Source organism: Carcharhinus amblyrhynchos, chromosome 23 (assembly GCF_965287045.1).
Source record: "Carcharhinus amblyrhynchos chromosome 23, sCarAmb.v2.hapA, whole genome shotgun sequence".
Taxonomy (NCBI): Eukaryota; Metazoa; Chordata; class Chondrichthyes; order Carcharhiniformes; family Carcharhinidae; genus Carcharhinus; species Carcharhinus amblyrhynchos.
In genome coordinates, this window is record NC_137346.1 from 12,997,260 (window position 1) to 13,573,975 (window position 576,716).

Consider the following 576,716-nt stretch of genomic DNA (forward strand, 5'->3'; position numbering starts at 1 on the left):
CTTACCAATCGCTCTGCTTTGTTGCACAGAACACTGAGAAATCAGCACATGTGCGATAGCGCTCTCTAATGTGACCAGCTGGCTTTCTGTCCACTCCCTTTATTGGCATGAAAAACACTCTGGCACTTTATTGCACTAAGATTTCATTTATTGCCTTCCTGAAAAAAATGGATCTGATTCTCTCCCATTTTCACACTCGTTCAGCACTTAGGATTGTTTTGATAAAATCCCTCCCAAAGAGTTTATGTGGATTTCAGCAAATCTTTGAAAAGGTCCCACCAGAATTATAAGGAAGGCAAATGCACATGGGATACACATTAATTTGATAAAGTGGATTCAAAGTTGACTCAGTTGTAGGAGACAGAGATTGATGACAGAAGGCTGTTTTAGTGACTGAAAGCCAGTGTCCAGTGATGTACCACAGGTGTAATGACTTCAGTGAGGCCCATGAGGTTAGGCTGTTGGAGTATGAACTTACTGATTGAGATTATGTTTAGCTGTCTAATCAGGGAGCCTCACCTGTATATTAATGTGGGTATGGCAGGTCCACTGGCACGCTTGATTCTGACTGTGTATCTGAAGTACCCTAGGAGTGGAATAGAATTTGTAAATAAAGGGAATCTTGTGAAGGGACACCGGCCTCTGAGAAGTTATTTCATCAAGGATCGGTGCTGGATCCCCTAATATCACTTATATAAAGTTTATTTCTTAATCACAAGCAGGTTTACAGTAACACTGCGATGAAATTACTGTGAAAATCGTCTAGTCACCATGCTCTGGCACCTGTTCGGGTACACTGAGGGAAAATTCAGCATGGCCCCCCCCACCTAACCAGCATATCTTTTGGACTTTGGGAGGAAACCGGAGCATCCAGAGGAAACCCACGCAGACATGGGAGGAACGTGCAGACGAGGGTGGTGACGGTCTGGGATGCACTGCCTGGGAGACTGCCTCACATCCTTAAAAAAGTCCTGTTAGGATACTTGGCATGTCATAACATTCAAGGCTATGGGCTGAATGCTGGTAAGTGGTATTAGATGGGCAGGTCAGGGCCTTTCATGTGTCGGTGCAGAAGCAATGGACCAAAAGGGCTATTCTGCACTGTAGTATTCTATGATTCTGTGATACCAAAGCTAACTGAAGAAAAGTGGCTAATAGAGACAGGCTGATGACTAAGGTGAGTTACGATCCTAGAGGAAAGAAAAGGGATGCCAACTGGCAGGGTAAAAATTCTAAAATTCTTTTTCAATCAGTAATAGAGAACCAATGTTACATATTTTCCTTATTTGAAATAAGTGGGAGGCCGTGTGACAAAATTAAAAATATTACTAAACAATGTTCAGCATGTTAATAAGAACAATGGTGGCACAGTGGTTAGCACTGCTGCCTCACAGTGCCAGGGATTTGGGTTCAGCTCCCAGCTTGGGTCGCTGTCTGTCTGGAGTCTGCACATTCTCCCTGTGTCTGCGTGAGTTTCCTCCGGGTGCCCCGGTTTCCTCCCACAGTCCAAAGATGTGCAGGTTAGATGAATTGGACATACTAAATTGCCCTTTAGTGTCAGGGAGACAAGCCAGGGTAAATGCATGGGGTTATGGAGGTAGGGTCTGGTTGGGATTGTGGTCGGTGCAGACTCAATGGGCCAAATGGCCTCCTTCTGCACTGTATTCTAACAAATATTCATTTTAAAACAATCACATTCTTGCTTTGACGGTTACTTGAGCCTATGCTTCACTAATGAAAATTAAACTGAAAATTATGCATGTGTTACATTTTCAAATTGGGGTCAGGATCCCGATACTTGCATAAATTTTAGGCATCGATCCAGAGCTGTGTCTGCATTGTAACAAAATCTTTCAGTATTAATCCACTAATTGGATGAGAGGTGTGCTGGGTGTCCAAACAGAGGTGCTGAGCTCTGTGAGGCGATGGGAGCGGCCAGTTGGAGGAGGAGCATCAGAGGTTGATGGTGGCCATGACAGGACCTGCTGCTGCCTTGTGTAAGAAAAGAGACAGGAATCTGGAGAGCGAGAAGCCTCAGCACTCCAGAAATTGGTCAAAAAAAATCAGGCCAATGGCATGGTGCCCAATCTTGTTGCCAAACCTCTCGTTGCAAAAATCTTTCCCATTTTAAAAATAACTTTGCAGCATTCCACAGTGAGCTCGGCAGTTAGGCATGAATGATTTGAAAATCGGGGGTGGGATTGTCTGGCTGTGCTCATCCCAAAACCAAAAAATTCCACCCAAGGTCAATGGACCTTTGTGTGGTCCGCCCCTCGCCCACTATGATTCCCGTGGCAGGTGGGATGGGAGGATTGAATCATAGAATCCCAATAGTGCAGAAGAAGCCCATTCGGCCCTTCAAGTCTGCACCGACTAGAATACCACCCAGACCCTATTCCCATTACCCCACATATTTATCCTGCTAATTCCCCTGACACTAGGGGCAATTTAGCATGGCCAATCAACCTAACTCGCACATCTTTGGAGTATGGGAGGAAACCAGAGCACCCGGAGAAAACCCACACAGACACGGGGAGAAGATGCAGACTCCGCACGGACTGTGAGCCAAGCCGGGAATCAAACCCTGGTCCCTGGCGCTATGAGGCAGCAGTGCTAACCACTGTGCCACCATGCCATCCCTATAAATGACATAGATAACTATGTAGGGGGGTAGGATTAATCTGGTGAAGGGACACCGGCCTCTGAGGAGTTATTTCAGTGGCAATGAGGGAAAAGAACAACCTGAAGGAATTTGCTTGCTGACTGCCGGCTTCACTTGGGGGTAAGCTATTTTCAGGTATCATGTCTCTGTTTGGGAAACTGGACTCTTTTGACCCTGCTGTGGAGGACTGGGCTCAACATGTGGAACACATACGTTACTTTTTTAGGGCTAATGACATTTGTGGCAGATGAAAAGCAACAGGTCTTCAAACTGCTTGTGGTTGACCCCCCCACCAACCCCCCGCCGCACCCCCCCCCCCTCTGCACTACCACTCCATGTGACGATGTGAAACATACCCCATTGATTTTTTTTTCTGATAGAATGTTGTAAGATCTGGAGTGAAAAGTGACCTGCTTCTCTGGAGAGAAACACATCGGTTTTCTCACTGGAAACAACACTCTGTCAATTTTTGATAAGAGTTAGCCCAGCATGTTTGAATAATACATCCAGATTATGACTTTGTATGAATGAGACACAAGTTTCTGACAAGGAGATGTTTTTAATAATGCAGCTTCAGTTATGTAATTTTAAACACAAATGGAAACACAGATATTCTTTATAATTAGGCAGAATATGGGAGCTGTAGACTGATGACTCATTTCTGCAGAGAATTACCATCTGTATTTTCCTTAAAGCCCATTGACAGTGGGGTGGCACAGCAGCACAGCGGTTAGCACTGCTGCCTCACAGCGCCAGGAGCCTGAGTTCAACCTTTGGCTTGGGTCACTGTCTGTGTGGAATTTACACATTGTCCCCATGTCTGTGTGGGTTTCCTCTAAGTGCTCCGGTCTCCTCCCACAGTCTGAAAGATGTGCTGGTTAGGTGCATTGGCCATGCTAAATTCTCCTTCAGTGTACCCGGACAGGTGGCAGGGTGTGGCCACTGGTGGATTTTCACAGTAACTACATTGTTTATATTTATTAGTGTTACAAGTAGGCTTGCATTAACATTGCAATGCAGTTGTTGTGAAAATCCCCTAGTTGCCACGCTCTGGCACCTGTCCAGATACACTGAAGGAGAATTTAGCATGGCCAGTGTACCTAACCAGCACATCTTTCAGACTGTGGGAGGAAACCCACACAGACATGAGGAGAATGTGCAGACTCCACACAGGCAGTGACCCAAGGCTGGAATTGAACCTGGGTCCCTGGTGCTGTGAGGCAGCAGTGCTAACCAGTGGGCTGCCTTGCCTGCATCTTGTAGTGTTAATGTAAGCCTACTTGTGACACAAATAAATAAATAGTGATTTTGTTTATAAACCAACAATGCTTACCGCTGGTTCAATTTATCTGAAGATTCTTTTAATTTAAAGTGTACATTACTCTCTCCCAGATTTTCTGCCATTTCTGGACTGTTTATCTGATGTGATTGTATGTGTCACCACAGTTCCCCTCTACATCTGCACTAGTGAATCTGCCTGAAACGGTTGCAAACTAAATAAGTACATTAATTTAAATTGACAGGATTTTTAAAATCTCAAATCCAGTTGCAAAAATGGAATGGACGTTGGAGACTGGTGAATTACTCAGAATAAACAACATGTCTTCTGATTGACATAATTAGCATTTGCCTGTGGCATCTTTGAGTTATGAGATTGGTTGCACTTGATTTATTTTTTTCACAATCATTGCTTACCACCTTCTAGTCTCTATTGTAATGATAGGGTAGATTATTAATTAACTGTAAATAGGGAGAGTGGGAAATATATTTTGTTAATAATGCTGTAGAACCCAATGAACCAGAAATGTTTAGCACATTCTGTTCTTTAAAAGAAGCAACTTGGCCTATTGATTTTTGCCACTTTACTAGGACAGTTGTGGCACAGTGGTTAGCACTGCTGTCTCACAGTGCTAGGGACCTGGGTTCGATCCAAGCCTTGGCTCACTCTCTGTGTGGAGTCTGTACATTTTTCCCATGTCTGCGTGGGTTTCCTACGGGTGCTCCGGTTTCCTCCCACTGTCCAAAAGACGTGCTAGTTAGGTGCATTGGCCACGCTAAATTCTCCCTCAGCGTACCCAAACAGACGCGGAGTGTGGTGACTATAGAACATAGAACATAGAACATTACAGCGCAGATCAGGCCCTTCGGCCCACGATGTTGCGCCGACCAGTTACAAAAACAATGACCCACTAGCCTACACCAATCCCTTTTCGTCCATAAACCTATCCATAGATCTCTTAAACACCCCCAAACTAGGCGCATTTACAACTGCAGCAGGCAGGGCATTCCAATCCCTCACCACCCGCTGGGTAAAGAACCTACCCCTGACATCTGTCCTGTAGCTACCCCCCCTTAATTTAAAGCCATGCCCCCTCGTGCTAGCTTTCTCCATCCGAGGAAAAAGGCTATCACTATCCACCCTATCTAAACCTCTAATCATCTTATATGTTTCAATACGATCCCCTCTTAGCCGCCTTCTTTCCAACGAAAACAACCCTAAATCCCTCAGTCTCTCCTCATAGGACCTCCCCACCATACCAGGCAACATCCTAGTAAACCTCCTCTGCACCCTCTCCAAAGCCTCCACATCCTTCTTGTAATGTGGGGACCAGAACTGCACACAGTACTCCAAGTGCGGCCGCACCAGGGGATTTTCACAGTAACTTCACTGCAGTGTTAATGTAAGCCTACTGGTGACACTAATAAATAAACTTTATATAAATGACAAATAATAGGGGACCCAGCACAGATCCCTGATGAAATGAGGTGTGTGGGTTTCCTCTGGGTGCTCCAGTTTCCTCCTGCTCTGGAAAAAACCAGAGTAGGAGGAAACTGCTCCAGTTTCCCAGAAACCCAGAGGGAAACCATGCAGTAACAGGGTGGGAACCGGGGGGTGGGGTGGGGGCGAGGGGGAGAACGTGCAGGCTCCACATAGACAGTGACCCAAGCCGGGAATGAAACCCGGGTCCTGGCACTATGAAGTGGCAGTGCTAACCACTGTGCTACCAAGTTGCCCAGTTGTAGTATCTCAAATCCCCTGTTGTCATAGTTTGGCAAATCTACACTCTCTAGTATCTATGGGTAGATTTTAAGGATGGCGAGTGATTGGTGTCACCATTCCAAGAGTTGGTGCCTAACATGCAGCCGCCAACTCTCACGCTCCCATTTCCATTTAATGTTTACCTGAATCCAACCGGGCACAGTGCCACTGTGGTCAGAAGCAGTACTGCAGTTCCCAGGACCTTTGAAAAGTTAAGTCCAGGGAGCGGGAGGAAGGGGCCACCCCGAGGGTGGGGGAGAGGGTTCGTGGCGTGTTGGGGGGAGGTGTGCAATTGCGGCATCGGCGAGTCGGTCGGGGTGGTGGGGGGAGACGGATTCCAGGAGCTCCAATGTTTCAAAAGGGAGGATGCCCCATCTTTGAGGGGCTTTCAGAGTGACGCGCCCTCCCCCACTTCCAACCCAAGATAGGGTCCGATGACGCTTTCCCACCCGCCGAAAAATTGAGTTTGGGTGGAAAAGGGTCTTAAGTGGCCAAATTGTCATCTTAAAGGCCTTATTAGGTGAATGGGTGGGTTTCCTGTCCAAGGCAAGTGTGAAAGTGTGACTGGGTTTTGGCAGGCAGGTTCCCGGATGCAATCCTTTCCATTCAATTTTATGCTGTACCCCCACCCATCCCCCGCCCCACCTTAGAACCGGCCTGGGTGAGGTGCGGCGGGAGTGGGGGTGGTCCGTGTAAAATTCTGCCCTATGGCTTTAAGCTTTCTCTCTGCTGTTTGCCAAGTTCCCTACTTTTGTGTTGAAAGTGAATTTTGAGATTGCACACCCTGCAACAAAGTGCAGATAATCTGCATTTACCAAGGAGAAATTTTCAGTCCATCTTCCATTTGTGTTTATCCTTAGCACACATTTTTGATGAATCTCACGTTACTTGTTCGGTATAATTTTATTTTGCCATTTGTATGTAAAGATTTCCCAACTGCTGAACCATTGATTTGTTTTCAATCTTTTCAGCCAAGTTACATCCCTTTTCATCTCGTCAGATTTTTCCTATTCTAATCTCACATCCTGCTTTGGGTGGCATGGTGGCACAATGGTTAGCACTGCTGCCTCACAGCACCAGGGATCTGGGTTCGATTCCCGGCTTGGGTTACTGTACGTGTGGAGTTTGCATGTTCTTCTCCATGTCGGCGTGGGTTTCCTCCGGGTGCTCCGGTTTCCTTCCACAGTCTGAAAGATGTGCCAGTTAGATGAATTGGCCATGCCAAATTCTTTCCCAGTGTACTGGAACAGGTGCCAGAGTGTGGCGACTAGGAGATTTTCAGAGTAACTTCATTGCAATGTTAATGTAAGACTACTTGTGATGAATAAATAAACTCAATTGTATCTTCTGTGGAATCGAATTGAGTCAGGCTACCTTTAAAAATAGTGGGCGAGATCCAATTCTCAGGTTCCTGCCACCATTCCCATTTCAGGATACTCTTGTCACTGCAAGATAAAGGTAGCCAGTCCACGCACAGCACTCCCAGCCTTGCTGGCTCCATTGTGGTATTTCAAACCCATCTGTGATTTGGATGGAGCCAAGCTTGTTCTGTTAGTAGAAGTGTTCACAGCATTTCGGAGGAGACATGGGCACATGGTCCCTAGTCCCAATCACAAGCCAAAATAAAACAGCCATTCAACTTTTCAATTGAAATATGTGGCCTCTCTTGCCTTCGCATAAAGCTGTCAATCACAGATATGGTAATAATGACAAAATGCTTCAATTCACTTTACACCTCTTAGTATTGTGTGAACAATAAACACAGACACTAAAAAAACAATTCGTAGAATGATCAGGTTATTACAATGTAATGGAGATGCCAATAAAACAAAGTTATGACACTGTTTCAGGCTGTGTCAACACTACTGTGGCCATTTCCTATTCTTGGTACTTGGCTAAGCATTTATAATGAGGACATTTGTCAACTGTATCAGCAAAAGTTTTTTTCCAGATGGTTTAATTATGAATGCTTGGCTGAGCTCCCAGAATGGTTAATGGACTTAAATCTATAGGTATTATTGACACAGCTTGAAGGGGAAGCTGGTGGGCCTCTATAGCTGTATGGTTCTTCATAAGGGTTCATTTCACAAATGGCTTGCCTGACTATTATTAGAGAGAATTAAGAACCAGCCACAGAGGATGGGGCACTAACTTTAGCAGAAAATGTCTTACAGTACAGGTGACACAGTGGCACTGCTGCCTCACAGCGCCAAGAACCCGGGTTTGATTCCCAGCTTGGTTGACAGTGTGGAGTTTGCACATTCTCCCAATGTCTGTGTGGGTTTCCTCCGGGTGCTCTAGTTTCCTCCCACAGTCTGAAAGAAGTGCTGGTTAGGTGCATTGACCTGAACGGACACAGGACGGTTGTGAATAGGGGAATTTCACAGTAACTTCATTGCAGTGTTAATATAAGCCTTATTTGTACTAATAAATAAATTTTAAAAAACTTTTTAAAAAAATGCACTTTGCACGTACCTATTTCCTTAATAAACATAAACCACAATTTGGTTATCAAGGAAGTACACTGATCAAAAAGAGCTTCTTTTGCATCTTGCAATTTACCAATAAATGCAGATAAAGGTTAAAATACACATGAAACGGCCTTGTGAGTGTGATCATTGAGGTCACCCTGCCTGGTGATGGTATCTATTACATTCCTCATTTATTAAGGGGGAATATATTAGCAACATTTGGCTTCCCCCAATTTAGCCTTAACGTATGGAACAACACGGATTAAAATTGATTATCGGAATTTTTATTTTAAGCAGATCTTTGATCTTTAATAAAGTGAGTGAAATTTCTTTTGGGTTTGTTAAACACAGTTTTATTCAATAACGAGTAAGGTACATAAATTTGTTAACATTGTGGAAGGTGCAGACAAGTCAACTTAAAACACATAAACAGATCTGGTAAAGTACTTTGAAGTTTGTTGTGTACTCATCAACATAAAAATTATACATTTAGAATGCTGAATAAACCCTAACAATCAGCTTGCTTATTTATTTACAACAAAATTACTGTACAAAACTGAGTTCACATCAGAAAGTGGTCCACAATAGAATGGTTTCCCAGTGTCTGAATAGGGAGTTCTGCATAGGATATTGGAAAGTACAGTAATTACACTTTGAAGTACTTGGCTTGTTTTGCCTTTGCAGGTTTAGATTTGGGCTAATTCATCACAGCATTATATTGGCACCATTATCAGCCTGGGGATCACCCAATGTCTTGAGTTCCATACAGCAACTGAATAGCATAAATCTCCTGTAAACAGTTTTTGATTATGAGAGTCAAGCATTTAGCACTGCTGCCTCACAGTGCCAGGGATCCAGGTTTGATTCATGTGGCAGCAGTTCTAACCACTGTGCCACTGTTGTTTTTAATAACATGCTGAACAATTTTTGGTTGTATTTTTAATTTTATCATACAACCTCTCATTTATTTCAAGTGGTTCTCTATTACTGACTGAAAAGGAATCTCAGAATTTTTACCCCACCAGTTGGCATTCCTTTTCTTCCCTCTGGGATCCTAACTCACCCTACAGCCATCAGCCCTGTCGCTATTAACCACAGTTAGCTTTGGTATCTCAGAATCACAGAATCCTACAGTGCAGAAGAGGCTCTTCGGCCCATTGAGTCTGCACTGACATATGAAAGGCCCTGACTTGCCCACCTAATCCCAATTGCTAGCACTTGACCCACAGCTTTGATTGTTATGGCGTGCTAAATACCCATCCAGGTACTTTTTAAAGGATGTGAGGCATCCCACCTCTACCACCCTCCCGGGCAGTGCATTCCAGACTGTCACCACCCTCCGGGTAAAAAAGGTTTTCCTCAAATCCCCCCTAAACCTCCCACCCCTCACTTTTAACTTGTGTCCCCTTGTAATTGACCCCTCAATGAAAGGGAACAGCTGCTCCCTATCCACCCTGTTCATGCCCCTCATAATCCTGAACACCTCAAACAGGTCACTCCTGGTAATGCAAGTCCTCTGCTCATTTAAAACACAGGAATTTCTTCTCGCAAAGGGCGGTGAATCTCTGGAATTCTCTGCCCCAAAGGGTGGTGGGGGCTGGATCATTCGACGTATTCAAAGTGGAGGTGGAGAAATAGTTGAGGAATAGAGGGTTATGGGGAAATGGCACAGAAAGAGGCCAGCAGAGATCAACCACGATCGTATTGAATGGTAGGGAAAGGTTTAAAGGGCCTGGTAGCCTTCTCCTGCTTCTCTTGACCAGGGGATGGCAATTTCATGAGTTCATGAACTTAGTCAAAAGTGCAGAGAGAAGTTGTTCCGACTGGTGAAGGGATCAAGAGCCAGAGGGCACTGATTATGGGTGAGCGAGTGAAATGTGCTACCTGAGAGGATGGTGCAGGCAGATTCAATCATGCTTTTAGCAAAGGAATTGGATAAGCAGTTGATAGGAAAGGATTTGCAGGGCTGCAGGGTAGTAGGACTAGATGAATTTCTCTTGCAATCGACCTTCAATGATCAACTTTTGTGCTGTCAACCATTCTAGGATTGTATGAATCACAACAGAGCTCAAATGTTGCCATGGACGTTCTTTCCAGCCTGTGGGGGGAAGTGGGGGCCCCCCTTCCTGGTTATTCCATGGTCCTCAGCATTGGTGGCACTGGTTGTCCCCTCTGGCAGAGGATAACTCTGGCAGGGTTATCCTTCTGATTCTCCAAGGCCTGCCTATCCAGCCTGGGCACAGTAAAAGAAAATTCATCCCAATCTTCGAGGGCACCTCAGTGTGGAGGTGCTCTCTCTCCTTCTCCCTGAGGCTCAACATCAGCTATATCTGTTTGGTAGCGCTGCCAAACTACCAGTCCTCTGACTGGGCAGACAACTCAGACAGGCAAGCTACCACCATTAATTAGATGGAGGTCTTGGTGCCAACCTTTTAATTGGCTGCTGCCATAAAATAGTCATTGCGGTCCCGTTGCCCACTGATGGGGTTCAGATCACCCATTTCATCATGATGGTGGGACTTGACTCTAGTTGGTAAAATTCCAGCCGATACCTTTTTTCTCAATGATTCAATATTGCACATCCCAGATGATCTCCTTGGTGGCTGTCAACTTGTTTTAGATCTTTTATAGTTTCTTGTGGTATGGCTCCTGCTCTGCCCAAGACCACAAGAAACTATAAAAGGTTGTGAATGAAGCCCAATCCATCACACAGACCAGCTGCCCATCCACTGACACTGTCTACACTTCCTGCTGCCTCGGAAAAGTAACCAGCATAATCAAAGACCTCATGTACCCGGACATTCTCTCTCCCACCTTCTTCCGTCGGGAAAAAGATACAAAAGTCTGAGGTCACTTCCCAACCGACTCAAGAACAGCTTCTTCCCTGCTGCCATTAGATGTTTGAATGGACCTACCTCGCATTAAGTTGATCTTTTTCTACACCTTAGCTATGACTGTCACACTATATTCTGCACTCTCTCCTTTCCTTCTCTATGAACGGTATGCTTTGTCTGTATAATGCGCAAGAAATAATACTTTTAAATGTATACTAATACATGTGACAAATAATAAATCAAATCAGAAGATAGCATGTTACACTGGACATCAGAATGCCATTGAAAGCGAGAGAAAAGACCAACATCAGAATAAAGGCCGTGATGACTTATCCCTCCAGTAAACTAACATCTGGGCATCCAATGACATTTTGACAAGTCCAACTCCTTCATTGTTGCTATTCTGCTTGGTAATTGTCCTAAACATGAATCATGCAAAACTGATGCAAAACTGTTAGTCCTGATAGCTCTTTAATTTGCCTTTCACAGCTTTAATCTTTCTCTTACTGTTTTGCCAGCTCAGCCTAATTTGAAATAATATTCTGGGTTCTTTTTATCTAAGCATCTTTTCCCTAGACTGTATAGTTCGAGATTGTGTTGTCCTTCTTTATAACTCAGCCTATTTTACAGTTCGGACCACTCTTGTTCTTCTCCTCACCATCCCAGTATATATGTTACGCCCATTCTCTGAGTAGAATCAGCAAGGTCCTGGAGGAAGAATTTTTTTCTGAAAGATGAAAAGAGTAGGTGGATTTGCCATGATAAATTGCCCCTTAGTGTTGGGGGGATTAGCAGGGTAAATACATGGGGTTGCAGGGATAGGGCCTGGATGGAATTGTGGCCGGTGCAGACTCGATGGGCTGAATGGCCTCCTTCTGCACTGTAGGGATTCTATTTCTATTCTATTTAATAGAACTTATGACCCTCTGAGTTGAGAAAGGTATGTGGTTTGAGTGAAACTCATGAAAAGGGAAAATAGCTAAGAGATTACATCACCCTCAGTGAAATAAAAAGTAAACGGCTAAAGCATATTCAGATATACTAATCTCATTGTGTTTGCAGCAACATTAATATCATTTTTTCAATTCTGAAATTGTTTAAACTAAACTGATGTTACACAGGCCACTCTTACTTTAGTTATTAAAATAATTTAGAAATCATCACTTTTTCTAGTAGTCAAAGTTAAATGCTTGGAGCATTTTATGATTGACACATGAAGCATTCTCCCCACAAATAGGCAGTGAGAACCTTTCTTCTTGGCTTTAGGGAACTGTTGGCTTTCTTCAACAAGTTTTTTTGGAGATTGATATTAAAACAAGCAGATAGCAGTGTGCAAAACTTCACATGATCACATGCAATTGCTTTGTCATCAGTTTTAATGATAGTATTTGTGATAATCCCCAGGACTTGCAGGGCAATCACTGATTGACCTCCCTGTAGGAGGCATAGAATATGAACTGCCTGATGACTGGTAATTATACTACCAGGTGGAGCTCGTATACCGAGCCCTGTACAAAGCAAGCCCCTGAGTGGGTCCATTGTTGTATTGTCCAGGTTGTGACCAGTTGTGTTCACCACAGGCTTGTGGTTTTGTCTTACTTTATTTGGTGCAATAAAGCAGCATTCTTTTACAGCCGACTCCTGGAGTTATTATAGTATCAGATTGTTTATTTTTTAAATAGGTTACACCACTGGTAAAACAATGGAGAAGGAATTCTATATGTATGTTCTACTTGCTCAGCTTAATTTCAAGATGATATTTTAAAATGATGAAATTAGATCTATATCTAAAGATGTGCGGGTTAGGTAGATTGGCTATAATAAATTGCCCCTTAGTGTCAGTGGGATTAACAGGGTAAATACGTGGGATTGTGAGAATAGGGTCTGGGTGGGATTGTTGTCGGTACAGTCTCAATGGGTTGAATGGCCTCTTTCTGCACTGTAGTGTTTCTATCATTCTATAATTCTATGATCTGGTTTTTGGCTTAGAAGCACTACATTATCGCCCTGTAAGATTACCAAAACAGCCACCAAATAACTTAGGTTGTTGGTCAAATTGCCAATTTAGTTTGTTGTAGGACAAGGGCTATTCTCAAGGTTGACTGCACTCATTTTGGAAGTTAGTTACGAGTGTAGCTGTTGAAACAAATTGCAACGTTCATCATGGCCCAAAACCTTTTTGAAATCCGCAAACACTGGTTTTGACCACCATTCTATTGGTCACCTACAGAACTTTCTGCGAAAAATGGACAGCCACTTTTTACACCAAACATTTAGAAATCAGTTCACACAGAAAAGGAAAAACAAAAAAATATTGAAACAGAATTCCAAACATAGAACACACACACTTTTTGTACACAATGTACAAATCCTTCATTTGTACGGACTGTTAAGTCAGAAACCTGGTTATCTTGTTTATTGACGTTTCTTGCTGTTAGATAATAAAAGGCACACATTGGTTTGGTCAGAACATGGTGTAAGACAGAGGAATAGAATCATTTTGCAGTTGTTTCATCCCTACAGTTGAACATGCTGCTGTTCCTCAAGGTTTGGAACACCAATCCTATGCTTTAAATGGAAGAGGCTGGCAGTAAAAGAAAGCTGTTCCATTTTGCGTTCCAGTTCAGCTCTGAAAGAAAATGTTGGACTCTTCCATTCAGTTTAAAAAGATTTGCATTTAAACAACTTGGCAGTTTAATTAACCACTCCCTGCAGTTGTGGCCATGGATCCCAGCTTAGTCTTAACACTGACCTGTGAATCGCATGCAAGATTTTGTCAACATCCGGCAAGACCTCCTTCTTGAGGTGCCTGGCAGGAGCTAAGCCGGACCTCTGTTTCGGAATGGACTGCGGATAGAGAACTAGTATTGTATAATTGCATTCAAACATTCAATTCAAGAGAAAGCTGATAACTCTGGGATCAGCCGCTAGGAACTTATGAACCAATGTTTTAGTTAAAGAATCAGGCAATAGTGGGCAGGATAAAATGTTAAAAGTGATGGGAAATATATATATTACCATAAAAACAAGCTGGTCTAATGCCAAACTACACTGAGAACTGAAGGCAGACCAAGCCAATGAAGCTACATGTTCTGGAGACAGTGGAGGAAAAGATTTGTGTTGTGGAAATACATTTAGAATCTATAGGTGGAATTTTACCGGCACATCCACCCTAGGTTCGTATGATCCTGCCCAAAGCCAATGGAGAATGCCGTTCCCCGAGCCTCGCCCGCCCCCGGAATTCCAGCCACACAATCCCTACAGTGCAGAAGGAGGCCATTCAGCCCATCGAGTGTGCACTTACAACGATCCCACCCAGATCTTATCCCCGTATTTACCCTGCCAATCCCTTCTGATACTAAGGGGCAATTTAGCATGGCCAATCTACCCAGAAGGAATGTTCTGGCAATTTGACTACACAAAGTGGGAATCCTCCTTGTCGTGTCTGAATTGAGAATTACATGTTGCCTTGGTGGCCAGTTTGGTCAATAGTTTGATCATTTCATTTTGTGAAAGAAATTTAGTAATGGTAGATTCACTTCAGAATTTGTTTTATCTGCTGGACTGAAAACAAATAGAGAAATATTTTTAAAACAAGGAGAAATCAGATTCCACTGACAGATTATTGTAACTGCTTTCAAAATCGATGCTGAGCCAATCATTCTTTCCGTTGATCTAAAGTTACATTGAGTCTTGTTAACGTAGGGGGAACACTTTCACTGCTATTTATCACCTTTGCAGATGCAATATCTAAACAGATGGACAGTGGAATCTTAGTCACACATTCTTTCACCAATAAGTATTTATACCTGATATTGGCACGATGGTATTGCTGCCTCACAGCGCCAGGGACATGGGTTCAATTCCAGTCTCAGGTGATTGTGCCAACTCCACACATTCTCCCTGTGTCTGTGTAGGTTTCTCTGGGTGCTCCAGTTTCCTTCCACACTCCAAAGGTGTGTGGGTTGGGTGGATTGGCCATGCTAAATTGCCCCTTAGTGTCTGTAGGTTAGGAGCTTTAGCCATGGTAAATGTGTAGGGGTTACAGGAATAGGGCAGGGTGCATATGTGGGATTATAAAGACAAAACGATGGATGGGCCTGGATAAGATGCTCTGTTGGAGAACTGATGCAGATTCAATGGGTTGAAGGGCCTCCTTCTGCACCGTAGTGATTCTGTGATTCTATGTTCTATTGACTCATGCGATATGACCATTTTCTTTTGGATTTTAAATATATGGATGCAATTCTGAAATCAAATGTGAGACCCTCAACTTTTAACGATGTTATCTCCACTTACAATCTTTACTAATGATCATATTTGAATATATCTTATCATCAGACAAGGAGCTTCCAATTATTCTTTTAATCTGTCCTAATCCAAATCCTAACGCAGAACACAAAATTTAAAGGATTAAATGTATCTCATTACAGGGTAAATGACAAATGGCTGTCTTTTGATATTTTAGTTGCAAATTAGTGGAAACATCCTGGTGATAGAAACAGCAAACTTGGTGAATCTCATTAAATAGTCTGTTATCATAATTTGTTAGTCAAACTGGCTAAATAATTTTCTGGTGTGAAAAGTCCAATACCATCAATTAGCATTCAGAAATTGGGGAAAATACATTAATCATTAGTGGTGATAAGAATAAGCCATTTAAATGTTGCTGCTTTATAGATTTGTTACAACAATGCTGCATCCTGGTGTTATTAATCTTTAGGCAGATTATCTATAATGATCTATCTTTCATAGATCTGTTTAAAAATATAATGAAGAAACCATGAGATGGGGGGGTGCCTGTTCCAAACTTAATATGACAATTTAATTAGCGTCCGATCAATACAGATGTAATGGATAGCTTAATGCTTTATTTGGTTCAAGATTAGGTCAGTGCTATGTGGCATTAACATTCAGACCGTTTGGCTTTAGAAGAGCACGGATATCTGGTACTGTAATGAACAGAATTACAACACTGTTGAATATTGTACAACAAATTGATTATAGTATGTTACAAATCTGATGATGATCAATGATCCCCCCCCATTTAAGTAGGTGAGACATTAGTCATTTTAAATGAAAAATAATAACATAAATTACTTCTACTACAAGTAATTGAAAGTCAATGATACACCAAGGAATCTAAAACTAGCAGTAAGATTTCTAACTGCTCTTGTTGTGAAAATGCTATGTGTAAAGTCAACTTAATCTCTTTAAAAATTGTCATTACTTCATCACCTTAAAATCTCACACTAGTAATAGATAGAGGCATCTGTAGAGAGGGAAGAAATTGTAGGTCATTGGCTAATTCCATCTGGCAACATTACCACTGCGGTTCCGACACTCCAACAAGATGGATACAATGCTTCTTGGAGATGTGTGGAATGGACATATTCTCACAGCAAGTGGCAATGTGTGCAGTGAATGAGTTAAGAAGAAGAAATGTAATTGCATGGTAAATGGGTACCATTGTATCAGGTAATAAGAAGTATTTACCCATTCTGAATTTGTTTCATCATGGTTGTAGTGCATGTTCTGACCTGTTTTATGCTGACATGAAGGTCAGATAGGTTGATTTTGAGGTTGTCTATTTAAAGTTTAAACATACTGATTGGCCATTAGGGGAGAGGATTGCATGAAATGCTTCCAAAGGCTCTTGTGGCGCAGGCCCTTTGAGAACCTAAGCACTGTTTTGATCTCCCAACATTGGTTAGGAATACATCTATATGCAATCCTTGTCCTATAGTTTGTTCCTTTTTAAGCCCATCTGCTAACATTTGATAATAAGTCTCGGTGTGAGGTCCATCATTAAAATTTTGAACTTACGTAACAAAATGAGACAAGATCTCCAGTTATTTGACAAGCTAAGCTTTACTTTTAAAACTGGAGTTATCTGTAATCTCCAGCATGTTCTGGTTGTCTGCTGATTAAATATCCGTTTGTCATTCTAACCTCACAAAAGTATGTTTCCAAATATGTTCCCTGGCAATCTTGTACACTAGTTGAAAGCTTGTTCTTCTGTTGACGGGCAGAATATTTTGGAAAAAGGAACCCTATAATCGAAGAATTGCTCTCTATTTTCTAATCTGTCCACAGTTCTTAGTTTCAAGGCTGCACTCAACAGCATAAGCTGGAGTCTCCTCCTCAGGAACTAGTTAACACCATGTGGCCATTCTGTAACCGTGATTCTTCAGTGAGCACGTTCCTCTTAACTTGTTCACCATAACTTCAATAAAATTGAACCCTCTTATATCTGACTGCTATCCAATCTTGAAGTCTCCTGGAAACTGTGGCCAATCCAGGTGACGGTACAAGTGGCCTGAATGAATAGATATTTGTTCGAGATTAAGTTAGTGTAACAACGACATGGCTCACGGGACATATTTCGTAACTGATTTCCTTATAGCATTTTTTTGCATAAATTGCTAACGATGGCAGCTTGGGTGTACTTTTGAGGAAATCAGGAAGACTTTTCATGTAATGCACTTTGGGTCACTTAACTCACATTGACCTTATTTTGCTGTTTCAGAGCTTAAAGAAGTGCTTTCGTATCTTCTGTTCATTCCGGAAGGTCTAAAAAGCAGGATGTTGGTTTTTTTTTTAACAGTGGTACTTTTGTCCTTTTTCAGTAACAAGTACTATAAGATTGTAGGTATCGGAGTCGGTGAACTGGATTCCTTAGGCGCGTACTTGGAGAAGAAAGGCAGAAAGACTGCAAGCATGACACCAACGATGGCCAGCATGTAGCCCCATCCGATCTGACAATCCGCCGCGTGATAGATGCTGGAATTTCCACAATATTTCTGTACAAGGGGTGAGTTCAATCCAAAAGGATAGACCAGAAGTCCAGAAGCCATGATAAACACTGCAAAGAGAAAGAATAATTTATTAATTCAAAATTCTGATTTTTGCCCCATTATTCTATACAGTGCCGGAAATAAAAATTTCTACATACATTTCTGTACTGATATCACCAATGAATGATGCACCAAAGTAGGAGTTCTTAACACTGAGGAATGCAAGGAATTTTAAATCCACATGAGTTGTGCAGATTGCAAACCCAAATAGAAATACAGAGCTCGGTGCATGTGGTTCAATTGTACTAAACTCATAGAATCCCTATAGTGCAGAAGGAGGCAATTCGGCCCATCAGGTCACACTGAAAAAGAATCTGATCCAGGCCCAATCCTTATAATCTCACGTATTTAGCCCACTGATTCCAGCAACCCCAAACCCCACATACCCTAAACATACTCTCTTCCACCTTCTTCCTACAAAGGGTTGTGAATGTGGCCCTGTCCATCACGCAAACCAGCCTCCCATCCATTTACTCCGTCTACACTTCATTCTGCCTTGGAAAAGCAGCCAGCGTAACCAAGGACTCCACACACCCTGCACATACTCTCTTCCACCTTCTTTTGTTGGGAAAAAGATACAAAAGTCTGAGATCATGCACCAACTGACTCAAGAACAGCTTTTTCCCTGATGCCATCAGATATTTGAATGGACCTATTTTATATTAAGTTGATCTTTCTCTACATTCTAGCTATGACTGTAACCCTACATTCTGCAGCCTCTCCTTTCACAGGGAATTTCACAGTAACTTCATTGCAGTGTTAATGCAGGCCTTACTTGTGACTAATAAATAAACTTTATTTTTCCTTTTCCCTTATGTACTCTATGAATGGTATGCTTTGTCAGTATAGCACACAAGAAACAATACTTTTCACTGTATCACAATGCATGTAACAATAGTAGATCAAATCAGCCTACACATCTTGGGACACTAAGAGACAATTTAGCTTGGCCAATCAACCTAACCAGCACATCTTTGGACTGTGGAAGGAAACGGGAGCACACAGAGGAAGCCTGCACAGACTCGAGAAGAACGTGCAGACTCCAAGCAGTGACCCAAACCAGAAATCAAACCCAGGTCTCTGGCGCTGTAAGGCAGCAGTGCCACTGTGCTGCCCTTAACTGAGTCACTCACTGTACACCGTCTTAAGTAACACTTAGTAAATCTGTACCTGTGCACATTTATCAAAAGGCAGGTTCTGGTTGGATTCATTGTTAACATGTTAGTTCTTTTTTGTACTTTGGATGCGAGGGTGTTTTTCAAAACTGATCTTTGGTTTGCCGTATCCACTCTGAACCGTGCTATTTATCTCCAACATTACCTCATGAAAAAATAGCTAGTGCTCTTCGTGTATGAAGGTCTGTCAATATGAAGGCGGGTAGTATCTGTTTAGCAGCCACCCTGTGTAAAGTGGAGCCGAATAACTTTGGAACTGACTACCTTAGTTCTTATTGTAGTTTTTCGAAGTTGGGGGAACTATTCACATTTTCATGCAAGTGTTGTATGAATAGGACGTTTTAAAAATTACTTCTGAGTTAGGCTCATCTTTGGGGCATTGAGTTTAAAATTTGGCAAGTCATGTTGCAGCTTTATAGAACCTTAGGCCACACTGGAATATAGTGTTCAATTCTGGTCGCCACACTGCCAGGAGGATGTGGAAGCTTTGGAGAGGGTACAGAAAAGATTGACCAGGATGTTGCCTGGTATGGAGGGCATTAACTGAGGAAAGATTGGAGAAACTTGATTTGTTCTCACTGGAACAATGGAGGTTGACGGGTGACCCAATAGAAGTCTACAAGATTATGAGGGACATGGACAGAGTGGATAGTCAGAAGCTTTTTCCCGGGGTGCAAGAGTCAATTACTAGGGGGCATAGGTTTAAGGTGCGAGGGGCAAGGTTTAAAGGAAACATACAAGGCAAGGATTTTACACAGAGGGTGGTGCCTGGACCTCGCTGCCGGGGAGGTAGTGGAAGCGGATACTACAGTGACTTTTAAGGAGCATCTTGACAAATACATGAATAGGATGGGAATAGAGGGATATGGTCCCTGGAAGGGTAGGGGGTTTTAGTTCAGTTGGTGCAGGCTTGGAGGGCCAAAGGGCCTCTTCCTGCACTGTAATTTTCTTTGTTCTTCGAATACCTATAGTTTGGCTGTTTGTTATTGTTAATCCATTCTCTACCATATTTAAGCTCTACATTTTCCCCACTCACCATTCCAATTCTTTGCGTGGAAGGACAGGATGGTCTGTGGCACTTACTTCATCCATATCTAGTGTGCATTCTAGCCACTGGTGATGAACTGACAGGGAGGCTGTTTTTAATGAGACAGAACTGGACCTGACAGCTTTTGCCTCAACACTCATTCTTGCTTTGATGCTTGACTGAAGATGACAAAGCCCCAATGACGAGGTAGTGAGTTTGTATGTCAGCCTAGTTTATGTTTGACCTCCAGATTCACAGCTAATAAAGCCATAAGATTTTTTATTAGGCCATTTGGACCATCGAGCCTGCTCCACCATTCAATCAGATAAATTTCTCAACCCCATTGTCCCACCTTTTCCCCATAACCTTTGATCCCCTTATTGATCAAGAATGTATTTATCTCTGTCTTAAATGACCTGATTTCCACACTTCTGTGGCAATGAATTCCACAGATTCACTGCCCTCTGGCCTAAGAAATTTCTCCTCATCTCGATTCTAAAGGGTCGTTCCTTCTCTAATGTCGGTAACTAATTCCACCCAGCAGATTGTAGAGCCTGCAAGGTTGCTTCCAATGGCTTTTGAGGCATCTGAAGAGTTCACACAACAGAGGCAGGTCCCAAATCGTAATTCTCAAATCGTAATTTCTTGCACCAAATTTGACTCTAACCCCTCCTGCACAGGTTTCCTGGGGAATCCCATAGCTAAAGAGAGGCAGTGACAGCTAGATTCAGCAGTAACACTGCTCACGGCCCTGTAGCGCTTCCACCTTCTTGACCCCTCAAGCAAAACCTTCCATGACAATGAGTTGACCCAATCCATGATGTTGACGACAATCACCTGTCTCCTGATTCCTAGCTTCACGATCCCTCTCACAGATTCGTGCTGTCTCACTGTTTCCTCCCTCTGCCCTGACTGCCAGTTCGACACACATAGCCAACCCACCTTGCCTCTTGCCTCCCCTACCTCTCTACGGCTGGTTTGACACTCCGCCATTAACCTGTGCTGTCCCCAATGGTTCCTGGCTGCAACTTGCTGCCACTAACATCCTGGCCCGATGGCCAGCTGATCTGTCACTCTGGCAGGAAACAGAACTTTACAAAATGATAGTAAATGCCAGCCATTAAATTCGGCAGAACCTTTGCAGGCCTGATTTTACCAACAAGTTGCGCCCATTTTCAGGAGTGAAACTTGATAAAGTCAGGCGTCAGGCACGTAGGACGACCTGCATCCATCTCCACGCCCGTTCCCCCTTTACCAAGCAGCTAAAATGGCTGCATTTGCATGCATTTAAATTGACTTAATGAGCTGGATGCCCAATCTTACCAGCACTTCCCCTTTTACCACCATGTTTGCCCGTCCAGATTCGGCGCAAAACGGGCATTCTCGGCAAAGATCTGTTCCAGGCATTCCAGCATCTGAGGAGGTAAGCTTCTGGTGGCTCTCTATCTCAGATCGGTGGTGGGTGGGTACGGAGGAGGAGGAGGGAGGACCAGATTGTTTTCTAGTGGGGGAAGGGAAGAGGAGGGCCAGATGTATCTCTGGTGGTGGGGGTGGAGAGAGAGGCGGGCCAGGCCAGGGCTGGGGGACGGGGGGGTTCCGCTGCCACTCTGCGGGCAAGTGGGGCAGAGGTCCACGAGTGGTCTGGGCAGCCGGGGGGCGGGGGGGGGGTGGTGGATGGATAAGGAGGACATTTATGTTGTGGGGGTTGGGGCAATGTCTGCAGGGGCCACTGCGATGTGGCAGGGGTGCACTTTTCAAATTTTTTTTTACCGCGCATATGCAGTTGGTGGCTCCGATCGTAGCTGCAGCGTCTCGGGTACGATAAACCCCACCCACAGGCTCCTGCGGCACGATTCAGAATCGCTGGGTTTCTTTTCAGGCAGAGTGCGTATGGGGGCGCCGGAGAACAGGGTTTACAAGTCGGATCTGAAACACTCCCAGATTCAGCACTTAGAATCAAAATGGTAAAAATCAGGCCCTGCGTGTCTATTTCAAGGGTGAGTCCTCCTGCAAAAACATCAGGGGCCAAGCTGAATGTAGTAATCCTGCTCTGGAACGGTCAGGTACGCTGGTCTGTATTTTCAACAATAAACTACAATAACTGCTGAGAAATGGCAATAGTTAAATTTCTGCTTCCCACGCAAATAGCCGCAGATGCACTTAACCTTGTGCCTTTGTTTGGGATGCCTCTATGTCACAGGGGCCACATAGAAAGATGAACAATAAAAGCACTCCAGTACCACTTATAATGATGGAGCTGGACAATTCAGGAGTGTTTCAATCTGCAATTGCTCAGTTAGCTAAAAGCAGATCACAACCTTTTATTAAATAATAGTTCATCTAACCAGTCAGCAGAATCTACAAGTAAGCAATGCCCTATATAGTGCCGAGAAAATAGTGCTTGCTAAAGTGTATAGTTGGCAGACAAAGACAGCAATTGGAAAAAATTAGGAACTTTCGAAAGCATTAGAAGGCAGTTTCTTAATTGGATTCAAGTCCAAGTGCTTTCTAATTGCTTAAACCTTCCGATCAGAGCTAAGCTATTTCTCAGTCAAGCAATTGCATCGTTACAAGAGTGAGTTTATTTTGGAAGGTAGCATTCTAGGGAAACAGATGTTGGCGGAGTGGCCATGCCTGGCTGATTGAACCCCACTGAGATGTTAAGAGTGTGATTCTCTATGTCTGCTCACTGACTCTCATCTCAGTCTAATATAGCTGCCTCCCTTCTTTCCCCTGGAGCGACTCCAAGGTATACAATGATATCCTCCATCAGTCAAAGCTCTGGAGCAGCCAAGCAAGGACTGGCTCTATGTTTGTAATAAAATTGGTATTTTTAACCAAGGTATCAAATACATTTCTGATCTGTTTCTATGCCTTTTAAAAAGAAGAGGTATTTTCAGCAGAAGGACTTTGAATCACAGAATCCCCTACAGTGCAGAAGAATGTCATTCTGCCCATTGCGTCTGTATCGACCACAATACCACCCAGGCCCTATCCCCGTAACCGCGTATATTTACTCTGCTAATCCCCCTGGTGCTAAGAGGCAATTTAGCCTGGCCAATCTACCTAAAAAGTTTGAAGTTTATTTATTAGTCACAAGTAGGCTTACATTAACACTACAAAAAAGTTACTGTGAAAATCCCCTAGTTGCCAAACTCCGGCGCCTGTTAAGGTACACTGGGGGAGAATTTAGCATTGCCAATGCACTTAACCGGCAGGTCTTTCGGACTATGGAAGGCAACTGAAGTGCCCGGAGGAGATCCACGCAGACACGGGGACAATGTGCAGACTTTGCACAGCCAGGCACCCGAGACCGGAATTGAACCCAGATCCCTGGCACTGAGCGCAGTGCTAACCGTGCCACCGTGCCACTATGCTGCCCATAATAAAGCTACTCACCCACGAAGACCTGTCCCTCCATTAAATTTACATCTAAATTTAATAAATTAACATGGAGCAAATTTTACAAGGCTTCAACCCAATGTTAGTGCCTCAGATTCTGGGTAAATATTAATTGGGGCGTGCCGTTCCCGATGATGGTGACAGCAGGGGACTGGAAACAATCACGTAATGAAGGAAGGTTATAGTGATGAAACGCGCCGTCAGCTGGCAAATGGCGAGTATGGGCAGGCTATAAAACAGCTTCCTGAACAAAGACAATAACTGTAACATGGCCACAGTTTCCCTGGCCAACTCCATTGCCATGAGCATCTGACTAACTGAGAGCACATCAGTGGCATGGGTTTTTTTTAAACTTTTATTTGTAAAATATTTCACGTTATATTGGGTTCACTTTACTCATGTGTGTATCATCATTAAAGAGCTAAGTGTGTTTGTCCACATCTTATGGTTGGCATGCATTGTTAGTTACAGCAGAGTTAGAAACATTTCTTTTTTGGAGGGGGAGACAACGTTGTGTTTTATGCATTCAGTCATTGTTCAATGTTCATGTTAATGTCCCGTGTGTGTGCAGGGGGACCTGGGGTGGGGGGGGGGGGGAGGTTGGTTGCTGACCAGATTTCCACCCTAATACCTCGATACCTCTCCGCCTCTCTCATTCTCACTCCACCTTCTAAGGTGTTCCTTAAAACCTAGCTCCTGACCAAGCTATTCCAAAATCTCCTTTATGTGGTTCGGTGTTGATTATTTTTTGATAGTGATCCTGTGGAACACTTTGGGATATTTTACTACGTTAATCTTTAATTCCTGGAGGCTCCACAAAGTCCTGGAGGGTTGGCAACCGTAGACATTGTCCATCAAAGCACTTCAAAAAAGTTTCAGAGCAACTGGGCCCTATGAGAGAAATCAAGGGGATCACCCTGGTAAAACTGATGGGTGCTCTCTATAAGAGTACTTTAAAGAGGTCATTTAACACCTGAAGTTTGTGGCATGAACCAGGGCCAATCCCTGCTGTGGAATGGAATGCTGTGGTAATTCTGCAGGCTTCCAGTTATCCATGGGACATGGTTATCAAAGTGACCAGGGCACTTCAAAGGTTTAAAGGACAGAAACAATAATGATTATCTTTACCAGAATGGTGTCTGAAATCACCATCCTGAGAGTGAAAATCATATTCCCCAGAGCAACAAGGAAAAGACCACCATCCTGGGGAGACCCCCAAGGTCAAACCCTTGTCCCTCAGCTTGAACCCACCCAATGGTCAGCTCCCCGGGGGAAGACTCCCTCTACAGCCCGACAGCAGCAGAGGAGCACATGGGCACAGCACTCACCTCTCTGCCAACACCCTCCTCCCCAGGGCGCCAGGTCAGCGTATCACTGTTAGGGTGCTGGGGGCAGAGCAAGGTTGGCACTGACAAGCAGCAGGGCCTGAAGATGGGGGGCTGAAAGGGGGTGGGGTCGGAGGCAACCCCATCTCGGAGTGTTTCTCCTGTGTGTTGGGGGGGAGGAGTGGTGAGGCTGCTGGCTGGGGGGGTGTAGTATCAGATCACTGTCATGACTGCATGGTGTGCGTGGGGAGGAGGGTGGGGGGAGGGGGCAGTGACCCGTTCTTTCAGCGATGGTGGGGAGGTTGTCCCTCTGTGCTGAAGGTTAGGACTGCTTCCCACTGTGTGTATTTTCCATGGGGAATCTCTAAGTTACATTTATTCATTAGTGTCACAAGTAGGCTTACATTAACACCGCAGTGCAATTACTGTGAAAATCCCCTAGTTGCCACATTCCGCCACCTGTTCGGATACACTGAGGGAGAATTTAGCATGGCCAATGTGCCTAACCAACACGTCTTTCAGACAGTGGGAGGAAACTGGAGCAAACCCACGCAGACACAGGGAGTATGTGCATACTCTGCACAGACAGTCACCCAAGCCAAGAATCGAATTAGGTCCATGACACTGTGAGGCAGCAGTGCTAACCACTATGCCACTGTACCGCCCTGTGGGACTCATTGAATAAAAGTTCCCTTGATAACGGGCAATGGCCTGCCCTGGTGGAACTTGTCGTCTGAGCCCTTTATAAGGCAAACACCGTGAAGGGTCTGCAAAACCCATCGCCCCGGATGGGACTTGTTTGAAAACTGCTGTTCAGGTTGGGACTCGTGTGTCCTAGAAGGCGAGACCCCAAAAGGCAACGGAAAATGTAAGTTACAATGGACTCCATTTTCATCAGAAGGGAGGTTGTTTACTGCTGTATCAAGGAAGGTATGCTTGCTGTTGTAATTATATCAGCTTGTTATTTGAATCATTGTGAAATGTATTTGAATTGCAATGTATTTGGATGGATTGTTTAAATGAAAAGAAAATTGGGGCTTATGCATGTACATCACGGAGTAATAGCTTTATTTGTGTTCAATAATAAATACCATTGCTTTCCAGTCAGGCTTCCTTAGTTATTACACCTTGTCAACCCCTGCCTTGTCAGTGGGGGTTGCCATGTCTGTTGTGAGGGAGAGGGTGGCCTGTCCCTCAGCACTAAGATCAGGGCGTCCTTTAGAAACAGTGCTCCCAATCTCTGTAAAGCTGGACTGGTCGATGGGGTTTCACTCTATGAATATTTTTAAATGCTAAAGGTAGGAGAATTCCACCTGACAGGCGCTACTAAAGGCAGTGGGAAACACTCCAGTATTCCCGTTGGTGGGTGCACTTGGGATGCACACAACGCTTCCACTTTCTCAGGAGACTAACGAAATTCAGCATGTCCGCTACAACTCTCATCAACTTTTATAAATGCACCACAGAAAGCATCCTTTCCGGATGTATCACAGCTTGGTATACCTTCTGCTCTGACCAAGACTGCAAGAAACTACAAAGGGTCGTGAACATAGCCCAATCCATCACTCAAACCAGCCTCCCATCCAATGACACTGTCCACACTTCCCGCTGCCTTAGGAAAGCTGCCAGCATAATCAAGGACCCCACACACTCCGGATATAATCTCTTCCACCTCCTTCCATTGGGAAAAAGATATAAAACTCTGAGGTCACGTACCAACCAACTGAAGAAATAGCTTCTTCCCTGCTGTCATCAGACTTTTAAATCGACCTGCTATATATTAAGCTGATCTTTCTCTACACCCTAGCTATGACTATAATGCTACATTATGCACTCTCTCCTTTCCTTCTTGCGTATGTACTCTATGAACGGTATGCTTTGTCTGTATAGCGCGCAAGAAACAATACTTTTCACTGTATCCCAATACATGTGACAATAATAAATCAAATCAAATTTTAAAATGGGTGAACTGTGCTATTAAAGCAAGGCCCCAAGTAACTATGACACAACTCAAAGAGCAAAAGGAGAGCACTCCAAGTGTACCAATCCCTTAAACTGGGCATCGCCTTACGTCTGATTACCCTGCTGAGAATGCAGTAATAATCTGGAGGAAGACCATACATGAATGTCAGTCAGGGACCTTTCGATGTTTGATTTGATTTGATTTATTATTGTCACATGTATTAAATAGTGAAAAATATTGTTTCTTGCGCACTATAGAGACAAAACATACTGTTCTTAGAAAAGGAAACGAGAGAGTGCAGAATGTAGCGTTACAGTCATAGCTAGGGTGTAGAGAAAGATCAACTTAAAGTGAGGTAGGTCCATTCAAAAGTCTGACGGCAGCAGGGAAGAAGCTGTACTTGCGTTGGTTGGTACGTGACGCAAGATTTTTGTACTTTTTTCCCAAAGGAAGAGCTGGAAGAGAGAATGTCCCGGGTGCATGGGGTCCTTAATTATGCTGGCTGCTTTTCCAAGGCAGTGGGAAATGTAGAGTCAATGGTTGGGAAGCTGGTTTGTGTGATGGATTGGGCTACATTCACAACCTTTTGTATGTTGCCGTACATTAACAGCTTACACCTTGTATGTTGCTAAAATACCATGGTTGGAAACCAAGATACCTGACCTCAGAGATTTAACTTGTACCATAACTTTACAATAAACTGGTTGGTTTTCTGCATTCCACATACAATGCCAATTGTGCAGTCAAACTTCTCAGGCTGTCTGATTTGAATCAGAAATTGAGTCATTCCCGATTTCGCAATTAATTCTGTTTCTTAGTATATTTTACTGATGGAGCCCATTCATCTTTGCCAGTTCCTCACTCAACTTTGATGGTATACAGCACATTTAATGTGGTGAGACAAACATTCAGGATTTTACAATGAGCTGTGGACAGGCCTTAATCAATATTCCACAACCAACCTTGACAGTGTGATGAAAATGGCCATTCAAATGAGGGCGGAAATTATCCATTATGGAAGACCAACAGAGGCAGTGCTGCTAATGTGACATCCCCCATACACTACCGCAAAGCTCCTTTGTGTGTTTGTTTTCTCACACGTGCTCCAAATGTGTTATTCCTGACAGTTTTGAACTACTAGCTAGGTAAGCTTAGACTCTCACTGGTTGGCATTCACGTCCTCATTAAATCCCTGTCAGGTAAGAGATTGATGGCACACTTTTCAAAGATTGGTCCTCAAAAGCCTGGTTATAATTCACTGAAGATGTCTCTTGGGACTACATAGAGATTCCAGACTAAAACAAGGGGAAAACATGCTCTCAACTGGAACTATAGAAGGATTTCCCAATCCATAGCTCCAAAACTAATCCATACAAATAAACAAATAAGGAGATGTTTTTGCAGTGTTGCACCAATATACCTCTAATCTACTGCCAAATTGTATCATACAAAGTCACAATCATAGAATCCTACTGTGCAGAAGGAGGCCATTTAGCCCATCGAATCTGCACCAACTCTCCAGACAGAATACCTTACTCCGGCCCTATCCCCATAATCCTACATTTTTACCCCATTAACCCTCCTACCCTACAAATTTCTAGACACTAAGGCAATTTAGCATGGCCAATCACCTAACCTGCACATCTTTGGAGTGTGGGAGGAAACCGGAGCACCCAGAGGAAACCCACAAAGACATGGGAAGAATGTGCAAAATCCATTTAGACAGTGCCCGGTTCGATTCCTAGCTTGGGTCACTGTCTGTGCAGAGTCTGCATATTCTATCTGTGTCTGCGTAGCTCTCCTCCGGGTGCTCCAGTTTTACTCCCACAGTCAGAAAGACATGCTGGTTAAATGCACTGACCATGCTAAATTCTCCCTCAGTGTACCTGAACAGGTGACTAGGTGATTTTCGCAATAACTTCATTGCAATGTTAATGTGAGCCTACTTGTGACAATAAAAACTAAAATAAATAAAAAATTTTAAAAGTTGGATTAGAATAGTTAAGTGGTTGTTCTCAACTGGCACAGACGCGATGGGCCGAAGGGCCTTTTTCTGTGCTGTATACCCTTATGGCTCCAAGATAGATAAAGAATAATTCAAGTCAGATGGAGCAGATATCTAGAGCGGGTCGCTGATTCAGAGTTAATCACTTTGGGCGGGAATTTCCGTTTCCAGCCACACTCGCCCCACGACTGGAAAGTCCCGCCGAGGTCAATGGACCTTCGCATGGTCCGTGTCCCGCTTGCTACGATTCCCACGGTGGGTGGGGTGGGAAAATCCTTTAAATAGAGTTGGTCAATTATCTGTTAACTGAAGATTAGTTCTTAACAAGACTGTTTGATGGCAGGGAATGGGTTTCACTCTCTGAAAAATAAGGGGTCTCTGGGGCAGTTGTAGGAGAAGAATGGTGGAGGGTCCTCTGTAGGAGATGTTCAAATCAGAGGGGGTTGTGCACTCAGGTGAAGTAATGCTGAGAGGGGACTTGTAAACGCAACAAAAGTCATGAAGTTGATTAGTTTGGGGACGAAGGAGCTTCGCACAGATTGGATTTCAGGGAGTTTCAAGAAACCATTCAACCTTAATGTTTAATAACCGCTGAAGTGACCTGCTGCGTAATGATATCATTACACCCTCTCCGTCAAATAGCTACCTGTTAAAATAACAATCCTAGTTACAGCTCCAACCTCTGCACAGTGATGCGATCAAAGTTAGAAACAGTGGGAGGGAAGATGAGCTAAGTGAGCGGGTAGGTGCCGCCAAGCATCGCCAGCTTTCCATCACCCCGTATCTACGCTCGGTGCTGCTCTGATTTGCAATTTGTCCTTATTTTGTAATATCAGGTTATCATGAGAGATCTCTCTCATTTCCCAGGCAGTAACAAACCCCAGCATGAGATGGTTGTTTCTGGGAGTGGCTGATCCTGAACAACTTATTGGATTCTAATAAAGAATACCGTGAAGCAGATCATGTACAAATTTACTGAAACGCACTGTTATAATCCATTACAATTTGGTTGCAAGGGAGAGTGCTGTGTTGCTTTATTTGCATGATGTATTCGTGAACTGAATGCCGCAGAAGTACTCTGTGCCCTGCCAAAAATGGCTTTGTTTACACATTGCACACAAGGTGAAGCGAGGCAGTGATGGGCAATGGGGTGTGTGTGTGTGTGTACATCAAATAAGGTTCTCACTGTGCAATACCTGATGAATCGAGTTTCTGTCTCATTCCTGCCTACAGTGTTGTGTTTATGAGCACGTGATGCAAAAGAACAATCAATATTTAATTCGACACCTATTTGAGAATTGGAGGCATCAATCCCAAGAGAGGTTGCATAAAAGGAAAATCAACTCCCATTACCTACATGAGCATCGGGCCCTGCTTCCTACACACAATGAAAATAACTCAGCGGCGCCATTCCATGGAGTTAAAATGGTGAGGCAACCCAACGCCATGCTGAGGCAATGTTGAGGCTGGGGACTGAAGCAACCCTAAAATTCTTTCACAGGGTCCTTCAAAGATTGGACCGAAAGGGACGGAATGGAAAACATTGTCAGAGATCTTGAAATAGATTCCAGAAACACTCAGCAGGTCAGGCAGCATCCATGGAGAGAGGAAGGTAAAGGTTAATACTCGAGGTTGATGGGCGGCACGGTGACATACAATGGGTCATTGTCCAGGGTAATGGCTCCAGTTCCGCCGATGACCAGAATTGATGATTGGAGGAGCAGAGAGGGCGGGAGGGAGGGAGCCTGCGATTGGAGGGATGGGAGCAGCAGCATGGGAGAAGTGTGTTTGGAGGAGCAGCAATCTGATTGGCCAGCAGCACCAGAACTAAACAGTGGGCGCTGTTGGGACTGCAAGTAGACCCCAGGAAAACATGGCGCCCAGGCCCAAGTATGTCCGGGGTGTTGGATGGGGTAGGAGCGAGGAGCCTGAGAGGTGGGGGGGTGGATCTTGGAGGCCAAGTGGGACAGAACAAAGGACAAGGGGACACAGCAAGGTGGCATAATTGGTTAGCACTGCTGCCTCACAGCGCCAGGGACCCAGGTTCAATTTCCACCTTGGGTCACTGTCTATATGGAGTCTGCATGTTCTCCCCATGTCTGGGTGGGTTTCCTCCGGGTGCTTCGGCTTCCCCCCACATTCCGAAAGATGTGCTGGTTAGGTGCATTGGCCATGTTAATTTCTCCCTCAGTGTACCCGAACAGATGCCAGAGTGTGGCGACTAGAGGATTTTCACAGTAACTTCATTGCAGTGTTAATAAAAGCCTACTTGTGATAAATAAACTTTCAGCAGAAGGTGTGAATATGTGCAGCATTTTTCTGTTATTACCATATAAGTGACTCATTGTCCATCAAGCGCTCTGGGATAAAATACTATTTAAAGTAAGTATCCCTTTGTAAATGCATATATCGTATGGAATAACTTTAGTAATTGTGTAATGAGGGAGGTGGGTTGGGAATAGAATGTGAGTTTTATTTAATTCTGGTGAATCTCCAGGAGAGCAAGTTGTTTTATATTTGGGCATATGAATAATTAGATTAAGAGCTGCTTTAGTGGTTTTTAGCAAGAGTGCTGATTGAGTGGAAAATGTCTTAGAACATCAAAGAACAGAAGGTATATTACATGACAGCCATAATAGTAATACAACAGAACATGTCACACGTACACCTGCATCTACAGGGCGAGTGATTTTTGGTAATTGAATAAGTCTTTTATTTTTATTACATGGGTCTCCAGGGATTTTAACCAGTGTTTTGGGATCTATGAAAATTACAGTGGCTTTTGCTTTGTGTTTTTCATTCTCATTCTGAATCATGTCAGTTACCCCTGAGTTATGGCAGCTCTTATCCTGCCTTGGCAGCATAGCTGAACCCCCGGCCGCAGACAAAAATACCCATTTCCCACAGCTAGGATCATTGGATCCTGGTAGTGCAGGAAGAGGCCATTCAGCCCATTGAGCTTGCACTGACAACAATCCCATCCAGGCCTTAACCCCTTAACACCACATATTTCTGCTGCCTCCCCCCCCAACACTTGCCTTCCATTGTTTGCTGGAGCAGATGAGTGAAGGAGCAGAGAGACAGCTAAGATTTTACCTGTTAAAAACCAGTTTAAAATAAGTTTAAAGCACTTTGTTCTTTGTAGAACTGTTTAAAGCATTTATTTATTGTATTTACTGCTTTAAGAATTCTGAGGGAGTGGTTAGCAGGCAGTTGTGGTTCATCAGATTTAAATCAGCGCCAGGTTTAAAAGGAGGCCTGGTGTAGACAGCGGGCAGCGTCTGAGCGGGCAGCGAAGTGAGAGGGAAGCAGAGTGAGCTACTAGGGCTTAATATCAAAAAGGGCTTGAGGGAAGAAAGGCCAGGTGAGTTCGTTTGAAAAACAAAAAAAAACAAAAAAAAACAAAAAAAACAAACAAAAAAAAATTTTTTCAAAACTACTACAGTAAATAATGGAAGGGCATGTGATGTGTGGTTTCTGTATGATGTGGGAACTGGTGGACCCTAGTGTTCATCCCAGTGACCATGTCTGCAGTAAGTGCAGGTTGCTGGAGGAGCTCCAGCTCAGGGTAAATGAGCTGGCCTCTGAGCTACAGACACTGAGGCTCATCAAGGGGAGAGAGGGTGCCAATGTCAATGGGGTGCAAGTGACATCCACCCCCCCTAGACTGGCTAACTCTAAGGGTCAGGGACAAGAGGGGGCTACTGGGAAGAGGAAGGGGGGTGAGGAGCGGAGGCCTCAGCCTCTTAATCTGCATAACAGGTTTGAGGTTCTTGCTTCCAAGTTGGACGAGAACGAGGCAGGTGAGGTTGGTGAGCAAGCTGCACACGGTACAATGCTGCAGCAGGACATAGGCAAAGAGAAAAGGAAAAGGAACGTAGTAGTTATTGGGGATAGTGGGGTGAAGGGTATTGACACTGTCCTTTGTCACAATGACAAAGTGCACAGAAGGGTGTGTTGTCTGCCTGGTGCTCGGGTACGGGATGTCGCAGCTGGGCTGAAGAGGAACCTGGAGTGGGAGGGTGAGAATCCGGTCGTTGTGGTACATGTGGGTGCCGGCGACGTAAGCAAAATGCAGACTGAGGATCTGGGGAGGGAGTATGAAAAGCTTGGAATGGAATTAAAAAGTAGAACCGACAAGGTGGTTATCTCTGGGCTACTGCCTGAACCGTGTGCAGATGGGCGTAGGGTTGACAGGATTAAGGAAGTGAATGGGTGGCTCAGGGATTGGTGTGGGAGGAATGGGTTTGAATTTATGGGGCATTGGCACCAGTATTGGGGTAGGTGGGACCTGTTCGGGAGGGATGGGGTTGGTCTGAACCGTGCTGGGACCAGAGTGTTGGCGAATCGAGTAAAGAGGACTGTAGACAGGGCTTTAAACTAATTAGTGGGGGGGAGGGTGTGAGGGTAGGTGACCTTACGAGGTCTAAAGTTAAGGAGAGTGTACATGTAAGGGAAGAGGCCGAGGATGTCCCAATAATAGAGGGAGTAGGGGGCGTGAGTATAGTTGGTGGCGTTGCGACAAATAGGGTCCAGGTGAAGGCTGGGATGAAAGCACTTCATCTGAATGCACGAAGCATTCGGAATAAAGTGGATGAGCTGATGGCGCAGATCGACACAAATGGATACGATCTGGTGGCCATTACAGAGACGTGGCTGCAGGGTGACAGGGACTGGGAGCTGAATGTACAGGGCTATCAAGTGTTTAGGAAGGATAGACAGGAGGGAAAAGGGGGGGGCGTAGCTATGCTGATTAAGGATAGCATCACGGTGATAGCAAGGGATGATATTGGAGCCAAGGAGCAGAGGGTGGAATCGTTGTGGGTGGAGATTAGGAACAGCAAAGGGAGGAAGACGCTGGTGGGTGTCGTCTATAGGCCCCCGAATAATGATCTGGAGATGGGGAGGGCTGTTAACGCGCAAATAAGTGCGGCGTGCAAGAATGGGACGGCCGTAGTTATGGGGGATTTCAATCTGCATATTGATTGGTCGACCCATGTTGGACGTGGGGGGCTCGAGGAAGAGTTCTTGGAATGCTGCCGGGATAGTTTCCTCAAACAGTGTGTGTTGGAGCCGACGAGGGAGCGAGCCATCTTGGATCTGGTGCTATGTAATGAGGCGGGTAGAATTAGGGACCTTGTGGTGAAGGATCCTCTTGGGGAGAGTGATCATTGTATGGTGGAGTTTCTGGTGCAGATGGAGGAGGAGAAAGTGGGTTCCCGGACACGTGTCCTTTGTTTGAATAGAGGGAAATACGGTAGGATGAGAGAAGAATTGGCGAATGTGGACTGGGAGAGCGTGTTGGAGGGAGGGTCTGTTAAGGAGCAGTGGAGGATCTTTAAGGAGATCTTTCTTGGTGCTCAACGGAAATTTATTCCGATGGTCAAAAAGGATAGTAGGAAGAGAGGTAATAAGCCGTGGATAACAAAGGAGGTGAAGGAAAGTGTTAAACTAAAAGCGGAGGAATTTAGAGTAGCTAAGAGTAGTGGGCGAGAAGAGGATTGGGAGAGGTTTAAATGTCAACAAAGATTGACAAAGAAGTTGATAAGGAAGGGTAGGAGAAACTATGAAGCTGGGCTAGCGCTTAATATAAAAAAGGATAGCAAGAGTTTTTATAAATATATAAAAAGGAAGAGGCTGGCTAGGGTGAATGTTGGTCCTTTAGAGGATGAGAAAGGGGACCTAGTGGTAGGGGATGGGGATATGGCTAAGATATTGAATAATTTTTTTGTTTCTGTCTTCACGGAGGAGGACGTGAATAATTTGCCGGGTGTTAGCGATAGAAAGGTGGTAGGACTGGAGGGTCTTAATGACATTACTGTTACTAGAAAGGCGGTGCTCGACAGACTGGAGGGGCTGATTGTGGACAAGTCCCCAGGACCAGATGGAATGCATCCGAGGGTTCTGAAAGAAATGGCGGAGGTGATAGTGGATGCCTTGGTGGTTATTTTCCAAACGTCGCTGGATTCCGGGGAAGTGCCGGATGATTGGAAAACGGCTAATGTTACGCCGTTGTTTAAGAAGGGTGCCAGGCAAAAGGCGGGGAATTATAGGCCGGTTAGTTTAACATCTGTGGTAGGTAAAATGTTAGAATCTGTCATCAAGGAGGAAATTGCGAGGCATCTTGAAGGGAATTGCTTGATAGAGCAGACGCAGCACGGTTTCATTAAAGGGAAGTCGTGTCTGACAAATTTACTGGAGGTCTATGAGGATGTGTCTAGGGCAGTGGATAGAGGAGAGCCGGTGGATGTGGTCTTTCTAGATTTTCAGAAAGCGTTTGACAAAGTGCCTCACAAGAGGTTATTGCAGAAGGTCGAGGGACATGGAGTTGGGGGTAAGGTGTTAGCGTGGATAGAAGATTGGTTGTCAAATAGGAGACAGAGAGTGGGGGTCAACGGGTGCTATTCGGATTGGCGGATGGTGACTAGTGGAGTGCCCCAGGGGTCGGTGCTGGGGCCTCAGCTTTTTACCATTTATATAGATGATCTGGAGGAGGGAACCGAGTGTAGAGTGTCGAAATTTGCTGATGACACCAAGATTGGGGGAACGGCAAATTGTGCGGAGGGTGTGGAGAGTCTGCAGAAGGATCTAGATAGGCTGGGCGAATGGGCCAGGAAATGGCAAATGGAATTTAATGTTGGCAAGTGTGAGGTGGTCCACTTTGGTAGGAAAAATGGTAGGAAGGACTATTACTTACGAGGCGAAAAACTGCAGCAGGCGACGGTGCAGAGGGACCTCGGGGTCCTTGTGCATGAGTCGCAAAAACCCAGCTTGCAGGTGCAGCAGGTGGTCAGGAAGGCGAATGGGATGCTGGCCTTCATAGCGAAGGGGATTGAATATAAAAGTAGGGAGGTCTTGCTGCAGCTGTATAGGGCATTGGTGAGGCCGCAACTGGAGTACTGTGTGCATTTTTGGGCGCCGCACCTGCGCAAAGATATTTTGGCCTTGGAGGGAGTGCAGAGGAGGTTTACTAGGCTGATACCGGAGTTGAGGGGGTTGAGCTATGAGGAGAGGCTGAATAAACTGGGCTTGTACTCGTTAGAGTTTAGAAGAATGAGAGGAGATCTCATTGAGACGTATAAGATGATGAATGGGATGGATAGGATAGAGGTGGAAAGACTCTTCCCGCTCAAAAAAGACAATAGGACTAGGGGGCACAGCCTCAAGATAAAAGGGGGGCGGTTTAGAACAGAGTTGAGGAGGAACTTCTTCACTCAAAGGGTGGTGAATCTCTGGAATTCTCTGCCCGTTGAAGTGGTGGAGGCTGCCTCGCTAAATATTTTTAAGACACGGGTTGATGGGTTTTTGATAGGAGAGGGGATTAAGGGTTATGGGGAGAGGGCGGGAAAGTGGAACTGAGCAGCGACAGATCAGCCATGATCTTATTGAATGGCGGGGCAGGCTCGAAGGGCTGGATGGCCTACTCCTGCTCCTATTTCTTATGTTCTTCTTCTTCTTCTTCTTAACACTAAGGGGCAATTTAATATGGCCAATCAACCTAATCCACACAGTCTTTGGAGTGTGGGAGGAAACCGGGGAGTACTGGAAGAAACCCACGCAGACACGGGGAGAATGTGCAAACTCCACACAGTCACCCGAGCCCAGAATTCAATCTGGGTTCTTCTTGGCACTGTGCTAACCACTGTGCCACCGTGCTGCCCAATGAGTGACTCTCATTGTACTTAATGGGATCTGAGATTACGGCATTGGTGGAGATCTTGAGCCCACACTCACCATCTGTGTGAATGCGAGCACAGGCTCAAGATCTGAACTTCCACTTGATTTGCATTTTGAGTAAGAGGTCAGTGAGAGCATGCCCTCCACTCTGGATGAACCTGTATCTGGGGTCACCATTTGCAGATGTCAGAGCAACTTCCTCAAAGGTCAACCCATAGAAAGCAACTGGCCTGGATGGGATACCAGACGAGCACTTAGATCCTGTGTGGACCAGCTGGCGGGGGTATTTGCAGGCATCCTCAACCTCTCTTTACAACAATCTGAGGTCCCTATCTGCTTCAAGAAGACAACCATCATCCCGGTACCTAAGAAAGCCAAGCAGTGTGCCTTACTGAGGATCGGCTGGTAGTTCATACATCCATCGTTATTGAGTGCTTCGAAAGGTTAGTCATGGCATGCATCAATTCCAGCCTCCTGGACTACCTGAATCCATTACAGTTTGCCTACTGCCGCAATAGGTCCACAGCAGACTCCCTCCCTCCGGCCCTGCATTCAACCCTGGAACACCTAGATAACAAAGATTCCTATGTCAGATTCCTATTTATCGACTACAGGTTAGCCTTCAACACCATTATTCCCACAAAACTCATCTCCAAACTCCGTAGCCTGGGGCTTGGCTCCTCCCTCTGCAACTGGATTCTAACTTCCTAACCCACAGACCACAATCAGTAAGGATAGGTAACAACACCTCTGCCACTATCATCCTCAACACAAGTACCCCACAAGGCTGTGTTCTCAGCCCCCTACTATACTCATTATACATCTATGTCTGTGTGGCCAAATTTCCCTCCAACTCGATTTTCAAGGTTACTGATGACATCACTGTAGTGGATAGGATCTCAAACAATGATGAGACAGAGTACAGGAATGAGATAGAGAATCTGGTGACAATAATCTCTCCCTCAATGTCAACAAAATGACTTCAGGATGTGTAAAAGAGAATATGCCCCTGTCTCCATCAACAGGGATGAAGTAGAAAGGGTTGAGAGCTTTAGGTTTTTAGATGTCCAGATCGCCAACAACCTATCCTGGTACCCCCATGGTTAAGAAAGCCCACCAACGCCTCTATTTTCTCAGGAGACTAAGGAAATTTGGCATGTCAGCTATGACTCTCACCGAATTTTATAGATGTACCATAGAAAGCCTTCTTTCTGGTTGTATCACAGATTGGTATGGCTCCTGCTCTGTCCATGACTGCAAGAAACTACAAATGGTCATGAATGTAACCCAATCCATCGCGCAAACCAGCCTCCTATCCATTGACTTTGTCTATACTTTCCGATGCCTCGGCAAAGCAGCCAGCATAATCAAGGACCCCATGCACCCCGGACATCTCTCTTCCACCTTCTTCCATCGACAAAAAGATACAAAAGTCTGAGGTCACGCACCAACTGAGTCAAGAACAGCTTCTTCACTGCTGTCAGACTTTTGAATGGACCTACCATGCGCCAAATTGATCTTTCTGTACACCTTAGCAGTGACTGTAACACTACATTCTGCACTCCTTTCCTTCTCTATGAACGGTATGCTTTGTCTGTATAGGGCACAAGGAACAATACTTTTCACTGCATACTAATACATGACAATAATAAATCAAATCAAATCAAACCCGTGTCCTCGCCCATCACCCGGATACACCTTGGCTGGCCTTGTTGCCATCTGGCAGTGGAGGTCCCAGTGGAAGTCCCTCTACAGAGGGATTCCCCCAACTACATCAGAGACCTGAGGTGGAGGGTGATGCATGCAGCAGTTCAATACAACTATAAATTGCACCGGTTCACGGGCTCCCAGGAAACCTGCCCTTTTTGCAGTCTTATGGAGTCTGTGGCGCATGTCTACATTCAATGATACAGGTTGCACCCCCTTTTTAGTTATCACTTTAATCCCACGCTCCTGATCTACAGACACCTGGTGTGGAGGGGGTCAGTGAAGGAGGAGGACCTCCCTGTGAATCTGCTCCTGGGCCTTGCCAAAGGAGCTATTAGCAGGGTGGCCGTCCAGCCTGACTGCCCCTCTACCGTGGCTACATTTGAGGCCGGGTGTCCCTGGCGAGGGAGTATGCGGTGTCCGAGGGCATCATCGAGGCCTTCCGTGCTTGGTGGGCATCGCAGCGGCTGGGGTGTATTACTGACCTCTTTCGCCACATTTTGGTTTGCTGTTTGAAGTTTCCTTCCTGCTTTGTCTTTTGTTCTGGGCGGTTCCCTTCTTTTTGGCGGGGGGCTGCCGCTTTTAATTTGTCCCTCAGTTTATTTTATTTAGTTTATTTGAGTTGCCACAAAGACCGGCTCAAGATCTGGAAGTTGTAGATCTCGCTGGGAGGTGACGGCCTCAGATAATCCCCACCCCTCACTGGTGACATCATCAGGTTTACGCCCATACCAGGATTAATATTCCAGACCATAATGGTCGTGAACCTCATTTACATGTATTTAAATAAATTTCAATATGATTAACATGCTGCCCCACTAGATACTGAGAACCCCCCACCAACTAGATGCACACCTCACCAACGTGACATCATGTCAGCGCAGTTTGCACAGGTTCATCCAGACGCGAACTCGTCACGGGTTCCTCCTGGGGGTGTAAAGGTGAATATTGCCCCTCCCGGGGAGGGGGGTGGGGGGGAGAGGGATGCAGCCAGGCAACGGCCCTTTGGCACAGGTTGGCAGAGTAGGAACTCCAGTGGGAGCCTTGTGAGGGAGGGGGTTGGCCAGGAGGGGGTGGAGGAGCGGGGGATGCTGGTGATGAACACTGGGGAATTGGGGAGTGGGAGATGGGGGAGTGGAGGGGAGGGGGCGTTGATTGTGAGTGCTGGCTCTGACTTTGGGAATGGTGAATGATGACATGGGGTTGAGGGAGGAAGGATCCGATGATTGAGGGCTAGGTGAGGAAGGGGCAGATGATTGCGGGGGGCGGGTACATGCACTTGAAATATCATAACGTTCAAGGTTATGGGACAAGTGCAGGAAAATGGGATTACTGCTCCTTTAGTGGTAGATATTGTTGGTGTCAACTCAATGGGCCGAAGGGCCTTTTCTGCATTGTATGATCCTATGACTGTGTGTGGTTGGGTATCTGTATCTATGGCATGGTGGCACCGTGGTTAGCACTGCTGCCTCACAGTGCCAGGGACTTGGATTTGATTCCCGGCTTGTGTCACTGTCTGTGTGGAGTTTGCACATTCTCCCCGTGAGTGCATGGTTTTCCTCCAGGTGCTCTGGTTTCCTTCCACAGGCCAAAGATGTGCAGTTTAGGAGGGATAGCCATGATACATTGCCCCTTAGTGTCAGGGGGACTAGCTAGGGCACATGCATGGGGTTATGGGGATAGGACCTGCCTGGGATTGTGGTCAGTGCAGGCTTTGGCCTCCTTCTGGACTGTAGGGTTCTATGATTTTCACCACGGTAGTAGGTGAAATGTAGCTTGATTGCAGATGCATCATGGAGGGGTGTGGGGGGGGGGCAGGTGGGATAAAGAAAAGGAGGAGGCAAAGGCATGGATCTCAGTTAATTATAACATTTCCCCTCAGAGTCGTAGTCAGGGACTGAATACTTGTGGACTGAATAGTCAGGGTCTGTCTGCATTCATTAAACGTGCTGAGTGTGAATATGATATATGTTACCTTTTTTTATGTTTAAGGGGACTGTTTTAAAGTTTAGTTCTTTTTCTACAGGCAGTATGTCTAGTAGGAATGCAGCTCAGGTGCTGGGAAAGCAGGATAATTACTCATTTCAGCAGTGTAGTATTTATTTAGGAGAGAGCTAACAGACTTTTGTTTACAAACAGAAAAATTCCTTAGGGTTTTTGATTATAAGAATGGAAGGTAAGTTTAAGTATGTAAGGTCATGTGAAAATGTGGTTAATGAGAGGAGCTGGGTAAGTATAGGAGAATAAAACAGCTTTCAAAGATGCCTGAGATTTTGTTTAAAGACAGAGGTCAGCAAGCTGCTGACAAAAATCTCTCTGAAAGTTTCAAGGCTGTTTACACTCATTATAGCAAGTATATTTATAATTGCTAACTGTACGTAAAGGGGTTTTTGAGTCTGTAAGAAGAATGTTACTTATTTGGAACTGAAACAGTGATAAGTTAGAAAGTGGAACTGTTTCTTTTCATGTTTAAATATTGTACAATGGGTAATTGTTGCTTTATTTATTAGTTACAGTTAAACTGTGTTATTAAGTAAGATTTGTTTTGCAATAAAAACATTCCTAAGGTTACCGGGACTTGATGGATTGAGTTATAAGGAGAGGCTGGCTACATGTTTTTCTCTGGAGCATAGAAAGCTGAGGGGTGATCTTATAGAGGTCTACAAAATAATGAGGGGAATAGACAAAGTAGATAGTCAATATCTTCTCAAAGGTAGGGGAATCTAAAACTAGAGGGCATAGGTTTAAGGTGAGAGGGGAGAGATACAAAAGTGTCAGAGGGACAATATTTTCACACAAAGAGTGATGAGTGTCTGGAACAAGCTGCCAGAGATAGTAGTAGAGGCGGGTACAATTTTGTCTTTTAAAAGGCATTTAGACAGTTACATGGTAAAATGGGTATAGAGGGATATGGGCCAAATGCGGGCAATTAGGATTAGCTTAGGGGTTTGAAAAAAAGGACAGCATGGACAAGTTGGGCCAAAGGGCCTGTTTCCACGCTGTAAACCTCTAAACCTCTCTAATTGGTCAGTGGAATTAGTTCTGGAGGGAAGCATCCTATCCTCACATTTGTGCCAAAATAGAAGATTTGTTGGGTTCTAATCCAGTGTCCGAAGGTAACTTGAGTGTTCCTGCCCAGCATCTGACACTTTCCACTTCCACTTTCACTTGTTTATGAAGAAGGCTCATTTCACAGGGCTCATTATCTGCACACTGGCTGTCATTTCACCGAGTAATTCACCGCCTAATGAATGTGGCCCTGGACACATGGTGGTGGAACCCGATGTTTAAATCATTTGGCCATTGTAAAACAGCCAGTGCAATTCTTTACTTCAGCCACATTATTGAATTGCTGAGGAAATAGTACACTTTCCCGTCACTATTAGACCATAAGGTCGTAAGATGTAGGAGCAGAATTAGGCCATTCTGCCCACTGAATCTGCTCTGCCATTCAATCCTGGCTGATAACTTCCTCAACCCCAGTCCCCTGCTTTTCCCTCATAACCTTTGATCCCCTTACCAACCAAGAACCTATCTATCTCTGTCTTAAATACAGTCAATGACCTGGCCTCCATAGTCTTCTGTGGCAATGAGTTCCATAGATTCACCACGCTCTAGCTGAAGAAATTTCTTCTCATCCTTGTTTTAAAGGGTCATCCCCATTAGCTGAGGCTGTGCCCTCGGGTCCTAGTCTCTCCTAAGGGTGGCATGGTAGCATGGTGGTTAGCACTGCTGCCTTACAGCGCCAAGGACATGGGTTCAGTTCTGGCCTCGGGTCACTGTCTGTGCCAAATTTGCACCTCCTTCCCATGTCTCCGTAGGTTTCTTCCGGGTGCTCCAGTTTCCTCCCACACTCCAAAGACGTGGGGTTAGGTTGATTCACCATGCCAAATTGACCCTGGTATCAGGGGGATTAGCAGGGTAAATATGTGGGCTGATGGGAATGGGGCCTGGATAGGATTGTGGTCGGTGCAGACTCTATGGGCTGAATGACCTCCTTCTGCTCTGTAGGGATTCTATGATTCCATGATACTAAAGGAAACATCTTCCCCACATCCACTCTATTTCATTACTCTGCAAGTTTCAATAAAATTCCTCCCTCATCCATCTAAACTCCGTCGAGTATAGACTCAGAACCCTCAGATGCTCCTCATACATCAAGCCTTTCATTCCCGGGATCATTCTGTGAACCTCCATTGGACCCTCTCCAAGGCCAACCCATCCTTCCTTAGATACGGGGCCCAAAATTGCTTGCAATATTTGAAATGTGGTCCCACCAGAGCCTTATAAAGCCCTTCTGCAAAGCCTTTTAAGATTTTTAAGTTGCCTTCAGTAAATTTCAATTGCTTTGGGAGGACGTATTGTTTCGAGAACAAGGAGTGGAATTGAATAGGAATAGAATAGAACTCTGACCTGCATTTTCTGTTCTAATTTTCAAGCCTCTGCAAAACACATCCAGCATGCCATCATAATTATTAGCATTTTAATAGGTCAATGGGATGTCTTTTAAAGCAGGGGCAGTTTCACTTTGGAACCCGAGTCGTGTACAAGGAGTGGGCTTGATGGTGTTTACCAATGGGTGAAACTCACAAGGTAAAATAGAACCTGTTTATTTATTTACGTCTGTGACACAGAGAATCAATTTTCAATATATTACAGCCTTATCTGCTCGCTATGTACGTTATTGCGCCTCTCTAGTGCACGGTGCCACTGATCATTCCTCTAATGTGTCCCTGAAACTGAATTAATGACATTTTCTGGCAGAATGCCTTTATTGTCACAGTGCTGCCTGCTTACAGTGGGAATATTCGCCTTTTAAAAAGATGAATTATGCTGTTAAAAAAGGATCAAAGCCACAGTACCTACCCTCAAAGTACATTTATATTCTTAATGGTTGTGTTCTATAAAGTGTATTAAAAGTGAAATGGTTTTATTTACATTTTCTATTTAGGGGCTTAATGCAGTGCAACATCGATGAAGTGCACGGTTATAAAATGGATGAATTATACCCAGTCATTAAGCCTCTTTACAATTTTTGGAATGAAAACAAATCACATATTTTTACGTATTCATTCATGGGACACAGGTGTCGCTGGCTGGCCAGCATTTATTGCCCATCCCTGGTTGCCTGAGGGCAGTTGAGAGTCAACCGCATTGCTGTGGCTCTGGACTCACAAGTAGGCCAGACCAGGTAAGGATGGCAGATTTCCTTCCTGTCTAGAAATGACCAGACCAACTGTTTTTAAAGTTTGTTTATTAGTCACCACTGCCCCCATTTTTTTATCTCAACGTGTGCGAGAATGTCAACATCCTCCTCTCCACACTCACTATCCACTACATCCTTCTCCTTTGTGAATACTGATGCAAGGTACTCGTTAAGAACCTCTCGCACCTTATCTGCCTCCACACACAAATTCCTTACACTGTCCTTGAGCGGACCTACCCTTTCCTTAGCTATCCTCTTCCTCCTTATATATGTATAAGTAGGCTTACATTAATACTGCAATGAAGTTACTGTGAAAATCCCCTAGTCACCACACTCCGGCCCCTGTTTGGGTACACTGAAGGAGAATTTAGCATGGCCAATGCACCTAACCAGCACATCTTTCGGATTGTGGGAGGTAACCAGAGCACCCGGAGGAAACACATGCAGACACGGGGAGAACGTGCAGACTCTGCACAGACAGTGACCAAAGCCGGAAATCGAACCCGGGTCCCTAATACTGTGAGGTAGCAGTGCTAACCACTGTGCCGCTCCCACATATCATGTGGCATTGCGATACAGAATCCAAGAAAGCCCTAAACTTGACCGCTAACCTGCGCTGTTAGGGCAGTGTTGGGACTTCATTATTAAGTTACAAGGGAAGGCAGGGTGGTGGTGAAAAGGGGAAAAGCATGTTCCTCGCTTGAAAATACGAGTGTAGGACAGTAGATTGGTCAGGCTTTGTGTCAGTCATGGCTCAGGGGGTAGTCCTCTCATTTGTGAATAAGAAGTTTGTGCATTCTGACCATCTCATGGATCTGAGCACCCCGATCTAGGCTAACATTCCAGTGGAGTTCTGAGAGTCTGCTGCATCTTTGGAGGTACCCTCCTTCAGATCAGACCTTAATCCAGCTTTCTTGGATGGACGTGAGAAATCTCATGTTGCAAAGGCAAGGAGGAGGGTTATCCCCAGTGATCGGGTCAATACTTATCCCTCAATAAACATCACTGAAAATAGGTTATGTGATCATTATCATATTGATGAATGTGCTAACTTGCCATGGATAAATTGGCTGCCATGCTTCCTACAGTGCCTGCAAAATAGATTCCAGTACAGCTACAAGACACTGGCATCTACCCAGCAAAAAAATCACTTCACTGGCTATAAAGTGCTTTGGAATGTCCTGAAGTTGTGAAAGGTGCCATGCCAACCTGGCAGTACCAATCCATTCCAGGGAACAGTTCCAAGCCACTGCCTGGTCATGTCCTTCTCCCCCGAGGGAGGGGGGGGCGCTATACTCACCTTTCTGTCTCTGGGGGTGGGAATCCCCACAACAGGTTCACGTCTGGGTGAACCCCCATTGTAAATCTTGTGATGTATGAAAATATGCCTGGAGGTTAATATCTAATGAGGGGAGGGGGGGGAGGTCTATAATGACCTTTAAACGTATTAAAATCAGATTTATCCACGTTGTGATTATGTTGCCAGCCTGGAGCAGTGAAAATTGGATCTTGCTATTGAGATTCGTGAGTTCTGGGTTTCGCTGCATCCTGAACCCTTACAGCCACTGCTGAGGGCAGAGAGCATGGGTCCAACATCATCCACTCTGTCACTGCTGACTATCAGATTACAGGGATTACATCATTATTTTCTACCATAATATAGCAATTCAACACTGTCGAAAATTCATTTGAACATCTGATCCTTCATTGTAGTTAGGCCAAAAAATATAGGGCGGAATTGTCTCAACAAATTTCTAAGTAAATTCTAAATGCTGAACGAGCAATAAAATGGGAAAGTTTCAGACTCGTTTTTTCAAGAAGAAAAATCCAATCTTAAGACGCTTTAGCCAAAAAAAAGGCACAATGCTATTCTCGCCAGTAGGGGGAAGGGGCAGAGTCTATACTCACCAGGAAGTCTGCTGCTAAGCTCTAGGGGCGCCATTGCGCCGGCACCCTGATCTCCCAGTGTATTGTCTACAAACAATGTACAACGGGATGTCCTGTCAACACCCCCCCACCCCGCATCGACATCAGGACTCATCGCTGGTTGCTCCCTGTCCGGACACTTCCCCTGATCACTGCTCCTCTCCCCTGGTTGCCCCCATCCCAAATTGATTAATCCCCCCTCCCCCCAGCTGGCCTGCCCCATCAAGTCCCTATCCCCCCCCCACAGAGACCTCTCTCTCCCTCACCCTCTAAGGAGTTCCCCCTTTCCCTTCCTTTCATGGCACTGCCCCTTATGCCCCACCCCTCAGGCCCCGCCTCCTCATACCCCTCCCTCTTGACACTGTCCAGTTGCACCTTAGCATCTTGGTGATATTCCAGTAATCTGTTTGTTCTGCTCCATCCCTCCCACCCCTCCACCCTCCCCCTCCCCCAGATCCTTTCATTTTGGAAATCTTTCCCTGGTATATTCTGCTCTTCACCCATTCACTCTGTTACACTGAAAACCACCAGCCAACACTTAGAATCATAGAACCCTACAGAGCAGCAAGAGGCCCTTTGGCCCATCGAGTCTGCACTGAACACAATTCCTACCCCCATATCCCTACATATTATACCCACTAATCCCTCGAACCTACCCATCCCTGGACACTAAGAGGCAATTTCTTAGCATGGCCAATCAACCTGACCCGCACATCTTTGGAGTTGGTGTGATTTGTGATATGACCTGCTTGAAAGTGGTGTGGATCCCTCATTGTTCAGCTTTGTCTTTTGACATAGGCCAAAATATCACCAAGATACCACAGGTGCGATCTGGACAGTGCCCTTTGGGACAGCACAGGGGCACAGTGGTTAGTACTGCTGCCTCACAGCGTCAGGGACCTGGGTTCAATTCCCGTTTGGGTCACTGTCTGTGTGGAATCTGCACGTTTTTCCCCCGTGTCTGCGTGGGTTTCCTCTGGGTGCTCTGGTTTCCTCCCAGAGTCTGAAAGATGTGCAGGTTAGGTGCATTGGCCATGCTAAATTGCCCCTTAGTGTGCCAGGAGGCGTGGGTTAGAGGGATTAGCAAGATAAATATGTGGGTTTAAAGGGATAGGGGTTGGGTGGGATTGCTGTCTGTGTAGACTTGATGGGTCAAATGGCCTCCTTCTGCACTGCAGGGTTCTATGATAGATCCTGTGATAGGCTTGGAGGGCTGAAGTACCTGTTCTTGTAATTTTCTTTGTCCCTTGTCTTCAAGTTCATTAACTTCGTGCCCCTGTGTGGAACATTTAGACTGGGTTTTGTTGAAAGCCCCTGCCTTATCTCACAGGTTGCAAATTACCAGCAATGTTCCTCCCACCTCCCATCCCAACCCCCTCTCCCCCCAATAACAGAGACTGCATAACAAAAATAATTCTGAGAATTGAAAGTCATCGTATAAATGCAAATTCCTTCTTCACCTGTACGTATGAGTGAAGTGACCTGTGGTGAATTTTACATTGCTGTGGCTGATGTACTAATCGATTTTAGACACACATGACAGCCCACATACACAGCATGGCAAGAGATCAATACCCTAGAAGGTGATGAAATGTGGCAAAGCTGATGTTGTGAGATTAGATTCAGCAAAAGCTGAACAAAGAGTGACCAGAGAGAATAGAGGCAACATTTCGAGTCTGAAAGAGGTGGATACTCAACGAGACTTTGGAGTCCAGGTGGGAGGGACCTGATGGATGTCTACAAGATCTTGAGGGGCACGGACAAAGTAGACAGTCAGAAGCTTTTTCCCAGGTGAAAGAGTCAATTGCTAGGGGTCATAGGTTTCAGGTGCGAGGGGCAAGGTTTAAAGGAAATATACAAGACAAATCTTTTACACGGAGGGTAGTGGGTGTCTGAACTCGATGCTGGAGGACGTAGTGGAAGCAGACATGATAGTGACTTTTAAGGGGCATCTGGACAATTACATGAGCAGGATGGGAATAGAGGGATACGGTCCACAGAAGGGTAGGGGGTGTTAATTCAGAGGGGCAGCATGGTTGGTGCGGCTTGGAGGGCCGAAGGGCCTGTTCCTGTGCTATAATTTTCTTTGTTCTTCATTTGTTCTTTGTGCATCAGTCGCTGAAAGTAAGAGGCAGGTACAGCAGGCAGTAAAGAAGGTGAATGGTATGTTGACCTTCATAACGAGAGGGTTTGAGTATAGGTATAGGAATGTTTTGCTGCAATTGTATAGGGCATTGGTGAGGCCACACCTTGAGTATTGTGTACAGTTTTAGTGTCCTTATCTGAGGAAGGATGTCCTTGATATAGAGCGAGTGCAGCAAAGGTCTACCAGGCTGATTCCTGGGACGGTAGGTATATCATATGAGGAGAAACTAAGTTGGTTAGGATTATATTACTGGAGTTTAGAAGAGCGAGAGGGGATCTCATAGAAACTTATAAAATTCTAATAGGGTTAAACAGGATAGATTCAGAACTAGGGGTCATCGTTTGAAGATAAGTCTTTTTGAGACTGAGGTGAGGAGAAATGTCTTCGCCCAGAGGTGGTGAATATGTGGAATTCACTACCATAGAGTGTAGTTGAGGATAAAGCACTATGCGATTTCAAGAAGAAGTTAGATAAGGCTCTTGGGGCTAAAGGAATTGAGGGATATGGGAGGAAGGTGGGATCAGGATATTGAATTTGATGATCATCCATGATCAAGATGAATGGCGGAGCAGGCTTATAGGGCTGAATATTCCTGATTCTAGTTTCTATGGATGACCATTTATCATCCAGACTCGAAACATTGGCTCTATTCTCTCTCCACAGAGGCTGTCAGATCTGCTGAGACTTTCCAGCATTTCCTGTTTTTGTTTCAGATTCCAGCATCCGCAGTACTTAGCCATTAAGCAGCGACCCTGTGAGCAGCTTGCAGGAGCTGCAGGGGTAAAGTGGGACGGCAGAGATGATGAGGTGCTGCAGCATTTATGGGTAGCCTGATTATGATGACTGGGTGACCTTCTATAAAAAGACATGAGTCATTAGTGTTGAGATAATTGGCATTCAAGTTGGTGTTAAGCTAAATGAGATGCTGCCGCTTGCAGATTTCCAGATTTTTAGTGTGACAATGATGTTCAAAGAAAAGATATCAGGGGGGTGAAAGATGGTGTTGGAGACCAGGACCCCAATTTCACTTGCATTGGGGATTTGTGGGCTCTCTGAGTTGCCAAATGAGTTTCCGGGATAAAATTAAAAAGCATGGTAACAAATTTAGGAAGAGTCACCAGATTTCCTTACAAGCGACGTAGATGAAGTGCAAATTAAGGGCAGTGCGATGGCACAGTGGTTAGCACTGCTGCCTCACAGCGCCAGGGATCCAGGTTCAATTCCCAGCTTGGGTCACTGTCTGTGTGGAGTCTGCATCTTCTCCTCAAATCTGCGTGGGTTTCATCTGGGTGCTCTGGCTTCCTCCCACACTCCAAAGATGTGCTGGTTAGGTGCATTGGCCCTTAGTGTCAGGGGGATTAGCTGGGTAAATGCATAGGGTTACGCGGATAGGACCTGGGTGGAATTATTGTCGGTGCAGGCTAGATGGGCCAAATGGCCTCCTTGTGCACTGTAGGATTTCTACAATTCCATGAAAATCAGAGATTAGCAGTGTGTGGAGGACGCAGGTCACAGCTTGGACATTTCTGCCTAACCACTTTAATTAGTATGCTATGTCTGTGAACCAGTTTTGCTGGACTCCCAGCATCTGGACTAGAAAAATCTTTCCTTCTGCTATCATTAGCCACAATAAGCCGTATTGCACTGGTGGTGATTTGCTTCAGGTTGTTTCCACTGCAATGGTTTGGTAAATGTGCAAGGTTACTGGTATTGGGCCTGGCTGGGATGCTCTGTCAAAGAGTTGATGCAGACCCAATGGGCCAAGTGGCCTCCTTCTTCACTGTGGATATTCTATGATTCTATCCCTCAGTCATAAGCACACATCAGGTTCTATCTAAACTTTGCTGCACTTCATGAACTCAGCTCATCCCTACTTAAAGAATGAAAGAAAAGTATCATTGGAAGAATACAAAATGGACGTTATAGACTGAGTGCCCCATTGTCTTTATACGTACAGAAATAGTCTTATTTAACCACAAGTACTTTTAAAGAAGGACTGAGTGCCATTGAAGCCTGGGATATTCACAGAAAGTGTTATAACAAGGAGAGCCATATAACCTGTAAATATCTGCTATAGATCAATATTAAAAATGGAAAGATAGGGTTTAATTGTGGATTTAATCCTGGCAACAGGAGTCCTGCGGCTGTGAGGGGTGTTGTGGAGTGTTTGAGAGGTTGAATCCACTGCTTGTCCGTTCCCCATCCCCAAGAGCTGCTGGCCCAATCAGATGGCTGGCAGCTCGGCAGCACCACCACGAGTAGTGGCCATTGCAGGGATTGCACCTGGAGGATGAGGGTGCATTGATGGCTGTGTGCCCACACAATCATGTAACTGGGGTTTGGGACTACCCCGTGAGGGGTAGGGTGGGATGCTGAGGGTATGCAGCGCTGTTGCTGTAGGGTGGCTATATTTGGTGTGGTGGAGGGGGTCACTCGATGGACCATGGACTGTGTGAAAAGGACATCCCACCCTCACAGGCCACCAGATGACCTTCCCAAACATGACAGAAGATCACTAGTTCTTACTGATCAACTGGACTTCAGGAGGCTGGGCCATCATTAACCATTTGCAAGATGCCATAATGGCAAGAAGATGATGGGCGTGCCACTCACGGCCTTCCTGCCTCCCAGACTATTTCCTAAAAAATATAGCCCAATGTTTCTTTGGCTTTAGCAGTTGCTCAGATCTCCATAGAAGACATAGAATCCCTACAGTGCTGAAGGAGGCCATTCAGCCCATTGAGTCTGCACCAACCCTTTGAAAGAGCACTCTATCTAAGCCCGCGCTCCCGCCCAGCCCAGTAATCCCACACATTGATCATGGCCAATCCACCTAACCTACACATCTTTGGACCTGTTTTCAGTGGTGGGTTTGGTGAGGGCCCTGGATTCAGCTTCATTTTTGGACCTTTCTCCCACCAGGACCAGAGGGCCAAAGCCAAGAAAATCCACAACTGGAGTCTATATGTACAATGGGGTGGTTACATTAGCGACTATATCAACCATTCCGAAAAGCTCACATCAGCCTCCCTCCTACATGCTTCCTCACAGCATTTACTGAAACAACGCCAGCCTTTCCACACCAGCTATTTTTACATCTCGCAGGCTGTGTCACATAGCCTGGCAAATGTTCCAGTTTCAAATACACAAAATTAAACTGACTGGCTTTGATCCTCACTTTTCAGATAGAAGGCATGTTATATTTCAGTTCCCCAACGTTTAGGATCAGACCATTCACATCTACCTTCATCCAGCAATATAAAAAACATAGGAACAGGAGTAGGCCATTTGGCCCTTCAAGCCTCCTCTGCCATTCAATGTGATCATGGCTGATCCTCTATCTCAATGCCGTGTTCCCACTTTCTCCACGTACACCTTAATGCCACTAAAATCTAAGAAAATGATCTATCTCTTTCTTGAGTACACTCAGTGACTTGACCTCCACAACCTCCTGTGGGACAGCATTCCACATGTTCCCTTTGAGTGAAGATATTTTTCCTCATCTCAAATAGTATCCATATCCCGAGATTCTGTCCCCTGGTTCTAGCTTCCCCAATGAGAGAGAACATTCTCCCTGCAGTTAGCCTGTCCCAGCCCTCTTAGAATTTCATCCATTTCAATTAGATCTCCTCTCATCTTTCCAAAGGGTGGCACGGTGGCACAGTGGTTAGTACTGCTGCCTCACAGCAGCTAGTACTTGAGTTTGATTCCCAGCTTCAGTCACTGTCTGTGCGGAGTCTGCACATTCTCCCCATCTCTGCATGGGTTTCTTCCAGGTGCTCCGATTTCCTCCCACAGTCTGAAAGATATGCTGGTTAGGTGCATTGACTTGAACAGGTGCTGGGGTGTGGTAACTCAGGGATTTTCACAATAACTTCATTGCAGTGTTAATGTAAGTCTTACTTGTGACTAATAAATTAACTTCAAACTCCAGTAAGTACACTAGTTGAACCAATATCTCCTCATAGCACAGTCCCCCTCAACCCCAGTATCAGCCTAGTTAACCTCCCTCTATGGTAAGTAGATCCTTTCTTAGATAGGGAGACAAAGCTGCACACAGTACTCCAATTATAGACACACCTCCAATTTTCATGTTTAAATTTATTTAAGTGTCACAAGTCGGCTTACAGTAACACTACAATAAAGTTACTGCGAAAATCCCCATGTCACCACACTCTGATTTGATTTTGATTTAATTTATTATTGTCACATGCATTAGTACACAGTAAAAAGTGTTGTTTCTTGCGCGCTACACAGACAAAGCATACCGTTCACACAGAAGGAAAGGAGAGAGTGCAGAATGCAGTGTAACAGTCATAGCTAAGGTGTACAGAAAGATCAACTTAGTGAGAAGTAGGTCCATTCAAAAGTCTGATGACAGTAGGGAAGAAGCGACTTCAGACTTTTGTATCTTTTTCCCGACAGAAGAAGGTGGAAGAGAGTATGTGGAGGGTCCTTAAGTATGCTGGCTGCTTTTCCAAGGCAGTGGGAAGTATAGACAGTGTCAATGGATGGTAGGCTGGTTTGTGTAATGGATTGGGCTACATTCACAACCTTTTATAGTTTCTTGTGGTCTTGGGCAGAGCGGGATCCATATCAAGCCATGATACAACCAGAAAGAATGCTTTCTATGGTGCACCTGTAAAAAATTGGTGAGAATCTTGGTGACGTGCCAAATTTCCTTAGTCTTTTGCAAAAGCAGAGGCATTGGTGGGCTTTCTTACTTGTAGTGTTGGCATGGGGGGGATCAGGACAGGTCACCTGTTCCGGCGCCTGTTTGGGTACACTGAGGAAGAATTCAGCATGGCTAATGCACCTAACCATCACGCCTTTCGGACTTTTACCAAGTTCTTGATTTTACTCCTGGAGCCAATGTTATGCAGTATCCCACTGTAACTCTGGTTCAGTTTCCAGTACTCTGAAGAAAATTGAATATCTGTATCATAGAATCCCTACAGTGCAGAAGGAGGCCAATTGGCCCATCGAGTCTGTACCGACCACAGTCCCACCCAGGTCCTATCCCCATAACCCCATGCATTTACCCTAGCTAGTTGCCTTGACACTAAGGGGCAATTTAGCATGGCCAATCTGCCTAACCCGCGCATCTTTCTGATTGTGGGAGGAAATCGGAACGCCCGGAGGAAACCCAGGCAGACCGGGGGGAGAATGTGCAAACTCCACACAGACTTCCCAAGCTGGGAATCGAACCCAAGTCCCTGGCGCTGTGGGGCAGCAATATTAGCCTAGCCACTGTGCCACCATGCATCCATGAACCTAATTTCCCAGCATTTTGCTGCTGGGTAAATCCCGAGGGATTGGAGATGATTTCCATTTGGAGATTTTCTGTCATTTGGGATCTTTTATTCACAGGCTGATTTCTTTCTGCTAAATGCCAACATCCAAATTCCTGCACTTTCATTATATTCAACTTGGCCAAACCTTCTGCCAAAATGTAACTATCAAATTCATTCTTACTTTTATTGGCAAAGGAAGAGCAGAGGGTATCCTCATCCAATTCAGTTCTGCTGGAAGAATTTATTTATTAGTGCCACAAGTTGGCTTACGTTAACACTGCAATGAAGTTACTGTGAAAATCCTCTAGTTGCCACACTCCGGCGCCTGTTTGGGTACACCAAGGAGAGAATTTAGCATGGCCAATGCATCTAACCAGCACGTCTTTTGGACTGTGGGAGGAAACCAGATCACCTGGAGGAAATCCACGCAGACATGGGGCGAGTGTGCAGACTCCGCACAGACAGTGACCCGAGGCTGGAATCAAACCTGGGGATGGGGTTGGGGGGAAGAACATGCCATCACTGATGAAGAGGGTGTCCGATCTCTGTGGGGGAGGGTGGTCTCCCAGTTGACCGGCAGATCAGAGCACCCTGGAAAAATAATGTCCGAGTGCTCTGAAGCTGGTCTCACCAATATACTGTGCTCCAACAATTTCCCTTCCACCCACCTGCCCCATTCAGAAAAATGACTATCTCCTGAAAGATTGCGACCTGGAGCGCGTCAAAAAGACCTGCGCAGAGGAGTCCTGTTTTCTCACTGTTATGATAAATTTTGGGAGGGGAAAATTCTCCCCAACATATCCTAAGTGGCTTTCCTAAACATCTTGGTGCACTGCCTGTTTTCCTTATTGATTGATGTATATCTGAGCCCTGGCCAGTCAATGGAATCCTTAACATTAAAGTGCACATTAAATGGGCATTGATGGAACAGGCCCAATTTCTGAGTCAGCTTCAGAGACAGCTGTAGTCCTTTGACTATTAGTACATGTATGACATTGTCTCTGTTATCCAGTAGTTCAAACAGACGGCTTATACCACTTAGATAAAGAACAAAGAACAGTACAGCACAGGGACAGGCCCTTTGGCCCTCCAAGCCTGTTTACCTATCTAAACCAACTGCTAATATCCCTCTATTCCCTGTTTGTTCATGTGTCTATCCAGGTAAGTCTTCAATGTGGCTAACGTATCTGCCTCAACCACCTCACCTGACAATGCACTCCAGGCCCCCCACCACCCTTTCTGTAAAAAGCTACCCCCGCACATCTCCACTGAACCTTTCACCCCTTTTCATGAACTGGTGCCCCCTTGTAATTGTCATTTCTGCCCTGGGAAAAAGCTCCAATTCACCCTACCTGTCTCTCATAATTTTATAAACTTCAATCAGGATGCCCCTCAGCCTCTGTCTTTCCAGGGAGAACAATCCCAGTTTATTCAATCTCTCCGCATAGCTAATACCCTTCATACAAGGCAATATCTTGGTAAACCTTTTCTGTACTCTCCCCAAAGCCTTCCACGTCCTTCTGGTAGTATGGCGACCAGAATTGGATGCAGTAATTCAAATGTGACCTAACCAACATTTTATATAGCTATAACATAATTTGCCAACTTTTATACTCGATGCCCCACGTGATTTAACTTGGTTCCTATGGAGTCCTGAGCTTCAACTCACTCATTCCTTTGTGCATCATTTAAAGCATTTTCTGACCACATCACCACCATCCCCTCAACCCCCACCCACCCCCCGCCATGCCAAACACAATCTCTGCCTTTTGCCACGAGGGTTCACTTTTGTTCCTAATGCTTTGAACACTTTACTGTCAATTTCATTTCAATGTGACCTTCCAAGCTTCTCCCGCTCAAGGATCAGCAGCGGCCCAATGTAAATGATCTCAAATGTGACTCAAAATAAATTATTTGATTTGATTGATTGATAGAGTGCAAAGTATTGTTTGCCTCTTCAGAAGGAATTCTTCAAAATGCAGCTAATGAAAATACAACAAAACTTACTCCAACTTATAAATCAAAAGAGAGTTTAAATAAAGAAACATCATTACTCCAAACTTGGGGCCTCGCCCTGGGCCACTCCAAGCTCTCTGCCATTTTACATAGTTCCTTATTTATGTAGACTGACTATTACATCACTCTGTGATTGGTTCCATGTTTTACTGGGTCAGCTGACCCTTATATCTTGTTCCCATTGGTTGCAATCCATCAAATCCAGTTATGCTCTAGCATTGTCTCTTGCGCGCTGTACAGACAAAGCGTCCCATTCATAAAGTGCGGAGATGGGAGGGAGGGGGTGCAGTCTGTAGCATCACAGTCATAACTCGGGTATAGAGAAAGATCAGCTTAATATAAAGGTCTTCTCGCACGAGTGTTCTGTGTTGTTGCCACTGTCTTTGTGGTACTTCCTCCTCGTTTCTGCTTAAACGCATATTACTCCGCCTTCTGCGTGCACCTTTGCTCGTATGTCACGCCTTGCGCCCTCTGCTCCAGCTGCTGATGCTGCCGGGCAAGTTAGATAAAACTTTTTTTTTTCCATAAAAGTGCTGCCCTTTTAACATTTGCGAGCCTAGGCCCACTTGAGATGGAAGATCGGAGCAGGCAGAGGCCATTTGGCCCTTCGAGCCTGCTCTGCCATTCATCACGATCATGGCTGATCGTCCAACTCAATAGCTTTCTCCCCATAACCTTTGATCACAACCACCCCAGGTGCTACAGAAACATAGAACAGGGGGAGGCCACTCGACACTTGAATCCATCAGTTATAATACATGAAACTCCTCTGTCCCCAGCGCTACTGCTGATAGACACAATCGGTTCAGCGTTGTAACTGAGGATTTCGAACAAAAAAGTGTTTGGTAAATGAAAATGTGAGTTGTGAATTTGTGAGACCGTGGGGGACATTTCCTCCCCCCCCCTCCCCAACCTGCCACCACGTCGTAAATGTTTGTAAGAAGAACATGGTTGTGCTTCCACCCCTAATGATGAAGAGATGCAATCTTTTCCTGCATCGTTAATCAAGGCCGACAACTCAGGACAACACAATGCACTCTGTACGCCTGAAAATAATTCAGCATCGAGCCACTGTGATTCTACGATGCCATTGATTAAGTTATTGATGACTTGGGCAGAAGGGGTGCGGGGGGGGGGGGGGGGGGGGGAGGGGGGAGACCCGCAGAGGAAATTGGAAGCCTGCCTACCGTGACCAGGTTTCGATTGTGACTGCACCATATCAAGGCGCCAACGCAATCAAAATTCAACAAGTGTGCGGCCAGTCATTTATTAAAGTTGCTTGCCCATGCGGAGAAGGGGAATTCTTGAGAATCCTGACATTGGAGTTTGAGAAATGCAAAGCTCCGCTCTCTCTCGCTCTCTCGCCACTGTACAAAGAGCCCCGGTGCAGACTGAGAGGTGGATTAGTCACTGCGAGGCATGAAGGACAATATCAGGTGTCCACACCTAAGTGGCATTAATCCTCGATTTAATAGCGCTGGCTAATCATTCGGCAAATGGGTAATTTAATGTGTCTCGCAGTCTTTTGAGGATGGAGCAGTAATCCATTACCGCTTCATGGTAGTTTTAACAATGCTTTCAGAAGATTGCTGGAAATACATAGCAGCGTTAATTAAACCTCACCTGCAAATTATTCTCCCGTACCTTCTCTGTTCAGGTTTTTTTTTTAAAAAGCTGCAAATGGTGGGCAAGTGAAATAAAAACAGAAAAATGTTGGAAATGCATAGCTCACCCTGCCATCAACTGTGTGGAAAGAAGATGGGTTTGATTCAATGCATAGACCACTTGACACAGTAATGCTTCGCGAAGCACCAATGGGCAATTGTACCCCCCTCTTTCGTAGGATGTTGGTGTCGCTGGCAAGGCCAGTTATTGTTGCCCATCCCTAATTGCCCCTAAACTGCATGATTTGTTAGGCCATTTCAGAGGGTGGTTGAGATCAACCACATTCTTAGAAAGCCTACAGTGTAGAAGGAGGGCGCTCGGCCCATCAAGTCTGGACCGACAACAGTCCTCACCCCACATATTTGCCCCACTAATCCCTCTAACCTACGCCAATCAGGGTATTGAGGGTCAATATAGCATGGTCAATCAACCTTACCCGCACTTCTTTGGATTGTGGGAGGAAACCGGACCACCCAGAGGAAACCCATGCAGACACAGGGAGAATGTGCAGACCTTACACAGACAGTAACCCAAGCTGGGAATCTAACCCATGTCACTGGAGCTGTGAGGCAGCAGTGCTAACCACTGTGCCAGCCATTACTTTTGGAGTCTCATGTAGACCAGACTAGGTAAGGACTGCAGATTTCCTTCCCTAAAACTCATTAATGAACCAGGTGTTTTTTTTTAGTGACAATCAGTGAAAGCTTCATGGTCACCATTAGAAACTAGCTTTCAATTCATAGAAACATAGAAAATAGGCCATTCTGCCCTTCGAGCCTGCTCTGCCATTCATTTTGATCATGGCTGATCATCAAATTCAATATCCTGATCCCCCTTTCCTCCCATATCCCTTGACCCCTTTAGCCCCAAGAGCTATATCTAATTTCTTCTTGAAATCACACAATGTTTTGGCCTCAACTACTTCCTGTGGGAGTGAATTCAACACATTCATTAGGCTCTGGGTGAAGAAATTTCTCCTCACCTCAGTAGTTCTGGACTTCCCCACCACTGGGAGCATTCTTTCTGAACCTACCAAGTCTAACCCTGTTGGAATTTTATAAGCTTCTATGAAATCCCTCTTTTCTAAACTCCAGTGAATATAATCCTAACTGAAATGCACAGTACGAGGGGCCACGGGCTTAGGGTGAGGGGGGGGGAGCGAGGTATAACATGGGTGTTAGAGGGAGGTTTTTCACACAGAGGGTAGTGGGGGTATGGAATGCTCTGCCAAGCAAGGTGGTGGAGGCAGGTATGCTGGAGTTGTTTAAGAGTTACTTAGACAGGCACGTGAGTGGGTTGGAGGTGGATGGATATAGGAGATTGTTTTAAATAAGGTTCAGTAGCCTTGGGACGTCCCTGGTAATGTATAAGGATGTGGAATGATACCAATGTTTTTCTCTTTTAATTCACAGGTTTTAAGTCGGTCCGCCTTGTTGTCCAACGAGGGGCATACACGCGATGGGTCGTACAAGGGCTGCTCTTGAATGTTTGAGATTGGCCTAGTGCTTCATGTCATTGGTGTACGCTTAAACTGGACCAGATGCTGGGCAACACGACAGCTCAGTGACTATCACTGATTGCTGTGCAGACACATGGATTTGGGCCAGTGTCTGTGGGAGTTTGCGCATTTTCCCCGTGCTTGCGTGGGTTTTCTCCGGGTGCTCCGGTTTCCTCCCACACCCCAAAGATGTGCTATTAGGCTGATTGGAGGTAATAAATTGTCCCTAAATTAGTTTTCCCTCAATGTAGAACGCCATAAGCATAGATAAGTGTCATGGGTGGAGGGGGGACTTGTAATGTTAAAATGGTGGCGTGGGCTCGTTGGGCCGAAGGGCCTGTTTCCCGGGCTGTTTTTGTTCTTTGAGTTAGTCTTTTTTCATATGACAGACCCACCATTCCAGGAATCAGCCTGATAAACATTCACTGCACTCCCTCTATAGTAAGGACATCCTTCCTCAGATAAGGACACCAAAAGTGCACACAGTACTCCAGGTGTGGCCTCACCAATGTCTTAAGTTGTTGTTAGTTTTATTTAAACCCCAGCAGTTGCCATGGTGGGATTTGAACCCATGGCTTCATGAACCCCTTAGCCTGGGTCTCTGGATTTCCAGACCAGTGACATTATCGCTATCTGACTCCAATATAAAGCAAGCTTTTCTCTTTCGCGTCTGGCCTGCATTCATAGAATCGTAAAATCCCTACAGCACAGAAGGAGGCCACTTGGCCCATCGGGTCTGCACCGACACAATCCCACCCAGGCCCTACCCCCGCAACCCCACATATTTATCTTGCTAATTCCACTGACACTAAGGGGCAATTTAGCATGGCCAACCAACCTAATTTGCACATTTTTGGGCTGTGGGAGGAAACCAGAGCACCCAGAGAAAACCCACACAGACACAAGGAGAATGTGCAAACTCCACACAGACTGTAACCCAAGCTGGGAATCGAATCTGGGTCCCTGACGCAGTGAGGCAGCAGTGCCACTGTGTTGCCCATTTTCTGATTTTATTCCTAATTTCTAGCAACCACAGTCCAAAGTTGTGCAGGTCAGGTGGATTGGCCAGGCTAAATTGATCCTCAGTGACAGGGAGACTAGCAGGGTAAATGCATGTGGCTATGGGGATGGGGCCTGGGTGGGATTGTGGTTGATGCAGACTCAATGGGCTGAATGGCCTCCTTCTGCACTGTAGGATTCTATGATTCATTGTGATTTTTTTCTCCTTTTTAAACAAGAGATTATTCCTCCACCTTCCAGCTCTCAAACTAAAGCTTACAGCCAGAGAGATGCCTGCGTATTATATTTCTTTGATCGTTACCCCTCTCAATCCTCGTTCATTTGGTTTCTTTGTTGGCAGCGTGTGATCAAGCTCTCACTTCAGAAACCTCACTCTCCACAATTAATCACAGCCAATTATAATAATTAATGACAACTATGAAGGTGGAAGAATGCCGAAGTACTCATTTGATATGTTCCTGGGTAATAGACCGGATCAACTCTCTACCACAGCCTTTTCACAAAGGATTAGTAATTGGATTCCTGCTTTGATGAGCACACTTGGGGTTGCATCATGTCCCTGACAGGGGAAGGTGCCTCCTGTAAATCATTCCTGTTCTCTGTGTGATGCTGGCACCAGACTTGGAATAATGTCACAATCAAATTACATCAGGCTTTCAGGACCATGGTCAGTTCTTCCGAAAATGAGTGGGAGCGGTTTAGTGCCCTGCTTACAGAAGGGTGCACTGGAATTTTACCACCCTGCCCACCAAAGAATCGAGGGGGGCGAGGGGTGGACAATGGGAAGGTCCGTGGAACTCGGGCAGGTTTTGGGCCAAGTGAGGCTGTGGTGTCTAATTATGGAGGTTACTATTACTAATTTTACAAGGTGGTTTCCAAAGGCAAATCTGGATTTTCATTGGATAGAGAGAGGGTCACTTGTGCCTACCATCGACATGAGTTTGAGTGCTGGCCTTGGGCTGGCATGGTGGCACAGTGGTTAGCACTGCTGTCTCATGGCACCAGGGACCCAGGTTCAATTCCAGCCTTGGGTGACTGTTTGGAGTTTGCACATTCTCCCCATTTTTGCATGGGTTTCCTCCAGATGCTCCAGTTTTCCCCCATATTCCAAAAATGTGCAGGTGAGATTGGTTGGCCATGTCAAATTGCCCCTTAGTATCAGGGAGGTTAGCAGGGTAAATATGTGGGGTTACGGGGATAAGGCCGGGGTGGGATTGTTGTCGGTGTAGGCTTGAAGGGCCGAATGGCTTCTTTCTGCATTGAAGGGATTCTATGATTGTATTCTACTGCAGGAGCATATTGAGTCAGTCTGCTGTACCACAGTGTGCTAAACATGCCTAAAATGCTCAACACAGGCTCTCTAGCTGTCTACCTGCTACAGGCAGCCACAATAAACAACCAGTGAAAGCTGGAAGGTTTGACAGAGTACTCTTAAAAATTCAGGAATGTTTCGAGATACCCTAGATTGACATTCCAGTTCTGTACTGTCAGAGGTGCTGTCTTCAGAATGACATTAAACCAAGGCCATCTCGGGTGGATGCAAAAGATCCCATGGTACGGAGCTGGGAATTATTCCTGGTGCCCTGGCCAATGTTACCCTTTGACCAACATCACTAAGAACCAGTTAAGACCTAAAAGTTGACAAACTCCTTCCTGGTTGTATCACAGCTTGGTATGGCTCCTGCTCTGACCAAGCCCGCAAGAAACTACAAGGGTCGTGCACGTAGCTCAGTCTGTCATGCAAACCAGCCTCTCATCTATTGACTCTGTCTAAACCTCCTGCTGCCTCGGAAAAGCAGCCAGCATAATTAAGGACCCCATGCACCCTGGACATTCTCTCTTCCACCTTCTTCTGCCAGGAAAAAGATACAAAAGCCTGAGGTCATGTACCAACCAACTCAAGAACAGCTTCTTCCCTGCTGCCATCAGACTTTTGAATGGACCTACCTTGCATTAGGTTGATGTTTCTCTACACCCTAGTTATGACTGTAACACTGCATTCTACACTCTCTCCTTTCCTTCTCCTTCTTTCCTTCTCTATGTATGGTATGCTTTGTCTGTATAGCATGCAAGAAACAATACTGTTCACCGTATGTTAATACATGAGACAATAATAAATCAAATCAAATCAAAGGATGCTTGTTTCAAACCAAGAAAAGTAGGACATAGATAGGGCGATGGCATTGTGATTAGCAAATGAATGTGGGGTACCAAAACATTAGAATACTCAAATGTAGACAACGTTTCACATATTTTTGTAACTCTGAGGGTAGCAGCTTGCTGTATTCAACCAGACAAAACCAGTTTGTAGTCACCACATTTTATATTGTGAAGTTTTAATCAAAAATAAAGAGACACTAGTATTAACTGATTCTATGATTCAGAAAATAAGCTGAAGGAGCTCATGGAGATTAATGGGCGTCATTCGCTGGTTTACTGGTAATGAAACCCATCATGCATTCCCGACCCTCTGGGTGCACAAGACAAATTGTGTTGAAGAGCGCTCCCCCCCCCGTGTAATAGCGAGGCAACCGTCTGAGGCTGGGCCAGATTATCCCACTTTGTGTTGTGCGATATACTTCAGTCACATTCTCCACGTGGAATATGAGGAAATTCTCCCACAACCCATCATCTCGATTCACCCACAAAGTCTAAATAAATGTTAACCGCGTACAAGCAATTGCAATTCTAAGTCAAGAGTAATCATTCGAGCTGTGGAAAATGAGAATAATAGGGCGGAACAAAAATAGGTTCCAGGCTATAATGGATACAAATCAAAGGCAGTTTGAGATGGAGGTGAATCTAAGAATAAAAGACAGTTTGATCAGCCTGAAGACTGGGCATCAGTTCACAGAATTCATGAACAAGTTTTTTTTATTAAGGAAGGGAAGTTCTCGTTAAATCTACTTGTTTTGCTTTGTCTGATTCTGCAGCATTGAATAAGAATACTGTTATCCTATTGCGTTAACAACCACCTACAGGCAGTACCTGAATGGCAGAGTGATATGTTTTACATCTGAGTCATGGCTGTTCTCTGAATATATTGCATTTAATGAGGTTATCACTGACGGAATCTTCTTTCTCGAAAGGTCAATGAAGTAGCTGTCCTCGCGTTTTGCTCTTTTGTCTGGGCGTTGTTCTTTGTCTATTCCTCACCCGCCAGCCACAATTCTGTGTCATTTAGAAAGTTTGTTTTATGCTGCGCTGCACTGAAATGATATTTATCGAGTGTAACACGGGATCAGTTTGGGCCATTGTCTATTCTGGCGAATGAGTACCTGATGGTGTGTGCGCTTGTTGAATATTTAAATTGAATGTTGCAGGTTTGAAAGGGTGCGTTTTGATTTATCGAGCAATTCCTTTGAATGATGGCTTTGCAATGACTCGGTGGAACCAGAAAGAACTCCGAAGTCTATCCCTTGAGGGGGGGGGTTCTCAGTAGCTCAATAATCCCTTGATTTGTACTGACAGTATGATATGGATGCACATCCAAATTGTCTTGATGTGAAAATGCCAGAATCATAGCACTCAAAATCAAAGCAAAGTAATTCTGAACAGGAGCAGAGCAGAAAGTACTGCATCAGCGGTGGCACAGTGGTAGCACTGCTGTCTCACAGCGCCAGGGACCCAGGTTCGATTCCTTAGCTTGGATCACTGTCTGTGTGGAGTTTGCACATTCTCTCCGGGTCTGTGTGGGTTTATTGCGGGTGCTCCGGTTTCCCCCCACAGTTCGAAAGATGTGTGGGTTAGGTGAATTGACAATGATAAATTGTCTGTTGGTGTCCCAAGATGTGCAGGCTAGTTGGATTAGTTATGGGAAATCATAGAATCCGACAGTGCAGAAGGAGGCCATTCAGCCCTTTGAATCTGCACCAACCTTAATCCCACCCAGAGCTTAGCTCCATTCATTTATCTTAGTTAGTCCCACTGACACTATGGGGCAATTTAGCATGGCCAGTCCACCTAACCCGCACATCTGCAGACTGTGGAAAGAAACCGGAGCACCAGGAATAAATCCATACAGGTTCGGAGAGAACGTGCAATCTACACACAGACAGTGATCGAACCCGGGTTCCAGGTGCTGTGAGGCAGCAGTGCTAACCACTGTGCCACGGGCTGAATTTTCCTGCCACGGGAATCGTAGCAGGCTGGACTATGTAAAGGTCCATTGACCTCGGAGGGCATTTTCCAGCTTTGGGGCAAATGGGGGCAGAAATTCCTGCCCAGAGAGTCAGTGCAGACTCAATGGGCTGAATGGCCTCTTCTGCACCGAGTTGGTGCAATCCCACTACCTCTCTCTCTCATGCGTTAATTTAAAAGTTTCCTCCTCCTAACCTGTGCCTATCTAACTACCAGCTGTGTAGTTCCAGTTCTTTCTTCAGGCCTGCTAATATGAGATGCTCAAGGCACGTTGGCTGTAACTAACATGTTGCTTTGGTCATCTTCCAATCTGCAATATTTCCAAACCCTTGTCCCTGGTGCGGGACTTGTGGGGCAGGGAGCTGATTAATACTTGACAAGTGTCAGGGCAAACACCTGAACCCACAAAGCACTGCATGACATTGTTACTCTATTATTGAAATGTCACATTTCAAGTCTTCTGAATCATTACCCTGCATTGTTCTTCCAATGTTTCTTAGATAATATACAGAATTATTTAAAAATAAGCTATATTACTGTCCCAATAAAAGCACCATGAAAAAATAAGTGCTTTCTACAAGCAGTTAAAATATTTTATAGATCCCACACTGTTTTGGAAAATCACCGTTGAATCTGTGGAAATCTACCTTGCCTGAAACATATGACGATTGTAAGATTTCACCCATAGATCCAACTTCAAACACTGAGGACTGGATTACATGATGCCCTGTGGACTCTTTGGCAGCTGGGGTGGGACTAAAATATGGGGCACTCTGTCATGTGTGCCATCCCAGCATCTATCCCCCACCCCACCCCACTCCCACTGCAATTTGACAAGCGGTGGAGAAGATGTCTGGTGTCCCAACCATCTGTGGACCAACTGAGGGCCTTAACCAGCCAATTAATGGTCACTTCAGAGCCTCCTCCTGCCTCTGCTGATGCCACAGGTTTTACCTGTGCCATCTTGGCACACTGGTGCCAAGTGTGCAGCTGGTTGTGTTTTCCTGATGACGGCTCCCTGGGTGGGTGCCCATTGGAGGCCATGCCCATTGGAGGCCATCCCCTAAGGTCTTCCCAATCCTGCCACTGCTGCTCACCCACCCCAGCCCTGTCCATTCTGTCTCCACACCCCCTCCCCCCAACCACTGCTCCTCTGCATGCCTGGCTTGGATGAAACCCTGGACTTAGCTTAATATTCAGCTCTGTCTGGGACTGCCAGCAGTACCAACAGTGGCCACAGCTCCCAGGGGCACTGTGAGACCAGTGGGCTCTCTACCATTTGACTGATTGTAATTCCCGGAGGCAGGACTTCCTCCTTTATCAGGGCAGAAGACTCAAGCCAATTAACAGCCTGATGGCCTCTAAGTGGCTGCAGCCACACCGGCAAAGTGGGAGAAGGCTTGTCCTGCCCTCTCTTTGTTGGTCCTGTCGTCTAAACAATGGAATTCAAACTCTTAAACCAGAAGATCAGGGTTTCCATTTCAATTAACATTTTAATTCACCTACTCTTATTATAATGGGTTTGGCTACTTCGCATCACGCCATGTAGTCACAAAGTGATTGACATAGACACACTTTATTCTCAAGGAGGGATAAGTACAAGCTGTGTCTAAGCTCAGTAACAATGACAGAATACTGATCCTGGGGAATTGCTTTGTTGACCTCCATAACCATGATTACCCAGCCTTCCAAATCCGTGCGGGAAACTACGAAGGGGAGGTGGGGGAAAAGAAATCATAAGCCATCCAAAGCAATCATCATTAGGCTTTCCCGCTCACTGATTGACACACACGGCTCTACCCCTGGCTATTTTCCATTGTTACCCTTTATCTGAAAGCACAGCAGCTCAAACTGATTCCTTAATTGGCACATATGAGCTATAATGCACTGGCTCTACTCGCACCAGTGTGTGTGTGAGTATGTATGTGTGTGTGTGTGTGTTTGTGAGAGTCTTTGTGTGAGTGTGTGTGTGTGTGTCTCTGCATGTGAGTGGGTGAGTGTGAGTATGAGTTTGAATGAGTGTGTGAGAGAATATTTGTGTGTGTGTGTGTCTGTGTGTGTGTCTGTGTGTGTGTGAGACATTAACACAATCAGAAAAATATCATTGAAATGAAAACAAAACTATCTGTGGATACCTCTGGGATACATGCATGTTGTACTGGCTTTGAGTATATGATATTGCATCAATATGCTTTGCTACTTGTAAGCAAAGTAGATTTGTAAGCTTTATGTTTCATTTATTAGTGTCACAAGTAGGCTTACATTAACACTGCAATGAAGTTACTGTGAAATTTCCCTAGTCGCCACACTCCAGCGCCTGTTCGGGTACACCGAGGGAGAATTTAACATGGCCAACGCATCTAACCGGCAAGTCTTTCGGACTGTGGGAGGAAACCGGAGCACCCGGAAGAAACCCATGCAGACATGGGGAGAATGTACAAACTCTACACAGACAGTGACCCAGGCAAGAATCAAACCCAGGTCCCTGGCGCTGTGAGGTATTTTGCTTGATCTGGATATCCTCATCCCTATAAACAACTGATGACGGGTGGAGGGGGGCCAGAGGTAATAAAAGCAATTTGAGCTGGAACAGAATAGTGGGAAGAGAAATAGTCTTTAATGATTGTGGAATGGAATCTTGATTGACAAATTCCATCTTAAACATGATATGATTTGACATTATTGATTTTATGAGAAGTAAACTCTGCAGTAATGAAGAAAAGCAGCTTTGTATGTGGTAAAATTTAATCTTGAGCAAGATGTGGCATAAGAAAGCACAGAAATAAGGGCTGATCAAAGGCCTCAGTATAAACACAACAGCTTAATCAGATTTGGAAAGGATCGGGTACAAAGTTCCCAAAAAAATGTCAGCTGGTCATGGCACATTGTTGGGCTGAAGTTCATTTCTAGTTTTCTTGTAAACTGGCACAGTGGTTAGCACTGCTGCCCTACAGCTCCAGGGACCCATGTTTGATTCCAGCCTTGGGTGACTGTATGTGTAGAGATTGCACATTTTCCCAGTGTTGGTGTGGGTTTCTTCCAGGTGCTCTGGTTTCATCCCACAGTCCAAAGATACGCAGGTTCAGAGAATCATAGCTTCCCCACGGTGCAGAAGGAGGTTATTCAGCTGATCGAGTCTGCATCGACAACAATCCCACCCAGGCCCTATCCCTGTAACCCTATGTATGTACCCTGCTAATCCCCCTGACACTAAGGGACAATTTAACATGGCCAATCAACCTAACCCATACATCTTTGGAATGTGGGAGGAGACCGGAGCAACAGTGGAAACCCACGTAGACATGGGGAGAACGTGCAAACTCCACACAGTCAACCAAGGCCGGAATTGAACCTGGGTTCCTGGCACTGTGAGGCAGCAATGCTAATCACTGTGCCACATTAGGTAGATGGGCACTGAAGGGTTTCTTGGCCAATATGGGGTTAATACTTAGCTAAAATTATAGTTAAAGTTTATTTATTAGTCACTAGTAGACTTACATCGACACTGCAATGAAGTTACTGTGAAAATCCCCTAGTCGCCACACTCCAGCAACTGTTGAGGTACACTGAGGAAGAATTTAGCATGGCCAATGTACCTAACCAGCACGTCTTTCGGACTGTGGAAGGAACCAGAGTACCTGGAGGAAACGCACAAAGACACTGGGAAAACATGCAGTGACCCAAGACGGGAATTGAACCTGGATCCCTGGTGCTGTGAGGCAACAGTGCCACCATGCCACCCCACACAATGGATGAATGATGAGTGGACAGCCTCCTTTATGTACAGAAGCCCAGTTTCCTTTACCTTAGCAGTGTTAGACGGACCTGTGAAAATGTGAATGTGCCATTAGAATAAGGGTATGATTCTCTAATGCCCTTGCAGGGAGTCAGTGCCCTTTTGTAGGGTTGCATACGGAAGCAGATCCCAGTGTAACAATGGAGGCTTGCTTCCCAGTCAGAGAGCAGCTGAAAGACATCATTCTCCACAGTCTCACTGATGTGTCACTGACAGGTACAAAAACGGTACGAAGTCTCATAACACCACGTTAAAGTCCAACAGATTTATCTGTAGCACAAACCACAAACAAGGCATATAAAGACACAAACGGAATCTACAAAATAATGGTTGGAATGCAAGTCTTAATGCGAATCTTTCAACCATTATTTTGTAAATTGAGTTTGTGTCTTTATATGCCCTGTTTGTGGCTTGTGCTACCGAATAAACCTGTTGGACTTTAACCTGGTGTTGTGAGACTTCTTACTGTGTTTACCCCAGTCCAACGCCGGCATCTCCACATCAAATATATAAATACCTAGAATTACTCAAGCTGTGAGAAACTTGAATTGGGGGAAGGGACAGAGAAGAAAGGACTGTCATTTAATATCAAGTTCAATCCAAATACATTAGATCCATCGTTTTAAATCTTAAAGCGAAGCTTATGGTTTTAAACAGTGATTAAAATAGGCCTTGACATCCATTCATCCATCGCTGCTATGGAAACATGTATTGTTCCTGTGTGGGAGATGACGCCCCATGGAGATTTAATAATGTCTTTAAAAACTGTCTTCACTCTGAGAAATGATGCCTTCCCCCATAACCCATCACCTCTTAACCTCAGTGCCAGTAGCAGCCTGAAGCATGAATGGCTAAAGTGACATTTAACAGAGGGGGCAAGGTGATGAATGATATTAATTAAATTTGAATAGGCAAATTCAAAAGGATAAAATGGGGGGGGGGAAAAAACTAATTGAATTGCTTTTAAAAACTGCGAACATAGGCATATTGTGCGAGGCCGATTTTGCTGTTCCCGCCTCCTGCCATCATGCCCCTAGCGAGGGGTTCACCGTGTAACTAATCGCGTTTACAGTGGGCTGGAGAGCGAAGTGGGGGGGGGGGGGGGGGGTGCGACAGGATTTCCAAAGCTCTCTAGCATGTCGGACGGAGGAGGGTTTGTGTAAGAGTGAACGAACAAAGGACCAATGTGCTCCACACTCATAATGTGTGTGTGTGAGATGATTGGGGAGAATCTCATTGAGGAGCTCACAGAGTCAATCACTCTGACCTTTCAGTGTCAGAGGTGTTGATTCCGCCGCTTTCTCCTGCTGTTCCAAACACAGTCGGACCTCGGGGTCTCCCCATTACGCAGCCCAGCTTTGGCCGTGATCAGTTCGCCACAACCGACCTCCTGAGCCATGACCCACCTTTGGGTAGGTCAGCTCATTATAAACTTATTTGCTGCTAATGAGTACTCAGTGGCTTGACGCTAAGGAGGCTCTGAGTGCATCAGTGTTACTGCAATATAGGGCTAAGATTAATGCCCTTGTTATGTGCAAATTGCAGGCCCTGCCTCCCAGACACAGGCTGGAGTTAACCCTTCGCCAGCTGAATAAACCCACAATCACGAGAATCAAAGCAGGGACTGCTGCTGTAAGGGTAGGAGCAGGTCTCCAGGACAGCTTTGACTCAGAGTTTAAACATAACTAAAACGTTAACAGCAACATTGTGCAAATCAAGCACCCGCCTTTTCCTGAAAGTTCCCGAGGTGATCAGTGGGTTTAGATAAATGGTCTTTAAGCGCTTGTGGAGAGGAACAAATAGATGGATGGTAATCACAGGCTGTGTCACAGTGTATCCGCCATGAATCAATTCCTACTGGGAAGGGGGGGGGCGGGGTTAGGGGAGGGAATCGTGCCTCAAAGATAATTTCTTTTACTTTTCTCCCTCAGTATACCCAAACAGTTGCTGGAGTAGTATTTACACAGATATTACCTCCAAGTAGTATTTGAACAGATAATACCTCCAAGTAGTATTTGAACAGATAATATCTCCAAGGATTATTTGCACTGATATTACCTCCAAGTAGTATTTGTATTGATATTACCTCCAAGTAGTATTTGCACTGATATTACCTCCAAGTAGTATTTGCACAGATAATACTTCCAAGTAGTATTTACACAGATATTACCTCCAAGTAGTATTTGTATTGATATTACCTCCAAGTAGTATTTGCACAGATAATCCCTCCAAGTAGTATTTGTATTGATATTACCTCCAAGGAGTATTTGCACAGATATTACCTCCAAGTAGTATTTGTATTAATATTACCTCCAAGTAGTAGTTGCACTGATATTACCTCCAAGCAGTGTTTGTATTGACATTACCTCCAAGTAGTATTTGTATTGTTATTACCTCCAAATAGTATTTGCACAGATAATACTTCTAAGTAGTATTTGTATTGATATTACCTCCAAGTAGTATTTGTATTGATATTACCTCCAAGTAGTATTTGCACAGATAATACTTCCAAGTAGTATTTGTATTGATATTACCTCCAAGTAGTATTTGCACAGATATTACCTCCAAGCAGTATTTGTATTGATATTACCTCCAAGTAGTATTTGCACTGATATCACCTCCAAGTAGTATTTGTATTGACATTACTTCCAAGTAGTATTTGTATTGATAATACGTCCAAGAATTATTTGCACTGATATTACCGCTAAACGACAACAACAATTTGAGGATATGTTTCCCTTTCTTCACAAGACACACCAAAGTTCATTGCCCTTTTGAAAAGCAGTCATTAAACTTTATGTATTAGTGTCACAAGTAGGCTGACATTAACACTGCAATGAAGTTACTGTGAAAATCTCCTAGTCGCCACACTCTGGCGCTTGTTTGGGTACACTAAGGGAGAATTTAGCACGGCCAATGTGCCTAACCATCACATCTTTCAGACTGTGGGAGCACCCGGAGGAAACGCACACAGACACTGGGAGAATGTGCGGACTCTGCACAGACAGTTACCCAAGCTGGGAATCGAACCTGGGTCCCTGGCACTGTGAGGCAGCAGTGCCAATTAGAAGAAGCTCCACCATTGTATACAATGTATATAACAAATGGTGCTTTGAACAGCTTATGGAAAGTTGGGAGTCGGAACTACAAAAAATCCCCAAAGCACCCATCTGCCCTCACGAGATTGGAGTTGAACAACTGAGGTCAAAAATGGTCACAGTTTTGCTGCCAGGTCTGTGCTGAGCTGGAGCTAGTGAAGGAAGGTTCAGCACTCCATGTCTAGGAAATGGGGCTGTGTGCCTTTGGTGATCATTTATTTCAGTGACCTTGGCTGGAAGTAGATGTGAGTGGGTGAGATTCGGATCAAGCTGGGACAGATAGCTCCAATTTACTGTCTGTTTACATGGGAGGAAATGTCACTCGAGTCAGGCATAGAGCAGTGGTTCTGGTGCCCAGGGAGCTGTGATCCAGCATGAATGAGGGGCCTTTGTCAGAGAATTCTGGGCAGGATCCTGGAGATGTTTGCCAAGTAAACACTGAAAAGTATCACAAGTGTGGGTTTGAAACCAGTAACTATGCAACAACGACGTGGATTTTGCAGCCTCTGGAGTAATTTTTAAAGGCGTTTAGTGCCAATTAGTGTCTTCACCTTAAAAGACGTGAAAGCATTAGTGGAAGGGGCACTATGCTACCTGAATGTTTAAAATATGAATCCTTCATCAGTTGTGACGAGCAATCTCCTCCAAACAATTATATCCACTTTCATACGAAGGTTGATTTGTGAGATTCCTTTTTAGAAAGTTTAGAAAAGTGGCTGGATTGGAGGGGGGGGATCATGGTGGAAATGAGAACATTTGGTGACCATAATGACAGAGAAGGCAGGAGTTTTGAAATCTATTGCTGGCCACAGCCCCTGGTTTATGGGCCTTCTCCATTCCATCGTTCTGTGAAGCTCTCTCCTAATCCCAGGATATTTGCTCTCCGATTAGAATCATAGAATCCCTAGAAAGAGACCATTCGGCCCATCAAGCGTGCACTGACAACAATCCCACCCATGCCCTATCTCCCTAATCCTGTGTGTTTACCGACACTAACATTTAACATGGCCGATTCACCTAACCCGCACGTCTTTAGACTGTGGGAGGAAACTGGAGCACCCAGAGAAAACCCACACAGACATGCGGAGAATGTGCAAACTCCACACAGTCACCCAAGGCTGGAATTGCACCCAAGTCCCCAGCGCTATGAGCTGGCAGTGCTAATCTCTGTGCCACCGTGCCACCCATTACAAAGACACCCTGCATTTTTTCTTTTATTAATTCGTGGGGTATAGGCATCGCTGGCTGGCCAGCATTTATTGCCCATCCCCAGCTGCTCTTGTTTAGAGGGCAGTTGAGAAGTGAATCACATTGCTGTGGCTCTGGAGTCACATGTAGGCCAGACCAGGTAAGGACGGCAGATTTCCTTCCCTAAACGACATTAGTGAATCAGATGGGTTTTTCTGACAATGATTTCATGGTCATCAGCAGATTCTTAATTCCAGTTTTTTTTATTGAATTCAAATTCCACCATTGGCCGTGGTGGGATTCGAATCTGGCTCCCCTAGAAAGATGAGATGAATTTCTGGATTAATAACCTGACGATAATACCACTAAGCCATTGCCTCCCCATTGCGGACCCCTTTTGTTCTTCATCTCATGATGGAATTGTAAAGAGATGTTTTTTTTATGGCCCCTGAACAGGAAACAGTGGCAGATTCTTCACATCACAACTGGACCATGCTCTTTATAACAGAGCAGGAGATAGATAATGGCCTTTTGCTCCCTTCCTTTTCCATCTGATCTATTTTTCATGCTACATCTGGCATTTTATGCATTATGGTCTTCACACTGTAATCAACAAAGAGTTTCTAGCCATGCATTATCATACATTGGTGGAATTTCAATTCGCGGTTGTGTAGGGCATGTAATTCTTCATTATATGTGGAATCCTCACCAGGGAAGTATAAAGATTGAATGGGTGCTACAGGCAGTGGAACTTTCATTTTGATTTTGCAAGTGTGAAAGATCTTTCATTACAAATTAGTCATGAATTGAAAGTTAGATTCCATCGGGGATGTCCTTGTAACTTCAGTAACGGCTGCTTGGAATGGGACAGAAAGATTACAGTTGAATTGTGACTGCTCTCAGTTTTGGGGGTGCATTGGACATTTACAAAGAACAAAGAACAACACAGCACGGGAAACAGGCCCTTCGGCCCAACGAGCCTGCGCCGCCATCTTAAATATGTATTTTTCCTACACCTCCCTTGACCCGTGTCTATGCTTATGGCACCCCCATTGGAAACCAGATTCAGGGGAGAATAATTTAGGGACAATTTGTTACACCAATCAGCCTAAGAGCACATCTTTGGGGTGTGGGAGGAAACCGGAGCACCCGGAGGAAACCCACGCAACCACAGGGAGAATGGGCAAACTCCCACAGACACTGGCCCAAATCCATGTATCTGCACAGCTAGCAGTGATAGTCACTGAGCTGTTGTTTAGTTCTTAATCTGTTTTGCTAAGTGTGTGGAAACCAACCTCTTGGGAAAGATGGGAGATTAAAGCATCTTGCACAACTTGGGCAGCATGGAGGCACAGTGATTAGCACTGCTGCCTCTCAGCACCAGGTGCCTGGGTTCAATTCCTGGCTTGGGTCATTGTCTGTGCAGAATCTGCATGTTCTTCCCGTGTCTGCGTGGGTTTCCTCCGGGTGCTCCAGTTTCCTCCTGTAGTCCAAAGATGAATAGGTTAGGTTAATTGCCCCTTAGTGTCAGGGGACTAGCAGGGTAAATATGTGGGGTTATGGGGGTAGGGCCAGGGTAGGTTTGTGGTCAGTGCAGACTCGATGGGCCAAATGGCCTCCTTCTGCATTGTAGGGATTCTATGAACTGCTGTTTGATGGCTCAATAGGAAAAGAAAACAAAAATAAGGTAAATGATCATAGAATCCCTACAGTTCAGAAGGAGATCATTCAGCCCATCGAGTTTGCACCAACTCGCTGACAGAGTATCCCACCCAGACCCTATCCCATGTATCAACCCTGCAAATCCCTGTAACCTACACATCTTGGAACACTAAGGGGCAATGTAGCATGGTCAATCCACCCAACATGCACAACTTTAGTTGTGGGAGGAAACCGGAGCACCCGGAGGAAATGGGGGGCAGCATTTTCCAGCCACACTCACCCCGAAACCAGAAAATCCCATCCAAGGTCAAAGGATCTTTCCATGGTCTGTGCCCCACCCGCTACGATTCCCACGGCGGACTGGATGGGAAAATTCTCCCCAGGGAGTTTAAGGTTTTTAAATTAGTGTCACAAGTAGGCTTACATTAACACTGCAATGAAGTTACTGTGAAAATCTGCTAGTCGCCGTACTCCGGCGCCTGTTCGGGTACATTGAGGGAGAATTTAGCATGGCCAATGTACCTAACCAGCACATCATCCAGACTGTGGGGGAAAACAAGAGCAGCCAGAAGAAACCCACGCAGACACAGGGAGAATGTGCAGACTCCTCACAGACAGTGACCCAAAGCTGGAATCAAACCCGGGTCCCTGGTGCTGTGAGGCAGCAGTGTTAACCCACTGTGCCACCGTGCCACCCTGTAGTAATAGAATCTACTCTATTTCAATGCCTTGGAAGCAGTTTGGAGAAGGTTTACCAGAATAATACGTGGACTGGGCGGACGAAATGAGAATATTTCCTCTTTTGGGGAATGCTGAACACTGTTTAAACATAAGGGGTCATCCATTTAAGACAGTGATGAGGAGAATTTGTCTCCGTCAGAGGGTGGTGAGTCTCTGGAACTCTCTTCCTCAAAAGGCAATGGAAGCAGAGTCTTTGACTATTTGGAAGGCAGAGGTGGATAGAGTCTTGATTACCAAGGGGGTGAAAGGTTACTAGGGAGAGGAGGGAGTGTGAAACTGAGGTTACCATCAGATCAGCTGTGATCTTATTGAATGGTGGAGCAGTTTCAAAGGCCTAATCCTACTCCTGATTCATACGTTTGTTCAGATAACCTTCTGATAAATCATCAGCACACATGGAGAACAAATCCCTGTCAGTGGAACGATAGTAAGAGGTCTGACAAAACCCACCAGGTGTTGTCAGACTTCTTACTGTGTTTACCCCAGTCCAACCTGGCATCTCCACATCATGACTACAGTGGAACGATACCCAGGAAGAGTTGGGAACTTCAGGGGAGGTGGAGAGCAAATGCTTGGAGTGGGGGGAGGAGGGTGCGGTTGGAAAATTATTTTAAATCAGGAGCATTAGCCTGACCACACAATGTGGCACCTAGTTAATGGATGAGCTATGTTGACTTTGACTCACTGCTTGGCCTTCCCAGACAAAGCAGAATGTCGCACAGTAAGAAAGTTGAGGAAACGGTTAGGCCTGATGGCTCTGGAGATAAACCAAGCAACAAAACACACATCAAAATCAATCAAGGTTCAACTAAAACCGCCTCCAGGTGGTTTATTCCACACAGTTTTATACAGTGAGAACAGTCTTCAAGGTGAACACGTTACCCAGGCTGACGTGCAGCATGCTACAGCAAGACCATTAAAAAGGGCAGGACAGACGTGCGTGGGATTGGACATCACAGCCAGGCTTGGGGGGCCCCTCAGTGGTAACACTCCCATCTCTGCCTCAGAAGGTCATGGGTTCAAGATCCACTTCAGGAAGATATAATCCGGGCTGACGCCCCCACAGTGAGCGCGCGACATGTTAGTCTTTCAGATGAAATGTTAAACCAAACTTCCAGCCACCCTCTCGGCTGCATTTAAAAGATTGATGCAGATGCCGGAATTCTATTGTCCCGTCTGCCACAGAGTCGGAGGGAGCAACGAAAATGTCCGTTGACCTTGGCCGGGATTTTCCCCGACTTGGATTGGGGCGAGTCCGGAAAATCTCGCCCAGAACATCCGACAAAGCAGCAGAAGAGTTTTCCCAGTGGGCTGGCCAACAGATATTGATTAACCAACAGTGTTAAGGCAAACTTTACGTGGCCATTTATCTGCTTGCTGCATGTGGGAGCTTGCTGTGTACAAATTGGCTGCTGTGTTATTATCACAATAACCACATTAAACATAATGTATAAAAGCAAATTACTGCAGATGCTGGAATCTGAAACCGAAAGAGAAAATGCTGGAGTATCCGGGGGATCACCTGTGGATAGATGGAAGGCGGACATTTCTCAAAAAAATTCTAAGTGTTGAACGGGTGAGCAAACAGTTGCTTTGGATTCATATTGAATCTACCATGACCATACTACGTTCAGGAATGTTTTGCAACCAATCAAATGGATTTTGTTTAGAAGACAAAATGCTGGAAAATCTCAGCAGGTCTGGCAGCATCTGTAAGGAGAGAAAAGAGCTGACATTTCGAGTCCAGATGACAAAGCTTTGACAAGGCGTCATCTGGACTTGGAATGTCAGCTCTTTTCTCTCCCTACAGATGCTGCCAGACCTGCTGAGATTTTCCAGCATTTTCTCTTTCGGTTTCAAATTCCAGCATCTGCAGTAATTTGCTTTTATACATTACGTTTAATGTGGTTATTGTGGTAATATGGAAGAACATAGCAGTCAATTCATACACAGCAAGCTCCCACAAGCAGCAAGGAGATAAGTGGCCACGTACAGTTTGCCTTAACCGTACTGGTTAATCAATAACTGTTGGCCAGCCCACTGGGAAAACTCTTCTGCTGCTGTGTCAGATGTTCTGGGCGGGATTTTCTGAATCCGTCCGACTCAAGACTGGAAAAATCCCGCCCGAGTTGCCTTTTGCCCCCTCCAATTCTGTGGCGGACGGGACGATAGAATTCCGGCATCTGTATCAATCTTCTAAATGCAGCCGAGAGGGTGGCTGGAAGTTCGGTTTAACATTTCATCTGAAAGACTAACGTGTCGCGCGCTCACTGTGGGGGCCTGGATTATGTCTCCCTGAAGTGGATCTTGAACCTATGACCTTCTGAGGCAGAGACAGGAGTGCTACCACTGAGGGGCCCCCAGTGGGCTTCGGAACAACCGCACAAGACCATTTTCCGGCACAGTGCAACTGTGTAGCAACAGCACGACTGACAGTCCCAGTGAAACCTGTGATACAGACTTCCCTCTTCTGTCTAGCTGATAGAAGAGCCTGTACAGAAAAGGAATCAAAAGACTAACTAACATGGATATCCGACCGCATGAGTGGCAGGAATAAAACAGTAGCACGAAGCTCAACACATCAAGGCGTTCTTGATCTTATCGTGCTACTTAATTCCTTTAAAGGCTGAGACTTGTGAGACTTGAGCTATTCATTCTTCAAGAGCACTTGAAGGCCAGCTTGGCAGCTTAATATCTCCAGCCGCTTCTACATCTGAAGCTCTTGTCTCTGCCAGTGTCTTCATAAATTAAACATAGCGGCTGCCACACATGGACAGTCGTACTTGTATAAATCATGCAAATGGATTCGGAATGCAATTCCGTCCATCCTTTTACCAGGCTGGGAAGATGACAGTTAATTGGATTTGTGATAAGTTTCATACTATTGAACACTGTTACACCATCATTTTTATATTAACTGATGGGTTGCAGGCTCTATCCATCCCATGGGAATTGGCTGATGGAGACTACCCTCTCACCCTGTTCTCTCCTCCTGAAGGATTTGAATGAGGCTCAAAGGGAATTTTACACAAATACTGCCTTGAAGGTGCCTTGACTAATCATCCAGTTTTGCTGAGCTACATGCTGTAACTCAAACACCTCAACACATCTATTGCCTGCGGGCTCCTACCTTGGATTTTCACAGTAACTTCATTGCAGTGTTAATGTAGGCCTTCTTGTGACGCTAATAAATAAATAAACAAACAAACTTCCTGACACTATAGTAAAGCTACATAAAGAAAAAATTTTTAAAGTTTATCATAGACTCCTACAGTGCAGAAGGAGGCCATTCGGCCCATCGAGCCCACCAAGGCCCTATCCCCATACCCCATGTATTTAATCTAGCTAGTCTCCCTGACACTAAGGGGCAATTTAGCAAGGCTAATTAACCTAACCCCACACATCTTTGGAGTGCAGAAGGAAACTGGAACACCCAGAGGAAACCCACGCAGACAACAGGAGAACGTGCAAACTCCACACAGACAGCAACCCAAACCAGGAATCAAACCCGGGTCCCTGGCACTGTGAGGCAACAGTGCTAACCACTGTGCCATCGTGCCACCTCTTAGTAAAGCCTACTGCTGTTTCCGTGAATGTGTTGGTGGGGAGAGGAGCTTAAACTCTGTGATATCAGGAACTAATCTCTACCATTAACAGGTTAAAAATCTCTGGTTGAAATGGCAGGTGAGTTCAAATATTTTCCCCCATTCATTGTCAATTCTGTTCACTTGTGAACAAATAAATGGTTTCCACAAAGGGATGTGGGTGTCACTGACTGGGCCAGCGTTTATTGCCCTTCCCTGCTTGCCCTTGAACTGAGCGTCTCGCTCAGCCATTTCAGAGGACATTTAAGAGTTAACCTCAGTGCTAGGAGTCTGGAGTCATATGTAGGTCATAGACTGGACGAGGATGGCAGGTTTCCTTCCCTGAAGGACATTTGTGAACCAGATGGGTTTTTACGACAATTGACAATGGTTTCATGGTTATCATTAGACTTTTAATTCTAGATTATTTATTAAATTCAAATTTCACCATCTGCCACAGTAGGAGGCCAAGCTGGGCAGAACAAAGAGTGGGAGGGGAGGACAGCTCAGTGGCACAATGGTTAGCACTGCTGCTTCACAGTGCCAGAGACCCAGGTTCAATTCCTGGCTTGGGTCACTGTGCCAAGTCTGCACGTTCTCCCCCATCGTATCTGCATGGGTTTCCTCTGGGTGCTCCCGTTTCCTCCCACAGTCCAAAAGACGTGCTGGTTAGGGACATTGACCATGCTAAATTCTTACTCAGTGTACCTGGACAGGCGCTGGAGCGTGGCGACTAGGGGATTTTCACAGTAACGTCATTGCAGTGTTAGTGTCAGCCTACTCGTGACACTAAATAAATAAACATTTTGGGGCAAGGTGCCACCAGTGCACATAGGACCCCCTGAATGATGTGCCTCCCTTTCCTTCTCACCTTTCCAGAAAGTTATTCTATAAATGGGCTTCTCACACTGGCCTACCTGACCAGGCCAGCCACTTTATGGCATGGTAGCATAACACTCCAGTCCACTGACTTGCTAACAAACTCGATTGCTGCTAATTAGCCTTTCCCCAGTGGTGGATGTCAGCACTTGCCCACCTACCAATTGAAGGCGGGAAGTCAGAGGTGGGGTTTTACTTGCCTCTACACTGAGAGCACGTTTGGTGGGGGTGCTATGAAATCCAGCCCAATGGATTAACATTCAATTCAAATGCTTCTGTCACTTTAAATTACAAATGTTGGGTGGGATCTTCCAGCCACGCTGACCCCAAAAACTGGAAGATCCTGCCCGAGATCAATAGATCTTTGCATGGCCCTGCCCCCACCCACTGCTCCATGCACCCCCCCCCGCCCCGCCTGCTAGGATTCCCGTGGAGGGGTGCTCGGGGCAATTCCCCGGGTTGTCTTGACCCTAAGCTCTGGAATTCCCTGCCTAAGCCTCTCACCTCTCCACCCTACATTCTTCCTTTAAGGCACTCCACAAAGCCTAACTCTGCTTTTCGTCAACTCCCTGCAGTGGCTCGGTACCACACCCTGTTACGTAAAGTCTCTGTGAAAATGCATTGAGACGTTTCATCACATTAATGGTGTTATATAAATGCAAGTTGTTTGTTGCATTGAAGTTGTTGCATGAATGAAGCCCAGTCCATCACGCAAATCAGCCTTCTGTCCATTGACTCCGTCTACAGTTCCCGCTGTCTCGGAAAAGCAGCCAACATAATTAAGGACCCTATACACCCCGGACATTCTCTCTTCCACCTTCTTCCATCAGGAAAAAGAGACAAAAGTCTGAGGTCACATACCGACTGACTCAAGAACAGCTTCTTCCCTGCTGCCATCAGACTTTTAAATGGACCTACCTCACATTAAGTTGATCTTTCTCTACACCTTAGTTATGACTATAACACTACATTCTGCACTCTCTCCTTTCCTTCCCTGTGAACGGTATGCTTTGTCTGCAGAGCGAGCAAGGAACAATACTTTTCGCTGTATACTGATACATGTGACAGTAATAAATCAAATCAAATCAAAATGTAATCCAGATACTACTTCAGTCAATCTGATCTGATGGACCTTCGTTGAACAGATGCTGTAAGCACTGTGGGTTCATGTAGAGGTCAATAAAAGGCCTAATAAGTCTTGGTTCTTGTATTTTATATTCTCAGGTCTTTTTGTTTCCTGGCCATTTACATTGATGTGGAACACACAGTGTTGGATATGATAGATTTGTATATGTGCGTATATGTGTGTGTGTGTGTATAATGAATATAAAACACAGAGGCAAGTGTGTATAACAATCATCAAATGGGAAACTCCTTCATGTCGAGCTGTGAAAATCCATTTCCTATTAATCTGGTTCTTTTTCCCATGGATTTAATCACGGTTAGAATGGTCATTCCGATCTGTTCTCTGGAGCTGCCGTCACCATTAATCTGCTCCATGTTATTAACCACTTAATGGAATTGTGTAAAGACACAGGCCATTATTTGAGGTTGTGGAAAAGGAAATGTTCTTTCAGAATGGAAAATACTATAAATATTAAGTATGCTTTTAGAGTCCAAGCTCTTAATCATCTGCCAATTCCTTGGTTGCTGTCTGTCAGATTGTCCGTTCAGACAGGTAACCAGAGCAATATCGGGGCTTGTCTAACTGAAGCACTCTCTTAGTCTGAGCCTTAGACATATGAAAAATTAAATTGGGAAAATATTTCTTCATTTATCTTACTCAAGAGAGACAAGAGAAGTTTAAATACCTTCGTGTATTCAGTACTGAAGTCATTGTTCAAATATCTGGATTACTTTTTAGAAATCTCTTTTGCTGTATTCTAAATCCCATCAACCCATCCCCATTGTGCTCAGTTTTAAGCTTCAGTTTAAGTTTATTTATTATTAGTGTTACAAGGAGGCTTATATTAACCCTGCAATAACACTTATAAAATTCTAACAGGACTAGACAGGGTAGATGCAGGGAGGATGTTCCCAATAGCGGGGGAGCTCAGAACCAGGGGTCAGAGTCCGAGGATTCGGAGTAGACCATTTAGGACGGAGGTGATGAGGCACCAAAGAGTGGTGAGTCTGTGGAATTCATTACCAGAGGGAGGTAGTTGATGCCAAAACATTGAATATATTCAAGAGGTAGCTGGATATAGCCCTTTGGGTGAATGGGAACAAATGTTATGGGGAGAAAGCAGAATTAGGCTATTGAGGTAGATGATCATAATGAATAGTGGCTAGAAGGGCCAAATGGCCTCCTCCTGTGTTTCTATGTAATGAAGTTACTATGAAAATCCCCCAGTCACCACACTCTGGCACCTGTTTGGGTACATTAAAGGAAAATTTGGCATGGTAATTGGCCCTTTGTGTCTGCACATACCACAATCCCACCCAGGCCCTATCCCTGTAACCCCATGCATTTACCCTAGCTAGTCCCCCTGACACTATGAGTCAATTTAGCATGGCCAATCCACTTAACCTGCACATCTTTGGAATGTGGGAGGAAACCAGAGCACCTGGAGGAAACCCACACAGACATGGGGAGAACATGCAAACTCCACACAGCCAGTAACCCAAGCTGGGAATCGAACCTGGGTCCCTGCTGCTGTGAGGCAATAGTGCTAACCACTGTGCCACCCTTGTTGGGCCTGTACTCAACAGATGCAATAAACAGTGTCACAGAATCAGTCACAGTTCTGTAAAATGGGGTGTGTGCAAAAAAAAATCTAAACAATCTGATTGCCCCTTTTTGAATCATTTTTTAAATTGGTTTGTTCTTGCATGTCTCTCTCTTTCTGTCCTTTTATTTGTTGAGCCTATAAGGACACACGTTGCCTATCAGCTTGAACAGAAAGCCTGCTGCTTTCCATGTCTTTCAATTCCATGGGTGAAACACACGATAAATTGGATCTTGGCCTTGTCTGAGAAAAGGAGTTTTCCCTTTAGTGCTGATATGGGCCTTCTGATGATGAAATAAAAAAATGCCACCACACACCATTCCCAATTGCTGGGCCAATTGAGTGACCACTTTTCATACTGTAGTAACCTGCAGTGCAGAAGGAAACCATTTGGCCCTTCGTTTCTGCGCTGACAACAATCCTATCCAGGTCGTATCTGCATAACCCCACATATTTGCCCCACTAATTCCTCTAACCAATGCATCCCAGCACACTAAGGGGCAATTTAGTGTTGCCAATCGACCTAACCCACACATCTTTGGAGCATGGGAGGAAACCCGGAGGAAATTCATGCTGGCTCTGGAACCACATGTAGGCCAGACTGGATAAGGGTGGCAGATTTTTCCGTACCTAAAAGACATTAATGAAACATTTCCCCCTGACTTGGCAAAGCAGCCAGCATAATTAAGGACTCCACGCACCCTGGACATTCTCTCTTCCACCTTCTTCCGTCAGGAAAAAGATACAAAAGTCTGAGGTCATGTACCGACCGACTCAAGAACAGCTTCCTCTCTGCTGCCGTCAGACTTCTGAACGGACCTACCTCGCATTATTTTGATCTTTCTCCACGCCCTAGCTATGACTTTAACATTATATTCTGCACTCTCTTCATTCCTTCCCTATGAACAGTATGCTTTGTCTGTAAAGTGCGCAAGAAACAACACTTTTCACTGTATACTAATACATGTGACAATAATAAATTATCAGTTTTTCTGACAATCAACAATGGTCCCATAGTCATTAGGAGATTCTTAATTACAGATATTTATTATTGAATTCAAATTCTACTATCTGCCATGGTAGGATTTGAACCCAGGTCCCCAGAACATGAGCTGAGATTCCGCATTAACAGTCTTGTGATAATACCACTAGGCCATCACCCCATTCCCCACACGTGTCCCCCCCAACTTTGGTGATGAAGGATCAGCAGGAGTTGGATCCTGAGCTTTCAATGAATAGAAAAGTGTGGTTTTATCTGCAACTGATAAATTTTTATTTAACCCTGGTCAGGATCTTAGAAACTCCCCATGATCAGACCAAGTTGAGTTTGCATTCTTGATTATTCACCATGCCCATGAGGGCTTTGCCCAGCAAGGCAGATAATCGAGGCTCCGCTCCTAAGTGCTGACTGTTGATGGAATTAAACGTAACCTTAATCTGTTCCCTTTATTACTCCTCACTTCAGAACTCTAATTGCTTTATAATTTAGCCGCAGTATCTGCTTTACTTGCACCCCTGCCACAGTTCTGTGCATGGAAAGGTAATGCTGGTGCTGGGGGAATTTCACAGTAGCTTCATTGCAATGCTAATGTAAGGCTATTTGAGACAAAAATAAATAAACTTAAAAAAGCAAACACTTAATCTCGCATTTGAAAAAATCTTACGTCTGTGTGCATCTCTTAATCTACAAAACCTCATTCCCTGTTGTCCGCTTTTTCCATTATAAGTTTCTATGTAAACTTTTAGAATGGGAATTACCAACATAAACTTGTCACGTTGTAATGATGCCCTCCTATCAAAGATGCTGCAATAGAGTCTCATTTTACTATCTCCTTAGCTTGGAATGTGGGGAAATGTCCCCTTCTGTTCCACCCACCCGTGATGGGGCTGTGACTGAGTGGGGAATTAAAGTGGGTCACCTCACAGCAAGCATGCAACGCAGTGAGAAACTCTGATATCTAAATCATTAAGGAGTCTCGGGGCTACCCATTCCAGTGGAGAGAGGCCAGGAGGTACACAGGGGGAAATGCAAATAAGAGACATACATTCCTGGATCACCTCTCTTGGAAATTAACAGCATGTGAACTGATTTAGCAAGATGCACACTGAATCATTCTTTAATTAAAGATTAGCCGGCAATAGAAACTTGCTGATCCATACAGATCAGTAACACATGCAACTGCTGAATCTATTAGAAAAACCAAGCAGCAGCTCGGTGTTTAATATCCATTTCAGCACAGCTGTTGAAAATTTATTAGCTGTGACACACAATACAGTTTAAAATTACATGGAATGAGTGAAAGTGGTGGAATACATGGTGTTGGTATTGATCAGGACAAGTGATAAGATGCTTACACCTACATAATTATTATATCTGTTTAGAGGCTTCAACGGAACGGACCCATTCAACCAAGAGCACAAAGACTTTTCTTGTAATGCAAGTAAATTGCCCAAAGTGATGCCCACAGTCCATTGAGGAATATTACTCATTATCTTTTATTGGCAAGAGACGAACAGGAAACTCACTTCACCACGGTGGCACAGTGGTTAGCACTGCTACCTCACAGCACCAGGGACCAGGTTCAATTCTGGCCTCGGGTCACTGTCTGTGCGGAGCTTGCACGTTCTTCCCGCATGTCTGTGTGGGTTTCCTCCGGATGCTCTGGTTTCCTCCCAGTCCAAGGATGTGCGAATTAGGTTGATTGGCCATGCTAAATTGTCCCTTAGGGTGATTGGTAGGGTAAATATTTGGTGTTACAGGGATAGGGCCTGGGGATGTTTGTAGTTGGTGTAGGCTCGATGGACCGAATGGGCCTCCTTCTGCACTGTAGGGATTCTAGGTGCATTGGCCAGGCTAAGTTCTCTCTCACTGTACCCGGAGTGTAGTGACCAGGGGATTTTCACAGTAACTTCATTGCAATGTTAATGTAAGCCTACTTGTGACACTAATAAATAAACTTTGATTCTATGATTACTGCAAAGTAGCTGTGTTAAATATTTACCGAACTCATGTTACAAAAATGGTAATACTAGCGTAAGCTGAATCTGAGTGTTAGATGTTCTTCTAATGTGATTTCCACAGGAAAGGGTGAGATTGGTAGCCTATTTAAAGAGACTGACAGATCAGTTTGTTATTTCAAAATCCTCTCTAAGGAACCGTGTTGTGCTGGTGGAGTGATTAGGATGTCACTGCCATGGATTTATAAAACAGATGCATATAGTCTAACATCTACAAACAATAATAGTCCTGCACAAAATGAATTTAGGTAGACTCAATCGAATTCCCACTGGGTATAATGCAGAAAAGTCATGATCACCAACAACCTATCCTGGTCCCCCCATGCCGACACTATAGTTAAGAAAGCCCACCAATGCCTCTACTTTCTCAGAAGACAAAGGAAATTTGGCATGTCCGCTACGACTTTCACCAACTTTTGTAGATGCACCATAAAAAGCATCCTTTCCAGTTGTATCACAGCTTGGTACGGCTCTTGCTCTGACCAAGAAACTACAAAGGATCGTGAACAAAGTCCAGTCCATCATGCAAACCAGCCTCCCATCCATTGACACTGTCTACACTTCCCGCTGCCTCGTAAAAGCAGTCAGCATAATTAAGGATCCAATGCAACCCGGACATTCTCTCTTCCACCTTCTTCTGTCGGGAAAAAGATACAAAAGTCTGAGGTCACGTACCAACTCACTCAAGAACAGCTTCTTTCCTACTGCCATCAGACTTTTGAATGGACCTACCTTGCATTAAGTTGATCTTTGTTGATCTTTGGTAGGGAAATTATTGGAGAGAATTCTTCAACACAGGATTTATTCCCACTTGGAAATAAGTGGACATATTAGCGAGAAGCAACATGGTTTTGTGAAGGGGAGGTCGTGTCTCACGAACTTGATCGAGTTTTTCGAAGAAGTGACGAAGATGATTGATGAGGGTAGGGCAGTAGTAAATTCCTACGATTCAGTGAAAATGCTCTGGGATGGAGCTTGGAATTGGGGATCTTGCACAGAAAAGGGGGTGGGGTTACTTGGATAAAAGTCTGGTACAGTTGAGAGTGCTCTGATTAGATACATTGCTGGTGCTTCAGTACATATCTAACTTGGTGGTACCTGAACGGGGAATGTCTGAAATTGCCAAATACTGTCCAGGGTGGTATGGTGCCCACTTTCAACACTAATGTGTCTCAACCTGACAAGCAAATCTGGTTGGATGTTGGATGCCAAAAAGACAGCATTGAAACTTGGGCCGTCCCTCGGAGTTGAAGATGACATGTTTTTACTCTAGTCTGATGGATTCTGAGATGACTGATAAGTCCAATGCACGAACTATAGACTCTGCTGCACATGGGTAGCCAGTACTTGAAGGATTGTGTAGACGGACTGTTCCATATAAAGTGTCCCCACGGGTTCCATGTTCTTCTTGGGTTGGCCTTCCCCATTTAGGTTGATCACAAGCCAGGGGCTCCCAAGCGTCGTTTGGGATGTTTGATTTCTTCAGGGATGCTTTGAGCACATCCCAAAAGTGTGTCCGCTGTCCTCCTGTTGTGATCAAGTTCTGGGTGGAGCAGTTACTTCAGGTATCTGGTTTCGGGAATGACATGTCCTGCCCAGCAGAGCTGGTTTGGAGTATTTTTTAAAGTTTATTTATTAGTGTCCCAAGTAGGCTTACATTAACACCGCAATTAAGTTACTGTGAAAGTCCCCTAGTTGCCACACTCCGGCGCCTGCTCGGATACACTGTGGGAGAATTTATTTTGATGGCACGGTGGTTAGCACTGCTGTCTCACAGCGCGCTAGGGACCTTGGGTTCGATTCTTGGCTTGGGACACGGCCTGTGTGGAGTTTGCACATTCTCCCCATGTCTGCATGGGTTTCCTCCAGGTTGCTCCAGTTTCCTCCCACAGTCCGAAAGACGTGCTGGTTAGGTGCCTTGGCCGTGCTATATTCTCCCCCCGTGTACCCGAACAGGTGCTGGAGTGTGGCGACTAGGGGATTCTCACAGTAACTTCATTGCAGTGTTAATGTAAGCCTACTTGCGACTAATAAATAAACTAACTTTTCGAATTTAGCATGGCCACTGCACAATAGCACAGCATCATTACCTACCTCCTCCTGTTCTCTCTGAATCTACAGTCTCTACATTTGTTGCCTTTTACAGGTCTACTCTGGTAGACTATCTTATTTTTGATAAAGAGCACAGATATAATGTACTTTGCAGGCATCTATATTGCTGAGGTACTGCGCACAGAACATGCTGTGATACACATCATAATCAGCATGGCAGGTTCTGGAAACACTGAGCGAAGCTTCTGGCTGAGTAAAAGCAATTCATTTCCCAAAGTTATTATGAGAAGTGGCGCCCCTGTACATTTTTACAGATATTGCTTCTTAAAAAAAGAGTTGCTGGGAACCCATTATCACAATCAAACTGAGTGGCACACTGTATTACAAAAGCACTTTGCCTGGGAACAGTTGATGTAAAAGCTTTATTACAGGTCTCTTTATCATTCACTGTGGTTTTCGATGATGACTCCAGGAGAAAGGCCCTGAATCAGTAAAACTCTGTTGGTGCTTACATGTAAATCACTGCCCCATTTTGCACAGATTTTGTTCCGTCATCAAAGCTCTGACTTAAGTCTGCAAATTGCAGTGTAATTGGCTAGCCAGAACAGGTTCAAAGTAAATTCAATTTAAATAGTAACACCATCACCATCGCGGCTTCGCTAGAAAACCAGGGCTTAGAATCATGGAAATTTTTATAGAATCCTACAGAGCAGAAGGAGGCCATTTGGCCCATCGAGTCTGCACCGACCACAATCCCATCCAGGCCCTATCCCTTTAACTTCACATATTTACCCTGGGGGGGTCCCCTTGACACTAAGGGGCAATTCAGCATGGCCAATCAACCCAACATGCGCATCTTTGGAGTGTGGGAGGAAACTGGAGCACCAGAGGAGCCCAGACAGACGCGGGGAGGACGTGCAGACTCCGCACAGACAGCTACCCGAGCCCAGAATTTGAACCCGGGGCCCTGGCGGTGTGAGGCAGCAGTGCTAACCACTGTGCCAAATTTAAATTTCACCATCTGCCACAGTGGGATTTGATAAAGGCAAATTCTGCGGATGCTGGAATCTGAAACAAAAACCCAAAAATGCTGGAAAATCTCAGCAGGTCTGACAGCATCTGTACAGAGAGAATAGAACCAATGTTAGGGCAGCATGGTGGCACAGTGATTAGCGCGGTTGTCTCACAGCACCAGGGACCCGGGTTCAATTCCCAGCTTGGGACACTGTCTGTGTGGAGTTTGCATGTTCTCCCTGTGTCTGTGTGGGTTTCCTCTGTGTGCTCCAGTTTCCTCCCACAGTCCAAAGATGTGTGCATTCGATGGATTGGCAATGCTAAATTGACCCTTAATATCAGGGAGACTAGCTAAGCTAAATGCATGGGGTCATGGGGATAGGGCCTGGGTAGGATTGTGATGGGTGCAGGCTGGATGTGAGCCAATGACCTCCTTCTGCATAGTACGGATTCTACCCACCATGGGAATTGGAGCGGGTGAGGGGTGGACAATGGGATGGTCTGTTGACCTTGGGTATATAGGACGAGCAAGGATGTAAAATCCTGTCCCAGGATTGTAGAAGGAGCCCATTCAGCTCTTTGTGAAAGCACTAAAAAAAAACTAGCAAGCAGAAGAACATGTCAGGATGTGTTAAAAGAGGGGCCTGGAACTGAGGCAGGAAAGATGAGGATTGAGGGAAATGAGAATTGGAATACTTAACAGAGAATAAATAAATACACCACTTGACATCTCTTGAGAAGGGAGGAAAAACAATGGTAACAGAAGTCATCTCTGCTACAACATTCAATAATCCTTTGTTGACTAAGTGTAAAGGTCCATTTAATCCCAGTCCCGTCGCATAATACATGATAGTGATGGGCCTCTACTTTCTTAAGGCTAATTGAGTAACTCATACAGTATTAGTGTTGCTCATAAACTATTGATCAATTGAACTGTCCAAATGAAAATGGAACTCGATAACCTCGGTGAACCCAATAAAATTGAAAGGACTGGGGATTCTGTCTCTGGGGACTGGCAGGATGGATGAATAATTTGTCACTGACACAGTCTTGGGTCGGTTGTTAATGGGCGAGACCAGAGATCAGTGTGATCTAACTGCAGTGAGTGAATTGCATTTGGGGGTCACCATAGCTAAAGCCAGGGATTGATGGAGATAAGGCAATGCAGGCCAGGGTAATCACTGCAATCAGAGCCAGAGATCAGCGACTAAACAAGCTGTTACTCATTGTAAGGCAAAGGCAGTCACCTCAGGAGCTCTGAAGGCATTATTTTTTTCCGTGATGGAGGTGGATGTATTCCAACACTCTAATACTGCATTTGACACAATTGGGACTTTCAAGGAGGAGGGTTTTGTTTTAATTCATTCGTGAGACAAGGGTGTCACTGGCTGGCCAGCATTTCGTACCCATTCCCAGCCGCCCTTGAACTGAATTGCTTGCTAGGCCATTTCAGAGGGCAGTTGAGAGTCAACCACATTGCTGTGGCTCTGGAGTCATGTGTAGGCCAGACCAGGTAAGGACGGCAGATTTCCTTCCCTAAAGAACATTAGTGAACCAGACAGGTTTTTCCGACAATCAACAATGGTTTCATGGTCACCAGTAGATTCTTAATTCCAGATATTTTTTATTGAATTTAAATTCCATCATCTGCTCTGGCAGGATTTGAACTCATAGCTGAGTTTCTGGATTAACAGTCTTGTGATAATAACACTTGGCCAATGCCCCTCCCTATACAGAATCTCTACAGCGCAGAATAAAGCCATTTGGCTAATTAAGTCTGCACCGACACTCTGACAGAGTATCTTACCCAGACACTCTCCCCCACCCTATTCCTGTAACCCCACACATTTACCATGGCTAATCCACCTATCCTACACATCTTTGGACATGAAAGGGCAACTTAGCATGGCCAAAGCAATCTATCTAACCTACCTTGGGGCAGCATGGTAACCCAGTGGTTAGCACTGCTGCCTCACAGTGTTGGGGACCTGGATTCAATTCCAGCCTTGGGTGACCGTCTGTGTGGGGTTCGCAAGTTCTCCCATGTGTCTGTGTGGGTTTCCTCCAGGTGCTCTGGTTTCCTCCCGCACTCCAAAGATGTGTGGATTGGCTATGCTAAATTGCCCCTTACTGTCAGGGGGGGCTAGCTAGGGTAAATGCATGGGGTTATAGGGATAGAGCCTGGGAGGGATTGTGGTTGGTGCAGACTCGATGGACTGAATAGCCTCCTTCTGCATTGTAGGGATACTATGAGTCCAAGATGTACATCTTTGGATCCTTGTTGAGTATTCTCTTGATTGATTTTTTGATAGTCAATGTTGTTTTTTTAAAAGACTGGTGTTGACAACACCAACTGAGGGACAGGCGAAAAAGAGTTATTGTGCCTGACAGGTTTGGGAAGGGCTGAATTGGGGAGCACAGTTTGAATGGGAAGAACACTGAAACAGCGTTCCCTCTTTTGTGGGAAAAGTTGATGGAACTCCTCCAGAATAAATTTCTCCTCACCTCAGTTCTAAAAGGTTTACCCCTTATCCTCAAATTATGACCCCTTGTTCTGGACTCCCCCACCATCGGGAACATTCTTTTTGAATCTACCCTGTCTAACCCTATTAGAATTTTATAAGTTTTGTGAGATTGCCTCTCACTCTTCCAAACTCCAATGAATACAATCCTAAATGACTTAGTCTCTCCTAATATAACATGCCTTCCATCCCAGGAATCAGCCTGGTAAACTTTTGCTGTGCTCCCTCTATAGCAAGGATATCCTTCCATAGATAAGGACACCAAAACTGCATACAATACTCCAGGCGTGGCCTCACCAACACCCTATACAATTGCAACAAAACATCCCTATCCCTATACTCAAATCCTCTTGCTATGAAGGCCAACATACCATTGGTTTTCTTTACTGCCTGCTATATCTGCACGCTTACTTTCAGTGACTGAGGTGCGTGCATGTGTGTACAAGTGTGTGTGTATAAATGTGTGTATGTATGTGCATGTGTATATGTGCATGTGTATGTGTGTGTATGTGACCGTGTGTATGTCTCTGTGCATGTGTGTGGATTCTGGGTGATGACTCACAGTAATGCCCACTGCCAAATACAGACCTCCCAGCATCCACCCAAATGTGTGAACTCACACATGAAGAATATCGGTTGTGTAAAGTCCTGGAAGACTCTTGGTGCCCACATCATGAGAAGTCCATCCTCTCAGGACTGTAGGGGAGGGAAGTGAACAGAAAAAGGAGAGAGATAAAACAAATCTATTTCCTGGCAATAGGTCCAAGGGAACCCAAGGCCGTGTTTAATATTGCACCTGTTATTTAGTGACCAATGAATTTGTGAAAATTTTTTGAAATGGGGATAAACCCATTTGAGCCTCCAAATCGCCTTCCATCCAACTTCTCATGTTATTAACCTGGGCATAAATCAGGCATTGCAGCCCAGCCCAGAATATTTCCTTAAGTCACAGGGACAATTCAATGCCCAAATGCTGAGCTGAAACATCAACTGTTTCGCTCCCAATTCATTCCCTTTTTAGAACAGGAAAGAACAAAGAAAATTACAGTATATGAACAGGCCCTTTGGCCCTCCAAGCCTGCACTGACTATGCTGCCCGACTGAACTAAAACCCCTCAATCCTTCTGGGGACCATATTCCTCCATTCCCGTCCTATTCAGGTACTTGTCCAGACGCCCCTTAAAAGTCACTATCATATCTGCTTCTACTACCTCCCCAGGCAGCGAGTTCCAGCACCCATCACCTTCTGCATAAACAACTTGCCTCGTACATCTCTTTTAAACCTTGCCCCTTGCATCTTAAATCTATGCCCCCTAATAATTGACTCTTCCACCTTGGGAAAAAGCTTCTGATTATCCACTCTGCCCTCATAATTTTGTAGACTTCTATCAGGTCACCCCTCAACCTCCATCATTCCCCCCTTACACTATCTCTTTCAACATTCTTTGCTGGGAACTTATTCCATAACATTCAGGTGAAAAGGCTCCCCGCTGAATTTCTTTGCCTTTATGTAGCACTTATTATGACATCTCAGCTTCAGAATTGACTGATTAGACTTTCACAGTAACACATTGCGGTGTTAATGTAAGCCTACTTGTGACACTACTAAATAAACTAAACTGACACTTTGTGAAGTGCAGTAAAGGGTTGTGACGTCAGCTAATAAGTGCACTATTAGAAGTAAAGTTTATTTATAAGTTACAAATAGGCTTACATCAACACTGAATGAAATTACTGTGAAAATTCCCTAGTTGCCACACTCCAGCGTCCGTTTGGGTACACTGAGGGGGAATTTAGCATGGTAAATACACCTAACCAGCACATCTTTCGGACTGTGGGAGGAAACCAGAGCACCCGGAGGAAACCCATGCGGACACAGGGAGAACATGCAAGTTGTACACAGACAATGACCCAAGCCGGGAGTTGAACCTGGTGCTGTGAGGTACCAGTGCTAGCCACTGTGCTACTAACTCAGCAAATTGCAAATGGAAAGAAATGGCCAGTTAATTGATTTTGGTGGCTTTTGGTTGAGAACATAAGAAATAGGAGCAGGAGTAGGCCATCTAGCCCTTCGAGCCTGCCCCGCCATTCAATAAGATCATGGCTGATCTGAAGTGGATCAGTTCCACTTTCCTGCTTTCTCCCCATAACCCTTAATTCCCCTGTCTATCAGAAACCTATCTACCCGTGACTTAAATATATTTAGCGAGGTAGCCTCCACCACTTCAGCGGGCAGAGGGAGGAATGTTGGCTCAGACACGAAGTGAACTGTCTCTTTCCTTTGAATAATTCTGTGAGATCTTTCACAACCACCTTGGTGTCAAATTGCATTTGAAAAGTAGCTCCTTTGACATGGCAATGGTAAAACAGAGTATGAGATACAAACTGTATCGCCCGAGGCTCAACAGAGAATAAGAATACTGTTTGGGTATTACCGAGACCAGTGCTGATGTATTAATCTGTTTCTCTGAAAGCTTATTATAAATGCATAGACATTTCCTGTAGATGTATTGCTTCTGTGTTGGATTAGTGTGGTGGCTGTGTAAATAGGCCTTATCCGCAGCAATCATTAAAAATCGCTTTGTGCTGCTCTGGGTATTAAAAAATTCAATATCTGTAAGAAAACATCTGGCTGGCTGTCATTGAGATCATTAGGAACACTTATGCGGAGAAAGGGGGGAATTTACTCCTTATTTCTTCTCACTTTAATCTGGTGTCCAAAGCCACAATTTGACTTCGCTGGAGGAATCCTGGAGACCTGCGAGTAAAATTAAATTTTCATTGCACATTTTTACCGCTTAGAATTTCCACTCAGGCATAATCCCAGTGGGAGTGTAGTGGGGTGGGATGGGACTGGCCAGCTGCAAGGAAGTGCTCTTCACCCCTGCCAAACTCCTGAGGTCCCTTAAATGACCCGGCTGAGCCCTCCAGGCTGGATATGGGCTAGAGGGAGGCAGCTGCCTCCACAGAAAGTTCTGGCAGCCTCGCGAACGACTGAAGACGGGAGAAGATTACAAATCATGGTGCTGTGGAGCGGCAGGCACAGTGGTTAGCACTGCTGCCTCGCAGCGCCAGGGACCTGGGTTCGATTCTGGCCTCGGGTGACTGTGCAGAGTCTGCATGTTCTCCCCGTGTCTGCATGGGTTTCCTCTAGGCGCTCCGGTTTCCTGCCACACTCCAAAGCCGGGAATTGAGCTCCTTGGCACTGTGAGGCAGCAGTGCTAATCACTGTGCCACTGTGCTGCCACACTCTCATAGAGAGGCAAAAGAAAGCAGAGAGAGAAAAAGCTGCTAATGTGCAAATGATTCGCTCGTCTTTTTGTGTCCTCCTTGTACCACGGTTCCAGGTAAGAGTCATATGACCTCAAAGTAGAATCCACAACTCATTTTTAAGTTCATTTTTTAGTGCGGGTTAGGTGGATTGGCCATGCTAAACTGCCCCTTAGTGTCAAAGTGAGCAGCAGGGTAAACTGGCGAGCACTGGTGCAGGCAGGTGTTGGAAAATTGCATTCGCAAAGGATGTCACTGCATCTCAATGCTTCCGGAACGGGACACGGTTTTCAAAGGGAGGAGCGGGAGAGGGGGAAGAAATGAGGAGTCTGCTCACCTCCAATTACCAACCCATTTAGCTCCTTGTGGAGCCTGTTAATGCGTAAGGGAAGAGCTGGAGGCAATTTCCCAATCGGAAATAGTTTGAATTATGCACATTCATGCACAGCTCTCGGGTTCAACGCAAGGAGCTGCAATTTGTTTGGAATTCCAGAAGGATTTTTTGTCACCGGTGCGCAGGTCTGTGTTCTGAACATATCCCATCAATGAACCCGCTAAGCAGGGCCCTCTGCCCAAGTTCTGGAGCCATTAAATTTGAGTAGTACAACCTGGTGAGTAACAGGTAAAGTTACAGATGGTGCCAAGCAAGACTGCATCAGATTAACATGTCTGACAGGTGGGACACTTACTGGGCGGCACAGTGATTCGCACTGATGCCTCAGTGCCAGGGACACAGGTTCAATTCCCAGCCCGATCACTGTCTGTGTGGAGTCTGTATGGGTTTCCTCCGGGTGCTCCAGTTTCCTCCCACAGTCTGAAAGACGTGCTGGTTAGGTGCATTGGCCCACACAGGCGCCGGAGTGTGGCGGCTTGGGGGAATTTCACGTTAACTTCTTTGCAGTGTTGATGTAAGCCTTACTTGTGTCTAATAAATAAAAACTTATATGCAAATCTTCTTCAGACATTGGCTTCATGGTTTGAAGTTTATTTATTAGTGCCACAAGTAGGCTTACATTAACACTGCAATGAAGTTACCATGAAAATCCCCTAATCACCACACTCCGGTGCCTGTTCCGGCACACCGAGGGAGAATTTAGCATGGCCAATGCACATAAGTAGAACGTCTTTCGGACTGTGGGAGGAAACCGGAGCACCCGGAGGAAACCCACGCAGACTCGGAGAGAATGTACAGACACTGCACAGACAGTGACCCAAGCCAGGAATTGAACCCTGGTCCCTGGCGCTATGAGGCAGCAGTAATAACCTCTGTGCCCCCACAATTTATTTCAAGGAATAGAGAGAGAGAGAGAGAGAACTTCGCATCTTTAAAGTGAAGTTTATTTATTAGTCACAAGGTAGGCTCACATTAACACTGCGGTGAAGTTACTGTGAAAGATACTGTGATCTTTCATATGATTGGGATGTTCCAAAGCACTTTTGCAGCGCTTTTGATGTATAATTACTGCTGCTAATGTGAGGATAAAAGAATACATGAAGTACGGGTGAAATGGGTTGAAGTCTGCCCTTGGATCTTGTGGCTTCTGTGGAGTGAAAAGAAACTTAATGAGCTATTTCATGCAATATTCTGTCTGAGCAGGTGAGGTAATTGAATCTGCTTTTACTGTTTGTGAGCAGTTTGATTGGAATGTGGCTATGGGCTTCCTCACCTTTCACAACACCTGCTTACCACACAATACAGCACTGCACCTTTCAGACACTCGCTTCTCCTTTAGGACCTCTTCTCATTTCTATTTATATTTCAGAATTTTGTTTTCCATTTCATCTACTCCCCCCTCCAGCATCGAGGCACTCTGCGTTGTTCACCGCTCCCAGGTGGGATGGTTGAGAATCAATGACTCCCTCTACACCTGCTTTTGCCCGTTTATAATACAATCACTTTTACATCCATGATTTAACCACAAACCACACTCACTGGTAAAGCACCAGCCAAACCTATATCTCAATACCCTCAAGTTAATAATGTACTCAATCCCATGAAATCAATGGGGAGCTTGGTAACAGTAATGCCTCGCATTCTTTCTTGTTCCAGAGATGATACAGTCCATTACAAAGAGTACAAACTAATTAACTCTGACCATGAGAAAGACAATAGGAGATTCATTTGTGGCACTCAGTGGTTAGCACTGCTGCTTCATGGCACCAGAATCCTGGGTTCGATTCTGGCCTTGGGTCACTGTCTGTGTGGAGTTTGCACATTCTCCCCATGTCTGCACAGGTTTCCTCTGGGTGCTCCGGTTTCCTCCCACACTCCAAAGATGTGCAGGTTAGCCGGATTGGCCATACTAAATTGCCCCTTAGCATCCAAGGATGTGTAGGTTAGTGGGATTAGCCGTGGTAAATGTGCAGGGTTAAGGGGATTGGGTGTGGGGTGGGCCTAGATAGGGTGCTCTTTCAGACTCAATGGACCGAATGGCCTCCTCTTGCACTGTAGGGATTGGCATGCACTGTCACACTCCGGATGTGGCAATTCCAAGTACCACATTCTATTGCAAATGCAAAGCGACCTTTAAAAAGAGAAATGCAATCACTTCTTTAATGCTGGGTTCTTTTGACCTGAAGTTTACAACCTGAAAATTTCTCCAACCTGGAAGGTTTTCTCATTGAGTTGTAAAATTAACCAGAGGGAACGTTTACGAAAGAAAACTTTGACTAAGTCATTTTAAAGGGATCTGGCTTTGCTTTTGCAGCAAGGTAACACATTGCCAAACTAGATTGAATTGCAATGGACCTAGTGATATTACCAAACAAAGAAAATTACAGCATAGGAATGGGCCCTTTGGCCCTCCAAGCCTGACTGAACTAAAACACCCTAACCTTCCAGGGGCCATATTCCTTTATTCCCATCCTATTCGTGTATTTGTCAAGATGCGCCTAAAATGTCACTATCATATCTGCTTCCACTACCTCTCCCGGCAGCTAGACTATTAATCCAGAAACTCAACTAATGTTCTGAGGACCCGGGTTCAAGTCCCACCATGGCAGCTGGTGGAATTTGAATTCAGCAAAAAATACTCTGGAATTAATAATCTTCTGATGACCATTGCCAGAAAAATCCATCTGGTTCACTCATGTTCTTTAGGAAAGGAAACCTGCCGTCCTTATTTGGTCTGGCCTACATGTGACTCCAGAGCCACAGCAATGTGGTTGACTCTCAAATGCCCTTGGGTAACTAGGGATGGGCAATATATGCTGGCCAGCCAGCGACAAGCGACACGAATGATTAAAAAAAAAACAAAATGGCAGAGCAATTAAGCAACTACTTCAGTTCTGTCTTCACGGAGGAAGGTACAAATAACTTCCCAGAAATGCTAAAGAACCAAGTGTCTTGTGAGAAGGAGGGATTGAAGGAAAGCAACATTACTAAAAGAAAGTGGAGAAATTAATGGGAATAAGAAGCGATTAATCCCCGGGGCCTGATAATCTACACCTAGGGATAATAAGGAATGTTGCCATAGAAATCATGGAATGCGTTGGTTGTCACCTTCCAAAATTCTGTAGATTCTGGAATGATCCCGGCAGACTGGAGGGTAGCAAATGTGTTTAAAAAAAAGGAGGGAGGGAGAAAACAGGGAATTTACAAGGATGTTGCCAGGACTCAAGGGACTGAGTTATAGGGAGAGATTGGACAGGCTAGGATTTTTCTCTTTGGAGCATAGGAGACTGAGGGGTGATCTTATAGAGGTGTATAAGATCATGAGAGGCATGGATAGGGAGAATGCACTCAGTCTTTTTCCCGGGGTTGGGGAATCGAGAACTAGAGGGTACAGGTTTAAGAGGGGAAAGAATTAATGGGAACTTGAAGAGCAACGTCTTTACACAGCGGGTGGCACGTGTGGAATGAGCTGCCGAGGAATGGTTGACACAGTAAGAAGTCTCACAACACCAGGTTAAAGTCCAACAGGTTTATTTGGTAGCAAACACCACTAGCTTTCGGAGTGCTGCTCCTTCCTCCTGACTTTAACCTGGTGTTGTGAGACTTCTTATTATGGTTACCCCAGTTCAACGCCGGCATCTCCACATCATGAGGAATGGTTGAAGCAGGGACATTAGAAAATGCCTATTATTTGGAGTTGGCATCAAAGTATCGTTTTATATAGCGAGGGATAAACGGACAGCTTGGATATGGATATTAAAAGGAAAGAATGCTACTGAAAGATATCTTATTAAAGGGTTAGAGATGTTTTAATCTGGTCTTTGAAGGACCTATCCCGATTGGTTGATATAGGAGACCAAAATTTAGAAGAATGTGAACATACCAGCACTTTGTGCTGAAAAAGATATTTCTTACCTCTTTAAAAAATACTGATTATAAATAAAATTAAAGTTTATTTATTTGTGTCACAAGTAGGCTAACATTAACATTGCAATGAAGTTACTGTGAAAATCCCCCAGTCGTCACACTCTGGGGCCTGTTCAGGTACACTGAGGGAGAATTTAGTCCGGCTAACGCACCTAACCAGCACGCCTTTGGAGCGTGGGAGGAAACCGGAGCAACCCACACGGATAACGTGCAGACTGTGCACAGACAGTGATCCAAGCCAGGAATCGAACCCAGGTCCCTGGCGCTGTGAGGCAGCAGTGCTAACCACTGTGCCACCGTGCCACCCCATCAAAAGTCAAATTCAACCACACAGAACTGAGAAAGTGACCCTGTGGAACGTTGAATCCAAATAACTTCCTTGACTATCCACCATCTGAAAGGACACAGAAACATTAGCATGTTTTAGAAATGTAGAAACTAGAAGCAGGAGTAGGCCATTCGGCCCTTCGAGTCCACTCCACCATTCATTTTGATTGTGGCTGATCATCGAATTCAGTATCCTGAACCCCGCAACCCCCCTCCCCCATATTTCTTGATATCTTTAAGCCTCAAGAGCTACACCGAATTTCTTCTTGATGAATAAGCTGCCGATTTCTTCAGCGAGGAAGGTGAAATGCTCCTCTATTGACCCCAGTTTCACGTATGCGCAGAAATGAACCCAAGTGTGCGCAGATCTTTAATGTCCCCTGTCAAGCTCAGCGCTCTTCGAGAGATTGGAAAGCTGTGACAGCAGGGGGAGGGAGGGGGAGGGGAGGGGAGCGGGTGGAGGGGAAGGGGTGGATGGTCTCTGGGGGGCTCCTGAATGGAAACTTGCTGCAGCAGACACAGATGCAAAATCAATACTTTCCACCTGAGAGACTGTGACAGCAGGAACACTGCTGCAATTGGCAAAGCTTCAGGGACCTAGCAAATGCCAGGAGTTGAGCTGCTGCGGCATTGTGGAGAATGAGAAACATGTTCAACTCCTGTCGGACCTGTTTCAGTCAGTGAGTGAAGTTTTTTTTCGTGTTGTTTAACAGCTGGTTTGTTTTTGCTCAGCCAGCACACATGTGGAATCTGCTTACCTTCTGATTTTATTTTGGCAGAGTGGATATCCCTGTAGGTGTCCTGGGTCCATAGAATCCCTACAGGGCAGAAAGAGGCCATTGGGCCCATCGAGCCTGCACTGACCGCAATTCCACTCATGCCCTATCCCTGTAAGCCCACGTATTTACCCTGCTAGTCTCCCTGACACCAAGGGGCAATTTAGCACAGCCAATCCAGCTCACCCGCACATCTTTTGGAGTGCGAGAAGAAACCACAGCACCTGGAGGAAACCCACGCAAACACGGGGAGAATGGAAGAAATCTCTGTACTGACTTGCTACCTCTCACTACTTTATTTCTCCTTATGAACTGTCTTTTCTTTGGTCTCTTTCTTTTAACAGTGTTTTCCCAATTCTTGGTAATAACAACACATTTTTATAGCATCTTGGTCAACTTAGGCTACCCTTGCCTTAGAAAGGGTAGCAATAGAGGATCACTGGACTGAATCCTCAGATATGGGGATTTTCTTGTGAAGATATTGAAGATTACAGGTGGGATCTTCCAGTCCCTTTGAAGTCAAACCTCTCTCCCTAATTCCCCCCATGGCAGGTTCCTCAACAGCGGGATGGACGAGCCATGCAAAAGCCATGGAAGACCATGGGTGGCACAATGGCACAGTGGTTAGCACTGCTGCCTCACAGCACTAGGGGTCCAGGTTCGATTCCTCACAGTGGGTCACTGTCTGTGAGGAGTCTGCACATTCTCTCCGTGTCTGCGTGGGTTTCCTCCGGAGGCTCCAGTTTCCTCCCACAGTCCAAAAGGTGTGCTGGTTAGGTGCTAAATTCTCCCTCAGTGTACCCGAACAGGCGTCGCAGTGTGGTGACTGGGGGATTTTCACTTCATTGCTGTGTTAATGTAAGCCCACTTGTAACGCTAACAAATAAATTTTAAGCTTTAAAAATCCCTCCAGTGGCCAATGACTAGAGACATCAGCCATGGGACAATCCATGGGAAATCTGGAAAATCCCGACCTGTACTCTAGAGATTTGGGAAAAGGAAAGGTGATCTCACTGAAAACGATAAAATTCTGAAGGGGTTGATGCTGGAAACATGTTTCTCCGGCCTGGTGAATCTAGATCTGTGGGGGGCATCATCTTAAAACAAGGGGTCAGCCATTGATGACTGGCGCAAGGAAAAATATTTGCAATCAAAGTGCTGTCAACCTTTGGGGGTCTTATTAACAAAGCCCAATCCATCACGCAAACCAGCTTCCCAAACCATTGACTCGGTCTAGACTTCCTGCTGCCTTAGAAAAGCAGCCAGCATAATTAAGGACCCCATGCAATCCGGACATTCTCTCTTTCACCTTCTTCCATCAGGGAAGAGATACAAAAGTCTGAGGTCACGTACCAACCAGCTCAAGAACAGCTTCTTCCCTGCTGCTGTCAGACTTTTGAATGGACTTACCCCATATCGACAAAGGGTCACCTGGGCTCGAAACGTCAGCTCTTTTCCCTCCTTACAGATGCTGCCAGACCTGCGTTTTCTCTTCTGGTTTCAGATTCCAACATCCACCATAATTTACTTTTACCTTATATTCTTAAGTCGATCTTTCTCTACACCCTAGCTGTGACTGTAACACTTCATTCTCTACTCTCTCCTTTCTCCTTTGCGAACGGTATGCTTTGTCTGTGTAGCATGCAAGAAATAATACTGCTCACTGTACGCTACAGTAAGAAGTCTTACAACACCAGGCTGAAGTCCAACAGGTTTATTTGGTCGCAAATGCCACTAGTTTTCGCTGGTGAGTGGGAAATCTTTTCACAAGCAGGGCATATAAAGGCCAACACCGGCATCTCCACATCACTGTATGCTACTACATGGGACAGCAATAAATCAAACCAAATCAAATCAACGTTATTAACATCTAGCTGTGGAGTGTGTTAAACTCAAGGGTGGACAGATCTTTGGAAAATTAAGGAATTAAGGAATATGGGGATAGTGCAGGAAGATAGGTTTGAAGTAGAAGATCTGGAATATCTTCCCCAAGTTTCTCTATCTCCTGACATTTCCTTCCTCCTGAAAAATGCTCCTGAAAACCTACCCCTAAAGCTTTTGATCACCTATCCTAATACCTCCTTACGTGGCTTTGTGCCGATTTGTTTTAGACCACTCATTTTAGAATGTTTTATTATATTAAAGGCAGACACAGGAAGGTTGGGGTGAGGTAGAAGCTCAGCCATGGTTGTTCTGAATAACAGAATAGGTTGAAATGGGCCGAACAGCCTTCTCCTGCTCCTGCAGTGCTAACCATTGTGCCACCATGCTGTCTACGCACGTTTAAAAAAAAGCTTTCCCTCGAGTTGCTTCTGGTACTTTTATTGATCACTTTAAATCAATGTGCTCTGGTTCAGCAAATGGGAACGGTTTCTTCCTAGCCACGGGGCCACTATCTTACTGCCCGTTCATGCCAGGCTCCCACTGCGGCAAAGTCAGAGAATTTGGTGACCAGCCAAATCTCCGTTCACTGCGGTGGGATGGGAAAATTCCGCAGGTGTGAACGGTGGTGAGATTCCAGCCACACTGTCCAGACCCTCCATGATTCTAAACACATCCGTCAAGTCCCCTCTCAACCTTCTCTTTCCCAGGGGGAACAGTCACAGCCTCACCGATTTATCCTGGTAACTGAAGTCTCTCATCTCCGGAAACATCCCGTCACCAGTTTTCAAGCAAGGTTCTTTTTTTAAAGCCCGCTTGGTTTTTTCGTCTTTCTTTATTTTGAAAGCAGTCACGCCTGAATCGCGCATTCCTGGTGTTGCTGTTGAGTAAGCAGTCGTGTGAGGAACTCGTGAGGTGACTCGAATGCTGTGGGTGGTGAGACGAGGAAAGGTGCTAACTGCTGTCAGGAAGGAAGAAAACCGGTGTAAGAATCAGCTCCCGATGTCTGTGTGAACCTCGTTGTGTCGCCTATAGAATTACAGCGGGCGAAAACCTGACTTCCCAGTGGAGAATTCCTGTACAGGTCAACAGCAATTATCGGAACGGAGGGAAGTAGGGTAGCAGAGGAAGAGCAGACTTCCAGTTGTCTTCCTGCACCGGCACTCCTTCTTCAAAGGACAAATTGTGCAAAGTCACAAGCCAACTTGTGACAGCCCCAATTGCTTTTCCTTCATAGGGAGGTGATGACCTGGTGGTGTTATCGTTAGACTAATAATCCAGGAGCTCAGTTAATGTTCTGGGGACCCGGGTTCAAATCCTGCCACGGCAGACGGTGGAGTTCGAACTCAATAAAGCAAAATCTGGAACAAAGGGTGGGTTTTACGACCTTGCTCGGGCAAGGTTGTAAAATCCTGGCCGAGGCCAAAGGAGCTTTCTGCTCTGCGAGTCTCACCTGTACCGATCCTGGGGCAGGCAAGGCGGTTAAATTCTGGCCCCAGAATCTAATGATGACCATGAAAACGTTGTCAATTGTTAGAAAAACCCATCTCGTTCACCATGTCCTTTAGGGAAGGAAATCTGCTGTCCTTACCTGGCCTGACCTACATGTGGCTCCAGATCCACAGCAATGTTGTTGACTCTCAACTGTCCTCTAAGGGCATCCAGGGATGGACAATAAATGCTGGCCAGCCAGTGATGCCCATGTTCTACGAATGAACAAAACAAAACCAAACTCCTCCGATAGCCACAGTTAAGGGAGATGGTGGTGTTGTGGCAATGTCAGTGGATCCAGAGGCTCAGATTCATATTAAAATCCTACAGCACAAGAGGAGGCCATTCGGCCCATTGAGCCTGCACTGACAACAATCCCACCCAGACCCTACGCCTGTAACCCTACATATTTGCCCTACTAATCCTCCTGACACTAAGGAGCAATTTAGCATGGCTAATCAACCTAACCCGCATATTTTTGGACTGTGGGAAGAAACTGGAATATCCGGAGGAAACTCATGCAGACACGGGGAGAACGTGCCAACTCCACACAGACAGTCACCCAAGCCGGGAATCGAACCCGGGTACCTGGCCCTGTGAGGCAGCAGTGCTAACCACTGTGCTACTGTGCCGCCATTCTGGGTTCAAATCCCACTATAGCAGCTGGCGGCGGGATTGAGATTGAATTTACAGATCTGGAATTGAAAGCTGGTATCTAATGGGTGGCCATGAAATGACCATTGTAAAAACCCATTTGGTTCATTATCTGCTGCCCTTGCCTGCTTTGAGCTACATGCGACTCCAGGTAGCAAACCACTCAGCCCAGGGGCAATTAGGGACGGGCATCAAAAGCTGGCCCTGCCAGCGATGGCCACCCCCCCACCTCCCCATGAAGGGATAAAGGAATAGCCAGTGGTAAAATGAGCTTGACGTGAAGAGAATTCTGAACGTTTCAGAGTGCCTACCGTGTCACCAGATTGCATCAACGAAAGCTGAGAACAGGAGAGAGAGATCAAAATCTACATGACCCGGGCGAATTGAGTTTTCCAACAGAGGCACGGAATGTGTGTTTTGTCAGTGGCAAATGATAATAGCAGCTTCCAGTCCAGTGTCAAATCATCCCTCGGAAGGAAGAGCTTGTTTTGTTTTACACGAAGTACATTAATTTAATACGGGGATGAAAAATGTTCCTATTACTGCACTGCAAAGTGCTTTGGGACTGATGGCAGTTCCCAGGAGGGATTTGCTGTATTCAGGCCCTACTTTCTGATTACAACCTCAATCTTAAAACACAGTGAGGTGCATTAATCTACAACAGAGGATCTAATTCCAGGCACAGGTAGCATCATCCCGCTGTCAAATAAATACCACTATTTTTCGAGTGTTTGGAGGCATCTTAAATGTATCCTGAGACTTGAAAAGGCTTAGATAGTATCCCTTTTGGCTCTATAATATTACCTTAAGTTAGGTTTATTTATTAGTCACAAGTAAGGCTTACATTAACACTGCAACGAAGTCCCTATAGAATTCCCCTAGTTGTTACTGCACTTAACCAGCAGGTCTTTCAGAATGTGGGAGGAAGCTAGAGCATCCGGAGGAAACCCACACAGACACAGGGAGGACGTGCAAACTCCACACAGACAATGACCCAAGCCAGGAACTGAACCTGGGTCCCTGGCACTGTGAAGCAGCAGTGCTAACCACTGTGCTACTGTGCCGCTCAGCTATCTGTTAAAATTGTTTTAACCCTTGGATCAATTTTCTGTTATCTTCAGCAATTCTCCCTTTCTTGGACGGTGCAGTGGCACAATGGTTAGTGTTGCTGCCTCACAGCACCAGGGATCGATTCCCGGCCTGGGTCACTGTCTGTGTGGAGTTTGCACGTTCTCCCCGTGTCTGCGTGGGTTTCCTCCGGATGCTCCGGTTTCCTCCCACAGTCCAAAGATGCGTGAGTTAGGTAGACTGGCCATGACAAATTGTCCATGAGTATCAGGGCGATTAGTAGGATAAATATATGGGATTACAGGGATACAGCCTCAATGGGATCGTGGTCAGTGTGAATGTGATGGGCCAAATGGCCTCCTTCTGCTCTGTAGGGGATTCTATGATTCTTGCAATTAATGGAAATTTGTAACAGTTTCCTACAGGCAGTATGGTAGCACAGTTGTTACCACTGCTGCCTCACAGCACAAGGGACCCAGGTTCGATTCCCAGCTTGGGTCACTGTGTGGATTTTACACATTCTCCCCGTGTCTATGTGGGTTTCCTCCGGGTGCTTGGGTTTGCTCCCACAATCCGAAAGTCGTGCTGGTTAGGTGCTAAATTCTCCCTCAGTGTACCCGAACAGGTGCCTGGATTTTCACAGTAACTTCATTGCAGTGTTAATGTAAGCCTTACTTGTGACAATAACAAATAAGCTTTGAAAACAATTTGTTTGGTTATTTCTAAACAGGAAAGAGACAGTCAACTGGTCACTGTTGATGGCACATAGAAACATAGAAGATAGGAGGAAGAGGAGGCCATTCGGCCCTTCGAGCCTGCTCCACCATTCATTATGGTTATGGTTGATCGTCCAACGCAACAGGCTAATCCTGCTTTTTCCCCATAACCTTTGATCCGATTCGCCCCAAGTGCCATACCTAGCTGCCCTCTGAATACATTCAATGTTTTGGCAGCAACTACTTTCTATGGTAATGAATTCTTTGGGTGAAGAAATGTCTCCTCACCTCCGTCCTAAATGGTTTACCCTGAATCCTCAGACTGGTTCTGGACTCTCCGCACCATTGGGACATCCTCCCAGATGGAATTTGAAAGCTGGCAGTTTCTTCATGATGACTGTTCTCCATTCTCTCCTTCCACTGGGCATAACCGACTGGTCCACCATTGCTGTTCCAACCTAAGGATTTCATTTCTCTACTTTGTGAAGTCTACTGCTTTTAGTTCAATGGAAAGCAGGCAGCAATGAAGTGCCTCCCCTCAAATTCAAGTTAAAGTCAGGTTTCCGTGTTCCCACTCCATGAAGGGAGGAGACACTGAAGCTCATGGGACAATGTTTCAGTTCGGTGCTGCTCAGCTGTCTGAGTCCACAGTAAGCCTGGATTTCAGGCCCAGAACTGTGCACATTCCCCAGTGAAATCTTTCCCGATTAAATATAGCTTTTTGTAAAGAGCATGGTGGCACAGTGAAAAGGGTAAATACTGAAATCCCTCAGAAGTACTTTGAGTGATCGTGTAACGGCTGCACCTTGTACTTCTCGCTGGCTTATCTCCTACACGTAAAGGATAATGATGACATGAAATACAGATTTTAAATCACTCACACACACACACACTCACACACACACAAATACACACATATATACACACACACACACACACACAAATACACACATGCACTCACACACAGACACAAATATACACACACAAAGTACACACAAACAAATACACACACACAAATACACACACACATTCATACACACACAAATACACACATACACAAATGCATACACACACTCACACACACACACAAATACACACACACAAATACATATACACACAAATATGCACACATTCAAATACACACACACACAAATACATACACACACACAAACACATACACATACACAGAAATACACACACACAAATGCACACAAATGTTGCTGTATAGATTAGTTGTAGATATTGACCTAATTCTGTGTTTCCAACACATTCTTTACAACTTCACACTCTGCACTCGCACTGAAGAAGTTAATCTATTTTAATCTCACTAAAGATTAGCACAAATCTCCGGAGAACCAGAAGCATTATAGTATTTGTTAAAATGTAATTAATCTTCAAGGATTATATCCGGATGAACAATGCGGAGCGCTGAATTAAGGATGTAATATCATGTTTAGCATGGCATGCAATGACTGAACAACTTTAAAATGCCTGAAGAAACTCCAAAGCCTTCTGAGTAATCACATAGCTTGGGCAGAGCAGATGAAACACACTCTGAGAGGCTTTTATTGTTATGCAAATAGTTTGAATAAATATCCAAAGGCAAATTAACCCTTCATTTAACTCTTGGTGGAGGTGTGCACTATGGATAATAACTTTTAGTAATTAATTCTGCCCAAACTGCTTTATTGGCAAATTGTTTGAGCTATCTTCATATAAGAGTACAATGTCATGTTATTTACCATTAAGTTTAGAGGGAGGCAATGGCCTAGTGGTATTACCGCTAAACTATTAATCCATGAAACTCAACTACTGTTCTGGGGACCCGGATTTGAATCCCACCATGGCTGATGGTGGAGTTTGAATTCAACACAAAAAATATCTGGAATTAAGAATCTACTGGTGACCATGAAACCACTGTTAACTGTCAGGAAAATCTCATCTGGTTCACCAATGTCCTTTAGGGGAGGAAATCTGCCGTCCTTACCTGGTCTGGCCCACATGTGACTCCAGAGCACAGCAATGTGGTTGAGTCTCAACTTCCCTTTTGAGATTAGAGTTGTGTATTTCCTTGTAGCCACTATCAGTGCCACAACTGTAACTTCTTCAGATACCACACTGATGTCACACTTCAACCAATGCTGTGCTAGCAGATGGTGAGAAGACCTGAACCGCCAGCACTAGGACAATAATGCTCCATTTATAAAACCATAGAATCCCTGCAGTGCAGAAGGAGGTCATTCATGGAATCATAGAATCCTACAATGCAGAAAGAAGCCATTCAGCCCCTCAAACCTCCATCGTCCACAAACCCACCCAGGCCCTACCCCCCTAACCTCATGCAATTCCCCTAGCTAGTCCCCCTGACACTAAGGAGCAATTTAGCATGGTCAATCCACCTAACCCGCACACCTTTGGACTGTGGGAGGAAACCTGAGCACCTGGAGGAAACCCATGCAGACACGGGAAGAGCATGCAAAGTCCACACAGACGTCACCCAAGCCGGGAATCGAACCCGGGTCCCTGGCACTGTGAGGCAGCAGCGCTAACCACTGTGTTGCCCAATTCAGTCCATTGAGTTAGCAGTGACTTTCCGATGGAGCATCTCACCCAGGCCCCTCCTTCTGTCCTATCCTCATAAGCCCATGCATTTACATAGCTAATCTACCTAACTTGTACATCTTTGGACACAAAGGGATATTTTGGCATGGCCAATCCACCTAATCTGCACATCTTTGGGCTGTGGGAGGAAACCTGAGCACTGGGAGGAAACCCACGCAGACACGGATTGGGGGGAGGGGGCACGGGGGGTTGGTGGTGGGGGTGCAGGGAGACATGCAAACTCACAAAGCTGTTTATTATTCACTTTGGGTTGAACAGGGTACTATTTTGTACTCCACATCATTCTTTTCCAGGTCTAAAACATGCCAGAATTCCTGACTTATTTCTACTTGCCTTATTCTCCTACAAACCAAGTCCCAGCAGCATACAAATATTTCCGAGACGCAAGCATTAACCTGTTTTCTTTGATGTGATCCAGACCTCTGGCTCTCACAGTGCTCATTCTCAGCACTGCAGGTCGGGTTTTTCTGACGGGTACAGGAGATGGTAGTGAGATCGGCTCATGATAGGTTCCGGTTGTAATTGCTGGGTGTCTCTTTGGGGAATTTTCTGAATTGATGGCTTGAGTTGTACTGCTTCAACTCACGGTAAAGCTGCTGAGTGCACCAGACGTAACTGAAATCTTGTGAGATCGTAGAACAGAATCATAGAATCCCTACTGTACAAAAGGAGGCCATTCAGCCTATCTGAGTGATTGGATTCAGTGCCTGGGCTTTACCAATTGGATTCTGTACAAGAGGTTAACAAAGAAACACGGTTCCCATTAGCCATTGGCACAAGGACTAGAGGGACCCAAATATATGGAAATGGGCAAAAGGTACAGGGGGGTACATAGGATAAGAAGCTTCTTCTGCAATGAATGCTGGCGACCTGTGTGACATTCTTGGGAAGGAACTGTAAGACTTTCAGTAAGAAACAAAGGTGCCGTTAAAACAATGGATTCTTTTCATTTGCTTTCCAGACTCCATCTACTGGTACGTGTCTACGGTGGCCTTAAGTGGACAAAGTGCACAGAGCAATTCTCAATACACTACAGTCTGGAGCTTGCTGTCTATCAGGGTGACCAGAGCAGAGACGAGATTGCTCAACAGAGATCTGGCATGGACTCCATTGGGCGAACGGTCTCTTTCTGTGTTGTAATGATTCTATGATTTAGGGATGACAGTGGTATACTGGTGATATTGATGGTCTAGTAATTCAAAGGCCTATTGCTCTGGCAGACACGGGTTCAAATCCCACCAAGTCAGCTGGAGAAATTTAAATTCAGTTAATAAAATCTGAAATTAGAAAATGCAAGTAACAATGGCCACAAAGTTATCATTGTTGTAAAAACACATCAGGCGGGATTTTCCGACTGCGCTCGCCCTGAAACTGGAAAATCCTGCCCGAGGTTAACGGACCTTTCCATGGACTGCCCCTCGCCCGCTCCAATTCCCAATTGGCGGGCGGAACGGGAACATTTGCCCCATCTGGCCGACATGTGACTCCAGACCCACCACAATGTGGTTGACTCTTAACTGCTCTCTGAAATGGCCCTGGCAAGCCAGTCAGTTCGAGGGCAATTAGGGATGGGCAAGAAATGCTGGCCTAGCTAATCACATCCACATCCCACGAAAGAATAAAGAAAAGAGATTCTCTGACAGGCTGAGTATTCGGAGTCATTACAAGAGGTTTAGTGGTTAGGTTTAGTGTAAGCTGTAACATCCCACTAGAAACACTGAGCTGGATCACTGTCTGTGTGGAGTCTGCACACGTTCTCCCCGTGTCTGCGTGGGATTCCTCCGGATGCTCCGGTTTTCTCCCACACTCCAAAGGTATGCGGGTTAGGTTGATTGGCCATGCTAAGTTGATCTTAGTGTCAACTTAGCAGGGTAGATGTGTAGGGCCTGGGTGGGATTGTGGTCGGTACAGACCCGATGGGTTGAATGGCTTCCTTCTGTACTGCAGGGGTTTTGTGATTCTGCGATAGTCACAAGCTGTCCTGATTGGAAAGGTTCACCCATTCCAGTTATTGGAAAAACAAATATAGACCTGCTGACGTGCACCCTACCTACCGTCTGCTTTCCTCCAGCGAAACTTCCTCCACCCACAAAGAACTGAGAAAACACCACTTAGAGGATTTAGGATTACCGTGTTTATTCTCTCCAACAAAGCGGGGAGTAAAGCACAGTGGAGCCATTCTTTATTATACTGGCACCTAGCCAAGATCAGCGACCTGCTCTGCGGGGAATTATCGGAGGTGAACCATGTAGAGTTAGGACTCCCAGTGAGCTCTTGTACTCGCCACAACTATCCCCACAAGATTTCTAGGTTTGTCCATCCAGATTTTATCTGCACCTAGTGAAGTTGACTGAGGTCTGGCTGGATTCTTCTAATTTTTCCAAGAGCAGATAAATCAAAACAGAAGCTAGGTTTAATGCGAGTTGATTTAAGCAATGTTATTTTCAATGTAAACCTTAACAGTGCTGTGCAGTGCATTCAATAAACATTAAATACTTGGACCCCTTAAATATTGATCTAAAAATAGATGCACCTTCCCTGTCTTTAAAAAAAAAACCCTATTCCCATTTGTTCTTTTCAATTAGATCTGAAAAGAGACATTGTTAATTTATTATTTTCACAAGCGCACATTTCCATCTGATTTACTGTACATCCTCTTTTCTTCAACATGTACTTTAGATGTTAATTGGTTCACTGGGACAACGCGATAGAAAATCTTATGGGATACTAATAGGGTTCTATGGAATGTACTGGGCATCCTATAGGGTTGCTTGGCAACAGGAAGGCTGCACTACAATTAATCTTCAGCTAGGCCGCAGTTCTAGCCTGATGATGGTCAGGACAGGCTTTGTGTGGGATGTAACGTTACTGAACTGATGTAATTGATTTATGGGACACCCGCTAATGTATTAACCTTTCAAGGAATAAATTTTCTCAGCATTTCAATACAGACGCATGTTTATTCATTGGCTGCTGTCTGCCAAGTTGACATTCTGTAAAACAATGCGAGTCACAAAACCGATTCAGATTGATGCTGGAGTCCCTGCAGTTTTCAAAATGTCCTCGACACAGAGCAAACCGGAGTTGTTAACCCTGTGTTAATGTGCAGAAATGGAATCATATCAAATCCCACAGGGCAGAGGGAGGCCATTCAGCCCATCGGGCCTGCACCGACAACAATCCCACCAGGCCCTATCCCTGTAAACCCAGGTACTTACCCTGCAAATCCCCCTGGCACTAAGGGGCAATTTAGCATGGCCAATCAATCTAACCCGCACATCTTTGGATTGCGGGAGATAACCGGAGCACCCGGAGGGAACCCACGCAAACACGGAGAGAATGTGCAAACTCCACACAGACAGTGACACAAGGCCGGAACAGAACCCAGGTTGCAATAGGATAAAGACATCCATTTTCTGGAGGCTGAACAACTTTTTCCAACCCCTTATTCTCTTAAAGGCATTCACTGTCTCATGTACAGGTCCAATTTCAGGAGTACTGTGTACACTCATTGATCCCCCTTCATGCATGAACCTCACCATGCTTAGCGGAATGCTGTTGGATTGGGTGGCAGACATTACAGTCAAACTCAATCCTACGTTCACCTGACAGTCACATTGGACAGTGATCAGGAGGAGGAACCCTTTGCTTCTCCCTACTCCTACCCTAGCTGTACCAGGAGAGGATGGCATGGTGGCACAGTGGTTAGCACTGCTGCCTCACCCCACCAGGGACCTGGGTCTGATACTGACCTCAGATGATTGTACGGAGTCTGCACTTTCTCCCCATGTCTGCGTGGGTTTCCTCCGGGTGCTCCGGTTTCCCCCCCCACAGTCCAAAAGATGTGCTGGTTGGGTACATTGTGGGGTTTGTGGGGGTGGGGGGGTTGGGTGGGAATGTGGGTGTGGGTGAGGGGGTGGGAATGTGTGTGATGGGGTGGGTGCTTAGTGCGGGTGGGTGTATGTGGGTATTGGTGGATGAGGTTTGAGTGGGGGTGGGATAGTGTGGGTGGTGGGTGTGATGGGGTGAGGTGAGGGTGGGGGGTCAGGTGTGGGTTGGGGTGTGGGTGTAGGTGGGTGTGTTATGGGGTGGGAATGGTGGGGTGTGGGTGGGATGGTGTGGATGGGTTGGGCTGTGGGTGGGGATGGGACTTTAGGGGGGGTGGGTGGAGTGTGGGTGTGGGTAAGGGTGTGTGAATGGGGTGTGTGGGGTATGTGATGGGTGTGTGTGGGTGTAGGTGTGTGGGGTATGTGATAGGTGTGTGGGTGGGGGTGTGTGGGGTATGTGATGGGTGGGGGTGTGTGGGGTATGTGATAGGTGTGTGGGTGGGGGTGTGTGGGGTATATGATAGGTGGGGGTGTGTGGGGTATATGATGGGTGGGGGTGTGTGGGGGTGTGTGGGGTATGTGATGGGTGGGGGTGTGTGGGGTATATGATGGGTGGGTGTGGGTGGGAGTGTGTGGGGTATATGATGGGTGGGTGTGGGTGGGGGTGTGTGGGATATGTGATGGGTGGGGGTGTGTGGGGTATGTGATGGGTGGGTGTGGGTGGGGGTGTGTGGGGTGTGATGGGTGGGGGTGTGTGGGGTATGTGATGGGTGGGTGTGGGTGGGGGTGTGTGGGGTATGTGATGGGTGGGGATGTGTGGGGTATATGATGGGTGGGTGTGGGTGGGGGTGTGTGGGGTATGTGATGGGTGGGGGTGTGTGGGGTATGTGATGGGTGTGTGATGGGTGGGGGTGTGTGGGGTATATGATGGGTGGGTGTGGGTGGCGGTGTGTGGGGTATGTGATGGGTGGGGGTGTGTGGGGTATATGATGGGTGGGTGTGGGTGGGGGTGTGTGGGGTATGTGATGGGTGGGGATGTGTGGGGTATATGATGGGTGGATGTGGGTGGGAGTGTGTGGGGTATATGATGGGTGAGTGATGGGTGGGGGTGTGTGGGGTATATGATGGGTGGGTGTGGGTGGGAGTGTGTGGGGTATATGATGGGTGGGTGTGGGTGGGGGTGTGTGGGGTATGTGATGGGTGGGGATGTGTGGGGTATATGATGGGTGGGTGTGGGTGGCGGGTGATACAATTCCTTTGCCACATTTCATCAGATTCTGCTTTGAGTTTCCGATTTTCAACATTGATAATTTTCCCTTTGATCTTTTCAGACCAGTTTTAATAAGTTGAGGTTTTGGATCAGGCAGCTCTGCAGCTTAGGGCAGTAAAGTGTCTTTGTGACTGGCTCCTCGATACTGCCCTCAATATGGGCAGCTATTCCTCTAACTGTAGCTTCACTCTCAGTGGGTGACCACACAGCAAAATATTGGAACTGGGGCCTCTTTAATTAGCCGGCAGCGCTGGGAGAGCCAGGGGGATGAATGTCTTATCTGTGCTGGTGCAAATATTAGACTCCACATTCTTTCCAGCCTGACGACACTTAGACAAATGACCCCAAGTTGTGGTTTGGCCCATTCGAGCCTGTTTGACATCAGAAAACCAATTCCAGCTCACGAGGCGATGTTTGGGAACTGTGAAGGAAATGTCACGGAGGTTACGCGCCCTGCAGGGCAGCAATGGCTTCGCAATATTGGTGACGGCTTAAGCGGTTGCTGTAGCAACCGCAGCTGGAAGATGATGTTTCCCAAGAGAGCGGGGACTCAAACTGTTCAGAGGCAATGAAAGTAGGTGTGGCACTTGGAGAGTGTCAGGCACCCGTGTGCTGTAACTCAGCAACCGGTCATACAGCTCAGGAGAGGAGGAGAGGAAATTTGGTGATCAATAGAATCATAGAAACCCTACAGTGCAGAAGGAGGCCATTTGACCCATCGAGTCTGCACCGACCACAATCCCACCCAGGCCCTACCTCCATATCTCTACATATTTACCCGCTAATCCCTCTAACCTACACATATCGGGACTCTAAGGGGCAATTTTTAGCATGGCCAATCAACCTAACCCGCACATCTTTGGATAACAAATATAGATTTTTTTTATTCTTTCAAGGGTGGGTATCGCTGTCTAGGCCAGCATTTACTGCCCATCCCTAGTTGCTTTTGGGAAGGTGGTAGTGAGCTGCCTTCTTGGGCCACTGCAGTCTGTGTAGTGTAGGTACACCAGCAGAACTGTTAGGCAGGAAGTTCCAAGATTTTGACCCAGTGAAGAAGTGGTGATACATTTCCAATCAGGGTGGTGAGTGACTTTATTTATTAGTGTCACAAGTAGGCTTACATTAACATTGCAATGAAGTTACTGTGAAAATCCCCGAGCTGCCACACTCCACAGCCTGTTCAGGTACACTGAGGGAGAATTTGGCATGGCCAATGCACTTAACCAGCACATCTTTCATACGATGGGAGGAAACCGAAGCACCCACAGGAAACCCACGCAGATATGGGGAGAATGTGCAAACTCCGCACAGACAGTGACCCAAGCCGGTAATCGAACCCAGGTTCCTGGTGCTGTGAGGCAGCAGTGCTAACCACTGTGCCACCATGCCATCCGTGTAGGAGGGGAACTTGCACGTGGTGGTGTTCCCATGCATCTGCTGCCCTTGTCCTTCTAGATGGTAGAGGACACGGGTTTGGAAGGTGCTGTCGAAGGAGCCTTGGTGAGTTGCTGCAGTGCATCTTGTAGGTGAATCTCAATTAAGGTAACTATGATGGATGAATTGTATGTGATGGAGTGGGAAACATTACTGAAAGGAAGGACAGTGAACAGACAATGGCAGGTATTTAAGGAACAAATAGATGAATTCTAGAAGAGGAGTAAAAGAATTGTGGCCAAACCATAGCTTACAAGGCAAATTAGAGATAGCATCAGTTGATCTTTCTCTACACCTTAGCTATGACTGTAACACTACATCCTGTACTCTTTCCTTTCCTTCTCTATGAATGGTATGCTTTGACTATGTAGCATGCAAGAAACAATACTTTACACTGTATAGTAATACATGTGACAATAATAAATCAAAGCCAAATCATCTTGTTAGAATGTGCTCAGAAAGATGTTGGGGCAGACACCATAAGGAATGGGTGTAATTCAGAATGTGGGGCTCTTTATAAAGATTTAGGATGGGAGGCGATGGCCCAGTGGTATTATCACTGGACCATTAATCCAGAAACTCAGCTAATGTTCTGGGGGCCTGGGTTTGAATCCTGCCATGGCAAATGGTGGCATTTGAATTTAAGAAGAAATACCTGGAATTAAGAATCTACTGATAACCATGAAATTGTTGCTGATTGTCGGAAAAACTCATCTGGTTCACTGGTGTCCTTTAGGGAAGGAAATCTGCCATTCTTACCTGGTCTGGTCTACATGTGAATCCATATCCACAGCACTGTGCTTGACTCTCAACTGCTCTCTAAACAAGGGCAACTAGGGATGGGTTATAAATGCTGGCCCAGCCAGGAATGCCCATGTCCCACAAATGAATAAATAATAAAAAAACTTGCTCTGGTGCCCAATGCATCAAGTTTGTTTTAAACCACCTCCCTCCTTGCCCGTGCAGTCACGCCTTATATATCATTATCCATTTGAAAATATGTGTGGTAAAGTTGGCTTGTGTATTATCCCAGAGAGCTGCTGTTGGAGGGAAAGTGTTGGAATCAAAAGATATTCTGCTTTTCACCCACCAAGTGGTCCATGGACAGCAATATGAGATTTGTTTTGGACTTGGTTTAGTATTGTCACATATATTAATGTACAGTATCTAACGACATCATGGGCAGGATTTTCCAGCCCCTGCTGCCACTGGGATCTTCCAGCTCTGCTGCGGTAGCCCCTTGTGGCGAGTTCCTCAGCAACGGGGTGGCAAAAGCCCAGAGAGTCCGGCGGCACTGCAAGATCCCACTTGTGGCCAACAGCTCACAACATCCGCTGCAGGAGGACTGGAAAATCCCAGCTCATGTCTCTTCTTTTCAGCAATGCTCAATTTTTAAGCGACGTGTGTCCTGAATTTTCCTTCACTGAGGAGCAGTGACAGACTCACTGAGACCTCCAGCTCCTCCATCAGATAATCCAAACAGTAATCAGGATGTCTTGCGTGAGGTGTCACGGACTGATACTCGCATCAATAGCAATGTTCGTCATGTTTAATGGCCACTCCACCTGTTCACACATTGAACCTTAGCAACGCTATTGCATTCAGTCCTAACATTACACTGTTTCAATCATCAGTCTGAAATTTGTAGATCTGAAGGAATGGAATCTAAACTAAAAATTTTTTTTATTCATTTGTGAGGTATGGCTGGCCAGCATTTATTGCCCATCTCTAGTTGCCCTTGATCTGAGGGCAGTTGAGAGTCAACCACCATTGCTGTGGCTCTGGAGTCACATGTAGGCCAGACTGGGTAAGGACGGCAGATTTCCTTCCCTAAAGGGCATTAGTGAACCAGACGGGTTTTTCCAACGATGGTTTCACGGTCATCAGTAGATTCTTAATTCCAGATATGTTTTATTGAATTCAAATTGCACCATCTGCAATGGCGGGATTCGAACTCATGTCCCCAGAACATTGGCTGAGTTTCTGGATTTATAGTTTACGATAATACCGTTTGGACATCGCCTCGACATGCTCAGTATAACGAGTGTGACGGTTATCTACAGACAGGAATCGATATCACAAAAACGTTGGGTGGGATTCTCCCAAAAAAATTCTAAGTATTGAATTTGCGTAAAAACTGGTGTAAATCCCGCCGCTTTTTTCAACGAGAGTTTCAAAATGCATCTCCCACTGGTGTGAATCACACTGAAAATCAGTGGGTGTGGCCCATTTTCATTGGAGAGGCTGGCAGCATAACGCTGAGCGAGCCACTGCGCATGTGCCGACCTGTCAGTGCTGTGATCGGCACACGCACAGTGCGCCAGCCTCCTGATCGCTGGCCAGCTTGATCGCTAGTCAGCACCGCGAACCCACACCGCTGGCCTACTGACACTCCACCCAACAATGGCCTGATTGCCTGCCCCCTGGACATGTCCGATGACCGGTGGGCAATGCCCAGGTGCCCCCTTGGGTTCTGCCACATTGTCCCTTGGGCAGTGCCAGGGGCTCAGCTGTCATTGCCAAGCTGGCAAGGCCCAGGGGGCACCCCCTTACCCCTGACCTCCTGCAGGGGGGGGGGGGGGTGGTCTAGATAGCCCCCCTTCAATCCAGAGAGGTGGGGCTGTCAGTTCCTCGTTAGTGAGGAACTGTTGTAAACCCTGCTGGAATGAAACACTCCTGGCAGGGCGGGGGAGATGCTAGCAGGACTGGAGATTTCAGTCTCACTAATAAAATGAGGATAGTTTGGCACAGAGATTTCACCCGGTATATTCTCAGTCCGATACCTGGTGCCAGGTTAATGCCTGGTGACATTTAAGTTTACTTGTTAGTGTCCAAGAAAGCCTACATTAACATTGCAGTGAAGTTACTGTGAAAATCCCCTAGTTGTCATGTGCTGGAGCCTGCTCGGGTACACTGAGGGAGAATTTAGCATGGCCAATGAACATAACCAGCATGTCCTTCGGACTGTGGGAGGGAAGCTGAGCACCCAAAGTGAAACCATGCAGACACGGAGAGAATGTGTCTCCGCACAGATGGTGACCCAAGCTGGAAATCGAACCCAGGGTTCCCTGGCACCATGAGGCAGCAGTGCTAATCCCTGCGCCAACCAAGGTGGCTAAGTCTTCCATTTGCCAGCACCAATATTAGTCTGGCCCCCTTGATAAATATGAAACATTGAATGAAGAGATGGCACGCTCCCGTTCCCCTGTCAGTCGAACAGTGCTGATCCAGTCGCGCCTTGATGCTTGTGAAGGAGGCACTAATGGATTTGCTATCTTAGTTCAAGGATAATTTAACTCCAATATTAATGATTAGCACTTCAGAATCACTGTCACAGATTTTAGCTCCGCAAAGGTTTGGAGATTGAAAAATCATTAAGTAATTTTCATTTTTGTCTATGAATAGAAGATTTTTTTATAGGTTCTCTGAAGGGCTGTAATTTATTGCGTTTCACAGTCTGACTTTCACAAATGACTTGCTACAACCCATTAAATGGTTGGCAATTAAATACTGCCGGTACAATTGAATTTTTTGCACATTTAAGTAAAGTGCCACCGTGCACTATTCTATGAGGGATTAATAACAGTGAGGGGGGAGAAAATAAGGTCTTGTTTGACCTGTAAACATCTAATTGAGAAAAATGACAATTGCGCGCTCCTCATTAATCTACAAATGCTGCAGATAAAGCAATAAATGTCACCTCCGTCACTCCAGCTTTTCACTTAGCTCCCCGTTTTACTGAAGTAAAAATTCCATTACGCAGCTTCGGGGAAATCAATCAGCGTGATAGATTTCGCACGCGCTGATTTTGGTTTCAAAAATGAAGTCAGCAAAAAAAAAGAAACGTAATTACAATGATTAATAAATCCTCCGACTATTTAAAGTAATTGTCGGCATGATGAACCCGGTTTGATGGGATTATCAAAATGATAATTTTCGGCTGAGCGAAAATTGACTTTGGTGTCAAAAATAGTCTGCAGCGTGTCACTCTCGTGTGACTGAGTCAAGGTTGAGCTCAAATGGTTGGGTGGCTACGTAAATTCAGCGCGTGTTTATTGCGAGCTGTTTATTGCTGCCATGGCGAAGGCTGTCTCTGGTCACACAGGTGGTCTTTGGCTTTTCTCCCCCCCTCCCTGTCTCCTTGAATGCCACATGCCAGCCTCTCAACAAGCTGCCCTGTAAAAGGACCATGCTTTCTGTCAGCAACGTCTCAAAGCCTCAAAACTTCAGCTAGCTCACCCTCCATTTTCTTAGGACACAATGGGGCGGCGCGGTGGCACAATCGTTAGCACTGCTGCCTCGCAGCGTCAGGGACCCGGGTTCCATTCCTGACTTGGGGTCGCTGTCTGTGTGGAGTCTGCGCATTCTCCCTGTGTCTGTGTGGGTTTCCCCCAGGTGCTCTGATTCCATAGAATTAGAATTATAGATATCATAGAATTCTATAGTGCAGAAGGAGGCCATTCAGCTGATCGAATCTGTATTGACCACATTACCACCCAAGCCCTATCCCCATAACCCCATGCATTTACCCTAGCATTTTCTTTACTCAGAGGGTAGTAAGGGCGTGGAATGCCCTGCCTGCAGCAGTTGTGGAATCGCCGACTTTAAGGACGTTCAAATGGTCAGTGGATAGGCATATGGATAACATTGGATTAGTTTAGGTTAGAGGGTCATTAGATTGGTTTCACTGGTCGGCGCAACATCGAGGGCCGAAGGGCCTGTAATGTTCTATGTTCTAACTAGTCTCTCTGACATTAAGGGGCAATTTAGCATGGCCAATCCACCTCACCCTCACATCTTTGGAGTGTGGGAGGAAACTGGAGCACCCAGAGGAAGCCCACACAGACACAGGGAGAATGCGCAAACTCCACACAGACAGTGATCCAAGCCAGGAATTGAACCCAGGTCCCTGGTGCTGTGAGGCAGCAGTGCTAACCACTGTGCCATCTCCCACATTCCAAAGGTGCGCAGGTTAGGCTGATTGGCCACGCTAAATTGTTCCTGAGCATCAGGGGGATTAGCAGGGTACATACGTGGGGTTATGGGGACAGGGCCTGGGTGGAATTGTTGTTGGTGTGGGCTCGATGGCCCGAATTGGCCTCCTTCTGCACTGTAGAGATCCTATGATTCTATGACCAGAGGCCCAGGATTGCTGAGGGTCCCCATGTCAAAGGTGAGTATGAGTGAGAATAGGGTTTGCAGTGTGGGTGTAGCAGCTGTGGGGGATGTTGGGGGTTCAGCAGTAAGAGCAAGGGATTGGCTCTCAGCAGGGTCTTACTTCTCAATGGTGAGTCCCTCACCCACCACTGGTTGAACACCAGCATTTGTGGGATGAAGCACTTAAGTAGGCATTAATTGCCACCCTGAGGGCCTCAATTGGCACAGGGGTTGGTAGGCTGCCCAAGATCTTTCCTGTCCCCAGTTAATCGAGGAAGAAGTGGGAATGCAGCAAAATCCCTCCTCCACAGCCTCCTACCCAACTCCAAATGTGCCTTGGAAGAGGATATTAATCCAGCCCAGCCAATCAGCTGCACTTTGTGGGACTTAGGGCAGGATTCACAGTAAACAGTCTATTTTACAGCAAAGTCTAATTAGCCCGGCTCAAATAGAATCTGTTTAAACAATGAATGGCAGCAAACAGTCTACAGAGGCCAATTAAACAGTGAACGGCAGCAAACAGTCTACAGAGTCTATTTAAACAGTGAACTGCAGCAAACAGTCTACAGAGTCCAATTAAACAGCAAACTGCAGCAAACAGTCTATAGAGAGTCTATTTAAACAGTGAACTGCAGCAAACAGTCTACAGAGTCTATTTAAACAGCGAACAGCAACAAACAGTCTACAGAGTCTATTTAAAATGACACGGTACACACTACATCAAACAGAATTCAGAGCCAAAGCTGCAGCAACTTCTCCTCATAGAAGCAGGGTGATTTCTTCAGCAGAGTGTAGCAACTGGAGGACAGTTACATAGTACAAATTCTGCATCTAAAATCAATACAGGGGTGCTTAAAGTTTATTTATTTGTCACAAGTAAGGCTTACATTAACAATGCAGTGAAGTTACTGTGAAATTCCCCTAGTTGCTACACTCCTGAACCTGTTCGGGTCAACGCACATAACCAGCACGTCTTTCAGACTGTGGGAGGAAACCCACACAGACACGGGGGGGGACATGCAAACTCTGCACAATGACCCAAGCCGGGAATTGAACCCGGGTTCCTGGCGCTGTGAGGCTGCAGTGCTAACCACTATGTCACTCTGCTGCTTGACAGAGGAATTCACCCAATCGTCTGTGCCCTGGCTCAGATGGGTAGGGTCACTCTATGCAGCTATTCAGAAAAGGAGCAATGAGAGGCAAAGGCCGCTAGGAAGAAAATAAAAGCTGGTGGATGTGTTTTGGATATTTGGATGCGTTCACTTGGCCTGTCGTGTTCATCAGAACTGTGCCCTGCCTGCGAAAAGACCAGCTACTTCAATGTCTCAGAGCTGCCAAATCAGCTTGCATTGGGAACTGAGGACCAGAGGATCCATAATCTGCTTGAATCTGGTCACAGTGGGACAGCTTGAAGTTCAGAAAGCTCAACTTTCAGCAGCAGACGGTGCAAGCCTATGGCATCGACCCGGCAGCTGTGAAGGGGAACCTCTGGGGACACAGCTTAGTGGGCGACCACTTTGATTGAATATCGCTGCTAATACAATATTCACAAAGTGAAATAAACCCCACCGAGATTTTTGCTTCCTTATGCAAATATTATAACAACTGATTGGATTTGATTTGATTTATTATTGTCACATGTATTGGGATACAGTGAGAAGTATTGTTTCTTGTGCACTGTACAGACAAAGCATACCGTTCATAGAGTACATAGGGAAGAAGGAAAGGAGAGGATGCAGAATTTTAGTTTAGTTTATTTTATTAGTGTCAAAAATAGGCTTACATTAACGCTGCAATGAAGGTATTGTGAAAATCCCCTAGTCACCACACTCGGGCACCCGTTTGGGTACGCTGAGGGAGATTTTAGCGTGGCCAATCCACCTAACTAGCACGTCTTTCGGAATGTGGGAGGAAACTGGAGAACCCAGAGGAAACGCATGCAGACACAGGGAGAATGTGTAGATTCCACACAGACAGTGACCCAAGGTGGGAATCGAATCTGGGTCCCTGGCACTGTAAGGAAGTAGGAAGTCTCACAACACCAGGTTAAAGTCCAACAGGTTTATTTGGTAGCAAAAGCCAAGAGCTAGTGGCTTTTGCTACCAAATAAGCCTGTGGCTTTTGCTACCAAATAAGCCTGTTGGACTTTAACCTGGTGTTGTGAGACTTCTTACTGTGCTTACCCCAGTCCAACGCCGGCATCTCCACATCATGACTATAAGGAAGCCAGGTGAAAAGCTTCAGGGTGCGGGACTATACGGCAGAGAAACCCACCGTTACTACTGGCAGCTTCAACTTTCGTGGCCTGATTTTTTGCCCATTACCAATTGCCGGAAAAAATCAGCCTTTTTTATTATCCAAGCAAATACCTAACCCTAGGATGGCACAGTGGTAAGCACTGCTGCCTCACAGTGCCAAGGACCTGGGTTCGATTCCCAGCTTGGGTCACTGCCTGTGTGGAGTCTGCACGTTCTCCCCGTGTCTGTGTGACTTTCTTCTGGATGCTCCACTTTCCTCCAAAGATATGCGGGTTAGGTTGATTGGCCATGCTAAATTGCCCCTCAGTGTCAGGGGGATTAGCAGGGTAAATATGTGGGGTTACAGGAATAAGGCCTGGGCAGGATTGTGGCTAGTGCAGACCCGATGGGCTGAATGGCCTCCTTCTGCACTGTAGGGATTCTATGGATCCTATGATTCACATCTGGGAGAGTTTGCAGACTCAACAATGCTTTACAAAAGGGACATTCCACATTCTAACTCTGGTGGGAGAGCCTGAACGTTCCTTTAATCTTTTATGGTTTTGTGAAATCAGTGCGCTGTCATTACAGGCAAACCAACCAATGAGAAAGATTTATTAATGATGACGGATTACCATAACCCTTCATATTTCTGTTGTAACCTTGTGGAGATTTTATCCAAGATTCAGTTACTGAGTGTGGCACACAGTTACCGGGTCTGTTTATTGCAACAAAAATGTCCTCTTCTGGGAGACGTAACTCAAGGCCCTGGGCTGCATTTACAACTGGCACTGTCTCTGGGCGAGACTTCCATAGAGTCATAAAGGTTTACAGCATCGAAACAGGTCTCCTTCAGCCCAACTTGTCCATGCCTCCCTATTTTTTCAAACCGTGAAGCTCGTCCCAATTCCTGCATTTGGCCCATATCCTTCTATACCCATCTTAGCCATGTAACTATCTAATGCTTTTTAAAATACAAAATTGTACCTGCCTCCACTACTACCTCTGACAGCTTGCTCCAGACACTCATCCCCTCTGTGTGAAAAAATTGCCCCTCTGGACCCTTTTGTATCTCTCCTCTCTCACCTTAATCCTATGCCCTCTGGTTTTAGATTCCCCTACCTTTGGGAAAAGATATTGGCTATCTAGCTGATCTATGCCCCTCATTATTTTATAGACCTCTATAAGGTCACCCTTCAGCCTCCTATGCTCCAGAGAAAAAAGTCCAGTCCATTCAACCTCTCCTTATAACTCAAACCTACAAGTCCCGGTAGCATCTGGGTAAATCTTTTCTGCATTCTTTCTAGTTTGATAATACCCTTTCTATAATAGAGTGACCCAGAACTGTGCACAGTATTCCAAGTGTGGCCTTACCAATGTCTGGTACAACTTCAACAAGACATCCTAACTCCTTTATTGCAGTTGAGAAAGCAAAGTTGGAAAACCCAAAGAACTCTGGAAAGCTTCAAATTGTACACCCTGCAATATGCCACAATGAAGCAACATGCAGCTTTTCCTGGGATCCCAACCAACTCCTTTACTTCTGCCATTTGCTCGGACTCGCTTGGCCGGGTCACCAGCTGAACTTCCCTCCTGCTCTGCAGGGGAGCTCTTGGCTTCCTCCTTGACATCTCCAGCAGATGACTAAGATCAGGAAGCTAGTGAGTGCTGCAGACACAGTCTCATCTCTCGTCACTCCATGAGGCAATTCATTTGGCGCCAGACTTCTACAGAAAAAACACTTCATTTCTTTATCGTTATTAATGCCTTCCGCCCTGGATCATTCCATAGAATCTGTACAGTGCAGGAAGAGGCCATTCGGTCCATCAATTCTGCACCGTCTTACCCAGCATCTTAACTACTGTGCCACCGTGACTCACCCTATCTCCTGGCCTTTGCTAATGCTGCTTAATAACTCTAGTCAGGTGGTGGGATTCTGGAAGCTGGACAAGGAACAGTCAGCATTCAGGTAGTAAAGGAAATAAGCATATGGTGATAGGGAACTGCAAAAATAGGTGAGAGGAGGGTTGTGTGGGCCATAAGCACTGGCACAGAGCTGGTGGGTTGAATGGCCTGTTTCTGGGCTGTTCATTCATCATAATATCTGTCAATTGACTTGAGTACAAATGCCTCAGTGGAAACGGGTGAGGGACATTCATGTGAACACTATCCAAGATTAAGATGAGTTGTTTTGAAAACTCCTGTTGCATTTGGATCCACTTAGCAGGGGAATCGAATTAACCTGCTTCCTTTGAACTGCCTACCATTAAAAGCCATTTAATTAAAATGAATTTCTGAATCATACATGGGGAGAGATCAGGGCACAGTCACCGCAATAAATACATGAAATGAAAATGCCTTTGGTTTGCTGGAAGGCTCATCAGTTTACCGTAAGGTGTTGGATGAAGTTACTGTGAAAATCCCCTAGTCACCACACTCCGGCGCCTGTTCAGGTACACTGAGGGAGAATTTAGCATGGCCAATGAACCTAACCAGCACGTGTTTTGGACAGTGTAAGGCAACCAAAGCACATGGAGGAGACCCACACAGACATGGGGAGAATGTGCACACTCCGCATTAACAGTGACCCAAGCCAGGAATCGAGATTGTGTCCCTGGTGCAACGAGGCAGCAATGCTACTTTGCCACCGTGCCACCCTTTGCAAACTCTCTTATAACATCCCTATAGCATGTACTAAATCCTTCATAAAATATGGGAGGATTGTAAAATTAAAATGAAACATGCAAGTACAGCAATTCTATGAGCGCATTTGGCTTTCCAGCTAGAGAATACTCACATTGATGCCAATTGTGATACTTGGTGCTTTTAATTTTCTTAAGTTGTGTAGCAGACCACTTTATTGCTAAATCATTAGTACTTTATCGAAACTGAATGTAATTTGGAAATGTTCTGAGCACGAATGTCAATAATCCAGTAATGGGAACATAACGGAAAGAAAATTATAATTGAATTTTATTCTTCACCACAGCTAAGTCAAGAATCAACTTGCTGGGGCCACCCTAGCAAAAAAATTCTAAGTGCTGAATGAGCCTGAAAATAGGAGAGAATCAAGCCCATTTTTTGGGTGAAGCCCCAGACGCCATCCTATGGTACTTAGGAAAAAAGAGGCAAAATGTGATTCCTGCCAGTAGGGGGAGTGGGTAAAGTCAGCTGCTGGGGTCTAAGAGCACCATTGCACAGGCATCCCGATCTCCCAATGCACTATGTACAGATCTGTCACTGAGAGAGCTGTCACCCCTCCTGCCCCCTCCGCCCCACTGCTTGGACATCCCCCTCCTCCTGCCCTCCTCCTACTTTCCCCCCACCCCCGAATGCCTCGCAAGACATTGTCACCCCACCCACCGTTTCTGGGTTTGAGGCTGATTTCACCGGCAGATGGTGGAATTTGAATTCAATAAAAAACAATTTGGAATTAAGAATCTACTGATGACCATAAAACAATTGTCTACTGTTGGGAAAAAAAAACCTATCTGGTTCACTAATGTCCTTTAGGGAAGGAAATCTGCTGTCCTGAACTGGTTTGGCCAACATGTGAATCCAGAGCCTCAGCAATTCTCATTGGAAAAACAGAGGCTGAGGGGTGACCCGATAGAAATCTACAAGATTATGAGGTGCATGGACAGAGTGGATAGTCAGAAGATTTTTCCCAGGGTGGAAGAGTCAATTACTAGGGGACACATGTTTAAGGCGCGAGGGGCAAGATTTAAAGGAAATGTACAAGGCAAGTTTTTTACACAGAGGGTGGTGGGTGCCTGGAACTCGCTGCCAGGGGAGTTAATGGAAGCAGATACGATAGTGGCTTTTAAGGACCGTCTGGACAAATACATGAATAGGATGGGAATAGAAGGTTACGCCCCATGGAAGAGTAGGGGGTTTTAGTTCAGACGGGCAGCATGGTCGATGCAGGCTTGGAGGGCTGAAGGGTTGACTCTCAACTGCTCTCCATGGCATCTGGAGATGGGCAATAAATGCTGGCCGCCCAGCGATGCCCAAATCCCACACATGAATTTAAAAAAATTCTCTCTCTTTTGTCTCTCTCTTTATATCTCTGCTTTTCTTTATATTTTTTAATTTTCCTTTCTCATTCCGTCATTTGTTCCCTTTCTCTCTTCATTTTACTCTTTCTGTTCCTTCCTTTTGTTAAGTCCAAAAATGTTCTGGAGCGTCTCGATCCCAGTGTACAATGCCCCACCTGGCACATCACAATGAATCACTGCTCTCACTCTCGGATTGCCTGCAAATGGCTGTCATAAATGATGGAAGTGTTTCATTAGTCTCTTTTATGTGAAGATGACAGAAAATGATTAATTCACCAATGAATTAATCAGTTCTTTAATTTTCTCTGCCTGAATCATAAAATGTTTCGATATTATGTCAACATAACCATTGCTCTGTTAACCAGGTGAAGTCTGTCAAACTAACAAGTCAACATTCCCTGAGGTTAGTTTAAAGTTTTATTTATTGGTGTCACCAGTAGACTTACATTAACACTGCAATGAAGTTACTATAAAAATCCCCTAGTGCCACACTCCAGCGCCTGTTTGGGTACACTGAGGGAGAATTTAGCATGGTCAATGCATGCCCAACCAGCATGTCCTTTGGACTGTGGGCGGAAACCGGAGCACTGGGATGAAACCCACTCAGATACGGGGATAACGTGCGGACTCTGCATAGACAGTGACCCAAGCCAGGAATTGAACTCAGGTCCCTGGCACTGTGAGGCAGCAGTGCTAACCACTGTGCCACTTTGTAAACCTTGTTTAACTGGAGAGGGTTTATAGAGAAAAACTATTTCTGCCGGCTGGCAGGTTAAGACCAGGGGACATATTGGCCGGGATTCTTCGGCCGTTCACGCTGGCGGGATTCTCCGGTCCCACTGGCAGCGCGCTCCGTCCCTTGGGATTCTCGCCGACATGGGGGTGACATCAGTGGGAATTCCCATTGACAGCTGCGGGACCAGAGAATCCTGCCGCTAGCAAGCATCGCGCCAAGTCCTGGCAGCAGGAAACACGCAGTTGGGATGTGGGAGAACCTCACCCACAGATCAAATCTTTTCGGAGTGAAATGAGGAAATCGCAAGGTTCATTTTAAAGCTGACGTTGAAAAAATTTGTGTCTTCCAAATCCATTGAGGGATAAGGGGCAAAGATGGGTTTTTAGATTCAAGTCTAAACCTCTCGTGACCTTATCACATGGCGGGATGGGATTGATGGGCTGAATGGCCTAATCCTATTCCCATGATCCTAAATGTAATCATGGTATGCTAAGCACTTGTACGGATGCTGCTGGTTAAACATACCACACACTCCAGTGCCTGTTCCTTCAGCTTTTGTCCATCTTGCTTTGTGTGAATCCCTCTCTCTCTCTGTTTATTTGTGTCTGTCTCTTTTATCCTAATGGCAAGGATACTGTGTATTGCTGCAAGATTCCTGACCTGGAAACTTGACCTCCCTGTCGCTATCACCTGGCCATGGAGTTCCCTGCGGAGATTTGGAACAACGCAGCTGAAATTTCTCCAAGAGCTAAGGGCAGATGAAGGAACGGGGGTTGGGATTTTGAGGAATTGCAGAGATTTATCGCCGTTTTCTCACTGACAGGCCAAGCTGGTGACCACCCACGGCACAGAGATAGACTTATATTTACAGGAAATATTCAGTTCAAAACCTTCCCCTAACTCAAACTGTACTCCGTGTGGGAATCTGTGTTATACATGAATGGTCCGCCTACAGAAAAGGAGCGGCAGATGGAGGGAGGATTAGTCTGATTGTTCTGGGAGATGATGTAAGCCCCATCATAGATGAGAAGCTGGGACAAGACACTGATGTTGCCCATCCCGCAGGCTCAAGAGTGGTCGCGTGTTGAGTTCTGATGGATCAGGGTTACAATACACTCAGCTCTCCTTAAGCTGAATTAATACATCCTTAAATGAGGATACCCACTGGAAGGGGAAATTAAAATCTAGAGTCCTAGGCCGTGCCTGTTTTTAATGTGCAGGCCTATTAGGCTGGCTCAGCTGCACTGAATGATTTTGACAGACTAATCCAGGACCTGGAATACAAAATCTACACCCACACTCCAGTGCAGCACTGCCGTGCTTGGCGACCCCATCCTTTAGATGAAAAGTTAAGTTGAAGCCCCCTTTGCCATCTTGGGGAGACCTAACAAGACCCACAGCCCTAGCATGAACAAGAGCAGAGGCGTTCTTCCTGATATCAATATTTATTTCTCAATCTGGATCATTAATTACAGATCGACTGGTCATTATCCTGTCTTTGTGGGAGCTTGAATTGAATGGATCGAATTAATTTTGAATGGACCTACCTTGCATTAAGTTGATCTTTCTCTACACCCTAGCTGTTACACTACATTCTGTACTCTCTCCTTCTCTATGAATGGTATGCTTTGTCTGTACAGTGCGCAAGAAACAATACTTTTCACTGTATACTAATATATGTGACAATAATAAATCAAATCAATTCAAATCAAATCGATTTATTATTTTATTATGTTATTATATTAAGTCTCACTCACCTGATGAAGGGGCAGCGCTCCGAAAGCTAGTGTCTTTTGCCACCAAATAAACCTGTTGGACTTTAACCTGGTGTTGTGAGACTTCTTACTGTGTTTACCCCAGTGCAACGCTGGCATCTCCACATCGCGGAGCAGTTGCCCAGGCAATGGAAGCCTGAACCATCGCTTATTTTTACTGAGTTGAGGTGGGTGTTTGCTGCGCCCTCAAATGCGATCCTGTGAGGAACTTCATCCTCCCACGCGGAACAACAGTTTCAAAGGTGAGGATCAGAATTCAACTGCACCAAAGCAAGTGATTCACCTGATGAAGAGGCACTGTTCCAAAAGCTCATGACACCAAATGAACCTGTTGGGCTTTAACCTGGTGTTGTGAGACTTCTAACTGTGCCCACCACAGTCCAACGCCAGCATCTCCACACTATGATTACTTTAACACTTTCTATGCCGCTGATTTCATAGAGTCATAGAGGTTTACTGCACGGAAACAGGCCCTTTGGCCCAACTTGTCCATGTTGCCCACTAGTCTCGATTCTTCCTGAACTCTTGATTGCTTTCGCAAGCTGAGCAGGAGCTGAATTTGGAACACTGAGGAACTACTGAATGATTTGGATATTATAAAAATTATTCAGGAAAGAGCTTTTTAGTGGGAAGAGCATGTTCATTTAGCTCAGGCGAGGAAGGTCAATGTTGAGAAATGGGGTATTTTTTATTTCTATCACTGAGGGTCATCATTAAATACTTCCCAGTCAACCTTCATATAAGGAACAGTTCCTCCATACGACATGGTTGGGAATCCCCCCACCCCCTCTGCCCCACCCGCAATGGTGTGTTTTGGCTCCCCACCACCTGGCACGGTGAAGGTGGTCAGTCACTGAGATTTTCTGGTCCCACCATTGTCAGCGGGGTTTCCTGTTGTTTGCACTCTCCGTCACTTGTGAACCTGCGGTGGTGGAGGAGGGGAGATCGCCTTCAGCAGGACTGGAAGATCCCACCGACTGGGAAGGGCAGAAAAACCCACCCATCGGAAGCCCACCTTCAGGAGACCATCCACTTAGAATCCCTACAGTGCAGAAGGAGGCCATTCGGCCCATTGGGTCTGCACTGACCACAATCCCACCCAGGCCCCATCCCCATAACCCCAAGTGTTTACCCTGACACTAAGGGGCAATTTAGCATGGCCAATCCACCTAACCCACACATCTTTGAACTGTGGGAGGAAACTGGAGCACCTGGAGCAAACCTACGCAGAACATGCAAACTCCACACAGTGACCCAAGACCAGAATTGAACCCGGATCCTTGGTGCACTGAGGCAGCAATACTAACCACTGTGCCACCGTGCTGCCCATAATATGCTGCCGCATACTCTGAACCAATGTGAGATTATTGTTCCTCACACCACCCACATGGTGACACTGACGGAGGCACGATGATTAGCACTACTGTCTCATTGCGCCAGGGACCCGGATTCGATTCCCAGCTTGGGTGACTGTGCGGAGTTTGCACGTTCTCCCTGTGTCTGCGTGAGTTTCCTCCGGGTGCTCCGGTTTCCTCCCACAGCCCAAAACACAAAGAACAAAGAAAAGTGCCGCACAGGAACAAGCCCTTCGACCCTCCATGTCTGTGCTGATCATGATGTCCTAAATAAATAAGAAAAAGCCTTCTGCCCTTACTCAGTCCATATCCCTCTATTCCCTCCCTATTCACGTACCCATCCAGATGCCTCTTAAATGTTGCTAATGTGCCTGCTTCCACCGCCTCCTCTGGCAGCGTGTTCCAGACATCCACCACTCTTTGCGTGAAAAACTTCCCCCACACATCTCCCATGCTGGTTAGGGTGCATTGACCACGCTAAATTCTCCCTCAGTGTACCCGAACAGGCGCCAGAGTGTGGCGACGAGGGGATTTTCACACCAACTTCACTGCAGTGTTAATGTAAGCCTACTTGTGACAATAGTGAATAAACTAAACTATTCAGCTTCTTTAACTGAGATTATTAATCAAGGCCAACACAATGCTAACTTATAGGCAACTGTGTGTTGTGAAAGTACTTAGGCTGAAAAGTGGCAGATGGAGTTTAACCCTGATAAGTGCGAGGTGATTCATTTTGGTAGGACAAACTTGAATGCAGATTACAGGGTCAACGGCAAGGTTCTAAGGAATGTGGAGGAACAGAGAGATCTTGGGGTTCATATCCACAGATCTCTGAAGGTTGCCACTCAAGTGGATAGAGCCGTGAAGAAGGCTTATAGTGTGTTAGCGTTTATTAACAGGGGGGTTTGAGTTTAAGAGCTGTGGAGTTATGCTGCAACTATACCGGACGTTGGTGAGACCACATTTGGAATATTGTGTGCAGTTCTGGTCACCTCACTATAAGAAGGATGTGGAAGCATTGGAGAGAGTGCAGAGGAGATTTACCAGGATGCTGCCTGGTTTGGAGGGTAGGTCTTATGAGGAAAGGTTGAGAGAGCTGGGGCTTTTCTCTTTGGAGTACAGGAGGATGAAAGGGGACTTAATAGAGGTTTATAAGATGATGAGAGGGATTGATAGAGTGGATGTGCAGAGACTATTTCCTCGGGTGGATGTAGCTGTTACTAGGGGGCAAACTATAAGGTTCGTGGTGGGAGATATAGGAGAGCTGTCCAAGGTAGATTCTTCACTCAGAGAGTGGTTGGGGTGTGGAATAGACTGCCTGCTGTGATAGTGGAGTCGGACACTTTAGGAACTTTCAAGCGGTTATTGGATAGGCACATGGAGCACTCCATAATTATAGGGAGTGGGATAGCTTCATCTTGGAATTGGACATAGCTCGGCACAACATTGAGGGCCGAAGGGCCTGTACTGTGCTGTAATGTTCTATGTTTTCTATGTATGTTTTCTATACCACCGAGAACAGAGATGAACCTTTACTTTGCATGGTTAGCACTGCTGCCTCATAGTGTCAAGGACCCGGGTTCGATTCCCAGCTTGGGTCACTGTCTGTGTGGAGTTCGCACGTTCTCCCCCTGTCTGCGTGGGTTTCCTCCAGGTGCTCCGGTTTCCTCCCACAGTCCAAAGATGTGCGGGTTAGACGGATTGGCCGTGCTAAATTGCCCCTTCGTTTCAGGGGGATCAGAAGGATAAATACGAGGGATTACAGGGAGAGGGCCTGGATGGGATTGTTGTCAATGCAGGTTTAATGTTAAAGTAAAGTTTATTTATTAGTCACAAGTAAGGCTTACATTAACACTGCAATGAGATTACTGTGAAAGCCCCCTAGCTGCCATACTCCGACGCCTGTTTGGGTCAATGCACCTAATCAGCACATCTTTTGGACTGTGGGAGGAAACTGGAGCACCCGGAGGAAACGCACGTGCAGACTCCACACAGACGGTGGCCCAAGCCGGGAATAGAAACTGGGTCCCTGGCAACTGTGAGGCAGCATTGCTAACCTACTGTGCCAACCACTGTGCCATCATGCCATCTTCACCGTTGTGCTGTGGGTCGAATGGCCTCCGTCTGCGCTGTAGGGATTCTATGATTCTATCCGTGCAGTTGACAGAAGAGTTATTCAGCCCGTCATTCTGTACTGGACCAGGTTTTAAAATGAAAGCTTCATCTGAGCTTCAGTCCGTTCCGCTCGATGAACGGAAATTTCCAGGAGTCAAAACAGAAATTGTGAAGTGGCGACATTCAGATCAATCCCACACATTTCTGGCAGAATTTCTGATCCTTCCTGACAGGGATTCCTTTAATAATGAGGCAATCCAGCTTCATTTTCATATCACTGCGTGGTACGGTGCCTGAGGTACGTCCCAGTAATCACAGCCACAGTGGAAACATCAGTGCCTGTTACTGCTGTCACACTGGGTTAAGGAGCTTTCAAAAAGCTAATGTGCGACAGATGTGTAAGGTGCTGCCAGGGTGTAACACTAAGGTCGCAGGGGATGGCTCAGTGGCATCGCCACTGAGGCTAGTAACCGTGGGTGATACAGCCTCAGCGATGGCCATCGCTGCCTTCCTGGGGCCGCGCAGCTGCCAACACTTTGGTCAGGCCAGGTTGTGAAAAAGAAGTTAAAAGGATTTGGGAAAATAAGAATGAAGACCAACATAAGTTACATATTTTAAATTAGCCATTATTCTTTGAACTGTATTTTTTGTGTGTTTGTTATTTTTATAGGAACAACCGACAGGGTGGCGCAGTGGTTAGCATTGCTGCCTCACAGTACCAGGGAGCCAGGTTCAATTCTGACCTTGGGTCACTGTCTATTTTGGAGTCTGCATGTTCTCTCTGTGTCTGCGTGGGTTTCCTCCGGTTTCCTCCCACACTCCAAAGATGTGCGGGTTAGATGGATTGGCCATGCTAAATTGCCCCTTGGCATTCCAAGATGTGCAGGTTAGGGTGATTAGTGGGGTAAAAGTGAATCAAAAATTGCAGAAGCTGACAGTAGAAAAGGAGGCCATTTCGCCCATTAAGTCTGCACCAGCCACAATCTCACCCAGACCCTATACCCATAACTCCAGGCATTTACCCTACTAGTCTCCCTGACACTAAGGTGCAATTTAGCATGGCCAATCCACCTATCCTCACATTTTTGGAGTGTGAAAGGAAACCGGAGCACCCGGAGGAAACCTATGCAGACATGGGGAGAATGTGTAAACTCCACGCAAACAGTGACCCAAGGCCAGAATCAAACCTGGTGCTATGAGGCAGCAGTGCCAACACTGTGCCAATGTGCTGCCCTTAAATCAGAGAATCTACATCTACACAATACTTTACCAGGTCAGGAAATGTGATATAGAATTACAGAATAAATGCTGTATTGTAAGTTAGACACTTGGTGCAGAGAGATAGAATCACAGAGGCACAGAATACTATAGTGCAGAAGAGGCCCTTCGGTCCATCGAGGGTTTGCACTGGTGCATGAAAAGTCCAGATCTGCCCACCTAATACCACTTGCCAGCACTTGGCCCACAGCCTTGAATGTTATGGCATGCCAAGTACTCATCCAGGTAAGCTGAGATTGGTTCACGATTCTTCATAACTGCAAGAAGTCTCACAACACCAGGTTAAAGTCCAAAACGCTTATTTGGAATCACGAGCTTGCGGAGCGCTGCTCCTTCATCAGATCCCTCATCAAGGAGCAGCACTCCGAAAGCTCATAATGCCAGATAAATCTGTTGGACTTTAACCTGGTGTTGTCAAACTTCTTACTGTGCCTGACCCAGTCCAACACCAGCATCTCCGCACCGTGGGTGGAGTTACTTCTTAATCGGATGCTCAGGTTGCATGGAACAGGAGGAGGGAACAGGATCGAGGGAGAGGGCTCTTGTTGGCACACGTTAGCGAAAGAGGAAGCTGTGAATCTCAAAAATGATTCAGGAAGTACCATGACTTCTGGTAAAGCAGCCAATGTGTAGAGCAGTAATATTGTCAGTGGGTATTGAAGTTGGTTGGATCACACTTTACCAGCCCTTCTGTTCTTAGTAATAAAGTGCTCTCCTCTTGAATGGAGAGCTGACTTTCTATAATGTGTTTAACATGTTTGAATTGGACACTCTGCCCATGTTTGGAGTGCCCAAGGGAACAGGGTAGATGTGAATGTTCAGTCCTGTTTAATGTGTGTCCTTGCAAGTGTCAACACGAGAGAATGTGAAGAGTGCAGAACACACTCACCCTGAAGCAGTTTACAGATTGCCATTTTCTAAACTATATTTAAATAAACTGTGGGCTTTTAATCCGTATTAGTGGCACGGCGGCACAGTGGTTAGCACTGCTGCCTCACAGTGCTCCCGGCTTGGGTCACTGTCTGGGGAGTCTGCACATTCTCCCCGTGTCTGCATGGGCTTCCTCCGCGTGCTCCGGTTTCCTCCCACAGTCTGAAAGATGTGCTAGCTAAGTGCATTGGCCGTGTTAAATTCTTCCTCACTGTACCCGAACAGGCACCAGAGTGTGGCAACTATGGGATTTTCATAGTAACTTAATCGCAGTGTTAATGTAAGCCTATTTGTGATACTAATAATAAAGTGAAACTTTTGCTGGTTGTAAATTCATTGGCACTTTGTCCTTCTTCCTGGGGTGGATAGCTTGACAAATTTTCTGCTCTTTTTGCATTCATAGTCAGCAGCAAATGTTCACACAAGAGTTGTACCATTCCTTATAGTTTCTCCCTTTGTTAGTGAGGGTGGACATATTGTTCTATCTGTTTTGTTATGTTTTTAGGTCAATGATGGGTTGTCTAGGCTGGTGGGTGGGCTGCATGAGTGGCCCTCCTTCAGCTCAGTGAGCCGCAAGATTGAAATCGGGCTCGTTCACGAACCGCGGTCCCCATGAATACGATTAAATACAGTTAATTCATGCTGAACATAGTGGGCGGCGCGGTGACACAGTGGTTAGCACTGCTGTCTCATAGCGCCAGGGACCTGGGTTCAATTCTGGCTCAGGCTACTGTCTGTGTGGAGTTTGCACATTCTCCCTGTGTCTGCATGGGTTTCCTCCGAGTGCTCCGGTTTCCTCCCATACTCCAAAGATGTGCGGGTTAGGTTGATTGGCCATGCTAAATTGCCCCTTAGTGTCTGGGGGATTAGCAGGGTAAATATGTGGGGTTATGGAAATAGGGCCTGTGTGGGATTGTGGTCAGTGTAGGCTTGATGGGCCGAATGGCCTCCTTCTGCACTGTAGGGAATTCTATGATAATCAGTTATAGAAAATCATTCATTTATCAATAGAACTATCATCAACTTCTGATGGTGAAAGCGAAAGAAATATTTTCGGACACAGAGGGAGTGCACGGCTCTCACACTCAACACTGTGAGCAATCAGCACACACCTCACTTCACTTGCTGTTGCTTTATGTGTGAATCACTTCAGTCATACTGGCAGGAAAACAAAACTACATGGATGGAAATCAGCGGAAAATGGCAATGCTGTGTGTGTGGGCACCAGTCAACAAGATGTCTCGTGGGCCACACTCAGAACTCAGATAGGTCGCATGTGGACCCCAGGCTATAGGTTGCCCACCACTTATCACCCTTAGACACAATCATGTGACTATGGCTGGAATTCTCTGGTCTCGCATGCCCCGCCAACGTAGCCAGCGAGAACAGAGAATTTGGCACTCAGCCAAATCCCCGCTCAGAGGAGCGGAATTAGTGAATCCCAGGTCAAAGAATTCCAGCCTACAATTCATAGTTGTCAACATTTTCCCTCCTCTCGTGGTGACTCGCAGGAACACATCGACATAGGAACAAGAGTCAGCCAGGAGATCCTTCCGCTGCTCAGGTCGAACTTGGCCAATCTGTGTCCTTAGTATTGTAGTGACTTCAATCAAGCCATTGAGATTGGCCTATTGGGAGTATAAACCCCCTGATTAAGGATCCAATTGATGGGCCAATCAGGGAGTCTTTGCTTTATATTTAACTGGGAGTCTCAGTTCCTCTGGCACGCCTGAAGGTAAACTGCTGGCACTCTGTGTACTGCTGTTAGAGCCTGTTAATAAAGGGACTTATGCCTCCAAAGACTTATTACAGGGATAATTTAAAGCTAATTTTAATCTAACTGATGAGTCTGGGTGTAGTGCTGGTTTACAGTCTGCTGGAGATGAAGCGCTGTCAAAATCATTGAAACTGACACTGGGGGATGTCTATGAAAGCAGTTTTTAACACAGGATGCCTATCTCTTCCATCTGATTTACAAGATCCTCTTTCTTTCCTTATCCTTTGATAACCTCACTTAATTTTAAAAAAATCTGCTCATCTCAGTCTTGAGATTTTCAACTAAGTATCCCAAGTACCCACACTGTCCTGGGGATAGAATTCTAGATGCCCACCTATCCTCCATGTGGAAAAGTGCTTCCTGGTTTCATTCTTAAATGCTCCAGCTCTGATTTTGAAATTGTGCTTCTTTCTTCCGAATATCCTCCCTAGATCAAGTCGTTTTGCTATTAAACCCCACTATAATAATTCCAGGAGTCAACTGTAAAGAAGCGGTGCTTTATTGCACAAAATAAAGTGAAATAAAAAGCCTATGGTGAACGCAAACTGGTCCCAACCTGGTCAGTACAACAATGGACCCACTCAGGGGCCTGCTTTATACAGGGCTCAGTATACCAGCTCCATGTAGTTAGTTAAAGGGGAGGCGATGGCCTAGTGGAATTATCGCAAGAGTATTTGGGGAGGGGGAGAGAGGATCAGGACATTGAATTCGATGATCAGTCACGATCAAAATGAATGGCAGAGCAGGCTCGAAGAGCTGAATGGTCTACTCTGCTTCTAGTTTCTATGTTGCTATTAATCAAGAAACTCAGATAACATTCTTGGGACCTGGGTTTGAATCCCACTGCGGCAAATGGTGGAATTTGAATTCAATACAATGTACCTGGTATTAAGAATTGACTGTGACCATTGTCGATTGTCAGAAAAGCCCACGTGGGTCACTAATTTCCTTTAGGGAAGGAAATCTGCCATCCTTACCAGGTCTGGCCTACGTGTGACTCCAGAGCCACAGCAAAGTGGTTGACTCCTAACTGCTCTCCAAGGGCAACTAGAGATAGGCAAGAAATGCTGGCCAGCCAGCAATGCCCATATCCCATGAATAAATATAAAAAAGGCCCCAGGGAGCTCATTTTCAACTGGTCCCACAGTAACACTGGATAAGTGATTTCCCCACACAAGTCCTGGGGTTATTGCACCACAATCATACCTAACGCCTCCATTAGACTACCAAATGCAGGGGGACACAAGCCAAGTATAAGCTAAGATAAGGTACGTTCATGTGCTGACCATGTTTTTGGCACAGTTCCTCTCTTCTGTGTCAGCCCATCGTCAGGGGTTGTCGAGCAGTCCACACCTCACTTTCCAGCAGGGAGCAACTGGGAGCACGGATCCTGGCTGGAATTTCCTCCGCAGGCTTCCCTTTCCCCGGTCTCAGAATGCAAACAGCGAACTTGCTCAGCTTTGGAGTGGCAGTTGCTCAGCACTACACTGTATTGCGATCTGCCACAGAATGTTAAGTACCCAGGTCAGAATTTTGGATTGAACAGGCGGGCACACCTACGGGAGTCTGAAGTGCGGCCGCCAACAAGAAATTTTGCCCATTGAGGGCCAATTAGAGGCGATTTTACGCGGCTCGTCTGCTTTTATGGTTGGGGAGTGGGCCAGTTTCCAGGCGGCCTTTACATTTTAGCTGTAACCTTGATCCAGGGCGGGATGAACTGTCAGGACTGAAATAAAATGACCAAAGGTGTCTGGGGGAACTAAGCACTGTCTGTGATTGCGCTACCCAGGCACTTGTGGTGTAGTTTTATCATCAATATTTATTTGTTGAGAGTCAGCAGCTCCGCAGAAGCTGTTCCCCCTGAGGGAGCACGTTAGAAGTGCCAGCCAGTGCTCTCCCTCTGCCCAGTGCCTGCTCTCTTCCTGCCCTCCCAGGCAGCGCTCAGCCTTTCACAGAGATGGATGGTCCAGCTGGTAGGAAATGGTGCTCCGAGGTTAATCATGACTGGGAACGGGTTTCACGTCCACTTTTGGGTCCACCCCGTGCGCGCACCCGACGCTCAAAAAATTCAGGCCCCAAGTGTTTGCCCTGTTTAACCCCTACCAGGGGCTGGTGGAATGTGGTGGTCACAGTGACGGAAATCGGATTGGTTAATTCTTTTCTTCAAACCTTGATCTTCTTACTCACCCTTAACTCAGCACAGGTCAAGACTCATAGAGGTTCATGGCATGGAAGCAGGCCCTTCGGCCCAATTTATCCATGCTGCTTTCTTTTTAACCACTAAGCTAGTCCCAATTGCCCACATTTGGCCCATATCCCTCTATACCCATTTTACCCATGTAACTGTTTAAACGCTTTTTAAAAGACAAAATTGTACCCGCCTCTACTACTACCTCTGGCAGCTTGTTCCAGACACTCACCACCCTTTGTGTGAAAAAATTGCCCCTCTGGACACTTTTGTATCTCTCTCCGCCACCTTAAACCTATGCTCTCTAGATTTAGACTCCCCTACCTTTGGAAAAAGGTGTTGACTATCTAGCTGACCTACGCCCCTCATTATTTTATAGACCTCTATAAGTTCACCCCTCAGCCTCCCACACTCCAGGGAAAAAAGCCTCTCCTTATAACTCAAACCATTAAGTCCCGGTAACATCTGAGTAAATCTTCTCTGCACTCTTTCTAGCTTGAACGCTGCTTGAGGCCTCTCTATTCTGGAAGGTCACCATAAGCTGACCATTTTTATGTCACTTAATACATCATGTTGATCCTACTTTTGAAATCAGAACCGTGAGGGAACGCAGCTAGTTTTCTCACTGAAAGGTCTCCGAGCTCTCTGGAAGGTTCTACATTTGTGATTTGAGCTCAGCTGTTTAACCACTTGATCACGGATTCTTTATTTTTCAGCTCACACGTTGCCTTTCCAAGACTGCTTTCCAATTTAAATTCAATATAAATTGGCTAACTCTATGCAGGGTTTGTAAGAACAGGATTTAAAGCTGAGTTTGAAGCCTAAATTAAAATGCTTATGGGCCCCAAATGGCCATTAAGCAAATCGAATCCATTAAGTGAATTTCTCTCTCTCTCTCCCTCTCAGTGCAATGTGCATACACAGAAATACTTACCATGATAAACGTCTCATTCTGACCCTTCAGCACGGCTCTTCTGTGCCAGTTGAGATGGAAAGAATAATTTGAAGAGGTTCTTTGACGAGACAGCCGAGGTCCACTCGCAATCATAGAGCCATAGAATTCCCTACAGTGCAGAAGGAAGCCATTTGGTCCATCGAGTCTGCACCGACCACAATCCCACCCAGGCTTTACTCCCGTCACCCCTCATACTTAGCCTGCAAATCCTCCTGACACTAAGGGTCAATGTAGCACGGCCAATCAACCTAACCCGCGCATCTTTGGATTGTGGGAGGAAACCGGAGCACCTGGAGGAAACCCACACAGACACGGGGAGAACGTGCAAACTCCACACAGACAGTAGCCCGAGGGCGGAATTGTGCCAGGTCCCTGGCGCTGTGACGCAGCAGTGCTAACCACTGTGCCACCGTACTGTCAGCTCTCCACCTTCAGAGTGAGTTCTGCTGAACAAGAGGGGATGTGTTTTTTTTCATTCATGGGACATGGGTGTCGCTGGCTGGCCAGCGTTTACTGTCCATCCCTAGTTGCCCTTGGAGGGCTGTTGAGAGTCGACCACATTGCTGCGGCTCTGTAGTCACATGTCGGCCACAACAGGAAAGGACGGCAGATTTCCTTCCCTAAAGGACATTAGTAAATTAGACTTTTTTTTCCAACAATCCACAGTGGTTTCATGGTCGTCAGTAGATTCTTAATTCCAGATATTTTTTATTGAATTCAAATTCCAGCATCACCGTGGCGGGATTTGAACCTGTATCCCCCAGAGCATTAGCTGAGTTTCTGGATTAATAATCCAGTGATAATACCACTCAGTTGTTGCCTCCAGTGTCAGAATACCAGGGCACACCGTCTCATAGTTGTCCTCCAACCCAAGGTAATCACTGAGACCAGCAGCAAAAATAAACAGGCGTCATGCCAATCCCTGGCAAATGCCATTAACCCCACAACTTGACATGGCATTCAGTGACTGGGAAAATATTGTTCAAAAACAACAGGACGTTTACTGGTTACATTTTCTTGCTTCCATTGGAACATGTGGATTTCTCTTCCGTAGTGGCTGGCAGTTTTGAGGGGGAGACTTCCTCTGGTCCCCGAAGCAGTTGTGTGGGCTGAATAGATCCTTCCGAGTAAGAGATGAGCCAGCTGGCATGACTCACGAACAGAGATCAGACCCACACAGAGCCTGAAGAAAGTCGATATTTGGAAGCAGTCCAGAACTTGGATTGGCACCGGCATGAATTCCCTGTAGATCTCACACTGGTGTCCGCCACAGCACATTGGAAAACCCACTGGAGGATACAGTAAAACTGATTTGCATCCCGCTAATGGGATGTATATGAAGGCCTATCTGGAATAATGTCCCCGCCCCAGTTATCCGTGATGCCAATGGAAAAACAGGCTGGTCCAGAACACATTTGGAACATGTGCAGAGGTCAGGACTCACCTGAGCTGTGCCGAGGGCTGCCTCTGGAGTTTGGGATAGAGACCAGCAGCAATCCCGAATCCTGGAGTAGGTGGGAGGCATCTACAGCTGGATCTTCCCAGTGTCATGAGGTGGTCCACCATCCATCCTTCGAGTGTTCCTGGAGATCCCTCTTCCTTTCCAGGAGGCCCGTCTGCTTTCTTCTACAGTGGGTTGGTGACATCGGGCGCCCGGATATGATAGCGGGATGCACACTATCACGCCCACCCCATTTGTCACAATACTCCCAGGTGCATAATTAATGAGGTCACAGCAGAAGATACAGCATGGATTCCAGCCGGCATCTGCAGTGGGAAACACTCTGCATTTCACCTCATGTTCATTCTCAACTCTCCCTTGGAGAGAGCTGCTGGAAAACCCAGAGACTGGTTTGTTCTGGCTCTTCCCTCTCACTGATTAAAGACCACCGCTACCACATTGTCTTCTGCACCTCATTAACTATGCAGCTGGGAGTTTTGGGCCACATTCCGAGATGGGAGTGGGCATGATGGTATCTGAGAGTTTCAGCAGTGAGGCCAAAGAATTGTCCTCTCTGTGAGGAGCTGATTGTTACACACCCACACTTTCCCATTAAGATTGTTGAGTTCTGACTGATGAAAGCATGAACCATAGAATCTCTACAGTGCAGAAAGAGGCCATTTGGCCCATCAAGCCTGCACCAACAACAATCCCACCAGTTCCTATCCCCGTAACCCCATGTAGTTATCTGGCTAATCCCCATAACGATAAGGGACAATTTGAGCATAATTAACCTAACTTGCACATCTTTGGACCGTTGGAGGAAACAAGAGCACCCTGAGGAAACCCACACAGACATGGGGAGAATGTGCAAACTCTACACAGAAATCACCCAAGACTGGAATTAACCTGGGTCCCTGGAGCAATGAGGCAACAGTAGTAACCACTGTGCCACCACGTTCAAAGCTTTGCTGATGGCAGGGCGAATATACCCAGTGAGTGCCGTTCACCTATCATATCTGTGCTCGCTGACTTACCTTGGCTTCTGGTCCTCCAATGCCTCAAATTTAAAACCTTTGTTCTTGTTTTTATATTATTCCAAGGCTGTATTGCTCCCTCACTCTGTAATCTCCTACAACCCTCTGAGATACATCTGCACCTCCAGTTCTGGCCTCTCGCTTACCCCTGATGTCAATTGCTCCACTGTTCGTGGCCATGCTTTCAGCTGAGGCTGTATACTCCAGAACTCCCTCCTGAAATGTATCGCCTCCTATTGGTTGTTCCTGAAAACGCCACCTCTTTAACCAACCCTTTAGTCTGTCATCCTGATGTCTCACTCTTCAGTCTTCAGAAACTGTTTCTATTGATAATACTCTTTTTAAGCCCTGGGGAGCATTTAGAAACATAGAAAAATAGAAAAACTACAGCACAATACAGGCCCTTCAGCCCACAAAGTTGTGCCGAACATGTCCCTACCTTAGAGATTATTAGGCTTACCTATAACCCTCTATCTTACTAAGTTCTATGTACTTATTTAAAAGTCTCTTAAAAGACCCTATTGAATCCGCCTCCACTGTTACTGGCAGCCCATTCCAGGCACCCACCACTCTCTTAGCGAAAAACTTACCCCTGACATCTCCTCTGTATCTACTCCCCAGCACCTTAAACCTGTGTCCTCTTGTCGCAACCATTTCAGCTCTGGGAAAAAGCCTCTGACTATCCACTCGATCAGTACCTCTCAACATCTTATACACCTCTATCAGGTCACCCCTCATCCTTCATCTCTCCAAGGAGAAAAGGCCGAGCTCCCTCAACCTATCCTCATAAGGCATCCAGGCAACGTCCTTGTAAATGTCCTCTGCACCCTTTCTATGGCTTCTACATCCTTCCTGTGGTACTAAAGGTGCATATGCAAGTATAAATTCTTGTTGGAGATTGTTATAATTGAGCAATGCAGACACAAAGGGTCCCAGGTTTAATCTACGATCTGTGCTAGCTTGGCAATAGCAAGAAGGCTACAATCAGTCTCAGTGACCACCAGAGGAAAGCAGCTTCCTTACTATTGAAAGATGGATCTGAACAGCCTTTTCTTGGAGGAGCTCCTGTGGAACTGTATTCCAGCAAAGAATCAATGATAGGGGAGAAGGAGGTGGATAATTGATGAAAAACCAATATAATCATTTAGAACACAATAGGGCCAGAGTTTTGAATGTGCGTTTGCCAGTCAGGGTCTTTGCCTGCTTGGTACACCCATTGGGAAATGTGCACTGTCGATGACGTTTTATCCACTGTACTTACAGCCAATCTTCATGACAAACCTAAACAGGACGTCAATTAATATCACACGGACTAGTTTATTCCACCTGAAGCCTTAATGCAAACTGCTAGTGGGAAATCACACACTCTGCAATTAACTCACAGTCCTCTTGTATACTATTCCGTACCCCTGTCTGTTTAATTACTCTTTTATAATTCTCACTCAGTGCTTCCAATGTTATTGACATCACTGTGATAAACCGCTGGACAATATAACAGAGAGACAGAGAGAGAGAGAGAAGTGCAGGAGTCGGTTGGATCACTTACCCGCCGTTGTCTGCATGTAGCCAGCAAGTGTGCAGATCCTCTTCTCACACAGTCCACTTGGCAGGAAGACAGTCACAATGGCCAATAGGGCACTGGCAGCCAGCAGAACGCAGCCCCCGGAGCACAGAACAGCACTGGTCTGAAACATCAACAGACAGGCAAAGGTTTTAGTCTCGCTGCACAGTTCAAACTTACAGTTAGTCAGACAGACCACTTGCTGCTGAGTCCTGGTTCTCCCCACTCCCACCTATCCTCCCTCACACACACACACACACACACACACACAACATACAACACACACAAAAGACACTCACACACACATACAACACATATTCATGCATACAACACACTCACATTCCAGTCACACACACACACACAACATACAACACACACAAAAGACACACACACACATACAACACATATTCGTGCATACAACGCACACATATTTTAGTCACTCACAAGACACACACACAAACAAGACACACACACTCACATACATAACATAAAACACACACAAAGACACACACACACATACAATACGTACCCATGCACACAATGCACACTTGCACATTCCACTCACACACAGCACACACACACAAACACACACATTTGGAGCTACAGCTCCTTCAGTAGGTGAGATAAAAGGGTTTATTCCTGTCTAACTTCCTGGGCTCTCTGAGACGGATACATATTGTTTATTCCGTATGTCAAAGAGAGCATGGAACTCACAGTGGCAATGAATTGTATCCCTTTATGACTGGAATAGCTAACAGATCCAGCAAATTTAGACGCTGCGTTGTATTTAGACAGCATGCACACAATAGGATAGCTTTCCTATTGTACAGGGCTCAAGTATACCTCATGTTGAGTGTGTTCTATTTTGCGAAAGCAGGTGGTGTTGGAGCAATAGGAGCCTAATCTTTACACACTCGCACAAGTTGATTTTATTTGCAGAGATATACATATAACAACATATATCTCCGAACACAACCACTACAGTTTCAGTCTGCTCCCATTCAGAGGAGCACGAGTAAATCCCCAGTTACTGCATACTATTAAATACACAATTAATGTACAATTAACATAGTGTGGTGCGTACATGGTCACTACCGGTCTCGGGAGACGTGTCAAACCTGATCAGATTTTCATTGTGTCAGAGGATGAATTTAGTCAGTGTCCCCTGTCCTGGAGTGGATCTTCGGAGGTGGGTGGGGGGGTGGTGGTGGTGTCGGCGGGGGGCAGTGTCGGAGGGGGGGGGGCTCACCTGCACCCAGTAATATCCTCCATGCCTTCAAACACTGCCATAGAGAGAGCAGTGGATTCCACCCTTTGGTTTGCCATCTCACAATTGTCGACTAGGAAATGTCTGTGCTTCAAGATGAAATGATCACAAGTCTTTAGTTACGGAGGTTCCCTGATGGACGGCATGGTGGCACAGTGGTTAGCACTGCTGCCTCACAGTGCCAGGGACCCAGGTCCGGTTCCCGGTTTGGGTCACTGTCCGTGTGGAGTCTGCAGGTTCTCCCCGTGTCTGCGTGGGTTTCCGCCAGGTGCTCCGGTTTCCTCCCACAGTCTGAGAGACTTGCTGGTTAGGTACTAAATTCTCCCTCAGTATACCCGAACAGGTGCCAGAATGTGGCGACTAGGAGATTTTCACAGTAATTTCATTGCTGTGTTAATGTAAGCCTACTTGTGACACTAATAAATAAACTTTAAATGAATGTTGGAAGAAAGGTCTGCAAAGGGAAACAAGGTGAAATTTGGATTAGGGGCCTGTACATGTGATCTACCTGCTGTTACCTATACAAGGGGGTGTTGAGCACGTTGTCAGCAGTCACCTTCATTTGCTGGACTGCTTTCCGTCTTGTTGGAGCATCAGAAAACCACAGATAGCTCTCTGCTGACAGCCGCAACACTGTCACATTAATATTACAGCCTGTGTTCAGTTAGCTTCTAGGCCAACCTCACTCATGTTACAGCCCTGACTTCCTTACATCACAATCCAACTTTGGTTATGTTAAAGCTCAGAATACTTTGTATTACAATCTGTTCTTAGTCATATTACAGGATGTACTTGTGTGTATTTGTCTCATCTATATTATAGCCCTGTTTCATATCACAGGATATTCTGATGTGTATTACAAAAACCATCTGTCTTATATTACAGGGGGCTTCATGTTCAGCTCTGCAGCAAACTCTCATTCATGTTTCGCGCAACCGCATTTCACCGCAGAAAGCGTTCTTTCTGGTTGTATCACAGCTTGGTATGGCTCCTGCTCTGTCCAAGACCACAAGAAACTACAAAAGGTTGTGAACAAAGTCCAGTCCATCTCGCAAACCAACCTTCCATCCATTGACTCTGTCTACACTTCCCGCTGCCTCGGCAAAGCAGCCAGCACAAATAAGGATTCCGAGCACCCCGGACATTCTCGCTTCCTCCTTCTTCCATCAGAAAAAAGATACAAAACTCTGAGGTCACGTACCAACTGACTCAAGAACAGCTTTTTCCCTGCTGCCATCACTTTTGAATGGACCTATCATATGCTAAACTGATCTTTCTTTAAACCCTAGCTCTAACTGTAACACTCTGCACCCTCTCCTATCCTTCTCCCCTACGTATTCTATGCTTTGTCTTATAGTACACAAGAAACAATACTTTTCATTATATCCCAATGCATGTCACAATAATAAATCAAATCAAACTCCCATCTTCTATTGTACTCCTGTTCCTACTTATATTACAGCCTTCTTGCTTTCAGGATGTTACAGTTGGCCCTCTTATCTTTTTTCCATTCTACCCCTTGCAAATGATAGGCCTGCCTTGTTTAAATTTCAGACTTGTTTCTAGTTCAGTTTATTGTAATCCAGTATCCTGCCGCTTTCATATTATCATTCAGCCTTGTTCAGATGGCAGCCCAGTTAGATTGCCATCTCATTTTGATTACAGCCTTCGCTTAGTTTGCAGCCGTCTCATCTTTAAGTTGCAGTACATTTGGCACCTATGTTACCTAGGAAACATAGGAGCAGGAATAGGCCATTCAGCCCATCGAGCCAGCTCCGCCATTTAGCATGATCCTGCATGATCAGACACTTCAATGTTTTTTTATAGCCATAGTCTTTTACATAATTGCTAATCAGTAATCTATTAACCTCTGCTTTGAACACACTCAATACCAGAGCTTCCTCAGCCCTCCAGGATAGAGTTCTCAAGATTAACAGCCCTCTCAGTAAAGAAATATCTCCTTGTCTCAGTCCTAAGAGGCTTCCCCCTTTGTTTTGAAATTGTGCTTCTGGTTTTGGACTTCCCAATCAAGGGAAACATCTTACCTGCATCTAACCCCCTCAATTCCTTTAATTATTTTGTAGGTTTCAATGAGATTATAATAACTCCAGGGGTCAGCTATGAAGGATTTTACTGCATAAAATGAAAATAAATAATAACCACAAGCCTGTGGTGAACACAACAGGTCCCAATCAGGACTAAAAAAAAGTAATGCACTCTCTCAGGGTCTTGCTTTATACAGGGCTTGGTATGCAAGGTCCATCTGGTTGGCTAATTATCAATGAGCCCAAATGGGAGATCAATTAGTGATGGCCTATGCAGATCACCGTTTATTCTTCAAAACTGTAGAGAATGCAGGCCCGGTTTGCCTAATCTCTCTTCATAGGACAATCTCAACATCCCCAGAACAAGTCTGGTGAACCTGGACTATTCATATCGTAACACTTCTGTTTCATTTATGTTACATGTTCATCAGTTCGTATGAAAGCTTTTTATATTAAACTCTACCTTCTTTATTTTACTGACCAGTTCACTGATATGATTTTATTTTTCTGCCTGTTATCACAGGGCTGGAGTAGTGAGCTGGTGAGGAGCATAGACACTTTGCTGGTAATGTCTGTACCATCACCACAATTCTTTTTCAACAGAGCTTCTCACTTAAAGGAGAGAGGGAAATCTATTAGATGTGTCATCTTTGGCTGCTGATAGTGATATATGATGTTGGCAGTGATAGATTGGCACTTACAGAGTTCAGATACCAGACTAGTTTCCACTCTCCGACGGAACGTGTCTGGATCGAAATAGCACATAGTATGAAGAGAGATGGAACAGTTTAGGCCGATACTCTCTGGAATATAGAAGAATGATGGGGAAATCAAATTGAGGTACACAAGACGATAAAAGATATGGATAAAATAGACGTGGAGCAGATGCTTCCTCTTGTGGGGCATTCTAGGGCAAGAGGTCATAGTCTTAGAATAAGGGGCAGGAAATTTAAAACAGAGCTGGGGAGAAACTACTTCTCCCAAAGGGTTGTGAATCTGTGGCATTCGCTACCACAAAGTGCAGCGGATGCTGGGACAGTGAGTAAATTCAAGGAGGAGTTAGACAGATTTTTAATTGGTAATGGGTTGAAGGGTTATGGGGAGAAGGCAGGAAAATGAGGATGAGGAGCATATCAGCTGTGATCGCATGACGGAGCAGTCTCGATGGGCCGAATGGCCCGACTCTGCTCCTATATCTTATGAACTTATGAACATCATTCTTACAACAGGTGAATGAAGGGAGGATGGAGAGAATGCACCGTGATTTTGTGTCCTGATATCTGCCATTTCTGAACAATCAGTGACACACTGAGGGCTTCATGTCGAAATCTCATGAATGTGGAGCAGACAGTTTAAGGATGATCTCTGTACAAACTGGCCCAGTAATTCTAAATTCTCTATAAGAGTGGCAGAGGAGGAAAAGGCAGAAGTAATTAAAGTGTTTCATTGTGGAACACCATTCAATGTTTGATTACAGCTGATCCGCATCTCAGCTCCGTTCACCTTTCTCTGTTCTTCATCCTTTGATGTGCTTACTTGACAAGAATCTAATGATTTTACGTTTGCAAGATCCATTGTCTCCAGGATTCACAGCCTTCTGGATGAGTCATAGAATCCCTACAGTGCAGAAGGAGGCCATTTGGCCCATCAAGTCCACACTGAACACAATCCAATCCAGGTCCTATTCCCGTAACCCCACATATTTATCCTGCTAACCCCCTGACAATGGGGTCAATTTAGCATATCCAATCAACCTAACCCGCACATCTTTGAAGGGTGGGAGGAAACCAGAGGAAACCCATGCGGACACGGGGAGAACGTTCAAACTCCACACAGACAGACACTCAAGATTGGAATTGATCCCGGGTCCCTGCCTCTGTAAGGCAGCAGTGATAACCACTGTGCCACCCACCAATGGAGTGAGTTCCATATTTTACCATCCTTGGCACCAAAGATGTGTATTCTCAAAGCTCCAAAGATGTGCAGGTTAGGTTGATTAGCCATGCTAAACTGACCCTTAAGGAGATTAGCAGAGCAAATGTTCAGTGGCATATTATGGGCAGCATGGTAGCACAGTGGTTAGCACTGCTGCTTCACAACTCCAGGGACCTGGGTTCGATTCCCAGCTTGGGTCACTGTCTGTGTGGAGTCTGCATGTTCTGCCTGCGTCTGTGGGTTTCCTCCGGGTGCTCTGGTTTCCTCCCTCGTGCTGGTTAGCGTGCATTGGCCATGCTAAGTTCTCCCTCAGTGTACCCGAACAGGTGCGGGAGTGTGGTGACTAGGGGAGTTTCACAGTAAGTTCATTGCAGTGTTAATGTGAGTCTACTTATGATCTAACTTTAAGTAATAAATAAATTAACTGAGGAAGTCCTAACCCACCCTTATCACAGATTTTCCTTCTCTCATTTCCTACTCTTTGCAGCTTTCTGTTCATTTCCATAAACTAATCTTTTTGGGTTAAATTGTTACACCTGCAGCAGTTTTGTATTTTTATAATAAAAACAGAAAATGCCTGACAACACTGAGCAGTGCAGTGAGCACAAGGTGCTTTGTATAATAAAGCATTCACATTTTATCAGGAAAATGAGCAATAAAAGATTTGGTTCATTTATAGCCACGATGTAATCTCTCTACCTGGAGCCACTGAATTATTGAGCTGAGTTTAGGAGCAGTGCTATTACCACATGTGGCTTATAAACTAATTGCTGCAGGTTAGACAGAGGAGGTCATGGTCGTTTTAGATCATTGACTTCATTGTGTGATAGCGATACGTTATTGTCTCTTCACCATAAGGTTAATGCACCGATTGAATTGATTCCTTGACTGGGTGGCACGGTGGTATGATGGTTAGCGCTGCTGCCTCACAGCACCCAGGGAGCCGGGTTCAATTCTGGCCTTGGGTCACTGTCTATGTGGAGCTTGCATGTTCTCCCCGTCTCCGCGTGGGTTTTCTCTGGGTGCTCCGATTTCCTCCCACAGTCCAAAGATGTGCAGGTTAGGTGGATTGGCCGTGGAAAATTGCCCTTAGTGTCAGGGGGACTAGCTAGGGTAAATACATGGGGTTATGGGGATAGGGCCTGGGTGAGATTGTTGTTGGTGCACGCTTAATGGGCCGAATGGCCTCCTTTTGCACTGAAGGGTGTCTATATGCTTCTAGCATAACGTCTCCAAATTTATATTAATTCAACAGCAACTAATCGCATCCTGAAGGCAACTCTGCCTTTTGTTTAACTAGTTATCACATCAGATTTCTCGAACTGTTGGCTAATTTGAGATGTTGCATTTATTTTTTATTCATTCGTAGGACATGGGCGTTGCTGGCTGGGCCAGCATTTATTGCCCATCCCTAATTACCCTCGCAAAGGTGGTGGTGAGCTGCCTTCTTTGACCGCTGCAGTCCATGTAGTGTAGGTACCCCCTGGGCGCTGTTAGGGAAGGAGTTCCAGGATTTTGACCCAGCAACAGTGAAGGCATGCAGATATATTTCCTCGTGAGGATGGTGAGGGGAACCTCCAGGCGGTGGCATTCCCATGAGTCTGCTGCCCTTGTGCTCCAAGATGGTGGGCTCGAGGGTGTGGAAGGTGTCATCTAAGGAGCCTTGGTGAGTTCCTGCAGTGCATCTTAAACTTGGTACACACTGCTACTACTGTTCGACAGTGGTGGAGGGAGTGAATGTTTGTGGATGGGGTGCCAATCAAGCAGGCTGCTTTGTCCTGAATTGTGTTGGGCTTCTTGACTGTTGTTGGAGCTGCACTCATCCAATCAAGTGCAGAGTATTCTGTCACACTCTTGACTTGTGCCTTGTATAGTGCCTTTCATTATCTCACTTAATTAAGTATTTCTGAGTTGTAATGTAACAAGTTGAGGCAAAAGAACAAGCACATAGTTGAATGCTAGAATTTAGATGCCAGTTGACAGCCTATTTACTACCCGTCATATTAAGGAAACTAGAGTTAGTGATATTTAAGACATTGAGTGTAACATGGGCTGCAAAGCAGAATTGAGGCAGCTATTCAGATGGCTTTGAGATTGAGCTATACACGGCAGGAAGACCCAGGGTTTGAACCTCAGGTTTACACTGAATCAACATTTGTCAACAAAATGTGCAGCAATGGCGCCTCAGCCCATCTGCTAGGGTCAGGATAAACTGCTCATTGTTAATACACTCTTACCGATGCTGAGAGGATCCATCTGGAGTGTGTGAGGACAATGTATCTTTGAATGACATCTGGAGAGAATTGTGTTCCTGTGTACAATACCTGGAGAGGGCAACATACCTATGTACAATACCTGGAGAGGACTGTGTACCTGTGTACAATATCTGGAGAGGACAGTGTACCTATGTACAATACCTGGAGAGGACTCTGTACCTGTGTGCAATTTCTGGAGAGGACAGTGTACCTATGTACAATACCTGGAGAGGAATGTGTACCTGTGTACAATATCTGGAGAGGACAGTGTACCTGTGTACAATACGTAGAGAGGACAGTGTACCTGTGTACAATACCTGGGGAGGACAATGTATTTGTGTACAATACCTGATACAGTATATCTGTTTTTAAAGTTTTAAGTTTATTTATTAGGGTCACAAGTACGCTTACATTAACACTACAATGAAGTTACTGTGAAAATCCTCTAGTCTCCACACTCCAGACCTGTTCGGGGACACTGAGGGAGAATTTAGCATGGCCAATGCACCTAACCAGCATATGTTTTGGAATGTGGGATGAAACCGGAGCACCCGGAGGAAACCCATGCAGACACAGGGCGAACGTGTAGCCTCCGCTCAGACAGTGACCGAAGCTGGGAATCGAATCCGGGTCCCTGGCTGTTGTGAGGCAGCAGTGCTAACCACTGTGCCACCTGTGTACAATACCTGGCAAGGATGTTGTGCTAATGTGGGCATTAATTAAATAGGCAACAACTTGTACCACCTGGACCCTATGTAAATAGATTGTACAGCACCGGAGGGTCACAGTTCAGCATGGCAGGGTGGCACAGCAGCACAGTGGCAGCCACTTCTGCCCACTCCTTTTTCTATCAGGAAAGGATGGCAGAAAATTGGAGGCAAAATAAAAAACTGACAGGTGCTGTCATATTCCATTTGCCACAAGGTGCACCTGTCCATATTTTGGCAGAATCTTGGGGATAGGTTCAAATAGAATGGAAAATCAGTCAGGGTCTGGGCTAGTACTGCTAGATGGACAGAAACTCTCTCCAGGGTATTCATCCCAACCCTTGGGGGAGGGAGTGATGGAAAGCTCGGCTACATGAACCAAAAGGTCCCAGGTCCGACCTCCAGTGCCCTACAATGTGAGTATGAGCAGCAGCTGAGATTGTGGGTTTCCATCAGTACCAGGGGAATGACCACTCAGGGTTCCTGCTGCTGACTGCTGTCCAACCGCACAGTCCGATTACAGAGTTTACTGATTAGAAACACCAACCAGAACAAACCCATTGAGTCAAAAAAAGTCATTAAAACCCTATCTCCTGTTAGGAGAAAGTAAAGAAAAGACCCTTACATGGCCAACCATTCACTTTCAGCTCATGACTTCATAGAATCCCTACAGTGCAGAAGGAGGCCATTCGGCCCATCGAGTCTGCACCGACAACAATCCCACCCCAGGCCATATCCCACAACCCCATACATTCACCTCACTAACGCCTCTAACCTATACATCCTGGGACACTCAGGGCAATTTGGCACGGCCAAATCGGCTAACTCCGCATATTTTTGGACTGTGGGAGGAAACTGGAGCAGCCGGAGGAAACCTGCGCAGACATGGGGAGAAGGTGCAAACTCCACACAGACTGTTACCCGAGCCTGGAATTGAACCCAGGTCCCTGAGGCAACAGTGCTAACCACCGTGCCACCCTGCCAGCCTATTTACCTATTGGATTTGAGGCTCCTCAGAATGAGGCAGTGAAAAAACGCAAAGCCTGCCTTTCATTCTGTTCGTATTTCATATCATTTTATTTCATAATTCTGTTAAAGTTAGTCTTTTAGTAGAGGACCACTTTTGGGCTATTGGCACTGCCAAGGCTGGTCATGGATCCTGCTCCCAAACAGCTTTTCCATCTGAGTACATTTTAATTAAGCAGCTGTCAGGCATATTTCATCGGAAGGTGAGTTTTGCCCATAAGCCAGCCACTGAAACACGTCAAAGAAGCTTAATGACACACGCATTAGTGGCATAACTCCTTCATGCATGTAATACGTTTGCTATTATCAATGTTGGATGAATACTAACAGCCCCCGGGACTGGCCAGAGGCTGGGCGATGGGGACGATGTCAGCTAGAAAGTTGCCTCTTTCGAGAAAAGAAAATATTGCACTACGGAAAGACAAAGTGGGAACTTTCCCCTCACCTTGTCCAAGGGGGAGGTGATGGCCTAGTGGTATTATTGCAAGCCTATTCATCCAGATACTCAACTAATGTTCTGGGGATCCAAGTTCGAATCCCGCCACAGCAGACTGAATTTGAATTCAATAAAAAAAAACCTGGAATTAAGAATCTACTGATGACATGAAACCATTGTCACAAAAACTCATCTGGTTCAGTAATGTCCTTTAGGGAAGGAAATATGCCTGCTCTGGTCTATATGTAATTCAGAGTCACAGCAATGTGGTTGACTCTCGATGGCGCTCGGGCAGCTAAGGATGGGCAATAAATGCTGACCAGCCAGCGATGTCCATGTCCCATGAATGAATAATAAAAAAAAGAAAGCACATCTGAAAACAAATTGGTTATTTGCAAGAGGTATTGGCCATTCGCCTGTTCAGTATTTTGGATTGACCTGAACAAGAGGCAGCAGTGATGGAGAATGGTGAATACACTCGCTGGCAGACCATGAGACATAGGAGCAGAATTAAACCATTCGGCCCATCGAGTCTGCTCCACCATTCAATCATGGCTGATATGATTCTCATTCCCATTCTCCTGCCTTCTCCCCATAACCGTTGACCCCCTTATTGATCAAGAACCTATCTATCTCTGTCTTAAAGACACTCAATGACCTGGCCTCCACAGCCTTCTGTGATAACGAGTTCCACAGATTCACCACCCTTTGGCTGAAACATTCCTCCTCATTTCAGTTTTAAACAAGTGTCCCTTCGCTCTGAAGCTGTGCCCTTGAGTTCTAGTCTCTCCCACCAGTGGAAACATGCTCTCTATCTCGGCCTCTCAGTATTCTGGAAGTTTTTGAATTAGATCCTCCCTCATCCTTCTAAACGCCATCGAGTATAGGCCCAGACTCCTCAATCGCTCCTCATATGGCAAACCCTTCATTCCTGGCATCGTTCTTGGGAATTGCCTGCAAGGCCAGCACATCCTTCCTATAACCAATCTGTTCAGGTCAGAGCAGAATGGCAGGACAGATAGCAGCTGAGCCAATGGCGCAGTTTCCAATTCCACCATACCACTGTACATCCTGCCCAGCCTCCTAGGTCAATAGACTGTTGTTGGCTCACCCTTCGAAACTGATGATAGCATTCATATTGCCCTTGCAGAGTAACTATGTGAGGGTGAATGTGGAAAAAAATACTATATGTAACTAAGTATGCACTAAAATAAGTATATATACATGTTATAGCATGACAATGAACTCTTTGTTGCATTTATTTTGTATTTGTTTGCATGTAGTACAAGTCCGGGGGTGAAGCTCCTCTATTTGTAGGTATTTGTTATATTAATTTACCCACGGGGTATAGTTATGAAAAGTTATTCACCCTTAAAAGGGGGCAATTTTTTTTTTGCCCCACCCCCCCCCCTCTCTTCCAGACCCCTTGGCTTGAGCCTACTCAGCCTAATGGTTAATCCGCCACTGGCAGTGCTAACCACCGTGGGCTTGAAGGACTGGAAAGGCTATTCGTGCTCCTATTTCGTACGTTTGTGTGTTCTGCACTAACCAGCAATGTTCCACAACACAGCTGGGAGATGTGAAACCATCAGAGCGTTTTTGTTCCATGTGATTAGTTGGTTAGGGAACAAGGTGCGATTCCTGCTTATTCTTCAAATCCATCTTACCTAGCAGAAGACATTTTGCCCATTTACCCTGTTACTTACAACTTGCTGCAGATATTTCCAGCGCAAATGTGGACCCAGCACGTTCACTCAAAATGTCCAACTGCATTCTGAAAGGAGATCTATGCTGGTAATTGGCATCTTTAATGGGTTGATGGAGGCTTCATGCAGCTTTACACAGATTAATCTCTTATTCAATATAAAGTCTGCCACGTGTATGTGACAAATGTTGCCTAAGTGTAAAATTGGCCCATTTATCAGTGTAGAATTCAAGGGCAATTAGTAGGGTATTGATCAGGGCTAAACGATGAGATAAACTTAATCTCTGCAGCCATTCTACGTCAGCGGTTTAGGGTTCACCTGGATTTCACCCCCTGATCAGAAGGTAACTGCAAAGTGGGATCGCACTAAGCAAACTGGTACAATGAGTTGAAACTCTCAGTCCTATATTGTTAGATCCAGACTGGGTCATTCCAATGCTCTTCTGGTTGGCCCCCCCACCCCCTCTGTACAGCTGTGCTCATCCAAGCCTCTGCTTGTCATTGTCTGGACAATGCCAGCGATGTGATTGGCACCCCATCCACCACATCAAGGCTTGGCTTCCTCCACCACAAACCTGCCTGGCTTCAATGTGATGCACTGCAGCAAGTTGCTAAACCTTCTTAGAATCATAGACACCCTACAGTGCAGAAGGAGACTATTCAACTCATCGAGCCTGCAACAAAAACAATCTCACTCGGGCCCTATCCCCGTCATCCTACATATTTACCCCACTAATCCCTCTAACCTACACATCCTGGGACACTAGGGGGCAATTTAGCATGGCCGATCAACCCATCCCGCACATCTGTGGAGTCTGAGGGGAAACCGGAGCAAACCCACGCAGATACAGGGAGAATGTGCAAATTCCACACAGACGATGACCCAAGCCGGGAATCAAACTCAAGTCCTGGAGGTGTAAGGCAGCAGTGCTAACCCACTGTGCCACCATGTCTTCAACAACAACTTTCAAACTTTTGACCTCTGTAGCTTTAAGGACAAGAGCAGTAGGTACACCACCAGCTGAAAGGTCAGCTCCAAGTCACAAACTACCCTGACTTGGAAATATGTCACCACTTAGGGAATGTACTATCCAACAGCACTCTGGGTGCATCTACCCTAGACGGACTGCTTGTATGAAGAAGGTGTCTCACCATCACCGACTCCAGTAAATGAGGGATGAGCAACAAATGCTGGCATTGTCAACAATATCCACATCCCACGATTGATTTAAAAAAGTACTGTAGAAACGTAGCCCTGGTTGCAATATCTTAAACCATTAAGCTAGCATACCATGAAAAGCTGCAATGCTTGGTACTGGGGCTGTCTCAGCTAAGGCTGTCATTCCTGGTTGGATGCTTAGTTGAAGATTACATCACATGATCTCCCATCTCAAATCATCCTGCCCCAAGATTCCCACAATTGGCCCATACTCCTGGTAAACTACCTTCCCACACTCATTGCAAAGGCATCCCAACTTGAACTGATCACAAAACAGTTTATCCCCCTTCAAGATGGGCGGCATGGTGGCACAGTGGTTAGCAATACTGCTCACAGCGTCAGAGATCCAGGTTCAATTCTGGTCTCAGGTGACAGGCTGTGTGGAGTTTGCATGTCCTCCCCATGTCTGCCTGGGTTTCCTCTGCATGCTCCGGTTCCCTCCCACAGTCCAAAGCAGTGCGGGTTAAGTTGATTGGCCATGCTAAACTGACCCCAGTGTCAGGGGGATTAGCAGGGGAAATGTGTGGGGTTACAGGAATAGGGCCTGGATGGGATTGTGGTTGGTACAGACTCAATGGACCAAACGGTCCGCTTCTGTACTGTAGGTATTCTATAGCCACGACCTTCATAATCAACAAATCATAGTGTTTGAAGAAATTAATTGTTTTTCAAGTCCACAGTGGCTTTCTCCTGGGTTTGCCCGCAGTAGATTCCAGAGATTAACCTTCCATTCCTGCAGATTGAGCCCAATGGCAACCCTGGACATTTGGTAACACTAACCTCAGCCGATCAGCCTGAAGGTCTGAAGTGAGACAGAAGAGGACACAGCTGAACACAAGCAATTGCTATGATTCTACGCAGCTTTGCTGCTCAGATCTGCTCTAACCAAAGTGAGACTTAAACATACGGCCATTGAAAAGGTGTCTTGTTCAAACAGCATTGTCCCTAATGAAGCTGTCAAGGTAGTTTGTGAAGGAATGAGTTACCTCGGTACATAGTCAATTACAAGCTAGATAATGGATAGTTGGCAGTGAGGGAGAAGGCAGTAATTCAATTGAGATAAGAAAGAGAAACCGTCAGTGCTGCTAATCCGAAATAAAACACACAATACTGGATCCAAAGGAGGAAGGAGAGATTTTAGCTCAGTTGGGGGCACATTTAACTCTGAGTCTAAAAGTTCATTCCTCCTTTAAGGTCTTGCTTAAAACCCACGTCCTTGACCAACTATTTGGTCATCTGTCCTGCTGTCTCATTCTTTGACTCAGTGTGGATTTTTGTCCGGTTACATTGTAGAGAAATGTCTCGTTCTGTTTCGCTCCACTCAAAGGTGCTGTGATGCAAGTTGATGCCGTGGGCTCAGGCCCTAATCTGGACATGGACCCTTGGTCTCTGGATTAACACTCCATTGCAGTGCTGAGGGCCGGCTGCCTTGTTCTAGCTGCTGTCTTTTGGAGGACAGGTTAAATCATAGTAAAAGTTTACTTATTAGTTACAAGTAAGGCTTACATTAACACTGCAATGAAGTTACTGTGAAATTCCCCTAGTCGTCACACATTGGCGCCTGTTCGGGTACACTAAGGGGGAATTTAGCACGGCCAATGCACCTAACCAGGGCGTCTTTCGGACTGTGGGAGGAAACCAAAGCACCCAGAGGAAACCACGCAGACATGGGGAGAATGTGCAGACTCCACACAGACAGAACTAGAAGTAGGAGTAAGCCAACTGGCCCCTCAATCCTGCTCCACCATTCAATAAGATCATGGCTGAACATGTCAGTGACCCAAGCCAGGAATTGAACCTGGGGTCCCTGGCACCATGAGGCAGCAGTGCTAACCACTGTGCCACCATGTCGCCTGAGGCCTTCCATATGAACTGAAAATGCTGGAGAAACTCAGCAGCTCTCTCAACATTTGTGGAGAGAGAATAGAGCCAATGTTTCAAGTCTGGATGACCCTTTGACAGGGCTGGGTCAGACCTGATGAAGGGTCATCCAGACGCGAAACATTGACTCTATTCTCTCTCCACAGATGCTGTCAGGCAGCCTCAGTTTCTCCAGCATTTCCTGTTTTTGTCTCAGGTTCCAGCATCCGCACTACTTAGCCTTTGCCGTACATACGAAGATTTGATGAAGAACAGCTAGTGTCCTGGCCAACAGCCCTGTCTCAACCAAAACCACCAACAAACAGATTAGCATCTGTTTATTGCTTGTGGGGTCTTGCTGTGTGTGGAACCTTACTGAGTGCAATATAGCTACAAACACCAGTATCTGCACTGCCAAAAGTGCTTGGGAGTATACGTTACTTTTTCTGATGCAAGATGATTTTTTTATCCACGTGGAATCAGCCCATTTTAAAAGAGGCTTGCATTTTGAGGGAGATGGTGGCATACTGGCAATGTCATTGGACTAGTAATCCAGAGGATTCTCTGGGGGTCTTGGTTCAAGTCCCACCATGGAATATAAAGCTAATCTCATTAAGGACAACTATTATCAATCGTTTAAAAATGCATCTTGTTCACCAATGTGCTTTAGGGAAGGAAATCTGCTCTGATCTTGTGGTCATCCTTACAAGTGACTTCAGACTCACAGCAAATGTGGTGGACTCTTAACTGCCCTCCCAAAATGGCCCAGCAAGCCACTCAGTTTATACAATATCACTGTTGCTTATTTTCTTGTTTGTAATTGGTAAAAGTTAATGCTAATTTTCTTTCTGTATGTTAACTGTATTCTTAAATAAACTTTGTTTGATAAAAGCTCCCTAGTGGGTCATTTGAATCATATCTGAAGGCAATTAGGGACAAGCAATAAATGCTGGCATTGCCAGTGACACCGAAGTTTGATTGATTTGCCAGTCCTATGCTTCCCAAGGTTCAATAGGGTCAACGTGGTTGAAGGTGGTTCAGTTTGTAGTTCTCTTTTCCCTTCGAGCGCAGCTCCTCACCAGCATGAGATTGGTGAATCCGCCCTTAGAATGAACACTGTGATGCTACTGTGCCTTTAAGAAATTTATTTTACATCATGTTCTCTGCAAGCCTGTTTTTTTTGTTTTTGTTATTGGCACTGTGATGTCTGTAGTGGCATTTTTTATTGCTGCCTAAATAATTTAAATGGGTTTTTGTTTATTTTAATCTGGGCCTAATGCACTCTCTGGGAGTTTATGACCCTTTTTGAATTGTTGTGGGAAAATTGATTGACAGGTCAGGTTGGACAGTTTTTCCCTCTCCCGAGAGTTTTTTATTTTTAGTTTTGACTGCTGGCGAGTTAGAAGGTGTTTAGATGCAGTTTGGGTGCAGTGTTTTGTCTCCCTTTGCAAGTTGTTTGCAGTTTTTCCTGCCTTTCTGGATTGAATATCTCGCTGTCAGTGATTTGCTAGCTAGAGACCAGCAGGGGCTCTATCTCTACCTCAAGATGCTGGGATTTCCAGAACGGAGAAACCAGAGTTTCAATTCTCCAGCCAAAGGACTAATTCACCACAGGTGTTGCAGAGCTGCAAAACCACGTGAGCATTCTTATTTTCTGTGCTAAACCTGGAGCAAGTGTACATTTATAAGGAGGTTTATTGTATTAGAACTCTGTATTTAGCTGGTATTGGCCAAAGCTATTGCTAATCTTGGTAAATGCTATTGCTAATTTTCTTTCTATACATGTTAACTGTATTCTTAAATAAATTTTGTTTGATAAAAGCTCCCCAATGAGTCATTTGGATCATACCTGGAGTGAAACATCTTATGCTTATCCTAGCCAAATTCAAAGTGAAATACTTCCTTTTTGGTTTATTTATTAGTGTAACAAGTAGACCTACATTCACACTGCAATGAAGTTACTGTGAAAATCCTTTAGTCGCCACATCTGTTCGGGCACACTGAGGGAGAATTTAGTATGGCCAATGCACCTAACCAGCACATTTTTCAGACTGTGGGTGGAAACCGGTGCACTCAGAGGAAACCCATGCAAATATGGGGAGAATGTGCAGACTCCACACAAACAGTGACCCGAGCTGGGAATCGAACCCGGGTCTCTGGCGCTGTGAGGCAGCAGTGCTGACCACTATGCTGCCCGGCCATCCAGGATATTTTATGAAGTCAGCCTGGATTATATTTATTGTCTAGGCTAACTTCATAAAATAACCTGGAGTTTCTGACCTGGATTGTAACAACGTCCATTTCCGTTAATGAACTCCTGAAACAGGCCCGGTGACCTGCTGGAGACCTCGAAAGGTTTTAAATATTGAAACCACCTTCTCAGATTCTGTCGGCCTGCGGCTAAGTGGCAGCGCTTGCCGCTGAACTGGAAGGAACTGCCCACAGATGGTTTGAATTTAGCCAGCTCCATCGTTAGTTTCATTCCAGTGTCAGTTTAAAGGGATCTGTCAGGAAGATCGGTCATCAGAGGAAACAGATTTAAGATAATCAGCAGAAGAACCAAAGATAAGAAAGGCTCGCGTTCTTCTTATGGCTGCTGGACACCTCTAAGCACTTTACAATCAATTAATCATTCTGAAGCGTAAACGCTGTTGTAATGCGCATAATGTGGCAACCAATTTGCGCACAGCAAGATCCCACATGTGATAATGATCAAATAATTTGTTTTTTTTGGACGTGGATTGAAGGATGAATGTTGCCATCAACAATAACTCACTCCAAAGCAGAAAATGCTGGAAAATCTCAGCAGGTCTGACAGCATCTGTGGGGGGAGAATACAGCCACGGTTTTGAGTTTGGCTTTTATCAACAACTCACCTTTGAAATAGTGCTATGGGTTCTTTTAGAACCACTCAAGAGAACGGATGGAGCCTCTATTTACCATTGTATCTGAGAGACAGCTCCTCCAGCAATGCAGCACTCCCTCTGCTCTGTGCTGGACTTCCAGGCTTGATTTGTGTGCTCCAGTCCTGGAGTGGGACTTGAATCCAGAAACTTGGCCCTCAGATGCAACAGTGCTACCAAACCGAGCCATGGCAGACACAGACTGGGTAAGGGGAATTCATAGAATCATCATACAATCCCACTGTGCAGAAGGAGGCCATTTGGCCCATTGAGTCTGCCACAATCCCACCCAGACCCTATCCCCACAACCCCTTTCAATTAACCCAGCTAGTCCCCCTGACACTAAGGTCAATTTAGCATGGCCAATCCACCTAAGCGGCACATCTTTGGACTGTGGGAGGAAAGCAGAGCACCTGGAGGAAACCCAATCAGACATGGGGAGAATGTGCAAACTCCATACAGACAGTGACCCAAGCTGGAAACTGAACCCAGGTCCCCAGCACTGTGAGGCAGCAGTGCTAACCATTGTGCCGCTGTGCCTCCCATACTGTGCACCATATTATTTTACACAGTGAGCTAGGATCGGGAAACACTGCCTGAAAAGGAAGGCGATTCAATAGTCACTTTCAAAGTGGAGTCGGATGAAACAAAATAAAGCGAGGCTGATTGAAGAGTTCCCTCAAAGAGCCACACACGAGGGGCTGAATGGCCTCTTTTTGTGCTTTATGTTTTCATCACCCTGTATAGATGTAATCCAGTGCCTTATGACTATTGCAGCCTCCATCTCTACTCATTCCAGTTGTCCTTTCCTAAGGGAGAGATTTGCTGCTTCTACAGGCTGTAGCAGATTATAATTTGAAATGAAACAGAATCAGTCCATGGGATCGCATGCACTGTATCAACAACAAAATTTGTGTCTTGTCCTAATTAAATTTCCAATAGATTTTGACAGCCTGAGCAGGCTGTGAAGCAACAATTACCAGTGCCTTGCAGAATGCCTGTCCAGATTATAATGAACCTATACAGATCTGTTTATGTTATCACCGGAGTGATGTGCTCTAACGGGTTTGTAAGCAGTGTGGGTACAATATTGAAACGTGAACTGATTCAGTAATAATTGCAGTGCCGTACTGAACAATACACAGCTCAGAGGTGACCCTACAGTGAGTGATTTTCTTTTAAGGGTTGCCCATCTTTCTGGTTGCATCACAGCTTGTATGGCTCCTGCGCTGCCCAAGACGTCAAGAAACTACAAAGGATCGTGAATGAAACCCAGTCCATCACTCAAACTAGCCTCCCATCCATTGACTCTGTCGACACTTCCCGCTGCCTTGGCAAAGCAGCCAGCATAATTAAGGACGCCACGCACCCCTGACATTCCTCCTGGTGCTCCAGTTTCCTCCCAGAGTCCAAAGATGTGCGGGTTAAGTTGATTGGCCATGCTAAAATTGCCCCTGAGATGTATAGGTTGGAAGGATTAGCGGTTGGATATGCGAGTAGAGCCTGGGTGGGATTGTGGTCGGTGCAGACTCGATGGGCCAAATGGCCTCTTTCTGCACTATAGGGTTTCTTTGATTCTATGATTCTCTCTTCCACCATCTTCTGTCAGGAAAAAGACACAAAAGTCTGAGGTCACGCACCAACCGACTCAAGAACAGCTTCTTCTCGGCTGCCATCAGACTTTTGAATGAACCTATCTCACAGTAAATTGAACAGCCTCGCTATAATTGTAACACTAGATTCTGCACTCTCCTCTTTCGTTCTCTATGAACGGTATGTTTTATTTGCACAGAAACAATAATTTTCTCCTCTCCCAGCCCAGCAGCCAATTGCATATTTTCAACAGTGGCACAACGATGGCAACAAAGAACCCAGGATTGAACTGGAGATCTTCCGGAGTTCTGGCTCAGCCTTAGTGTTCCGCTGAGTTTTGTTAACAGGCTTTCTCTGTGGGAGTATCCATTTTAAGCAGCAGTATGTGCGAAGCAGACTTGCTGGAGTGATAACAGACAGAGGATCCACATTGGACTGCTCTCTCTGCGGGGGGAAAATCAATGTTTGCAGTTTCTGAGCAAGACTGATCTTGCTGGTTTAGTCAGCTCACTGTTGAGTAACATCCAACTCTGTGCTCAACAAATTTTTGTACCCCTAGATCCCCCACATGTTGACGTGAATCATCAACATACCAGATCAAACACCAGAAAATTCTAAACTGCTGCATGCATTTATTAATATCTTTCAATTCCCACAGTTTAACTTTCACCTCCACACTTGACTTGTCTTAGTTTTCATGAACAACTTTCTCAAATCCAAACTTGGATGAATATCTCCCAGTGTGCAAGCACAAGATTTCCATGTAACACTACGTTCTGCACTCTCCTTTCCTTCTCTTTGAACAGTATCCTTTGTCTGTACAGTGTGCAAGAAACAATACTTTTCACTGTATACTAATACATGTGACAATAATAAATCAAATAAAATCATATCTCTACTTTCACAGGAGGCTAAAGAAATTTGGCACGCCCATTAGAAGCTCTCACCAACTTCTATGAATGCAAAGCATTCTTTCTGGTTATTTCACAGCTTGGTATGGCTCCTGCTCTGCCCACGATGGCAAGAAACTACAAAGGGTTGTGAACGAAGCCCAAAACCCAATCTATTGCACAAACCAGCCTCCCATCCATTGACTCTGTCTACACTTCCCGCTGCCTCAGAACCAGCTCAAGAACAACTTCTTCCCTGCTGCCATCAGACTTTTGAATGGACCTACCTCGCATGAAGGTGATCTTTCTCTATACCTTAACTTTGACTCTACACTACATTCTGCACTCTCTCCTTTCCTTCTCTCTGAACGGTATGCTTTGTCTGTATAGCGCACAAGAAACGATACTTTTCACTGTATACTAATACAAGCGGCAACGATAAATCAAATCAAAATATATCATACCGACGGAGACACCATAAAGAAATAACTTGAATTTATATAGCAGCATGTTCAACCTCAAGAGTACAAAAGCACTTTACAGTTAATGAAGCTCCTTCAATGTGGTCCCTGTTGTAGCAGAGGGAATATGGCAGTTAACTTATGCACAACAACGTGATAACAACAGAATAATCTGTCTTTGTGTTGTTGGTTTGTAAGCTAATAGTCTGCTTTGTCTTACTGTTTAGTCTTAAATAGAATGGATCATTATATGCTGACTGTAAAAGGCATTATTGTCTCTAGTTGGGTGTACCATGAGTGGCTGAATTGGTCATTCTCATTGTATACGTTTCCCTGAAAATCTCTATAGTAGGAAGCTAATTTAGAGTGATGTTCTAATCTGCTATCAATTTACTTTTCCCTTTCAAAAGCATGCTTTAGTTTGCAATAGAGTTCCTCTGATCCTCATGTTCCACCAGCCTCCGTAGCCAATAGAACAACCATCGCAATTTCTGCCATCTCCAGCATAATGCCACCACCAAACACATCTTTCCCTCCCATGCCCTCTCAGCATTATAAAAGAAACACTGATCCAGTTCTCGGCATGGTGGTACAGTGGTTACCAGCGCTGCCTCAATGTACCAGGGATCCAGGTTCAATTCCCGGCTTGGGTCACTGTCTGTGCAAAGTCTGCATGTTCTCCCCATGCCTGTGAGGGTTTCCTCCAGGTGCTCTGGTTTCCTCCCACAGTCCAAAAGAAGTGCTGGTTAGATGCACAGGCCGTGCTAAATTCTCACTCAGTGTAACTGAACAGGTGCTGGACTAGGGGATTTCATTGAAGTCTTAATGTAAGCCTAATTGTGACACTAATAAATAAACTTTTAAAACAAATAGCTTGAAGAGACAACACTCAGAGAGAGGAAATACCGAAGGGTGTATTGGGTACGGGGAGGGGGAAAGGAGAAGGATGGGCTGATTTGACCTAATGGTTTTCTCTGACTTTCCTATGAGTGTCTCTGTCAACTTCCACTTTCAAAATGTGAGGCAGCATGGTAGCACAGTGTGTAGCACTGCTGCCTCACAGCTCCGGGGACCTGGGTTCGATTCCTGGCTTGGGTCACTGTCAGTGTGGAGTTTGCACATTCTCCCCATGTCTGCATGGGTTTTCTCCGGGCGCGTTCCAGTTTCCTCCCATAGTCCAAAAATGTGTGGGTTAGGTTGATTGGCTATACTAAATTGCCCCTTAGTGTCTGGGATGCGTAGGTTGGAGAGATTAGCAGGGTAAAAAATGGGATTACGGGAATAGGGCCGAGGTGGGATTGTTGTCGGTGCAGTCTCAATGGTCCGAATGGCCTCCTTCTGCACTGTAGGGACTCTATGTTTCTAAAAAGTTCAGTTTGTTCTCACCCTGCAGATCCTTCACTTGCTCCATATTTAGACCTGGCCATTTTGTCACAATCTCATTAGTAGAATGAATAAAAATGTCCAATAGGTGAGATTACTGACTGCGCAGTTAGTGTGTAACTATACTCCGAGGTACAGCGTAATAAGCAGAAAACAAAACAGGCAGTAATAATTTCTTAAAGAATCCCGCGAATCCATAACCTATTATGTCTCACCCCTGCGTGAAGGGCGACACTATTTATCGGCTATTTTGGTGTGAAGTATCCCAGCTAAGCTTGTAATTGTTTACAATGGGATTCTGCTGCAGGGCAGATTACAGAATTGACACAGTACAAGAGACCGAAATGGATACAATGTAAATCAAAGTAACAGAACACCCATTGACATTTCTAATTGCTTAGCTCGCTACAGCTGTCACCTGGTAATAAAGTCTAATCTTTTGTTTTAAAAGCGTATTATGAAGCTAGGTGCCAGGCTCCTGCCAACGGGGAACAAAACTGAAGGCAAGTGGCAGCTTTCGAGTAACAAGGCCTCTCGATCATTCGTCCAGCACTGCTGTAGGGGTGGCACGGCAGCATAGTGGTCAGCACTGCTACCTCACAGCACCAGGGACCTAGGTTCGATTCCCAGCTTGGGTCACTGTTTGTGTGGAGTTTGTACATTCTCCCCGTGTCTGTGTGGGTTTCCTCCGGGTGCTCTGGTTTCCCCCCACAGTCTAAAGATGTGCAGGTTAGGTGGATTGGGCAATGCTAAATTATCCCTTAGTGTCCAGGGATGTACGTATTAGGTGGATTAGCCAATTAATGCATGGGATTACATGGATGGGGTGGGGGTGGGGGTGGGGGTGGGGGTGGGGGAGCAGGGGGCCAAGGTAGATTTGATTTTGATTTGTCACATGTATTAATCTACGGTGAAAATTATTGTTTCTTGTGCAGCATACAGACTAAGCATACCATTCATAGAGAAGGAAACGAGAAAGTGCAGAATGTAGTGTTACAGTCACAGCTAGGGTGTAGAGAAAGATCAACTTAATGCAAGGTAGGTCCTTTCAAAAGTCTGAAGAAGAAGCGAAGAAGCCGTTCTTAAGTCGGTTGGTACGTGACCTCAGACTTTTGCATCTTTTCCCTGAAGGAAGAAGGTGGAAGAGAGAATGTCCGGAGTGTGTGACTGCTTTTCCGAGGCAGTGGGAAGTGTCGGCAGAGTCAATGGATGGGAGGCTGGTTTGCGTGATGGATTGGGCTACATTCACGACCGTTTGTAGTTCCTTGCGGTCTTGGGCAGAGCAGGAACCGTACCAAGCTGGTTGCTCTTTCGGAGCACCAGTGCAGACTCGAGCGGCACTGTCAGGATTCTGTGGATTGTCCAGCAGAAGAGTGTGACAATTGACAGACAACAAGGAATGAGCGGAGTACAGGCAGGGATGCCTTCCATATTTTAATCCACCACGGATGAGGGGAGTAGCAGGAATGAGGATAAAAAATGACAGAAGTCTTCTCAAAATGGGAAAGAGACAAAGATCTGCAATTGCAGTCCTGTCAGCCTAATGCCAGTGGTGGGCAGGCCCACTGTATCTATAAGGGGCACCACCCCCTATATAACTAACACATATAATTCATAGAATCCCGTAGAATCATAGAACCCAGTGCAGTGCAGAAGGAGGCCATTCAGTCCATTGAGTCTGCATGGACCACAACCCTACCCAGCCCCTATCCCCCGCAGTCCAACGTAATTACCCTAGCTACTTCCCCTGACACTAAGGAAACAATTTAGCATGGCCAATCAACCTAACCTGCACATCTTTCTACTGTGGGAGGAAACCGGAGTACCTGAAGGAAACCGATTTTCACTGTAATTTCATTGCAGTGCTAATATAAGCCTACTTCTGACGCTAATAAATAAACCAAAAAAAAAACACACTTTGAGATGTCTAGTAGTTGTAAAAAGTGGTCTATGAATGCAAACCTTTATGTTCTCTTATTTAAAGAGAAACTAGTTGGTGAACACCAGTGAAATTAAGAAATGGTTCAGTCTAGTATTTTCAAAAATCTGGGACTATAGTGATTTAGAGATGAACATAAAATTGCAGTCATTTCATAGTATCCCTACAGTATAGAAAGAGGCTATTTGGCCTGTCTAGCTTGTACTGACGCTGTGACAGAGCATCCTCCCAAGCCCTCTCCGTGTAACCCCACATATTTACCCCACTAACCGACATATCATTTAGCATGGCCAACCCACCTGACCATCTTTTTACTTACCGGAGGGAAGTGAAGTAACCAGAGGAAACCCACGTTAAAACCGGGGCGAAATGAGCAAACTCCACACAGACAGTGACCCGAGGCCGGAATTGAACCTGGGCCCCTGGTGCTGTGAGGCAGCTGTGCTAACCACTGGTGCCACTGCGCCGCCCTTTCCAGGCTACGGGGAAAGAGCAGTGGCTCGTTCAAAAGAGCTGGCACAAGCACGATGGGCTGAATTGCCTCCTCCTGCGTTGGGTGGCACCGATAAAGATCAGGGTGGGACGTCGGCACTGAGAGAGGCTCAAGGCATGCCTGAGAGGTGAAAGAGGAACACAGTTGCTGTTACTCTGTCATTTGTCATTAAGGGCTAAATAGATGGAATACTGGTTAATAATTCCACAGAGGCTCTTAACTACCAGCTGACTCACAGTTCTCAGCTTGCAGCCTCTGCCTGGGCCTGTGTGAAGATCGATGGCAGGCGGCAAATGCGTGATATTAAAATGCACAGACAGGGCTGCAGTTACATTCCCCACTGGCGGTGATCATTGTCACGCACTCGAGACACGAGGCTCAATAACATGTTGTACACAAGATTAATTGGGGCTAAATGAACGAGCGAGGGGGTGGGGGGGGGGGAGGTGAAGAATGATGGATCCAATGAAAGAATCATCCAAAATGGCACAGTTTTAGATACCACGGCGTGGGCTGCATTTATCATTGAATAATGTAGGCAGCTGCTGTTGCTCCTGGTGCGGTAAAGGGTCTCATTTCTGGCATTGGAGGGACATGTTTAGTAGCAGGTAGGTGGATCAAAGGCAGTGATGATTTTCATTCTGTGACCACCAACCTTCAATTAAATAGAACTTAGCGTCCCCCGGGGAACTGTTCACTCGGGTGATGGTTTGAAGGGAAGAATAATTTCCTCACGTGTTTAGAGTAAATAATACATCAAAATGGCAGATCAGAGATGAAATTATCATTTGAAATGTTCCAAACTACAGACAAAGGCGATTAATAACGTTATGCCTGTCAGCACGGCTGTTGTTTTGATTGATAGCTCTGGCAATCTGAGCAATATTACACTCTTTGTAAATTAATGTACATATTTGGGGTTAATCTATTTCAAGTGCCACACACTGTAAATTACCAAACCTGAGTAAAGTCGTGGAATCTTGTAGTTTATGCCATCACTGCTTAATTGAGGTTTGCGCAAATTGCCCAAGGGTAAAATAACTTGCTGAGTGAATATTTCATTAGGCGCTTTTCAATCTTGTTTTATAAGTTTTCTTTTTAACCGCACAGGAAGTTGACACGGTCGTCATAGCAGCGACGAGCCTGTCTGCGGTCTGGTGGCTGTGTTTTGGTGGATAAACGTGGACTATTGTCTTTTGTTTCAGTGGAGGTGAGCTGAGAACAAAAAGAATGGGCGTGAAGGGGTTGGAGAAATATAACATGGAAGATAGGAGCAGAAGGAGACCATTTGGCCCTTCGAGCCTGCTCTGCCATTCATCATGATCATGGTTGATCATCCAACTCAATAGCCTAATCCTGCTTTCTCCCCATAATCTTTGATCCCATTTACTCCAAGTGCTATATCCAGCCGCCTCTTGAATGAATTCAATGTTTTGGCATCAACTACTTCCTGTGGTAATGAATTCCACAGGCTCACCGCGCTTTGGGTGAAGAAATGTCTCCTCATCTCTGTCCTAAATGGTCCACCTCAAATCCTCAGACTGTGACCCCAGTTCTGGACTCCTCCACCATCGGGAACATCCTCCTTGCATCCACCCTGTCTAGTCCTGCTAGAGTTTTATAAGGCTGTATGAGATTCCCCCCTCATTCGTCTGAACTCCAGCGAAAACAATTCAGCCACGCTCGCTCCAAGACCGTAAAATCCCACCCATGGTCCAGGTCCCGCCCGCTGCGATTATTAACTGCTCAGAAATTCGGCATGTCGACTACAACGCTCACCAACATTTACAGACGCACCATAGAAAGCATTCTTTCTGGTTGTTCCACAGCTTGGTATGGCTCTTGCTCTTTCCAAGTGCACAAGCAACTACAAAGGATCATGAATGTAACCCAGTCCGTAACACAAACCAGCCTCTCATTCATTGACTCTGTTTACACTTCCCTCTGCCTCAGCAAAGCAGCCAGCATAATTAAGGATTCCATGTACCCTGGACATTCTCTCTTTCGTCTTCGTCCATCGGAAAAAAGATATAAAAGTCTGAGATTACATACCAACCGACTCAAGATCAGCTTCTTCCCTGCTGCAACCAGGCTTTTGAATGGACTTACCTTGCATTAAGCTGATCTTCCTCTACACCCTATCTGTAATTGCAATACTATGTTCTGCAGCCTCTCCTTTCCTCCTCTCCTATGTATCCTATGAACGGTATGTTTTGTCTGTATAGCGCACAAGAAACAATACTTTTCATTGTATATTAATACATGTGATAATAAATCAAATTTTAAAAAAAATTTCAGAATTCTTCCCAAAACTTTGCTTTTGTTTTGTCCCTCTGGAAGTCTGCACAATATCCTGGCGAACGTGTAACATTTTATTGGTGCAAATTGAGATTCCCGGATCTATCCAAACCCCTGCTGAAATATAGACTGATGATACAAGGGAGTGTGCAATGCGGCCGACTTCCTTACAGACATTCTGAGGAACACAACTGATCACATGATGTTCCAAGGTTATTTATCTGGACTGTCGTAAATACTGTTTTATACAATTATCTCCCGCAGCATGATGTAGCAGCAGATGGTGTGGAGGATTATAGTTTATATCACAACGCCAGTGTTGCTTCACAGTGAGGTAGCAAACCAGACCGCCAGATAAATTAAAGATGTCACTTTAGGGGACATATGGGAGCCCTGAATCCTCAAACGTTGACGACAGCTCTTTATGAGTTTCCGGCAACCTTTCCTGATAACCTGAGAGGATTGAATTTCTCCGTACGATGGGATGCATTATCCCCTCGTCCCTCTCACCCGCGCAAATCCGGATTCTGCTTTCCGGGGAGTTAATCCTCCTCCTCCCCCTTGCTGTCTTCCCAATGAGATCCTGAAATCATAAACTCCGCGTGTGGCAGCAGGTTGGGGGAGGGAGGCATGGAGCAGCGAGCCACAAACGCAAGCCCACATCCTGCCGACCAGCTGTGCCATCTACTCAATCGAATTGAAAAATATATGTTCATCCTGCGCACTGGACTTATCTTCCAAACAACAACCAAAGCAGCTCTTTTTTTAAACTCATTCACGGGATATGGGCGTCGCTGGCTGGCCAGCATTTACTGCCCATCTCTAGTAGTCTGAGGGTACATGTGACTCTGGAGCCACATGTAGGCCAGGCCAGCAGATTTCCTTCCCTAAAGGAGATTAGTAAACCAGATAGATCTTTCAACAATTGACAATGGTTTCATTCTAGATTCTTAATTCCAGGTTCTTTTTTAATTGAATTCAAATTCTACCATCTGCCATGGCAGGATTTGAACCCAGGTCCCCAGAACATTAGCTGAGTTTCCAGACTAATAGTCTTGCGATAATACCACTAGACCATCTTGGCATGAACTGTAGTGCTGGGGGTGTGTTCGGAAACAACATGTGATATAATAACTTGAATTTATATAGCAGCCTTGATATGATCAAGCGATCAAAGACACTTCAGAGGAATGCTAAAATTTAGCAATATACAGGGTAGGTGATGAAAAATCTGATCAAAGGGGCTGGTTTTAAGGAGAAAGAAGTGTAGAGAGGCAAGGAGGATTTGAGAAGGAATTCCAAAGCTTGTGGCCAAAGCAGCTGAAGGCACCAATGGTAAAGTGAAGCAAACCTGGGAAATACGAGAGACTAGAATTGGAGGAGCGCAGATACCGCGGAGGGTTTTGGGGTTGGGGCAGGTTACAAAATTGGTTCATAGCCGGCCATCCATGAGGCACCAGGGGCCACCAGCAGCAACAGAACTGTAGCTCACCACAAGCTGGAACCCGGTGGACCCAGATTCATTGAGCCATCAAGCCGGGGAATCAACCCGAGCTTAGTGAGGGGCGGAGGATGATGGCTGATGTCTTGATTTGATTTATCATTGTCACATGTATTGGGATACAATGAAAAGTATTGTTTCTTGCGTGCTATACAGATAAAGCATACCGTTCATAGAAAAGGAAAGAATGCAGAATGTAGTGTTACAGTCATAGGTGTAGAGAAAGATCAACTTAGTGTGAGGGTAGGTCCATTCAAACATTTGACGGCAGCAGGGAAGAAACTTTCTTGGATCAGTTGGTACGTGACCTCAGGCTTTTGTATCTTTTTCCCGAAGGAAGAAGGTGGAAGACAAAATGTCCGAGATGCGTGGGATCCTTGATTTTGCTGGCTGCTTTGCTGAGGCAGCAGGAAACGTAGACAGAGTCAATCATCTCTGTCCCAAGGCAATACTGCAGGCGTTCCTCAGTCCAAGCATCTCCAGCTGCTTCATCAATGACCCTTCCTCCATCATAAGGTCAATATTGACTGATGTTTACAGAGTGTTCACTTTCAACGCAGCTCCTCACATGATGAAGCAGTCCATGGCTGTAATGGCGTTGTCAATAGATTTCAGACTATGTTAAGAACCAAAGGTAATTATTGATAAGAGAAACTTAGATATGGGAGGTTTATGCACCATTAAGGCTACCCTGGAGCAAAGGCCAGTTCTATATGCTTACAACAGGCTTCCAGAAGTCAAATACCTGAGCAAGGACACCTTCTCTCCCTAGGGTGATCACTCACTCTGAGTTCCCATTGGTCCCTCAAATCAAAGAAGTGAGTCACTTCTTTTGCACTGTCTTAAAGAGACAGGCACCACATATACAACAGTGCCTGTATGCAAAATCCCGATATAATTAAAAATAGCAAGTAATATTCATGTTACATACATGACAGACCATCTCCAGTGAAACAGAATAAACTACCTCTACTTGACACTCAACAACACTCACGAAGCTCGATAACATCCTGATGGCCTCCCCATACACTACATTCAACATTCTCCATTGTTGGAGGTTGTACCATTTACATGATGCACTGTAGCAACTCACCGAGGCTTCTTCAACAGCACCTCCAGAATCCGTAACCTTTACTACCTGTTCGTAGACTCATAGAATCCCTACAGGGCAGAAGGAGATCAATCAACCCATCAAGTCTGCACCGATTCCACCCAGGCTCTATTCACATAAGCCTGCATATTTACCTTGCTAGTCTCCCTGATACTAAGGGTCAATTTTACCATGGCCAATCAACCTAACCAGCTGTGGACTGTGAGAAGAAACCGGAGCAGCTGGAGGAAACCCACACAGACACGGAGGAAACTCCAGATGGTCACCCGAGGCCGGAATTGAACCTGGGTCCCTGTGAGGCAGCAGAGCCAACCAGTGTGCTGCCGAATTGTGATAGGGATGGGAGGAGTTTGCATTTGGTCTAGCCCCACTACTCCACAAGTCGCAAGTTTAGAGTAAAAACTTAATTCACTCACCAAAATGGCCAATTCTTCACCACTGTTAGGCTAACCCTAACCCTGACCCTAATTCAGAGTGGTTCATTTATTCTCAATCTCAACTGATTTTTTATAACAGCTTGTAAGAACTGATTAACACACAATTTGTAACCCAGAAGTGTAGCTGTGTTGGATGGGAAAAGATTTGAGGGATGTGGGCCAAATGCAGGCAATTGGGACTAGCTGGGAAGGCACTACGGTCGGCATGGACCAATGGGCTGAAGGGCCTGTTTCCGTGCTGTATGACGCTAGCTACCTATCCTTTTGAAAGGCTATAACACACCCAAAAAAAAACAAAGGGCAAACAGATTGGGTCTCTGTGGAGATAGATGGCTGGAAACTTAATTAAAAAAATGGATAAAATTTGTCACGTTTCAATGCTGTGGTCCTGGAGTTCGCTGCTGTTCAGACAGATTGCTGATCTGGAAGTAGACACCACCGGGGATTAGGCATGAAGGAGAATCTGGCCAGATCAATCCTTTTTGTCTCAGTTGCTCAGTTTTCCAAAGCCAGACATGTTCCACTAATTTGAAGATTCTGAGCTAGTATGTGACCTGGATGGTTTTTGACTTCCTCAGTTCGGTCTCAACTGAGCTCAAAAAACATCAATTCAGAAACTAAACTAATTTCCAATTTGTGGAGATGCCGGTGTTGGACAGGGGTGGGCACAGTAAGAAGTCTCACAACACCCGGTTAAAATCCAACAGGTTTAGTTGGAATCAAGAGCTTTCGGAGTGCTGCTCCTTCTTCAGGTGAGTGGTCACCTGATTCCCACTCACCTCCGAAAGCTCGTGATTCCAAACAAACCTGTTGGACACTAATTTCCATCAGGCGATTTGCAGTAAATCATCCCAAACTTTGCCTTTAAGTCTGCTGTTTTCCATCAATTAAAATAAACGCAGTTCAAATAAGCAAATGGCTCCCCCTCCCCAAGTACCTGCTGGTCAGGTAACTCCATGGAAAAGGCATACTTGCGCCCAAAGGTGAAGTTTTATTTAAAAAAGATCCAAATGTCCAAATATTGCAATGTCCTTCCAAATTTTAAAGAAAAATACAATCCTTGAAGATATTTGTTTCCCAATACACCTGAAGGGGCAGCAGATGCACAGGAACACAACTACCTGCGAGTTTTCCTCTGAGCCCTCACCATCCTAACTTGTCACTAAGTCAAAATCATAGAATCCCTAAAGTGCAGGAGGAGGACATTTGGCCCATCAAGATGTAGCATCCCACCCAGGTCCTATCCCCACAACCCCATGTATTTACCCAACTAATCCCCCTAACCTCTACACCTTGTAAATCTAAGGGGCCAATCCCCATAACCTGCACATCTTTGGATTGTGGGAGGAAACTGGAGCACCTGGAGGAGACCCAGGCAGACACGGAGAGAATGTGCAAACTCCTCACAGAGGGTGACCCGAGGCTGGAATTGAACCCAGGTCCCTGGCGCTGTGAGGCAGCAGTGCTAACCACAGTGCCACCGCGCTTCCCCCTTGTTAAGATCCTGAAACTCCCTCGCTAACAACACTGCGGCTGCACCTACACTGCACGGACTGCAGTGGTTTAAGACGGAGACTCGTCGTCATGTTCCCAAGGGCAATTAGGGATGGACAATAATTCCCAGCAATGCTCACCTCCCATGAACAAAATGAAATAAAAATACTGGGGGAGAAGAGCAAGGCTTAATGCCGTGCCATCAACTTTCAGATGATCACAGTCTGTCTGTTACCAGAAGTACCACCTCTTGAGGAATGTGCACAGAGGGTAGTGCAAAGCTTGACTGGCTGTTATCACGAATGTCAACGCAGCAAAGACGGGAAATGTGGATTAAAAAAGTGAGGGTTTCACTGAAAGAGCATTTACATCTAAATGATACACTTAATCATTGATCTGTCAGTCAAAGGACTTGCGCATAAAGCTCGACACTCAGTAGATTGCAGAGACAGATACACTCATATATTCAGGTGTTGCCTTGACAGCTTTGAACAAAATTTGGTGCAGAATTTAACAGCTAGTGGCAGGGTTTTTAAAAAAAACAGATTGACAGGTTCCAGAGGAGTCATAATAGCGATGCTGAGAATAAGATGAATATGTACAACAGTATCATTGTTTGCATACAGCCAAGCAGATGGCTGGGGCTGTGAAAAGGTTGTAATGCAGCAGGGTTTCAGGTGATAACATCATAAACATAGAGAAACATAGCAAGGTTCACACAGTGCAGGGTTTCACCATGGTGGGAAAGGGCAGGAGCTGAGACCAAGCGGATCCAGGAGTAGATGTACGAGGACAGCAATAAAAATAAAACAGAAAATACTGGATAAACCCAGCAGCATATGTGGAGGGGGAAACAGAGTTAACAGACAGAATTTTACCGCTCCAGTTCTGGGGTGGGCACGGTTCGCAGAACAGCATTCTCCAGTGGCCTCAGGCGGGATCCTAGGAGCCTCGGGCAGGCAAGGTGGTAAAGTTCTGGCAAACATTTTCGGTCTGTATGACTTGGTGGCACACTGGTTAGCACTATTACCTCACAGCCCTGGGCACCTGGGTTCAATTCCGACCTTGGATGGCTGTCTGTGTGGAATTTACGTGCTCCCCCCACCACCACCCCCCCTCACTTCCTGGTCTACATAGGTTTCCTCTGGGTATTCCGGTTTCCTCCTGTAGTCCAGAAGATGTGCAGGTTAGGTGCATTGGCCATGCTCAATTCTCCCTCAGTGTCCAACAGATGTGTGGGTTAGGTGTATTGGCCATGTTACTTTGCCCCTTAGTGTCCAAAAGATGTGTGGGTTGGATGGATTAGCCATGGTTGATGTGCAGCGTTAAAGGGGTAGTGGGTGGGCTTGGGTAAGATGCTCTTTCGCAGATTTGGTGGGCCAAATGGCTTCCTTCTGCACTGTGGGGATTCTATGGTCTCTTCTACAGAACTGCAGAGTCAATAATGGGGCGTTAGGGTGTTCTACAGAATCCACAGATGTTGCCAGACCTATGGGAGGGGGGGGTTTCCAACATTTTCCATTTTTATTTCAGATTTTCAGCATCTGCAGTACTTTTTTTTACGAGAGGAAAGCAAACTGTTTCAGAAGTCTGTAGATTGTTGGAGGAAGAGAAGACTGGGGAGGAAACGTAGAAAAACTACAACACAATACAGGCCCTTTGGCCCACAAAGTTGTGCTGAACATGTCCCTACCTTAGAGATTACTAGGCTTAGCTGCACTGCTGCTGAAGCCTAGGAGAGAGGCTTGAGGCCTGGTTTCAATGCTGGCTGCCTGATATGAGCAGGATGGGTGTTTGTTTATCAGAAGCCTGACAATACTCACATCTCTCCCACAATTGGAGCTGACTAAATGTCACCAGCCGAGAGGTGGGAGTCTAAATAAAGTGGGCAAGTTTTGGCCTGATGACATCATCGATACTGCAATGTCTCCTGTCAGTCAGGCACGAGAGAGATCTCAGATGTTAAATTGAGGCCCAGGAGCTAAAATGTATTGAGATGTACGATAATGAATCCATATGGACTCTTAGCCCCCAAGCCACACCATGTTGCCCTGGGCTTGGGATTAGTGACTCTGACACGAATTGTATTCGCAGCCTAACAAGAATATAGGAAGGTGGAATAGTGTCATATAATGGTGTTGAACGAAATCATGTAATGTTGAGTATATAATGTTGTTGTATATAACAGTGTGGTTCATATTGGTAGAATATATTTGTGGAGAATAAAATAACACAATATGCAGTGTGGTAGTATATACGATGCACTTTGGTGTCGTCTATAATGGGGTAGCTTTGAGTATAGAATATCAGTCATGTGCAAATGGTGGAGTGGACGCGATGGGCCAAATGGCCTAATTCTGCTCCTATATCTTATGAATATGATGGTGCAGTATACATGGTGCAGTATATATTGGTGCTGTGTATACTAGTGCAGTACGTAGTGCTGGAGTATGTATGGTGCATTATGGTGTAGTCTATGATGGTATAACTTTGTCGTCGATAATCTAGTACGGTGTAGTTTATCTGGTGCAGTATACAGTGGCGTAATGACATCAAGATAGCACTTGACTGAATATGGTATCAAAGAGCCCTAGCAAAACTGGAATCAGTGGGAATCAGGGAAAACTGGTTGGAGTCATACCTGACACAAAGGAAGATGGTTCTGGTGGTTGGAGGCCATTATCTAGGTTCCAGGACATCACTGCAGAGTCGTGTCCAAGGTCCAAACATCTTCAGCTGCTTCACCAATGACCTTTCCTCCATCATAAGGTCAGAAGTGGAGATGTTTGCACAATGCTCAGCACCATTCACAACTCCTCAGATAGTGAAGCAGTCCATGTCCCAGTGCAGCAAGACCTGGACAATATCCAGGCTTGGGCTGACAAGTGGCAAGTGACATTTTTGCCACATAAGTGCCAGGCAATCAGCATCTTCAACAAGAGAGAATCTAAGCTTCTCCCCTTGACATTCAATGGCATTACCATTGCTGAATCCCACACCATCAACATTATGGGAGTTACCATTGACCAGAAACTGAACTGGACTAGCTGTATAAATACTGTAGCTATAACAGCAGGTCAAACGCCAGGAAGTTTGTAGTGAGTAATGACCTCCCGACTCCCTAACGCCTGCCACCAACTGCAAGACACAAGTCAGGAGTGTGATGGAGTATTCTCCACTTGTCTGGATGAGTGCAGCTCCAACAACACTCAAGAAGCTCAACACAATTCAGGACAAAGCAGCCCACTTGATTAACACCCCTTTCATGAACAGTCACTCCCTCCACCAACAACATGGAGCAGCAGCCATGTGTACCATCTACAAGATGCACTGCAGGAACTCAACAAGGCTCCTTTGGCATTACCTACCAAACTCACAACTACCATCATCAGAAGGACAAGAGTAGCAAACACTTGGGATCACCATCACCTGGATGTTCCCCTCCAAGTCACTCACCACCGTGACTTGGAAATATATCGCTGTTCCTTCACTGTCGCTGGGTGAGTAACCTGGAACTCCTTCCCTAACAGCACTGTGGATGCACCTACATCTCAGGAACTGCAGTGATTCAAGAAGGCAGCTCACCATCACCTTCTCAAGGGCAAATAGGGGTGGATAACAAATGCTGACCTAGTTGGCGATGCCCTAAATGAATAAAAACAATCCAATAGTATAAAAGTGCAGTGTACAATGGTGTAATATGGGTGTAATATATGCCTAGCAGGATGGGTGGGTGGGTGGGTCGCAGGGCTGGCTGGCAATTGGGAGACCGGCAGACAGGGGTCACTGCGCATGCACCAATCTCAGCACTGACAGTTCAGCACATGCACAATGACCCGCTCAGTGCGATGCTGCCGGCCTCTCCAGTGGGAATAGGCCCCACTCTCTGATTCTCAATGGGAGTCACACTAGTGCACCCTGTACTGCACAGAGAGTGGAAGATTCATTTTGATAATGAAAAAAACAGCATGATTTATTCCAGTTTTGATGCGTATTCGACACTCAGAATATTTTTGGGAGAATCGCAGCCGCGCCCCCACCCCCCCCCCCCCCCCCCCCCCCGCCCCCCGCCGCTTTTTGAACAATATTTTGTCTCCTCCTGTCTGATATTCCCTGGCGGCACGGTGGCACAGTAGTTAGCACTGCTACCTCAAAGCGTGAAAGGACTCGGGGTTCAATTCCTGGCTTGGGTCACTGTTTGTGTAGAGTTTGCACATTCTCCCCGTGTCTGCACCTCCGAGTGCTCCGGTTTCCTCCCACACTCCAAAGATGTGCGGGTTAGGCTGATTGGCCATGGTAAATTTGACCCTAATGTCAGGGGGACAAGCAGGGTAAATGTATGGGGTTACGGGAATAGGGCCCGGGTGGAATTGTGGTTGGTGTAGACTTGATGGGCCGAATGGCCTCCTTCTGCCCTGTAGGGATTGTATTTCCTTCACTGGATCAGCTGTTGTGATATTTTCCTGAGTTCAAATGTGCTGTAGTTTTGATATAAAGGAAGGTGCTTAATTGTCTGAAACAAAATCCTGATCCAGGACTTATCCATTGCCCTCATTACTCCAACTCAAGTGTTCAGTTCAACAAATATAATTAAATACTTCACTGGCTAATGTCACTTCCAGTCAGCAACACACTTTACAAAACTAATCGCTTTGGCATAAAAGTATGTTTCTACGTGTTTCTGTTGATCTTCTTCGGCTGTTAAACAATGATTAAATCGACTGCCCTACATAAATTTACACAATAGCTATTTATATCCATAGTTTACAAGAGACTGAACCAAGGCCAACATTGGCTCAAATGTAAAATATTTCTTGTTTAAAGTTTATTTATTTATGTCACAAGGCTTACATTAACACTGCGATGAAGTTACTGTGAAAATCCCCTAGTCACCTGTTCGGGTACACTGAGGGAGAATTTTGCCTGGTCAAGGCACCTAACCAGCACATCTTCTGGAGGAAACTGGAGCACCAAAGGAAACTCATGCAGACACGGGAAGAATGTGCAGACTCTGCACAGACAGTGAGCCAAGCCAGGAATTGAGCCCTGGTCCCTGGTGCTGTGAGGCAGCAGCGCTAACCACTGTGCCGCGCTGTGCCAAGGGAAAATCTGACTTTCGTGCGGAAACTGTGTGCTTTCTACAATAAATTGTCAACATTTATTCTTCACTCTTCTACGTCTCTTACATCCACCTCCGGATTGTGAATGAGGAGATAGCAACATGGAGCCGAGTCTTTGTCAATGCTGCTGCATAATTCTCTACTAAGTGAGTGACACTGTCTCAGGGTGATCTGCCCTACAAATATCTCACTCTTCCTGTAAGCGATGGCCTGGTCTCTGCTTGGCGCAAATCATTTTCATTTCTGTGTGAGCTGGTTTGATGGACCAGGTAGTCTTTTCCTGCCTAATATTTTTGGTTTTGGAGCATAGGAGCAGGAGTAGACCATTCAGCCTATCGAGCCTGCTTTACCGTTCAATATGAACATGGCTGATTGGACACTTCAAAGCCTTTTACACCCATACTATCTCCATAACCCTTTATTGTTAATCAGAAATCTTTCAATCACTGCTTTAGACACACTCAGTCAGTGAGCTTCCACAGCCCTCTGGGATAGAGAGTTCCAAAGATTAACAGCCTTCAGTGTAAAGAAATTCCTGATCATCTTGGCCCTAAGTATCTTCCCCCTTTTTTTGAAATTGTTCTGGACTCCCCAACAAGGGGAACATCTTACCTGCATCTACCCTGTCTATTCCTTTAAGTATTTTATGGGTTTTAATAAGATAGTCTCTCATTCTTCGAAACTCAGGCCCAGTTTGCCCAATCTCTCTTCATAGGACTGTCCAGCCATTCCCAGGACAAGTCTGGTGAACTTTTGCTGAAAGAAGTCTCACAATGCCAGGTTAAACTCCAACAGGTCTGTTTGGTAGCAAAAGCCACTAGCTTTCGGAGCACTGCTCCTTCATCAGGTAAGTGGAAGTTCTGTTCACAAATAGGGCATACAAAACACAAACTCAATTTACAAAATAATGGTTGAAATGCGAGTCTTTACAGGTAATCAAGTCTTAAAGGTACAGGCAATGTGAGTGGAGAGAGCATTAAGCACAGGTTAAAGAGATGTCTACTGTCTTCAGACAGGACAGTTAGTGAGATTCTGCAAGCCCAGTCAGGTCGTGGGGATTACAGATACAGTGACATGAACCCAAGATTCCTCAACTGGTCTGCTGGATTTTTCCCCACAGCATGTGCTTGGTAGGATAGAAGTCCTTCTCTGCTCAGAGGACAATACCCCTCAGGCCCACAAAGAAAACTCTGGCCTGCCAACATCTGTTCAGGGAACCCCCACCCCCAAATCTGCCCTCCAATCATGAAAGTGCACCCAAACCCCACACCCCCACCTCCCCCCAAACACAGTAACTTCACTTGACAGTTGGCTGATGTCCCAACTAACCCACCAGTGGGCTGTAGGCTCTTTGCCATCCACGGCATTTAAACAAAGATGGCAGCTGAATTTGGTTCAGGCCACAGGGACTGAGAAACTGCTTCCCTGGTTTCGAACATGTCATGGGCAAGGTCAAATTTCTGTCAGAAATCCTGTTAAAACGCAGTAGGAAACAGTGGCGCTGAAGCAACCCCGATTTGGTTGCCGTACTTGACAATCTGACAACCCCCGCATGTCAGATGGGGAGTTTTCCCATTCCACCCCCTCACGGGAATTGTAGTGGGCGGGACACGGACCGTGCAAAGGTCCGTTGACCTCGGGCGGGATTTTCCGGTCTTGGGATGAGCGCAGCCAGAAAATCTTGCCCAGGTGTGACTCAATGCATGAAGTACTTTGAGAGTTCTGCCATGACTAGGTGCTATACAAGTGCACAAATTTTTCACTCAATGCCTTCACTCAATGACCTCTTAGACAGGTACCAACTGACTCAAGAACAGCTTCTTCCCTGCTGCCACCAGACTTTTGAGTGTACCTACCTTGCATTAATTTTCTCTATACCCTAGCTATGACTGTAACACTACATTCTGCACCCTCTCTTTTCCTTCTCTATGAACAGTATGCTTTGTCTGTATAGCGCGCAAGGAACAATACTTTTCACAGTACACAATACATGTGACAATAATAAAGCAAATCAAAATTTTCAGGCCATTCGCATCGGTGACATTCTCCGTCCTCACTTGCAGCGAGGGTGGGGTGTGAAGGACTGGAAAACTCTGCCCTTAGTGCAATGATGGAAGGCACTTCACATCAATCCTTACTTTCAAAAGAAATGTACGATTTTAGATAAGTGTCAATCTTAACGACGGAAGAGGTTGATGAGTTTACAGGGACAGAAATTCATTTATCTTTTCCAGTGAGACACTTGACCATCCAGTTTATGGGGCAGCAAAATTGATTTCCCATTCAATTCAAGGCAGCCTATTCTGTCCAGTTATTATCCGTGCTAAACAGAGTAACCTTCAACACGTCATAAGTTATGTCTTGACTACTTTGGAGATGAGAGTTACAGGCTCCTTCCATTCTCCCTGTGGTTAGTGTGCTGTATTTCTGGATCTTTACTCAGTGAGAAACAGAAGAGATTCTGGGAACCTCCCAGTATTCGTTACAAATGTTCACTAAGCTCAAGCCCCGTTCCTGCTGCTGCCTTTCTCAACCCAGAGGGCTGTTTGGGTTTGAACTGCAAATCAGTTCTACGTGTCATGTAATAATGCCATGAGGCAGTCTCTCCACTGGGTGCCAACTTGAGACGTAGAGTCATACATTGCAGAAAAGGCCCTTCGGCCCATCAAGTCTCCACCGACAATAACTACCAATTAGTCCCCAGGAAGGCATTGGCCTAGTGGTATTATCGCTAGGCGATTAATCCAGAAACTCAGCTAATGTTCTGGAGACCTGGATTTGAATCCCACCATAGCAGATGGTGGAATTTGACTCCAATTAAAAAAAAATTGGAATTAAGAATCTACTGATGACCATGAAATCATTGTCAATTGTCAGGAAAAACCCATCTTGTTCACTAATGTCCTTTCAGGACATTACCTGATCTGGCCTACATATGACTCCGGAGCCACAGCAATGTGGTTGACTCTTATCTATCCTCTGAAATGGCCTAGCAAGCCACACAGTTTGCCACCTTCTCAAGGGTGAATTTGGGTGGGCAATAAATGCTGACCAGCCAGCGATACCCATATCCTACGAATGAATTAAAAATATCTAATTTTTCAGAACTTGCCCTATCTCCTTGCATCATCATAGAATCATAGAACCCTACAGAGCAGAAAGAGGCCCTTCGGCCCATCGAGTCTGCACCGAACACAATCCCACCCAGGCCCTACCTCCACATCCCCATGTCCCTACATGTTATACCCACTAACCCCTCTAACCTACACATCCCTGGACACAAAGGGGCAATTTCTTATCATGGTCAATCAACCGAACCCACACATCTTTGGACTGTGGGAGGAAACCGGAGTACCCAGAGGAAACCCACACAGACACGAGGAGAATGTGCAAACTCCACACAAAGCACTTAAACATCAGAATATTCTGATGTTTAAGTGCTCATCCAAATACTTTTTAATGGTTGTGAGATTTCCAGCCTACTTGAGGCGAGTTCAATGAAGACTAATAATGATAAAGCCCCGAAGAAATATAGCTGCCATTAAACATGAAACATTGGTCTTCTCCAGAGGCTTTCTTGCATTACTCTAGAATGGGCAACTTGGGTGGGGGTGAGGGATTACAGCCGCCTCTGAATGTTTTGCCCCCTGATTGGACACTGTTTGTTTCCTTCCAGTTGGGCGTTAGGGTAATGGGGGTTGGGTGTTCCTTCCCCCAGTATTGTGGGGAAGCCAAACTTGCTCCATTTGGTGATGTCTCCAGCTTCCTCTGAAGCTGATGCATATCTAACTGCTTTCCTTCAGCTCAGATCTGGAAGGGTGGGGGAAGGAGATTCAATAATAGCTTTCAAAACAATCAGGATCTAGACCTCTGTATATAGAGCACCTTATCATATAGAATTACATAGGATATACAGTGCAGGATCAGTCCATTCACTCCAACTGGTCTGTCCTGGTATTTATGCTCCGTACAAAACTTCCTTCTTCCTTACTTTCTCTCGCTTGATTGACAGAACCTATTCTTTTGTTGGCTATGTCTTCATTTAGCTCCCTTTTAAATATAGAAACATAGAAGATAGGTGCAGGAGGAAGCCAAGGATGTGTGGTTTAGGTTGATTGGCCATGCTAAAAATTGCCCTTAGTGTCCCGAGATGCATAGGTTAGAGGGATTATTGGGTAAATATGTACGGATATGGTGATAGGGCCTGGGTGGGATTGTGGTCGGTGCAGATTCGATGGGCCAGATGGCCTCTTTCTGTGCTGTAGGGATTCTATGATGATTTCTATGATTCTATGATTTGGCCCTTCAAGTCTGCTCCGCCATTCATTACGATCATAGTTGATCGTCCAACTCAATAGCCTAATCCTGCTTTATCCTCATAATCTTTGATCCCATTCACTCTGAGTGCTATATCCAGCCATTTCTTGAATACATTCAGTGTTTTGGCACCAACTATTTCCTGTGGTAATGAATTCCACAGGCTCACCATTCTTTGGGTGAAGAAATGTCTCCTCATCTCCGTCCTAAATGGTCTACCCAGAATCCTCAGACTGTGACCCCGATTCTGGATTCCTCCATCATCGGGCACATCCTCCCTGCCTCTACTCTGTCTAGTCTGTTGGAATTTTATAAGTCTCTATGAGATTCCCCCTCATTTGTCTGAACTCCAACGAAAACAATCCAAACCCAGGCAATCTCTCCTCATACATCATATATGTCCTCATACATCCTGCTACCCCTGGAATCAGCCTGGTAAACCTTCAAAATGCATTTCGGCTATTCACCTCAAGCCATTCCTTGTGGCAGTGAGTTCCACTCTCTTGGATAAAGGACTTCCTCCTGAATATCCTCACCAGAATTATGAGTGACTTTCTTTTCTGTGATCCCTAGTTTTCGATTCTCCTGCAAATGGAAACTTTTTCTCTCTCGCCTGAATCTTCTGGGGATGGCAGGGTTCACCTGCAATTTGACTGGGCGGCAGCTCTCCAGTCTCTGCAGCGATAGCCCTGCAGTGGACAGAAGAGGAACTACACCAACTTTCATGGGCCTGAGTTCCAGAGTCGGAGGGCTTCTAATGAATGAGTCCCCACTGCCACCTCTCGCCTTCTCACCCGAGATCTAACTTTGATTCTTTCCATCACTGACTTTGTTGACACTTCCCGCTGCCTCGGAAAAGCAGCCAGCATAGCCAAAGACCACGGACATTCTCTCTTCCACTTTCTTCCGTCGGGAAAAAGGTACAATAGCCTGAGAACGTGTACCAACCGACTCAAGAACAGGTTCTTCCCTGCACCCGTCAGACTTTTGAATGGACCTACCTTGCATTAAGTTGGTCTTTCTCTAAACCCTAGCTACGACTGTAATGATACATTCTGTACTCTCTTGTTTCCTTTCCTATGAATGGTATGCTTTGTCTGTATGGCATGCAAGAAATAATACTTCTCACTGTATTCTGATACATGTGACAAAAATAAATCTGGCAAGAAAGTTCAATGTTCTGGTGAGCTTACAATTTGAGATTGGTTGGGAAATGGCCCTTCGGTGGCCATTAATTTGCCACATAAGGGCCTCAATTGGGTCAAGGGCGGACTCCCCCTCTGAGGCACTGCCCACTCCAGCATAAAGTTGCTGTGTGGTCAGAGATGGTGAGAACCTGAACAGAATCCTATCCCTGCAATTTCACACTCCCCCTGGAGAGCCTACAAACCCAGTAAGGAGAGGGAGGAGGGGGGAACATAAAAGTCAGGCCTAGGTCTACCCTATTAAAATTCTTCAGAATTTTAAAGATCTTTATTGGGTCACCTCCTCAGCATTCTCCGAAAATCCTCAGGGCTTCTTAATGTTCTCCACACTAAAGCCGTTCTGCTTGACATGTCGTGATAGTCACTGTGTAGATATGAGGAGGATAAGATCCCACAAACAGCAGCAGGAGTCAATGGCAGGTTAATTTGTTTCAATTGGATGGTATTGGTTGAGTGTTGAATGTTGGCCAGGGCACCAGGAGAATGCACTCCTTCTGCCGATAGTGACAGCTGAACCGGCCGGCGAATCTCTAACTCAACATTTGAACCAATACACTGCTGCTCCAATGAAGCACTTGCTCTGTACCGCATTGAAGGGTCGACCCTATGCTCCCAATTCCTGCAGTGGGGCTTCAGCATAGGACAGGAAGGTGAGAGTATTAGCGAGCAAGCTGAGCTGATACTTTTGATTTGATTTATTATTGTCATATGTATTAGCATACACTGAAAAGTATTGCTTTTTGCGCACTGTACAGGCAAAGCATACCGTTCACAGAGAAGGAGAGAGTGCAGAATGTAATGTTACAGTCAGAGCTAGGGTGTAGAGAAAGATCAACTTAATGTGAGGTAAGTCCACTCAAGAGTCTGACAGCAGCAGGGAAGAAGCTTTCTTGAGTTAGTTGGTACATGACCTTGGATTTTTGTATCTATTTCCTGATGGAAGAAGGTGGAAGAGAGAATATCCGGGGTGTGTCAGGTCCTTAATTATGCTGGTTGCTTTGCTGAGGCAGAGGGAAATGTAGACAGTGGCATTGGGTGGGAGGCTGGTTTGCGTGATGGACTGGGCTACATTCACATCCCTTTATGGTCTCTTGTGGCCTTTAGTAGAGCAGGAGCCGTACCAAGCTGTGATACAAACAGAAAGAATGCTTTCTATGGTGCGTCTATAAAAGTTGGTGAGAATCGTAGTTGGCATGCCAAATTTCCTTACTCTTGGTTCAAAGTTTAAAGTTTACTTATTAGCGTCACAACTGGGTTTATATTAACACTGCAATGAAGTTACTGTGAAAATCCCCTAGTTGCCACACTCTGGTGCCTATTTGGGTATACTGAGGGAGAATTAAGCGTGGCCAATGCACCTAACCAGGGGTGCTAACCACTGCGCCACTGTGCCACCCAAATGTATGTAAATGCTATGCGGTACCTAATGGGCACTAATGCCAAATTTCCTTAGTTGTGGTTTAGAGTTAATTTATTAATCACAAGTGGGCTTACATCAACACTGCAAAAAAGTTGCTGTGAAAATCTCCTGGTCGCCACACTTAGTTGAAGAGTCAGTCATAAGGGGACACGTGAGGGGCAGGATGTTTAGCGGGGATGTGAGGAAAAACTTTTTTACCCAGAGGGTGGTGATGGTCTGGAATGTGCTGCCTGGGTGGGTGTTGGGAAGCCCTCACATCCTTACAAAGTATGTCGATGAGCATCTGGCACACCATAACATTCAGGGCTATGGGTCAAGTGCTGGCAGATGGGATTAGGTGGGAGTTCAGGTGCTTCTGATGTGTCGGTGCGGACTCGATGGGCTGAAGGGCCTGGTCCGTGCTGTATGACTCTTATAATTCTTTTAATGTTGCAAAATATTCCAAGGTGTTTCGCTGAGGCTTCAGCAAACAAAGGTTGACTTTGAGTCACATTACATTGGGATGCAAAAGGGTAGGTGACAAAAAGCTAGGCCTAAAGGGTAGGCACTAAGCAGTGTGTTCAAGGAAGATAGAGAGAGAGAGGTAGAGAGGCTGACAGATTTAAGATGGGAATTCCAGATCCTTGGGTCTGGGCAGCATCGCTTCACGGATGAGACAATGGTGGAGCAACGAAAATAAGGAATTTTTTAAAAAAAGTTTTAATTCTTTTTTATTAGAATCACAAGTAGGCTTGCATTAACACTGCAATGAAGTTACTGTGAAAATCCCCTAGTTGCCACACTCCGGTGCCTGTTCGGGTACACTGATGGAGAATTTACCACGGCCAATGCACCTAGCCGGCACGTCTTTCGGACTGCGGGAGGAAACCGGAGCACCTGGAGGAAACCCACACAGACACGGGGAGAATGTGCAAGCTCCACGCAGACAGTGACCCGAGGTGGGAATTGAACCCGGCTCCCCGGCGCTGTGAGGCAGCAGTGCTAACCACTGTGCCACCGCGCCGCCCACAGCTAGCAAAAGGTAGATTCTGCTGCAACTCCCAGAATACCAGGATGATGGAGACAAGATGGTGAGTGCCAGAACTCCATTGTTTTCACCAATTTTTAATGCAAAGCAGTCTAATGATTTGATGATCACCAGCTGTTGAGGCTCTGCGACCTGCAATCCCATTCAGCATGAACTCACCGTATAAAAATGGTGAAAGGTTTGCCCCGCAGAGATAGAAGTTTGCAGTGCTGGCTGTGGTGTACACGGCTATAACCTTGATGCTATGTCCTGCATCTTAAGAGCGTTTGTTGTTTCCCGTAGAACACAATTAATCATTTTAAATCGAAGCAGATAAAACCCTTCACGCATAAAACAAACAAATCAACTGCTTCGCTGCGGCAGTTGAGCTGAAACGAGCAGCTGTTTGTGTTTGGAGAGATGAACGTTCATGCACGCACAGGCGAATATGCTGTCATCGTCAGACGTGATCACCGGCCGCCAGTGTTGGCGCAGAGGAGGTGATCTGGCCATCTGCAATCCACAAACCTGCCTGATCATCACCAAATCCTTCACTGAAACCTGTCCGTTCTCCAAACTCCGGAATTACCTTCGAGAACCTCTTCTCCTCTTCTCCTCTTAGTGGGTTAGCACGGCTGCCTCACAGCGCCAGCGACCCAGGTTCGATTCCAGCCTCGGGTCACTGTCTGTGTGGAGTTTGCCCGTTCTCCCCGTGTCAGACTGGGTTTCCCCCAGGTGCTCCGGTTTCCTCCCACAGTCCAAAAGACGCGCTGGGGGTTAGGTTGATTGGCCATGATTAATACCCCTCAGTACCAGGAGGCTAGCAGGTAAACACATGGGGTTATGGGGTTAGGGCCTGGGTGAGATTGTTGTCAGTGCAGGCTCGATGGGCCAAACAGCCCCCTTCTGCACTGTGGCGATTCTGTGAATCTATTCTTTGTTTCCTCCCTTTTAAGTTTAAAGTAAATTTATTAGTGTCTCAAGTAGGCTTACATTAACACTGCGAAGAAGTTACTGTGAAAATTCCCTAGTCGCCACACTCCAGCACCTGTTTGGGTTACATTGAGGAAGAATTTAGCATGGCCAATGCACCCTAACCAGAACGTCTTTCGGGCTGTGGGAGGAAACTAGAACATCAGGAGGAAACCCACGCAAACGTATAGACTCTGCACAGACAGCGACCTAAGCCAGGAATCGAACCCGGTCCCATGAGGCAGCAGTGCTAACCACTGTGCCACCCTTCAGAGAGTCCATAAAACCTACTTCTTTGATCAAGTCTTTGGCTCTCACCTATCCCAATCATAGAATCCCTACAGTGCAGAAGGAGGCCTTTCGTCCTATCAAGTCTACACCGATCACAGTCCCACCCAGGCCCTATTCTCTTGATCCCATGCATTTCACCTGCTAATCCCCCTGACTCTAGGATCAATTTAGCATGGCCAATCAACCTAATCTGCACACTTCTGGAGTGTGGGAGGAAACTGGAGCACCTGGAGGAAACCCACATAGACAGGGGGAGAACATGCAAACTCCACGCAGACAGTGACCAGAGGCTGGAACTGAACCTGGGACCATGGCACTGTAAGGCCAGTCCTGCGACGTACCTTGGGATGTTTTGGATAAAAGCAAAATATTGCGGATACTGGAATCTGAAACAAAAACAGAAAATGCTAGAAAATCTCACAGGTCCACCAGCATCTATGGAGAGAGAATAGAACCAATGTTTCGAGTCTAGATGACCCTTCGTCAAAGCACTGTTTCTAGGACTGTCAATGACCACATCTCCTCTGGAGATCTTCCCTCCACAGCCTCCAACCTTATAGTCTCCTTGTCCCGGATAGCCCGCTTCTGCTTCCTTCCCAAAATTCACTAACAGGACTACCCCGGAGGCCCATTGTGTCAGCTAGTTCCCACTGAACTCATTTCCTCCAGTCACAGAATCATACAATCCCTACAGTACAAAAGGAGGCCATTCGTCCCATCGAGTCTGTACCAACCACAATCCCACCCAGGCCCTATTCCCGTAAACCCACACATTTACCCTGCTAATCCCTGTGACACTAGGATCAATTTAGCATGGCCAATCAACCTAACTCACACAGCTTTGGACTGTGGGGGGAAACCAGAACACCTGGAGGAAACCCATGCAGACACAGGGAGAATGTGCAAACTCCACACAGACAGTGACCCAAATCAGGAATTGAACCCGGGTCCCTGGCACTGTGAGGCAACAGTGCTAACCATTGTGTCGCCAATCTTGACTCCATTCTCTTTCCTCTTGTCCAGCCCCTCCCCACCTACATTCGCGATTCCTTCGATGCCCTACGCCATATCAACAACTTCCAGTTCCCCGACTCAAACCACCTCCGCCTCACCACGGATGTCCAATCTTCTCTGCACCTCCATTCTCCACCAGGATGGCTGCAAAGCTCTTTGCGTCTTCTTCAAACAGAGTTCTGAACAATCCCCATCCACCACCATTCTCCTCCGTCTGACTGAACTGGTTCTCTTGCTCAACAATTTCTCCTTTAACTCGCCTCACTCTGACGATGGGTCATCCTGACTCGAAACGTTGGCTCTATTCCCTCCGCACAGATGCTGGCGGACCTGCTGAGATTTTCCCGTATTTTTTGTTTTTGTGGAGGAGCGGGGGTGTCAGCCTGGACAGAGGAAGACGGGAAGAACATCTTGCAATGAAATAGCCCCTTTAAAGCAATGAAACATCAGAAATGTCTGAGGGGTGGTACCAGATGAAATCCGACGTTGAGCCATGCAAGAGATTACAAAGCTCAAATAGCCAAAACCTTAGTGAAGGAAGTAGGTTTTAAACAGCAGTGGTTTCATGGTCATCTCAATTCCAGATATTCTTTACTGAATCCAAATTCCACCAACTGGATTCGAACCCAGGTCCCCAGAACATTAGCTGAGTTTCTGGATTAATAGTCTTGCGGCAATACCACTAGGCCATCGCCTCCCCGATATTGCAGCTTAACAAACACATTCCCAGCAAGGGGAGGCTTGTAAGGTCATGAGCAGCATCCGGATTGCACTTAATATCAGGCCGGTAACTGTAGCCATTGAAGGCCTCGACACAAACACAGAGTGTAACATTAAGGCAGCGTAGGGAGTAAGATTTCCTTGGTGGGACTTCAGCACCATCTTATTAAGCCGTATCTTGTTTTGCCCAGGGCGCAGGCCAGTTTCTGAGGCGTCTGGCCTGCGACTTGATAAAATCTGACATGGCGATTGGGTAGATAATGGCCGCCCGTGGCCAGGTGTCAGTGTTGGCAGCTAATTAGAGTCCCAGTTACCCAGAAACACGATTTGGAGTCAGACAAGCAGCCTGGGCTGACAGGAACAAGCCTGCCGGCTCACGGGAGAATCCAAATCCTCCGCAGCAGCTCCTGGGAAGGGAAAATTGATTAGGTTTGATTTAATTACCGGATTTATTTCCAGCCCTTTGGTTGCAAGTTTGTAAAAACCCAAGACAATCTGTTTTGTTTCATTAAAACAAAGCCACGGAGAATTAGTCAAAAACAGGGAAAGGATGTACATCTGCGTCTCCAGTCCCCGTGTACAGCTCTCCAGCACCTACACAGTTTAATCCCGGTGCTTCTTCATTATTTTACTTGGAAATTAATTTCCTGCCTCCAAACACTGCTCCAACACTGTTCCCCACTCCCCCAATCAACCCCATCCCCCAATTTTCTACCTGGAGGTGCAGGCTCCTCAGCGGGTGGCATGGCGGCACAGAGGTTGGCACTGCTGCCTCACAGTGTCAGGGACCTAGATTTGATTCCCAGCTCGGGTCGCTGTCTGTGTGGAGTCTGCACGCTCTCCCCGTGTCCGAGAGGGTTTCCTCCGGGTGCTCCGGTTTCCTCCCACAGTACAAAAGACGTTAGGTGCACTGGCCATGTTAAATTCTCTCTCAGTGTACCCAAACAGGCGTTGCAGTGTGTCGACTCAGGGATTCTCACTGCAGTGTTAATGTAAGCCTACTTGTGACACTAATAAATAAACTTTGTTTTACTGTTCTACGGACAATAGTGGTCCTCTGGTACTTTGTCCAATTCCCTATTCTTTCTGTGTGAATTCCTGCTTTTGGTCCCAGTTATTCTGTCATGGCTGTTATACAGTGTGAACAATCACACACAAAGTGGGATTCCTGTACTCTTCTCTATATTTTCCAGCAGTGTTTGAGGCCAACATGATTGTGACAGGTTTAAGTTTATTAAAGTATATTTCTTATTCTTGTCACAAGTAGGCTTACATTAACTTACCGGAATGAGGTTACTGTGAAAATCCCATAGGTGTCACACTCCAGCGTCTGTTCGGGGTCACAGAGGGAGAATTTAGCATGGCCAATGCACCCTAACCAGCATGACTTTCTGACTCTGGGAGGTAACCAGAGCACCCAGAGGAAACCCACACAAACACGGGGAGGATGTGCAGACTCCTCACGGACACTGATCCAAGCCGGGAATCGAACCCAGGTCTCTGGTGCTGTGAGGCAGAGTGCTAAGCATATGTCCCCCTCAACAAAGACCAAGAGGGATTGCAGCGTGGTGGTGAGGAAGGACTATTACTTATGGGGCGAAAAACTGCAGCAGGCGACGGTGCAGAGGGACCTCGGGGTCCTTGTGCATGAGTCGCAAAAACCCAGCTTGCAGGTGCAGCAGGTGGTCAGGAAGGCGAATGGGATGCTGGCCTTCATAGCAAGGGGGATTGAATATAAAAGTAGGGAGGTCTTGCTGCAGCTGTATAGGGCACTGGCGAGGCCGCAGCTGGAGTACTGTGTGCAGTTTTGGGCGCCGCACCTGCGCAAAGATATTTTGGCCTTGGAGGGAGTGCAGAGGAGGTTTACTAGGCTGATACTGGAGTTGAGGGGGTTGAGCTATGAGGAGAGGCTGAACAAACTAGGCTTGTACTCGTTAGAGTTTAGAAGAATGAGGGGAGATCTCATTGAGACATATAAGATGATGAATGGGATGGATAGGATAGAGGTGGAGAGACTCTTCCCGCTCAAAAAAGACAGTAGGACTAGGGGGCACAGCCTCAAGATAAAAGGGGGGCGGTTTAGAACGGAGTTGAGGAGGAACTTCTTCACTCAAAGGGTGGTGAATCTCTGGAATTCTCTGCCCGTTGAAGTGGTGGAGGCTGCCTCGCTAAATATTTTTAAGATGTGGGTTGATGGGTTTTTGATAAGAGAGGGGATTAAGGGTTATGGGGAGAGGGCGGGAATGTGGAACTGAGCAGCGACAGATCAGCCATGATCTTATTGAATGGTGGGGCAGGCTCGAAGGGCTAGATGGCCTACTCCTGCTCCTATTTCTTATGTTCTTATGTTCTTATGATCTTATTGTACTGGGAACCCAGAGACCTAAACATCTGCTCTGGAGACACTGGCACCCAGGATTGATTCCTGTGCCATAGGATCGGGGGCAAAGACAGGGAGTGTTTTCCTCTGCAGAGGCTGATGGGGATCTGCGCCTATCTTCCATCCCCAGTATAATTAATTATACAGCTGGGGGGTTTCGCACCATCTTCCGTTGGAAGGCGAGCTTGATGAGATGTGTCCTGGCATCATACCCGGGTGCCAAATTGAAAAGGCACCTGACATCACTGACCCACCACTGAAGACAGAAGGTGGCCCTCCTGAAGAAAGACAGACCTTGAAAACACTGAAACTGGAAGATACACTGATTAATGCTTTCCCCACCCCCTGCAGTGGTGCTCCTGGATCCCAGGTTGCTGGAGGCCTCCATCTGGTCTTGGATACAGCCCAAGGCCTTCCTGAGGGAAGTCCCGACTTCTGCACGTCACACTGGCCCAGGTGTCTGGACCCGTGTGTTTTGCCGCACGTGCAATCAGGCCTGGGAGGACGATTCCGGTCCAGCCTTAACTTGCATCCGATTAGCAGGATGAAAATCAGTATCACACCGGCCTCCAGCAGGACTCCCAATGCGGTTTAGCTCAGTTGGCTGGATGACTGGTTTGTGATGCAGAGCGATGCCAATAACATAGACTCAATTCCCAAACCAGATAAGGTTATTCATGAAGGCCACACCTTCCCAACATTGGCCCTCGCCAGAGGTCAAAGTTTTTTATAAGTTTATTTATTAGTCACAAGTAGGCTTAGATTAACACCGCAATGATGTTACTGTGAAATTTCCCTAGTGACCACACTCTAGCACCTGTTTGAATACACTGAGGGAGAATTTATCATGGTCAATTCATCTAACCAGCACACCTTTTGGAATGTGGGAGGAAACCAGAGTACCCAGAGGAAACCCACGCAGACACGAGGTGAAGGTGCAGATTCTGCACAGACTGTGACCCAAGCCTGGAATCGAACCCAGGCCCCTGGCGCTGTGAGGCAGCAGTGCTAACCACTGTGCCAATGTGCCGTCCTGTGGTGGCCCTCAGGTTAAACCATCACTAGTCAGCTCTCCATCTCAAAGGGGAGAGCAGCCTATGGTCCTCTGGGACTGTGGCGGCGTTACATTCTATAGCAGGAAGAACAGGCGGCCCATCTGAAAGTTACTGGAGCCTGACTCTCTGCCTTCTTTTTTAGGTCAAAAGCATAAATTTATTTTAACTTCCCTCATTTCCAGAGCAGTGCCAGCAGCGGCGGTAACACATCAGCTGTGAAACATCTGCATCTTAATCACTGCTAATGAGTATCTTCATTAAAATGTCAAACCAATATTTGTTAAAATGTCAGGAGTCAGTTTAGCTTTACCTGCTGGGCTGAATCTGTGTGGCTTCTTGTTACATTCACAATGAGCTCTGTTCATTGGGTCGGATCTCAAACAATGAGACAGAGTACAGGAATGAAATAGAGAGTCTAGTGAACTGGTGCGGCGACAATAATCTCTCCCTCAATGTCAACAAAACAAAGGAGATTTTGATTTGATTTGATTAATTAATGTCACGTATATTAACATACAGTGAAAAGTATTATTTTTTGCACGCTGTATAGACAAAACATACCATTCACAGAGCAGGAAACGAGAGAGTGCAGAATGTAGTGTTACAGTTATAGCTAGGGTGTAGAGAAAGATCAACTTAATGCAAGGTAAGTCTATTCAAAAGTCTGACAGCAGCAGGGAAGAGTCGGTTGATATGTGACCTCAGACTTCTGTATTTTTCTCCCGAAGGAAGGTGGTGGAAGAGAGAATGTCCGGGGTGCGTGGGGTCCTTAATTACGCTGGTTGCTTTGCCAAGGCAGTGGGAAGTGTCGACAGAGTCAGTGGATGGGAGGCTGGTTTGAGTGATGGATTGGGCTACATTCACAGCCTTTTGTAGTTTCTTCGACGGTAGATTGTCATCGACTTCAGGAAGCGTAGTGAAGAACATGTCCCTGTCTACATCAATGGGGATGAAATAGAAAGGATCAAGAGCTTCAAGTTTTTAGGTGTCCAGATCACCAACAACCTGTCCTGGTCCCTCCATGCCAACACTACAGATAAGAAAGCCCACCAATGCCTTTAGTTTCTGAGCAGACTAAGGATATTTGGCATGTCAGCTGTGATGCTCACTAACTTTCACTGATGTACCATAGAAAGCATTTTTTCAGGTTGTATCACAGCTTGGTACGACTCCTGCTTTGCCCAAGATCGCAAGGAACTACAAAAGGTTGTGAATGTAGTCCAATCAATCATGCAAACCAGAATAATTAAAGGCCTCATGCACCCCAGACATACTCTCTTCCATCCAATTCCGTCAGGAAAAAGATACAAGTCTTGGATCACGTACCAACCAACTCAAAAACAGCTTCTTCCCTGCTGCCATCAGACTTTTGAATTGACTTACCTTGCATTAAATTGATCTTTCTCTACACCCTATCTGCTACTGCAACACTATATTCTGCACCCTCTTTTCTCCTTCCCTATGTACAGTATGCTTTGTCTGTAAAGCGCGCAAGAAACAATACTTTTCACTGTATGCTAATACATGTTATAATAATAAATCAAATCAAATCATTGTCACATCTTCCAGCAGGTCAAATACCTCATGTACCTTTCTCCCCTAAAGCTATTTTTTAAATCATTCATGGGACATGGGTGTCTCTGGCTGGTCAGCATTTATTACCCATCCCCTAATCACCCTTAATGGGCAGTTGAGAATCAACCATATTGCTGTGGCTCTGAAGTCACATGTAGACCAGACCAGGTAAGGACTGCAGATTTCCTTCCCTAAATGACATTAGTGAACCAGATGGATTTTTACAACAAAGGATAATGGTTTCATGGTCATCAGTGGATTCTTAATTCCGGGTACTTCTTATTGAATTCAAATTCCACCATCTGTTGTCGTAAGTTTTGAACCCCAGTCCCCAGAACATTAATTAAGTTTCTGGATTAATAGTCTAATGGTAATACCACTAGGCCATCACCTCTCCCAGAAAATACACAGTGCTTTTCTAAGGGATACATTCTTACATGATATTCCTTGCATACAGCTTGAGTGATGGAATTCATCGAATCATGGAATCCTTACAGTACAGGAGGAGGCCAATTGGCCCATCGAACTTGCACTGACAACAATCCCACCCTATCCCTGTAACCCCACATATTTACCCTGCTAATCCCTCCAAAACTAGGGTCAATTTAGCATGGCCAATCAACCTAACATGCAAATCTTTGGACTGTGGGAGGAAACTGGAGCACCTAGAAGAAACCCACACAGACACAGGGAGAACGTGCAAACTCCACACAGATAAGCACCCAAGCCGGTCATCGAACCCAGGTCTCTAGCGCTGTGAGGCAGCAGTGCTAACCACTGTGCCACCATGCCACCCCAATCAAAATGAAAATTCAGATTGGAAGGTGACATGTATGATTTCCACACCCCCATTTTATGAATGACCAGCGTTGAGAAGCCTCAAGGCCCAAATTCCCAACATGCCCTCCCGTTGTACAAAGCTCCATGTTGGATTCAGAAATGTACCTGCAATGTGGAAGCTATCCCTCACCTCCCGCTTCAGATGATTTGCTCTATCCCACCTCGGCCTCCTTTTGTTTTCATTCTATTTTATTTAATTTTTTTTACTGTTCTCTACCTTTTATTTCTTTATGGTCTTTCTTCATTTCTCTTTCCTTCCCCCTACTTCATTCCCCTTCCCTTACCTCTTCTTCCTGCCCTCCCCGCTTACCCTTTTCTACATTCTACCGCTGTTCCATTTCACCCCTCCTCTACCCCCATCTGTCACAGCTTACAGATTCTCTGCCATTTGCCCGTTCACACCCTTTATTCTCTCTGTGGACTGTCATTAGCAGTCTTTTCCCCTGGTTTCTGTGGCTGTGACTCATATTTCATTCTGTCACCCTGCAGTATAAATATCTCCCATTTTCTATGCCTTTTAGCTTTGACAAAGGGTCATCTGGGCTCGAAACGTTAGCTCTTTTCTCTCCTTACAGGTGCTGCCAGACCTGCTGAGATTTTCCAGCATTTTCTCTTTTAGTTTCAGATTCCAGCATCTGCAGTAATTTGCTTTTATCCTTCCGGGCGCCTGCTTTTTAAGATGTGATGTGTGTCATGCCTTGTTTTATAACGCCTCTGTGAAAGGTTGTCGGATGCTTTATCAGATCAGAGGTGCTATACAAACATAAATTTTTGTTCAGAAACAAAATACTGTGGGTGCTGGAAATCTGGATAAGAGAATGGAAAATGCTGGGAATACTCAGCAGGTCTGGCAGCTTCTGTGGAGAGAGAAACAGAGTTAACGTTTCAACTTGTGACCTTTCATCAGAGGTTTGTGTTGTTGTCTTGATTCATTGGCCGCTTCTGGGGCAGGGAGGCTCACAGAACAGCATTCTTCATTGGCCTTGGGCGGGATTTTACAAGCCTCGGAAGGTAAGATTTCAGTAATCATATCTGGAGAGAGCTCATAGCATCATACAGTGCAGAAGGAGGCCATTCAGCCCATTGAGTCTGCACCTACCACAATCCCACCCAGACCCTATCCCCATAATCCCATACATTTACCCTAACTAGCCTCCTGACACTAAGGAATATGAAACATAGACATAGAATACCTGGACTGCACCGACAACAACCCCACCCAATCTCTATCCCCATAACCCCACATATTTACCCCTCTAATCCCTCTAACCTATGCACCCAGGACGCTAAGGGCAATTTAGCATGGCTAATCCACCTAACCCGCACATCTTTGGAGTGTGAGAGGAAACCGGAGCACCCGGAAGAAACCCATGTAGACACGGAGAGAACGTACAAACTCCACACAGACAGTCACCCAAGCTGGGAATTGAGCCCAGGTCCCTGGTCCTATGAAACAGCAGTGCTGACCACTCTGCCATCTACAGCTGAGGGGGCAATTTTTTTATATGGTGAACGGGACTGCAATGCCTTAAAGGGTGGTAGACGCAAACTCAACAGTAACTTTGAGAAGCGGGTGGGAGTCATTCTGAATACAGTGAGGTCCCAGGAAGAACAGATCGATAAATCACTATTTTGTGTTTACAGGACAATGGGAAAAGAGCAAGAGAGTGGGACTGATCAAGTCGCTCTTTCAAAAAAAACAGTACAGATGAGATGGACTGAATGGCCACTTTCTGTGGTGCATGATTTTCTGATCAGGTGGCTGGAAATGACTTGATGGACTAATCAACTAAAGCTCGACAATTTAAAGACTTAATATTCCGAGGTAAATGAGAATGTGGAGCTCTCTTTGATCATGCAGTTTTAAGGATCATTTACATTTCAAATATGTGGTTGATGATAAAAGTTCTAACCATTATAAATCTGTTAATTGTTTATGTCTTCAGGGCATTCTCCCTTGGAATTTTTAATTCAAGAGAGTTTTTAAAGAGACTTCAACATTCACGAGGCAGCTCTTGGCATTCCTAAATGTTTTTATATTGTTCAAGTACGGCACTGTCTAAAACATTAATCACAAGTTGCATGTGGCTAATTGGAAATCCAGATCTGGCTCACTGGATTTCTGACTAGCAAAGATAATCTGGGCTTGTGACCTTAAATACTGTTACTCACATAATTAGGGTGGCACAGTGGCACAATGGTTAGCGCTGCTGCCTCACAGCACCAGGGATCTGGTTTCAATCCCCAGCTTGGGTCACTGTCTGCATGGAGACTGCACATTCTCCCCATGTCTGCGTGCGTTTCCTCCAGGTGCTCCGGTTTCCTCCCACAGTATGAAGATCCGTGGTTTAGGTGGGTTGGCCATGCTAAATTGCCTCTTAAGTGTCCAAAGATGTGCAAGCTATGTGGATTGGCTGAGTGAAATTGCCGCTTAGTGTCCAGAGATGTGTAGGCTGGGGAGATTGGCTGTGTGAAATTGCCCCTTAGTGTCCAAAGATGTGTAGGTTGGGTGGATTGACCATGGTTAATGCATGCGGTTATGGGATATGGAACAATGGACCTGGGTAGGATGCTCTTTCAGAGAGTCAGTGCAGATTCAAAAGGCTGATTGGTGTCCTTCTGCACTGTAGGGATTTTGTGATGAGGCTATGATTTAACCATGCCTATTATATCCTTTTTATGCATTGTTGGTAAGATGGTGAGACAAGAGCAGTGTGTGTGGAAGAATTTATTGGATCTTGAGCGTGATTTACTTCCTTGCTTGCTGAATGGCAGTAGATGTTTGTTTATGAGTATACGGACATTAAGTTTATTTATCTGTACAGCATTCCCCATTAAAATTAGTGCGTGTGGCAAAAATGTTCTCCGCATGGCTACAGCTGACATGAGTTAGTAATTCCATCAGACAATACTGTATTCATGACGCTGAATCTCCAATCTACAGTCCTCCTACAGCCAGAGACAAACTAAATGTGGAACTAGTGACTCAATCCACAAGCCTCTTATGAAGGCAGATAAGCCTCTCCCTGTCTCTCCCTATGCCACCATGGGGACATGGGCATTGCTGGCTGGCCAGCATTTATTGCCCATCCCTAATCACCCTTTGAGGGCAGTTGAGAGTCAACCACATTGCTGTGGCTCTGGAGCCACACGGAGGCCAGGTCAGGTAGGGACAACAGATTTCCTTGCCTAAAGGACATGAGGGAGCCAGATGGATTTTTCTGACAATCGACAATGGTTTCATGGTCATCAGTAGATTCTTAATTCCAGATTTTTTTTATTGAATTCAAATTCCACCATCCGTCATGGCGGGATTCGAACCCGGGTCCCCAGAACATTAGTTGAGTTCCTGGATTAGCATCTAATGGTAACACTACTGAACCATCACCTCCCCCGGAAAGTACGCAGCATTTTTCTAAGGAATACATTCTTATAATCTGGAGCCACATGTAGGCCAGATCAAGTAAGGACAGTATATTTCCTTTCTTAAAAGACATCGGTGAACCAGATGGTTTTTTCTGACAATGGTTTTATGGTCATCAGTAGACTCTTAATTCCAGATTTTTTTTTAAATTCAGATTCCACCATCCGCCGCATTGGGATTCAAACCCGAGTCCCCACAATATTAGCTGAGTTTCTGGATTAATAGTCTAGCAATAACACCACTAGGCCATCACCTCGCCAAAGGCGAGTGTGCTATTGTATCCGGTGTTCTCCTTTGTATTCACCAAGCAAACTACATCAACAAACTGGCATTAATTAAAATCGCAGCTCCTTGGAGGGATATTGCATTGGAATGAAGAGAACCTCAAAGGAAATTTAAAACATTGGAACAAAGTGTGACTGAAGGAGTCACCACAGTGGCCGTGATGGTGCCAGCAGACACAGCATGCACCCTGTCCAGGGACAATCGGCAGAGAACATGGCCACAGAACAGGGGCAGACACCCTCGACCACTCGCTGCCTCAACCTATTAATAGCCGTTTTGGCTAGACCCAGGAACAGGCCCACAAGGAGATCTTCCTCCCTCCCCACCCACCTCCACACCGGCTTCCCTGAGTTCAGGAGCGTGGGGCTGTGGTGCAGCCAAAAAGAAACTAACAGAATTTTTAGAAAACTAAATAGGGATGCAATGCAGGACAGTCAGCATGGCTTTGTGAGTGGAAAATCATGTCTCACAAATTTGATTGAGTTTTTTGAAGGGGTAACCAAGGTAGATGAGGTCATGCAGTTGATGTTGTCTACATGAACTTTAACAAGGCCTTTGACAAGGTACCGCATGGTTGATTGTTGCATAAGGTTAAATCTCACGGGATCCAGAAGATGGCGGGGGGGGTGGTGGTGTAGAGGGTTATTTTTCAAACTGGAGGCCTGTGACTCAGGGATCAACGCTGAATCCACTGTTATTTGTCACTTATGCTAATGATTTGGGTGAGAATATAGGAGGCATGGTCAGTAAGTTTGCAGATGACATCAAGATTGGCGGCTTAGTGGACAGTGAAGTAAATTACCTTCAATTGCAACGGGATCTTGATCAACTGAGCAAGTGGGCTGATAAATGGCAGATGGAGTTTAATTAAGATAAATGCGAGGTGATGCATTTTGGTAGATTGAACCGGGGCAGGACTTACTCAGTTAATGGTAGAGTGTTGGGGCGAGTTACAGAACAATGCGATCTAGGGGTACATGTTCATAGCTCCTTGAAAGTGAAGTCACAGGTGGACAGAGTGGTGAAGAAGGCAATTTGGCATGCTTGATTTCATCAGTCAGAACATTGAATACGGGAGTTGAAACGTCTTTTGAAGGTTTACAAGACCTTGGTAAGGCCACACTTGGAATACAGTGTACAGTTCTGGTCACCCTATTATAGAAAGGACATTATTAAATTAGAAAGAGTGCAGAAAAGATTTACTAGGATGTTACTGGGACTTGATGTTTTGAGTTATAAGGAGAGGCTGGATAGACTGGGACTTTTTTTCTCTGGAGTGTAAAAGACTGAGGGGTGACCTTATAGAGGTCTATAAAATAATGAGGGACACAGATCAGCTAGATACCAAAGGTAGGGGAATCTAAGACTGGAGGGCATAGGTTTAAGGTGAGAGGGGAGAGATACAGAAGTGTCCAGAGGGGCAGATTTTTCACACAGAGGCTGGTGAGTGTCTGGAACAAGCTGCAGAGGTAGTAGTAGAGGTGGGTACAATTTTGTCTTTTAAAAAGCATTTAGACAGTTACTTGGGTAAGATGGGTGTAGAGGGATCTGGGCCAAATGCGGGCAACTGGGATTACCTTAGGGTTTAAAAAAAAGGGCAGCATGGATAAGGTGGGCCAAAGGACCTGTTTCCATGCTGTAAGCCTCTATGACTTGTATGGCTGGTATACAGTGTGTGTGAGCACGTGTGTGTGCGCATGTGTATGCAATGTGGAGAGTGTCTGTGTGTCAGTGTCTGTAATTATGAGTGTGTGTGTAAGAGACTGTGTGTGTGTGCGTACGTGTGTGTGTGTGTGTGTATGCAATGTGAAGAGTTTGTGTATCTAAGTGTGAGTGTGTGATTGTTTAAGACTGTGTGTGTGTGCGCGAGTGAGTGTGTGTGTGTGTGCGTGTGTGTGTGAAAATGTGAGTGCGCGTATGTGTGTGCAAGTGAGTGTGTGTGCATGTGTGTGTGAGTGTGTGTGTGACAGAGTGTGTGTGTGTGAGTGTGTGAGTGTGTTTGAGTGTGCGAGTGTGTGTGCATGTGTGAGTGTCTGTGTGCATGTGTGTGTGAAAATGTGAGTGTGCGTATGTGTGTGTGCATGTGTGAGAGTGTGTGTGCACGTGTGTGTGAAAATGTGAGTGTGCGTATGTGTGTGTGCGCGTGTGTGTGACAGAGTGTGCGTGTGTGTGTGTGTGTGTGCGTGTGTGAGTGTGTGTGTGCGTGTGTGTGAGTGTGGGTGTGACAGAGTGTGTGTGTATGTGTGCGTGTGTGTGTGTGAGTGTGTGTGCATGTGTTTGAGTGTGTGTGTGTGCGCGTGTGTGTGTGTGCATGTGTGAGTGTGTGTGTGCATGTGTGTGTGAAAATGTGAGTGTGCGTGTGTGTGTGTGCATGTGTGAGTGCGTGTGCATGTGTGTGTGAAAATGTGAGTGTGCGTATGTGTGTGTGCATGTGTGAGTGCGTGTGCATGTGTGTGTGAAAATGTGAGTGTGCGTGTGTGTGTGTGCATGTGTGAGTGCGTGTGCATGTGTGTGTGAAAATGTGAGTGTGCGTATGTGTGTGTGCATGTGTGAGTGCGTGTGCATGTGTGTGTGAAAATGTGAGTGTGCGTATGTGTGTGTGTGTGTGCATGTGCATGTGAGTGTGCATGTGTGTGACAGTGTGTGTGTGAGTATGTGTGTGCGTGTGTGAGTGTGCATGCATGAGTGTGTGTGTGCATGTGTGTGAGTGCATGTGTGTGTGAAAATGTGAGTGTGCGAGTGAGTGTGTGTGTGTGCATGTGAGTGTGTGTGTGTGACAGAGTGTATGCGTGTGTGAGTATGTGTGTGCGTGTATGAGTGTGTGTGTGCGTATTTACGAGCTTTGCTTTTACTGTCAATGAAGACCCCTGGCCTGAAGCTGCAGATTTCTCATTTTGTCTCCAAAGCCCCACACTCAGAGCCTTTCCACATCACAAAACTTGGAAAGGTAGAGAGGGCAAATCGCTGGCCTCGTGGCACTAAGACAGAACAGAGCACTCTGAATGCTGCATTATTTATCAGGCACTCAGCTACATCTACACTGAACCCTGTCTGCTGTAACCGTGCAACTTCACACAACACAGCAGTGCTGAGCAGATGCCTGTGGAAGTCACTGCAACAACAAAAGGCAGAATTCCACCCGGATTCAAACAGGATTCCATCCAAAATAGAAGCAAAATCACCTTGGCCACAGAAGTAAAACTGCCTCTGGTGCTGTCAGCAACAACACCTTGCATTTGTACAGCACCTTGAATGTAGTAAAATAAGCCAAGGTGGGAGCATTAATAAACAAAACCTGATGTTGTTCACACATAAGGAGACATGAAGGGAGATGGCCAAAATCTTTGGTCAAAAGGGTATGTTTTAGAGCACATCTTTAAGGAGGAGAGGGATGGAAAAGTGTAAGGAGGGAATTCCAGAACTCAAAGCCTCCACTGCCAAAGGCACAGCTAGCATTGAGGCTGCGATAGGGAACGGCACAGTGGCACAGTGGTTAGCACAGCTGCCTCACAGTATCAGGAACCCAGGTTCAATTCCTGGCTTGGGTCACCCTCTGTGAGGAGTTTGCATGTTCACCCTGTGTCTGCGTGGGTTTCCTCCGGGTGCTCTGGTTTCCTCCCACTGTCCGAAAGATGTGCAGGTTAGGTGGATTGCCCATACTAAATTACTCCTTAGTGTCCCATGATGAGTAGGTTAGATGGATTAGTCATATTAAATGTGTGGAGTTAGGGGGATAGGGTGGGGGAAAGGCCATGACACTGACCGAGTTGGTTAAAGTCCAACAGGTTTATTTGGTAGAAAACACCACTAGCTTTCAGAACACTGTTCCTTCGTCAGGTGAGTGGAGAGTTGTGATCAGAACTCTCCACTCACTTGACGAAGGAACAGCGTTATGAAAGCTAGTGGCATTCACTACCAAATAAACCTGTTGGACTTTAACCTGGTGTTGTGAGACTTCTTACTGTGTTTACCCCAGTCCAACGCCGGCATCTCCACATCATGGCTGTCAGAGTTGGTACAGACTCGATGGGCTGAATGGCCTCTTCTGCACTGTAGGGATTCTATGATTCAATGATCATTTTAAATACCTCTGCACCCCTCAGCCCCAGCAGAGACCCAGTCTGTCGATCCTTTCCTGATACAAATACCCTCACATTTCTGGTACCGTGCTTGTAAATCTTCCCTAACTCTTTCCTGTGCCCTATATCCTTGCTGTTTAATATTCTTCCACCACCCAAAATACAGGTTATGTTGATTGGCCATGCTAAATTGCCCCTTGGTACCAGGGAGACTGGCAGGGTAAATAGGCGAGGTTATGGGGATAGGGCCTGGGTGTGAATGTAGTCGGTGCATATTCAATGGGCCCAATGGCCTCCTTCTGCACTGTAGAGATTCTACAAAACTACCCTCTCAGGCTGTGCATTCCACATCACAAACCAAGTTCAAGTTATCTTCTTCTGCTGGCTTTCCTATATTCTTTTGTTTGAACGTCCTATTTTTAAGAAGCCTTTTATTCTTTAGCTGCTATTATGCAAAGCTGGAGATCCGCAACCAGCTGCCCTGAAGTCCCTGGTGCTTATATTCTACTCATCGTATCAGATAGTGAAGGCTGAGTGCTGGCATCAAAGCAACTTAAATAAATCCTGGTGCATGATCTGACTCAGGTTGGTCATCATAGAATCATAGAATCCCTACAGTGCAGAAGGAGGCCATTCGGCCCATCAGGTCCGCACCAACCACAATCCTAACCAGGCCCTATTCCCGTAACCCCACATATTTACCGCACAAATCCCTCCAACCTATCCATCTTGGGACACTAAGGGGCAATTTAGTGTGGCCAATCCACCTAGCCCGCGCATCTTTGGAGTGTGGGAGGAAACTGGAGCACCAGGGGAAACCCATGCAGATATGGGGAGAATGTGCAAACTCCACACAGGTAGTGACCCGCACTGGAATCAAACCCAGGTCCCTGGTGCTGTGAGGCAGCAGTGCTAACCACTGTGCTGTCCTCTGTGTAAAGTCCAGGAGCGGGGGGAGAGGGGTACTGGCATTCAGATAGGGCTGACACGAAGGAAAGGGGTTTAACTGCTGCAGGAGTGGAGGCATAAGTAAAGGTTAAATCTCACACTGAGTGCAATCCGTGATGGCAAAAGAAGCAACTGGCTCAAATGCAATTTTATGTCAGCCACACAGTCACTCCATACTTTAGGAACCCATTTCTGATGTGCCTTTGCTTTATTACCCCTTTTTCCAAACTGAAATCTGCCTATCTATCAATTGGAGTGCAACCTAAGTCCTGTAATAAGACACAGGCATGTGAGCCCCACTGAGTGGCAGTGTGTGACACAGTGAATACTGGCATGGTAAAGTAGCGAATACCAGTCCCACCCTCTCAGAAACTGGGATCATAGGATCATAGAATCCCTACAGTGCAGGAGGAGGACATTCGGCCCATCAAATCTGCGCCAACCACAATCCCACCTAGGTCCTATTCCCGTAACCCCACATATTTACCCTGCTAGTTCCCATGACACTAAGCATGGCCAATCAACCTAACCTGCACATCTTTGCAGTGTGGGAGGAAACCGGAGCACCCGGAGGAAACCCACACAGACATGGGGAGAATGTGCAGACTCCACACAGATGGTCACCCAATGCCATAATTGAACCTGGCTCTCTGGCACTGTGAGGCTGCAATGCTAACCACTGTACCACCGTGCCGCCCATGGGACGTTCACTTGTTAAAGGTGCAGCCTCTTTGTGTAATTTAGAGAGAAAGCGCAGCAAATTCTGCCTCAGATTTGTTACTTTTTTTATTATTCGTGGGACATGGGCGTCGCTGGCCGGCCAGTATTTATTACCCATCCCCAGTCGCTCTTGAGAAGGTGGTGGTGAGCTGCCTTCTTGAATCGCTGCAGTCCATGTGCTGTGGCTTGTTGCCGCTAGGGGGGATTTCCAGGATTTTGACCGAGCAACTGCAAAGTAATGGCGATATATTTCCAACTCAGGACGGTGAGTGGCTTGGAGGGGAACTTGCAGGTGGCGGTCTTCCCATGTATCTGCTGCCTTTGTCTGCCTGGATGGAAGTGATCATGGGTTTGGAAGGTCTGGCTAAGGATCTTTGGTGAATTGCTGCTGTGCATCTTGTGGATAGCACACACTGCCACTACTGAGCATCTGTGGTGAAGGGAGTGGATGTTTGTGGATGTGGTGCCAATTGAGCTGTGCTGCTTTGTCCTGGATCATTAGATCCTGTTAGGAGTGGCGTGGGTAGCGTGGTCACTTTAAGGGGGAACGATCCCCCAAGGGTCACTCACGCGTTGTGGAGAGGCAGCGCAGGGAGCTGAGCCAATCGGGTGCAAGGGCACGCGTCTCAGGTCAGGTGGGGTGGTGGGGAGACTTGGAACTGGGAAGGAGGAGTGCATGTATTACAGCAAAATGTATTACAGTTCGTCAGACCCCTGTTTGTATATATATCGTAGGTGATAAGCCATTTATAACTTGAAGCCACAATGAGTTGCCTTCGAAGTTAAAGCAAGTGGCAACACAATCTTCCATGTTATAGAAATAGAAAATGCCAGGAGAGACAAATCACAGGTTTAAATTTACGGGCACCTTTCACCGGCCCCAGATCCAAAAGGTAAATCAATCCTTTCTTGGCATGTCACGCCATGATTCAATGGCACCCACGCCTGTAGTTTGTTACCTTCCAGAGCCTTCGTGTGACATTTCCTTCCCTGCAATTTCAAGATTGGCACTGACTTACTCATCTTCAATGATAACTTATAAAAATGAGAGATAGGATCGAGCCTGTTCTGAAGGAACATTGACTGAAGGATCCATCAGGCTCAACATCTCTGTGCGTGATTTGTGATGGCACCTGCACCATTAGCAACTGTCAGTGTCCACAATCGATACGGTGCTTACACTTTCAGAATGGTTTTACACATTGAAAGGGGTAAGAGCACCAAATAAAATGGAGTCAAATATTAGCTGGCAGTCGGACATCAGGTTACCTTCACAGAAGTCTGAGGTCGTGTACTAGGATGCTACTGGGACTTGATGGTTTGAGTTATAAGGAGAAGCTGGATAGACTGGAACTTTTTCCTCTGGAGCATAGGAGGCTGAGGGGTGATCTTATAGAGGTCTATAAAATAATGAGGGGCATAGATCAGCTAGATAGTCAACATCTTTTCCCAAAGGTAGGGAAGTCTAAAACTAGAGGGCATAGATTTAAGGTGAGAGGGGAGAGATACAAAAGGGTCCAGAGGGGCAATTTTTTCACACAGAGAGTGGTGAGTGTCTGGAACAAGCTGCCAGAGGTAGTAGTAGAGGCAGGTACAATTTTGTCTTTTAAAAAACATTTAGATGGTTACATGAGTAAGATGGGTATGGACGGATATGAGCCAAATGTGGGCAATTGGGACTTGCTTTGGGGTTTGAAAAAAGGGTGACACGGACAAGTTGGGTTAAAGGGCCTGTTTCCATGCTGTAAACTTGTGTCAGTTGGGACATGACTCTATGTCCCAACTGACACAAGAACAGCTTCTTCCCTGCTACCGTCAGACTTTTGAATGGACTTACCTCGCATTAAGTTGATCTTTCTTTACATCCTAGTTCTGACTGTAACACTACATCCTGCACCCTCTCCTTTTCTTCTCTATGAACAGTATGCTTTGTCTATATAGTGTGCAAGAAACAATACTTTTCACTGTATGTTAATACATATGACAATAATAAATCAAATCAAAAGTACCAGCTCAGCTTGCTTGATAGCACTCTCACCTCCCTGTCCTATATTGAAGCTCCACTGCAGGAGTTGAGAGCATAGGGTTGACCCTTCAATGTAGTACAGAGGGAGTGTTTCACTACTGGAGTGACAGCGTTTGGGGTGAGATGTTGAGTTAAAGATTTGCCGGCCGGTTCAGCTGTCACTATCAGCAGAAGGAGAGCATTCTCCTGGTGTCCTGGCCAACATTCAACCAATACCATCCAATAGAAACAAATTAACCTGCCATTGACTCCTGCTGCTGTTTGTGGGATCTTATCCTCCTCATATCTATACAGTGATGGTCACGACATGTCAAGCAGAACTGCTTTAGTGTGGAGAACATTACGAAGCCCTGGAGATTTTCAGGAAATGTTGCACTCTCTCGTTTCCTTCTCTATGAACGGTATGCGTTGTCAGTTTAGCACGCAAGAAACAATACTTTTCACCGTATACTAATATATGTGACAATAATAAATCAAATCAAATCAACTCAAAAAGTCAAGCACATATTCCCTCAAGAGGGGAAGGTAGGACAAACAAATCCAGGGCTCCTCTTATGAAAAAGACAGAAATTAAGAAAAGATGAAAGAATGTGTTTATATCAGGTGGAAAATACAGTTGAGAACCAGGATAAATATAGAAGGGTTCAGAGGGGAGGTGAAAAAAAAAATGAGGGAGTATGAAAAGAGGCTGGCAGCCAATGTGAAATACAGTCCCCAAAGTCTTCTATCGGCACATAAGTAATAAAATGATGATAAAAGGAGTAGGGCACGTCGGAACCAAAAAGGGGGCTTACTCATGGAGACAAAGGACATAGCTGAGCTATTAAATGGGTGCTTTGCATCTGTCTTTACTGAGGAAGAGGATGCTACTCAGGCCATGGTGAGAGGAGGCAGTTCATAGTCATAGAGGTTTACAGCATGGAAACAGGCCCAACTTGTCCAGTTTTTACTACTGAGCTAGTCCCAACTGCCCGCTTTTGGCCCATATCCCTCTATGTCCATCGTACCCACGTAACTGTCTAAATGCTTTTTAAAGGTAAGGAGAATGTTTTGGATAGGTTGCTGTACTTAGAGTTGATAAGGCATCAGGATTGGATGAGATGCATGCAAGGACACCGAGGAAGTTGAGAGTGGAAATTGCAGGGCTACTGGTCGTAATATTTCAATCTTCCAAAAGCTTGGGGATGGTGCCAGAGGACTGGAGAATTGTAAAAATTATACCCTTGTTCAAAAAAGGGAGTAAAGACAGCCCCAGCAACTGGTGGGTTGGTGGTGGGGAAGCTTGTAGGTTGGTGGTGGGGAAACTTCTAGAAACAATAATTCAAAACCAAATTTTAACCACTCCTGTAAATGTTGGACAGAATTTCAGTTACTTTCTGCAGAATTCTATGCCTTTGACCTGCTCTGGTAGCCACAGTAATTATGTGGCTGGTTCACTTCAATTTCTGGTCAGTGGTAACCCCCAGGATGTTAATAATGGGGAATTCAGCAATGTAATGCCCATTGGACACCAGGAGGAGATAGTTAGGTTCTATTTTGGTCATTTCCTTGCACTTGTATGGCACAAATGTCAATTGCTACCTATCAGCCCAAGCCTGGATATTGTCCTGGTCTAGCTGTATGTGGACACAGACTCCTTCAGTATCTGAGCAGTCACAAATAGCATTGAACATTGTGCAATCATCATAGAATCCCTACAGTGCAGAAGGAAGCCATTCAGCCCATCGAGTCTGCATTGACCACAATCCACCCAGGCCCTATCCCCATAACCCCATGCATTCACCCCAGCTAGTCCCCCTAACACTAAGGGGCAATTTAGCATGGCCAATCCACCTAACCTGCACACGTTTAGTCTGTGGGAGGAAATCGCAACATCTGGAGGAAACCCACGCTGACATGGGTAGGATGTGCAAACTTCACACAGACAGTCACCTGAGGCTGGAATTGAACCCAGGTCCCTGGTGCTGTGAGGCAGCAGTGCTAACCACTGTGCCACTGACATATCAGTTGAGCAGCGTGCTCACTGCAAACACTGGACAGGAGACAAAGCTAGCTGAAGGGATGTGCAAGCTTCCCCTTCTGGAGACTTCCACAGCACAGTCTCTGAATAACAGCTGTATTGGCACTCATGACATCCAGCATCAGGCCACCAGATCAACAGCTGCTGCTGAACCGAGGGCGTTCCAAGGCAAATGGGATTCTTCACATTCCCAAGTTCCCACAAGGTTTGCAGAGTGAAGGAAAACAGGCTTTAATTACCCAGTTTATTTTTTTTGGCGCATTTTCCTGTGATGAGCTGTTCCCAAAAGTCGCCACAGCAGCTTAAAGCAGCTTGCTACTGCGCTGTTCCCAAACCCCACTGTGCAAATGGTGCAGGAGGTGAGAGGGAATCACTGAAGGAGGCCATTCAGCCCACTGAGTCTGCATCGACCACAATCCCACTCAAGCCCTATCCCCATAACCCCGCATATTTACCCTGCAAATCTTTCTAATCTACACATTCCAGGACACTGAGGGTCAATTTTATAATGGCCAGTGCACCTAACCTGCACACTTTTGGAGTGTGGGAGGAAGCCAGAGGAAACCCACACAGACATGGGGAGAATGTGCAAACTCCACACAAATAGTGATCCAAGTTGGGAATTGAACCAGAGTCTCTGGAGCTGTGAGGCAGCAGTGCTAACCACTGTGCCACCCTAATAAAGGTCACTTCTCCTCTCTGCTATCAAACTGGTCATTCCAGCCAGGATGTTACATGTTGGGGAGAATTTTCCCGTCCCACCCACCACAGGTCGGACCATGCTGTATTTTCAATACCGTACTTCAAGGAACTCTCCCAGGGATGGAGAAAAGTGCAGAGAAGAGAAGTAACCTTTATTAGAGTGGCACAGTGACTAGCACTGCTGCCTTGCAGTGCCAGGGACCTGGGTTCGATTCCCAGCTTGAGTCGCTGTCTGCGTGGAGACTGCATGTTCTCCTCGTGTCTGCTTGGGCTTCCTCCGGGTGGTCCGGTTTCCTCCCACAATCCAAAAACGTGCAGGTTAGGTGCATTGGCCATGCTGAATTGTCCCTTTGTGACCCGGGATGAATGGGTTAGAGGGATTTGTGGGTAAATGTGCGTGGTTACGGGGATAGGGCCTCGGTGGGATTGTTGTCGATGCAGACCCAATGGGCCAAATGGCTTTCTGTTGACCTCAGGTGGGATTTCCTGGTTTTGGGATGAGCGAAGGTCTCTTTCTCTAGCTGTTTCATTACTTGCCTCTGATTATTCTTAGGACTGAGGCTCTCTCTCTCTTAACATTTATACAGGCACAGGGTGCAGCTAAAATAACTATTTTTACCCAGTATGTATTCAGAGAAGACAGGCAGGCCTGCCAGCAACAATGATGAATAAACAAACGTCCCATCAGGCGTGGGTGGACCTCTCACAGTGAGAACGAAAATAGAAATCTTTTTGAAAAAAACATAGAAATTTAAACTCATGAAGAAGGTTTAACCTGATTTACATACTTTAGCAAATACCTCTGAAACAAGTACCAAGTGTTACTAATATATTCAGTTTGTATAATATGCTTTGGATGGACCAGTTTAAACATACTAGACTCACCAACAGAAGGAGCTTATTAAATAAATCTCTTGTTAAAAATGTGTGCCGTCAGCTTCTAAACAGTCGCATATAAATTCACTACTGTAGTATCATAGTTTACAGTTTAATTTAAGGATAAATATTATCTATAAGCATTTATCTGTAGAAAAAAACCAAACCATTCCTAACCTCTTTATAACTCGCTGTACTGATTCCTATTAACTCAGCACTTTAAGCTGGGAGAGCAAATGCCATTTTCCTCTTTACCCTGAGCTCAGGTTCTGTCCTGTCGCACTGACAGGGCAAACTACACAAGGAGACACTCCTTATCAATACTCAACAGCAGGCAGTCATTTACACCGTCCCTGGGAGGGTTCCTTAAAGTATGATATTGAAAGGCATTAGACCATGCTGTGTCTGCAGCCGCTAACTCGCTCGCACTTATAACATTGGTCGTGCTTGGCACTGAGCTCAATCCCCGATTTGAGTCATAATTTTTACAGATTCAATCTCCATAATCATGTAAAATTGAGCTATTTCCACTCCCCCCCCCCCCCCCCCACCTACCTAATCTCCCCCTGGAGGCTCTGGCTTCTGATTCATGGGGACTAGAAATCCTCCAGGACTGAACCCGTGTGGCCAATGTGAGAGTGTAGGCAAAAGGTTCTGGCAGTTATTCATTGGAGAGTGTCATAGCAGAATTCTATCTGATGCCTAGACTTTCCAAAGACTGACACTGGAACACTGCCCAACAGTGGAAACCGTGGAAGATTTTGCTCACTCTTATAACCAAGGTCCGAACAACAGTGGCACAGTTGCAGGCACTGCCACTTCACAGCGCCAGGGATCCGGGTTCAATTCCAGCCTTGGCTGTGTGGAGTTTGCACGTTCTCCCTGTGTATGTGTAAGTTTCCTTCAGGTGCTTCGGTTTTCTCCCACAGTCCGAAATGTGTAGGTTAGGTGGACTAGCCATGCTCAATTGCCCCTTAGTGTCCAAAGATGTTTAGCTTATGGGGATTAGCGGGGCGAATACAGGGGGTTCATGGGGTAAGTGTCAGTGAAGACTTGATGGGTCAAATGGCCTCCTTCTGCACTGTAAGGATTCCATATGGATTTGTTTCCCAGACAAAATCCCTCAATTTGTTGCTGTCTGTGGGAACTATCTCAGCACGAATCCCAACTTGTTACAACAGGTGCCAGGACAAGGTCCCCAAATCAGTCCCCACAGAGAGAATGAGGGTAACTATCTCGGCAGGAATCCCAATTTGTTAAATCCAGGTGAGGCCCCCCTGATTTGTTACAAGGGGTCCCCGGGCAAGGTCCACTAATTGATTATCATCCGTCCCCTCTGTGGAAACTATCGCGGCGTGAACCCCGATTTGTGACCCAATTCTGTTATGTCCCCGGGCGAGGAGGGATATACTGGCTCCCTTTTGTTAATCAACCCACTTAGTTGGTCGCAACATGATTAACTTGAAAAGGATCCCTTCCCTGGCGGGCACGGTTACACAGTCTAAATGTATTTATGTTTTAAAAGGTGACAATTTAACCAGGCTTCCTTGACTTAAAGAAAGACTGAGTCTATTGGTTACCAAAATGCAAGAAAAAATAATAAATTGCAATATACATTCACACAGATTAGAAATGAGAGGTGAGTCAAAATTCAAAGTCAAAAGAATATATACAAATCAGTCTTTGGCTTGTCCGTGAACATTCGGTGGTGAAATGTTGTGGACATTTTGGATTAGTGCTCCAACAGCACTGACTTCAGTGGATCAGTATTGGAGCTGGCTTTTTAATCCCAGCTCCTGTGTATCTCTGGAAGGGGGAAACCCTACAGCCAGGTCTATAAAATAACTTACAGGGATATGATTCTTGCTGAGATGACACTCAGCTCCCATTATCTCCACAGGAGATTACAGTAAGTTGCTTCTTCCTTTGATGTGTCTATGTCCTTGTGTAGAAAAGGGTGTAGCATTATATTGTCCCTCAGGCCTTAGCATAACTTACACCGGACCAACTCAGGCAATCACTAAATTTACATTCTCAACCACCTTTGGCTTTTTTGTCCATTATTACAAACCATATTTTATTTAAAAGTTCAACGTGTCCATAAATAATTTGATCCATCATCGTCACAACATCCTAGAGGGAACTGCTGTCCCAAATTGGATTAACACAGATAGGAATTTGAGACCTCCAGTTTGTATTGCTTATAAAGGGAAGTATTTTTACTCACAAGCTGTTGGAAAACTAACCAGAAATGCTTAATAAGTTGACTGTACTTTTATCAATGTCAGAGTATTAATGTTTGCAACAGTGAAAACTGCACTGAAAGCATTATTCCAAAAGATATTTTGAGCCAAAAAGGTCTTTCCTATTAATGCAAAAATGATAACCCATTGTTTATTCCCTTGTAAACTTACTGAAAAACCATTAACATTATTGACAAGTACAGCCTGCTGCAGCTATTAGTGGCTTTCATCTCAATACAATGTGATGTGAGTGTTCGCACAGATCAGGCAGGCATTTCCTGTGCCTTCACTCAGATTTTTCCGTATTTCCTTAATGGATATGCTTTGCTCTTCCTGTGTTTCAAACAAAAAGTATGGAAACAATGAAGGAGGAAATACAATAGTTGGACTTTCTGGAGTCCTGGCATTACTCACAACTGCTACTTCCAAAATAGGCTTTGTGTGTGTTGAACATGCCCTGGACAAATCCCCAGGGAAGCTTCACATTCTCTCCATTGTCCAACTTGACTCTGAGATGCTGATTCTTTCTGTATTGTTCCCAAGATCCATCCCTTCCTCAAGCTATGCAGGTTGCTCCAGTTAAGGGGGCAATTATGGGAAGGCAATGGCCTGGTGGTATTATCACAAGACTATTAATCCAGAAACTCAGCTAATGTTCTGGGGACTTGGGTTCAAATCCTGCCATGGCAGCTGGTGGAATTTGAATTCAATAAAAAAAATCTGGAATTAAGAATCTGCTGATGACCATGAAATACAGACTTTATAAATAGCGAAGCAAGTGGTAGGGAGGAGTTTTAAAGCTTATTATCAGCATCACAACTTGGCTTACATTAACACTGCAATGGAGTTACTGTGAAAATCTCCTAGTCACCACACTCCGCCACCTGTTCGGGTATACTGAGGGAGAATTTACCGTGGTCAATGAACCTAACCAGCATGTCTTTCAGAATGTGGGAGGAAACCAGAGCAGCTGGAAGAAATCCACGCAGACACGGGGAAAATGTGCAGAGTCTGCACAGACCCAAGTCAGGAATTGAACCCAGGTCTCTGGCGCTGTGAGACTTCATACTGTGCTTACCCCAGTCCAACACTGGCATCTCCACAACATGGCTACCATTGACACCGCAAACTGCTGGCTCCAAGTGGAGAGGATCTCCAAGAAGGTCACGCATATCAACACTGACATCAGGTCTCCACAAAGATGCAAGAAAGCAGACAAGATGCCGAAAGGGCTACAGATCACGAACCTGCTCAGATCAACCTATAACACAGACTACGCTGAGAGACTTTGCTGTCGCACCTCTCTCACACTCCTCAACCACCTCATGCACCAGCTCTACAGCAAATGCCGCAACCTGGAAACCAAGATAGAGTCCATATTCTTAACTTGCGCTCAGGATGCAGAAATTCTGCCAAGTAGATGAGACAAAGGAACTGCGCCATCTACATGCACACCAAGAATAGGAAACTTGAGAAACTCGTCATCATCACCATCAGCAACCAAGCCTCCCCCCCGGTACCACATAGAAAACTGCAGGGAAGTCCATTGTCAACTTGTCGGCCTACACACTACAACCAGATGAAATCGAAGTTCTCAGCCGAGGGCTCAATTTGTGCCCCATCGTCAAAATAGACCCCATCAGTCTCACAGCAGGCACAGAGGAATTCATCAAGCGAATGAGGCTGCTGAAGTTCTTCCACAAACCTCAAGAGGCCAACAGCGAACACAATGAGACTGTCAATGAACCGGAACAGCCAACAGAGAGATCCGCGGTGCAGCAATTGAAGAGGAAAGAGTCGAATTGGACTCCTCCAGAAGGCCGCTGCCCTTGACTTGACATGTATGCCCAAGCCATCAGGAGGTGCGTCAACACCAGATTCATCAACTGCACTCACAAGACAGCCCCGAACATCACCCAAGCACAATGCAACGCCATCTGCGCTCTCAAGACCTACCACAACATTGGCATCAAACCAGCAGACAAAGGAGGGGCCATCGTCATATTGAACAGAACAGATTACTGCAAAGAAGTGGACCAACAACTGAACAACGAGAAACATCACAGGCAGTTACCTGCAGATCCGACCAAAGAACACACCTGTCAGATCAACAGACCGATCAAGATCTTTGATTCAGACCGTCAGAGCACCCTCCGTGCTCTCATTCCACATATTCCCGGGGTTGGAGATCTCTACTGCCTCCCAAAGATGCACAAGCCAACACACCTGGCCATCCCTTCGTATTGGGCAATGGGACCCTGTGCAAAGACCTCTCTGGCTACGTCCAGAGCATCCTGAAACCCATTGTACAAAGAACCCCCAGTTTTTGTTGCGACATACGGATTTCCTACAGAAACTCAGCACACACAGAGCAGTTGAACGAGGAGCACTCCTCATCACAATGGATGCCTCGGCGCTCAACACCAACATCCCCCACGATGATGGGATTGCTGCGGCTGCCTCAGTACTCAATGCCAACAACTGCCAATCTCCAGATGCAATTTTACAACTCACCTGCTTCATCCTGGACCACAATATCTTCACCTTCAACAACCAGTTCTTCATCCAGACACACGGAACAGCCATGATGACCAAACTCACGTCTCAATATGCCAACATCTTCATGCACAGGTTCGAACAAGACCTCTTCACCGCACAGGACCTTCAACCAATGTTATACACCAGATACATCGATGACATTTTCTTCCTTTGGACTCATGGTGAACAATCACTGAAACAGCTGTATGATGACATCAACAAGTTCCATTCCACCATCAGACTCACCATGGACTACTCTCCAGAATCGATTCATTCTTGGACACAAGTATCTCCATCAAGGACGGTTACCCTAGCACTTCACTGTACTACAAGCCCATGAATAACCTCGCAATGGTCCACTTCTCCAGCTTCCGCCCTAAACATGTTAGAGAAGCCATCCCCTACCAACAAGCCCTCCGTATACACAGGAATTGCTCAGATGAGGAGGATCACAACAGACACTTCCAGATGCTGAAAGATGCCCTCATAAGAACAGGATATGGTGCTCAACTCATCAATCGACAGTTCCGACATGCCACAGTGAAAAACCACACCAACTCCCTCAGAAGACAAACACGGGACACAGCGGACAGAGTACTCTTCTTCATCCAGTACTTCTCCGGAACAGCAAAGCTACGACATCTTCTCCAGAGCCTTCAACATGTCATCGATAAAGACAAACATCTCGCCAAGGCCATCCCCACAACCCCACTTCTTGCCTTCAAACAACCGCACAATCTCAAATAGACCATAGTCTGCAGCAAACTACCCGGCCTTCAGGAGAACAGTGACCACAACACCACACAACCCTGCCATAGCAACCTCTGCTAGACATGCTGGATCATCGACACGGATGCCATCAACTCACATGAGAATACCATCCACCAGGTACACGGTACACACACCTGCAACTCGGCCAACATTGTCTACCTGATGTGCTCCAGGAAAGGATGTCACGAGGCATGATACATTGGGGAGACCATGCAGACGCTATGACATTGAATGAATGAACACTGCTTGACAATCACCAGGCAAGAGTGTTCTCTTTTTGTTGGGGAACACTTCGGTGGTCGTGGGCATTCGGCCTCTGATCTTCGGGTAAGCGTTCTCCAAGGCGGCCTTCATGACACACAACAGCGCAGAGTCACTGAGCAGAGACTGATAGTCAAGTTCCACACACATAAGGATGGCCTCAATCAGGATCTCGAGTTCATGTCACACTATCTGTAACCCCCACGACTTATCTGGGCTTGCAAAATCTCACTAAATATCCTGGCTGGAGACAATACCTGTGCTTAACCCTCTCTCCACTCACATTGTCTGTACTTTTAAGACTTGATTACCTGTAAAGACTCGCATTCCAACCATTATCTTGTGAATTGAGTTTGTGTCTACATATGCCCTGTTTGTGAACAGAACTCCCACTCACCTGATGAAGGGACAGCACTCCCAAAACTTGTGGCTTGTGCTACCAAATAAACCTGTTGGACTTTAACCCGGTGTTGTGAGACTTCTTACTGTGCTTACCCCAGTCCAACGCCGGCATCTCCACATCATGGCTGTGAGGTAGCAGTGCTAATCACCATGACACCGTGCTGCCCACAGGGAGGAGGGAGAGCAAGGGATCGCTTTATATTACAGCTACGCTTAGAATCAATCTACTTGTTGATTTAAAAGTAGACAAAGCTTTGACAAAGGGTCATCTGGACTCAAAACATCAGCTCTTTTCTCTCCTTACAGATGCTGCCAGACCTGCTGAGATTTTCCAGCACTTTCTCTTTTGGTACTTGCGGATTATTTTTGATTCTCACTGATCTATGTGAGCAGAAAATAAATAACCATTCTCATTAGGGGAGGTTGTGAGCTGATGGGATTGTCACTGGACTACGTTCAGAGAACCAAAGTAATGTTTGAATCCCACCACAGCAGACAGTGAAATTGAAATTAAGTAAAAATCTGGAATTAAAAGTCTCATATTGAAACCGTTGTTGATTGTTATAAAAACCCATCTGGTTCGCTAATGACCTTGAGGGAAATCTGGCCGTCCTCACCTGGTGGTCTGGTCTACATGTGACTCCAGATCGACAACAATGTGGTTGACTTTTAAATGGCCTCTGAGCAGGTCTAGCAAGCCACCCAATTCGAGGGGCAATTAGGGATGGACAACAAATGAGGCCTGGCCAGTGCTGCCCACATCCTACAATTTAATGTAAAGTATCGGTTGCAAACGTTCACACTCCGCTCTCGCCGCAGCGAAGCTGGAGAACTTGGCGAAAACCAATTCTCCATTCATTGCAGTGGGATAGGAAAATCCCACTGGCGTGAGCAGTCGGAAGCTTCTGGCCACTGTCTTTGAGTCGTGAGTTCCTTCCATCTCATACTGAGTAGCTTTGGTTTCCCCGCACAACAGATGACTCCAGCTCTGACTGAAACAGTCGGCTCATTCACAGGGTGATTAGATCATCTTAGTCTTGTCACTGCGACAATGTGCAGACATTATGTGCCTGGCATAAACATTTGGGTCTCCACTATGAGGTAATGGGTGCATTCCAGAAGAGAGAACTCGTCAGCTCCCACTTGCCAATTGATCTGATTGTAGTTAGCCTCAACTGTGCCAGAAAGCAGCCAATCTACGGGCTGCGAAAGCACTCACAAAACAGCAACCCGAGGCAACGTCCTTCAAAATGCACAAATACAATCACTCGAGATTTCGAGGCATGTTAGTAGCCATGAGCCAGAAAAGAAATAATGTAAAACATGCTTCCATATCCCTACAGGGACCATTAGGGGCGATGCATTATTTACAAGAAAATTCAAGAGTTTGCTTGCCACCTCGAATTAAATAATGTATATCCCCTACAGTAAGCCAAGGTTTTGTCTGGTTTAGGGTTGGTGCAATGGCCACCTTGCAAAGTGCTCTTTATGCTACATGCATGTCCTGTTGTGCTAATCTTGCTGTCAACATCCCTAACCCCATAAAAACTAGCATTATTATTCCCTAGCATGAGGATTTTGGAAGCTGCAGTGACTGTAATATCGAGCTATTGTAAAGAGGTGGTCTGAATTCACCTCTGGTGCGTTGGTGTTATATAAATAGAGGATGGAGATCGACAGTGAAAGTGCATTAATAAAATTACGCACAGAGATGGTTAGACCAAAGGGGAGTGCTACACAGTTTTGGGTGCTTCGTTATGAAAGGATATTAAAACCAGAAAGCATCTAGATTCATCAAGATTAATGCTGGTGTCAGGAACTTGGATTTTCTCATTATTTAGGCAATAGGCTCCAGTCCTTGTCTACTGTGATTCAGTCAGTAACAAAGAACAGGATGGCACAGGACCAGGCCCTTCAGCCCACCAAGCCTGTGCCGACACATGGCCACCTTTCTAAACTTTCACCTCTACGTGGTCCAGATGTCTCTATTCCCTGCCTGTTCAGGTACCTGTCAAGATGCCTCTTAAACATCGCTGTTGGATCATTGTAAATTGTAGCATACCTGCCTCAGAATTAGACGGTTGTGGGTTCAAGTCCCATTCTGAAAGGTTGAGCATCTGAATCGCTACTGACAAAACAGTGCAATACCGAGGGTGTGCTGCACATTTGGAGGTGCTGTTTTTATTCGGATGGGAGGTTACATTGAGGCCCTCTTTTCTCTTTAAGGTAAAATGTAAAAGATTCCCAGGGCCCTATTTTGGCTAAGGGCAGGGGAGTTACCCGTGCTTTTTCGTGGCCACTCTTTATATCTTAACCAACCATCACAAAAACACAGACATCCTGGCCATTATTATGGTGCTGTTTTGGGATCTTCCTGTGCGCAAATTTACTCCATTCGTGGCAACACTTCAAAAGAACTCCATTGATATGAAGCAATCTGGGGTGTCCAGAGGTTGTTAGTGACTCTACATAAAAGCAAGTCTTCTGTATGCCAATGATGAATTTAATATGCATTCAAATTCTTGAAATCTATAACAAGTTAAATATTACATGTATACATCCAGTGGAGGCGGCCATTCAGCCCATTGAGTCTGCACTGACAGCAAACCCACCCAGGCCTTATGCCCGTAACCACATGTTAATCCCCCTAATACTAAGATCAATTTAGCACGGCCAATCAACCTAACCCGTGCATCTTTGGACTATGGGAGTAAATCAGAGCACCTGGAGGAAACCCACGCAGACACAAGGAGAATATGCAGACTCCACACAGTCACCTGAAGCTGGAATTGAACAGTAAAGTTAAAGTTTATTCATTAGTCACAAACAGACTTACATTAACACTGCAATGAAGTTATTGTGAAAATCCCCTAGTTACCACACTCCAGCCCTATTCAGGTACATTGAGGGAGAATTTAGCACAGCCAATGCACTAACCAGCACAGCTAACCACTGTGCCACCGTGACGCAATACAAATTAGAGATATCCACAGAACTTATCATTTGTGCCCTGCTGTATTGGAAATAGTAAGTAAGTACGTCTAACAAAGGTGCAGCGCTCCAAAGGCTAGTGGCGTTTGCTACCAAATAAACCTGTTGGACTTTAACCTGGTGTTGTGAAACTTCTTACTGTGTTTACCCCAGTCCAACGCCGGCATCTCCACATATTGGAAATAGTCCCAATGCTATGATCATGATATGGAGACTATTTCCATTTATGCAGAGGAGAGAAAATCAAGTTTGTCCAAACACTGACAATGGCAATCTGAACTGGCAGTTCTGTGGGCACCGTTGTTGACCCCTCATTGAACTCTTCGATGCTGAGATGATTCACAAAAGATGATGAAATGACTGACAGCTTGCATGTACTTGGACACAATAACAGATGTTCTAATGTTACACGTTGTTTTGAAATGGGGGCAAACCCTCTGATTGGAGAGTCAGCGACAAGTGGTCATCAACTTAATATTGCCAATAAGGGTGTGCAAGCAGATTAGGGGAAATTTCCTCACTCTGAAGATTTTCCTGATGTCATAGAATCCCTACAGTACAGAAGGAGGCCATTCGGCCCATCAAGTCCATACTGACCACAATCCCAACCAGGCCGCATTCCCGTAACCCCACACATTTACCCCGCTAATCCCCCTGACACTTAGGTCAATTTAGCATGACCAATCCACTTAACCCACACATCCTTTGAGTATGTGGGAGGAAACCCATGCAGACACGGGGAGAATGTGCAAACTCCACACAAACAGTGACCCTGAGGCTGGAATTGAACCCAGGTCCCTGGCGCTGTGAGGCAGCAGTGCTAACCACTGTGCCACAGTGCAAATAGTTTGTCACATGGAATGGCTCAGGTACTGAGGGAAAAGGATAGAAAATTAGAGAACAGGTCAGGGAGGTTAGTTTTGAATTACTCTAACAAAGAGTCTGCACAAAGATAAAAGCAAAACATTGCAGATGTTGGAATCTGAAACAAAAACAGAAAATGATGGAAAATCTCAGCAAGTCTGACAGCGTCTGTGGGGAGAGAATAGAGCCAACGTTTCAAGTCTGGATAAGCCTTCGTCAGAGCAGAGAGCAAAGAGAATCAGCAGAGATTTATATTATGGGGATTGGGGGTGGTGGTAGGGGTTGGAATGGGACAAAGGGAATGTAAATGAGGATACAGAAGACTGGGAAGGTGCTACAAGTGTCCATTAAGTGATCAGAATGCGTGAATGGTAGAACAGAGATTCAGACTGTTAAAGCGCTGCTTGAGAAACGTGACAGTTGTTCTGAAGTGGGGAGAGGAGAGGGAGGGGACAAGAAGGAGAGCTGGAATGGAGAAGTGGAAAAATGGAAGTGAGAGAAGATGATAAAACGGGTGAATGAGATGAAACAAAATGAAATAAAATATATGGAAATAGTGTGAAGGTGGAGGAGAGAGTTTATTCTCTGAAGTTGTTGAACTCAATGTTCAGTCTGGAAGGCTGTAAAGCGCCCAATTGTAAAATGAGGTGCTGTTTCTCCAGTTTGCGTTGGGGTTGGTTGGAACATTGCAAAAGGCCAACGATGGACATGTGGACAGGACAGCAGGGTGATGTGCTGAAGTGGCAAGTGACAGGAAGGTCTGGGTCCTGCTTGCAGATGAGCCCACGGTGTTGAGCAAAGCGGTTACCCAGTCTGTGTTTGGTCTCTCCGATGTAGAGAAGATTGCATTGGAAGCAGCGAATGCAATAGACCAGACTGAAGGATGTGCGTGTGAAGTGCTGCTTCACCTGAAAGGAGTGTTTGAGACCTGGGAGGAGATAAAGGGGCAGGTGTTGCACCTTCTACGATTGCATGGGAAGGTGCCATGGGCAGTGGATGAGGTGTTGGGTGTGATGGAGGAATGGGTCAGAGTGTACCAGAGAAAACAGTCCCTGCAGAATGCTAACAGGGAGAAGGAAGGGAAGATGTGTTGAGCAGTGGCACCATGCTGGAGTTGGTGGAAGAAGATCCTTTGAATGCGAAGGCTGGTGGTGTGAAAAGACGGGGTACACAGCTGTCTGTTTCTCTTTCTTTTTATTCATTACATGGGCGTCGCTGGTTGGGCCAGCATTTATTGCCCATCCATAGTCGCCCCTGAACTGAGTGGCTTACTTTGCCATTTGGCAATTGAGAGTCAACCACACTGCTGCAGCTCTGGAGTCACATGTAGGCCAGACCAGGTAAAGGATGGCAGATTTCCTTCCCTAAAGGATAGTAGTGAACCAGATGAGTTTTCACGACATTCAACAATGGTTTCATGCCATCCAGATATTTTTAATTTTTAGACATAGATAGGGTGGTGAAGAATCAGCAGCAGCAGAGAGGGAGGGGGCAGCCACCTTCAGGTTCTTAATTCCAGATAGACTTTTTTTTATTTAATTCAAATTCCACCATCTGCTGTGGTGGGATTGGAACCCGGGTCCCCAAAAGCTTAGCCGAGTTTCTGGATTAATAGTCTAGCCATAACACTTACAGTTTTCTTGGCATTGAGGGGAGGGGGAGGCAATTGCCTCATTTCAGAAGGATTGAATGGGGGAGCTGGTGCATATTCCTGCTTTGCAATCATTACCAACGCGCGCCATAGTCTCAGAGGGTTCCTGTCACAGCTACTACTTCCCATAAGCCTTGTAGACTGAAATGAGGCCATCGCCTGCCCCTCCCCTCAATGCCGAGAAAACTGAAAGTTAAGATTTAAAGGATGAAAAGTGTGGGCACACGGGGCGTGTTGTGCAGAAGCATGAGCATTGGCTCCTGTTTGGTGGCCTGGTGATTTTCAATTGCGCTATTGCTGCTGACCCTCTAAGGAGCTGCCTTAACTCTTTGGCAAGGCAAGTGGCATCACGGGCTGTCATCTGCTTTTGCCACTCCAGCACTGCAGGCAGCTCCTGCCTCCTGGGGACAGCTGATGCCACTTAATCAGGTGCTGAGCTCAACCCCAGCCCAGTTAGAGCACGTGGCTTTCCAAATAGCGTCATATGATCGACACAGCCGGGTCCCGCAGATTATCCGGCGGTTCCTGAGTTCCTGAATCTGTCTTCAAGATCCAGCGCATTGCCCTCTCTGCTTTACAGTATCAGCCACTCAAATTAAAAGAACCAGATGCAAAATACATTTGAACTTTGGTGCCTCCTCGTTCACCAAGCCTGGAAAGTGCGGCCCACACTTCAAAATCCAAGCTGATGATCCTTGAACTTCCAACCCTGTTTTAACAAGGAAGCCCAGGGTGCAGCTTCCTACCTTTTCCTGTTTAGACAGTCTCTGGAGCAAGAGGTCAGTTCGGCAGCACACAAGCAGAGCTGACTGGCATCCGTGAGATCTTACCTTAGCAGCAAGCAGTCACATTGATTAGGGATTGAATGGGGGAGCTGGTGCATATTCCTGCTTTGCAGTCATTACCAACGTGCGCCATAGTCTCAGAGGGCTCCTGTCACAGCTACTACTTCCCATAAGCCTTGCAGACTGAAATGAGTTCTGGCAGCACACAGAACAGGATGGTACGAGCACCAGGATGAGGACTTGTTCCTTTGACCTCTGGAGATCTGGTTGAAAATGATTGGAACCATGCCAATACTCCCCCCACCACTCTCTCCCTACCCGCCCCCCCGCCATGCAACTGGGTTTGGGGCGTGGTGGGGGGGGTCTAAACTGAAAAGCAGCTGTGCACATTTTAACCTGGTCCTAAATCTGCTGGTTCACAAATTGCCGCTAATTGGGGTTAGATGGGCAAGCCCGGTCAGATCCTAATTTGTGCTGTTTGAACATATTCTTTGGAGCATTTATATCATTATGCTCATGGTGGCTTGTTGAAGCTGCCCAAATTACATTGGGAGGAACAAGAAAAAAGATACAATCGTCATTATCCCGCTTTCATGCCCCACTTGCTTCCCCACTTATCCAGAGAATGGGAGATGGTTACTGCTGCTACAATGTGCTACAAACACCCATCTTTCTTAACCACAATCTATGTACAGGATGGCACAGTGGCATGGTGGTTAGCACTGCTGCCTCACAGTGCCAGGGACCCAGATTCAATTCTGGCCTCGGGTCACTGTCTATGTGGCATTTGCATGTTGTTTCCGTGTCTGCATGGGTTTCCTCCGAGTCCTCCGGTTTCCTCCCACACTTCAAAAGATCATAGAATTATGGTTATCCCACAGTGCAGAAGGAGGCCTTTTGGCCCATCAAGCATGCGCTGAGCACAATTCCACCCAGGCCCTATTCCCACATATTTACCCTGCTAATCTCCTGACACTAGAGTCAATTTATTATGATCAATCCACCAAGGTGGATAGGTCATTCTAAATTGTCTCTTAGTGTCAGGGAGATTAGCAGGTTAAATACTTGGGGTTACGGGGGTATATAGGGCCTTGGTGGGGTTAAAAAGTAAATTACTGCAGATGCTGGAATCTGATAGAAAAAGAGAAAATGCTGGAAAATCTCAGCATGTCTGGCAGCATCTGCAAGGAGAGAAAAGAGCTGACATTTCAAGTCCAGATGACCTTTTGTCAAAGCTAAAAGGCATAGAAAGTAGGAGATATTGATACTACAGGGTGAGGGAGTGAAAGATGTGTCATAGCCACAAAAACAGCCTAACTAATGGCAGTCCATAGAGAGAACAGAAGATGTGGGTGGGATTGTTGCTGGTGCAGGCTTGATGGGCAGAATGGCTTCCTTCTTCACTGTAGGGATGCTATGATTCTGTGATGAGACTCTTTGAAGAAAAATAACAGCTCATTGCAGTGATGTGTTGTCCCTTGGAAAATATTAAATATAAAAACAAGATCAGGGGATTCTCTGATTCTGTTCTATGATTGTATGAAATGTGAAGCAGGTCGGGTAGTATGTTAAAGAGTAAATTGGGTAATCACTTGGGGCCTTTATCAGTACTGTTGCACCTTCTGAAATTTTCATTTTAAATGTTGGGCATTGCCATTTTCATTTCCCTCTCTTCGACAACTCTCCCTAAAACAAGAGGAGACATGATAGATTCCTCAACCAAGGCGAACACTCACCCTGTCCACACCCCTCATAATCTTAAACATCATGTCTCCCCAGGAGCCTTTTCTTCTCTAAAGGAAACATGATGTGGAGATGCCAACATTGGACTGGGGTGGGCACAGTAAGGAGTCTCATAACGCCAGGTTAAAGTCCAACAGGTTTATTTGGTATTAAGAGCTTTCAGAGCATCGTTCCTTCATCAGGTGAGTCACCTGATAAAGGAGCAGTGCTCCAAAAGCTCGTGATACTAAATAAATCTGTTGGACTTTACCTGGTGTTGTGAGACTTCTTACTAAAGAAAACAATCCAAGTTTATCCACTCCTCTTTTAGCTGAAAGATCTATGAGACCTCAGTCCGAGTGAGGGTAGCTTGCAGCTTGCTTGCTGTCAGGCAGCTAGCATTTCCTGGCTGAATGAATGGCGCTTTGAAGTTTCGGGCAGTGATAAAGTAAATAACACTTATATGAGCTACAGGGCATTGCAGATTAAAATCCAGACGCTATTTAAGAAGCTGGGGAGGATACAGAAAAGCAGCAAAAAAAATACTGAAATGGTCCTGGAATCGCCCAGGCTTCAAATAAACCCAGGGCTCTTTTTGAAGTTTGGAGCTGATAATCGCACAAACAATTAAAATTAAGATTGTCTATTTCTGTTTCTTACTCGACATCCAACCAACTTAGCCCAAGTCTGCACGTATAAAACTGTACCCCTGAGAATCATATACCAGCAATGATAGTTTGAAGGCTGTGCCACTTTATTGACACTACAATATGATCGTATCATTTAAAAAAATCATAAATAAGATCATGATATTGGAGCAGAATTAGTCCATTTGGCCCATCAAGTCTGCTCCAACATTTGATCATGGTTTCTTAGCCTCATTCTCGTGCCTTTTCCCCATGACTTTTGATCCCCTTACCAATCAAGAATCTCTCTCTGTCTTAAATACACTCAATGACCTGGCCTCCACAGCCTTCTGTGGCAATGAATTCCACAGATTCACCACCCTCTGGCTGAAGAAATTCCTCCTCATCTCGGTTCTAAAGGGTTATCCCTTCACTCTGAGGCCATGCCCTTGGATCCTAGTCTCTCCAACTAATGGAAACATCTCTCCATGTCCACTCTATCCAGGCCTTTCAGTACTCTGTAAGTTTCAATGAGATCCCCCCTGCATCCTTCTAAACTCCATTGAGTACTCAAGAACATAAGAAATAGGAGCAGGAGTAGCCCATCTAGCCCTTCAAGCGTGCCTCGCCATTCAATAAGATTATGGCTGAACTGAAGTGGATCAGTTCCACTTTCCTGTTTTCTCCCCATAACCCTTAATTCCCCTGTCTATACTGACCCAGAGTCCTCAAACGCTCCTCATACATCAAGCTTTTCAATCCTGGAATCAGTCTCATGAAGCACCTCTGGACTCCAGGTCCATCCTCCCTTAGATAGGGGGCCCAAAATTGCTCGCTATATTCCAAATGGGGTCTGACCAGAGCCATATAAAATCTCAGCAATGCATCCCTGCTTTAGTATTCAGGTCCGATCAAAATCAAGGGATCGGCGTGGTGGCACAGTGGTTAGCAGTGTAGCTTCACAGCATCAGAGACTCGGATTCAATTCTGGACTTGGGTGACTATCTGTGTGGAGTTTGCACGTTCTCCCCGTGTCTGTGTGGGTTTCCTCCCACAGTCCAAAGATGTACAGGTTAGGTTGATTGGCCATGTTAAATTGATCCTAGAGTCAGGGGAATTAGCAGGGTAAATGTGTGGGGTTACGGGAATCGGACTTGGTGGGATCTGGTCGGTACAGACTCGATGGGCTGGAGGGTCTCCTTCTGCACTGTAGGTATTCTATTTTGTTGAATTCTGTATTCACCAAATTGTCACAGTTGGGACTCTGCAGTGTCATAGAATCATAGAATCCTACAGTGCTGAAAGAGGCCATTTGGTCCATCGAGTCTGCACTGACCACAAGCCCACCCAGGCCCTTTCTCCATAACCCCTGTATTTACCTTAGCTACTCCCCCTGACACTCAGGGACAATTTAGGATGGCTAATCCACTGAATCCGCACATCTTTGGACTGCGAGAAGAAACTGGAGCATCAGGAGGAAACCTACGTACACTGAAGCAAATGTGTTGGGTTGTTTCTGAGAGATGTCGTAAGCCATACTAAATTTATAGTGTTGTGGAACAGTTATGATGTATTAGATGGTTAATATTAGGATTAAGCTCGTTTTTCTCCAGTGACAGAATTCATCTTGGTCACTATTCTGGTCATCAATATGTGAATGTTCTGACTTGTTGCCTGATTGTCCTGAAGCAAAGATGGTTGGCTTCCAGGACTCACAATCACCTGCAACATTCCAGCTTTTATTTCGCACCAACAGTGTGTTAACTTGGCTCCTAAAATGTTCTGTATTTGTGCCAAGTGCTCTCAGGGAAATATTGTTAACCTTTGCGGGCAGTTCACTATTCCGAACCTCAAAATGTTGAAGACATGCAGCTCAACTGTAGTATTAATATCTGAGGAATAACAATCACAAAATCATAAATAAATTAGGAAGATGAGCTAAACATGAAGGGGTTGTCTTATGATGAAAGGTCAAACAGGTATGGGCAGACAGTGGCACAGCACCTGACACCTGGGTTCAATTCCCAGCTTGGGTGACTGTCTGTGTGGAGTTTGCACATTCTCCCTGTGTCTGCGTGGGTTTCCTCCAGGTGCTCCAGTTTCCTCCCACGTTCCAAAAGACGTGCTGGTTAAGTGCATTGACCCAAACAGGCGCCAGACTGTGGTGACTCGGGGAAATTCATAGTAACTTCATTGCAGTATTAATGTAAGCCTTACTTGTGACAAACAAATTAACATTAATAAAACTTTACATTTGGTGGAGCTTGTACTCATTGGAGTTTAGAAGAATGACATGTGATCTTATGGAAAATATTTAAGAATCTGAGGGAACTAGTTAGGGTGGATGTTGCTTCCTCTTGTGGGGTAGACTAAAACGAGGGAACATATTGTGATGATACTGTGCCTTTAAGAAGTGTATTCATAGCATTGTTCTTGTGAAGGATATATTAAAATTCAACTCTGTTTAATCAGTGCTGCTCTGTCTGATCCAAGCAGCCCACAAGCTGAAAATGCAGAAGGATAATTGATCCTAGTTATTGAGGTGTTTGTTTTAATCTGAGCTAATGCAGTTTTGTTTAATGTTAGATTATCCCCTGGGGTTTCAGAGTAGGGTTTAATTAGGTTGATTGACAGGAGAAAGTTGTATACAGGAGAAAGCAATACTTTTCACTGTATACTAGTACATGTGACAATAAATCAAATCAAATCAAATCAAAGAAGCAGGCAGTTTCTACTTGTGTCTGTAAGAGTAGGAGATCTTCTCTCTCGCTCTTTCTGTCTCTCAAGTCTGCAATTTCAGACCAGTTAAAAAATATGTCTTTCCATCCAGAGGTGTTCTGGATGCTAGAGGACCAGCAGCTCATGTCCCAGCACTAAGATTGTTATTTGCCAACTGACGTTGAAGAGGAGTTTATGTCTATGAGGGATATTGCTTAAATTGGAATTAACAGAGATAGCTTAGCAGTTAAGAAGTGTATCTTGTTATGTTTAAGTATCTTAATTGGGAAAGGTAGCGTTAATTATTTTTGTTATGGTTAAACAGTACCATAGAATCCCTACAGTGTAGGAAAAGCCATTTGGCCCATTGAGTCTGCACCAGTCTCCAACAGTGCATTTTATCCAGGCCATCTCTCCATAACCCCACACATTTACCATGTGCAATCCCTCTAATATGTACATTTTGGACTTAAGGGGCAATTTAGCATGGCCAATCAACCTAACCTACACATCTTTGGATTTTGGGAGGAAACTGGACCACTTGGAGGAAACCCATGGAGACACAAGGAGAACATGCAAACTCTCCATACAGTCAGCCAAGGCCAGAAGTGAACCCAGGTCCCTGGCACTGTAAGGTAGCAGTGCTAACCACTAGAATGGGCCAATATGATTTTATGTTGTGGATTCTAATTTATTGAATCTGTAACTGGAGACTGATCTGAAATGCTGTTTCTCCATCACTCCAAAAGTTTACTAACCGAGTACTCCACATTCTGAATGGTAAATTGGTGTATTTATTCCTGACAAGTTATATTCCACAGATAATATTTCTATGGAATTGCAACATTGTGTTGAGTATTTCATTATCTAGCTCAATTTTTATCCCTCTCATGTCCAATATCTTTCATAATCAGATATGCATTTAATTCCCAACTAAATAAAAAGCTAGCTGGTGCATATGAATTACATATTGGTCAAAGTTGTTTCTGTGACACAGTGGTTAGCACTGCTGCCTCATAGTCATGACTTGGGTTTGACTCCTGGCTCAGGTCACTGCTTATGTGGAGACTGCACATTCTCCCCATGACTGCATGTCTCCTCCGGGTGCTCTGGTTTTCTCCCACAGCCTGAAAGATGTGTGGGTTAGGTGCACTAGCCATGCTAAATTCTCCCTCAGTGTACCCGAACAGGCACCGGAGTGCGGCGACTAGGGGATTTTCACAGCAACTTCATTGCAGCATTAATGGAAGCCCTACTTATGAAACTAATAAATAATTAAATAATATCCAGTAGCCCTCCTCCTACAAGTTCCATGCCCTAAGAGGGTGTTGGCAACCATGTATTCCCACTGCATTAGTCCATGATTATGGTTGGCAAAGTACTGCAGTGGTTTACCATTGCCTTCTGCAGTATGGCAGACCAGAAAACTCTCCTGCCACCAGGCATATTGGAAGGAATGATAGGCTGACAGTCAGCCTTTTTGGCCGTATTATGAACACACCCCCCAAGACTATCAAGCCCTGAAGTGGGGCTCAAACTCAGAGTTTCTGAACTCAAGATAGGGACACTACCCACTAGTGTCTCACAAGACCACCACTGATTAATATCTATCATGCCTTTTTGCACACCTCAGGAAATCAGGATTTAGTTCAGGGTCTTAAAGAATGGTCACTTCAGCCTGGAACTGTAAAGTACTTTTCCCATTTGAAACTGATGCCCTATTCAGAGTTGGCGCCTTCAGGATTGGAGAAGGAACAAGGGGAGAAAATTACTGATAGAAACTTCTTAAAAAAAAAACAAATGCACACAGCCTCATCCTCAGCCTGAAGACTGTGTGATGTGCTAAAATCGAGAGAAGCACAAAGTGAGCAATTTAAAGGCTGAATGATACATCTTTACTCAAATTTGAATTGCCTCAAGTTCACGTTTACTGTTGTGCTGTGAGTCGATGCCTTATCAAGATGCATTTCAGCATTGTTATTTTCTACAGTCTCTCCTGATGCTCTTGTTCATAATACTTCCTTAGGTGGCCCCTCCTGTTACAGGTGGGAAGTGCTGCCTTTAAATTAGCAGCTGTCATACAATTATATTAGTGCAGAGTTCAACACACTGACATCCCATTTTCATCTTTCAAAATGTTACATGGAGAATTCAAACATAAAAAAAAGCTGCATTATGTATGTGCACAAATATCCGGGTGGAGTGGATAGAAAATTATTCATTGCAGGAGAAAATGATTTAAATCTCTGAACAGATTCCACTCCTCTGTTGTTTGTTGCCAATGTGTGCATCCTTGTAGTGTATTTGTTAAATAATTCTGGGGTTTTATTTTGTCCTCCCTCTTACCTTTGGAACAGTAGCAGTGGAGAGTACTGGGCTACCTCCCATATTTTGAAATGAAGACTCTCAATTTATGTTTGCCGTTTCAATCTGTCGAGGAGTGATGATGCCATTTGAGCACAAAATGAATAAATCATTTCGAGTTTGAAATTATCTATGAATTATTTATGCCAGATTATCAACCATTTTACTCTGCTTCCCAAAATAGAAAGGAATCCTACATCCCACCTGCTTCTGTTGCTCTAGAAACAACATTTGCATTTGTGGATTTTCCCAGTCCCATACCCTTGGAGTAGCAGGGCAATGCCCGCAAGCTGGGTATCCATCATGGAGTAAAAGGATGCCAGTGTCCACCTCTTTGGCAATTGGTATTTACTCTTCTAAGTAGCTTTCCTTCTCTCTTCCCTTAATCTTTGCAACAATTCCTCATTCCTGATGGCTTCAAGTGACATCTTAGCTTCCCCAAACTCTCTTCAAACTGTCGCCCCCTTTCTGCTTTTCCTCAATCTCGTCACCCCTCCCAGGTCTATCCTCTTTCCAGCATAAGTCTTTGTTGGCTGAAGTTAGAGGGGTACAAGTTCTAATGTATCTGTCACACAACTGGCCAAGCCAATTGTCAGGGCTGGCATGATGTCAAGCATTTCTATCCTTTGTTCTCTTCAATTACAATTTCTCACTAGTTCATGATGATCCATAAGGGTAGGGACAGCACAGGTCTCCCCTCTTCCATGACATAGAAACATATAGAAACTAGAAGCAGGAGTGGGCTATTCTGCCCTTCGAGCCTGCGCTGCCATTCATTATGATCACGGCTGATCATGAAATTCAATATCCTGATCCCGGCTTTCCTCCATAATCCCTCGATCCCTTTAGCCCCAAGAGCTATATCTAATTTCTTCTTGAAATCAGACAATTTTGTTTTGGTCTCAACTACTTTCTGTGGCCAAAGTAAGAATTCCAACAACGCCAGGTTAAAGTCCAACAGGTTAATTTTGGAATAATGAGCTTTTGGAGCACTGCTCCTTCATTAGGTGAGTGATGAAAGAACAGCGCCTGATGAAGGAGCAGCACTCCAAAAGCTTGTGATTCCAAATAAACCTGTTGGATTTTAAACTGGCGTTGTGAGACTTCTTACTGTGCCCACCTCAGTCCATCGCTGACATCTCCACATCATGGCTACTTTCTGTGGTAGTGAATTCCACACATTCACCACTCTCTGGGTGAAGAAATTTCTCCTCACCTCAGTCCTAAAATGTTTGCCTCTTATCCTCAAACAAAGACCCCCAGTTCTGGACTGCCCCACCATTGGGAACATTCATTTCGAATCCTCCCGGTCTAATCCTGTTAGAATTTTATATGTTTCTACGAGTTCCCCTCTCACTCTTCTGAACTTCAATTAATACAATCCTAACCAACTTAGTCTCTCCTCATATGATGGACCTGCCACCCCAGGAATCAGCCTAGTAAACCTTAGCTGTACTCCCTCTATAGCAAGGTCATCCTTCTTCAACTGCAGTCAAACATCACTATGCCTATACTCAAATGCTCTCACTGTGAAGGTCAATGTACCATTTGCCTTCTTTACTGTCTGCTGTACTTGTGCCTTACTTTCAGCAACTGATGCACAAGGACATCAAGGTCTTGCTCAGTATTCACTTCTCTCAATTTATAATCCGTTCAAATAATAATCTACCTTCCTATTTATGAACTTCTTCAGTTCGAAGATCTATGCCATCTTTGTGGCTGCCTTCACTGCCTCCTCTCTTTGTTCCTACCATCAAGTCCTCAACCATCACCCGCTTTAGTCCTGAACTGTTGTATTTCTGCAGTTCCTCCTGTTTCTCATCCCAACTCTCTCAAGCTCAACTTGTCCATGAGACCCGTCTTGTGCTCCCTCATTTCCCAGTCAATCCCTGACCACTGAACTCCCACTTCTGATCTCTGTCCTAGCTGGCGTAGTTAATGGCATGCTTACCTTATGCACTAATACTCTCCTCCCTATTCCAAATAATCACCATTAATCCAAACATCCTCTCCGATGGTCATCCAATCTCCAACCTCCCCTCTTCTGTTTTAAGGCTGTCAAAAGGTAACATCATCTCCCAGCTCTGGATTCCATCACGTGCTGAATATCCTGATTAAACTGATCAGATCAGCTTCTGTTCTTTTCACATTAACAAATCCACCCTGGACAAAGCCATAAATGAAACACTCCAGCAGCACTGGTGTGGTACCTCTTTAAGGGACGATTCCCTGAAAGGGTCATGTGCCCTGTTGGTCCATTTGGGAGCCAAGTTGGGGATTCACTCAGACTTGCGCGGGCTTGCTCCAGTAGTTCTGGGCCTGTGGATGAAGACCTTTTTTTGCTCTGTAATGTGTGTAGTTATTCTGTTAATGAGCCTTTGTTCGAGCCTTTCCTCACTACACCATATGCACCTTACCTCTGGCATCTGGCTTTGTATTTATGTAATACATATATCCTAAGCCATTGACCCTTTAGTCCTGCTGTCTGAACATCCCTCCCTAAACCTGTCTAACTCTTCACTTCTATCTCTTTCATAGAATCATCGCATACCCACGGTGCGGAAGGAGGCTATTCAGCCCATCGAGCCTGCACCAACAACAATCCCACTCAGGCCTTATCCCTGTAACCCTATGTATTGACCCTGCTAGTCCCCGTGATATTAAGGGACAATTTGACAAAGCCAATCAACCTAAACTGCATATCACAATTTAGCATTGCTAATCCACCTAACCTACATATCTTGGCACACTAGGGGTCAATTTAGCATGGCCAATCTACCTAACCTGCACATCTGAGCACCCAGAGGAAACCCACACAGGCACGGGGAGAACATGCAAACACCGCACACCAGTGACCTGAGGCTGGAATTAAACCTGGGTCCCTGGTGCTGTGAGGCAGCAATGCTAACCACTGTGTCACTGTGCCGCCCAGTGTACTTCCTCACAGCCCACCTCTTCAGTCAAGTTGTTGATATCCTCTCAAATATTTCCTTTCCAAGAATGGCATCCGTTCTGTTACATCTTTCTGGGAGCAGCCTGGGGGCATCTCTTTACGTTCGAGTTGCTATTTAAATGTGTTGTTGTTGTTGAGCAATAAAGAAATTAAGTCTGCATTAAAATAGCAGATTTTATTTGTGACAAGAAGTATAACACGTGGACGTTTGGCCTAGTGTGAGGAGGGAGGGGAGAATGAAGTGGGGTAGAGAGAACAGAGGAGAAATACAAACAGGATGTAATAGCACTAGAGACTAGAAGGGGCAGAGAGGAGATTCACCAGAATGTTGCTTAGGATGGAGCATTTGAGCTGTAAGGAGAGACTGGATAGGCCTGGATTGTTTTCTCTAGAGCAGAGAAGGCTGAGGGAGGACATGATTGAGGTGCCTCAGATTATGAGGGGTATGGACAAGGTGGGTAGGGAGCAGTTGTTCCCCTTGGTTGTGGGGTCGATAACGCCTCCTCATGTTTTAGGGAGAGGGGCAGGGGATTCAGAGGGGAATTGAGAAAAACTCTTCCACCCAGAGGGTGGTGGGAATCTGGAATGCACTGCCTAGGAAGGTGATGGAGACCAGAAACCTTATAACCTTCAAACAATATTTGGATGAGCGCTTGAAATATTGTAACATTTAAAGATATGGGAAAAGTGCAGGAAAATGGGATTTGCATGCCTTTAGTAATAATTATTGTCGATTGAGACTCAATGGGCCAAAGGACCTTTTCTGCGTTATATGACTCTAGGTGGGGAAAGCCATGGGAAAAAAAATGCAGAAGAGTTGTAATTATATAGTATTTGTTCAGGACATTGATTTACATCCTGTAAAGTAGTTTTGAAGCACAGTCACCATGGTAATGTAGGAAACTTCAAATTATGGGCAGCACATTGAAATAGTGGTTAGCACAGCTGCCTCACAGCGCCAAGGGACCCAGGTTCAATTCCAGCCTCGGGTCACTGTGCTTGTGGAGTTTGCACATTCTCCCCATGTCTGTGTGCGTTTCCTCTGGGTGCTCCAGTTTCCTTCCACACTCTAAAGATGTGTGGGTTAGGTTGATTGACTATGCTCAATTGCCCCTTAGCATCAGGTGGGATTAGCAGGGTAAATACGTGGGGTCACGGTGGCGGGGTGGGGGGGGGGGGGGGGGGGGGCGGGTAGGGCCTGGGTGGGATTGTTGTTGGTGCTGGATCGATGGGCTAAATGGCCTTCTTCTGCACCGCAGGGATTCTATGAAGTGTGCATATCAAGCTCCCACAAACATTAATGTGACTATCACCAGCCAGTAGGTGATGTTTATTGAGAGATAAATACTGGTGAGGTCACCAGGTCTTGCTTGGGTTATCATGTGCCTTCTAATCTTTTAAGCTGCCCTGAGAAGGAAGGCAGGGCCTCAGTTTAATGTCTCATCTGAAAGGCTGCACCTACAACAGAGCAGCACTCCCTCAGCACTGCGCTGGGAGTGTCAGCCTGCATGTTGCGTTTAAGACGATTGATCACAATTCAAGTGATGCTTTTTATACTTGCTGCTGATAGAATCATAGAAACCCCTGCAATGTGGAAAGAGGCCATTCGGCCCATTGAATCTCCATCAACTCTCTGACAGAGTGTCTTACGCAGGCCCTCACTGGTTAAATGCATTGGCCATGCCAAATTCTCCCTCAGTGTACCCGAACACGCGCCGGAATGTGGCGACTAAGGGATTTTCACAGTAACTTCACTGCAGTGTTCATGTAAGCCTACTGGTGACACTAATAAATAAACTTAAACTCCCCTATGGCCCTATTGCCACAAACCCCTTACATTTACCATGGCTAATCCTTCTAACCTACACATCTTGGGACGCTAAGGGACAATTTAGCATGGTCAATCCACCTAACTTGCACATCTTTAGGCTGCGGGAGGAAACCTACACAGACATGGGGAGAACTTGCAAACTCCACACAGACAGTGACCTAAGGCCAGAATTGAATCTGGGTCCCTGGCACTGTGAGGCAGCATGCTAACCACTATGCCACCACTGCTAAACCAAGTCTCTCCTTCCTCAGATAGTGAGACTCATCATTCCAGTACTAGGTATCACTGATTGCTCATTAATGAATAGAGATAGCGTATAAACCCCTTTGCTGCAGCATTGTCAATCACAGTAACAGCTTCTTACCTGCCAAGAATATAAGAATACATTAATAACAACTCCTTAATTAATAGTGAAGTGATGTAAAACCTATTTGCTACGACCCCTCCTTCCACCCCCTTCTCCCCACTGCAGCAGTTTCTGATACACTCAGGCTCATAAATAAATAATTTATAGCTTTTTAATTAATAGAGAAACCATCTAAAGCTCCTTCTGCATGGCAATCTCCTCACAATAGCAATTTCACATGGACCAATGATGCAAGACAAAGCCACTGTTAATGATTCCTTCCTTAATGGAAACGTACCTCTCTGTGGTATATACCTCACTAACTGTCTCTGATATACCAAGGATAAAACACCAGTCATTACCTGCAAGAAATAAATGCTTCCCAATGGCACATCCTTCATTGATGGGGTTCTTCTAATGACTTCCATGGATGGTGCTACAGAGAAGGCTTCTTAAATTAAATTTACCTGTGCTGCTTTGACATGGGGTTTTCAATGTTCTCTTGTGACCTCATTGGACTACAACATAATGAGCTGACAGCTACTGGGGACTAGAATAGGGACAGGGTTGGCACGGTGGCACAGTGGTTAATGCTGCCGCCTCATGGTGCCAGGGACCTGGGTTCCATTCCAGCTTGGGTCACTATCTGTGTGGAGTCTGCACGTTCTCCCTGTGCCTGCCTGGGTTTTCTCTGGGTGCTCCGGTTTCCTCCCACAGTCCGAAAGACGTGCTGGTTAGGTGCTAAATTCTCCCTCAGTGTACCCAAACAGGCGCCAGAGTGTGGCAACCAGGGGGTTTTCACAGTAATTTCATTGCAGTGTTAATGTAATGCGACACTAATGAAGGAACTTAAAAAGAAAGGGTTGGCATTGGTGAGGGTGTGTGTGTGATAAATGGATCGATGGAATACGTGGTTGATTAACCACCATTCTGGAAATTAATTGATTTTGCACAGGTAAGGAAACCTTATCTGTATATTTTTTGAGTTCAAACATTACTAGGGCGGTATAGTGGCACAGTGGTTAGCACTGCTGCCTCACAGCACCAGGGATGCAGGTTCAAATCCGGCCTCGAATCACTGTCTGTGCAGAGTTTGCATGTTCTCCCCGTGTCTGCGTGGGTTTCCTCCAGGTGCTCCAGTTTCCTCCCACAGTCCAAAGATGTGCAGGTTAGGTTGACTGGCTGTGCTAAATTAACCTAATGTCAGGGGAACTAGGGTAAATATGTGGAGTTATGAGGATAGGGCCTGGGTGGGAATGTTGACAGTGCAGGCTCAATGGGCCAAATGCCCTCCTTCTGAAGGGATTCTATGATGCTAAGGAAGGAGTTACAAGTGGCACATATCTCAAGAACACACTTAGGGGCAAATTTTCCCATTCCACCCGCCACGAGAACCGTAGCAGGCGAGGGCGGACCATGGACAGGTCCGTTGACTTCGCGCAGGATTTTCCGGTTCCGGGGCAAGTGTGGCCGGAAAATCCCACCCTTAATGTCCTCACATGCTGAGCCTTCCAGGCCCCCAGCAAATTGTGTTTAGCCACTGGGAGCCAGTATCCTGAGCACTTTAATATCAAAGCAACTTGACACTGTATCCATTCAACTGATTCCAATGAATAGGAACATATTCCATTTCCCCCAGCACTGGCATCAGCACACTTAACTCTGGAATGTACTTCCTGAAGTGGGGGAGTGGGAACAGATTCAATAATAATTTCCCGCAGGGAATCACATAATCATTTGAACGGAAAAATCTGCAGGGCTATGGGGAGAGAGAGAGAGAGAGAGAGTCGATGGGACAAAATGGATAGTCTGTTCAAAAAGATAGCACAGACACGATGAACCACATGGCCTCCCTTCAATGCTGTATCATTCTATGGACCCTGTAGAAATTTCTGGCATTCTACAGAAGGATCAGCCACTGTGTGAAAAACGGGCGGGCAGATTGCTGGAAACCATCACATTTGTAAATGATGGAATGGAACATTAAGGTTATTCCCAAATGTTCCCAACACAGTGGGTGTAGGTGCAATCATTTCCGACTTTCAGATTATGTGAATTGCTGCAATCAAACTGTGTGGAATCCTGTGGGAGAATCCGAGACCAACAAAGTCAACACTTGCACGGAAATAAGGTTTTATTTTTAAAAGGAGGAGGGCGGAGCTTTAGCAATTGTCAACAGATGGGATTTGTTTTACAAAATGCACAATCAGAATTTGAAATAATGTGGCAGATGGAGGAGGGTTGAACGGCATAACAGGTTGGAGTTCATCATCAAATATTAACACACGTTGCATTTTCATTGAAGGACGGCATGCTGAAGGGGGACTGGAGAAGCCGGGCTGGCTCTCCTTGGAATACATTGGAGGCGATAGAAATGAGAAATGGAGGAAAAAAGTGGAAAGCAGAAGGGCTGGCAACAGACAGGGCCTTGCAGAGGAGAAAGCGGAGGGGAGACTTGAAAGCGGTATCCATAATCATGAGGGGGGTTGGACAGAGTAGAGAGGGAGAAACTGTTCCAGCTCGTAAAAGGATCAAGAACGAGAGGGCACAAATCCAAAATGATTTGCCAGAGAAGCAAACGTGACATGAAGGGAAAGCGTTTTTACACAGCGACTGAGTTAGGGCCTGTTCCTGTGCTGTAATTTCCTTTGTTCACTGGGGTTTTAGTTCATACAGTCAGCATGGTCGGTGCAGGCCTGGAGGGCCAAAGGGCCTGTTCCTGTACATGATTTTATTTGTTCTTTGTCCTTTGATTGGGATCAGGAATGCGCTGCCTGGAAATGGGATGGGGGCAGGTTCCATCAAGGTGTTCAGAAGGGTATTTGATGATTACTTGAATAGTAACAATAGAACATAGAATATTACAGCGCAGTACAGGCCCTTCGGCCCTCGATGTTGCGCCGACCAGTGGAACCAATCTAATGACCCTCTAACCTAAACTATTCCAATGTTATCCATATGCCTATCCACTGACCATTTGAACGCCCTTCAAGTTGGCGAGTCCACAACTGCTGCAGGCAGGGCATTCCACGCCCTTACTACCCTCTGAGTAAAGACAATAGGTGGAATTTTCTCAGCCCACCCACCACGGGAATTGTAGCAGGCAGGACAGGACCATGCAAAGATCTGTTGACCTCAAGTGGGATTTTCTGGTCTTGTCCAGCCAGAAAATGCCACCCAATGTGTACTGGGAAAATGTAGGAGAATGGCACCAAATCATAATGCTCGTTCATAAAGCTGGTGTGGACACAATGGGCTGAATGGCCTCCTACTACACTGCAACAATCCTGTGATTCTGTGCAGTTGACACTGAAGAGAGTAGCCATACGCTGTCAGAAACTCCCTGCTTGGCTGCCACCCAGGAAAGCCCCCCGGCTCTCCTGCAACGGGTCTCTGAGGCCTCCACACCAAGGGAGCACACACAGTCAGAAAGTGAATGAATGACTAACAGTCAGAGCAAAAGCACTCGGCTGGTAGTGCAGGCATCCCCTGGGTCCATCTCCATCTCTAGCAGGGTTTTCCATTTTGGATACTGTTGGGAGAGATGGTTTCCTGGGGGATTGCAGCAACTCAGGTGGGTGGCACCATGAGTGGCTTGGGGGGAAGTGGGGTGGGGGGGATGGAAAGAAACAATGGAAGAGCAATAGTGAACAGGGATTGTATTGTAAGCAGAACAGACAGGCATTTCTTCAGCCACAGGCGTGACAACAGAGGGCACAGTACAAAAGACCATGTTTAAAATTGTGGAACAGACAAGTCTAAAGGCAATGCATCTGAATGAATGGAGTATTTGCAATGATGTACATATATTAACAGTGCAATTTGGTACACATGGGTAAGAAATGATTGCAATTGTGGAGGCATGGCTGCAGGGTGACCAAGGCTGAGAACTGAATATTTAAGGGTATTTGATGTTAAGGAAAGACAAACTAAAAGGAAAAGGAGGTGGATGGTATAGTTAGTTACGGATGAAATTAGTGCAATAGTGAGAGAGGATATTGGCTCAGAAAATCTAGATGTAGAATTAGTCTGGGTGGATAACATTAGTAGGAGTGGTCCATGGGCCTCCAAACAGGAACGGCAAGGTAGGAGATGGCATTAAAAAGGAAATTTGAGAATAATGTAACAAGGATGCTGCAGTAACCATGGGCGACTTTACATATAAATTGGGCAAGTTAACAACAGTACTGCAGCAGATGAACTACTGAAGTGTGTACAAGATGGTTTCTTAGACCAGTATATCAAGGAACCAACTAGGGACGTGTTATCCTAGATTTGGCATTGTGCAATAAGAAGGAGTTAATTAAAAAAAACATGCCATGCAGGGTCCTTTAGGGAACAGTGACCATAACATGATATAATTCGACATGAGGATGGAAAATAAGGGCAGCACTGTGGTTAGCACTGCTGCCTCACAGCGCCAGGGACCTAGGTTCGATTCCTGGCTTGGGTCACTGTCTGCGTGGAGTTTGCACATTCTCCTGCATCTGCTTGGGTTTCCTCTGGGTGCTCTGGTTTCCTCCTACGGTCCAAAGATATGCGGGACAGGTTGATTGGCTAAATGGCCACTTAGCGTCAGGGAGATTAGCAGGGTAAATATGTGGGGCTACAGGGCTGAATGGGATTGTGGTTGGTGCAGACTCAATGGGCTGACTGGCCTCCTTCTGCACTGTAGGGTTTCTACGAAATGAAGGAGTCTGATCTGAAAGTAGGATCTAAACAAAGGAAACTATGAAGGTGTGAGGTGTGAGTTGGCTAAGATGGATTGGGGAACTTCATTAAAAGGCGTGACAGTGGATAGGAAATGGCTAATACCTAAGGAACAAATGTACGCATTGCAGCAGTAATACATTCCTTTCTGGTGCAAAAACACAAGAAAAGCAACACAACCCAAATGGTTTACAAAAGAAAATAAGGATAATATAAAATCCAAAGCAAGTCAGATGTCGTCCCACCAGCAATATGTCTGGAAATCAGGACTTCAAGATTTCCTTTCTAATGCTGCAATATACAGCGGAGAAAGCCACTGTTGGCAGCATCAACATCAATTTCCCCGCCTGATGTCAGCCTTTGCTGAAATTGAGGAAAATCCATGGCTTAGAAAATAGTGACAGGAATGGACAACGTCAACATGGATTTATGAAAGGGAAATCCTGTTTGACAAACCTACTGGGGTTTCGTGAGGACATCATTAGCAGAATAGATAAGGGTGAACCAGTGGATGTGGTGTATCTGGATTGTCAGAAAGGTTTTGGGAACGTTCCATGTAAGAGGTTGGTATACAAAATTAAAGTGCATTAGATTGGCATGGATTGAGAATTGGTTAGCAGACAGTATGAGAGGGAATCTCATTGAAACATATAAAATCCTGACACGGTGGCACAGTGGTTAGCATTGCTGCCTCACAGCGCCAGGGACATGGGTTCAATTCCCAGCTTGGAGCACTATCTGTGTGGAGTTTGCACATCCTCCCCGTGTTTGCGTGGGTTTCTTCCAAATGCTCCAATTTCCTCCCACAGTCTGAAAGACGTGCTGGCTAGGTACATTGACCCGAAAAGGTACCGGAGTGTGGCGACTAGGGAAATCTCACAGTAACTTCACTGCAGTGTTAATGTAAGCCTACTTGTGACTAATAATAAATAAACTTTAGGGCTGGACAGACTGGCTGCGGGGGTGTCGTTTCCTCTGTTTCAGGATCTAGAAAAAGCGGTCACAGTTTCAGGATGCGGGTTAGACCATTTAGGGCTGAGATGAGGAGAAACCTCTTCACTCAGAGGGCGGTGAAACTGTGGAATTCTCTACCACCGAAGGCTGCGGAGGCCAAATCATTCTATATACTTAAAAAAGGAAATAGATGGATTTCTAGACTCTAAAGACATCAAGGGGTATGGGGAGAATGCCGGAGTGTGACGTTAACTTAGAGAATTAGCCATGATCATACTAAATGGCAGAGCAAGCTCCAAGGGCCAAATGTCCTTCTCCTGCTCCTATTTTCTATGTTTCTATGAACTGGTACTACCAAGATTTATTTTTAAATTACCTTAATCTTCAGGGTCTGAGTTGCTTCCTTCACCTGGACTGATATATATTCACAATCATGGAATCGTTACAACACAGATGGCCATTCATCCCACTGCGTCCATGCTAGCTCTCCCAAGGGGTATTTCATGCACTCTCTCTCCCAATGTCGCTGCACATTCCTCCTTTTTGGACATTTAGAAAATTTAGAAAAAGAGGCCACTCTGACCATTGGCTGAAAAACTAACTACTCAGCGTAATCCTATTTTCCAGTGTTCAGACCATAGCTGCTCACGGCACCTCAGGTGCTTTTCCAAACACATTTTAACTGAGCTGAGGGTTTTTGTCTTTACCACCTTTTCAGGCAAGGATTCTAGACCCCAACAATTCTCTGTGTTTGAAAAAACCTTTCCTCATCTCTTCCCTACTTCCTCAAAATCACTTTAAAACTAATCTTCTGAGTCACTGACCTCTCTGCTGAGGGAAATCGGTCCTTCCCATTCACTCTATCCCAGCCCCTTGTACATCTCTATCAAATCTCCCCTCAGCCCCCTCTTTTCACAGGATCATAAAATCCCTACAGTGCATTCGGCCCATCAAGTCCTCACTGACCGTCCGACAGAGCATCTCATCCAGGCCCTCTTCCCCCACCCCATCCCCACACATTTACCATGGTTAATCCACCCAACCTACGCATCTTGTGTCACTAAGGGGCAATTTAGCATGGCCAATCCGCCTAACTTGCACGTCTTTGAAATGTGGGAGGAAACCGGAGCACCTGGAAGAAACCCATACAGACACGGGGACAATGCGCAAACTGCACACAGACAGTCACCCCAGGCCATAATTGAACCCAGGTCCCTGGTGCTGTGATACCAGTGCTAACACTGGTAGCAGTGCTAACCACTGTGCCACCGTATTGCCCAAGGAAAATAGTTACAATCTTTTCAATCATCCTCGTAAAATGCCTCTACGTTCCTTCGTGCGCACGAACATCCTTTCTGCAATTTTGTTGACCAGAACTGCACTCAGTACTCAAGTTGTGGCCTAACAAGTGTATTAAATAGCTCCAGCATAACCTCGCTGCTCATATACGCTCCCTCCCTATCACCTTACTATCTTTTCAATGACCCTGTCCCACCACAGCTTTGTTAAGCATCGTATTCCTAGCAAAAGCAGAAATGGGTGCATTTTGCTTATTTATTTTTTTCCAAACCACAAACAACACAACAAAGTGAGCAATCCCCTGGCAGCGTGTGGGAAGGCTGCTTTCCAACCTCACACTCCTGTTTCAGTTAAATATTACCCCATAACTCAATCCCAGCCATCAGGCTGCAGGGGTTAGCAATATTAGCAATGGGGAAGAGAAGGCATGAAACCAGTCTTGTACAAGTATTTACGATTGTGCAGAGTATTAGTGAGATAAATTTCAAGTGGGGCAATTTAAACACTTAGTGGTGGTGGTAGAATTGTGACAAAGGATAAAACTGCCCATTATACATGGCTGAGTGGGTGGGCCTATAACAGCTGGTCTGATATCAAAAGAGAAAATGCTGGAAAATCTCAGCAAGTCTGGCAGCATCTGGCTTTTGAGGCTGCCAGAGCTGCTGAGATTTTCCAACATTTTCACTTTTGGTTTCAGATTCCATTAGCTGATCTGATATCATTGGCAAATGTTAAAATTGCTCCCAATATGTCCAACATGCGCACCATTTCAGCAACAAGACACTATTGGTGAGGCCAGAATTGGAGTACCAGTATTGCTAATATTGCGCAGTTTTGGTCTCCTTATCTGGGGTAGGATGTTCTTGCTCTAGAGGGAGTGCAGAGAAGGTTTACCCCGCTGATTCCTGGGATGGTGGGACTTACAGATGAGGCGAGATTGAATCAGTTAGGATTGTATTCACTGGAGTTCAGAAGAACGAGGAGGGAGAATCTCATAGAAACCTATAAGATTCTAACAGGACTAGACAGGGTAGATGCAAGAAGGATGTTCCTGATGGTTAGGGATGTTCAGAACCAGGGGACACAGTCTGAGGAGGCAGGGTAGATGGTTTGGGACAGAGATGAGGAGAAATTTCTTCACCCAGAGAGTGGTCAGCCCATAGAATTCACCAGCACAGGAAGTTGGAGAGGCCAAAACATTGAATGTTTTTAAGCAAGAGTTTGATACAGCACTTGAGGCCAAGGGTATTAAAGGAAGTGGGGCGGCACGGTGGTACAATGGTTGGCACTGGTGCCTCACAGCCCCAGGGTCCCATATTCAACTGGGGTCACTGTCTGTGTGGAGTTTACACATTCTCCCTGTGTCTGCATGGATTTCCTCTGGGTGCTCCGGTTTCCTCCCACACTCCAAAGATGTGCGGGTTAGGTCGACTGGCCGCGCTAAATTGACCCTAGTATCAGGGGGATTCGCAGGGCAAATATGTGGGGTTACGGGAGTGGGGCCTGGGTGGTATTATGGTCAGTGCAGAGTTGATTGGCCGAATGGCCTCCTTCTGCGCTGCAGGGATTCTACAGGAAGGCGGGATTGGGCTTTTGTGATGGAGGATCAGCCATAATCATAATGAATGGTGCAGCAGGCTTGAAGGGCCGAGTGGCCTACCCCTGGCTCCTATTTACTATGTTTTTAAGACCAACCATCAAATTTAGGAAAAGGAGTTTGGAAAGATGGTTTGGACTGCCTCCCACCCCAATGCAAAGGGTGCTGAACACGTGGGATGGACCAGCAAAGGATGCAGTGAGTGATGATTGTGTCAACAAATTCAAAGAGGCGGGTGGATAAACTCCTGGAAATAAAATGCATAAAGAATGTGACGGGTCGTGATGTTTTCTCCACATTATGCAAGGGATTGAAATGGTCGTTTTTTAGCCCCAGGTGTCCCGATGTCATTAACTCACTGTATTTTTTATCCTGGAAACCCTTATTGGGGACCATGAGCTAATACAGGACACTAATATGGCTAATAAAATAGGAGAGAAGGCAAAGTAAAATGGGTAGCGGCCGCATGATACCAAGTTTGGTATTAAAAAGCATGAGACTTCGGAAGAAAGAGAGTTAAAATTCCCCGGTTTTAAGATTCTGGGAGAGAATGATTTAGCCTAAATGATTTCTCTATGTACATATGGGCATTTAATTATTTCACTAACCCTTTCAATATTGGGTTTTCTTTGCAATTTGCCAAATTATTTAAATCTTTAAAGCAAAGCTCACAGAGCCACTACACATTTAATACACACTGAATATGCACACTTTCAACAAAGCACAGCTTGCTAATAGTACACATATTATTATTATTCCACATGTAAAATGCTGTCACAATCCTAGAGGGATTAATAACAGTTTTCGTACAAGCAATTATAGGGCAATGAGATTTTTTTTCTGGCAGTCCTTTTACTTCTATTAAACCTTAGGTTGTAATCTTACAAATCAACTTAAGACAGAAATAAATCACAACCTTGACCGTATGAACCATTCTTTTATATTTGTTCTTGTTCAAAGGACTCCCCTGACTCAAAATGTAAGCATTTTTCACCTTTCAGTGCGGTGGTACAGTACTTAGTCTGTCCTCTTCCCTTCAGTGCCTGGGTACGTGCTTCCCTCGGTACATGAGAGAGAACAATGGCCGTAAAACATGTGCCTGAAATCATTAATAACAACGCACAAAATGGCCCTTCGCTCGACAGTTCCAATCACAGAGCAAATTGAAATTGTAGCTCTGGGGAACGTGTGACCCAGTGTGTTGGAACACTGTCCTTTCACCTCTGGCTACTGTGCACGCATCCAGTCCAGGGAGACAAGATAAAGGTCACCTCAAGAGTGTCACAGGCAGAGAATCTCAAGTGAGAGAGGTCTGAGCATCTCTAATCCTGCTCTCAGCAGACAGGAGCCTTCAGCAGGTGTCCTTTGAATTATGTACTAATTGGCATTATATGTGCCCAGAAGGCAAATGAGGAGGATATTAAATATGGAAGAGAGAAGTGTCAGCGGGGATTTTCTTACTGAGGTGTCAGAACAATTTTATAAAGTTATTATAGGGCAGGATGTCCAAGTTATTTACCCTGGTAAACTGCATTAGTGCCCACTACTACAGGGACCGCAATGCATTTACATACATTTGGATGGCATGGTGGCACAGTGGTTAACACAGCTGCCTCATAGCACAGTAAGAAGTCCCACAACACCAGGTTAAAGTCCAACAGCTTTATTTACTAACACAAGCCACTTCTTACTGGGCTTATCCCAGTAATGCCAGTATCTCCACATCAAGGCCTCACAGCGCCAGGGACCCAGGTTCATTTCCCAACTTGAATCACTGTCTGCACATTCTCCCCATGTCTGAGTGGGTTTCCTCTGGGTATTCCAGTTTCCGTCTATGGTCCGAAAGGTGCTGGATTGGCCATGCTAAATTCTCCCTCATTGTACCTGAACAAGCACTGAAGTGTGGCCACTAGGGGATTTCAAGTAATTTCACTACAGCATTAATGCAAGCCAACTTGTTACTCTAATAAATAAACATTAAAACTCTACACCTCAAGTCAGTGGAATTAATAAATTTTGGGTACACAAAGTTTGGATATATTTCCTGATAAAGTAATAGCTAACATATTTGTTCAAACTCACAAACAGAGGCAAGGTGATGGCCTAGTGGTATTATTGCTGGAGTATTAATCCATAAAACTCAGCTAATATTCTGGGATCTAGGTTCAAATCCCAACATAGCAGATAGTGGAATTTGAATTCTTTAAAAAATATGTGGAATTAAGAATTTACTGATGACCATGAAACATTTGACTTATTATTGTCATATGTATTGGTATATAGTGAAAAGTATTGTTTCTTGCATGCTATACAGACAAAGCATACCATTTGTAGAGAAGGAAAGGAAGAAATGTAGAAAGTAGTGTATAGTCATAGTTAGGATGTAGTGAAAGATCAATTTAATGTGAGGTAGGTCCATTCAAAAGTCTGATGGCAGCAGGGAAGAAGCTGCTCTTGCGTTGGTTGGTACATGTCCTCAGACTTTGTATCTTTTTCCCGATGAAAGAAGGTGGAAGAAAGTATGTCCAGGATGCTTGGTGTTCTTAATTATGCTGACTGCTTTTCTGAGGCAGCGGGAAGTATCAGCAATATCAATGGGTGGGAGACTGGTTTGAGTGATGGACTGGGCTTCGTTCACGACACCTTGTAGTTTCTTGCGGTTTTGGACAGAGCAGGAGCCATACCAAGCTGTAATACAACCATTGTTGATCGTAGGAAAATCCTATCTGGTTCACTAGTGCCCTTTAGGGATGGAAATCTTCCATGCTCACCTGGTCTGGCCTACATGTGACACATGGCACAGCGTTATGGTTGCCTCTCCAAGGACAACTAGGGATGGGCAATAAATGCTGGCCAGCCAGTGATGCTGAGGCTCACTCAAAGTGAGCAAGCAGACAGAAATTGGACTGCATTGCCTGAACTTCAGTGGGGGGGAGCAATTTGGGGGAATGGGTCCGGCCCCTTGAACTTCAGTCTCGATACCACTGACTTTAGGGCATGCAGCACTGTAACCAATTCATGTTGTAACTAATCCTGAAACGCTATTTCTGCATGCCATGTAAAGTTCTTCTGTTGCAATGATGAGCATACATTCTCCAGGAACAATTAACCTTATTCAATTAAGAACACCAAAAGAGACTCATAAACTAGACTCCACAGTACAACAGCTCAGAGATAGATGGGTGATATGAAGACATCACCAGCAGCTAAAGCCTAACACTGAAGGATGGTGCAGGTTATATGGATGACAATGATACATCATAGTCAAGAAGATAATCTTTAACCTACGACATGCTATGGAAGAGCTTTCACCTGACTTGCGGTCACTGTGCAGATGAGATATTTCTGCCTTACAGCAGTACCTGCTTTTCCGTTTGATGCCTTGAAACACTTTAAGGATTGACATGATCAGTAATGTGACTAAATCAATCTTTCGAGCCTTGGCACTCACTCAGTTGAAATAATGGCTTCATCTGTTGGGCAATTCTCTCAAAGTTCCTCCCATCTTCAAAATGGATGGCAGGATCTGGGATGCACCAAAAATAAGCTAAACAAAAATCTTTTAAAACTGTCATTAAAAGAAAAAAGACCAGACTAAAACTGGTCTTATGATCTTCATGGGGAATCACTAATTGACCTCCCAGTTGGGCTCGTTGAACATGAGCTCCTTGGGGATTGGTAATTAACCAACCAGGTGCAGCTTGTATAACGAACCTTGTATAAAGCAAGACCCTGAGTGGGCCCATCACCCTTTTAGTCCCAGTTGGGACTTGTTGTGTTCACCACAGGCTTGTTGTTTATTTTCACTTTGTGCAATAAAATCACGGTTCCTGCATAGCCAACCCCTGGAGTTATTATAAATATATGTTTGTTAGCAGGAGAAAAAATGAAGTTAAAATGATTTTAAAAAACAAGAAGGGAAATTGGGGGATGGAAGATGGTGAACAGCCACCATCTTTTCTTTTAAATTAAAACTAGCTGACCTCTTCTATTTTTGTTCAAGATTATGCTAAGTCTAGAGGTATCTAGAGTATGGCGATAATCTTTAATTGACAATATACAGCTGTGATTAATACCACCTCTCCCTTAAGCCAATGCCTGGGGACTTGCAACGGGGATGGTCTAATTTGGGAGCGACTGAAGTTCGAGTGACTAATTGTTGAAGGAAAGTTACTTAGATTGGCAGTTATGTTAAAAACCATCATTCCTGGCTGGGGGGGTGGGGGGGGGGGATTGGGGGTTTGGGGGTTATCGGGGGATTGGGGGGAATTGGGGGGGATGGGGGTAGTGGGGGGAATGGGAGAGGGGCTGTTGATCAGGAAAAAAAGTAGAAATGATGAACAACCTTTGGAGGCAGCTCAGAGGAGTTTCACCAGATTGATTCCGGGGATGAAAGGGTTGATGCATGAGGAGAGATTAAACAGTTCGGGCTTGTACTTGCTGGAGTCTAGAAGGGTGAAAGGGGATCTGATCATGGTACATAAAATACTGAAAGGGGTTGATAAGAGTCAACGTAGCCTAAAATGTTTCCTCATGCGGGGCAATCTCGAACAAGAGATCACAAACATTGGGTGAGAGGCGGTAGATTTAAAACTGAGATGAGGAGGAACTACTTCTCGCAGAGGGTGGTGAATTTGTGGAACTCGCCACCCCATAGCGCAGTGGAGTCTGAATCATTGAATCATAGAATCCCTAGACTGTAGAAGGAGGCCATTCAGCCCATTGCATTTGAACCAACAACAATTCCACCCAGGCCCTATCCCTGTAACCCTACATAGTTACCCCACTAATCCCTCTAACTTACGAACCCTGGGACACTAAGAGGAAATTTAATATAGCCAATCAACCTAACCCTCATATCTTTGGAATGTGGGAGGAAATCGCAGCACTGGATGAAACCCATGTGGGAGAATGTGCAAACTCTACATGGATAATGACCCAAGCCGGAAATTGAACCTGGGTCCCTGGAGCTGTGAGGCTGCAGTGCTGACCACTGTGCCATCCTCTGTGTAAAGTCCGGGGGAGGTGGAACAGGCATTCAGTTGGGCCAACTTGAATGCAGTGGAGGTATAGATAAAGATTAAATCTCATACTTGGATCCCTGGAGCTGTCAGGCATGGTTTCAAGATAGAAGTAGATGTATCCCTGATAGAAAAAAAGGGAAAGGGGATAAAGGAATCAGGTAGGGAGGTCAATTTGAGACCAGGGAGACATCAGCCATGATCTGATTGAATGGTGGAGCAGGCTCGAGGGGCTGAATGGCCTACTTCTGCTCTTCATTCCGATGTTCCTGTGTTCCTCTTTTTTTTCGTGCATTTTGACACTTTTAAGTTTAAAGTCTGAAATCTGACATATGAAATGTGATGGATGCATGCAGAACATTTTCTTCATTCACACCCCAGTCAGTTATTTGTAGAATTGTCTCAAGACAAGACCAAGATTGGGATTTCCTGACTCCCTCATAGCGAGCCAGACGAATGTCCAATGATTTCGGCGGTGCAGGCAATTCCTGCTGGGCAGGACCGGAAGATTCCACAAGTATAATTTTTTGGGTGAAATAGGACTGAAGGGTACTGGAACAGGGTGTCCATATGCAATTCGTGTTACCATTTCAACAACAACTTTCATTTGTATAGGACCTCTAACATAGTAAAACATCCCAAGGTGCTTCAAGGGAGTGTCATAAAATAAGATTCTGAGGACAGCATGATGGCACAGTGGTTAGTATTGCTGCCTAACAGCACCAGGGACCTGGGTTTGATTCCTGGCTTGGGTCACTGTCTGTGCGGAGTTTGCATGTTCTCCCCGTGTCTGCGTGGGTTTCTTCTGGATGCTATGGTTTCCAACCACAGTCCAAAGATGTGCAAGTTGGGTGGATTGGCCAGGTTAAATTGTTTCTTAGTGTTCCAAGATGTGTAGGCATGGCGGTTTAGTGGGGTAAATACGTGGGTTTACTCTCGGTGCCATGGTCTGAGTTGTGTTTTGAAATGGCCACCCCAAGCTGTCTGGAATTTGCCAGTGCAGATATCAAGCTCAGAGTTACGCAGCGAAGTACATCTTCCCCAACCCTATTTTTAATCTGTTTGACTGCTCAACCGTGAATAATGAGAAGAAATGGTAAAATGCCCTGTGGCTGCATCGGATCTCAATTGGCCATCTTTTCATTTTGAGACAGATAGTTCAAAGAAGCCCTGACTGATAGGATAAAGGTCTCCTCTCTCTGCCGGCTGTCATGGTCCCAAGTAAAATTAGTCCGAGCTGACTCAACCCAGCCTAGCGAGCACAACTTCACAGCAGAGGAACTACCCATAATTCGGCACTAAATTGGCAATCTCGCTCAGGTTGAGCGAGATTGGGAAACGGTGCAATAATGCAGTGACAGCAGATGATGATTTACTGATGATTTATCAGCTCTGAACAAGGGTCATCCAAACGCTGGCTCTATCCTCTCCCCACAGATGCTGTCAGATCCCAGCATTTTCTGTTTCAGGTTCTAGCATCTGCAATATTTTGCTTTTATTATTTACTGGAGTTGAGCTTATAGTGCACACAAGAGGTAGGCGGTGGCACAGTGGTTAGCATTGCTGCCTCACAGCGCCAGGGACGTAGGTCCGATTTCCGGCTTGGGTCGCGGTCTGTGTGGACTCTGCACATTCTCCCCATGTCTGAGTGGGTTTCCTCCGGGTGCTCCGGTTTCCTCCCACACTCCAAAGATGTGCTGGCTAGGTGAATTGGCCATGCTAAATTTTTCCTCAGTGTTACCTGAACAGGCACCGGAGTACGGCAACTAGAGGATTTTCACAATAACTTCATTGCAGTGTTAATGTCAGCCTATTTGTGACACTAGTAAATAAATAGCAGATTTTAATATTGCTGAAAAGAGGGACATGTTGCCAAAGGTTTTCATCTTGTACTCATCAGGACAAATACAAGAATACAGGCGGCACGGTGGCACAGTGGTTAGCACTGTTGTCTCACAGCATCAGGGACCCAGGTTCAATTCCAGTCTCGGGTCATTGTCTGTGTGGAGTTTGCTCATTCTCCCTGTGTCGGCGTGGGTTTTCTCCAGGTACCCTGGCTTCCTCCCAAAGATGTGCAGGTGAGGTTGATTGGCCACTTAGTGTCTGGGGGTTAAGCAAGGTAAACATGTGGGGTGATAGGGATTGGGCCCAGATGGGATTGTTGTCCGTGCAAACACGATAGGCCAAATAGCCTCTGTCTGCTCTGTAGGGTCCTACAGATACCAAATCTTGAAAGAATCACAACAATTTACACCACGGGAGAATTTACAGCTTCGGCACATGTCTCTCTTTTTAGCCAAATTCTGTATGACCGAGTTCATTAGTAGATTGCAGTTTTAACCAAGGTGGCATAGTGGTCAGCACTATTGCCTCATTGCGCCAGCTTACCGGGTTCGATTCCCGGCTTGGGTCACGGTCTGCGTGGAATTTGCACATTCTCCCCGTGTCTGCGTGGGTTTCCTCCAGGTGCTCCAGTTTCCTCCCACAGTCTAAAAATGTGTGGGTTAGGTGGATTGGCTATGCTAAATTGATCCTTAGCGTCAGTAGGATTAGCAGGGTAAATAAATGGGGTTTGGGCCTGGGTGGGATTGTTGTCGGTGCAGGATTGATGGGCCGAATGGTGCATTGACCATGCTGAATTCTCCCTCAATGTACCCGAACAGGCGCCGGAGCGTGGCGACCAGGGGATTTTCACAGCAACTTCACTGCAGTATTCATGGAAACCTACTCGTGACTAATAACGAAAATTTAACTTGAACCATCCCTCGTCTGTTCTTGGCTCCACTGGTAAAGTGAGTCCGAGAACATCAAGCTGTGAAGGAAGCCAGCAGTTTCTTTTTGTTCATTCTGCATCAAATCTGTTAAAAGGAGCAGCTGAGATTCCTGAGACGTCCGACACAATCCATTTTTTTTAACAAATGGACTGAGGCCAGCTTTATTACAGTAGAACGCCCTATTCAGTGCAGAGTGAAGTAATGGAGAAGGATATTGCTCAGTGCAGTGACTCTGACAGAATGCGTGGATGCACCAGTGACAGCAACTTCTCCGGGCTCTGAAGGCATTCAGGCAGAAGGAAAAGAGCCTGACCTCGCATAAACAAAGGTGCCCAAAGCCTTCAGCCGGTGACGGCGGGATATTTTTGTACATTAGCGTTAAAGAAACAAATTTTGTTGGGGGGGGGGGGGGGAGATAGAATGGTGAGACTGGGATGTGAGGGGTGGCGTTGCAGAGGGGGTGGTTGCGGGGGGAGGGGGTGGGGTGGGGGGATAGTGGTTGCTTGTGAGGAAGGGGAATAACAATTACCAGCTCCGTAGAACTTCCTGGCCCAATTCCTGCTTCTTCAAGGATGAAAATGGGCCTTAATGGGACACCGTCAATTACCATCTGCAGCTTTCAAGCCAAACGTAATCACTGCTCGCCTCCTTAGGAAAGCTTTCAATAATGTGCACGAGATGTCAAAGGGACACCGACTCTGATCGATATTTTAAGAAATAATATTGTTACCATTGCTATCATTTATTTCTCGGGCGGCACCGTGGCTAGCACGGCTGCCTCGCAGCGCCAGGGATCCGGGTTCAGTTCCGGCTTCGGGTCACTGTCTGTGTGGAGTTTGCACATTCTCCCCGTGTCTGTGCAGGTTTTCACTGGGTGTCCTGGTTTCCTTTCACAATCCAAAGACGTATGTGTGTGCACGTGTGTATATGTTGTGCGTGTGTATGCGCTTGTGGGTGCATGCATGTATATGTGCATGCATGGGTCTGTGCACGCGTGTGTGTGTGCGTGTGCCCTGCAATGGAGTATGTTCTTGCAGCTCCTACAGCCAAACCGGTGCCAAATGTCGTTCTCTACTCTCTTTCTGACCCCAAGCCCAAGAGGGGAGGTTCTGGGCATTTGAGCAACCCAGAACCCCCATATATTCCACCCAGGCACACATCACAGAGGGATCACTCTGAGACAGGAAGGCAAGCAATTCATTTCCCAAACATAAAAGCTCCTCTCGCCAACGTCCTCCCTTACTGGAGTGCAGTTCCACTTGTACTCCCCCAAAGTGACCAATTTACCATAGCAACGGTGAATGCTATTCAACAACAGAAGGTATCGTGGACAAACCTGAGCCTCCAACATGAGTTGCTGGACAGGAGCTGTGTAGAAACCTTGGCTGATTTTGCCCTCTCTTTTTCCACAGCCACAGAGAATAATTACAGCCCTTGGTGCAAGCATGCATGAGATTAAGTAAACCCGCACAGATCAGAAACTGAGCCTGCAGCTTTCCAGGAGTGTCTGGCACGCTGGATAAAGTCATTGAGTCATTGGTGAGTTTTATTGTTAGTCTATTCATACAGGAGTTTCTGTGGGAAGGCTGCTCTCTTCCAGAATACTGCGAGGGCAGTGATTGATTGACACAAATCTGAAAGGAGCTGTTGCCATTGGCAACAACTTAAGCAGTTCCAAGGTGTTACCATAATTGCTGCCCTCCCCGGAGAGTTGTCGATCGGCCTTTCATATTTATATCCATGAAGAAGATTTTGAACATTGCTGAACCAGGCTGTCTTGTACAATTCAACAAATTCAATCTTCAAAGGAAATGACAGAGCAAGCTGCAGAAAATCAAAATCAACCTAAAATGCCTACATTGTCTTGCCTCTCCACGTATAAACTGCCCACAGCTTCTGATCATACACCCCAGTAACTATACATTATCAGAAAAAGATTTCAATTCTTTTTCTGTCCTTTTAGATTGTTGTATTCCAATACATCCATATTGAATCACTTATCCAGCTTCTAACATTTCTTTCCTTCCGTTCTTCATAGAAATCATAGCATCCCTACAGTGCAGAAGGAGGCCCAGTCGGCCCATCAAGTCTGTACCGACTACAATCCCACCCCAGGCCCTATTCCTGTAACCCCACGTATTTACCTTGCCAATCCCCTGACACTAAGAGTCAATTTAGCATGGTCAATCCACCTAACCCACACATCTTTAGCATGGGGGAGGAAACCGGAACACCTGGAGGAAACCCATGCAGACACAGGGAGAATTTGCAAACTCCACACAGACAGTCCCCGAGGCCGGAATTGAACCCAGGACCCTGGCGCTGTGAGACAGCAGTGCCACCATGCCACCCCTTTTGTCAACTTTACTATATATCCATTTACTGACCACTCGCCCTATTGATCCCCTTATTGTGCCCAGACTATTTGTTGTTTTTCCCAATGCCTTTTATTTCTTGTTTTTCCACTCTAATGAAAACGCTTGCTTATACTTCAATGGGAAGGTGCACTGCTTAAAGATTAAAATTTATAGGGCTGGCACGGTGGCACAGAGGTTAGCACTGCTCCCTCATTCTGCCAGAGACCCGGCTTTGATTCCCAGCTTGGGTTGTTGCCTGTGCAGAGTCTATACCTTCTCCCCGTGTCTCCCTGGGTTTCCTCCAGACGCACTGGTTTCCTCCCACAGTCCCGAAGACGTGCTGGTTAGGTGCATTGCCCATGATAAATTCTCCCTCTGTCACCCAAACAGGCGCCAGAGTGTGACGTCTAGGGCATTTCCGTAATAACTTCACTGCGGTGTTAATGTAGGCTTACTTATGACACAAAAAAATAAACTAAACTAAAACTTAAACTTGCTGTCATGTCCAATACAATAATGGAGATACTACAGATTTTAAAGCTACATTTTTAAAAGTGGACACCAAAAGGTGTTTAAGGTGGCTGTAGCATATCGTGTAAGCTGGTGATGTTTGGCTCCAGACACTCCTGAAACTCAAGCAAATACTTAATTTAAGTATGATTAATTGCAGCCACTTGTGGAATTTACACATCCCTTTGTTAAGGAATGTACCATCAACTGGAAGGGCCATAATGTATCCATCAATTCGTCTTTCTGCTTCACCATAGGCAATATAGATGTCAAAACTCAATGAGTTTGATACACATATGCAATGGATCTCAGCAAACTTCCGTTGTGTTGTGCTGGCACATCATCCCGAACAGATAGACCTTGACTGGCTGAGTGTGAAAAGCCAGAACGCAGGGTGTTTGCCACTCTAACAGGCCTTATTTACAAATAAGGTCACATGGGTAAGGCAGCCATGTTTGGCTACCAGCAGCATGGTGGTACAGTGACTAGTATTGCTGTCTCACAGTGGCAGGGATCCTGGTTCGATTCCCTGCTTGGATCACTGTCTATGCGGAGTCTGCACTTTCTCCCCGTGTCTGCATGGGTTTCCTCCAGGTGCTCCGATTTCCTTCCCCACTCCAAAGATATGCAGGTTAGTCAAATTGTCATGCTAAGTTCTCCCTCAGTGTACCCGAACAGGTGATGGAGTGTGACAACTAGGGGATTTTCACAGTAACTTCATTGCAGTGTGAATGCAAGTCTACTTGAGACACCAACAAATAAACTTCCTCAGGGGGCTCAGTAAATTTGGGATGTCCACTACCAATTTTTTACAGGTGCACCATAGAAAGCATCCTTTCCAAATGTATCACAGCTTGGTATGGCTCCTGCTCTGTCCAAGACCGCAAGAAACTACAAAGAGTTGCAGACGAAACCCGGTCCATCACTCAAACCAGCCTCTCATCCATTGACTGTCTACATTTTCTGCTGTCTTGGAAAAGCAACCAGCATAATCAAGGACCCTGCGCATCCCAGACATATGGGGCAGGATTTTATGGCCTCGCTCGAGTGAGACGGGAAATTCCCACCCAAGGTCAACGGACATTTCTATTGTCCACCCCTCGCCTGTTCCAATTCCATGGCAGACAGGATGGTAGAATTCTGGCAACTCTCTTCCACCTTCTTCTGTTGGGAAAAAGATACAAAAGTCTGAGGACATGTACCAACCAACTCAAGAACAGCTTCTGCCCTGCTGCCACCAGGCCCTACTATATATTAAGTTGATCTTTTCTACACCCTAGCTATGACTGTAACACTACATTCTGCACTCTCTCCTTTCCTTCTCCCCTATGTACTCTATGAGCGGAGTGTTTTGTCTGTATAGTGCACAAGAAGCAATAGTATTCACTGTATCCCAATACATGTGACAATAATAAATCAGATCAATGATTTGAAAATTAATTTTAAAGACACTGCTGTGACCAAATCCAGCAGGGTGCTAATAGAGAATGGTGTTTAAAATTGATCAGTTAAACGTTTCTGGTTAATAATTTTGCCAGAAGAAAGGCTGTTTGACGGACATTCAAAAATCATCCAGTCAGTGAGGAAGAGTTTGTTTGTTGCCGGGATGCACGTTGTAATGATCCACTTTCAGAGTCTCCTATTAGTGAACACCAAAGGATGCATTGACAAGGATCTATAAGAACAGCAGAATGTCTGCAGCTAATTCTGGAATGTCTCTGCCTAAGAGAGCTTCTCATCCTGGGGTGATTCCCCACTCTAAGTCCCAATTGCTCACCCAGGCTAGGTGACCCTTACTCTGCTGTGTTACCCTTAAAGGGACAACCACCAACAAATACATCGGGTGATCAATGACAGAAATGAGAGGATGGCCAATCAACCTAACCCGCACACCTTTGGACTGTGGGAGGAAACCAGAACACCCTGAGGAAACCCACGCAGACACGGGGAGAATGAGCAAACTCCACACAGTGACCCATCTGGGAATCAAACCAAGTCCCTGGTGCCGTGAGGCAGCAGTGCTAACCACTGTGCTACTGTGCCACCCACAAAAGACACATGCAATGTTATAGAATCATAGAATCCCAACCAGTGCAGAAGGAGGCCATTTGGCCCATCAAGCCTGCACTGACAACAATCCTACCCGGAGCCTATCCCTGTAAACCCATGTATTTACCCTGTTAATCTCCCTGACACAAAGGAGCAATTAAGCATGGCCAATCAGCCTAACCAGCATGTCTTTCAGACTGTGGGAGGAAACCGGAGCATGTGGAGGAAACCCACATAGACACGGAGAGAATGTGCAAACTCCACACTGACAGTGACCCAAGCCGGGAATCAAACCCAGGTCCCTGGCGCTGTGAGGCAGCAGGGCTAACCATTGGGCCACCAGGCTGCCATCTAAGATAAGTGGCCCCCCCTCTCCCCTCTAACTAATGTTACAGTGTGTGGGAGAAAAATATCAAGCAGAGACTGAAGCTGTTCTGATCACAGTTACTTCTTAGTGACGGTGCAGCAATGACGGTAATAGCCTACTAGCCCAGAGTTCTTGAGTTCACATTCAATAGAAAAGGGCTCAAATTGAATTCAATAAATCTGGTCATTTATGAACTATCACCTGAGAAAATGACTATGAAAGCTATTGGGCTGTCGTAAAAACCTATCTCGTTCACCATGATCCTTCAGGGAAGTGAACTTCCAGCCGTCTATTATTGCCCTTGTAGTGGTCTAGCAAGCCACTCAATTGTAAAACTGTCACTATTCCCACAAGGACTGGAGCAATTCAACGGCCCACCACAACCTTCTCCTCGCAACTCCGGTGAGCAATAAAACGTGGCCGTTTCAGTGTCACCCAACCCCTCAGGAGCCCCGGCGCACGCTAAGCCGTTGCGGTGAAAGATTTCTGTCACGACATGATCCCAACAAAAGATTCCCTGATACTTTTCCTCCTTCTTTACAAAATAAATGAGACATTAGACATAAAGCCCCCCTGGAGAATAATGGAGTTGACAATATGAAAGCAACTCTATCTTATTTCACTCAACAATGGCAGAGCTGAGAGTGTCTCCTGTTTCCTGGGATTACTTTATGTAATCAACTAGAACTATAGTCATATTGATTTCGAATAAATCTCTCCGATTCAATATTCTCTTGCACTTCACTGCCTCCGCACAGCGAGTGGGAGTGGGTGCTGGGGGGGTGGTTGCTTTCAGCTAGTTGTGACCATCCTTCTTCAGTTAACATTACAGAATTCACATTATTCGATGGGTTATTCCCTTCACATAATTTGTACTCATTTGCCTGCAGTCTTTCCAGGTTACCCGATATCACCGTCGCCTGCACAAAACGTTTTGTAAGCTAGTCCGATCGTGACATGTTATATAAACGCAACGCAATTTATTTTTGCTCGACTTCTCCTCCGATTATAGTGCACATTGTGTAAAAGCTGACAGCAGCACATGGATCACACAGCAGCCCACAGCCATTTATACAGGAAATGTATGCCTGTTGTAGCTCTCCAAGATGATGGAAGATTGAATACTGACTTTATTGTCAATATAACACAAAGCAGCACCTCTCTACTTGTTACTGCTATAGCTAGCGTACCCAATGCTCTTCCAATGGACAAGACAACTTATAATAATATTGAATCATAGAGAACAGAAGGACATTCTGCCTATCGCACCTCTACTATCTCTTTGAAAGAGATACCTGGTTAGACCCACTCCCTGCTCTTCCCCCATAGACCAGTTTATGTTTTCTTTGACCAATTCGGTTCAGCAACCATTACCATCTTCATTCCCTTGCTTTGCACAAGGATATTGTTCTGTAATTACCAAAGACTTTTACTGCCAGGAAGCACCACAGGAAGGAGTTAGAGAATCTGGTGAACTGGTGTGACGACAATAATCTCTCTCTCAATATGAACAAACAAAGGAGATTGTCATCAACTTCAGGAAACGTAGAGGAGAACATGCCCCTGTCTACATCAATAAGGACAAAGTAGAAATGGTAGAAAACTTCAAGTTTTTAGGTGTCCAGATCACGGTGTCCTGGTCCCACCCATGCCAGCACTATATTTAAGAAAGCCCACCAACGTCTCTACTGTCTCAGAAGACTGAGGAAATTTGGCATGTCACCAACTTTTATAAATGCACCATAGGAAGCATTATTTCTGGTTGTATCACAACTTGGTATGGCTCCTGCTCTGCCCAAGACTGCAAGAAACTACCAAAGGTTGTAGATGTAGCCCAATCCATCACACAAACTAGCCTCACATCCATTGACTCTGTCTACACATCCCACTGCCATGGCAAAACAGCCAGTATAACTAAAGACCCCACACACCTCAGACATTCTCTCTTCCACCTTCTTCTGTTGGGAAAAAGATACAAAAGTCTGAGATCATGTATCAACCGACTCAGAACACCTATCCATCCCATTCATCATCTTATATGTCTCAATGAGGGGAGATCTCATTGAGACGTATAAGATGATGAATGGGATGGATAGGATAGAGGTGGAGAGACTCTTCCCGCTCAAAAAAGACAGTAGGATTAGGGGGCACAGCCTCAAGATAAAGGGGGGGCGGTTTAGAACGGAGTTGAGGAGGAACTTCTTCACTCAAAGGGTGGTGAATCTCTGGAATTCTCTGCCCGTTGAAGTGGTGGAGGCTGCCTCGCTAAATATTTTTAAGACGCGGGTTGATGGGTTTTTGATAAGAGAGGGGATTAAGGGTTATGGGGAGAGGGCGGGAAAGTGGAACTGAGCCACGACAGATCAGCCAAGATCTTATTGAATGGCGGGGCAGGCTCGAAGGGCTAGATGGCCTACTCCTGCTCCTATTTCTTATGTTCTTATGTTCTTAGAACAGCTTCTTCCTTGCTGCTGTCAGACCTTTGAATGGACCTATCTTGCATTAAGTTGATCTTTCTCTACATCCTAGCTATGACTGTAACATTACATTCTGCGCTCACTCGTGTCCTTCTCTATGAACGGTATGTTTTGTCTGTCTAGTGTGCAAAAAACAATACTTTTCACTGTATGTTAATATATGTGACAATAATAAATCAAAATCAAATCAAATCATAATCACCAGCTGACATTCTCCACCCTCTGGAGTGGACTGTTCTCTGAATCGAAATGTTCGGAATAGCAGCTGATGAGATTTTCCCACTGAGGAGAATCAGATTGGAATTTGTGCTGAATGTAGAATTCCAATTCAGGAGTTATGAAAGTCTGTGAATCCAATTTCCTCCTCCGCCAACCACTTATCAGTAGTAAGCAATTTTACATCAGATGTTATTCATTGCCTTCTCTCTAGTTCTTACTGCACCAAACCATGCAAATAACAAATAAATAAAGGGGGGGCCTTTAAGCCTGCGTGGAGTAGTGGGCCGCTGGCCTACTGCCAGGTGGTGACCTCCAGGCACTAGCACAGTCACCGGCCACCTGTGGGGACCTGGAGACCAACTGTAAAATTAATGGCTATCCTCAACCATATTGTGTTATTTTTAATTCATTCAGGAAATGTGGGCATTGCTGGCTGGGCCAGCATTCATTGCCCATCCCTAATTGTCCATGAACTGAGTGGCCAGCTAGGCCATTTCAGAAGGCATTTTTAATAATCAACCCCATGGCTGTGGGTCCCCACATTCACATCCATAAATTCAGTGCAGAAAGAGGCCATTCAGTCCATTGAGTTGCACCGTTAACACCTAGGTCTTACCCCAATAATCCCACACAATGACTCTGCTAATCCCCCTGACACTAAGAGGCAATTTAGCTTGGCCAATCAACCTAACCTGCACATTTTAGGAGCATGGGAGGAAACCAGAGCAATCAGAGGAAACCACGCAAACATGGGGAGAACATGCAAAATCCACACAGACTGTCACGTGAGTCCAGAATCAAACCTGTGAGGCAGCAGTGCTAACCAATGTGCCACTGTGCTACCCACATGAGGGCCAGACCAAGTAAGGATGGCAGATTTTCTCCCCTAAAAGGTTTTTATGACAATTAACAATGGTTTGATATTTTTGATTGAATTCAAATTTCACCAGCTGCCACGGTGGGATTTGAATCTGGGTCATTACTCTGGGGACTCCACCCAGCAACAACACTACCATGCCATCACCACCTCCCCCATTAGAGTTGGGGGAGAATAGCCTGTAGGATGGAATCAAGGAAGCAGCATGCTGGCTAGACAAATAATATTTGTCCCCAACCTATCAGAAACTGAAAATTCAGCCAGCCTCATGTGATTGCCTCTTAATACTCTTGGAACAACTCATCACGGTTGGCCCACACCCCAGAAGCAGCAACAAAACATATTCTTGTCACTTCTCAACTGAATTTTTTTCTATTCATTGGTGGGTTATGGGCATCACTGGCTGGCCAGCATTTATTGTCCATTCTTAGTTGCCCTTGGATGGCAGTTGAGATGGCATTGCTGTGGCTCTGGAGCCATTTGTAGGCCAGACTGAGTAAGGATGGCAGATTTCCTTCCCTAAGGGACATTAGTGAATGAGATGATTTTTTCTGACAATGGTTTCATAGTCATCATTTAGACTTTTAATTCCATATATATATATTTTATTGAATTCAAGTTCCACCATGTGCCATGTCGGGATTCAAACCTGGGTCCCCAGAAAATTAGCTGAATTTCTGGATTAATGAGCCGGCAATAATACCACTTGGCCATCCCCTCCCCAAATTGAACTCCTTGTTTATTTCATGTCCTTTCTCTCTACAGCTTTTTCTAAAAGTTATTCTTTTCTCCACATCACTTGGCTGAGATCAGAAACTGGTTATGATGGAATGTCGGAGTGAGAGTAACTGAGAGAGAGGGAAGGCTGGAGCAGAAGAATGAAAAGGCCTTTTATAGCCGGTCTTCAATTTGGCACAGCTGTGCAAAATTCTTCGTGTGCTAATTGAAAGGGTTAACTGAGTTAAAATAATGCACAGATACTTTCTAGGTATACACCAAGCAATATACTATCTGAATAAATTAAATGCTGCGGAATTAGAGAAACCTATCTTAATTCAATTTATCATCTGGTTGCAATACTCAATTCTGAGATTTAATATATCCTAGTTTGCACTTAAAAAATTGACCTAGCAAAAAAAAACATACATAATTTAACAATCTATCTTTTTCCTCTGCTTGGGGTGAGGAAGGATATAGAATTTTCGTTATTAGAAAGGAATCAGGACTTTGAGTTTCTTCTCCCGAGTTTTTGGCCACAGGACATTCACCACTTTCCTATGACCTTCCTTTTCACCACTCTCGAAGTGAAATAACCTCTTACAGGACGAAGTTCCTTTACCAGATTCCCTTTATTTACAAATTTATTTCCACTCCAAAGAGTGCTACAGATACAAAGTTTATTTATTAGTGTCACAAGTAGGCTTATATTAACACTGCAATGAAGTTACAGTGAAAATCCCCCTAGTCGCCACACTCCGGCGCCTGTTTGGGTACACTAAGGGAGAATTTAGCATAGCCAATGCACCTTACTAGCATGTCTTTCGGATTATGGGAGGGAACTGGAGCGCCAGGAAGGAACCCACGCAGACACAGGGAGAACATGCAGATTCCACACAGACAGTGATCCAAGTGGGGAATTGAACCCTGGTGCCTGGTGCTGTGAGGCAGCAGTGCTAACCACTGTGCTGGTTGATGGGCAAGTGGAGCTGAAACCCAAGATCAGCCAAGGCCATACTGAGTGACCCGAGAGTGGAATTGAACCTGGGTCTCTGGCGTGGTGAGGCAGCTGTGCTAACCACTGTGCCACAGTGTCTCCCCAAATCTAAAAGACCATTATGTTGCATAGTGCAGCATTCCCTCAGTACTGCTTCTGTGCTGAGGTTTCTGAGCGAGACTTGAGCTGACTATTGTATTAATATTGTATCAATTCAAATGAATATTGTACCAATTCAATTCAATTCAATTCGGGGCGGGAATGTTACTCATCAGTCATGGTTGGCTGGCATCAAGTAGGAAAATCCTGCACATTAATGCGGCTACAATATCCATTTTCTAAATGATTATAATATGGTGTAAAATATAGAAAGTCTGCCGCAGTGGCTTGTTTTACAGAACCAATAAACAAACTTCATAATCAGATTTGTAAGACATAATGAACCGACTTCACATTGATATAGAATGGTTGGCCCTTTTATTAATCTACAATATAACATAGAGTCCCTCTCACTGACCCACTTCATGACCTCTACCTATGGGTGGCATGATAGCACAGTGTTTAGCACTTCTGCTTCACAATGTCAGGGACCTGGGTTCAATTCCTGGCTTGGGTCACTATGTGTGGAGTTTGCATGTTCTCCCCGTGTCTGTGCAGGTTCCCTCCGGGTGCTCCGGTTTTCTCCCACATTCTGAAAGATGTGCTGATTAGGTGAATTGACCTGAACAGGCATCAGACTGTGGCGACTAGGGGAATTTCACAGTAACTTCATTGCAGTGTTAATGTAAGCCTTACTTGTGACTAATAAATAAACTTTGCTTTTCTTTACCAACCCTTCAGACCCCAAGTTCAATACTTGTTTTGTGCTAAGTGAACAAAACATAGTTATGGTTGCCTCTGAGACAGGATGGGGCAAAACACTTTGCAAGATTCCTAGTCCTGGTCTGCTTCCTGCCTTTGAATTTTCATTTGTTTTATTATTGTCTCATTGGGGCAGCACAGTGGTTAGCACTGCTACCTCACAGCACCAGAGTCCCAGAGTCAATTCCGGCCTCGGGTCATTGTCTATGTGGAGTCTGCACATTCTCTCTGTGTCTGCATGGGTTTCCTCCGGATGCTCCCATTTCCTCTCACAGTCCAAAGATGTGCAGTTTAGGTTGAATGGCCATGCTAAATTGTCTGTTAGCATCAGGGGATTAGCAGGGTAAAATGCGTGGGATTGCAGGAATAGGACCTGGCTGGGATTGTGGTTGGTGCAGACTCGATGGGCCAAATGGCCTCCTTCTGTATTGTAGGGATTCTATGTATTAGTATACAGTGAAAAGCATTGTTTATTGCGTGCTATACAGCCAAAGTATACCGTTCATAGAGAAGGAAAGGACAGAGTGCAGAATGTAGTGTTACAGTCATAGCTAGGGTGTAGAGAAAGATCAACTCGATACGAGGTTGGTCTACACAGGGAAGAAGCTATTCTCGAGTCGGTTGGTATGTGACCTCAGACTTTTGTACCTTTTTCCCCAAGGAAGAGGGTGGAAGAGAGTGTGTCCAGGGTCCATGGGGTACTTAATTATGCTGGCTGCTTTTCCGAGGCAGCGGGAAGTATAGACAGAGTCAATGGATGGGACACTGGTTAGAATGATCAACTGGGCTTCATTCATGACCCTGTCGCTGGTTACTGTGAGAAAAATGCATTGTTGTGCTGCCCCTTGTGGTTGACCAGCTGGCTGATGCTTACTGTCTCTTGTGTCAAAAGTGGAGGGCAGTGAGTCTCAGCAAGAATCTGCATGTTCAGAACAGGAGTGGTGACAACTCAAGGGAAACAGTGAAGGCAGGGTTTCCTTGCTGTCGGCAAAAATATTACCCATTTACAGTCACTGATATCCCTGATTACAAGTGGAAGCTGTTGCAAAAGCTTACTCTCTGCCCTGCAGTGAAGAGCCAAAATACTGCCTTGGGGAAGTGCTTGCTTCCATTGGCGTAAGTTTATTTATTAGTCACAAGTAGGCTTATATTAACACTGCAATGAAGTTACTGTAAAAATCCCCTAGTTGCCACACTCTGGCGCCTGTTCGGGTACACTGAGGGAGAATTTAGCATAGCCAATACACCTAACCAGCACACCTGGAGGAAACCCGCACAGACACAGGGAGAACATGCAGACTCCACACAATGATCCAAGCTGGGAATTGAACCTGGGTCCCTGGCACTGTGAGGCAGCGGTGCTAACCACAGTGCCACCATGCCGATTGATTAAAGATACTAAAAGTGGCTCGTGCTGCTGCTTAGAGGAAGAAGGTCTGAAACCAATGGGGCAAGAGATATGGTGGGGGTAAATACGCAAGGGATGAGAAACGTGAAGTAGGCAATCTGAAATAGCAAAAGAGTGCGTTGTATTTATAAACCTCTCACTGTCTTTTTTTTTCCTGACTGGCAAAGAAAGCTATTTCACTCTTTCGAATTACAAAACTGACAATAAAATAAACCAAATGAAGGTGACGAATTCAACTAAGTACAAAAGGCTTCATCTGTACAGAAAAAATGATACACACAGTATAAATCAGAGCTGTCAAGGGTGTTTCACAGCCTGCGCCATCTCAAGCCAAGAAAACATGGTTGCTAATGGCTTTGTCTTATCAAAAGGGGGCCTTGTGGAAACCGGCCAGCAAGATTTTGAAACGAGAGAGAGAGAAAAGAAGCAACCCTGAAGAATTAGCACATCAATGCAGCCCTTCATGCCACTGATGGAATTTAACAGGGCTCATGAAAATTTAACAGCAGACAAGACACTTGCTCCCAGTCAGTCAGAGCAGACGCTTTCTAATCACTGGATGCTGCACCCAGACAGTGCCTCTCAGACATACAGAGTCATAAAAATTTCACACTTAAAATGGAAATCACGTCCTCCCCTTGAAAATTATGACATGTTCACAGCACTTAGAAAACAGAAACAATGCCTAATAGCACCCAATTTGTCTTGCGTTCCAATGCCTCTTGCAAGAAAGGACAGCACCAGCAATTCTGATGGTGACTTCACGGGTGCCACAATTGACCTCACATTTCTGCTGTGCCACTCTAACTGTATTACACCACATGCATTGGGGCAGCACGGCAGCAGAGCAGTTAGCACTACTGCCTCACAGCACCAGGGACCCAGGTTCGATTCTCGGCTTGGGTCACTGTCTGTGTGGAGTTTGCACATTCTCCCTGTGTCTGTATGGGTATCCTCCGGCTGCTCCCATTTCATCCCATAGTCCAAAGATGTGCAGGTTAGCGTCATTGGTTATACTAAAGTTCCCCTTAGTTACAGGGGATTAGCAGGGTAAATATGAGCGGTTAGGGGGATAGGGCCTCAATGGGATTGTGGTCGGTGCAGACTCGATGGGCCAAATGGCCCCGCTCTGCACTGTCAGGATCTTATGATGCCCCTAATTTTAATTCCTCCAGCCTTGATGGACGTGCCATTGTCTGCTGAGGTGCTAAGCTGTTGTTTTCAAAAAGCAACTGGCATTAGAAGAAGGAAGACTACTCCATGGTACATGGATCCAATTGTTTGGGATGAGGTGGGTGGGATTGGAGCAATTGTATTGGCAAGGATGATATGCTCATGAGGCAGGTAGAGTTAGGGACCTTGTGGTGAAGGATCCTCTTGGGAAGAGTGATCATTGTATGGTGGAGTTTCTGATGCAGATGGAGGAAGAGAAAGTGGGTTCCTGGACATGTATCCTTTGTTTGAACAGAGGGGAGTATGGTAGGATGAGAGAGGAATTGGCGAATGTTGATTGGGGGAGTGTGTTGGAAGGTAGGTCTGCTGAGGAACAGTGGAGGATCTTTAAGGAGATCTTTCTTGGTGTTCAGCAGAAATTTATTCCGTTGGTTAAAAAGGATCGGAGGAGGAGAGGTAATCAGCCGTGGATAACAAAGGAGGTGAAGGAAAGTGTTAAATTAAAAGCGGATGCGTTTAGAGTAGCTAAGAGTGGTGGGCGAGAAGAGGATTGGGAGAGGTTTAAATGTCAACAAAGAATGACAAAGAAATTGATAAAGAAGGGTAGGATAAACTATGAAACTGGGCTAGCGCTTAATATAAAAAAGGATAGCAAGAGTTTTTATAAATACATAAAAAGGAAGAGGCTGGCTAGGGTGAACGTTGGACCCTTGGAGGATGAGAGGGGGGACTTAGTGGTAGGGGATGGGGAAATGGCTGAGGCCCTGAATAACGTTTTTGTTTCGGTCTTCACGGAGGAGGACGTGAATAATTTGCCAGGTGTTAGCGATGGAAAGATGGTAGGAGTGGAGGGCCTGAATGAAATTGTTACTAAACAGGCGGTGCTCGACAGACTGGAGGGACTGACTGGGGACAAGTCCCCAGGACCGGATGGAATGCATCCAAGGGTTCTGAAGGAAATGGCGGAGGTGATAGTGGATGCCTTGGTGATTATTTTCCAAACATCACTGGATTCCGGGGAAGTGCCGGAACATTGGAAAATGGCTAATGTTACGCCGTTGTTTGAGAAGGGTGGCTGGCAAAAGGCAGGGAATTATAGGCCGGTTAGTTTAACGTCTGTTGTAGGAAAAATGTTAGAATCCGTGATCAAGGAGAAAATAGCGAGGCACCTTGAGGAGAACTGTTTGGTAGAGCAGACGCAGCACGGTTTCGTTAAGGGGAAGTCGTGTCTGACGAATTTATTGGAGTTCTATGAGGATGTGTCTAGGGCAGTGGATAGAGGAGAGCCGGTGGATGTGGTCTTTCTTGATTTTCAGAAGGCGTTTGACAAGGTACCTCACAAAAGGTTACTGCAGAAGGTCAGGGGGCATGGAGTTGGGGGTAGGGTGTTAGCGTGGATAGAGGACTGGTTGTCAAATAGGAGGCAGAGAGTGGGGGTCAATGGGTGCTATTCGGATTGGCGGTTGGTGACCAGTGGAGTGCCCCAGGGGTCGGTGCTGGGGCCTCAGCTATTCACCATTTATATAGATGATCTGGAGGAGAGAACCGAGTGTATGGTGTCGAAATTTGCTGATGACACCAAGATTGGTGGAACGGCAAATTGCGCGGAGGGTGTGGAGAGTCTGCAGAAGGATCTAGATAGGCTGGGCAAATGGGCCAGGAACTGGCAAATGGAATTTAATGTTGGCAAATGTGAGGTTGTCCACTTTGGTAGGAATAATGGTAGGAAGGATTATTACTTACGTGGCGAAAAACTGCAGCATGCGACGGTGCAGAGGGACCTCGGGGTCCTTGTGCATGAGTCGCAAGAACCCAGCCTGCAGGTGGAGCAGGTGGTCAGGAAGGCGAACGGGATGCTGGCCTTCATAGCGAGGGGGATTGAATATAAAAGTAGGGAAGTCTTGCTGCAGCTGTGTAGGGCACTGGTGAGGCCGCAGCTGGAGTACTGTGTGCAGTCTTGGTCGCCGCACTTACGCAAGGATATTTTGGCCTTGGAGGCAGTGCAGAGGAGGTTCACTAGGCTGATTCCGGAGTTGAGCGGGTTGAACTATGAGGAGAGGCTGAATAAACTAGGCTTGTACTCGTTAAGAGTTTAGAAGAATGAGGGGAGATCTCATTGAGATGTATAAGATGTTGAATGGAATGGATAGGATAGAGGTGGAGAGGCTCTTCCCGCTCAGAAAGGACAGTAGGACTAGAGGGCACAGCCTCAGGATAAAGGGGGGGCGGTTTAGAACAGAGTTGAGGAGGAACTTCTTCACTCAAAGGGTGGTGAATCTCTGGAATTCTCTGCCCGTTGAAGTGGTGGAGGCTGCCTCGCTCAATATTTTTAAGATGCGGGTTGATAGGTTTTTGATAGGCAAGGGGATTAAGGGTTATGGGGAGAGGGCAGGAATGTGGAACTGAGCCACAACAGATCAGCCATGATCTTATTGAATGGCGGGGCAGGCTCGAGGGGCTAGATGGCCTACTCCTGCTCCTATTTCTTATGCTCTCACCATACCCACCACAATGCACTCTGAATCCTTTGTCAAATCACATGTCCCCCGATGTCCCCCTTCATACAGTGTTGCCTCTCTGACCAAGGTTTTCAAACAATGGCGCCCTCAAGAACATGGGCTGGAACTCTCCAGTTGTTCACGCCAGCAGGATTCTCTGGTTACGCCGGCAGTGAACCCCCATTTGTGGGATTCTTGCCGGCGGGGACAGAGAATCCCGCCGCTAGCAAACAACACATCAGCTCCCACCGGCAGGAATCGCATGGCTGGGAGGCCAGTGAATCTCACCCATGGTGTTTATCTTTTGGATACTTTCATGGCTCCAGGCAGTGCAGATGTCCATTTAGGGAATGTTTTATGTTGCTGCAAGAGGAGAAACCTAATGCTGAAGTTTTTCATCTTGCACTCATCAGGACAAGTGCAAGAATGCCAAATTTCAAATGCTCTCAACAATTTATGCCCTAGGAGGGAAGGGTACTGATTGGTTGGCAAGTTGACCCTGCTCAGAGAGCAGGTATTAGTATACAGTGGGAAAACCCATCTGGTTCACCAAGGTCTTTTAGGGAAGAAAATCTGTCATCCTTACCTGGTCTAACCTACATGTGACTCCAGATCCACAGGGATGGGTAATAAATGCTGACCCAGCCAGCAATGCCCACATCCCATTAACGAATGAAATAAATGTTTTTAACTTCTCAATGTTTTACATGTTGAAAATGTATTTTAATGTCTTGTTTTTGATTTGATTTACTATTGTCACATGTACTGGCATACAGTGAAAAGTACTGTTTCTTGCACGCTACAGAGACAAAACATATCATTCACAGAGAAGGAAAGGAGAGAGTGTAGAATGTAGTGTTACAGTCATAGCTGGTGTGCGGATTAGGTTGATTGGCCATGCTAAAATTGCCCCTTTGTATCCGGGGATGTGTCAGTTAGAGAGATTAGTGAGGGTAAACACGTGGGTTGGCAGAGATAGGACCTGGGTGAGATTGTTGTCGGTGCAGACTTGATGGACTGAATGGCCTCCTTCTGAGCTGTAGGGTTTCTATGAGCAGCCAATGCTGGGACTAGGTACAGCCCTAGCCTACAAGGATTAAAGGTACAGGCATCTGCCAGAAAGTAAATTTTTAGAAAGTACTTGCCTGACCTTACCTTGGAGCAGCTTCACTTTCAAACTATGGGCTGCTCCCAGCCACCACTCAAACCCCAAATTCAAACGTGCCTTTTGGGGTTGTTACCTGCGTCTGGTTGGTGTCTGGTGTAAATGAAGCCTGAGGCCTACTACGGTACTGTGTCAGGGATGGCTCGGTTTTGGAAAAGTCAGTTGGCTTTCCTAATTTTGAGTTTTTACTCTTTAAATGTTTGGCCAATTCATATTCAGAGAAACCAATGGAGAAAGTAATATCGTGGCACAGTAGAGTTTTCTTTCAGTATTAATCTGGTGATATATGGCATTGCTGTTTATGGGACCTCGCAGGGCAGAGAATTGCCGCTGCCTTTCCCCAAGTTATAACTGTCATTTCTTAGAAGTACTTAATTGGCTTGGAGCGCCTGTGGGACTTCCTGATGTCATGAAAAGTGGCATAGAAATGCAAGATCTTTCTTTTTAATGAATGTATTTGGCTGTTTCTGAAATGTCTTTGCTGAGTCAGGCCACTCTTAGCTCCTCAGTGTCAAGCAATTACAATGAAAATCCTTTCCCCCAGTTCATAGAAAGGATAATTTCGGCTCATTGAGTCTGCATTGACCACAATCCTACCCAGGCCCTATTCGTCCAACTCACATATTTACCCTGACACTAGAGTCAATTTAATATGGCCAATCACCCTAACATCTTTTGAACTGTGGGAGGAAACTGAAGCACCCGGCGGGAACCCATGCAGACACAGGGAGAGCTTGCAAACTCCACACAGACAGTGACCCAAGGCCAGGAATTGAACCTGGGTCCCTGGCGCCGTGAGGTAGCAGTGCTAACCACTGTGCCACCGTGCCGCCCAACCCAATCATCGGGATGAAATGTTAAATGCACAGAGAAGATTTATTCTTAATTGGTGATGTACGGTTTTATATATGTGTGTGTGTGTGTGTGTGTGTGTGTGTGTGAGGAGCAGGCAGTGGGTGGTACCATGACTTGAAACATCTCCTGTCATCTTTGAGATGTGCCTTTCAATGCAGGCCAGTGGGGAAGATTGCCTCATTGTCTCCTCTCTGTGAAGATGTAAGGGTCTTAAGCAAAATGTGTTTCAGAAATCACAACAGGATGCCTCATACGTTCGAGGCCACTGTACGAATACGCACAATTCAGCGTTAGACTGACAATAAATTGATAAACCTGCTCGGAAAGGGAAGCAAAGCCCAGCTGGCTCATGGAAAACCTTATAAGTCAACCTTTAAAAGCTCTGTTGACGGTACATGAAATCAAGGTAAATATGGCAGCATCTAAGGGAGCCAGTGCACAGGGGGGAGAAAGAAATCTCTGTGTCACACAGTAATGTTTATTTAAAAACAATGGTACAATTCACACACAAAATTCTACTTTTAACAAATGCAACACTAAAGGTCACGTTTTTAAAATTCTTTGCCCACTGACAACCCTTACAAGGCGCTATTTATTTCCTATTCTCAGCTACTCCAGGGATATTAAGAGTCAATGCTGAAAAGTGGCATTGGAGTCCCATGAAGGTCAGGTTGGGTGAAGGGGCAAGTTCCCTTCTCCTAAGGACTTTAAGTGAACAAGATGATTGTTTTATTAACCAACATTCAGCAGCTTTCCTTGTCAGCTTTTGTCTGCCCACATATCGGGGAGGCGGTCGCATAGCAGTACTGTCACTGGACAAGAAATGATGTGGGCACTCTCCACTCACCTGACAAAGGGTCAGAGGCCCGAAAGCTAGTGGCTTTTGCTACCAAATAGACTTTAAACTGGTGTTGTGAGACTTCTTACTGGACAAGGAATCCAGGGGTCCGGTGTAATGCTCTGGGAACCCAGGTTCAAATCCCACCACAGCAGATGATGAAATTTGAATTCAATAAAATTCTGGAATTAAAAGTCTAAAGATGACCATGACACCATTGCTTATTGTTGGGAATCAGGTTCACTAATGTCCTTTAGGGAAGGAAATCTGCTATCCTTACCTGCTCTGGCCTACATGTGACTCCAGAGCCACAGCAATATAGTTGACTCTCAAATACCCTCTGAAATAGCCTAGCAAACTATTCTGTTCAAGGGTAATTAGGGATGAGCGATAAATGCTGGCCCAGCCAGCAAGGCCTAGATCCCATGTAAGAATTTTAAAAAGTAGATTTATTGGGTGTACATACAAACATTTAAATTAGGAGCAGGAGTAGGCCATTTGGCCCCTCGAACCAGACTTCACCATTCAGTAGGATCATGATTGTAACTTCAGTAAAATGGGCATTGTCAGATCTGCTGCCTGTCAATGGAATGGTAAGTCCAATGGAGGGTATAAGGGGCAACTAGTCTCCTGTCATTCATTTTAACCTCCCTGTCAAGTTTGAAAGCCATTCAGTTTGAAAACTTTCTACTAATAGGTTTTGAAGTCCAGAGCTCTGGCTTGCCTCTCCTGCAATGTAACCACCCTGATTTTAAGTTGCCTATTCTGAAATTAAATAGAAAAACATATCTTTCATGTCTTTCAGTCAATCACATCTTTCAAGAGTGAATTATTTTATCACAAATGTTATGTTAGCAAAAAAATCAAAGTACATACTGGCTGCTTGGTCATCTCATTGTGGTTTGGTGAATTATTTCAGTATTTTCTTTGGGTTCATTGACTCAATTCATAGAATCTCTATAGCACAGAAAGAGTCCATTGGACCCATTGAGTCTGCACCAACCACAATCCCACCAAGACCCTATTCCCATAACCCCACATATTTACCCTGCTAATTCCCCTGACACTAAGGGTCAATTTAGCATGGCCAATCAACCTAACCCGCACATCTTTGAACTGTGGGAGGAAACCGGAGCACCCGGAGAAAATCCACACAAACACAGGGAGAACGTGCAAACTCCACACAGACAATGACCTGAGGCTGGAATTGAACTCGGGTCCCTGGCGCTGTGAGACAGCAGTGCTAACCAAAGTGCCACTGTGTAGTAGCAGCCTCCCTTATCGGAAAGTCATGGGTTAAAGTCCAATTACAGGTGCTGAGGACAAAAATTTAGCCTGACACTCCAGTGCATACTGATGGAGTGCCTCACTGCTGGAGATGCCCTCTTGATGCCCTGGCCAATATTTATCCCTTGATCAACATCACCAAAACATGCTATCTGGTCATTATCACATTGCCGTTTGTAGGAGTTTGTTGTGTAGTTACAACTGTAACTACACTTCAAAAGTAGAAGAGCAGCATATTATTTAAATGGGAAAAGATTGCAGAACTTTGTGGTACAGAGGGATCTGGGTGTCGTGGTATAAGGATCACACAATGTTAGTATGCAGGTGTACCAAATGATCAGTGAGGCAAATGAACTGTTGTTTATTGCAAGTGGAATGGAACATAAAAGTAGGGAAGTTTTGCTACAGTTTTATTGCATGTCAGTGTGACTTCATCCAGAGTATTGTGTACATTTTGGTCTCCTGCTTTAAAAAAGAGTGTAATTACACTGAAAGCAGATCAGAGCAGGTTCACCCTACTGATTCCTGGGATTAAGGGCTATTTTATCAGGAAAGTTTGGACAAGCTGGGACTGTATCCATTGGAGTTTAATAAGTATAATGGGAGGTGATCTTACTGAAATGTGTAAGATCCTGAGGAGACTTGACAAGATGGATGCTGAAAGGTTGTTTCTCTTTGTGGGAGAGACTAGAACTAGGGCAGCGCAATGGCATGTGGTTAGCACTGCTGTCTCGCTGAGCAGGGACTCAAGTTCGATTCCTGCCTTGGGTGACTATATGGAGTTTGCACATTCTCCCTGTGTCTGCGTGAGTTTCCTTCGGATGCTCTAGTTTCCTCCCATACTCCAAAGTGTGGGTTAGGCTGATTGGCCATGCTAAATTGATGGCAAAATAGTGTTGCTGTAAAATAGGATTATTAAGGCACAATCCTTGAATAAAGATCAACCTCAACATCTGACAAATGATGGAACCAAATCTATTTGAAATCCATCACTATTTCCATTATTATATAAATAGCCTCCACATTATTACAAAGTTAAACTTTCTCTTCCTCTTCACAAGGGGATGGATTGAATCTCTGCTTTAATTCAGAACATCTTGTCGTGGAACCGCTCATGCTAAGTGAACAACGGAGTCATCACACTTTTTCCCATACAAGTTTCCACCTAATCAACATTATCTCTTCCTCTTCCGGCTTTGTTCATGCTGGAATGCAGCCACCAATGTGGTGGGACACCCAAAGGCACACAAAGTTGCCATATTTCAGACATAAACATGACTTCCTGAGAAGATAGGATCACAGTTGAGCCTTATCTTCTTCCAACGTCGATCTGTAACATTTTGATTTGGCATGAGATGTCTACAGAGTGAATAAAAATGAGAATTCTGGTCGATTTCCTCTTCCCATGAGAGGACACTGATGCCTTCCCCTTGTCCTAGGGCCATTTTGATCAAGAGCAGCTCAGTTCCACACAGATTGCTCCAACTGCTCCAACCAGCACAGGCAAAAAGACGCAAGTTGTAGAGGCAAGATTTTGATTTCTTCAGGAAAGAATTGTATATGAGATCCATTTGATGTTCAAATAAGAAGAAGTTGTTTCCAGAGGGAACTATGCTAGACAATAAACTTTAAATTCTATTCAAGATCATTCATCTGCGGCCCCTCAAGGAGAGGACAGTTTACAGCCCATGGCAAGAGCTTACATGTTGAATATATTAATGTGAGGAGGCTGTTACACTACAGTTACCACATGGTTCTAGCTGACTATTGAATGTATTCAAGAGGCGGCTTAAAAAAAAGACAATACCACTATGCCACTGGTTCTGCTATTGGAAAATGTTAGATGTTCCCCAGGGAAATGTACAGATGTCAGTTCAGGGCTTACAATCCCAACTCTTCTTAAAAAACTCATCTACTGATCTTGTTTGTTCCCTTCAATAAACTCATCCCAAAATGCATTTTCCGATTGAGAGGAAACCTTGGGGCGAATTTTCCCATGCTGCCCAACACGGGAATCGTAGTGGGTGAAGGGCAATCCATGGAAAGATCCAGTGACCTCAGGCGGGATTTGTGTGTTGCAGGGCAAGCACAGCCAGAAAATCCCGTCCACTATCTATGGATGGTGTACATTCTTGCTACAAGTGGGCAGCACAGTGGTTGAGTGGTTAGCATTGCTGCCTCATAATGTTACAGACCTAGGTTCAATTCCTGGCTTGGGTCACTGTTTGTGTGGTGTTTGCATGTTCTCCTTGTGTCTGCTTGGGTTTCCTCCGGGTGCTCCAAAGATGTGCAGGTTAGGTTGATTGGCCATGCTAAATTGCCCCTTAGTGTCAGGGGATTAGCAGGGTCAATAAGTGTAGTTATGGAGATAGGGCCTGGGTGGGATTGTGCAGACTCAATGGGTCGAATAGCCTCTTTCTGCACTGTAAGGATTCTATGATCTGACTGGTCGTAGACAAGCAACAGGTACAGTGTAATGAACAACCACAGGTTTCTTCTCTTACTCCACCACTCGCCAGGAGTATGATATAATGGACCCTTGATCATGGGGAACTCCAGCTGCAATCCTGTCTTATTGTGCATGCCTCTGGTCATTAGAATGAAATCCTCCAAGCAAAAGCCTTGGTTCTAGTGATTTTCTCAAGATGGAAACCCCTGTAGTACTGAGACCCGAAAGACTTGAGCCAATAATCAAATAATCTAGCATCAGTCAGAAGCAAGGTACCCAGGACTGGCAATATTAGACTTAAGTGAGTCATCTAACAGTGCAAGTAAACAATTGAATGAAATATCACTGGTAAAATCAGGCAGAAGTATGAGGACACAAAGAAGTGTTATCGAACTGCTAGTGCGGGTCAATGAATCCAGCTTTGTGAATAGAACCTCTCGGAATATTGTTAAACAGTGAAAAATAACGCACTCGCTTAAATGCCCAGCTTCTTTTCAGAATAATGGGGGGTGGGGGGTGGGGGGGGGGGGGGGGTGTCATAGGTACAGTTATTTGAAGTGTGTACATAAATTTCACATGTTCGGAGGCACATCTGTAGAAATCCTTAAATTTATAAGGAAGCAGTGGCATTTTGGACAGAACTTGTGGTTGGAGAGATCTTATAAGATCAAACACCTGCTCTGGCAATGGCTCTCCTCGATGGATGGTTTGACATATGGATTAAAAGACAGCGCACATCATTACAGTTAAGCATTTACTACAAATCACGGCAGCTGAAAGCAATGTACCTTTGCCATTCTGAATGCGGGCTCAGTATTGCCAGCACTTCCTTTGTTCCGCTGGGTCCTTCCAACAATTAATTAATCAAGTACATCTCTTCAAGACTGAATCTCTATTTAACCAAAATATCACTTGAGCACTTTCGACGCCACGGTAAGTATACACGTATCACTGTGTGGTTGGGTCCTTGGTGGGTGACAGTTTACAAATGCACATTCACCCTGGAGGATTCTGCTCTTGTATCGGACATACAAAAAACATTATTCTCAGGTTCTGACAAATCTCCCAGCATCTGACACGGAGCACAACGGAAGGTGAAAATTTTCTAGTAACAGTTTTATTTTATTAAGTAGCCCACAGCTCTGAGGGCTCAGGCAGCAATTTAATTCAGGGGAAAAAAAACAATGGCCTGGCTTTTGCATTAAGAATAACAAATGAAGCTCACTGTTATTAAGCAGTAATCAGTCAGCAACTTTTGCACACGCACAATTAAACATGGAAAGCAGGAAGCTGCAGTCTGACATGTCCCTCAGAATGAACCAATCAAGCTATGACACCGGCCATGATGGGGCTGCTGTTTAAGTACTCTTCATATGCTATCTTGAAACCAGCCCACTGTGGTGGCACAGTGGTTAGCACTGCTGCCTCACAGCGCGAGGGACCCGGGTTCAGTTCCCAGCTTGGGTCACTGTCGGTGCAGAGTCTGCACTTTCTCCCCATGTCTGCGTGGGTTTCCTCCAGGTGCTCCAGTTTCCTCCCACTGTCTGAAAGACGTGCTGGTTAGGTGCTAAATTCTCCCTCAGTGTACCCAAACAGGTGTTAGAGAGCGGCGACTAGGGGATTTTCACAGTAGCTTCATTGCACTGTTAATGCAAGCCTACTTGTGACTCATAATAATTGAAGTTAAACTTATCCAGATGATTAACATAGAAACTAGAAGCAGGAGTGGGCCATTCAGCCCTTCGAGCCTGCTCCGTCATTCATCTTGATCATAGCTGATCATCGAATTCAGTATCCTGACCACCCCATGTCCCTTTAGCCCCAAGAGCTATATCTAACTTCTTCTTGAAATCAGACAATGTTTTGGCCTCAACTACTTTCTGTGGTAGTGAATTCCACACATTCACCATCCTCTGAAGAAATTTCTCCTCATCTCAGTTCTCAAAGGTTTACCCCTTATCCTCAAACTAGTTCTGACAACTAGTTCTGGACTCCCTCACCATCGGAAGCATTCTTTCTGAATCTACGCTGTCTAATCCTGAGAGAATTTTATAAGTTTCTATGAGGACCCCTCTCACTCTTCTAAACTTCAGTGATTAGAGTTGGACCTCCATGTCCCTGTTTGTGAGGTGAGTCGCTTTGCCTCCTTCCCAAACATCTCAGTCCTTAGCTGATGTCTGTGCATGAAATCACCTACTAAAATCTAAAGGAGTCAGATAATTCTGAAAGTTCCCTTGTGACTAAAAAAAAGTTTATTTATTTGTCACAAGTAGGCTTCAATGAAGTTACTCTGAAAATCTCCTGGTCGCCACACTCCAGCGCTGTTTGGGTAAACTGAGGGAGAATTTAGCATGGCCAATTCACCTAACCAGCACATCTTTTGGACTGTGGGAGGAAACCGGAGCACCTGGAAGAAACCCATGCAGATACAGGGAGAACATGGAGACTCCGCACAGACAGTGACCCGAAGCTGGAATTGAATCCAGATCCCTGGCGCTGTGAGACAGCAGTGCTAACCACTGCACCAACATGCAGCCCTACACTGCAATCAGATAGGGAGGAATCAAATGGGAAAGTTAAATTGTTCAGCTCCACTGCCAGAGGGGCAGGGTTGCACAGCGGGTGATTAACTTACAACTTATTATGTTCACTGATGACAGCACCGCTGTGTAATTCAGCATCAAAGGCAAAGGGGAGCAAGAATGAACAATATTAAAAAAAAAGCAAATATGAATGAGCTGTTACATTAAACCCAACAAAGCTTGCTTCAAATAATTGGTGTTCCATCATGTCTCAAGCCGAATCATTCAATGCAAAGAGACTGTTGCGTACGGTATGTTAAAAATATCTTGTTTATTATTGGAAAAAGACAGTTTAGAGGTCATAGAGGTTTACAGCATGGAAACAGGCCCTTCAGCCCAACTTGTCCATGCTGCCCTTTTTTTAAATTCCTAAGCTAATCCCAATTGCCTGCATTTGGCCCACATCCCTCTATACCCATCTAAACTATCTAAATGAGTTTTAAGAGACAAAATTGTACCCACCTCTACTACTACCTCTGGCAGCTTGTCCCAGACACTGACCACCCTCTGTGTGAAAAAATTTCCCCTCTGGACCTTTTGTATCTCCCCCCTCTCACCTCAAATCTATGCCCTCTAGTTTTAGACTCCCCTACCTTTGGGAAAAGATATTGACTACCTAGCTGATCTATGCCCTTCATTATTTTACAGACCTCTATAAGAACACTCCTCAGCCTTCTATGCTCCAGAGGAAAAAGTCCCAGTCAATCCAGCCTCTCCTTATAACTCAATCCATCAAATCCTGCTCGCATCCTAGTAAATCTTTTCTGCACTCTTTCTAATTTAATAATAACCTTTCTATAATAGGGTGACCAGAATTGCACACAGTATTCCAAGTGTGGCCTCACAATGTCTTGTACAACTTCAACAAGACATTCCAACTCCTATATTCAATGCTCTGACCGATGAAACAAAGCATGCCTAATGCCTTCTTCACCATTCTGTCCATATGCAACGCCACTTTCAATAAGCTATGAACATGTACCCCTAGGTTTCTTTGTTTTGTAACTCTCCCCATTGCCCTACCATTAACTGAGTAAGTCCTGCCCTGGTTCAATCTACCAAAATGCATCACCTCGCATTTGTCTAAATTAAACTCCATCTGCCATTCGTCAGCCCACTGGCCCAATTGACCAAGATCCGTTCAATTGGAGATAATTTTCTTCATTGCCTACTATGCCACCAATCCTAGTGTCATCTGCAAACTTACTAACCATGCCTCCTATATTCTCATCTAAATCATTAATGACAAAGAACAGTGGATCCAGCACTGATCCCTGTGGCACACTGCTGGTCACAGGCCTCCAGTTTGTCGAATCTTTCTGTCTTGCACTCATCAGGACAATCATGACTACTAGAGTCCACTTGCCAGCCAATCAGCACCTTCTTCTCATATAGTATAAAGTTGTTGTTTTCCTAACATTGGTATTCTTGTGATTGTCCTGATGAGTGCAAGACAGAAAGCTTTGACAAAATGTAATTTTTTCAACAATATTCGAGTACTGTATTCCCGAATGACTAAATATCTTGTTCTTGTGTTACTGCCTATGTAGTACAAAAGAATATTAATATCACAAAATATTTTATGTTCCAGATATAATGTTTTTCCCCTTCCTCACCTCTTGCTTCCTAAAGTTACTTTAGGGGCAACGCTTCCATTGACATTTCCTGTGTCACATTTACAAATTGCCAGCCCAGACAGAGGTGGCCGGCTAGCTAATCCACAATGGAAACCATCACAGCCAAGCGCAATCTTGTGCTCATCTGACACTGACATCTCCATGTTCCCAGCAGAAGTTGCTGTGACCAGAAACTGACGGTAGTGACGACACTGCCGTAGTGGGTCAAACAATGACGAGACAGAGTACAGGAATGAGACAGAGAATTTAGTGAATTGGTGTGGCAACAATAACCTCTCCCTCAATGTCAACAAAACAAAGGAGATTGTCATCGACTTCAGGAAGCACAGTGGAGAACATGCCCCTGTCTACATCAACAGGGATGAAGTAGAAATGGTCAAGAGCTTCAAGTTTTTAGGTATTCAGATCACCAACAACCTGTCCTGGTCTCCACACGCCGACACTATAGTTAAGAAAGCCCCACCTACTTTCTCAGAAGACAAAGGAAATTTGGCATGTCAGTTGACTCTCACCAACTTTCACAGATGCACCATAGAAAGCATTTTTTCTGGTTGGTATGGCTCCTGTTCTGCCCAAGACAGCAAAAAAAATACAAAAGGTTGTGAATGTAGTCCAATCCATCACGTAAACCAGCCTCCCATCCACTAACTCTGTCTACACTTCCCTCTGCCTTGGCAAAGCAGCCAGCATAATTAAGAATCCCACACACCCTGGACATTCTCTCTTCCACCTTCGTCCGTCAGGAGAAAGATACAAAAGTCTGAAGTCACATACCGACCGACTCAAGAACGGTTTCTCCCCTGCTTCCATCAGACCTTTGAATGGATCTATCTTGCATTAAGTTGATCTTTCTCTACACCCTAGCTATGACTGTAACATTACGTTCTGCACTCTCTCATTTCCTTCTCTATGAATAGTATGCTTTGTCTGTATAGCGCGCAAGAAACAATACTTTTCACTGTATCCCAATACATGTGACAATAATAAATCAAATCAAATTAAAAGCCATGGCCAATTTGTTTTCTATGCCAATGATATTTGGATCAACTGTGACATCCAGCACTGCCACCCATATACTATACTTTCTTATTCACTCTACAGTCTGTGTAGATGTGAAGACAGCATGATAGCTATCCCAGTGCTATCCTATTGTGCCACCTCATGTGGTGTTTACTGTATTTCTGTTGCATTTGAGTACAAAGAATCCTCCAAAGGGTTAGCTTAACAAGATTGAATCAATAGACAGACAAGTAGTCCAACATATAACCAGATTACAAAGATGGATAACTAACACCTGCCATTCTAACAAGCGCTGTCAGTCCCTGATAAGCATAAAACTGATCCAAATGCAGACCACTACACATCCCATTCAATTCAACCCTATATCATTCCTGATCCATGTGTAACCTTTAAATACACAGACCTGGCCCCAAGCACAAAATTATTCCAAATTATCCAATTGTTAATGGTCAGCACACAAGCTGTGATTAATCTACTGCCAACTTTTACTGAGCAACAATAGCAAACGTTAGAAGTCTAGTCACGTTTTTGGGTTAAGGAACTGTAATCTTCCTGAAAAAATGTTAACCGAGCCTTTTTATTTTCTTTGTGGTTGAGTGATGACCCAAAAGAATTATGCATAATTTTTAAGCATACAAACAATGTGATGTGTTTTGACACAATCGTATGTCCTGCGAAGTTTGCTCAGTGTCCTTTGGATGAAACCTCAAACAGATCGTCTTTTAACTGTCTTCTTTTGTTCGCAAGAGATATCTAAATGAAGGTCCAGTAGAATCTTAGAAGCCCTACAGTGCAAAAGGAGGCCATTTGGCCCATTGAGCCTGCACCAACAACAATCCCACCCAGGCCCCATCCCCATAACCCCACGTATTTACCCCACTGATCCCTCAAATTAACGCATTCTGAGACACTAAGGGACAAATTAGCATGGCCAAATGACCTAACCCACACATCTTTGGTCTGTGTGTGAAAACCGAAGCACCCGGAGGAAACTGACACGGGGAGATCACTGTCTGTGTGAAGTGCAAACTCCACACTGACAGTGACCAAAGGTCCCTGGAGCTGTGAGGCAGCAGTGCTAACCACTGTGTCACCATGACACCCCCTAGGGCTTGTGCCCTTGAAATATCGTTATTTTTCACCCCCAATTTATGGAAATTGTTAGCAAGGTATAATTCTAACTGCTGGGAAAAATGTCTTAAACCCATGGGTTTACAATCAAGATTCAATTCTTCACACACAAATTTCCTGAAGTTAATGCTCTTGTGAAATGGTGCCTGACAGGATTATCCCTGGCATGGAAATGGTCAATTCTGTTTAAAAAAGAAAGCTTTTGTCTGCTTTTCAAAGTGGCTATTCATAAGACAATAAGAACTAGGAGCAGGAGTAAGCCATTCAGTCTCTCGGGCCTGCTCTGCCATTTAATACAATCTTAGCCTCAACTCCACTTTCCTGCCCTATAAACCCTTACTAATTAAGAATCTGTTCACCTCTTCCTTAAATTTACTCAGTGTCCCAGCATCCATCACACTCTGGGATAGTGAATTCCACAGATTTTGATCCTTTGAGAAATAATTTCTCCTCATCTGTGTTTAAAATCTGTCACCCTTATCCTAAACTTATGACCTCTTCTTCTAGATTGCCCTACAAGAGGAAACATTCCCCTGTGTCTACTTTGTCAATCCCCCTTTATAATCTTGTACACCTCAAACAGATCTCTTCTCATTCTTCTAAACTCCAGAGAGTATAGGCCTGAGCCACACCAATCTCTCTTTGTAAGACAAACCTCTAATAGATCATAGAATACTTACAGTGCAGAAGGAGGCCATTTAGCCCATGAAGTCTGCACTAACAACAATCCCACCCTATCCCCATAACCCCACATATTTAGCCTGCTAATCCCCCTGAAACTAAGGGTCAATTTAGCATGGCCAATCAATTTAATCCACATATCTTTGGACTATGGGATGAAACTGGAGCACCCGGAACAAACCAATGCAGACACGGGGAGAGTGTGCAAACTCCATACAGTGACCCAAGCTGGGAATCGAACCCGGGTCCCCGGTGCTGTGAGGCAGCAGTGCTAACCACTGCACCATCTTGCTGCCCCTCTGGAATCAATCTCGTGAACCTCCTCTGGACCGTCTCCAGTGCAACTACATCATTCCTCAAGTAAGGGGACCAAAACTGATTTGATTTGATTTGATGTACTATTGTCACATGTATTAGCATACAGCAAAAAGTATTGTTTATTGCGCGATATACAGACAAAGCATACTGTACAGAGGAAAAGAGGGAGCACAGGATGTGCTGTTACAGCCATAGCTAGGGTGTAGAGAAAGATCAACTTAATGCGAAGTAAGTCATTTAAAAATCTGACAGCAGCAGGGAAGAAGCTGTTCTTGAGTTAGTTGGTACGTGACCACAGACTTTTGTATCTTTTTCCCGATGGAAGAAGGTGGAAGAGAAAATGCCTAGGGTGCATGGGGTCCTTAATTATGCTGACTGCTTTGCCAAGACAGTGGGAAGTGTGGACAGAGTCAATGGATGGGAGGCTGGCAAATGGGAATGGAATGGATGGGAAACTGTACACAGTATTAGAAGTTATTCACCTTTTAACCTTACTTGTGATTAAAAAATAAACTTTTAAAAAACTTAAGTGCGGTCTCACTAATGCTTTGTACAGTAAAGTTCAAACTTAAAAGTTTATTTATCAGTGTCACAAGTAGGCTTACATTAACACTGCAATGAAGTTATTGTGAAAGCAGCAACTCACTACTTTTATACTGTATTCCTTTAGTAATAAATGCTAAGGTTCCATTCATCTTCCTTGTCACCTGCTGTACCTGCATATGCTAGTTTTCTATTGGGTTCAATTGAGTTAGAGATGTAAACAGTGCAGCGGTGTGTCTGGTGAAAGATCAGAGTGAAATACTGCTCCTCCTGCTGGTCTAGATTGAACTAGAGCGCGGCATATTCAATGCGAAAGAGCTGTCGACTAATGAGACTCATTTAATTCTAACTGTCTCAACGCTTGTCCGGAAAGCTGGCACATATAAGACGAGAGAGAATCCGCCCAAAACTGATCCACTATCATTGGAAGGTGAAAGTCCTAATATATTGCGATTGCATTAACTGCGGAGACAGTGACAATTCTCACTAAAGGCGTTGACCTGTAAGCGCAGAGAGATACCTTCTAGTTAAATCCAAGCGCCGAACGCACATCACTGATCATAAACTGATACACTGATACATCAAGATCTTCAGTCAACGCACACAAGCAAACAGCGGGTAACTTAGTAGCCGGGTTTAGAGAACGCGAGGAGAGATCTTGGGCAATAGATTCTCAATCCAAATAATAACAGAAATCCCACTGTCACTTTTTAATCTTGCGAATTGAAGTCGGCAGCGCTGAAATTCCCAGCTGGGAGACACACGGATACATAGGGGAGCGAGGGTGAGTACTGCATGCTGTCGAGGGGAAGTGGACTTTTTAATTAGCCGTTGGAGGTTATTCCTCCTTCCACTGCCCCCACCCCCCCTTAATGCTTTCCCGATCACCGAGAGACATAAATCATTCATAAACACAACACTGAGTTGTCACTTACAGGAAACAAAATGGGGAAATCAGATTCACAAGGAAGCAAACCATTAGTGTTTACCTCCCTCCCTTCAATTATTTAACTCTGGTTTCTGTTAGAGATGCCACCAAATGATCGGATTGAGGTGATACATAAATATGAATCCAATGTATTTATATATTTTTCTCTCTTTTTGTCAAGGTTTTTACAACTGGGGAGTTCCCCCCCCAAACCAAGCGACACATTTATTACAACTTGTGAATGCAACTTTGCCCCTCACTCGCAGCCTTTTACCCGACCCCTCCCGATTTCGGTCAAAACAAAACTTGGGGTGGGGAGCAAGAATAACAAATAAATTTAAAAAAAAAGCAAGAGATAGCAAAGTAAAAAAGAGAGAACAAGAATAACAATAAACTAAAAAAAATTAACACAAACCAAAAAAGTGGGAACAGGAATAACAAATAAATTTTAAAAATGAGAACAAGAAATAGCAAAGTAAAAAAGAGAGGACAAGAATAACAATAAACTAAAAAAAGGATTAACTCAAACTAAAAAGGGGGAACAGGAATAACAAATGAAAAAAGGAATAACACAAACTAAAAGAGAGAGAGCAAGAAATAGCAACTAAACTAACAGAGAGAGAACAGGGATAACAGACTGAAAGAGAGAGAACAAAAATGACACATAAACGAAACAAAATAGAGAGCAAAAAGAAACAAAATAGGCAAAACAGAAAAAACACTAACAAAAAACAAGACAACAAGAATAACAAATATATTAAATACAGAGCAAAACTAAACAACAGGAACTAAATAGACAAGAGACAGCAACAATAACAGAAATAAATAAATAACCGCGAGAGCAGCAAACTCACCTGCCAAGAGCCTGAGGGAATGTCAGCGAAACTGCCCAGGCCGCCGAAAGTGTAACAGTTGTAGACGGTCTCGGAGCAGTGCCAGAGGAGGCCGAAGCTCACTGAGTCTTTGCTCTTCTCCTTGACTATCCAGGCGGGCGAGATGAAGCTGAAGCTGCAGACAGCGACCAGGCAGGAGGAGAGCAACACCCACAGGCAGCCCACACACGTCCACATCCTCTGGGCTTGGGGCAGCAGGCTGTCCGCTGGCATGTCCACGAAGCCCAGCTCCGCTCCCGCTTCTTTCTTTTTCCGATCCAACAGCGAATGCATCTGGAAGACAACTGAGAATTTTTGTTTTGTTTTCTCTCTTTTTGGTGGGGAAGGGGGTGGGGATGAGGGTTGGGGGGAGTTCTTTTTTTCCTCCCAAAAACCCTCCCCCTCCGTCCTCCCTTATAAAATCTTCACATCAAAACAAAAGTCCGAGTGAGATCAGTTTAGAAAATAATCTGGCATCAGGCACTTGGAGCTGACCAGCTAGTTACTGATGTCTAATAAATAAGAAATGATGACTCTTTAGCCACCTTGGGATTAATCCGAATCCGCACACCCCGAATATAAACTGGAATGCTCGCAGTAACCAGTGTGCTGTCTCTGCCACTCTCTCTCCCCCTCTCCAGTCTCTTTCTAGAGACTGAGGATATTCAGTTTGCTGTCACAGATTGGTTGATGCTTCCTCTTGCGCGTGTGTTATGTGTATGTGTGTGTGCACTGTTCGCCCAGTGCCGCTAGGCGCAGACAGGTGCCTGCTCCCTGCCAACCATTCCAGGAACGGGAGTGGGAGGGAAAAGGGAAGAAATCAGCAGAACGAGGCAGCAGTCGTGTGGGTAACGCCTTCCCATAGCGTCAGGCTACATCGCCCTCCCCTCCCGAAAGGGAGAGATGCAATCCTAGGCAGTCAATTGCAGGGGAGAGGCGTTACTGCTCTTGTGTTTTGTGTGTTCTATCAATCCTAGAATCCCTACAGTGCAGAAGGAGGCCATTCGGCCCGTCGAGACTGCACCGACCACAGTTCCACCCAGGTCCTATTCCCCTAACCCCATATATTTACCCTGTGGCACACTGGTTAGCACTGTTGCTTCACAGCGTCAGGCACCCCAGTTTGATTCCCAGCTTGAGTCACTGTGTCGAGTTTGCACGTTCTCCCCATGTCTGTGTGGGTTTTTCTCTGGGTGCTCCGGTTTCCTCCCACAGTCTAAAAAAATGTGCTGGTCAGGTGCATTGACCTGAACAGGTGCCAAAGTGCGGCGATTAGACGGATTTCACACTACCTTCATTGCAATGTTAATGTAAGTCTTACTTGTGACTAATAAATAAACTTTAACGTTAATCCCCGTGACACAAAGGGTCAATTTATCATGGCCAATCAACCTTACCCACACATCTTTGGACTGTGGGAGGAAACTGGAGCACCCAGAGGAAACCCATGCAGACATGGGGAGAACATGCAAACTCCACACAGACAGTGACCCAAGGTTGGAATTGAACCTGGGACCCTGGCACTGTGAGGCAGCAGTGCTAACCACTGTGCCAGCATGCCACCATTCATGATCAGTATACTGAAGGCTAGGATACAAGAGGGGTGACCTGAGCATAGAATCCCTGCAGTGCAGAAGGAGGCAATTTGGCCCATCGAGTCTGCACTGGCACTCTGACAGAAGATCCCACTCAAGCTCCTTTCCTGTCGCTCCATGTATTTACCCCACTGATCCCCTTCCCAACCTACACACCTTTGGACTCTAAGGAACAATTTAGCATGGCCAATTCACCTAACCTGCACATCTTTGGACTGTGGGAGGGAACTGGAGGACTTGGAGGAAACCCATGCAGATATGGGGATAATGTGCAAACTCCACACAGTCATCCAAGACTGGAATTGAACTTGAGACCCTGGAACTGTGAGGCAACAGTGCAAGGTAGGTTCATTCAAAAGTCTGATAGCCTCAGGGAAGAAGCTGTTCTTGAGTCCACAGTTGAGCCAAATGGTTCTGCGCTCTACTTTCTAGATAATAAAAAAACTCTCAATGTGAGGGCGACAGAATATTGGAAATTCCAACCCTCTTTTATAGGATCAGCACAGAAGGAGCACATTGGATCCATCCTCTAGGGGGTTTATAGAATCGTTACAGTGCAGAACGAGGTCAGTCAGCCCATCAAGTTGGTACCAACACTTACCCAGGATTACCCCATAACCCCACATATTTATCTGCTAATCCCTCTAATCTATATATCTTGGGATGCTAAGGGGCAATTTAGCATTGCCAATCCACCTAACCTGCACATCTTTGAAGTGTGGGAGGAAGTCCGAACACTCGGAGGAAACCCGCACAGACATGGGTAGAATGTGCAAACTCCAGACAGCCACCCAAGGCTGGAATTGAACCCAGGTCGCTGGTACTGTGAGGCAGCAATGCTAACCACTGTGCCACCGTGATAGATGGCTTTAACATGTATTCTGATTGAGGTCAATAGAACATTACAGTGCAGTACAGGCCCTTTGGCCCTCGATGTTGCACCACCTTCTGAAACCAATCTAAACCCACCTAACCTACACTATTCCAATATCATCCACATGTCTGTCCAATGACCAATTAAATGCCCTTAATATTGGCAAATCCACTACTGTTGCAGGCAAGGCATTATGTAAGGGTTGCTTAGGTAGAGAAGATGGTCCCATTTGTGGGACCAAAACAGATGTCATTACAGCACAAAAAGAGGCCCTTAGGCCCATCGTGTCAATGTCATTTATTAAAAAAATCCAGTAAAGAACTCAAGAGAAACTTCTTCACCCAGAATGGCTAGAGTGTAGAACCTACCACTATAACTTGGTTTAGTTGAAGTGAATAACATGGAGCTTTCAACAGGAAATTGGCTAAATATCTTAAAAAATAAATAAAGAGATTTGAGTAGTAAGAGGAAAAGGACAAAGGGGGGGACTAGCTGAGCAGGTCCAATGGACAGCTGGCATTGACATAATGGGCCGAATGGTCTCCTTCGGTGCTATAACTATGATTTTGTGAGGTATGTTTTAAGAGGGAGCTGGACAAATACGAAGGGATAGTAAAAGGATATGCTAATGAAGTGGGAAGTAGTTTGTGTGGAACATTAGCACCCATATTTTTGATTTGATTTATTATTGTCACATGTATTACTGTACAGTGAAAAGCATTGCTTCTTGCACGCTATACAGACAATGCATACCATACATAGAGAAGGAAAGGAGAGAGTGCAGAATGAGGTGTTGCAGTCACAGCTAGGGTGTAGAGAAAGATCAACTCAGTGTGAGGTAGGTTCATTCAAAAGTCTGATGGCCTCAGGGAAGAAGCTGTCCTTGAGTCCACAGTTGAGCCAAATGTTTCTGCGCTCTAATTTCTGCGCACACTGTGCGCAGTTCTAGTCGCCTCACTATAGGAAGGACGTGGAAGCTATTGAAAGGGTGCAGAGGAGATTTACAAGAATGTTGCCTGGATTGGGAGGCATGCCTTATGAAGATAGGTCGAGGGAGCTGGGACTCTTCTCCCTGGAGAGACGAAGGTTGAGAGGCGACCTGATAGAGGTTTATAAAATGTTGAGAGGAATAGATAGGGTGGATTCTCAGAGGCTATTTCCCAGGGCTGAAATGGTCGCTACGAGAAGACACAGATTTAAGGTGCAGGGAAGCAAGTACAGAGGAGATGTTAGGGGTAAGTTTTTCACTCAGAGGGTGGTGAGTGAATGGAATCGGCTGCCGTCAGTGGTGGTGGAGGCAAACTCGCTGGGGTCTTTTAAAAGACTTCTGGATGAGTATATGGGATCTAATGGGATTGGGGGTTATAGATAGGTCTATGGCTTAGTAGGTATAGAAGTGATCAGTGCAACTAGTGGGCCGAAGGGCCTGTTTGTACTGTAGTGTTCTATGTTCTATGTTCTAAGTAATAAAAAAACTCTCAATGTGAGGGCGATGGAATATTGGAAATTCCAACCCTCTTTTATAGGATCGGCACAGAAGGAGCACATTGGACCCATCCTCCACTCAATCTGCCACATCCCTGACCTTTCCTCATATCCGCTCACATCCATCCTTTTCAGGTAATCATTCAAACTACTTCTAACTACAGTCTTTCAGTGTCTTTCATCAAAATATTCCTTGTTCGAAGAACCCTCTATTTAAATGGAGGAAACTTAGACTTGCACATAGGAAGGAAGATTTCCAGTTAATGTTCCATTTGGCAAAGGTACAAAAAAGAAACTATTTGTCACAGGGACAGTGCGCACCCTGAATCCCTTGTGTTTACTGTTAAACACTAGATATGTCAAAACAGGTTTTGGTTTTGAAACCGGATAAAATGAACCGCCCTCCAAATAAATGATTCTTTCTAACTGCTCTAATCACATCAATCACTGCAAAGCATGTAATAAGGGAATCATAGACTGAATCACAGAATCCACAGTGCAGAAGGAGGCCATTCCGCCCATCAAGTCTGCACCAACAACAATTCCACCTAGGCCCTATCTTCATAATTCCATCTTTTTACCTCGCTAATCCCTCAACACTAAGAGACAATTTAACATGGCCAATCTACCTGACCCCCACATCTTTGGTGTGTGACAGGAAACCAGAGCACCTGTGCGAAATCCATGCAGAAATAGGGAGAACATACAGACTCCACACAGACAATGACCAAAGCCAGGAATTGAACCCAGGTCCCAGGCGCTGTGAGGCAGCAGTGCTAACCACTGTGCCGTCCCAATGTTAGCAGTGAGGAGTTAGCACTGAGTCAGCATCATGTTTCAAAATTCAGACAACCATAGGATCTGACAGGAGCAGGGGTAGACAATTCAACCCATCAGGTCTGTGCTGTCCCATTTAATGGCATACTCCTGCAAATTAATCCTTTCCAAATATATGCTCCAGTAATCATGGAAAAGGGAAGGACTTGGGGATGAGATTTTTTTGAACAGCTGACAATGTGATAACTCAGAGTGTCTTGAAGAGTTTCTATGAGTAAGAGGACAAGGCAGCATTTTATCTGAACTGAACATTTGTCTCTACTTTAAAACCTATCTTCCGATGGAAAGAGTCTCAACCAACATGAAGACCCATCTCCCTGCTGCTCCCGAACAATCAATAACTTATTCAGTCATCAATTTTTTTAACAGTGTGTTACTTTGAGCTAGAGAAGAGGAGACACAATATTTTTCTTTTTCTTTTTCAAAATCCTTGTTTTCTTCAGTTCCATTTTTGCAGAGGATTTTTTCATCCTCCTTCAGAACTTCTACAGATGCAACATAGAAAGCATTCTTTCTGGTTGTATCACAACTTGGCATTGCTCCTACTCTGCCCAAGACCGCAAGAAACTACAAAGGATCGTGAACAAAGCCCAGTCCATCACGCAAATCATCCATTGACTCTGTCTACATTTCTTGCTGCCCCGGGAAAGCAGCCAGCATAATTAAGGACCCAAGCACCCCGGACATTCTCTTTTCCACCTTCTTCCATAGGGAAAAAGGTACAGAAGTCTGGGGTCACATACCGACCAACTCAAGAACAGCTTCTTCCCTGCTGCCATCAGACTTTTGAATGGACCTGCCTCACATTAAGTTGCCCTTTCTCTATACCCTAGCTATGACTGTAGAATCATAGAATCCCTAGAGTGCAGAAGGAGGCCATTCAGCCCATCAAGTCTGCACTGACAACAATCCCACTCAGATCTTATCCCCACATACCTATCCCACTAATCCGTTTAGTTTATGCACTAAGGGGCGATTTAGAATGGCAATGCACCTAACCTGCACATTTTTGGACTGTAACACTACATTTTGCACTCTCTCCTTTCCTTCTCTATAAATGGTATGCTTTGTCTGTACAGCGCACAAGAAACAATACTTTTCACTTTATCCTAATACATGTGACAATTATGAATCACGCAATAAAAAACTTAATGACACCTCTTGCTTTTAGCTCAGATTTCTTGTCTGCACCTAAAGCGGGAAATTTGGTTGATGTTCAGATGTTGCAAACAGCTAGTGGTTGCTGTGTTCAGTCGCTGCTTGTTTAACTCACAGAGAACAAGAAAGTGGGGCTGAGGAGGTTTGTCAAGATTGTTGGCACCACGATGTTTAGTAGCATCAGCTCTGGCCCAAAGGGGGAAATGTCGATCCAGATTTAATATTTTCTGGCTCGAAACCAGTGCAACATTCCTGTATGTTAAGCTTCTAAAAGTAACAGAAGTTTGACTGGGAGCCAGAATGACTCCATGTCGCCTGATTGTTCATCCAATTACTTGCAGTGTTAACAATACAGGATAATGATGATGAAGCTGGGGAACTATCTTTCATTTTGTCAAAGTGAAGGTCAATTTAAGAAGGCAAGCATGCCTCAATTTGTGATTGCAGTCCAATGCCAAAAATCTGCTCTCCACAGCTATAACATATCTGCTGATTTGTATCATCTGTAATAAGTCAACTATTGATTGTCACTTGATAACCATACAATAGTGAGTTTGCGATTGTTATTCTTTTATGTGTCAAACATGATACATCAACATTGAGAGGCAATTTTTGAGAGGCTCCAGTGTACATGTATAATAATCTCCGTAGTTAAAGCAACACTGTAAAATCCATTTTGGACTTAACTGATTATTATAAAATACAGACACAAACTGTTTTGCTATTGGAGTTCCCTACAGTGCCCATCGAGTCTGCACCGACAACAATCCCACTGAGGCCTTATCCCCGTAACCCCACATATTTACCCTGCTGATCCCCCTGACACTAAGGGGCAATTTAGTATGGCCAATCCATCTAACCGCACATCTTTGCACTGTGGGAGGAAACCCGAGCATCCGGAAGAAACCCACGGAGAAACGGGGAGAATGTGCGAACTCCGCCCAGTCACCTGAGGCCAGAATTGAAGCCGGATCCTTGGCACTTTGGCTACCACTGTGCCCCAATCAATGTGGAAAATATAGGCATCAATCCCGCTACCTCTCACATGCAAAGCAAGCATTCCACCACCTGAACTAATTCCCCCAACCTTAAAAAAATGGACCGAGGCACTGCTGAGATGTTATGTTGTGAAGTCAAATCCTTTGAACGTCTTGCAATCATTCTCAAGTATCTATTTTTTAATGATGAGTTAATTACAAGTAGGATTTCACTCATTCAGTTATAGTAAATCCTCCATTTAAAATGTGAGACTGCAGCTTATAGTGGAATGATGATTTTGGCATTAACTTTTAGAATGGACTCGCTTTTTCCGCAGTTAATTAATCACAGTGCCATTGACTAACCAATGCCTGAAATGTTAATTAAAAAGCAGATGGACTAAAATGAATGGATTTGCCATTCTGTAAAACTTCTTTTAAATGCTAAGCACTTGCGGCATAAAAGAGGTGAATGAAACAGGGGCTTATTGCTGTCTCCCAAAATGGGTTTCCTTGCAATAGAGAGTAGCTGTAGCTTGCTGCTGGAGTGTTTACTGGCAGCAGCTGCAAAGGGGTACAGGGTGGCACGGTGGCACAGTGGTTAGCACTGCTGCTTCACTGTGCCGAAATCCAGGTTCAATTCCTGGCTTGGGTCACTGCCTGTGTGAGTTTGCACTTTCTCCCTGTGTCTGTGTGGGTTTCCTCCCACAGTCCAAAAGATGTGCTGGTAAGATGCATTGGTCACACCGAATTCTCCCTCAGAGTTCCCGAACAGGCGCCGGAGTGTGGCAACTAGTGAATTTCCACAGTAACTTCATTGAATGTGATAATGTAAGCTTACTTGTGACACCAATAAATAAATTTAAAAGATGGAAAGTGAGATCTATAAAAGAATAACCCATTGTTTATGTTAATGAATCTAACCAGTAAGGAACCAATCATTTTAAATATTAATTGAATATTCCTGTCCATATTGTTTCTGACTCAGCAAAGGTCAGCATGTGGCACAGTGGTTAGCACTGTGGCCTCACCATGCCAGTGACTCAGGTTCAAATCTGACCTTGAGCGACTGTCTGTGTGGAGTTCGCACTTTTTCCCTGTCTCTGTGTGGGATTCCTCCGGATGCTGTGGTTTCCTCCCATAGGCTGAAAGAAATGCAGGTTAGATGGATTGGCCATGCCAAATTGTCCCTTAGTGTCCAAGGATGTGTGGGTTATATGGATTAGCCATGGTAAATGTGTAAGGCTGTGGGGATAGGGCAGAGGAGAGGGCTTGGTAAGATACTCTATCAGAGAGTTGGTGTAGACTCGATGGGCTGAATGGCTTCCTCTGCACTGCAGGGATTCTATGATTCTATGTAATGAAAGGTATTTCCACTGAAAATACTTAAGGCATCCACTTTGCTTCCTTCTGGATTTCTTTAGCTGTGATGATCATTCAACCAGAATTTCTAAGCTACAGAGTTTCTTCCATTCTCCAAGGAAAAATAAAGCAGGTACTTTACAGTCAACTACTTTCAACTCCATCCAGTTCCATTGGATAAGTTTACACTTTTTTCTAAATGTTAACAACATCAAGTGATTACTTATGAAATTCTGTTGTTTTCCTTGGTGTCTAATGTTCTTGGTGTTGCTCGAGACACACATGAGGTTTCGCCACATAGTTCAAGTACTTTTTTTCCCATGAATAGGATAGGGTTCTTTTCAATGAATATGAAATACTCTGAAACATGAAAGAGATTAGCACCCGATCATGTACTAATTCTTCAGAGTCTGTGCATGCCTGTGCATTCAATCCTTATCAATCTGTTCTATTTAGACTATTTCAGGGGGATACATGATGGTCGCTGCAAATGGCACTGGGATCATGGCTGATAGATTATTTACACAACACACAATTTCGTGCTGGAACTGGAAGGTACACAAAGCCACATACTCACTTATTGAAGGAATATTTGCATTGCCCAAAGGGCAGTTTCCATTATACAAATCAACTGAAAGGAAAAACATTTCTCAAGGATAGGGGCTGTGTCCTGTTTTGTAATGGTTGACTTTTGCTTCTAATAGTGTTTTAAGTTTATTTATTAGTCACAAGAAGACCTACATTAACACTGCAATGAAGTGAGAATCTCCCAGTCGCCATACTCTGGTGCCTGTTTGGGTAAACTGAAGGAGAACTTAGCATGGCCAATCCACCTAACCAGCATGAACTGGAGCACCCGGAGGAAACCCATGCAGACACGGGGAGAATGTGCAAATTCCAAGCAGACAGTGACCCAAGCCAGGAATTGAACCCGAGTCCCTAGCACTGTGAGGCAGCAGCACTATCGTTGTGCCATCGTGCCGTCCTAGTGGTGTTACAACATGATAACTGGTGATGTCAAGAGCCTCGTGCCTGGCTAGGAAGCATGTTTAAAAGAATGATAGAAATTGGGATTCCATTTGGCTGCTTTGACAAGTGCCATTAGCAATTTACCTTACAAAAAAAGTCAACAGTTCATAGTAACTTCTTGAATTTGTCAAAATATCATAAACTAAAGCAGAATGGATGACTACGACAATTCACTCTTTGATGTAATATTTTAAATAAAAACCTGATATGGACAGTACTCCATTATAGATCAATGCACTTTCACTATATAAGAGATGAGAGATAGGTAGAAGCAACTGCAGGACTGTGACAGGGATCTAAGTTGAGCCCAGCCCTAACTGATAAAGAATCTCCTCTGACAATCACCAGGCACAAGAGTTCTCTCCCTGTTGGCGAACACTTCAGCACTCACGGGCATTCAGCCTCTGATCTTTGGGTAAGCGTTCTCCAAGGCAGCCTTCACGACACACGACAATGTAGAATCGCTGAGGAGAAACTGATAGCCAAGTTCCGCACACATGAGGACAGCCTCAATTGGGATCTTGGGTTCATGTCACCCTTATCTGTAACCCCCACAATTGATTGCAAAATCTCACTAACTGTCCTGGCTGGAGACAATACATATCTCTTTAACCTATGTTTAACCCTCCCCCCACTCACATTGTCTGTACCTTTAAGACTTGATTACCTATAAAGACTCACATCCAACCGTTATTTTGTAAATTGAGTTTATATCTTTATATGCCCTGTTTGTGAACAGGATTCCCACTCACTTGATGAAGTAGCAGCACTCTGAAAGCTTCTGGCTATCAAATAAACCTGTTGGACTTTAACCTGATGTTGGGAGACTTCTTACTGTGCAGGCGAATGGGCCAGGAACTGGCAAATGGAATTTAATGTTGGCAAGTGCGAGGTGGTCCACTTTGGTAGGAATAATGGCAGGAAGGATTATTACTTGCGTGGTGAAAAACTGCAGCAGGCGACGGTGCAGAGGGACCTCGGGGTCCTTGTGCATGAGTCGCAAAAACCCAGCTTGCAGGTGCAGCAGGTGGTCAGGAAGGCGAATGGGATGCTGGCCTTCATAGCGAGGGGGATTGAATATAAAAGTAGGGAGGTCTTGCTGCGGCTGTATAGGGCAGTGGTGAGGCCGCAGCTGGAGTACTGTGTGCAGTTTTGGGCGCCGTACTTACACAAGGATATTTTGGCCTTGGAGAGAGTGCAGAGGAGGCTTACTAGGCTGATGCCGGAGTTGAGGGGGTTGAGCTATGAGGAGAGGCTGAATAAACTAGGCTTGTACTCGTTAGAGTTTAGAAGAATGAGGGGAGATCTCATTGAGACGTATAAGATGACGAATGGGATGGATAGGATAGAGGTGGAGAGGCTCTTCCCGCTCAGAAAGGACAGTAGGACTAGGGGGCACAGCCTCAAGATAAAGGGGGGTGCGGTTTAGAACGGAGTTGAGGAAGAACTTCTTCACTCAAAGGGTGGTGAATCTCTGGAATTCTCTGCCCGTTGAAGTGGTGGAGGCTACCTCGCTAAATATTTTTAAGACACGGGTTGATGGGTTTTTGATAAGAGAGGGGATTAAGGGTTATGGGAGAGGGCGGGAATGTGGAACTAAGCCACGACAGATCAGCCATGATCTTACTGAATGGCGGGGCAGGCTCGAAGGGCTAGATGGCCTACTCCTGCTCCTATTTCTTATGTTCTTATACCCAATCCAACGCTGGCATCTCCACATCAGAACTCGCTCAGATCAGTAAGTTACCATTAGAGGGCGGTGCTGAGCAGAAGTGCAGTATCCGTCAGACAGCAAGGAGGCATGTTATCAATACCAGAAATGTGTGTTTCATGCTGATACATATTTTTAAAGTTTATTTAGTGTCACAAGTAGGCTGACATTAACACTGCACTGAAGTTACTGTGAAAGTCCCCTCGCCGACACACTCTGGCATCTGTTTGGGTACACTGAGGGAGTCAGTCTTTCAGACTGTGGAAGAAACCCACGCAGACATGGGGAGAACGTGCAAACTCTGCACAGACAATGACCCAAGCCAGGAATCGAACCCCGGGTCCCTGGCACCGTGGGGCAGCAGTGCTAACCAATGTGCTACCTACCCTGTTGGTGCTGCTACATTTGGACCTCTTCAGGGTAATAATCTCCTTTGTTAGGAATTAACTTTTATTGACAATTGTTTGTCATCAGAAATGCCACGATTAAAACAAAACATATTAAAATTATCCTGTACTGTTTAGATGATCATCTAAAACTGATTAAGACTTGTTTGTAGTACTATTTCTAGAGTCTTAAAGGTGGCAGCAGTGCACTTGCTTGGTAAATTTTTATGCTAAAGGCCCTAAAATATATAATGCCTGCTAATCCTTCTAGAATTTTCTCTGTTTCTTCTATTTGAAATTTGGATAAAATGTGAAACCAGCATAGGCATGCATTGAGCTATGGCACCCCGCAATGTGGGTTTCAGTCAATCCATCTTACGGCATTAGTGATTTTGAAATTTACAATTTTAAAATCATTTTAAGATGCATCTTTAAACAATTAATGACCATATGTAATTAACCATATATAATTATATCATTGTTCAAGATAAATGTCTTTCACATACAATCTACCTTTCCTAATAAGTTGAAGTATACTGGTAAATATGAGATATTTTAAAATATTTGGAAGACAACTTAAAGAGTCCTAAGTATAAAGAGAATTGAAATATCTGATTAAATCATATATTAGAAGCTACAAAAAAGTTGAAAGTATGAACTAATTTATAATGTCATAGGCAGGATATGTTTGTTCTCCTACTGCCTGTAATTAGTATGTTTTGTACGGAAAATGTCTTTTCTTACCTTTGGAGTGGGTATTCCAATTAAGTAATTCAGCAGCAAGCTTTCATGGGTCTTAAAATAAAGATTATTTACTCTCACACATTTACTCTGAATTAATGCTCCATCACAAACACAGTCCCACATTGTGTTTATGAAACTAGCATAGGTATGCTGGTTTCCCACTGCTCTTGGATTTGCTCTTGTGTTTGTATATTGCTGGCTTTGTGCTCCTCCTCCTCCCTCGTTATAACATGTGCCAGTCCAAGAATTATCTCTGTGGATCACCCAGACCGCAAAACATTGGTTTACAGGATGTTTGTTGGATGTTCAGTTGGGTGAATTATTTGCCGGATTATCTGTGTAGGCCCTTGTTCTCCCACTCACTTGTCAGCTCCCTGGGAGCCAATGAGGCTGCAGAATGATAAGTTTGCTTGGCCATTGACTTAGAATTTGAACCCCAAGTCAAACAATTAAAACCTTTCAGTTATTTCCAGCATATTATCCTTTAACACTTTCCCACACACTATCTAAGGTACTACTTTGTTCTCCTCCAACTTCAGATTGAATCCAAGCAAAGGTTTTATGAATTATAATGAGCTCCATCTCTAATTTACGATTTCTGGCCTCCCATGTAAAAGTCCTGTTGTTCCTTAAAAGGATTTGATTTAAAGTTGAAGTGAGGGTCTTTTAAAGCGAAGTTTGTGAGATTTCTTGTCATCAAATATCTTAGATTCTTAGGTGAACTTTAAAACTGGAACAGGTTAAATGCTTTGACTACTTGATAACTTGCAACTACCTTCAGAGTGTGGCTTCAGACTGGTTCCTAAAAGGCAAAAATGATACTGCCTTCATATGCAGCCATTGTCTTGTCAGTGTTATTCTGCAGTCTGCCCAGGTCACTTCTGGATCTTGGGATAATAAATGATATCCATATCAGAAGCCAGTTTCTGTCACATGATCAGTGACAATTGCCCACCCAGAATGGTTAGAGCTAAAAGATTATTGATATGCTATAGGAGATAGATAGTGGTCTTTCACATTTAACTGATGGATAACTGGTCATGTCAGCTTTTTCCCTTGTTGAACTGCAAACCTGCAGATTCTAGGAGTCTAATGACTCTGGGTTTTGGGTAAGTCTGAATTCCACACATGACATTCATCTTGGTGTGTCCATTACATGGTTATTCAATGCAGAACTTGCCAAAAGCCGTGTTGAATAAGCAAAGATCACCTGACCACTTTGGCAACCATCTTAATAGCTCACCAGTGTATATTTTAAACAAATAATAGACAGTTCCAGATGCTTCCAAACAAAGTCAGTCCACATGTAAAATTATGATTATGATATGCCTTTACTGGGCATGACGATAAGAACATAAGAAATAAGAAATAAGAGCAGGAGTAGGCCATCCAGCCCTTCAAGCCTGCCCCGCCATTCAACAAGATCATGGCTGATCTGTCGTGGCTCAGTTCCACATTACCGCCCTCTCCCCATAACCCTTAATCCCCTCTCTTATCAAAAACCCATCAACCTGTGTCTTAAAAATATTTAGCGAGGTAGCCTCCACCGCTTCAACGGGCAGAGAATTCCAGAGATTCACCACCCTTTGAGTGAAGAAGTTCTTCCTCAACTCTGTTCTAAACCGCACCCCCCCCCCCTTTATCTTGAGGCTGTGCCCCCTAGTCCTACTGTCCTTTCTGAGCGGGAAGAGTCTCTCCACCTCTATCCTATCCATCCCATTCATCATCTTATACGTCTCAATGAGATCTCCCCTCATTCTTCTAAACTCTAACGAGTACAAGCCTAGTTTATTCAGCCTCTCCTCATAGCTCAACCCCCTCAACTCCGGCATCAGCCTAGTAAACCTCCTCTGCGCTCCCTCCAAGATAACATTGCATTGCTTGTTCTTCAGTGATAATGGTTCAATATTAAAGGCTGGAACTTTAAATAGTGTTTTTCCAGATTACCTGAATGTACTGGTTTTCTAAGCAGAGGAGGGAGATGGAGGCCCCTAGTTTAAGTCACACTCCAGTAACTTCAGTGAATTGTGATAATCACTATATTAATGCTTCCACCAGGATTTTGTTCAGTCTTTCAAATTTCACCTCAAACTATAACTTTCTCGAGCAACTGTAATTCATGAAAGGGAGTTAAAACGTTAATATATGATATCACTGCTTGTGATAAAATACCAAACCCTGACAACTTAAGGGGAAGTAGACCTAAAATACGTCATATAAATACATATTTAATTTATTTTAATTAATTATTTCGGTATGTTTGTAAAATGTCCGCATATTTTCATTTATGATCCTGTGTATTGAAAGCATAAAACCTCTGGCATTCAATATTGGGTAAGTTGGTAAAGGGCACCCCGGACCATGAATGGTATACATTAATATCGCTCTCCAAACAGCTCCCCCCACTATTCCTTCCACTTTTAACGATGAGTGATTCTTAAGTGGATTAAATAAAAGTAAGCTGTGAAATGATGGTTGGATGTTTTACGCAGTTGACTTATGAAAGGTGTTGCTGGAGGGTCCAAATTCAGGGTCCAGGGTCCCAGGTCCCTCTGAGTTTTCTCTCCTGCCGATTCTCGTCACGAGGCCGCACCGCTCGGCTCCGTTCGGGCTCCGCTCGGTTCCATTCGGCAGCGCTCGGCTCCGTTCGGCTCCATTCGGGCTTCGCTCGGCTCCACTCGGCAGTGTTCGGCTCCCGGTAAGGGGGGGGGATGGCGGCGGACGGGGGACTATGAGGAGGAGGAGGAAGTGCCGGTTTGACAGCTCCCTCTTTCCCTCCGATATAATGAATGAAGCGAGCTCCGAGCCGCCGACCATGCACTGAACGAGCGGCGTCGCGGTTTCCGCACCATCCCCGAACATGTCATTTTTTAGGCGTAAAGGTAAGGGGGAAGAGAAGCGGGTCTGGCGTGAGAGAGGCGGCAGGATCAGGCCCTGCTGCTGGGGGTAGGCCTCCCACTGCCGCCTTGGAGGCGACTCCCTCCCTCCCTCCCTCCCTCCCTCCTCCAGCACTGGGGCAACAACCTGCAGCTCCACCGACTGTTTTCAGACTCATCCCACTTATTGTTTCTTATTGATACTCTGTGGTTTCTTTTAGGAACAACAACCAAATGTCCTTGCTCCCATTTTAAATGCAGTGAATTCCAACAGTTTTAGGCAGAGAGGTCTTTTAAATTCGACCTGAGTTTAGAAGGAAGCCACAGCACAATATATATATAAAAAAAACTTTCAACCGCCCCTGCTGTGTTTTGAAAATGTTGTGAAATGCAGGCGGATGTGTTTAGTTGCAGCCTAAATCACAACTACACTGTGTTTGTTATGGACTGTGTCACCTTGGCGGCGTGTGGTTTTTAAAAGAGGGAGGAGGTGCAACATGAGTGCAGTTGACTGATGACTTTAGACGTTTCAAATTCTGGCATTTTGGCAAAGATTGCAGCACAGGAGGGGGCCATTTAGCCACTTGGTGTCTGTGCTGGCCCTGTGAAGGAGAATTCACTTGGTGCCACTCTTCTGGCGCCTCCCCATAGGTGTGCACCACCTTCCTATTGAGCTAGTAATCCAATTCCCTCCTGAATGGCTCGATTGAACCTGCCTCCCACCACATTTCCTGGCCTTGCATGCTAGATCCTCACCACTGCATGAAAAAGTTTCTCCTCATGTGGCCATTGCTTCTTTTGCCAATTACCTTTTAAATCCACATCCTCTCGTTCTCAATTGATCAATGGGACCAGTTTTTCCTTATCTACTTTGCCCAGACTCCTCATAACTTTCAATACCTCATATCAGTCCCAACTTTCCCATTTTATCCATGTAAATGAAGTTCCTCATCCTAAAGCCATTCTTATGAATATGTTTCGTCCCTTCTTTAATGCCTTCATATCCAGCTTTAACATAGGTTTTAGGAGTATTAATTAAAATTTAGCATGGATTGCCTATTGCAGCAAATTAACTGTCTGAATTGTATAGCATAGAAATTAGATGTACAATTTGTGGCTTTTTGTATTTTTGAATGATTACAGTAAATAACAAGTTGTGATATAGCAATCTGTGTTTACAAATGTTGTACATCCCAGTTACTGATGTATTTGTTTGCTCCTTGTCAGGTTGCTCGTAGAGCTTGTCAATCTAACTGTAAGCCATACTTCAGTCAATGATAATCCTTGTTATAATTGTTCCAGGGACAGCTAAATTACAACAATAAGTGCCAAAATACTCTCTCTTGGATAATCACCAGATGCCCCAAGACTTCATGAGTACAATTCTGTCCTCTGCTAGTTCTGTAACATTCTGTCAGATACCACTCTTTCATTCAGATGAGTCAGTGTACATCAGAATTAATTAAAACTATGACAGGCCATTTGGGCTATTTATGAAAGATATAATAAATGCAAGTTCACACCATCATCTTGTTTATATTCCTACTCCAAGAGTGAGCCTGAGCTCTGGTAGCTTTCTCACCTGTGTTTCAGGAAATCACAGTTCAAGCCACTCCACTCCAACTTAAGTTAACACGTCAATGCAATAGTGAAACATAGAAACCTTACAGTACAGAAAGAGGCCACTAGGCCCATTGAGTCTGCGCCGACCACAATCCCACCCAGGCCCCACCCCCATATCCCTACATATAGAACATAGAACACTACAGCACAAACAGGCCCTTCGGCCCACGAGTTGTGCCGATCACATCAACACCTACCAACCTACAGACCTATCTATAACCCTCAATCTCATTAAACCCCATATACTCATCCAGAAGTCTTTTAAAAGACCCCAGCGAGTTCGCCTCCACCACCACTGACGGCAGCCGATTCCATTCACTCACCACCCTCTGAGTGAAAAACTTACCCCTAACATCACTTCTGAACCTCCCTCCCCGCACCTTAAATCTGTGTCCTCTCGTAGCAGCCATTTCAACCTGGGGAAATAGCCTCTGAGAGTCCACCCTATCTATTCCTCTCAACATTTTGTAAACTTCTATCAGGTCGCCTCTCAACCTTCGTCTCTCCAGGGAAAAGAGTCCCAGCTCCCTCAACCTAACTTCATAAGGCATGCCTCCCAGTCCAGGCAACATCCTTGTAAATCTCCTCTGTACCCTCTCAATAGCTTCTACATCTTTCCTATAGTGAGGCGACCAGAACTGCGCACAATACTCTAAATGAGGCCTGACAAGGGTCTTATAAAGTTGCAGCATTACCTCCCGACTCCTAAACTCAATCCCTCGATTAATGAAGGCCAGTACACCATACGCCTTCTTGACCACCTCCTCCACCTGCGAGGCCGATTTAAGAGTCCTGTGGACCCGGACCCCAAGATCCTTCTGCTCTTCAACACTACTCAGACTTCTGCCCTTGATAGTGTACTCGTTCATCCCGTTGGTTCTGCCAAAATGGACGACTACACATTTATCCGCGTTGAAGTCCATCTGCCACTTCTCCGCCCAGTCCTGCATCCTATCTATGTCCTGCTGCAACTTTTGCCATCCTTCCAGACCATCCACAACACGACCAACCTTCGTGTCATCAGCGAACTTACTTACCCATCCCTCCACTTCCTCATCCAGGTCATTTATGAAAATGACAAACAACAAGGGTCCCAGAACAGATCCTCGAGGCACTCCGCTGGTGACTGACCTCCATTCAGAAAAAGCCCCATCCGCAACCACTCTCTGCCTTCTGCAGGCAAGCCAGTTCTGGATCCACAAGGCCAAAGGCCCTTGGATCCCATGGCCTCTCACCTTCTCAAGAAGTCTTGCATGGGGGACCTTATCAAACGCCTTGCTGAAGTCCATGTACACTACGTCCACGGCACTTCCTTCGTCAATGTGTTCAGTCACATTATCGAAGAACTCAACTAGGCTTGTAAGGCACGACCTGCCCTTGACATTACCCACTAATCCCTCTAACCGTGCATTTCAGGACAGTAAGGGCAATTTTTAGCGTGGCCAATCAAAGTAACCTGCACATCTTTGGATTGTGGGAGGAAACCCACGCAGACACGAGGAGAATGTGCAAACTCCACACAAACAGTGATCTAAGCTGGGAATCAAACCCAGGTCCCTAGAGCTGTGAAGCAGCAGTGCTAACTACTGTGCCACCGCGTCGCCCTAATGCAATAGTGAGCAGATGCTCCACTGTTAGAGGTGCCAACCTTTGGATAAGATGTTTAATCAATGCCCTGCTGGCTTTCTCAGGCAGGTGTAAATGATCCTGTGCAGCACTCCAGGAAGAGTAACATGTTTATATCCATCCTCAAGGAGACAAAAACTAAGTAGAATCACAGAATCTCTACAGTGATCCCTACAGAAAGGTGTCATATAGCTCATTCAGTCTTCATCAACAACAATCCCACCCAAGCCCTATCCCTGTAACCTCACGTATTTACCCTGCTAATCCTCCTGTCAGGGGCAATTTAGCCAATCAATCTGATCTGCACGTTTTTGGAGTGCGGGAGGAAACTGGAGGAAACCCACACTGACACTGAGAGATGTGGGCAGACTTCACATAGATGGTCACCTGAGGCCAGAATTGAACCCAGGTCCCTGGTGCTGTGAGGCAGCACTGCTACCCACTGTGCCACCCTGTATTGTGTACAGTTTTGTTATTTAAGAAATGGTGTTAATGTATTTGAATGTAATGTAAAGAAGGTTCTTCCAACTGATGCATTAGATGTGGGGGTTACCTCACTGGGAAAGGTTGGACAGGCTGGGCCTGTATCGAATGGACTTTAGAAGAACAAAAAATGATCTTATTGAAATGCAGAAGATCATGAGGAGACTTGAGAGTGTGTGCTGAAAGGATATTTCCATTTGTGGGAGAGACTGAAGTTAGGGGATACAGTTTAAAAATAAGGGGTCGCTCATTAAAGGTGGAGATAAAAAGACATTTGTTTTCCTCAAAGGGCTGAGAGCCTTTGGACCCCTCTCCCCCAGAGCATGGTGGAGGCAGTGTTATTGAATATTTTTAAGACAGAGGGAAATAGAGTCTTGGCTAACAAGGGAGTTGAGAGTTTTTGGGGTAGATGAAATGTGTAGTTGAGGCCACAATCAGATCAGCCAAGATCTTGTTGAATGGTGGAGCAGGCTCAAGGGGCCGAATGACCAAGTGCTGTTAATTTGGATGTTTGTAGTGAGGGCTTTCTTTCAGTGTTCTGGCCAACCCAGTTCCATTTCAAACACATCTAACTTCCTGTCCTATTCTTATGAGAGCTTGCTGTACACAACTAGACTACCAAACATTACAACACCAGACTAACACCAAAAATATTTCATCCTGAGAATACTAAATTAATACAAGTTTTGTTCACAACCATGGTGTCATGCTTGACTTCAAAGATGAGCTTCTGACCACACATCTGCTCCTTCAACTTAACTGCTTACTACTTTCTTTAACATTGACCCTGCTGGTAAAACCCTCATCAGTGCCTCTGTGGCATCCAAATTTATATAACCCATTGCTCTCCTGGCCAGCCTTCCATCTTCCACCCTGTATAAATTTGAGCTCATGTAAAGTTTTGTCTGTATTCTATTCTGCACCAAGTCCCATTCACCTATCACCCTTGTGCTTCCTGAGCTGGGTTGGTTCCTGGTTGGTGGTGTCACATTTTAAAAATTCTTATATTTGTTTTCAAATCCTTCAGTGGCCTTGCCCTTCCCTATCTTTTTCATTGTGGGTTTTTGGTTTTGATTGTTCCACCACCGGCAGTCAAACGCCTAGCCTCTAGACTCTGGAACTCTTCCTCCGTCACCTACACAAAAACCTTTCCCTCTCCTTTTCCTCCTGTAAGATGCCCCTAATAACCTGAGCTCTTTGACCAAGTATTTGGTCACCTGTTCAAATATTTTCTTAGTGGCTTGATGTCAAGTTTTGATTGCTAGCAGTCTGCTTGAAGATATTCTATTAAGAGTGCTGTATACAGGCAAGTGATCGCTGCTTATCATCTAAGCTTCCCACAACACCGTTTCAAACTGGGAATGTAACTCTTGGGATTCATATGTGCTATACATTGCAATTTTCTTAAAGTAACAAGTCTACAACACCAGGTTAGAGTCCAACAGGTTTACTTGGTAGCACGAGCTTTCGGAGTGCTGTTCCCTCATCATTTGAGTGACGCACCAGGTGTTGAGACTTCTTGCTGTGCCCATGCTAGTCCAACGCCAACGTCCATAGCTACCACCAAATTTTCTTGAAGCAACACACCTTGACTAGTAGATTTACAAAAGGAACATGTACTGTATTTTTTAATGCACAAAAGCAATTAATTTTAAAGCTTAAAGGTTTATAGTATGTACCTGTATTCTCTGGAAAACACAAGCTGCATTTTATAACTCAGGTACCTTGACATTAGTAAAGACTTTGTGCTTTAGGTGCCATAAGTTCTGTATGTATGCGCATTTGATAATTTTGAAGGCCTGTTTCAGCAAGCAAATGTTGTAGTAAGAAGGTAAAATGTTTGTGAATATTTTTATTACTTGCAGAGACTGGTCAGCTTCACAGTAACATCAGCATTGTCAACGCGTATAAAAATAGCAAGAGTCTCACTCTCCGAAGTTGCACCTACTGTCAGCTGAACACCAAACGATGTTGAAGCCTGTTGCTCACTCATTCATCTTCCCAGTTGCATATATACTTCACAATTTTCCAGAAAATTGCTGAATTATGTTAAGTTCTGCATACTTGATTAAACTGTGGAGTATGACAGGATGGGGTGATGATGGTAAAGAACAGAATTAACCTGTGAATGCTTGTAATATCCTGTTGAGCAAACAGGTTCACCCAGCCTAGAAGTTTAATTTGAAATACTTTTGTGACTGAATATATTTTTGTGATTGAGTATATTTCTGGAGAGGCAGAATGTTACTCATCGAATTCTGTGACTGCTTCACATTTGATGTCAGTGTTGGTGTGTGTATGTTTTGTTTTTGCTGGTTATCTACTATAATTAACACAAAGAAAAGAGTGTCAAATCATTCAAGATAAGCACATGCAAATTAAATGAGCAATCTTCAAGGTGGATGGCAATTAAGTAAGAATAAGAAGTAAAGAAATGGTGCAAGGATTACAAGGAAAAGAGAGTGGGAGAGCTCCGGAAAGAACATAAGAATTGTTCAATTGTGAATTAAAGATGTCACAGCAAAAGTATCCTTCCCAGTATCTTGTACTGCTCCTGGATGCTTTATTGGGCAATTCAAATTGTTCATTTGAAATCTTCAGAACTCCAACCTGTATGAAAAAGTAGGATGTACGCCAAACAGTCACACTAGCTGCATTTTGTCAGCTTTATTTCAGAATTCCAAAGTGGTCAGGAAAACTGAAGATGGAGTGACAAACTGTGGATTCAGAGGGAATTCTGATGAAAAGTTATAAACATTTGAGCAGAATCTTTTAACAACACCAACTACTTTAATATTTTCTGTTGAAAAAATACTTAGAGATTTGTTGGCCTCCAGAATAAAGTGCACCAAGTAAGTGGTAAAGAGCTGAAAACTCGTATCACTTTGAATATTTATCAAGGGGGGAATGTGAGCAAACACAATTGTGCACCAGCAATGTGTAGGGTACGTGCTGTTTCTTTACCAGAAGCTAGTCAAAAAACATGTTTGCTATTGCAGAACAGGTCTTCTACATGTTTCTACATAAACAGCGAGATGTGCCTTTCCACCATTACCTCAATAATTATTGAAATAAAATTGATCCATCTATCGTGTTCTTATACTCCCCTGAATCACAGTTCAATTTGATTAGTCTATTTTGTATTCCAACTATTGGTTCTTAATTGTGTATAAGATGATGAGAAGTATTGATCACATGGACTCTGAGCCTTTTCCCCAGGGCTAAAATGGCTGCCACAAGAGGACACAGGTTTAAGGTGCTGGGGAGTAGGTACAGAGGAGATGACAGGGGTAAGCTTTTCACTCAGAGGGTGGTGGGTGAGTGGGATCGGCTGCCGTCAGTGGTGGTTGAGGCAGATTCGTTGGGGTCTTTTAAGAGATTTCTGGATGAGTACATGGGACTTAATAGGATTGAGGGTTATAGGTAAGCCTAGTAGGTGGAGATAAGGTCGGCGCAACTTGTGGGCCGAAGGGCCTGTTTGTGCTGTAGTTTTTCTATCATATTTAGTCTATGTTTTTATTCATATAGTCTGATTCTTGAGTTGAGGGGATTGGCCTTTGAGGAGACAACAAGTGGACCAGGCACTACATTCTCTAGAATTTTGAAGAATGAAAAATGGATCTCCTAAAAACATATACAATTCTTACAGGCTTGATATGGCAGATGCTGGAAGGACTGGGGAATCTATACTGAGGGCTCACAACTTCAGAATAAAGTGTGGCCCACTTAGCATTGAGATAAAGAAAAAAATGTTTTCACTTAAAGCGTGTGGATACTCAATACTTTCAAGACAGAGATTTGGATATTAGGGGAAATGGGGAAAGTAGGAAGGTGAAGTTGAGATCAATCAGCCATGATTGAGTTCACTTCAACATTCAAATACAATGGGCTGAATGGCCTTTATCTCATTTCTTAGGGGCTAAAGGAGTAGTGAGTGAGGAAGTTAGAATTCTGAAGTAATATCACTGATCCTGGCTATAAAATAATTAAATATTTAGTGAAGGCTTTCTAGAAGTTATTACTCCACAGAATTACACTAACTTGCTATTCAAATTTTGTACTGCAGTACATTTGATATCCTTGGGGTCTTGGAAGTCTGTGTGAAAGGAGTGGCTTCGTGGTACCAACTAAAAAATTCCATAGGTTATTTGTGGAAATTTTGAGAGATCTGATTATTAACGTGGGGGCACCTTTGGGACACAAGTCAAGTTGATCCTCTATTTAAAAGGATGAGGAAACTGACCAAGACCACAACTGGTCCATTTGCCTTAATAGCTAGTCACAGGCTAATTTAAGGAGTAGTACTTGTACAACAATAATGTAACCTGGTAGAATAAATTTAGAATAGGATGATCCTGCTAGCTAAGCTCTCTTAACCTTGTTGAATACTTTAATGTGGAAATAGTATTCTGTAGTTTCTTGGGACTGTTGGAAAGGTCCCACATGCAAGATTCCTAGTCAAACCCAAAGCTACAAGACTCCAGGAGAAAGAATGGGACCAAATAAAAATTGGTTTTAAAAGTAAAATTAGAAATTGAAATTACTTATGGAAACTATCATGCCCATTTAGGGATTGGTGTTGAGTGATGTACTGAGAGTGATGTTAGTACAATAAAGGTACAGCAGTGATCCCCAAAGATGATACAGGATGGGAATCTTTAGTTCTGAGGAAAGCTGGCAAAACTCAAGCTCATTTCGTTGGAATGAAAATTGTTAGTGGGTGATGAGATAAATTGGGAAAATCCGTCATCAAGGAGGAAATAGCGAGGCATCTTGAGGGGAATTGCTTGATAGAGCAGACGCAGCACGGTTTCATTAAGGGGAAGTCGTGTCTGACAAATTTATTGGAGTTCTATGAGGATGTGTCTAGGGCGGTGGATAGAGGAGAGCTGGTGGATGTGGTCTGTCTTGATTTTCAGAAGGCGTTTGACAAGGTACCTCACAAGAGGTTATTGCAGAAGGTAAGGGGGCATGGAGTTGGGGGTAGGGTGTTAGCGTGGCTAGAGGATTGGTTGTCAAATAGGAGACAGAGCGTGGGGGTTAATGGGTGCTATTCGGTTTGGCGGTTGGTGACGAGTGGAGTGCCCCAGGGGTCGGTGCTGGGGCCTCAGCTATTTACCATTTATGTAGATGATCTGGAGGAGGGAACCGAGTGTATGGTGTCGAAATTTGCTGATGACACCAAGATTGGTGGAACGGCAAATTGCGCAGAGGGTGTGGAGAGTCTGTAGAAGGATCTAGATAGGCTGGGCGAATGGGCCAGGAAATGGCAAATGGAATTTAATGTTGGCAAGTGCGAGGTAGTCCACTTTGGCAGGAATAATGGTAGGAAGGACTATTACTTATGGGGTGAAAAACTGCAGCAGGCGATGGTGCAGAGGGACCTCGGGGTCCTTGTGCGTGAGTCGCAAAAACCCAGCCTGCAGGTGCAGCAGGTGGTCAGGAAGGCAAATGGGATGCTGGCCTTCATAGCGAGGGGGATTGAATATAAAAGTAGGGAGGTCATGCTGCAGCTGTATAGGGCATCGGTGAGGCCGCAGCTGGAGTACTGTGTGCAGTTTTGGTCGCTGTACTTACGCAAGGATATTTTGGCCTTGGAGGGAGTGCAGAGGAGGTTTACTAGGCTGATGCCGGAGTTGAGGGGGTTGAGCTATGAGGAGAGGCTGAATAAACTAGGCTTGTACTCGTTCGAGTTTAGAAGAATGAGGGGAGATCTCATTGAGACGTATGAGATGATGAATGGGATGGATAGGATAGAGGTGGAGAGACTCTTCCCGCTCAGGACAGTAGGACTAGGGGGCACAGCCTCAAAATAAAGGGGGGGGGGGCGCGGTTTAGAACGGAGTTTAGGAAGAACTTCTTCACTCAAAGGGTGGTGAATCTCTGGAATTCTCTGCCCGTTGAGGTGGTGGAGGCTGCCTCGCTAAATATTTTTAAGATGCGGGTTGATGGGTTTTTGATAAGAGAGGGGATTAAGGGTTATGGGGAGAGGGTGGGAATGTGGATCTGAGCCACGACAGATCAGCCATGATCTTATTGAATGGCGGGGCAGGCTCGAAGGGCTGGATGGCCTACTCCTGCTCCTATTTCTTATGTTCTTATGAAAAGCTGTTTCCATTGGGGTCAGTGAATTGGTAACTTGCAGACAACAATTTAATATCTTCAAAGGATTATTTATAACACAAGATTTCATGAGATGCATTGTCCTGCCAGAAACAGTGCTGGAAGCAGGATCCACAGCAACTTTCAAAAAAGTAGATGAATATTTTAACAGGGTATGTATGAGTCGAGGACTGAGGCTAACTGGATATTCCTTTAGACAGCAGGTATATGTTTGAATAATTTTCATTTGTGTCATAAAAATCTGTTGATTTCTACTATAAAAGAATGTATGAAGCACAGAGAGACCAAATGTTTCATCCTATCTAGACATGATGGAGGACGGTGACACCATCCACCAATCCTTCTGTCACAGGACCTCTTGGAAGTAGTTAGACAAAATCTTGGGCCAATTTAGAAACATACTTTGGGGTAATTCATCTTCAGTGCGAGAACTCAGGACATTGACCTCATTGTCACAGACTACAGAATGATTTTCCATCTATCCATGGTATAAAGTATGAAGTTGAATGCTCAAGGCAGTTGCTTCACAAATGCAGTACACAATGACCTTGGAGCTAAGTCTGTCACTGCTGGATAATCTGAGCAGAAAGACACAATTTTCACAAGATAGGATTGCATGTACATATTTTAAATGATGTTGGAAATTGGAGCGATTGCTTTATTTGTGAACTATTTTCCAAATTTCCCCCCCTCACCGTACATCAGTTGTGCATGAACTGCCCACCCTCAATTCTTCACCAGTGTGCTTTCGATCTTTCTGCCAAGATATTATGGAAAGTGATGGCTTACAGGTTTTATTTTTAAAATCTTTTCTCTTTAGTCTCGCCCTTTGGGGCAAAGCTGTTGGTCTCTCGTTCATACTCGAAACCTGGAATTTGCTTTGTACGCAGTCGTGGACACAAAACTGCATCTGAGCATTGTGTCATAATGCATTTGATTTGATGTATTGCCACACTGTGTGGAGATTAAACTGTTTACATGGAAAATCTGATTGACCTACTTAGAATTCTGCTGCTTAGAAAGAAAAGTTTTTTTTTGGAGGGGGGGTCAGTGTTGGAGTTGGGGTGGTGGAGAAGAGCTACCAATATTTACTTGGATCAGTGTAAATAAATAGGCCAGAACCTCTAACTTTGCCATAATTAAGTTACTATTAAAAGTAACTGAAAACCTTTTGTTTCTGAGCTTTCATGGTCTCAAAACATTTCTAAATATTTTTACAAATATTTTCTCTCTCTCCATCGGGAAAAAGATACAAAAGTCTGAGTTCACGTGCCAACCAACTCAAGAACAGCTCCCCTGCTGCTGTCAGACTTTTGAAAGGACTTACCTTGCGTTAAGTTGATCTTTCTCTACACCCTAGCTATGATTGTAACACATTCTGCACTGTCTCATTTCCTTCTCTATGAACGATATGTTTTGCCTGTATAGCGTGCAAGAAATAATACTTTTCACTGTTTGTTAATACGTGTGACAGTAATAAATTAAATCAAATGACCTGCCATAGTTGGCAAAGAAGGACAAATCAGTTGGTGCAGTTGGTTTCAGAGCCACAAATTGTGCCACAACATTCTGTTACTGATTCCCTTTTTAAGTCCGTCTCATTCCATAGAAACCCCATGATTTCCCCCACTTTTTCCATTTCCCTCCATTGCCGCACATAATTGTCTCGTGAATAATTTCAGTCTTTGCCAGCTCACCTGTAAGACCATCCCAAGTTATATCACTCTTTGAAGAATTACTTCCTAAAATGGTCATGGTCGTGCTGCTTATCAGTTTGTACCTCTGTTCCCATATCCTATTTAATTATTGAAATGGTGCTCACAATTAACGTTTCTTCTTCGACCTCACTGTAACGCGGAAGAGTACAGACCTAAACTTACCAGGGCAGATGGTGAAATTTGAATTCAATAAAAAAGCTGGAATTAAAAGTGAAATGATGACCATGAAATCAATGTTGATTGTCATAAAGTCTATCTGATTCACTAATCTCTTTTAGGAAAGGAAGTCCTTACTTGGTGTGGCCTACATGTGATTCTAGACCTACAGCAATGTAGTTGATTTTTAACTGCCACTCAGTTCATCTAACAGCCTTGCTAGTGATGCCCATATCCCATGAAAGAATAAAGAAAGCTGCCTACCCCTTCCTGCCTCACCCTTGACCACACCCTCCTTTCTACAGGCAAGAAACCATAGAAAAGTTGAAAATTTTTTTGTGTCCCCCAATAGGTTTACGTTAACACTGCAATGAAGTTACTGTGAAAATCTCCAAGCCGCGACACTCCGGTACCTACTCAGGTACACTGAGGGAGAATTTAGCATGGCCAATGTACCTAACCAGCATGTCTTTTGGACTGTGGGAGGAAACCGGAGCACCCAGAAGAAACTCCCTCAGACACAAGGAGAACGTGCAGACTATGCACAGCCAGTGACCCAAGCCAGGAATCAAACCCGGGTCCTTGGTGTAGTGAGGCAGCAGTGCTAACCACTGTGCCACCATGCTGCCCTAGAGAAGAGAAGAAAACTTCTAGAAAATTCATTTCCAAACTCCTCAAGTGATCAAAGTTTGTAGTTAACCCAAAGCACCCATTGCAGATCACCTTACGTTCATTTGAAACGGAAGGAGAGCGTATGATGGTGCATGCTAGGAAACAGTCAAAATTTGTTCCTTCAGTTGTACACCATAAGTAAGTGTTGGCATCAAACATGAACAGAAATAGGACAAGGGGCATGGAAGGCAAAATTTCAGATTTCCAGCATCCACGTTTTGTTTTTTGTATGATAAAACTGACATACAAAATAAAAATATTTTCTTTGTGTTTCAGCAGAATAATTTTTCATTCTTCATATTTCTTTTTATCATCTGAACTTTTTCCCTTCATGGTTATGCATGTCATTATTCTTTCATAGGGATAGCTTTATATGTAACATTTAAAAACAATGAGCGAATTTATCTTTTCTTAAAGTTAATGTGGGGCAATAAAATGAAGTTTAGCATGAGTTAGGTATTAGAATTTACATTCTCTAAGAACAAGCAAAACTGTACTGTTGCAGTCTGAATCTTTTGATTTTGCAAGCTGTAAAAAGCCAGAGGCTTAATTGGACTAACTAGATACATACTGTGGTTACAAAAGCAGGTCACGTTGAGAATTTTGCAGTGAGGAACCTCGAAGTCTGCCTACCATCAGGCATCGATCAGGATTGTGATGGAGTACTCTCCACTTGCCTGGATGAATACAGCTCCAATACCCAATGCGATGCAGGATGAAGCTACTTGCTCGGTTAACACCCCATTCACCACCTTAAACATCCACTACTGGTGCACTGTGCCTGTCACATGTATCATCTACAAGATATAATGCAGCAAATCTCGAGGCTTCTTTGACAGCACCTCCCAAACTCTCTTTTGGCAGAAAATGCGTGAGAATACCACCATCAATAAATTATTCCCCATCTAACACATCATCCTGACTTAGAAATATATTGCTGTTTCTTATCCCTGCTGATCCAAAATCCTGGAATGTGGAGAAGCAGGACTGTTCTCTTGATGTTCTCCTCTCCAAGAAGGAGATTTAATACAGGTGTTCAAAATCATGAGTGGTCTGGACAGAGTGGATAAGGAGAAACTGTCCCGTTGGCAGAAGGATTGAGACCAAAGGACAACAGTTTTAAATGATCGAAAAAAGAAGGAATGGTGGTGAGGAAAGCCCTTTTCACACAGTGAGTATTTAGGAACTGGAATGCACCACCTGGGAATGTGATATAGGTACATTTAATCAAGGCTTTCCAAAGAGAACTTGATAATGATCTGAAGAGGAATTGTTTGCAGGGGAAAAAGTGGAGAAATGACACTTACTAAATTGGTCTTGTAGAGAACTGGCAGGCGCACAATGGGCCAAATGGTCTCCTGTACTTGTAACCATTGTATGAAGTCTGCAGCTAACGGCACTGTAGGTGTACCTTCATAGTAAGAGGTCTCACAACACCACCAGGTTAAAGTCCAACAAGTTTATTTGGTAGCAGAAGCCATAAGCTTTCGGAGCACAGCCCCTTCAGGTGTACCTTCATCTCAGACTTCAGTGGTTCAAGAAGGTAGCAAGGACAATTAGGGATGTACAATGAATGTTGGCCTTGCCAGTGATACCCACAACCCATGAGTAAATTAAAAAAGATACATTGGGCTTGGTGTACTTAATGGCATAAAGCTTCCTTACAACCAAATGAGTTCAAATTTATTGGGTTGACCATCTTGGATTATTTTCCAGCCAAACCTATTTTTGCAAGAAAGCGATATTTGTGTACAAGGCTACGGCAAGCCATTGTTGAATCAACACATTAGTTTATGCTATGGTGTTTACGAGAACATAGAAGTACTGCTGATGGAACTTCTTGGCTTTATGCTGTCATAGATTTTGATGTGTTTGAACTGCAATAATTTGAACAGAAATTCCATCCAATTGCACAGTAGGTGGCAAAATGTACATCGATAGTCTGCACAGATAATGTTCACTGTGGCTATTGCAAATCTATTGTTGCAAGATTTCTTTGAAAGGAAGTGAGATAATGGTAGGAAGTAAAAAGAAAATATAGCAGTGAAAAGTACGAATGAGCAGAATGGGGGCATTAAGGATTTGGTTTGCCTCTTATGACTTTCTCATCTGATTAGTTTGCTGTTTCAGCAGAACGATCTAGGATGAGCTATCAAGGATAGGTGAAGTTATTTTGTGGAAGAGGTGCAGTCTTGATGTAGTAGAGAGTTGAGATTCTAGATCATTAGATTAGTCATTGTGCAATAAACCACATAATAGAACGGAAGTATGAAAAAGCAACAACAATAGATACCTTTAAATATTGTTGGATAGGCACATGTATATTGTCTTTAGAACTACCCTATGATCGCTCAACCTGGAGTGTAAAATTCCTTTATAAATTCCTCAAATATATTTTGTTTTAGGAATGCTACATTAGAGTTTAGAGATGTTAAGTGGAGCCATTTAGAAGTAAAATTGAGACCTGCATTAGAAAGGGCTCTGAGTGTTTTAGTAAATGAATTGCAAGAAGCTAGTATGCAGGTACAGCATCAAATTAGGACAGCTAATAGAATGCTATTGTTTACTGAAGGGAATGAAATACTGAAGTAAGGAGGTTATGCTTCAGTCATACAGAACATGCGTGAGACCACATCTGTGGTACCGTGTATAGTATTGGTCACCTTATTTAAGGAAGAATGTAAATGAGTTGGAAGCAGTTCACAGAAAGTTTACCAGACTAACACCTGGAAAGGGTAAGTTGTTTTGTGTGGAAAGGTTGGAAAAGCTAGTCTTGTATCTGCTGCAGTTAGAGTAAGAGGTGACTTGATCAAAATCTTTTGGGTCCTGGGTGGTCTTGGCAGGGTGGATGTGGAGAGGATGTTGACTCTTGTGGGAGAATCTAAAACTTGGATCACTGTTTAAAAATAAGGGGCCACCTATTTAGAGTGGAAGTGTGGCAGAATTCTGGGTTGTGAATCTTCAAAATCTTTCCTTAAAAGACAGTGAAAGGAGATTTAAATATTTTTAAGGCAGAGGTGGATTGATTTCTGGTAAATATCTGATTCCTAGCTGGTGGTAGGTATGAGTTTGATAGGTGCTGTCAAAGGAACCTTGGTGAGTTCCTGCAATGCATCTTGTAGATGGTACACACCGCTGCCACTGTTTGTCGATGGTGGAGGGAGTAAATGTTTATGGCAGGGGTATCAATCAAGTGGGCTGCTTTGTCTGGGATGATGTCGAGCTTCATGAGTGTTGGAGCTGCAATCATCCAGGCAAGTGGAGAGCATTCCATCACACTCCTGACTTGTGCCTTGCAGAGATGGACAGATTGCAGATTAGGGAGTCAGGAGGCGAAGGCAGCTTTCCCCTGGTCAATGGTAACCTGCTAGGATGTTGAAAGTGGGGGAACTCAGCAATAGTTAGGCCATTGAATCTCAAGGGGAGATTGTTAGATCCTCTCTTGTTGGAGATCATTGCCTAGCACTTGTGTGGTATGAATGTACTTGCCACTTGTCAACCCAAACCTGGATATTGTTCAGGTCTTGCCACATTTGGGCATGGACTGATGGAGTACCTGAGAAGTTGTGAATTATGCTGAACGTTGTGCAGTTTTCAGTGAACATCCCCACTTCTGACTTTATGATGGAGGGAAGGTCATTGATGAAGCAGCTGAAAATGGTTAGGGCCTAGGACACTACCCTGAGGAGCTCCTGCAGTGATGTCCTGGAGCTGAGATAACTGACTTCCAACTGCCATATCCATCTTCCTTTGAGCCAGGTATGACTCCAACCAGTAAAGGGGCAGTCACTCTTGCCTCATCTCTGGAGTTCAGCTCTTTTGTCTGTGATTTGAACCAAGGCTGTAATCGGGTCAGGAGCTGAATGGTTCTGGCAGAATCCAAACTGAGCCTCAGTGAGCAGATTATTGTTCAATGAATGCTGCTTGATGACCCTTTTACATCACTTTATTGATGACTGAGAATAGACTAACAGGGCAGTAATCAGCCAGGTAGGACTTGTCTTTTTGAGCACAGGGCATACCTGGGCAATTTTCCATGTTGCCAGATAGTTGCCAGTGTTATAGTTGCACTGGAACAGCTTGACTAGAGGTGTGGCAAATTCTGGAACAAAAGACTTTTGAGTACTTTTGCAGGAAAATTTGCAGTGTCTTCAGCCATTTCTTGATATCTTGTGAAGTGAATTGAATTGACTGAAGACTGGTGTCTGTGATGGTGGGGCCCTCCAGCGGAAAAGGGGTGAATCATCTACTTGGTCCTTCTGGCTGAAGATTGTTGTGAATGCTTCAGCCTTATTTATTGCACTGTTGTGCTGGGCCCCTCCATCATTGAGGATGGGGATAGTTGTGGAACTTCCACCTCGAGTGAGTTGTACAATTATCCACCACCATTCATGACTGAATGCAGCAGGATTGCAGGACCTAGATCCGATCCGTTGGTTGTGGAATTGCTTAGCTCTGTATATTACTTGTACTGTTTGGCACACAAGTGGTCTTTGATTTGTATTGGGATGCAGTGAAAAGTATTGTTTCTTGCGCACTAAACAGCCAAAACATACTGTTCGTTGAGCATATAGGGGAGAAGGAAAGGATAGAGTGCAGAATATAGTGTTGCAGTTACAGATAGGGTGAAGAGAAAGATCAGCTTAATATATGATAAATCCATTCAAAAGTCTGATGGCAGCAGGGAAGAAGCTGTTCTTGAGTCAGTTGGTATGTGTTCTCAGGCTTTTGTATCTTTTTCTCGATGGAAGAGAGTATATCTGGATGCATGGGGTCCTTGGTTATGCTGCCCGTTTTTCCGAGGCAGCGGGAAGTGTAAACGGAGTTAATGGATGCGATGCTGTTTTGCGTGATAGACTGGGGTATATTCATGACCTTTTGTCGTTCCTTGCGGCCTTGGTCAGATCAGGAGCCATACCAAGCTGTGATGCATCTCGAAAGAATGCTTTCTATGATGCATCTGTAAACGTTTGTGACCGTCGTGATGGACATGCCAAATTTTCCTTTGCCTCTACTTTTTCAGAAGGCTATGGTGGGCTTTCTTAAAAGCATCGGTATGGAGGGACCAAGGCAGATTGTTGGGGATCTGAACATCTAGAAACTTGAAGTTCTCGACCGTTTTCACTTCATAGAAATCATAGAAACCCTACATCACAGAAAGAGGCCATTTGGCACATTGAATCTGCACTGACCACAAACCCACCCAGGCCCTTCCCCAGATCCCATATCTTTTATCTGCTAATCCCTCTAACCTATGCATCTCAGGACACTAAGGGCAATTTTAGCATGGTCAATCAACCTAACCTGCACACCTTTGGACTGTGGGAGGAAACTGGAGCACCCGGAGGAAATCCATGCAAACTCCACACAGACAGTGACCCGTGCGGGAATCGAATGCAGGTCCCTGGAACTGTGGAGCAGCAGTGCTAACCACTATGCTACCATGCCACTTCGCCGTTGATGTAGACAGGAGCATGTCCTCCACTGGGTTTCCTGAAATCGATGACTATCTCCTTCATTTTACTGATCCTCTATGTCTAGCCTAGTCTTGTGTTGTAGCTTCACCAAATTGATCCTTTGGTTTGGCAGTCATGGTATGGAGCAGAGGTTATGCCAGGCCATGAGATTATAGAATGTGGTTGAGTCCAAGTCTGCTCCTGATGACCTACAGCACTGCATTGGTGCTCTATCTCAAATTACCAGATCTGTTCAAACTCTGTCTCCTTTAGCATGGTGATAGTGCCACACAACACAATGGAGAGTATCCTTAATATCTCTCCACAAGGCCACTCCTACCGATACTGTAATGGGCGGATGCAACTGAGGATAAGGTCAAGTATGTTTTTCCCTCTTGCCCACACCATCTGTTGCAGACTCCATATATCAATCATGTCTGAGCACCTGGCCAGCTCAATCTGTGGTGGCACTACCAAGTCACTCTTTGTAATGGGCATTGAAGTCTCCATTCAGGTTACATTCTGTGCCCTTGTCGCCCTCAGTGCTTCCTTTAAGTAGTGTTCAACATGGAGGAGTACAGATTCATCAACAGAGTTGAAGAGTTAAGGACTCCAAGGGCAGTTCCCCCACCCCGTTGTATACCTCAGTGCTGCTATTTCTGCTAGTTCTGTCCTGTCAGTGGGACAGAGCATTTAAGAGTCAACTGCATTGCTGGAATTGCATGTAGACCAGACCAGGGAAGGATAGAAGTCATCTTTATGATAATCAACAGTGTTTTCATAATCATCATTAGGTATTTAGGATGTTTTTATTGAATTTAAATTACACCATCTGCTGTGGTGGCATTTGAACCCACGTCCACAGAGGTTTATCCTGGGTCATTGGATTACTAGCCCAGTGATAATACTACTGCCTCCCCCTCAATGAATTTATTGTGACATTTATCTATATCTGCAGTGGAACATTTTCAGCAGAGACCTGCAGAATTTGGAACACATTTATTTCTCCTTGTTCCAGGAATACTGCCAATCAGAACCTATCCATGTGGTGACATTCCCTTTTCTATGTTTAAAATGAAGTGATTCTTTTTGAGCAGTGAATTTATCTGCACAAAGAACAAAGAAAATTACAGCACAGGAACAGGCCCTTCGGCCCGCCAAGTCTGCACAGACTATTCTGCCCGACTGAACTCGAACTCAAACTCCTACCCTTCTGGCGACCATATCCCTCCGTTCCCATCCTATTCACGTATTTGTCCTGATGCCCTTTTAAAAGTCACTATCGTATCTGCTTCCACTACCTCCACCCAGCAGCGAGTTCCAGGCATCCACCATCCTCTGTGTTTGTAAAACAAAACTTGCCTCGTACATCTACTTTATACCTTGCCCCTCACACCTTAAACCTGTGCCCTCTGGAACGTGACTCTTCCACCCTGGGGAAAATCTTCTGACTATCCACTCTGTCCATGCCCCTCATAATCTTGTAGACTTCTATCAGGCTCTGATCTGCAACGCAAAATGTTGCTGTAGAATGGGCTGTTTTTAGCTACGCCCACTGATTAAATATGTAGTGCTATCAACTTTTAAGTGCGTTGACAAAAGATGCATGATATTCTTGCCATTGACAGCACCCATTGATGATCTGACAACTGTTAATCCAATGGTATCGCAACCCAGATATTTATTCGTCTGGCATGTTTTTTTTCCATTGGATTGATTGTGTTTAATGAGCCAGAAACAGGAGGTACTGAGCCAATTATCTGCATCTGCTTGATCGTGTCAGACCTTATGGGATTCATGCCGTTGACTCAGAAGAAACCACTGAAAGCCATTACTTTAGGTAGGGCTTGCTACTTTTGGTGACAGCGATGCTGCATTTGTTTATTGTGCTGCCAACAAAATCGGGGCTGCAATTAGCATAGGGTGATAAAGCAAATGGGTTTTAATAAGACTGGTGGTTTGTGCCAAATAATGACACAGACGAACAAAAAACAATATTCACTGAGCCAGTCAGTTCCCTTGATAACACCAAAGTAAGGAACCAAAACAAATAGGAGGTGATGTTTCTCAATTATAAATTTGACAGTGATTTAGCATGTATGATGGAAAGGGCTAAGCTAAAGGTACAGCAGTGTTTTGCACTAAATACCAAAACTCTCTTTTATTGAATTACATATAATCTGCAAAACAGTAATGGGCCATTCGGTCCAACTGGTCTGTGCTGGTATGTATACTGTACACAAGCCATTTCCCATCCCACTGTATCTAACCCTGTCAGAAATCCTTCTAGTCCTTCCTTGTACTCATTTAGCTTTCCCTTAAATGTTGTTTGACTCCTTTTGGTACTCAATTCCATATTCATAGAATCCCTATTTGACCCATTGAGGCTATACCAACAATAATCCTACCCAGGCTCTTTTCCCGTTAACCCCACATGTTTACCCTGCTCATCCCCCTTACATTAAGGGGCAACTTAGCATGGCCAATGGACCTAACCTGCACACCTTTGGACTGATATCACCTTTTTGGGCAAAGATGTTTCTCCTGAATTCTGTATTGGATTTGCTGATTACTATCTTACATGACTGGCCAAAAGCAAAATACTGTGGATGCTGGAAATTGGAAATTAAAAACAAATTCAAGAAACACTAAGCAGGTCTAGCAGCGTATGTGGAGAGTGGAGCACATGTTTCAGGTCTGCACTCTTACATCAGAACTGAGAAAACAGAGAAATGTAATTGGTTTTGAGCAAGGTGGATAGAACAGATGGGAAGGTCTGTAATGGAGCAGAAGGTCAGGACAGATTAAATTACAAGAGATTTCATGGTATAAAGCTACAGAGAATAGTAATGGGACAAAAAAAACACATTCTTTGGCACCTATTTTGTGTCTTGTCCTATGACCACGCCCTGTGGTTTTGAACCATGAAGCCTCTTATCACATAATCTGTCCTGCACCCTACCCCCTTTTTCATACTGCAGACATTGGAATCTGAAACAAAAACAGAAAACGCTGGCAAATCTCAGCAGTTCTGACAAGCATCTGTGGAGAGAGAATAGAGCCATCATTTCAAGTCTAGATGACGAAGGGTCATCTAAACTCAACGATGGCTCTATTCTCTTCCCACCGATGCTTGTCAGAGCTGCTGAGATTTGCCAGCATTTTCCGTTTATATTTCTAACTTTTCTTTAGTTTTTGTGAAATGTCACAGATCCGAAATGCTCGCCCTCTCTCTCTCTCTCTCTCTGCAGATGCTGCCAGTCCTACTGTCTATTTTCTGCATTTCCTGTTTTTAATTTTCTATTGATGGCCTTTGGTTTTCAGGAAAACAATGAAAACATAAGAACATAAGAACATAAGAAATAGGAGCAGGAGTAGGCCATCCAGCCCCTCGAGCCTGCCCCGCCATTCAATAAGATCATGGCTGATCTGTTGTGGCTCAGTTCCACTTTCCCGCCCTCTCCCCATAACCCTTAATCCCCTCTCTTATCAAGAACCCATCAACCCGCTTCTTAAAAATATTTAGCGAGGCAGCCTCCACAAAACGTCTGTGTCCATCCTGTCAAACCATTTCGTAATCGTAAAGATCTCAGTTCTGTGAAGGCATTTTTATTATCTGTCACTGATGCTCTTGAACTGCTGTTTGGGGAAGAAGTGTGGCTGTCTGCATTTAAATAATGTCTTGAGTCTTTGCTTTCTTTCCTTCCTGTGGTAATATTGTACTTTGACTGTAGGCGATGCCCGATGAGCATGAGGAGATTCATGAGTCCTACAGCTACGAGTTGTAGACCAGAAAATAAATTCCTGCATTTCATTTTGGAAAGCAACATACAAGTAATTTTTGGGGAGAATAATTTTGTTTCAGTTTGACCCAAGGGGTATGTGAAACTAATGGACGTTTTTGTGCCCCATGTTAACCTTGTTTTTGTGTTGATTTGAAGAATTTTTATTCATTTGTGGGTCATGGGCATCACTGGCTGGGGAGCATTTATTGCCTATCCCTAGTTACCCTTGAGAAGGTGGTGGTGAGCTGCCACCTTGAATTACTGCAGTCCATGTCCTATGGGTTGACCCACAATGCCGTTAGGGAGGGAATTCCAGGATTTTGATCTAGCGACTGTGAAGAAACAGCGATTATATTCCCAAATCAGGATGGTGAGTAGCTTGGAGGGGAACTTGCAGGTGGTGGTATTCCCACGTATCCGCTGTCCTTGTCCTAGGTGGATGTGGTTGTGTGTTTGGAAGGTGCTACCTGAAGATCTTTGTTGTATTGTTGACATTTTGTCTTTTCCACTAAATGACTGATGCTGCTTCATCTGTGAAACTGGTCTGATGGCTCACATTTAAGTTCAGAGTTACCAGTCAGATCGTATTTTATGGTTTTGACATTTACCACAAGATGTAACATATCATTATGAATATATGATTATGAATGTTACAGATGTGGAATTGTGTAATTATATGCAGTGCTAAGTGAGATGATTATGTGGACAGAATGTGACAGTTATGTAAAAATTGTGATTTTTTTTTACAATGCATTGGTTTTCCCTTTCTAAAACTGGCAGAGCTTGGACCTGAGATAGAAACTAGATGCAGAAACAGCAAGTTTACGACGGCGGCTGGTGTTCAGTTTTGTTTTTAAAAAAAATGTGCACTAGTCTGGCAAACAGAAACAGAAACTTCTTTTAGATATAAAATGAAAGCAAAGTACTGCAAGTGCTGGAAATTCTCAGTAGGTCGGCAGCCGTTGTGGAGAGCGGAACAGAACGTTTTGAGTCAAATGTGACTTTTCATAGAATCACAGAATCCCTACAGTGTGGAAGTAGGCCATTTGGTCCATTGAGTCTGCACTGACAACAATTCCACCCAGGCCCTTTCCCATAACCCTGCTTATTTATCCCGCAAGTCCCCTGATGCTAAGGGGTAATTTAGCATGGCCAATCCACCTAACCTGCACATCTTTGGAGAATAGGAGGAAACCGGAGCACCCGGAGGAAACCCACGCAGACATGGACAGAAGTGCAAACTCCACACAGGCAGCGACTTGAAGCTGGGATTGAATCTTGGACCCTGGCGCTTTGAGGCAGCAGGGCTAACTACCGTGCCGCCCAAAACATTGTTGCTTTCGGAATAGGCAGTTCTGAAGAAGAATCAGTTTTGACTCCAGACAGACCACCTCAATATTTCCAGCACTTTGTCTTTTTACTTTCTGCATGCATGTTGAATTTAGGAAAAGATTGTAGTTCTGTGAGGAAGCACAATGCTACAAGGACTCTACTCGCAATGACTGTAGTGTGATTACATGTCTTGGTCTGCCAAATCGAAAGCAGCTCCACTACCACTGGTCCACCCCTCTAGTCTTGATCCTGAGGCACTGTGTTCAATCACTTATTATTGGAGTGGAAAATGGACTAAACGATTGTCGTTAAGTCAATTAACATATACAAAGATGACGTGCAAAATTTCCAAATTTAACCCTGTATGTGTGGTCAGTGGAAATTGACATCCAATTTACACTTCAATAGCAGTGAGAGCTGATAGCCTCACTGAGTAATTATTACAGCAAAATCCGGGCCAGTCAGATTTGTACAGCATGTATCTCTTTTGAAATATCTCTCGTGGGAGGCATGACGCACAAAACAAATCATACCCAGCAGCCATCTTCAACTTTTTGCCATTCCATCACCCTATTTTCTTCAAATTTGTGAACAGCTGGTGTGTAACTTTGCTCTGTTTAAATGCCCTGAATTTTATACTCTTGCACGTGCAGCGTAATTTGCTGAATTGCATAACCAGTGTGAATTTCCAGTTATATGCAGTAAAAAGGATAATGGATTACGAATGTGCAATTCAGTTTTGATAAAACCTTGAAGCTTGATTTTGTTTTTAAGAACATGACTGGAGCTGTTATAAATTACATGCATATGTTTTTTAAACACTTATTTCAGAGTTGTACCTGAGCATGGTGGGTTGGTGTGCTGGATTGGATACTGTCGGTGAAATAGTAATAAATATGGGTGACATCAAGTGAGGTTGAATTTTTCTTTCTGTCCATCAGCAGGTTACTAGGAAACCAGCTATACGATGTGAAAAGGTCTTTTGGCTAATTTCAAGTGTTGTCAAATCAAGCCCAAGATGGGATGCAATGCCTCATCCTGACAGCTTCGATCTTGTTTGCCTCCCTTGCGGGGACCATGAATTGGATTCATTTTAAATTAGGTTTATTGAACAAGCAAGGAATGGATTTGAGTTTGGCCGGCCCTGTGTGAGCATTGGCTTTGTAACTTTTGAGTGTTTTTAAAACTGTAGTGGATTCATAAACATCCTAAACAAGAAAGATCAGATACAGCTGCCTTGAGATTATGATTTGAACCTGAGAGTTAAGATTGCATTATTTTAAAACTGAGACCTTCCTGACATCTCAATTTTCTCTCCTTGTTGTTGCCCCATGCATCTGCTATAAATATCTGGGAGGACAAGGAGCCCTTTGTAAGGCTGTTCTCTTGCTGCCCACGAAGAGAGACATTAATATTTTCCTAGCTTTGCATCTCCACCTTTTTTCATCACCCCTGCCCCTTTCCCAGTTTCCTGTAGTTTTAAGATTCAAAGCTCAAAACTGCATAATTGAGGTTTAAAAGTTGGTACAATGCAATCATCCATTGGCATTGCCAGTACCTCACTTCCATCTGATGAGTGCAGGTGTAGTGGTTAGCACAGGAACCCAGTTTGATTCCCAGCTTGGGTTACTGGCTGTGTGGAGTTCTCCCCATGTCTACGTGGATTTCGTCCATGGTGCTCCGGTTTCCTTCTACAGAGGGTGGTGACTAGGGATTTTCACAGTAACTTCACTGCAGTGTTAATGTAAATGTACTTGTAACACTAATAAATCAATTAAAATAAGCACAGCACCTATTGCAATTACTGTATAATATGTTAGAAATTGATATTGTTGCACAGCAGGGGGCCATTTGCCTACTTTTCTTTCTACATAATGTTTTAAAGTTGGTTTCCATTGCCATTCCTGCAACTTTATTTTCCTTGCATTTTCTCTCTTGAAATCTTTCTGCTGGCCACCATCCACAGCTTGGAGGAATCAACTTTATGCCCAGCAATGATGATATAACATAAACGCACAGACTAAAGACAAAAATGAATTGATACTGATGTCAGAAATTTGCTGCATACATATCTTTTTGGCCATTCTCCCTTTTAACGGGATTGCATCGTGGTTAGCACCGTTGCCTCGCAGTACCAGGGACCCAGGTTCAGTTCCCGGCTTGGGTCACTGTCTGTGCGGAGTCTGCATGTTCTTCCCTTGTCTGCATGGGTTTCGTCTGGGTGCTCCAATTTCCTCCCATAGTCTGAAAGACGTGCTGGTTAAGTGCATTGGCCATGCCAAATTCTCCCTCGGTGTAACCCGAACAGGTGCCGGAGTGTGGCCACCAGGGGATTTTCACAATAACTTCTTGCAGTGTTAATGTAAGTCTACTTGTGACACAAATATTAAAAAAACTTAATGTAGGTAACTTCTATCTACACCATTGGACCTATTTCTGTCATGTTAGCAGATTTGAATGAACATTCTCCATTTGCATGTGTGCCTCGGGAAAAACGTCTGTCAGATGTGAAAATTATTAACCTTTTATCATAATAAAACAAGTAACATTCTATCAGTGTCAATAAACCAATATTAGACTGGGTTCTCAAATTTAAGATCTTTTCCCTCACGTGTAGTAGATTACCATAAGGTCCTTCCCTAAAATGCTAAATATACAATTATTTGAAGAATAGTTATTAAATCCCAGATTGTTATTTTTAATTGAGGAATGCATGCATGTATCAAGGTAAACTTATGTGACACAAACTGCAGATGCACTAAAGCTATGGCTAGAGTATTCAGTTCATGAGTATGTTTGTGTTTTGTACAGGTAAAGCCAAAGGAGAAAAAGAGAAACTCCCAGAGCCACAAAACAATAAAGGTAATTTTTTAAAAAAAAGTTAAATTAAATCCGATGTGTGGAGCGCACTGGTGAGAACTGAAGCATTTGCCACAAAATGAGACTATCACAATAACTGATTACCAAGATTACTAGAGTTTCACGGTTTGCCCCATGATTATAGCAGACAATTACGATAAGGTCCCTATGTCAGAGGATTTTAGTGTTCAGTAATGCTGAAAATTTTCAACTATTAGTCTTTATCTTCCAGCACGTGACATCTTGCTGTAGCAGATATCACATGCTCGTATCCGTGATATTGAACGATAATTGTTCATGCCTTAATTGGAATTTAGATAGGACTAACGTTATCAAATGTAAAGATGTGTGGCGCTAGTTTCAAGTAAATACTTGAAATGTGACATATGAAAGCAAAACATTGCAAATATTTGACAAGAATCATGTAGTTATAATGCCATGTCATAGGGACTGATCTTTTCATTGTTGTTTGGGGATAGGCAGTGGAATTGTTTAATTCAACCTTTACTTTAAAGACCATGAAGTGTACTCCCCGTGTAGAAAGAAGTAAATAATATTCGCACCCAATGTCAGCTAGAATCTAATTGTTGTTGGAAATTAAAATTCTTCTGCTGTAATTTATTTATTTTTTTGAATATATTTTAGATGCAAACATGGAGATTTTTTTTGGAATCAACTGGAGTATATTTGCTCCCAGGGACATCCAGATGTCAATTAATTGGCCTTTCTGATGCAGGAGAAGCTTGTATGGTGATTGCAAATATTGTTTAGAATTTTGTTTTCTGTGTAGCATGGAATATTTTAACTTCCTGCTTCTTGTTGTTTATGGCTGTCTATTTTGTAAATTGTCTTCAGCTTTGGGCTGGCAATGTACAACATTGTTTGGATCACTGGGCGCTGATACTTAGTGGTGAGGCTGTGGGGGTCAGAGGGGAGAATTAATGGACAACATGGAAAACATGGTGGTGCGTACAGGACAGATGGAGCAAGATGTGGTAGGGTGGGGTGCTGTTGAGTGCTGATATCCTTCTTTGGTTAAGGAGACTAAAACTTTACACCATATTTCCAGTTCTGGTCTTGGCAAAATAATGTTTTGCATTATTCACTGGCATTGAAGAAATAATAACAGAGCAAGAGAAGGCCATACATCCCATCAGGGCTACATTGCCAATAAGGTCATTGCTGAACATCTACATCAATACTCCAAAGATGTGTGGGTTAGGTTGACTGGCCATGCTTAATCGTTGCTTAGTGTCGGGATGAGCAGGTAAATACGTACACTTGTGGGAATAGGGCCTGGGTGGGATCATTGTCGGTGCAAGCTAAATGGGCCAAATGGTGGCCTCTTGCACTGTAGGGATTCTATGATCAGTTCCACTTGCTGCCCTGTCCCCTCATCCCCTGATTGTCTTAGTGTCCTTGTTTTAGAGGAATGCAACAAAAGTTCACTAGCAGGGTGATCAACTCTCAGGATAAAAGAAAACAGACATGGGGCACTGTAGGAGTGGGCGGTGTGTGTATAGGACCGCACCAAAGGAGTAGGGTGTGGTGGGGTGGGGTTCTGTTGGGTGCCGGTATCCTTCCTTGGTTAACGAGACCAAATTTTACACCGTACTCCAGTTCTGATCTTGCCAAAGTCAGTTACAGCCAGACTTCCTTCCTACTGTACTCTGAACACCAGTTACAATAAACGCCAACATACCATTTGCCTTGTTTGTTACCTGCATATTAACTTTGTAATTTGTATACAAAGATTCCCCTCTCCCTTTAAATATCAATGTTTTTGAGTCACTCAGCTTTTAAAAAGAATTTGCTTCTTTCAAAGCGAGTGATTTCGCTTTCTCACATTTGAGTAGCTTTTCCAATGGACAGAGAGGGAGAGAGAGAGCAGAGTTCTTGATGGGAGTGGATATCAAGTGGTGGCCAAGCAGCAGACTGAAAGAGGAAGGGTGAAAAGCAAAAATGCACTGTCCAAAAAGAGTGTTTAGGAATTTTTTTTTCAATGCTGGAACACAGTAGCTTAAACATTGGATGCCAGTGATGGAATAGGTTATGAGAAGTGGGTCAGCTCTGGAGGAATGCATTGTATGAGCAGGGACATGTAATTGAAAATTGCCAGGGCAGTAGAGGAATTTGAAGGTAAGAGTGAAGATTCTTGATTCTCTAGATAGGAATCATTGAAACTTGGTGAAATGTACAGACTGTGCTCGATCCATACCGCAGTAGAAAATGATAATGTATTGGAACTGTCAGTTGCTGAGAGTTTAGGCCACTATTACTTCTAAATTGTTTTTCTTAAATTCTTTATACACATAGTCCCAGTCTTATTGCAGTGCATGTAATCATGATTAAACAACCTCTTTCTTGGGAATTCATGAATGTAAATTGTTTACAAATATTTTATTTTTATTCCATAATTTAGAATTGCGTGTAATGCTCTTGTCAGCTAAATATTTTTGTGAGGGAATATGAGCTGGTGGGTGGGGGGAATAGGAGAGATCATTCAGCCCCCTTAGCCTGTTATGCCTTCAGAAATGCTTGAGAACTTGATGGCAGCTGTCTGGATTGTCCAGGCTAGACATGTCTGCAATTAAATTGAACCCATTGGAGGATAGTTCAGTCCATTCCAAAAAAGAACAGAAAAGCTATGGAGTTGATGAGGGGGCTGGGGAGAGAAGAAGAGACAGTCAACTGCAACCTTGGCTGGTGAGCATTTTAAATTCAAGGTAACATTTCCAAGAAGTTTTTAAGTTTTGCTACCTTTTTCTATCTGCCATTTTACTACTTTTAATTGATTGCTTCAAAGTGTGTTGAAAAAGGATCCACTAATTGCTGGATGCACTTAGATTTCTGATAGACAAGGGAATTAAGGGTTATGGGGAGAAAGCAGGAAAGTGGAACTGATCCACTTCAGATCAGCCATGATCTTATTGAATGGCAGGGCAGGCTCGAAGGGCTAGTTGGCGTACCTCTGCTCCTATTTCTTATGTTTTTACTTCTGAAGGACTTGTAAAGACATAATTAGCCAAAGGACTTATAAAGATGTAATTAGCTTAGGTGTTTGTTCTGTGATATTATTATTTGAATTGTCAAATCTAGACTTGCAGGATTGTTTGAAGCACGTTTAGGTCAAACCAATAACAGAAAAAAGGACTTTTAATTTGCATGACAGATTATCAAGTTTCTAAAATATCTGAGCATCACATTTCAATTTTTTGGTGCAGTAGTTATTCTTATATTAGCAAAAATGCAAGTGCATGTCCAGCATTAGCATTTTTTTGTTCATATGATGTAAGATCTACAGGATTTTCAAAAAAACAAATGTTACCCAGTGTATATATATAACATATATGTATATAGTTATACCCAGTACAACTAAATGTGAGGTTGTTCACTTTGGAAGCAAAAACAGGAAGGCAGATTACTACCTGAATGGCTGTAAATTGGGAGAGTGCAGCGGGACCTGGGTGTCCTTGTGTATCAGTCACTGAAGCTAAGCATACAGGTGCAGCAGGCACTAAAGAAGGCAAATGATATGTTGACCTTCATTGCAAGAGGTTTCACGTATAGGAGCAGGGATGTGTTGCTGCAATTATACAGGGCTTTGGTGAGGCCACACCTATAATATTTTGTGTAGTCTTAGTCTCCTTTTCCGAGGAGGGATATTCTTGTTCTTGAGGGAATGCGGTGAAGTTTACCAGGCTGATTCCGGGGATGGTGGAACTGATATCTGAAGAGAGATTGAACAAGTTAGGATTGTTTTTGCTGGAGTTCAGACAAATGAGTTGGGGAGTGGGGAATCTCATAGAGACTTATAAAATTCTAACAGGGCTAGACAGGGTAGATGCTAGGAGGATGTTCCTGATGGTGAGGGGAAGCCGGAACCATGGGTCACAGTCTGAGGATTTGGGGTAGGCCATTTAGGACTGAGATGAGGAGACATTTTTTCATCCAAAGAGTGGTGAGCCTGTGGAATTCATTACCAAGGAAGTAGTTGATGCCAAAACATTGAATGTATTCAAGAGGTGGCTAGATATAGCACTTGAGGCGAATGGGATCAAAATTTGTGGGGAGAAAGCAGGATTAGACTATTGAGTTGGACAATCAGCCACGATAGACCAAATGGCGGCTTCCTGCTCCTATCTTTTTATGTTTCTATTTTCTGATATACTTTGTTTTCTCTCTCTCTCTTTCAGCTATACTTATGTCATAACTCTCCTATTTTTTTGAATCGCTCTAAAGTTATAAATGTCATCTCCTATTTGACCATGGTTTTGTCATTCTTCGTGAACTTGATCTTGAATTCCGCTGGACGTTGTATCCTCCTGGAACTTTTCTCATGGGCTTACCTTCACATGTTGCTTTCTCTCCTGGTTCCAATCATAGCTGTCCTGACAGAATAGCATAAATCCTCAAATTATACCGTCATAATTGATGTCAGTCCTTTCCTCAATTCTTTTAATTGTGCATCTGCTCGATGACAGAATCAAGAAGCATAGGATAAGAAACAATATTTATGCTTGACTTCATATTTTCTTGGCTTCAGCCTCACCAATTGGCTTAGAGCCCATAAATACCACTGCCTTCCACTGCATCGGTCATTTCCACCTGCCATCTCTGGTTCCTTGCAGTTAGGTGCATTGGCCATGCTAAATTCTCCCTCAGTGTACCCGAATAGGCACCGGAGTGTGGCAACTAAGGGATTTTCACATAACTTCATTGCAAGCCTTGAATGTAAGCCCATTTCGATGTAAGCCTACTTGTGACACTAATAAATAAACTTTAAACTTAAAAAATCTTTAACTGGTAAAGTGCATTATATTCAATACTGAACTTTGTTTCTCTACATCTGTATTTCTCAGCACGATCTTTTTATCATTTGATATTATCTATTTCAGACCTTACTCTTCCTTTCAGAGACTTAATTTTAGCACTTGTTTTTAAAAGCCCCTTACATTTGAAATGATTTCTGAACTGGCCCCAACACGTTCAGTGTTCATAAAGTTTAAATTGTGAAGAATGGCATTGCTTACCTACTTGCACTTTCATTGCCGTGGTCCAAACCAGGTTCTGTTGGTTCCTTGTGCCTCCATGAATCAATTTCAACATTCCTGCCCTTCAATTGCCTCCGTGGTCTTGTCCTAATTCAATGACCTGCTTCAGCATCATGTCTCTGGAAGTGGCTCTAAAATTTACATTCACAGTTTTAGTCATAGCACAAGGACTGATGTTTAAAAAGCTTAAACCAACTCAATCTGCAATCCACAAATAAACCGGTTCTGTTTGCAGTGAAATTTATCAGTGTTTGTTTCTGTCCTCGTGCTTTTTTTTTACTGATTTCCTCAACTGATTCCTATCAACATTTTGTAGGTAGATGCTCTTAATTTTATAGTTATTCAAGTGTTTAAAATATTTAATACTTAGTATATACATTTGGCTGTCTAAAGATCCTGACTCATTAATTACACCTGTATGACTTCTACTTGAAATACAATCTTTATAAATGTTTAGAACAATGATTCTCGTGTTTGACAAATGATTCAGTGTCTTTAAAGCTTTTAATGCAGGAGTAAATGAAAAGGCGATAGGTGTTTGGAACATTGTTCTTCATACCAAATTTGATTTGACTTAATTTTATTGTTGGCACTAATGATTCACTGCTTTGAGAACAAAAATTTTATCTTAACTCAAAAGATTTTTGAAAACTGACTTGAAAATAGAGCAAGAGCACTTTCTCACACATGAAGGATCTTAAAATAGAATCCTGGACTCTCTTATCTAGATTCTCAAGTGTTGTTAGTTTCATAAATTATTCTCACCCTACTGTTGTACAACTGCCGGTCACTGAGCGGTATTATTTATGCAGTGTTGTTGTCACCAGAACTTTAGTGAAGTGCAGTGATGAAGGCCATTTTTATGCAGTTGTATTGTAATTATTTCCTTCCACCATGCTAAGGACCATCAGACATATCTACTTGCACTGAAAAGGTCATCTGGGTTGAACACATCTAAAGGTTTTGTCCTTCAGAGCTTGTTGTGTCTGGAAGAGAGTATTTTGAGATGAATAACATGGGGTTGAAGTGCTTGTGATCACAGTTCCATCATTGGTGGTGATAAAGATGAACAGTTTGAGGTGATAAATTAAATTTAAAGAAAGATCTTCCATTTCTACAGCAACTGCCATTTTATCGTGACACCCTGAAGTATTTAACGGCTAGTACATTACTTTTGAAGATCAATCATTACGATGCGTGGAAATGTGGCAGATCGTTTCCATTTAGTTAAGTCCCATAAATGGCAAATGAGATCAATTTAAATTAAAACGGGAAGTACAGGTCAGACAGCATCTGTGAAGAGAGAAGAGTTAACAATTGTGGTGATGACTTTTTTTGGTCAAAACTTCCGAGTTTAGAATTTTTTTTTAAACTCTCAACTTTCTGATCAATGCAAAAAGCACATCCGAAGGGAAAGCATATTGAATTCAGTGTGATTTTCCTCTAGCTCCTTATCATTTGAACAATGTTATGGTATTGTGACCTATGCAAAGGCAGCAGCCAGTTTGCATACGACGAGATCCCAAAACAACAAAGAGCCATTATAGCTGGATAGTTTTGTTAAGGGGTGAATGGTGGCTAGGACACCAGAAGAGATCTTTACAGAACCTCAGCAGGTGGATGTCTCATTTCAGACTTTGATATTGTTGGAGATCTGGTGCTGTATTGGTAAACGTCACTGGATTAGTAATCCAGAGGCCTAGGCTAATGCATCCTACTGTGGTAGCTAGTGGAATTGAAAGCTATTGTCATTTGATGACCATGAAACAACCCTTGATTGTTGCAAAAGACCCACTTGGTCCGATAATGTCCTTTAGGGAGGGAAATCTGCAATCCTCACCTGGCCTACATGTGATTCCAGATCCACAGCAATGTGATTGACTATTAAGTGTGCTCTGAAATGACTTAACAGGCCAGCCAGTTCAGGGACACTCTGGGATGGGTAACAAATGCTGCCCTTTCTAGCAACCCTACATCCTACAAAAGAATATAAAAAAAGTTCCCTCAGGACTAAAGTGTCAGCAGATGAGGGTTTCTCTGCCATCAAGTTTTCAGGCAATGAGTTCCAGACTCCATTACCCTCTGGGTGAAAATAAATCTGCCTAACTCCCCTTTAACCCTTCCACATTACTTTTAAATCAATGCCTCCTGATTATTGACTTCCCTGCTAATAGAAATAGGTCTTTTCTATCCACTCTATCTAGACCACTAAAAATTTTATACATCTTAAATTAAATCTCCCCAATTCCGAAAGAAACAAAACCAGCCTGCCCTGTCTTTCCTCATGGCTAAAGTTCTCAATTTCCCCCAATGTCCTTGTGAATCTATTCGGTACCCTCTCTGGTGTAATCATCCTTCCTGTACTGTGGTGACCAGACCTTTGCGCAGTATACTGGTTGAGTCTAACAGATGATTCCTGCTCTTTTCCATTAGGCCTCGAGCTAACAAGGTAGGCATTCCTCCTGCCTTTTTGATCACTTTATTTATCTGTCCTGCTACGCTCAGGGATCTATAGACATACACTACAGAATCCCTCCATCCCAACACACTTTGTGGAATCCTATTGCTTGTCATGAATTCCTTTGCCTTGTTTGTTTTTCCTGAATGCATAACCTCGCATTTCTCTAGATTGAATTTCATTCGCCACTTTTCTGCCCACCTAACTAATCTATTGTCACCTTCCTTTAGATACAGCTTTCTTCTTCACTATCTATCAAACAGCCAATTTTCTTATCATCTGCAAGTTTCTTAATTTTGTCCCTTATATTTAAGTCTAAATCATTGATGTAACTAAAAAATATCAAGGGGCCAGTTAGAAAAAATCCTGTTGACCATAAACATTTGCTTCCTGTCACTCAGGCAAGTCTGAACATTCTATTTCCCTTGGACTTTGCGAGCTTTCAATTTACTGACCAGTCTGCCGTTTGGAAATTGACAGAAGTCTTGTTAAAATCCATGTAGACCACATCAAATGTTGCCCTCATTGACCCTCCTTTTTGCTTCCTGAAAAAATTCAATCAAGTTAGTCAGATTTGCCCTTCATTCCATGCTTGCTTTCCTTGACTATTCTGTGCTTCTCTAAATGACAGTTTTATACTGGGTCTCAGAACTTTTTCCAATAATTTTCCACCACCGAAGTTAGTTTACTGGTGTGTAATTGATTGCGTTATCCCTCCCCCCTTTTAAATAGTGGTGCAACATTAGCAGTCCACCAGCCCCATTAGAGTGGTTTACACAAGAAGATTTACTGCTGGTAAGTTTTTAAACTTTGCTTCACATTCACATCTGAATTGTGGTTTAGCAGGGGACAAAACAGAATTAGTGAAACAAGCTTTTGTGGTTGACTCCTGCCTCTTGCTTTCAAGTTCACTCCAGTTGCTTCAGAAATACAGCACCATTTGTATTGATGTGAAAGTGAAACTGCTTCATGTCAGCAAGAGATGATGAAGTAATAAAAATATATCAGAAGAGCTATTAAAAATTCCACATTTAATTAGAACTTCAACACAAGACTCTACATTGCTAAAGATACAAATGAACATATGGAGAGATAGTAGCGTAGTGGTACAATGGCTGGACTAGTAATTCACAATAATGCTCTGGGGTCCTAGGTTCAGAAACTTGAATTCGATAAAGGCCTGGAATTAAAAGTCCAATGACGACCATGAAACAATTGTCATAAAAACCCATCTGGTTCACTAATAGGGAAGGAAATCTGTGTTGTCCTTACCTGGTCTGGCTTACATGTGACTCCAGAAGCACAGGGATGGGTAATAAGTGCTGACCCAGCCAGCAATGCCCACATGCCATGAATAAATAAAAACAAAATTTAACTTCTCAATACTCCACAAAAATATTTTAAATGTTGAAAATGTATTTTGAAGTCTTGTTTTTGATTTGATTTATTATTGTCACATGTATTAGCATACAATGAAAAGTATTGTTTCTTGTGCGCCACACAGACAAAGCATACCATTCATAGGGAAGGAAAGGAGAGAGTGCAGAATATTGTGTTACATTCATAGCTAGGGTCTAGAGAAAGATCAACTTAATGCAAGGTTTTGTATTACCGTGGGCGGCACGGTAGCACAGTGGTTTGCACTGTTGCTTCACAGCTCCGGGGACCTGGGTTCGATTCCCGGGTTGGGTCACTGTCTGTGCAGAGCTTGCACATTCTCCCCGTGTCTATGTGGGTTTTCTCTGGGTGCTCCGGTTTCCTCCACAGTCCAAAGATGTGCAGGTTAGGTGGATTGGTGAAGCTGAGTTGTCCCTTAGTGTCCAGGATGCATAGGTTAGAGGGATTAGCGGGTAAAATACGGGGATAGGGCCTGGGTGGGATTGTTGTCAGTGCAGACTCAATGGGCTGAATGGTTTCTTTCAGCACTGTAGGGGTTCTATAGTTCTACAGTTCTGTGGTTTTATCTGAAGCCAGAATTATTTCCCCAGGAATGTTGATTCATAGAATCCTATGGTGCAGAAAGAGGCCATTCAGCCCAATGAGTCTTCATCAACCATAATCCCACCCAGGCTTTATCCCCATACCCCTACATATTTACCCATTAATCCTTCTAATTTATGCATCCCAGGACGCTAAGGGGCAATTTAGAATAGCCAATCAACCTAGTCCACACATCTTTGGACTGTGGGAGGAAACTGGAGCACCCGGAGGAAACCCATGCAGAGCACAGGGAGAATATGCAAACTCCACGCAGACAGTGACCCAAGTCAAGATTTGAACCCATGTCCCTGGAGCTGTGAAGCAGCAGTGCTAACCACTGTGCTACCGTGCCCCCTATTTGTTTTGCAAGTGTCAGTCTTATCTCAGTGGTAGAACTCTTGCTTCTGAATCAGAAGGTCATAAGCTTCAAGTCCCACTGCAAAGACTTGTGCATGTAATGTAGGCTGTCTTTTCAGCGCAGTACTGAGGGGATGCTGCACTGTTGGGTATGTTAAGAAGAGCCTTTGTCAGTCCTCTGAGACGGACGTAAAAGATCCTACTGTACGATATGAAGAGGAGAATGAGTGATATGTATCCAGGTCTGCAGCTATATTCCAATCAATACATAAGGCAGTGGGGCCTTGATGTGTGTAAATTGACTGCTGTGTTGCCCAAATTACAACAGTGACTACATTGCAGAAGTATTTTGTTGACTGTAAAGTGTTTTGGGACACCTTGATGCTGTGATACATGCAAGTGTTTTTTTTTTAAATGATTTGGTTTGACCCATCATTTAGTGCAGTGAAGTGATGTTTGACAGACTGGAATTGGTACATCATGAAAATAAATTGCTTTAGATTGTGTAGTGCAGGCTCTTCAGTTTAATGGTTGAAACCAACTGGATTTAAACCTCAGGTGTTGATGGGGTTAGTCATGTTGGTAAATTTCATGATTTCAAGGGAAATAATTGTGACTCAGTACATTTGGAAAACATGGAATGATATAAAACTGTCAATTTGAAAATGTGTCCATCTTGCTGTTTTATGACTTTTGGAAGATGCCATTTTTGCATTTGGTAGCATTTTTTTTCTGATAACTCTATTAAATCTAACTGTGAAGATGTGATTGTGGTTCTAAATTTTATATTTAGAAGAAAATTATGCACTTTGTCCAAGTTGGTGAAATGATGCTGCCTTTCCAAACTGCAGATTGAACCCACCTTAGGATATTTCCAACTGTAAACTTAAGAAGCTTGTATTGTTTTCCAAAGAACTTCACTGTTGGATTTCAACACAAAGATAAAACCATCCAACAAAATGTTACGTTGGGCCCATTCACCTCCACTCACTTGGCTCCTGCAGTATAAATTCATACCCTGTCAATTGCAGTCGAACACTGTCAACATTTCCTGTCGTTAGTGGCAGATATAATCTGTAGGTGCTGTGAGCATGATGAAGCATAATCTGCTCCCTTTAATTAAACAATTACAATACCTGTTTAAACAGCATACTTTTCTCTAAATCAGTACCTTTCCAACTATGTTGAATTAAACTGGAATTAAACATTCTACCTGGAACAATATCTAAATTTTGTTGGTAGCAAGATGCTATGATAACATGGTTAAACGGATCCTGTTGTGTAGGTATTTGGAAGAGTCATTTCTGCTCATAATTGTTGGAAATCGTGTATGGAACACATTTTGAAAATATTACGAAGAATCAGCAGCTGTGAGCTTTAAGTAACTGTGTTTGATCAGAGGCACTGTCCTTGCAGCAGGCAGTTACTTAGTTGGCTACTTCCTTTTTCTATTCCTGCCTTCCTTGCATATGCTTTTTCATTTTCCTAAATTTGCAACGCACCAGATTCCTAACACAGTTTTGCAGATATGCTGAGAACCTACTGAATGAAGGCTTCCATGCAGGTGGAGGAAGAGAATTGGGGATAGGGATAGAAATTTGCTTTGATCATTCAACACTTTCTAACTAGGTTCATGACATTACTGGGGACCTGTGAACAAAACATCTGTGCACCTTCTGTGGTGATGAGGTGCAATTAAAGTCATTGTGCTGAAATGTTAACTTTGTTCTCTCCACAAAGGCTGCCTGACCTGCTGAGTATTTTCAGCATTTTACATTTTTACTTCAGATTTTCAGCCTTCGATATTTTGCTTCCTCCCACCATCCAAGAGGTGAGAAACAGCACGAGCAGCAGGGCTAGAGAGAGCTTCAAAAGAGAAGCTTAGTCTGAGCAGTGAGAAACAGCGTGAACAGCAGGGCTACATGAGCTTGGAGAGTGAAGGTGAGAGTTCAGTCCAAATGGTGAGAAGCAGCGTGAGCAGCAGAGCTACAAAGTGTGTGGAGAGTGAAGGCGAAAGTTCAGTTGAGCAGCAGGACTACAAAGAGAGTTGAGAGTGAAGGCAAGAGCTGAGTCAAGAATCGAGGAACAGCGAGAGAAGTGGTATTAGACCATTTCCAGTTAGAGTCAAAATTTAGAAAGAACATTTTGAGGTGTGAGTTTACAAGGATGCGAGTACTTGATTGGCTGGTAAGTAGTTTTGATCTAAACTCAGGAATAAATGGGTGAGTCTTATCTTTTTTTTACATAAAGTAGGGTTTATTACTGCTAATAAGCTGTGATAGTAGGAATTAGTAACATTTTATTGGTAAGATTTAATTACCACCAGTATGATGATGTAGATATTGATGGGGTTTATGAATATTGCTCAAGTTTACTAATAGCAGTGTGTTCTATTGTATTGGTAAAGCTTTATTAATATTGGTAAGGATCAGTAACAAGGTTATCATTTAATAAATAGAGAAAAACCAGGGCTGCTCCAACGTCGAGTGCCCATTCTGTGCTGCATGGGGACTTTATAATGCTTCTCAAATCGTGGATAACCAATTCGCAGGAAGCGTCATCAGTTGCAGCAAGTTGAACTGTGGATTGTGGAAATTAAACGGCAGCTGGACTCACTGCAGTGCATTCCTGAGGCTGAGTTACATGAATAGCACATATATAGATGCGGTCACCCTGGAGCTTAAGAGTATGCAGGGAAAGAGGGAAGCAGGGATCACCAGATAGCCTAAAAGGAACAGGTTGATAGAGCAGGACTCCCTATAAGCATTCCACTCTCCAACCAGTATTCAGTTCGAAATACTGATGAGAGTGATGGTTCATCTGGGGAATGCAGTCAGAGCCAGGCACACTGGCTGGTTCAGCTGCACATGGAGTGCAAGGAAAAGCAATTGTGATAAGTGATTCACTAGTTTGGGGAATAGATAGGTGTTTCTGTGGCCACAGATGTGAATTCAGGATGGTGCCTCCCTGGTGCCAGGGTCAAGGAGTGCTGCAGACCACTCTGAAGGAGGAGGATAAACAGCCAACAGTGGTGGTCCGCATCGGTACCAATGCCATGGGTAGAAAGAGAGATGTGATCCTGCAGTCTGAATTTAGGGAGCTAAAAAATTAGCAGGCAGGACCTCCAAAAGTAGTAATCCTTTGCTCTTTTGGGTGTACAGAATTAGGAGGATAGGACACATGAAATGCATGGCTGGAAAGATGGTACAGGAGGGAGGACTTTAGATTCTTGGGACATTGGGATCGGCTCGGGGAAAGCAGGACTTGTACAGGGTGAACAGTTTGCATCTGAACAGACCCTGTCTCTTGCGGGGTGTTTGTGTTGTTTAGGAGGTTTAAAACTAATTCTGCAGTAGTTTGGGAACCAAGATATAATAGCAAGGAATACTTTGGTGCACAGAATACTCGGAGTGATATAGCACACTAGATTAGAGAGCAATAAATTAATGGTGAGGTCAGTGTAAAGGAGAAAGTAATAGACTTTAAATCGGGGTTGCTGTACATGCTTGTGAATGCACTGAATGTGGTAACTAAGACTAGTGAGTTACATGCAGATTGCCATGGGGAAATGTGATGTTGTTGCTATAATAGATCTGACTCAAGGGTAGGATTGTCTGTTAAATATCCCTGGATCCAAGCTGGTCAGTTAGGAAAGGAAGAAAAGTGGGAGTGGTATTAACAAAGGACATCATTGCACTGTTAAGCACTGTGGATCTCCCAGAGGGATCAAGGGCATAATGTGTTTGGTAGAGCTGAAGAACAAAAGTGCTATCACATTTGTTGGTGTAGTCAACAGGCCAGTTCCTAGTGGGGAGAATATAATGGAACAAATTCACAAATAAGTTACAGAGGGGTGCAAAAGATATTGAGTAGTAATAAGAGGGAACTTAACAACTACTATCCTAGTCTATATTTGATAATTTAAGGACCCAGCTGATGTTAAATGCTAGGGTATTCCGAATCCCAGAAGGGAAGCTTCGAATGCCGGTTCTTAACCTTATTTTTGCAATTTGGTATAATGTGAGGAAAGATGTGAAGAATATTCCAGTCTTGTTGCCATAAAACAGATAAGAAAAGCAATCAAAAATATACATATAACTATCTCCATGAGTATACACTAAATCTTTAAACTGATCCATTTTCAAAACTCTCTATCTTCCTAACCTCAAATCTTCAAACAACATTCCACAGGTTTTAAAGTGGTAAGCAAAATCCAGCAATAGTTACCACACTCGGCACCTGTATTTGTTGTGGGGTTGCTTCTTGCTTAGAATAGACATAATGGCTGCTCAAACAAGATTTCTCCAGGCACTTGCTTGTTTGGAGTGAAAACAGCTTCCTGCTGTGTGTGGCAGTGATCTTGGAACAGCTGTCTGTATAGGATGAACTCTGCCACTGATTTTTTTTCTCTATATTGGAACTATCTTTCTTAGAAGTCCTACTTAATTATATTTCTTACATGAGATCACCCTTTTAGAATGTAGGTGTGAAATTCACTCTCATCATTTCTTTTGAACTTTTACCGTTTTGCTTTAACTCCTGAAGTTCTATGCCTCATTGTTATCCACTTGCCTTGGGTAAATATTTGTTCACAATGTTGTTGGGCTAATCCGCATATTCACCTCAGCCAACCTGTCTTCCTAACTAATTTCGATTTGAGAATACTTTGTCCTCTTTCAATCATACCACAAAAAGTAGTTTGAGGTCAAAACATTGTGTGATTTTGAGGAAAAGTTAGATATGGCACTTGGGGTTAAAGGGATATGAGGGAAGGCAACTTCAGGATATTGAATTTGATGATCAGCCATGATCACAGAATGGCAGAGTAGGTATGAAAGGCTGAATGACTACTCCTGCTTCTGGTTTGTATATTTGTATGTTTCCCACAAGGAAGCATTCCCAATTATTTGATTACTTAATTTTCATCTTATCATGACCTCTTAATGTAAAGGGCTGATAGGAGCAAGAGTTTCTAAGAGTGTGTTCAGGAAAATTTTCTTCAGTATGTTTCCAGTCCAATGAGGAAGGAGGCACTGCTAGACCTGGTTCTTGGGCATTAAGCAGACCAATAAGGAGAATATTTAGGGAACAGTGATCATTGTATTATATGTTTTAGGCTAGCCATGGAAAAGGACAAAGAAGCATCCAATGCAAGACAGATTAACTGGGGGAAAGCCAGCTGCAATTGGGTAAGAAAGGATGAGTGTGGAAATTGCCAAGGTATTAGTCATAGTTTTCAGTCTTCCTTAAACTTGGGTGGTGCCAGAGGATTGGGGAATTGCTACACCGTTGTTTAAAAAAAGAGTGTAAAGATGAGCCCAGCAACTGCAGGTCAAATTTAGTTTAAAGTTGGTGATGAGGAAACTTCTAGAAACAATAATTCAGGACAAAATTCATTGTGACATGGACAAATGTGCATTAATTAGGAATGTTAGTGTAGATTTTCAAGGGAAATATATGTTTAACTGACTGCTGGAGTTTTTTGAAGAGATAACAGGGAAAGTTGTTGATGTGGTGTACATGGACTTCCAACAGCCACTGTTATCTGAAAAAGAAGATTGTGCAGGTTTATGAGGAGAAGGTGGGGGAATGGTATTAGATGATCACATGGAGAGCTGGTACAGCCATGATTAACCAAATGGCCGCTGCCGCCTACAATTCTGTGATCCTATGAAGCAAAAGCAAAAAGAAACGTGATATGATAATATGTGGAACTAAACTGAAATGGGTGTGCTGCTTTAAATTGATATGCTTAGTAAGTGGAAAATACACCCTGCATCAGTAGGTGTCATGTTTAGCATGAGAACATTTTCAGCCCATTCGATTTGATTTATTATTGTCACATGTATTAGTGTAACTGAAAAATATTGTTTCTTGTGCACTAAACAGACAAAACATACCATACATAATGCAGAATGTAGTGTTACAGTCAAAGCTAGGGTGTAGCGAAAGATCAACTTAATGCAAGGTAGATCCATTCAAAAGTCTGATGGTAGTAGGGAAGGAGCTGTTTTAGAATTGGTTGGTACATGTCCTCAGACTCTTGTATCTTTTTCCCGATGGAAGAGAGTACGTCTGGGGTGCTTGGGGTCCTTGATTATGTTGGCTGCTTTGCCAAGGCAGCGGGAAGTGTAGACAGTATTAAGAGATAGGAGATGGTTTGAGTGATAGACTTCGTTTACAACATTTTGTCGTTTCTTACAGTCTTGGTCAGAGCCATACCAAGCGGTGATACAACCAGAAGGAATGTTTTCTATGGTGCATCTGTAGATGTTAGAATCTAGAACTTAGAATCCCTACAGTATAGAAAGAGGCCACTCGGCCCATCAAGTCTGCACCAACCACAATTCCACCCAGGCCCTACCCCCATATCCCTATATATTTATCCACTAATCCCTCTAACCTATGCATCTTAGGACACTAAGGGCAATTTTAGCCTGGCCGATCAACCTAACCCGCACATCTTTGGACTGTGGAAGAAAACCAGAGCACCCGGAGGAAACACCACGCAGACACAAGGAGAATGTGCAAACTCCACACAGACACTGACCCAAGCCAAGAATCAAGCCCAGGTCCCTGGAGCTGTGAAGCAGCAGTGCTAACCATTGTGCTACCGTGCCCCCCAGTTAGTGAGAGTTGTAGCAGACATGACAAATTTCCTTAGTCTCTTGAGAAATTAAAGGTGTTGGTGGGCTTTCTTAACTATACCATTGGCATGGAGGGACCAGGATAGGTTGTTGGTGATCTGGGCACCTGAAAACTTGAAGTTTTCGACCATTTTTACCATGACCCATTTATGTATACAGGGGCATGCTCTCCACTACACTGCCTGAAGTCAATGACTAGCTCCTTCATTTTGTTGACATTGAGGGAGAGTTTATTGTTGTCGCACCAGTTCACCAGATTTTCTATCTAATTCCTGTACTCTGTCTCCTCACTGTTTGAGATCCGACTCACAATGGTAGTGTTTTCGGCAAACTTGAAAATCAAGTTGAAGGAGAATTTGGCCATATAGTCAGATGTATAAGGAGTATAATAAGGGGCTATAATCCTATATAGCACTTCGGGTGAATGGGATCAAAGGTTATGGGGAAAAAGCAGGATTAGGCTATTGAGTTGGATGGTCATAAAACATAGGAGCAGAATTAGACTACTCAGCCCATTGAATCTGCTCCACCACTGTGCCGCCACTTCTGACTACTCGTATAATTATGTAATAACAAGACCTGAATAACTTCATTTCTCATTGTGCTTTCTTTTAATGATTTAAAAATAATTGTCCTTAAATGCACATCCTTAGTGATTTAATTCCAGTGTTAGTATCTCTATTTCCTTCAATAATGAGTCTAAGGCAGCCTATGCACAATTATTTAAACAGCATGAAATCTATTTAAATGGAATACATTTTCATTGTTTTAGCATTTTGTAGGAGTTATAATAGTAATTACTACCATTACACAAAATAAAGGCATTGTTCACTGGAACATTGATGACATTAAAGAAAACATAAAGCGCTTGTTCAGCTGAATGACGCAGATCTTGGCATTTAACAAGGCTTCACACGTACACATTGGCAATGGCCAGTTCCTGTGTACTAATGGTGAAGACTGAACCGTATTGTGTGATTTGTGGGTTCTCCCTATTTCTAGGAGCATGCATTAATAAAGTTACTCTCCTACTGTCTGAGTTGTTCTAGTCCATAACGATTTGTTTTCAGTGTTCCTACGATTCATATGTTTTAATTTGTGTAACTTGTTATTTTTGGTGATGACTATCTCCCTTTGTATTACAGTAGCAGGATCGCTGTTGAGGTGGCAACACAGTAATTAGCACTGCTGCCTCACAGCACGGGGGACCCAGGTTTGATTCCTGGTTTGGGTGACTGTGTGGAATCTACACATTCTTCCCGTGTCTGCGTGGGTTTCCTCCAGGTGCTCCAGTTTCCTCCCATAGTACAAAAGATGCGCACGTTGGGTGCATTGGCCATGCTAAATTCTCCCCAAACAGGCACTGTAGTGTGGTGACTAAGGGATTTTCACAGTTACTTCATTATAGTGTGAATGTAAGCTTATTTGTGGTATTAATAAATAAACGTTAAACAATGTCGACACCAAAGTGATATATCGCTGTGTACAAAAGGTGCAATTTTTCAATACTTAATTGTTAAAAAAATGATTATTTAAGTTTAATTCAGCAGATATGTGGATTGTTGTGTGAATTGGAGGATTAGACTTGTTTTTCCCAGCTTATTTGTTGCTGTTTGGACTAAAATAAATATGGATTAAATTATAGTGGTGGTGGGCAACTCTGCAGTTCCCAATGGGAGTTTTATTATTAAGAACATAAGAACATAAGAAATAGGAGCAGGAGTAGGCCATCTAGCCCTTCGAGCCTGCCCCGCCATTCAGTAAGATCATGGCTGATCTGAAGTGGATCAGTTCCACTATCCCGCTTTCTCCCCATAACCCGTAATTCCCTTGTCTATCAAAAACCTATCTACCCGTGACTTAAATATATTTAGTGAGGTAGCCTCCACCACTTCAACGGGCAGAGAATTCCAGAGATTCACTACCCTTTGAGTGAAGAAGCTCCTCCTCAACTCTGATCTAAACTGCTCCTCCCTCCTTATCTTGAGGCTGTGCCCTCTAGTCCTGCTATCCTTTCTAAGCGGGAAGAATCTCTCTACCTCGACCCTATCCATCCCCTTCATTATCTTATACGTCTCTATGAGATCCCCCCCCCATCCTTCTAAACTTCGAGTACAGACCCAATCTAATTAGTCTCTCTTCGTAGTCCAACCCCCTCGTCTCCGGTATCAGCCTAGTGAACCTCCTCTGCACTCCCTCCAAGGCCAATATATACTTGTGCAAGTGTGGCGACCAAAACTGCACACAGTACTCCAGCTGCGGCCTCACCAGTACCCTATACAGTTGCAGCAAGACCTCCTTACTCTTATATTCTATCCCCCTCGCTATAAAGGCCAGCATTCCATTTGCCTTCTTGATCACCTGCTGCACCTGTAGACTGGGTTTTTGCGACTCGTGCACAAGGACCCCCAGGTCCCTCTGCACCGTAGCGTGTTGCAGCTTTTCGCCTTTTAAATAATAATCCCTCCTACTATTATTTCTGCCCAAGTAGATAACCTCACACTTGCTAACATTATACTCCATCTGCCAGGTCCTCGCCCACTCACAGCCTATCCAGATCTCTCTGCAGGCTTTCCACACCCCCCACGCAATTTGCTTTTCCACTCATCTTCGTGTCAGCAGCAAATTTCGTCACCCTGCACTCAGCCCCCTCCTCCAGATCATCTATATAAATGGTAAATAGTTGAGGCCCCAGCACCGATCCCTGCGGCACTCCACTAGTCACCAACCGCCAACCAGAATAGCACCCATTGATACCAACTCTCTGCTTCCTATTAGACAGCCAATCCTCAGTCCACGCTAACACCTTACCCCCAACTCCATGCACCCTAACCTTCTGTAGCAACCTTTTGAGGCACCTTATCAAACGCCTTTTGGAAATCTAAAAACACCACTTCCACCGGTTCCCCTCTGTCTACCGCACTCGTCGCACCCTCATAGAAATCCAATAAACTCGTCAAACACGACTTCCCCTTAACGAATCCATGCTGTTTGTCTTATTGTTACCTATAAGTTTTGGCATTTTAAAATTTAAAAATAACTTGCTGAACAATTAAGTGTTAGTGACCTTTGGCTATTCCTTACTGAAGTGCAGATACCACCTTCTAATGGGGAGAACATGTGTTGCTGACTCGAGTTTGGGTATCCCTTATACATAATTAAGGAATATTCATATGACCATGCAATCAAGTTAGAATGGATGTAATTAAGTTAAGAAATTCACATTTTAGTTAATTGACATTAAGTACATGATTATGTAATGAGAGATATTGAACCTGCTGTGGGTTTTGCTCAGTATGTCCTGCAATTAAAAGCCCCTCTTTTGATATTTTGCTCATTGTTTATTTCCCCCAGAAATATAATGTATCCTTAATATTTAGAATTAATTTGTGTTAGTGAAAGCCTTATGCTGGGGGAGCTCAGAACAGGGCAAAGACTTCCAAAATGTACTCTATTTAGGATCTTTGAAAAAGAACCTTCATCCTCTTTGCTCAACAAGTGTAAGAATTTAAGACCTCATGTTCAGAACTGTACAAGCAAGCTGGCAAAATCCTGGCTGCCATCTGTCCATCACTTGCTGTCTTTCAAATGGATCCCATAATTTTGCCATAATTAATTCTAATTGTCATTCAGGTTAGGTTTCTACCAAAGTAATTCTCTGAATACTTTTTTTTTGCAGCCCCAGCCATCAGTCCTGTTGCAACTCCATCACCAAGTAGGAACCATGCACTCCTGGAAGCTGCAGGACCAAGTAACGTGGCGATCAATGCTATCTCTGCCAACATGGACTCCTTTGCACGTGGCAGAACAGCAGTTCTCAACCAACAGCCGATTCATATGGAAGCTGCTCACTTTGGAGACTTGGGTAAGGGTAGAATTTGTTAATTTGAATCCACAATGTGCAATAAAATGATAATCAAACATAAGACATCCTTAGATATGGATTGAGAGACTGCATGTGGCAAAGAGCAAAGAACAGTGCAGCATAGGAACAGACCCTTCGGCTCTCCAAGTCTGCGCCGATCACGTTGTCCTATCTAGATCAATCACCCTCTATTCCCTCTTCCCTGTCTCTTCATGTGTCTGTCAAGATAAGTCTTAAATGCTGTTAATGTGTCTGCCTCAACCACCTCACTTGACAGTGCATTCCCAGCCCCCACACTGTGTAAAAACCTTCTGAAGTTTCTGATCTATTATTGTATCACTGAGTGTTATATTTGCCATAGTCCCAACATTGTAAATGTTTTAAAGCATCCAGTAAAATGATTTGGCAATTGGGAATCTAAAGTCAAAAGCCAGACGTTCTCCTGATGCTATGGAATTAAATTTTAAATTTGATTTTTATATTTATTCAACTAAGTATGAGGAATGAGGATTAAAAATTAAAGAGACAATGTAGAATGAAGGGAAAAAATCCCATCAGTATTTGAAAGCATTTAGAACTCTCCTTGACGTAGTAGTTAATGTCATTTTTGTATCATAGATCTCTTGTACCTGAGTTGAGTGACTGCACCACTAACTATCTCATTATAATCTTAGTGAGCCTATTTACAGGTTGCCACCTTGACTTTATCAATGTGAAATTGCTACATGTGGGTGGTTGCCTTCCAACTTAATTCCTATTGTATCAACATTAACTGCTGAAGACTTGCAATAAGTGTCTAGTTAGTCTTTAGATCCAAGACGGCACAGTGGTTAGCTCTGCTGCCTCATAGCGTTAGCGACCTGGGTTCGATTCCCAACTTGGATCACTGAGTCTGCAGATTCTCCATGTGTCTGCATGGATTTCCTCTGGATACTCCCAGTTTCCTCCCACAGTCTGAAAAACGTGCTGGTTGAGTGCATTGGTCATGCTAAATTCTCCGTCAGTATATCTGAACAGGTGCCGGAGTGTGACAACTACGGGATTTTGACAGTACCTTAATTGCAGTGTTAACGTAAGCCTATTTTGTGGCACTAATAAATAATAAATACTTTGGTGTATGAGGCAGGATAAATCGAAATGGCCACAAATTATCACAAACCTCAATTTAAAACTGTTTTGTTTTCTCCTCGTGTTTGTCTTCAAATCCTGAAGTATATCATCTTAGCACTTCTGAGTCTGCAGTATTGACAGGATCAATTTGCACTGCTACCTTTTGTTATGTGCACTGAAAGATGATGTCTGGCAGCTGCGCTTTCAGCTGCCTATGTCTGAAGATTTGGCGTTTTATCAGCGGACCTCACCACCACCCTACCTTCCCACTCCTGCTTGAAGTTTGACCAAGTTTCTGATTGCCTATCCTATGTCGTCTTCTGTGGCCTAACCTCAAACTTTAATTTGGTAATGTTCCAGTGAAGCAGAAAATTTTACTATATTGAAGATGCCAAAAAATATAATGTTGTTGTTGACTTGTAACTAAGTAACCTTTTTCTTTCATTCACAAATGAATCAGAGATTAAGATCACTGTTAACCTATACACAGCAGCCAGAAAATGTCAGGGGCTACAATAGCTTTAGAGTAAAGACAGGATAATGTAAGTGATACTGCTATATTTCTCAACATTACGGAGTCATAACTGGAATATTAATAATGGCTTTGTCCTTGTTGGAGACAATTTTTATTAATTGAAGCTAAAGTTCCTGATAGCACTGGAGCCCCGTCATGGGGAACAAACAAGCAACTGAAGAGCTTCCAAAATCCAAGGACAAAAGGTTAAAGCCTTCACTGAAACCTTCCCAATAAAATAAATGAAACACACAAAAATCAACACTTACACAAATATCACTTCTGAATTTAGCACGGCCAATGCACCAAACCAGTACTACTTTCGGACTACGGGAGGAAACCAAAGCTCCCAGAGGAAACCCATGCAGACACTGGGAGAATATGCAAACTCTGCACAGTCTCCCAAGCCAGGAGTCATAATCGGGTCCTTTGCGCTAACCACTGTGCTGCCCAGATGCAGAGCCAATCACAATCATGGTCTCATCCTTGCGAGGTAGCTGGAGCAATTTTAGAATACCTGGTGATGAGTAATTTATATGTTGAAAATAAAAGAGAAGGAGCCACAACCAGTAGATAGTTTTTATGCAGTATTTTTCTCTCTAGTTATGCTACATCAGCACAGTACGTTATGTACAGTGAACAACATTTAATCCTAAACTGCAGATGAGTTATTTATGAAGAAGCTAGCAGAATTCAAAACGTGGATTTTTTTGGCTAGAATTTTAATGATATTATCTCTAAGGAATGCAATATCAAATATTCTTATGGTTCCCTTCTAGAAGTAGTATTTAATACATTTTGAATTATGTAGCAGCTCGTGGTGGGTCCAACTTTGAATCATGGAAATGACTACAGGAGGGGCCTGCTGAATAATGCATATTCTAATATTAAATTGATATCTTAGAATTTCTTTTGTTCTCATTGCCCTTGGGAAATCAAGAACAATTTGAGATTTTTGATGTGTATAACCTGACTTCCTCAGAAGATAAAACTATTTGTTGGAAATTCATGGCACTCCAAGTTCTGCATATTTATTTGAAGAGTTTCATGATGGGCCAAACAAATGTGTCACTTCATACCTTTACCCAATAATGTCTGACATTGTGCATAATTTTGTATGCTCAAGGACCTTGTAGCAGTACATCCAATGTTAACTAGTGGCATTTTTCCCCATTTGTGTTGCATTCTCTGCATTTCGAAAAAACACACTTTTATGCTTCATTGCAAACAGCTGTTTGCATAACTGATGTATATGTATCTTTTGCAATGGGAGGTGCAAGTAGACAGCTGTCAGCAGTGAAGTATGCAGTGAGGTCCTTGCAAGGTCAGACATTGAAGAATTACCGGATGAAAGTTGCTGTCTGGACCTACAGTAAAGAAAATAACATTTGTGGCTGTAAATGGATTTGCCACATTTGATGCTTGGGAAATGTGCCACCTCCATTTTTGCAGTTTTCCCCAAGGGCTTGGCTGAGTTGAGTAATCTGCAATGTGGCAGGTGTGCGGCATATCCTACCAGTGCAGGACAGAATAACATAATGCTAGCAGGAACATCCTACAAGTCCTGCATTTTAAAAAAAAAGTTGGCTTTACCTCTTAAAAATATATGTAATTGGTTTATTCCACCTTGCTTAGTGGTGGCTATACCACATCCAACAATAATTGGTTGGAACCATTTTGCAGGTGAGAGTGTTATTTTTCAACAGATTTAGAACAATATTGACTATTAATAGCATTATAACTCAACATATGTATTGAAGCAGAAACTTATTCCTCTTGTGGCGTGTTCTGGTTTGACAGTATCACTTGGTGCAAATAAGCCACTGTACTGAATTAAAAAGATTCCATCCTACTTTTCATGTTTTTGTTTTTAAATAGGTCATTCTTGCCTGAATTACAAAGCTGAAGAGACTAACTCCAGGCTCTCAAAGACTCTTGAACAAGTCTTGCAGGACAGCACTGCCCTCCCGTACATCATCCAGTTCATGGAGATGCAAGGAGTTGGACATCTACTCAAATTCTGGTTGGAAGCAGAAAGTTTCCGCTCCACAAGCTGGTCTCGCATCAGAGCCCACAGTCTGAACACGGTAAAGCACAGCTCTCTCGCGGAACCTGCTTCTCCAGCAAACACACATTGTGATGCTGATGTGCCAGTATCATGTGGCTCCAACACATCATTTGACCTGGAGGTGAAGGACAATTTGGTTTCTAGCAGTGATAAACTTAGTGTTCCAGACCCCGTGGGCCTGAACAGCGTTGGGCAAAATAAGAAGTCTCCAAACCACTCATTAAATCAGGACAGCAGTGATCTAAATCCATTGCTTGTTGGGACATCAAAAACAGTAACTGTTCATTCAGGCACGACCAGTCAAGAATCTCTAAAACCTGCATTGAAAGGACATCCACACCAAACGGGGATGAAAGGCTTGTCAGGGAAACTGATGAAAAGTAAGTCTGCTTCTATCTTATCATTTTCCTTCAGAGATAATCACCATTTCCCCTTGTCTGATGCATTTAATCTGTGATATTAGAATTTACTTTGTTGTTGGCATTGAGAGGCTCTCTAAGTCATTGCTAGCTGGTTATAATTAACTAGGTTGTGGACAAACAATGATTAACATTCAAAGAAAAATGCCCTTCCCCAGTAGCTTAATGAGTTGACTCTCAAGCAACTGAGCTATTTAGAACAAGGCATCCCAATTTCCATTCCTGGTCTCTAGTAGGCTGGTAATAAAAAAAACTAAATTTTTAAGAATTTTGTTTTGGCGGGGGTGGGGTTGGGGAGTAGTTTGCTGCAAGGGCAAGGATATGCATTTCAACATGAAAGACCCTACTGATAATTTAGTACCAGTGGCATACATTTCATTATGTTGCTGACAGTTTTCTTCTTTGAAAAATAAAATGCACATTTTGAAATAATCCCCCGTTTTATCACTGAGTAAGATGCGACACTAAATAAAGTTCTCCAAACACAAAATAGGATCAGTAAAAGACACTTGCGTTTCCTGAACAGATTTTGATATCTAGGGCCATGATCTTGTCAGAGACAGATTTGGAGGAATGGGAAAATTGCTTTATATGGTATATGAAGCATATTAAATTATTATTTAACACACAAGGTAAGCTACATTATATGCCATCACTTGTATTTCCTCCAGTCTCACATGCAATTCAACCTTCAGTCTCTAATTTGTACAAATGAGTTGCAGTCTCTTCATCCCCAGTAAACAGGAGGACACAGAAAAAGGGCTTTTTTTTTAAGCCATTTGAATCTCGTCTTTAATTTTTTCATATGTACACTTTGCCACGTTTAATGTACAATATAAATCATCTGATTTTTACAACAGGACAGGTCCAAATCATCCAAAATTACTTTGAGAATTGAAAAAGAAAAATTTGTCCATAACAAAATGTTCCACACCTTCAACAATAAACTTCAATGACAGCTTTTGTATAATTTGCTTTAAAATAATTTGGTCTGGCAGTTTATTTTGGGAAGTACTGCAAAATGTTTGGCAGCAACTGTTCTTGCACCTTTTCTGCTGTGATTGCATAGTACCAGTAATGAGTTTCAGCTCACAGAAGATGCATACCAACTGGTGTGCACTCATGACCCACAGTGCAAAATTAATTTTCTGTAGTATGGCATTTTTTTGAAACTTGCTGATCGATGGGTTTTCCATTTTCCATGTTCTTCAATTTGTAATAAAATTTCAATCACCATTATTAACAGGCTTGGGGGGGGGTGTGGTTTGGAGCGGGGGTAGTTGTAATGCATTTGTTAAGGCACCTGACGGTTTTACTTTGAACAGTTAAATTCATGATTATTTTCACCTTTGCAGGTATAGAACGTGATGCTGTTAATATATTTACTAAATACATTTCACCAGACGCTTCTAGACCAATTCCAATTATAGAAGCAATGAGAAATGATATAGTAGGTAAGTAACTGACTGAATTGCTCTTTTGAATGGGGAGGTGTTATGGGATTAGTTGGCCTTCAAAGGGCATTTAATCTATTATGCTGGTTAAGCAAATAAAAGTGTGATAAGCTAGATTTTCCATACCGTTAACTTTCCAACTATTATCAATCTTCTTTCAAATGGAATTCATAACTGTTGCCCGGATGTTATTCTGTGTGCAGAGACAGCCTTTTAATATCTTACCATTGTGACCATATCACATGTGAAAGTAGTTTTTGAGTGTTAGGTATAGAACATAGAACATAGAACATTACAGCGCAGAACAGGCCCTTCGGCCCACGATGTTGCGCCGACCAGTTACAAAAACAATGACCCACTAGCCTATACCAATCCCTTTTCGTCCATAAACCTATCCAGAGATCTCTTAAACGCCCCCAAACTAGACGCATTTACAACTGCAGCAGGCAGGGCATTCCAATCCCTCACCACCCGCTGGGTAAAGAACCTACCCCTGACATCCGTCCTGTAGCTACCCCCCCTTAATTTAAAGCCATGCCCCCTCGTGCTAGCTTTCTCCATCCGAGGAAAAAGGCTATCACTATCCACCCTATCTAAACCTCTAATCATCTTATATGTTTCAATAAGATCCCCTCTTAGCCGCCTTCTTTCCAACGAAAACAACCCTAGATCCCTCAGTCTCTCCTCATAGGACCTCCCCACCATACCAGGCAACATCCTAGTAAACCTCCTCTGCACCCTCTCCAACGCCTCCACATCCTTCTTGTAATGCGGGGACCAGAACTGCACACAGTACTCCAGGTGCGGCCGCACTAGAGTAGTGTACAGTTGCAACATTACACTGCGACTCCTAAATTCAATCCCCCTACCAATAAACGCCAAGACACCGTACGCCTTCTTGACAACCTTATCTACTTGATTCCCAACTTTCAGGGATCTATGTACACACACACCTAGATCCCTCTGTTCATCCACACTATTCAAAGTCCTCCCGTTAGCCCTATACTCGACACATCTGTTGCTCCTACCAAAGTGAATTACCTCACACTTCTCCGCATTAAATTCCATCCGCCACCTCTCGGCCCAGCTCTGCAACCTATCTAAGTCTCCCTGCAGACTATGACACCCTTCCTCACAATCTACCACACCTCCAACTTTGGTGTCATCAGCAAATTTACTAATCCACCCAAATATACCCTCATCCAGATCATTAATAAAAATTACAAACAACAGTGGCCCCAAAACAGATCCCTGAGGCACACCACTCGTAACTGCACTCCATGATGAATATTTACCATCCACCACCACCCTCTGTCTCCTATCTGATAGCCAATTCCTGATCCAACTTCCTAGATTACCCACAATCCCATACATCTGCATTTTCTGCAGAAGCCTACCATGGTGAACCTTATCGAACGCCTTACTAAAATCCATGTATACCACGTCAACTGCCTTACCCCCATCCACCTCTTTGGTCACCTTCTCAAAAAACTCAATAAGGTTAGTAAGGCACGACCTACCTGCTACAAAACCATGCTGACTATTTCTAATCAATTCATTACACTCCAAATAACTATAAATCCTATCCCTAATAATTTTTTCTAAAACCTTGCCCACAACAGAAGTAAGACTCACCGGTCTATAATTCCCGGCAAAGTCTCTGTTCCCCTTCTTAAACAATGGGACAACATTCGCTATCCTCCAATCCTCCGGGACTACACCAGAGACCAATGACGACCTGAAGATCTGAGCCAGAGGCTCTGCAATCACCTCTCTAGCCTCCCAGAGAATCCTAGGGTAGATCCCATCCGGACCAGGGGACTTATCTATTTTCAGCCCCTCAAGAATTTCCAGCACATCCTCTTTATCAACCGTAATACTGTCTATTTTACACCCCTGCAACCCAATGTCCTCCTCAGCTATATTCATGTCCCCTTGCGTGAACACCGAAGAGAAATATTGGTTCAATACTTCTCCAATCTCCTCCGGTTCCACACACAACTTCCCCCTGCTGTCTGTAACTGGCCCTAATCTTGCCCTGACCAACCTTCTGTTCTTGACATACTTATAGAACGCCTTAGGATTCTCCTTAATCCTATCAGCCAAAGTCTTCTCATGTCCTCTTTTAGCCCTTCTCAACTCACTCTTCAACTCCCTCCTAGCCAATCTAAAGCTTTCTAGTGCACTATCTGAGCCCTCCAATCTCATCCGAACATAAGCCTCCTTTTTCTTTTTAACCATCGACTCAACTCTTTTAGTGCACCACGGTTCCCTAGATCTACCAAATCCACCATGCCTGACAGGGACATACCTGTCAAGGACTCGCAGTAGCTGCTCCTTGAAAAAACTCCACATTTCAGACGTTCCCAGTCCCTGTAATCCCCTAATCCAATCCATGCTTCCTAATTCACTCCTGATAGCCTCATAATCGCCCTTACCCCAGCTAAAATTGCTGACCCGAGGTTCATGCCTATCTCTTCCCATCACTAAGGTGAACGTAACCGAATTGTGGTCACTATCACCAAAATGCACACCAACTTCCAAGTCTAGCACCTGGTCTGGCTCATTTCCCAGCACCAAATCCAATATAGCCTCACCTCTAGTTGGCCTGTCTACATACTGAGACAAAAAACCTTCCTGCACGCTTTGTACAAACACTGACCCCTCTAGCGAGCTAGAACTATAGCAACTCCAATCAATATTCGTAAAGTTAAAGTCCCCCATAACAATTACCCTATTACTTTCACTCCTAACCAGGATTGTCTCCGCAATCCTTTCCTCAACCTCTCTAGAACTTTTAGGAGGTCTATAAAAGACTCCCAACAGGGTGACCTCTCCTCTCCTATTTCTAATCTCCGCCCATACTACCTCAACTGACAAGTCCTCATCAAACTTTCTCTCCGACACTGTGATACAGTCCTTGACTAGCAATGCTACCCCACCCCCCCTTCTACCTTCTTCTCTACTCCGACTAAAGCATTTGTACCCCGGAACCTGCAACATCCATTCCTGACCCTGCTCTATCCATGTCTCAGAAATGGCCACAACATCAAAGTCCCAGGTACTGATCCACGCTGCAAGTTCATCCACTTTATTGCGAATACTCCTCGCATTAAAGTACACGCATTTCAAACCCTGCTCCGCCCCACCCCCAAGACTTATTCCTAGGAGTGACTATCTCCTTATAACTCCTTTCTATGCCGTGCCCTGCATTCCCCAACTATGCCCCCCTCACTTTCACCCCCTTTCCTCACTATCCCTCCCCCCCTCCGAATCAGTTTAAACCTTCCTGCATCGCTTTTGCAAATTTACCCCCCAGGATATTGATTCCCCTCTGGTTCAGGTGTAGACCATCCCTCTTATAGAGGTCCCACCTTCCCCAGAATGAGCCCCAATTGCTCAAGTACCTGAACCCCTCCCTCCTGCACCATCCCCTCAGCCACGAGTTCAAACTTTCCCTCTCCCTATTCCTCTCTAAACTATCCCGTGGCACAGGCAAGAGTCCAGATATAACTACTCTTTCTGACTTCGCCTTGAGTTTCCACCCCAACTCCATAAATCTTTGCTTAATATCCCCTTCCCTTAATCTCCCTATGTCATGTGTCCCCACATGAACTATAACTTGGGGTTGATCTCCCTCTCCCCTAAGAGTCCTGAATACTCTGTCCGATACATCCTGGACCCCAGCCCCTGGTAGGCAACACACCAGCCCAGAGTCCCTACCCTTACCTCCAACTCTCCTATCCGTCCCCATAACTGTGGAGTCCCCAATCACGAGGCCCAATCTCTTACCCCTAACCACCTGAGGCTTGCCAATAGGCTCACCCCCAGAGACCTGCTCCCTTTGGCTATCCCCAGTTGATTTCTCCTCAACTGTAGCCTCCAGGACCGAGAACCTATTTTGGAGGGGAACAGCCCCAGGGGATTGTCCCCCCAACTGCTTTTTGCCCCTCTTCCTGGCAGTGACCCAAGACTTATTCCTAGGAGTGACTATCTCCTTATAACTCCTTTCTATGTCCGCCTCCACTTCCCGAATTATACGGAGCTCCTCTAATTCCCCTTCCAGCTCCTTTACACGCTCCTCCAGAAACTGCAATCTAACACACTTCCCACAAGTAAAATCACCTGAAACACTGTGGGAGTCCCTCACTACATACATCCCACAGGAGATGCAGCTTACAGCCTGAACTGCCATCCCTGAATCAATTACCAGCAGAAAAGTAAAAATATAAAAAAAAACTTCCCTCACACTTATAATTAGGTTAGAGGAGGTGGAAGGGTGGGATTCTCTACCAGTGTAGAGAATCGGGAATCCTCTCTGCACTAATTTATAGTGTTAGGGGCACGAGAAAAAAAAACTACAACTACCGGTAAGCGTCCTAGTGACGACTTCCGGTTTCTAACTAATTTAAAAAAAACCGCCGAAACTCGCGACTTAACACTAAAAATAAAAAGTTAAACGGAATAAACAGAAAAATATACCTTATTTTTGCCTCCTCGCACGCCCAAAAATCGCTGCCTCTCGACTCAGCTCCACAGGAACAATGAGCAATGAGGTATATCCATTCTGGAGGATTTCACAGATGAGGTGAATCCTATCCATGTGTTTCCTGGAGATGTGCTAGTGCCTGATGGATATAGCTCAATGGTCAGGAGCTACTGAACTGCTGAGTGTCATTTTGGTGAGAATCTCTCTTAAAATGGGAAGTACAGACTAATTGCCCAATGACCTGAAAAAGGGAGCTACCTGAAAAGTCCCTGCATCATTCTCCTGGAGCAAATGGGGTCAAAGGTTATGAGGAAAAGCAGGATTAGACTATTGAGTTGGACAATCAGCCATGATCTTAATGAATGGCGGAGCAGGCTTGAAGAGCTAAATGGCCTCCTTCTACCTTCTACATTTCTACAATTATGTTTCTATTCAGTTCTCCCATATCACTGAAAACTGCTTCAGTCTGTTCCAGCTCAGTGTCCCAAGAATGGGCTTTCATTGTGTCTCATCAGGGTGGGTGATGCACATAAAGTTTATTTATTAGTCATAAGAAATGGCTTATATTAACACTGCAATGAAGTTACTGTGAAATTCCCCAAGCCACCATAGTCTGGCACCTGTTCAGGTCAATGCAGCTAACCAGCACATCTTTTAGAATGTGGGAGGAAACTGGAGCATCCAGAGGAAACCCATGCAGACACGGGCAGAACGTGCAAACTCCACACAGACAGTGACCCAAGCTGGGAATTGAACTCAGGTCCCTGGCGCTAACCACTGTGCTGCCCTCGAGCGTTCCTGTGATGCTTATCTTCTGGCAACTTGTAACCAGTAGCTGTGAATGGGGATAACATGGAGTGACTGAGAAGCACTCACCAAGCATCCTCATAGACGTGGTTGAAGAAATGAGTCTTTAGAAGGTTTTTGATAGTGGGTTTTGGGGAGGGTTGGGAAGCAGCAAGCAATAGTGAGAAAATTCCACAGAAAAGTGATTAACTGAAAGAATAGCATCTAAATGGTGGGAATGGGGATTAAGATGAGGGATATTATGTGTCCTTGTATCTTCCTTTACTGAATGATTTTTTTCATTAAGGTATATCTTTTGTTTTTTTCTTGTGTAAAATCCAACCTATAAGTGTAGTGTGCTCTCTGTCTCCATGCCCTACTGGTTTTTTGGTGACAATACAGAAATAATTTAAGAATAGAAATTTGTGGCACAGAAGGAGGCCAAGGTGGCCAATATTGTCCAGCAAGCACAGGCAAAGTGAAATCCAACCTCATCCCACCTTTTAGTTCTTTGTCCGTAGTCTTGGAAGTTATGGCACTGCAAGATTTCTCCTTCCAGCATCCTTTCAGATAGAGTTCCAAATCTTCACCACCCTCTGGGTGAAAACCTCAACCTCCTTCTAATGATTACTCTGTATCATTGTCCCCTGTTATTGACCTTTCTGCTGGATGAAATTTCCTCATCTATACCCCTTCTCTTCTCACTCAATATACTGAACTGAAATGTATACTGAACAGAAGGTTTTAACTTTGATCTTCTTGCTGAACAGTGCAGTTCAATACATTGGTAAAATAGTCTTTTCTGCTTGCATCTGGATTTTGAACTTCACTACTTGTTAATTGACGGAGTTAATAGATGAATCTGAGAAAGACACACTCTCGTTTTTAAAGAGTGCTTATCCAAAATTTTATGTATTGAGTTTGCAAAAGATACTGGGTGGCAGAGTGTTAACTGAAGCTTATATCCAAAGCTGTCAAAAGTTGCCAATAGGGATTAAAAGGACATGCATTTTATTTTCATTTTTACTTAGTGCTGCCTTGCAGTTTGTTTAAATTCTTCTTCTTTAAAAGTAATTTAGCAAACGTCTATTTTTGTACGTATCTTTTAGATGCGGAATTAAGAAATGTATCCTTATGATGTATCATTGTGTGGTACTGAAATCCTTGGATAAACAGGCTTTTTCTTTTACAGCTAAGATATGTGGAGAAGATGGACAAGCAGATCCCAACTGTTTTGTCTCTGCACAAGCTGTAGTGTATGTTACGATGGAAAAAGAGTAAGTAAATATGAGGAAAATAATCAGCTCAAAGCATAAAAGTGTTTACCCAGTTTGAGGTGAGCATTAAAGCTGGGGCATCTTGGCAAGTGTTAGGGCTAACAAAAAGCCTATATTTATGTTGAATTTGTATTTCAGTTTGGAACCTTGTGTGTGGGTGACGTTTGTCTAAACTGGATACATGATAAGTAGGTACTAATAAACAGTGTGGTTCTGAAAAAATACAAAAGCCGCTGTTTTTGATGGTAAATTCTGGGGAAGTTGTTTATTTAGTATTGGTGCACCTTGCTATGCCATACTGTAACATTCCATTGTGCCAGTAGCAAGCTGGAAAGAAGAACTCTAATGGCTCGGTGGTACCTGGCTAAGTGCACAACTGTGGTACTAAAAAACACAGAACAAAAAAGTTTAAATGAATCCTGCCAGATCAATATTCGCCGACACCTGGTGAAACATTGTAAGGTTCTTTTACCCTGTGTTCTAATTACTCAGCAAAAATGTGCAGTAGATGTTCTTGATAACATAATTAGGCAAATTTCATTTCTAGTAAAGTTTGCAAACTGTACATTGATTTGGTTAGTTCAGATCCCTAAAACAGCTGACTGACTAGGTTACAATATTTATCACAATGGCACACTCGCATTAAAACAAAAAAACCACAATTATGACAATCTTTGTTCCAGTTTACTGAGAAGAAATGTTGGAATTGAAGTCAATACAACAAATCCCAGTTGAGCTGTCATGACCTCCTAATTCCAAAATCAAACACACGTTTTTAAACTTATACAGTGCATTCTCAAATCTAACATCTTCTCTGTTCCTTTATTCCCATGGCATGATGAGGTCTAGTTTGTTTCTGGAAGCAATTGACAGACTGTCATGAATGACAGCAAGCCATTCTTTTTCCAAGAGTTGTGACAAGTAAGGTGGAAGAGGAATTCCTACTGATTCAGTTCACACTGAAGCCTGCAATCCCTTCCTCCCCCCACGCCAATAACATTTATGCTATTTCTTCCAATAATTACTTCATTTGTTATGGATGAGCTAAATTTAGAAACTTTTCTTTCTCTATACCTGGCCCTGCTAGGTTAGCAGTTCCTTCCCCTGAAGGACCTGCAGGAGCCATTTGGAATTTTCTGACAATTCAGTAGCTGTCATGGACATTTCTGGAGCTTGCTCACAAATTAGTAATGTGGAGTTGTCGGCGTTGGACTGGGGTAGGCACATTAAATAATCTCACAACACCAGGTTAAAGTCCAGCAGGTTTATTTGGTAGCATGAGCTTTTGGAGCATTGCCCCACTCAGGACTCACCAGATGCATGTTTTAGTGAATAATTTGGAAGTTTTGCTTCTAGAGAAGGAGAAGACCAGATTTGCAATTATGTCGTGCCTTTCATGATCTCTGGACATACCAAAATGGTTTATAGCTAATTAAGTACATTTTGAAGTCTTGTAACTGTTGCAGTGTAGAAAGCATGGCAGCCAATATGAGCACAGCAAAGCCCCACAAAGGTATTCTGTCTTGGCAATGTTAGTTGAGAGACAAATGTTGGCCAGCTCACCAGGCGTAATGATTCTGCTTCTCTTCAAAGTAGTACCATAGGATCTTTCACAGATGGCTAAATGTCTCATCCATAAGATGGCAAGTCTGCTAACACTGCAGCACTCCCTCCACACTGCACTGCAGTGTCAATCTAGATTTAGTGCTCGGGCCTGGAGTGGGACTTTTAAGTCCACGGCTTTCTGACCCGGGCTTGACTGCTATCAAATGATCAGCAGCTGACACTAACATTAAAATAAAATGTGTCATGCCTATATTTTGTAAGAACTTAATAAGTTTACAGATGCATTTTTCTTCTGCCGAACAAAGTTCTGCAGTTAGATTTTTTTTTGTTAGTCACAAGTAGGCTCACGTTAACACTGCAGTGAATTTATGATGAAAACTCCCTAGTCGCCACACTCGGGCATCTGTCCTAGTATACTGAGGGAGAATTTAGCATGGCCAATGCACCTAGCTAGCCCGCCTTTCGGACTGTGGGAGGAAACCGGAGCATCCGGAGGAATCGCACGCAGACATAGGAAGAATGTGCAGACTCCACACAGTGAAGTGACCCAAGCCGGAATTGAACCCAAGTCCCTGGTGCTGTGAGGCAGCAGTGCTAACCACTGTGCATTGGATCGTAAATACAACTGTACTATCAAGGTGAACGTTGCTATCTTAGTCTTGATGTGAGCAAAAGTCTGCCAGCTTTGAAAATCTCAGCCAGAATACCGTCAGGGCCACAGGCTTTCTTGTTTTCCATCCATTTGATTGCTTGCAGCAGCTCTCCCATTGACGTTGGTTCACCTATAAATTCTACCACCGTGCCAGTGGAGGAGTAGTATTGTCACTGAACTAGCAATTCAGAGAGCCCACTGTGTTGCTATAGGGGATGAGGGTTTGAAATCTGCCATGGTAAGTGGTGAAACTTGAATTCAATGAAATATCTGGAATTAAAAACCACCACTATGGATTCATGGTCGAGGAGTTGTTCATGGATGACTGCATTGTCATCCTTAAGAAGAAAGACACCATCTTATGAATAAATAGGATTTTGTCCATTTGACATTGATATTTAGATTGCTTCCATAAGCAAACTTCGAGATCAACTACTTTGGGATGGGCACTGTGGATGGCTGAAAAGTCACCTCCCCTGCCAGGTCCTGTTTACTCAGCTGTCAACTGGCCAACATTCTTGGGGAGTACAAAGAACTTCTGAAGCTCTCATTGAAGCTCAACAGCATTGATAATGACTCAAGGAGCTTACTCCCAGTCATTCAGAATGGCTGCCACTTGTCCATCAAGTTGCATCACACTTTGAATCAGTGACTTAATGGTGAAGGAAAGCGACTGCAGACAGAAAGGGGACATGTCCTGTATTCCAGACCCCACTACCTTGAGGGATATCTTGCCCCCATCTGCTCAAAGATCCGTGGGTTGAGAATTGGTGTGTTAATCACATGAAGACCCATGACAAAAACTTACAATCCTGAGTAGGCATCATCCTTGAATTGAGAGACAGCCATCACTGAGGTTAACTTTGTAATGGAGAATTTAAATCACCATTAAGACCTTATGACACATTAGTGAGCTTTCAGCTTTTTGGTATAAATCCAATACTAAAGCCAAACTGAATCTAAAGAACAGTGGAAACTTTCTCCTCCAGTGAAATGTAACTCCGCTGCAGTCTTTCATAGAATCCCAATCCCTAATTCAGGGTGCACTTGCAATACAACTCCAAGTCGATGTAAAACCCAAAACACTTCATGTCAGTGCACCATAATATGACCTCTGTAGCGTGCTTGGGAAAAATGACCAAGTATTTCCTAAGATACAGGAGAATTGGGGAAAAGCAATTATTTGCAGACATGTTTTACACACTTGTGTAAATCGAAATAGTTGCTCCTTTTCAGTCTGCTTTTGCCTCAAAACAGCAGATTGTTCCAAAAATTTAGAGGTTTAGTTTTCACCTGCGACGGTAGAATTGCTGCTGGACTCTACATTACGACTGTGGCAGTGTGATTTCAGTTGAGTTGATGGAGCATGCACGCTTTTCATTCTCTCGGATACAGGAAAAAAAGTGAAACGAGCTTCTTGATAAAACAGTGGAAATTGTGACTGATAATTTATTGCCATCTTGTGGTTAAACCTGAAAGTAAAATTTGGGCATCCCGACTGCTGCTGGGTCACAGTTTAAGTACTAAAATGTAGTATTTAGGTTGTTTAAAAAAATGCAATGCAAAGTAACTTTCAGCCATCATAATGCATCATGTTTGTTAATCTAAATATTAGCAGAGTTACCTTTTTTATCACTCATGGGACGTGGGCGTTGCTGGCTGGCCAGCATTTATTGCCCATCCCTAGTTATCTTTGGAGGACAGTTGAGAGTCGACCACATTCCTGTGGCTCTGGAGTCACATGTAGGCCAGACCAGTTAAGGATGGCAGATTTCTTTCCCAGAAGGGCATTAGTGAACCAGATGGATTTTTCAGACAATCGACACTGGTTTCATGGTCATCAGTAGATTCTTAATTCCAGATATTTTTATTGAATTCAAATTCCGCCATCTGCCGTGGAAGGATTCTAATCCTTTTCCTGTTTCATAATGCATCTTTTTGGAAGTGCAATGAACCCTTTTGTACAAACTAGTGCCATAATTACTAAGAAGAGTCATTTCTGAAAAATCCATCAATCTTTCTCCTATTTATGGACTTGGTAAAATCTGCATTATATCTCTCTGTACACAGTATTGTTTCTGATAATGTCCTTTGTTCCAGTTCGTTAGTGTTTTTCTTAGCTTCTCTCTTTACTGCCCCAAAACGTTTAATGGGTGAGAACGAGCTATACGTGGTCTGCATCTAAATTCTTGTAACGTGCAACAGATGACTTAATCTCTACAAAGTAAACACTTAAAGAATAAAAATGCACATGTTTACTTACTACTGTTCAACTGCGAGGTTTTGTAAGATAATGTTTTGGACTGCAAGGTAAAATGGAGTGAAGAAGAATCATGTGATCTGCTATGAGTTCTACCTGACAGCAAGCCTCAGTGCTTGGTTATCCTGGGAAGTGGGGGATCCAGGTCAGATGTTATTGAAAAGCACATTCCAGGTTTAACACCTGGAAACAAAGGCAGGACAGGAGCAGAGAAAGAGCAAGGCAGAATAGCAGTTGTTGCAGTCTGCAGAGGAAAAAGACTATTTTCTGTGTTAGCTACAAGACAGAATGCTGGGAAAAGCTTGTCCACTGATCGAAGAGAAGGAACGCGCAGAAATTTTAAGAACACTGGAAAATTTCGTCCTGGAAAGGCTGGGGAAAGAAATCACCAGAGTGGACCTTACAGCTGGAAGTCAGTTTGGAAATGTGCAAAAGACTGAACACTTGATGGTCATTGGATATTATGACTCAGTAAAATGAGGAGAAATTAACTTGTTGGAAGCTTTAGACTATTTCCTGAAAAGGCTCAATTTGGAAATCATGCTGCAAAATGTATATGCAAACTGGGTTTATCAGTTGCGTCAAGACATTGAGTTCTCTTTTTTTCTGTAGTTTAGAGCATTGCTTACTAAGTAATTATTCAATGTTGCTTTTGGTTTGCTTGTGTTGCAGTAAAAGTCTTAAAACCTGAAATCTTGTCATGAAATTCTTCAAGTCAGTCGGTGGGAATTGAAATTGCCTTTTTACATATTAGTCTCTATGGGGATTGTTTAAAGACTTTAATACTTTAGGGTTTTGGAAATTGTAAACCATTTCATGATTTGAACTGTCACCCAAGCTTGCATGTCCCTTGCTTGTGCACTCTACAATAGGGAGTGGCAGATTTGGTTGCTTTGTTGGGGAGGCGATGGCCTAGTGGTATTATTGCTGGACTATTAGTACAGAAACTCAGCTAATGTTCTGGAGACTTGGGTTCGAATCCCACCATGGCAGATGGTGGAATTGAATTCAATTTAAAAAAATCTGGAATTAAGAATCTACTAGTGACCGTGAAGCCATTGTCGATTGTTGGAAAAATCCATCTGGCTCACTAATGTCCTTTAGGAGAAGAAATCTGCTATCCTTACCTGGTCTGGCTTGCATGTGAGTCCAGAGCCACAGCATTGTGGTTGACTCTCCAACTAGGGATGGGCAATAAGTGCTGGCCAGGAAGTCATGCCCATGTCCCACCCATGAATGATATGAAAAAATCCTGTGAATTCAGCAGTTTGTGGAAGATTTCTTAGAGCTTGCAGTTTGCATGACACATTTGAAGATATAGGAAGGCACACTTGATTTGCTGGAGATTCAACACAGATTACCCACACTATTTGTTTCAAATTGACAGCATTTTCACTTTTTTTTTATTCTGCTAGTGCTGGAAATGTCTCTTGTAAATTTCACAGTGGAAAGCATTCATCCCAACATTACATTTTTGAAATTTGATTTTTTTTTAATTAGCCCCCACCCCACTCCACCAAACCTAATCAGTCTCAGAGATAGCCTATTCTGATACATTTCACTACATTACAGCTGCTCTGCTAAACCTTTGGGCTGTTTATAGTGCAAGATGTCTGATAAGGTCTTGCACTGCTAACAGATTCATTATAAGGTCACAATGGGAACGTTGTAAACAGTAATGGCGCATCCATTATTCAGCCATAGTAGAAAAAAAGAATATTTTATACAGCCTATGTGCCTTTTAATCTCCAAGGAAACAACATTATTAAAAGGGATAACTGTTTAAAGGAAGCCACATTTAGCAATATTAAGATAAATAACTTTAAAAGATGGAGATCTTTGTTTTGGTAGCTTTGGAATGTACCTAGATTTACATTTTTAAAACTGCATAATTTTCCTTTAGCAAAAACAGCATGCATTAGTGCAATTTTTATTCAGGAAAGGGCTTTTAAGATTTCAGCTAATATTCTCATTTCTTAATTTCATTCTCCAACAGGCACTTTACAGAATTTTTACGGAGTCATCATTTTTGTAAATACCAAATTGAAGTGTTGACTAGTGGCGTTGTTTACCTGGCTGATATTCTTTTCAATGAGTCAGCACTCTTCTATTTCTCGGAGGTAAGATGCAACATAGTGTGCACTGTCGTGAAAGCGTTGGCTGGTGTCTATTGGCTTTGAAAAAGGGTCATCTGGACTCAACGTCAGCTCTTTTCTCTTCTTACAGATGCTGCCAGACCGGCTGAGATTTTCCAACACTTTCTCTTCTGGGCAGGGTGTCTAACGTAAATCTCCTGGTTGTTGTTCAGTAGGCAGCAGAGTTGTAGTAAATTGAAATGGTCATTCTTCAAGAATTTTGTGATGGGCACTTATTGATAACAGCACTATCGTATATTTTATATCTTTGCAGAGATGACAGTTTCTCTGTGTGCAATGGATTTTGTTTTCAGTGCTTTAACATGTCTGCTCCATGTTTCAGCTCTGGGTTTCAACTCTTTCTACCGTTGGTTCACTTTTCCTTGTGTGTGTTTCATATACATATCCAGGCTTAAGTAATCAAGCATAGTGAGCATCAATAACCAATAGACCCACTGAATCAAACACAGAACAATTGAACGCTGGAGCTACCAAATATTTTGTATAGTAATTTAGTGTCGCTCATTTATGAAATTTGTGTATCATTTAAAAGCAAACAGAACTTGCAATGTAATGCTGAAAAACATTGTGAACCAAAGGAATTTTAAGGGGGTGACCAGATGCTCGTTGAAAGGGAGGTAGGGTTTGGAAAGAGTGGATGGAGCTGGAAGGCCAGCAGGGTTTATGGAGGGAATTTGACAATATGGATTTAAAAAGCTGAAAGTACAGCTGCCTAGAGTAGAGCAAGGGATTTGAGGAGATGCTGGAGTCAAAAGTTTGGTGAGGGGTGTGTAGTTAGGCTGAAAAAGGTCGCAGAAGTAGGACTTGCCAAGCCATTGGCAGGACTTTGACACGAGGTTGAAGATTTTGAATGTTAGGTTTGGGAAATCAGAGATCGAGGTCTGTGAGGGTAATTCTGATTGGTGAATGGAATGGGATACAGTGAGTCACTATAAAATGGTGTGGCGCTTCAATATCAGTTATTTAATGGGTCCTGTTTTCTTGTTCAGCACTGGGAATTTCATTTTAGAGTCATTTCATGCTGGCCTGATGTAGGGCCGTGTGGACCAAATGGCACCATTTTAAAGCTGCTTGTGCTGCTCCCTGATCTTTTGTCACAGTGTTGACTCCCAAGGCTCTCTGCCTCTGCCACTCTCTAACCCACCCTCTTGCCGATTCTTCCCCTTGCCAATCATCCTTGTCACTTCCCTCTCCTGACCAGTTGCAGCGAGCGAGGGCTCTGGAGATGAGTGACTAAGAAGTGGAGGGGAAGCTTCAACTTCCTGCAAGGCACAGTTGCTCTGCCTGCAGCTCAACTCTCTCATTCACAGTGAGAGCTTAGGAGAGAGATGCAGTGAGGGAGCATGAGGATGGATGAATGGAAGGGTCAGGGAGTGGGAGAGGCCACGAGCCTGAGTTGGTAACAAATGAGTGAGTTGGGAGTGGCACAGGCCCCAAGTTAGAGAGTTTGCACTGAGGGGGAGAGCCTGGAAGTGGATGAATGGTGAGCAAGGCATTCGGGAAGCAGGATCAGCAGTGAGCGGGAAGCAAGTAGAAAGTTGCCACATTTTATATTTTAAAATTTTGTTTTTTTTTAAAGTTGCTTATCAATATAGGAATTTAGCAATAAAAGTATTTCAACTTACAGGGTCTAATGTTTTAATTTTTTCTGGCACGAAAGATCCTACAAATCTGAACTATAGTTTTTACACTGGTTTTAATGGGGAAAAGCTGATTCACCTCGAGTCGTTTCACTTAGTTGCACTATTCAGGGACATAACTACAAATTTAAGTGAGGTCTTACAGTTCAGTCAGCTGAGTTTTGGCTAAACTTTGGCTGGAGCATTGAAGCCTGTAAGAAGTCTGACAATATAGTGACTTACTATGTTTACCCCTGTCCAACGCTGGCATCTCCACAGCATTGAAGGCTAGTCAGGACTATTTTGTACTAACTGAGGGTGTAGATTTAGCTTCAGGGGAAAGTGAGAATGGAAGTGGGCAATCTAGAGGCGGAAGAGAGCCGAGAGGAAATAGGGTCAGGAGCATGGCTTGGAGTCACATAAGACAGCAAAATGTAAGGAGTCTGATTCAACCCGTGACCACGGCAAGGAAGTGGGGGTGAAGCCCATAGTTTAACTGGAGGAAATTGCCTCACTCAAGATCATCTGTGGGGAAGGTACCAGAATAGTTGATGGAGGCAAGAGTGAGTGAGCACTTGAACATGAGTTGTTCAGAGCCACTTCTGGATTTGTAGAGTAGAGTTTCTATGAATGGTATTTATATATTGGGGAGATTGGACCAAAAAATTGCAGTATTGTTTCAGGCAAGAAAACTGGTGTGCTTCTTGTTAGAGAAACACGCCGGTTTTCTTGCTGGATTCTATCACACTGTCAAAAGAAATCAAGGCTTTGCACTGTCATGCAGGAGGCGCAGGTACACAACTCGCCAGCAAAGCCCGACTGCACTGAGAAGATGGTGCCCCGATTTATAACATGAATAAACCATTCCATGAGGGAGGCCTCAGGGACTCCTGACCCCACCCCTGATTGGAGATGGCAGTTCTCTTCTCCCCTTCCCCTCCCACCGCCCTGCCAATCTGATTATCAACCCCTCCCCTCCCCTCCGATCATTGATGCCTTTGCACCTTTCTCCATTGACTTCAGTACAATTCTGTATAAGGAGCCACTAACAAAATCGTGGGTGACATGGTGGCACTGTGGTTATCACCGCCTCACAGCGCCAGAGACCCGGGTTTGATTCCTGGCTTGGATCACTGTCTGTGCAGAGTCTGCACGTTCTCTCCATGTCAGCGTGAGTTTCCTCTGGATCCTCCGGTTTTCTCCCACAGTCCAAAGATGTGCATTGGTCATGCTAAATTTTCTCTGTGTACCTGAACAGTGTGGCAATTAGGGCATTTTCACAGTAACTTCATTGCAGTGTGATGTAAGCCTACTTGTGACTAATAAACTTGAAAAATGGAAGCTGGTGGAAATTTGCAGTAAACTGCAAAGAGAATTAGTTAAAAGTTAGAAGACAGAAAGTAAGAATAATGGTTATACACTCTGGCTAGATGTGATTAATGTTGTGCTGCAGTTATCTGCACCGGATCCTTGACTTTTCATGAGATATATTTGTACTTAGACAAAAGAAATACCTATATATCCTTGTCAGGTCCCACAAATGGCAAGAAAATAAAATAGTCACCGTTTTTGATGCTGTTAGTTGAAGGATAAATACAGATAAGGACACAGCTGCCATGCTCTTCCTCTGCATATAGTGACATTCAGTCATTTACCCACGCCCAAATATGTAGATGGGGCCTCTTTAATACCTCATCCAAAAGGCAGAACTTAGGCCAGTGCAACACCCTTGGTAATGCGTTAAAATGTTGGCCTAGGTTTTGTGCTAAATTCCATGAATTTGGCTTGAAGCTGCAGTTTTCTGACTCACAAGATTTAGTGAAGTTGTCGCTTTTAAATTAATTTTGTTATTCTAAGTGTAGTTATGTTGGAAGCACTAGTTTCAAACAGGTTTTTGTAGATTTGAATACATAATCAGCAAACCAGAGTTGCACAACAGGCTGCACATCCTATGGGGTCACACCGAGGACAGCTACAAAGGAACTCTTTGTGTAATTGCTTGAACAGCGTAGAGCTGCACTCTGTAGGAAAACTGAATGCTGCCTTGCAATATTAAAAGGTTTCTGGTGGACATGTGGCCACTTCTTAAAAATGTGGCTTTGGATCAAGCTTGTTTTATTGTGTGTGATGCAAACTCAGCGATGTGGGATGGCCTCCTAGTGGATAACTCGTACTTTGTTGTGCTTTTGTCAGAGCGCAGCCCGAATTCTGAATTATAAGATCCCTTTCATGTTGAAGCCTGAGACTGCTTTGGATTGGCATGAGGGGTAATAAAATTAACCCATCGCCCATTCCATAAAATAGATTCCATAACAACAGCTGAATTCCTTTTACATAATTAAACATCCCAAGGCGCAAGAGCAATATAAAACAAACCATGACGCCAAGCCACATATGGTGATGTTAGGAAAGTTACCGAAAGCCTGACCAAGGAGAGCCAAGTTTTAAAACGTCTTAAGAGGAAAATGAGGCAGTGAAGTATAGAGAGCGAATTCCAGAGCTTGGGCCTTGGGCAATTGAAGACATAGTTGGAATGATTACAATCTGGGATTCTAAAGAGACCAGCATTAGATTACGGCAGGTATTTTGTGGAGCTGAAGGAGATTAGAGTTGGGCGGGGGCTCATGGATTTGAAAATGAGGATGAGAATTTTATAATCAAGGCGTTACTCACACAGGAACCAGTATAGATCAGCGAGCCCAGGGGTGGCACGTAAATGGATGACTGGGTGCGACTAAGGACACAGGCAGCAGAGTTTTGGAAGACCTTGAGGTTAAAGGGGGTAGAAAATGGGAAAGCAACCAGGAATGCATTGGGATAATTAAATCAAAGACATGAATGAAAGGCAGATGGGCTGAGGCACGAGCAAAGGTAGTATTATGGAGTTGAAATAGCTGGTTTTCAGGATGGTGTGGATAGGTGATTGGAAGCTCATTTTGGAGTCAGATACAATACTGAGTTTATGAATAGACTGGTTTAGTCTCAGACAGTTGCCAGGGAGAGGAATGGAGTCGGGAGCTAGAAGAGAGGACTGAGTATTGGCTTCAGTCTCCTCAGTATATAAATGGAGAAAATTTCCAGTACTGGATTTTGGAGAGGAGGTCTGATAATTTAGAATGAAGTAGTTAACAGCAGTCATATAATCTATTGTAACAAATAATGAGTCAAAATTCTCATCAGGAATTAAATCAGTTCTTGATTTAGTAAACAGGTAAGGTTGATTGGGAAGGAGAATATAAAAACTGGTTCAGGACTTGAAGAATGAATTGATTTAAGTGGTTGTTTCTCATTTCTACATAGTTATGTACATGAATTAGTTGATGCAACTCCATCATTAAAATGTTCAGATTTATTCGAGAACATGTAGCAATCAATATACAACTTTCCTTTCCCATTCTTTTCAGTTTCCACGAGGACCTTCATAAACTTTAATTGAAACTCTCTTTTTTATAGTTCTGCCTTGTTTGAGAAAATATTTTTATATGAGGGCTGCTTTTGGCATCTCATAGGAGTTCTAATATTTTTTAGAAGTGGCCGGTTGAGTGTTTGTGTTGTGTTTGGTGATTCCAGCTGTGGCCATGTTCCTGGGAATTTCAATCATACGGCCTCCTACCTCTGTCTCAATGCCATACTCCCGCACTCTTCCACATATGCCTTGACACCTTTAATGTCTAGAAATCTATCTATTTCCTTAAATATATTGAGTGACTTGGCCTCCACAGCCCTCTGTGATACCCTCTGGGTGAAGAAGTTTCTCCTTATTTCAGTCTTAAACAGCCCATCCCGTATCCTGAGACTGGCCTGATAAAACAACATCCCTTCATCCAATCTGTCCAGCTCTATCAGAATTTTATACACTTTAAAATGGATCTCCTATCATTCTTCTAACTTCCCATGAATGTAAGGCCAGTTGACCCAATCTGTCCTTTTAACACAATCCTGCCATCCCAGGAATCAGTCTGATGAACCTTCGCTCCACTCCCTCTATGACAAGTATATCCTTAGATGAGGAGACTTAAAGTACACACAATACCCCAGGTATGGTCTCACCACGACTCTGTACAGCTGCAGAGAGATATCCTTACTCTTCTACTCAAATCACCTTACAATGAAGGTCAACATAGCATAACTGCTTGCTGTACCTGCATGTTTGCTTTCAATGACTGACAAACTCAGACATCCAGATTCTTTTATACTTCAACATTTCCCAATCTGTTACCATTTAATAGTCTGCCATGCTGCTTCTCCATCCAAAGTGGATAACTTCATTTTTATTCACATTATACTGCATTTGCCATGTACTTGTTCAGTCACTAAACTTGTCTTAATCACCTTTGAAGCACCTTTAAAATCCTGCTGACCACTCGCATTTCCACCAAGTTTCATGTTTTCTGCAAACTTGGGAATATTATTTTTGGTTCTCTCATCCAAACCATTGAGACATATGTTGTGAATGGCTGGAGTCCAAGCATTGAGGTCTGCCCATACCAATGTATTTCCCCCCAATGCCGTACATTTTAATTTTGCACACCGAGCTCTCATGTAGGACTTGATCAAAAACTTTCTTAAAATCCAAATACGCCACATCCACTGGATCACCTTTACCTATTCTACTTATTACATCTTCAGAAAACTCCAGTAGGTTTGCCAATGGAAGCATAGAGGTGGGTACAATTTTGTCTTTTTAAAAAGCATTTAAACAGTTACATGGGTAAGAGGGGTATAGAGGGATATGGGCCAAATGCGGGCAATTGGGATTAGCTTAGGGCTTAAAAAAAAGGGCGGTCTGGACAAGTTGGGCCGAGGAGCTGTTTCCATGCTGTAAACCTCTATATCATGACTTTCATTAATCTGTGTTTACTTTGTCTAATCCCATTGATGTTTTAGTGTCCTGTTATCACATCCCAAATAATGGACTCTTTTAAAATGAAAATAGACTGTAGCATTTTCCTTACTACTCCTGCTCCTTGTTCATATGTCTTCCGTATTATTTCCATTTTTTTAAAATAATTAATCAGCGAAAGTGTTCAAAGGAAATGGAGGGGGGGGAGATGCGGGAAACACTTGTGTTAATACCCCTATTCTAGGTGGCTTGCAGCAGTGTCTAGGAGATTAATCTCCAATTCCTGGAAGCTCCAAGACAGCTTGGAAGGTCAGCAGCCTTGCTCTGATTTGATCTTGTTCATGTTGTGATACAGGCCACAACTTGGCAATGGAGGTGATTTTAGCTATTTGCATAGTGTATAATATTGAAGTGGATTTTTTTTTTAAAAAGTCAATAATTTACAAACCATTGTAGGTCTTAATTGTTAAAAAACATGAGCTTCAAATTTCTGTTAAGGATAATGAATGTTTATTGATCATTTAATGGTCATGGACAAAGTGGCTTTGGTATTTCATAACCAAATTGATTGTGAATAATTAAGCAATTACTAATTAACCCCCCAAATTTCCAGACTGAAGAATGAAGATTAAAACGTGAAACTCTTTCGTTGGAATTTCCCAGCCGCACTCGCCTCAATGACGGAAAACCCCGCCCAATTCAACGGTCATGACCTGTGTCCTGCCTGCTATGATTCCCGTGGTGCACGGCACGGGAAAATTCCACCCTTTTTGTAACAGATTAAAGAAGACAAGCAAGCAATCTTCCCAAAGATGCGGACTGTCTTGCAGCAATTTCAAATGGTCTTCTGAAGTGATTGTCTCCCTTCCCCAAATGAGAGAACAAACTAAAACTTGTGACTATGTTATGAGGGGAAATTTAGCAAAAGCTGATGGGAAAAGTCATGCGTTTTGGGAGGTGGAGGAAGAAGGTTTAGGGTGTTCAATTTGGGTTGGGCTGGGGGAGATTAAGAATAACTCATCATCAGGCCTGAGGCAAGGCCACAAATTGAAGCATAATGGAGCAGCACGTGGGAATGCTATGGAACAAGATCAGACGAGAAGGATGTGGGATTGTGGATTTAAACCAGTAATTCTTCAAAGAGACTTTTATTTTTGTTTCAATAAGAAAATAATGTTATAGTTGGTGATTCATCTTGAGATGAATCCCAGTGTTAAATTTAAATGGATAAAACAAATGGTATTTTCAAAGGTGAGATGATAACTTACTATCTCTGCTGGTGCTATGGTAGTTTTGAATGAAATATCGCCCAGATCGCAACTCTTATTTTGTGCTGCTTCCTCCACAATAATGCATCAAGTTTTATGAACAGAATATCAAAGAGATCCAATTGTTGAGCAAAATGTTTTATAATTGCACCTCATAAATTAGTATATTTAAACAGTAATTTGTGCATACTTTCTGTAGCACGTATGGAGAAAGTGTAGCCTGCTTTTGATATCGGATTTCCTGCAGATCTTCCTTGACAATCAAATGTCCACTAGGACCTATTACAGAAGAGGTGGTGAAGAATAACCAGTTAACATTTCCCATAATCTGTGTGAGGACTTGAAAATAAACTTTTTTGTGCAAGTTTCTTAGTGGTGACTTAGTAGCATTCTCTCACATGCCCAAAGGTTGTAGTTACAAGCCACTCCAGATGAATTGAGTGTCTCATTTAGGAAGAAACTGTTATAGTACAAGGGAAGTGCTGCATTGTTGAAGGCTCCACTTTTGGAAGAAGTGATAAACAGTCTGCCAATTGAAGTGCGCATGAAAACATAAATCCTCTGGCACTATTTAAAATAAAGGCAGTTCCACCATTTTCCTAGCTAACATTACTTCTGCAGTCAACAACAAAAAGATTCTGATGCTTCATTTGTTGTTGTGGATTTTACTTTCCTGCTTTTGCCCACTTAAGGACAGCACAGTGGCACTGTGATTGGCACTGCTGCCTCACAGCACCAGGGACCTGGCCTGATTCCTGGCTTGGGTCACTGCCTGTGTGGAATCTGCATGTTCTCCCCATGTCAGCATGGGTTTCCACCGCGTGCTCCAGCTTCCTCCCACAGTCCGAAAGACATGCTTGTTGATGTATTGGCTATGCTAAATTCTCCCACAGTGTACCTGAACAGGCGCGAGAGTGTGGCAACTAGGGGATTTTCACAATTACTTTATTGTAGTGTTAATGTAAAACTACTTATGACACAAATAAATTTTAAAAAACTAAGAATCACACATTAGGTCATCATTTGGTTGTGAACAGATGCTATCTAAACTGTAGGGTTTGGTTTAGAATGCATTTACACTCTTATTCCTTATTTTCTTTCTAGTACATGGAGAAAGAAGAAGCTGTAAATATCCTGCAGTTTTGGTTGGCTGCAGACAACTTCCAAGCTCAGCTGGCCGCTAAAAGTGGGCAGTACGATGGTCAAGAAGCACAGAATGATGCCATGATCTTGTATGATAAGTAAGTTCAGAAAAACAAATAAGCAAACTTGGTGCGTGAGCCACGACAATTGAGAATTGTAATATAGCTTTGTAAATCAACATTCTTAAGCTAAAGCTATAACTTCAAATATGCTAAGAGACTTTGGGATGTGCATGAATCATAGAATCCTACAGTGCAGGAGGAGGCCATTTGGCCCATCAGTTCTGCACAGACCACAATCCCACCCAGGCCCTATCCCCATAATCCCATGCACTTACCGTAGCTAGCCCTCCTGACACTAGGGTCAATTTAGCATGGCCAATCCACCTACCCCACACACCTTTTGGATTGTGGGAGGAAACCAGAGCACCCAGAAGAAACCCATGCAGACACAGAGAGAATGTGCAGGCTCCTTAGAGTGTGCCTCAAGCCGGGAATCGAACCCGGGTCCCTGGTGCTAACCAGTGGAATGTGTGACTTCTATTTAGTGAAAGGAAACATTGTGCTAATGCCATTGTGCTATGCTGTTGGGTGGAGAACAGAGGAAACCGTTTTACGGATCAGAAGGCTTGACTCAACTTTTGACTTTTCCTTTTTTGTTTTCAAGTCTTGTGTCGATAAATGATAAACATGTTGAAAGCCGGTTTTTTTTTATTGCCCCTGAGCTAGCCATAGAATTTACAAATAAGCTTTCTGTTGACATTTTGAAGTCATGATGTGGAGATGCCAGCATTGGACTGGGGTGGACACAGTAAGAAGTCTCTCAACACCAGGTTAAAGAGCAACAGTTTTATTTGGTAGCACAAGCTTTCAGAGCGCTTGCCCCACTCACCTGATGAAGGAGCAGTGCTCCGATAACTCGTGCTACTAAATAAACCTGTTGGACTTTAACTTGGTGTTGTGAGACTTCTTATTTTGAAATCAATGGAGGCTCACCTAAGCAAATGTTCCCCAGCACCTCCATCCTATGGTATTTTTGTAGGGTTCGCATGGTTAAATTTTGCACTGGATGGTTCTACCATGTTGTTATATTGAGTAGATGTGCAAGACAGACCTGTAGTACCACTTGTTCAATTGCTGTATTTATGTTTATAGGTACTTCTCTTTGCAAGCTACACACCCTTTAGGATTTGATGATTCTGTCCGATTAGAAATAGAGTCAAATATCTGCAGAGAAGGAGGACCACTCCCTGACTGTTTCACCACTCCACTAAGGCAAGCCTGGACAACAATGGAAAAAGTGAGTTTGCTTTACAAACCTTCCTGAATATTTAAATCCACATTTCAAATTCAACTTGAATGATCACCCAGATTGTTCCTAAATTATTTAACATGGGTAATGGGCCCAGTTTGCACTTTTTTTTTGGAGCAAATTTTGAAAATATTTTCTAAGGAAAGCCTTGAACACAAACGTGAATTTTGATTGCACTTCCTGCATACTTCTCGTATTCAGTTTTCCATGTTAAATATTTAACTCGTGTATACAAGATAAACAGTATTTCCCAACTATATGTAAGATCTTTCTCGTAACAAGTTGTTGGATTTCATTGGATACTGTGGCATAGTGTTATGTAACCGTGCCAGTAATCTGGAGATCAGGACTAATAGATGGGAGACCCAAGTTACAATCCCACCACGACAGCTGGAATTTAAATTAAGTTATTTGATTAAATCTGAAAAAACAAAGTTAATATCAATAATGGTGAAAATGAATCTTCCAAACTGCCATAAAAAACCATTTGGTTGACTGATGTCTGTTAAGGAGGCAAAGTCTGATAATCTTGCCCTGCCGGGCCTGTATGTGATTACAAACTCTCAGCAATGTGGTTGACTCTAAAATGTCCAATCAAGTCATTCATGTCAAGAAGGTGACTTGTGGCAACATTCTTGAGAGCAATTAGGCATGGGCAGTAAATGCTAGTTTTTCCCACACTCTGAGAATGATTGTATTAAGAAGGCTTTAATCTCGTGCTGGTACATTTGTTATCTCAGCTGTTCAGTACCCTGAACTGAGAGTTTGACGCAAGTTGGACACCTAATGAGCTATAAGCAGAAAATGGTTATGACTAGCGCACTGAACAGTGATGGGACAGATTGGAGTGAAGCATAAATTTGATTAGCTGACTGTCTGACTTGTAGAACAGAGAAAACCCATAAAACAGTGCTCAAAACTGCTAAATATTGATATTATTTTCTTCACCCTAATTATAAATAGCCTGTCCTTTTGTATCTTTTCAGGTTTACTTACCTGGTTTCTTGTCTAGTAATTTGTACTACAAATACTTGAATGATCTCATCCATTCAGTGCGAAATGATGAATTTACAGGAGCCTATACTCCCCTTCTTGGCCAAGGACCAAATAGCCCTCATGAACATGAACCCAGCACAGGCAGCTCTGATGCTAGCGTAGCACAGGTATGGAAAACCTTTTGTCTTAAGAGCATTTTGTACAATGTACACCAAATGTGCATTAATTTTGTATTTCAATTGGTAAAATACCTTAAACTTCATACTTTGCTTGATTTGATTAGATGTATTATTGTCACGTGTTGGCATACAGTAAAGAAAATTGTTTCTTGCATGCTGTACAAACAAAGCGTACCATGCATAGAGTATATAGGGGAGAAGGAAAAGAGAGTTTGCAGAATATAGTGTTAGTCAGAGAATCCCTTCCCTACAGTACAGAAGGAGGTCGTTCAGCCCATTGAGTCTGTACGGACCACAGGAGTGAAATATTTTGAGTTTACTTGGGTATTTAAAAAAAATAATTTTACGGATGGGATTTTTACGGCCTTGCTTGGGTGAGACTTTGCACCCAAGGTTAGTGGAGATTTCCATTGTCTGGCCTTTGCCCTTGCCAATTCCATGGCGGGCGAGTTGATAAAGGTGATAGAGCTGTGGCATATTGCTTAAAATTTAAAGCCTTTCATTTAAGCCGTTTATTATCACGCCTACAGATATCTCGAAGTGCCCCACATCTTATAAATTACTGTTGAAAAGTTCTGGCTGTTACGATGCCAAATACAAGAACCAATTTGGACAGAAGGTCACATGAACAGCAAATGACATGAAAGACTGTTTAATCTATATTGGTGCTGTTAATGGGAGGAGAAAGCTGTGCTCTAGAATTCAACAAGATGAATGTTAATAAGCTGTATCGTATCTCTCCCCCCTGCCCGTATAGAACTCAGCCAGATCTGAATGATCTGGCTGAGTTCTACATGTTCCTACCCTACCGTTACTGGGTGCATTACATACTATTTACAGCACAAAAACAAGTCATTACCAAAAGGTAAATGCCAAGGTTTATACTGCCACGCAGCTGAGGATCAATAAATGGGACAAAACAGAAAATATTGCAATTTAACTGGATATTGGTAAAATAGGAATTACACCATGTGTGTAGTTTTACGTTCCTTGTACAACTTCAGACATTCACTATCTGCTGTAATTTAATTATAGATGGCACAAATCTTGCAAGTGTAGTGAACTTGCAGCCTGGAATTTCACCGCCCTGCCCACCACATGAATTGGAGTGGGTGAGGGTCAGACATTGGGAAGGTCCGTTGACCTTGAGTGGGATTTTAAGATTTCGGGACAAGTGAGGTCATCAAATTGACGATATAGTGTTAAACCTCAAGGCACAGATTGGCTGGCGGGATGGGCTGACGTGATGGATGAAATTTAATGCAGGATATTGGCACATTTTGGAAGGAAAAGCCATGAAAAAAATATAAATTAAAAGGCCTAATTCTGAAGGGAGTCCAGGGACAGAGTGTATACGCACAAATCATTGAAGGTGGCGAGGCAAGTTAAATGGGTTTAAAGGCACATAGGATCCTGGACTATATAAATAGTGGCATAGAGTACAAAAGCAATGAAATTATGGTGAGCCTTTAAAAACCACCAGTTCAGCCTCAGCTGGTTTATTCTGCCCCAATTCTGGGAACCACACTTCAGGAAGGATGTGAAGACACCTGAAAGGGGACAGCAAAGATTTATGAAAATGGCTCCAGGGATGAGGGATTTCAGTTACGTGGACAGGTTGGAACTGATAGATTTGTTTTTCTGACAAAAGGGAAGGTTGTGAGGAAATTTGAGTGAGGTGCCAAAAATTTTGAGGGTCCAGACAAAATAGATAGAGCAAAACTGTTTCCATTAGTGGAGAGATTGAGAACTACAGGACACCAATGGCATCTGAACCAAAGACCACATGAAGAAACACTGGTGCTGATATCTGGAATACTCTGCCTGAAAAACTGTTGAAGGCAAATTCAGCTGTGGCTTTTGAGAGAATTGGATGACTACTGGGAGGGAAAATATTTGCAGGGCTATAGAGGAATGGGACTAGCTGAATTATTCTTGTAGAGAACCAGCACAAGCTCGATGAGCTGAACTGCCTCCTGTGTAATCACCCTACAATTATACAATTTCCTTTTACGTGGAGATGCCGGCATTGGACTGAGGTGGGCACAGTAAGAATTCTCTCAATACTAGATTAAAGTCCAACAAAAATGAAAAGATTTATTTGGAGTCACGAGCTTTCAGAGCGCTACTCGTCATTCACCTGATGACTGAGCAGTGGTTCAAAAGCTCATGACACCAAATAAACCTGTTGGACTTTAACCTGGTGTTGAGAGACTTCTTACCAACTTCCCTTGCGCCACCCTGACCAGAGTGTCAAGTGGTATAATTTTGTTTTTGCGTCAACATTGAAGATGATCTCCTTTTTTCTCTTAAATAGCATGGTGTCAGAAAGGCCACAGTAAAAATCCTGAAAAACTTTGATGAAGCAATAGTAGTTGATGCTGCAAGTCTAGAACCAGAATCTTTATATCACAGGACTTTTGCAGGGTGAGTCACGACAACTGCTGGAAATACTTAAACTGAGCAACTCGTGCTGTCATCATCTTGTCGCTGAATACTTGTTAAGTTCAAAATAGGGCATGGTAGAAAAGCTGTTGTGTACAATGAGGCCAAAACTGTCACATGGATGACTTTTGATTATGCAGAGAAATTTTCCAGGATATATTTCCCTAATAGACTTGTTTTTTTTCCCCCTTACGCCTCCCAGGAGGATGCATGGTGCAGGTGGTAGCGGGGGTGGGGGAGTATATGTATTATAATGCACAAGGCATCCCATTTGTGTGGAAAAGGCTTGATGAACCAGTAGATCTTTTCTCTGTCTGTCATAACAGATGTCTTTGTAACAGACGACCAGGGAAGACACCGGTTAAAAATACACTGAAACTGACAGGTCATTTTTTAAATCGCTAAACCATTAAGTACGTTACGTCAAGGCTGGCTGTGCAGTCTTTTTTTTATAAGTTCCTCTTAACTTGAATGCAAAACTATTTTTCCAAATTATCGCCCAGTTACTCAGACTTTTTTAAAATTGACACCCTAATCTGCAAAGTCATTCCATTCACCAAGTAGGAAGTCTCACAACACCAAGTTTAAAGTCCAACAGGTTTATTTGGTAGCACAAGCTTTTGGAGCATTGCCCCTTCATCAGGTGAGTGATCCACTCGCCAAGGCTCCCTTGGCAGAACCTTCCAAGCCTGTGTCCTCGAACAGCTTGAAGGACAAGAGCAGCAGATGTGTGGGAACACCACCTCCTAGAAGTTCCCATCCAAATCTCTCAGCATCCTGACTTAGAACTGTATTGCCATTGCTTCACTACTGCTGGTTCAAAATCCTGCAACTGCCTTCCTAGCAGAGCTCTGGGTTTTCCTACAACACAGGGACTGCTGCAATTTAGAAGGCAGCTCACCACCATCTTCTCGGGGACGATTAGGGGTAGGCAATAAATACTGGCCTCGCCAATAACACACCCACAATCCATAAATAAATGTTTAAAAATTTACCAGTTAACAATAACTCATGTTTTAAGCTTTTGATCAAGTGGATCATAGTGCTGGAAGTGACGAACAGAAAAGTTCTTGGGCTCATTAAGATCTGTTGCAAACAGAATCATCAGAATACGACAGTGCAGAAAAGACCCTTCAGCCCACTGAGTCTGTACCGACATGTGGAAGGGCCTGACTTGCCCACTTAATCCCACTTGCCAGCACTTGGTCATAGCCTTGAGTGTTATGGCGTGCCAAATACTCATCTGGGTACCTTTTTGAAGATTGTGAGGCATCCCACCGCCTCCTTCCCAGGCATTCCAGACCCTCACCACCCTCTGGATAAAAAAAGCTTTTCCTTAAGTCCCTCCTAAACCTCCCACCCCTCACTTTTAACTTGTGTCCCCTCGTAACTGACCTTTCAACTAAGGGGAACAGCTGCTCCCTGTCCACCTGGTCCATGCCCCTTATAATCTTGAGCACCTCAATCAGATCGCCCTCAGTCTTCTCCGCTCCAGAGAAAACAACCCAAACCTATCCAACCTCTCTTTATAGCTTAAATGTTCCAATCCAGGCAGTATCCTGGTGAATCTTCTCTGCATCTCTTCCAGTGCATTCACACCTTTAGCTATAAATGAATGCTTGTATCTGAATTTAGTTAGATGCACTTGTATTTACAAAAAACATAAGTTAATTTAATTAAATTGCCTTTTTTTGGTTCGGAACACCTCTTAAGTAGGGTGATTTAGCTTTCCGTTCAGCAATACCAAAGAGCGTGTGGTTCTCACATGTATTTAGTTTTTAGTTTGCACTAAGATTGACTCATTACCTTAAAGGGGCTCCCAGTACTATTAGAGTGCTGTGCGTCATGTAGAGTTTTGCAACACAAATAACATGAAAATTAAATGGGGAGCGCTACATTGTGTTTAACAAGTTTATGTCGACTGTGTCAGAATTGTTCTTGATTTATTTGATAGGAGAATGACATTTGGGAAGATAAATGAGCTTGGCCAGTTTATAAGAGAGTCTGAACCAGAGCCAGATGTGAAAAAATCGAAAGGTAGGTGTTTGCCCGAGTTGTTTTTATTTGAGAAATGTTCGAGCAATTTTTCAGTCATTGACTCGGTGTCCGTTTTTGTCTGAATTACACCCCAGTGACATGCCTTGGGACGTTTCACTACATTAAAGGCACCATATAAATGTAAGTTATTATGGTATTCTTCAGATCTGATTTAAGGAAACCTTGCGAATATCTGCAGTCTGGCAATGTGCTATGTGTAGCAAATCACAGACACCACAGCCTGATGAATAACCTTTTCTAAGTGTTGTGCAAGGAGAACAGAAAGAAATGAACAAATGGAGACATAGAAATGTGAACTTTGTTAACGATCACAGCCTCTAACGGCAGCCAAAATTGCCTCTTTTTTTATTCTTCCTCTTCCCCCCAGTGCTTTCCCTTGAATTGTTGCTTTCGCTTGACAGAGCTGGTGGGGATTAAAGGCTCACCCACTGGATCATTGCAATTAGCAATCTGTGTAACAGTCACTGGCATCTGCAACTGCACTGAATGGAAAACAAAAGCCTCACATTGTTTTAAAATGCTGACTGTCAACTTAACAGGAGGAAAACTGAGGGCTGTGTTGTGGAGACAATATAAAGAAGGGGATTTGGCTCAAGTCGTGCTCTACATTGGTTAACCTATTTTTATATTATTGTCAAACAGGTTCCATGTTTTCACAGGCTATGAAGAAATGGGTACAGGGGAGCACAGATGAGGTATGTATTGAGACCATTATTTTTTTAAAAAATGTTTAAATGGGCCCATCGCTACTCTGAAACCTTTGTAAATCTGCAAAGTTACTCTCAGCTCTGGACTGATGATGATAAAGTACCACGAGATTATTGCTTTCTCCAGATCCAGTGGCTAATTTTGAAATTGCAGTCTCCTCTTTATTCCTGACATGATGTACATAGATAAATATATTAGAAACACAGAAACCAGAAGCAGGAAGAGGCCATTCAGTCCTTTAGTCCTGCTCTGCCATTCATTTTGATCCCATCGAATTCAATATCCTGATACCCGCCGCCGCCGGCTTCTCCCCCCCCCAATATCCCTCAAACCCTTTAGCCCCAAGAGCAATATCTAATTTTTTTTAAATCAGATAACATTTTGGCCTCAATTATATTGTGTGTAATATATGATTTAATTTAAAGATATACGAGGCAAGTTTTTTTTACACAGAGGGTGGTGGATGCCTTGAACTCGCTGCCGGGGGAGGTAGTGGAAGCAGTAATGATATGACTTTTAAGGGACACCTTGACAAATACCTGAATAGGATGGGAATAGAGGGATATGGTCCCCGAAAGGGTCAGGGGTTTTAATTCAGATGGGTAGCATGGTCGGGACGGGCTTGGAGGGCCGAATGGCCTGTTCCCTTGCTATAATTTTCTTTGTTCTATCATCCAGCAGCAGTCAATAATTCATCTCGCGCCAGAGCATGTGGTAAACACCAAGCGATTTTCATTGATGGTAATATAATTGTACTGATAATACGCTGACATGGACGTGACGTTTGTACTTTTCCCTGATTTTCTTATCCATTTTAAAAGCAAGAAAAATCTTCCAGTTCCACGAGTGCAGACTTGGAATCAAAAATAGTGAGAGGTGATGAAAATCATTTAGTGCTTATCACATGTAATGTGAGGATGAATTATTGACTGCTGCTGAATGATAGAACAAAGAAAATTACAGCATAGAAACAGGCCCTTCAGCCTCCCAAGCCTGCCCCAACCATGCTGCCCATCTGAACTAATACCCCCTACCCTTCCAGAGACCATATCCCTCTATTCCCATCCTATTCAGGTATTTCTTAAGACGCCCCTTAAAAGTCAGTATTGTATCTGCGTCCACTATCTCCCTGTCAGCGAATTCAAGGCACCCCCACCCTCTGTGTGAAAACAAAACTTGCCTCGTACATCTCCTTTAATTTAAATTATATATTACGCATAATAGTTTGCTTTTGATTTGATTTATTATTATCACATATATTAACATAAGTGAAAAGTATTGTTTCATGCATGCTACACAGACAAAGCATTCCATTCATAAGGAAACGAGAGAGCACAGAATGTTACAGTCATAGCTAGGGTGTAGAGAAAGGTCAACTTAATGCGAGGTAGGTCCATTCAAAAGTCTGACGGCAGCAGGGAAGAAGCTATTCTTGAGTCGGTTGGTACGTGACCTCAGACTTTTGTATCTTTTCCCGACGGAAGAAGGTGGAAGAGAGAATGTCCAGGGTGCTTGCGGTCGTTAATTATGCTGGCTGCTTTGCAATGAGTTGCAGTGATCAGGCACGTAAGTGACCGCATGCAAGAGCTTGTGCTGCAGCATTTACGTTGACTGCATGGTCAGACAAGCTAACCCATTAACCCAGCAAACATGACAGGCAAACCAATGTGATCTGCGTTGCCCTTGCTGCAACTTTTTCGTTTTTCAATGAGTTCGGTAGGGATCGATTAAATATGTTTTTCTTTTCATTAATGCCCCACTTGCAGCACGAATTTAATTAATCCCAGTCTCCAGCGAGAGCAAACTGAGATCATTTTCAAACGCGATTGGTATTTCCTGAGCTTTTATGAACCATGTCAGAAATAACCCGCACCACATTTATTTACATCCATGATTATCACACAACATGAGCATTGATCTCCGTCTGCTGTTCATATTCAACATCAGGCCTATGTCTTTTCCACCGTTCGAAAAACCCGCCTCTCCATTCTGTACTCTGCACTGTTTCCCTTTTACTGTTTGGAGTGCCCTCCCCTCTTTCACCTGATTTTGAAAATGAAAGACATCACCTAACTGCAATGATGTTCTTGTATTGGATTCTGACTTTTTAAATGAAGGTTACACCCAGTTGCTGCTTTATTTTTCTCCTGTTCCCAGCTGTGAGTCAGTAGCTGAAAAGTGATTTTCCTATGAATGTCCCATGCATATATATATTTTCTAAAAATCAAATTTGACCATACAAGGAACTATTGAATAGCAATGGCAATATCAGCTAATTCCAGTGTTTCAGATGGAGATGGACATACAGGGACCACGTCACAGGGCATGTTAGGTGCAAGGGAAGAAACTAGAAAAATAAAGGCAAAATGTTGCGGATGCTGGAATCTGAAATAAAAACAGAATATGTGGGGAAAATCTCAGTAGGTCTGACAGCATCTGTGCAGAGAGAATAGAGCCAACCTTTCGAGGCTGGCTGACCCTTTGTCAGAGCTGGTGAAGGGTCATCCAGACTCAAAACGTTGGCTCTACTTTCTTCCCACAGAGGCTAAAAAATTAAAGTACATTTGTCATATGTAAGGCTTACATTAACACTGCAATGAAGTTACTGTGAAATTCCCCTAGTCGCCACACTCTGGTGCCTGTTCGAGTCAATGCACCTAACCAGCACATCTTTCAGACTGTGGGAGGAAAGTGGAGCACTGGGGAAACCCATGCAGACATGGGGAGAACATGCAAACTCCACACAGACAGTGACCCGGATCTCTGGCGCTGTGAGGCAGCAATGCTAACCACTGTGCCACCGTGCTGCCCCTGCTGTCTGTCAGACCTACTGAGATTTTCAAGTTTTTTTTTGTGTAAACTAGAGAAATAGTTGAGTTATTCTGTACAATATAGTTTTTCTAGTCATTCAGCAATGCAGGGCAGTGAAGTTGTTTCTGTTTTAGGCCCAGGAAGAGATGGCATGGAAAATAGCCAAAATGATTGTCAATGATGTCATCCAACAAGCACAAAGTGAGCCACTCATTGCAAAGCCCACAAAGGTAATGAGCTAGTGCTGTTAACACACTGCATCTTTAACAATATTACTACTAAGAACTTCTGCAATAACATGTTGTGTTGTTCACAGTGGACCAGAATGTAAAGAAAACACTTATGTGTCTCAGGTAAGTGCTTAATTTTTCACCTGTCAAGAGCGTAAGGAAATTGAAAATAGCAAGCATTAAATGGTTGGTGAATTTTAAGCAGACAATATAATGGAAGCTACATGGCAGTGATGGACTGGCTCCATCACTGAGTACTGTACATTTCTCCATTTGCAGGTCACTCCTCCTGCAACCTTTCTCTTCTGGAGAAGAGTCATATGGACTCGAAACATTAACTCTCTTTTCTGTCTCTGTACAGATACTGCCAGATCTGCTGAGGTTTTTCAGCATTTTCTGTTTTTGTTTCAGATTCCAACATCTGCAGTATTTTTCTTTAATCTCTCTCTACCTTGTTCTTTCTCTGTATCTCATTTTCCTTCTTGCTTTTGCACTCTTTCTGGCTTTGCACATGATGCCCTCTGTCACCCGTTCCCGGTAAGCTCAGGCTGGTGACTTTTCATGGGAACTGGTCAATATTAGGAATGTAACAAAAGGTTCTTAAATAAGTAGAGAGGCAGGCAAGAAGGGGAAGAGGAGAAATGGTGGCATGCAGGAGAGATTAAATAATAAGTAGGAGCAAAAGAGGACCCCCAAGGCCCTCAAGCCTGCTTTCCCATTCATTAGGATCTTGGCTAATCTTCAACCTCAACTGCACTTTCTTGTCCAATCCTTATCCCACGATTTCTTTAGAGTCCATAAAAAAACCTATTAGTCTGCCTTGAATATATTCAATGACTGAATATCCTCAAGAGTTCTGGGTAGAAAATAGCAAAAATTTGCAACTCTGAATAAAGAAACTTCTGTTCATCCCAACCCTAAGTGGCTGATGGTGAGGGAGGGAATCAGACTCTCTGCATTTACCATATCAAGTCTTTTCTGAATCTTAAATCAAAACAGAAAATTCTGGAAAGACTCAGCAGGCCTGGCAACTTCTGTTGGGAGAGAAACCAAGTTAATGTAGATTCTTATTCAGAACTGAAGAGGGGCAGGAATGTGTTGGATTATATAGTTGGAGAGAGCAGTGGAGAAGGTGGAGCAGAACATAAGTAGTCAGAGATAGGTGGGAGTTCAGGAGAGATTGACAAAGATGTCGTGGACACAAATAATGGGAGTGTTAAAGACTAATGGTGCTAATAAAGGCATAAAGGTAAGACTTCTCTGAATCCTTTATATTCAATGAGATTGTCTCTCATTCTTCTGAACTCCAGAGAGCATAGGCCAATTCTACTAATTTTTTCTTTGCTCTCATGAATCAATCTAATGAAACTCTGTTGCACACCCCTTCATGGCAAATATATTCTGTCTTGGTTAAGACTATGTACATAGGATTCCAGATTCTCGTGCGGAAGGTCATTCAAAATCCCAATCAACACCAATGTTTAATAGTTCCTTACCGTTTTTAAAAAAAATAGTTTTTTTGCATTCCAATCATTATTCTGTAAATTGAGTTTGTGTCTTTATATGCTCTGTTTGTGACAAAACTCCCACTGACCTGACAAAGGAGCAGCGGTCCAAAAGCTAGTGGCTTTTGCTATCAAATAAACCTGTTGGACTTCAACCTGGTATTGTGAGACTTCTTACAGCATTTATTGCCCATCCCTAGTTGCTCTTGAGAAGGTAGTGGTGAGCTGCTTTCTTCAAACACTGCAGTCCACATGCTGTGGGTTGATCCGCAGTGCCGCTTGGGTGCTTTTGTATTTAGCTTTGTGCTGTCAGAAAACTTAGATATATTTTAGCTGATATCCTAGCATTGCTTCTTACAGCAGCCCACTCGTAAAAACCAACCAAACTGAAAATGACCCATTTATTTCCATTCTCAATTTTTTTGTTCAGTAATAATCCTTTATTCAAGTTAGGATGCATGGAGGTACTGACCTTTCCTTTAGCACTTAATCAGATGCCTTTTGAAAATTAAATACATGACACCCACTGGTTTCCCCTTCATCTACCTTGTTAGTTATCCTCAAAAAAAGGCAATAAATTTGTGTCATACTATTTCCCTGTCCTAAAACCATTGACTTTGCCAACCATATGATTTTTGAAGTACTCTGTTACCACTTTCTTTCTTTATGGTGGATTCTAGCATTTTCGCAGCGACAGATGTCAGGCCACCTGACCTATAGTTCTAGAATCATAGAATTGCTATAGTGCAGAAGGAGGCCATTCGGCCCATCAAGTCTGCACCAACCACAATCCCACCCAGGCCCTATTCCTGTAACCCCACATATTTACCCAGCATATAATCCCCTGACACTATGGTCAATTTAGCATGGCCAACCAACCTAACCCACGCATCTTTGGACTATGGGAGGAAGCCCTGCAGATACGGGGAGAAAGTGCACACGGACGGTCGCCTGAGATCGGAATTGAACCCGGGTTGCTGGTGCTGAGAGGCAGCAGTGCTAACCACTGTGCCGTCCTGTTTTCTGTTTCTCCTTTCTGCATTTTTGAACAGTACTGTTGCATGTACTATCTTCCAAACCACTGGAATTGCTCCAGAATCTAGGGAATTTTGGAAGATTCCAAGCAATGCGTTCCCTATATCTGCAGCCACCTCTTTTGATGTAGGCCATCAGATCCAAAGAATTTTTTCACCTTTCAATCCCATTAATTTCCTTACTAGCATTAATTACTTTTAAGTTCCTGACTCGCATCGGATGCTTCGTTCCCCACCATTTCTGGTTCTCTGTGTTCTGCTACATAAGTTAAAAGTTATTTGTGTAACATCATTGACGTTGCCCTATTCGTAAGATCTTAAGAAATAGGAGCAGGAGTCAGTTATTTGGCCCATCAAGCCTGCATTTGCCATTCAGTAAGATGCTGGCTGATCTGATTGTGGTCTTAACTCCACTTTCCTACTGCCCATAACTCTTGATTTCCTTTCTATCAAATATGTGTCCAACTGGGCCTTGAATATTTTCAGTGACCCAGTATCCTCCACTGTCTGTGGAAGAGAATTCCAAAGACAAATGACCATCAGAGAAGAGAAATTCTTCCTTTTTTTAGGTTGTGCCCTGTAGTTCCCCATGAGTGAGAACATCCTGATTTTTCCCTGCCCTAACTGCTAAAGAATGTACATTTATTTTTACTACTCATTCTATTTACATACTTCTAGAAGTTCCGACAATCTCTATTTTATATTTGTCGCTCTTATCTATCTTTTCTCTCTATCACTTTTATAGCCATCCTTTGCTGGTTTCTAAATCTCTCCCGACCTTCAGGCTTACTTGTCTTGGCAATGTTACAAGCCTCTTCCTTTAATCTACTGCTATGGTTAAGCTCTACTACAGAAGTAAATTACTGCAGATGCTGAAAATCTGGAATACAAATTGAAAATGCTTGAAATACCCAACAAGTCAGGCTCCGACTGTTGAGTGAGAAACAGTTAATGTTTCAGGTCGGTGACCTTTAGTCAAAGCTGGACCAACTTGATGACATGACACATCTTGAACGTGTTTAGAGGGAGGAGGATAGAAGAGCAAAAGGGAAGATCTGTGATGGGTGGAAGGCAGGAGAATAAAAATAGCAATAGGCAGCACGATGGAACAGTGGTCAGCACCAGGGGCCCAGGTTCAAATCCCGGCTCAGGTCACTGTCTGTGTGGAGTTTGCACTTTCTCCCCATGTCTGTGAGAGTTTCCTCTGGGGTGCTCTGGTTTCTTCCCACACTCCAAAGATGTGTGGGTTAGGTTGATTGGCCATGCTAAATTGATCCTAGTGTCAGTGGATAAGCTGGGTAAATGTGTGGGGTTACAGGAATAGGGATTGTGGTCGCTACAGACTCGATAAGCTGAATGGCTTCCTTCTGTACTGCAGGGATTCTATGAAAGATGGTGAAAAGCAGGAGGATATGCCAATGGGACATGTAAAACAAAGTAGGGTCCAGCAGAGAAATGAATGGGAATGGCAAAATCATCACCAACAGCTATCATCTGAAAAATGGTGGAGGAGGTGATCTGAAGTTGTTGAATTCAATGTTGAGTCTGGAAAGTTGTGAAGCGCCTAATTGAAAGAGGCTTTCGATGGAGCTTCCATTGAACTTCACTGGAACTGTGTAGAAAACTGAGGACAGTGGGGTCAAAGTAGGAGGGGGATAGAGAATTAAAATGACAGGCAACAGTAAGATCAGTGTTATGCTTATGGACCGAACGGAGATGTCCCCGAAAGCAGTCACCCAATCTGCATTTGGGTCTCCCCATTGTAAAAGAGACTGCATAGACAGCAGTGAAGACAATCTGCTAAATTGAAAGCAGTACAAATAAGTCGCTGTGTTACCCACTTGGGGCCCTAGACTGTAGATGGAAAGGAGCCAAAAGGTGTTACATCTTCTGTGCTTGCATGGGAAGGAAATGTTGGGGCTGGTTTGAGGAATGGACGAGGGTGTCCTGGAGGGAGCAGTCCGAATGCAAGGCTGAAAAGGGAGTCGAGAGGAACGCACGTTGGTGATGGCGTCACTCAAAGTGGTGAGAATAGCAGAAGATGGTCTATTGAATTTGGAAACTTCAGGATGGAGGATGAGGAACACTGTCATTGCTGTGAATGAGGTAAGGGCTCTGAGCTGAAGTATGGGAAGTGGCATGAACAAAGTTAAGAGCCTGGTTAACCACATTGAAGGGGAATCCCCACTTTAGAGGAGAGAAGAAAGCAAAATGGGCTGAGTGACTGGAGACAGTAGTGATAATTAATGTGTGTTTTTTGGACTGGAGGAAGGTTTATCATGCAGTTCCTCAAAGGTTGGTGTTAGAATTCCTGCTCTTCCTGATACGAACAACCTTTGCCCAATCGCAAAATTTGTAGATGGTGTGAAACTTGGGAGTATTGTGAATTGTGAGGTTAGTGTAGAAGTTCAGAAGAGTGTAGACATGTTAGGGAAATAGGTGGAAAATGGCAGATGAAATGCAGAGAAGCTGTGAAGTGATTCATTTTGGTCAGAAGAATATAGAGAGGCCATAAGAAAGGGACCTGGGTGTATATGTACATGAATCATTTGAAGGCAGCAGGACAGATTAAAGCAAAAGGCATTCTAGGTTATCTTAATAGGAGCATTTTTCTACACAAACGTAACATACCTCATTTGCTTTTGTAGTCAGAGTTTGGCCTCAACTGGACTATTGTGTCCTTCTCCCTGTAGCCCCTGCACAGTCTTCCTTTCCAAATAATTCAATTTCCTCTTGAATGTCTCGATCGCACTTTAGGAAGCGAGTACAGAAAAAAATTCTGAAGAATGGCTCCAGGGATGAGGAACTTGAGTTAATTGGTTAGACTGGAGAAGTTGGGACTGTTTTTCTGGAAGAGCGGGTTGAGAGAAGATTTGATAGACCTATCATGAGGTGGATGAAGGAAAAAAGTGTTTCCATTAGTGGGAATGATCAAGACCGAGAGGGTACAGATTTAAAGTAGCAAAGGTGATGTGAGAAAAACCTTTTCACACAGCGGGTGAGCTGGAATGCATGGCTGAGTGCGATCGAGACATTCAAGAGGAAATTGAATTATTTGGAAAGGAAGACTGTGCAGGGGCTACAGGGAGAAGCAGGGGAGTGAAACTAGGTGAAATTGCTCCTTTCAAGACCAAGCACAGACACAGTGGACCAAATGGCCTATGTTATTATCATTCTGATATACAGGTAGCACTGATGTTGAAGGTGGCATCATCAGAACAGATGGCGAAATGGGGAGAATGGAATAGAGTCGCAACAGGAAGCAAGATTAAAGGAAGTGTAGTGAAGGTGCTGTGGGAGGCAGTGGATACTGGTGGATGGCCTGTCTCCAATAATGGAGAGAACAGTCTTGGAAGGGAAGAGTCAGAGATTGCGAGCAGAGGGGGACTGGGGGGGTGGGGGGGCGGGGAGTGGGGAGTAGTGATAAGGAGCATAGCATTTGCTTTTTAAAAAAAGACTGAGCAATGTTCAGTAACTGCAAAAGCAAAAATGAAGGCAGTGCTATTTTGAGATGGTCAATTTACAAACCATGCCACAGCACTATTAGAATGCACTTTAACAGGGGATACTGGAGAAAGAAGTGATGGAGGAAATCTGAATGGGACTGGAGCATCATTTTCATCTTGTCTCCATTCAGTTAGAGACAAATTGAAGATCAAGCTGAGAGAGAAACATTTGTCCAGCAGCTGTCTTTGGCCACTCAAATTCTCTTGATGTGTTTTATTGCAAGGGAGTTTTGTTTTATAGGACCTACTTATAAAATTATTGGCTAGCATTCCGTAAAGAAATGAATCATTAATATGTAAGATCAATGATCTCAATATCTCAACCAAACTAGAAAACATTTGCTTTAAATTTTTGAAAAGCTAAATATATATCAGGTATCTCAATGGAATAATTTTTCCCACCCATATAATTTGTGGCAAGATTTAGTGCATTAATCAGTTCATTCCTAACAGCTGACACTCTGTCAGACGAATTAAGCTGTCACCATATTACAGTGTGTCTATATTAATGTACTATATTAATGTTGTCCCTTTGTTTAAGAAAGGAAACAGGAATAATCCTGGAAATTACAGGCTGGTGAGCCTTGTGTCAATGGTAGGGAAATCATCGGAGAGGATTCTTAAGGACAGGATTTACTCTCATTTGGAAAATTATGGACTTATTAGTGACAGGCAGCATGGTTTTATGTGGGGGAGGTTGTATCTCTCAAACTTGGTTGAGTTTTTTGAGGGAGTGACAAAGGTGATTGATAAGGGCAGGGCGGTGGATGTTGTCAATGTGGGCTATAGCAAGGCTTTTGACAAGGTCCCTCATGGCAGGCTGATACAAAAGGTGAAGTGATATGGGATCTACGATGAGCTGGTAAGAGGGGTACAGAACTGGTTGGGTCATAGAAGACAGAACGTAACAGTGGAAGAATGTTTTTCTGACTGGTGATCTGTGACCAGTGGTGTTTCTCAGGATCAGTGTTGAGACTGCTGTCTTCCATAGTATATGTAAATGATTTGGAGGAGAATGTAGGTGGTCTGATTTCGTAAGTTTGCAGACAACACAAAAGATTGAGGGAGCTGCAGATAATAGGGAGGATTGCCAGAGGAAGCGCCAGGATATAGGTAGGTTGGAGATTTGGGCAGAGAAATGGCAGATGAATTTAATCCGGACAAGAGCAGGGTGATGCATTTTGAAAGGTCTAATGCAGGAGGGAAGTATACAGTAAATGGTAGAACCCTTAGAAGCATTAACTTAGAGGAATATAGGCGTTCAGGTCCACAGTTCCCTGGAAGTGGTAATACAGGTGGATAAGGTGGTCGAGAAGGCATATGGCATACTTGCCTTCATCAGTTGGGGCATAGAGTGTAAAAATTGGCAAGTTGTGTTGCAGCTTTATAGAATTTTTAGTTAAGCCACATTTGGAATATTGCAGACAGTTCTGGTTGCTATACTACCAGAAGGATGTAGAGGCTTTAGAGAGGATATAGAAAAGATTACCAGAATGTTCCTGGTTTGGAGGATATTAACTATGAGGAGAGATTGGACAAACTTGGTTTGGTTTCAGCTGAACGTTGGAGGCTGAGCAGTGATCTGATTTGAAGTTTACAAAATTATGAGAGGCATGGATAGAGTGGAGAACACAGTAAAAAGTCTGACAACACCAGGTTTTAGTCCAACCGATTTATTTGATAGTAAACTCATAAGCTTGCGAGGGGATTCCCTCTTCGTCAGGTGAATGGAGAGTTCTGGCCTCAGACAGAGCATATAAAGCACAGACAGTTTACAGAATACTGATTAGAATGCGAATCTTTAGAATGGAGAGTCAGTCTTTTTTCCAGGGTAGAAAGTCAATTACTAGGGGACATGAGTTAAAAGTAAAAAGGGGAAATTTTAAAGGCGATGTGAGAGGCAAGTTTTTTATACAGAGGGTGGTAAGTGCTTGGAATGCACTGCCAGAGGAAGCAATAGAAGCAGATACAATAGCAACATTTCAGAGGCATCTTGACATATACATGAATAGGCAGGGAATAGAGGGATATGGACCGGAATAAGGCAAAAGGTCTTTAGTTTAGAAAGCTGTAATGAGTCAGCACAGGCTAGGTGGGCTGAAGGGCCTGTTCATGTGCTGTACTGTTCTTTGTTTTTAATGAAGTTTCTTCAGCAAACAAACAGTAAACCATACTTTAAGAGTGATTTATTTTCACTCTATTTTAATTTCATCCCACATTGCCCAATGTACAAGGGGCTGAATGGCCTACTCCAGTTCCTAATTCATGTGATTGTAAATTTTGTATTTGATATTATGATACTATTGCGTTGTACAGTTTGTGGTTTTGTTTTAACTGTGTACAAATCGCTGAATAAAGTATGTATTGTCTGTTATAGCTTCATCCCATAAACTGAGTGAAATAATAGAAGCAGGAAACAGGCAGAAATGGGCTTTCAGTGCACACTGATCACAGTGGGCTAAGATTCTTCATGCAGCTGTTGTTTTAACACTGCACTTCAGCTATTAAATGCAACACCTGCTTTTGTAACAGCTATGCAAACACGAACAGCGTGAGTTCAGAGACTGCAGTACATCTCAAGAATTTCGTGTGACTCCTTTAAACTGAAAGAGTGAAGCTTGAGCAGTCATAAGAGCTCCCTGGGGTGCGGGGATCATGATGCAGCCCTAATATCTGGTGTAAATGATTTTTTTTATTGCAGTACTGTGTTGTTATCTACCACAGCTTTCTTAAAAGATTGGGATTGTATTGTATCATGTGACTGAATCAGTGGGTATAACAGTTATGGTGAAGGGCCAGAGCATTATTATCACATTTAAGGAGAGCTAGAAATGCAGAAAAGACTCAAAATACAGAATGGTTTAGCTTCAGTAATATTTGCACCATATATAGTGGATAGAGTAGCAACTGCTTGTATTTCTATAGGTACGTGTTTTGGAGCACTTTGCAGGCTGATGGATAGAGGAAGGGAGAGAAAACAGTTTAAGGAAGTGACCTTTTTTTGTTCTGGGTGTTATGGTTGGAGAACATTTGAAATGGGCTTTACAATAGTGGTTACACAATACAATACAGTGGTTAGTACTGCTGCCTCACAGTGCCAGGGAGCCGGGTTCAGTTCAATTGGGTGACTGTCTGTGTGGAATCTGCACATTCTCCCTGTGTCTGTGTGGGGTTTCCTCCAGGTGCTCCAGTTTCGTCCCACAGTCTGAAAGAAGTGCTGGCTAGGTCATGCTAAATTCTCCATTAGGTGCCGGAGGTGACTACAGGATTTTCACAGTAACTTCATTGCAGTGTTAATGTAAGCCTACTTGTGAGACTCATAAAATAAACTTTAAAACTTAAAATTTAGGCTTGCTGATTCTAAATGGCACTCCACTGGTTTGTTGCCATCTGTTTTATAGTCCTTTATCACTTGATTTGACGTGCAGTAAAAGTTGACGACACGGCTTGTTAGAGGGATAAGATCGGATGGATTAGATTTAAAAAAAAGCACTCATAGCACTCAACAGCTGCTGCTTCCTATCCTGTATGTGTTAGATCACAAGTTACAATGACAGATATCAGTTGTTTTTTTCCTTTGTTCTCTGAGGGTAACTTAGCTTTTTGAAACTTTCAGGTTGATTGTTGTGTGTGTTTTCTTTGTCCTAATTATAGCTATGACTAAAAGGAAGAAGACTTGGTTCCTGTACCCTCCTATTCAAGCAGCTTCACTCCACGTCCAGCAGAGGTCGCCTCCTTTCTGTTAACACAGCCATGAAGCCACACTGTACTTTACACAATATGATATTACTCCGTTGTTTGTATGAAGAAGACTATGCATTCCAGGATCGCCAGCCCCCAGTTGCGCACGTGTTTCAACACCTTTAATACCAGTCGGGATATTATATGAAGGTTTTCTTTTCTCATGAAGTTGCTGCATCAAGATGCAAAATCTAAGGATTGCAAAAATGCTCTTTAGATCTGGGTTCTGGGTGTATGGTTTGAGAACATTTGAAGTGACTATTATAATAGAGCTTTGCTGTGTTCTAAATGCCACTCCATTGGTTTGTTGCAGTCTGTTTTATTGTCTATAGAAGATACCTTCAGGATTTTCGTTTGAAAAATATCAGCAGAATGGGGGAAGAAACGCAATCTGTTTTTTTTGTAAAATTTTGGAAAATCACTCATTACTGGCTGATATCTGATAAATGGAGCTATTTAATCAGATGCTACCTAATTGTATTGAGATTGAGTATTATCACAGAAACAAACAAACAGGCTGTGTGTAGGTTTTTGGTACTATGTACCATTTCTATGTTTTCGGATGCATAAGTATTCATGTACTTAATCTAAAATCATACCTATTTAATTGTGTTTGATTTAAAATACATATATTATTGAGGATGGTGTGACTTGTGTTTGTTTTTCTCATTTTTGAATAGATGGGTGTATCTAGACATGGGTGAATACAGTCAAATTAATGAAGAACCTTTTTGTATGAAATTGACTTGTTTAGTTGTAAGCGCTTCTAGCAGTACAGTGAAATAACAGATTTTCTTACAGGTACCAAAAATTATTAAGCCAGTGACGAGTACCCAGTGATTTCCATTTATTTCACAACCTTTCTTTCAATTGTGCCTCATTATTTGACACAAGGCCACCCTTGTTGCACACGTGCACTCTTGCATGCTTGTTCAATATCATTTGCCCTCTCGCTTCCTTTCCATTTCAATGTTGTTATTGTAATCATTTTTATATCCTGACATGGTTTCAGCGGCTATCAGTAGACAGAGCTATTGCTTCACAACTGCAATGTCTTGTCAGACCTTGAAATGAACTTCAAACCCCATATTCATATCCTACATCATTCGAGACTACCTACTTTGATGACCACACCACTTACCTTTTGTACTTGCTTCATCCTTACTTGAAAACATTATTCATGTTTTCATTATCTTCAGATTTGACCTCTGCAGTTTATTTCCTGCTCAAGCTCACAGCATCCTGCACCCTAAAGAAAGGAATTCAGAACATTCCCTCATTGAACACATCTTTGCATGTTCTTGCTCCATCCTACCTCTGGAAACCCCTCCAGCTCCAGTTAGCAATCGTGCTCTTTAGACCTCTCAACACTCTTATTCAGCCAGGGTGGCATAGCAGTCAGCACTGCTGCCTCAGTGTCAGGAATCCAGGTTCAATTCCCGGCTTGGGTCACTGTCTGTGTAGAGTTCGCATATTCTGTGTCTGTGTAGGCTTCCTCCGGGTATTCCAGTTTCCTCCCACAGTCCGTGAGACATGCTGGTTAGGTGCATTGGCCATGCTAAATTCTCCCTCAATGTACCCTCACAAGCGCCAGAGTGTGGCAACTAGGGGATTTTCACAATAATTGCAGTGATGATGTAAGCCTACTTGTGACACTAATAAAACTTTTAGATCAGAGCCTCAGTCTACCCTTAAGCTCCTCCACCTCTCTACAACACTCATTAAATCTTCTAAAAGTTTTTACCATTCCTTCAGTCATCTACATAAGAATATATAGAAGGGGAGCAGGACTAGGCCATTTGCTCCCTCAAGCTTGATCCACCATTCAATAAGATCATAACTGATCTAATTATGACAGTTCCAATTTCTTGTCTGCCTCTCCATAACTCTTGACTTGTTTGTCTGAATTCAACCTTGAAAATTTTCAATGATCCAGCCTCCATTGCTCAGTGGGAAGAAAATTCTGTCTTGTTTCTCCTCATACCTGTGCTGCTTATGGCATTTAAGGTAGGGTGTTGTGGTCCATCACCGTGGAAGAATTTTGAGGAAACCCCAAGAGTTTTTCCCATTACAATTATCGACAATCTCATTGGCTTTACACCTCATTAGTTTTGCACATGTAAATTGGGTTTAGCTTTGATAGAATTATTGATTAACAGTGCAGAAGAGGCCATTCGGCCCACTGAGTCTGCATTGACTCTCTGACGCATTATCTTACTCGGGCCCTCTCCCTCACCCTAATCTTTTAACCCCACACATTTACCATGGCTAATCCATCTAACCTATACATCTTGAGACATTAGGTGGATTGGCTGTGCTAAATTGCCTCTTAATCTGTACATCTTTGGAGTGTAGGAGGAAACCAAAACACTCGGAGGGAACCCACGCAGACACGCATTGAGCAGTGACAAGTTCCTTCACACAGAAAGTGAGGCTGTTCTGTTTTAGTCTTGAGTATCATTTTTAAAATTGTATTAATCTTTAATTGCAGCCAAACAAATTCTCTCACTGATAACTTTAAAAGTGTGATGTCTCGTTCCTTCAGCTTTTAATTGTTGTTAGAGACTTTTGTCTTTCTCAATCCAATTTTTACTTGCAAACTCGACACGCACAGTCACCCAAGGTCGGAATCGAAGCAGGGTCTCTGGAACTGTGAGCTAGCAATGCTAACCACTGTGCCACCGTGCCGCCCCAGTCAAATAGCAAGTTTCATAATGGCAGAATGTGGCTTTGAAAGGGGGGAAGTGGTGTTTAGATTTGCTTTGCATTATGTTGAATTAATGTTAAAAAATCCAGTCTAATTGGAATTTGATTACGAGTAAACAAAAATGCTGCTCAAGTTTCATAAACCAAGAGTGCAGTCTGAGATCACAACATTTTTGTTCTGTCTCACCTTTTTTCCTATGCTATAGGGGAAATAGTGAGGGAGGTTTTATCGATCTTAATTTTTCTTTTTGCTCACCCTTGTTGTCTCCTGACTTTGTAAAGCTTAGCGAATATTCATGTTTTGGCAATAACCTTGATGCATAATTGTGCTTTCTGTCAGCTGGTTATTCTCTTGGCCAATCCTGGACATTACTCTTATTTTGGATTTTGGGGCAGGTTCAACCTGCACTCTTCAGGTGAGATGAATGGAAAAAGAAGTAACCAACTGACATTGTGAATTGTTCACCGCAAGTGGACTGCACATGAGGAGTGATACACTGACCAAAGATGGGATGATGCTGAACGTGAAGTCAGTGTGAAATGATTAATTGAGATACAGCCGATGACACAGGAAAGGAACAAGCATGAGAAATGGAGGGATGGCATGTGTTGCAGAAGGAGTAACTGTGGAGAAGTCAGCCATATGGTGACAATGACAGACATACAGATGTAGAGTGTGGGAGGATCAGAAAGTTACAGGAAGCAACACAATGCTTTTATCTTGAGCATCACGCAAATACAATTTCTGTTCTTGTCCCTGTGTGAACAGTTCATTCCTCCTGCACAAGTAACCGCCTTTCCTCACTATCAGCAGTTTTCAATTGTTGCCAGAGTTTCATCTGGTAGCATCCTGAATGATCTGACACCAGTTTCACAATTGCATTAACACGACACGGTGGCACAGTGGTTAGCACTGCTGCCTCACACCTCCAGGGACCTGGGTTTGATTCTGGGCTTGGTTCACTGTCTATGTGGAGTTTGCACATTCTCCCTGTGTCTGTGAGAGTTTCTCCCTCAGTGTACCCAAACAGGTGTTGGAGGGCGACTAGGGGATTTTCACAGTAACTTCACTGCAGAGTTAATGTAAGCCTGCTTGTGACACTAATAAATAAACTTTAAACAGGTGTAATCAGACACAAATGGATACTGAACCAGTGAAGATTATATCAGGAGAAAGGTGGATTGCCCAAACTGAGACAAAAGCATAATCTCCACAACACCTGAACCATTGAATCTTTTTAACATCAGTGCTTATATTCTTCTCCTTTCTCCCAGTATCTCACCATGTCCTGTATCTTGACATTAGCTGGGAAACTGATTGAGGCTGAGGAGCACTTGGTGCACATGGCATTAATCTGAAATGTGCCACTACAAAATCAACAAGTATTCCAGGGATGCTGTCTGCTTGATGATCCTTCTATTGCTGTGGAGAAAAATTAGTGTCTGTTGGACCCATGTTACTTGTCAGAATTGCTTAGCTGATGGTATTCTGGCTTCTGAGTCAGAAGGTTGTTCAACTGCTCTCTTGAGAACACCAACTAGATTGACACAAGGGTGGCACAGTGGTTAGCACTGTTGCCTCACAGTGCTAGGGATCCAGGTTCGATTCCGAGCTTGAGTCACTATCTGTATTGGAATTTGCACGTTCTTCCCCGTGTCTGCGTGGATTTCCTCTGGGTGCTCCGGTTTCATCCGTCTGAAAGACGTGCTGGTTAGGTGCGTTGGCTACGCTAAATTCTCCCTCAGTGTACCCGAACAGGTGGCAGAGTGTGGCGACTGGGGGATTGCAGTGTTAATGTAAGCCTACTTGTGACACTAATTAATTATCTTTAAACAAAAATTTTGTACAGAGGTGGTGTCTTATTAGGAATGCCCAACTTTGAGATGTTAACCTGTGTTCTTGTCCAGTTTCACGTGAATGCTGCAGATTCCATAGCACTATTCAAAGAATAGTGAAATTCTGGACCTGGGGACAAAATGTCTGTCTTAATAAATGCTGCAAACATCTGGATTAACCATCCGTTCCTATCATTGTCTTTTGGGGGCTTTTACAACAGCAGAAGCAATGCTGTATTTGTCCAATTAATAGATGCTGCACTCAAAAGTAATTTATTGCATAAAACACCTTGGTACATATCAAATGTATTATGTGATATATAAACTCTGCTTTCAATCATAAGATGAGTAGTAATGCAAATTATGAAACCTCACAGCAGTCTAGTCAAGTGGAAAGAGCAAGAAGTCAATGACCCTGATTTTACCAGCAAGCCCACTCTGAAATCAGGGCAGGCCAGGCTTGCAGAATGGCACTCTCTGTTGGTGTTGACTTTGATCTTACAAACCTTGGATGGGCATGCTCATAAAATTCCAGCCAATGTTTTGTTTGGTCTCCTCCTTCAGAACTGAAAATAAAATATAGATGAACAAACAGATTGATAGAAATCAAAAGGTTAATATTAAAAAGAGAAGTACCAAATAAATGGATTGCTGGATGGAGTACAAGTCATTTCAGTCCAGTAAGAGAGATTATTATTTAATGCATTGGGCAACCTCTGCAAAATGAACATTTTAAAATGTAGAAAGCTTGGAAATGGGGTTTAAAATTTAATGACAAAGTGCAATAGCAGCAGTGCAAAGTAAGACCACCTTGATAGCTAATTTCAGATCAAAAATTTCCCATCTGGGAAATTGTGTGTGGAAACTCACGTTCTATTATTCCACAATGTGATTGTTAGACCCATTGGATGCACTATCCTATGTTGCAACACTATTTTTATCTGATTTGCAAAAGAAAGCAATCGTGATGTGAGAAAAAAGTTTCCATAAAGCGATTGGATGCCAAAGCAAAGGAAGGTGATAGAAGCCAAATTGGAGACTTATAAGGTTTCCATAAATTACAGAATTGTTACGGTGCAGAAGGAAGCCATTCGGCCCAACGTGTCTGCACCAGCACTCCAAATGAGCATCATGGCTTCTTGTCATTCCCCTGTTTTTTCCCCTTGTACCCCAGCACATTGCTTCTATTCGTATATTCATCAAATACCATCTTGATTGCTTCGATTGAACCTGCCTCCTCCACACTTCTAGGCTGCATGTTTCAACCCCAACCACTTGCTGTGTGAGGAAGTATTTTTCCCACATCACATTTGCTCCTTCCTCAAGTCACTTTAAATCTATACCCTCTTGTTCTTAATCCCTTTCTCCTTATCTACTCTGTCCAGCCCCCTTATGATTTTGAACATCTCTATTGAATCTCCTTCTGGCTTTCTTCCCTCTAAGAATTCCAATTTATCCTCATAACTGAAGCTTCTCATCCCTGGAATCCAGGTCCATGGTGCTGTGAGGCAGCAGTGCTGACAACTGCACCACCCGTGTCGAAAGAAGTGATCGTGAAACTGTTAGATTATTGTACAAACCCAGCTAGTTTTCAGATGTTCTTATCTGGTCTCATCCACATGTGACTCTGAATGCACATCAATGTGATTGACTTCAACTGCTCTAAGTTAAAGTTTATTTATTAGTCACAAATAAGGCTTACATTAACAATGCAAAGACGTTACTGTGAAATTCCCCTAGTCGCTGCACCATGGCACCTGTTCAGGTCAATACACCTAACCAGCACATCTTTCAGAATGTGGGAGGAAACCGAAGCACCCAGAGGGGATCCATGCAAACATAGGGAGAACGTGCAAACTCCACCCAGTCAGTGAGCCAATCCGGGAATCGAATCTAGGTCCCTGGTGCTGTGAAGCAACAGTGCTAACCACGGTATTATCATGCTGCCCTCATATTTAACCACTCAGTATGAATCCACTACACAGCAGTTCAAAAGGAAAGTGAGCAGTTGTGAATTCATTCATCAGATGTGGGCATTGCTGGGCCAGCATTTATTGGCCATCCCTAGTTGCCCTTGAGAAGATGGTGACAAGCTGTCTTCTTGAACTGCTGCAGTCCATGAAGTGTAGGTGAACCCCAGTAATGTTAGGAGGGAGTTCCAGGATTTTGACCCAGCGAGAGTGAACGAATGGTAATACATTTCCAAGCCAGGATGGTATGTGGCTTGGAGGGGGGTTTCCAGGTGTTCCCATGTGTCTGTTGCCCTTGTCCTTCTAGATGGTAGCAGTCATGGGATTGGAAGATGCTGACCAAGGAAATGACAATGTCATGTTATTGCTTGTCACATTCTTGAGATAGCTCTTTGAATTTTGACACAAGTCCCCAGATGTTGGAAAGGAGGACTTTGCAGAGAAGACAGGGCTGAGTTTGGTGTTGTCGTTAACGGTGCCTAGCTTGATGCTGGATGGCCTATCCAATTTCATTTCTTGTTGTTTGATACAACTGAGTGGTTTGTTAGGCCATTTCAGAGAACATTTAAGAGTCAACCACATTGCTATTGCTCTGAATTCACATGTAAGCCAAACCAGATAAGGACAGCAGATTTGCTTCCTTAAAGGACATTGGTGAACTGTCTTTGTACTCCACTTGATCCTTATTTCCAAAATGTGTGCAGTCATTCACTACTACCTGCGTCATACATTAAGGTTGAAGGATGAGAAAGGAGCTGTACCCAAGGATGTACCTGCCATTGCAGAGAAAATTGGAGGGTAATAAGATTAGTAAACATTTTATTCTTCTTTCATGGCATGTGGGCATTGGTGGCTGGACCAGCATTTATTGCCCTGAGGCTTACTAGGCAGTTTCAGAGGACAATTAAGTGACAACCACATTGCTGTGGGGCTGGAGTCACATTTAGGCCAGACTGGGTAAGGATGGCAGATTTCCTTCCCTAAAGGACATTGATGAACCAGATGGGGTTTTACGTCAATCAATTTATGGACTTTTAATTCCAACTTTAAAACAGAACTTAAATTTCACTGTCTGCCGTGGTGGGATGCAAACATCAGTTCCCAGATCATTATGCTGGGTCTGTGGGTGCATTGACAATACCACCATGTTCCTGGTGACAACTACTGCAATCCAGATGCAAAGCCTTTTTCAGAAAGGAACTCGTTGAAATAGTTTGAGATGCAGACACTGTACTATGAGTGCCCTCATGTGGCCATGTGCATTAGTCCACAGAGACTCCAATCAAAGTTCCAAATGGCATCTTAGCACAACCAGAACCTTCAATAGCACAAGAAGTTGGGTATCAAATTCTTCTTCATTATCAGCACACACTTACCATTTGTTGAAGGTAATTATATTTGCAAATTAGATATCAAATGACAAGGAAGACAAACAATTAAGGATGAATCCAAAGCAGTTGCCTGAACGGTATTGTATTTCTGTTTTTAATTCACTGGACACAAGAAATGGCAAAGAGCAAATGATCCTGTCATTCACAATCCATAATAACTTGGTAATGTAGAATGAAAATTGAATTCTCCCAGGCTTAAATAGCAAACAAATATGACATTTAACCATGTCAAAGAAATCACTATCAATCAGCAGTGATTTCCCTCAAGAGCAAAATATAGAATCCCTACAATACAGAAGAGGCCATTCAGTCCATCGAGTCTGCACCAACTCTCTGACAGAGTATCTTGCCCAGATCCTCTCCCTGCCCTATCCCCGTAACCCCATGTATTTACCTGGCTAATCCCCTAATCGACACGCCTTGAGACACTAAGAGGCAATTTAGCAAGGTCAATCCATCTAACCAGCGCATCTTTGGACTGTGGGAGGAAATCGGAGCACCCGGAGGAAATGTATACTTTTTGAAAACAAAACACAGCTAAGCAAATGGAATAAGCTATAATAAGCACAGTAAATGCTGGAAAAACTCAGCAGGTCCATAAATGGACTCCAAACATTGGATGGAATTTTCACATCCCGCCTGTCACGGGAATTGTAGCCAGCGGGATACAGTCCGTGCAAAGGTCCAGTTCACCTCGGGCGGGATTTTCTGGCTTTGGGGCAAGCGTGACCAGAAAAGCCTATCCGCTGACTCAGTTTCTCTCTTGACAGAGAGATCTCTCCCATCCATAGTATTTTGCTTCTCTTAAGTGGAATCAAGGGGTTGATTCTCCCATCCTGCCATAGCTAATTTTTTAGCGCGACAGGCAGGACAACGCACGTGGGCCGATTTCGTGCATGCATTCTCGCCACACATGTGCCTCCAGGTGCCAGATACCCAGCGCAGTCGGAACCACGCTGGAAACCGGCAGGAACAGTGATTTAAATCATGTTTTAATGTTATTTAAATGTGATTAGAGGGTCTGGGCCCTCTAACCTCCAACCCCAACCCCACCAGTACAATTTCACTCCGGCGGGATTCAGACTAGCTCCCCACTTCAGGGGAACTAGTGGGGCCACTCCGCTGGAGTGAATGGGGGCAAGCGGGGCCTCCTGTGAGGGTCTGCTTCCCATTGGGGAGGGCGTGTTCTGCTGGGGCGGTGTCTGCGGATGTGGGGAGATCATCACTGCTGGGAGTGGCTGGAGATCGAGGAGCTCTGAGATGGGGGGGCTGGCCCATGAATGGGCAGGGGGTTGCAATCGGGCAGCGGTGAGACTGGGGGGGGCGGGGAGCACTGCAAGGGTCCCAGGCTGGCCAGTGATCGAGCTGGCTAGAAAACTGCAGGCTGACAGTTGGGGACTACTGCACATGCGCAGAGTTCGGGAACTGTCAGCCTCTGGTGTGTATAGGCCCCACCCCCACCCCCCCCCGAGCTTTTAATGATATTCCTGATTGTGACCTCTGCATTGTGCAGAGTGAGGGAGATTTGAGACTGAACTCCCACTGAAAAAAACAATCATGATTTATACCAGTTTTCCCGCAAATTCAACACTTGGACTTTTTGTTTGGGAGAATTGCTCCTGAAATGTCTTAAAAAGCCGCCGAAGGCAGGGCTATTGGGTGAGAGAACAGTTTAAATGGATTTGGGAGGTAACCAGGAGAAATATTTGGATTTATGCAAATCCTCAGGGTGTCCCAAGGCATTTTGCAGTTGGAGAAGGGCTTTATGCTGTAGTTACTACAATGGTAGTCACTGTAATGTAGGGAACACAGCAGTTAGTGAATGCACAAGAAGTTCCCACAAACAGCAGTGCATCAATGACCTGAAGCAGTCCATGTCCATATGCTGCAAGATGTGGACAATATCAGGGCTTGGGCTAGTAAATGGCAAGTAACAGTTAGATCAGACAAGAACCAGGCAATGGCCACCTCAGCTGGTTGGTTGAATTAACCATGGTGAATGCGCAAGATTATGGGACAGGGCAAGGGGGGAGGGCGGTGGGCCTGGGTGGGATGTTCTTTCAGACAGCTAGTGCAGACTCGAAGGGTCAAATGGCCTCTTTCTGCACTGTAGAAATTCTGCGGTTCTTAAGAGAGAATCTCACTCTCACCCCTTGACATTCAATGGCATTATCATCACGGAATCCCCCTGATATTAACATCCGGGGGGGTGGTTACCATTGACCAGAACTGAACTGGACTAGCCATATAAATACTGTGCCTACAAGAGCAGGTCAGAGGCTAGCAATTCTCCAGCGAGTAACTCACCTCCTGACTCCTAAAGCCTGTCCACCATCTATCAAGTATTCTCCACTTGCCTGGAAGAGTGCATCGACACTTAAGGAGATTTACACCATCCAGAACAAAGCAGCTCACTTGATTGGAACCTCATCCACCACCTTAAACATTCATTCCCCCTGCCACCTCCACAGTGGCAGCAGTGTGTACTACTAACATATTGCACTACAGCACCTCACCAAGCCTCTATGGACAGCACTCTCTAAACCCTCTACCACCTAGGGCAGCAGATACCTGGGAACACGACCACCTACAATTTCTCCTCCAAGCTACACCATCCTGATTTGGGGTCTTACAGTGGTTAGCACTGCTGCCACAGCACCAAGGACCTGGATTCGATTCCGGGCTTGGTTCACTGTATGTGTGGAGTTTGCACGTTCTCCCTGTGTCTGGGTAGGTTTCCTCCGGGTGCTCCAGTTTCCTCCCACAGTCTGAAAGACATGCTGGTTAGGTACATTGGCCAAGCTAAATTCTCTCTCGGCGTACCCGTGCTGGAACATGGCGACTAAGGAATTTTCACAGTAACTTCATTGCAGAATTAATGTAAGGCTACTTGTAACTAATAAAACTTCAAATACATCAGCCATTCCTTCACTGCCACTGGGTCAAAATCATGGGACTCCCGGACTGCACTGGGGGTGTACCTACACCACATGAACTGCAGCGGTTCAAGAAGGCGCCTCACCACCACCTACCTCCTTAAGGGGTAATTTGTGACGGGCAATAATTGCCACATCCTGCAATAAAAAAGAATTTTTAAAAAATGGATGGGTAATCTATTTTAGCAATGATGATTGAAGGATAACCATTGGTCAGGACATTAGGGATGATTTCTCAATTTTTCTTTGAAATGCTGCCCTGGGATCTTTTACATCTGACTGAGAGAACAGGGGGGTTTAATATCTCCCCAGAAGGTAGCACCTCTGACACTATAGTACTCCTTCAGTACTGCACTGGCAGTACTGCAGTCCTCAACCTTTGAACTCAAGTCTCCGGAGGGGGTCAAAAGCTCACAACCTTCTCCCTCAAAGACAAGAATTCTGCTAACTGAGCCACAGCTGGTATAAACACACAGGGTTTGGTGCAAAGGGAATATTCAAATCAATTTCCTTTAACAGTGTGCTGAGATTTTTGTATTGAACTATGCTTTCCTTTTCCTAAGACCTCCCATACCCCTGTTTCAGAGTACTGATTGGCAGCGATCAGTTAGATATAATCAAATTCAATCAAACCAATCCATAAAAATTGACAATTGACATCTACACCAAACAAATGTGTTGTGAGGGGCTTCTTGCAACTAACCACTGGAGACACAAGAACAATATCCTGTTCTGGTCCCTATTCCTCTAACTTCACTCCCAGGAGGGCAGCGATTGGGGTGGGGTGGTGGAGTGGTCAGAGGAGCAGTGATGGGGTGTTGCTGTGCTGGCCAGCGATCGAGTGCAGGGCTACTGTGCATACGCTGACCTCCGCTCTGACAGATCAGCGCATGTGCAGGGCCCACTCAGTGCTCTGCTGGCTGACCTCTCCCAGTGGGATTAGGCACTGCTCCAGGATTTTCATGGTGAATCCCACTAGGGCACAGAAGGTGGGAGATTCATTTTGAAAATCCTGCTAAAAAAAATCAATGGGATTTACTCCAGTTTACATGCGAATTTGGCACTTAGAATTTTTACGGGAGAATTCCACCCCTTATTTCTAATATTTAACAATACAAATATAGCCCACCTAAAGCTACCTCTGTTTTCCTGACAGCAACTATATCCTCCCTTGGGTAAGTAGGTTGTACACAGAACTCCAGGGGTGGTCTCACCAAGATCTTACACTATTGTGGTACTCTTAAAGTACAATCCCCTGGTAATAAAGGACAACAGTTAGTTGCGTGTACTCTCATGTCACATAAGAGCTATGGGATTATCTTAAGTGACAGGAGGCAATGGAAATGTATCTTCACCACTACAAATTAAAGGAGAGCTGTACAACACTATGAAGTATTGAGGGACCATATATTAGAAAGGAATATTTGAATTTCTATCATGCTTAACCTACATCCCATTTATATAAGATGTTTTGTAGAGAACCATAGAATGATGCTGGATAGAATGAGTCCATTTGGTTCATCAGGCCTGTACTGGCTATTTGGTAGATCCACCTAATTAGTCCCACTCCCCACTTCGTTCCCTCATAGCTTTGCACATTTTTCTGCTTCAAGCATTTATTCAAGTTCCTTTCAAAAGTTTCATTGAACCTGCTACCAGCGACCTTTCGTACAGCACATCCTTATTTTTGTACTCCATTTCTCCCGGGGCAGCACAGTGGCACAATGGTTAGCACTGCTACCTCACAGCGCCAAGGACCGGGGTTCAATTCCGGCCTCAGGTTACTGTCTGTGTGGAGTTTGCACGTTCTCCCCGTGTCTACGTGGGCTTCCTCCGGCGCTCTGGTTTCCTCCCCCACTCCAAAGATGTGCGAGTTAGGCTGATTGGCCATGCTAAATTGACTCTTAATGTCAGGGAATTGGCATGGTAAATATGTGGGGTTACGGAAATAGGGCTGGGGTGGGATTGTGGTTGGTGCAGACTTGATGGGCCAAATGGCCTCATTCTGCACTGTAGGGATTCTTTGATCCTATAAAGCCAAAGATTGCAAAAGCCTCCTCAACTTGTCCTGCACCTTCAGAGGTTCATCTATTCGCAAATTCTCTCCTGTTGTACCCTTTTAAATGGTACCATTGATTTGGTGGATTTCCGCTGATATGCATTGACTATTGAGAACACTGGCTAATAGTGTTTCCACTCCTTGTCAGTGAAGAACTACAATCAGCAAATAAAATGAATAATGATTATAGGCAGGATAATAATTCATCTCTTTTGAGCCATATTTTAACTTACAGTGAGTGAACTGCTTGCTTATCAATATATATTATAATGCAGTTATGTGTTATTGTGTGCGGTTTTGGTCTCCTTTCCTGAGGAAGGATGTTCTTGCTCTCGAGGAGAATGTTTATCAGGCTGATTCTGGGGATGGCAGGACTGATGTATGAGGAGAGATTTTCTAGGTTAGGATTGTTTTTGCTGGAATTCAGATGAAATGGTTGTGGGGTGGGGGGGGATCTCATAGAGGCTTATAAAATTCGAACAGGACAATACAGGGTAGATGCAGGGAGGATGTTTCCGACGGTGAGAGAGTCTAGAACCAGGGGTCACAGTCTGAGGATTTGGGGTAGACCATTCAGGGCAGAGGTGAGGAGACATTTCTTCACCCAAAGAGTGGTGAGCCTGTAGAATTCAATACCACAGGAAGTAGTTGATGCCAAAATATTGAATGTATTAGCGAGGCAGCTGGATATAGCACTTGGGGTGAATGAGATCAAAGGTTGTATGGAGAAAGCAGGAATAGGCTATTGAGTTGGACGATCAGCCATGATTGTAATGAATGGTGGAGCAGGCTCAACGGGCCGAATGGCCTCTTCCTGCTCCTATCCTTTATGTTGCTATGGTTCTAAGTTAGGGACCAGAACAGAAACATTAAGGTATATTGTGAAGTCTAACTAAACACCAACAATTTTTCTACTTTGGCATTAATGTGAGGGTCAGATGTTTCACTCCGGATGCGACAAACTAGAAAGCTTTTATCAAAACAAACTATATTTAACAACTCAGTTTAACTATAACTTTTGACTATGAGGAAAGGTTGAATAAACTAGAATTGTCTTCACTTGAAAGACAGAGGCTGAGGGGAGACCTGATAGACAGGGTGGATAGTCAGAGGCTTTTTCCAAGGGTGGAAGGTTCAATTACAAGGGTGCAAAGTTGAGAGGGAGACGTGCGGGGAAGTTTTTCACGCAGAGAGGGGTGGGTGCCTGGAACCTGCTGCCAAAGGAGGTGGTGGAAGCAGGCACATTAGCAACATTTAAGAGCTATCTGGAGAGGTACATGAATCGGAAGGGAATCGAGGGATACAGACCAAGTAAGGGCGAAAGATTTTTTTTAGTTTAGTTTGGGGCATCATGATCGGCAATGGCTTGGAGGGCCGAAGGGCCTGTTCCTGTGCTGTACTTTTCTTTGTTCTTTGTTCTATAACTAATGAATTAGCTTACCTTTTAACAATTGAACAATACTTAAACATGACAAGACACAATTCTTAACTGCTAACCTATCACTGAGGTTTAATCCAGCAAAATTTCCCTTATAGACTTAAACCTTGCTTTATAATTAGTTAGCAAATCACAGGCATACTTGCTTGTGATTTAGGTTAACGGTCCTGGAGCTTTCAGGACCAGAACCCAGAGGACTCAGCCTCAGACTAAAGGGATGATCCTTTAAAATAGAGACGAGGAGGAATTTCTTCAGCCAGAGACTAGTGAATGTGCGGAACTCTGCTGCAGGAGGCTGTGGAGGCCAGGTCATTGAGTGTCTTTAAGACAGAGATAGATAGGTTCTTGAGTAATAAGGGGATCAAGGATTATGGGGAAAAGATAGGAGAATAGGGATAAGAAAAATATCAGCCATGATTGAATGGTGGAGCAGACTCAATGGGTGGAGTGGCCTAATTCTGCTCCTATGTCTTATGGTCTTACAGAACAACCAGCAGAGAGAGAGAGAGAGAGAGAGAGATTGCTTTCTTTAAGCATTCCCAGGCAGCAACTGCTTGTATTTTAAACATGAAAATGAAACTCGGTTTTCCTGCAAGCTTACCTCCTCCTATAAATCACATGACTCTGCCCCTGTCAATCAACCTAATCAAAAACTCACATGGCTCTGTATACCTAGTCTAAACTCCCAGTAGAATCTAAATAAACAAAAGGTCCATTAACACGACAAAGTAACACATTCCAAACTGAAATCTGTTAGCAGCCAGCATTCTCAGCATCTGCTGCATGTTTACAAGAAAAAGTGACTCTTAAAGCAACACCACCTTAAACATAATATATATATCAAAATAGCACAGTATCATCACACATGGGTCCCACAGACGGAATAGATTCTATCTAGTCTCTAGCAATAAAGATGAGGGACTGAATATTTCTTCTGTTGGATGCACACACTCAGCAAGCCCAGAAGTGGGCACAAAAGGTGATTCTGGCCGTAGTCAGCTCTGGAACAGGCCAAGTAAGGGGCAGTCAATGTGAAACATGTGCTGGGGAAAGCTCAGAACTGCCAGGCAGGGCAGGAAGAGAGTGGGCTCCAAAAAAAGGGAGGGTGCGAGCTGACATTTTGAACGTGCTCCCTCAGGAGGGCAGTCTCAGGGAGCCCCCGGAAAAATTGTCATGGAAAAGCTACACAAAGAGTGTCTGGACAGACAGCACATTTAAAGACAAACCTCAGTCCCCAGACACCATGTTAAATGTTATTTCTGCCCTGACATTTCAGACAGCTCTGGATCGAGGTTGAAGCTGAAACAGAAAGGCTACCTGACCAATCAGCCTACCCGCCAGCCAGAATATTGGCCACCTAAAATTGCCTCAAGTCATCCCCTTAATGGGTTAAATTGCCTGCTTGTGAGGTGATATCCTAGTGGGGTTGTCGCTACACTATTAATCCAGAAACTCAGTTAATGTTCTGGGGACCCGGGTTCGAATCCTGCCCCGGCAGGTGGTGGAATTTGAATTCAGTGAAAAATATCTGGAATTAAGAATCTACTAATGACCATGAAACCATTGTCAATTGTTGGAAAAACCCATCTGGTTCACTAATCTGCCATCTTCAGCTAGTCTGGCCTATATGGACTCCAGAGCCACAGTAATGTGGTTGATTCTCAACTATCTTCGGTCAACTAGGGATGGGCAATAAATCTGGCCAGCAAGTGACACCCATGTCCCACGAATGAGTAAAAAAAACATGACTGTCCTTGGGCACATTTCCAACTCTCATTTGTGGTCACCAACTGAAATATTGTGCGAGTGCGCTATGACATCGGAAAATGCGTCCAGTATCTTCTTGCCCGATTTCACACGCTACAATTTCCCCTCCAGGCTACACGCCATCCTGTCTCGGGGTGGCACGGTGCAACAGTGGTTAGCACTGGTGCCTCAAGTGCCAGGGACCCGGGTTCAATTCCTAGCTTGGGTGACTGTCTGTGTGGAGTTTGCACATTCTCCCTGTGTCTGTGTGGGTTTCCTCTGGGTGTTCTGGTTTCCTCCCATAGTCTGAAAGATGTGCTCATTTAGGTGTATTGGTCATGCTAAGATCTCCCTCACTGTACTCGAACAGGTGCCACAGTGTGGCGACGGGGGGATTTTCACAGTAACTTCATTGCAGCGTTAATGTAAACCTACTTGTGACACTAATAAATAAACTAAAGACTGATCTGGCAGTTGTCCGTTTTGAAATGCTCTGATTTATGAAAGTGTAAATTGATTTTTTAATCTTTGCTATTTTCATAAATTAATATATTTAGAATTACCATTATAATGCTCTGAAGATTTACAAATAAATATCACAATTAAGGTAATCATATACAGTCAGGCAAAAATAATATTAGCAGCTGATTCTCACAATGTTAAAATGAGAAAAGTACTATAATTCTTTTGCCGTTAAAAACATATTTTCTGTTATAAATGGAGCAGAGAATGGCTGTGATGAGACATGACAAATATTTCCACTGTAACTGTAACTCAACCTCTTCATTTGTGAGTTACTAAGTCATCCTCTCTAGTCAATTTATTGTATCTCACCTTTGCCTGTTACACAGCCTCTATGCATCTTGTCACTGTGGCTTACGGTAAGCTAAACATCCATCAGCTGAATAGAAGACTGGGATATACACACTGCCCATATATAATAGAGGTAAAATTATCTAAAGAGAGGCACTGGTGAAATGGTATCATCACTGGACAAGTAATCCAGAGACCGAGAGTAATGCTTTGGGGACCTAGATTTGAATCCCACCACAGCAGATGGTGAAATTTGAATTCAATAAAAAAGTCTGGAATTAAAAGTCTACCGAGGACCATGAAACCACTGGTGTAAAAACGCATCTGGTTCATTAATGCCTTTTAGGAAAGGAAATCTATTGTCCTTGTCTAAATGAGACTCCAGCTGTGATTGACTCTTAAACGCCCTCAGGGATAGGCAACAAATGGTGGCCCAGCCAACGATGCCCACATTCTATGAACGAATACAGAAGAAACATATTAATACAGAGGTTGATAGATTTTTGATTAATAAGGGGATCAAGGCTTGCAGGGAGAAGGCAGGAGAATGGGGATGAGAATCATATCAGCCATGATTGAATGGCGGAGCAGTCTCAATGGGCCGAATGGCCTAATTCTGCTCCTATATCTTACAGTCTCATGGGAATATAGCAGGAATGCAAAGGAATTCAAAGGCTATTCAGAAACAGGTAGAATCATCAAGAAACATTGGGATATGTCACGGGTGATTAACGTTGAGTAGGCTCAATGATGCTCCTCAACAGTGGGGAATGGATTTTCCAGCCCTTCCCACCAGCAGAATTTTCCAGTCCCGCCAAAGGGTGACACCTGACGGTGGGTTGCCTGGCAACATGGCAATGATGCAATCCACTACTCCAAAAGTGATTAAAAGTGAATTACTGCTGATGCTGGAATCTGAAACCAAAAGAGAAAACGCTGGAAAATCTCAGCAGGTCTGGCAGCATCTGTAAGGAGAGAAAAGAGCTGATGTTTTGAGTCCGGATGACTCTTTGTCAAAGCTGTGCGGAGATTTTCCAGCATTTTCTCTTTTGGGTGCTGAAGTAATTATCTGGCTTAGCCATGTGAATGCAAAGTTATAGTTTTTAAACTAAATGGCACTTGGAAAATCACAATGTGACTAGGCAGAGGCAACTCAGATTTATCAAAGAGAAATCATTTTTCAGAGCTCTTTAAGATTGTGATTGTGATCCAGTGGCCCCGGAATCCAGTGAACTGGATTTCCACATATTCTAATATCTTATCAACCAATTACTGGGCTTGATGCCCTAGCACCTGGCCATGACATATCCTCCCTCCTGTGGGGTTATGGGGATAAGTTGGGGGAAAGGGTCTGGGTAAGATACTCTGTCAGAGAGTCAGTACAGACTCAATGGGCCGAATGGCCTACAGCTCTGCTATATGGATTCTATGATTCTATGCGAAAGCAAATTACTAATAATTTTCAAAAACAGAAAACCAGTTGTGATGATAAGGTATAACCCCTGGATGGTGTGAGACTTGGCCAGGTAGTGCCCCTCTGTGCAATTTTGGGAAAATTGAGAATTGCGCCCCTTAACTAACAGGATAGATAAGGGGGAACCAATAGATGTCATGTATGTGCATTTTTAAAAACGATTGGATAAGATACTACACAGGTTAGTGCACAAAATTAGGGCTTGTGGGTAACTTACTAGCATGTAATTTGAAAACTATAACTTTGCATCCGGCGGTTAAACCAGAGAATTACTATAGAACCCAAAGAGAAAATGCTGAAAATCTCAGCAGAGCTTTGACCAAAGGTCATTTGGACTCAAAATGTTAGCTCTTTTCTCTCCTTACAAATGCTGCCAGATCTGCCGAGATTTTCCAGCATTTTCTCTTTTGGTTTCAGTTTGTAGCACCCGCAGTAATTTGCTTTTAATCGCTTTCGGAGTAGCGGATTGCATCATTGTCCCCCTGACACTAAGGGCCAACTTATCATGGCCAATCCACCTAACCCGCACATCTGTGGAGTGTGGGAGGAAACCGGAACATCCAGACGAAACCCAAGCAGACACAGGGACAATGTGCAAACTCCACACAGGCAGTGGGTAGAATCTGCACTGTGACTCAGAGAAGGCCCTTCCCTGTGTCGAGAACAGGAAAATTCCTCTGCAGTTACTGCAGTCAGACTTGTCACCCTTCTGCCGATGGTCACGATTGCGGCGTCTCTGAGATCTCCCAGTATGCTCTTCTCCTTCCAGGTAAGGTTTCAGTCTTTATCCCCGCTCTCCTCACTATAATCTCTCTCTTTATCCCCACTCTCCTCACTGAGGTTTCAGTCTTTATCCCCCCCACTCCCCTCACTGTAATCTCACTCTTTATCCGCCCCACTCCCCTCGCTGTAATCTCACTCTTTATCCACTGCTCCCCTCGCTGTAATCTCACTCTTTATCCCCCACTCTCCTCACTGTAACTCACTCTTTATCCACTGCTCCCCTCGCTGTAATCTCACTCTTTATCCCCCACTCTCCTCACTGTAATCTCACTCTTTATCCACTGCTCCCCTCGCTGTAATCTCACTCTTTATCCACTGCTCCCCTCGCTGTAATCTCACTCTTTATCCACTGCTCCCCTCGCTGTAATCTCACTCTTTATCCACTGCTCCCCTCGCTGTAATCTCACTCTTTATCCCCCACTCTCCTCAACAGGCACAATCTTCACCGTATCGTGTGGTAACTACAAGAGAGATACAGGGAACAGTGCCAACCCTTGTACATGGCTTTCTTTGACCTCACAAAGGTTGATACTGTTAATCGTGAGGGATTGTGGAGCATCCTTCTCTGTTCTAGCTGCTTCCAAAAGTTTGTCACCGTACTCCCTCTGCCTGCTCCATGATGACATACAAGCCATGATGCTGGCCAATGGACTCACCACAGACCCAAATCATGTTTGGACTGGGGTCAAGCACTGACGCTTCTCTCGATCTTCCTTGCTGCAAATGCTCCATCTCACCCTCAGCAAGCTCCCTGCCGGAGTGGGGCTAAACTACACAACAAACGGGAATCTGCAGGGCCAGATCCAAGGTCGTCCCGTCCTCTGTCATTGACATGTAGCTGGTGTCCGCACACGCTCAGAGGCTGAGCTCCAAACCATCATCAACATCCTCACTGAGGGGTACAAGACCATGTGCCTTACACTAAATCTCCGTAAGACAAACCAAAAGCAGAAGTGTCGGAAAATCTTAGCAGGTCTGGCAGTGTCTGTAAGGAGAGAGAAAGAAGTCTCCATAAGGCAAACTCCTCGGCCAACCTGCCCTTGCCACTCCGCACTGGTTATCAAAATCCAAGACAGTGTGAATTACTTTCCATTCCTCAGGAGCCTACAGTCAAGAACAGACATTGACAATGAGATTCAACTTTGCTTTCAGTGTGCCAGTGCAACCTCTGCTCCGCTGAGGAAGAGAGTGTTTAAAGACCAGCACCTCAGACCCGGCATCAAGCTCCTGGTCTATAGAGCAGTCCTGACACCCATCCTGCTTTGTGGCTTGGACATGTGGTTTATGTACAACAGGCATCTCAAAACCCTGGAGAAGTAACACCAGTGCTGCCCCTGCAAGATCCTGTAAGTCCATTGGCAGGATAGGCGCACCAATATCAATGTTCTCACTCATACTGACACTGCTAACATCAAAGCACTCCATAGCTGGTGCAGATGAATAGTGTTGGCCTGAGGCCAGCTGATGTATTATCCATCTGGTGGTCTCTCTGTTCCACCATCTAGTTACTTATTTTCTCCTCTGTTTTGTCCACAGGACTGCTCATGCCCAGTTAGCTGCAAGAACTCCCCATGCATCAACTCCAGTCCTGGTCTATCTGAGGTCCCACTTGCAGAAACCCCTGTGTCGCTCACAGGTGACCTGTCAATCTCATGCAGCAAGTTCACCGTACAGCATGTCCGTCTGGCTCACATGACACAACCGAAGGAGTTACTACTGACTCAAAAAGGGCAAATCAGCTGGGGAATCCCTGCCCATCTGTATGTTTCCATATACTCCACACTGTCTCCCCCCCAGGAGATGCTGATTATTTACCAGAGGTCATGGACATGGAAGCTGTACAGTTGGCATCTAACACCCAGGATCATTCAATAATGCTTTATTAGAATCTACATGTTGAGTCATAGAGATGTACAGCACGGACACAGGCCCTTCGGCCCAACTCATCCATGCTGACCAGGTTTCCCAAATTGAACTAGCCCCATTTGCCTGTGTTTGGCCCATATCCCTGTAAACCTTCCCTATCCATGTACCTGTCTAAATGCCTTTTAAATGTTGTAATTGTATCCGCCTCTACCACCTCATTCCATATATACACATCACCTTCTGTATGAAAAAGTTGCCCCTCAGGCCCCTTTCAAATCTTTCCCCTCTCACCTTAAACCTACACCCCCTAGTTTTGGACTCCCCTACTCTGGGAAAAAGACCTTAGTTATTCACCTTATCTATGGCTGTCATGATTTTACAAAGCTCTATAAGGTCATCCCTCATCCTCCTATGCTCCAGCGGAAAACAAAAGCCTTTCCTTACAATTCAAACCTTCCAGTCCTGGTAACATCCTTGTAAATCATTTTTTGCACCATTTTCAGGTCAATAACTTACATTAAACATATATCATAGAATCCCTGCTGTGCAGAAGAGGGCCATTCAGCCCATCAAGTCTGCACCAACCACAATCCTCCACCCCAGGCCCTATTCCCGTAAACCCACATATTTACCCTGCTAATCCCCCTGACACCAGGGTCAATTTAGCATGGCCAATCCACCTAACCTGCACATCTTTGGACTGTGGGAGGAAACTGGAGCACCCAGAGGAAACCCATGCAAATATGGGGAGAATGTGCAAACTCCACACAGGCCGCGGCCGGAACTGAACCCAGGTCAATTCCCTGGTGCTGTGAGGCAGCAGTGCTCACTCCACTGTGCCACAGTGCCACCCTATGATTCAGTGACAACCCTCTGGATGTCTGCTGTCTGGTGGATGGGAGGATTATGGTTTAGGCATTTTAACCATAGATGTTAAAGTTTATTTAAAAAAAATCAAAATTACATTAGGCCTATGAAAGCAAAAGCCTTGCCCCTGTCAACTAGCGAGATGTTAAGAGTAAACGCAAAAGAAACTGGAGAAGAATCTATTCGTCATAACAACCTGTCACTAGAAAGTCACTCCATTATCTCAGGGATATCTATAGACAAATTATTAGAATATATTAGCAATTAGTTTAAACTAGGCAGCATTAAGCAGAAATTATTAGCCCTACTCTTGACCACGAAATGCATTTGGATTTGGTTGGCTGCTTAACCGTGCGCCCTATGGAGTGTAACTTGCAATTGCAGCTTCATTAACAAGATTAAGTGGGCTGCCTTGAAAAGGCTTCAGGCGGTGTGTTGAGATATGGAACACTCAGAGATGGATTTCTGGAAAATATTCCTACTCCTTTGGAGTAACTGCGCCTGGATCAAGGGACTGGACACGTCCCATCCAAATCTCAGCAATACCTCGGTGCGGTACTTTGACTACCCCGAGGAGATTATCTGTACGCCTTTGGGCGTCATGGTGCGGATTCGTAATGACTCATTTCAAGGGATGTTCCTTAAACTATCAATCGTGGGTAAGTCCAGAGTAGCGAGAGCTTTGAATGATAGAGGGTTTGAAACTTTTTTTAAGCTTTGATCAAGATTTTTCGCTATAAGCGGGCTAAACTCCAAGGAGAGTATAACTGATGGGAAGTTTATTTGCATCTTCCTCTTAATGTTAAAAGAACGTGGGTGGCCTCAACACACTTACACGTTCAAATTAACGCACGGTGACTTACTGCCCCAATAAGTATGCTTATGGCCCCTGTAGCAAGCCTTCTAAATGGCTACCTAGGGATTGTAGTAACAATCAACGCTAGAAAATCTGCTACCATCCAGTTTTTTAAGAGCAAAGCTTTTTTTTCTTCCAACTCCTTCCAGACTAACAAGGTTCGAAAGTTTGACCCCACTCCTGGGGTGGGGGTGGAAACTAGAGGCTTTATAACTCTGAGGCTTCTCTTTAAAGTGTTGTAAATCCTCTACTTATAAGTGAAGGTGATGGTCTAGTGATATTGCTAGACTATTAGTCCAGAAACTCAGCTAATGTTCTGGTGGCCAGGGTTGAACCCACCACATCTTTAGGGGAAAAATCTGTTGTCCATGCCTAATCTGGCCTACGTGTGATTCCAGAGCCACAGCAATGTGTTTGACTCAATTACCCTCCCCCAACTAGGGATGGGCAGTAAATACTGGCCAACCAGTGACCATAATCCCATGAATGAATAGTTTAAGAAAACGATTAAAAATTAGCATGTTGACACTGACTTTTCCATACTGAAACAGTTTTATAGGCATTTCTATTTTCTAGATCAACTTATATTTTATCTGAAGTAAAGCTTTACACTTAAAGTCCTCTTCTGGCTAGGAGATTCACAGGTACTGCAGCTTTTTGCTTGCCACCAAATTGAATCTCTCTTGTCACATCAGTAATGGGTGCCAGAGATAGTAACCCATTGGAAATGATTAATGTGAATGACCCCAGTGTTGTGGATTGTAGCACTTGGTTTTTATTTAAGTCTGGCATTCTATATACAGCTATTTGGTGCCATTGCTGAGATGTCTCAAAGCCCTTGTAAATGGATTTGATTAAGTGAAATCAAGTGTTAATGTGCCATGATGGCCCCAAGTCTAAGGGCTCAGGAATTTGAGAAGGCTGAAGTGAGGCCCTCTAGTAGATTTGTCTTGTAGTTAAAAATTTAACTATATACTCTACCATGAGATATCATGACTGTCAAACTGCTGTTTCCTGTTAACAGATAACTATGGTATACCAAGAGACTTGCATTCATTGCCTAGCCACTGCCATTATACAACCAAGCCGCAAGCTGATGGATCCTTGCTTTTCAGTACTTCATACAAAGGCTGCTATGTTCATAGAATAGTGAGTACAAATATTGGCATAATTGCTATTAGCAACACACTTTTTTGTTCCCATTGCAATGAGACTGCCTGCCAACAAGGAGGGTGGGCAGGACAAGGTGAAATAAGACTTGGTGCCAGCAATGGCATACTGCCTCTCAGTACCAGGCACCTAGGTTCAATTATCGCCTTGGGTGACAGACATCCTCCCTGAGGGTTTCTTCAGAGTGCTCCAGTTTCCTTCAATGTGCAAGCTAGATGGATTGGCCTTGGTGAATGTATTGGGTGGGATGCACCCTTGATGGACCAAAGGGTTTCCTTTTGCACTGTAGGAATTCTACAAATGCAGATTTTGGCATGACTTCCACTTTGTGGAATACCAGCAAAGGAGGGCATTCATCTGCAGCAGATGAACTGTGAAAGGGGTGACATTGGCAATGTTTTGAAATTAGTAAATGATGCCAATACTAATTTTTTTATTACCTTTAAGAATTCCATGAGTTTGGACATGGCATCAGTCTTACCAATACTTGGATGTGGGATATTGGATTATTAACATTGCTTATACAGTGTCCAAAATCCAATGAATTTGGCAACAGAACTGGAATTGAGTCACTTACATGGTCACCCTGACCACATGTAAAAAGTGCAGTGCTTATGGCTGTTGGGAAGACCCACTGTTAGTATCTCTTGAGATTCCAGTGCAAATGAGACTTGCCCATTCCCAAAAATGGGATAGAGAGAGCAGATGACTTAAGGAGGGAGGGCAGAAAGTCATTGTCACAAGTAGTGCTGAGCAGTTTTCTAACAACTTAAATGTTTCTCTTCAGAATAATACTGTAAGCCTGGAGTTGAGGATTGATGGAGTTGATGAATCTAAAAGGATCATGGTTATAGAACGCATTCCTGTAAGCTGTACACTGCCATCTCTGGCTCCTGCACCTGGTAGGTCTGCAGATCATCCATTGCTTTGCATTTGTCAAATCCTCACACTTCATCTTGGGTTTCTGTTAGTAAAACATGTGACTCTCTAACTTGTTATTTCATCTGGCCCACTCCTCAATGCTGCACATAACATGTATAATTTAAAAAAAAACTTGAGGATCAGAACCCTAGTATGTTCTCTACAGCAGAACTTCCTATTAGTCATTAAAATTAACCTGTATTTCTCCAGTTGCAATCAACAAAGTCCAGTTTACAGGGTTTTGAGAAACAGCATAGTAAATAGAAACCATTTGGGGGGCCAACTTGTACTTTATCCTTCCTGGGCAGGGAGGTTCATGCCTTGCCATAGCACCCTTGGGTGCTGACTGCATGCAACACCCATCCCCACTGCCTCCAATTCCTGAGGCTGGAGGCCATCACTAATAGTGACCTTTGTTTCCCCTTCCCTCCCCACCCAAGCTGCATTGAAAACTATTGGTTTGGTTGATGTCCATTCTGGGTTTGAATGGTATGTGCACACCACTTTCCCTGGTACCTTGCAGAGTTTTCTGAGCTATCTTAGCACTTCAAAATTAGCCATTGTGAAGTTGAGCTCTAATTCTTTAGCAAGGTAAGTGTGTATATGATGCAGCTTGGTTGGCAAGTTGCGTTTGACTAACCTGTCCCAGTGGATTGTGTAAACACTATCTTCCCTTTCCCACTAGCAGCTTAACAAACATCTTTCATTCCCCACCCTCCTGCAGCAATGGATGTGCCTTCCACTGGTTAAAGACTTCAATAGTTAATCTTGGCAACCATCACTTTTAAATAGTGCACTGTTCCCATTCCTCCCCCCCCCCCCCCCATGTTTGTGATTATTGTAGTTTGAATAACTTTCAACACCTTTTTTATCTGTTTAATCCAACAGTGACTGCTACAAAAGGAAGCACTCCCCTGGATCGGGTGCCAGCTAGTACAACAACTACAATCCCAGTAGATCACAAGCCAGTTAGTATAACAGTAGCCACAGTCCCAGTGGATCGGAAGCCAGTTAGTACAACAGCTACAATCCCAGTGGACTGGGTAACTGTTAATGCCACTGTCCCAGTAGATCAGAAGCCAGTTACTACAACAGTAGCTACAATCCCAGTGGATCAGAAGCCAGCTAGTACAACAGTGGCCACTGTCCCAGTGGATCGGAAGCCAGTTAGTACAACAGTAGCTACAATCCCAGTGGACCAGGTAACTGTTAATGCCACTGTCCCAGTAGATCGGAAGCCAGTTACTACAACAGTAGCTACAATCCCAGTGGATCGGAAGCCAGTTAGTACAACAGTAGCTACAATCCCAGTGGACCGGGTAACTGTTAATGCCACTGTCCCAGTAGATCGGAAGCCAGTTACTACAACAGTAGCTACAATCCCAGTGGATCGGAAGCCAGTTAGTACAACAGTGGCCACTGTCCCAGTAGATCGGAAGCCAGTTAGTACAACAGTAGCTACAATCCCAGTGGATCGGAAGCCAGCTAGTACAACAGTGGCCACTGTCCCAGTAGATCGGAAGCCAGTTAGTACAACAGTAGCTACAATCCCAGTGGATCGGAAGCCAGTTAGTACAACAGTAGCTACAATCCCAGTGGATCGGAAGCCAGCTAGTACAACAGTGGCCACTGTCCCAGTAGATCGGAAGCCAGTTAGTACAACAGTAGCTACAATCCCAGTGGATCGGAAGCCAGTTAGTACAACAGTAGCTACAATCCCAGTGGACCGGGTAACTGTTAATGCCACTGTCCCAGTGGATCGGAAGCCAGTTACTACAACAGTAGCTACAATCCCAGTGGATCGGAAGCCAGCTAGTACAACAGTGGCCACTGTCCCAGTAGATCGGAAGCCAGTTAGTACAACAGTAGCTACAATCCCAGTGGATCGGAAGCCAGTTAGTACAACAGTAGCTACAATCCCAGTGGATCGGAAGCCAGCTAGTACAACAGTGGCCACTGTCCCAGTGGATCGGAAGCCAGTTAGTACAACAGTAGCTACAATCCCAGTGGATCGGAAGCCAGTTAGTACAACAGTAGCTACAATCCCAGTGGATCGGAAGCCAGCTAGTACAACAGTGGCCACTGTCCCAGTAGATCGGAAGCCAGTTAGTACAACAGTAGCTACAATCCCAGTGGATCGGAAGCCAGTTAGTACAACAGTAGCTACAATCCCAGTGGACCGGGTAACTGTTAATGCCACTGTCCCAGTAGATCAGAAGCCAGTTACTACAACAGTAGCTACAATCCCAGTGGATCGGAAGCCAGCTAGTACAACAGTGGCCACTGTCCCAGTAGATCGGAAGCCAGTTAGTACAACAGTAGCTACAATCCCAGTGGATCGGAAGCCAGTTAGTACAACAGTAGCTACAATCCCAGTGGACCGGGTAACTGTTAATGCCACTGTCCCAGTAGATCAGAAGCCAGTTACTACAACAGTAGCTACAATCCCAGTGGATCGGAAGCCAGCTAGTACAACAGTGGCCACTGTCCCAGTAGATCGGAAGCCAGTTACTACAACAGTAGCTACAATCCCAGTGGACCAGGTAACTGTTAATGCCACTGTCCCAGTAGATCAGGTGCCAGGTAGTACAACAGTGGCCACTGTCCCAGTAGATCGGAAGCCAGTTACTATGACAGTAGCTACAATCCCAGTGGACCAGGTAACTGTTAATGCTACAGTTCCAGTGGATTGGGTGCCAGCTAGTTCAACAGTGGCCACTGTCCCAGTAGATCGGAAGCCAGCTAGTACAACAGTAGCTACAATCCCAGTAGATCGGGTAACTGTTAATGCCACTGTCCCAGTGGATCAGAAGCCAGTTAGTACAACAGTAGCCACTGTCCCAGTGGATCAGGAGCCAGCCAGTGCCACTCCAGCCTCTATCACCATGGACCTGACTCCAAGTGGAGGTAATATGCATGTAAAGACTTGTCTATACCAAGTTTACTAGTTTAATAAGACTTTCATTGTTTGCACTAAATTGAACATCCTGAAATTATACCTACTGTTTAATGGTGTATTCGTATACCTGCCAAAGATCTGGCTTAAAGGTACCCAAATATCTCAGCCTAATCAGGCAGGTTTTAATTAGTGGAATAGTTCATTTTCAGTTTTGGTTTTTTTTACCTGAAGCTGAGTAAATGTGATATGGGCTCACAACTGATCTGTCTATACATGACCTTGTGTACAGTGAGATTTCCAAAGAGCTTGCAACTCAATTATGACAGCAAAATATTGACTTGTATAATCTTTAATGGAAGCAGAATATCTTGACTGGAATGTTTGAAGCAAGGTTAATTGGTATATAACCATTGGTGTCTAATTGTTTGGCTGTAAACTAACTTGCCACTTAGTGTTCACTGCAATTTCCACCTTTCTTCACAGACAAAACCCAAATTTGTGATGTTGGTGCTAAATACCGTGTACCCTGTGGAAATGCCACACTTGATGAGCTGGCATGTAATGCCAAAGGATGCTGCTATGATCCAGCTGATAAGAGAGTTCCTTGCTTTTATGGGAAAACTGGTAGGTTTTAAATTTGTTCTATTACAAATAAGTTATTGTACAGTTTGTTCCAAGTTCTGACTTGTGTAGGCCTTGAGCATTGTCTGCCTGTGGTTTGCTTTCTTCAAGACTGAAGCATAGGGATCTGGTTATAGAATTTTAAATTTACATACAGTATTCAACTTCAAGCTTGCAGATGGTTGTATAACTCCCAAGGTGTTTTGTGAACTTAGCCTAAAGTTTTGACATGGGTGAACAAGGTATTTTGATCTAGGTATGATTCAAGTGCCCCACTAGGGAGCTTTCTAACAATTAGAAGGTAACATAGAATCAGCAAACTAACTTGCCAATTACAAGACTTGACTCTGTTAACTATCTCCATTCCAATTTAATAGCCCCTAGATGTGCAGCTGCCTTTAGAATTGGTACAAGTCTCCATGATGCTGGATTTTCAGCTCCAACACTGCCAGCTGTTTTAAGAATCTTGGAGGGAGGGGAGAACAGAAACTCTCTCTCTCTCCAGCAGAGCAAAACTCAAACTGGAATGCAGGGTGGTGGAATAGCTGTCCCTAGTCACATGACATGTCTTGGGTGATTTGACCCACTCTACAAAATCCCCCAAGGGAGAATAGCATTAGTGCATTAGTCTGTTAGTTAAAATCTGAAATGTATGCCAGTAGAAACTGTTTTCAGTGCATAAACTGTTACAGTGGACCTTGCACAAGAACATGGCTCAGATGCATGTCTTAGGCACAGTATTGCATTAAATATAAATGCTAGATGGTTCATGTTCAGTAACATAGAATTGTGTAGCACACTACCTGGCTCCACTTCATAATGGTATATGATCTTCTTTCCCTAGCTTATATTGATTGCACAAACAATGGGTTGTTTACCATTGTAATACCCAGAATTGCAACAGCACCCCCACTTGATCTTGGCTCTGTCTTCTTGTTGGACAACAGTTCTCAATGTGTGCCTGTAGTCAGGACAGTGGAATTTGTTATCTTCCAGTTTCCCCTTAATTCATGTGGGGCCACACAAATGGTAAGCTGTTTTCCTTAAAAATTCCTTCTAGGATGAAGAATAGATTTCCATAAGATAAATGTTCTTTTTTTCTATCTAGATTGATGGGTCAAATATCACTTACAAAGTAGATGTAATGGCCAGGAGGAGGACCCAAAGTGGACCTCGTGGCCATATAACCAGAGAAAGTACATTCAAGTAAGTGCCTGAATACTAGCAATTTTACCAGATTAAAACAAACCTAACTTGGTCAACTTGTTGACCAGAATCATCCATTGAGTTCAATCCAAAATGATTGATTACACATCAGTAATCATGACAAACCTTCAAGGTAAAAACATTTACACACTCCCCCTTGAAGTAACCTTATGATGACCTTCCCTCAGCCAATTTTTATCCCATTGCATTCAGTTCATGAATGTTATCTTTCATTAGGCTTGTTCTTGCATCCTTGATGGACTAGTTTCCTTCAACAGTCAAGATGTACAAGTTGGGTGGATTGGCCAAGTTAAATTGTCCCTTAGTGTCAGGAATTAGGATAAATATGGGGATAAGGCCTAATGGGATTGTTGATGCAGGCTCAAATGCCCTTCTGCACTGAAGATTCCATGGAGTAACTTTTGCATTGCTGCCATGTCCTTGACTCCATTATTTCTCTTGCCTGAAGGCAAATGTTTTGGCTACTTGAGTTACCTACTTTAAACTGTCATTGTCAAGTAACACATCTTGCTACATTGTGGTCATTGCAACACTTACAACTGGGTTTATGACCAGATTTCATTTTCATATAATGAAAAGGCTTCAACTTGGCTCCAGCTAAGATCAAATGAGCTATGCCCAATATCAGCCTTCAATTGAATCACTTGCCCCTGTGCATATGATTGTACTCCTGCCTCCAATTTCTGGTGGTTTTGCATTGAAATAGTCTGTATGACATCAGTTAACACACTCTTTCCTAGGTTGCAAGTAAGATGCCATTTGACTGGTATTGAGGACCTTCCTTTGATGCTTGTGGTGAATACTCCCTCACCCCCACCTTTCATAGTGATGGATGGTGTCCTTAAAATAGAAATGAGGATTGCAAAAGGTAATTCCAACTTCATTTTAACCTGAAGTCTACAAGGCCTCTACACTCCTTGCTGACCTAATTTCCTCCTGCAGATGAGTCCTACAGTACTTGGTTTGTTGATGAAGACTACCCTCTAGTGAGAGTACTCAGGGAGCCAGTGTATGTAGAAGTTCGCCTGCTCCACCGAGCTGATAACAGTATTGCACTTGTGCTGAATAACTGCTGGGCAACACAAACACTGGACCCTGAGCATGGCAGAAAATGGCCCCTCATTGTCAATGGGCAAGTATTCTTCCTACTTTCTTTCCTCACCTACTTGAGCTGATTGAGATGCAGAAGGTCCTCAGGCTAAGTTTGGCACCTCTTTAATAAGATGCACTAAACTTATGATAGAATAAAGATACTACACTGACACCATTCCTCATGGGTTAATTGGGTGACATCTGCTAGAATGCAAGTCTTGAATTAGTGTTAAAGCAAAATGCTAACTCTGCCACAGAATCTGAGCAAGTGAGTTTGACAATGGAAATTTGACTAAGCAAGGCCATAAAATCCTGCCCAAGTGGCACTCTAGGACAATTCTTGAAATGCAGATTAGCATAAAGCCAGGAGCCAATTTACAGCAATGAAACCTGCAGCTTTTAATTCCAACCCCACTCCAAGACTAATTCTTATGATCTGCAACAATTGTTTAAAGTTGAATCCAGAGATTGGTCTCAACATCTTGCCCTTTTCAACACCAGTCCATAATCAAATCTTTAACAGTGGAGCAAGCTCTTTCTGAAGAAAATGCTGAATCTCAGACCTGACTATCTTGAACAGAACTAACTTTGTGCAACACAGTCTACAGCTTTTTTAAGATTTTTTTTTTGTAAAAGGAGTTGATCTTTGTTTCTTGCACCTTTTTTCACATTTTTTTTGCAGTTTGTATCAAAAGGATCATTGGTTTATTTTCTCCAAATTAAATCTCAAACTTTGTTATCCAGCTGCCCATATTATAGGGATAACTACTTGACCCAGCTGCACACTATTGATGCAACTTCTTCCAACCTGCTGTTCCCAACACATCACAAGCGATTTGAAGTGAAGGTCTTCACATTCTGGAGCCAACATGTCCCAAAGCTGCTGAGTGGAGAGGTTAGACACATTTTTTTAATACTTGTAATATTCCTCCTTGATTTGATGCTTAAAGAATCCTTTCTTCTTTTAGGTCTACTTTCATTGCAGTGCAGCTGTGTGCCTTGTTTCTGAAATGGAGAAATGTACAACAACTTGTGATGCTGGAAAAAGTAAGAATTTAAAATTCTGAATTAAGTTTCTGACTGTTCAGATTCTCTGAATAAATGTGTTTGGTTTTTTCTTTGCCAGGGATAGGCAGAAGTTTGGACTCTAACACTTCCACTGAAGCCTTGCCCAAAACCCATCAGGGGCTAGTAACACTGAAGAGACCCATACTTTTCACTCTCTCAGAAGGAAAAGTTGCCAAATCCTCTCTGGTAAAAGGTATGAAATCTTATTCTCACAGCCATAATATAAGAATTTAACATGAAGGCTTAACACTTGTGTAATCTTGTATGGCACCACAACTGCAGATCATTCCAACCTACTTAAGTTGGGTATTTATTTCATAAATACTTTAATCTACTTTCCTACACCAGGAGTAGATGGCCTGCTAGTAATTGCTGCCTCCAGAGACCCAGGTTCAATTCCAGACTTGGATGGAGTTTGCAAACTCCATCCAAAGATGTGCAGGTTAGGTGGATTGACAATTCTAAATTGCCCCTTGTCAGGGGAAATTGCAGGGCTAGGGGATTGCAGTGTGTAGACTTTGTGGCTGGCTGCTTTCTGCACTATATAGGGATTCAATGAAACCAGTTGAACCACAGGATTTACAGCAGAACTTCAGTTGCCAACCAATTGTCACTAGGGTGACATTTCCTTATTGTGAAGGTACCTACCTACAGTAAAAGTACAAAAAATGAATTTGATGCTGCTATGCTCTACTGAATTCTGGTGTGAATGGGACTTTAATCTAAAGTATTAAATGTTTTAAGTGTAAAGCATTTTCATACTTAATAGCTCAGAACCAAGCTTTTCATAGCCATTTTCTAAATGGTTTTGGATTCATCCTGATTGAACTTGTCCCCACTTTAATATTTATCCACTAAACATATAGTCCAGTGACACTATCTCTGCCACAGTCCTCCATGTTTGAATTATCTGGAAGGAGCTGACACTTTCAAAATGAAAGAAGCTGCTAGTGTGCTGAAGGAATATGAGCTGCCTAAATGCTAGGTGGTTTGTTACTCCCACTTTTTGGTTACAAAGAATGCAGTGGACAAACAAGTCCACACTCCCAAAAGAGAATTTGAATTGGATTCAATTTGTTGTCCCCACATGACATTCTAGATTCAAGCTGAAAGATAAGCCATTGCACTATCTTGGGGCTTGATCTGATCTCACTGGGGGGTGGGGGTGGTGAGAACATCAAACATTGTGCCCATTTTTTTACATCTTAAATCTCTTCACAGGAAATGTAGCTGATGGTGTCCTCCTTGCAGCAGCAGTGGCCTCCCTTGCATTGGCTGTGATCTGTGGATTAGTTCTATACTGGAACTGTAAACAAATGCATATGTCTTGAACTCTAATGTAATTGTCCAATATATAATGCAGGATGGATGTAATTGTATAATTTGCTAGTTGGAGCACCTACCAGTGGGAAGTATTTTGTCAGCATCAAAGGAACCTTTTAAACAGGGTTCCAAGTGCTTATGAATCAGTCTTATGGACAGTAACAGCAAACTAGTTAGTACTTATTCTGGAGGTTTTCAACTATGATTGTAAATGTGACTTTGTAATTTAAATAGCTGTATTTGGACAATACATAACAGAAATAAAACTAATAAATTGAAGTTTCTCTCCTTGCTATATTAGTGCAATATAGTTTGTCACATTTGAAATGTGACACCTCTGAAGAAGGCTTGTATCTTCACCTGACTTTTCACACTAAATATTCAGTATCACATGCATGGCTTTCAGTTACCTTGATCCTGAATCTTGTGACATTAGTACTGGCAACCTTAAACACCAGAGGGTGCAATTTCCCATCTATTAGCCTTCCAACTTGCTGTATGGTGCTGGAGACATTTGGTTCTAGTACATCTGAGTCTTGTCCTAATAGAATATTTTAAACAAGCCTAACTTGCACATCAAATACATTCTTGACTAACCTTCATCAATACAAAAACTTCATGATTGGGAGAATAGTTGCTTATTCCTCCAATTCAGAAGTATGTTAACTTGGCATTTTTGACATGGCCTGTGACAATAGGAGTCAATTTGAGCTCAATCTGGCACAAAGATTCTCATGAATGATTTGGGTCTAATTGGATACAGTCTCAGTAAGTAGCAATTAAAGCTTCCTCCTTCCATAGGAGGAATGGTACATACCATCCCTCATTAAAAAAATGAGACTTTGAAATATACTAGTTTGTCTCCCAATTTCCATTTGCTGGAAAACAAAGGGAGATGAAGCCAGTTTTTGGTGTTTACAACTGGAATAGCTTAAATGTTGAATCTGCATTTTTCAAATGCCATCAACCCACTTTGTTATGGGTCGATATTTTTAAATACTAGGCTCATCAATGAGCCTGCTCTGTTGCTAGTGAACAAAGTGGTTTTTTTTTTAAGCTGTTACTGTGACCCAGGATTTTGCTTGGCTCAGCCATGTAACTATCCTCTTGACATGGAGTCTGAAATCAGCCTGGGAACACTTCCCTGCCTCCCTTCCTCTGCCCCACCCCACTTTTTTACATCAGTCTATCAGGTAATACAATTACTGTCAATGAGCCCTTTTTGAGGGGAGGAACCCTCCTGCCAAAAGTCCAACTAAAGCTGCTTCCATTGACATCTGCACAGGAAAATGTGGCAAGATTACTTTTAGAAAATGGTAATTACAGCCAGGAGATTTGATACAGAATAATGTCCACTAATCATCCACCCCTTGTGACTGTCCATGGCACAATTATTCAGTCATCTTGATTATTTGTAACTCTAGTTTTTGCAAAATTTAAATTCTAACAGGAGGGAGACTAGAATTGGCCACCTTGCTCTGTGGGATGGGGAGGGACACCTAAACTTCCTGAATTGAATCAGGGTCCCTGGTGCTGAGACAGTGATAACCATTGCTACTCTGCTGCCCTAGCTGACAAGATAAAGCTTGCACCTCATTTTTGTCTGTCTATTTTAAAAGACAATATCAAGATGGATTCATGGTTATCAGGCATTTTCTTGTGGATTGAAGTATCTTATGGCCAGGGAGACAATGGACATGTCATCAGATATTCCCATGTCAAGTCAACATCACCATAGTAAAAATGTAAGTTTTTGCCTTTCTCAAACATGAGATTTTGAAGTGATAACCAGATGAATGAATCCAACTGTTCAGTAGGACTACCACAAAACCTTATTTGGACCATGACTCAACATGTCATGTGAGCTGCATCTCTTTTCTACACAGTTGGACAGCAGTGGTTACTACTGACCCAGTGCTAGTGACCTGGGTTCAATTCCCAGCTGTGGGTTTCCTTCCACAATCCAAAGATGTGCAGGTTAGGTTGATTGGCCCTTAGTGTCAAGGAACAAGCTAGGATAAATGATTCGGGTCATGTGGATAGGGCCTGGGTGGGATTGCTGTCAGTGTATGCTCAATGGGTCAAATGGCCTCTTTCTGAGAGGTTACACATGGCAGCCATCTTTTTGTACCTTGCTAACAGAAGTTCAGACTGACCTTTTTTTGAGAGAAATGTCTTCAGGGACTTCAATAGCGTTTTTTTTTCCCCCCCCCCGGAGAGTCCTGCAAGAATCTATCCACCACTGGCCTAGCTGAGTGGCATTAGTGTGTATACCTGTGATATCTTACAAGAGAAACAGACACTTTCCACTAATCTGTTCCACCAAATTCCACCTCAGTTCACAACTTCTGGCAGATTCATTGGGAGAAATTTCTGTTTCTTCCAGCTGTGATGAACTCCCAAAAAAAAACCATACCATATGATTGGAGTTTGTGGCTGCAAACCTCTGTTCCCAGTGAAATTGGCAGCCATTTCCATTTTATCAGAGCCATTATCTTTCAGCATCCTGCATTGTTGTAGTAGCATAATTGTTTCTAGTGACTAGAATGTTGGATTTAATCTGAACTAATGCTGTTCTGTTTTCCCCTGGGATTTTGCAGAGTGGGGCTTGATTGGGATGATTAGCAGGTATGGTCATGTGATGGGGGAAACTGGGTTTTCACACAATTCAAGCTTAAATTGATTGGCTATGCTGAATTGCCCCTTAGTGTCACAGGATGCAACAGTTAAAAGGATTAGTGGGGTTCTAGGGATAGGGCCTGGGTGGAATTGTTTATCAGTGCACTCTTGATGGGCCAAATGGCTGCCTCTACTACAGGAATCGTATGAAGGTAAAAAAAGCTGAAAATCCAGCATCACATGATCATTGTTTGTGCTAATTCTGAAGAAGGGTGTATGTCTGTAGGGTATTGCTTTAAATTGGAACAACAGATAGCTAGCTGTTAAGGATCATACTTTACCATGTCTAAGTATTTTAATTGCTAATTCTAGGGATTATGGTATGCTAATTCTTTTTGTCATATTCTAACTGTTCTAAAATTTTGTTTTGATAAAGCTTCTTAGTGTACCACTTGTATCATACCTGGAGCAAAACACCTTATGCTCACCTTAATGCCAAAATCATAGAATCCCTACAGTGCAGAAGGAGGCCATTCGGCCCATCAAGTCTGCAATGGCCACAATCCCACCCAAGCCCTTTCCCCATAATCCCTAGTTAGTCCCCAGACACTAAGGGCCAATTTACCATGGTCAATCCACCTAACCTGCACATCTTTGGAGTATGGGAGGAAACTGGAAGGTGGGTATGGGGAAAATATGCAGACACAGCACAGACAGTAACCCAAGCTGGGAATTGAACCTGAGTCCCTGGCACTGAGGTAGCAGTGCTAATCATTGTCCCACTGCCACCCAGTTGGGCTAACTGCATAACATATCTTGGAGTTTTGGGTCTGGACTTTAACCCAGCACACATGCTGGCCAGACACAGAGAAACATGTGGATTTTTTTGTTGTCTTCAGGCCTGGATCCAGTCCTATGCACACGTGAAGTCCATTTTTGTTTCCTTTCTTCCAACTGGGGGCCAGCTGTGTACCTGCAAAGAACAAAAGTGAATGAGTGTGAAACGGGTAGGTGATGTGGAAGTGGTGTACCACTCCAAAGTGAGTGTCCAAGGGAGTAGGACACGGACGGGTGAATGGGAGCATGTCCTGAAACACAGAGGACAGTCCCGAACGAGCGATTGGGATAGCCAAGGTAAATGGACAAGGACAGGGATCCAGAAGAGGTTGTGTTGTTTAAAGCTAAAAGTAGGGAGCAGGCAAACAGACTCTAAATCAAAGAGACGGGGCTCCGGGGAGCACGTTAAGCAGAGTGGGCTTGAGAAACCACTGCGCCATTGTCGGGCAGCACGGCGGCTAGCACTGCTGCCTCAGCGTCAGGGACCCTGTTCGATTCCCAGCTTGGGTCACTGTGCAGAGTCTGCACGTTCTCCCTGTGTCTGTGTGGGTTTCCTTCCAGTGCTCCAATTTCAAAGGTTGGGTGAATTGGCCATGCTAAATTGACCCTTAGTGTCGGGGGATGAGCTAGGGTAAATGTGTGGGGTTATGGGGATTGGGATTGGGGGTTTTGCAGACTTGATGGGCCGAATGGCCCCTTTCTGCACCATAGGATTCTATGAAAAGTCAAGGGGTCTGAGGACACAGCCGAATGTTGATGACTCCTTACTATGGGCTTTTGATGCAGTGGTGTTCTGCTTAGCACAGCCAAATATGACAGTGTGTGTGGAAGATAAAGCTCGGGTGTGTGCAGAGATCCAGGGGACAGGAATGAAAGGAGGTGAGACTGAAACCCTGGCAGTGGATCCTTGTTAAAGACATCTAAGTGACAGCGTCACTTGGAGGAGGATTCTGAGGCAACTTTGTCAAGCGTGGAGATTGGAAACCCTTATGAGAAAGACAGAGTTGGTTGGCTTACAATATAACATGCATCTGGGGGTGGGGTTGATAAGAAATCGCTAGAATCTGCTTTGGTAGCATCTGTCACTTGGTTTTGGGTGTGGTGTGTTCAAACATTTAGTTCGTAAGTTCCTAAGATCTAGAAGCAGAATTAGGTCATTCAGCTCATCAAGTCTGCTCCATCATTTGATCATGGCTGATATGCTCCTCATCCCCATTTTCCTGCCTTCTCGCATTCAACCCATTACCAATTACCAATCTTCCTAACTCCGCCTTAAATTTACTCACTATCCCAGCATCCACTGCACTTTGGGGTAGCAAATTCCACAGATTCACAACCCTTTGGGAGAAGAAGTTTCTCCTCAACCCTGTTTTAAATTTGCCAACCATTATCCTAAGACTATGACCTCTTGTCCTAGAATGCCCCACAAGAGGAAGCATCCCCTCCATGTCTACTTTATCCATAGCTTGTTTGAGTACCTCAATTTGATCTCCCCTCATTCTTCTAAATTCCAGAGTGTATCGGCCTAAACTGTTCAATCTCTCTTCATACAACAAATCCATCATCTCTGGAGTCACTGTTTTCCCATGAGTTCATATGTACTGCATATTTATCCTAGATAGTAGAATATATGATTTTGTGGATTGTGTTACCTTCATGCATTCACCCCAATTATACTTTTACAGATACACATAATGTGATGTGACTCATTTACTGATGTTTGCATTGAAATTCATCCAACATTTTATCCAGTGTAATATCATCCATTTTTCTCACTGAATAAATGTTTTATTCTTTATGTTAAGAGTACATGATCAGACTCCTGTGAATGTGTCCAGTAACTGTCCTCCACAATTTCTAAACAAATAAAAGTTAGGATCTAGCAAGTCAGTTTCCACTCTGGGATCTGATTTAAGAGTCACAGAGTTTTACAGCACAAAAAGAGCCCATTCGGCCCATCATGTCTGTGCCATCCATCAAGCACCTATTTCTTCCAATCCTGTTTTCCAGCACTTGGTTAAAGTTTATTTGTCACAAGTAGGCTTACATTAACATTGCAATGAAGTTACTGTGAAAACCCCCTAGTCCACCACCTGTTCTGGTACACTAAGGGAGAACTTAGCATGGCCTGTGCACCTAACCAGCATGTCCTTTGGACTGTGGGAGGAAACCAGAGCACCTGGAGGAAACCCACACAGACACTGGGAGAATGTGCAGACTCCACACATACAGTGACCCAAGCTGGGAATTGAACCCAGGTCCCTGGCACTGTGAGGCAACAGTGCTAACTACTGTGCCACAGCCTTTTATGCTATTGTATTTCAAATGCTCATCTAAATGCTTCTTAAATGGTGTACTTTTGCCTGCTTCTACCACCCTTTCAAGCAATGAGTTCTAGATTCCTATCACCCTCTGGGTTAAAAGGTTTTGCCTCAAATCCCCTCTAACTGTTTTGTCCCTTACCTTAAATCTACAACCCCTAGTAACTGACCGCTCTACTAAGGGGAAAAGTTCCTTCCTATCTGTGTCCCTCCCTAATTCTGTATACTTCAGTCAAGTTCCTCCCTCAGCCTTCCTTGTTCCAAGGAAAACAATAGCAGTCTAACCAACCTCTGTCCATTGCTGGGACATTTGCCTTTATTAGCCAAAGCACAGGATATAACAGCAGGGACACTTACAGGTTTACAGCATGGAAACAGACCCTGTGACCCAAGGTTATGATGGAGTTGTGTAAAACACATCTAGAAGACTGTGTGCAGTTCTGGTCACCACACTAGAGGAAGGATGTGATTGTAGTAGAGAGAGGATGCAAAGAGGATTCACCAGGATGTGCCCTGGGCTGGCATGTTTCAGCTATGAAGAGAGGTGGTTAGGCGAGTTGTCAGCAGTAACATCAGCCAAAACATCAACTCGACTAAGAAACATCAGGCCTGTAATGAAATAGAAGCGGAATCAAATTCTATTTTACTAATTACTGTTTTACCTTCAACTATATTTAGTGTTTGTGTGTATGTGATCATTGGGTGAGACATCAATATCAGAATCACAGAATTGTTATGGTGCAGAAAGAAGCCATTCGGCCCATTGTCACTGCACCAGCTCTCCAAAGGAGCATTATGACTTAGTGCCACACCACTGCCTTTTCCCCTACACTTCTCTTCACATAATCATCTTATGCTTATGTTTAATCTTCGGTGGAGAGGGGGGGGGGGGGGGGTGTTGGGGTTACAAGTGGGTGTGAGGAATGAAGTAAAGCAGGAACTGCAATCATCCATGCAGTCTCCTGATATTTTCCCTCATCCTAAGACGTGGGACTCATTTCATCATGGGAAGGACAGAAGCTTAAATGGCTGCCTGTCTAACTTAGAGTGCTGGAGAGACGATGGGCAGGATTTTCCAGCTGCAGATGCCCCAAGACAGGAAAATCCCATCCAAGGTCAACGGACCTTTGCATGGTCTGTGTGCCACTTGCTACGATTACCATGGTGGGCAGGACAGGAAAATTCCACCCTATACAAGTGTCCTTGTTGATCCAACAGTGCCAATTCTCCGTTAGCACAATATATATATTGCCATGGCACTATGTATGTTCTCTTGGCAATATATATAGCTATTCCCCTGACAATATGTATATATTCCCTTGGCACTATGTTTGTATTCCTCTGGGACTATGTATATCCCCTTGGCAATATGTTTATCTATTCCCTTGGCACCATGTATATTCCCTTGGCAATATCCTCAGCATTTCTTTCAGTAGCAACCAAATAAACAAACTCAAATTAACTTAGGGACAAATTAAAATGGGCAGCTCACCGAAAGGAAGGGGGAGCAGCCTGAACCAAAAACAAAGTCAAAAGAAAACTTAAAACATTAAATCATGAGGTGATTATTGGGGTCGATAACACACCCCAGCCCCTGCAGTGCCCGGCGGGGATATATTCCCTTGGCACTTATATACCCTCTCAGCACTATATATATCATCTAAGAAATGCTTTCTGTGGTTCGGGGTTCCCCTTTGGGTCACACAATAATAATTTTGCTTGAACCAAGGATGAGATATTTGACAACCTAAAGAAAGCAGTGAGGCAACACCTGATGACAGGCTTAAAAAAAATCACAAACACTGACGTGCTTTATTCTCTACAATGTTACTTTATTGAAAGATTTCTATTTCTTTTGTGTGGTATTTTGATAGAATTGCCATTCCGGAGAAGCTGGGGGATTGCTAGCTACAGTCCGCAATGTAAGAGACAGCAGAGGAATGTGGAGACCACCCACACGTTACACAGGGGAGAGTGTGCGTAGTTAGCAAGGGGAGCATGCCACTGTTACCCATCAGGGATGTTACAGGCGCCGGTAGTGAGGTCTCCAGCTTGCAACCCAAAATAGTAAATGTTAGAAAACGCACAGCAGCCGCTTAAAGGTAAAAGAGCAGCCGAATGCTATCGTCAGGACAGGCATGGTTAGGTGGCAATGGCTCCTTCACAGAATTACATAACACTAGGGGTGGCACGGTGGTTAGCACTGCTGCCTCACAGCACCAGCGACCCGGGTTCAATTCTGGCCTTGGCTCACTGACTGTGTGGAGTCTTCCCGTGCCTGCGTGGGTTTCCTCCGGGTGCTCCGGTTTCCTCCCACACTCCAAAGATGTGCAGGTTAGGTTGATTGGCCATGTAAATTGCCCCTTAGTATCAGGGGGATTAGCAGGGTAAATATTACGGGGATCGGGCCTGGATGGGATTGTCATTAGCGCAGGCTTGATGATCCAAATGGCCTCCTTCTACACTATGGGGGGGATTCCACGATTCTGGAAGGCCATTTGACCCTTTCTATCCTGTTTGTGTTGACGCTTTGAAATGTCTACATCTTAGACACTTTGTCTCACTCTATTTCCCCCTTTCCTGCAGTCTGGCATTTCCTCCACCGTTTTTTTAAGCACTTGTCCAACTCTCTTTAGGCTTGACCAAAGCAAAAAGGCAAAAAGTGGACCAATGGAATGCTCTCACAGGAAGAAAACAATTATCTTTCAATAGATTTTAAAATATGGCTAAAAGGTGCAACGTGTTACAGACAATACTCAAGTCATCTCAGTCACAAAATTGAAAAACAATGTTCAAACAATACTGATCCGGCCTCGGGTCACTGTCTGTGTGGAGTTTGCATGTTCTCCCAGTGTCTGTGTGGGTTTCCTCCAGGTGCTCTGATTTCCTCCCACAGTCCAAAGGTGTGTGAGTTAGGTTGATTTGGTCATGCTAAATTGACTATTAGTGTCAGGGGGATTAGCAGGGTAAACGTGTGGGGTTATGGGGATAAGGGCTGGGTAGGATTGTTGTAGATGCAGGCTTGATGGGCCATATGAGTGGTTATATTATGCCACTCAATCCTTCGCTTGTCTGCCCAATTTTCTTCTTGTTGAAACGTGTAGAAAACAATGGTGGTGCTAACGGGCCACCTTATGTCTCAGTATTTGTCAGGCATTAGAATCAGAGAATCCCTACAGTGCACAAGGAGGCCATTTGGCCCATTGACAACAATCCCACCCACACCCTATCCCCGTAACCCCTTGTAATCCCCTGACACTAAGAAGCAATTTAGCACAGCCAATCAACCTAACCTGTACATCTTTAGACTGTGGGAGGAAACCGGAGCACCCGGAGGAAATCCACGCAGACACGGGGAGAATGTGCAAACTCCGCACAGACAGACACCCAAGGCTGAAAGTGAACCCGGGTCCTGGCGCTGTGAGGCAGCAGTGCTAACTATTGTGGTACTCGGAACAAGTTTTTGCTGTTGAGAACGACATTTCCAAACAGGCTGAAATGTACAAAACTGAAAGGATAAAAATGAATAAAGCTTCAATTTAGTTTGGGCAGAAACTTAATAAGCAGTATGATGCTGGGAAGGTGCAACAGCCCAATAGCCTGCACTGGGACAACCGGAGAGGGTATAGTTCCCAGGGTGCAAGTGCAGTGCCCATTGAGAGTAAACTTCCAACCTTAGCTGGGATTTTCGGAACCAGGTATTATTGGGGGGGAAGAGGGGGCGGGGAGAGGTTGTCCAGGAGAATTCCACTGTCCCCTCTACAAAAAAGGGAAGGAAAGGGAGTTGGATAGTCACTTCTACACACTCTGCGTCTCAATCTGACAGTACCGTGTATGCTTGATTGCAGATTCTGTTAAACCTTCTCCAACCATCCGAAATCTCTACCATTCTGCACATCCTGCACATCCCCGATCTTACTGCTGCACTGTTAGTATCTATTTTCAGCTGCTAACTGCCTAAACTTTGGAATTCCATCCCCAAACAAAGAACAAAGAACAGCACAGCAGAGAAACAGGCCCTGAGGCCCAGCAAGCATGTGTTGGCACACAACACCTTTTCATATGAAAGACCTTTTGCCTCTATGTGGTCCGTGTCCCTCCTCTTTGAGAAAGTAATTGATCATCGACCGTCATGTGTGGCTCAGGGTTTAAATTCTGAGGCACCTTGGGATGTTTTGCTACACTGAAGGCACTATTTAAATGCAGTCCGTTCCTATCGCAACGTGCTGCAAGGTTAACACAGAGAGGAAGAAAAACAAAAGAACAAGTCACCAGAAAATAAATATCCTTTCCCCTCAAATAATTTGCACCATTGTATTCCAAAACGCTTGAACCGCCTCAGTGATAACAAAACCAAATGGTGGCTCTTAAAATATAGAATAGAATCCCTACACTGCAGAAGGAGGCCATTCAGCCCATCAAACTCTGCACTGACCACAATCCCACTCAGGCCCTATTCCCCTAACTCCACATTTTTACCCTGCTAATCCACCTGACACTAGGGTCAATTTATAGAGTCATAGAGGTTTACAGCATGGAAACAGGTCCTTCAGCCCAATTCATCCATGCTGCCCTTTTTTTTCAAAAAACCCCTAAACTAATCCCAATTGCCCACATTTGGCCCATATCCCATCATACCCATGAAACTATCTAAATGCTTTTTAAAAGATAAAATTGTACCTGCCTCTACTACCACCTCTGGCAGCTTGTTCCAGACACTCACCACCTTCTGTGTGAAAAAAATGCCCCTCTGGACACTTTTGTATCTCTCCCCTCTCACCTTAAACCTCTGCCCTCTAGTTTTAGACTCCCGTACCTTTAAAAGGTATTGACTATCTATCTTGTCTATGCCCCTCATTATTTTATAGACCTCTATAAGGTCACCCCTCAGCCTCCTACACTCCAGAGAGAAAAGTCCCACTCTACTCAGCCTCTCCTTGTAATCCATCAAGTCCTGGCAGCATCCTAGTAAATCTTTTCTGCACTCTTTCTAGTTTAATAATATCCTTTCTATAATAGGGTGACCAGAATTGCATGCAGTATTCCAAGTGTGGCCTTACCAATGTCTTGTACAACTTCAACAAGACATCCCAACTCCTGCATTCAATGTTCTGACAATTTAGCATGGCCAATCACCCTAACCCGCCCATCTTTGGATTGTGGGAGGAAACCGGAGGAAACCCACGCAGACATGGGGAGAATGTGCAAATTCCACACAGACAGTGACCCGAGTCTGGAATTGAACCTGGGTCCCTGGGTGCTGTGAGGCAGCAATGCTAACCATGTACCTCAGTGAATTATAATAATTTTGAACATGAGAAAACAAGGCAGTATGTGAGAGTAAGAAGTTTCAAGATGAGGATGGGGCCTAATTAACAAAATGGAGTCAAAACTAAAAGAGTTACATGAAGAGATTGGGAAAATTATAGAATCCCGGCAATGCAGAAGAGGCCATTTGGCCCATCGTGTCTGCACCAACTCTGCTACAGAGTATCTTATCAAGGTCTTCTCCCCAAAACCCGGTTACACATTTACCATGGCTAATAGACTGGATCTGTACTCGTTGGAGTTTAGAAGGATGAGGGGGGATCTTATAGTGACGTATAAGATAATGAAGGGGATGGATAGGGTAGAGATAGAGACATTCTTCCTGCTTAGAAAGGATAGCAGGACTAGAGGGCACAGCCTCAAGATAAGAAGGGGGGGGGGCAGTTTAATCAGAGTTGAGGAGGAACTTCTTCACTCAAAGGGTGGTGAATCTCTGGAATTCTCTGCCCGTTGAAGTGGTAGAGGCTACCTCGCTAAATATATTTAAGTCACGGGTAAATAGGTTTTTGGTAGACAGGGGAATTAAGGGTTATGGGGAGAAAGCCGGAAAGTGGAACTGATCCACTTCAGATCAGCCATGATCTTATTGAATGGCGGGGCAGGCTCGAAGGGCTAGATGGCCTACTCCTGCTCCTATTTCTTATGTAATCCATCTAACCTAAATGTCTTGGGACACTGATGGTCAATTTAGCATGGCCAATCCACCTAACTTTGAAGTGTGGGAGGAAACTGGAGCACCCAGAGGAAACACACGCAGGCAAGGGGAGAACATGCAAACTCCACACAGACAGTCACCCGAAGCTGGAATTGAACCCAGGTCCCTGGCACTGTGAGGCAGCAGTGCTAAGCACTGTGCCACCACGCCACCTACACCACCCACCCCCGCCCCCAGACTGGACTCATCCTTCTCACACAAAGGAAGTAAAAATATGCATAGCAAATAAGAAAAAACACAGAAACAGCGAGGATTTAGCAACAGTAACCTTGATATGGATTTGAGTGGCTGGCTAACTTTGCTCTTGTGATTTATCAAGCGAGGTGTATCTGCAATTCGATTAAGATCATCTTACTTCATTCCCAGGATTCTTTGCTTCACCATTTGCTGTTTGAGATTTGAAACAGGACACTTTAGGGAATTTAATTTAAGGTCTATTTTTGTAAATTGCCTTCACAGAAGACCCAGTCTGCCAATCACGCCACGATACTACATGACAGCACAGTGGATTTAGAGTCAGATTTGCTTTTAATTGACTGGAGGTTACATATTCGAGATGTTGGGTCTAATACTCTCTGTAGTTTATTTTCGGATTAGAGGTGATCTCAGTGAAACATTTAAAATTCTTAGAGGCTGCTTTCCCTGGTGGGTGAACCTTGAGCTTTTGTGGGATGGGGGGGGCGGGGTAGGGAGTCTCAGGACAAGGGGGGTCAGCGATTGAGGACTGTGCACAGACGAAACTTATTCCCTCAGACGGCTGCCAATCTTTGAAAGTCTCGACTCTGCAGGGTGTTACGGACGCTCAGTTGTTGAGATTGATGGACGGACTTTGGACACCGAGGGAATCGAGGGGCTGGAAAGAGCGGTTGAGGTAGAAGGTGAGCCTCGATCTTACTGAATGTTGGAGAAGGCTTGGGGGGGGGGAGGTTGGGGGTGGAGTTGGTGAGCTACTCCAGGTCGTATGCCACGTTCTTGCAGTCTCTGTGGGCCAAACAAACTCACACTCCACAGCAAGGGTGAAGAGAAAAGGATGATGTCAGAACGTGTCCCTGCTGAATTTCACAGTGAGAGGCAAAGCTTACAGTCTGCCTGTCTAAGAGCCGGGACTGCGTATCTGAAAGCTGGCTGGCTTTGGAGGCAAGTGGCATGCCCAATCCCCACCAACCCTCACCCTACATCACTGGAGTGTGTTGGCAGCAATGAATGCCAAATGCACTGCCCAACATCCCACTGAGTCAGGCAGCCTAGGACAGTCTGAACCCAAACTGTTGGGTATCTCAGTAGCAAGGACGGATTGACAAATGGCCAGCAGTGAGAAACCCTTTTGGGCTCAGTTGTGATGTGACCCTCCCACCCCGCCCCCCCACCCATTGCGAAACTCATTCGAGATGGTAGTAGAGGCGAACTCGCTGGGGTCTTTTAAGAGACTTCTGGATGAGTACATGGGATTTAATGGGATTGAGGGTTATAGATAGGCTTGGTGGGTAGGGATATGATCTGCGCAACTTGTGGGCCAAAGGGCCTGTTTGTGCTGTGGTGTTCTATGTTCTATTCACCGTCCAGGGATGCTTAGGAAAAGGAGCAGATCGAGGTCAGCGCTGTTGCGACAATCAGCGTCTTTCAACGAGGAAGGGGAGAAAGCGAGGGAAAGGTAATGGAAGACAGTAATGGCGTGAGACCTTCCCCAAACCCCCTCTTCACACCACTTGCCTCCTTCTGTCCTTCTGAGAATTTTCCTTTGGCAAACAACAGGAAGTGATGTTAAAGGTGAACAGAGTGCCCTTGGCAATGGGGGGCAGAAAAGTCTTCAGTAAGGTCACATGGCATCAAATTCAACTGTAACCGCACAACCATTTCAAATATTGCAATTTATCCTTTTCAACCTTGCTGTAGGGATAAAACAATTAACTTCTAGTCTTAACAGAAACATTCTTATTGAGAAACTATGGAAATTCAATTTGCAGAGCATGTGATTATAGTATCAAAGCCAGCTTATACAAATAAGAATTTTGGTACGACAGTTTCTATACACCTCGGTGTTCATGGAAAACAAAATCAGCTGTCGGGCCCGAATTGCAAACGGGGAGGCTGTCCAGTTCGACTGGGTGGCATTGGGCCAATGATTTACTTATCCTCTGTTTCCACTCTGAGGTTTCTTCCCCAACCCTTCACTTACTTCCCCAGAGGAAGATTACGCCAGTTTCTGGTGAGGGTTAACGTATTCCCGCCAGCGGTCAGGTTTTCAAGGTTAGTCAGTTAGGCAGCAATCAGAGAGTGTTAACCGGTGACTGTGGCAATCAACTAGAACTGATTAAACAGCCTTTCACTCACAGCTCCCCCTACCCCCAGCTACGTCACTCAATAGCAAATCAATACAAAAACTGGTGGACCTTCCTTGGTGTTGGTTCTCGGCCCTTTGGCTAAGATCAAGTCCAAGATGCCTCATCCTGTCAGCTTAGGTCTTCTTTGTCTCTCTTGTGGTGACTATGAATTGGATTCAATTGGATTTTGAATTTGGCTTTTGGAGCAAGGAAGGATTTGGGTTTTGCCCGGTCCACTCTGAGCATTGACTTTGTAAGGACGGTAAGAGTGAGTTAGAGGCCACCAAGTTAGTGAGAGCTATGGTTGTGGTGGGACAATGCATCATGTTGATAATGAGAAAAAAAACTCTCTGCATCAGGTAAAATGAGCTAATTGGAGTAACTGCTTAGCAGTGAAGTGCTTTCAGGGTTCATTTAATCTTTAAAACCACTGTGGCTGTGCTGGAGAATGGTCTCACCCTGACTCAGGAGACCAGAGCCCAAAACTGTGTAGCCTGACCCTCCAATATGGTACTGGAACAGTGTTGATGCTGGATGGGACATTAAACCAAGAGCTCATCTGCTCTCTCACGCAATCCCATGGCATTACTTTGAAGAGAATTTTGGGGCAACATGGTGCACAGTGGTTAGCACTGCTGCCTCACAGCTCCATGGACCAGGGTTCAATTCCCGGCTTGGGTCACTTTCTGTGTGGAGTTCGCATTTTCTCCCTGTGTCTGTGCTGGTTTCCACTAGTTTGTGAATTAATTGTACTATTAGCAAATCTTTTGCCTGTAATAAGTTGGATTTATTCAAACAGCTTGGCTGGTGTTTATAAAGTGCTCCATGTTTGCCACTATGGGGGAACCTGTCCCTTTAAGGTAATAAGAACGTAAGAACTAGGAGCAGGAGGAGGCCATCTGACCCCTCGAGCCTGCTCTGCCACTCAGTAGGATCATGGTTGATCTTTTCATGGACTCAGCTCCACTTACCCACCTGCTCACCATAACCCTTAATTCCTTTACTGTTCAAAAATGTATCTATCCTTGCCTTAAAAACATTTAATGAGGTAGCCTCAACTGCTTCACCGGGCAGGGAATTCCACAGATTCACAACCCTTTGGGTGAAGAAGTTCCTTCTCAACTCAGTCCTAAAGCTGCTCCTCCTTATTTTGAGGTTATGCCCCCTAGTTCTGGTTTCACCTGCCAGTGGAAACAACCTCCCTATCTTATCTATTTCCTTCATAATCTTATATGTTTCTATAAGATCTCCCCTCATGCTTCTGAATTCCAATGAGTATAGCCTCAGTCTACTCAGTTTCTCCTCATAAGCCAACCCTCGCAACTCTGGAATCAACCTAGTGAATCTCCTCTGCACCCCCTCCAGTGCCAGTATATCCTTTCTCAAGTAAGGAGACCAAAACTGTACACAGTACTCCAGGTGTGTCTAAGATCTAAATATAGGTCAGTAACAGGAACCTAATCGCTATTTGTTGAGGATTAGAAAATGTTTGTACGTCACACTGCCTAGGCCCGGACGTAATGATTTTTTTAAACAATTGCTTTGCATCTGCAACAATATGTGGTGTCTCACAAAGGAACCGTGTTATAGATGTGAGGGTTTTATATCCAGCCTGTGATGCCACTCAAGGTCAATCAGCTGTACTACTTTTATAAGAATGTAAACAATGTACTGTTGGTAATATGGAGGCACCTGTCCCTTTAAGGTTTTAAAACCTAACTGGCAGTCAGAGAGCGGCACGGTGGTTAGCACTGCTGCCTCACAACACCAGGGATCCTGGTTCGATTCCCAGCATGGGTCACTGTCTGTGTGGAGTTTGTACATCCCCCACCCCGGGTTGGTTTCCTCCCACAGTCCAAAAGACGTGCTGGTTAGGGTGTATCAGCCGTGGCTAAATTCTCCCTCAGTGTACCCGAACAGGTGCCGGAGTGTGGGGGATTTTCACAGTAACTTTGTGGCAGTGGTAATATAAGCCTACGTGTCACACGAATAATGATAAAGCTTTAAACAATGAGTGAGTTCATCCAGGAGTCAGTTAAATAATGAAGATACTGTGAGTGTGAAATTTTCTGTTGCTGGAGTCTCTCCAGGTGTTTTATTGCTTTGTATGTTTTGTAAAAGTGTGTCGGAAGTTGCCATCTGCAGTACAATGTGCAAGAGGTGTGCGCACATCCAGCGGATGTGTAATATTAGAGGTGGATTTTCACTAAAATATTTGGATGAATGTAATCTTCCCAATGATTTATTATTAAATTGAGTCACCCGCTAATTGAAAATTCTTTGGTTCCTGAGGTTAAGAAGAAAGCTCTGTGATATTTGCCAGCGCACTCCCTGCCTACCTTCACTGTAAGTACTCTGCTTTTCCCAAGTTGTGTAGATTCAGGCCCAGTTTGGTTAATGAAATGGGACCTCCCAGTTCTATATAAGCAGAGGTGACTGTAGTTGTAGATAACTGATCATTCATCCCATTGGTGTCTACGCAAAATAAGCCTTTGCCCGTACAGCCACTGCTTTGAAAATTCATGGCATGCAACATGCTTTTGGGATGTCTCTGGTAGGAAAAGGTGCCGCATCAATGCAAGTTCTTTCTGTTAACTGACCATTAACCTTGAAAACCCGGGGATAAAGTGGCCCTATTTCTGAGAACCTTCTCGCGCCTTCTGCAGATCCTCGCTGGCGCTTTCTTCGTCAGTGAGGGGAATCTCCGTCTCAGCGGGAGGTCCCAGAATGTCCAAACTCTTTGAGCCCCCCTCAGCCACAGTCCTGGGCGGCGGCGGCGGCGGCGCAGCGGCCAGGCCGCCGCTCTCAAGTCCGCACTCCCGGCCCGCGGGCCCGGCCTGGTTCTGCCGCTGGCCGCGGTGCCACCTCGCCCGCAGGAAGAGCGCGGGGTCGGGCATGGCCTCCAGTTCGTCCCGCGCCACCGGTCGCCTTTGCTGAGCGGGGTTCCGCCCCGTCGCTCTGTCGGTGCAGCTTTGGTCGGCCGCCCTGGAGTGGGCCTTGTGGCCCCTTTTCAGGGCTGCGGAGGTATAGACCGGAGACGTAGGGATGGCTTTCTCAGAAGGCTTGTCCGAGGGCCGGCCGCCTTGCCTGGAGTTGCTCAGCTTCTGCCTGACGCTGTGCAGCTGGAACGAGAGGTGGGCCGCAGCCTCGGACTGCTTCTGCAGTTCACTGTTCAGGAGGGCCATCCGGTGGCTCCGTCTCTTGAGTTCCTCCAGGAACAGCCTCTCCCGCCTGCGGAGACTGTCCTCCAGCGCCGTTATCAGCGCCTCCTTGTGGCAGAGTTCTGTCCTCAGCGCTGCGTTTTGCCGCTCCTTCTCTCGGATCTGTGCCTCGAGGGGGGCACAGTCCGGCTGCTGCTGCCCGCAATCGTCTGAAAAAGGGAATGAGAGACAGAGGGTCAGTTGGAAACTCTAAATACTTGCAACCGGTTCCTTCCAGGAAACTGGTTTAAGCCACGTTATTTTCCCCCCCTCCCCTGGCTCTATCTCCAGTTCTCCCAACACTTACAATGGGAAAATCCATCATTGTCCAGCTGGCTTTATCCTTTGTGGGAATATCCAACCTACAATGCAGAAGGAGACTATTCGGCCCATCGAGCCTGCACTGACAACAGTCCCACCCAGGTCTAAACCCCCCCTAGCCCCACATATTTACCCTCCTAGTTCCCCTGACACTCAGGGCCAATTTAGGATCATAGAATCCCTACAGTGCAGGAGGAGGCCATTCAGCCCATCTGGCCTGCACTGACAACAATTACTCCTAGGCCCTATCCCCTTAACCCCACCTATTTACCCTCCTGGGTCCCCCCGACACTATTTATCACAGCCAATCCACCCTAACCCGTACATCTTTGGAGTGCGGAAGGAAACTAGAGCACCCGGAGGAAACCCACGCAGACACGGGGAGAACGTGCAAACTCCACACCGACAGTCTCCCAAGGCTGGGATTGAATCTGGGTTCCTGGTGCTGTGAGGCAGCAGTGTTAACCACTGCACCACCGTGCCGCCATGAATGGTGAACCAGCAAAACACTTGAAGAACCTCATCGTTTAATGCAAACACTTTATGACCTCCCAGACTCAACACTGAGTTCAGCAACTTTAATACGTCCCCCATTTGTTTCCTCTTCCTTCATTGGTTCTGTTCTGCTTCCTGATCTCTTGCGTCTCCATCTTTGCTCTCTAAAGTTAAAATTCATTTATTAGTCATAAGTAAGGCTTACGTTAACACTGCAATGAAGTTACTGTGAAATTCCTCTAGTCGCCACACTCCGGCTCCTGTTCGGGTCAATGCACCTAACCAGCACGTCTTTCCAAATGTGGGAGGAAAGTGGAGGAAACCCATGCAGACATGAGGAAAATGTGCAAACTCTGCACAGGTAGTGAGCCAAGCCAGGAATTGAACCTGGCGCTGTGAGGCAGCAGTGTTAACCACTGTGTCACCCAAATCTTTTGGGAGAATTCGCACCCAGTCACATTCCTCAGCACAATCCTTCAGAAGAGCAAATTGGTCGGAAGGTTTTTAATGAGCTTCAGTAAGTAAGGAGGAGCTAACTTTTAATCTACTTTGGTGCCGTTCTGTCACAAACTCCAGTGCCACAGGGATAGACACAAACTGCTTTTTTTTTCATTCCTGGGATGTGGGCATTGCTGGCTGGGCCATCATTTATTGCCCATCCCTGAAGGTATTTAAGAGTCAACCACATTGCTGTGGATCTGGAGTGAGTCACATGTAGGCCAGATCAGGTAAGGAAGGCAGATTCCCTTCCCTAATGGACATTAGTGAACCAGATGGGACTTTATGAGAAGCGACAATGGTTTCACGGTCACCATTAGACATTTAACTCCAGATTTTTTATTGAATTCAGATTTCACCATCTGCCATGATGGGATTTGAACCCAGGTCCCCAGAGCATTACCCTGTGTTTCTGTATCACTAGCACAGCGATAATACCACTTCAGCACCGATGAAGGAACAGGGCAAACTGTGAACTTTAGCTTCCTGCTGGAATTGCTGAATGATATCTTATGCAGCAACGTTCTGCCAGCTCTTTGCTCAGATAAGTTTTCCTGAACTTGCATTAATCTGCAGGCAGATAATGAAGTACCAAAAGGGTAATGTGAATTTAATGATGCCAGGAATCTAATTTGAGTTTTCATTCCTCCTTTCGAAGTGTCATTCTCATTAATGAGGAAGCATCAGAATGGCCAACTGCAGAAAAGCCCACAGCAAACAGCTCACTTACTATTGTCCTTTGATGCTTGCCTTCAAAGTGAAGGCTACCCAGGGACAATAAGTCACGGTAAACATTCTTGAAGCAGAGCGCTGGCTGGCCTACTGGCTCAACCTCCTCACCAAATAGAAATTCCTTGGGTGTACGTCCATCTCGTGGCCGTGCTCGAACCAGCAAAGTCATTAGTGACCCACTTGGTTTGGTATTTTGATTTCAATGCTCCTGACCCTGATCTTTTGGAAGGGGTTTGCCCGCGCACGAGGTCAGCCATCTACTCAGACTAAAAATGAAGCTCATTTAGGGCAGCATGGTGACACAGTGGTTAGCACTGCTGCCTCGCAGCGCCAGAGACCAGGGTTCAATTCTGGCCTCAGGTCTGTGTGGAGTCTGCACGTTCTCCATGTGTCTGCGTGGGTTTCCTCCAGATACTCCAGTTTCCTCCCACAGTCTGAAAGACGTGCTGATTAGGCGCATTGGCCATGCTAAATTCTCCCTCAGTGTACCCGAACAGGCGCTGGAGTGGTGCAGTGTGTTACAACCCCACAACCCTTGATCACTGAACAACATCCCGCTGGAAATGGTTAATAGCGCCAGAGTGTGGCGATTAGGAGATTTTCACAATAACTTCATTGTAGTGTTAATGTAAGCCTACTTGTGACTAATAATTAAACTTTAACTTTTAATCGGAGTTTGCACCTTCTCCCCGTATCTACGTGGGTTTCCTCTGGGTGCTCCAATTTCCTCCCACAGTCTAAAGATGTGCAGGTAAGGTGGATTAGCCATGTCAAATTGACCCTTAGTGTCAGGCAGATGAGAAGGTTAAATACTTGGGATTACAGGGATAGGACCTGGGTGGGATTATTGTCAGTGCAGACTTGATGGGCCAAATGGCCTCTTTCGGCACTGTAGGGATTCTATGGATCAAGTTACTGTATGCGTCTTGATCAGGGACTGTCTCTAATACCAATGAAACCACACTAGTCATTCGCACAGAAACTCAGCTGCAAATAATCCATGGACTGTCACTCCCACTCCCGGAATGTGTTCCTCCTGGCTAGAAAATAGTGCTCGTGGTGCAGTGTGTTACAACCCCACAACCCTTGATCACTGAACAACATCCCGCTGGAAGTGGTTAATAGATTCTGCTATCTTGGGGTACACTGACAGGCAATCTGTCTTTTGCAGAACTCAGTGCGTGTATTGAGAAAGCAACTCCCACCTCTGGCTGACTCATAACCATGCTTGGAATAACATTGTGCTGACTCCCAGCAAGGTGCAGGTTTATGAAACAAAAACAAAAGATGCTGGAAAATCTCAGCAGGCCTGACAGCATCTGTGGAGAGAGAAGAGAGCCAATGTTTCAAGTCAGGATGACCCTTTGTCAGAGCAGGTTTAGGAACCCTGCATTTGCAACTTATTCTTATATGGCTGTACAGCTATCAAGGAAGGAACATCAACAACTCCCATCACTGTTTGTGGCACATTCTGGCCATCTCATGGAAAGATCAACTCATAGAATCTATGGCACGGAGAAAGGTCCTTTGGTCCAAACTGCTCCAAAATGCCCCATCTAACCTCCTCCCATTTGCCTGCTTTTGGCCCCTATTCCTCTAAACCTCTCCTATCCATATATCTGTCCAAATGCCTTTTAAACGATGTCAATGTCCCTCAGTAGCTTCGCCTTCGTCAGCGGCAGCATGGTGGCACAGTGGTTAACACTGATGCCTCACAATGCCAGGGACCCGGTTTGATTCCTGCTTTGGGTCGCTGTCTGTGTGGAGTTTGCACATTCTCCCTGCGTCTGCGTGGATTTCCTCCCACAGTCCAAAGATTGGATGCATTGCGGGTTAGATGCGTTGGCCATGTTAAATTGCCCCTTAGTGATGGGGGACTAGCTTGGGTAAATGCATGGGGTTATGGGGATAGGGCCTGGGTGGGATTGGGGCTGGTACAGACCCAACGGGCCGAATGGTCTCCTTCTGCACTGTAGGATTCTAAGACTGTAGGCGTCTATGATTCTCATTCCACGTACATGCTAATCTCTGTGTAAAAATGTTGCCTCTCAGGTTCCCAGTATTTTTTCCTCTCTTAACTTAAACTTATCCCTGCAACATGAACGCAGCCATCCTCTCAAAGGCAAAGCTCCCAAAGTACGTTGACACTTTACCAGCAGTGACAACTTCATTGACCCGGGCATATTCAAAGGCTGAAGACAAACGTATGTGCCCAAGGCTTTTCTATATAGTGAGGTAGGTGGAGTAGGATGCCCAAAGCTAACTCTCCTGCTCTGTCTCAAGATAGTGCTATGGGACCCTTAACCATCCATCTGAGAAGACAGATGGGGCACCTCACCTGAATGACAAATATCACCTCCGACAGTGCAGCATTCCCTCAGCACTGCACCGGAACGTCTGCCTAGATTTTGGGGCTCAAATCTCTGAAGTGGGACCTCAATCCAGAACATTTTGACCTTCACTGAGGAGTGCAGGAGTAATGCAGTCAGTCCCTCATTCTCACTTAACATCGGTCACTGACGGATTTTCACCATCTCACATGAACATACAAATTAGGGACAGGAGAAGACCACTCGGCCCCTCGAGCTTGCTCCGTCATTTCATACAATCATTGGCTGATCTGATGTAAGCTCCACCTCCACATTCCAGCCTCTTCCTGATCACCTTTCATCCCATTTGTTAATCTATAACCTTTCCAGCTCTGCCTTAAAAATACTCAAAGACTCTGCTTCCTTTGGGGAAGAGAGTTCCAGAGACTCACCACCCTCAGGGGAAAATATTCTCCTCATCTCTGCCTACCTCTTAGTTTTAAACAGTGACCCCCCCTAGTTCTAGATTCCCCCACAGGAGGAAACACCCTCTCCACATCCACTCTGTCAATATTCCTCAGGATCTTAAAGTCACCTCTTACTCTTCTAAACTCTAAGAGATAGAAACCTAACCTTTTCGATCTTTCCTCATGAAGCAACCCACCCGTTCCTGGAATTAGTCCAGTAAACCTTCTCTAAGCTGCATCTAAAGCATTCACATCTTTCTTTAAATACGGAGACTGACACAGTGCACAACACTCCAGATGTGGTCTCACCAATGCCCTGTACATCGAGAGTATAACCTCCCTACTTTTGCAATCGATTCCCCTCACAGTTAATGATAACATTCTATTAGCTTCCCTAATTACTTGCTGTACCTGGGTACTAACCTTTAGTGATTCATGCACTAGAACACCCAGATCCTCTGCATCGCAGAACTCTGCAATCTCTTGCCATTTAGGTATCAAGTTTCTTTTGCCAAAATGGACAGTTTCTCATTTTCCCACATTATACTTCATTTGCCAGGGTTTTGCCCTCTCACTTAGTCTATCTCTGTGCCTTTATAGCCAATCATCTGCCTGCCCATGATCATGGCCTGACTGGTGGGGATTAACCCCGTTGATCTCCACCCACTCGTCTCTGGTCCCCTGCCTCTACCCAAGTTCCCAGTCAATCCGTCAATTGTCGAGTACGAACACAACCAAAAGTATTCAGAAGTTTACACTCGCTGGGTACCAGGCACCTTCTCCCCTCTTCTGGTAATGTCGGGCCCCAGTTCTCGGCTTCCCACCCCAAGGATGACAGATACCTTGGTATCTGTAGGCCACCATTTTGTAGGAATCAGCTTCTTACTGCCCACAGAGGCAGTGCCATCAGGCTGTCATTGAAAGCGTGGCAGGAATGCTGAATCTCCTGACCTCGTTTGTTTTATAGAAGTGTGACGATCCCGTGAAACCGCCCACTTACTCCAATTATTATCGTTCTTTGACTAATGATGTGTGATGGGCAGGCAGCCACAGCTGAGCAACGAACACAAGAGTTAGCAGATATTCTGAAGTATTGTTTTGAGTTTGTGGAGATATTTCGTGGCCGTTTACACCATGGGATTAAATAAGTGGAGTGTACAATAGGATAGATTATACACAGTGGGGGCAATCTGAACCAAACAAATTCTAAGTGCCAAACGAGCGTGAAAATGGGACAGAAACGTGCCCGTTTTTTTTCGGCAAATTCTCAGACGGTATCTTACGCCACTTAATACAAAATGTGATTCACACCAGTAAGGGGAGCAGATGGAGTCTATTTCGCCAGAGAGCCAGCTGCTTACTGCTAGAAGGCACTACTGCGCATGCTCCGATTTCTCAGTGTTCTCTGTACATGTGGCATCCCTCTTACCCCCCCACACATACAAACCACAGATATCGATTACGTTCATGGCTCACTAATGATATTCAAATCAGCTCATAAATATCATTACCAGCCTTGTGCCTGGGAACTACACTGGCAGTTCAGCGCCGGTAGTATCGTGAGAGGCGAGAACCCGGTCGCCAAGGTAATTTTATGCCTATCTTGCGATCTTACTGGTTCACCACACTGGTTGACGTGCCGGATGAGCTGATAAGATCGCCCCCCCCACCCCCTCAGTGTGTGAAATGTGACAGCAAAATGGCCGCTCCCGCATTCTGCGCTTGACATAACCGGAGAGGTTCTTTAGCAATCAACTTATTTGCAGGATGTGTCCGTTTTTGTGCCGTCGGCTAATTGAATTGAAGATTTTTTTGGGCGAGTAGGTCCGCGTATTAGATTAAACGACGAATCAATGGCTCAGGTCCCCGAGGAATAAACAAGCAGCTGACATAATGGGAATGTGTAAACTGGTGTCGAGACAGTGAGTGAATACAGCTAATGAGCAATTAATATGAGCTCGGCAACACCGAGGTCCCATTCCACCAAGTTTATTACGAAGAATCAAACTGCAATCTATCAAAAGAGAGTGAGCGATGAACCCCTCACTAGCCTAGGTAGGGCAGTGTCACAGAAAGTTACCCCCGTTTTGTGCGATTGTCATTACCTGTCCTCGCCTGCCGTTGGCCAAACATCAATTCAAGATTATCCAATTTTGTTTTTGAGGAACTCGACGGTACATTAGAGCCGTTACCGTGGCGACGGGCAATACATATGCATCAGTGAAGCCCCGGGTGCAAGTTTGCTATCGTACTTGTGACAGCGTAAGGAGGAACAGAGTGGAGGCTGTGTACATCATTATCAGAGCGGGGATTCGACTTAAAGGGGAAATCACCCCAAGCTCCTGTCGTGAAGATTTTCGGACACACTCTCCACTCTCCAGTGGCATTGGTAGAGGCCGAGAAGCAGGGGAGTGAATTTTCCTGTTCCGCCGCTATGGGAACGGTAGCGGGTGAAGCTCGGACTGTGGAAAGATCCATTGACTTCGGGCAGGATTTGCTGCTTTCTGGGCTAGCACAGCCAAAAAACTCTGCCCAGACCTTTAGTTTTAGTTGACATAATGTGTGCAACATTATAGCTTAGGTTTAAGGTGAGAGAGGAGAGATAGAAAAGGGTCCAGAGGGATAATTTTTTTCACACAGAGGGTGGTGAGTGTCTGGAACGAGGTGCCAGAGGCAGTAGTAAAGGTTGTCTTTTAAAAAGCATTTAGACACTTACATAGGTAAGATGGGTGTAGAGGGATATGGGCCAAATGCGGGCAATTAGGACCAGCCTACTGGTTAAAAAAAGGCAGCATGGACAAGTTGGGCCAAAGGGTCTGTTTCCATGCAGTAAACCTCTATGATACTAATAAGTAAACCATAACATGGGAGAGGAGAATGGAACATCTTTAAACAGATAAATAAAAACACGGGGCTTTGTTCTTGACCTGCTTTCTATTTTCTGTCCGTGTACATCATTCACTAGAGCGCCCTCCCCAACTAGCAGAATCTGAAGTAATGGAACACGGATGGATCCAATTTATTGTGGACAAGCACAATGAAAAACAAATAGGGAGACAGCACAGTCGCACAGTGATTAGCACTGCTACTTCACAGCTCCAGGGACCTGGGTTCGATTCCCACCTTGGGTCACAGTCTGTGTGGAGTTTGCACATTCTCCCCGTGCCTGCGTGGGTTTCCTCCGGGTGCTCCAGTTTCCTCCCACAGTCTAAAAGACGTGCTGGTTAGGTGCTTTGACCCAAACAGGCACCGGAGTGTAGTGACTAGGGAAATTTCACAGTAACTTCATTGCAGTGTTAACGTAAGCCTTACTTGTGACTAATAAATAAACTTTAAAAAGTGAACACCTCCAATTGTTCCAAAAACAAGACAGGTGAAATGAAGATTGATACAAATTATTAATTTGATTTATTGCTCACAGGAGAGTGAACATGCTCAACAGCTGCTACACTTAAACTCACTGCATCATAACTTTTTTTTATTCATGGGACATGGGTGTCGTTGGCTGGCCAGCATTTATTGCCCATCCCTAGTTGCCCAAGGGCAGTTGAGAGTCAACCCCATTGAGGTGGCCTCTGGAGTCACATGTTGGCCAGACCGGGTAAGGAAGGCAGATTTTCTTCCCTAAAGGACTTTAGTGAACCAGATAGGTTTTTTCAACAATCGACAATGGTTTCATGGTCATCAGTAGATTTTTATTTCCAGATTTTTTTAAATTCAATTTAAATTCCCATGGCGGGATTCGAACCCAGGTCCCCAGAACATTAGCTGAGTTTCTGGTTTAATAGTCTAGTGATAACACCACTAGGCCATCTCCTCCCTGCATTTCCTTGTATTCTTCTACAACTTGCTTCAGATTCTCAAATCTTGGGTAGATTCAATCTGAGAGAGGATGAGTAAAGGAGAAATTAAATGTGAAGGTGTAATTAAACCTCGCCATCTTTTTGAAAGCCCCCATAGAATGTAGGAAGAAGAGGCTTGGGATTTAAAGAGCTTTACAATTTGAAAGAAATTTAGCTCACCAAGGACAAATTTGTTAAATATCTAAATACAAGATGTAACATGTCATTTCGAACGAGGTATTACCCTAATAGTGACTGACGGACGTTCACCCGTGTATTAAATGAGACTAGACTCTAGGCATTTTAATATTAGCTAGGTTTAAGGCACTGTGCTGACGCTAACACACGGAATTAAAAAAACATTTTACTGCTTGATTATCCGATTATAAAAAACACTTTTACTGCTTGATTATCCGATTATAACCGGAAGTTAATTACTGTGTAATTTTACTTTGAAGATTTACATTTTTTACTGTCTATGTTTTGAAAAAAAAGGGAGCAACCAATCTGCCAGGGGTCTAATCACAAGACAGTGTTTAAAATCCGAGTGGGTGAGGGTTTCTGCTAAATCCTCTCCTCCAGTCCTTGCTAAAGTGTGAAAGTGATCGCTGCCACTGGGACTTATCCGTCAGATCAAATAATGGGAAACCAGTTCATTCATCTGAAGGTCAAATAGGCAGCCTGTAACAGCGGGGTTCCGGATAAATGGCCTGACTAGATTTCTTTGGAGGCTGGAGGGCTGGTAGCCAATGAAACCCTCCTTAGCTAGGGGTTACACTGAAAAAGAATGGAGTCAAAGCATTCTTTTCTGGTTGTATCACAGCTTGGTATGGCTCCTGCTCTGTCCAAGACAGCAAGGAACAAAGGGTTGTGAACAAAGCCCAGTCCATCATGCAAACCAGCCTCCCATCCATTGACTCCATCTACACTTCCTGCCGCCTTGGGATAGCAGCCAGCATAATTAAGGACCCCACACATCCCGGACATTCTCTCTTCCACCTTCTTCCATCAGGAAAAAGATACAAAAGTCTGAGTTCACGTACCAACCAACTCAAGAACAGCTTCTTCCCTGTTGCCGTCAGACTTTTGAATGGTCCTACCTCACACTAGTGTAGTTGATCTTTCTCTACACCCTAGCTAAGACTGTAACGCCACATTCTGCACTTTCTCCATGAACGGTATGCTTTGTCTGTATAGCGCACAAGAAACAATACTTTTCACTGCATACTAATGCATGTGACAATAAACAAAACTGGTTTCGACAAGCACCAGAGTTGTACTTACACACATTTAATGTAACGAATAAAGGTAAAATACTGCGGATGCTGGAATCTGCAAAAAAAACCAGAAAATGCTGGAAAATCTCAGCAGGTCTGACAGCATCTGTGGAAAGAGAATAGAGCCAACATTTCGAGACTGGATGACCCTTCATCAGAGCTGAAGACAAGGAAAATCAGACAAGGTTTATACAGTGAGGGTAAGGGGAGGGGTTGGGGGGGCTGTACGTGATAGGAATGGTATAAACAAGAAGACAAAGAGAATGTCAATGGTGATGATAAAGAACATAAGAACATAAGAAATAGGAGCAGAAGTAGGCCACCTAGCCCTTCGAGCCTGCCCCGCCATTCAATAAGATCATGGCTGATCTGTCGCTGCTCAGTTCCACCTTCCCGCCCTCTCCCCATAACCCTTAATCCCCTCTCTTATCAAAAACCCATCAACCCGCGTCTTAAAAATATTTAGCGAGGCAGCCTCCACCACTTCAACGGCCAGAGAATTCCAGAGATTCACCACCCTTTGAGTGAAGAAGTTCCTCCTCAACTCCGTTCTAAACCGCCCCCCTTTTATCTTGAGGCTGTGCTCCCTAGTCCTACTGTCTTTTTTGAGCGGGAAGAGTCTTTCCACCTCTATCCTATCCATCCCATTCATCATCTTATATGTCTCAATGAGATCTCCCCTCATTCTTCTAAACTCTAACGAGTACAAGCCCAGTTTATTCAGCCTCTCCTCATAGCTCAACCCCCTCAACTCCGGTATCAGCCTAGTAAACCTCCTCTGCACTCCCTCCAAGGCCAAAATATCTTTGCGCAGATGCGGCGCCCAAAACTGCACACAGTACTCCAGCTGCGGCCTCACCAATGCCCTGTACAGCTGCAGCAAGACCTCCCTACTTTTATATTCAATCCCCCTCGCTATGAAGGCCAGCATCCCATTCGCCTTCCTGACCACCTGCTGCACCTGAATGGTGCTAAATGGCCGAGAATGGTGCTAATTGCGTCCATTAAGAGATTGGAATGTCAGAACAAAGATGCAGAGTGTCAAAAGTTAACCTGAGGAATGTGGCAATGGGCCATAGAGGGGTGGGGAGGAGGCGGGTTTGGGAAGCCAGATTATAGAAGTGGAAAAATAAGAATAAAAAGTCATTAAAATAGATAAATGGATTGAAAAGAAGAAATTAACTAGAATAAGTGGGAATGGGGTAAAGGTGGAGGGGAGAGCTCATGCTCTGAAGTTGTTGAACTCAATGTTCAGTCTGGAAGGCTGTAAACTGCCCGATCGGAAGATGAGGTGCTGTTTCTCCAGTTTGCGTCGGGGCTCGCTGGAACATTGCAAAAGGCCAAGGACGGACATGTGGACAGGAGACCAGGGAGGTGTGTTAAAGTGGCAAGTGACAGGAAGATTTGGGTCCTGCTTACGGATGGACTGAAGGTGTTCAGCAAAGCTGTCACCCAGTCTGCATTTGGTCTCTTCGGTGTAGAGTAGACTGCATTGGGAGCAGTGAATGCCATGGACCCGATTAAAGGAGGTGCATGCGAAACGCTACTTCACCTGTAAAGGGTGTTTGGGCCCTGGGACGGTGAAAAGGGAGGGGCAGATATTGCACCAAAGACAGTTAACCTTTTAATGACCTCTCTGAGCTGTCAATTCCCTGCCCAGTGAAGCAGTTGAGGCTACCTCATTGAATGTTTTTAAAGCAAGGATAGATAAATTTTTGAACAGTAAAGGAATTAAGGGTTATGGTGAGCGGGTGGGTAGGTGGAGCTGAGTCCACAAAAAGATCAGCCGTGATCTTATTGAATGGCGGAGCAGGCTCGAGGGACCAGATGGCCTACTCCTGCTCCTAGTTCTTATGTTCTTAAACTACAGACCTATAGGCCTCTCCCACTGTGATCAGGATAGTTAGTGGAAGCAGAAAGAGCCACTGTGGCTGCTGAACTGTTCCTGGGAAAGTGGGCCCGACACCAAGCAGCCCCCTCCCCATCTGAACAAAAATCCTGCCTCGAGAGGAAGTTTCTCAGATGAGGGTTCAGGGAGTTGAAAAATGCACCTGACTCAGGAGTGAAAATTCAGGCCCAAGTGTAAGGATGTACAAACTCATCATAGAAACCCTACAGTGCAGAAACAGGCCCTTCGGCCCATTGCGTCTGTACCGACCACAATCCCACCCAGGCCCTACCCCCATATCCCTACATATTTTACCTGCTAATCCCTAAGCACCAAGGGACAATTTTAACATGGCCAATCAACCTAACCCGCACATCTTTGGACTGTGGGAGGAAACTGGAGCACCCAGAGGAAACCCACAGAGACACGAGGAGAATGTGCAAACTCCACACGGACAGTGACCCGAGCTGGGAATTGAACCCAGGTCCCTGGAGCTGTGAAGCAGCAGTGCTAACCACTGTGCTACCGTGCTGCCCATAAAACACAACTCACAGAAAATAAAATTGCTTTCCCAGCCACAAAATGTCTCAAAGGGTTTCACAGTCTATCAGGTGCATTGGAAATGTGGCCAATAAGGACAAACGCTGCAGCCGATCAGCGCACCCCGAGGTCTCTCAAATCGCAATGCGTTAAATGACCCGATAAACTGTCTTAACGATGCTGGACAAGAGATAAATACTGAGCTGCACCCATCAAAGCAACCTGCCCGTTGTGTCCTCTTTTAGTGATGTCATCGGAGGATTGGGAGAGGTGGGGGGGGCGGCGTTTGTATGGTCACTTTAACATCTCATCTAATAACAATTTGCACCTCTGACGATGCAGCACTTCCTCAGCACTGGACCGCAGTGTCGGCCTGGATTACAGTTTAAGGCCCTGGAATGGGGATTGAAACCCATAACCTTCCAGCTGTGTGGCTGGGGAGCTGTCCCTGACTGCAGCCACCACTGACATCCCAATATTTCTTTCTCGAGAGCCACTTCCATCCATTACTGCTGTCAGAGGGACTGAGGTTCTTATCTGCTGAAATCACCAGAGATTCTGACAGCGCTCTACAGAGCTTTGGCTCAGCTAGTCTGCCATAGCCCTTGCCTCTTATGCATGGCAACAGTTCCTCAGTACAGGTTGCGAGCTGTCTTCAAGTTGATTCAAAGAGGCAAATTTCTTCCCTAAAAAACGGTAAGACTCTCACAACAGCAGGTTAAAGTTCAATGGGTTTATTTAAAATCACGAGCTTTTGGAGCGCTACTCCTTCATCCTAAAAAAAACTGATTAAAAGCAGATAACTCAAAGACATGCTGATTGGATGGGATGAGGTTAAATGGAGGGGTGCTGTTGTATGAAGAAGCAACTCTGACTCAGGTCTGCTGGACTAAATGATTGGTTTCCGTGTTGTAAAAGCCATTGCCATTCTGTGATTACTGAATGCTTCAGTCTAACTGGCCAGGTTGCACTGGTGCCACGGCAGCACAGTGGTGAGCGCTGATGCTTCACAGCACCAGGGTTCAATTCTGGCCTCGGGTCACTGTCTGTGTGGAGTATGCACATTCTCCCCATGTCTGCATGGGTTTCCTCTGGGTGCTCCGGTTTCCTCCATAGTCTGAAAAATGTGCAGGATAGGTTGATTGGCCATGCTAAATTGCCCCTTAGTGTCGGGGATTAGCAGGGTAAATATGTAGGGTATGGGAATATGGTGGGATTGTGGTCAGTGCAGACTCGATGGGCCGAATGGCCTCGTTCTGCACTGTAAGGATTCTACGATTCTACCCTTGCACCCCATTCTGAAATGGCAATGGTGACAAGATTGCCGTGTGTGGATAATACCTTCACAGGGGACCTTTATGACTGAATTATAGAGTACTAATTGTGTTTGACGAGCACACTGTATTCTTACCCAAAATAGCTTCACGCTAGCAGAGCCTGGAGCTGGGAGCTTGCTGAGTGAAAGGGTGGAATTATCTCCGCAGAGAAGAAAGGTTTCCAAGACGCTGTATCAATTTGTGAAGAGCGGGTGATTACTCAGAGAAGACACCAACTTATTAAAGAAAGCAGCCTACGCGGCATTCGGCAATCTAGAAATTTACCCCAACTCATAGAATCCCTATAGTACAGGAAGAGGCCTTAGACTCCGAGTTGTTAGCCATGCTACATTGACTTTTAGTGTCAGGGGGATTAGAGGGTAAATATGTGGGGATACGGGAATAGGGCCTGGGTAGGATTGTGCAGGCTCGATGGGCCAAATGGCCTCCTTCTGTACTGTAGGAATTCTATTGATTCTGTGAGTCTGCGCTGACTCTCCGAAAGAGCATCTCACCCATGCTCAGCTCCCCCCGCCATACCCATAACCCTTCACATTTACATTGGCTAATCCCTCTGACCTACAAATGTTTGGACACTAAAGTTTATTTATTAGTATCACAAGTAGGCTTATATTAACACTGCATTGAAGTTACTGTGAAAATCCCCTAGTTGTCACACTCCGGTGCCTGTTCGGGTACACTGAGGGAGAATTTAACACGGCCAATGCACCTAACCAGCATGTCTTTTGGACTGTGGAAGGACACCAGAGGAAACCCATGCAGACACGGGGAGAACATGCGCAGACAGTCACCCAAGCCTGGAATTGAACCCAGGTCCCTGGCAATGTGAGCATTGTGCCACTGTGCCATCCCAAGGGGCCATTTAGGGCTATCCGTCACATCTGGGCAGGTAGCCCTGCCGACTGCTGTTCCTGCCTTTGTAAAAGTGGAACGTCAAGGTGCAACCCAAAGAATTACCCCAAAAGATAGCACCTCTTGAAATTCCCTTAAGTACTGCACTGGAGCATCAGACCAAATTATGTTCTTATAAGTCCTGGAGTGGAATTTGAACTAGTAGAAGCAGGAACAGTGGTGGCACAGTGGTTAGCACTGCTGCCTCACAGCGCCAGGGACCTAGGTTCGATTCCCACTTGGGTCACTGTCTGTGTGGAGTCTGCACATTCTCCGTGTCTGCGTGGGTTTCCTCCGGGTACTCTGGTTTCTTCCCACAGTCTGAAAGAAGTGCTGGTTAAGTGTATTGGCCGTGCTAAATTCTCCCTCAGTGTACCCAAACAGGCACCGGAGTCTAGCAACTAGCTGATTTTCACAATAACTTCATTGCAGTATTAATGTAAGCCTACTTGTGACACTAACATCATTAAAATAACAGAGGCAACTGGGACATTTGCACATAAATCATTAATGGTGACAGGGCTGGTTCATAGAATCATGTCTTTCAGACTGTGGGAGGAAACCGGAGCATCCGGAGGTAACCCACGCAGACACGGGGAGAACATGCAAGCTCCACACAGACAGTGACCCAAGCCAGGAATTGAACTCAGGTCCCTGGAGCTGTGAGGCAGCAGTGCTAACCACTGGGACTGGTTTGGAAGATGGTTAATAAAGCCCCAGAATCCCGGGCTTTATAAATAGAGGCATAGAGTACGAAAATTAGGTTGTTATAGCGGTTATTGTGAAACACTGGTTCAACCTCAACTGGAGCACTGCGTCCAGTCGGCGCATTGCACTTTAGGAAGGATATACAGGCGTCTGAGAGGATGTAGGAAAGATTTACAGGAATAGTTCCTGGGATGAGGAACTTCAACTGGTGAAGCTGGAGCTGTTCTCATTGGAGGAGAGAAGGTTGGGAGATGAGACAGAGGTGTTCAAACTCACGAGGGGTCCAGTCAGAGCAAATGGGGGAGAAACTGTCCCCATTGGAGGAGGAATGGAAAACCAGAGGACATTGATTTAAAAGGACAAAGGGAACATGGAAATATAGAAGATAGGAGCAGGAGGAGACCATTTAGCCCTTCGAGCCTGCTCCGCCATTCATTATGGTCATGGCTGATCATCCAACTCAACAACCTAATCCTGCTTTCTCCCTATAAGGTTTGATCGCATTCGCCCCAAGTGCTATATCCAGCCACTCTTGAATATATTCAATGTTTTGGCATCAACTACTTCCTGTGGTAATGAATTCCACAGACTCACCACTCTTTGGGTGAAGAAATGTCTCTTCATCTCTGTCCTAAATGGTCTACCCCGAATCCTCAGACTGTGACCTCTGGTTCTGGATTTCCCCCACCATCGGGAATATCCTCCCTGCATCTACTCTGTCTAGTCCTGTTAGAATTTTGTAAGTCTCAGTGAGATCCCCCCCTCATTCACCTGAATTCCAGCGAAAACATCTTTCGCAGGTGGCTGGGATCTGGAAGGCACTGCCTGACAGTGTGCTGGAGGCTGATACGATCAGAGCTTTCAAAAGAGGGTAATTATCTGAAGGCAAAGTAATTGCGGGCAACAGGAAAAGGGGGGAGGGGGGCGGGGGAGGGAAACGAGCTGGAATTGGCCCTGCAGAGAGTCAGCACAGTAACGATGGGTTCAATATTCTTCTCATTTACTGTAACCGTTCAATGATTCAATAACCTTCTAACTGTGAGGCAAGAAAGATTGCTACCAACAAGCAGAGCTGATATTTGTTATTAACTGAATGAAGTGATTCAATTCCAATTTTCTTCCCATACCGATTGGTGCACTAAGGCAGACTTTCCTCTCTTTCCATTGCTAGTAATTCCCAGAATAGGTCGCTAATCAGTTTCCATGGGCTTATAGCTTGAGGAATACCACTCCACATCAAGTATGGCTGACCAGGAGTCTCTCCCACACTTATTGCCAGCCACTGGCGTGTTTGGAAGGATTTGCACACTCAACCTGTTTGACCGTGTTATGAGTGCACCTTCCTTGGCCGTTAAATCCTGAGGTGGGACTTGAACTCGGAGCTTCTGGCTCAGAGGCAGGGACACTAACTACTGCAAGACCTCCTGCCTAAGGGATGCTAGAGAAGATACAGAGAAGTCCCCTTTCCCCACACTCTATAATCAGGCCCTCTTCCCTCCACTACACAGGTACAAATGCCCCATTTCACAACCCCCTTCACTACATATACACACACACACACACACACTCACCCGCACATGCATAACACGCATTCACACACACACATCACATATACGCACACACCCACATAAGCATAACACGCACTCACCCACACACACACATACTCACCCGCACATGCACAACACGCATTCACCCACACACATCACATAAATGCACACACCCACATAAGCATAACACGCACTCACCCACACGCAGACATACATCACATACATGCAATCACTCACACGCACACAAGCATAACACGCATTCACCCACACACTCACACAGACACACATGCACTCACCACCCACACACACTCACCCACAGACACACACACACTCACCACCCACACACACTCATCCACAGACACACACGCACTCATCCACACACACAAATGCTCACACACACATGCTCATATGCACATGCACAAGTGCGCACACACACTCACCCATACACACAAGTGCACACACACAGATGCAGTCACCCACACACCCACAAACACACACACTCCCCCTCCTCATGTTTGTTGTTTGTGGTGAAATCCTAAATATATCAGCTGATAAGAGCAACTGAAATTATTCATAAAGACTTTATTGACACTATAATGAGCTCTGTGCCTCTTACTCAATCCACATCAGCCACATATCCTTCCTCCTCCCTTTATTCAGCTGAAAACTCATCACACAATCTCCCACTATAATTCAATCTTCCCCAGTTCACGAAATCAGTGGCATGCTTTGCACCCCACAGTCCTCCTCTGACACCGTATTGACATTTAAACCAAAGATTGGTATCACCTCAATCTACTTCAAATTACATTCTTTACAACCTCAATGCCACCTCATCACTTTGGGCTTGATCTTTTATACCAATTTCTAAATTTCATTTCAAAAGGAACGATGATATTAATTTTTAACGTTCGTAGATGGCTGGATTGTGTGATTATTAGCGTAGCGTGTGTAACCCGGTCCAGCTAGCTGATTAAACTAGGTGGGTCAAATAAGTGGATGGTACTTCATTTTAACATGCCTACAGATGAAGTCCAAGCCTACTGCATAAGCTGTTCTTGTGACTACCTGCTCCCTGTCACAGGATGTTGTATCACACACAGTAATACCATGCTTTCTCTTAATACGCACATGGACATTTCACCAGAATCTGAAACACTGATAGAAGTGTGCTCTGTTCATTAGGTTTTGAGTGTCCATCGTGGGCTCAGTTGGTAGCACTCTTGCCTCTGAGTCACAAGGTTCCAGGTTCAAATTCCACTCCAGGGTTTGAGCGCAAATATCCAGGCTGACATTCTGGGGCGTTATGGGGAATGGTGAGGTTGCATTTTTTGAATGGGAGCTTAAAACCAAAGCCCCGTCCACCTGTTTGGCATTATTTTGAAGAAGGGCAGGGAAGTTATCTCTGCAGTCCTGGTCCATACTTATCCACAGTAAGAAGTCTCACCTCACCAGGTTAAAGTCCAACAGGTTTATTTGGCAGCACAAGCTTTCAGAGTCTCAGGCTCCTTCTTCAGGCCACACTCACCTGATGAAGGAGCGAGACTCTGAAAGCTTGTGCTGCCAAATAAATCTGTTGGACTTTAACCTGATGTTTTGAGGTTTCATATTGTGCCCATCCCAGTCCAATGCTGGCATCTCCACACCATATTTATCCCTCGGTCAATGGTGGACGGCACAGTGGTTAGCAGTGCTGCCGCGCAGCGCCAGGGATCCGGGTTCAATTCCAGCCTCGGGTGACCGTCTGTGTGGGGTTTGCACGTTCTCCCAGTGTCTGCCATGGATTTCCTCCTGGTGTTCCGGTTTTCTCCCACAGTCCAAAGATTTGCAGGTTAGGTTGGTTGGCCATGCTAAATTGCCCCTTCATGTCCCAAGGTGTGTAGGTTAGGAGGATTGTTGGGGTAAATACAAGGGGTTACTGAGATAGGGTCTGGGTGAGATGCTCTTTTGTAGAGTTGGTGCAGACAGGATGGGCTGAATGGCCATCTTTTGCACTGTAGGGATGGTAAGAACATCAGAAACACAAATGGTTTTGCTAGGATTGAGTGGTGTTTCATTGACAGGATGGTGGGAAGTTTTTACAGCAGATGGTATGGAGAATCTTTCCCACTCTGGGTAGCAGGCAAACAAGAATGGGCAATTTTTTTGATTTGAACAAGAGTAGAGAATTGGTCTAGATCTCTGCCATTGCTGGGCTACTGCTGAACATTTGCCAGCGATAGAGTGGCCAACCTATTTGGCGGTACTTTCGTTCCGTCATTGCAGAGTGGGATAGTGTGAGCGATGCCAATCTGATGAGGTAACCATGGAATTCCCCTGGCTGGGAAATCTAGAACATGAAACGGTCACAAGTCTCAGGATAAAGGAATAAATAAAGTTTAGGATTGGGAATGAGGAGGTATTTCCTCACAAAGCAGGTTTGTTGCTTTGTGGAATTCTCGGCCCCAATGAGCTATGGATGTTCAATCATTGAATATATTTAAGACGGAGGGTTGATAGGTTTTTGGGTACCACAAGGGAGAACTCACCAAGACTCCTTAGGCAGCAGGGGAGGCTGTGGCCTAGTGGTATTATCGCTGGACTATTAATCTAGAAATTCATCGAATGTTCTGGGAACCTGGGTTCGAATCCTGCCACGGCAGATGGTAGAATTTGAATTGAATAAAAAAAAACCTGGAATTAAGAATCTACTGATGACCATGAAACCATTGTCGATTGTCGGAAAAACCCACCTAGTTCAATGTTTTGGCATCAACTACTTCCTGTGGTAATGAATTCCACAGGCTCACCACTCTTTGGGTGAAGGAACGTCTCCTCATCTCCGTCCTAAGTGGCCGACTCCAAATCTGCAGACTGTGACCCCGGGATGACGGGACTGATGTTTGAGGACATATTGACTAGGTTAGCATAGTTTTCACTGGAGTTCAGGAGAATAAAGGGGGATCTCATAGAGACTTATAAAATTCCAACAGGACTAGACTGGGTAGATGCAGGGAGGATATTCCCATTGGTGGGGGAATCTAGGGAATATCCTCCCTGCACCTATCCTATCTAGTCCTGTTGGAATTTTATAAGTCTCTATGAGATCCCCCTTCATTTGTCTGAACTCCAGTGAAAACAATCCTAAACTAGTCAATCTCTCCTCAAACATCAGTCCCGCCATCCCCGGAATCAGTCTGGTAAACCTTCGCTGCTCTCCCTCGAGAGCAAGAACATCCTTCCTCCGAAAAGGAGACCAAAACTGCACTCAATATTCTAGGTGTGGCCTCACCAAGGCTGTGTATAATTGCACAACACACCCCTGCTCCTGTATTCGAAACCTTTTGCAATGAAGGCCAACATGCCATTTGCCTTCTTTACCGCCTGCTGGTAGGTAGGGATATGATCGGTGCAACTTGTGGGCCGAAGGGCCTGTTTGTGCTGTAGAGTTCTATGCTGTACCTGTATGCTTACCTTCAGCGACTGGCACACAAGGACACCCAGGTCCCGCTGCACACTCCCCTCTCCCAATATTTAGGTCATAATCTGCCGTCTTGTTTTTGCTTCCAAAGTGAATAACCTCAAATTTATCCAAATTATACTGCAACTGCCATTGATCTGCCCACTCACCCAATCTGTCCAGATCATTCTGAAGGATCTCTGCATCCTCCCACCCAACTTGTATCAACTGGTATCTATTCAGCTCTTATTTCCTGAGTTCTCACAAATTCCAACACTGAGTTTGGATCAAAACCCAACTTTGGAAAGGATTACCTCAGACTGCCTTTGTTTCAATTATAATAACACCATTTACTTAATAATAATGAAAAGAAGCCTGATTTCCCTTGAGTGCACAGAGAAATAAATAAAAAGTAAATGCGATTAAAAATGATTCAGTATGCAACATAAATCTCAAACTCAGCCTTTCGCATTGCTGTGTTCCATAAGTTTTAGATTGCATTAGGCGCTGGAGCAAGAAGTTATCTCCCCACTTCATAACGCTGACCACTACATATTCTGTGAAATCCTAGAAGGAGAAAGGAATATTTTCCATAATTATCGATCTGCATATGAAGTTTCACCTTTTTTTGTTTTATCTGTGACAGCAGCACGGTCAATCCATACCGAGATTAACCCCAAGGAGATATCTGTTCTCTTCATCCAGGACTTTGTCACTCCTGGTGTGGCTGTGGGTAGCACTCATGCCTGGATCACAAGGTTGTCCAGCCAACGGCACAGAATTTAGTGGAACCTCCAGTGCAGCACCAAGGGAGTGCTGGAGGTGCCATGTTTTATATGAAACTTTAAACTGAAGTCCCTCTAGTTGAGATAAAAGGATCGTGTTTGAAGAAATGCAGCTGGGAGTTAAACCCAGTATCATTTAATGCTGAACCAACCTCACTAAAACAAGTGTGGCTTCGTGGAATTTTGCCATGTCTACATTACGTATGGGGCTAAGTTATATGGCACTGCAGCACAGTGATTAGCACTGCTATCTTACGATAGGGATCAGGGTTTGATTCTTGACTTGAGTCACTGTCTGTGCACATTCTCCCCGTGTCTGCATGGGTTTCCTCCGGGTGCTCCGGTTTCCTCCCACTGTCTGAAGGTGGGCAGCTTAACTGGATTGGCCATTCTAAATTGCGCCTTGGTGTCCCAGGATATGTAGGTTAGATGGATTAATCATGGTAAATGTGTGGGCTTATGGGGATAGGGCAGACATGAGGAACAGGGTAAGACACTCTGTCAGAGAGTCCGTGCAGACTCGATGGGCCAAATGGCCTCCTTCTGCACTGTTGGGATTCTATAAAGAAATTTTGTTCCCCTTTCTGATCCTAGACATTAATGATATCAGACTGTTTTAGGCATTGAGATAGAACCCTACAGAGCAGAAGGAGGCCATTCAGCCCATTAGGTCTGCACCAACCACAATCCCATCCAGGCCCTATCCCCATGAACCCATGCATTTATCCTAGCTGGACCCCCTGACACTAAGAGCCAATTTTTGCATGGCCAATCCACCTAACCTGCACATATTTGGACTGTGGGAAGAAACCGGAGCACCCAGAGGAAACCCACACAGACACGGGGAGAACATGCAAAGTCGGAATCGAACCTGGGTCCCTGGTGCCACTGTGCTGCCCCACTGCCATGTTTTCTTTTAAATGTTACCGTATCCCATAACAGGGTGCTGCAATATGGAAATAGGAAAGGTTTTACTTCTGTTGGGCAGCATGGTTGGTGCAGGCTTGGAGAGCTGAAGGGCCTGTCCCTGTGCTGTAATTTTCTTTGTTCTTTATTGCCTGCATTCATTCTCACACCCAAATCCTCTCTGACCCACACTGACTCCTTCTTAAGCAACGTGTCTATTTTAAAATACTCATCTTTGTTTTCAAGTCCTCCAGATCTCTGTAATGTCCTTCAATTCTTGGAGATATCTGTACTCCTCTACTTCTAATATCTTAGAGGATTTACCATCTGAATCACTGGCAGCCTTGCCTTCAGCTGGCGAGACTCCAAGCTCTAGAATTCCCCCTCCACCTCTACGCCTCTCTTTCCTCATTCAAGAGGCTACTACCAACATCCTGGGGGTTGCCGTTGACCAGAAACTGAACTGGACTAGGCAGATAAACACACTGGTTATAAGAGCAGGCCAGAGACAGAGAATTCTACAGCCAGTATCTCACCTCTTGACTGCCCAAAGCCTGCCCATAATCTACAAAGCAGAAGTCAGAAGTGTGGTGGAATACTCTCCCCTTGCCTGGATGGGTGCAACACCAACAACGCAAGAAGCTCATCACCATCCAAGACAAAGCAGCCCACTTGATTGGTACCTCAGCCACCACCTCAAACATTCATTCCCTCGTCCTCTGGCACACAGTGACAGCCAAGTGTACCATCTACCATTTGCACCCCAGCAACTCCCCAAGGCTCCTTGAACAACATCTTCCAAACCTACAAACTCTAGAAGGGCAGCAGATGTACAGGAATGCCAACACCTGAAGGTTCCCCTCCAAGCTACTCAGCATCCTGACTTGGAAATATATCACTGCGCATTCACTGTCAGTGGGTCAAAATCCCAGATCATCTGCTCCTAACAGCACTGTGCGTATACCTACACCACATGGATTGAAGCGGCTCATCACCACCTTCTCAAGGGCAGTTAGGGATAGACAATGAATGGTGACCCAGCCAGCAACACCCAAATCCCATGAAAGAATGAGTTAAAAAAAATGTTTGATCACGCTGTTGACACCTGTCCCAATATCACCTTATGTGACCTAGTGTCAAATAAGCTCTATAATTCTGTAAGTTTTAAGCTTATCTATTAGTGTCACAAGTAGGTTTACATTAACACTGCAATGAAATTACTGTGAAAAATCCCCTAGTCGCCACACTCTGACACCTGTTCGGGTACACTGAGGGAGAATTTAGCTTGGCCAATGCACCTAACCAACACGTCTTTCAGACCATGGGAGGAAACCAGAGCATCCAGAGGTAACCCATGCAGACATGGGGAGAATGTGCAAATTCTACACAGACAGTGACTCCAGCCAGGAATTGAACCCGGGTTCCTCACGCTGTGAAGCAGCAGTGCTAATGTGTCTTGGGATATTGCATTATGATCACAATGCTATATAAATACAACTTGCTGTCTTGTTTTCATGAAAAGGCAAGCACTCTGAGCTCAGCGATGGTTTACTGAGTTTAACTGGTTGGCCATGAAGATATCTAAATCTGGGCTAGATCTATTCTACATGAGCTAACCTGCGCTGAGGCAGCAATCTGTACAATATCGTTGGCATCAGAGTTGCTGAGCTGGGGGAAACAAGCTCGAGTTTGTGCTCTTGTGTTTTACCTTTTGCTCCTGAGAGGAAGCATCCGGCTTCTGCTGGGGTTTAAAGTCGCTGAGTTGTCCCTGCTGGGAACCTCGAGTGGGAATCTATACTGAACTGCTCATGATGGTAAGTTTGAGCCTCAAGATAGGGTCACATTCCCACACAGCAGCCCCCTAAATGTACTACTCTGTTCACTATCAGAGTGCTAACCCAACAAAACGGTGGCACAGTTCACACTGCTGCCTCACAGCGCCAGGGAACACGGTTCGAGTGCCAGTTTGAGTCACCATTTGTGCAGAATCTGCACATTTTCCCTGTGTCTGTGTGGGTTTCCTCCGGGTGCTCCGGTTTCCTCCCACAGTCTGAAAGACGTGCTGGTTAGGTGCATTGACCATGCTGAATTCTCCCTCAGTGTACCCGAACAGGCACCGGAGTGTGACGACTAGGGGGTTTTCACAGTAACTTCATTGCAGTGTTAATGTGAGCCTACTTGTGACACTAATAGATAATAATAAAACAAATAACCTTCCTTGGGTCAAACACTATAGTATTGAATAATAATCGGCCATCATTAAAGTTAAAGTTTATTTATTAGTCACAAGTAGGCTTACATTCACACTGCAATGAAGTTACTGTGAAAATTTCCTAGTTGCCACGCATGGCGCCTGTTCGGGTACACTGAGGGAGAAATTAGCATGACCAATTTACCATACCTGCACATCTTTGTTCTCCCTCAGTGTACCCGAACATGTGGCGTCTAAGGGATTTTCACAGTAACTTCATTGCAGTGTTAATGTAAGCCTATTTGTAACACTAACAAAATAAACTTTAAAACTTAAAAAAATTGTAGAGTTGATTTGGCACATCATGTTCTCCTGTGAAGGCATTAAGAGTTAGATATCAATCCCAGGGCCACGCAGTGGGGCCCCGCTGAATCACTGCTACACTGGAAGTCCTGAAGGACGCAGATGGTGCAGGGTACAGTCCCGGCACAGGATGAGCGCTCCTGCACCGTGTGTGTCAGGAGAAGCCCCATCGGGATGTCATTCAGCCACTGAGGTTGATTTCACTCACATTTCAGGAATTTGGGCCGCAAACATTCACAGAATGCCTGCGCTAATTACTCTCACCACAACAGGGGTTCAGCAGTATCGTGGGGCCACCCCAGCCTCTGTCCCAACCTGCGTTATTTCTAGGATCAGCCGTCAAATTCGCAGGCGAGGTGCTTCAGACTTAATTCTGCCGTTGCAGAGCTCACTTGTTTTTGGAGATCTTGTGGTGAGCTGGTGCGTACGTTCAGGAAGGCCAGAGAATTGCGGGCAGGGTGAGGGGAAGTGGGTGTGGGGCAGGTCTGCCTGGGGTCTAAGAGGGAAGCTGTCGAGGCAGGGACTCTGGATCTAGAAGACAACAGGGGAAGCACTGTAAGGAGAGAAGAGGCTGAGTAGGGCTCTCCATTGAGACTCTACCAGTTCCCGTCTCATGGAAAGGGCTGATTGAAAGTGTTGGTGATCCAGGGAAATACTTCAAGTGAATACTTTGTGGGCCATTTATTTCCTCCTTCTGGAGCATCATGTGTGTCAGATTCAGAGTGGAAGCTCCGCACTCTGCTGGGGCTGTTGTGTTCTGGCACTCTGCCATGTCCGTGCGCTGCCAATGTCATCCTCTGGCACTCTGCCCCAGCCAGCAGGGCCGTGCTCTGGCACTCCACCGCGGCTGCCAGTGCTGCCCTCTGGCACTCCGCCATAGCTGGCCAAGCAGTGACATTGAATACAATTCCCCAACCATGCATTCCATTTCCAAACGCTCGGATGATTTACAGTACCAAGGCTGATATAAATGATATTGGAACATTTTGCTTGCAGTGAGAAATTACTGCATCAACTCTAATCGTACTCCTCAACATGCAGTGGTGTATTGCTGTAGTGAACAACATTGATGCATTGAACTGGAAGCTAAATAAGAACATGAGGAAGAAAGGAACAGAAGAATAGAGGAATAGGTTGATGGGATTGAATGAAGGAGAACTAGAGTTAAGCATTGACAGAGACTTGCTAGGTTAAACAATCTGTATCGGTGCTACAAATAATCTGGAAGAGTCAAACCTTCGTGACTAATTTGCATTGCTGTTGTAAATTTGGGATGAGACTGAGCCGATACAATAAAGAACAAGCATTATCCCCTTCCTCTGGTTACATTCATAGAAATTCTACAGTGCAGAAAGAGGCCATTTGGCTCATTGAGCTGACAACAATCCCACTCAGGTCCTATCCCCGTAACCCCACATACTTACCCTGATAATCCCCCGATACCAAGGGGCAATTTAGCACGGCCAATCCACCTAACCAGCACAGCTTTGGAGTGTGGGAGAAAACCAGAGCATCTGCAGAAAGCCCACGCAGACATGGGGAGAACGTGCAGACTCCAGACAGACAGTGACCCGAGGTCGGAATTGAACCCAGGTCCCTGACGTTGTGAGGCAACAGTGCTAACCACTGTGCCGCCGTGCTGCCCACTACTGTAGGCCTGGGGTCAAACCCAGTGTATCAAAAACAATCTCCTGGAGCTTACAAGGTTGTTCTCAAATCCTCCGAGAGCTGCAGTAACCGAAACAAGACTGAAAGGCTGGCTCCAGTTCAAGTGACTCGTACAAGTGGAACAAATGAGAATGTTAAAAAGGTAGCCCAACTAAAAAAGGTGTCTGCTGGTAAAAATCCACCCACTGAGTCACTGTTTCATATATTGTGGAAGGCGAGATGACTATTCAGTAAAAGTTCTTCACAGTTTTCTCAATGACGTAAGGGACGTTATTAAAGCGATTCTGTGCCAGTGCGAAGGTCATCAGCGATGGACGTCATACCCAGAGGTCATGGGCAAGGTCATTGGCTTTCACAGAGAAATAGAATTGGATGTTAGAATGTAACCAACCGGTGACAGCTTTGTATTGGATGTAATGTGACAAATGGGAACAAGACATAAGGGTCAGCTGACCCAGTAAACCAATTATAGAATGGTGTAGTAGTCAGCTGACTCACTATAAATAAGAAACTATGTAAAATTGTAGGGAGCTAGAGTGGCCCAGGGTGAGGCCCCAGGTTTGGAGTAATGGTGTTTCTTTATTAAACCCTTTCTTTGATTTATAAGTAAGTTTTGTTGTATTTTCATTATCTGCATTTATGAAGAGTTCTTTCTGAAGATACATTGGACACCCATCCCCAGAACATCTGTTAAAATTCCACCCATTCAAAGGGAAAAACTTCATTACATCAGTCACGGGGAAGGAATTGGTCTCGATTCTAGGGAGCAACAGCCCCACTGTTCATTACTACGCTAGACAAAATGGACAAAATAATTGGGAGTAATCCCAAAGGCATTGGTACATGAATTCTGGAATCGCGTGTGTTGATAAACGGAATTTACTGTCTTCCGTCATTGTAAATAAGGTACTCTTATCACTGGTTATCCAGGGTGGTTTCCACCCGTGGCAAAGGTGTTCTAATTCCCCCTAGGTTAACAAGAGACACATCAGCACCTTTGGATTTGAACCTGTGGGAGTAACTTAAAAACTGCATTGAAAACAATGGCTGGGAAAATATCAAACAGGAAATTGGGCTGATTCTCCCAGCTATCTTCAGTAGAATCATTGTTCTTATTACACTTCCAATAAGGGTAGTAGCACTACCACAATGTACTCATCTTATCAAATTGGTCATTTTCTGAGACTTGGAGGAGTCATTAAATGTTTATTTAAACATTAGATTGAAGCCACTGCCTTTCATTAGTGACAATAAGTAGTCTCACAACTCCAGGTTAAAGTCCAAAGGGTTTATTTGGTAGCATGAGCTTTTGGAGCACTGCTCCTTCTATTAGTAAGCTTATATTGATACCTGTCTGCAATGCCCATCTTCCGTATGGCCGATGGGACAATCTGTCACCAACTGGTGTGAGCAATCCTGCTCTGAGCATTGTGCCAAGCCTCTGAAAGGCCCTTCTGCCCTTTCCCGTGCTGCTGACTCCTGGTTTTCCCCCTTTCCTCTATTCATAGAATCCCTGCAGTGCAGAAGGAAGCCATTCGGCCCATCGAGCCTGCATCAACAACAATCCCACCTAGATCCTATTTCCGTAACCCCAGGCATTTGCCCTGCTAGTCTGTCTGAAGCTAAGGGGAAATTAGCCATGGTCACTCCACCTAACCGGCACATTTTTGGACTGTGGGAGGAAACCAGGGGAAACCCACGCAGACACGTGGAGAACGTACAAACTCCACACACACAGTGACCCAAGGCTGGAATCGAACCCGGGTCCGTGGCACTGTGAAGCAGCAGTGCCAACCACTGTGCCACTGTTGGTTTGCACGCAACTTCTGATCATGAATCCCTACCATCTAAAGAAAGCTGGAGACAGGATGATGACGTGTGAATGCAATTATCTCATAGCAGCGAGTGTATCTAAATAAAGTGGACCCCAGAAATAGATGTCTATTTGGGGAATACCAATCATAGCAGGGTATATGACATGAATGGTTTTTAAAAATAAATGAGGAACTGTTTGCAGTGACAGATGGGTTGGTAACCAGAGAACATGGGTTCAAAGTGGTTGGCAAAAAGAACGAAATGGGACATTTTTTGAAGCAGAGGATTGTTATCACCTGGAACGTTCTGTCTGGAAAGGCGATGGAAGCAACTGCAATAGAGATTTCCAAACGGAAATTGGATAAATACTTGAAGGGGAAAAAATTATCATGCTGAAGAGAAAGAGTAGGTGAGTGAGACTAATTACACGGATGTACCAAAGAGCTGGCACAGAGATGATGGACTGAATGGCCTCCTTCCGGGGGTTGTTCTCCCCAGAAAGACAAAGGCTGAGGGGGCGACCCAATAGAAATTTATAAAATTACAAGGGGTATAGATAGGCTGAACAGTTGGAAGCTTTTTCCCAGGGCAGAAGCGACAATCACAAGGGGGCACAAGTTCAAGACAAGGGGAGGGGGAGGTTCAATGGAGATGTGCGGGGAAGTTATTTACACTGAGGTGGTGGGGGTTGGAACGCGCTGCCAAGTGAGGTAGTTGAGGGAGATACATTAGCGACATTTAGAACTTATCTGGATAGACACATGAACAGGTGAGGAATATAGGGATACAGGCGGTTAGTCTAGATAGGACAATGTGATCAGCGCAGGCTTGGTGGGCCGAAGGGCCTGCTCCTGTGCTGTTCTGTGCTATACAATTCTATGGTGTGACACTGCAAACTCATCCACCACGGGAACAACTGGTCCAAAGGACGTGGCTTCGGTTGATGTTATTTTCCCCCAGAGTGTGAAAGGATGGACAAATTGCTCTTGTCTCAGTGAAACTGTTAATGTTAGGAAGCAGCTGACTTTCCCATCATCACCATGGTAATGGTGATTCCACTGACTTTCAAAGCTCTATTTAGTCGCCAGTTCTAGGAGAAGCGTTGAGAGGCCTAGTTACTGTAGCGCTGGTGGGGTGGGGGACACCCTGGGGGCAGCACAGTGGTTAGCACTGCTGCCTCACAGCACCAGGGACCCAGGTTCAATTCCCGGCTTGGGTCACTGCCTGCGTGGAGTCTTCCACATTCTCCCTGTATCTGTGTGGGTTTCCTCCGGGTGCTCCAGTCTTCACTCAATCCAAAGACATGCTGGTTAGGGTGCATTGACCCAAACAGGTGCCGGACTGTGGTGACTAGGAGAATTTCACAGTAACTTCATTGCAATGTTAACGTAAGCCTTGTGACGAATAAATAAACTTTACTTTTGGAACACACCCGGGAAACTTTGCATCGTGAAGAAACTTCCAAATTGGCAGGGTTGTACTGAGTGAGTGTAACAAGTGCAGGGCTCGCAATCTGCTCCGTTCAGCTAGCCAGTGCCAAAATTAGACACTTAGCACCTTAAGGCAGTAGCTGGTCCTCACTGTGAAGCAAACATATTGCTGGTACAGTTACACATCTCCTTCAATTCTGAATCAAAGTATTGATGGTGTGTGGGGCATGGGTGGCACAGTGGTTGGCACTGCTGCCCCATAGCGGCGGGAATCCGGGTTCGATTCCGGCCCTGGGTGACTGTCTGGATGGAGTTTGCACGTTCTCCCCATGTCAGTGAAATGGGGTGGCACAGTGGTTAGCACTGCTGCCTCTCAGCGCCAGGGATCCGGGTTCGATTCCGGCTTCAGGTCGCTGTTTGTGTGGAATCTGCACATTCTCCTCGTGTCTGCGTGGGTTTCCTCCGGGTGCTCTGGTTTCCTCCCACACTCCAGAGATGTACAGATTAGGTGGATTGGCCATGCTAAATTGCCCCTTAGTGTCCAAAGATGTGCAGGTTAGGTGGATTAGCCAAGTTAAATTGCTCCTTAGTGTCCAAATGATGTGTAGGTTATAGAGATTAGCCATGGTAAATGTCCGGGGTTATGGGGATAGGGCAGGGGTGTGCCTGGATAAGACGTTCTTTCGGAGAGTTGGTGCAGGCTCGATGGGCCGAATGGCCTTCTTCTGCACTGCAGGGATTCTACTTGATCAGGAGGCTCTCGTACAGATGTAGTCATTTACATTGTATTGATTATTTCCTTAGGCTGATGATGTGGATGTTACTTTATATTGCGAAATCCCACAACAAACCACCCCAGAATAGTATGCACCATAATAAATAAATCAGATTGTGTATCTCTTACCTGATTGGCCATTTTTTGACGACTTCAAGGCAAGTTCACACGTCAACTCTGTAAAAGACAGCCAACAGCACAGATCAGTAGATAGAAGGTGTAACCCTCGCAATGATTAGGATGTGCAGGACTGGCAGGAGGGGGTGGAACATGGAGAGACAGAGTTACCATCCGTCTCTTTTATGCAGCCCACTGTCTGACGTGCCAAATGAGATATCGAGGGGGTAACATTAACCTCTGCTGCTGGGTGTTTGATCTTCATGTTGAATATCTGGATACATAAGATTCTCTCTGATCATGGTGGCACAAACCTTGGTGCGGCATGCGTAAATTCCTGATGTACCCTTGCTACGGACAAGGCTTCCGACCAAGGGCGCGGACTCGTAAAATTCACCCTTGCCAAACAATGTCTGCTTTGTTATAAACATCATTTTTTTATCCCATTCTATGCAAGCTGTAGAGGCGCCGGTTAGTAACTGCAACATTTTTATTTGATCATTTTACAGGTTGTGGGCGTCACTGGCTGGCCAGCATTTATTGCCCATCTCTGGTTGCCCCTGTTTAAAGGGCACCTGAGAGTCAACCACATTGCTGTGCCTCGAGTCACATGTAGGCCAGGTAAGGGTAGCAGATTTCCTCCCCTAAAGGACATTAATCAACCCGATGGGTTTTTACGACAATTGACAAGATTTTTATTGAATTCAAGTTTCAACATCTGCTACGGTGGGATTTGAACCTAGGTTCCTAGCGCATTACCCTGGATTCTAGTCTAGTGACAGTATCACTACGCCACCGCATAGTTTACAGTGAGTTTTCATCAGTAGCAATTATGTATCACGAAGGCAACATCCAATTGCAATATCCTTCAGTGGATTAAAGTACGTTACAGAGATGAAACAGGGTGAGCTGTGGAAAGGGTTGAAATAGCAGCAATGACTGAAAGAATAGTCATAGAGTCATAGAACCCCTACAGTGCAGAAAGAGGCCATTCAGCCCATCGAGTCTGTGCAGACTCTCCCAAAGAGCATCCCACCCAGGCCCTCACCTCCACCTTATCCAGCATGGACAATCCGCTGAACCTACACATCAGTGTATACTAAGGGGCAATTTAACATGGTTGATCCACCTAACCTGCGCATCTTTGGAGTGTGGGAGGAAACCGGAGCACCCGGAGGAAGCCATACAGACGCGGGGAGAATGTGCAAGCTCCACACAGTTAGTCACTCAAGGCCAAAATCAAATCCGGGTCCCTGGCACTGTGAGGCAGTGGTGCTAACCACTGTGCCACCAAGTGAAGGGCAGAGGTTTGTGAGGAGGGGAGAGAAAAAGTAAGGCAGAAGGGTTTGGGGTGGCATGGCGGCACAGTGATTAGCACTGCTGCCTCACAGCACCAGGGACCCAGGTTCGAATAGGATAGGATGAGGCTGGTATGGAGTGTAAGTACAGGCCAGGTGGCTGAAAGCCCTGTTTCTGTGTTGTAATTCTGCATAGCTCCTCACATTACCACAGTGTCACAATATTCCAAAATCATTTGTGAAGTACACCTTTTCATGTTTTTATAAATTTACTCACAGAATGTGAGCATTGCTGGCTGGGCCAGCATTTATTGTCCATCCCTAATTGTGCTTGAGAAGGTGGGAACGAGCTGCCTTCTTGAGCTGCTGCCGTCCATGTGGTGTAGGTACACCCACAATGAGAGTTCCAGGACTTTGACCCAGCGACAGAGAAGGAACACTCAGAATGGTGAGTGACTTGGAGAGGAAATTGCCAGGTAGTGGTATTCCCAGGTATCAGGTGTTCTGACAGTGTCATTGGTTTGGTAGGTGCTGTCTCAGGAGCCTTGGTGTGTTCCTGCAGCGCATCTTGTAGATGTTTCAGTTTTATTTATTAGTGTTACAAGTAAGCTTACATTAACAATGAAGTTACAATGAAAATCCCTGCTGCCACTGTACGTCACTGCTGGAGCTATTGAATATTTGTGGATAGGTTATGGGGTGCATAACAAGTGGGCTACTTTGTCCTGGATGGTGTCAAGCTTCTTGAGTGTTGTTGGGAGCTGCACTCATCCAGACAAATGGAGAGTATTCCATCATGTTCCTGACTAGTGCCTCCTAGATAGTGGATAGGCTTTGGGGAGCCAGGAGGTAAGTTACTCGCCACAGGATTCCCAGCCTCTGACCTGCTCTTGTAGCCACAGTAGTTGTATGGCTTGTCCAGTTTCTGGTCAACGGTAACCCTCAGGATGTTGAAAATTTGGGATTGAGTGATGGTAATACCATTGAATGTCAAGAGGAGATGGTTAGATCCTCTCTTGTTGGAGATGGTCATTGCCTGGCACTTGCGCGGCACAAATGTTACTTGCCAGTTGTCAGCCGAAGCTTGGATATTGTCCAGGTCTTACTGCATTTGTACATGAACTGCAAATGTCAATCACACATCTCATTACCCCATGTGATAAATCACCAATTTAATCTTAGTGATGTTAGAATCATAGAATCCCTACAGCGCAGAAGGCGGCCATTTGGCCCATTGAGTCTGCACCAACTCTCCGACAGAGCATCCCACCCAGCCCCTATCCCTGTAACCCCTTGAATTTATCCTGCTAATCCACCTAACCAGCACATCTCGAGACACTAAAGGGAATTTTAGCCTGGCCAATCCACCTAAGCTGCCCATCTTTGGAGTGTGAGGGGAAACCGGAACACCTTGAGGAAACCCATGCAGACACGAGGAGAATGTGCAAACTCCACACAGACAGTGACCCAAGCCGGGAATCGAACCCGGGTCCCTGGAGCTGTGAGGCAGCAGTGCCAACCACTGTGCCACCCTTGCTGGTTGAGGGAAAACCAGGACATTGGGAAAACATCTTGGTCACTTACTCTCTCCCTTGTTCCCTGATTGATGGAATTCAAATCATTTTGGTTGTCAAATAGGAGGCAGAGAGTGGGGGTCAATGGGTGCTATTCGGATTGGCGGTTGGTGACTAGTGGGGTGCCCCAGGGGTCGGTGCTGGGGCCTCAGCTATTTACCATTTATATAGATGATCTGGAGGAGGGAACCGAGTGCAGGGTGTCGAAATTTGCTGATGACACCAAGATTGGGGGAAAGGTAAATTGTGCGGAGGGCGTGGAGAGTCTGCAGAAGGATCTAGATAGGCTGGGCGAATGGGCCAGGAAATGGCAAATGGAATTTAATTGTTGGCAAGTGTGAGGTGGTCCACTTTGGTAGGAAGAATGGTAGGAAGGACTATTACTTACGTGGCAAAAAACTGCAGCAGGCGACGGTGCAGAGGGACCTCGGGGTCCTTGTGCATGAGTCGCAAAAACCCAGCTTGCAGGTGCAGCAGGTGGTCAGGAAGGCGAATGGGATGCTGGCCTTCATAGCGAGGGGGATTGAATATAAAAGTAGGGAGGTCTTGCTGCAGCTGTATAGGGCATTGGTGAGGCCGCAGCTGGAGTACTGTGTGCAGTTTTGGGCGCCGCACCTGCGCAAGGATATTTTGGCCCTGGAGGGAGTGCAGAGGAGGTTTACTAGGCTGATACCGGAGTTGAGGGGATTGAGCTATGAGGAGAGGCTGAATAAACTAGGCTTGTACTCGTTAGAGTTTAGAAGAATGAGGGGAGATCTCATTGAGACATATAAGATGATGAATGGGATGGATAGGATAGAGGTGGAGAGACTCTTCCCGCTCAAAAAAGACAGTAGGACTAGGGGGCACAGCCTCAAGATAAAGGGGAGGCGGTTTAGAACGGAGTTGAGGAGGAACTTCTTCACTCAAAGGGTGGTGAATCTCTGGAATTCTCTGCCCGTTGAAGTGGTGGAGGCTGCCTCGCTAAATATTTTTAAGAAGCGGGTTGATAGGTTCTTGATAAGAGAGGGGATTAAGGGTTATGGGGAGAGGGCGGGAAAGTGGAACTGAGCCACGACAGATCAGCCATGATCTTATTGAATGGCGGGGCAGGCTCGAAGGGCTAGATGGCCTACTCCTGCTCCTATTTCTTATGTTCTTATTACACAAATTTCATATTAGTTGACACCTTCCTTGCACCCCCTCACCTGCCAATAAAGTCTTGCATTCATATAGCACTCTTCACATCCATCAGACCTCTCAATCTGCTTTATGGCTACCGAAATGATTTTTTTTTGAAGTGTAGTCATTGTTTAATGTAGAAAACACAAGTCAATTTACACGCAGGAAACTCCCACAAATAGTAATGTGATGAATGATCAGATAATTGGTCATGTTTGGGTGGTGATTGAAAAATAAATATTGGCCAGGGTGCAAAGATCCCTTCCCTGCTCTTCTTCAAAGCAAAGCAACAGATCTTTTACATCAACTCAAGTGCCACAGTGTCTAGCACTGCTGCCCCACAGTGCCAGGGACCCAGGTTTGATTCCCTGCTAGGGTCATTGTCTGTGCGGAGTTTGCACATTCTCCCCGTGTCTGCGTGGGGTTCCTCCGGGTGCTCCGATTTCCTCCCTCAGTGCACTCGAGCAGGCACTGGGGTGTGGCCGCTAGGGGGATTTTCGCAGTAACTTCATCATGGTGTTAACGTAAGCCTACTTGTGACAGTGTTAAATAAACCTTAAAACTTAAATGGATGGGGCTCGGTTTAACGCCTCATCTCAAAGTCTGCGGCTCTGACACTGCAGCACCCCCCCAGCACTGCCAGGGAATGTCAGTCTTGATTGATGCACTCAGGCCCTCGGAGTGGGATGTGAACTCGGCAACTCGTGATTCCGAGGGAGGAATGATACTGACTCAGCCATGATGACACCCACGGTGAAATCCATAGCATTGTACAAATGAGATTTAATATTAATGTCGGAAAAACAGCTGGTCATAATTCATAAATGTGGAGGATAGATGTCTATTATCCTGCAGATATTTCCCCAGAGGCCGGCAGAAAGCTTTTATGAATCATATACTGCCCAGTGTTCTCTGTGAGCTGAGCAATTTGCAGAGAAGGAGGAACAGTACGTGATTCATAAAAGCTTTCTGCTAGGCTGGGCCAGTAAGGCTCCCTGACACAACACCGTTCCTTTAAATGTGCAGCTTTAACATTTATTACGCACGCTTTATTGATTCAAGGGGGAAAATAAAACAAACACAACCCCTTGTGCGCTCGGTGGAACGAGAGTTAAAGTTACAGAGTTCCATGCTGAACGTGATTCCCGTCTCATCATCGAGCCCCCAGCCATTCCACACAATCTCTGCTCTGGTGAAAATATGGAGCGACACAGTGGTGAGCACTGCTGCCTCACAGTGCCATGGTCCCGGGTTCATAGAATCCTACAGTGAGGAAGAGGCCGTTCGGCCCATTGAGTCTGCACCGAGTACAATCCCACCCAGGCCCTAACCCCATCACCCCATACATTTACTCTAGCTAGTTCCCCCCGACACTAAAGGGTTCGATTCCCGGCCTGGGTCACTGTCTGTGTGGAGTCTGCATGTTCTCCCCGTATCTGTGTGGGTTTCCTCCGAGTGCTTCGGTTTCCTCCCGCGTCCCACGAAGGTGTTAGATGGATTGCCCGTGCTAAATTGTCCGTTAGATGGATTAATCATGGTAAATGTGTGGGGATAGGGTGGGGGAAAGGGCCTGGATTAGAAACTCTGTCAGAGAGTGAGTGCAGAGTCAATGAGCCAAATGGCCTCTTCTGCATTGTAGGATTCTATGAATCATTTTATAAATAATCCCTTTTAGGATTAGTGGAATCTGGATAGTGGTATGTCCCAGGGATTTGCTTTGAAGCACCTCTGCTGGTTTGGGCCTACTTTTAGGCTTCTGATAACTATGAATCAAACCGTGCGACCAGCCTGATTTTCCCTTTCTTCCCCCGGGCCTGTGCTTCCACATTCAGCACGCTGGCAGCAGCAATATATCACTAACACCAAATTTTGGTCAGGATCCTTGGTGAAACTCAATCTGGTGTGTATTCTGTGCAGCACCGGGTGCACCAAACCGTCCCATTAACAGAACACAGTCAACTCTGTGCAGACTCGATGGGCCGAATGGCCTTCTGCTGCACTGTAGGGACGCTATGATTCTCTGGCTGACTGATGTGCTAACAATCTGCTAATAATGACTGTGCAGGTGAACAATCATTTCACGTTTATCATTACTTGGTGAAGTTTAAAGTTTATTTATTAGTGTCACAAGTATTGGCTTATATTAACACTGCAATGAAGTTACTGTGAAAATCCCCAAGTCGCCACACTCCAGCACCTGTTAGAGTACACTGAGGGAGAATTTAGCACCTAACCAGCGTGTCTTTCGGACTGCGGGAGGAAACTGGAGCATCCGGAGGAAACCAACGCAGACACGGGGAGAACATGCAGACTCCACACAGACAGTGACCCAAGCCGGGAATCGAACCCAGGCCCCTGGCACTGTCAGGCAGCAGTGTTAACCACTGTGCCACCATGTAGTGTCACATGATTGGTTATACCCAGACGAAATCAGATCAGTTTTGTCCGGAATTCTCTGGTCTCGTTCGCCCCGTCAGTGCTGGCAGCGAGAACGGAGAATGTGGCACTCGGCCAAAACTCCATTCACTGCAGCGGGACTGGAAAATCCATGGGGCGAGCTTGGAGAACGCTGGCCGTGGGGGGAGGGGGTGAGGTCTGAGAATCCCAGCTGTGGGGGGGGGAGGGGGTAGGGGGGGGCCAGGTTGGAGAATCCCAGCCTCGTGAGGTGAGGTCGGAGAATCCCAACCTCACGGGCTGCGAGGTCAGGAGAATCCCAGTCGTGGGGGGAGCGAGGTCGGAAAATCCCGGCATTGCGGGGCGAGGTCGGAGAATCCCGGCACTGTAAGGGGAGGTCGGAGAATCCCGATCTCGCAGGGGAAGCGAGGTCAGAGAATCCTGACTCTGTGGGCTGAGGTTGGAGAATCCCACCTCTGCGGAGCGAGGTCAGAGAATCCTGATCGTGGGGGTAGCAAGGTCAGAGAATCTCGACCGCGGGGGAGCGAGGTCGGAGAATCCTGGCCTTGCGGCGTGGCAAGATTGGAAAATCCCAGCCGGCATCTCTGACAATGCAGCTCCCCCTCAGTGTTGCACTGGAGAGTCATCCTCCAATTCCTTTATTTTGCAGTGTCTTGAGTGAAAGATCCACCTTCTGACTCCTGGGTGAAAGTGCTCTGACTGAGCCACGGCTTACACTGACGGAAGTGGACTGGCCTCAGTGCAGGACATTCACAGGGTGGGAGTGGGGATCCAGAGAAAAGTTGGTGAAAATTATACGCTCCAATTGGTCATGGGCAGGCTAGTTCGGACACTATGTTGGACCTCAAGAGTCCTTGGACAGCTGATGGTAAACCCAAACCCTGATCGTTTTTCAGAGAAGCCGTGCTGGGAAGTGTACATGTCTGTACCTCTGATGATGACCAGGTCTGGCTTGCAAAGTTCTATAGACTGAGCCATTCAATAATGAGATCTGCCAGTTAAAAGTTGCAGATTGCTGGACTTGCTACATTGGAACTAAAACGACACTCCCCCCCTCCCACTCCTGTGCCACTGAAATGCTGTGCCTTTGATGGGAGGTATTGTCTGTACAGCCTGGGGTGGGCTGAAGGTGCTTTTCTGCACTGTCTGACCCTATGGGCAGATTTTTAATGTCCCGCCTGTCACGGGAATCAGGGCAGGCAGGGGGCGGACCATGGGAAGGTCCACTGACCTCGGGCGGGATTTTATGGTTTTGGGATAGAGGCGTACAATCTCCCCCATAACGAAGTGAAGCCGATTTTCAGTCAGGTGTACCGCTCATTAAACCCTGCCATGTGGCGAGAGCCTGATTCTTAAGATTTCTCTTTGTTTTCAAACCCCTCCACAGCCTCGTCCCTCACTAACTCTGTAATTTCCTCCAGCCCCACAAATGTCCAAGGGGAGGTGGTGGCAGAGTGGTATTACCGCGAGACTCTTAATCCAGAAACTCAGCAAATGTTCTGGGGTTCGAGTCCCACCACGGCAGATGGTGGAATCTGAATTCAATAAAAGATATCCGGAATTAAGAATCTACTGATGACCGTGAAACCATTGTCGGAAAAACCTATCTGGTTCACTAATGTCCCTCGGGGAAGGGAATCTGCTGTCCTCACTCGGTCTGGCCTACGTGTGACTCTACAGCCACAGCAATGCCACTCACAAACGTCCTGGGGCAACTAGGAATGAGCAATAAATGCTGACCTGCCAGTGGCACCCATGCCCCATGAATGAATAAAGACTGTGCTCTCTAATTCTGGCCTTCTGTGCACCTCTACCACCACCTTCCCCCCATCACCGTCCCCCCCTCCAATTTTAATCTCCATAATTGGGTGGTCATGCCTTCAATTTCTCATGCCCCAAGCTCTGGAACATCCATCCTACACCTCTCTGTCTATTTATCCCCACTTTCCTGCTTAAAGGCATTTTTAAAACCACCCCTTTGACCAAGTTATTGGTCATTGACCTAACATATCCTTATGTGGCGAGTGGTATCATTCTTTCTTTCATACTGCTCAAGTGAAGTGCTTTGGGGCATCTTACAGCGTTAAATGTCTGTGTGGAGTTTGCACGTTGTCCCTGTGTCTGTGTGGGTTTCCCCCAGGTGCTCCAGTTACCTCCCACAGTCCAAAGATGTGTGGGTTAGGTGCACTGACCATGCTACATTGCTCCTTTGTGTCCTGGGACGCGTAGTTAGAGGGATTAGCAGGGTAGATACATGGGGTTACAGGCATAGGGCCTGGGTAGAATTGGTTTCAGTGCAGACTCGATGCAGTTCATCAGCTGTCCTGGTCAGTATTTAGTGGGAGCTTGCTGTGCACAAATTGGCTGTCTTGTTTCCTACGTTAGAACGGTGACTGCACTTCATTGGCAGTAAAGCACTTTGGGACATTGCAACATTGCGAAAGGCGCTATATAAATGCAAGTTCCTTCTCTCTGAGTGTGGCTTGTATATTTTGTACTTGCACTATAGGGATTCTATGAAATGTACTACATAAATGTGAATTATTCCATAGAATCCCTACAGTACAAAAGGAGGCCATTTGGCCCATCGAGTCTGTACCGACCACAATCCCACCCAGCCCCTATTCCCATCACTCTCATTTACTCTGCTAATCCCCCTGACAGTAGGGTCAATTTAGCATGGTCAATCTACCTAACCTGCTCATCTTTGGAGTGTGGGAGGAAACCGGAGCATCTGGAGGAAACCCATGCAGACACGGGTAGAATGTGCAAGCTCCGCACAGACAGTGACCCGAGGCTGGAATTGAACCCGGGTCCCTGGCGCTGTGAGACAGCCGTGCTAGCCACTGTGCTGCCCTTGCTATTGTTGCTTAACGTGTACAATCCGGTATCTCCTTGTGAGCCTCACTATTTCACTGAGGGGAGCAGGAGATATGGCATCATCAGTTGGCTTTACCGTCCTGCCTTCCCATTACCACATCAGCTGCATTCCTGCATGTACTGGGTTACAGTCGATATCTTACTGGCAGCTGACCTAATGCTTTGTATTCAAGTTCCTCGAAACCTCATTCTACCTTGAGATTTCAGTGACTTTGAGAAGCCAGTGTGCTCACTAGCCATGAGCGAGACTACAGATTACCAGCCGGTCTTGTGTTCCTGGCCCTCTGCAGCTGCAGTGGAGAACCATTTCTCACACAGGCGGCAGCAATTTTCTCTGTGCGCCTCTTGGAGAACACAAGTCTGCATCGTCCTCAGACAGCTGGTGAAAGTCACGCGTGTCACAGTGGTCTAGCAATCTGGTCACCTCTCACCGCTTCCCCGTCTAGACTAACGGGGGTGAATTGTACTCGCGGCTGTCTCCCTTTCCAATTAAAATCGAATTCTGTGACGCACCTCACTCTGTGCGCATTGCGTACAATTTCCACAAGGGAGGAACACGTAGGAATTTTAAAAAGCAGCTCGGTGAAGGGAGACCCTAAACCAGGAAAAGATTCAGGACATGGGCAGGGCTCAGGAACACTGCTCCTTGGTGAAAAAATATTCCTTCTTTAGCTTCAAGAAGATTCTTTAATTATTAAAAGGAACAGGCAAACTCCAACAAGCATAGGTTTGGAGTTCACATTCACAAAATACACAAGCCGCACTCAAAGAGAGAAGGGGATTGCATTTATGTAGCGCCTTTCACAACGTTGTAATGTCCCAAAGTGCTTTACTGCCAATGATTCAGTCATCGTTCTAATGTAGGAAACAAAACAGCCTATTTGTGCACAGCAAGCTCCCACTAAATGCTGACCAGGACAGCAGGTGAACTGCATCCCTTTGAACATTACAGAACCATCGAATCCCTACAGTACAGAAAGAGGCCATTCAGCCCATTGAAATTGCACCGACTCACCGACAGAGCATCTTACCCACCATCACTCCCCCCTTTTGCCCATTCCCTGTAATCCCATGCATCTATCATGGCTAACCTTTCTAACGTACACATCTTGTATTTGTCAAGACGCCCCTTAAAAGTCACCACCGTATCCGCTTTCACTACCTCCCCCGGCAATGAGCTCCAGACAGCCAACACTCTGTGTAAAAAATCTGCCTCGTACATCTCTTCTAAAACTTGCCCCTCGCACTTTAAATCTCTCTCTATCTTAAAGACACTCAATGACCTGCCCTCCACAGCCCCCTGTGGCAACGAGTTCCACAAATTCACCAGCCTCTTGCTGAGGAATTTCTTCCTCAGTTTTAAGGGAGCGTCCCTTCACTCCGAGATTGTGCCTTCGAGTTCTGGTCTCTCCCACTAGTGGAAACATCCTCTCCATGTCCACTCAATTGAGACCTCTCAGTATTCTGTAAGTTTCAAATAGATCCCCCCTCATCCTTCTAAATTGCATTGAGTATAGGCCCAGACTCCTCAACTGCTCCTCATACCACAAATCCTTCATTCCTGGGATCATCCTAGTGAACCTCCTCTTAGACCCTCTCCAAGACCAGCACATCCTTCCTTCGGTATGGGGCCCAAAACTGCTCACAATATTCCTAATGGGGTCTGTCCAACGCCTTATACAGCCTCAGTAGTTCGCAGAGGTGTTGCTCATCTTCTTATCTACGTGGCAAGGCACTTATAATTGTCGCACAACTATAACTAAAAGAGCCAAGATTACGACCACTGAGGTAAACCATGTTTAAAAGTTTAAAGGAGAAGTGGCTTCATTTTGGGGTAATGAAGTTGAGTGGGGTTTTAGTTTTAGGAATAGGATGTGAGGCATCCTGCCTCTACCACCCTCCCAGGCAGCGTATTCCAAACCACCACCCTCTGGACAAAGAAGTTTTTCTCACTCCCCTCTAAACCTCCTGCCCATCACCTTGAACCTATGACCCCTCATGACTGACCCTTCAACTAAGGGGAACAGCTGTTCCTTATCCACTCTGTCCATGTCTCTCATAATCTTGTAAACCTTGATCAGGTCACCCCTCAGTCTCCTCTGCTCCAACGAAAACAATCCAATCCTATCCAATCTTTCTTCATAACTTAAAGGTTCCATCCCAGGTAACATCCTGGTGAATCTCCTCTGCACCCTCTCCAGTGCAATCACATCCTTCCTATAATGTAGTGACCAGAACTGCACACAGTAGTTTAGCTGTGGCCTCACCAAAGTCCTAAATGACTCCAATATGACTTCCCTGCTCTTTCAAACTATGCCTCGATTGATAAAGGCAAGTGTCCCATATGTCTGTTTCACCACCTTACTAACATGTCCTTTCACCTTCAGAGATCTGTGGACGCCAAGGTCCATTTGTTCCATAGAACTTCCCAGTATCCCAGCATTCAGTGAATGCTTTCATGTCAATCCTAAAGTGGATTCAAATTCTCACAGTAACTTCATTGCAGTGTTAATGTAAGTCTACTTGTGACACTAATAAAATAAACTCCACATCCCATAAAAGAATGATTTTGAAGGAAAATGTCCATTTATCCTGAGGTACGCTGTGACTGTTGACCCCTTTAATAGTGTTCTATAAACAACTCTTTTACAAACAGGAAGGTTTAACTATCACAAACCAAATACCTTCTCCAGTCAGCCAGCATCTGCTCATCAAACCATCCTGTCACTTCTCCAAAGATTCTTCTCTGCTCTACTTTACCAGAACTCCAAGTATTGATTATTCTTCACATCAGAAGTTTCCCGCCGTGCTCCCTAAGTCTGCTTCTTGACACCTCTTCGCTTGCAGTAGCGTTCCGGGTCTCCCTGCTCTGTGCGCTATGGCCTGGGTAATAGTATTGCTCATTCAGATGGAAATTCAAGCAGCAGTGCAATATATGAAGGTCGAGGTTGAGGAGCTGTTTCTCCATCACGTGAGGAATGATATTGATCTCCCCTTGCACCCGTAGCACTTACACTGAAGGTTGCAGACAGCTCTTCGCTGTCTGGAACTTCTTACCAGTTGCACATTCAGAACACACAGGAGGCCGCCATGGTGGCACAGTGGTTAGCATTGCTGCCTCACAGTGCCAGAGACCCTGGTTCGATTCCCGGCTTGGGTCATTATCTGTGTGGAGTTCGTGTCGGGGGGGCTAGCAAGGGTAAATTCATGGGGTTGTGGAGATAGGGCCTGGGAGGGATTGTGGTCTGTGCAGACTCGATGGGCCGAATGGTGTAGGATTCTATGACTCTATGACTCCTCTGAATGGAATGGTGGGAGAAAATTAAAAATGGTCAATTAAAGATTGCTGCATCTTGCCATTGTCATCTTTGGAGCTAATCTGGTTCCCAGTAATTTGATAAATTAGATGTGAATAGGTTGGCTTAGTGGTTAGCACTTCTGCCTCACAGCACCAGGGATCGATTCCTGGCTTGGGTCACTGTCTGTGTGGAGTTTGCACATTCTCGTGTCAGCATGGGTTTCCTCTGGGTGCTCATGTTTCCTCCCACAGTCCGAAAGACATGTTGGTTAAGTGCATTGGCTATGCTAAATTCTTCCTCACTGTACCCGAACAGGCATCGAGTGTGGCGACTAGAGGATGTTCATAGAGTCATAGAATCATATATTGTAGGAGAGGCCTTTTGGCCCATCAAGTCTGCACTGACACTCCCACCTAATCCCATCTGCCAGCACTTGGCCCATAACCCTGAATGTTATGACGTGCCAAATGCTCATCCTTTTTAAAGGGTGTGAGGCAACTCACCTCTATCACCCTCCCAGGCAACGCATTACAGACCCTCATCACCCTCTGGGTAAAAGCATTTTTCCTTAAATCTCCCCTAAACCTCCTGCCCCTCACCTTGAACTTATGTTGCCTCATGACTTCAACTAAGGGGACCGGCTATTCATTATCCACTCTGTCCACATCAACCTTGTACACTTGATCAGGTTGGACCTCAATCTTCTCTGTGCGAATGAAAACAACCCAAGCCTACCCAACTTCTCTTCATAACTTAAATGCTCCATCCCAGGCAGGATCCTGGTGAATCTCCTCTGCACCCCTTCCAATGCAATGACATCCTTCCTATAATGTGGTGACCAGAACTGCACACAGTACTCTAGCTGTTCTCTCAAAGTTCTAAACAACTCCAACATGACTTCCCTGGTTTTCCAATCGATTGATAAAGGTAAGTGTCCCATATACCCTTTCCACCACCCTACTGACAAGCCCTTCCGCCTTCAGAGATCGGTGGACAAACACACCAAGGTCCATTTGTTCCACAGAACTTCCCAGTGTCCCAGCATTCAGTGAATACTGTCGAGTCAATCCTAAAGTGAATTCAAATTCTCAAAGTAACTTCATTGCGGTGTTAATGTAAGTCTACTTGTGACACTAATAAAATAAACTTAAACTCAATACCCACATCCCATGAAAGAATGATTTAGAAAGAAAATGTATATTTATCCTGAGGTACGCTTTGAAAGTTGACCCCTTTAAATAGTGTTTTATAAACAACTCTTTTACAAACAAGAAGGTTTAACTATCACAAACCAAATAGCTTTTCCAGTCAACCAGAATCTGCTCATCAAACCATCCTGTCACTCCTCTAAAGATTCTTCTCTGCTCTACTTTATCAGAACTCCAAGTATTGATTATTCTTCACATCAGAAGTTTCCCGCCGTGCTCCCTAAGTCTGCTTCTTGACACCTCTTCGCTTGCAGTAGTGTTCTGGGTTTCCCTGCTCTGTGCGCTACGTCCTGGGTAATAGTATTGCTCATTCAGATGGAAATTCAAGCAGCAGTGCAATATATGAAGGTCGAGGTTGAGGAGCTGTTTCTCCATCAGGTGAGGAATGATATTGATCTCCCCTTGCACTGAAGGTTGCAGACAGCTCCTCACTGTCTGGAATTTGCATTCTTACCAGTCACACATTCAAAACATACAGGAGGGCTCCCCTGAATGAAACGGCAGGAGAAAATTAAAAATTGCCTGTAAAAGATTGCTGCCTCTCATCATTGTCTTCTTTGGAACTAATCTGGTTCCCAGTTATTCGATCTGTTAGATGCGATTCGGGCGGCATGGTGGCACAGTGGTTAGCACTGCTGTCTCACAGAGTCAGGGACCCAGTTAGATTCCCGGCTTGGGTCACTGTCTGTGTGGAGTCTGCATGTTCTCCCCATGTCTGTGTGGGTTTCCTCAGGTGCTCCTGTTTCCTCTCTCAAACCGAGAAATGCCTGGTTAGGTGCATTAACCAGGCTAAATTCTCTCTCAGTGTACCCGAGCAGGCACCGGAATGTGGCAACTAGGGGATTTTCACAGTAACTTCATTGCAGTGTTAATGCAAGCCTACTTGTGACACTAAGAAGGTAAAATAAACTTTAAGACTCGGTGCCAGCTTGGCTGTCATTGGCCTGGATGTGAAAGGCCATTCGGCCCATTTTAACTCATTCTTACAGAATGCTGCTATTGTCTCTGGTGTCCCCCCATCATGGACAGATCCTCTGCCTGCCTCTCCTATTTCTCATTGATGCGCTGCCCTCATAAATGTCATCTGAAAATCTCCTCAGGTTTCACAAGTGTGCTGACAACACCCAGCCACTCCCGACCCTACAACCATCTCAGACTTCTTCAGGCTGCTTGCAAGACAACAGATATTTGGGAACACCACGACCTGGAGTCTGCCCTCCCAAGTCACTGACCATCCTGACTTGGAAACATATCGGCATTCCGTCACTGTCGCTGAGTTGAAATCCCGGAATTCCCTCCCTAACAGCACCGTGGGTGCACCTACATGTCAGGGACTGCAGCAATTCAGGAAGGCAGCTCAGCACCATCATCTTAGTGTCAACAACGACTGGCAATAAATGTTGGCCTAGCCAGTGACACCCACATCCTGTAAAGTGAATTCGGAAAAATATTCATCTTGCTAAATTTTGGAAAGCCACTGTCATGCAAATCCCACCACAAACTCCATTCCCTCATCACTGATTCCACTTCTCTCCTTGGCAACTTCCACAGGTTGAAACCTACTGTTTGCATCGCTGGTCCTTGTCCCAACCCCACGATGTGTTTTGATATCTTATCCGTGTTATCTCGAAACTGTGTATTTTTACCCCAGTAAAATCTCCCTGCTGTCACTGCCTCAACTCACCTGTTGCTGAAACATCTTGTCTATGCCTTAGTTACTTCCAAACTATTCCAAAACCCTCATTCAACCCCCTCCATAAACTTCAGCCCATCCAAAGCTCTGCTGCAAACATCTGAAGTCCCATTCGCTACACCTGGCTCCTGGTTAAACAAAGCAGCGATGTGAAAATTCCCATCCTTGTTTTCAAATCCCTCCATATACAAGCCTCTCCCCATCTCTGTAAGGCCCTCCAGCCTCACAACCCTCTGAAATATCCGCCCTCCTCCAGGTCCGGTCCTGGGTATCCCCAACATTAATTGTTCCACCATTGGCGGTCACACCTTCAGCTGCTGAGGCTCTGAGGTCAGCAATTAATTCCCTCCTTCAACCTGTTTGCCCCCTCTAATCCCCTTCAATCCCTTTCTCCCCTCTACCTCCTTCAACCCCTTTGCCCCCTCTACCCTCCTTCAACCCCTTTGCCCCCTCTACCTTCCTTCAACTCATTTGCCCCCTCTACTGCCCTTCAACCTCTCTACACTCTTCCACCCCCCTCTAACCCGTCCAACCTCTTCGCCTCCTCGACCCCCTTAACCCCTTTGCCCCCCCCAACCCCCTTTGCCCCTCCTCCACCTCCCTTCCACCTCTACCTCTCCCATCACATGCAGAGTTTGCACAGTTAGACATGGGCTACTTCATTATCTGAGGAACTGTGAAAAGTGAACATTGCGCAGTAGGGAGAGAACGTCAGCAAACATCTCCACGTCTGACCTTACGATGAAAGGAAGGTCATTGATGAAGCAGATGGTTGGGCCTAGGACACTACCATGTGGGACTCCTGCGGTGAAGTCCAGTATCTGAGATGACGGACCTCCAACAACCATCTTCCTTTGTGCCAGGTATGACTCCAGCCAGTGGAGAGTTTGCCCCCCCACCGATGCCAGTTTTGTTCGGGCTCCACGATGCCACACTCGGTCGAATGCGGCCTTGATGCCAAGGGCTGTCACTCTCACCTCACGTGTGGGATTCAATCTTGTTTGACCCAAGCCTGTACTGAGGCTAGGAGCTGAGTGGCCCTGGTGAAACCCAAACCCAGCGTCAGCTAGCAGGTTATTGCTGGCCTGGCACAGTCTCTCTGACCAAGCAGCATTCACAGCACAGACCAATGAGCCACTGCAAAGAGGCTCAGAGATCAATGCGGCTGAGTAATGGCAGCCCGGTCAGACAGACAGTCTCCTCTTCCCCGGCTCGCTACAGTTTCAGCAGGGATGAAATGTCAGCTGGCTGGATGAGATCATAATAAAAATACAACGTTTGGTACAGCTACAAATGCTCTTAGCGCAAGGCCAGATCAGATTGATGGTGTTTAAGACAGATACAGTGCTCACTGGGTGACATTCGGAGCGTGTGTGAGATTGCTCACTTCAAGATGAGGGAAGTACAGAGAACAGCTTTCATTATTTCCCTGGTGAATCATGTCCAAGTGTCAATTTTTATTTTGGATATGACACAATGCAATACTAAATCTGCCCGAGAATATTCCAGAAGTGCCCGTAATTGGAAATACAAATGCTGGAAACATGCACTGCATTAGTCAGTATTTAAAGAAGAAATATTGGTTCATGCTTTGAAACGGGAACCCTGTGTTAGATTTGTGACTTGGAATCATAGACTCCCGACAGTACAGGAGGAGGCCATTTGGCCCATCGAGTCTGCACTGACAACAATTCCACCCTATCGCTGTAACCCCATTTATTTACCCTGCTAATGCCCCCGAAACTAGTGTCAATTTAGCATGGCTAATCAACCTAAACTGCACATCCTTGGAGTGTGGGGGGAAAACCAGAGCACCCGGAGGAAACCCGTGCAGACTCAGGGAGAACGTGCAGACTCTGCAAAGACAGTGATCCCAAGCCGGGAATCGAACCCAGATCCCAGACGCTGTGAGGCAGCAGTGCTAACCACTGTGCCACAAGCTGCCCTTGCAGATTATGCAAACTTCTGACAAGAGGTTATCAGTCCAAAAGGTTAATCCTTCACACATGCTGTTATAAGTCTGTTTTTATTCCACAAACTTGCGGTGTAATTCCTTGGAATTTAGACAACTAAAGCGTGATTTGCTCAATGTTTTCAATATATTAAGGGGAACTAATAGTTTTTTTTTATCTAGCCTATTTCCATAGGTTGAGGAGCCTAGCACCTTCTTTTCTGATCTCTCAAAGTTGAGGAAATGTTTCTGTACAAAAAGGGTATTACACATTGTAAAAAAGCTTTCACAAACAATAATCGATGCTGGATCAATTCTTAATCTTAAAATCCAACATTGATAGATGTCTTGTTAACCAAAGGTATTAAGGGATGTGAAACAAAGGGAGGTCACGGATCAGTTATGGTATCATTGAATGCGGAAGAGATTCAAAGAGCCCAATGGCCCTCCTTTTGTTCCTTGGTTCCCTCTCCTCACGGTGGCACGGTGGTTAGCACTGCTGCCTCACAGTGCCAGGCACTCGGGTTCGATTCCCGGCTTGGGTCACTGTCTATGCGGAGTCTGCACGTTCTCCCTGTGTCTGCGTGGGTTTCCTCCGGGTACTCCGGTTTCCTCCCACAGTCCACAGACATGCTGGTTAGGTGCACTGGCCGTGCTAAATTCCCCCTCAGTGTACCCGAACAGGCATCGGAGTGTGGTGACTAGGGGATTTTCACAGTAACTTCATCGCAGTGTTAACGTAAGCCTACTTGTGACACTAATAAATAAACTTCAAAAATGTTTAGTTGAGGCCAAAACGTTGTGTGATTTCATGAAGAAATTAGATACAACTCTTGGGACTGAAGGGATCTAGGGGTTTGGGGTGGGGGGTTAAGGGAGATCAGGATATTGAATTCGATGATCAAAATGAATGGCGGAGCAGGCTCAAAGGGCTGAATGGCCTACTCCTGCTTCTAGTTTCTATGATTATGGCCTCATTGAATGTGGAACAGAATTGAAGGGCTCAATGGCCTCTTTTTGTTCTTTGGTTTCCCTGCCTCCGTCCACTGCAGCATCCTTTTGATTCATAAATGACTTCAAATTAGAAATCGCCTCCAGTGTTCTACGCTGGGATCTGTCATACGAGTCCAGAGTGTGAAAAAACATTTTGTAATCTCCAACCTAAATTAGCTTTTTTTTTTGCCAACTGGAAGCAGCATCCAACTTCTGTAATTTAAAATCAATTCCCCGCTTGCCTTTCACCAACCTCCCAAACCTCCCAATGAGATCATCTCTAATGCATCTTCTGGCAAGACTTTCTCCAGAGAGCGCCTCACTTCACCTGCGACAAATTTCACTTGAAGATTCCCTCATCATTTTGATATTAATTTCCAGCTTCAGTCTCCCACTCCAACCCCTCACAGTCAGAGCTTCTGATACCATCAGCAACTGATTAAAAACTAACCGTGATGGCACAGTGGTTAGCACTGCTGCCCCACAGCGCCAGGGATCCAGGTTCGATTCCCAGCTTGGGTCACTGTCTGTGCGGAGTTTGTACATTCTCACTGCGTCTGTGTGGGTTTCCTCCGGATGCTCTGGTTTCCTCCCACAGTCCAAAGATGTGCAGGTTAGATAGATTGGCCATGCTAAATTGCCCCTTAGTGTCAGAGGGATTAGCTGGGGTAAATGCATGGGGTTATGGGGGTAGGGCCTGGGTGGGATTGTGGTCGGTGCAGATTCAATGGGCTGAATTGCCTCCTTCTGGACCAAAGGGTTCTTATGATCCTATGAACTGAGGTAAACAATGAAAGGGGGAGTAGAGCTATCCTTAAACAGCTGTGGGATAAATAAATCTGTGCTACGAAAGCTGTAACTCTGACTATCAGAGTAGTAAGGGTGTGGAATGCCCTGCCTGCAGCAGTTGTGGACTCGCCAACTTTAAGGGCGTTCAAACGGTCAGTGGATAGGCATATGGATAACATTAGAATAGTTTAGGTTAGAGGGTCATTAGATTGGTTCCACTGGTCGGCGCAACATCGAGGGTACTGTAATGTTCTATGTTCTATGATGCTAGACTAGGCTACCTTCATAACAGACCTGTGGGGAATGGGGTAAGACACATATAATGGTTTTTTCTTCAATGGTCACAGACAGTTCCTTCATCATAGAATCCCTACAGTGCAGAAGGAAGCCCTTCAGCCCATCGAGCCTGCACCAACAATCTCACCCAGGCACTATCCCCATGCATTTACCTCATTAATCCCACTGACACTAAAGGGGAAATTAGCATGACCAATCCACCCAACCTACACATCTTTGGAGTGTGGGAGGAAACCCACGCAGACATGGGGAGAATGTGCAGACTCTGCACCGACAGTCACCCAAGCCAGGAATCGTACCTGGGTCCCTGGTGCTGTGAGGCAGCAGTGCTAACCACTGTGTTACCCACGTAGTGCGCAGGTGACTGGGAGGACATGATCCTAGCATCAGGGGCAGCATGGTACATCAACTTCTATACTTTACATAAAAATATCACAGTTATCGTGGCTCCCCAAACCAAACTCTCAGTAACGTGGTTGACTTTTCAATGCCTTCTGAAATGGCCAAGCAAGCCATTCAGTCCAAAGGCAATTAGGGACAGGCAACAAATCATTGGCTTTGCCAATCACTCCCTCATGCCATGAAAAGGAGGGAAAAAGAAAGAGGGAAGAGAGACATGGCAGAGAAGCTAAATGATGAGTTTGTGTCTGTTTTCGCTACAGAGAATACAGATAATCTCTGTGACACAGAGATCCAAGGAGCTAGGGAAGATGAGGAGTTGGAGGAAACTGATATAAGTAAGAAGGTTGATTCTGAGAAATTAATGGGACTGAAAATTGATAAGTCCCTGGGACCTGATATTATACATCCCAGAGTGTTGAAAGTGGTTGCTATGGAGATAGTGGACACATTGCTGCTCATCTTTCAAAATTCTATAGATTTTGGAATGGTTCCTGAAAATTGGAAGGTGGCATACGTCACCCCACTATTTAAGAAGTGAAGGCGAGAGGAAACAGGGGGCTGCAGACCTGTTAGCCTTACATCAGGTAGAGCATAATAACTAGGAGCAGGAGTAGGCCATCTGGCCCCTCGAGCCTGCTCCGCCATTCAATAAGATCATGGCTGATCTTTTCGTGGACTCAGCACCACTTATCCACCCACTCACTATAACCCTTAATTCCTTTACTGTTCAAACATTTATCTGTCCTTGCCTTAAAAATATTCAGTGAGTTAGCCTCAACTGCTTCACTGGGCAGGGAATTCCACAGACTCACAACTCTTTGGGTGAATAAGTTCTTCCTCAACTCATTCCAAATCTGCTCCCCCTTATTTTGAAGCCATGCCCCCTAGTTCTAATTTCACCCGCCAGTGGAAACAACTCCTTGCTTCTGTCTTATCTATTCCCTTCATAATCTTATATGTTTCTGTTAGATCTCGCCTCATTCTTCTAAAGTCCAACGTGTATAGCCCCTGTCTACTCAGTCTCTGCTCATAAGCCAACCCTCTCAACTCCGGAATCAGCTTAGTGAATCTCCTGTGCATCCCCTCCAGTGCCAGTATATAAAGATAGGGAAATGCTGGAATCTAATATAAAAGTGTGATAAATAGACACTTGGACTATCATGATCAGATTGGACCTATTCAGCATAGATTTACGAATGGGGAATCATGTTTGGGAACTTCGTTGGAGTTTATTTGAGGATGTTACTAATAAAGTTGTTAAAAAAAAGTAAATAGACATGGTACATTTGGACTTTCAGATGATGTTTGATAAATTCAGGAGGTTAATTAGCAAAAGCAAAATCTCATGGGATAAGAGCCAATATACTGCCATGGATTGAGGGTTGGCTAACTGACAGAAAGCAGAGAGTCAGTCATTCTCACATCGACAGGCTCGGCTATTGAGAGGTACACACAGTAAGACGTCTCACAGCACCAGGTTTATTTGATAGTAAACACCACAAACTTTCGGAACGCTGTTCCTTCGTTTCTCCACTCACCTGACGGAGGAACAGCGTTCCGAAAGCTTGTAGCATTTACTATCAAATAAACCTGTTGGCCTTTAACCTGGTGTTGTGAGACTTCTTACTGTGTTTACCCCAGTCCAACGCCGGCATCTCCATATCATGGCTATTGAGGTACCACAAGGATCCATAATTGGACTCCAGTTGTTCACAATATATATCGATGATTTGGATGTGGGGACCAAACGTAATATTTCCAATTTTGCAGATGATCTGAAGTTAGTTGGGAATGTGGGTTGTGAGCAAGCTATAAAGCAGCCACAGGAGGATTTGGACAGACTTAGTGAGTGGGCAAGAAAACGGCAGATGGAATATAATGTGGAAAAATGTGAGGTAATCCATTTTTGGTAGAAGGAACAGATATGCAGAGTATTTCCAAAATGGTAAGAAATTAGAAAGTGTAGATGTACAAAGAGACCTGGGGGTGTCCTTGTCCGTAAGTCTCTGAAGGCTAACATGCAGATGCAGCAAGCTATTAGGAAGGCTAATGGAATATTGGCTTTTATCACAAGAGGGTTTGTGTACTGGAGCTGGAGTAGTGAGGTCTTGCTTCTATCGTATAGAGCAAGGGTCTCTAAACTACAGTCCGTGGGCCACATCCAGCCCGCAGTAGGCCGCATCCGAATGTAAGTTTGGAGACTGCTGGTAGAGAGCCTTGGTTAGACCACATCTAGATTACTGTGTGCAGTTACAGTCCCCTTATCACAGAAAGGATATCATTGCCATAGAAGGAGTGCAACAAGTATTCACCAGACTTGTTCCAGGGATGGTGGGATTGTCCTATGAAGAGAGATTGGGCAAACTGGGCCTGTACTCCCTAAGAGTTTAGAAGAATGAGAAGTGATCTCATTGAAACCTACAAAATACTTAAAAGGAACAAACAGGGCAGATGCAGGTAAGATGTTTCCCTTGCTCGGGAGTCCAGAACAATTTATTTCAAAATAAGAGGGATGCCATTTAGGGTTAAGTTGAGGAGAAATTTATTTGCAGGGGGTGTTGAATATTTGGAATCCTTTAGCCCAGAGACTGTGGAAGCTCTGTCAAGTATCCAATCAGCCACAATCATATTAAATGTCACAGCCAGCTTGATGGGCTGAATGGCCTACTCTCGTTCCTACATTGGAAATGCCCAGACCCATAATTTATAATTTTACAATCAGAGAACTTGCAGTATATTTGTTGACAGCCACATGCATAATTAAGCATGATTTACATAGACAGGAACTTGCAAACACACAACCCCGGCTCACTAACACAGCAAGAGCAACAAGTGCATGGGAATCTCACAACTGCAAGTGACCCTCTTAGTCACGCTTTGACTCGGAAATATTTTGCTGTTCTTTCACTGTCGCTGGATCAGAACCCTGAAACTCCCACGCTAACTGCACTGTGAGTGTACCTACACCAATCATTCAAAAAGCCTGCTCACTAACTGAGGAAGGGCAGTTGCGGGTGGACAATAAATGCTGCGCAGAGATAAATACATCCAACTGCATGGTAGCACAGTGATTAACACTGCTGCCTCACAGCAACAGGGACCTGGATTCGATTCGTGGCTTGGGTCACTGCCTGTGTGGAGTTTGCATGTCCTCCCCGTGTCTGCGTGGTTTCCTCCAGGTTCTTCGGTTTCCTCCCACAGTCCAAAAAACGTGCTGGTTAAGTGCATTGGCCATGCTAAATTCTCCGAGTGTATCTGAACAGGCACCGGAGTGTGGTGACTAGGGAATTTTCACAGTAACTTCATTGCAGTGTTAATGTAAGCCTACTTGTGACACTAATAAATAAACAAACTTTAACTGAACCGACTTTGAGTTATCATACAATCCTACACTGCAGAAGGAGGCCATTTGGCCCATCGAGTCTGCAACAACTACAATCCCATCCAGGCCCCATCCCCGTAACCCCATGCATTTAATCTAGCCAGTCCCCCGAAGCTAAGGGGCAATTTACCACGGTCAATCCACCTATTCCACACTTCTTTGGACCGTGGGAGGAAATCGGAGCACCCGGAGGAAACCCAGGCAGACAGGGGGACAACACGCAAACTCCACACAGACAGTGACCCAAGCCAGGAATCGAATCCAGATCCCTGGCGCTGTACAATTGCAGGCGAACATTCTTAACTCTAAAGTCTGCAGTCTGGATGCAGTCAGATATTTCCCACATATAAAGACCTTCATAAAACAAGGTCTGCGTGCCAGCCTGCTCTTGAGAAATGCCATGGGAGATCAGCTAGTCATCGAGACATCTTGGTGTCAAAGCCAAATTTTTGAAGCGGTGAGTCTTACACCCTTACGGCTGCCCCCCCTGTTGCATTTTGGAACCATCCAAAAAGCCAACCCCTATAGCGCTCTCCCCTCCCTGGGTCAGGGACTCACCAGTGCAGCGTTTCTGCAGTTGAAGTATCTCCATGTGCAGTCCGTGCAGCAAGTCCATGTGCTCTCCCTTCAAGAAGGCGATGTTTCGCTGAACACTCTGCAGCTGTCGCTCCAGAGACGAGGTCTCCATGGTGACCGAGTAAACCGCCTGAGCCCAGAGGAAAGCATAGATTAATGATCACATTTAATGTGAAGCACAAGTCACGTTCAGAGACCACCACCCCCTCCATCAAGGACATCGCAATCAATCCCCCCCTCTTAAATCTTAGAATAGAATAGAATCCTACAGTGCAGAGAGAGGCCATTCAGCCCATCGAGTCTGCACTGACCACAATCCCACACAGGCTCTATTCCCATAACCCCATGCATTTACCCTAACTAACCCCGACACTACGGGGCAATTTAGCATGGCCAATCCACCTAACCTGCACATCTTTGGACTGTGGGAGGAAATCGGAGCACCCAGATGGAAACCCACACAGACACGGGGAGAATGTGCAAACTCCACACAGACAGCCACCTGAAGCTGGATATTGAACCCAGGTCCCTGGCACTGAGAGGCAGCCGTACTAACCAGATGTGTTTTTGCAACAATCAATGATGATTTCATGGTTATGGACTGGCTTTATGATTCCAGATTTTATCCATTAAATTTCAATTCCAACAGCTGCCGTGGTGGGATTTGAACCAGTGTCCTCGGGGAATAAGACTCAGCCTCTGGATTACTAATCCAATAACCATACCACTATGCCACCATCACCCCACAGTACTAACTAAATACATGGAGGGTGATTTTAATGTTGCGACTGGGAACATGTGCAGAATTCCACACTACCAACTGGTGCATTGGTTCCCTAATTCCATCTGGGCCTAGGCCGTTTTCCCTGGAGGTGGAACCAGGATGCTGTAGGGCGACCTATTTGCAAGCAATAAGATAACCAACTGAGATAAATGAGGGTCCACTGAAGGAGGCCGAGTGTGATTTTCGAGTCAGGCTTCAAAGTCCCCGCAGGCAGCAACGGGGAGGTCAGAGTTCAGCTGCCTGGAGATGGCCTCCCGGCAAAGGTCATTTTTTAAATTTTAAGTTTGAGAAGTTGGAGAGACTGCCTCCATTCTGAAGCACCCTCGCTCTCTCTCACTCCCCCTGCCATGGCTTCCTGTTGCTGCTGCCGCCAATCAGAAAGGCCCTCCAGCTTTTGGGAGGCAGCCTGAGGTACTTAAAAGGACGGTGACACTCATTCCCCTGGCCATTAATTGGCTGCTCTGGGGATAGAACCACAGGAGAGTGGCCGTTTCCCACAAAGTGTGAGCTTTTAACCATCATTTCGGCTTGATGCTGGGGCCCCACGTGCAAAATCCTGTCCGTGCACATTGAACCAGTGTCCTCTGAATTTCCAAATTTAAAAAAAATCGTTCCTTGATAAATGTTCTTTATTTTATGAGAACAGCAAGATATAAATGGCCTTACCAGAAACAACATCAGTGCAGAAATAAGTAACACCTGCACTGATTGCAAAATGATTAATTATGGCAAGCCATCCTTATCTCTGCTTCGATAATTATCTCTGGAAATGTGTATAATAATCATCAGCTTGGCACTTTTTACCTCATGTGTTCCAAGTTTTTGACTTCCACCTGCCTCACTTGTTCGGTTCGTCCCATAAGCAACCTCCTCAGGCCTTAGCCATCCAATCCTGATAAGAATCTCTCCCAAAAGACTCCTTCCAATGCTAACCGACCTGCTGTGTATTTCTGACAGTTTGCCAGATTTTTTTGAAACCCAGTCACAGTGGACCTCACTCGCCCATTGCAAGTCAATCTGTATCTGACCTGTATCTTAACCCCATTCAATTTGGTCCCATATCTCCTCATACTGTTGCCTAGCTGATATTTATTAATCTCCCCAACCATTAAAAAAAATTCCACCCTTAAAGTTACAAAGCCAATGCTCAGAGTGGACTGGGAAAACTCAAATCCGTTCCTTGCTTGCTCCAAAAACTAAATTCAAATTGAATCCAATTCGCGGTTCCCATGAGAAAGACAAACAAGATCCAAGTTGACAAGAAGGGACATTGCACCCCACCCTGGGCTTGATCTGACACTGGATCTTAGCCAAAAGGCCGAGATTTCCAGATGCCTATTCCATTTTGTGTGAAGATGGGCTTCCTGACATCACCCCATCTCTAAATTTAAGGTTACGACCCCATGTTCTGGACCACTCCCTATTCGACGCAATACTTTTGCTCTGTATGCACAAACTCCTCTGATCACCTTAGACACCTTGATACGTCACTGTCAATCTTTTATGCTCTTGGATGTACAAGTCTTGTCCATGAAACATGTCCTCATAATTTAAATTGTCACATTTAATTGTCTGCCAAGCTCCGAATCAAAATCGCAACGCATACACTACATATTTCTATCAGAAACCTATTATTTCTCACTAATGACCAGCCAAGGCAGCATTGTGGCACTGCTGCCTCACAGCTCCAGAGACCCTGGTTCTAATCTGGGCTTGGACAACTGTCTGTGCGTTCACTTTGAGTCTGCATGGGTTTCCTCCGAGTGCTCCGGTTTTCTCCCACAGTCTGAAAGACATGCTGGTTAGGTGCTCTGGCCATGCTAAATTCCCCCTCAGCGTACCTGAACAAGGACCGGACTGTAGCAACTAGGGGATTTTCACAGCAACTTCATTGGAGTAGTATGTAAGCTTACTTGCGACACGAATAAATGAACAAAGGAGAGGTAAGTAGAGCAGGAGTGAGCTTAATTGGATATCTCTGTCAAATAGCTGACAGAAGCCCGATAGTCTGAATGTCTCTTCCTCTGCTATGTGATTCCATATCCAAGAATGTAAGGGCAGCACAGTGGCACAGTGGTTAGCATTGCTACCTCAAGTGCCAGGGACCTGGCTTGGCTAACTGTTTGTGTGGAGTCTGCACATACTCCCCGTGTCTGCATGGGTTTCCTCCAGGGCTCCGGTTTCCCCCCCACAGTTGAAAGATGTGCGGATTAGGTGGATTGGCCATGCTAAATTGCCCCTTGGTGTCAGGGATATCAGTAGGGTAAACATGACGGGTTACAGGGATTGGGCTTGGGTGGAAATTGTGATCATGCAGACTCGATGGGCCAAATGGTCTCCTTCCGCACCACAGAGAATCTACAATTCTATGAACTCATATGACTGCAAAATACCGCATTCTCTGGAAATCTTATATCAAGATTGCACCGAAGCAAAGCAACTTCTTGCAAGCTGTGCCGAGCACACCTCCTAATTCTATCTTTTATTCCTTCTCCATGAACAGTATGCTCTGTCTGTATAGCGTGCAAGAAACAATACTTTTCACTATATGTTAATACACACGACAATAATAAATCAAATCAGGGCATGTTGGTAATATTCAGCAGCTCTGGCAACGACCGTGGAGAGAGAAACAGAGTAAAAGTTTTAGATTACTGGCCTTTCGTCAAGGTTAACTCTGTTTCTTTCTCCAAACCTGCCAGACCTGCTGAGTATTCCCGGCATTTTCGGTTTCTATCTGAGGGTAGTCTACATGTCATCAACCATCTGTGATAGCAGGAACTGATGATGATCGGGAGAGGCTGTTCCAGCGGGAGAAAAACTGCCAAGGTCAACTGCAACATTGCGAATGTCACCCTGTTTGAGACAAGTGAAATCGGGAACACTTTAGGGTCAACAAGGTTCAGATTGCCATTGGCATTTACCAACCCAGACAGTAGGCAATATTACAGCCTGATGCTAACAGTGTCAACTTTCGTCCTTGCTGACTCTCCACATTTTAGTCCGGGTAAAATGTCTATAATTTCCCAGCAATTAACCTTACCCAACGTATCGATGTGATACATTGATACAATTATCCAAAAATTTGTCATAGCATCAAATCATACAATCCCGACAGTGCAGACGGAGGCCATTCAGCCCATCGATTCTGCACCAACAACAATCCCACCCAGTCCCTATCCCCCATGACCCTACGCATTTACCCTGCTAGGCACAGTATGAGGGAAATTAGCTAGGGTAAATGCATGGGGTTTTGGGGATAGGACATGGGTGGGATTGTGGTCGGTGCAGATCCGATAGGCCGAATGGCCTCCTTCTTTACTGTACGATTCTAGTCCCCCTGACAATAAAGGGTCAATTTAGAATGGTCAGTCCAACTAACCCGCATATCTTTGGAGTATGGGAGGAAACCGGAGCACTTGGAGGAAACCCATGCAGACACGGGAAGAACATGCAAACTCCACACAGACAGTAATCCAAGGCCAGAATCGAACGCGGGGCCCTGGCACTGTGAGGCAGCAGTGCTAACCACTGTGCCACCATGTTGCCCGTAGACATACAATCCTTTGTATGGTAGACAGCAATGTTACTTTTCAGGGAGTAAGCAATGCTATTTAGATTTATTTCCATTTCCTGACTAACCTCATTACAGAAAAAGCTTTCAAAGTTAAAGCCTTATCCCAGGTGGGATATTGTTGCCCAGCATACAGGACTAAAAATGCAATCAGTTACATGGGATAAGAAGAGAAACACAAAGTATGGAGCTGCGATGCCAGTAAATTGCTTCCGCGAGAGCTAAAACCATATGGAGTTGAGAATTGCAAGGAACTGACTGTGAGGTGCTCCGGCTACGGGGTCCACACTTCCTGATCCTGAGTGCAATGCTATAGTAGGTAAGAAGGTAAAGTCACTACAAACCCAGGTGACCACAGGCTGTGACTGGTGGTGATTTTAACCCAAATATTATCACATCTCAGATCAGAGGCAAAGTGGATGAGGCGGAGCCTTCATGACCAACCTCAGCCGACACTGGAATTGAACCCACACTGGTGTCGCTCTGCATCACTAACCAGCTGTTCAGCCAACTGAGCTAAACTGACTGTAATGTTGTAGCTCCAGTAAAACGTCTCACTGAGAGGATATAAACAACATGCAGTCAAGACTTGCAAAAGGGTGGGCAATGCCACTGCAAGGGGGGAGTGGGCAATGCCACCACTTCCAGTAGTCTAGGTTTCTGCTATGTTAGCAAAAGAATCAGACAAAGGTGATTAATCCCACAGTAAGTCCTTCACCCACACGCCCAGCCCCTCACCCACACACCCAATTATTTTGTCAGGCTATTTTGATGAATTCTCTCTTCCACCTTCTTCCATCGGGAAAAAGAAACAAAAGTCTGAGGTCACGTACCAACCAACTCAAGAACAGCTTCTTCCCTGCTGCCGTCAGACTTTTGAATAGACCTACCTTGCATTAAGTTGATCTTTCTCTACACCCTAACTATAACACTACATTCTGCACTTTCTTCTTTCCTTCTCTATGAATGGTATGCTTTGTATAGCACGCAAGAAACAACTTCTCACTGTATGTTAATACATGTGACAATAATAAATCGAATCAAAACATCAAACCCAAGCCCAATCCCATTCTAACAGCTGTGGGTTTGTGGATGTTAACTCACAATGGTGGCCCTGGCTGATCCTGGCCCTCTTACCAGCTGAAAATCACTGGGATCAATGGTAGTTCCCGTGAGAACATGAAGCTAGGAGTAGGCTAATTGGTGCCTTGGGACTGCTCTGTACTGCATCAGTCTCCTGCATTCGCTGCCCCGACTCACATCAGGAATTGAACCTGGACAGTCTCTATACCACCTCCACACAATTTTACCAGTTTTAACCCAACCCGTGGATGCTCTGCCTTTTCACCTTCACCCTTGTGACTTGTACCGCCGTCAGTGTGACAGAACAAATAATAGTGGCTATCATTTGATTTGTGGGCAGCACGGTGGTTAGCACTGCTGCCTCACAGTGCTAGGGACTGGGTTCAATTCCAGTCTCAGGTGACTACCTACGTGGAATTTGCATGTCCTCCCCGTGTCTGTGTGGGTTTCCTCCAGGTGCTCCGGTTTCCTCCCACACTCCAAAGATGTCAGATTAGGTTAATTGGCCGTGCTAAATTGACCCTTAGTGTCAGCAGGATTAGTGGGGTAAATGTGCAGGGTTTCGGGGATAGGGCCCGGATGGGATTGTTGTCAGTGCAGGTTTGATGAGCCAAGTGGCCTCCTTCTGCATGGTAGGGATTCCATGATTCTGGGGTTAAAGCAAAAGTCTGAAATAGATCACCATGCACTGGCACTACTGTACAGTTCATTAATCATCGAATCCCTACAGTACAGGAGGAGGTCATACAGCCCATCGAGTCTGCACTGACAACAATGTCACCAGCACTATCCCCACAACCCCACATGTTTACCCTGCTAATCTCCCTGACACTCGGTGTATTTAGCTTGGCCAAGCCACCTATCCCGCGCACCTTTGGACTAGCGGAGGAAACCGGAGCACCTGGAGAAAGCCCATGCAGACATGAGGAGAACGTGCAAACTCCACACAGACAGTGACCCAAGGCCGGAATTGAAGCCAGGTCCCTGACACTGTGAGGCAGCAGTGCTAACCACTCTGCCACCCTCTGAAACAGTGCCAGAAATGGCCTCAAACGCACAACATTCCTGACACGGGATCTCCACCCGAAACGGTGAACTGCTTCTTGTTTTAAAGATGCTGATTCTCGGAGATGCGTTTGCAGCAGTTTCTGGCTCTAACTCAGATTCCCAGCGTTTGCAGATTTTTTCCCGAATGTTCCTCACAGCTCGAGTATCTTCAGCAGAGCTTGTTGTTCTAGGACTAAAACTTGCCCTCATTCTCTGTGTCTGATCCAGATAGCAGGCAACACTCAAACAGGCCACGAACGCCGGGTTTGTCTTCAGTAGCTCATCGTTCATCATATTGAAGGTTAAAAAAAGAAAAATCACACTTTCAGGTCTTTTTGGAGGCTTTACAAAAATGTGGGGTCAATTGCCCTCATTATTAGAGATATGACATAAATACTTAGTGTATAGATTACAGTTTAAAATAAGGACTGCAGCACTTTAAGTCAGCTGGAAGAAGTACTTAATATCCAGTTAGAAAATTGATTGCATGTATTTATTGATGGATCTTACATTCATAATGAGTCATGCAAGAACCCAGCGTATTCGCTGCATTGCAAATCATCTGAACCCAATATCAGCAAATTCGCATAGAATCATAGAAACCCTACAGTACAGAAAGAGGCCATTCAGCCCATCGAGGCTGCATGACCACAATCCCACCCAACCCCCCCCCATATATTTTACCCACTAATCCTTCTAACCTACGCATCTCAGGTCACTAAGGGGCAATTTTAGCATGGCCAATTAACCTAATCTGCACATCTTTGGACTGTGGGAGGAACCCAGAGCACCTGGAGGAAACTCACGCAGACACAAGGAGAATGTGCAAACTCCAAAGTTCTGGCAATGTATTGTACAAGATTCAACAAATACACATTAACACATTCTGATATCTTATGTTTACACTACTATTAGCACCTGCTTTAGTCTTTAATGCTACATTAACACTCCCTTTGTCTTTTGCCCGCAATGAAATTACTGTGAAAATCCCATAATCACCACACTCCAGCACCCGTTTGGGTACACTGAGGGAGAATTTAACATGGCCAATGCACCTAACCAGTGCGACTTTCAGACTATGGGAGAAACCGGAGCACCCAGAAGAAACCCACGCAGATACAGGGAGAATGTGCAAACTCCACACAAACAGTGACCCAAGCTGGGTATCAAACCCAAATTCCTGGCACTGTGAGGCAGCAGTGCTAACCACTGTGCTACCATGCCATCCTTTAATGGCCTCTTCCTGATCCTATGTCTCTTAATTTCTGTCCTACGTAGCAACTGTCTGCAGGAAAAATAACCAATGCCACAGGCAACAAATCTGAATCTCAAACTGTAAAAAAGGTGCAGAATGAGGAAAAGGGCTGTGGAAAAATAAGTAAATGTGTCACTGGTTAACATAAGAGTTAAAAAGAAAATCTGAATGTGCCATCAGTGCTGTTTATACTATCTTTAAAGGGGTTTAAAGCCCCAGCGCTAGAGGCGGTCTCCCATGGTGCAGAAAACGCCAACTTATTAGTCTGTCATGGGCCATCTTTGTCCCCATTTTTTACTTGTTCATGGGACACTGACATCACTAGCTGGGCCAGCATTTATTGACCATCCCTAGTTGCTCTTGAGCTGAGTGGCTTGCTAGGCCATTTCAGAGGGCAGTTAAGAATCAACCACATTGTTGTGGGTCTGGAGTCATGTGTAGGCCAGGCCAAGGCTCGGGTCACTGTCTGTGTGGAGTTTGCACATTCTCCTCGTGTCTGTGTGGGTTTCCTCCAGGTGCTCCGGTTTCCTCCCACAGTCCAAAGATGTGCGGGTTAGGTTGATTGGCCATGCTAAGAAATTGCCCCTTAGTGTCCAGGGATGCGTAGGTTAGAGGGATTAGTGGGTATAATATATAGGGATATGGGGGTGGGGCCTGGGTGGGATTGTGTTCGGTGCAGACTCGATGGGCTGAAGGGCCTCTTTCTGCACTGGAGGGTTCTATGAGTCTATAAGTAAGGATGGCAGATTTCCTTCCCTAAAGGAACGTTAGTGAACCAGATGGGTTTTTCCAACAAATCGACAATGGTTTCATGGTCATCAGTAGATTCTTAATTCCAGGTATTTTTTGACAGCATCAATGGGGAAAGAATAGAACTGACGTTTCAGGTCTAGATGACCCTTCATCAGAGCCGAGAGCAAAGAGAATCAGCAGAGATTTATACCATGAGAGTGCTGGGCTGGGGGTAATGGGACAAAGGGAATGTAAATGAGGATACAGAAGACTAAAAATAGGTGCTAGAAGTGTCCATTAAGTGATCAGAATGCATGAATGCAGAACAGAGGTGCCTCATCTTCCAAAGGGGCACTTTACAGCCTTCTGGACTGAAGATTGAGTCCAACAACTTCAGAGCATGAGCTCTCTCTTCCACCATCACCCCATTTCCATATTTTTTTTCCCGTTTTATCTCATTCATCCATTTTATCATCCCTCTCCCTCACTTCCATTTTTCCACTTCTCCATTCCAGGTCTCCTTCTTGCTCCCTCCCTCCCGTCCTCTCTCTTCAGATCAACTGCCACATTCCTCACGCGGTCCTTTAACCAATCTCTGTCCTGCCATTCACGCCCTCTCATTACTTAGTGGACACTTTCAGCATCTCCTCAGCCTTCTGTAATCCTTATTTATGTTCCCTTTGTCCCATTCTCCACCCCCCACCCCCAACACCCTCACAGTATAAATCTCTGCTGATTCTCTTTGCCCTCAGTCCCAATGAAGAGTCATCCAGACTCTATTCTCTTCCCCACAGATGCTGGCAGACCTGCTGAGATTTTCCAGCATTTTCTGTTTTTGTTTCAGATTCCAGCATCCCAGGCAAGGACAGCAGATTTCCTTCCCTAAAGGACATTTGTGAACCAGATGGGTTTTTCCAACAATCGTTTCGAGGTCATCAGTAGATTCTTAATTCCAGATATTTTTCATTGAATCCAAATTCCACCATCTGTCGTAACAGGATTCGAACCCGGGTCCCCAGAACATCAGCTGAGCTTCTGGAATAATGGTCTAGCGATAATACCACTAGGCCTCCACTTGAGCCTGTGTTAACTGACCCTGCCTTGAATCTAACATCCAACCCGGTTTGCAAATGACATTTAACATCGTAAAGCTGATAATAATGGAAGCTGAATAAAGCAGAATGAAATCCGATGCAAGTTGCTCCTGCTGCTGTGTCTCTGGAGATGTCCTGTATCATTGACTTTGCTCAGATTCCTCCTCGAGGTCATTTGCCTTCTTCCAAAGCCGCTGCTCGAATTGGAGACAGCTGCTAACACTGTTACTGCTGACATCCGAGCTTAAAGAACCTTTCTAAAGCAGGATTATTGATGCAATTGCCGAGACCACTGACTCTGTATCCACCATTTCTGCTTTGGTTCCTTAGCCCCAAAGTTACCCAGTAATTAGAAAGCAAATTCACTCCCCTAACTCAGAGGGCTAAGACAATTACTCATCACAGAAACCCTACAGTGAAGAAGGGGGCCATTCAGCCCATCTGCACCGACTCTCCAACACAGCATACCCTATTTCCATCACCCCACTAATTCCCTGAACCTAATCCCTCAGACCCAGTGAGGTCCCTCTTTAGCCCCCGTAGCCCCCAATACCCATCGAGTCTGACCAGACAGAATTTAGCATGGCCAATCAATCTAACCTGCAGGATACTGGATAGATTGGTAGATTTTTTGATTTGAAAATGATATCAAGGAATCTGGAGCTTAGCTGGGTCAACAGGGTTGAGATACAGATTTTCTCATTCTTTCATGGGATGTGGACAAGGGCTGCATTTATTCCAATCATAAATTAACAATGAGAAGCTTGCATGTTTTCCCTGTGTCTGCGTGGGTTTCCTCTGGGTGCTCCAGTTTCTTCCCACAATCCAACGATGTATGGGTTTTGTGGATTGGCCATGCTACATTGCCCCTTAGTGTCCAAAGATGTATTGGCTAGGGGGATTAGTGGGGTAAATACGTGGGGCTACAGCAAAGGGCCTGGGTCGGAGAGTCTGTGCAGATTTGATGGGCTGAATGGCCTTGTTCTGCACTGTAGGGATTCTCTGAATTTAACATTTGAATTGGGAATCGTTCTGGGTGACATTTAAATGTCAATGTTGCTACATGTTCTTCACCACTAATTCAAACCTTTGAGGCGTTCTATTATCTGATGTGAATTAAAAAAATAATTGCCCCATTTTCATTTGCTCAAATGTTTTATTTATGACCCTAAATTGGAACTTGGCTGCTCACACACACGTTCCTAAGTGACTCAGTGCTTCACAGTGGTGACATTTTCATCTGGGGTTGTAAGGAAATGTTCCACTTGTAAATGACGTTTCAATTTGATTCTGGTTATCAAGCTCATATCTCCCGATGTGATCAAATCCATGTCTTCCTCATCATGATGGGGAGGCAATGGTATTGAAGCTGGACTAGTAATCCAGAGACCCAGGGTAATGCTCTAGAAACCCGGGTTCGAATCCCACCATGGTAGATGGTGAAATTTGAATTCAATTTAAAAAAACTCTAAAGTTATAAAAACCCATCTGATTCACTAAGGTCCCTTAGGTAAGGAAATCTGCCGTCCTTACCTGGTCTGGCCTACATGTGACTCCAGAGCCCACAGCAACGTGGTTGACTCTCAACTGCCCTCAGGGATGGACAAGAAGTGCTGGCCCAGCCAGTGACACCCACATCTCATGAATAAATAAAACAAATCTTCACTTGCAGGTCACTGGTGGTGAACACAGAAAGAAAGGATTTTCATTGTCCCATGAATGAATAAATAAGAAAATCAGCATTGGTGTTGCTGGCTGGCCAGCATTTATTGTGTATCTCAAGTTCCCTTATTCAGAGGGCAGTTGAGATTCAACCACACTCCTGTGGCTCTAGAGTCACATGTAGGCCAGACTGGGGTGAGGATGGCAGATTTCCTTCTCTAAAGGACATTAGTGAACCAGACGGGTTTTTCCGACAATCGTTTCATGGTCATTAGTAGAATCTTAATTCCAGATATTGTTTATTGAATTCAAATTCCATCATCTGCCGTGGTGGGGTTCGAACCCGGCTCCCCAGAACATTAGCTGAGTTTCTGGATTAATAGTCCAACGTTAATGCCACTGGGCCATCGCCTCCCTCTATTAAGATTTATAATTTCTTCCCGCACCACAATCCCCAGAGGTTAGGAGGACTTTGCAAGTTTGGCCAGGCTGAGCACACCTTTATCAGGTCTTGATTCATCAGCAAGGAATTGTTATCTACTTAACCAATTCGGGGGCTATCACCAATTTCCTTCCCCTGCTGGCTGCTGTAATACGATGATCCTTTGCCAGAGATCAGTTCTTGAGACTTTGTGATACCAGATGATCATTAGTCATGTGTGAACCATCACGGTGGTGAGTTAACTTTGGGAGGTGGACATCGTGTCTTCACTTGATTGTGTCCTTGTCTAATGTTCATCCACAGCAGGAATCACCGGAATTCCGGCTGGTATTCCCCGTAAGAAGTCTCACAACACCAGGTTAAAGTCCAACAAGTTTATTTGATAGTAAACCCATAAGCATTCAGGGTTTGCCCCTTCATCAGGTGGGTGGAGACACCCAGTCCAACGCTGGCATCTCCACATCATGGTATTCCCCACCCAACGCACGAGCGAGAAAGTCAATTGCATTGACTGCTGCTCTGACTATCCATTAAGCGGAAATTATGGATTGAAATTGGGATCTTACTCTCTTTATCGCTCATCTACTCGTAAGATGAGCATGTAGAGTAGCTAGGAAATACGACAGTTTTAGTTTTAAATAATGTATCTTCCTCCTGAAACCCTCACTTCCAGGATTTGACTACTCCAACACAAACATAGAGCAGTGCTAACCACCGTGCTGCCCTTTCACTGCGCCAGGGACCCAGGTTCGACTCCCGGCTCGGGCCACTGTATGTGCGGAGTCTGCACTTTCTCCCCGTGTCTGAGTAGGTTTCCTCCGGGTGCTCCGGTTTCCTCCCACAGTCCAAAGAATGTGGGTAAGGTTGATTGGCCATGCTCAATTGCCCCTTACTGTCAAGGAGATTAGTGGGCTACATACATGGAGTTACAAGGGTAGGACCTGAGTGGGATTGTTGTTGGTACAGGCTTGATGGGCTGAATGGCATCCTTCTGCACTGTAGGGATTCTATGATTCTATTACTGGTCAGCATTCCATTTTCTATCTTACATAAACTGAGCTCATCCAGAATAATATTGTCTGTTTCTTAAACGGTATCAAATCCCATTCACTCATCATCCCTCTATTCACTCAGATTTACATTGGTTCCTGGCCTATCAATGTGTCTGTTTCAGAATTCTTCTCCTTGGTTACAAATCCCTCCTGGCCTCCAGCTCCTTAACTCTGTAGCCTCTTTCAGCCCTACAAACGTTTGAGATCTGTGCCTGTCCTATTCTGGCCCCTTGTGTATCCCTGATTTTAGTTGCTTAACTCTTGGTGACAGAACCTTCAGCTGACTAGACCCTAAACTCTGGAACTCCCTGCCTTAATAGCACTATCTGTCTCTCTCTCTCTCCTTCAGAATGTTTCCTCAAGGCTCTTTGTTTAGACATTTAGTCATCTGATATTATATTATCCAAAGTAGCATAGTGTTGAACTTTGTTTGACATGTATGACATGCTTTGGGGCGTTTCACAACACTAAATGCAAATTGTTGCTGTTTATTAGACCTAACCCACACATCATTGAACTGTGCGAGGAAACTGGAGCACCTGGACAGTGACCCGAGGCCAGAATTGAACCTGGGGCCCAGGCATTGTGAAGCAGCAGTGCTAACCACTGTGCCACCGTGTCGCCCCAAAGTTTATTTATTAGTGTCACAGGTAGGCTTGCAGTGACACTGCAAGTAAGTTACTGTGAAAATCCTCGAGTTGCCACTGAAGGAGAATTTAGCATGGCCAATGTACCTAACCAGCACATCTTTTGCACTGTGGGGGGAAACAGAGCAGCCGAGGAAACCCACACAGGCACAGGGAGAATGTGCAGACTCCGCACAGACAGTGACCCAAGCCAGGAATCAAACCCAGGTCCCTGGCGCTGTGAGGCAGCAGTGCTAACCACTGTGCCACCTTGTAGTTAATATCATTCTATCTAATCCTATCGAGTGGACTCCTTACATTTTCCCCATGTTGACAGTTACAACATAAAATGATGCGACTTTCACACTTTTTTATTAACACTCCATTTTATGTTCTCTGGCTTCCACCCAAGCAGCTTGTGACACGTACAGGAAAAATCCCAAAAATGAGCTGGCAATGGATACTTTCTTTTATTCATTTGTGGGACATGGGCATCACTGGTTGGCCAGCATTTATTGCCCATCTCGAGTTGCGTGAGGGGAGTTGCAAATCAACCACATTGCTCTGAAGTTACATGTAGGCCAGACCTGGTAAGGACGGCAGATTTCCTTCTCTGAAGGACGTTACTGAACCACATGGGTTTTTCCGACAATCGACAAAGGTTTCAAGGCCATCAGTAGATTCTTTGTTCCAGATTGTTTTTTATTGAATTCAAATTCCACCAGCTGCCGTGGTGCGATTTGAACCTGGGTCCCCAGAATATTAGCTGGGTTTCTGGATTAATAGTCAAGTGATAATACCACTAGGCCATCACCTCCCCCATTGGCTAACACTGCTGCCTCACAGTGCCATGGACTCAGGTTCAATTCTCGGCTGGGGTCACTGTCTGCATGGAGTTTGCACATTCTCCCCATGTCTGAGTGGGTTTCCTCCGGGTGCTCCAGCTTCTTCCCACGGTCCAAAGACATGTGGGTTAGGTTGATTGGCCATATTAAATTACCCCTTAGTGTGAGGCAGATTAGCTAGGGTAAATGCATGGGATTATGGGGATAGGGCCTGGGTGGGATTGTGGTTGGTGCAGGCTCGATGGGCCAAATGGCCTCGTTCTGCACTGTAGGATTCTATGATTTCACCCTTTCTTATCCAGTTAGAATTTGTATGTCCCTAAACTGTGGGTCATAGGGATGATGGACAATAAAACCAGGAGGAAGCTTTTCATTGAGGAGATTTTGGTTGACCTGCATCTATTTACCCTTGGCTCCAAACCTCTTAATTTCCTCCTCTAAGAAAAATATATCAATCTCAATCTTGAAAGCTTGGATTGTCCTAGATCTGCAGAAGTGGGTTCCTCATTTCTACCACTCTAAGTATGTCAAAGTGGTTCAAGGTTTTCGTGAGCGGCCAAGTTCTAATCTTAAGATCAAATCTCCTCATTGATCACCTGGTTCTGTGAACCTACCCTATCGCATCTGTTTACACAACCCGATCAGATCACACCATGGTTGGCGAGACACAAGGGGAATAGAAACCAAGTTTACGCAAGCTGTCCTCAAAGTGTGACCCTCTTAAACTCACCCTGGATCCTAAGCGCCTGCTGCACGTTGCAAAGATTAGAATATGAGAGAAAAGTGCACCAAATCACAGGATGGCTTTTACCTTGTGCTTAAATCAATACTCACATTTGCTTGGGTTTTATTATTGAGGCGATGATAAAGTTGCTTAGTGCATCATTGCTGGGTTCCCCCAAGACAAAAACATTTCTATTCCATGTGGAGTGCTCTGCCGATAGGCTAGAATGCACCAATCATTTCGGCACGGTGGCACAGTGGCCAGCACTGCTGCCTCACAGCACCAGGGACCCAGGTTCATTTCCGGCCTTGGGTCACTGTCTGTGTAGAGTTTGCACGTTCTCCCCATGTCTGCGTGGGTTTCCTCTGACGCTCCAAAGATGTCCAGGTTATGTGGATTGGCCATGCTGAATTAACCCTAGTGTCAGGGGGATTAGCAGGGGAAATACGTGGGGTTATGGGAATAAGGCCTGGGTGGGATTGTGGTCAGTGCAGACTCGATAGGTCAAATGGCCTCCTTCTGCACTGTAGGGATTCTATGATTTCCAAGTCAGCATTTCATGTGAATACATTCACAGGTAGATTCCCCCCTCCTCCATTTATTTTCCTGGTTACCTATTCCCCTCACCTTTTCCTCATCATGTTGCCCACTCTCATTTGTCGAGGCAATGGAAGGCTTTGCTCAGACATATCAGTGTCCCTTGTACTTGAGCTGCCAGCAGAAAAATCGTTACTTGCAACAGATACCCAAGCAATTTTGTCTCCTCTTCTGAAATAGTCTGACAACATTTGCTTCCCATTGGACACACTCAGTACACGTGTCGCAGTCTCTGACTTGTTAAGAGGACATTATGTTGCCTTTGGTCCCTCAGCATCATCCATCCCCTTGCTCGAGTTCAATTGTTTCAGGCTCCTTGTTCTACTGTTTGTGCCTGGGTGGTACAAACCCACGGATTGAGATCAGACAATTTCACACGCACCTTGTTCACCAAGTACTAGTCTATCAGGGAAAAGGCGGGAGAATGGGGTCGAGAAACTTATCAGCCATGATTGAATGGTAGAGCAGACTCAATGGGCTGAATGGCCTAATTCTGCCCCTATAGCTTATAGTCTAATGCAGCGGTCTCCAAACTCTGATCTGGATGCGGCCCGCTGAGGGCCGGATATGGCCTGCGGGCCGTAATTTGGAAACCCCTGGTCTAATGACTATGTGTAATAAAGAAAATTGGAAAATTGTAATAAAGTGTTAACGTTAGGCCAAAGGCCCTAAATTCTAAACATCGTAGAAATTCTGAAGATCGTATAGGTATCAGACCTGTAGCGTGGAAGTGTGGATACGGAGATTTTTGATCCTGGGTTGGGCAAAGACAAGGTGGGAATAACAGGCAGACCAGGCCATCTTTCATCTTCAATCCTGGTATAGCACACCATGACCCAAACATGACAAACAGCAACGCCTGATGGGGATTATGGTTTCTATGGCAGGACCTGGTTTTAGCACCCTGCCAGACTTTGGGACACCGGATAAGGGGTCCAGTATCTGTTCAGAATTTGGACATTGGGAATTTTTACAGTTTCAGTGACATCGGGGGTGGTTAGTGATGAAAAACCAATGATGTTGCATCGGTTGCCTGTTACCAACCCACGTGGTATTCATTCCCATTGACGTCAAGAGAACTAGAGGCATGTCATAAATAACAGCCTACTCCAGATTTTATGATCATTCTTCGTAATTATTTTCTAATTTGTGCATGTGATGTATTGTAGCCCTGTACATGCAAGGTAGCGTTTAAGCATCTCATCTTCTAGTTAGGCACATTACAGTCCTGAGGACTCAACACTCCAGTTCAACAACTTTAGAGTGTAATCCTTCCCCTTCATCTTAAAATTATTATAATATCCCATTCATTTATTGTCTCAATGTATAAACCTTCTCCCCTCCACCCCAAACCAGGCTGACTCGTGTTCTTAAGGTTGCTACATCTAGTTACAACGTCCCCCAGTTACAGTTTAATATACATTCCTCCCTCTCTTTACTTCGGATGAAGAGGGCTTGAAACGTTAACTGTTTCTCTGCTTACTAATACTGCCAAATCTGCTGAGTTTTGCCAGCATCTTGTTCTTGTTTCAGATTCTAGCATCTGCAGTATTTTGCTTATTATAGAGCTTAATGGAAAGTAGGCAGACTCCTGCCCCCCCCACACCCGCATAACTTTCTTGCATTTGCACCATTCTGTTCAAAACCGCACTGATTTACAAGGTGGCATTAACAGATCACTAAATACGCTCAAAATCACTGAATGTAGCACACCCAAACAGGAAACCAAGCCGCCCCTCACCATCACTACTTACTGTGAACATGTAAACAAATATCCAAGAGCAAGTGGCCAAGAAGCCACCTGAGGTTGAGATTTAGTAAAGCTCAATTTCTACTTGTTTTATCCTGAAGTGCTTGAGGCCAGACACAGAAAATAATGATGACTTTCCACTTATAAATAGTAATAGCACAGAAACTCTCGTGTTTACCCAATAGGTTGGGAAAAACAGAAAACCTGGCACACAGAATCCCTACAGCGAAGGAGGAGGCCATTTGGTCCATCGAGTTTGCACCGACTCAGAAACTCCCTGTGGGGCAGCAGTGCCAACTACTGTACCACCATGACTGGAGTAAGATCATAGAAAATACAACTATAAATGTGGTGACATAGTCCAGGGCAGTCCCATGATAAAATGGCCAACTCGCCGACTGATCTCAACACAGGAAGTCAACGCACAGTGGTTAGCACTGCTGCTAGGGACCCGGGTTCAATTCCGGCCTTGGCTGACTGTCTGTGTGGAGTTTGCACGTTCTCCCCGTGCCTGCATGGGTTTCCTCCGGGTGCTCTGGTTCCTCCCACCATCCAAAGATGTGCAGGTTAGGTGGATTGGCCAGGCTAAATTGCCTTTGATGTCAGGGGGATTAGCAGGGCAAATATGTGGAGTTACGGGGATAGGGCCTGGGTGGGATTGTTGCCGGTACAGGCTGGATGGGCCCAATGGCCTCTTTCTGTACTGTAAGGGATTCTTTGATTTGTGTACAGGAATTGTTGGTGGCTCACTTGCCTTAAGTCTGAAGGAATTCAAGTTCCAATCTCAGCTGACACTTCAGTGCAGTACTTTGGGACAGCTATATTGTTGAGAGTGGTCCAGTTGGGGTTAGCCAAGTTGGCAGCGAGGAACAGTTGATAAAGGTGAATAATATCACAGGTCACAAAGGTATTTCATTCAGTCCAACTGGCCAGCCATCTGCTTCACTTATCACTGTGCACACACACTGATTAAAATGCCTTCGCTGAGTAAACTACAACAGTCTACCTGTTAGAAATATAAACCACTCATCTGCTCTCAGAAGGGGGCAATAAAAGATCTCATGCAGCTTGATAAAGGGTGAAAGGGTTGTATTTTTTAAAACAAGTTTATTTACTAGTTTTAGCACTGCAATGAAGTTACTGTGAAAATCCCCTAGTTGCCACATTCCAGTGCCTGTTCGGGTACACTGGGGGAAGAATTTAGCACGGCCAATGCACCCAACCAGCACGTCTTTCGGACTGTGGGAAGAAACCGAAGCACCCGGAGGAAACCCATGCAGACATGGGGAGAAAGTACAAACTCTGCACAGACACTGACCCAACCCGGGAATCGAACCCAGGTCCCTGAAGCTGTGAGGCAGCAGTGCTAACCCACTGTGCCACCGTGCTGCCCCAATATTTATCCCTCACCCATTGTTGTGTGTAAATTACCTGGCCAGGCTCCCTAAATACTTCACTCAGCTGTAAAGCACATTGGGATGCTCCAGGGACATGAAGGGTGCTATATAAATGAAAGTATTTTCTTCTCATAGAATCCACCTTGACCTACTGGGCAAAGTCAGGCATCGGACAGAAGGGAGCTGGGACAGTTTGCAGTTCCAGAGGGAGGGGATATGACTGAAGAGAGAGAGAGGGGATGAAGGGATGAAGACTGGACAAATCTACAGGACAAATGTATTCCTGTCCCTCAGCTGCTGAGTAGAGATTCCCAGCACAGACACAAGGTTTGCTGTACGCTGGCTGAAGGTTGCACACAGAGAACCATTGTAAACAAAGCCAAGAGAGGAGCTGGGACTCATCACAGTTTATATTCTTCGCCAGGGATGGACACAGGGGTGACAACAACTGACCTTCGGAAACAGCTGCAGCAGATTTTCCATCTGCACCCAATCGTTTTGTGACCGAAACCGAGCCGCAATGACAAAGCGTGCAATTACTGAAATAAACAAGAGTCTACTCACAAGCTCCCAGTCTCTGAACCTGTTCCCCCTGCAGCTTCCGAACAAAGGCACAATCCCAAGGACGTCTCTTTCACACACAGGGAGAGAGGTCTGCAAACGTATTAACCATCGCAGGGTATCAGAGCCGAGCTCGCCCGGCACAGGCACATCCCCCGGATCCCCAGTCCAGCCTGGGAGGTGTGGGTTGAAGGGCGGAACGGGGGCTGGGCTGGGCTGAGCCCCCCTCACTCCGCTACAACAGCTGATCCACCGCCGTAAACACGGTGCAACGTGACCGGAAGATCAGGGCAGCTTCCCTGGAGATGCACTGATCTCACTCATTCAATCAACCATGTTCCTCCCGCAGTCCTCCCACCTCGCTGAGTTTCCAGTTGATCTAACATTTGCAGACAGGAGCACTCTTATTCATTGGGAGACCTTCCTTCCTCCCTCCCTAATAATCTCTACCAGCCAGCAGGATAAGGGCTAGCAGGTGCAGTACACCAGCACTACCATCCTGGTTCCAGAGACTTTTCTACGCCCGTTGGGCACCGCAGGGGCTGGGGTGCATTATTGACCCTAATAATCACACTTTTTAATTTGACGTTTTTAAGTTTCCTTTGTACTTTGATTTTGTTCGGGCTGTTCCCCCTCCTTTTGGGGAGCTGCCCCTTTTACTTTGTCCTGATTTAACTTGAGTTCGTTTATTTGGTTTGACCTTAAAAGGGGCCAGACTCCTTTTTACCGGGGAAGCGGAGGGGGAGCTTACACACAATCCCGGACTTCCCAACTCAATGCCATCTTCACCACTAACACTTCTTATTCTTGTGTGTGTTCCCCTGACAAGGTCAACATTTAATGCCCTTGAGAAGGTGAGGGTGAGCCACCTTCTTCAACCAATGGAAGAAGATGGAAGAGAGAATGTCCAAGGTGTGTGGGTCCTTAGTTATGCTGGCTGCTTTTTTTCTACACTTCCCTCTGGCACATTTCATACATCCCAGAAGGAAAAGGCAGTGAAGTGGGCAAATAATACTGGTCTTGTATACTTTAAAATAGAACACCGGTAAAACAGAAATAAGAATACTGGCCTGAACTGGTATTGTAAACCTTAAAATGGAACACCAGTAAAACAAGCAAATAAGAATACTGGTCCAAACTGGTATTGTATATCTTTGTTTTGATTTATTATTGTTGTATGTGTTAACATACAGTGCAAAGTAATGTTTTTTGTGTGCTACATAAAGCATACCATTCATAGAGAAGGAAATGAGAGAGTGCAGAATATAGTGTTACAGTCATAGCTAGGGTGTAGAGAAAGATTAACTTAATACAAGGTAATCCCATCCAAAAGTCTGACGGCTGCAGGGAAGAAGCTGTTTTTGAGTCGGATGGTACCTATCTATCTCCCGATGGAAGAAGGTGGAAGAGAGAATGTCCAGGGTGCGTGGGGTGCTTAATTATGCTGGCTGCTTTTTCTACCACTAGAGAGTCAACGGATGGGAGGCTGGTTTGCATGATGGATTGGGCTACATTCACGACTTTTTGTAGTTTCTTGTTGTCTTGGGCAGAGCAGGAGCCATACCTCAAAATGGAACACCAGTAAGACGTGCAAATAAGAATACTGCTCCAAACCTTTTTTTCCCCCTGGACACACAAAACATTAGCTGTTTGGGGGATTCTATTTACTTTGTTGCAATGTCCTCTTTTCATTTAGTTTGTTGATTTTGTTTATTTGGTTGGTAAAAAAGAGATACAAATCTTGCTTGGAGTTCAATGGCCACTGTGATGTGGCTCCAAGTCAGGATGGTTAGTGGTTTGCAGGGGAGCTTGTGGATGGTGGTGTTCCCACAAATCTGGATGGGGGCAGGAAAGAGCTGTTGATGGAGCTTTGGTTAGCCGCTACAGTGCACCTTGTAGATGGTACATACTGCTGCCTCTGAGGTGGAGGGAATGAATGGTTAAGATAGTGGATCGTGTGGCAATCAAGCGGGCTGCATTGTCCTGGTTGGTATCAAGCTTCTTGAACGTTGTTGGAGCTGCACTCATCCAGGCAAGTGGAGAGTATTCCATTGCACTCCTGACTTCATAGAATCATGGAATCCTACAGTGCATAAGGAGGCCATTCAGCCCATTGTGTCTGCACTGACTATAATCCTGCCCAGGCCCTATCCCCATAACCCCATGCATTTACCCTAGCTAGTCCCCCTGACACTAAGGAGCAATTTAACATGGCCAATCCACCTAACCCACACATCTTTGAATTGTGGGAGGAAACTGGAGCACCCGGAGGAAACCCATGCAGACATGGGGAGAACGTGCAAACTCCACACGGACAGTTACCCAAGCTGGGAATTGAGCCTGGGTCCCTGGCGCTGTGAGGCAGCAACGCTAACCACTGTGCCAATGTACCGCTCCTGATTTGTGCCTTGTAGCAGGTGGACAGGCTTTGGGGAATCAGGTGGTGCGTTACTTGCAGCAGGATTCCCAGCCTCTGACCTGTTCTTGTAGCCACAGTATTTATATGGCTGGGTCCAGTTCAGTTTCTGGTCAGTGGTAACCTCCAGAATGTTGATATCGGGAGTTCAGTGATGCTAATGCCATTGAATGTCTGGGGGAGATGGTCATTGCTTGCACCAGGATGACATGAATGTTACTAGCCATTTAACAATCCAAGCCTGCAGTGGATTCAGAAGAAAGTTCACAAACACCTCAAGAGCAATTGGCAATGGGGTAAATACTGAGCGTGCCAGCGACACTAATATCCTTGGAGTAAATTGAAAGCCAAAGCAATTTACCTCCCTCCAGGAAGTGTAGTTACTGTACTGGATCCCGGCAACTGTTGCCATTTCAACCTCAAAGAAAAGTTTTTAAATTTGGTTTAAAAAATATAATAGAGAATTTGGGATCCTTGCTTACTATAAACCTTTTAAAACAATTCAGTGGTATGTAATGGACAGTTTGATTTCTTGGAGTATAGCATCAGAGAATCCATACAGTGCAAAAGAGACTATCAAGTCTGCACTGACCCTCTGACAGAGTATCTTACCCAAGCCTTTCCCCTGCCCTATCCTGTAACCCTACATACCTACTTCGCTAATCCATCTAACCTTCGCATTCTGGGACACCAAGGGACAATTTAGCATAGCCAATCAACCTAACCTGCACATCTTTGGACTGTGGGAGGAAACCGGAGCACCCAGATGAAACCCAGGCTGACATGGGGAGAACATGCAGACTCCACACACACACTGATCCAAGGCCAGAATTGAACTCGGGTCCCTGGAGCTGTGGGGCAGCAGTGCCAACCACTATGACACCGTCCTACCCCCATGGTAGTAGGTAGTGACCTATTAAATATTGAATGTCAGATGTGGCTCAGTGACCACTGCCTTCATCTGAGTCAGGGGTTGTAGGTTGTAGCACATAAAGCCCAGCTGATGCTCCTGTGCAGGACTGAACGAGTGCTGCACTCGTGAAGGTGCTACCTTTTGCATGATACAATAATCTAAACCCCATGCTTTTCTTGGTATGTTATTAATGACCTAGACCTTGGTGTACAGGACACAATTTCAAAGATTGCAGATGATACAAAGCTCAGAAGCATTGAGAACCATAAGGAGAATAGAACTTCAAAGGGACATAGACAAGTCAGTAGAATGGGCAGACAGGTGGCCAATGAAGTTCAATGCAGCAGAAAGTGACATTTTCTGGTAATCATAACATTGATAATTTGAGAAAAATAAAGTGTAATCTTATTTCGAAAGAGAATCCGAATCTTACTAATGTTACATAGAATCCCTACAGTACAGAAGGAGGCCATTTGGCCCATCGAATCTGTACCGACCACAATCTCACACAGGCCCTATTCCTGCAGCTGTCATTTACCCTGCTAGTCCCCCTGACAATTTAGCATGACCAATAAACCTAACCCGCACATCTTCAGATTGTGGGAGGAAACCAAAGTACCCGGAGGAAACCTTCGCAGACATGGGGAGAATCTGCAAACTCCACAAAGACGGTGACCTGAGGCTGGAATTGAACTTGGATCCCTGGTGCTGTAAGGCAGCAGAGTTACATAGACCTGCTAAAGATAACTATCAATATTTAAATCCTTATTTTCACTACAGTGCAGAAGGAGGCCATTTGGCCCATTAAGTTTGCACCGACCACATTCCACCCAGGCCCTCTACTCATACCCCACTTATTTACCCTGCTAACGTCCTGACACTCAGGGTAATTCAGCATGGCCAATCAACTTAACTTGCACATCTTTGGAGTGTGGGAGGAAACTGGAACTAACCATTGTGCCACCATGCCGCCTAAATTATGCCCAGGTATGTTTATAAACATATTGAGCCATTGTCTAACAGCTGAATTCTGATTTTAATTTTTAATCCCTGCTTCAAAAAATAAAAAAAAGTTACAGCACAGGAACAGGCCCTTCAGCCCTCCAAGCCTGCACCAACCATGCTGCCCATCTGAATTAAAACTCCCTACCATTCCGGGGACCATATCCCTTTATTCCAGTATTTGTCAAGATGCGCCTTAAAAGTTACTATTGTATCTGTTTCCACTACCTCCCCTGGCAGTGAGTTCCAGGCACCCACTACCCTCTGTGTAAAATAACTTGTCTCATACCTCTCCTTTAAACCTTGCCCCTCGCACCTTAAACCTATGTACCCTAGTAATTGGCTCTTCCACTCTGACTATCCATTCTGTCCATGCCCCTCATAATCTTGTAAATTTCTATCAGTCGTTCCAGTGGGAACAAACCAAGTTTCTCCAACCTCTCCTCATAGCTAATGCCCTCCATACCAGGCAACATCCTGGTAAATCTTTTCTGTACCCTCTCCAAAGCCTCCACATCCTTCTGGTAGTGTGGCGACCAGAATTGGCTTCAAAGGAGAGTCTACCTTTTTAACCTTTTACCTTTGTACAAATAGCTTAAAAGTCAGTATTTATAGCTGAGTTCCATCACAAGTCAACGGGAAGGAGAATCTCTGATGCAGTACATCATTTTTCCAGAAGCAATTCTTGCCCCCGCTCCCACCCTTCCCCCCAACCTGGACTCCAGTTTGCCGTCGTTTCTCTGGCAATCCCTGCTTGAAGTGTTAATACCCAGTGTCTGATTCCACAGATATCCCTACATCACGAATAGCCAAGTGCTTGCAATTCTCAGGTGAGCTCTGGCAGAGAATTTTGGCAGCTGTCCGACTGCAGGTGCCATCATGCCTGAGCCATAGACCACACCGGCTGGTGTTCAGCTGCGCAAGGATCAAGTCTCTCAGTATTTCATCATGCAAAGCATTTACACAGCGAGATATGGGGCCCATGCCTGCAGTAATTATTAAAGTCAAAAGTTAAAGTTTATTTCTGAGTGTCACAAGTAGGCTCACATTGACACTGCAATGAAGTTACTGTGAAAATCCGTTAGTTGCCACACTCCAGCGCCTGTTCGGATACACTGAGGGCAAATTCAGCGTGTCCAATGCACCTAGCCAGTATGTCTTTCAGACTGTGGGAGGAAACGGGAGCACCCAGAGGAAACCTACGCAGTTACAGGGAGAATGTGCAGACTCCATACAGACAATGACCCGAGTCTGGGGCAAACGTGCAAACTCCACACAGATAGTGACCTGAGCCAGAATTGAACCCGGGTCCCTGGCGCTGTGAGGCAGCAGTGCTAACCGCTGTGCCACCATGCCACCCTGATTTAATTATATAGTATGCACACCTGCTTCCCCTCCAACATATTGTGCCAAATGAATATGGAACTAATGGCACTCCTCCAAAGACAGGCAGCAATTAGTGGCATTGATGTATTCCTCTCTAGGTTATTCCTCGGCTGTTATTGTATGTGGAATGAACTATATTTAGGTGTATTTTACAGCAGCACAGCAGATTTCCATTTAGATCGATATCATCAATAACAGATTCTTTTTTCTCTTCACCTTGGTGTTTATCTGCCTTAGCTTGTTTTTTTTTTAACCAACCAGATACGGAATTTGATGGAAAGGTTGAACAAAGTGTTGGCAGGCTTCAGAGCAAAATAGAAAACTTGAGGCAGCAAGATTTGCCCACACATTGAATCATAATATTCCTACAGTGCAGAAGGAAGCTATTTGGCCCACTGTATCTGCTTAGTCCCTTACCCTGGCCCTAACCCCTTAACCTCATGTACGTTCCCTGCTAATCCCCCTGACCTATATACCTTGGGACACTATGGGGTCATTTAGCATGGCTAATCAACCTAACTTGCACATCTGGGGGGAAAACGAAGCACCCGGAGGGAACCCACCCAGACACGGGGAGAATGTGCAGATTCCGCACAGACTGTCAGCCAAGGCTGGAATCAAACCCATGTCCCTAGCCCCAAGGGGCAGCTGTGCCAACCACCCCACACAACCACAGGACACCTACTCAACTTGCAGCAGTCAATCTGGACACGGGCAATGCAAATAAATAATGGATGTTCTCTTTCCCACTGTACGAGTGAACTCGGCGTAAACCTGACCATGTTTGGTTTGTGTTGTTCTAATCGAGTGTATGAAGGCTGACTGGATGTTCGCCACATTTGAGCTCTTGAACGATAGAACAGTAATTCTTCTCCCAGAATATTTCTTATGGTGAATCCCTCAGCTCACAGCGAGCTAATTGAGGGCAGGGAAAGACCATGTTCTGGGAGTAGGAGGGAAGAATTGAAAATCTTCTCAAGCTGTCCTGCTGTATTGTACACAGGCAAGCAGAGAGCAAGCTACTCAATCTCTGCTGCCAGTCAGTGTACCGATGGTGTATTCTGGGTGACCGGGTGCAGGGTGGGGGCAGGGGAGGGGCAGTGGGGGATCAGTGGTGAACCATAGAATCCTACAATGCAGAAAGAGGCCATTCTGCCCATCTAGTCTGCACCAATCACAATCCCACCCAGGCCCTATCCCCATATCCCTGCATATTTACCCACTAATCCCTCTTACCTATACATCCCAGGACCCTAAGGGACAATTTAGAATGGCTAATCAACCTAGCCCGCACATCTTTGGACTGTGGGAGGAAACGGGAGCACCCAGAAGAAACCCAGAGGAATAGAAAAAATTTACTCATGGCAGCACGGTGGTACACAGTGGGCCTTTTTTCCTTGCGCCATCCCTGTAACCCCCCACATTTACCATGGCTAATCCATCTAATCTACACATCGTGGGTCACTAAGGGGCAATTTAGCAGTGTGCCACCTATGTTACAATTAAGTGGCACAGTGGTTGGCACTGCTACCTCACAGTACCAGGAACACGGGTTCAATTCCAGCCTCAAGTGACTGTGTGGAGTTTGCACATTCTCCCCGTGTCTGCGTGGGTTTCCTCCAGGTGCTTTCCCTCCCACACTCCAAAGATGTGCGGGTTAGTTGGATCGGCCCCAGTTGGCTAAATTGTTCCCTTAGTGTCAGCAGGACTAGTTGGGGTAAATGTGTGGGGTTACGGGAATAGGGCCTGGGTGGGATTGCGGTTGGTGCAGACTCAATGGGCTGAATGGCCTCCTTCTGCACTGTAGGGATTCTATGATTCTATGAAAGGGGCAATTAACCCGACTAAAACTGATTGGAGGCTAAAAACAAATTTTATATTCAAAGCATTATGTTGCATCCAAAATACCTGCAACATCGCACTTCAAAGTGTTAGAATCAGAATCCATACACTGCAGAAGAGACCTTTCGGCCCATCAAGTCTGCACCGACTCTCTGACAGAGTATCTTATCCAGTCCCTCTCCCCTGCACCAACCTCGTAACCCCACACATTTACCATGACCAATCCCCCTAAACCAACACATTTTGGGGCACCAAGTGTGGGACTCTCCAGCCTTGCTCGCCCCAAAAATGGAAAATTCCATCCGAGGTCAAAGCACCTTTGTATGGCCTGTCCCCATCCACTACAATCTCATGGTGGCGTGGGAAAACTGCCCCAGAAGGGTCAATTTAGAATGGCCAATCCACCTAACATGTGCATCTTTGGACTGTGGGAGGAAACTGGAGCACCCGGAGGAAACCCACACCGACACGGGGAGAATGTGCAAACTCTACATCGGCAGTCACCCAAGGCTGGAATTGATCCCAGGCCTCTGGTGCTGTGAGGCAGCAGTAATAACAACTGTGCTACCGTGCCACCCGTCTTTGAAGTGTATATAAAGTGTAATGGCCAACCAATTCATGCTAGGTGCCCAGGTCAGAAGTCAAAAGTTTAACGTAACTGCCCACAACTGTTAATTTCCAGTAGATCCAGGGAGGTAATTTAGATTACTTTCCCACAAGATATAGCCCGTCATTAACAGACCACTTTAATGTAGCTCAGATTAGCAATAATATTTCACAACTGTGCCTGGGACCTCAGGCTGTAAGCATTGGCACACAAATACATAAATGCTGATAAAACAACATTTCCAAGCTGTTTGACAGATTAAGGACGCTCCAAAGCCGGTCATTGGCAGTTATTTTGGTGTCAACACTGGAAAATACAATACTTTGCTTCTAATATTGACATTTCTCAACCTGATTGAGAAATTCACAAAGAGACAAAGGCTTCAAACATTTCCATTTCATGTTATGGTTCAGATCAGAAACTCCATAGGATTTTATGGAGCCTGTCTGAATCATAAGTATTGCATCTTGAATTTGGCTAGGGTAAGCATGATAGGTTTCACTTCAGGTATGATTCAAATGACCCACTGGGGAGCTTTTCCCAAACAAAGTTTATTTAAGAGTATTGTAAGAAAATTAGCAAGAACTTCTATCAAACCAGAAACCAAAATGACCCTATAATGCATAACCCTTAACAAATATATCTAATGTGTTCCAATCAAAACCAAAACCTTCCGTAGACAAAACCCTTTAAACAATTTCTACATAGCAATGACTAATGCTCACGTAATACTGGAAACTGAGTCCTTTGGTTGAAGTCTGCAGTTCTTTGGATTCACTCAGAACAAGTTGAAGTCAAAACAGCTTCTCAGAGCCCAGTGAGAGACTCTCTGGTCAAGTCACCAACTGCAGAATCTTTATTGCAGGAAGGTAAAGCATTCCTGTCAGATAACCAGCAAGAATATCTGACAGAAACAATAGGGAGAGAGAGAAACACTTTCATTTAGCTTGTTGTCCCTTCTAAGACTAAACTGTAGCTCAGAACTGAAAATAAAATAACTTCTGTCACCTGACCTGCCAACCAGTTTTTTTTCTCCTAACAAAGCAGAGTTATAAAAAAAACCCAAAACAAAAACAAGCAACTCCCATCGAAGCTTCTTAAGTAGCAATAAGCGGATATCTAGTAGCCAGCCTGGTATCATAATGACATCAGCTGAGGCTGTGAGCCACAGAGATCATGATTTAAAGAAAACCTTTTTTAAAGATACAATAACACCACACCATATCAACTGACACTGAGTCACAGAATTATTATGGTGCAGAAGGAGCCATTATATCTGGACCACCTCTCCAAACAAGCATTATGCCTTTGTGCCAATCCCCTGCCTTTTCCCCGCACCCTCATGCATTATTTCTATTCAAGTAGTCATCGGCAGGCGGGGGTAGGGTGTTAGCGTGGATAGAGGATTGGTTGTCAAATAGGAGGCAGAGAGTGGGGGTCAATGGGTGCTATTCGGATTGGCGGTTGGTGACTAGTGGAGTGCCCCAGGGGTCGGTGCTGGGGCCTCAGCTATTTACCATTTATATAGATGATCTGGAGGAGGGAACCGAGTGTATGGTGTCGAAATTTGCTGATGACACCAAGATTGGTGGAACGGCAAATTGCGCGGAGGGTGTGGAGAGTCTGCAGAAGGATCTAGATAGGCTGGGTGAATGGGCCAGGAAGTGGCAAATGGAATTTAATGTTGGCAAGTGTCAGGTGGTCCACTTTGGTAGGAATAATGGTAGGAAGGACTATTACTTACGAGGCGAAAAACTGCAGCAGGCGACGATGCAGAGGGACCTCGGGGTCCTTGTGCATGAGTCGCAAAAACCCAGCCTGCAGGTGCAGCAGGTGGTCAGGAAGGTGAATGGGATGCTGGCCTTCATAGCGAGGGGGATTGAATATAAAAGTAGGGAGGTCTTGCTGCAGCTGTATAGGGCATTGGTGAGGCCGCAGCTGGAGTACTGTGTGCAGTTTTGGTTGCCGCACTTACGCAAGGATATTTTGGCCTTGGAGGGAGTGCAGAGGGGGTTTACTAGGCTGATACCGGAGTTGAGGGGGTTGAGCTATGAGGAGAGGCTGAATAAACTAGGCTTGTACTCATTAGAGTTTAGAAGAATGAGGGGAGGTCTCATTGAGACGTATAAGATGATGAATGGGATGGATAAGATAGAGGTGGAGAGACTCTTCCCGCTCAGAAAGGACAGTAGGACTAGGGGGCACAGCCTCAAGATAAAGGGGGTGCGGTTTAGAACGGAGTTGAGGAAGAACTTCTTCACTCAAAGGGTGGTGAATCTCTGGAATTCTCTGCCCGTTGAAGTGGTGGAGGCTGCCTCGCTAAATATTTTTAAGACGCGGGTTGATGGGTTTTTGATAAGCGAGGGGATTAAGGGTTATGGGGAGAGGGCGGGAATGTGGAACTGAGCCACGACAGATCAGCCATGATCTTATTGAATGGCGGGGCAGACTTGAAGGGCTAGATGGCCTACTCCTGCTCCTATTTCTTATGTTCTTATGTTCTAACACCCTCTTGAATCTTCAATCCACCACACTTCCAGGCAGTGCATTTCAGACCCCAACCACTCACGGTGTGAACAAGTTTATTCTCACATCATATTCTTTAACAAATCATTGTTTCATGTGCTCTCTCATTCTTGATCTTCATTGTATCTGTCCAATTCAGATACTGCAATCAGTTTCTTCATTAAAGCTTTATCCACGTGCCTTTATTTATGAGAAGAACAAAGTATGAACACAGATAAGTAATGCAACTAACTTTATTAAATATTGTTAACCCGAAATTACCCACTATATATACAGCAAACACCCAGAATTCAGCTATATGACCCGTAAAGATGGCTTGCTAGGTTGTAGAACCAGTCCATGAGCCCCTCTGGTTCCTCTTTGTGAAGATGATTCTCGCTGGCCATTTCTTCCTTACTTGCTGCCTTCCTCCCTTCGCTGGCCTGGTCTGTGGCCTGGTCTGTCTCATTCGTCTCCCGTCCCGAGTCTTCGCTCCCAACATGTCCGGAAGGCTTATTGTATCCCCCTGTGCCCTCGCACCTCTTTTTCCATCTGCTATTGACCTTCTGCCAACGGGGCTCAGGAAAGGGGGTCTCAGTGCCCAATGGTCCAGTTGATGACCTGTTGACAGGAGACCTATCAGCCAGCTCTGGGCACCTTGGAGTCTGGCTCTATCTAGGCTGCGACAATATGCCATGCATATCAAATAGGAGCGATGATCTCTTGATGGGTTATCGGGGGCTGATCCAGACATGCCCTGGCAGCCTGTCTGAGTTCTGTAGATTCGAATGTTGGCCAGATCTGATTTTTACTGGAACGGACCGTAGTTTAATTGAGAGTGCCCAATTCTTTAATTTCAAATGTTTTGGGCTCAGCACTACAACCTTTTACAAGCAGGAACAGTTTCTCTCTATCCATACTGTCCAATCCCCTCATCATTTTGAATATCTCTATCAGGTCTCTTCTCAGCCTCCTTCTCTACAAGGAGAACAGTTTTAATCTCTCCAATCCTCATAACTATGTTTCTCATGCCTGGAACCATTCTTAAGACCATAAGCCCATAAGACATAAAAGAAGAATTAGGCCTCTTGGCCCATCGAGTCTGCTCCGCCATTTAATCAAGGCTGATATTTTTCTCTCCCCATTCTCCTGCTTTTCCCCATAACTCCTGATCCCTTTACTAATCAAGAACGTATCTATCTCTGTCTTAAAGAATCTCAATGACCTGGCCTTCACAGCCTCCTGCAGTAAAGAGTTCCACAGATTCAGCACTCTCTTGCTGAAGAAATTCCTTCTTATCTCTGTTTTAAAGGATCATCCCTTTAGCCTGAGGTTATGCCCTCTGGTTCTAGATTTTCCTTTTATTGGAAACATCCTCTCCATATCCACTCTGTCCAGGCCTCGCAGTACCCTATAAGTTTCAATAAGGTCCCCCCTCATCCTTCTAAACTCCAATGAGTACAGATTCAGAGTCCTCTTGTAAACCTCTTCTGCACTATCTCTAATGTGTTCACATCCTTCCTACAGTGTGATGCATAGAACTGTATACAATATTCCAGCTGAGGTTTAACCAGTGTCTCGTATAGGTTCAGCATAACCTCCTTGCTCTTGTACTCTGTGTCCCTATTAATAAAGCCCAGAATACTATATGTTTTCTTAACTGCTCTCCACTTGTCCTGCCACCTTCAATGACCTGTGCACATAGACACCGAAGTCCCTCTGCTCCTACACAATCTTCAGAATTTTGCTGGCTTTTTTATGTTCTTCCTGTCAAAATACATCTCCTCACACTATATACCTAATTCATTGCTAATTTTGTCTCATGTAATATAAATTGTTGTTTGCTCTCATATTGGTAGTTATATACCAATTCTTGGGTAGTGTTCTGATGAGTGCAAAATGAAAAACTTTGACTTGCCGCTTTTTCAGTGGTTTTATCTTTTTATGACCCATCATTCGCTTTTTACATATAACCATTTTTCCTTTCATTCCCAATTCATGACATTGCTCATAACTCCATATAAGATAAATAAATCATCCATCTCATATGTAACCTAGCCCTAACCTTTGCCTCTGAGTGCAAGTGAGCATACAGCAGCCCAGCATGTCATAACATATGAACATGTGAATATGGGGCAGCATGGTGGCACGATGGCACAGTGGTTAGCTCTGCTGCCTCACAGTGCCAGGGACCCGGGTTCGATTCTGGCTTCAGGTCACTGTCTGTGTGGAGTTCTCATTCTCCACGTGTCCTTTGGATGCTCCTGTTTCCTCCCACAGTCCAAAGATGTGTAGGTTATGTGGACTGGCCATACTAAATTGCCCCTTAGTGCCAAGGGTAAATATTTGGAGTTACACGGATAAGGCCTGGGTGGGATTATGATTGGTGCAAGCCATATGAGACAAATGGCCTCTTTCTGCACTGTAGAAATTCTATAATTCCATATACAAAATAGGAGCAGAAGTAGGCCATTCAGTTCCTCAAGCCTGCTTATCCATTCAATAAGATCATGGCTGTATTTTCTTAGATTCATGGATACAGAAGGAGGCCATTCAGCCCATTGTGTGAACAAAGATGTGAATGCATTAATCTCATTTTCCAGCATTTAACACATAGCTTGGAGGTTATGGCAGAGCAAGTGAATATCTAAACACTGCTTAAATGTTATGAGAGTTCCCGACTCTCACCACCAAAAAAGTTTCTCCTCAACTTTCTTCTCAGTCTTCTGCCTCTTATCTTCAATCTATGCCCCCTGGTTACTGACCACTCTACTAACGGAGAAAGTGCTTTCCTATTCCTATAAGGTGAATAAGATTATGCCCCTCATAATCTTATTCACCTCCATCAGGTCTCCTCTAAACCTCTAAGTCTTCACTGCTCCAAGGAAAACAGGCCCAGCTTATCAAATCTTTCCTCAGAGCTCAGACCTTCCATTCCAGGCAGTATCCTGGTAAATCTCCTCTGCACTCTCTCTCCAATGCAATCACATCCTTCCTATAATGGAGTGACCAGAACTGCACACAGTGCTCCAGTTGCGGCCTAACCAGCGTTTTATACAGTTCCAGGATGGCCTCTCTGCTCTACCTCAGGTAAGAAAGACAAGTAACCCATGCGCCTTCTGAACCATCTCATCTATTTGTCCTGCCACCTTCAGGGATTGTGGATATGCATTCCAAGGAACCTCTGATCTTCCGCACTATCCAGGGTCTCACTATTCACAATGTAACGCTTTGCCTTGTTAGCCCTCCCAAAGTGCACTACCTCACACTTTCCTAGGATTTAACCCAGCTCACTTCTAATAGGATGAATTGGGAGTGATAATTCTACTTCTGGATCTTTCCTTAACTGAAAAAAAACAGAAAACGGGCCTTCAATAAAAACGATCAGTTTCAGCACCTTGGACAGCGGGCTTTAGGGCTTCTGGCGCCCTCTGGTGGGCAGCTATTTCACTTGTGTGAAACTGGGAACTGCAGCTTTCTTGGTACCTTCTCGTTTCTGAATCTGGGTTAACCACTGTGCCATCATACTGCCCCATTATTAATTAATTAATAAGGTAGATTCATTTAAAATTCTGTTGGCAGTAGGGAAGAAGCTGTCCTTGAGTCAATTGGTACGTGATCTAAACTTTTGTACTTTTTTCCCGACAGAAGAAGGTGGAAGAGAGAATGCCTGGGGTATGTGGGGTCCTTGGTTATGCTGGCTGCTTTTCCAAGACAGTAGGAAGTGTAGACAGAGTCAATGGATGGGAGGTTGATTGTGTGATGGACTGGGCTTTGTTCATGACCCTTTGTAGTTTTTTGCAGTCTTGGTCAGTGCAGGAACCATACCATCTAGAAAGGATATATCCAATGGTGCAAAGGCTTTTCCGCCTTTAGCTTTGGTCACACAATATCTCATCCTTAAACACCCATACTTTTCACGACTTTGCTGTATTTGAATATTAAGCTCACCACAGCAAAGTAGAACTAGTATTTAACAATATAATCACCCTATTAATGGTGTGATAATTGTTAATGACGACCATTCATACTCCCTTGTCCAAAAACAAAATAACAATATGTGAAATCCCGTCCTTCATTGTGGAGCGATATTAAAAATAATTTTTTATTTTTTCTTTCCCATTGTTGTGTTTTTTTCCCTCTCTGCCTTATTCCAGTCTTTCTTTCCTTCTCTTTTGTTTTGTGTACCTGATTTAATATTGAATTCACTCACTAATTCACCTTCCTTCTCAATCCTTCCTCTTTTGATTTCTTAAATCACATTCACACAGTTTCACAATGATGACAATTCAAAAGTATTTTTTATTCATTTAAGGGATGTGCTGGCTAAGCCAGTGAAAAACCTCCTCTGAGGTCAACATCCCTTCCCCTAATTAGATTTATTTATATCGTTCTGCAACACTCAGAATAGGTACTTGCTCGTACAGAGTACAAACACAGAGTGCCAGTAACCCTGACACTCCACATTACGTACACATTCAGTATTCCCTAATTGGACAAACCATTAAAAGTTAAAGGGAAAGTCTATTTATTTGTCACAAATAGGCTTACATCAACATTACAATGTAATTACTGTGAAAATCCTCTCGCCGCCACACTCTGGTGCCTGTTCGGGTACACTGAGGGAGAATTTAATATGGCCAATGCAACTAACCGACACATCTTTGGAATGTGGGAGATAACCAGAGCACCCGGAGTAAACCCATGCAGACATGGGAAGAATGTGCAAACTCCACACAGCCAGTGACCCAAGCCAGGAATCAAACCTGGGTCCTCGGCGCTGTGAGACAGCAGTGCTAACCACTGTGCCACAATGTCGCTCATAGTGCCTTAATCTGGGAGCTCTTCTAAGAGGTCCACATCATGGGCGTCGTTAAAGTAATTACATCCAGCATTTATTGCCCATCCCTAATTGCCCTTCAGAAGGTGGTGGTGAGCTGACTTTTTGAACCCCTGCAGTCCTTGTGGCATATGTACACTCATTGTGCTGTTATGGAGGGAATTCCAGGATTTTGACCCAGCGACAGTGAAGGAATGTTTCCACAAGTGACTACAATCTATTGGAAATGATTTGTCACAAGCCAGTGATAAGTGCGCCACCACAATGTCTTCCAATAGAGTTATAGCGTTTGACAGTACACAAAGAGATCCTTTGGCCCATCATGTCTGCATCAGACATCAAGCACCAATCTATAGTAATCCCATTTTCCAGTACTTGGTCCATAGCCTTGTATGCTATGGTGTTTTTGAAGTTCTTATCTAAATTCTTCTTAATATTGTGAGTGTTCCTGCCTCTACCCTATTGGAGAGGATTCTTAAGGATAGGATTTACATGCATTTGGAAAAATCTGGCCGAATTCATAGAATCCCTAGAGTGCAGAAGGGGGCCATTCAGTCCATCGAGTCTGCACCAACCACAATTCCACCTCTTTTTACCCTGTTAATCCTCCCGACACTCGATTTAATTTAGCATGGCCAATCAACCTAACTGCACATCTTTTAACTGTGGGCGAAACTGGAGCACTCGGAAGAAACCCACACAGACATGGGGAGAATGTGCAAACTCCACACAGACAGTGACCTGAGCCGGGAATTGAACCAGGGTCCCTGGCGCTGCGAGGCAGCAATGTTAACCACTGTGCCACTGTGCCTCTAAGGGGAAGGTTAGTTTATTTCAAACATGTAACACACAAGAAGAGGGTTTGCAATACCCTCCCCTTTTTGTATTCATATAAGAGGGATTAGGGAAAAATGAAGCTACAGGGCTAAGACCACAGACAAAATTAAACTTCTTTTCAGATGTTATGTTCAGATGTTCTCACAGAAACAGTATGGATGAGGGGCAGGTAATTTAAACTTGGACAGAACCCTGGTTCTGCTACTGCTTTTATTGATGGAGGCTGGGAGATGATTTGGTTTTTTTCCCTTCACAAGGCAATATTACAGGTTCTAGCAGCTTGTGGCGGGGTAGTGGAGGGGGAGGGGGTGATGCGAGGTAGTCACGAGATGATTAATGTTTCACCCAATAAATTTATCTGGAGATTTATAGCGATTCAGTCCAAAGATGTGCAGGATTAGGTTAATTGGCCATGCTAAGAAATTGCCCCTTAGTGTCCAGGGATATGTAGGTTAGAAGGATTAGTGGGTATAATATGTAGGGATATGGGGATAGGGCCTGGGTGGGATTGTGTTTGGTGCAGACTCGATGGACTGAAGGGCCTCTTTCTGTACTGTAGAGTTCTATGGTTCTACGATTCAGGATCCTTTGACCTCACAGACGAACTATCTCTGTTGACCAGGGATTTGCCTCAGAAATGTAAAGGATCATTTGTGCTACCTTGTGCATACCATCACGAGATGCAGGAGGATTAGTAAACCCTCTATATATTACACAGAGTCTTAAATTCTTAGAAAGAATCTGCACACATTAACCATCTCTAAGAAGTCTCAAACCATCAGGTTAAAGTCCACAGGTTTATTTAGAATCATGAGCTTTCAGAGCACTGCTCCTTCATCAGGTGAACCTGTAGAAACTTGACATCTGTGTCGATATGTGCGAACGTCTTGGAGATCCTCTCAGGTGACTCATCTGATGAAGGAGCAGTGCTCCGAAAGCTTGTGATTTCAAATAAAACTGTTGGACTTTAACCTGGTGTTGTGAGACTTCTTAGAGATGGTTAATGTGGCACAGTGGTTAGGACTGCTGCCTCATCGTGCCAGGGACCCGGATTTGATTCCGGCCTTGGGTCACTGTCTGTGTGGAGTTTGCATGTTCTCCCCATGTCTGCGTGGGTTTTCTCTGGATGCTCCAGTTTCCCCCCACAGTACAAAGATGTGCAGGTTAGATTGATTGGCCATGCTAAACTGCCCCTTAGTGTCTGGGAGATTAGCAGGGTAAATATGGGAAGTAGGGTCTGGATGTGATTGTTGTCAGTGCAGACTCGTTGGGCTGAATGGCCTCTTTCTGCACTGGAGGGATTCTATAATGTTAATTTTTTAAACAGTGGTCTACCTTTTGTGTAAATAGCTTTTATGCTATTGTGCATGTATTACTCTTAACGTCTGTAATGTTATCTCGGGGGGAAAAAAGAGGATGTTGTGATATCACTTTAAGAAAATATGCAAATGAGTTAGTAGCCAGGATGTAAAAGGCAACATGTGGCCAGCAGCTAGTTGTGTAAGTGTAGGAATTGTAGCTGTGTTGTCCTTGTAAGTAATAGCCGCTGAATCCCTATGCAGATCTGTCTGCAGAGACATCCTGTTATGCATCATCTAACAAACCGAACCAGTGCATAGCTTCCCAGTCCTGCATGTGACATTGACGAGTTTGACTGGGTCGAGGAGACCCAGAAACACAACACACTGTCCATTCTGTCATTCACCAAGATGGCCTGCTGTCTTTGCTACACTTTTATCAACTCACACTTTCGGCAAAATTACAGGAATGGTTTTAAAACCTAAATGTGCACAAGCAAGTTTAGCTAACAGAGCCCATCACAAAGATGCCCCATTACTGCAAAATCCTGCCAAAACTGATGGACAATAAAATTGCTGGTAAATGTACTCAGTGGCTGAACACCAGCACCTCCTACTGCACTAGAATGAATTTTCCTGGCTCTGGGACATGTTACCTTCCTGTCCTTTCTGTGTCAGTATCAATTTACCAATTCACTGCCAACCTGCACAGAATATACCCCAGGAAGTAGTTCCACACCACAGGAAGTAGTTGATGCCCAAACATTGTAGATGTAGCACTTGGGGCAAAAGGGATCATAGGTTATGGGGAGAAAGCAGGATTGAGTTGGACGATCATGATGAATGGTAGAGCAGGCTCGAAGGGCCAAATGGCCTCATCCTGCTCCTATCTTCTATGTTTCTATGTTTCTAATGCCAAGTGCCATGGCCTTTTGTCAAATAGAATCAAACGAAAGCATTTTGCGCAGATCTTTTTGAGGTGTTGGGCACAAGAGGCTTTGACCTTATCATGGACTGGAATCAAATCCAGCTTTCCGAAGCGAAGGAATTGTTCAAATCTGATCCACTGTTCCCAGTGCCCTTATTTTGTAACATGCTTTATGATCAATAAGAGATTGGTGCATTCAACATTTCTACATCTATGTCATGCACAGTGTCCTCCTATTTTCTTGAGTTTTATTTGAGTTGGAACCTCAATTCACTGTGTGTTCTCTATTGCCCCAGTTGAGTTCCAACTGAGCAGGTAAAGCTTAAGATGTGAGTTGCACTTGAACTTGGGTTTGTGTCCACTGACGTTTAGAAGAGTAAGTGACAACTTGATTGAAGCTTTTTAAAATGTTAAGGGGTCTTGACAAAGTGGATGCGGAGACGATGCTTTCTCTTGTGGGAGAATCTAGCACTAGGAGGGTCACTGATTAAACATAAGGGGTCGCTTGTTTAAAGCAGAGATGAGGAGAAATGTTTTCACTCAGAGGTCTTTGGAACTCTCTTCCTCAAAAGGCAGTGGAAGCAGAGTCTTTGAATAATATTCTTAAGGCAGAGCTAGATAGATTCTTGATTGACAAGGGGCTGAAAGGTCAACGGGGTCAGGGGGTGGTTGATCCATAAGGAACTGTTCCAGTGTAGACAATAAAGATATAACAAAACTTACTCCAACTTATAATAAAGAAGCTTCATTACTGCAAACTTGAGGCCTCACCATGGACCGATCCAAGTTCCCCACAATTCTCAACATGTTCTAATTTGTACTGAGTCAGCTGGTCAGCTGATCAACACATCATTCTGTCATTGGTTATATGGTTTACCGGATCAGCTGACCCTTACAGCTTGTTACCATTGGTCACATTACAACATATCCAGTGTTATGACCGGTTACATTCTCATAAGCGGATAGGCAGGAATGTGGAGCTGAGGCCACAATCAGATCAGCCATGACCTTGTTGAATGGTGGAGCAGGCTTGAGGGGCGGAGTGGTCTACTCCCACTCCTAATGCCCATCTTTACGTAACTCATTTTTATCATTAAAAGATGAAGGTGGAAGAAAAGAATGAAAAATCCTGTTTAGACTTGAACAGAGATACAGAGATGGCCTTAGAGAGATCTTTAAGACAGAGAATGGTGCAGAAAGTGGCTTCACCCAAACTATGTGAGGAAGGGCAACCACACGGGGCACTGACTGTCTGATTGGATCCCATTGAATGTCAACCCAAAAGTCAAAGCCAGAATTTAACTGAAGGGGGATCACTGGAGTGGGATTTATGTCCTGTACCTACTCACATAGAAACAGGAATTCTAGCATTCAACCAAAAGCTCCTTCCTCAAGGTCAGGTATTGGAAGCAAAAACCTTGAATAGTTTTAAGGAATAGCAGGAACACTGATGGGAGGAGTGGGTGGAGGAGTGAGGATGAGACAAATTCTCTTCCTTGTTCATATCCATGCTGTGACATGGGCTCGAACTGCACTCATGAATAATGGAGAGAAACATCCTCTTATAAACTCCCACATCCATTGCAACTTCCCACGGGCAGCTTGTCAGGAACTGCACCAAGATGAAGATGAAGAATGTATTGGCTGTGTTTCATTGTTTCTGTAATCTAATGCATCATCAATCAATTTCCTCACCTCTGCGGAGCTTGGAAATGTACTGCCCTTTGCATAATGAGGCAGTTTATTGCTTGGCCCAGGAAAATAACCAACTCCTGTGACCGGTAAATGGTTCAATAGAGTTTGCCTCTCAGTTTCCTTTCATCAAGATATTTGTTCTGAATCTAGATTGATCATTTTGCAAATCAAATGTGAATACATGGGAGCAAAGCAGCGGAGAGTGCACACACAAACGGTAATTTCATTGTTATTGTGCCTCTAACGTCCCATGTTTTGAAAGTGTTTATACTGGCACAGCAGTTAACACTGCTGCCTCACAGCACCAGGAACCTGGGTTCGATTTCTGGCTTGGGTCACTGTCTGTGCGGAGTCTACACATTCTTCCCGTGTCTGCGCGGATTTCCTCTAGGTGCTCCGGTTTCCTCCCACAGTCCGAAAAACGTGCTGGTTCGGTGCATTGGCCATGCTAAATTCTCCGTGAGTGTACCCAAACAGGTGCTGGAATGTGGCGATTTTCAGAGTAACTTCATTGCAGCATTAATGTAAGCCTTACTTGTGACACACTAATAAATAAACATTAAACTTGATATCTACGATTCTGGTTTGCTCCCACAGTCTAAAGATGTGCAGGTTAGATGTATTGGCCATGCTAAATTGCCCCTTAGTCTCCTGGGTTGTGTCGGTTAGAGGGATTAGCAAGGTAAATACGTGAGGTTACTGGGACAGGGCCTGCATGGGATTGTTGTCGGAGAAGACTGGATGGGCAAAATAGCCTCCTTCTGCACTGTAGGGATTCTATGGTTTCTTTCTATGGGTTGTAGCGAGGCTGGTATTAATTCCCCATCCCTGGCTGCTGTTGAGAAGGTGGTGGTTCGGGAGTTGTATAGGGAAGTTGAGGATAAACCATATTGATGTGTGTGTGACTGGGTTCTGGGTAAGGATAGCAGTCTCTTTCCCTCAAACACATTCGATGAGCTATTGGGTTTTCCAAATAATCTGTTATTAATGACTGCCTTTTATTTCCACACTTTAGAAAGTTCTGGAAGTGCCATGATATAATTTAATTTCACTGGATTATTAATTCTGACCTCTGGGTCACTGGTCAATAATATAACCAGTATACAGCTATACCCACATATTATGAGATCATCTTATTGGCATCACTGGAAAATGTTGCAAACACAGTTAAAATGAGGTAAGCTTCATGTCACGATGATCATATCTCGCTTCTTTCTCCTTGTGTTCTCCACTTCTTCTATTCCCGGAGGGCCAAAGCTGTTGTAGTGCAAACATATACCTCATTCCATTACTGCAGACGGTTGCAAGATGTTAATATTTAGAGTAAAATTATCCAATTGGAAATTTCCCCCTTGGGTGTATTTTCCTATTTTCCTTATCTTATTTTGGCTCATGTTTCTATCCCATCGTTGATGACGTTCGGTGACCTGCCTCTAGGTTGTGTGCGGAAACCAAGCCAGTCCCCCGCACTGTAGAGCACACCAGTTAGTGCGAGGGATCATAGAAACCCTACAGTGCAGAATGAGGCCTTTTGGCCCATCGAGTCTGCACCGACCACAATCCCACCCAGGCCCTACCCCATATCCCGACACATTTACCTGCTAATCTCTTAACCTACGCATCTCAGAACACTAAAGGACAATTTTAATGTTGCCAACCAACCTAACCCGCACAACTTTGGACTGTGGGAGGAAACTGGAGCATCCAGAGGAAACCCACTCAGACACGAGGAGAATGTGCAAACTCCACACAGACAGTGACCCGAGCCGGGAATTGAACCCAGGTCCCTGGAGCTGTGAAGCAGCAGTGCTGACCACTGTGCCACTGTGCCAATCCTTTATTATCTTCTATTTCTATCATATGGATTCTTTGCTGATAGCTGTGTCCCTTTTTACGACTGCTGTTATGTTTTTGTGAATAAACGAAGTGTGATTACTTCAGCCAGACTAATGACGTTGGCTTGCTGGAGTATGAACTACCTGATGAGTTTTATCGTGGACCATATCTATGTTACGTGTTATAGATTGCACACCCTTTTCAGTCTCCTTAAAAATCTTTTATTGATGTTTTGTTTTACACTTCAGCCCCACACTCCTGATCTGCAGTACCTGCTGTGGAGAGGGGCAGGTCAGGATGATGACCTCCTCATGAACCTGCTCCAGGGTCTAGTGGGGTTTGCTGTCAATAGGTCCAGACAGCGGGCGATCGACGGCGTCATCCATCCCAACTGTCTGCCCCTCTACCACGGCTACATTTGTGGCCAGGTGTCCCTAGAGAGGGAGCATGCAGTGTCCACGGGTGCAGTTGATGCCTTCTGTGCCTGCTGAGCACCGCAGGGGCTGGTGTGCGTTATGGATCCCGATAACCACATTTTAATTTGATGTTTAAAACTTCCTTTCGACTTTGTTTTTTGTTCATGCTGTTCCCCCTCCTTTTGGGGAATGACCCTTTTAATTTGTCCCGAAGTTAATTTGAGTTTGTTTATTTGTTTTGTATGCAAAAGAGCTACCTGATGAGTCCTAATTGATGGGTAAACCAGGGAGTCTCCTTCTCCCTATTTAAAGCAGGTGTGTCAGACTCTCAGCCTGCATTCAGCAGGGAGTCACTGGAGAGCTGGCTGTGTACTGATGTATGGTGTAAATAAAGCAACTTGGTGGTGGGACTTTCACTTCAGTGGAGTTATTACATGAAGCTACACAGTTTTTCTCTCAATCTTTTCCAAACACTGTACACCCTGCAATACTTAATTCCCAGTCCTGATTTTCCTACCCTGTCTTTGTAATCCCTCCTAAACCTGGTTTCTGCCCAGGCTTGATTGCCCCCAGCTTCCCTATTTATTATCTGTTGACGGGGGTTTCCTCTCAAGACTATGTATTGCTAAACTTAAGCTAATGCAGAGACTCATGAAACGCAGTGTACTGATTTTAAGACATGATTTTATTTAACCGAATGATTGAATAGGAGAATGGTGTAAGGTAACGCAGCACTCAAGGTATAGAATGTGGGCAGCCCAGTGTCACTCTGAAGAATTGTACCCTTGTTAAGGCAACTATACATTTACCAAATCATATTGCCCACCTTTCCTGTAAATATTCATAGAAATCAGTCAATAATCATTCTGTTATTAACTCCAGCTAGTAACGATACATATCCTGACCTCATGGGATCTCATTTGTCATTAATGACTTTACCTCCCTTCTGTTGCACATCAATATGGGATGCCGGACAGTGAGATGGGGCCCACTGAATTGAATCCACAAGAGTCTCGTCGAACCCTGAGAAAGCCCTTATGTTTGCCTCCCGCCTGCGTTAACAGCTCGGAGTTGTACAGTTCTGTTCATCAAATTGGTAGCCATCTTGTTTCCAACGACTGCTGCCAACGTAGCCTCATTCAGTAGAACTATTGTCCTTTGGAATGCAGAACCTGTCTCCTGACTCATCCCTGAAGCCCTGCTGTATTTTGCTATTGGCTGAAGCTTTCACAAAATGTCACTAAAAGCAAATTGCATCCATTTATAAATTCAAAATGTATGATTTAAATGAGAAATACTTGTCACTCATATAGAGCTGTCTTCTATAGCAAGAGCCCTTATCAGCACTCTCCATAGCCTAAGGCAATTCACTCTTGAGTCAGTACTGTGTTAGTGTTCTTAACCCATGATTATGTGTTTTTATTAGCTACCCGACATCATTAACCACATTGTAGGTGTTGCTACTTATTTTAACTTACTTTTTATAGGATTTCATAGAAACTAGAAGTAGGAGTAGGCCATTCAGCCCTTCAAACCTGTTCCACCATTCATTTTGATCATAGTTGATTCAATATCCTGATTCCCCCATACCGCCCATATCCCTTGAACCCTTTAGCCCCAAGAGCTATATCTAATTTCTTTTTGAAATTGCACAACATTTTGGCCTCAACTACTTTCTGTGAATTCCACACATTCACTTCTCTGTGCAAAGAAATTCCCCATCACCTCATTCTAAAAGGTTTACTCCTCACCCTCAAACTATGATCTCTAGTTATGGACTCCCCACCATTGGGAACATTCTTTCTGAATCTCCCCTGTCTAATCCTGTTAGAATTTTATAAGTTTCTATGAGATCCCCTCACACTCTTCTAAACCCTAGTGAATATAATCCTAACTAAGTTAGTCTCTTCTCATATGACAGACCCAAGAATCAGCCTGGTAAACCTTCACCGCACTCCCTCCAGAGCAAGGACAGCCTTCCTCAGATAAGGACACCAAAACTGAACACAATGCTCCAGCTGTGGCCTCACACTGTACAATTGCACTCACTCACTCTATGCCTAACCATCTTTTTTAGACTCCTGTTCTACTGCTCTGTTCATTCTCTTGCCATCAGTATGCTTCCTTATTCTATTTCCTATGTTCCCCTGCTCTGTTTTGTCTATCCTGTGGTGCAGCCAGCCTGCTGCTCTTTAAGGCAGTCTGTCCCTCCTTGAGGGGACCTGCTCTCTTTGGGGGGGATTCTTCAATTGGGATGGCTCACTCTGACGTTTTTTTCCTTGCCTTCCTGAGGGTGTAAATAATGTTAGGGATTGGATCAGGCTTTGGCCTGTTGAAGCTCATCCCTGTATAGCACATTGAGTCTCCCATCACGACATCTAACTTTGAACAACCTGAACAATTTATCTTGGATGAGTGTTCTCAACAAAGAAACGATGGAACCCAAACAGTCGGAGACCAGGAATCTGTGGGAGAATGAAGGTTTCCATTTAGGTTCAAGGCATATTGGGATGGGACTTTGGATCATTGTTCAGAAAGATCTTCACCGCTGGACAGCACCTGTACAAAGGCTGTTGAGAAGGTTTATCAACTACTTACCTGAGTTGCTTCAGGGCAGTATTGGATATTATGGGATTTTAATGCCTCGTTCGACCTGAGAAAATCCCACACAAAGTCAACAGACATTTCCATTGCCCAGTCCTTGCCCACTCCCATTCCATGGTGGATGGGCAGCAGAATTCTGGTGGATAGCTTTGGACAAATAAAAGGTATCTTCATCTTCAATAAGGTTTTCTGCTGATCTGTTAGTGGCAAAGAAGAACTTGAGATCTAGGGAACAGGTATTCATTTAATGCCATATTGAAACTCATTTCAGATTATGGGAGGAATCCTTCAGCCGTTCATGCCAGTGGGGTTCTCTCGCTCAGCTGGCAGCCACCACCCGCATCTCCAGTTTCTCGGTGGTGTGGGGTGAATTCAATGGAAAATCTTTAAGACAGATAGGTAGGTTCTTGATTATTAAGGGGATGAGGGGTTATGGGGAAAAGACAGAAGAATGGGGATGAGAAAAATATCAACCATGATGGAATGGCAGAGAAGACTCGATGGGCCGAGTGGCCTAATTTTGCTCCTATATCTTATGGTCTTGTGATCCCATTGACAGTGGCAGGACCATCCCGCTACCCATGAATGGCACGCCACCTCCTGCCACTGAGAAACAAGTGACTGGGAGGCTGGAGAATTCCACCTACCCACCATGTGCAAGTGACATGTATGAGTTCAGTGCAGAGACTGTGTGTGCTCAGTGCAAGGCTCCACACTCACCTGATGAAGGAGCAGTACTCCGAAAGCTTGTGATTCCAAATAAATCCATTGGACTTTAAACTGGTATTGTGAGACTCCTGACTATACTATAGGGGAGGCGGTGATGTAGTGATAATGTCACTGGGCTAGTAATCTTAGTAGACCCAGGGTAATGTTCTGGGGAAAAAAGCAAATTACTGCAGATGCTGGAATGTGGAACCGAAAGGGAAAATGCTAGAAAATCTCAGCAATGAGATAACCACTATGCCACCATGCCCAGTCTTTAATTCTTCTTGTGGGCGAGGTGGGGAAGGAGTTAACTAAGGAAGCACATTGGGGTGTGTTGTGTTGGAGCTGTGGTTGTGAACCCTTTTCAAACTCAATCACTTTAAGGCTTTCAGGGAGTGGGTGTGAATTAATTACCGAAAGCTAAAATCGGTCTCCGTCGGTTGAAGGTCCAGCTCATAGCTGGGAAACTCAGTTGATGTTGTCACAGATAACTGACTCAGAGCTGATCGAGAACCCTGTACTGCACAAGAGGATAGTTACTGGCAGCAAAATGAAATCTTCAGACAGTGTTTGAGAAACGAATCCTGGAATATGGTTCAGTCTGGAGTTCAGATGATGAATTATGATGCCATGTGAACTCTTAATGAGATCAGTACTTCTTAACCCATTACCAGATGTCATGGTTCTCTACGCAAACCACTGATTATATCAGCAGATAACCTTGATTGTCTAAGTGCCTTCAAACTCACTGCTACACGTGGGTTATATTTATTACATTTCTTAATATGAATTTGTAAGTAATCCGGCAGACGTGGGGCTCTAACCATCGTATTTAAACCATCAATTTTTGACTTAATTATATTGTCCCTGCATACATTCCACAATTGTAATGGGCAGAAAGGCACTGGTGTCAATTAGGGTCAGGTTTATGTGATTAGCCGCTGTATAATGTGCCAGGGATGGTGTCTCTTGTTACAAACTAAACTTTTATCAATCTCATCACGTGTCGGCTGGGGTCTGTAGAGTGAATGGTTTAGCCCAGAGTACAGCCAGTATCGTGTTGCTTCTTTCTCGCTTGCAGGGTCACCCTGTTCCTCAAGAGTTAACTCCTCTCAGCCATCATCTTCACCCTCCGAGCACGGACAGTGTTTGCCGTTGGGGTAAAAGCGGAAAGTTTGGTTCACCTCCTCTATCCAAAGTGGGCAGGAAATTGGGGCGAGTGCACACCTGAATTTCCAGTACGGACTGGTGTGGAGAACCTCAAGTAGCACAACTCAGATAATCTCCCCAAGTGTCAGCAGGCAATGTCCCTGTGGAGGTGAGGTTATCATATTATCATAGAATCCATACATAGCAGAAAGAGGCCATTTGGCCCATCAAGTCTGCACTGACCAAAATCCCACCCAGCCCTATTCCCGTAACCCCATGTATTTACCCTAGCTTTTCCCCCCTGACACTGAGGCACAATTTAGCATGGCCAATCCATCAAACCCACACAACTTTGCAACATGGGAGGAAACCAGAGCATCCAGAGGAAACCCAGGCTGATACAGGGAGAACGCGTAAGCTCCATACAGACAGTCACCCAAACCGGGAATCAAATCTGGGTCCCTGGTGCACAGTGCTAACCATTGTGCCACTGGGCTGCTTCTCCCCTTCTCTCCATCGCCTCGCCTGTTCTCTGCTTAACCACCCATCAGTCTGATCATGCTGATGATAGCCTGGAAGGAACTCGGCAATTTAAGCATCTTCAAAACCTCTTGCGTCTCTTTTGGGTACCTTTACTGGCTTGGCTCGTATTTGAAGATCTTTCTTTTCTGTTGGCCGTGGGTCCACCCCCTCCCCCCCAGTTTGTATTTTACTGTTTATTTTTGCAAATTTAATGACTATCCATTACTGTCCGAGACATTTTTAAATCAGATACGGGTGACGGAGTTAAGTTTGTATGCAGGCAGTGGGAAGTCTTCACATTGCAATTTAGATCAACTAATATTGCTTGCTGAAGCACCTCAAGTCTCTGAATAAATTTCTAATGTAACTGGATTGCTCAGCAGAGCTGCTCTGTCCCCTGGGCTTGAGGAGAAAACAGTGTTAGATCGCACAGCAACTTGTGGGTTATAAATGGAGATGTGCCCAATGCTGTGCTCCCATCTCAATAGTTCATTCACTCTTTGGGAAGGCAGTGTGATCATTGATAATAAACATTGTTTCTCTTGCCAACACAAGCTGGCCGCCCATAGCAGTCTGCTCCTGCGCACTGAGGCAGACAAACACAGATATCCATTACTGTCACTCCACTGTGCCCAGCTGGCCAGAAGGCTTCTCTCGCCCCATCCCCCTCCTGTTCCCTCTTCCTCACAACCCTCCTCTTTACCCATCCCTCTCCTCCTCCTCCTCCTCACACCCCTCCCTCTTCCCTCCACCCAATCTCCATCCCCCTCACCCTCTACCTCTTCACCTGCCTCCCCTTCGCCACATCTCTCCACTTCTCATTCTCTCTTCCTCCTTCTCACACCCCATTCCCTTTCTCCTCCTCACCCCACCCTCATCCTCACAGCCTCCCTCTCACCTCCAACCCCTCCTCCTCACCCCACCCCTGTCCTCACACCCTCCCTCTCACCCTCCTCCTCACCCCAGCCTCATCCTCACACCCTCCCTCTCACCCTCCTCCTCACCCCACCCCTGTCCTCACACCCTCTCTCTCACCCTCCACCAGCTCCTCCTCACCCCAGCCTCATCCTCGCACGCTCCCTCTCACCCTCCTCCTCACCCCAGCCTCATCCTCACACCCTCCATTTCATCCTGCACCTCCTCCTCCTCCACCTACCCTCATCCTCCCACCCTCCCTCTCATCCTCCACCCCCTCCTCCTCAACCCCACCCTCACCCTCACACCCTCCCTCTCATCCTCCACCCCCTCCTCCTCACCCCATCCCTACCATCCTCAAACCCTCCTCCTTGCCATCACCCTTTCCTTCCCCCTATCCCCTTCCTCCTTCTTGCCCCAACACCATCTTCCTCCCCTCCTCACATCTCTTCCGCCCTTCCCTTCACTCCATAACCTTTCCTCCTCCTGACCCTGTACTCCCACCTCCCCCTCAATCCCCCCTCTTCCTCTGCAAGGTTGCTGCCTCACTTCAAAACTCCCTGCCCGAGAGTGGAGTCCAAATGAGGCTCTGATCCAGAAAACAGATTCCCTCTCCTTGACTGACAGGCGTTCCGGCCAATCCACTTCAGTTAGGAGTTAAAGGGTTCTGCCTAGCACACAGTCGTGACGATATGGGCAGCGCCATCTTTGCTGCTGGCAGCTGCCTACCCTGTCACTTACCATGATGCACTGGAATAAAACACTGGAGCAATCCATGTGTGGGATTGGCATCAAACACAGGCCAGTGGTAAATGACATGGAGGGAGTTCCTCTAAATCGAGGTGCAATGAATCCTTCACTATCTGTGTTTTTCAGTGTTCCAATTCACTCCAGAGAAAGCTGATAGAGGAAATGGAGACAATATTGTTAGGATGGAACCATACCTGATTATTTATAACGCAGCCCAAGACAGTGTGGTCTATTTAAGGACATAAGAACATAAGAAATAGGAGCAGGAGTAGGCCATCTAGCCCTTCGAGCCTGCCCCGCCATTCAATAAGATCATGGCTGATCTGTTGTGGCTCAGTTCCACTTTCCCGCCCTCTCCCCATAACCCTTAATCCCCTCTCTTATCAAGAACCCATCAACCCGCTTCTTAAAAATATTTAGCGAGGCAGCCTCCACCACTTCAACGGGCAGAGAATTCCAGAGATTCACCACCCTTTGAGTGAAGAAGTTCCTCCTCAACTCCGTTCTAAACCGCCTCCCCTTTATCTTGAGGCTGTGCCCCCTAGTCCTACTGTCTTTTTTGAGCGGGAAGAGTCTCTCCACCTCTATCCTATCCATCCCATTCATCATCTTATACGTCTCAATGAGATCTCCCCTCATTCTTCTAAACTCTAACGAGTACAAGCCTAGTTTATTCAGCCTCTCCTCATAGCTCAATCCCCTCAACTCCGGTATCAGCCTAGTAAACCTCCTCTGCACTCCCTCCAGGGCCAAAATATCCTTGCGCAGGTGCGGCGCCCAAAACTGCACACGGTACTCCAGCTGCGGCCTCACCAATGCCCTATACAGCTGCAGCAAGACCTCCCTACTTTTATATTCAATCCCCCTCGCTATGAAGGCCAGCATCCCATTCGCCTTCCTGACCACCTGCTGCACCTGCAAGCTGGGTTTTTACGACTCATGCACAAGGACCCCGAGGTCCCTCTGCACCGTCGCCTGCTGCAGTTTTTCGCCACGTAAGTAATAGTCCTTCCTACCATTCTTCCTACCAAAGTGGACCACCTCACACTTGCCAACATTAAATTCCATTTGCCATTTCCTGGCCCATTCGCCCAGCCTATCTAGATCCTTCTGCAGACTCTCCACACCCTCCGCACAATTTGCCTTTCCCCCAATCTTGGTGTCATCAGCAAATTTGGACTTTCATATAACAAGAAGACCACTTTATTTATTTTATTAGTGTCAAAAGTAGGCTTACATTAACACGGCAATGAAGTTGCTGTGAAAATCCCCTAGTCGCCATACTCCGGCGCCTGTTCAGATACACTGAGGGAGAATTTAGCACGGCCAATGCTCCTGACCAGCACGTCTTTCAGACAATGGGAGGAAACCGGAGCACCCGGAGGAAACCCATGTAGACACGAGGAGAACGTGCAAACTCTGCACGGACAGTGACCCAAGCCGGGAATCGAACCCGGGTCCTTGGCGCTGTGGAGAGAAATCCATGATTAACTTGCGCTCAGGTCACTTGCAACCGCAGAGACTGTATGTGGGAGTAATTATCTTTACCTCTCCTTGAAACGATATTGTGAATCAGCGCAACAGATGCGAAGAACGCCTGCGGAGCTTTGCACGGGAAATCTTGTCAAGTTCTTACAAAAGTGAATGACTCTCATACTATCTGTAAACAAAATTGGTTGGGGGCACTCGTCACTGAAGGGGACAGTTTTCTTTGCAAGCTCCACAAAGCCACCTTGGCAACACTCAGGAGGTTGCTTTGCATAGTTTTCAAAATGCAATACATCTGTAGGAAGATTTGGTCCCTCTCTCGCTCTCTCACTCTCTCTAATAATTTCAGCTATGGCCAAATATTTAATTCACTTTCTTCTGCAAGATTAAGGAAGCTCACTTCAAACAAAATACAATGGAGTTGCTGGAACTTGTGAATCAATAGCTAAAAGCAGTTAAAAACACAATTTGCTGGTAGGGAAAAAATAAATTATAACAGTTGTAGAAATTAAAGAACAAAGAAAATTACAGCACAGGAACAGGCCCTTTGGCTCTCCAAGCCTGCACTGACCAGGCTGCCCAACTGACCTACAACCCCCTACCCTTCTGGGGACCACATTCCTCCATTCCTATTCTATTCATATATATATCAAGAAGCCCCTTTAAACTCACTATTGTATCCTCTTCCAATACCTCCCCTGGCACCCACCAGCCACTATGTAAAAAAACCTGCCTCATACATCTTCTTTAAATCTTGCCCCTCGCACCTTAAGCCTGTGCCCCCTAGTAATTGACTTTCATCTTGGGAAAAAGCTTCTGACTATCCATTCTGTCCATGCCTCCCATTGTCTTGTAGACTTCTATCAGGTCTCCCTCAATCTCCGTCACTCCAGTGAGAACAAACCAAGTTTCTCCAACCTCTCCTCGTAGCTAATGCCCTCCATACCAGGCAACATCCTAGTAAATCTTAAAGGACAAAGGAAATTAAATAAGTTATGACAAACAACTCTGTAAAGTAATGGAAAATGTTTATCAGCAAACAAGGCCTTCAGTGAGGCCAGCGTTTGTGTATTTAGGATAAAGGACTAATTTAACCTTGCATCAGTTTCATAAACACTGCATTCCAGGCTAGGACACAGAATGAAAACAAAGACAAGTTACCAAGACGAATAACAAAAACAAGATATGTTGACATATTACGCTAATGAAGGAGATGGTTTTCTATTGGATAAGAAAGGGCAAAAAGCTAAGCTATGATTGGTGGTTATGTATGCGAATGAAGGATTAGGAAGTTACTTATTTCTGATTTCCTGTAATTAACGATAACTGCTAATTATGAAGCGACAGAACACCATAGTGAAAGTCACTGGCCGGAATTTTACTGGCACACCGCCCTGATTCCGGGGGTGGGCAAGGCTTGGAGAATAGCATTCTCCTTTGGTCTCAGGTGGGATCGTATAAATCTTGGGCAGATATTCCAGTAAAATTCCTCCCATTGTGTCTGTTCTCCTTGCTAACAGGTAATAAAAGCTTAAAAGATTTGAGTGTTCATTGTGCATTATTTGGGTTAATCCATGACAATAGCAATTGGAGAGAATGTGAAGTTGATGCAGAAAATCTTGCACTGAAGTGGAGAGCAAACCCCAAAACACCGACTACATCTTACAGGTCTGAAAACAAAGGCAACCCCCACTATTTTTCAAAGCAATAATCCATCTTTTGAAAAGGTCAGGCCATTATAATGTGAAGTTACAAGTGGAATAAGGAATTTTTCACATACTCACTGCTTTACAGTGTTTCATTTGGCATTTGAATCTGTTGTGTTTGACACAGACTGCCTTTCTAGGCATGTCAGGGTACATAGAGATGGTTTATTGTGGAAATGGGCCCTCCTTGACTATCTCGCACACCGCTGGGCTGAGCCCCTGGGATTTGACCCACTGGGATATTACTGTCAGTGAGTTGCAGTCACAAAGCACTACCCCTCCCCTTTCCCCCCTCAGCAACCCTCCCCCCACCCGTCCTCCCACCTCCTCCCTCCCCCACCGCCCCCTCTCCCCAACTGCAAAACCTTAATTCACAACTAAAATCAAATCAAGATGGTCAAGTTCATTCCATAATTTTGATGGCCATTACGGATTAATGTACACGTTAATTCAATGTTAATGCTGTTTTAAAGGATTATTAGAATCATTGAAATCATAGAAAGTCTATACTACAGAAGCAGGCCATTCAGCCCACTGGGTCTTTACTGATTCTGTCCAATGGAGCATCTCACCCAAGACGCTATCCCTGTAACCCGACCTATTTACCTCGCTAGTTCCCCCCTAACCTACACACCTTGTGATACTAAGGACAATTTAGCATGGTCAATCCACCTAACCTACACAACTTTGGACTGTGGGAGGAAACCAGAACACTCGGAGGAAATCCATGCAGGCATGGGGAGAACATGCAAACTCCAAACATACCCAAGACTGGAATCGAACCTGGATCCCTGGCACTGTGAGGCAGCAGTGCTAACCACTCTGCCACTGCGTCAATCATTATTGTATGAGTTAATTTCACATGGGTCCTGGCATTAAAGGGTTAATGCATAGGTTACATAGAAACACAGAAACTAGAAGCAGGAGTAGGCCATTCAACCCTGTTGTGCCATTCATTTTGATGGAATTCAATATGCTGATCCCCCAAACTATGATCCCAAGTTCTGGACTTCCTTCACCATTGGGAATATTCTTTCTGAATCTACCCTGTCCAACCCTGTTAGAATTTTAAAAGTTTCTATGAGATCCCTTCTCAAACTTCTAAACTCCAGTGAATATAATCCTAACCAACTTAGTCTGTCCTCATATGATAGTTCTGCCACCCCAGGGATCAGCCTGGTAAACCTTTGCTGTTCTCCCTCTATAGCAAGGACATCCTTCCACAGATAAGGACACCAAAACTGCACACACTTCTCCAGGTGTGGCCTCACCCAACACCCCATACAATAGCAGTAAAACATCCCTATACCTATACTCAAATCCTCTTGCCATGGAAGTCAACATGTCATTTGCCTTCTTTCTTGCCTGCTGTACCTGTGCGCTTACTTTCAGTGACTGATGTTCAGTATTAATGCTGGTGTTGAAGATTAATGTATACATTCCTTTACTATTGATAGTGGCCATGAATGGCTAGCTCATGAGTTAATTGAACTATCTGATTAGTTTTGAGATCTGCAATGATCAACATGATCCAATTTGTGTGAATGTAGATTTATACTTGGCTAATTCTTAAATGGGGACATTTAGCCATCTAAGTAACAGTTTGGCACATGATGTTTGTCTATCAGAGACAAAGTATGCTGATTGCTTTGCAGTCAATGTGATATTTGAACCAGTCAATAAACACTTGCATTTCACACTTACTGCTTTTGTACGTGTTGGAAACTCTCACCAGGCAGATTGGGTAACTGTGGATTCATCTGGTCCTTTCACCCCAGGAGTTTGTGCCCGTTATCACTGCCATATTGACAGATTTATCAGTCTTACGGGTAGAAGGGATTATCTTCCTGCCAACCTGATAGGCATCTTGCCAGGTGCAGGTCTGTTGTTCCTAATGCTACCTTAAAGGAAATGGCCATTTTCTCAATGGATTAGCCAACAGGGTTAATTTAAACGTCTGGAACCTCAGAACCCAAATCCCATGCCTATTTGCTCAACAAATTTATCTTTGGCACAACACAAAACGCGATCCTCACACAAATTAAAATTAGCTCAAAGATATGTGGCTTAGGTTGATTGGCCATGCTAAATTGCCCCTTAGTGTCAGGGGTATTCACAGGAATTCTCCCCCGCCTGCCATGGGAATTGGGCGAGGGGCAGACAATGGGAAGGTCTGTTGGCCTCGGGTGGGATTTTATGGCCCCGTTCGTCCCAAGACTGTAAAATGAAGTTTGAGTTTATTTATTTAATAGTGTCACAATTAGCCTTACATGATGAGATGGTGCACAGGAAAGCGATAGAGAATTTGGTGAACTGGGGCGATGACAATAATCTCTCCCTCAATGTCAGCAAAATGAAGGAGATAGTCACCAACTTCAGGAAGCGGAGTGTAGGACATGCCCCTGTCTACATCAACAGGGATGAAGAGGAAGTGGTCGAGAACTTCAAGTTTCTAGGTGTCCAGAGCGCCAACAGCCTGTCCTGGTCCCTCCATGCTGAACTATAGTTAAGAAACACCACCAATGCCTCCACTTTCTCAGGAGACTAAGGAAATTTGGCATATCCATTATGACTCTCACCAATTTTTACAGATGCACTATATAAGGCATTCTTTCTGGTTGTATCACAGCCTGGTATGGCTCCAGCTCTGTCCAAGACTGCAAGAAGCTACAAAGTGTTGTTAATGAAGCCCAGTCCATCACTCAAACCAGCCTCCCATCCACTGACACTGTCTACACTTGCCACTGCCCCGGAAAAGCAGCTAGCATAATTAAGGACCCCAAACACCCACTCTCTTCCATCTTCTTCCATCGGGAAAAAGATACCAAACTCTGAGGTCATGTACCAACCGACTCAAGAACAGCTTCTTCACTGCTGCCATCAGACTTTTGAACGGACCTGCCTCATATTGAGTTGATCTTTCTCTACACCCTAGCTATGACTGTAATATCACATTCCGCACCCTCTCCTTTCCTTCTCTACGGACCTCGTGCTTTGTCTGTATAGCACGCAAGGAATAATACTTTTCACTGTATGTTAATACATGTGACAACACTAAATCAGGTCAAATTATTAACACTGCAATGAAGTTAATGTGAAAATCCCCTAGTCGCCACACCTGTTCGGACACACTGAGGCTTAGCAGGGTAAATGCTTGGGGTTATGGGGATAGGGCCTGAGTGGGATTGTTGTTGGTGCAGGCTCGATGGGCTGAATGGCTTCCTTTTGCACTGTCGGGATTCTATGATTCTCTGATAGAAACTGTGTCTAAATCAAGGCTAATTCCCTGGAATCCTCAGCAATTTCTTTGGCTTTCTGCTTCCCTCACCTGCTGGAGTCGCAGTCCGTGATTACAGCCTCAGATTATCTGGTCATTTTTCTAAAGGATATAACTCGGCCCGTACCACTTCCCACTGGATGATGCACTTCCTTGCAGCAGTGAAAAGCTGGGATGATGCAGCAAGTGCTGCTGAGAGGTGAGTGCTGCCTCAGGCAGCCTCTGAGCTCCACAGACAGTGCTCGTCCTGGCTCCTTTCCTTGCCTGCCCGTAGGGGGGGGAGAGACAAAGTTAAGTTGGTACAGCCCAGTCGGTTTCCTGTTCTGACCTTCCAACCAGAGGAGGAACTGACAGAATTCAATGTGCAGCTAAATAGCGAATCTGATGGAGATTTACCCAGTGCTGCAGGCTGGCAAGTTCACACCGGGCTCTGTGTCGTGTCGGTGCAGGCCATCCCAGGAAACCAGCCTGAATTATGGCAAGCAAAAAGCAATCGGGAGAAACAAAATGGGAACTTGTCAAATGGTGAGTGGGATTTTCAGTTTGTGAACCATTTAGTTTCTGTCTTGTGAGAGCTGGGCGTGGAGTTAAGGGAAGGATGATTGAGGACCTGACGTTAAGTTACGTTTCAGTGCTGACTGCTCCATGCAGCCCTGTGTGGTTTTAAGTGTCACAATCGTCCTGCATTTAATAGTGGGGAGGTTCACCTCTCACTTTGGCCCACGACTACAGAAAAGCACAGGGATCTGAATCACTTGCCCATGATTTACACAGAGGGATACGTACTTCAGGAACCGCTGGCCAGATGTTTAACTGTTTGAAGCCTGCACATGTCCACATCGAAAGACAGAAGTTAAAAGCAAAGATTGTCAATGCTTTTCAGCCAAGGATGATTGCGATTTGGTTTTCCGATTGTCAGGACTGTTCAGTTAAATTAGCAGATTTGTGTCATGAAGGGAAAGATGGGTTTGTATTCTAATCTCCACAGCTATTTCCGCACTCGGATCAGTCCCACACTTGGCTTAGAGGATTTTATTCTGACAGCCCATTCCATCAATTGGAGTGTACATCACGTTCTGGAGCTGCCCAGCACGACACACATTGTGGGACAGGACTACAAAATGCTGGGCAGTGTGATGGCACAGTGGTTAGCGCTGCTGCCTCACAGCGCCAGGGACCCGAGTTCAATTCCGGCCTCGGGTCACTGGCTGTGCGGAGTTTGCACATTCTCCCCGTGTCTGCGTGGGTTTCCTCCGGTTCCCTCCCACAGTCCAAATATGTGGGGGTGTTATTGGCCATGCTAATTTGAGCCTCACGTCGGGGGGATTAGCAGGGCAAATGCGCGGGATTACGGCAATAGGGCCTCGATGGGCCAAATGGCCTCCTTCTGTTCTGTAGGGATGCTATGAAAATCTCAGCTGGTGTGGCAGCATCTGTGGAGGGGGAAGTAGGAGTCGGGATTTTCCGCTCCCTCTCCGTAGTGGTGGGTTTTCCAACAGCGGAGGAGGCTCGCTATTGGTTGCTGGTGGGATCTTCTCGTCCCGCTAAAGTCAATGGCCATTTACATTGCTTGCTGGTCGCATCACCAGGGATACCCACGGTGGGACTGGAAAATCCACCTGTGGGAAGGGCTGGAAAATCCAGGGCAGACTTCGATTCTCCTTCAGATGGCACAGGTGGTGGCATGGTGTTGATATGAAGGCCAGTTAATCAGCACTGCGGTGTTACTCCTCAGTGCTGCTTTGCAATATCCAGCGTACCCTAATCTGAACCTTACAGCCCAAAGAGATCCCTATATTCGCTCAATATAACAGCCGGGCATTGGGGAACTCAGCACTGACTGACACTAGATGGCACTTTGGGCCACAGAATACGACATGGAGTGAATGAGTGCTGCACAGAATTGTATTGAATGATACCAGGAGCACTGCTCACTCTAGGAAAAAGGCAACACTGTGTTCCCGTCATGAGCGGCACGGTGGCACAGTGGTTAGCACTGCTGCCTCACAGCACCAGGGAGCCAGTTTCAATTCCCAGTTGGGTCACTGTCTGTTTGGAGTCTGCACATTCTCCTAGTGTCTGCGTGGGTTTTCTCTGGGTACTCCAGTTTCCTCCTACAGTCCAAAGATGCAGATTGGCCATGCTAAATTGCCCATTAGTGTTGGGGGACTAGCTAGGGTAATGCATGAGGTTATGGGGATAGGGCCTGGGTGGGATTGTGGTTGGTGCAGAGTCGATGGGCCAAATGGCCTCTTTCTGCACTGTACTATGATTCCAAACCCTTCACTGGTCTTGGTAAACTGTGTGTTTTATTTTAATTTTTATCTGACAGAGTTATGAGTTGTGGGGGTGGGGGTTGTGGGGACCAGGGTTAAGGGAAGGGCAGAGGGAAGTGTGTGCATCATCAGAGAAATGTGCGAGCCGCTCTCCCATGGCAATGCTCATCCAGAGTCAGAGGGTCTCCCGTGGCATTGCTCATTTATAGTCAGGGAGTCTCCCGTGGCATTGCTCATTTATAGTCAGGGGGTCTCCCGTGGCATTGCTCATTTATAGTCAGGGGGTCTCCCGTGGCATTGCTCATTTATAGTCAGGGGGTCTCCCACGGCATTACTCATTTAGAGTCAGGTGTTCTCCCGTGGCATTGCTCATTTGGAGTCAGAGTGTCTCCCGTGGCATTGCTCATATAGAATCAGGGGGTAGTCAGTTTTACAGCAATAGGAAAGTCATCAACAAAATATGACAGAGAACATGTGATCAAAATTAATGGTAGCATGTGAAGTGCATGCAATTGCCATCACTTTGAAAAAATCTGTAACATGCATTTTTCTGCCCATGTGAACTTCCGTTATAAGTTTTTATATCCCCGTGTGCCAGTGGAAATAGGTCATAATGGAATGTTTCCTATCACGTTGGTATGGTAAGGCCTAGTTTTGTGTCTTACAGCTCCTCATCCTGAACTTTCTTTATTTTTTGACAGATGTGGGTATCACTGGATAGGCCAGTGTTTATCAACCATTCCTAATTGCCCTTGAGAAGGTGGTGGGGACTCACCTTCTCCAACCACTGTGGTCTATGTAGTCTAGTTACATACATTGCTGTTAGGGAGAGAGTTCAGGGACTCACCGACATCAAGGGAATGGGAATGGCTGGTATATCGTGTGACTTGGAAGGGAACATGCAAGTGGTGACATTCCCATGTGTCTAGTGCCCTTTTCCTTCTAGGTGATAGAGATCATGGGTTTGGGAGGAGCTGTTGAAGGAGCCTTAGCAAGTTGCTGCAGTATTGTTGCGTTGATAGTCAATGGTTGTGTCGATGGTACACAATGTTGCCATTGTGTGTCAGTGCTGGATGGGGTGCCAGTCAAGTGACTGCTTTATCTTGGTGTTGATCTTCTTGAGTGTTGTTGGAGCTGCACTCACCCAGACAAGTGGGGACTATTCCATCACACTCCTGACTTGTGCCTTGTAGATGGCGGACAGGCTTTCGGGAGTCCTGAAGTGAGTTACTCACTGCAGAGTTTCCAGCCTCTGACCCGCTCTTGTAGCCATATTTATATGGCAGGTCAACTTCAGTTTCTGGTCAATGGTAAGCTCCCAGTTTGTTGAAAATGGGAGATTCAGTGACAATATTGCTATTGAAGGTTAGATTCTCTCTTGTTAGAGATGGTCTTTGCCTGGTGTGAATATGATGTGAATGTTACTTGCCACTTATCAGCCCAGGCCTGAATGTGGACCAGATGTTGTTGCAAATGGACTACTTCAGTATCTGAGGAGTTGTGAATGGTGTTGAACATTGTGCAGTCGTCAGCAAACAACCCCACTTCCGATCTTAAGATGGAAGGAAGGTCATTAATGAAGCAACTGAAGATGGTTGGATCTAGGACACTACCCTGAGTGAGTACAACAATGTCTCAAGACTGAGATAATTGACCTCCAACAACCATAACCATGTTCCTTTGTGCTGGGTATCACTCCAACCAGTGGAGGGTTTCCTCCCGGTTCCTATTAATTTCAGTCTTGCTGGGGCTCCTTGATACCACACCTTGTTAAAAGCTGCCTTGATGTTAAGGACAGTCAATCTCAGCACAGCTCTGGAGATCAGCTCTGTCGACCATGACTGGACCAAGGGTGTAATGAGGCAAGAGCAGAGTGGCCCTGATGGAACCCATATTTAGTATCAGTGAGCAGGTTATTGCTGTGTGAGTGTTGTTTGATAATACTGTTGCTGATGTCTTCCATTAATATGCTGATGATCAAGATTAAGCTGATGGGCTGGTAATTGTCCAGATTGGATTTGTCCTGCTTATTGTGAACAGGACATAAAGAACAAAATCAGCCTGGGAAACAGGCCCTTCGGCCCAACGAGCCCGCGCCGCCATCTCAACACCACCAGTCCACCTCTCTACCCATGACCCCTATCTAATGTTTTATGGCCACCCAGATTGAGGGACATACCTGGACAATTTTCCACATTGCTGGAACGGACTAAGCAAGGGACAAGTTCTGGATCACAGGTCTTCAATACAACTGCCGGGGAGACCCAGAGAAACTTCTGTGCTTCAACCAACTCTGCTTTCGAAATTGCCCTAAGCTTTGTTACTTCATATAAATATTGATGCAATAAGAACATGAAGGACAGAATATCTTTAAAATGGGGATTGAACTTGACTTCTCTTCCTTGAATCCTCCCTTGCTATCAAACCTTGCTTCACCTGAAGACTACGCACTATTTCAGAGATTCACTAGTGTACACTCACATTGCTATGTAAGAAGTTGCTACAAGCCTCATACTTGTAAGAATACATATGTGTAATTTTATCAGCCGCATCAGATGAGTGATTCGATTTTGGGTCTTCACAGTCTGGAAGGCTCAATTCAAGGAATGAGGGAGGCCATGGCCAAGTGGTATTATTGCTGGACTATTAATCCAGGAACTCAACTAATGTTCCGGGGACCCAAGTTCAGATCCTACTATGGCAGATGGTGGAATCTGAAGTCAATAAAAAGAATCTGGGATTAAGATTTTACTGATGACTGTGAAACCATTGTCAACTGTTGGAAAAACCCATCTAGTTCATAATGTCCTTTAGGGAACGAAATTGTCCTTACCTGCTCTGGCTGACATGTGACACCAGAGGAAACCTGCGCAAAGATATTTTGGCCTTGGAGGGAGTGCAGAGGAGGTTTACTAGGCTGATACCGGAGTTGAGGGGGTTGAGCTATGAGGAGAGGCTGAATAAACTGGGCTTGTACTCGTTAGAGTTTAGAAGAATGAGGGGAGATCTCATTGAGACGTATAAGATGATGAATGGGATGGATAGGATAGAGGTGGAAGAGTCTTATGTTCTTATGAGCCATGATCTTATTGAATGGCGGGGCAGGCTCGAAGGGCTGGATGGCCTACTCCTGCTCCTATTTCTCATGTTCTTATGTTCTTAATATGGTTAACTCTCAACTGCCCTCGGGCAAGTAAGGTTGGGCAATAAATGCTGTCCAGCCAGCGATGCCCGCGTCTCACGAATGAATTTTTAAAAAATGTGCATTTACCCATTGTGTCTCAAGAGTTCTATCTAATTAATTTAAATGGACAAACATTATCAGTGACCACGACAATATCATGATCCATTGCAAGCTGACACCCCAGTTAATGTAGTACTGAAGGAGCGCTGCATTGTCTTTCTGATGAGACATCAACAGTGGCACAGTGGTTAGCATTACTGCCCCACAGTGCCAGGGACCCCGGGTTCAATTCCGGCCTTGGGTGACTGTTTGTGTGGAGTTTGCACGTTCTCTCCATGTCTTCGTGGGTTTCCTCCGGGTGCTCCGATTTCCTCCCAAAGTCCAAAGATGTGCAGGTTAGGTGGATTGACCAAGCTAAATTGCCCCTCACTGTCAAGGGAGTAGTCGGGCAAATATATGGGGTTACGAGGATAGGAGCAGGGTGGGGTTGTTGTCGGTGCAGACTTGATGGGTCGAATGGCCTCCTTCTGCACTGTAGAGATTCTATGAAAACCAAATAAATTCTCTGAAAACCAATTTCCTATCTGTCTGCCCAGGTGGATGTAAAAGATCCTATTGCACTACCTCAAAGCAGAGCAGGGAGAATTTTATGTCTGATCTCCTGGTCAATGTTTATTCCTCAATCAATGTCCAGAAAACTAGATTATCTGTCCCACTATTGCATTGCTGTTTGTCGGACAGTTTTATCACCTCTCTCGGATTCTTCTCTTAGCTATGGGTATTTGTTTAGCATACAAATCCTGTTTATCGGCAAAAAAAGGATGACTTTGCTTTATCGAATGTAAATCCGTGAGCTGGAAGATCAGCTTGTTCACTGGCATCAACACAATGTCATGTTTATACACCAACATGTTGTAATGCAGCTCACACTCCAGAGCACTGATTCCACAAAGGAATCAAATCAACAGCAAGTGACGAATGAATACCGTTCCCTTTCAGTTCCCAATGTTTCACTGATAAAATACCTCTCTGCTCAGCCACGTAGGGCACGTTTCTATGTTTTCTCTCTGTGCAGCTATATCACTCACAGAACTGAGCAAGAGAACAGTGGGTCTGCCAGGTGGCATGGTGCTTAGCACTGCTACCTCACAGCACCAGGGACCTGGGTTTGATTCCCGGCTTGGGTCACTACCTATGCAGAGTCTGCACATTCTCTCCATGTCTGCGTGGGTTTCCTCCAGGTGCTCCGGTTTCATTCCACAGTCTGAAAGACGAGCTGGTTGGGTGCATCGGCTGTGCCAAATTCTCCCAAACAGGAGCCAGAGTGTGGCAACTAGGAGAGTTTCACAGTAACTTCATTGCAGTAAGAAGTTTCACAACACCAACTTAACTCACCTGATGAAGGGGCAGTGCTCGTGACTCCAAATAAACCTGTTGGACTTTAACCTGGTGTTGTGAGACTTCTTACTGTGCTCACTCCAGTCCAACGCCAGCATCTCCACATCATGCCTCCATTGCAGTGTTAATGTAAGCCTACTTATGACAGTGATAAAAGTGATTAACTTTTTTTGAGATAATTAATCATCTACTCTATTAGAAATAGCAGTGAACAAAATAAATACCATCGACCAGCCTGTGGCCAGGAGCACTCTGCTGAGGATGGCTTTATATTTACTGGGCTCTGAGTCAGATGCCAGTCTAACCCTGCTGAGAAATGCTTATGTGTCCTGATATTTAATTCCCACACGGCTGTGTGTTGGCCCAAAATTTCCTGAGACAGCGTAACGGGCAAGTTTCCTGAGAATCTCACTAGCTGGAGCTCAAAGATGCAGCAGAAGATAAACTGAAATCCTCATGTAACAATCAGAGCCCATTAGAAATTCCAAATTGTGTTTTAATTCATCCACACAATGTGGGCAAGGCCAATTTCCCTATCCTAGGGCCTGGTGAGCTGCCCTTTTAATCGTTCATGGGATATGGGCATTGCTGGCTTGGCCAGCATTTATTGCCCATCCCTGATTATCTTTGAACTGAGTTGGTTGCTCACTGGGGAGGTGACGGCCAAGCAGTATTATCACTAGGCTATTAATCCAGCAACTCAGCTAATGTTCTGGGGACCCGGGTTCAAATCCCACCATGACAGATGATGGGATTTGAATTCAGTTAAAAAATCTGGAATCAAGAATCTACTGATGATCGTGAAACCATTATCACTTGTTAAAAAAAACCCATCTAGTTCACTAAGATCCTTTAGGAAGGAAATCTGCCGTCCTTACCTGGTCTGGCCTACATCTGACTCCAGAACCCCACAGCAATGTGCTTAACTTTCAACTGCCCTCAGGCAACTGGGGAAGGGAAATAAATGCTGGCCAGCCAGTGATGCCCATGCCCCATGAATGAATTTTTAAAAATTTAGAGGAGGCATTTAAGAGTTACTCAAGTTGCTGTGGGTCTGGAGTCACATATAGGTGAGACTAGGTAAGGACGGCAGATTTCCTTCCCTAAAGGATATCAGTGAACCAGATGGGTTTTTATTACAATCGGTAATCATTTCATGGGGTCATTAGACTTTTCATAAAATCATTGAATTTCCAGTGCAGAAGGAGGCCATTCAGCCTGCATTGACTCTCTGACAAAGCATTTTACCTAGACCCTATTCAGGTAGCCCCTATATATATCCCCTAACCTACACATCTTTGGACACTGACAGGCAATTTAGGATGGCTAATCCACCTAACCTGCACATCTTTGGAGTGTGGAAGAAACCCATGCAGACATGGGGAGAACCTGCAAACCACACACAGACAGCACCTGAGGCCGAAATTGAACCCAAGTCCCTGGCGCTGTGAGGCAGCAGCGCTGACCACCATGCCACCTTTACTCCCAGATATTTGTTGAATTCAAATTTCAACAATCTGCCATGGTGGTATTCGAACGCAGGTCCCCTGTGTTTCTAGATTGCTAGCCTAGTGATAATACCGCTACACCACTGCCTCCTCTTAGGTATAATTGAACAACTTACTCAGCTGTTTCAATGGAGAGTTAGGAGCTGATCACATTGGCTTTGAAATCATATATAAGGCAGACTGGATAAGGATGATATATTTCCTTCCCTAAAGGACATTAGTGAACAAAATGGGTTTTTACGACAGTTACTGGATTTATTTAATTAACTGAATATAAATTCTCCTCCTGTCGTGGTGGGATTTAAACTCATGTGTCCCAGATCATTATTTCAGGCTTCTAAAGCCCCAATCCAGTAGCATAAGCATGGTGCTATCGTTCCCCAGATACTCATATCCTTTTTGTTTTGCAAGCACAAAAATCAAAATTTCAAACCATTAAAGCCTCATTTATGCACATTAGGCAGAGCACATTCAGTGCTATTGCAGAATTTTCTTAATGCAAATTCCAAAGATGCCACAAAAGGTATCAATTGGAGATCGTAACGGAAAAACCCTGTCTTGAGAAACATGGAGTTGTGCCCGAGATGGGTAAAATAATTCCTCCGAGGCCGCTGTCCCCTCACCAGATTCCCTTTATTTACTAATGTATCTCCCCTCCTAAGAGTGCTACAGGTACAAAGTCAGAATCTGGAGTCTCAGTGGCCCTGACACTCCTCTATACGACACACAGGTGAAACTCCCTGATTGGGTAGGCACTCATTACCTCAATCAGGGAGCTCATACTCCAAGAGGCCCACCTCATGGGCCTTGTCGAGGTCGTTGCACCAGGCACATTTTTGGCATGGTATGTAAAATAGGCGGGTGTCTCCCCCTTCACCATCTTTCTGCCCAGCCCTGTGCCCACCCCAGTAACATGGTAGGTTGGAGGGCACCAAAATTAGCAGCCAAACCATATTTAAGGGTCAATTCAGCTTGTTAATAAGCCACCTAACCCCAATGATATGCTGCCCCTCCCATAATATAGTTGGCATAGCCAGACAGGCAGTAATGGGTGGGTCGTTTTGTTTTAAAGTTTCCAAAAGGATGGGGAGTAGTGGGACGTACTATCTTTGGAGGGGTGGTGGCCTTTGGAACCCCATTTTCTCCTTACCCATCTGCTCTCTGAAATCTATCACCCCCAAACTGTAGCCCCCTTCTGTAAGCTGGTTAAACTCTCCCTCGCTCCAATAGCCTGGAATGAGCTTACTCTGGGATCCATTGGAAATCATAGTGGGCAGGTGGGGCAGGGGGGCAAAGTATGCAAAGGTCTGTTGATTTCAGGTGGGATTTTCCAGTTATGCAGTGAGCACGGCTGGAAAATCCTGATCAGGAAGGTTACATTATGTGCTGAGAGCCAGACCCATGTTAAATGACAAATCGGCTGCTCTGTTTCTAACAGCTACATTTTGAACGTATTTTAGTGGCTGGCTGTAAAGAAGCTTTGGGACACTCTAGGGACAATTTTACCAAAATATTTCGCCAGCACTTAGAAAAAAAAATCCCTAGATGTGATTCTCACCAATAGGGGAAGTGATGGCGTCTATTCTTACCGGGAAGCCGGTTGCTGAGCTCCAGGTGCGCCAATGCACAGGCACCCTGAACTCCCAGTGCACTGTGCACTGGAAGGTGTCATCTGGACAATGCTCCATCAATGCCCCAGATATTGCTCACTCCCGCTCCCAGTTTGCCACCCTGGCTGACCCCCACTGCACTGACCGCAGCCCTAGCTGATTACCCACCCTCCAGAATACCCCCTTCCTTCCTCCCTATATGCCCACCTCATCAGGCCCCACCTCATCAGGCCCCATCCCCTTTGAACTGACCAGTGCCATTGGGCATTTGCTAGAGTGCCAAATCAGCAGTGCCAGGGTGCACAGAGGGCAGTGTCAGGGTGTCAGGCTGGCACTGCCTGGCCATGCCCCAGAGTACCTATAAGCTTCAATGATCTCCAATCCCACCGGCAAGGCCATCACATGTGGTCTCTGATGGTGGGGACCACATGTGATCGTTGACGGTGACAAACTTGACCAGTGAGCAGGTAAGGACAAGTGAGGCTGTATGATAGCATCCAGGACACACTAATTAGATGTAAATAGGGTCAGAAATATTGAAATCAGTTTCACTCTGTTATGAACAAAACTGATTTAGTCTGTAATTCAATGCGGTAACATAGCGAGAGGCAAAAACTGGTTGCAAACCTAATTATTCGCATCTCACCTGATCTTACTGCTTGCCATGCAGATCGATCAGCGGTATATACTTCCTCGTTTGAACTTCTTCCCTTTTTCCTGGTGACTGCTTATCTGTTATACAACTACCAGGAGAATAGAGATGGTTCTCGCCACAGAGTTTGATGTTGATCATGGATTAGTGTCCCCCAGAAAGTGGCCATGAGATAGAGATCACAGGTAGAACTGATCTCCCCCCCCACTTCTCCCTCCATCTTAGTTAAAGAAGCCTCACAATACCAGGTTAAAGTCCAACAAGTTTATTTGGAATCACGAGCTTTCGGAGCGCTACCCCTTCATCAGGTGAGTGATCACTGCCTCCCCAGACAGGGATAAGTCTGCACTGACTGGGATCTGAGCTTGACACCTCCAGGTCTACACCACAATTGGCACATCGTGGTATCGGTTCAAAAATATTTAGCGAGAAAGTGAGCAATCTGCGATGAGGTAATTGTCGGCACCTCTTGTAGAAACACTGCTGTGTTTCAATGGTTATCATCTAACTGAGGGCCACTCATCAGGAGCTTGCAATCTTTATTTAGCTCTTTGAGCACTTAGGCTTCACTTACGCAGAGGGATCACGTAACAATTAATAGATTTAATAATAGCTCTCTGTATTCCTAATGTAAAATGTTGAGCACGAATAACAGAACCATCCATTTGATACAATCTGTCAAACACTTCGTAAAACCATTGCGACTCGCTGTAAAAGATACGGCAAAATCTGAAACTCCATTAAGAGATAAACAGCAAAGGAAGGTAAATGGAACGGAGATGCACCTAATTGAATTGTGGAACTAGCTTAAAGGTCTGGATGGCTGGTATAATGTTCCCAAGTTCCTCACAGTAATTGGTAATTTGCTGTTCCCGAATTCTCAACACGCTTACAGGGGATTTGCCCTGAGAATAGGCTACTCACTGGAGTTTAGAAGGATAATGGGGGGATCTTATTGAAACTGCAGGATACTGCAAGGCGTGGAAAGAGTGGACGTAGAGAGGATGTTTCCACTAATAGGAAAAACTAGAACCAGAGGGCACAATCTCAGGCTAAAGGGACGATCCTTTAAAACAGAGATAAAGAGTGGTGAATCTGTGGAACTCATTGCCGCAGAAGGCTGTGGAGGCCAGGTCATTGAGTGTCTTTAAGACAGAGATAGATAGGTTCTTGATTAATAAGGAGATCAGGGGTTATGGGGAAAAGGCAGGAGAATGGGGATGAGAAAAATATCAGCGCTAACCACTGTGCCACAATACCATTTTAAAAAATCTTACATGTGTGTTTTGGGGTTGATTCGTACTTAGAGCAGACTGCAGGTGGCGGGTTGGGTGGAACAGTCCTACAAGTCATTGAATAATCTCAGCGGGAAGCCAGGTGAGGGCAGATCCCAATAATATTTGGCAGCCAAAAGCTGAGCACCTGGGGGACATGGGTTGCTATTATTTTGACTGCCTAGCCAGTCTCTGATGTAGCAGGAGAGGGCCAGTACAGGGCAAAGAGGATTAAGAAATTGCTCCTCTAGTGTTGTGAAGCCCACAGGACAATCCCCTGGTTCCAAAATTAAACATACACTGACTAATTTGTCTTTCATGGGACTGTCAGCTGTTTCGAGGCATAGCATGTGCTTAACCCAGCATTCCCTCAAAAAACAAAGACAGAAAGAAGGAATTGCATTTATTTTGCGCTTTTCCGGATATCTCAGAGCACCTTACAGCCGATGAAGTACTTTTTGAAGTGTCCTTTGTTTATTCATTGATGGGATGTGGGCATTGTCCATCCTTGAACTGAATGGCTCGCTTTAGTCAATTCAGAAGAGTAGTTAAAAATCAACCACATAGCTCTGGAGTCACATGTAGGCTAGAGAGGGTAAGAATGGCAGATTTCCTTCCCTAAAGGACATTTTTTAATTCATTTATGATTAGCGTCACAAGTAGGTTTACATTAACACTGCAGTGAATTAACCGTGAAAATCCCCTATTTGCCACACTCTGGCATCAGTTCGGGTGCACTGAGGGAGAATTTGACATGGTCAATGAACCTAATCAGCAAGTCTTTCAGACTGTGGGAAGGAAACAGCACCCGGAGGAAACTCACGCAGACATGGGGAGACATGCAGACTCCATGCGGACAGTGACCTAAGCCGAGAATTGAACCCGGGTCCTGGCACCGTGAGGCAGCAGTGCTAACCATTGTGCCACCCCTTACTTAAGCTTTATCTCCAGTGATGTGACTGCCAGCAATGGACCACTGGAAAGGGGAAGGTAGGATCAATTTTGGCTCCAATGTTCTCCCTGTGTCTGCGTGAGTTTCCTCTGGGTGCTCTGTTTTCTTCCCACAGTCTGAAAGACGTGCTGATTAGATGCATTGACCATTCTCCCTCAGTGTACCCGAACTGTGGCGAATAGGGGATTTTCACAGTAACTTCATTGCAGTGTTAATGAAAGGAGAAAGAAATGAAAAGTCTCACCTTACAGCAGTAAAAGCTGTTTCTGGGGTTTATTACTGCAGGGCAACCATTGGGACTGTGAATGGGTTCCCCTCTGAGTTTTTAGCAGTGATGGGGGTGGGAGAACAGGGAATAGTGTTAACCATAAAATTCCACTGACTCCTCCCCTCCCCTAGAGAGCTGCTGAGCAATTGGAGGCCAATAGCTCTGTAATCCTGGCAGTGCTAGCCAGAAACAGTGACCAGGTAGCCAACCATGCCAAGGAACCCAGGTGAGTCTGGGGTTGGTGTTCTCAATGAGATGGGGGCTGGGTTCTCTTGAACATGGCTAAAGTCAGAATGAACTTGAAGGGGAAGGGGGATCCCTCGATTGGACTCAAGGGATCCACAATGGAGATATTACCATCACTCATCCCGCACTTGCCAGTGCCAGCCCGCACATCTAAAACTGTCAGGTTTCCTCTTATGGTGTGGACTTCCCTTCGCTGGTAAGCTACTGGCGCTGGCAGATGAAGTCCTTGAATGGCCAATAGTTGGCTGGATTTGACATGTCCCACCCCACCCTCAAGTATGCCAGAGTGGAGAGTGTAAACCCCAGCCCCATGATACTATTCCAAACAAGAATAGGGGCAATCCAACGTCCTGGCCAATATTTATCCCTGAATCAACAATAAAAGTTGATTTCCTGGTTGTGGGATCTTGCTGACAGCAAATTGGAGGTCATGTATGCTATCTAACTACAGTGAAAAAAAACCTCACAAAGTATTTTGTTTGCAGTAAAGCACTTTGGAATCTGCCCAGCCTATGAAAGGTGGCATATAATTGTATCAGTTCCTCTTCTCCTCTTCCAAGTGACTTCAGAACATAAATATGATGTGATCAGTGACATGAGGCTATCTTGATATATTGTACACAAAACTAAGTTGGTTCTTCGATCCTTCTCTCACCGGTCTCCATTGCAACTTGTCTTGTAATATATTGTGTGACAGGTCATGGGATATATTGGCCCAATGCAAGCAATGGTCTAAAATTGCCATCTTATCATCTGACCGATTGGTTCCAGACAATTGAAGTTTTTCCTATTTCTCACTAGATCAAAGTGTGTCCATTCATGCAACTGGATGAGGTTAGGAGTAAGTGGGTTTGGCAGAATATCAGTGCAATTAGACATTGGGCCTCCACGTTATTGGATTCTACACTGCTGGATATATTACTCTGATGGTTCAGGAGCCATGTGCCATTTACAGTTAGTGAGATGCCAGAATGATCGGATAAAGTGGCCCATAATCTCTGAACTCTGGGTTGACACACCCAGGTGGGGGGGTAACCCAAAGAAATGCTGAGGAAATTCCTTCCCACCCAATGCCCAGAGGTCCACAAGTAAGGGTTGCACGGCAACTGCCCAGGAAGTTCAAATCTACATTGGGCAATTATCCTGCAGTGTGAATCATCCAGAGCTACAATGTACTTCGTAAATGTCAGCCGATTCGGAATGCCTTAAGCAATAGTTATCCGGAAGAATTAAAGCCACTTCTAACTCCTGGATAACTATAATACTGGCCACCCTGACCCGCCAAGGGAACTTCTCCCATCACCCACTGACTCCCAAGGGGACGCCCATGACTACCCCCCATTCCCCCCGCCCACAGGATACCCGACTATCTCCCCTCCCCCACCCCAAAAACAAAGCGCTCTGATGAAGAGAATCCAGACTCAAAATGTTGGCTCTATTTTTCTCCACAGTTATATAGTCATAGAGGTTTACAGGATGGAAATAGGCCCTTTGGCCCAACTTGTCCATGCTGCCCAGTTTTTAACCACTAAGTTAGTCCGAATTGCCCACATTTGGCCCATAATCCCCTCTATATCCATCTTACCCATGTAACTGTCTAGATGCTTTTTAAAAGAGAAGATTGTACCCGTGTCTACTACTATCTCTGGTAGATTATTCCAGGCACTGACTACCCTCAGAGCAAAAAGATTGCCCCACTGGACCCTTTCGTATCTCTCCCCTCTCACTTTAATCTTATGCCCTCTAGTTTTGGACTCTCCTACCTTTGGAAAAAGATGTCGGCTGGGATTTTACCATCGCGTTGCGCCCATTTTCGGGCGTGATGTGGTCATAAAGCGTGGGACGTAAAGCAATTAATGTGATAGGTGCCGGTTTTTCTGACCAGCACCATTTTACAACAATAGGATTTCCGGCGCAGTCAGCCTATCACTGGAAATGGGCAAGAGGAAGGTTAATGTATTTAAATTTATTTAAATAAGCATTTCAATGTCATTAGCGAGCCTGGCGCTCAATCGTCTGGGCTCGCCTGGCTTTATGACTTCCCTGGGAAAGGTTCTCGCCAGCGAGGAATAGATATGTTCCCCATGAACGGGGAGCAGTCAACTTGGCCTCACCAGAGGCCATTGAGGCCCTCCGGGGAGACTGAGGGCAAAGGAGGTGCCCCTTGGGCAGTGCCAGACTAATAGTGCCACCTGAGAAATGCCAGTCTGGCACCTGGGCATTGCCAAGTCCCACATGCATGAGGACAACCTCAACCAGGATCTTGGGTTCATGTCACACGACATGTAACCCCCACCATTTGGCCTGAGTTTGCAAAATCCTATTAACTGCCCTGGCGTGAGACAATTCATACCTCTTTAACCTGTGATTATCCCTCCCTCCATTCGCACTGTCTGTACCCGTAAAGACTTGATTACCTGTAAAGGCTCACATTCCAACCATTATCTTGCAAGTGTGTCTTTGTCTATATATGCCATGTTTGTGAACCCTACCTCTCCACTCACCTGGGGAAGGAGCAGTACTCCGAAACCTCGTGACTCCACATAAACCTGTCCGGCTTTAACCTGGTATTGTGAGACTTCTTACTGAGCCCACCCCAGTCCAACGCTGGCATCTCCACACCATTCATACTGAATGGCAGTGCAGGCTCGAGGGGCTGAATGGCTGACTTCTACTGCTATTTTGTATGTTTGTACGTAAATCCTTATTAAGCATGGCGTGACTTGAGCATTATATCCAGGTTTACCTCAGCTTTTCTCCCAATGTTCCAGCCTTGATGATTTGCAACTCTGGCGTTGGGTGGTGGGCGCTTACATTTCTGATCTGTTATTTGTTTCGGAAAGTACAAGAGACCTTTAAGCAGAACATCGCGAGCAGAAGCCTGTTTCCAAATGACAGTCTCCTATGAATCTTCGTGGTGCAAACCTCCTTCAGCCCTGAGATATTAAGTTCATTCCTAGCCAAATCCGAACCATTTCCACTGAACAATTTCACAGCAAGCAGGTGCCAGAATAAATTTAGCTGAAGAAGCTGAAGAAGGTGAAAAGCTTTGTCACTTGACCTTTCGAACTAAACCACCTTCTGAGCAATAGGCCCTGTGAGAAAGACCACCCTGCCAGGGTGGATTATAGCTCTGTTCCTGCAATCGCTGGTGGAAGGCTTGCAGAGAGCACATACATTAAAGGCACCCTCTCAAAAGGGGGTATTTTATGCCACAAAACCTGGGCCATTTCAAAACTAGAATGTAGAAAGAATGGTTCATTATTTTGTTTTTCAAAAAAAACCCACAAAACCGATTAAACTCCAGTTATATTTGATTCCCGGCTTGGGTCACTGTCTGCGTGGAGTTTGCACATTCTTCCCAAGCCTGCGTGGGTTTCCTCCGGGTGCTCCGGTTTCCTCCACAGTCCAAAGGTGTGTGGGTTAGGTGGATTGGCCATGCTAATTTGCCTCTTAGTGTCAGAGGGATTAGTAGGGTAAATACGTGGGTTTATGGGGATAGGGCCTGGGTGGGATTGTGATTGGTGCAGACTTGGTGGGCTGAATGGCCTCCTTCTGCACTGTAGGATCCCAGGATTCTATGATTCTATGATCTGGATTATAGAAACATAGAAAATAGGTGCAGGGATGGGCCATTCGACCCTTCAAGTCTGTGCCACCGTTCGATAAGATCATGGAAAATCATGCACTCTCTGTGTCCCACTCCCACTTTCTCTCCACACCCCTTGATCCCTTTAGCCACAAGGTCCATGTCCAGCTCCCTCTTGAACATATCTAATGAACTGGCCTCAACAGCTTTCTACGCTAGAGAATTTCACATGTTCACAACTCTCTGAGTGAAGACATTCTGCCTCATGTCAGCCCTGGATGGTTTACCCCTTATTCTTAGACTGTGACCCCCTAGTTTTGGATTTCCCCAACATCAGGAACATTCTTCCTACATTTCACCTGTCCTGTCCCATCAGGATTTTACATGTTTCTATCAGATATTATTCGTCCCCTGCTCAAATTTCTTCATTTCTCGGTCTTAGGGCATAGAAGGAGTGGGTCACTCCACCCCTTTTGCCTGTTGCATGCCATTCAAAGACATCTTGGGTGGCGTTTTCCAGCTGTGCTTGCCCCAAAACCGGAAAATCCTGCTCAAGATCAATAGACCTTTCCATGGTCCGCGTCCTGCCTGCTACAATTCCCGTGGCAGACAGATTGAGCAAATTCCTCTCCCTGTGTCCTAACTTCATATGGGTGCCTTTGCTCCACATTCCCTGATAGCATTGGCTAACAAAAATCTGTCATCCCAGATTTAAGATTAACAATTGATCTATCATCGCTCCTTGTTTGCGGAAGAGAGTTCCAAACTTCTACCCTATCCTTTGTGCTAATACTTAAACTTTAACTTATAAGCTTTAGGTTTGGCAAGATCTGTGGACAGAGAAAACAGTTAAACATTCAAGTTAAGGACTGCATCAGTACTTCCAGCATCTCATCAATTTTATTTCATATTTCCAGCTTCTTTGCTGTTTGACTCAAAAACAGTTTAACACTGATTCTTAGAGACCAGCTTATAAAATCCCTACAGTGCAGAAGGAGGCCATTCAGCCCATTGAGTCTACACCAACAACAATCCCAGCCCAGGCTCTATTCCCACAACCCCACACATTTACCCTGCTAATCCCTCTAACCTACACATTCCAGGACACTAAGGGAAAATTTGGCAGGACCAATCCATCTAAGCCGCACATCTTTGGAGTGTGGGAAGAAACTGGAGTACCCAGAGGAAGTCCATGCAGACACAGGGAGAACGTACAGACTTTGTACAGGCAGTGATCCAAGCTGGGAATTGAACTTAGGTCCCTGGAGTTGTGAGGCAGCAGTGCTAACTGCTGTGCCACCGTCTGCCCCAGAGTTTGTACAGAGATATGGAATATTAAAGATGAGGAAGAAAACCGTTGAGTTTAAATAAGCTCCTCTGTCTCTTCAAAATACTTTCTTTTGAGATTATACCATGTTCAGGAATAAGTGAAAAAGTTTAGTGAGCATGCTAATCTGTCGAACTATTTCCAATTTCAAGATGCACAAGAAGTGATTTCTGATTTCACTCCTAAAAGGTCAACCTCTAACTTTTCAACTTTGATCCTCTAGGTCCTGGACTCCCCAGTCAACCAGGGAATAGTTTCTCCCAATCTATCCTAAGAGAGGCAGTGGAACAATGGAATTATCACTGGGGTAGTAAACCTAGAGAGCCAGGATAATGCCCTGGAGAGCCAGGTTCAAATCCCACCACTGCAGATGGTGAAGCTTGAATTCAATAAAAAATCTGGAATGAAAAAGTCCACTGGTGACCAAAAACCCATCAAATGCCCTTTAGGGAAGGAAATCTGCTGTCCTAATTCGATCTGGTCTACATGTGACTCCAGATCCACAGCAATGTATTTGATTCTGAAATGGAGGCAGTTAGAATGGGCAATAAATGCTGGCCCAGCCATGACACCCACATCACATAAAAATTAACTTAAAAAAATCCAATCCCTTTCCCTTCATGTCTGGAAAATGTTGGTTAAATCAGCCCCTTTATAATCTGGTTTCAGAATATATAGCCCTAGTTTGTGTAACTTCTCCATGTAATTTAACATTGAAGCTACCTGTGATAAACAAACTTAAATGTTAACTGCAATGAAGTTATTGTGAAAATCCCCTAGTCACCACACTCCGGTGCCTGTTCGGGTACAATGAGAGAATTTGGCACAGCCAATGCATCTAACCAGTATGTCTTTCAGGCTGTGGGAAGAAACTGGAGCACCTGGAGGAAGCCCACACAGACACGAGGAAAATGTGCAGCCTCTGCACAGACAGTGACCCAAGCCAGGATTCGAACCCTGATCCCTGCTGCTATGAGGCAGCAATGCTAATCACTGGGCCTCCCTGAGTCCAGGTATCACCCTGCTTAACTTATGCTGTACTCCCTCCAAAGCCAGTGTGTCCTTCCTAAGGGAGGCTGCCCAGAGCTGCTGACATTACTCCCTCTGAGCAGGGCTTTGTATAGCTGAAGCAATAGAGGACAAACTCGTTACCGCCGGAATGAATTAGTTCTTGGAATTGTTCCCAGATGTTACTGAGTTAACACAGCTCCAAAGGAGATCGAATGGCTGCCCATTAGACTCACTGACCTTTAATCTTCCACATTGTTGCAAAATCATAGAATTATAAAATCCTACAGCACAGAGGGAGGCCATTCAGCCCATCAAGTCTGCACTGACTTCAATCCCACCCAGTCCCTATCCCCATAACCCCATGCATTTACCCTAGCTAGTCCCTCTGACACTAAGGGGTGATTTAGCACGGCCAATCCACCTAACCCACAATTGAAATGGTTGAGGATGGGCAAGGACACCCACTGCTTTCCACCCAGGTGTACAAGAGTTTAGTTTTCACCTTCAGTTATATACTTAGCATTTTATTTGAAGAGATAATCATCATCTGGAACCACAGTCAATTACAGAGTACACGCAGTTAGATACAACAAACTGATGGCAATTATGAATCACCGTATTATTCCAGTCAATGCGATCATGACTGACTTTAAGGGTTGTGGGGAGCAGGCGGGTAAGTGGAACTGATCCACTTCAGATAAGCCATGATCTTACTGAATGGCGGGGCAGGCTCGAGGGGCTAGATGGCCTACTCCTGCTCCTATCTCTTATGTTCTTATGATCTGATGTGATAATCCTTGGCTCTTCTTTCCTGCTTTATCCCCATAACCCTCGATTCCCTTCCTGATTAGAAACCTGCCCATCTCACTCTTTATCTTTTGCCAGACTATAGTTTCCTGTTCAGGAATGCCAATAGTTGGAAAGTCTCACTGCGGAAGTGAGAATTCCTGGGCCTCACCTTTACAACTGCTGAGTGTCCCACTTGTGTATCTCCAGCAATATATGCTTGTTTGGAATCTGCAGGGTGGGATTTTCCGGCTGAGCTAATCCCAAAATCGGAAAATCCCGCCTGAGGTCAACAGACCTTTCCATGGTCCGCCCCTCGCCCGCTACGATTCCCATGGCAGCAGAACGGCAGAACTCACCCCGCAGTCTACTTTCTTCTTATTTGATCATTTTCTGTTCTTCCAACCAGTCTGTACCAATTGGCAAGGTTTTCTGTTTCAAGGTTTCTTGCCTATGTTCCACAGTCTGTGGCAGCTCCCTGAGCTAACGTTCCAGTGACTTGGCTCAGGGGCTGGTTTGAATGAAGTGTGGTCCAACCATTCCTTTGTCCTGGGAAATGTGCAGTGCATTCGTTGCTCCGAGTCTTTTCCCGAAATCTCCGGCCTTGCTGTCAAACTGCAGAATCGAAGGTCGTTACAGCGAATACAGGGCATCGACTGAGGCGATGTTATCGCTGTTGGCCTGCGGTTCCTTGAACAATTCACATTTATCTCAGGAAAGCAAAGGGATTAAAGTTGTAGGGCCAACTCACTTTGTGTTAGGTTCAGTGCACTGAAACACACTAGCCATACCATTGTCCTTTAGGTAGAGCAGAATTGCAGGTACACAGATTAATTTTAATTGTGGCCAGTCAGCCCACTGATCAAGGCTCACACAATTCCAGGTACAGCCAGCATTGTGTCACCTCCATTACTTCATCTAACCCCATCTAGATATCTTTCTATTCCTCACTGCCTCACAGACCTATCCCATTACCCCTTAAAAGCAGCAAAGTGATTAGCACTGCTGTCTCACAGCACCAGGAATCCTGGTTCAATTCCTGGCTTGGGTCACTGTCTGTGCGGAGTTTGCACATACTCCCCGTGTCTGTGTGGGTTTCCTCCCGATGCTCTGGTTTCCTTCCACAGTCCAAAAGACATGCTGATTAGTTGAATTGGCTGTGCTAAATTCCCCCTCAGTGTACCCGAACAGGCACCGGAGTGTGGCGACTAGGGTATTTTCACAGTAACTTCATTGCAGTGTTAATGTAAGCCTACTTGTGACTAATAAATAAACTTAATTATTTGCTTAAAAGCATCTGTCCGATTTATCTCAACTACCCCAGATGGTTGCGAGTCTCACATTGTGATCACTTTCTGAAAAAAAAGTCTTGTCGAAGCTTTTTGTCTTGCACTCAACATATCAATCAATCCACAAGAATACCAATGTCAGGGAAAACAAAACATAAGCAAGTGATGCTTATCTCTTCTCATACAGTATAAATTGTTGTCCTCCTTTCCTTGATCTTCTTGCAAACTGTTCTGGGCGCAAGAACATAATCTTCAACAGAATGTCCTCTTTTAGCAATACGAAAGATACTTCTGCTGATTGTTTTTTCTAGTTTGATTTATTAACGAATACTTTATATTTCCGAACTCTGGTTTCAAATCCCACTTCACATCCAATCAACATTATTTTTCTCCTTTCTCCCATTATTTTCCCCTTCTGTTTCCGAAGGTGCTGGTTTCTGCTGAGGTGACATTCCGTGTGGGGCCTTTCAGAACTCCACTGAGCAGCCATTCTTTATATCTGGGTATGGGTGGTCTTATGTTGTGCTAGTGTTTTCTTTGAGTAGTTCTATTGGCCAGATATAAAAATATTGAAAATTAGGGAGGGTTAAAGATGATAGTCAAGTATCATCCAATTGGCTAATGTGTCTTTTTGCTTCCCAGTTCATGTAGGAATGCATAAGGATGGATGTTTTGACCAATGAGCAGCTGGAGCCTGGAGCAAGTCATGTGACAAAACCTCCTGGAAATCATTTAATCTCAGCCAGCGACCTAAACAAATAAAAAAAAGTAAAAATAATATCACAGAATCCCTACAGTGCAGAAGGAGGCCATTTGGCCCATCGAGTCTGCCTTGCCCACAATCCCACCCAGGCCCTCTCCCTGTAACCCCGTACATTTACCTTGCTAATCCCCCTGACACTAGGATCGATTTAGCATGGCCAATCAACCTAACTCGCACATCTTGGGACTGTGGGAGGAAACCGGAGCACTTGGAGGAAACCCATGCCAACACGGGAAGATGTGCAAACTCCACACAGACAGTGACCCGAGACTGGAATTGAACCTGGGTCTCCAGCACTGTGAGGCAGCAGTGCTAACCACTGGGCCATCCAGATTCTTTGCTACAATAGATAATGATCAGTAATGGAGGTTCGCTGAGGAGAAATTGTGGCCTCAGCATCCCTACAAAGCAGCAAATATCCCATTGATGGCCTTGGTCACATTTTTGAGAGGGAAATGTTAATCCTGCCTAGCTAGGTGGGTCTTTAAGCCGAGTGCTCAAACTCTTTGGTTTATGTTTCAGGTACGTGAGGGAAGGGAAATTCAAAATGGAGGAAAGGACCCTGACGGCTTTCAATTGGCTGTACACTCCTTACCAACATCGCATAGTCAGCAGAGCTGACCTGGAGTCTCCCAACAGGTAGGAAAGGTCACAGGAAGCACTTGCCCTCCTGAGGCCTATTCTATTTTCCGAGGATGTCCAAAAACACCTCACAGCCAATGAATCTCTTTCAAAATGTTGAACAAATTGCAGCAGCTAATTCTGCACAAAGAAACATTCACAAAAATCGCAAGGGAGAAATGATTCCCCTTTTAAAATTCTACCCAGGCAGCTAATCTGTTATTGGTGGTGTAGATTAGAATCATAGAATGGCACAGCATAAGAGGGGGCCATTCATCTTTTCTCTCCTTACAGATGCTGCCAGACCTGCTGATATTTTCCAACATTTTCTCTTCTGGTTTCAGATTCAAGCATCTGCAATAATTTGCTTTTATACATGAATGCCACCAATTGAGCATTGACTGAGGTGTTAAGGGTAAGAAGGAAGTAATTAATTGGGGGCTGGGTGTGTGTAATGTTGTGATGTGTGCTTCCAGCAGCTGCAAGGGCAGAGAGGTGAGATCTTTAACACATCTTAGCCCCATCTCATGTTAACTATCCATCCCCAAGGCTGGCGTGGGTCTTAATGCAGATCGACAGCCATTCAGTTATTCTCTAATGGTTGGAGACATTGGAAACCACTAATTGCACCAGCTTTCAGGGCCAACTATAAAAGATTCAGATTCCTCGCAGGTTAAAAGCCTCGGTCAGGTGTCAGGCGGTTGAGAGTAATCGGTCCCTGTTTTGTGAGGGCGGATGGGAGACCGGATCCCACAAGCATCAAGTTTCAATCACACACTTTCTCTCGGGTTTAGCGTCGCGCACGGGATCCGCTTTCAGCAACTGGGCACCTCGCCATAAAGACCAGCTGGAAAAAAACTGGGAGATCTGCGTGGAAAGGCTAACGTCTGCTTACCAGCTGCCAGCCTTTTCATCAGTTTTGACTTGCGAAGTGACAAGGGCACAAAGCCCATTGGCAGGGTATAATTTCATTAATAAGCACAGAGAAACCAGCGTTTAGTGGAAAAATGTCTGATGGGTTTCTCATGCTTTGTCTCTGTAGTTATTTTCCAATAAAAAAAACCCTTTCGTTTTGCTCTTACTCATTGTTTGTCGCTGTGATGATTGTGGTCTAAAATGATACGGTACAGAATTCCTGTCAAGTGTTGAACTATCACAAAGATCTAACTAATTGGCAATGTCTAGTTTGCAGCAACAAAGTTAAAAAGACAAATTTAAGAATAGTTTAAAAATCATTTGAAAATTCATACATCGACTTTTAAAAGGCCTTAAA

At 44.8% G+C, this 576,716-nt stretch overlaps 4 protein-coding genes across 8 annotated transcripts; 2 read left to right on the plus strand and 2 right to left on the minus strand.

Annotated features, from left to right (window-relative positions):
* Nucleotides 1-9,817: 9,817 nt before the first annotated feature.
* On the minus strand, nt 9,818-329,011 carry lhfpl7 (LHFPL tetraspan subfamily member 7). Of its 2 annotated transcripts, none has more exons than XM_080210867.1 (4): nt 329,003-329,011; nt 283,769-284,091; nt 141,582-141,720; nt 9,818-17,872 (listed from the first exon to the last, which is right to left on the minus strand). In XM_080210867.1, the coding sequence occupies exons 2-4, from the start codon at nt 284,078-284,080 to the stop codon at nt 17,646-17,648; spliced, it is 678 nt and encodes a 225-aa protein (XP_080066993.1). In that variant the 5' UTR covers nt 284,081-284,091; nt 329,003-329,011; the 3' UTR covers nt 9,818-17,645. The 2 variants fall into 2 exon arrangements, 1 of the variants encoding a protein (XP_080066993.1); XR_013889296.1 differs by lacking the exon at nt 329,003-329,011 and having other exon boundaries at nt 15,946-15,959; nt 16,834-17,872; nt 283,769-284,496.
* akap10 (A kinase (PRKA) anchor protein 10) lies at nt 298,666-393,889 on the plus strand. Of its 4 annotated transcripts, XR_013889295.1 has the most exons (17): nt 298,666-298,826; nt 324,606-324,656; nt 344,829-345,014; nt 348,517-349,086; nt 350,481-350,579; nt 357,047-357,131; nt 363,606-363,729; nt 372,600-372,736; nt 373,793-373,937; nt 374,936-375,112; nt 377,442-377,551; nt 379,524-379,606; nt 380,270-380,322; nt 383,281-383,376; nt 383,463-383,499; nt 387,294-388,021; nt 393,076-393,889. XR_013889295.1 is itself a non-coding variant. In XM_080210863.1 (16 exons), the coding sequence occupies exons 1-15, from the start codon at nt 298,805-298,807 to the stop codon at nt 383,475-383,477; spliced, it is 1,953 nt and encodes a 650-aa protein (XP_080066989.1). In that variant the 5' UTR covers nt 298,666-298,804; the 3' UTR covers nt 383,478-383,499; nt 393,076-393,880. The 4 variants fall into 4 exon arrangements, 3 of the variants coding, with proteins under 3 accessions (XP_080066989.1, XP_080066992.1, XP_080066990.1); XM_080210863.1 differs by lacking the exon at nt 387,294-388,021 and having other exon boundaries at nt 393,076-393,880; XM_080210866.1 differs by lacking the exons at nt 324,606-324,656; nt 387,294-388,021 and having other exon boundaries at nt 393,076-393,881.
* A 28,415-nt stretch (nt 393,890-422,304) lies between these two features.
* Nucleotides 422,305-425,076, plus strand: LOC145357576 (zona pellucida sperm-binding protein 4-like). The gene is made up of 6 exons (XM_080211051.1): nt 422,305-422,543; nt 422,623-422,720; nt 423,482-423,609; nt 423,684-423,873; nt 424,578-424,880; nt 424,960-425,076. Exons 1-5 carry the CDS (start codon nt 422,334-422,336, stop codon nt 424,840-424,842), a joined length of 891 nt encoding a protein of 296 aa, XP_080067177.1. The 5' UTR covers nt 422,305-422,333; the 3' UTR covers nt 424,843-424,880; nt 424,960-425,076.
* An 8,750-nt stretch (nt 425,077-433,826) lies between these two features.
* On the minus strand, nt 433,827-517,200 carry ccdc92ba (coiled-coil domain containing 92Ba). Its single transcript, XM_080210557.1, has 4 exons — nt 517,053-517,200; nt 497,807-497,954; nt 473,919-473,966; nt 433,827-443,735 (listed from the first exon to the last, which is right to left on the minus strand). Exons 2-4 carry the CDS (start codon nt 497,934-497,936, stop codon nt 442,999-443,001), a joined length of 915 nt encoding a protein of 304 aa, XP_080066683.1. The 5' UTR covers nt 497,937-497,954; nt 517,053-517,200; the 3' UTR covers nt 433,827-442,998.
* Between the last annotated feature and the right edge of the window lie 59,516 nt (nt 517,201-576,716).

Coding starts and splice junctions, on each gene's coding strand:
- lhfpl7 (XM_080210867.1), bottom strand. CDS start 284,080: ATGCATTCGCTGTTGGATCGGAAAAAGAAAGAAGCGGGAGCGGAGCTG. Junction 141,721..283,768: donor TTCCCTCAGGCTCTTGGCAG/GTGAGTTTGCTG, acceptor TTGATGTTTCAG/ACCAGTGCTGTTCTGTGCTC. Junction 17,873..141,581: donor CTACATGCAGACAACGGCGG/GTAAGTGATCCA, acceptor TTCTCTTTGCAG/TGTTTATCATGGCTTCTGGA.
- LOC145357576 (XM_080211051.1), top strand. CDS start 422,334: ATGGTATATGATCTTCTTTCCCTAGCTTATATTGATTGCACAAACAAT. Junction 422,721..423,481: donor ACCAGAGAAAGTACATTCAA/GTAAGTGCCTGA, acceptor ACTCTTTCCTAG/GTTGCAAGTAAGATGCCATT. Junction 423,874..424,577: donor TGGCCCCTCATTGTCAATGG/GCAAGTATTCTT, acceptor TTTGTTATCCAG/CTGCCCATATTATAGGGATA.
- akap10 (XM_080210863.1), top strand. CDS start 298,805: ATGTCATTTTTTAGGCGTAAAG. Junction 298,827..324,605: donor GTCATTTTTTAGGCGTAAAG/GTAAGGGGGAAG, acceptor TGTTTTGTACAG/GTAAAGCCAAAGGAGAAAAA. Junction 373,938..374,935: donor CCTGGACAACAATGGAAAAA/GTGAGTTTGCTT, acceptor GTATCTTTTCAG/GTTTACTTACCTGGTTTCTT.
- ccdc92ba (XM_080210557.1), bottom strand. CDS start 497,936: ATGGAGACCTCGTCTCTGGAGCGACAGCTGCAGAGTGTTCAGCGAAAC. Junction 473,967..497,806: donor ACTGCAGAAACGCTGCACTG/GTGAGTCCCTGA, acceptor TGTCTTTTACAG/AGTTGACGTGTGAACTTGCC. Junction 443,736..473,918: donor GTCAAAAAATGGCCAATCAG/GTAAGAGATACA, acceptor TCCCTTTTTCAG/ACGATTGCGGGCAGCAGCAG.